The sequence below is a fragment of the Anomaloglossus baeobatrachus genome, chromosome 2, assembly GCF_048569485.1.
Source record: "Anomaloglossus baeobatrachus isolate aAnoBae1 chromosome 2, aAnoBae1.hap1, whole genome shotgun sequence".
Classification (NCBI taxonomy): Eukaryota; Metazoa; Chordata; class Amphibia; order Anura; family Aromobatidae; genus Anomaloglossus; species Anomaloglossus baeobatrachus.
This window is the reverse complement of record NC_134354.1, coordinates 391,145,911-391,651,888: the sequence shown is the minus strand read 5'-3', so window position 1 is coordinate 391,651,888 and position 505,978 is coordinate 391,145,911. Positions and strand designations below refer to the sequence as shown.

Below are 505,978 nucleotides of genomic sequence, written 5' to 3'. Positions count from 1 at the left end.
AATTACAATTTTATCTTCTTGCTTTAATAAATAGGAGTATATTAACGACTAATCTTGGAGAAATTTCTGCATATTAGGGATGCCTGTTGTAGGGAATCTTTGGTGTATCATTGGCACTTGTTATGTATATGTTATTAATCCTACACAGGATCCCTGCTGGATATTATATACTAGGTTACACTGATTAATATACGAATATATATAAGTATAAGTATGTTAAAGAATCAATAAATATAAAAGAATCTAGAAAGAAATATTATATTTGATTCAATGACCCAATGGATATAAAGAAAAAATATCCAGCAGAGATCTACTTCATTATCATGAAATGTATTCCTAATGAGCCTTCTATTGGGCAATCTAAAAGGCCGTGCATATTTTTCTATGTAAAGATCAGATCTGTGTGCCCTATAGAGATGTGGCATTATATACTGAGAATAGTTGCATGATCTATACCTGCTGTGTATGTAAAGCAGGTCTTTTCAGCCTGTAATATATATTGGCGTCGCAGAGATTACATGCAAATATATAGCCGTAAGGGTTCGCTGCGATACGCAGACGCAATAGTAATTCATCTAGGACGGCTGAGTATGACAGAATGCGATGTACTGCGCATGCGCGTTGACGTCAGAGATGACGCATCACGCATGCGCACTAACATTGCCACTGTGATTGCCGATATACTATCGGTTTATGCAAATATATTGCGGGTATATAGATGGTCATATGCAGCATTCAGCCGTGATGCTATACCAGAAGGCCGCGGCTAATCTGTCAGAATTGAGGTGGATGTACGCCTGCATGGCGCGATGCGATGCACTGCGCATGCGCGCTGACGTCATGGTGACGATTCGCGCATGCGCGGTGGGGGCGATATGCCGCGCACGCGCGCGGACATCACTCAAAACTGTTTGGGATATACAGCTGTAGTGATTTAACTACTGCACGCAGGCGCAATAGTAACACTATGACGCGCCAGCCCATCTGACCTAGGGGCACACAGCTGATCTAGGTTATGCCGGCTTTATAAACCTCTATGGCTATGCAGATCCATAGAGTCTCCAGGGACGGAAGTGGCTGTTTATCTGGACAGGATCGCTCTGTGCTACCGCCGATTCCATTAAGGAAAGACTCCATGGATCTGCATACCTAATTGACTTTTTGTTATGGCAAGTAGATACAATGATCAGTGACTATGTTCATGTTTATGTTTATTTTCCACACATGCATGTGTTATTTCTAATGATACAAATATGCAAACCTGATAGACTGTATTCTGCTTTTTATAGCCTCCTGATGAACCACAATAATTCATGTGGGGAAACGCGTTGAGGTGAAGATCAAACTAAAAGGCTTGATGTTAAACTCACTCTGAATATACTGAGACTGGATTCTATATGCTTGCCTACTCTGGACCTACTTAAACCATAATAGCGTTTGCCATGAGTATAATGGGAAAGAGCATATAAGCCCACAAGTTAAGTGTTTGTGAAGCATTATCCATAATCCTGGAGTGAGCAGCCTATATATATTTGAATAATCATTGTATGCTATATGTATGCGATTTTCCTTGTTATCAAGGGCCTATATGTACTTTAAACTATTGTATGCTTTATGTATGCGAACTGTCCTTGATATCAAAGTTCTATGTACTATAATTGATTCACTGTAGGTGTGGATATTTAATTTATATATTCAAAATAAAGAAATATTTGGGAATATATCTGTCTGATACAAAAGGGGTAGTAAACCTGAAAATGTAAGACGTAAAAGTTTGCTTTTGTCTATGTGTATATAATTATTGGGACAGCTAGTAGTGTGCAGAATTATCAAGCAACTAAATGGAAAACCGAAAGTCTCCCAGAAGACCAGACCATGTCCCTGTATGGATGGACACAGCCATTACACAGTACATAGCAGTCACACATACAGTATATAAGATTATCTCAGCACAGGAACATTATTGTAAACACATCCAACTGTATATATTATTCTTATTCCAAGATCTATTGATTTAAAATCGACTTTGAAATTAACTTTGTGGGAAAACCCCTTAAAACGGACATGCAACGCGACTTTCCAAGCCACAGTATGTCAATTTATGCTGCAGGAATGCAAGTGTTCTCCACAGGGAGAACAAAGTGAAAGTCCGCAGTGCCCAAACCCTGCAGTTGACGCTTTGCAATGATAAGTTTTTATAGAACTGATCACAGCAGTAAGTTATTCTGAACACAGATGCACATTACACTGCATGTCTCCTCAAATTGGGAAATTCATCACTGCTGATGTCACTTTTATAGAACTCAAGTAGCAGTAGGTCTACAGCATGGAGACACTGGGATTACTGTTAGGGTACGCTCACACGAGCGTATAAATCGGACCAGTGCAATACGAGAAAATCTCGCATTGCACTCGGCCCCAAGTTAAACAATGCTGCAGTTCAGATCAGTGATTTTTTTCTCAGCCCTAAACGGACTGAGGAAAAAAATCACAGCATGCTACGATTGTCTGCGAGAGCCGTATCATTCGCACCCATGCAAGAAAAACATCAGACTGCACACAGATGTTATCCCAGTGCAGTGCGATATACGCACAGGCTGACAATGGAGGAGATGGGGGAGATTAACCCTTCCCGCTCCTCCACAGCGCCCACCCGCAGCGCAGCTTCGCAGCTGTGACCCGATCGCAAGATCAGGTCACAGTCACATGACACTCGGCTCAGGCTCACAGTAAAACCTCAGCCGGGGGTCATTAGCATCGGATGCCATACGCAAATGTGTCTGCAGCTTTATGGTCAGGACACCGCAAAAGATCTTGCAAAATTCCCATTAAAATGGTATAAGATAATGCATAAGAGTAGTTGGAAACTTAGCTGGCTGCAATCCACTACACAAAGTCAACTAGAAGTAGCGGTGGAATGTTCCTAACAAACCTAGACGCCTCGTCACCGCCGGAGAACAAACTTCAAAGATGAAATGAGGAATCCTGACTTGCCTCAGAGCAGCCCCAAAGGAAAGCCAAAAGCCCCCAACATATAATAACGGTAATGTAAGAAAAAACAACACACGGATGGTAGATATAGAATTAAGCAAAGTGAGGCCCTGCTAGCTAGATATAAAAGTATAAGATAGATTGCTGGTTGCAGCCAGTAAAAACCCTGAAAAAATGCCAACAATCAAAAAATTCCCTTAAAAGACCACACGATCTTCCACCCACTATATCAGGAACTCTTGTGTAAATATATTTAAATAGAAAAAGCAAATATAATGGGAAAGATCTTAACTACAAAAACACAGGAGATACAAAAATACAAAAACTCATGAACAAAACAGGGAGTAATAACTCCCCTTCTTACTAAGAATAAATCGCCTTCCAAAAATAGTGCAGAAAGAGCATTTATTCACTTGCAAGAAACAAAAGGGAATATTCTGAAACATTGATTTAGAAAAGACAAAGATTAGGCAGAAACGCCCTTCAGTGCAAATTCAGCGTTTAACCAAGCAAAGATAAGAGAGCAAAATACTTATCAGACATAGCTGCAGACTCCAAATGACATGGAAACAAAACCGATGCAAAAGGAACGAAAAAAAACACTGTAGAAATCATTCCTAGAGAATCCAAAAAGGAGCAGAAGAAAGCAAAAACAGAACCTACAGGGAAAGGCTGGAGGACAAACTTCAGGACATCTTCACATGGAGCAGAAACAATCATAACCGGCAATGGTTAGACAAAAACTGCCTTCCTATATCCCCCCAGGCTGGACTCCATAGGCTACTTGAAGCAGCAATCATCTCCTACACCGGTCTGAGCTACAGATGCAGAATCAGATTCACTACCAACACTGGCCACCAGAGGGAGTCCAGAAACACTCCCGGGAACAGCACCATCTCTGATGATATTCACAACAGATTACCCTATACAAATCACATAGGAAACACAGAAACTGCTGTATGAATCACATTGGAGACACCAAGACTGCTGTATACATCACATAGGATATGCTGGGGCGGCAGCATATACATGACATAGGAGGCACTGGAAGACTAGTGCATATACATTTAGGAGATGCTGGGGCTGGAGCATATACATCACATAGGAGACACTGGGTGCATCATATACATCACATAGAAGACACTGTGGTGCAGCAAATACATTACAAAGGAGACGCTGGGGCTGGAGCATATACATCACATACACACTGGGGTGCAGCATATACATCACATAGAAGACACTAGAGCTGGAGCATATACATTACAATATGCAATCTGCTATGTAAAGTGTGGAGATTACAATGAAGAAGGGAGAGCAAGTTCCAAACTAATAGTCTGGATTAGAATATACTCATATTATTCAGGTAAAAATCAGGGTATGTTTTATATTATAGGACCTACCCCCATGTTAGTGTGATGATCATTTGTGCTATCTAAGCAACAATGTGTATACATCACCAAGGTTAGAGTAGAGAACTCTGCCCACATCAGCTGTGAGAGGTCAAATGCCTGAATCTTTTACACGTCATGCCGTGAGACTCAGAATATGTCCTGTTCTCATTAGTATTGCAGGTAAGACTCAGTCATTAAAAGGGAATCTGTCAATAGGATAAACCCTCCTTAAGCCCCCGTCACACATAGCCATGTCGTTAGCGAGATCGCTGAAACATCACAGGTTTTGTGACGCAACAGCGACCTCGCTACGTGTGACACATAGCAGCTACCGGCCCCCCGCTGCGATATCGCCGATCGTACCTGAACGTCCTGCTTCATTTTTTGATCGTTTGTGTCCCGCTGGGCAGCATGTATTGCTGCGTTTGACGCCATAACAACGACGAGCGACCTCGTTGGCGACTCAGAACTCAGCGTTCTATCGAGGTCTGAGTCGTCAGAATAGCTGCTGTGTGACAGGGTCCCAACGACCGCCGAGGATCGCTGTATCGTTGTTGCGTCGTTACTTAGATCTGCCTATTTGACCGCTCACTAGCGACCGTGTAGCGACATTCCAGCGAGCCTAATCAGGTCGTATCGTTGTCGGGATCACTGGAACGTCACTACGTGTAATGGGACCCTAAGCCTTCTACATTGGAATGCAGGTTATATATAGTTTAATAAAATAATATATTACCATCTACAATCCGAAGTCTTATTCCAGAGAAATCCAATTTTTATTATATGCAAGTGAGCTGATAAGATCTTCATGATAACCTACCTCTAAAGTTTATTTTAGCTCAACTTTGGTTTCATTCCAAACATTTGTAGCAGCACTTGTCTTCGTAGTGCTGTTAGCCCTGCTGCTGAGCTGAGCCCAAATTTAACTAGCAGTACAGCAGAGTTAAAACTTGTCTCATTACAAATACAAGCACATTTGCGTTTGTCTTCTAACAGAATTGTCAGCTCTTCTGTTTCCCCACAGTGGCTGCCTGTGAGATGTAATGCAGAAGCCCTATGATAAGACTGCAGTTGTAAATATTTTTGTAAAGAGACAAAAGGTCATTGCTGTACTGTGTTAGGACTTTTAGTGCTTGCAGGTGCAACCGGAGAGTGGACCCATTTGGCCACAGTCCTCAGGATACCAGAGGGTCGTGATTATAGCTCACACCAGATTTTTACCAGAGGCTCTGATGGAGAAGGTGGATTTGGCTGCAGGTAGAAACCAGATGCCACTCAGGGAGACTCTGTGCTTGACAGCTGACCCCAGGGGTATGTATCCAAACAGTCTCTGATGAGGCAAGTGCAGCTGGGATAACTGATGCAACAGGCTTGGCTGAGATGGAACGATGCAACAAGAGCGGCTGGTACAGCAGATTTGGCTGATTTGAAAGAATGCAGCAGCAGTGGCTGAGACAGCATGTTTGGCCAATATGGAATGATGCAGCAAGGGCAGCCAAGATAGCCGTTTCAGCAAATATGGAATGGTGCAGCAGCAGCCAGGACTACTAAATAGACAGGTGTAAGTAACACAGCAGCAGCGCATAGGTAAGAGACCTGAACAACTATCAAGACATCTCTAGGATTAGACCATGTTACCCAGGTACATCCCATATGGGGTGGATGACTTAAATACCTGGTGCCATTGGTTGAGCACTTCCAGTTTGGGGGTGGGCTCTACCTTTAAGAAAAGGTGCACGTGTTCTAAGAGTGCATCCAGGAGGCGTGCACAGGCCCCAGGAGTTGGAAGCAGGGTCCAGGGACAGAGCAGCTGCCGCTCAGCCTGAAGTCTGGAAGCCATGGATGTCCCAAAATGCTGGATTTCCTCCTTTGTGATGCTTTTTTCCAGGTCTTTACTGCAGATGACTTCAGTTGGTGCTTGTTTGTGGGTCTTTCTAATTCAGCTTTGACTTAAACATGTGAAAAGCACACTATGGAGTTGAAATTGACTCTGCCATTGTAGAATGTTCCACTTTTTTGCCTGAAAAAACTCCTGGGTTGCTTTTGCACTATATTTGGGTCATTGTTTATCTGTACTGGGAAACGTTGTCCAATCAATCTTGCTGAATCTGAGCAGAAATTATAGCCCTGAAAACTTCCAAATTCATCCAGCTGCTTCTGTCTTCAGTCATATTATCAATAAACACTAGTGACCTAGTGCCATTGGAAGCCATGCATGCTCATGCCAACATACTGTCTAAACCATGTTTTACAGTGTCACGCCAATAATCCGCTCGTGATCTCAGCGCCGGTCTACTTGACTCGCTGCTCCGCCTAAGGTCTGCACACTTAGACCCCTTTTTGCAGCTCTTCCAGCCTGCTGCATTCCATTGCTGTCTCCACCTGTCTATAGGGAGGCACAGCAAGATCCTGCAGCAATTTAACCCCGCTGTGTCCTACAGGCCTTCTCCATACTTTCTTCTTCCCATCATTCTATTACAAGTTGATCCTACTTTCATCTGTCCAAAGAGGGCTTTTTTTACAACTGGACTGCCTTCTTTAGATGCTAATAATCATCTTTATTTTTATATAGCACTAACATATTCTGCAGCGCTGTACATACATCAGGACTGGAAGACTATCCCCCTTGGAGCTCACAATCTAAATTCCCTATCAGCAGGTCTTTGGAGCGTGGGAGGAAACCGGAGTACCCAGAGGAAACTCACACAAACACAAGGAGAACATACAAACTCCTTGAAGATGTTGTCCTTGGTGGGATTTTTGAACCGACTGTTTGGGGTTTTTTTGCAACGTCTAATCAGGTATTTTTCTTTTTAAGGCTAAAGAATGGTTTGCACCTTGTAGTGAATCCTCTGTATTTGCGCTCACAAAGTCTTCTCTTTATAGTAGACAGATATTGAAACACCTACATCCTGGAGAGTGTTCTTCATTTGCGCTAATGTTGTGAAGGGGTTTTTCTGTCCATCACTTGCCTTTTGTGGGCTTACAGGCCATTTGAGTTCCCATTCTCACTAATGCTTTTTTTTTTTTTTGCAGAATGTACCAAATTGTTGATTTGGCCACGCCAAACACTTTTGCTCTCTCTGATTTCCTTTTCTGTTTTAGCCTAATGATGCTTTGATTCTCTTCCATTGAGAAAGCCTTTGATCACATGTTGTGGGTTCAGAACAACAGCTTCCAAATGTAAATGCCACAACTGAAATGTGCTTCACACATTTTACCTGCTTTACCCTTTCACGACAGGTGACATACTGGTACATCATTTGTCATTTCGCTGTAATCACCGCCAGCTGCTGCAGTGAGCCGGCGGTGATCCCTACACATGTCTGCTTATTTAAACAGCAGACATGTGGGGCTCTGCAATCCACTCGCGCCTGCTTGCTACTTAGATTGAGCTAGAAAATAATCAATGGCACTTCCTTTTTGTAAATGACTGTAGAGATTGGGGTGCACTTTAGGTGTATTTATTCAAATGTGCACGAAAAACTTCGATCGAGCTGCCAAAATGTGATAGCATGCTCTGCTCTGTTTCCGGCTCTAGCAATCTGAGCCAGTAGCACAGAATGTCTGGTCAGTGTTCCAATCGCTTGACAGCATGTGGACCAGACCAGCAGCTGAGACAAGAGTCACTGATGACGCTTTGTTTCAGGGAGGGGGCAGAGGCTGTGTCAGTGCACTGGGATTCTCAAACAAAGTACTATCATACAGGAAGTAAGGGGAAAAAAAATCAATAGTAGTTAGTGTAGTCAGGGATGGGTAGGGAATTTTTAATGCAGCTAGGGAAATAAGTAGATAGGGATTTAGACAAACTTCTTCAGCCTTTTGACCACTCCTTTTACATTTTAAGATAACCACAGTAAAGAATATCAACATTCTTTCTATATAATAAAAACAAGGATAAACTTGGATAGGGGGAAAGGAGATGGGGTAACTATGGGTACAAAGGAGGGAGGAAGGAAGGAAGGAAGGGAGGAAATAACGGCTTCAAACAAAAGTACATACAGAATAAAGTCTATAAACAAGTGGTTATGTATGGTCTAAACACTATAATGGCTTTGTAGGTGTAAAGGTTGGGTAATTCAAGGAAATAGGTCAGTTTATTAGAATGCTATGTTTATTGATAGGCGTACCATTTATTCCAATATTCAAGAGAATAAGACAGTCGTATTTTTTCAAAAGTGTATATGAGATTTTACTCATCGATTCATTCTGGAAGGGGGGTGGGGTGGGGGGTCAGAAGCTTTCCAATGTCTTGCAATAGTTTTAGCGACATTGAGAAAAGGATGTATTATAGAATGTTTGCTTATAAGTTGCCATTGGTTATCTAGATTTAGGGTGAAGGCAGGGGTTACATTTATTGTAGTGTTGAGATATTTTTTTTGTTATATGATTTTCTTACTGTTTCCCAGAAATATTTGATTTTAGAGGCGAAAAATATGTGACAAGGAGTACTAAGTTCTTGGTGTCACGGCTGCAATTTGATGCTCCCTCAGTACCGCCCCACTCACCATGCGACTTCTCGTGTCAGGTCTCCTTGCAGAGTTGCCTTTTGCAGCATTCCTTTTCAAGATGACACCTAACAATTGATCAACAGTACCTTGTTGCTTCAGGAAGGATGTTCTCAGACAGAAGTGGCCACTGAGCTTAGAGTGTCATCAGCAGGTTGCAATAGAGATAGAGAGAGACTGGAAGAGTCACATAAGGCATAGAAATTAACATCTTTGGCAACACCCCACACTGATGACCACTTCATTGTGAACAATGCCCTTCAGACGCAGATGATGAATGCCACACCACTCCAGGTACATTTCAGGGAAGTGAGCAGCACCAAAGTGTCACTTTAGACCATTCAAAACAGTTTCCATCAATGTGGTCTGCATGCTTGATGACCTGCATGGGTACCAGGATAAATATCGGGTAACTAAGCAAAGCGCTTTGCTTAGTAACCCGATGTGTACCCTAGCTACGTATACAGGGAGTCAGCGCTGGTAGCCTGTAAGCGGTGTACGCTAATAACCAGGGTAAATATCGGGTAACCAAGCAAAGCGTTTTGCTTAGTTACCCGATATTTACCCTGGTTACCAAACGCAGCATCGTTGCACAAGTCGCTGGTGGCTGGTGAGATCTGCCTGATTGACAGCTCACCAGCAACCATGTAGCGACGCGCCAACGACCTCTGCCAGGTCGGATCGTGGGTGGGATCGTTGGTGCGTCGCAACGTGAGACGGTACCCTTTGAGAATGGTTCTGAGACAAGCCCTGACTACTTGATTGACATCATTAATCCAGTCATTCTGCTTCTGAATGTACAACACAGGCCTAATTTCCTCTTCATGGATGACAATGCTCTAGCTTAACAAGGTCACATCATTAGGGAATGGTTGCTGAAGACTGGGGCATCTCAAATGGAGTGGCCTGCATTATCTCCAGACCTGACTCCCGTAGAAAACATAAGTTATCAGTTGAGTGGTCTTGTACAGAATTGTAACTCTTTACCCTAGAATCTTAATGACCTGAAGGCTGCCCTTCAAGAATAATGGGATGACATGTCTCAGCAGAAAATAACTCCACTTGTGAAAAGCAGGAGACATTGTTGTCAAGCTGCAATTGATGCTCAAGGCCACGTGACAAGTTATTGAGACATTGACATTTCTGTGAGGTATACCCAGCACTATTGTTGGCTTTTGTTTCAATAAATTGAGATGAGGAAATCACCATTGCATGCTCCTACTTAAATGCCATACTTTCATAACAAAATATCACTGTAGTATGAACTTTCTAGGTTCCATGACAGTGGAACATAATCCAATCATTAGCAATTTGGAAAATATTTTACAAGTCGGCCCCATGGGTTCAAAATAGTCACTTAAATTATATGCCATCAAGTGCAGATTGAGCATCCAAGTATGCCAAATGGATTCCACAAACCAAAAGATTTAGTATTTGAAAGTACCTAAGGAATTTTAATCAAATTTCACCATTTCGTATGTTTCTTTTTTTTTTTTTTGGGTGTGTCAATTAGGGCACAACATTAAGCAAGTCCTCCCAAGAAAATTAAATACTGCTTTAATACAAAAGAACTATTGTACCGTATATACTGGCGTATAAGACGACTTTTTACCCCCTTAAAATAATGGCCACAGTGGGGGGTCGTCTTATACGCCGGATATACACCTGGGTGCTGTAGTACGCCGCTCCACTCCGTTCCACGCTTGGATTCTGCCTCCATAGCGACGAAGGAGGAACTTCCTGTCACTGCTGCTGAATGGCAGAGCCCTGGCCAATCAGAGGCAAGCAGCTCTGCCTTGACGTCAGCGCTCTAGCAGGGAAGTTCCTGCCTCGTCGTTATGGAAACGCGATACACAGCCCGGCCCCGTACTGGTATATCATACAGCATATACAGCGGATATATAGCGGATATATAGCAGGGGGCCGCACTGTGTGAGGAGGTGTTTTTTTTCACTGTCCAGTATAACCAATAGGATTAGTGCAGTAACGCCAGATTCCCCTCGCATCCATGCAGGGACATTAATGAAGAGCTTACATGCTGGTGTAAGTGTGCATATTGCTACAGTACCGTAAGTGCTGCTGCCGACCCCGCCCCCTTTCTCGGCCCGGTGACTCCCCCGCCCCTGCACTAATCCTATTGGTTATACTGGACAGTAAAAAAAACACCTCCTCATACAGTGCGGCCCCCTGCTCTTAGCATACTGAAGCATACTGAATACCGTATGTATCACAAGATATCCCAAATTCTATATTTTTAGGGCAGAAGTTGGGGGTTGTCTTATACGCCCAGTCGTCTTATACGCCGGCATATACGGTAGTTCAAGAATTGCATCTTAACTCTGCTGTTCTGTTCGCATTTGCTATACACTTGTACTGTTCCCGGGTCAATATGACCCGACCTATTAATTCTTGATTTTTAGCTACTCTAATTGTTTTATTTGAATACTTTTTTTCATTGAAATACTGTATGTGAACATGGTTGATCATAAACAAATGAAAAATTTAAATTCAAACTTATTTATTTTTTTTCATAAAAAGGTTACACAGGCTTTTTGCAATTATCTTCGATTGTTGACATTCTGCACACAAATAATAAAGAAGCTTTACATTACTATTACTAAAACATGAAATTTTAACTTTTTGAAAACAAATTTTATAAATCAACAAATGAAAAATCATAAAAACTTCAACCTTTTTAGAAAGAAAAAAAGAATAAACTGAACATGTTCATGCGTTTTTACACTGAACACAATAATAAGACACATGTCCTTTACACAGATATTTTGAACATCCAGCACATGTCAGATTAGTCTTATTGTCACAGGAAGATGGACAGAAGCTACATCTCTTTTTTTGCTGGTAGCTGTGCTGGTGGAGGCCGTGGATGTGGAGTCTCTTTCTTGAGCATGCTGGACACTTTTTACAATGGCTGTTGCGCCATCACTTCTGGGGGTCACTTTTCTGCTCTCAATATATGGCCTCACCAGGGATTTTCCCAATTCCTCAAGAAATAATCTTCTTTTATGCAGCTTATTCCGGTTCCAATCGGGGTCGATTTCTCTCCATAAGACAAATGCATTGTATGCTGAAACGTGCAGTATGTTATAAAATAAAATTATTGGCCACTGATTGGTTTTGCGTTTGCATGTATATGTTGATATTGCTTGGTCTAAAGTATCAACTGCTCCCTTTGTGGCATTATAATCCAAAAATAATGTCAGGCTTTCTGACTTCTCTATCACTTACGGCATTGTCATGGTGCATTGTGCTCATTAGAATTACCTGTTTGGTTTTTTTTGGAACATAAGAAACAACAGTTGTATTTCCAGAAAAATAAAAAGTAGAACTGTACACCTCTCTCTTGCTAAGGATACCTTGCGGTAGTTCAAGTTTGATTTTTCTCATAGTACCCAGCATGGTAAGTTGTTTTTTCTTCAACATCTGGCCTAGTTGATAGGATGTAAAAACGTTGTCACATGTGACATTTTGTCCTTTTAGTCCATGAGTCAAATCTAGAACAACACGCATACCCTGTTTTTTTTCAGGTCTTTCATCAGGGGTTTTTCCTGTATACACCATTTTGAGATGAAGTACACATAAAAAAACATAACACTTGCAGTCAGAAATAATCAGAGATCTGTAGAACAGTATAAAATGTCATCGGGTCATATTGACCCGAACAGTACAAGTGTAACAATCAGCATGTAGCAAAAAGTAAACAAAAAAAAACCAAAAAACAAAAAAAAAAAAAGTAGAGCTCCACAAATGAGGAGAAGTCAAGGAACCACTAGCTTCAAATCCTCATTAAAAAAAAATCTGCAGGGTCTCAAAAATAAAAATCATTCCGAGTCATATTGACCCGAACAGTACAGCAGGGTTAAAGAACTTATGGTTACCACATCCTAGCCAAATACGAAGATGTGACAACAGGAAAAAAGTGGTGGGAGCTATTTAATATAAAGAAGAGCCACAATCAAACACTCATTTATGGATGATAGAATTGATCATCTTTTATAATGGCATCAATTCTGAAACTTTAATGGATGCTTAGAATACAATTATATTCACAAGACTACATATGGCATTGGTCAAAGCTCAGATGATCTTAATTAGAGAGGAGCAAACCTGTGGTTCGGTATTCGTACCGAACAGACTTTACAAAAAAGAAAAAAACAAAAAACAAAACACAGAGTTAGGGTTCGGAGATTGGGTGCTTTACGGATGAAAACCACTTGCGAGCATCGTTGTGCTCAGGTACGCTCGTTGCGCAGCCTAGTGCAGGCCACTTGCAATATTTGATAGTCTCACACTGGGGGGTAACAACATCATGATCGGATGTAGAATGCACCAAAGTAGAGGGGGGGGGAGGATAAACAGCGCCCACCTGCCCCCACCCCCAGAGGTGATCGGTTTCATCGGTTTATGGTAGGCTGCAGGTGGGTGCAGACCCGAATTGCCCAATAAGTGAGTTCAATTGGGGTTCAGTTCTAGTCCGGGTCCCAAACCAAACTTTTTCAAAAGTCCGGCTGCACTTGACGAACCGAACTTCCACGGGTCGGCCAATCTCTAGTCTTAATCCAAGGGTATTAGAAAACCACACCATAACCATGAACCTTATGGACTTTTCATCTTGTTCTTGTGTAATAATCAAAACAGTCTTACCCTAATCCAAAGGCATTCATCTGGACTAGCAAAGATGTTCATCCTTCGTTAAAGGAGTCAGACAGGTAAGGAGATACTTTATGCCAGCCATTAACTTCACCTTCTAGGCTTATTGCTTACTTGCCGTTCTATGACTCCATAAGAGTATTGACTTTAATGGTCCTACCAGTGTTTTTTCAATCTACTGGTTTTAAGACTTTAGCCCGAGAATATGGACTAGGTATAATGGCTTCAATGATTTAATTCTAATGTGCCTACCTTTCAATTCCAACTAGAAGGATTCAATGGGGCTTGGAATATTTTTGCCAGACATACTACAATCAGATTTATCCTCCTAGTTAGAGTTGTATGACAGATTGAGATATTGATGGTTTACCTACCTAATACTGACAAGTCAAACTTACGACTCCAAACTAGGAGGGCACACTGGCATTTGGGATTGTGCCACAAGACTTTGTGCAATCATGTTACCACTATAAAACTAGGAAGTTTAATTGGGACTTCAAAGGTTTGACAACTGAATGTTCAGAAGACTGTCTTATGACTCCCCGATTAGGAGGATTAATTGGAATTACAAAGGTTTTATTTGGTTTTGTGCAAAACCATGTCCATCTTACAACTCTAAAAGGATAACTGGGACATAGAGGTTTACCAGCCTAAATGCTGAGCAGTCAGTCAATCTTATGACTCCCCACAAGGAGGATCAATAGGACTTCTAACAGTTTCATTAGGTTTAGTGCAACCGTGTCCATCTTACAACTTCAACTAGAAAGAAACTTGAACCTAGATGATTTACCAATTTAATTGCCGACCAGTCCAAATTATGACTCTAGACTAGGAAAATTAATTGGACTTACAATTGGTTTCATTCAGCTTAGCACAACCATAACCATCTGATAACTCCAAATAGGAGTTTAAAACTTAAAAGCAGGTCAGTTCATTCTATGAATTAAGCCCTATGATAATTTACTGGGCTTATAATGGTTTCAGTTGTATAAAAAGATTAGACTGAAAATCTGTTGGACTCACCAGCTTCCTGCAGAACTGCATTTTATTAAGGCTAGAACTGACTGGCCCCCTCCTTAATATTTCATGAGATCACAGTATACCTGAGGTATCATCTGGAATTCATCCTTCGCCAAGCTAAGCGGCACTGGGTGGGCCGCAAGCAAAAGGGTCATGAAGTTTTAAGGTAGAAGGCAACGTGTCAAAAAAAAAAAAAAAATCATGTTGAGCGGCAGTATTGAAGAAAACAAACCTACAAAGCCGAAAGTCAGCTGGCTAACCAGGCAAAGCCACAAGGCCCCAAAGTTGATGCATACCACCAAACGTCATACCTGGCTGAAAACCATGCCATGAGGCAAAGGCAGCAAGGGGAAAAAAAACAAAAAAAAAAAAAGAAACCTGAGGCAACAGGCCAAACACCAAACATGAGAGAGTAAGCCAAACAGATAAGGCCGCAGGACAAGCAATGGTGCATCCGGCCAGCAGACTGCCCGGAAATTGAGGAACCCGGTTGCTGAATGGCACTACCATTAGTGATGACCGATTCCGTCGAGGCTTAGTTTGCTGGCAGGATACGAGTCTAGCTCCACAGGCTCAAACTTGACCCGAATCCCAAATCAAGTGACTTATTGGCAATTGGAGTCTCTGCCCATATACTGCCAGCAATAAGCAAAATACTTCCTGGGGAGAGTGGGTGGACTTTTTCCAACATTTTTTGTTGCACACTACATTTAAGCACACTGTTGTTACCCACAGTGTGCGCCGTTCAAACACTCCAAGCAGCTCGCACAGGGCTAAGCGCCAAGCATACCTGAGCACAGCATTGCTCGCACGAGTTTTGTTCGCACGTAAAGCATCCGATCCACGAACCTGAACCTTGATTTATAAATTTGATCTTCAAAAACTGAACCTAAGGTTCGCTCATCTCTAACTGCGGTCCTCCGCTTGGCATCACAACTTCAAAAGGTATCTGCATCCTTAGTATACAGATACAGTTAAATTGAAAAGGTGGAATAGACAGCCTGTGTGACAAACTCAGCACAGCAGGCATAATGACTTCAATAGAGTGCGTTTGCTGTTCGACGCCTCAGTTCGCAGTCTGAAAAGACTAGGGCAGCGCACCAGGTGAACAGGGGTGAGGTGAGTAGTAGGATATTTTTTTTTATTGTCAGTCACTTGTTGTGAAAATGTGCCGCCCCCGTGCCAGCAGCCGGTGCTGCTCGGATCCGGGTCTACGGTACGGCTTAAGGGGTTCTCCGGACCCGGGGGTCGCGCGGACACTCCGAATGAAAAGGGGACGTATTTGTACGGGATTGATTGTAGATTGTCTGTGACGCCACCCACGGTGTGTGGTGAAGTGGGACACCATCACTGCTGCTGCTGTGGGACACCCGGTGGAGATGTAATGGCAGCAGGATGTTAATCCCTCCGTGGGTAGGGATGGTTGCCCCGGGGCCAAGTGTCTCTGTGCAGAGTATGGCAATGGCGGGGGCTTGCATGCCCGGATGGACCAGGGGATGTTTGGTTACTCACAATTAAATGAATCACACAAGTCTTTTGGTAAACAAAGGTGCTGGTGGCCGTCCGCCACGGCCGGTTGTACTCTGGTCCCCGACCCGGGCTGATGGTCACAGTCTTCTCCTCTGTAATTGTAGTTGTGTTTTAGACTTCCCGGCTGTCTGTGTGCCTAAGGAGCCGTGCCCTCTGACGCTGACCCGTTGGATCTGAGCCCTGGCGGTTGCCCTATCACTCTCTGTGGGTGGTTGTCTGCTTTTGGGACAGGACCTGTAATCCTGCCCTCAATCGGTTAATAAGCTAGGCCGCTGGTTTCGGTCCTGGCTTCAGGGTCAGAGTACCCCCTCTGTGCACGTTTTCCGGTCGGGTCTCCGGTGTCGGTACCGGTGGGCTCCAACCCTTCTCCGGTCCTCCTCGGATCTGCTGAGCAGTCTTCCAGTCTCCTGCTGACTGAGACCCCAGTCTGCCACCTAGCCAAGGTACCAGGGCTCCGACCCTGGCACCGTTCAACTTGAACCTCCTCCGCTGGAGCTACACCTAGCTCCAGCCCACACTCCTCTCAACTTGAACTCAAAACTAATCTGTTTGTTTTCCCGCCCCGGGCTGTCTAGACACCTAGGTGGGCGTTCCCTAACCGCCTGGTCCCGCCCACTGGTCTGCCTGTCTTAACCTAAGGGGGGGTGACTAGGGTTTCAGGTCGGCTGTGTGTTACCTAAGTGAGGGAAGGTGTTATGCGGGGGCCTATGTGTGCCTACCTGGTTTTGCCAGGGCGTCACAAAAATATGTGGGGACATCACAAAATATGGGGAGCTGTGGGGGATTATAGCATGTCAGGTTGCCGTGAGGTACTTCATAATGTGTGGGTGGGAGGCTGTTGGGTCAATAATACTGTGTGGAGTGCTGTAGAGGCTATAATACTGTGTTTGGGGTCCATCATACTGTAGTGGGAGGGGTGTGAGGACATTCTAATGTGTGGCCAGGGCCAGCTCCAGGTTTTTGTGGGCCCCATCCACCCGTAGACATGTACAAACACAGATACCTCCACATACATGCAAACGCTACAGTTCAAAAGTTTGGGGTCACCCAGACAATTTTGTCTTTTCCATGAAAAATCATACTTTTATTTATCAAATGAGTTGCCTAATGAATAGAAAATATAGTCCAGACATCGACTAGGTTAGAAATCATGATTTTTACTTGAAATAATAATCTTCTCCTTCAAACTCTGCTTTCGTCAAAGAATGCTCCAAAGAATGCTCCTTTGCAGCAATTCCAGCTTTGCAGACTTTTGGTATTCTAGCTGTTAATTTGATGAGGTAATCTGCAGATTTCACCCCATGCTTCCTGAAGCCCCACCAAAAAGTTGGATTGGCTTTATGGGCACTTTTTGCATACCATACGGTCAAGCTACTCCCACAACAGCTCAATAGGGTTGAGATCTGGTGACTGGGCTGGCCACTCCATTACAGATAGAATAGCAGCTGCCTGCTTCTTCCCTAAATAGCTCATGCATAAATTTGGAGGTGCGCTTTGGGTCATTGTCCTGTTGTAGGATGAAACTGTCTCCAATCAAGCGCTGTCCCCAGGGTATGGCATGATGCTGCAAAATGGAGTGATAGCCTTCCTTATTCAAAATCCCTTTTACCTTGTACAAATCTCGCACTTTACCAGCACCAAAGCAACTCCAGACCATCACATTACCTCCACCATGCTTGACAGATGGCATCAGGCACTCTTCCAGCATCTTTTCAGTTGTTCTGCATCTCACAAATATTCTTCTGTGTGATCCAAACACCTCAAACTTCGATTCACCTGTCCATAACAGTTTTTTCCAATTTTCCTCTGTCCAATGTCTGTGGTTTTTGCCCATATTAATCTTTTCCTTTTATTAGCCAGTCTCAGATATGGCTTTTTCTTTGCCACGCTGCCCTGAAGGCCAGCATCTTCAATGTAGACATTGACACTGGCGTTTTGCGGGTACTATTTAATGAAGCTTCCAGTTGAGGACCTGTGAGGCGTCAATTTCTCAAACTAGAGACTCTAATGTACTTGTCTTGTTGCTCAGTTGTGCAGCGGGGCCTCCCACTTCTCTTTCTACTCTGGTTAGAGCCTGTTTGTGCTCTCCTCTGAAGGGAGTAGTACACACCGTTGTAGGAAAATCTTCAGTTACTTGGCAATTTCTCAAATGGAATATCCTTCATTTATAAGAACAAGAATAGACTGGAGTTTCACATGGAAGCTCTCTTTTTCTGGCCATTTTGAGAGTTTAATGGAACCAGCAAATGCAATGCTCCAGATTCTCAACTAGCTCAAAGGAAGGTCAGTTTTATAGCTTCTCTAATCAGCAAAACTGTTTTCAGCTGTGCTAACATACTTGCACAAGGGTTTTCAAGGGATTTCTAAACATCCATTAACATTCTAACACCATTAGCAAACACAATGTACCATTAGAACACTGGAGTGGTGGTTGTTTGAAATGGGCCTCTATATACCTATGTAGATATTGCATTCAAAATCAGACGTTTGCAGCCAGAATAGTCATTTACCACATTAACAATGTATAGACTATATTTGTTTAATTTAATGTTAGCTTCATTGAAAAAGGAAATATCTAAGTGACCCTAAACGTTTGAATTGTAGTGTACGTACACATACAGACATACGTACATATACATATTTAAAGAAAAATTCAGAAAAACACAAATTGACAAATCTATACACAGTCATATACACCAACATGCATAGATATACACATCATACATGCACACACAAACAAATTAGAGCTATTTCTAATATGAGGAAGCCGGCAGCAGCCTCACTCACCTTCCCTGCTTGTCTCTCATTCAGCTCCTCCCAGGCATGTGTGAAAACACAGTAGTTTGACAATAGTGGCTTCACCCAACCACTAACCATGAGTGGGGAAAAAAGATTGTGTGTTATCATTTATATTCTCTGAAAAAAGGCCAAGAAAGCAAAAAAATCTGCCGGGGCATGAAAACTTTTGAGCGCAACTGTACATCACAGGAGAGGCTGGGGACAAACACATTACTGGGGGGCATACAGCAATGGGGGGGGGGGGGGGGGGAAATACAGCTCTAGAGGAGGGAACATACAGCACTGGGGTGGGAGGACAAACAGCTCTGGGGGTATACTGCACTGGGGTGGGGATGACATGCAGCTCTAGGGTGGTATACTGCACTGGGGTTGGAGAACATACAGCTCTGGGAGGTATAAAGCACTGGGGTGGTGGGACATACAGCTCTGGGGGTTATACAGCACTGGGCTGGAGCGGATATGTCGCGGGCGGGGAGGAGGGTGTCAGCACACCGCGCTCACCCCTTCTGCTCGGGTCCGGCAGCTGCTCCTGGTGGCTCGAGCTGTAGGCCGGATCCCGGGGTTTCTCGAGCGACACTCCTCGCCCGTGAGTGAAAGGGGGGTTTTGTGGTTGGGTGTGGGGATTGTTATAGTTCGTGACGCCACCCACGGTTGTGGTGATTTCACCACCGCTGCTCAATGTGGGGATCCCGGGGATGGTGATGTGGAGCAGCCAGTTGTTGTGTTGCCCCTCCGTGGGTAGGGGTTGGTGATCCCGGGGGCCAGTGGGGTGCAGGGGCGCAGGGGGCAGCGCTGTGCCTTGCGGCACTGAGGTACTCACTCAGCCAGTAAACACGACACAGTTCTCGGTAAACAAACGGCTGGTTGGACGGGTCCCTCGGACGGTTCACGGTGCTGCGGTTCCCTGCAGTTAGCGGTGACGGTCTCTTCCCTGCACCTTTGAAATGTCTGTTTGGTAGCGGTGGATTCCCACCGGTTACCCGCTCCCCGACTGCAATCTGTGCCGGAGGAGCTCCACACTTTGCCCGCAGGCGCCGGCCCTGGGAAACTGGTGCCTTGGCGGTGGCGGTGTTTCCCCGTTGTGGTTGGACCTTTGCCGTCAATCAGGACTTGCTTGTTGGGGGATCTACGTCCCCTTCACTAACGGATTTAGCAATTTACAGCGACTCCAAGCCTTGCTGGGATCCGAAAGCCCCTGCTCTGGTGCTGACTGCCCTTTGTATACTGCTCCAGACCCCCGGATACACACAGCCTCCGTGGCCCTTCCAGCAACCTCCAGACAGTCCCACTGCAGATCTTCACCACTGTCTGCTGACCTTGCTGACTCCGTCTGGGCACACAGCCACAGACCAACTTCAGGCTGTCACTTCCACTGCTGTTTCCCTCTAGCTCCCTCCTGAGCCACACTCTGTTGTTTCCTTCTCACACAAGCCCTGCCTGGGCTAATCTCTCTCTTAGCTCCTCACTCCTGCTCCTCCCTGAGCTATCTCCTCAACTCAACTGCCTAGTTTCTTCCTGCCTCCAGAGTTGTGAGCTCCTCGGTGGGCGGAGCCAACCGCCTGGCCCACCCCTTGGTGTGCATCATCAGACTCCTGGAGGAAGGCAACAAGGATTTGTGGGTTAGCTGGTGTACCTACAGGGAATGTGGGGTGCGTGTGTGTTGTTATCTGTGTCCCCTGGCTTGCCCAGGGCGACACATTCCCCCTTAGCAAAACGCAGACCGTCCTCGGGCTGCCCGTCCAACACCGGTTTTATTTTCCTTTTTGTTTTCTGAAAATGTAAAACGGTATAACATTATAAACGGTAAATTATGTACATTTTTAATCATAACTCTTCCCAAGACGGGAGGCACATTTACTTTTAACGTTACAACGGTATACGGTCACGGTTTCCGCTCTCTCCCACCCAAGCAACCTGGCCCTGATGCTGCCCCTAAAACCCAGGCAGCACCCCTTGACCCACAGTCCAGCACAAGTTACCCGAGCGGGATCTGTCCTTCCCCTCCAGAGGGTGGCCACCGGTTCCTTTGGTGGCTGGGCCCTGGCCTGCTCTGCTCAGGGCCCTCCCTCCAATCTGCCTCTCCGGAGACGGTATGGCGGAAACGGTAACGGTACCCAACATATTCACAAGCCACTTAACGTTTGTGGTGCCCTGCTAGTTCACGGGCTTGTCCATAGATAGTCCTCCATGCAAAACTTAAACGGTCCCCACGGGGACAACGGTGCCGGCTCCTGCCGGTTCTAATCACAAAGAAAATCTGGTTACTGTTCGGTAATCATTTTTCTTATCATTCTCAACTGTTAAACACACTGACTTCTGGTCCCAACGGGGACAACTTTTAGGCGGAGGACCGCCGGCTTAGCAGTCCATCCTCAATCGTGGGGCTCTAGTGCCACCCTCACATGGTGCACCGCTCCGGACCCCAATGGTAGCTCGCTGCAGGCGATCTTCTTCCATATTCATGCGGGCATGCACATCCGCTCTACACCCCTCTCGGGCATCGATCTCCCTGCGCAGCTGCTGTTGCCGTCGCTCCCAGCCGGGAGCACTTTCTGTTTGCTCCGGTTCAGCGTGTGCGGGGGACGGGCCCAGCCAGAGTCCCTCCGTGTCGGCTACGACCGGCACCTTCAGTAATGAGGGACCCCGCTGTGACATGGCCTGCTCTGCCTCCTGGCAGCTGCATCCCCGCCGTGCCTCCGGTGCATCTTTCCTGACGGCTTCAGCCTTCGGCTTCTTCCATGGAAGCGGATCAGAGCGGTCACGAGCTTCTGCTGCAGGTCGGTCCACCGGGGCGGATTGGCAGGGTACCGCTACCGGTGGTGGTGGTAGCGGGCCTAGTAGCGGGGCAGCAGCAGCTAACGCGGGTAGCGGGGGAGGCAGCAGGGTGAACGGGGGTAGGCCGGGCCCCTCAGCCGCAGCGGCCGATCCCTCGGGAATACAGGGACGTGGGTCTCTTACCCGTTCCTCCAAATCTTCCTCCACCTCGCATCTCCGCATAGCAGCCACCACTTCCACCATGTCGGCCTCCCGCTCCTCCAGGAGGAGCTGCCTGTGGACCTGCAGACGGCTGCTTAGCTGGACGGTCCGGACTTCCACCCGCGCTGCAATGCCAGGCGCGGGGACCACGGTGTTGCTGGTCGGACTCAGCATCTTTAGCAGCGGCCTCTTCCAGGAACCAGTCAATGGCCGCAGGGTCCTGGCATCCCTGCTTCCATAGCCGCGCTTACATGCGGCCAGCCGCCATTTTGTCCCCCTTAGCTCTTTCCGGCCCCTCCTCTCTCGGGGCGGAGTTTTGGCCTTCGCGCTTCTACTGCTCGAGAAGACGCTCGAGCGGGAACTTTTCGCGCCAAAGATGGCGGCTTCTGAAATTTTTCTGCCGGATGCCTCCGGCGGTAACAAGGCGCACCTCTACCTGACGGCAGAGCGGTAAGATCCTGTTCGTGACGCCAAGTTGTTGCGGGCGGGGAGGAGGGTGTCAGCACACCGCGCTCACCCCTTCTGCTCGGGTCCGGTAGCTGCTCCTGGTGGCTCGAGCTGTAGGCCGGATCCCGGGGTTTCTCGAGCGACACTCCTCGCCCGTGAGTGAAAGGGGGGTTTTGTGGTTGGGTGTGGGGATTGTTATAGTTCGTGACGCCACCCACGGTTGTGGTGATTTCACCACCGCTGCTCAATGTGGGGATCCCGGGGATGGTGATGTGGAGCAGCCAGTTGTTGTGTTGCCCCTCCGTGGGTAGGGGTTGGTGATCCCGGGGGCCAGTGGGGTGCAGGGGCGCAGGGGGCAGCGCTGTGCCTTGCGGCACTGAGGTACTCACTCAGCCAGTAAACACGACACAGTTCTCGGTAAACAAACGGCTGGTTGGACGGGTCCCTCGGACGGTTCACGGTGCTGCAGTTCCCTGCAGTTAGCGGTGACGGTCTCTACCCTGCACCTTTGAAATGTCTGTTTGGTAGCGGTGGATTCCCACCGGTTACCCGCTCCCCGACTGCAATCTGTGCCGGAGGAGCTCCACACTTTGCCCGCAGGCGCCGGCCCTGGGAAACTGGTGCCTTGGCCTCCGTGGCCCTTCCAGCAACCTCCAGACAGTCCCACTGCAGATCTTCACCACTGTCTGCTGACCTTGCTGACTCCGTCTGGGCACACAGCCACAGACCAACTTCAGGCTTTCTGTCACTTCCACTGCTGTTTCCCTCTAGCTCCCTCCTGAGCCACACTCTGTTTCCTTCTCACACAAGCCCTGCCTGGGCTAATCTCTCTCTTAGCTCCTCACTCCTGCTCCTCCCTGAGCTATCTCCTCAACTCAACTGCCTGGTTTCTTCCTGTCTCCAGAGTTGTGAGCTCCTCGGTGGGCGGAGCCAACCGCCTGGCCCACCCCCTGGTGTGCATCATCAGACTCCTGGAGGAAGGCAACAAGGATTTGTGGGTTAGCTGGTGTACCTACAGGGAATGTGGGGTGCGTGTGTGTTGTTATCTGTGTCCCCTGGCTTGCCCAGGGCGACACAGATATACAACTCTAGGGGTTATAATAGTATGCAGCCCCCATATTCCTCCGTACAGTATAAAGTACCCCATAATGCTCCACATAATATAATGCAGCCTCATATTCCTCCATAGGGTTATGAAGCCCCTATAGTCCTACATATAGTATTATGCAGCCCCCATATGCACCCTCATGTAGTATCCTTCCCCCATATCATTTAATGCACCCCCAAAGTCCTCTGGCCGCTGTGATTAAATACATACTCACTTTTCCTTGTTCCCCTGCTGCTCCGGTCTCTTTCAGCGTATCCACTGTTCTGCCGCTCTGCACATTTCAGCACAGCAGGTGCAATAGTGACGCCATCATGCTCCATTGTGCTGAGCTGTCAGAGCTCCACAGACACAGCGGGAGAATGATGAGAGAAGCAGTGCTCTGCTCACTAACTCATCATTGCTTTCAACTGTATTAGCAACTGTGATGCTGATACAATTGAAAGTGCGATCCTCGGTGGGGGCCCGGTGCTAGCGCTGACACTGGGCCCCCTGACTCATGGGCCCCATAGAGGTCGCATGGCCTGCTGCCATTGAAGGTATGCCACTGGTCTCTGCCGACTGCGAGTGCCCCCCCTTCCCCAGCGGTTCAGGGCCCCAGCACTTGCCCAGGTGCCGACGTCGGCTGTGTGTGTGGCGGGAGCTGTTGATCAAGGTACACAAGATGAATAAGAGGGTCAGAATGGTCGACTTTTTTAATAAAAATCTGTAAATGATATGGCTTTGATTAGCTGCTACTGTTAATGGTACGTATTACAATAAGCCCAATTGTAAAATGTATTAGCAAAAGTAGCTAGACTTATTTCTACTTATTAAGTGATAAAATCATTAACCCTTCACAATAGTTATGAATTGTCCTTCCCTAGTGTAAAGTGAAGGCCTACTGAAACAGCTTGTTAAGCAGTCAGGAAACTACCACGCTATATCTTTATTTTTCACAAAAACAAGCATTTCCTCCCACATTACAGAGTAGATGATACGATTGTCTTCTTTTGCTGGAAAAAAAATCAGTACCAGTGCTAAATAAAGTAAATGTTAACATATCAATCTGAAAACTGCTAAAGCCAGGTCTGTATCTGGCCTTACACTTACAGTGCCTTGCAAAAGTATTTGGCCCCCTTGAATTTTTCTACCTTTTCCCACATTTCAGGCTTCAAACATAAAGATAAACATTTTAAATTTTATGGGGAAGAATCAACAAGTGGGACACAATTGCGAAGTTGAATGAGATTTATTGCTTATTTTAAACTTTTGTAAATAAGAATATGCTGATAAGTGGGGCGTGCAATATTATTCGTCCCCTTTACTTTCAGTGCAACAAACTCACTCCAGAAGTTCATTGAGGATCTCTGAATGATCCAATGTTGTCCTAAATGACTGATGATGATAAATTTAAGCCACCTGTGTGTAATCAAGTCTCTATATAAATGCACCTGCTCTGTGATAGTCTCAGTGTTCTGTTTAAAGCACAGAGAGCATCATGAAGACCAAAGAACACAACAGGCAGGTCCGTGATACTGTTGTGGAGAAGTTTAAAGCCGGATTTGGTTACAAAACGATTTCCACAACTTTAAACATCCCAAGAAGCACTGTGCAAGAGATCATATTGAAATGGAAGGAGCATCATACCACTGCAAATCTACCAAGACCCGGCCGTCCCTGAAAAATGTCATCTCAAACAAGAAGACTGATCAGAGATGCAGTCAAGAACCCATGATCAATCTGGATGAACTGCAGAGATCTACAGCTGAGGTAGGAGAGTCTGTCCATAGGACAACAAACAGTCGTACACTGCACAAATCTGGCCTTTATGGAAGAGTGGCAAGAAGAAAGCCATTTCTCAAAAATATCCATAAAAAGTGTCGTTTAATATTTGCCACAAGCCCCCTGGGAGACACACCAAACATGTGGAAGAAGGTGCTCTGCTCAGATGAAACCAAAATCGAACTTTTTGGGCACAATGCCAAATGATAAGTTTGGCGTAAAAGCAACACAGCTCATCACCCTGAACAAACCATCCCCACTGTCAAACATGGTGGTGGCAGCCTCTTGGTTTGGGCCTGCTTTTCTTCAGCAGGGACAGGGAAGATGGTTAAAATTGATGGCAAGATGGATGAAGCCAAATACAGGACCATTCATGAAGAACACCTGTTGGAGTCTGCAAAAGACCTGAGACTGGGACGGAGATTTGTCTTTCAACAAGCCAATGATCCAAAACATAAAAGCAAAATCTACAATGGAATGGTTCACAAATAAACGTATCCAGGTGTTAGAATGGCCAAGTCAAAGTCCAGACCTGAATCTAATCAAGAATCTGTGGAAAGAGCTGAAAACTGCTGTTCACAAATGCTCTCCATCCAACCTCACTCAGCTCGAGCTGCTTGCAAAGGAAGAATGGGCAAGAATTTCAGTCTCTCGATGTGCAAAACTAATAGACACATACCCCAAGTGACTTCCAGCTGTAAGCGCAGCAAAAGGTGGCACTACAAAGTATTAACTTAAAGGGGCCGAATAATATTGCACACCCCACTTTTCAGTTATTTATTTTTTAAAAAAAGTTTAAAATAAGCAATACATTTCGTTCAACTTCACAATTGTGTCCCACTTGTTGTTGATTTTTCACCATAACATTAAAATTTTTTATCTTTATATTTGAAGCCTTAAATGTAGGAAAAGGTTGAAAAATTCAAAGGGGCCGAATACGTTCGCAAGGTACTGTATAGGGAAATAGTAAGACCAACCCCACACGGCATATGTGAGCATGCAGGTCTTTGAAATGTAAACCCATGAAGCCCATAGCTCTTATCTTTTGCTTCATTACCTAATAATTATCATTTCATGGATGTGACAGAACACAAACTACGCTCACCCCAGGTTGTTTTCCAAATTGGTAACAGCCTCTTTAGCTTGATTCATAGCTTACAAATCTGGGTGTTGTCAGGCAAGAAAATTAGTGAGCGATCAATAGAGCCAAAGAGGCTAGTGCTGTGCGAGGAAACAATGTGGGGAGGCAAAGGCTTGACTCGAGAATGCTGCAGATAGTTTGGTGGATTTACATTTCACAGACCTGACCATTTTGGACTGATTCCATTTAATGTGGCACACTACTCACGACAGCAGTGGCAAGGAGCCAGAGTTTTATAATTTAGGATTGTTTTACCATGGCCAGATGTTAACTAAAGGCAAAAGAAGAAAAGTCATCCCCCCAAAAAAAAGGGGTTGCAAAAATAGCATGAATTTCACACCTTTTTTATTGCAACAATAAGAAGAAAAAATGTTTGAAGGGAGCCTGAACAGCACCATTTACCAGACATGTTTTTTTTTTCAATTACAATGGCAACAGCCTTGACCTAGAAGGATACAAATAAAACCTAAATCCCTTTTGTTGCCCAATATCCATTAACAGACTTGGATGGCCTTCGTTCCAGGATGGTTGAGGGGTCATAAAATGCTGATGAATTACTCATTACACAAAGCCATTGAGCATTTCTGACATATTTCATTGCACAAGATCCTCCATATAGTATATCTCCCTGTGACTACGTGACATGATCAGAGACGTAGTGGCAGCAGAACACTGGTCAATTAACAGTGATTATCCGTTTATATTGGAGAAAATTAATGAGACAAACATTCACAAATAAATATGTATTCTTTATTAGTATCTTACAGGTTCTATAATATAAACCAAATTTATATTTATATATTTTCTGCTTTGTATTAATAAAAAAAAAAACTTAAATAAAATAATTAAAACACCTTAAGTGTTGTACAAATACATAGGTACAAGATAGAAAATGTCTGTACAAACTTATCGGCAGAACACTTCACAATCAAGAATAAAAATTCAGAAATGTGGCACCAGTGATCTTAAAAAAAAAATAAAAGCAAAACTTTTGTACAAATGACTTTACAGTCTAAAAATACATATTATGTACGTCTCAAATGGTTATCCAGCATGGACAATAAATGATGCATGGTATATTATCTAGCTGGCAATACCTTCAGATACCTTCAGGCTCTCACAAGCTGGCTGATTGGCACAAGTAACAGGGCATAACTACATTTCTAATGACATGACAATAATACTTAGAATTCTTACCTAACACCGATAGGTAACAATTAGCAATGCAGTACATGAAATTATTACCATTCATATAAAAAAGGTTAGCCCGCGTTCAGACAGCCATAATTTGGGCACATTATAGCATTTACCGTATTTTTCGGACTATAAGACGCACCGGACTATAAGATGCACCCTGGTTTAAGAGGAGGAAAATAGGAAAATAAAACTTTAAGCAAAAAAATGTGGTCATGACACACTGTTATGGGGCGAGGATCTGCTGCTGACACTGTTATGGGGGTAATGTCCCCAAATTCTCTACTAAGGTACCCCATCCTGGTAATGATCCTCCTGCCTTGTATATGATCCTGCTATAAACCCCCATCCTGCTTATATACCAGCATCCTGCTCATATTCCCCCATCCTATTCATATACCCCCATCCTGTTCATATACCCCCATCCTGTTCATATACCCCCATCTTGTTCATATACCCCCATCCTGTTCATATAGCCCCCATCTATCCTGTTCATATAGCCCCCATCCTGTTCATATACCCCCCATCCTGTTCATATACCCCCCATCTGGTTCATATACCCCCCATCTGGTTCATATACCCCCCATCCTGTTCATATACCCCCCATCCGTCCTGCTCATATACTCCCATCCTGCTCATATACCCCCATCCTGTTCATATACCCCCATCCTGTTCATATACCCCCATCCATCCTGTTCATATACTTCCATCCTGTTCATATACCCCCCATCCATCCTGTTCATATACCCCCATCCTGTTCATATACCCCCCATCCCTCCTGCTCATATACTCCCATCCTGCTATATGCCCCCATCGTGCTCATATACCATCCTGGTATATGGCCTGTATCCTATAGCACAGAGAAAAAAAAAAACAATCGTTTATACTCACCTTTTCCTCACTCCCTCCAGCACCGATCATCTTCCTCTCTGCGCCGCTGACCTGCGTGTGTGGAGCCGTTCCCCTGCAGCACGCGATGTCTTCCTGTCTGTGCCGATCAGCTGATCAGCACAGATCAGCTGACCGGCACAGACAGGAAGACATCGCGTGCTGCAGGGGAACGGCTCCACACACGGGGACGGGTGAGTGTACTGATTCACTGCACCTCGCGCTGATAATGATGTGCGGGGGGCAGTGAATACAGCCGCACATGATCACTCCAGGCTGTGCAAGCCCTCTCCACATGAAGTGGATTAAAACTCCCTGTTCTGCCGATCAGTGGTGGGGCACCCACCAATCAATTTATCAACTATCCTCTGGATATATACTCCCTAAAGGCCCCGTCACACACAGAGATAAATCTTTGGCAGATCTGTGGTTGCAGTGAAATCATGGACATATTGTTCCATTTGTACACAGCCATAAACCTGGCACTGATTGTCCACAATTTCACTGCAACCACAGATCTGCCGCAGATTTATCTCTGTGTGTGACAGGGCCTTTACAGACATTCTGTCGCTTATCCATGTTATGTAAATAAAAGCTTATAACTTGACTTTAAATTCATCCATTGATTTTATAAATTACTCTTTTGAAAGCTGAAACTCTCCCAAATTTGGTTTAGGTTATGAAAATAAAGTTGCTGCAAAGCTGAAATATTGATCATTTAATGAACACAGGTCAGATTTTGGCAAGACAAAAGTTTTGGCGCCACAGAAAGTAATGTGAAATTCAAACAAATAATTAACTTCTAATACAAAGATATGTTGCATAACATTGGTGAATGAAGTTGTGATGCTATTAGAGCCATATTTAATATTTTGTGTGACTTCCATGAGCTTGAAGGACGGCATCCATGCGGTTCAACAATGATTCATACAATTTATTGATGAAGTCATCAGGAAAAGCAAAGAATGCAGTTTATATGCCTCCCAGATGATAGTTTTGTCTTCAAAGCTTCCTCTTTCATCCTACCCCAAACATGCTCAATGATGTTCATGTCTGATGACTGGGCTGGCCACCTTGATCTTTTCCAGGAGGAACTTTGTTGTAGAGATGGATGTATGAGATAGAGCACCATCCTGCTGCAGAATTTGACCCCTTTTATGATTGGGAATGTAAGAGGTAGCTAATACTTCTTGATATTTTAGGCTATTGATATTGCCTTTCACCTTTCAAATGTTTAGCACACCTCCATACTGAATGTAACCCCAGACCATGATCTTTCCATCAAACATAACTGTTTTCTGGGTGTATTTTGAATCCATACGAGCTCCAGTAGGTCTCCTGCAGTATTTGCGGCGGCTGTAGTGTAATTCAACTGAAGATACATCAGAGAAATCCACCTTCTGCCACTTTTCCAGCATCCATCTGTTTAACAGGCTGTGGGACTTGGCAAATGCCACACGGTTGTTTCATTGACTTTTGTTTAGTGCTGGCTTCTGGGCACCGATTCGACCATGGAGGCCATTTCGACACAGAATCCTACAAACTGTTCTAGTTGACACAGGGACTTGAGGTGACCAGGCCTGTCGGAGCTCTGCTGCAGTGGAAGAGGTGCTGGCTTTTCATATTCTAACCAACAAACGTTCCTCCTGAGCAGTTGTCTCGCGGGGTCTGCCGGACCTGGGCTTATCAAAAACATCTCCAGTCTCTTCAAATCTTTTTTAATTCTTTGTACTTGACGCTGAGACACAGTAAAGGTGCCAGCCACCTCTGCAGTGGCTCTGTTCTTCAGCCTCTTGTGAATCAAGGCTTTGGCCACAGGGAAGATTTTTGATATGTTGTCAGAGGTCAAGTTGCAGTTCAAGTGAAGGTCTGGGGTGTCTGGGTTTCTTTATACACACCCACTAATTAACCAATCATTTAGTGAGCACAGGTGAGGATGTAAACTAGGATTGGGTGCATTATATTACAAAAAGGCGAAAAAACTTTTGTGTTGCCAAAATCTGATCTTTCTGTGTTCATTAAATGATCAATATTTCAGCTTTGCAGCAACTTTATTTTCATAACCTAAACCAAATTTGGGAGGGTTTCAGCTTGCAAAAGAGTAATTTATAAAACAAATGGAAGAATTTTAAGTCAGGTTATAAGCTTTTATTTACATAACATGGATAAGCGACAGAACTTCTGTCAGGGAGTGTATAATAAATGGGTTATCCGGCAAATATGTTAATAAGTATAATCGGAAAATGCTCCAAATCTTTTAAACTTAACTTTTTGGTAAGCTGTAAATAATACAGTGGAACCTTGGTTAACAAGAACAATCCATTCTGGGAGTGTGCTTGTAAACCAAGTTACTCGTTCAGCAAAGCCAGATTTCCCATAGGAAATCATTGCAATGCAGACAATTCGTTCCACAACTTGTTAAATGTCCCATCCTGGTCCCCTATTGTGCCATTGCACACACGTACAAACACGCACAAACACACACAAAGACACACATATTATGCTCACCTTACCTTCTGTTCCTTCGCCGACCTCCCAGTTCTTGTAGTTCACCGGTACAAGATGTGTATCGGGTAACCATTGCGACAAGGGAGGAACTTCCGCTGCCAGAGCGCTGGCGTCAAAAGGCATGAACCGCTTGCCTCTGATTGGCCAGCGCGGTGCCTTTGAGTAGTGGATGACAGGGGAAGTTCCTCCCTCGTCGCAATGGTTACCCAATACACATCCTGTAGCGCCAAACTACAAGTACCATGAGGCCGGCGATGGAACGGAAGATAAGGTGAGCATAATGTGTTTGTTTGTGCGTGCTTGTGTGGACTGCAAGAGCGGGTTAGAGCGCAGTGGATGTACGGAACCGGAAGTGTGTGCGGTGAGTATTTTACTCGTACAGCAAAGCATGCTCGTAAACAGAGTTAAAAATTTACAGCAAGCTTTGCTTGTTAAGCGGAATATTCGCTAACTGGGTTACTCGTTAAGTGAGGTTCGACTGTATCTAGAATGCATTTTTAGGACTAGGCTGATTGAGGTCCATTAAACAACTTATGTAAAGAACAGGCATAGTTATAATTTTTGCAGCTGCACTTTAAATAGGATGTTCTGTTTAATTGTTGTAACATTCTCATTTTTGGATGGAAACACTACAAACTTGTCAGCTGAAGGAAGAGAATATTATATATCCTGATCTCTACACTGTAGAGTAGCAGTATCAGAAACCGCGTTAAGGGGGCTTTACACGCAGTGATATCGCTAGCGATAATCGCCAGTGAGTGTACCCGCCACCGTCATTTCTGCGTCATGGGCAAATCGCTGCCCGTGGCGCACAATATTGTTAGGAGTCGTCACACGGACTTACCTGTCTAGCGGCGTTGCTGTGGCCGGCGAACCGCCTCCTTTCTAAGGGGGCGGTTCGTGCGACGTCACAGCGGCGTCACTAAGCGGCCGCCCAATAGAAGCAGAGAGGCGGAGATGAGCGGCCGTAACATCCCGCCCACCTCCTTCCTTCCTCATTGCCGGCGGCCGCAGGTAAGCTGTAGTTCGTCGTTCCCGAGGTGTCACACATAGCGATGTGTGCTGCTTCGGGAACGACGAACAACCTGCGTCCTCAACAATCAACGATTTTTTGAAAATGAACGACGTGTAAACGATGGACGATATGGTGAGTATTTTCCATCGTTAACGGCCGCTTGTTGGTGTCACACGCAGCGACGTCGCTAACGATGCCGGATGTGCGTCACGGAATCAGTGACCCCGGCGATATATCGTCGCTGCGTGTAATGGGGCCTTTAGTGTGAGGGAATTCTAAAAAAGGATATATTTTGTTGCCCCCTAAGGTTTCCACCATTGCCAGATTAAACATTCATCTTTACATGATAATGTGTTAAGAGGACATGTCAAAAATTGGAGTTAAATACCTTGTAAAAATCCCAGAGCTCCCCCAATTCTACCACGGTTTTCCATTTTGAACTGAAAACTATATTCACATCTTTCCATCGCCAAGGTATTCACATTAGTTTTAGAGCACAGTATGGGCAATCTCTGCTTGTAGTCCAGCAGACTTTTCTTCAGTATTCTCTGTGTCATTTTACCCCTTCATCCCAGATTGCTACCAAGTAGAGTCTGATAGATCAGCTGCAGAGCTGTGATTGACAATACAGGAGGTGAGAAGGTACAAGCTCAAGAAAAGACTGAAGAAATGCCCAGTTGTATGACAAAACAGAGATTTCACATAATGTGCTCCAGAAGAAACAAAACGTAAATATCTCTGCAATGGAGGGATGCTGAGCAAAACAAAAGAGCGGTGGAAGAATCAGGGGAGCCGAGAGATTTTTAGAAGGTATTTTACTCAAATGTTTGTTTATTAGCTTTGCTATACTTTAACTACAAGCTAATAGCCTGAATAGCAATTCACCAATATACTACTTTGTAGCAGATTATTAATCACTTAGTACATTGTTCATAATCTACAGAAAGTGTAGGGAGGGGGTAGATCAAACTGATCAGAGCAATTATTACCAGTGATTTATGAAATTGTTATGGAAACAGTTCCTTAACAGATTAAAGTAAATTATCTCTAAAAATGTAAAATATTAGGTTCTTGGACCATAACCGGATTTAGTTGTTAAACATGAAAGGCTAGGCTTAGTACCCTAAATATAACGTCATGGTAGCATTACGCATATTGCCAACAAGGTATTATCCATTGCATCATACACTACAGGTTATTTAAGGCACACTGGTGTTTGTTATCCAAGAATACAACTCCCTCAGCAATATAATAAAATAAAAGTCATTTGGATGGGACACCAAAAATACAAAGGATTTTTACAACCAGGATAGAAGAGTGAGCACAGCTTCTAGGAAAAAGATGACCGATCAAACAGGATCCAGACACTAGGGACTTTCTGTAGCAGTGAGGAACTGCTGAATGAATTCCTGACACTTTCTCTTGTCCAGGTTGCTGGGTGTTGAATGATCAGGCAGAGGTCTGAGCATTAGGTTTCCAAATATACTGGCTGTAATAAAAAAAAAAAGCCATTAGTTCTGAAAACCTTGAAAGATGTACAGGACAATCATTATGTCCAACTTGTAGGCATTGTGAGGTCAGTAGGTGGATGAATGGTTTGGTCAGATTAATTTTAGATTGAGTTTATGGATTTAATATCCTCGCGTGAAATGGATTGGTGGTCGTTACAGATGAGCAACTTTGTTCATGCTACCATCGTCTTGTCCTTCAGGAGAGCCCAGTCTTCACTTCTGTGCATGATATTCTTAGCCATAACTAGGCCCTGTAATGGTCATGACATCATGGGGCATACTAAGCGGTAGAGGCTCAAAGAATGCCGGGGACGGAAGTGAAGACTGGCTGCCAAAAAAGACAGAGCAAATGCGTTCGTTAGTAGAGCTGCCTTCATTTGCTATGCGATTACAGGATATGGTACAGAGGTCATTAACTTGAGCAGTTCCATTGACGAAGAATAAAGTGGTGGCAAACTAACATGGCATTTCAGTAGCTGGTGGGGGTCTTCGCGATCGGATGAACAGTGATCAGCAAGGATAAAAGGTGCAGATGTGGAAATAACCCTTTCAATCAATATGTTCCATTTTACTGTGAACCTTTCAAGAACTGTACAACAGCTCTTCTAATGGTATGCCATGCTGCTTGCAGATAGATTAGAAAATCTTATACAATGTATTACAGAACAGCTCATAGTACAATTCCTTACGCCAGTATAGGACGACACCTTTTATTCGGTGGGGGAAACGACTAAGTCCACAAGTTTGATAAATTCCAAGGGATCAAATACAAGGTACAGTTCTTTACTTTGGATTTACTTAGAATTAAAGTGTAATAATGTGTATATAAAAAATAAAACTCACCTAAAATATTGACATCCAGATGGTTCTGTAATGCATTATTTAGAAGCCCCCGTAAAAATGAGATCAAGTAGTTGAAGACATTTTTATGATGCAATGGTAACATAGAAATAATCTGAATGACAAAAAATGCTTTGATTAGTTTTTTTTATTATTACTATAATCAAAATATTTTCAAGCACAGATTAATTTCCTAAGCAATTTACATTTTGAATCTTTAGAAAGCTGCGTACTGTGTAAACTGTGTACCATACATTCTTACTATATAGGACTTGTCTTTTTATTTTTTTTTTTGTTGGACAATTGAAAGCAAAAACTAGATTCGAACTTATTTTGTAAAAACGTGAAATAAAATTATGTTTTATGGGTGTCGAGTTTTTTAAGACAGTTGTTAATGAATCTGCCTTGCTCTTGGCATGACTTTATAACATGACACTAGATCTCTCAAATTTTCGTTGCAGCAAATGACACAGCATATTACTTGACAGATCACTTCTCTATAAAGTGCCACGCTGCAGATTGGGTAAACAATCCTGAAGCCTCATGATTTGAATCCAAAACATCACATATTTAGTTTGGCTTCCATAAACCCAACTTTAACCCCTTTAGCACCCTGCGATTTTCCATTTTTCCCTCCCCTTCTTCGAAGAACCATCACTTTTTTTTTCCCAACAATAAAACTACCGTATTTTTCGGACTATAAGACGCACCTGACCATAAGACGCACCCTGGTTTTAGAGGAGGAAAATAGGAAAATAAAATTTTAACCAAAAAATATGGTCATGACACACTGATATGGGGCGAGGATCTGCTGCTGACACTGTTATGGGGGTAATGTCCCCAAATTCTCTACTAAAGGTACCCCATTCTGATAAGGATCCTCCTGCCTTGTATATGATCCTGCTCATATACCCCCCATCCTGCTAATAATATACCCCCCCATCCATCCTGCTCATGATATACCCCCATCCATCCTGCTCATGATATCCCCCATCCATCCTGCTCATGATATGCCCCCATCCATCCTGCTCATGATATGCCCCCATCCATCCTGCTCATGATATGCCCCCATCCATCCTGCTCATGATATGCCCCCATCCATCCTGCTCATGATATGCCCCCATCCATCCTGCTCATGATATGCCCCCATCCATCCTGCTCATGAAATGCCCCCATCCATCCTGCTCATGAAATGCCCCAATCCATCCTGCTCATGAAATGCCCCAATCCATCCTGCTCATGAAATGCCCCCATCCATCCTGCTCATGATATGCCCCCATCCATCCTGCTCATGATATGCCCCCATCCATCCTGCTCATGATATGCCCCCATCCATCCTGCTCATGATATGCCCCCATCCATCCTGCTCATGAAATGCCCCCATCCATCCTGCTCATGAAATGCCCCCATCCATCCTGCTCATGAAATGCCCCCATCCATCCTGCTCATGAAATGCCCCCATCCATCCTGCTCATGAAATGCCCCCATCCATCCTGCTCATGAAATGCCCCCATCTATCCTGCTCATGAAATGCCCCCATCCATCCTGCTCATGAAATGCCCCCATCCATCCTGCTCATGAAATGCCCCCATCCATCCTGCTCATGAAATGCCCCCATCCATCCTGCTCATGATATGCCCCCATCCATCCTGCTCATGAAATGCCCCCATCCATCCTGCTCATGATATGCCCCCATCCATCCTGCTCATGATATACCCCCATCCTGGTAAATGGCGTGTATCCTGTGGCACAGGAAAAAAAAATAAACGTTTATACTTACCCTTCCTCACTCCCTGAAGCACCGATCTCTGTCTCAGCTGCAGCGCCGCTGTGTGGAGCCGTCACCGGTGTCTGCAGCATCGCATCTTCCTGTCTGTGCCGGCGGTCAGCTGATCGATTCTGGTGGATACTAGCGGCGCGCACAGTGATGACGTCATCGCGGTGCGCGCCGCTAGTGTCCAGATCAGCTGACCGCCGGCACAGACAGGAAGACGCGATGCTGCAGGGGGGCGGCTCCACACACGGTGACGGGTGAGTACACTGATTCACTGCACCCCGCGCTGATAATGATGCACGGGGGGCAGTGAATACAGCCGCACATGATCACTCCAGGCTGTAGTTGCCAGGGGTGATCACGGCCGGCTGCTAATTATGCACGCACCCCCCCCCCCGCCCACCTGTCAGCGCCGGTTTCGCTGAGAGATGATGGGCGGGAGGATGGGCGTGCATATGTAATGAGCGGGCCCACGTGATCACGGCAGGCTGTTACAGCCTGCTCGTGCCGCCGATGACCCGCTGCACCGCGGCACCCTCATTCCCCGCAGCCTTATAGTCAGACCATAAGACGCACCCCCCACTTTCCCCCAACATTTGGGGGGAAAAAAGTGCGTCTTATGGTCCGAAAAATACGGTATATGGGGCTTGTATTTTGCGTGGTCAGTTGTACTTTTGGATAACACCATACTGCCCCATATTATACTAGAAAATGGGAAACTATTTCAAAATGCTGGTAAATTGCAAAAAAAAAAAAAAATGTAATTGCACAATTGTTTTTTGGAGGTTTTTTTTTTTTTTTTTTTTTATTTACCATGTTCACTACATGGTAAAACTGACCTGGTAATATGATTCCCCAGGTCAGTAAGCGTTCGTAGATACCAAACATGTATAGTTTGAGTTTTATCCAAGTGGTGGGAAAAAAAATCTGAAATTTGTAAAAAATAATAAAATAAATAGAGCTTTTGTCGCCATTTTTTTGCGAGATCTGTAGCATTCTCAGTTTCTGGGATCTGGGGCTCAGTGACTGCTTATTTTTTGTGTCTTCAGCTGCCATTTTTAATTACAGTATACCATTTTGGGGTAACGTTTTGAGCACCTGTTCTGCAAGTTAACGCAATATTGCGGCGATTGATTTTTATTCTCGCTATGCCCTTTACAGATCAGATTAATTGATTTTATATTTTGATAGATTGGGCATTTCTGAATGCAGCAATATCAAATGTGTATATTTTTAGGATTTTATTTTCATTGGGACAAAAGGGTGCAATTTGAATTTCAACTTTTTTTTACATTTTTGTTTAGGCCAATAATTTCTATGTAACTGTTCTGGACATTGACACCATTGTTTCTATTAGATTGTGAGCAGATTTAGAATAACTACAAAAATATGACATTATTTCTGCATGTGGGTCTGACTGCTGCTGGTCATCAGATTTTGGCAAATGTGCAAGGATCAACAAGGAATGTATATTAAGGCTATGTGCGCACACTGCGTCTTTTTGACGCTGCGTTTTTGTGCGTTTTTGGCCGCTAAAAACGCACAAAAACGCACCTGCGTCGAAAAAACGCATCAAAAAACGCATGCGTTTTTGCCGCGATTTGGTGCGTTTTTGGCTGCGTTTTGCTGCGTTTTTGATCTCTGCGTTTTGCTGCGTTTTTCAAATGCATTGCATGGGCGGAAAACGCAGAAAAACGCAGGAAAGAACTGACATGTCCATTTTTTTTTTTTAACTCAAAAACGCAGGTAAAAAAAACAGATGTGTGCTGACAGCAAAAATGAAAACTCAGACTTTGCTGGGGAAGCAAAGTCCTGCAGTTTTGAGGCCAAAAACGCACCCGAAAAACGCGCAAAAACGCCGCGAAAAACGCACTGTGCGCACATAGCCTAAAAGCGAAACAGAGTCTATGTCAGTCATTACCTCTTTACTGCCGATATAGTCTCCAGCATGCTCTAAACATCGGTTATAAAAGCTAGAGCAGATTACAGGCTCTGGGAGGCCTTCTAGAAACAGCAGCAATGCCTCAATAATAGAATGGTTGCTTCCAGCTTGCAGAATGTTAAGGAAACCAGACTGCTTCACAAAAAGGACACAAAAGAAACAAGAGCCTATCAGATTTCCATATGGTATAAATCCGCATGATGTATAAAAGAAAGAATGGAGTCATCAAAAACACTATTTGGGTATAGAATGGGGAAAAAAAAAATCCGCGGCAAATCCGCGGCAAAAATAAGGTGCGGATTTGCCGCGAACGTCGCGGATTTTCATGCAGAAAAATCCGCAGGTACATTCTACCGTGGACACATAGCCTTAAGGATCTCCATGACCCTGGGGTTTTGGTCATCGAATGTGGCAATGAGTCTGGTGATATGATTGTCATCTTTACTCTTTTTTGGGGTCAACAGGTCCCTTCTAGAGTTCGATTGTGCAAATTTGTAGGCTGGTTCAAGGACCCGTGAAGGATAGCCCCTTTGCCGAAAACGTCTCCTCGAGTCTTCAGCCTGGGTTTCGAAATCAGAGGGACGAACAGTTTCTCCTTATTCGGAGAAATTGCCCCTTAGGGATTCCTCTCCTCAGGGGTGCTGGATGGTAACTTTCCCACCTGAAATGCACCCCTGGGTATGCTGACATTGAGATTTGGCTTCTCTTCCCACAGGTCTTTTATGTTCTACACTTGGGATGAGCCCGTCCAGCCACTTACTTCGTGAGGGACCTGTGCTACATTTGATTGGGATAACTCTCTCCCCCTTGACTCTATTTTTTCGTTTGTATAAAGAGATTCAACCGTTTCCTCGGATATCTTAAGAGGTGTTACACAGCACATGTTATTCTATACAACAAACAGCCCTAGGAACTATCTTCTAAGTAAGCTATACTTATATATGAGGCTTGGACAGGCATGGGTATTTATTCTGTATTGAACGACATAGTTTTTGTCTTGATTTCAGGTGTCCTTGGCAAAATACCCCTGATGAACCCCTTACTATCCTGTTAGGAAGGGGGGAAACGCGTTGGGACGGCGGGAGGTTCCCACATACCTGGTGGAACCACCGGCTCAATCCTAACCATTTCATTTTGCTGCTGTGACTGGAAAACCTGGTCCAGTCTGGGAACCAATCTATCCGATTCATTTTTGTAATTGTCTTTGTCTTGGATCGGTTCACTTATTGCACCTGGATTCTTGGTGGAGGGTTTAGGCCAGTGAATAACAGGGTCAGTGAGGGTCAGCCACCCGGAGCGGGGGGTACCCTAAAAATTATGATACCCTCCGTTGACAGGAAGGGTAAGTTGAGGATTTAATTTAGTCCCCTCTAAACGCTATTTCGCTATCGATCTATCAGGATTTTCCCTCACACCATCCTGTTTTCATCTGATCTTTCACTAGCACACTGTCCATGTCATTTATGTTATTCAAGACACATGGTGTAGTTTTAATATTTTTTACAATAAATATATATTTTTTATAGAGGTATTGTTTCTAGTGGTTTCTCATATATTATTTACCTCATTACCTTATCATTTGTGGTTGTTCCTGTGGTATTGTTTTTACCCTTTTTTGCCTCTTTTGTTGGAGATTATTTTTTCTTCCTCTTGTTTCACATCTCCTCCTTATTTGACCCCCATGTTATTTTATGTTTATTTTTAAATGTGATTTAATAAGATTGTCTATTTCACTTCAAACAGTAATTTTTGATTACTCCATTTTTTTGGGGTTATATATTTAAAGGAGTACTCCACAATTTATTAAGGGGAAACATTACCTTGCTGGATTTAATGTTTCTGACATATTGTGTTTCTTAACATATTGTGCTTTATGAATGTTTGGTTATTAATACAGCTAACGAATAATAATGGGGCATTCTTCACCTTCATTTCCTTTATAAATGGAAACCTGTTCACACATGTATAACTAAAGACAAATCAATCACTATATGTTGTATTGTATTTGATTATACGGCTTCAACATTTAGAATATTTTACAGGTTGAAGCAGTATAATTGTTTTTCTGTTGTGGGTGTGGACTTCCTGACATTTAAACTCTATGGTATGTTGCGCACTATAATGTGGCCTGTCCTCTAGCACCATCTGATGGTTTCTTTTTTGTACTGCCAACTCTTTATTTCCAGGCTTGCAATTTTAACTGTGTATGTATTGTATTATACATGTATGAAGTGCAAATCTGTTCTGAGCATCAGCCTCCCTCACTATCAGTTTTTAGGTGGCCAGGGACATACTAATCAATAGACGGACCCTCTAAGCTTTCAGGCATTTCAATATTTCGCCTCCACTACAGCTTTGTTTTCTTCTGCATTTGTGAGTTGGATGAGTGTCCATGTCAAATTCACAGGTAAACATTTGGGATGCAGAGCTCATGCCATCAATTACACTTTCAGTGATGCGAGCTGATAAAATGTTATGTTATATGAAGACGCAGTGAAAAGTGACTTGATTTTTTTTTTGACAGGAGAAGAAGGGATGCCACACTGATAATGATGAATATACCAACCAAAAACAGATGAAAATGAGATCTAGCACAATGATTATAAAAAATAAAAAAATAAAAATAAAAAAGTCATTTTTTTTCTTGTATGCTTAAAACTAAAACAAAAAAAGCACAAACACACAAAAAGAATGTGTGAATGAGGCCTGACAGTTCTCAACAGCACAAGAATGATATGATGGGTAAGTTTTACCAGTTAAAGGATACGGATAGATTCTGGAAATCCAGTATCTAAATAGTCTCTTATGCCTTCAAATTCAGATCTTAACCCGGGCTGCTGAAACAAATCTTCCTAAAAAAAAAAAAAAACAAACAAACCACACACCAGTTAGTTTTAATACTATATTATGTATTCCCATGTCATGCTAAACCAGCACCATCAGTAATTTTAAATGTAAAATTGTTCAAAAGGGTCAACACTCACTGATAAATGTAATGTGAATGCAGCATTGAGGGGGACAGGAAAACCATCTCATGCAGAGGTCTCAAACAGGCAGCCAGCGGCCTGCAGACACCTAGACCCCGTGACTATTGCGGCCCAGTACATGGGGCCACCGCCGCCAGCTATTTCCTTCAGGTGACTATATAATGTGCAGCACTGTGCACGTCTCTACACCGCTTTATTAATGGCAGCTGCCGTTACTAAAAATGTGTAGAAAGCAGTACTGTAAATTGTTCCCCAGTAGGAAAAAGCAGATGGTGGCGGCCCCGTATGTGACAGCAATTGTCATGGGCTCTAGGTGCCTGCTGGCTGCAAGCAGGTAAGTAAAACACCAAAGGAACAGAGGAAAGGTGAGAAAAATCTTTTTTTTTTTTGTATGTGAACAACATCATAACAGGACTACAGAATGGCTCATTACTACAGGGGCACAACATGGACCCATTACCACAGGGGCACGATAGGGACCCATTACAACAAGGAGACAACATGGGTACGTTACCACAGGGGCACAATAGGGACCCATGACCACAAGGAGACAACATGGGTACATTACCACAAGGGGACATATGGGCACATTACTACAAGGGGGCAATATGGGTACAGTACCACAGGGGACAATATGAGCAAACTACTACAAGGGGACAGCATGGGCACATTTCCACAGGGGACAATATGGGCACATTACTACAGGATGAGGGACAATTACTAAAAGATGAAAACCAGGATGGAATTATTACTACAAAATGTTGTCCAAAATTACTACATGGAGATAATTTCAAAACAACATTACTTCCAAGAAGGGGATAAAATGTTGAAAAAAATAAATAAAATAATATAATCGAAATAAAGAATGACCCCCCCATTAAAAATACATACATGTATACATACACACACACACACACATACATACATATACACACACACACACACACACAAAACACAAATAAAAAAGTGCACATTCGTTATAAACAAGCAAAAAATGTTCAAAAAAACGTTATCCAAACGATGTATAGAAAGAAATATATGTGATCACTAAAGAGGTCACTAGGTCCAGCAAAGAATGCAGCCCCTCAAATAATTTTTTTTTCTATGTGCGGCCCATACACCCAGCCAAGTGTACTTGTACTGGGATTAATAGCTGAAAACCAAAGGTGCCTTATACATAGGTTTGGTGGAGCTGTATCTATCAGTATAGAATATGTTATTTGTATCTAGTAAAGATTGTAAAGAGTCCTTTGGCATTAGGTTAATTAGTATAATGACCTGTGGATGAAAGGTTACGTTCTAAAACCTATAAAAAGCACAATAATGGCTCAAATGCAGTGAGATGTAGGAAATAATCTGACCTGCAGGGATGCATTCCGGTATAAGTGGTCCACCATCATACACAGCTCTTTGGGCACATCTAAAGGTTTCTCCGCACCAACAAAATCATCCTTCATTTGTAGAGGCATATATGCCTAAGGTGACAAACAAAACATGTAAACTTAATATAGTCCTACAGATATAGAATTATTGCATTTGGACTGTAATAACGGGATGATCATACCAGTTTATGGATTTGGTCAGCAGACATGTCTCTGATGGGCTCTCTCATATAACACAACATCTGGATGGAGGATCCAAAGCTGCTGTACATATAGTCTCCGCTCACAGACAAGAAGAAGTCTTTTCCTCTGTCCAGGTGTAGAATTAGAATGTCCTCTAATTTTTCCTCCCCTGAGTTTAGTCGAGCAGCCGTCTGATTATTGACGAATAACTCCAGCTCTATTTGTGCTTCTGAGCCTAGAAATGTAAAAGACAAAAGGCTTTAGTGTCATTTTCAGATTTGTAAAATATAAGGTATTTCTATGTAAAATGTTAGACTTCAAAGTGGAGAGGGAGAAGGGGTTAAACCCGCGCAATCCGCCAGTAATCCAGAAGGAGATGTTGATAAATTAAACAATCTTTTATTCCATGGGTCTACGCGTTTCAAGGTCTAAGACCTCTTCTTCAGGACCAGTAAATCAACCAGGTTGATTTACTGGTCCTGAAGAAGAGGTCTTAGACCTTGAAACGCGTAGACCCATGGAATAAAAGATTGTTTAATTTATCAACATCTCCTTCTGGATTACTGGCGGATTGCGCGGGTTTAACCCCTTCTCCCTCTCCACTTTGAAGTCTGAAACACGTGGGGCCGCTGCAGCTGCCATTATCTCATGCTATCTGTGGTGGTTGTGACCTCTCACAACCTCAATCGGTGAGTGCATTTACCATTTGCTAACCGTGTGTTTTATCTGGTAAAACCCTATCAGCGCTTCTCTTTTCTAGTTTATCTATGTAAAATGTTAGTACACTTAACAGGCGGTCAGACCTGTTAGCAGGAGAATAGTCAGGGGGAAACCCACCGATTTATTTACTTGCTCTAGTATCTATAAGCAAGCTACCGACCTCTCTGCAGCAGTCTATAGTCTACAAATGGGCTAGAGACTATGCAGCCAGGCAAAAAGATTATAGGGTCATCATAGGAATATTAAGTCCCCAATAGCGCTATGCCTTGCTGGGGGCTGAATGGTTATTAGGCTCTGTTTATTTCTGCACTGTGGCTTTAAATTAGAACAGAAGCCAAGGGGCAAGTTCATATCCAGCCTACAGGGGCCACACGGACTGAAAATTTATGTCCATTAATGATTAGACTGCAAGTACAGCTCACATGCGACCAAAAAGAACAGAGTCAACACCGCCTTGATCAGAAAGATTAACATGTATTATAAAGAAATCCCAATGGAAAACTTAAATGCAAGTGTGAACACAGGATTTAAAGGTGGCCATGTGCATAAAGCTGGTGTCACACATAACGACGACGACAACGACGTCGCTGCTACGTCACCATTTTCTGTGACGTTGCAGCGACGTCCCGTCGCTGTCGCTGTGTGTGACATCCAGCAACGACCTGGCCCCTGCTGTGAGGTCGCCGGTCGTTGCTGAATGTCCAGCTTCATTTTTTGGTCGTCACTCTCCCGCTGTGACACACACATCGCTGTGTGTGACAGCGAGAGAGCGACGAAATGAAGCGATCAGGAGCCGGCACTGGCAGCTGCGGTAAGCTGTAACCAGCGTAAACATCGGGTAACCAAGGGAAGGCCTTTCCCTGGTTACCCGATGTTTACGCTGGTTACCAGCCTCCGCTCTTGCTGCCAGTGCCGGCTCCTGCACTGTGACATGTGGCTGCAGTATGCATCGGGTAATTAACCCGATGTATACTGTAGCAAGGAGAGCAAGGAGCCAGCGCTAAGCAGTGCGCGCGGCTCCTTGCTCTCTGCACTGTGACATGTAGCTGCAGCACACATCGGGTTAATTAACCCGTTGTGTACTGTACCTAGGAGAGCAAGGAGCCAGCGCTAAGCGCGGCTCCCTGCTCTCTGCACATGTAGCACAGCGACGTTATGATCGCTGCTTCTGCTGTGTTTGACAGCTAAGCAGCGATCATAACAGCGACTTACAAGGTCGCTGTTACGTCACCGAAAATGGTGACGTAACAGCAACGTCGTTGTCGCTGTCGCTTAGTGTGACACCAGCTTTAGTCTAATCTAAAGTGAAGTTCCATTTGGCTAGTGAAATTTAACAAGCACTTAATATTCACTGGAACGGTCTACAGAGAAAGCAGACAATGTTAACATTTTGGTTCAGTAGATAGTTCACAAACACTTTTGTAAGAGCAAAAAGATTGTCTGCCCTTCTGCCAGTGTCACTGAAAAGTATGGCTAGTATGAATGACTAATAGTCAATATGGATGAAAAGGAGTATGGCTGTATCAGGGTAACCATCAATTACTGGGCAATTGTTCTTCACCCATTGTTCAACTAGTAACATAGTTTAAGTGTATATGGACCCAATTTCAAGCTGGCAGATCCTTCTATCCTGTGACATCCATAGGGTAGGATTTGGAGGGTCACATACACATTAGATCAAATGTGGGAAACCTTTTAATGCCAGTTGCCATTTGGAATTTTTTACCAACCTTCGAGGGTTGCATAAAATTATCAACTTGAAAATTACCCTGCTATATTTGATCAAACTATTAATTAACTGGAGCTGGTGCGGCTGTGATATTAGGGGATACCGATTATGTAGATTTTCACAACTATTTTTCCAGGCTTGTCTCGGTCAGGAGCCGCTGGGGGTGCAGACAGCCCTAGGGGGAGGAGGGTGCGGCATACAGCACTAGGTGGCAGGCGTCAAAGCATCGGTCCAGGAGGCATGTACAGCAGGGAGGCTAGTAAAACTGCTGGTCTTCTGTGTGACGACATTGCATCTTGTGCTTACCCCGCCCACAAAGTAAGCCCTGAGCACGCTGGCACAGGCTAACGTGAGGACCTCATGGTATGCGCACGCAGCTGTGTGCGCGTCCTCACATCACGCCTTGCAATTTAAAGGACCTGCAGCTGGCAAAATTGCAGATGCCGCCCTATCATTGAGGTCCCCAGGAATGTGCCAGGGGGCCACAAAAAGTCATCACTGGCCACAAATAGCCTGCAGGTCTGACATTGTCCACCCCTGCATTCGATGGTTGGGCAGTTCTGCTGAAATTAATAGTTTGTCATGCTCCATCTAATATACCTTCATATATTTTACGATAAAAAAAACAAACAAAAAAACAAAAAAAAACCTAAAGAATAAATATTAGATATTGAAAAAATTACTTTTCATAAACAAGGTCAAATCAAGGGTTGTCATGTTATTTTATACCAGAATAACACTAATATTGTCTTGGTGCTATACACCACTGTGTCTCAATTTGTGTGATCATGGAGCTTCATACATGGTATCGCAGTTATAACCACTATGACTAGGTAGATCTAATGCTACTTTATTAAAAGGTGCCAAATGAAAAGTATCTAATACAATAACTAGAAATAGATTAACTTGTGTGAACACTGAACCCTGGGAGTGGCAGCACAATTGGAAGTCCATGTACCTGGGGTAAGAAATCCTTTGCTTGGATTTGCTCGGAGCCATTGTTTACTGTATGACAGTTCATCCAGCTTACTTATGAATTCATACTGACATGCCACCTGCCCATCATTGTGAATAGTGAAGGTCTCGACTTGCAGCTGCATGTACTTCACATCCTTGAAGTAAAACTGTGAACACACAACACATCAGAATGTTCAGCTTCCTTTATCAGTAACACTCCTGTAAAAGTGTCATCGTTTTCTGTACCATGCCCATGCAAACTCAAAGAAAGCTTATGAGACAAGTCTACCATCATGTTATAAATTATACGATTTATACGAGTTGATGGGCAGCCATTCATGACTTGAATCAGTATTCTGTACTTAATCATCAAACAAAAAACTTATAGAGGTAGTCTCCAACTTGGACAACCAGGAAAAGCTTATACTTCCCTTCTGCACTGGCACCATTCCAGCAATGTTGTGTCTCCAAGTGCTAATGTGACACTTATGTCTTGTGAGCGCTACAGCCAATCAGTGGTAGCTGATCGGATGCTACTCCTCAATATTTTATGAGAGTAGACGTCTACGCTGACAAAAAATAGTGAAGACTGAAGCAGAGAGGCTTGTGCACGCACACATTGCTGGAAAGGCACCAGGGCGTGAGGAAAGTATAAGCTTTTTCTCATTTTCCTCGGGGAACTCAAGCATTTAATAAGAAGCTGACCAAATAGTGGACAATCCCTTTAATGCTGCATCTGAAAAAGTAAATAGCTTCAGTTCTATTAGTTTTAGTAAAGCAGATGCATATGTACATTTATATCTATCAGTCACACAGTAATTAGACAGCCATCTTAGGTGCGCGGCCATATTAACTTCTTCCAACAGCAGCGAGATTTTGTTTTCTACTCTAGTTTTTCATCCCTGAATTACAAGAGACATACCTTTCTGTTACTGTGTGAGGCTGCAATCAGACAATTAGTATTGTAATTTCCCAACAAAACAGGCGGGTCCATATTAGATCTGCTCCTTGTCCATGCTGTGCACAATTATTAGGTTAGTATTTTGACCACATCTTCATTTCTCTCTATATTTTCTAGCTCCAAGCTGTATAAACCTAATGCTTATTGGATGAAGTATATTATTATCATGTGTATTTGTGCAATGATGTGGGCTAAGGCTATCAACAATTGTTTCAACTTGTATCTTGTTCACTGTTCGCTTCATCTTTCCTTGCCTTGGCCATGTCTCTAAACACTACACATCTTGTACTTCAGGGCCCTCCAGGCAGGTTGCAGTTCTGGAATATGACAGCACTGGGGGATAATGGGTTCCTGGTCACTTCACGTTTGATTCTTCTCAAATCTTTGGGTTAACGTGTCTTTTTTTCTCAACACTTTTTGTGATTGTGTTGACTATTTGCAACAAAACTTGATGTTTCTGTAATTAATCCAATATCTTACCATTTTAAGGCTATGTGCCCACGGGGACAGTGTCCTGGGATATATCCGCAAGACATTCCGCAGGAGCTCCCAGGAAACAGCTCCACAACTTTTGTCTGTTTCCATGCTGTGGAATGTCCTGCGCATATGGTGCAGGCATTCTGCATTGAGGATACAGTAACATGCCTTGGGCACTGCATCCTCAATGCAGAACAAGTGCTGAGTGATCGGGGAGTTCATACTTACCTCCATCATGCAGCACCTCGCTTTCCGGCAGCCGGGTCACTCTCTCAGCGTCTGCAGGAGAAGGTGGGCGGGCCTGAACTAGCTCCGGCTGTCACATGACCGGAGCTCGTGCAGGCTCCGCCCACCTCTTCCTTCCTGTACCTGGATTCACCGCGCTCCTGTACACCGGACGGAGAAAGTGACTCCGGTGAGGCAGGTAAGTATATGGGACCCTGCGGAGAAATCCGCAACAATAATTGACACGCTGCAGATTTTTCCGCACGAAAATCCGCACGATTTCCGCTGCGGAAAAATCCGCAGCGTGGGCACAGCATTTCCCAAATGCCTTAGAAATGGCTGGGGAGTAGCTGTGCTGCAGATTTCTGGAAAATCCGCGGCTTTTCCGCGAGAAATCCGCGGCAAAATCCGCGCATTTTCCGCAGCGTGGGCACATAGCCTAAGAGTGCTGCATCCCTTTGCAAGACTTTGTTTGTGACTCTGCAGAGACAGTTACATTTCTTATTTGGCCCACTGTGACTGAGGAAAATAAGCTGCCCTAATAATTCTGCATTGATAAAAGGTGTTGATATCCCTAGGCCGCACCCTTCCTCATCACACAAACATCACCTGATATACTTCATGCAATAAGCATTCAAGTTTATCCAGCCTGGAGTTGGCAAATCTGCACAAAGGTGACGATATGGTCAAAGTACTCACTTGTCCAATAATTGTGCACAATGTATAATAATCTTATGGGTACAACATCAGTAGCAGGAGTGCTGTTGCTATACCTAGGTAAGCACCTGCTGTAACAGCAGTGGTCAGGTATAATGCCAATACTAGCCATTTAATCCCTTGGATGCTGCAGTCAATAGCAACCAAAGCTTCTTAATGGCCCCTGTGTAATCCTGTTGTTCTGCCCCCATTCCCTTGCTCTCTAGACATTTGGTTTGTTACAGCATTTAGGGACCAGACAATGGCATCGTTGTCTTTGATTTTTTTGCATGGTTTGATAGGCAAATCCAAGACAAATCTACCACAGTTGTAAAAAAATACAAAAAAACCCCATTATCCTTGACAAATATACCTCTCGCTGAGATAAAGTAGCTGAAGGAATGCAGTCATTTTCCATCTTGTCCAAGGAGCGGACAATTTCGTCAAACGTTTTTCTATATAGCTCTTCATTAACCACTTTTACCTGCACAGATAAAAAAGGTCAAACATTATGTTCATCTACTCTTAATCTGTAAATAAAAATACATACGGTAGGTTTATCCATAGTGATGATAGATAGATAGAGAGCGATAGATATATATATATATAGTCATATGAAAAAGTTTGGGCACCCCTATTAATGTTAACCTTTTTTCTTTATAACAATTTGGGGTTTTGCAACAGCTATTTCAGTTTCATATATCTAATAACTGATGGACTGAGTAATATTTCTGGATTGAAATGAGGTTTATTGTACTAACAGAAAATGTGCAGCCTGCATTTAAACAAAATTTGACCGATGCAAAAGTATGGGCACCCTTATCAATTTCTTGATTTGAACACTCCTAACTACTTTTTACTGACTTACTAAAGCACTAAATTGGTTTTGTAACCTCATTGAGCTTTGAACTTCATAGGCAGGTGTATCCAATCATGAGAAAAGGTATTTAAGGTGGCCACTTGCAAGTTGTTCTCCTATTTGAATTTCCTATGAAGAGTGGCATCATGGGCGCCTCAAAACAACTCTCAAATGATCTGAAAACAAAGATTATTCAACATAGTTGTTCCGGGGAAGGATACAAAAAATTGTCTCAGAGATTTAAACTGTCAGTTTCCACTGTGAGGAACATAGTAAGGAAATGGAAGAACACAGGTACAGTTCTTGTTAAGCCCAGAAGTGGCAGGCCAAGAAAAATATCAGAAAGGCAGAGAAGAAGAATGGTAAGAACAGTCAAGGACAATCCACAGACCACCTCCAAAGACCTGCAGTTTCATCTTGCTGCAGATGGTGTCAATGTGCATCGGTCAACAATACAGCGCACGTTGCACAAGGAGAAGCTGTATGGGAGAGGGATGCGAAAAAAGCAGTTTCTGCAAGCACGCCACAAACAGTCACCTGAGGTATGCAAAAGCACATTTGGACAAGCCAGTTACATTTTGGAAGAAGGTCCTGTGGACTGATGAAACAAAGATTGAGTTGTTTGGTCATACAAAAAGGCGTTATGCATGGAGGCAAAAAAACACGGCATTCCAAGAAAAGCACTTGCTACCCACAGTCATATTTGGTGGAGGTTCCATCATGCTTTGGGGCTGTGTGGCCAATGCCGGCACCGGGAATCTAGTTAAAGTTGAGGGTCGCATGGATTCAACTCAGTATCAGCAAATTCTTGACAATAATGTGCAAGAATCAGTGACGAAGTTGAAGTTACGCAGGGGATGGATATTTCAGCAAGACAACGATCCAAAACACCGCTCCAAATCTACTCAGGCATTCATGCAGAGGAACAATTACAATGTTCTGGAATGGCCATCCTTGTCCCCAGACCTGAATATCATTGAAAATCTGTGGGATGATTTGAAGCGTGCTGTCCATGCTCGGCGACCATCAAACTTACTGAACTGGAAATGTTTTGTAAACAGGAATGGTCAAATATACCTTCATCGAGGACCCAGGAACTCATTAAAAGCTACAGGAAGCGACTAGAGGCTGCTATTTTTGCAAAAGCAGGATCTACAAAATATTAAATGTCACTTTTATGTTGAGGTTCCCATACTTTTGCAACGGTCAAATTTTGTTTAAATGCGGATTGCACATTTTCGTTCGTACAATAAACCTCATTTCAATCCAGAAATATTACTCAGTCCATCAGTTATTAGATAAATGAAACTGAAATAGCTGTTGCAAAAACCCATATTGTTATAAAGAAAAAAGGTTAACATTAATAGGGGTGCCCAAACTTTTTCATATGACTGTATATATATGTTTGTGTGTGGATGTATATGAGATGTGCATATATATCTGTCTATATCACACACACACACACACACACGTACTTTATAAACCTTAGCCTTATCTTGACTTTGGACGCAGCAAAGTCTCTAATATTTAATATACTTATTGGCTATGGGGGTTTCCCCCACTTGATACCTTTTTAGTAAATCCACAGAACACAACAGTGTCCAATAGGTGGAATTCACAGCTCTGTTTGTCCGCTTCTGTAACTACAAGGCTTCAATAGAGCGAGGGCACCATGTTCGCCATTCAGTCTCCTACTTACCCCGATTTTAAAGACAGAGCTGACTGGTTTATGGTCACTGGTCTTTAGAGACATGACACTTTTATAATCCAGCTGTGTCACATGTCTGCCTTTCCAGAGAATGCGATCACACCAGGCAGGTGCACGGCATTTTTCACTACCGATAAAATGGGATAACATATTGACATAATTAAAAACACAGTTACAATCACAGGGCAACCATAATAACAGTGTTAGGCGGCCAAAAAATATGAAGATGATCAGCAATAAAATGGTATGTGTCTGACCTCTGGATTGCCAGCCTATCCTCAGACAGTACAGCAAAACCATTACTATGTATATATTGGGTGCCAGGGGGTCATTGTGCATCAAACTATGAATAAGCATCTATCCATTCATCCATCCAATCCATCGTAGTTGGTAAGGATGTGAGGCCATATGCTATTGATATGTCAAGACGTTTGGCTTTAAAACCCCTTTAATGGGAATCTTTCACCACCTTTATGCTGGCCTCAAGATAGTGACTTTCAGCAGGGTGTCTGCTATACGTGCCTGTAGTGTAAGTTTATTAATTTTCCACATCATTAGTTGTATTAGGCTGGGACCACACGAGCACTACTGCAAGTGCATCGCATATGACTCTCGGGCTCCCGCTCTGCTGGAGTGTAAGCCGAGTGTCATGCTACTGTGATGCGATCCTGCGATCACAGCACAGCTGCGGAGGACAGGGCGGGCGCTGCGGAGGAGAGGGAAGGACTAATCTCCCCATCTCCTCCATTTTCAGCGGATGCATATATTACACAGCACTCCGGTGCAGTGTGAAGTTTCTCTCGTACCCATAGACTTGTATGGGTGAGAGAGAAAACTAATGGGATTCCATCCGCAGCATGCTGTGATAGCCTTAATTGGACCGAGAAAACAGAGAAAAAAAAAAAGCTCATGGGAGCAGCCTCATAGAGTAACATTGGTCCGAGTAGAATGCAATTTTTTTATTGCATTCCACTCGCTCCGTTTTACTCGCCGTGTGTTCTTAGAAGTGAGCTGGGAGTCCCAATTACTGTACAGGAGGACACTCATTGTCTGATTATTGAGAGGACTCCTGGCTTACTTGTGCTTCAACCAATAGTGAACATTTTATAACACTACACTACAGGCATATATAGCACACATGGTCCTGAAGTCAGATTGTCTGTCACCATCATAGGGGCACCATGAAATGAATTTCCTCACAAAGTTTTGAAATATCAAGAATATATGGCATCATATTCTGACCAACACGAGGGACGTGAGGTCGCATAAAATGCTTCATTCAGACGTCAGTGTTCTTCTCCAGATTTTTCATGCATCTATTCTGTGTTTTCTAAGAACATGCATGATATCTATGGTGCTGTTCTCATGTTGGTCTGTCATTCTACAAAAGATCACAGAGACAAGTCAGTTTTGATGTAAATCACAGATCAAAAATTATCCATACAGTCTATGGGTCTGTGAAAAATCAAGGACAGCTCATATTGTCATGAGTGAGGTCTACTACTTGAACCACCCCTTCTCAATATCTAGGTTTTCCCCCAGTCAAAAAAAAAAAAAATAAAGACTTATACTCCCCTCCGGTGCCTTTCCAGCTGCAGATCACATGATGTTATTCAACCAGTGGCTGCTTCCTTTTCCCTGCCTTTGGAGTAATCAAATGCATCCAATGGACGTTAGAGAGCAGCAACGCTCACTTCCTCTGGATGGGATTCGTCTGAAGGAAGGGAGAGTGATGCAGCCAATGATTGGCTGAACAATATTATGTGATCCACAGGAGAGCCATTGTGGATGTAGCTGGAACGGCACCGGAGGGGATTAGAAGTCTTATCTTAATGAGGAAAATATAGGGATTGAGAAGGGGTTGTCTGAGTAGCAGGCAACCCCTTTAATATTGCACCAGTTAAAAGACGCTTTGGAATTTACTGTACTTTTTTTTTTCCCCATATGAGAAAATGTTAACTATAATACTGACCAAACAAAAATGAAAATCTGATCCAAAGCCCTACGGAAACTGATTAGTTTTCATATGTGAAAGAATGGTCCCCATCACTTCCATCTGAATGAGGCCATATTCACAGTTTCAATTCATCATGACCCCTGTGACCCAGTTCATACAGAGTAACAGGATTTTCTCTGTACTTTCTCAGGATCAGCTGCTAATTCAAAGTCTGGCCCATACCAGTCATTAAGTGATGGCAATATACCTTTAACCCACTTTGTACCAGATGCTTTTGATTTTGCCTTACTTTGTAGGTAGAAAGAGCATTACCTTTTTCTTTCTGCACCAACAGAGTTATATAAGGACATGCTTTAGTTTTGAATCACATCATTTAGTTCACTGAAAAAAAGTCCAACTGGGGTGAAATGGTGAAAAAATACCCAAATACAGTTTTTTGGGGGCGTTTTTAGTGCCTTCACTGTGCAGTAGATATTATCAGACCAAATAATTCGTCAAGACAGTCAGATTATATAGAATACCAAATTTATATATAGTTTATATAAACTTCACTAATCTTCTATGAATCCAGCCTGTGATATCAAAGACCAGGACAGCAGTGCCGGGGACTTTCCTTAGGCATACAGCTACCATGGCATCAGACTACCCCCTTCTGTAGTCGTGGTGTGGAGTGGGGCTAGGATAGGCACTTGTACCCGTAAAGGAACCATTTCAATTCCGCTATCAATGATTGACAATGGCGTCTACATGGTTAAACAGCTTTGGTTACTGCTGTTAGAGGCAGATGCTGGCTGTATAACATAGCTGGCACACGCCCTGTATGTGGCGGGCTCCACCTTGATGCTGATGAACATACATGACAAGGTGTGAAAGTGGCTAAATGTGTATTTCTGGTAAACGATTCCCTTCAAAGATTTGCAATTCAGCTCATTTTCTCTCCACTTATACTCACTGAAGTAGTCAGTCATAATGAATGTAGCAGTTTATAATGGATGGGACTTTCTTCAAAGGAACCACATCAAACGCTATATCTATTTAAACTATTAAAGGGACCCTAACAGCTTGAAAACCGCGAGCAATTTATGGCCAACACAATATAGATTTAGTACAACGTGTACTGTAGTCATTGTGATGCGTTCTCAATCTGGGCTCACCAGTCAAGGCAGCGGTCCTGCGCAGTGATAGACAGTCATTTCTGTGTGCACAGATATACTGGCAAACTGTCAATTACTAGCTGTATTTGTAAATGGCACCATTCTGGAGTACATTTAACTTATTAACCCTTTCAGGGTGCTTTCTTTTGTGGGTCCGCACGTTTAAGAGGATAAACGTTTTATGGATGGATACATTAGAATGTGCTATCATAGTGCAAAAATAAAGGGTTAAGTATTTTTAAAGGGAACCAGTCATGTAAACAAAAAAAAACAAAAAACACTTATAGGGTTAATCTGAAGGTTACTAGTGTTCTAAAACTGCCTGGGTCGCTGCACAGAAAGCCAAGCTACAGGGAGGAAACACCACGGTTACTTACCGGTAGCCGGTTTTTCCAGAACCCATGACACCACCATGTGAGAGAGGGATCCGCCCAGCGAGGACAGGAAACCATTCTGAAACAAAAGGGCAGTACCTCTCCCCTTCATCAGTTGATTACCGAGAAATGAGAGGACCTCCAACAATCGTTAGAACTTACTCCACCACCCACTAAACACACACAAGCACACCCAGAAGTGTACACCAAGGATGAGAAAGGGATGGATTATATGGGTGCTGTCATGGGTTCTGGAAAAAATGGCTACTGATAAGTAAACCTGGTGTTTTCACCTCACCCATGACAGCACCACGTGAGAGATTCCCAGAGAAACACTTATTTAGGGAGGGACCACCGCTTCAAGCACCCTTCTACCAAACAAAAGATCAGCCGAGGAGGATAGATCCAACAGATCGTGCTGGAAAAAAGTAGACTGTGATGACCAGGTAGCGGCCCTACAAATTTGTTCAATAGATACCTGCGCACGTTCAGCCCAGGAGGTCGACACCGCTCTTGTGGAATGGGCCCTTAATGTTCTCGGGAAAGGGCGTCCCACTAGAGGCGTAGGCTAAAGTAATAGCCTCCCTAATCCACCTAGCAATAGTGCCCTTTGACACCACCAGACCCTTTGTACTACCCTGAAAGGAGATGAATAATGATTGTGTTTTCCTCACTGCCCGTGTCTCCGATATATACTGAAGGAGGGCCCTCCGCACATCCATGATGTGAAATCTACATTCCCCTGCACTAGTGGGGTGGCTGCAGAAGGAGGACAGAACTATCTCTTGTGTCCTATGAAAATGAGACGTGACCTTTGGGAGATATGCTGGGTCTGGCCGTAATATGACTATCATCAAGGACCTGAGTGTAAAGCTGGGGTCACACTAAATGACAGCGACAACGACGTCGCTGTTACGTCACCATTTTCTGTGACGTAGCAGCGACCTTGTAAGTCACTGTTATGATCGCTGCTTAGCTGTCAAACACAGCAGTCGAAGCAGCGATCATAACGACACGCGTCGCTGTGCTGCAAGATGTGCAGAGAGCAGGGAGCCGCGCACACTGAGCGCTGGCTCCCTGCTGTCCTAGCTACAGTACACATCGGGTTAATTAACCCGATGTGTACTGCAGCTACATGTCACAGTGCAGAGAGCAGGGAGCCGCCCACACTGCTTAGCGCTGGCTCCTTGCTCTCCTAGCTACAGTACACATCGGGCTAATTACACGATGTGTACTGCAGCTACATGTGCAGAGAGCAGGAGCCGCGCACACTGCTTAGCGCTGGCTCCTTGCTCTCCTAGCTACAGTACACATCGGGTTAATTACACGATGTGTACTGCAGCTACATGTGCAGAGAGCAGGAGCCGCGCACACTGCTTAGCGCTGGCTCCTTGCTCTCCTAGCTACAGTACACATCGGGTTAATTACACGATGTGTACTGCAGCTACATGTGCAGAGAGCAGGAGTCGGCGCTGGCAGCGTGAGAGCGGCGGAGGCTGGTAACGAAGGTAAATATCGGGTAACCACCTTGGTTACCCGATGTTTACCTTGGTTACAGCTTACCGCAGCTGCCAGATGCCGGCTCCTGCTCCCTGCTCGCTTCATTTCGTCGCTCTCTCGCTGTCACACACAGCGATCTGTGCGTCACAGCGGGAGAGCGACGACCAAAAAATGAAGCTGGACATTCAGCAACGAGCGGCGACCTCACAGCAGGGGCCAGCTCGTTGCTGGATGTCACACACAGCGACGTCGCTGCAACGTCACAGAAAATGGTGACGTAGCAGCGACGTCGTTGTCGTCGCTGTGTGTGACACCACCTTAAGGCTGCACAACTGATAAGGCCTGTAAATCACTGATCCTCCGCGCTTAGGTTAATGCGACTAGCAATATCGTTTTAAGAGTCAGCAACTTCAGGGAGAGCCCCTAAAGCAGAGACCTGAACTTTGAGCGTGTTCACAGCTAGCCCCAGGTCAAACCCCTTTTGTAGGAATTCTAAAATGCACTCAATAGGGACCTCTGTACCCAGGGAACTATTAGAACGTCAGGAATTTTTGACACACTCTCCCGTAGATTCTGGTGGTAACTGGTTTAAGACTCTTTAACAATGTAGAGATTAGGTCAGGGGAAAACCCTTTGCTCCTCAACAGTAACCTTTCAAATTCCAAGCTGTCAAATGGAACCCCTTCGCTTGTGCATGGAATACTGGTCCCTACACTAAAAGGTCCGGAACTTCCGGCAGAATCCAGAGATCCGTGACCGACATTGCCCTCAGGAGAGAAAACCACGGTCTCTTGGGCCCGAAGGGGGCGATAAGAAGGACCCTCACCCGGTCCTCCCTGATTTTTTGCAGAACTGTCGGCAGCATGATAATTGGGGGAAAGGCATAAGCCAGTTTGAAGGTCCATGGAACCTGTAGTGCGTCTACGGCGAAGGGCAGGTCCGATGGGTTTAGTGAACAGAACTGCACTAACCGCTTGTTCAGTTTGGTAGCAAATAGTGACTATGGGGCATACCACAGAAAGACCCATCTGCAGAAAGATCCAAGGGTTCAAGGACCATTCTCCTTGTCGCAGTTGATGGCGACTGAGGTAATCTGCTGTGATATTGAGATGACCTTTGATGTGAAGAGCTGAGAGGGAGAGAAGATGTTGCTCTGCCCCGAGAAACATTCTGTAAGACATCTGCATTAGGGATGGGGATCTTGTGCCCCCTTGGTGGTTTATATACGAGACTGTGGACTGATTGTCTGACATGATACGAACATGATGCCCTCAGAGGTGAGGAAGAAAGGCCTCAGTGCTCACTCCACTGCCCACAGTTCTCGGAGATTCGAGGGTTGTGCCGCTTCCTGTGGTTACCACCATCCCTGAGATATGTGTTCATGAAGGTGAGCTCCCCAGCCTGACTGGCTGGCATCGGTAGTGACCACCCTCCGGTCCCGAGGGAGCCAGGGAACACCTATAGACAAGTTGTCCACCGACGTCCACCAGAGGAGGAAACTATTGCTCCAAGGATAGGGCGACGACCCCTTCCAAATAACTGTTTAATGTATTCTGGGCATACAGAACCTGCCATTGGAGAGCTCTTGAGTGGACCTGACCCCACAGAACTGCCGGGAAGCATGATGTCAGAGTACCCAGCAAGGACATGGCTTTCCTCAGAGACATCCTGGGATGGTGGATCGCCCACAGGGCCAATGCTGAAACCCTCTGAATCTTTTCTGCTGGTAAAAAGCACCGATGACGCTCAGAGTTGAGTGTGAGATCGAGGAACGATTGAGTCATAACTGGGTACAACTGGGACTTGTCGTAATTCACCATCCAACCCAGCTTTTGCACAGTCATTTGAAGAAACTGTAGATGTGCTGTACATTGCTGTGTGGAGTTCCCAATCACCAGGAAGTCGTCCAGGTAAAGAACCAGCAGAACATTCTGAATTCGTAAATGAGCAGACATCTCTGCCACTATTTTCGTAAAAATTCTGGGGGCGACAGAGAGCCTGAAGGGGAGGGCTCGAAACTGACAATGACAGTTTGCTGATGATGGAAAGGGCTACTCGCAGAAACTGTTGAAAACGTGGATGTATAGGGACATGGTAATAGGCATCCTTTAAGTTTATTACCGCCATATAACAGTTGTGAAACAGCAGCTTTATTGCCGACTGAACAGACTCCATCTTGAACGGGAAATACTGTAAAAACTGGTTGAAACGTCTGAGGTTTATTATTGTTCGGAAGCAACCGTCCAGTTTTCCTACGAGAAAAAGAGGGGAATAGAACCCCCTTCCTCTTTCTGCAAGTGGTACCTCGCACAGGACTTTCTTTCCTATCAATAGCAGGACCTCCGATTCCAGAGCTTGTTCTTTCATTGACCTCCGAAGAGGAGTGATGACGAAATGCTGTGGTGGCTGAAGGAGAAATTGTAACTGTAGACCATCTTTGATAATGGATCGAACGTAGGCGTTGGAGGAAATGCTTTCCCACGGCTCCAGAAAATGAGAAAGGCGTCCTCCGACCGGCAGCCTGGCATCACTGGGAAGATTTCTTCGAGGAGGCGGCGGCACCCCCAGAACATGAAGCCTGATTCCCATTTGGGTCTGGGCTCCCACCGCCGATTATACGGGGGTTTGCCCCTGGAGAACCCCTGCCTCCGAAAGGAACTAGACGATCCAGAGTAGAACCTTGGGAAGGACATATTGCTATCGGATGCTTTGTCTAATGCATCGTCTAGCTATTTTCCAAAAAGTAGTTGACCGTCACAGGGTACCGCACACAATTTGTGTTTGGATTGCAGGTCTCCTGGGCAACCCTTCAACCACAATGCCCGTATGGCTTGATTGGATAATCCCGCTGAGCGTGCTCAGAGTCTGATAATATCCGCTGAGGAATCAGCTACAAAAGCATCTGCTCCTTGCAGAAGTGGAAATCTAGGGAGGATCTGTTCTCGGGAGGTGTTATTCCGTAACTGATCCGCAACCTGTTGGAGCCAGACCATTAAGGAACGGGCTGTGCAGGTATTTGCTATAGTCGGCTTCAATATCCCAGTCGATGTTTCCCATAAGCGTTTAAGACAGACATCTGCTTTTTTGTCCAGGGGATTTTTAAATGTTTCCGAGTCTTCCAAGGGGATGCCTCCTCGTCGAGAGGACTTTGCGACTGCAGAATCGATCCGTGGTGCTTTATCCCAGAAGGCTGTTTTGTCCTCATTAAAGTGATATTTTCGCTTTGAGGAGGAGGGGAGAGAACCTGCTTTGTCTGGACTCTTCCACTCCTGAATAAGTGCCTCAATCTTGTTGTTGACCAGAAAGGTACGCTTCTTCCATTCCTCCAATCCTCCAAACATAACATCCTCCAGGGATCTAGAGGATTTCTCCTCTGTCAACACCATAGTTGCCCTGACCGACTTGACCAGTGTCCCTACATCATCAATGGAGAAGCACAGCCTGCCTCCCATATCGCTATCTGAGGATGAGGAGTCTGAGTCTGAAGAAGCACTGGATGAAGATGAGGATGGAGAGTCAGAGTCAACTGGTTTTGACTTCTTTCGTTTCAAGAAAGCCTTCATGGAATCTTGTACCTTCGAGCGGATAACCGAACAGAGGTCTGCTGAGATTCCTGGAGATTCTTCCGCAATTGTGCGACGTATACATGCCTCACACAACATATTTTGCAACTGATCCGAGAGGGGTTCCCTGCATAGGGGCACTCTTTATGCTTCTTTTTGGATGTCAACATTTTTAGGGGCCAATGAGGCAAGACAAAAGCGGGAAGAAACCACAAAGGACCTATGAGTAAGGTGACATTCATGAAGATCATTCACAACCATAGGATATCAAGGGTACCGGTTTGGAAGGCTGCTTCGGAACATCCACAGGTCTGTCAGGAGCTGTAGAGCCGCGAGAGGATCTGCATTCCTGGCTGACACGGTCCGTCTGGCCTAAAGTGACCACCATTTTTACAGCTCTGCTGACGACACACCGGAGTGTGCTGCTGCTCATCAGTATCCATGTCAGAGTGCAGGCACAAGCACCCGACATTGTAAGAAGTGCAAGGTTCAATCCGATCCTCCGCCTTCCGGTCCCAAGAGAGGCTCCTCCCTGTCGTCCCACGCTCCCCTTGGTGCACGGACAGGAGACGCCATTATCCTGTTAGTTAGCCAGCATGCATGTCAGCGCTGCATGGGCGCCGCCATCTTCTTCCGGTGACGTCACGCAGGCCCGTCTCCATATCCCAGTGTGTCTGCCGCGCAGCCATGCACCCGGAAGTCCTAGGCAGCAGGGAGCGCAGGGTGGGGGAGGATGGAGCGGCGGTCCAGGATCCCAGGAACGGCTCCTGCCGCACGCCCCCGCATGGACACAGGACCCCCAAGGGCAGGTGGACGGCGCTTCCAGCTCCGAAGAACGGTGCTACTGGACTCACCCTGCTCTTACAGACACCGGACGGGGCTGGGTAGGTAGGCGACTTGTTTCATCCACACGCCATATTCCAGAATCAGGGTCCCCCTTCAAGGACAGGAAACCAACTGACGAAGGGGAGAGGTACCGCCCTTTTATTTCAGAATGGTTTCCTGTCCTCGCTGGGCGGATCCCTCTCTCATGTGGTGCTGTCATGGGTGAGGGGAAAATGAGCTTTATTCCTTCCAGCAGCCTCGGGTTTCTGTCACAGAGGTGCGGCCAGAGCAGTGTCAGTCAAGTAGTAAGAGATAGCTGTAAGCGCGATGACTGACAGCTTGTACTGATTCACTGCTAAGCCGACTGTCCGTGCCGGGGGTGGTTACAGCCACCGCTCACTGTATACGGAGGGACGTCTGAAGATGCGCCAGCCACTACTCTATAACTGAAATCATTGCCTTGCGTTAGCCGGGCTTTCAGTGCAGTGACCAGGTAGTTTAACACTAGAACTACTGAGGTAGTCATTTTGACTACTTTGCACCATGTATTTCTATATAGGTGTCACGAGTCCAGTAGTTATAGTGTTAAAGACCCTGTGCGCACTTGCCGTTTTTTGCCGCGGATTTCCTGCGGTTTTGCTGCATGTTATGTTCATAACATCTCTGCAGTGATTCACCAGCAAATCCTATGGGAAAAAAAAATGTGCGCACTATGCGGATTTTGACAGCTGTATGTTTTGCTGCGGGATTCCCGCAACAAAAACAATTGCATGTCACTTCTTTTCCGCACGTCGCTGCGGCATTTCACTCCATTGACTGCAATGTAATCGGGAAATCCCGCAGGGAATAATGTAGGGAGCAAATTCTGTGCGGTTCATTGCGTTTTCCTGCGTTATTCCCTGTGGTATTTCGCGGTTTCGGGATATAATGTTCATCACTGCCTGCGGTTTGCAGGGAAGTGATGTCATTATGACAGGAAGAGGAAGCGGAGCAGAGAGTAAACACACGCATATCACACTCACAGACATAAAAGACGCACACATATTGCACTCACACACAGACATATAGAATGCACACACAAATCAAACGGACATATAAAAATAAAAGAAGGGAATTTTGTTACTTACCGTAAATTCCTTTTCTTCTAGCTCCTATTGGGAGACCCAGACGATTGGGTGTATAGCACTGCCTCCGGAGGCCACACAAAGCAATTACACTAAAAAGTGTAAGGCCCCTCCCCTTCTGGCTATACACCCCCAGTGGGATCACTGGCTCACCAGTTTTAGTGCAAAAGCAAGAAGGAGGAAAGCCAATAACTGGTTTAAACAAATTCACTCCGAAGTAACGTCGGAGAACTGAAAAACCATTCAACATGAACAACATGTGTACCCGAAAAACCACCAAAAATCCCGAAGGACAACAGGGCGGGTGCTGGGTCTCCCAATAGGAGCTAGAAGAAAAGGAATTTACGGTAAGTAACAAAATTCCCTTCTTCTTCGGCGCTCCATTGGGAGACCCAGACGATTGGGACGTCCAAAAGCTGTCCCTGGGTGGGTAAAGAAATACCTCATGTTAGAGCTGCAAAGACAGCCCTCCCCTACGGGGAGGCAACTGCCGCCTGCAGGACTCTGCTACCTAGGCTGGCGTCCGCCGAAGCATAGGTATGCACCTGATAATGTTTGGTGAAAGTGTGCAGACTCGACCAGGTAGCTGCCTGGCACACCTGTTGAGCCGTAGCCTGGTGTCGTAATGCCCAGGACGCACCCACGGCTCTGGTAGAATGGGCCTTCAGCCCTGATGGAACCGGAAGCCCAGCAGAACGGTAGGCTTCAAGAATTGGTTCTTTGATCCATCGAGCCAGGGTGGCTTTGTAAGCCTGCGACCCCTTGCGCTGGCCAGCGACAAGGACAAAGAGTGCATCAGAGCGGCGCAGGGGCGCCGTGCGGGAAATGTAGATTCTGAGTGCTCTCACCAGATCTAACAAATGTAAATCCTTTTCATACCGGTGAACCGGATGAGGACAAAAAGAAGGTAAGGAGATATCCTGATTAATATGAAACGAGGATACTGCCTTAGGGAGAAACTCCTGAATGGGGCGCAGCACTACCTTGTCCTGGTGGACCACCAGGAAGGGAGCCTTGGATGACAGCGCCGCTAGCTCAGACACTCTCCGAAGAGACGTGATCGCTACCAGAAAGGCCACTTTCCGTGATAGTCGAGAGAGTGAAACATCCGTCAGAGACTCGAAAGGCGGCTTCTGGAGAGCAACTAGTACCCTGTTCAGATCCCATGGATCTAACGGCCGCTCGTACGGGGGGACGATATGACCAAACCCCCTGCAGGAACGTGCGTACCTGCGGACGTCGTGCTAGACGCTTCTGAAAAAAAACACCAATAGCGCCGAGACTTGCCCTTTAAGGGAGCCGAGCGACAAGCCCTTTTCCAACCCAGATTGCAGGAAGGAAAGAAAAGTAGGCAATGCCAATGGCCAGGGGGACACTCCTTGTACAGAACACCAGTAAAAGAAAATCTTCCACTTCCGTGGTAGATCTTAGCAGACGTGGGCTTCATAGCCTGTCTCATGGTGGCAACGACCCCGTGGGATAATCCTGAGGACACTAGGATCTAGGACGCAATGGCCACACAGTAGGTTCAGGGCCGTAGAATTCAGATGGAAAAACGGCCCTTGGGACAGTAAGTCTGGCCGGTCTGGTAGTGCCCACGGTTGACCGACCGTGAGATGCCTGTCGCCAGAGCTCTTTGATCGTCATGAAAACCGGGACCTTGCTGTTGTGCCAATTCGTGAAACCCGTCCGGGTGCAGAGACCATTCTCCTGCGTCCACGCCCTGGTGACTGAGGAAGTCTGCTTCCCAGTTTTTTACGCCCGGGATGTGAACTGCGGATATGGTGTATGCTCTGTCTTCCACCCCTAGCAGAATCCGGCGGACTTCCTGGGAGGCTCGCCGACTGCGTAGTCCGCCTTGGTGGTTGATGTATGCCACCGCTGTGGATTGTCCGACTGAATTCGGATCTGTTTGCCTTCCAGCCACTGCAGGAAGTCTTGCAGGGCCATATGCACTGCCCAGAGCTCCAGACAATTGATCTGAAGAGTGGACTCCTCTGAAGAGAGTCCTTGATCGTCTGAGAAAGGGGGACGTTCCTGTGTAGGGACATCGACTTCCCCTCCCATTAGCGAAGAATGTTCTATTGAAGTGGACGCAGATGAAACTACGTGAAAGGGACTGCCTCTGGATGAGGTGTCTCCTTGAAGGAGAGACTGCACCCCCGTCTGTAGTGACCGCTGTTTGTCCAGTGGAAGCTTCACCATCGCTGAGAGAGTGTGAAACCCGAAGCTAAGATATGCCAGCGATTGGGTTTAACTTTGAAAAGTTGAGGACCCACCCGAAACTCTGGGAAGTCTCCAGCGCCATGTTCAGGCTGTGTTGGCATGCCTCTTAAAAGAGTGCCTTGACAAGTAGATGGTCTAAGTAAGGGATCACAGGGTGACCCTGAGAGTGCGGGAGTGGTCCCACTGCTGCCATGAACTTGGTGAAAACCCGTGGGGCTGTCGCCAGACCGAAGGGTAGGGCTACGAACCGAAGATGCTCGTCTTCAATAACGAATCGTAGCAAACACCGGTGCTCTGGAGCAATCGGCACGTGGAGATAAGCATCCTGATGTCTATTGATGCTAGGAAATCTCCTTGAGACATTGAGGCAATGACGGAGCGGAGGGATTCCATCCGGAACCGCCTGGTTTTCACGTGCTTGTTGAGCAGTTTAAGGTCCAGAACGGAACGGAAGGAGTCGTCCTATTTTGTCACCCCGACCAGATCGGAGTAAAAAGTGTCTCTTGTTCCTGAGGAGGAACCGGGATTACGACTCCTACTGCCTGCAGAAGAGCCTCGGCTCGGCCGGTGAGGAAGTTTTTGCGACAAACTGTCTCTCACCCACCGGCCATTGACCTGTGGCAGTTAAATGTCGCTAAAGCGGGGGAGTCTGCCACCGACCGCCGACGCGGAGAGAGAGGGCTGAAAGTCATGAGGAAACCGCCTTGGTAGCGGTTCCTCCGGCTGCCTTCTCCGGGCGTGATTGAGCCCGCCAGGAACCTGCGCCCCTCTGAGCCTTTTGAGTCCTGTTGGACGAGGGCAATTGGGACGTGCCCGAGCCTGGGAAGGACCGAAACCTCGACTGTCCCTTCTCCTGATGGGTCTTGTTTGATAGCTGGGGTAAGGAAGACTCCGTACCCTTGGACAGTTGAATGATTTAATCCAACCGCTCACGAAACAGTCTGTCACCAGATAAAGGCAATCTGGTTAAGCACTTTTGTGGAAGCAGCCTCTGCTCCAATCCCTTAACACTAGGAGCGTAACAACACGGAGTTGGCGGACGCCACTGACGTACGGCTCGTAGAGTCCAGGACAGCATAAACAGCTTGAGTCGCAATGCCGACATTGCGAGGTGAAGGACGCTACTGCGGCCAAGATGTACATGTGACCGCGTCCCTCTGTGCAATACTAGCTGAAATAGCTTGGAGTGCCTCTATGGCTGCGAATGCCGGGGCAACCGACCCGCCGATAGGGCTATCTGTCTGTCAATGGCATCTTTAAGTGAAGTCCCATCTTCCACTGCAACTATAGATCTAGCCGCAAGCCTGGAGATTGGGGGATCCACCCTTGGAGCGCCTGAGCACGTCAGGGGGGAAGAGACAACGCGTATCTTCAATACGGTTGGAGAAACGCTTATCGGGATAAGCGTGGTGTTCCTGGACTGCTTCTCTGGAGTCAGAGTGACCAGAAAAGTACTCAATATACGCTTGAGATACCGAAATAGGGATTTCTTCTGCTGTGAAGCTGACCCCTCCACTGGAGGAGTTGAGGGAGAAATACCCAACCTTCCATTGATGGACGCTATAAGATTATTCACTATAGCGTCACCATCCGGTGTATCCGGATTGAGAGCGGTCTCAGGATCAGAGTCCTGAACAGCTACGGCTGCCTCATCATACAGAGAGTACTGTGATGAAGTCGAGGGCCGTTCTTAGGGAGCTCGCTTAGGCCGTCTGGGACTGTCGTCCGTGTCAGAGCCTGCACCCTGGGAGGCATGGGACCCTCCTGGAGCCATGATTTGTTTCGAAATCAGGGTGGCCAGGGGCATTGGATCAACATTGCCCAAGGTCTGTCTGGACTGCAAAGTCTGTAAGATGTTAGTCATAGCCACAGACAATATATCAGCGGAAACTGCAACTCCGTCCCTGTCCCTGGACAGGGATCACAGGTGGTTCTTTTGGCCACCTGTAGCAGAGACCCCGTTGAGTAATTGCACACACTGGGGGTCCTGGAACAGTCGCATGCAGTACAAGCAGCATAGAAAGCCTGTGCCTTGGCACCCATGTTTTTTTTTTTTTTTTTGCTGTTGCTGTCTAGCCATCTAGGAGCATTAGCCAAGAATAGCGACCGTACAGTGCAATGTATAGCATACAAGCATGAAGTACAATAAACACTTCAGCACATGCAGTACAAGGAGCATAGAAAGCCTGTGCCTTGGCACATTTGCTTTTCTGCTGCCGTTGTCTAGTTATTCAGGAGCATTAGCCAGGAAAAGCGACATACAGTGAATGTATAGCATACAAGCATGAAAATAACCACTGCAGCACATGCAATCCACGCAGCATTGAAAGCTTGTGCCTTAGCACCCTTGCTTTTCTGCTGCTGTTGTCTAGTCATCAAGGAGCATTAGCCAAGAATAGCGACATGCAGTGAATGTACAAGCATGAAAATAAACTCTGCAGTACATGCAATCCAAGCAGCATTGAAAGCTTGTGCCTTAGCACCATTGCTGTTTGCTGCCGCTGTCTAGCCATCTAGGCGGGTAGACAGCCAAGAATAGCCCTTACAGTGCAATGTAAAGCATACAAGCAAAAAGGACACATGACACTGCAGCACATGCAAGACAAGCAGCATATAGAGTCTGTGCTTTAGCACCCCTGATCTTTTGCTGCTGTTTCTAGGTCTGCATCCTGAATAGCGACCGTACAAAAGTACAACAGGACACTTCGGCATTAGTGGGTCAGCACTTTAGTTGCCGCTTACCGCCCGCACAAAAGCGGGTGTGTGGCGCCGGAATCCTGTGCTGGTAGCTCAGTGTCTCCGTTTTCCCGCTCTGCGTGCCGGAATGGCTGCCGGCGTCCAGAGGAGAGGGGCGGGCCGAGGGCGTGCCCGAGACAAGAGCGGGAACCCGGCGCCCACTGTGTCTAGTAAAGGGGGCTGGAGAATGCAAATAAGGCTCCAGCCCTCGGCGCTGCTATAGAACAGCGTCTCTCCCTGTCCCTGAGTGACAGGGTGGGGGCGGGAACGAAGCGGCGCTAGGCCGCAAAAGCCGGGGACTAAAGTTAGAAGCGCCGCCGCCGTAAAAGCGCGGTCGGCGCGTCCCCGGCGCACTACAAGTCGCAGCTGCGCCGCCGCTCCAGGGGCGGTCGGCGCGGCGGCTCCCACACGTAAAGTCCCCCAGTAATCTGCAGGGACTATAAGCCCAGCGCACAGCGCTACAGTCCCCGGCGCACTAGCACACCCAGCAAGCCTGGAGTGTGCGTGGCCTGCCATACGGGGACACAGAGTACCTGAAAGTTGCAGGGCCTTGTCCCTGAACGGCACTCCCGCTCCACATCCAGCAGGTTCTATGGGTCTGTGGATGGAGCCCGGCCTCAGGGCTTGGTGGCCGGAAAGATCCCACTTCCTCAGAGCCCCTCAGGGGGATGGGGAAGGAAAACAGCATGTGGGCTCCAGCCTCCGTACCAGCAATAGGTACCTCAACCTTACAAACCGCAAGTGGGGTGAGAAGGGAGCATGCTGGGGGCCCTAGTATGGGCCCTCTTTTCTTCCATCCGATATAGTCAGCAGCTACTGCTGACTGAACAGTGGAGCTTATGCATGGATGTCTGACCTCCTTCGCACAAAGCAGAAAACTGGTGAGCCAGTGATCCCACTGGGGGTGTATAGCCAGAAGGGGAGGGGCCTTACACTTTTTAGTGTAATTGCTTTGTGTGGCCTCCGGAGGCAGTGCTATACACCCAATCGTCTGGGTCTCCCAATGGAGCGCCGAAGAAAAACGTGGTCTCCGCCGTATTTTTATCGTCCAACGGGGTAAACACACAGCGGCAGCCCGGTATTCACAGGCTGGGGAGGACGAGGGCCAGGGTAAATGCCCCCACCCTCCCGCAGCCGAGAATATCAGCTCGCAGCTGCCCCGGGACTGTCGCATTCATTATGCGGCAGTCCCGGAGTGTCCCCGGCTCTTCCCGATTGCCGTGATGCGGTGGCAATTCGGGGTAATAACGAGTTAATGGCAGCGCATCGCCGCCACTAAATCCAGGCTTTAATCATGGCAGTGTCTATGAGACAGCTTTCATGATTAACCTGCAAGTAAAGTGAATAAAGACAAACACCGAAAAATCTTTTATTTTAAATAAAACACAAAAACGCCCCCTCTTTCACCACTAAATTAACCCCCACAAACACACAGCTCCGGCATAATCCACCGAGGGCCCACGTCGCTTGCATCAAGCCGCGACTGACACTGTACTGAATGCAGCCTCGCAACGAGCCTGCAGAGGTAACCACAGGTCATTTCTCACGACCGGTAATGTGAACAACACATTACTGCTCGGGAGAAATGCAGTGTGTCGATTGTTGATTGATCTGTCCTCTATCCTTCCATCCATCTATCTATCCATCTAATCTATCCATCTCAGAAGGAAATGACTTTTTCTTTTTTCTTTTCAAAATGTGCTTTATTGCATTGAATGCATTAAAACACATGTACCAACCCGCGGCAAAACCGCGGTAAAAATACCACGGCAATACCGCGGTAAAACCGCGGCAAACCGCATGCGGTTTTTGGGTGCGGTTTGCCGAGTTTTTTTTTTACCACGGGTGCGGTAATCTTTCAGACCCTGCGGAATTTTCTTAAGAAAATTCCATTTTACAGTGCGCACAGGGCCTTATGGGGTTTTTTTTTTTTTTACCTGATAGGTTGTCCGTGCAGCATGGAGCTATATCTTGCAGGAAGGTTTTTTCTTTTTTAAACCGCGAACAAATTATTTTTCTACACAAGTATTTCAACTGAGCTGCAGAAGAATGTCATTCTCATACATAGCTGTAACTGTTTGGCGATTACACAACCAATGCCATAGAAATATATGAGAGAGATTTAGATCACATCACCATGACCTATTTACAGTGATCTGTGAGAACTACACCCTGCAGCTCACCTAGAATTCACGTACGTCATTTTGCATTACGTTTAATGATTAGTGATGAGCGAATATACTCGGCATTATTCATTACTCGCATGAATATTAAAAATGTATTTGGGACATTTGTTACTCGTTAAGCATTTTACTCCTCGCCTCGTGAGTTTCAAGTCCCCTCCCCACGGTTGGCGTCTGATTTTCAGCCTCTAAACATGCTTGGATTGCCTGCTAATGACAGCAATGCTGTAGCCATCTTTGCTACTGACATTACTGTGATTGGTAGGCGCAGAGGGGGGGGGGGGGGAGACATGGGACCCCCCCATTTTGTGATAGCCAGCGCAGGTAAATAAGACACCTGGGGACTGGTATTCTCAGACTGGGAAGATCCATGGTTATTAAGCCCTCCCCTGCCTAAACGCAGCTACCCACAGCCGCACCGCAATTGGTGCATCCATTAGATGCGCCAATTGTGGCGTTATAACTGGTGCATCCCAAATGAACTGCTATGGTGGCAATCAAGGTAATATATGGGGTTCATGTCAGCTGTGAGTTGTCAAAAATCACAGCTGCCATCAAGCCATGGGTTGGTAATGGAGAGGTGTCTTTGACACCCCCCACCCTTGCCCTATTACCAACCTTATTTGTAAAAAGAAACACACAAAAATCCTTTATCTTAAATAAAAAAAAACAAACACACACACGACTTTTTTCACCAATTAACCCCAAAACTCCCCTGCAGGGCCGACATAATCGACACGACGATCCTGGCTCTGATACACCCAGAGGCTGCAGTGATGGAAACTGCGACCAATCACTATAGCTCCTGGGACACACTGAGGCAGCGGGGGACCTGGCTGGGAGAATCGTTCAGTCAGGTCACCGGAGTTCATAGCCGGGTTCCCACAGTACCAAGTGTGACCACCGGTGAACCCACTGCCGAATTGCGTGACATGGTGGCATTGCAGTCAGGTCACCGGAGTTTAGAATCAGGAGAACCCACTGGCCTCAGTGAACTCAGTTGAACCTACTGCCAGACTGCTGTGTAGGTCATGTCCCTCAATCCGTCAGAACTACAGCGGGTTTATTTGCGTTCACTGAGAGCAGTAGGGGAGCCCCTGAGTGTGAACGCCGGTCACCTGACTGCCGGGTTGCTGTGCTGCCATGTCACACAATCTGACTGGCTGGCAGCTGGTTCAACAGAGTTCACCGAGAGCACCGGGTTCACTATTCACCCATCACCATTAATGATAAATTGCATTATTTATTTATTTTTTTTTTACTTTCCCTGGTTGTATGTATTGTAATAATAAGAAGTTGGTGACTTGCCCAGAATAGCAATAAAGAAAAAAAATAAACATTCAGTTGGAAAGTTACACTATGATAAGCAACTTCTCTATCCATTGTATTTACTTCCTCAACCCAGACTGGATTGGCAGCAGCTAAACAATGGCTGCTAACAGCAAATTCTGAAGTGAAATTCCCGCTGTGCTTTCTAGAGCTTGAGCAATTATTTCTACAATCATTTAAAGTAAAAGAACTACAATGGATACATATTAACAGACTTTAAAAGGGTTATCCACTTTCACCTTCTGTAGTTCAGTGTATACACATAACTATATACTACCAGTCTAAAAGGTACCGTCACACTTTAGCGACGCTTCAGCGATCCTACCAGCGATCCCACCTGGTCAGGATCGCTGGTGCGTCGCTACATAGTCGCTGGTGAGCTGTCAATCAGGCAGATCTCACCAGCGACCAGTGACCAGCACCCAGCCAGCAGCGACGCGTGGAAGCGATGCTGCACTTGGTAACTAAGGTAAATATCGGGTAACCAAGCGCTTGGTTACCCAATATTTACCTTGGTTACCAGCGCACACCGCTTAGCACTGGCTCCCTGCACTCCTAGCCAGAGTACACATCGGGTTAATAAGCAAACCGCTTTGCTTATTTACCAGATGTGTACTTGGGCTACTTGTGCAGGGAGCCGGCACGGACAGCCTGAGAGCGGAGGTAAATATCGGGTAACCAAGCAAAGGGTTTTGCTTGGTTACCCGATTTTTACCTTGGTTACAGCTTACCGCAGGCTGACAGACGCCGGCTCCCTGCACATTCAGATTGTTGCTCTCTCGCTGTCAAACACAGCGATGTGTGCTTCACAGCGGGAAAGCAACGTCCAAAAAATGAGCCAGCACTGTGTGTAACGAGCAGCGATCTCACAGCAGGAGCCAGATCGCTGCTCAGTGTCTCACACAGCGAGATCGCTAATGAGGTCACTGGTGCGTCACAAAAACCGTGACTCAGCAGCGATCTCGCTATGTGAGAAGTACCCCTAAAATTAGTCATATCTTTCTTTGTAAACTGAGACAGCAGGTCTGTCCCCAAAGTAATATACAGTATAATAGAGAAGAAACATGAGACAGAGATTAAAGTGGCAATGAATAAATTAAGATCCCCCAAGGAAAGTAAATTCAATCTTTTTTTTTTTTTCATTTTTAATTCTACTTAGAATGTTGTTTCCATTTAAAAAAAGAGAAAGAAAAAAAGATACTTGTTTAAGAAGATATTTACATCTGAAGCATATAATGCCATATTAACAGAATACGCTATGAACACTTTAAGAAGGCAGCTTGTACTGTATCTCCTATAGAAGTAAATAGAAAAAGCTGCACAAAAATGCAGCAATCATTCATTGCTATTGTGTAACAGTCAACTACTTTGCATTGTCCACTTGTCAGCAGCCTACCTTGTATCCCATTCATCAGATCCAGTGTCATACTTGTAAGTAGGTTGAAACTGTATTCCTCCCTCTGTAAAACCATCAAAAACTGCCTTTTCCTCCATTTGCTGTTTCAGCTTAAGAAAAAAAAAATAAAAATGTTGAGGATGTTTTGGTTGCAGAGCAGGCAGAATTTCATATATTTTGGAAAATGTACAATACATATTTGAAATAGACATTACTTCTAAAATGTGAAAAATCAAGCTCTGGTTCACAATAGAATACAGAAAATTATTATTTTTTTCTTTCACAGCTGATTCCAAACTAAATTACCTTCTATGTATTCATTCAATAGGTGGCGCTAGAGGTTATTTGCATATCTAAAGGGTTGTCTCAGTTTGGCAGGAAACTGCAGTCATGCTATGTGACAGCAGAATTGCACTGAGCACAGCAAGTGATGTTAGGATTTTGCGATGCCAGGAGGTCATGTGACTTCAAGTTTCTTTATGCATACCCCCAGCCACATTCCAACTAGATGTGCACAGCCTCACTTTCATACAAGTGAACTAAGTGAGGCAGTGCATGTCTAGTTGGCATGTGGCCATATGTACAGTTAGGTCCAGAAATATTTGGACAGTGACACAAGTTTTGTTATTTTAGCTGTTTACAAAAACATGTTCAGAAATACAATTATAGATATAATATGGGCTGAAAGTGCACACTCCCAGCTGCAATATGAGAGTTTTCACATCCAAATCGGAGAAAGGGTTTAGGAATCATAGCTCTGTAATGCATAGCCTCCTCTTTTTCAAGGGACCAAAAGTAATTGGACAAGGGACTCTAAGGGCTGCAATTAACTCTGAAGGTGTCTCCCTCGTTAACCTGTAATCAATGAAGTAGTTAAAAGGTCTGGGGTTGATTACAGGTGTGTGGTTTTGCATTTGGAAGCTGTTGCTGTGACCAGACAACATGCGGTCTAAGGAACTCTCAATTGAGGTGAAGCAGAACATCCTGAGGCTGAAAAAAAAGAAAAAATCCATCAGAGAGATAGCAGACATGCTTGGAGTAGCAAAATCAACAGTCGGGTACATTCTGAGAAAAGAGGAATTGACTGGTGAGCTTGGGAACTCAAAAAGGCCTGGGCGTCCACGGATGACAACAGTGGTGGATGATCGCCGCATACTTTCTTTGGTGAAGAAGAACCCGTTCACAACATCAACTGAAGTCCAGAACACTCTCAGTGAAGTAGGTGTATCTGTCTCTAAGTCAACAGTAAAGAGAAGACTCCATGAAAGTAAATACAAAGGGTTCACATCTAGATGCAAACCATTCATCAATTCCAAAAATAGACAGGCCAGAGTTAAATTTGCTGAAAAACACCTCATGAAGCCAGCTCAGTTCTGGAAAAGTATTCTATGGACAGATGAGACCAAGATCAACCTGTACCAGAATGATGGGAAGAAAAAAGTTTGGAGAAGAAAGGGAACAGCACATGAACCAAGGAACACCACATCCTCTGTAAAACATGGTGGAGGCAACGTGATGGCATGGGCATGCATGGCTTTCAATGGCACTGGGTCACTTGTGTTTATTGATGACATAACAGCAGACAAGAGTAGCCGGATGAATTCTGAAGTGTACCGGGATATACTTTCAGCCCAGATTCAGCCAAATGCCGCAAAGTTGATCGGACGGCGCTTCATAGTACAGATGGACAATGACCCCGAGCATACAGCCAAAGCTACCCAGGAGTTCATGAGTGCAAAAAAGTGGAACATTCTGCAATGGCCAAGTCAATCACCAGATCTTAACCCAATTGAGCATGCATTTCACTTGCTCAAATCCAGACTTAAGACGGAAAGACCCACAAACAAGCAAGACCTGAAGGCTGCGGCTGTAAAGGCCTGGCGAAGCATTAAGAAGGAGGAAACCCAGCATTTGGTGATGTCCATGGGTTCCAGACTTAAGGCAGTGATTGCATCCAAAGGATTCGCAACAAAATATTGAAAATAAAAATTTTTTTTTTGGGTTTGGTTTATTTGTTCAATTACTTTTGACCTCCTAAAATGTGGAGTGTTTGTAAAGAAATGTGTACAATTCCTACAATTTCTATCAGATATTTTTATTCAAACCTTCAAATTAAACGTTACAATCTGCACTTGAATTCTGTTGTAGAGGTTTCATTTCAAATCCAATGTGGTGGCATGCAGAGCCCAACTCGCGAAAATTGTGTCACTGTCCAAATATTTCTGGACCTAACTGTATGCATATTGCATACTTACTATTAGGCCTAAGACACACAGTATGAAAATCGGTGCGAGTGAAGTGCGATGAAAAAAAATAAATAAATTTAACAAAGAAGAAAATAAATAAATAAATAAATCGCATTCTACTCGGACCAATATTAGCCTGTGTGTCAGCACCCATAAGCGATTATTTTGAGAGAGACAGACAGAGAGACAGACAGAGAGAGAGACAGAGAGAGAGACAGAGAGAGAGACAGAGAGAGAGAGAGAGACAGACAGACAGACAGACAGAGAGAGAGACAGAGAGAGAGAGAGACAGACAGACAGACAGACAGACAGAGAGAGAGACAGAGAGACAGACAGACAGACAGACAGACAGACAGAGAGACAGAGAGAGAGAGAGACAGAGAGACAGACAGACAGAGACAGACAGAGACAGACAGAGACAGACAGAGACAGACAGAGACAGACAGAGACAGAGAGAGAGACAGAGAGAGAGAGATGCCAGCATGAGCCGAGTGTCATGCGAGGGGATCGCATTAATCCCTGTGTGGCCCCAGCCTTAGATGACTATCTGATCTTGATGCCAGTACAGAAGAATCCTGACATTGGCACACTGTGAGGATTCACAAGTCTGCAATCACAGAGAGACTTTCATGCCAAATCTAGACAACCCCTTTAAATTTCCCAGAGGAGCATTGCAAGGGTTATAAGGCTCCTTATGCCTGCTTGGCACGCTCTACAACAAGAAGAAATATTTCTCTGCATAGTTACAGGTATACTCCTACCTGGTCAAACTTGTGTAGAGTTTCGTAGTCCTTGCATTCAATGAGTTTCTTAACTCTCTCCATGTCAATGTCCTTTAATCTGTAGTTTAGATCTCCTAGCCATAATACAACACTGTAAAACATAAGCATGGTGTAATATTTGCAGTGTAATTCCAATAATGAGAAAGCTCAACTCCAACTATGCAAACGTAAGGCAAAGTTGAAGCTTCTTTCACCCTTGCTGTAAGCTCCAGTGACTTAGCAAACCAGCTCTTCTTGCAGCGGAGGATGCCGAAGCCGCCTGCAGGGTCTCCTGACCACATACTGAACACCAGAGGGGGACAGCTGAATCCTAAAATCACTAGAACTACACTTTAGTGTTGGGGTGACACTGCTGCACAATGTGCTACTTTAAACACTAGATAAGCAGTCCAGTTATAAAAACCATTACAGTTAATGATTAGGAAAGGTCGAATACCTCAAATATTCGGCTACGCCCATATGCGACGAATAGGTCGGCGCTATTCGACTATTTGCGAATATTCGATGCGCAATGTAAGTCTATGAGAAACCCAAATAGTTGCTGAATACCAACTATTCGAGCTTCCCATAGACTTACATTGCGCATCGAATATTCGCATAGCGGCGACCTATTCGTCGAATATTCACGAAGCCGAATATTGCCGAATATTTGTGATATTCAATCATCCCTATTAATGATCACAGCTGTTTTATGATCCTTAACCCCTTAAAACTATTTGATGAATATATCAGTACTGAGCTCAGGTAACTTTGTGCTCCATAATGGATAGGTATGCCATGTCGATAGCAGGGTAGATATTCTGTACCAGTGCGATCAGCTGCAGGCTCCTGCAGTAACTGCTAGGATCGACAGTCTCACCGTTCAAAGCAGCTTAACCCCAGTTATTAGAGACAGTGACACATAAGAAGTTAGACATAGGGAGACAGCACTTTCTACCAGCCCATTCGCACCCTCAAAACCAAATCGTGGTGTGCCAAGGGGTGGCTAAAGCAACCAGGGGCCCGACCAGATCCTCCAGGTCTACCATACACTACAACCTGGCTAAGGCAGGGTCTGACAGGATGAGATCATTAGCAATGCAATCAAGGGATCAAATGTTCATATCCCTTGAGACATTGGTGTAAAGGAAAAAAAATTATATATTATATTATTATATATATATATATATATAATTTTATTTTTTCTTTTTAAAAGCAGTATTCCCATCTCAAAAGATCTTATCCCAGTATGCCCAATATGTAGTAGGTATAATAATAATATTAATAAATACCTCCAATTAGAAATCAAAACAAAAAGAAAGTAGTAATGCTTCAAAAAAATGTTATTTATTGGTGGAAAATACTAAACACACAGGTAAAAAGAGGTAAAAAATAGACCAAACTACATTACTGGGCACAAGTCGAGGGGAAGGTGTAAAAAGGCAAAGACAGGCCTGCTATGCATGATGTAAAAATCAATACAAAAGATGCAATACTGATAAAAATACAATATCATAAATCAAGGACTTAATAAGTATACATTTTTGCTAGCACAACTTATAAAGATAAAAAATTGATATCAGTATGTCTAAATGGATATACGTTAACCAGTATAGCAGTAGACCAAATTTAATTTTGATGTTTCAATAGGTCTATTAAGCAGGGACACACCAAAATAAAAGATGCCAGTAATGTGCCTTACATCTTATACCAATATACTGTAAGTCAATTAGATCGTCTCAATAGGCCATATTGATGCAAATATATGAGGTGATCCTATGCTTGATTAAAACAAATAGCTATATATAGATTAGAGCCATACATGTACGTGCCCATCGCATATCGATGTAGTAAGAAAAAGTGCCAGGAAAAAGGTGCAGGCAGGCCGGGAATGGTGAAGAGAAGCATCTCCCCCCACACAAGACTCTAACGTACGTTTCACAGGGATGTGATTTCTTGCTTCATCAGGTGTAATAATAATATTAATAAATACCTCCAATTAGAAATGTAGTATAGTTCTCCTGATATAGTCATGTCTCTTACCTCAAGAGCAGGGAATTGCAGCTTAGGTATCCATGGTACAACCACAAGCAGATTACGGTCACTATACGAGTGGACGTAACCAGGGATACCAAAGCTGTAATGCCCTGCACATAAGGTAAGACACATGGCTATAGCAGAAGACCTATACTGTACTAAACCTAAGATTTCTAAAAACACTTCAGACATGTTTCAATTTTTGACAAACTAGCTATAACAAATAAACACCAGCAGCAGTAGTAAAGTTGGAAGTGGTACACATACTCATGCTTGTGAATAGTCAGAGGGGGGAGTGTTGGGTCCACCTCTGGAAACTGCATCCTGGAGCAGATGTCTCTGAAGTCCTGGTTCCTCCTCTCATATTCATCAATGTGAGCAGCCAGATGGGAGTTCACAACACAAATGTGAGTGTTATGGAATCTGAAACGTATCGCCACACCTCCTTTGTTACCCTGTAGAGTGCACGTGGAAGATACAAGTAAAAAAAACAAAACATTTCTAGATTCTACAGATTAGACAAAAACTGTGCCACTAATGAATTAAATTTCATAAAAATCGAATTTTGGGTGGTGAAGCAACATTAACATGAGTTTTTGGTGCACTTTTTGATGCTGCATAAAATAAATAAATAAATAAATAAATAAATAAATAGTCTTCCAGTTCCAGGAAAGTGGATGGAATTTATAGAAATCTCAGTGCCGCACATGACTATCAATAAGGTTTTATCACACCCAAATACCAGGAAGTATCAAGAACAAAGCAGCTTTATTTAAAACAAGACATGCAGAGATGAAACATAAAACGCAGCGTTAAAAATGCTATAAAGAATCATGTAAAAAACACAAAATACAATGAAAAAAACCACAAGTAATACATAATAGGTGCATAAATGCTGCAGAAATTATACAAAAATGAAAAACTTATGTTAAAGTCTTACTGTAAATATAAGGCTGGGTTTATTTTCACATTTTTAGAGTGTTTTTTTTCTTGCAGATTTTAATCAATATCCAAGGGAAAACACATCCTAGTAAAGTCTAAGAATCCTGAAGTGCTGTGCTCACGTTCGAGATTTTTTCCTTGCAGATTTTGGTGCAGAAAAAAAAAAAAATGCACCAAACTATTAGCATGTCCCTTTTTTCTGCGTTTTTCCCATGTCAATGCATAAAGAAATGCATTGAAAAATCTGGCAAAAAAAAGTGCTTTTCCACAGTGTTTCTCCTGCCAAGAGATACAATTTTAGGCTATGTGCGCACTAGGCAGTTTTACCCGCGAATTTACCCGCGGATTTGCTGCGGAAATTTCTTGAGAAAGGTTTGAAATCTTTCTGCAGACATTTCCCAGCAAAACCTATGGGAACAAAAAAAATAGCTGTGCGCACGCTGCGGATTTTTCTCAAGAAACTTTCTTGAGAAAAGGAGCTTGTCCATTATTTTCCGCAGGTACCTGCGGTATACCCCCGGAATTTCACTCCATTCACTGTAATGTAATCGCGAAATTCCGGGGGTATACCGCAGGTAGCAAATGATGTGTGGTATACCCCCGGTATAGCCGCGATTTACCTGCGGTAATGCTCATCGCTGGCTGCAGTTTTGCAGGAAGTGATGTCATTATGACAGAAGAGGAAGCGGAGCAGAGTAAACACAGATGCCACACTCCCTGGACGCCGCACAGAAGTACTTCCGTGTGACGTCCGGCGGGTGCCCGTGCAGTCTGTCCCGCTCCGGCCCCACCGCTGCCAGCCCTGCAGTGGCAGCAGCTTGTCACGCTGCAGCGCTGGCAGACACTGACACCCAGCAGTGCGTGCAGCCGCGGGGATGACGGGCGCTGCTGTCAGGAGGTGAGATGAGATCATTACCTTCTGTGACGATCTCCTGCCTCCTGACATCACCGCTGTCCCTGCCGTCTATGCCCGTCTCGCGAGCGGCCCGAGACTGTCACTAGCGGTGACGTCACGGGCTCTCGCGATACTGCTGACAACGCGGCGGGCATAGAAGGCAGTGACAGCGCTGATGTCAGGACTGCAGGAGATGATCACAGCAGGTAATGATCTCATCTAACCTCCTGATAGCAGCACTTGTCATGCCCTGCAGTGACCTGGGCTGACCCATTGATGTTAGCTTAAGTCACTGCATTGCTCTCCCAGCCAATGGGGAACATTCTGTTCTTCATGGACTGGGACATGGACTATGGTATGGATCGCCACGGGACCCCCCCCTTATTGGATTACGCCGAACCAGGATTTGATTGTTCTTGTCAATAAATTGGTTAAAGAGGGAATGTGAGGAGTGTTGTTTTTTTTTTTCAAATAAAACTTTTTTTGTTGTCTATTTTATATTTCTTACTGACTGGTTTGGTGATGTCAGGTATCTGATAGACGCCTGACATCACGAACCCCAGGGCTTGATACCAGGTGACATTACACATCTGGCATCAACCCCATATATTACCCAGATTGCCACCGCACCAGGGCAACGGGATGAGTTGGGGCGAAGCGCCAGGATTGGCACGTCTAATGGATGCGCCACTTCTGGGTCCGGCTGCAGCCTGCTATTTTTAGGCTGTGGAGTGTCCAATAACAGTGGACCTCCCTAGTCTGAGAATATCAGACCCCAGCTGTCCGCTTTACCTTGGCTGGTGATCCAATTTGGGGGGGACCCCACATTTTTTGTTTTAAATTATTTATTTAATGTAAAATAACAGCGTGGGGTGCCCTCTGTTTTGGATTACCAGCCAAGGTGAAGCTGCCAGCTGTGGTTTGCAGGCTGCAGCCATCTGCTTTATCCTAGCTGGCTACAAAAATAGGGGGAACCCCATGTCCTTTTTTCTTAAATTATTTATTTATTTTTTGGCTAAATACAAGGCTAGGCACCTTTTAGTGCCACATGAAAGTCACTAAAGGGTGCCAGCTTAGAATATCCAGGGGGGTGGGACATTATATAGGTCTTTCTCATCTATTTATGTATCTATTCATCTATCCATCTTTCCCTCTATCCATTATTTGTCTATCATCTATTATCTATATTATTTATTTCTGTTCAGCATAAAAAAAGCGCAGGGACCAACCTGCGGAAAAACCGTTGCAAAATCACATGCGTTTTTCCCGCGGATTTGGTGTGGGTTTTTACCGCAGGTGCGGTAATCTTCAACTCCCAGAAGTTTCTCAAGAAATTTTCTTGAGAAAAATCACTTTTCTAGTGCGCACATAGCCTTAGGTGCACAAAATCTGCAACGTGGGAACATACTCTAACTAGGCAGCTGGTTTTGACATCACCTATCAAAGTAATCGGTCTCCTGGGAAAGATGTCAGGACGTCCTAATGTTCTCACCCTCAACAATTCCAGCATTTTTTAATAAAGCACTCATCACATAAAGCAATAAAACATCTATGTAAGAAAACCATTGCTATGACATTTTAGAATATAAGCATTAAAAAAGTTAAAATAAAGTGTTATGTATTAAAGACTGGTTCACGGTTTCAGTTATATGGGCCTTTTCATTTGATGGTTATTTATATGGTCTTTGGGCTGTTCTGCATTATTACCCTGTAAGTCAAACCCCTTGGTACAGAACAAAAAAAAAAAAATTAGCACTAAATAATAAGGCCCCTATCTCTGGGACTGTATCATGCATTCAACAAAAACAAAAATAAAAATACTCAGGGGGCGGAGGGAATAAACTAAATGCAAAAACTGGGCACTGCTAACAGGGTTACTCCTTGTACCCATGACGAGCTCTCCTGGAATCTGACCCTGCAGCCTCCACATTTAAATGGACTTTTTAATAAAAGGTAATTTTCGATTGATATCAGAAATACTGTCTTTCTGCCATTCATTTTGGATTTAGTACTACTTATCTGGAGACTAGCTAGATTTGTTTCTTCCACCATGCAACTCATTGAATATCCTTTCGAATACACAAACCAAGAAAGGTGTAGTTGAGCTGATAAATTGATTCCAATTTATTTCTTCATATAAACTCACCATTCGTCCCATGATTCCTGTGCCCACAGTCTCAGCTTCCACCTCAGAGACATGACTTGCCAGATCCTTCTTCACATACAGCAGTAGCATTATCCCCACAAGTCGGATCAACTTAATCTATATAAACAAAGAGGAATAAAAGGTACATTGCTGGTGAATTATCCATTTGTCACATTCACTTCACACACAGCGAGATCGCTACTGAGATCGCTGCTGAGACACGGTTTTTGTGACGTACCAGTGACCTCATTAGCGATCTCGCTGTGTGTGACACTGAGCAGCGATCTAGCCCCTGCTGTGAGATCGCTGCTTGTTACACACAGCCCTGGTTCGTTTTTTTATTGTTGCTCTCCCGCTGATAAGCACACATCGCTGTGTGTGACAGCGAGAGAGCAACAATCCTGAATGTGCAGGGAGCAGGAGCCAGCGTCTGACAGCCTGCGGTAAGCTGTAACTAAGGTAAACATCGTGTAACCAAGGTGGTTACCCGATATTTACCTTCGTTACCAGCCTCTGCAGCGCTCACGCTGCCAGTGCCGGCTCCTGCTCCCTGCACACGCTAAGCTAAGTGGTGTGCACTGGCAACTAAGGTAAACATCGGGTAACCATACCCGATGTCTACCTTAGTTACCAGTGTCCGCAGCTTCAAGACGCCGGCTCCGTGCACACATCCTGCAAAAATGGATAAAATGTGCCATACCTCAAATAGTGAGATATATATAGTGCTATTTAGCCCGCCTGACCTGGGTTTCTGGCGTCATTTATAGGTCACAGTTCAGACACTATGCATTTCACTCATTATATGATGGGCTCCCAGTGCAAGCCTTATTAGTGTGCATGTCTTATGCTAAGCAGCCGCCCCTCCCCTCTACTGTGGAGGTTGAGTGGCTGTGACATCAGCATCTTGCACCTCGGCTGCAGCCATCTTTATGAGGAAGGCTCACCACATTCTGTGTGTGCACATATCATTTGTCTTGGCTCCTTTTTGGTGTTTTTTTGATATAGTTCTTTGTGGTTTTTCTAACTAATTCAGTGTAGGGACTCGCAAGTGTGAGAATCCTTGACGAACGAATTGCGAGCTTACATATTTTGGGCCAAAATATAAACTAATATCTCACTATTTGAGGTATGGCACATTTTATCCATTTTTGCAGGATGTGTGTGGACCTTTTGAATTCAGGTGGTTAAATGGTGAGCCTGTCATGTGTTATGTACTCATAGTGCTAAATGACCCGCCTGGACCAGGTGTTGTGCGTCATTTATAGGCCATTATTCAGACAATGTGCGTCTCGTGTATCCGTGCGAGATGCACCTATATAGTGCTGTTTAGCCCGCCTGACCTGGGTTTCTGGCGTCATTTATAGGTCACAGTTCAGACACTGTGCACTTCACTCATTATATGATGGGCTCCCAGTGCAAGCCTTATAAGGCTAGGTTCGCACACTGCGTCTTTTTGACGCTGCGTTTTTGTGCGTTTTTGGCCGCTAAAAACGCACAAAAACGCACCTGCGTCAAAAAAACGCATCAAAATACGCATGCGTTTTTTGATCTCTGCGTTTTGCTGCGTTTTTCCAATGCATTGCATGGGGGGAAAACGCAGAAAAACGCAGGAAAGAGCTAACATGTCCATTTTTTTTTTTTACCCAAAAACGCAGGTAAAAAAAACAGATGTGTGCGGACAGCAAAAATGAAAACTCATAGACTTTGCTAGGGAAGCAAAGTCCTGCAGTTTTGAGGCCAAAACGCACCCGAAAAACGCGCAAAAACGCCGCGAAAAACGCACTGTGCGCACATAGCCTTAGTGTGCATGTCTTATGCTAAGCAGCCGCCCCTCCCCTCTAGTGTGGAGGTTGAGTGGCTGTGACATCAGCATCTTGCACCTCGGCTGCAGCCATCTTTATGAGGAAGGCTCACCACATTCTGTGTGTGCACATATCATTTGTCTTGGCTCCTTTTTGGTGTTTTTTTGATATAGTTCTTTGTGGTTTTCCACATATGTAATTACTCCTAAGTGCAGCAACACATAATAACAAATCCAGAGTTGCTCTTCCTCCTATTAAATCTTGTAAAAATGAAAGATTTGGTGGCAAAAAATGTTTAACTTTTTTTCTCATCCCACTTTGCACTAATTCCTGCAAAGGACCTGAGGGGTTAATAAATATCTGAAATTGGGTTTGAAAACTTGGAGAGCTAGTACACTATTGAGAGTGACGTGTGTATGTGTGGGTGTTTCTAATACACTACTCACAAAGTTAGGGATTTTTGGCTTTTGGGTGACATGTAAAAAACAAACTTCGCACTGCAGTGATATTTTATCATGAAAGTAGGGTTTTTAAAGTAGAAGCATGCAATAGTGATTTCCTCATCTCAAAACACTTTACTGAAACAAAAGCTGACAACAGTGGGCATACCCCCACAAAAATGGCAGTGTCTCAACTTGTAATGTGGCTTTCAGCATCAATTACAGCTTGACAACGACGTTTTCTGCTGTTCACAAGTGGAGTTATTAACTGCTGAGGTATGGCATCCTACTCTTCTTGAATGGCTGCTCTCAGGTCATTGAGGTTCTGGGGTACAGCGTTACGAGCCTCTACATGGCGACTCAGCTGATTGCATAGGTTTCTTTTATGAGATTCAGGTCTGGAGAAAGTGCAAGGCCACTCCATTTGAGATACCTCAGTCTCCAGCAGCCATTCCCAAATGATGTGACATTGATGAGCAGGAGCATAATTGTCCGTGAAGATGAAATTTGGCCTGTGTTGTTCATTCAGAAGCACAATGGCTGGATTAATGATGTTATTCAAGTAGTAGGAGCTCATCACTGTACTATTCACAAAGTGTAGGGCAGTACTGTTGTGACTAGACTCACCTGCCCACACTAATACCACAACCAAAGGCTCGTCTGGTGACAGTGGCTGATACATAGCGCTCTCCTTGACATAATTTCTGTTCAGCGTGAATCTACTTTCAACAGTGAACAGCACTGAGACCCACTGGTCCCTTGTTCATTGTAAATGGTGCATTGCAGTGTGGTCAGGTAACCTTGAAGGTCATGTAGCACACAGACCACGCTGATGTAAATGCTTTCAAATGGCCAGATGTGACACTTGAATGCCACACAACTCGTCACATTTAAGGGAGCTGGGAGGCACCCATCTGGTTACGAAGATCATTGTTCAAAATTAAGTGGTCATAAGTTTGTAATTTGGCCAAAAACCATCCACTTGTATGCCTATGACTCTTCCAGTCTCTCTGTATCTCTGTTGAAACCTGCCGACACACTAAGCTCAGTGGCCACTTCCGTCGAGAACATGCTGCTTGAAGTCTTGCAATGGCGAGGTACTGATCATCAATTCTAAGCTGTCGTCTTGGCCTCATAATGTCAAAATGTGAGCAGCGTTATAAGGAAGCCCGTTTAAATACCAATTCCAACCTTGAAATTTACTGATGGCACAAACACCTGTTGTGGATTTTGCCTTTAAGCTCCTTGTTAGAGAACAGCAAGTTGTGCAAACAGTACTGAAACATTGAACAGTTGGACACATTACCTTCAACTAAAAAGGTTCAAGTGCATTTTAGGATCATCCTGAAATTTCACCAGAAAGTCAAATATCCCTAACTTTTGGGAGTAGTGTATATTGGCCTTGCAAAGCAGTTTTGGACGTTTTCTTAAAGGGAACCTGACAAATTATACATCCTGTCTGTGGATTGGACAGCAAGTATGAGGCACTGGCTGTATGATTTCATTTAGGTATGTTTGACTCCAATGGTATGGTGTTTCAGAGAAAACACTTTAATAACTGGCAGGGGACTAAGCCACAAAGCAAATTAGTCGAACATGTGGGTCCCCAGCGGCTTCTCCCACCCTCTGCCCTGGACTGACAGATCTCTTCCCGAGTGCCTGTATAAAGGAGAGACCTGTAAGTCCAGAGTCTCATACATGTTGCCTCTAGATAAGGTAGTTTGTATCAGCTGTCAAGTTACCTTTTAAAATGTGAAAATAAGCTGTTTATTTTCTTTTAAGTCTTATTAGTGTGACGCCCTGGACTATTCAGGTCGTCACAAGGTTCCGCACAATCTTTCTCTCCCCGTGCAGAACTCAAACCCCCATAGTTCAGAAAACCCAACCTGCAGTACTGCCTCCACCAGCATTCACAAATTCAAGATAAAACCTTGCACCACACCCTGTCAGGCACACCAGTGGGCTGCTTAAGCTGGAATAGGGCCGCCCACCTAGGGGTCAGGCAGGGAGGTGGGAGGTGTCAGTTGAGTCGAGTGGTAGCCCTCGAGCTGTGAGGAGCTCAGAGGAAGCTGGGAGTTGGAGCTCCCCGGGGGAAAAGCAGACTAGGTCGCAGACGGTGGTCTGAACCTAGAGGAGTCAGACCCCTGGTCGCAGGGGATTTAGGCTAGGTGCCTGGGACCTGTCTTGGAGGAGGGTCAGCAACCTGGGCCTAATCACCGGTCTGGGACCGAAGGCACGACGGGGTACACGGACCCTAGGTCGGGGAGAAGCTTCAAGCAACCCTGCAATTACCCTGTGGCGGACAGGGCCTCTATGGAGTGTTCCCACGAAGCTAAGAGATCGGAGGCACTAGCGCAACGAGGGGATAGGGCTTTCCAAGCAAGCGGCCCACTGAAATCCCAAGAGTGAGCCCCTGAGAGCAAGCTCTTCTACTTAGCCACAATGGGGAGCGGGGCCCGGAAAGCTGCAACCTGAAGGGCCACAAAGTAAACTCTAAAAATACGGTGCCAGGAGGCAGCCCACAGACCACCAGGCAGTGCTGCAGTGGACGGGACCTGGACGAGCTCCCCCAAGAGGGCAGCAGCACCCAGAGACTTGGTTTACCCTGTTGTCAGCGTCTGCTTTATTGCTGAGTGAATACCTGACTAACCCCTGCAACCAGCGAGACTGCGCTCCCCCGGCACCCCATGCCACCAACCAGCGTTCCGGGGCCTTTCCCTACCCGTGGAGGGTAAAGCCATCTTGCTGCCCCACTCCATCACCCTGGGTACTCCCAACGGCAGCTCTCCCAACTACCGTACGCCACGGGTGGCGTCAAGAACTATTATATATATATATATATATATATATATATATATATATATATATATATATATATATATATATATATATATATATACACACATACATACATACATACATTACATACATACACATTGTAAATACCCCTTCTTTATTCGGGTGTGCCCCTAAAAAATTCATGTTAAGCAAACAAATGGTGACTATTCTGAGTGCATCTGTCTTACGAGCATGAAAATTAAGTTTGAAGATAAATGCCAACCATATTGGCCTATATTTAAACAGTAACAAAGCACAATGGCCCCGATTCATCAAAGTGATTACGCCAGACATCTTGTGCAAATTGCTTTAAATAAAACAAAACAAAAAGAAACCACACTTTTTGCATGTTAAATTTAGAAACTAAGGTTTCGCAAAAGTTTGGCCCCAGTATGCCAAATCGGATAGAGTTGGGGCAGGACAAGGGCGGACCACCACAGCTTTTCTACTTCATGACGCTCTGTGGAATGACAAATTCTAACTCCATCCTTTCAATGCAGTAACATTTGTGGCGGTGCATGTGCCTCTTAATGAATCAGCAGCTTCTAATACCAAAATGCTCCCTCATCAAGATCGGCGTTGTTTACGCTGGCCCTGGTCAATCGGGGTCAAGGTTCATAAAAGAAAACAACTATAATCTCAGTATCACTGGGTTATATAAAAGCATTCTAAAGGAATTACATCATAGTGTCATAACAAATCTGAAAATGAGGCGGTGTCAGGAGAGTGAAAACTAGTAGCTGTAAAAACAATAGCTGATCAGTGTATATACACATACAAGTTATAAATACTCAAAAGCAAACGGTTCTTTTTGGCACTGAATTTATACTATATCTTGTACCTTTGCATATTTGGCTCCAGGGTGTAGCCCCTCGGAGACTGCTTTAAACCATTCTTCTTCTTTGGGTGTATCATTGAAGAAAAATGCTTCCTTGCTTAGGTCAAGCTCTTGAAATCTGGGAGGGAGAGGAAGCTTTGACTTTATATTACAAAAACAAATCCCCGTTAATGAGATTTCACAATGAGAGTCAATGGCAATTCACAGACAGGAAATAACTGGAGATGGGAGAACCCGCAAATGTTTAGGTTCAGTGGGGAAAAAGAAAAAAAAAAAAAAAAAAAAAAAAAGTACGGTTCGGCACTGGACTTGAAACCGAACATCTGCCTGGATGCCGAACCCCATATAAAAGTCTATGGGGACCCGTACATTTTGCTGTAAAATAATGGTAAAAAGAACTAGGAGCTGCAAAAAATGGAGCAGTTATACTTACAGAGTCTCCAGAGCGGCTGTCAGACTGCTTCCGGTCCACTCATTAACTTTCATACATATTCACTGCTTCCACCACCCACCCACTGTGACAGCGGCTGAGATTGGTCACGAGACAACTGCCGGCGTCTGATTAATTGTGTAGTGTAAACATAAGCAATTAAAAAAATAAAAATATATATATTTTTACGTAGGGTCCCCAAATATTGATACCCAGCACAGATAAGGCAGAGGGATACAGGCTGCAGCCCCCATCCGTGTGTGTTGTTTTGGCTGTGTATCAAAATACGACTTTAGCAACTTTTTGCTAAATACATAAATTAAAAACAGCATACGGTTCCCCCCCAATTTTGATGCCCAGCCAAGACAAAGCAGACAGCTGCAGGGCTGGTATTCTCAGGATGGGGAGACTCTGTTATTTGGCCCCATACAGTGGCAATCGAGGTAATATAAAAGGGATTAATGACAGCTGTGATTTGTCAAAAATCCCAGCTGCTACTTAACCCTGGATTAGTAATGGGTAGGGGTCTACGAGACACCCCCTCCCATAATAAATCCTTTGAGTAGAAAAAAAAAAACAAAAAAAAACCACAAAACAAACCACAAAAGGAAAATCCTTTAAACAAAAAAACAAAAACAAAATCCACAACACTCTCTTTCTCCCATTTATTTACCCCTAAAGCACCCAGGTCCAACGTAATCCGCACCACAACGTCCCACAACAATCCAAGCTCTGCTACATACTGAAGTCGCAGTGTGGGCACATTAGAGAAAATGACCGCCCACTGTGGCTTCAGGCAGACACTGACTGAGCCACAGGTGTGATGTCACAGTTTACCTGCTGTCACAGATGGAGGTTCGCATGGTACCCAACCTATGACCGCAGGTAAACTCATTGAGACCTGCATATCCTGGCACAAAAAAAGTGTTGTTTTTTTGCCAAGAAATGCAGATTTGATGCAGAAATCTGGTGCAGATATTTGTGGACCAAATCTGCATCACCTGGCAGAAAACTGCACCTAAACTGCATTTGTTTGCTAGGAGATGTAGTGCCAAATCTGCTTCCGTCCCAGGATTGATCCCAGATATCTGGCCGGATGCCAGTCCCCATATAAGTCTATGGGGACCAGAATCCAGCAATTAAAAATGGAGGTAGAAGGCATAGGGAGATAGGAGCAAGCCGGCTATACTTACCGAATCTCTGTCGCGACTGTAACTGCTTCCTGGCCGCTCATTCACTTCCGGGGCCGCTCATTACTAATCTGTAAGTGAAAGTAAATAAACACAAAAAAACAAAAAAATACTATATTTGAAAAAAAAAAAAAAAAATACAAGAAAAGCACCCTCTTTCACCACTTTATTAACCCCTAAAACACCCCTTCATGTCCAACTTAATCCACATGAGGTTCCGCGATGATTCCAGCACTGCTACATCTGAAATCACAGCGCGTGATCATGGAACATGACAGTCTACTGTCGACTTAAGGCAGAGACTGAGCCGCGATGAACGGTGACATCACTCAAGTAAGTTGCGGGCACAGCTGGAGGTTGCCACGGCCCTCCACCTGTGTCCGCAGGTAACCGGAGCTCAGGGTACTCCATTAAACTCAGTGACCCCACCTCAGGTTACCTGCGGTCAGAGGTTGAGGGCCGTGGAAACCTCCAGCTGTGCTCGCAACTTATTGAGTGAAATGACCGCTGATCGCTGCTCAGTCTCTGCCTGAAGTCCACAGCAGACGGTCATGTTCCATGATCACGTGCTGTGATGTATGATATAGCAGAGCTGTAATCGTCGTGGAACCTCATGTGGATTACGTCGGACCTGAATGGGGTGTTTTGGGGATTAACCCTTTCACGACCGGCCGATTTTTCGCTTTCCGTTTTTTTTTTTCGCCATTCTTTTTCTGAGAGACGTAACTTTTTTATTTTTCAGTCAATATGGTCATGTGAGGGCTCATTTTTTGCGGAACGAGCTGTACTTTTAAATGAAACCATCAGTTTTACCATATTGTGTACTAGAAAATGGCAAAAAAATTCCAAATGCTGAAAAATTGCAAAAAAAGTGCGATAGCACTATGGTTTTTGAGATATTTTATTCACTGTGTTCACTATATGGTAAAACTGATGTGTGGGTGTGATGCCTCAGGTCAGTGCGAGTTCGTAGACACCAAACATGTATAGGTTTACTTTTATATAAGGGGTTTAAAAAAAATCGGAAGTTTGTCCGAAAAAAGTGGCGCACGTTTTACGCCATATTCCGTGACCCGTAGCGTTCTCATTTTTCGGGATCTTAGGCTCAATGACGGCTTATTTTTTGCGTCTCGAGCTGACGTTTTTAACGGTACCATTTTTGCGCAGATGCTATGTTTTGATCGCCTCTTATTGCATTTTGCGCAAAAGTTGTGGCGACAAAAAAACGTCGTTTTGGCGTTTGGAATTTTTTTGCCGCTACGCCGTTTACTGATCAGATTAATTGATTTTATATTTTGATAGATCGGGCGTTTCTGAACGCGGCGATACCAAATGTGTGTATATTTTTTATTTTTTTAACCCTTTAATTTTCAATGGGGCGAATGGGGGGTGATTTGAACTTTTAGGTTTTTTTGTTTTTTTTACATTTTTTAAAACTTATTTTTTTACTTTTTTTTTTATTTTACTAGTCCCCCTAGGGGGCTATTGCGATCAGCATTCCGATCGCTCTGCAGTATCTGCTGATCACAGCTGGAAGGCTGTAAACAGCAGATACGCTGTCTTTCTCTTTTGCTGTGCCCCGGGCACAGCGAAAGTGAAACCAATTCATGTGTAGTACAGGAGTCATCACATGACCCTGTACTACCATGACAACTATCGGGAGTCACGTGATCGCGTCACGTGACTTCCGGTTTCGGCGGTAAGTAAAACTTTACCGCGATTGCGCTTATAATGGCGCTGTCATGTATTGACAGCGCCATATAAGGGGTTAATCGGCACGAGCAGATAACGATTCTGCTCGTGCCTAGCAGGCACACATCTCAGCTGTGAAAATCAGCTGAGATGTGTGCCGATCGCGGCATGCTGCCGCCGGAGGACCGCGGGCAGTAAGATGTCATTTAGGACGTAATTTTACGGCCCGCGGTCGTTAAGGGGTTAATAAAGTGCTGAAAGAGGGTACTTTTTCATCTTTTATTTCAAATAAAGGATTTTTTTGGTTTATTTACATTCACGTGCAGATTAGTAATGGGGAGCTCATAGATGCCACCTATTACTAATCTAGGGCTTAGTGGCAGCTGTAAACTGCAATTAACCCCTTATTACCCAGATTGCCACCGCACCAGGGTAATCGGGAAGAGCCCAGTGAAGTGCTGGGATCGTTGCACCTAATGAATGCGGCAATCTTGGGTGGCTGCAGGCTGAACTCTTTAGGCTGGGTGTTGGGGGGGGGAGGAAATAACCAAAGGTCTCCCCAGCCTGAGAATACAAGCCCCCAGCTGTTGGGCTTTATCTTGCTATCAAAAATTGTGTGTGTGTGGGGGGGGGGACAGCACGCCATTTTTCGGTTTTTTAAATTTAATGAAAAAAAAAAAAAAAAAAGATGCATGCGGTTCCTCTTATTTGATACACAGCCAAGATAAGAGAACAGCTGGGCCTGCAGCCTGTAGACATATGCTTTATCTGTTCTGGGTATCATAATATGGGGGGACCCCATGCTAATTTTTATTATTATTTATTTTTACTGTTTGATAATGACCCGCAGACAGGGTCAGTGATTGGAAGACTCAGACTGGCTGTCACTCAGTGTGGAGGTGCGTATGTCTGCAACCAATCACAGACGCCGGTGGGCTGGGAAAGCAGTGCATATGTATGAAGGCTAATGCGTGGCCCTGGAAATAGAATGAGCAGTAGCGGGAGAAGTTACAGCAACGCCAGAGACTTGGTAAGTATGAAGCACTTGCTTTATTATTGTTTTTTCTTTAGATTACCCGACTGCCTGATCCACATCAATACCAGGAAGTCCCTGAGAATTCCGGACCAAGCACTTCGGTACCTTTGAACCTGCACAGGTCTGGACTTTTACAGTTCAGGTCCACCCACCACTACTTATGACTATCACACTGGCAGTAGGGGATGGTCTGAGTTCACTTTTTGCCCCTTCTTGATGCACAGGTCAGAGAATGTGGTAAAGTACATTTATAAACTGATAATCAATTCTTGGAGAAGCAACCCTGGCAAAAAAAGCTGTTCCTGTGATTACATACAAAAAGTAAAATTGAAAATATACAGAAATAAAATTAAGGTTGTAATTATTAAACAAAAAAAATAAGGGTGACAAATTGTATTGAAATTGCCATGATCTTGTAGCATTTCTATTAAGTCTATCTCATAAGTCATCGCCATAGGAGAGGACATATACCAGGTCTTCCTAATTATACAGTCATACATAATTAGGCCCATTTAGTGTTTGGAGAAGCCTGTGAACCACACTAGGTACCCATATAAACTCTGTTGTGATAGAATAGGTTCTAGAAGAGTCTAGAGGCCCAGTTTTAGCACATGAAATATATTTTATGCAATGTGCTTCACCTCTATGTTTTCCCCACAAATCCAGTATCTTAAAAGTATAGAGAGTTATATAACATACCCAATACAATACACATCAGGTGGCTCAGGATCCACACTGAGCCAAGGTTGCAAGTTCTCTTTTGGGGACTGTCCATTGACATTGTACGTGCCAACAAAAAACCTGCAAATAAACATGAAACATTTTGTTAAAATGTCAAACATATTGCTAAAAATGTCATTAACAAGTAGTAGGCGTAACTGGAATTGACTGTCATTTGGGATGAAATTTATTGTATTCGTTGACACATATTTTCAGTGGACACAGTCAAAATATAATATTTACACTGACAGTACCTAAAGTCTTGAATGGAGGTATAGGTCGGTTCTTTCTTTAAGAGTTCAGACTTTATTAAGTTGTCCCGCAGACCAAATTTGGGGTAGGGTAACATTTCCACTTTGTTAGTAGAGATCACATCTGCTGCTCGGACCATGTTGGTAATGTCAGATCTGGTTTTATGAAGTCTGAAATAAACAAATAAAATAAAGAAAAAATGGGTCCTAATGTATCTAGATTGGTAAACTTCAGACAAATGAAGAAGGAGACATGAAGGCTAGCAGAGGAGGAAGCATAAGTGAGTATACCTATGATACGACAGGGAATCTCAGCTGCTTCTTTGTATGTAGTATCATAATTCCCTGCCTGTTATATCACAGGAGCGAGTGTCCCTCCTGTGTCACCAGTCTTGTTAGTTGATCATAAATCAAATCAGTGATGCATGAGCTCCGTTGGCTGAGTCATTGGATATATATCTTAACGCAGGAACTTTTTTTTTTATTATCCAATTGTAGAACTTAATATTCCAAGATCTATGGATCAAAATGATGAGACAAGCCCTTTAAAAAAAGGACTGTAGTAATAAATAATGTACTCACATGAAATAACACAATTTTTAAATAAAAATAAAATCTCCTTTGGATATCTGGATACATCATTTTTATAGCGGCCCTTGTGTTTTCTTGATTTCCTCTTAGAACATTGACCTAAGGCCTGTTTCACATGTCAGTGAAAAACACAGACTTTTTCACTTGTGTTAACGCCTATGTCCCTCTCTGTGCTATCCGTGATAGTACATGGAGATCAGGTATTCCAAACTCACCTGTCCCCGCCCCTGCTCTCCGTGGTGCTGAATCTCCAGCTCTGCTGTGTCCAGCCGCTGCTACTTCCGGATTGGCAGTGCAGTGCATATCCATGAGAGCAATTAGCCGGCTTGGAAGTAGCAGGCAGCAGCGGCCGAACACAGCATCACTGGAGAAGGGGAGTATAAAAAGCTTTTTATTGCAAAGATATGTGTTTTTCTGATACGGGTTTCACGGAACACACTATAGTGTGGTCCGTAGGACATCAGTGATGCCAGACAAAAACCAGACATGCCTACGTGTGGAAATCATATACACGCGCGTGTGCCACATGGAGATACGGTCAGTGAAAAATCACTGATGACCTATTGACTTTAATGGGTCAGCATATGTCCGTGATTCTGGTACCTATAAAAACTGTCACATACGTCCCAGAATCACGGACGTGTGAAAGAGGCCTAAGGCTGTATTCCCACGATGAGTTTTTGAAGTTGCACATTTTCACTGCCTACGTTCCCGCCACAAGCTTTTGGGGAGTTCTTCTGTCCCAGAATTTCTGCATCTATTATGTAAATTAGGTTACTTATGGTGTTTTTTTTTTTTTTTTTAAAACGCAGCATAAACTAACCAGCAGTGCATGTTTCAAATCCACAGCATTTTCTCTTGTGGATACGCTGAGTTTTCTGTCCAGATTTTCCCCTTAGAATTTCAATATATGTGGAAAATCTGCAGTTGAAAAAAAAAAATGCCTATGCATTTTTGGTGCTAATACGTACAACTATATTAATTAAGTCGTGTCAAAGCCAAATACTAGGAAGTAGCAAAAACAAAGCAGCTTTATTTAAAAACATGACATAGCAACATAAAAAAAAAAAAAAAAACGCACTCAAAACGTAATTAAAAAAGATGCAGGTAACCCAATTTACATAATAGGTGCAGAAAATATGCAACATCAAAAACTCGCAAAAAACTCATTGTGGGAACGCAGCCTAGTGCGCTCAGTACTGGTGAATTAATTGACTGTCCTGCAGAATAGCAGGATTTAGGCTATGTGCGCTTAAATTAAAAAAAAAAAAGCCGATTTCATGCGCTCTGAGTGCAGCCCCTCCCATAGACAGAGCGGGGACTTCATGCAGAGCGCATGAAAAAAGTGACATGGGGGGCGGAGCTGGACATGGCAGGGTAAAGACGTGCTTCTCTGGAGCTCCTCATAATCCTCCATAAAGCCGGCTATTATATACATAAAATGGGCAAATCATCGGCCAAAAAGGGCAAGCTCAACACCCCAGGACGGCCACCTGCACCCCTGAATAATATTGGAGCCTACTTTACCCGCTCCAAGGAATCGGGGGCAACCTCGCAGCCGGAGCAAGAATTGCGGCCTGCAGAATCCGAAATGAGTCCTGCCCCTGTCCGGATGCCTGAGGACACAGCAACCCCGGAGACCCAAAAGAGGGGTGAAGCAGCTGAGACCCCCCATGATGCGAAAGGACCCACCGGGAGATCCACAGCAGCGGTGAGCAAGAAACAAAGCCCTGCGGCGGGGGACTTAGTGAAGCTGCAGACGCCATTCCAAGATGGCGCCCACCTACCTGAACCGCGGCCCCGGAGGCCGGAGCTGGAAGACGGGACACTCGCAGCCGCGACCTCGCCTGCCTCATGCCCTGCTGCATCGCGGATGGGAGCGGTGAGTCCCCGCAGTCCACCCGCGGCTGGTGTCGGCGGGATCAGGGAGATCTCGGCGTGCAGCCGTGGATTGCACGCGAGATCGGGCCTGGAGGATGAGTCACCGCCCCAGCCCCGGGCTCAGGGGGAACAGGCTCCACGCAGAGCAGCTGAGGCCCAGACGGGAGCAGCGGATACCCCTAACAGACTGCCTGATCCCAGGCCCCCGGTGCGGGGCTGGAGGGGGGACTTGCTGCCGAGGGCCCATATTAGTAACGGCAATAACAACATAAGCCACACTTCCTCGCCGGGGGGCACACAACCCCTGGGGGACCCAGTGACTGGAGGGGGACCGCATGAATCCAGGGAGACGGCCACTGAGTTCTGGGGGACGCCCCAGATGGAAATGCCCCCCACCTCGCCCAATAGTTGGTGCACAGGATCCTCCTGGGCTGAGAGCCTGGGGGACACAGACGGGGTTCCGGAAGGGGGTGCACTGATGCCCATGAATAAGGGGCCCATGGTGTCAGGGGTAGCCCCACTTCGTCTTGTCACCGTATCACCATCATGGAGCGGCATAAATAATCCCCAAAGTGCACAGCAAATGATATACGGTCCAGCTGTACAGGACTCTTTCTGTGCATACCCCAATTTATCCTACGCTGCCGCCTCGACAAGGGAGGACCGCCCGGCGTCCTTGGCAGACCTGCGATCACTGCTGCAAGCGATCCCCACCAAGAATGACATCGCAGCACTGGCTAATCAAGTGGTGGCGGAATGTAAGCAAGAATTTATCCAACTGCGATCTGATCTTTCCTCACTCACCCATAGGGTTGATACCCTCACTGAGCAGCAATCACATTCACAAGTCTCTATACAATCTATCCAAGAGACAGTACAAAACCAGTCTAAGCAGCTATTTGCCCTTCAACAACACGTTGATGATCAAGAGAACAGAAATAGAAGGAACAATTTAAGAATTAGAGGCCTACCTGAATCTATAGCTGCTCCCGACATCCCTGGCGTCCTTCGTTCCATTTTTAATAATTTGCTAAAGAAACCGCCTGGTGCCCCCCTAGAGCTCGATAGAGCACATAGGGCTCTGCGTCCCCCAGATCCGGATGATCCCCGCCCAAGAGATGTGGTCTGTAGGGTGCATTTCTTTGTAGCAAAGGAGGCTATTCTACAGGCAGCCAGGAAGAAGCCAAACTTGTCATACAATGGTTCTGCCATCCGCATAATGCCAGATCTCTCAAGGCACACTCTAGCCCAACGCGCTACTTTGAAGCCCCTTCTGGATGTTCTGAAAGAAAAGGGACTTCCGTTCCGGTGGGGGTTTCCATTCTCCTTGGCGGTGCAAAAAGACTCTCAATGGCGGGTCCTGCGCTCCCCAGAGGACCTCCCGGCATTCATCAGGAGCCTGGGCCTACCCACAATTTCTATAGCAGCCTGGCCAACTACCCTGCTTCAGACCTGGACCCCCAGGGAAAGGATCACACCCACCAGACCAACCTCATTCCCGGGGCCCAAGAGGGGCCTGCCTCCGAGAGGAGAACGGGGCCGAGGGGCAGGACGCTTTCGATACCCGACATAGAGAAGCCCTGAGGCCGTGTGTGCCTTCATGACATATTCTACACACAGTTATTTACAGTTATTTACAGCTAAGTGACTCTCATCTGCTGAGTTTAAACCTATCCATTGCCCGTATTACATTAGTCATCAATTCCTTAGCCGGTGCTTGTGGTCATCCTTAATGTTTCTAGTATATCCGGAGTTCTGTTTTGCTTTGCTATGTCTGACATCTTTTTTCCCCAAATAGGTTGGGATCCCCTGTCCTGCCATTCAAAGGCGGACATGTTCCCTAGGAACGTTTGTTCGAATCTAGTTTATCATACAAGGTTTTGTGCTTTGTTGTTCTCTTTGTTTTCTTCTTCGCTATACTCTACCTCTTTCAACTCTCTTCCTCCTTCCTCTCTTGGCGACCGGGCTGATCGTGTTCGATTCCCTCTCTCATTTATCTTTAATGTCACACTCTCTTTTAGATGGCGGACCTGACTATTGCCTCTTTTAATGCCAGGGGCCTTAATGTTCCGGAGAAACGAACACAGATCCTGTACCACTTCCATAAACAGAAGGTGAGCATGGTATGTTTCCAGGAGACCCACTTCAAACAAGGGCATGCCCCCATTTTCAAAAATAAGTATTATCAGACATGGGTATCCTCAGACAACCCGGATTCCCGATCTAAAGGGGTGGCGATAGCCATCCATAAATCCCTTCCACATCAAATCCTAAAATGTACGACTGATAGTCTTGGACGGTATATCATCCTCTCGCTAAAGGTAGGGGATCAAACACTCACAGTCATTAACGCATATGCCCCAAACCAAAAACAAGACAGCTTTGTCACCCGCCTGATAGACGTTGCGGTCCCTCTGATTCAGGGTACAGTGGTTCTGTGTGGCGACCTCAATGTCACCCTCGACCCCACATTGGACAACTCCAGGGGGAAATCTAACATTGCCTACAGCACGATCAAACGTATCAAAAAAGCTCTATTGCGTATTCAACTGTTCGACACCTGGAGACTGAAACACCCGTCCGACAGGGACTATAGTTTCTATTCCCATACTCAAGACTCATACAGTCGCATTGACTATATACTTTTACAACACAACGCTCTCCCCTGGATTCGATACACTGGGATGGACAACATTCTATGGTCGGATCATGCCCCGGTCTATTGTACAGTTGAGATACCCTCCCTCCCGACCCCCAGGGGTTCGTGGCGGCTAAATGAGTCGCTGTTGCTGGATGAGCTTTGTGTTTCTGACGTTCAGACCTCTATCACGGGGTTCGTAGCAGACCACTTAACCGATGACACAGCCCCCACTTATAAGTGGGAAGCATTGAAATGTGTCATACGGGGTATTTTTATTAAGCATGGGTCCCGAATTAAAAAAGAACGGGCCCAAGATATAGTAACAGCCCTTCGTAGGGTCTCTGAACGTGAGCTTATACACAAACGAGCACTATCGGCCACGAACCTGCAGGCCCTTCTACAGGCCAGGATGGAAGTCAAAAAGTTGTTGGACTCCTCGTATAAGCGCCTGATACAGGTAGGGAAAGGGAGGTTTTATGAGTTTGGAGATAAACCGGGCAGATTGCTGGCCAACGCATTGAGAGAGGGAAGAGCCCACACCCTTATACCTTGTATCAAGAACACACGTGACGAGCTACTCTATGCCACCCCCGACATCTCCAACACGTTTCACGACTACTATTCCAAGCTATATAATTTACCTGTTGAACCCTCTGAGTTGAGTGCCGAATGCCCCTCAATGCCCTCACCCTTTACGCGCCTTAGTAGCTCCACAATTGAGGACCTGGAAAGTCCATTTTTATTGAATGAATTGTTGATGGTGATTCGTGACACACCGGGTAATAAGAGTCCTGGACCTGACGGATTCCCCGCTAAATTTTATAAAGCCTTCTCGGAACAGTTAGCTCCCTTAATGCTCCTCTCTTTCAACTCAATCTCGGACTCGGTCCCTTTCCCGCCCCATTCAACCACTGCCCATATTTCTCTGATTCGTAAGGCTGGAAAGGACCCCACAATATGTAGCAGTTTCAGACCGATATCACTCCTTAATGTAGATTTAAAAATCTATGCCAAGCTTTTGGCAAATAGACTGGGCCCTTTGCTTCCTGACCTGATCCATCCAGAACAGGTCGGGTTTGTCCAGGGCAGAGAAGCTAGGGACAATACTATAAAGACCTTGGACTTAATCCAACACGCACACACTAAAAAACTCTCTTTGATGCTGTTATCTTTGGATGCTGAGAAGGCCTTCGACAGAGTCTCATGGCAGTCACTTTCACAGACATTGGAGCATATGGGCCTGGGACCCATTTGCTCCTCTAAGATTATGGCTTTATATCACTCTCCGACTGCATACATTAAGATTAATGGCACTCTGTCGAGGCCCTTCCCCATCCGGAATGGGACCCGGCAGGGATGCCCCCTATCACCTTTATTATACGTGTTGGTAATGGAACACTTACTGTCGGCCATTAGGGCTAACCCAGATATTCAAGGCATTCAGGTTGCAAACCGAGAACATAAATGTGCCGCATTTGCCGATGATCTCCTTATTTATTTATGTAATCCTCTCACCTCCCTTCCGTCCCTGCTAGTGGAGCTAAACCGCTTTAGTAAATGGTCCAATTTCAAAATTAATTTTGACAAGTCGGAGGCGCTGAATATCTCTCTGCCCCACACAATGGTAAACGCCCTAAAACCAAGTTTTCCCTTTAAATGGCCATCCCATGGTAGCATTGAATACCTGGGCATAAAGATTCCCTCCGATCTGACTAGGCTCTTTCAATTAAACTATCAAACCTTTCTGTCAAGACTCGAGGGAGACCTAGCCTCATGGCAAAAAGGCACTCTTTCGTGGTTTGGCAGGATTGGCGCTCTCAGGATGACCGCCCTGCCGCGATTATTGTACCTGGTCCAGACGGTCCCGGTATATATCCCGGCAGCATATTGGGCCAAGATACAACGCATATTTAATCAATTTGTCTGGTCCAAAAAACGCGCTCGCTTGAGATGCAGCGTTTTAACCAGGACCAAGAACGCGGGGGGAACAGGTCTGCCCGATTGTAGGCGATATTATATGGCAGCCGCTCATGCCAGGGTCTTGGACCTTTTGCACTGCTCTAAGTCTAAGCTCTGGGTTTGCCTGGCACAGGATCTGTGCCCTTTATCGACATCGACCTTGCCGTGGACCTGGCCCCTCCTCATCAAACATAAAATTGAGATGTCCTATAGTACCAAACAAACACTACGAACGATACACTCTATATCATCACGCAACCTCATGATCCAGCCTAGGGGACCCCTCATGCCACTAACTGACAACCCAGAGTTTCTACCGGGAGCATCGTCCAACAACTTTCTAGGTTGCACGAAACTAAACCCCCTGAGATTAAACCAGGTAGTTTCGGGGGGGTCCCTCCTTCCACTCCGGGAGATTGTAGAGAACCGCAATTTCAAATTGCGGTTCCACTTTGAATATGCCCAGCTTAAGCACTTCATAACCTCCCAGGACATTGACATAGCCCACCACCTGCCCCAAACGCCTTTTGAAAACCTTTGTAGTGGGCCCTCTGGTGCACGCCATGCAATCTCAAAGGTGTACAAATGTATGACGAACGCGGCGGAGACGTCTTCCCCCCGATTCTGTGCGGCATGGGAAGAGGAGCTCGGCCAGACTTTCCCTGAGAATCAGTGGAAACGTTGTTTCCGTTTGACCCACAGGTCCGTGGTGGCCACCAGGATGCAAGAAACCAGCTATAAAATACTGTCTAGATGGTATAGGGTCCCAGCATCTCTTCATGCATGGTATCCTGACGTCCCTGACACGTGTTGGCGATGTGGAGCGCAGGGGGGCACTATGTCGCATATCTGGTGGTACTGCCCGAGCTTGTCGGCCTTTTGGAAAAAAATACTGGCGGCCATTCATGAGGTCACCGGGGTTGTGGTTCCGAGTCGCCCAGAGGCGGTATTATTGTACATCTTTAATGTATCCGAAAAGGTCTATAAAAATTCTATCCTGGGCCATCTTCTCCAGGCAGCTAAGACAGTGATCCCACGACGATGGAAGGACTCTGCTCCCCCTTCGTTGGAAGAATGGGTCATGGAGGTAAATGTGATTCACCGTATGGAGGTGGTGATGGCTCAGTCACGCGGGCAGTCGGTGGTGACAGCCACCAAATGGCTTCAGTGGGAATCTTTTCTGTCTAGTAAAAAATTCTTGGATCTGTGTGACTCCTGAGGAGCAGGAACCCCCGGCTCCCTCCCTTCTTCAGATGACATACACCATCTTTTCGAATGGTCTTGGTCCAGCGGACAGTGTATCAGCCCCGGTCACCGCGCTCTACTTTCTATTTTTCCTCCTTTCTCTCTGACTTACGCTATCTTTCCTACATACCATGACTGCTACTCTCCTCTGTCTTTCCTCTCTGTGTTACTGGTTTCTATGGTTTCTACGGTTTAAAATGAGGACCTATGTGTCACCACAATGACTTATAATCCATTATGACTCCTATGACAGTTTAACATTGTTCAGATGTTTGATGAATCCTGTCTATCATTACATGGTCCCATGCTCTTTATTGTATGCTTATGAAAACTCAATAAAAATTTAAATTGGAAAAAAGAAAAAAGTGACATGTCACTTCTTAGAACGCGCGCTTCGGGCAGCAGCCGAAGCGCTGCGCTCTAATACGGCATGTGCGCACGGCTCCTGCATAATCTTCATAGATTGTGCTGGGGACGCAGGACGCATGCAGTTACGCTGCGGTGCAGATCGCAGCGTAACTGCATGCAAATACGCAACGTGCGCACATAGCCTTACTCTCACACCCATGTACAAAAGAATCCAGAAGATAGGACTAAGCTAACAACCATGTGTGACCATTTGCCCTGGACATATAAGGTGGATGTTCGGAAAGGATATAAAGCATATTGGGAGCCCACAAAAAGTAACAACAGTAATGAATCAAACTAAAACTAATAAGGTAATTTTACATTTGTTAGTATCTGACTATTTCATTTATTGGATATATTATTGTTACCTGATAACATAATCCAATGTGGCCAACAACAGAGCTGATAGCCCCTGCTACTGATGCACTGCGTTATTTTTAACATTTCATTGTATAATACTGTGGATAACTGGTGTACATATCTAGTATCTCACTTTATTCATGTATTCTGAAACATGCAAGGTGATGGTCAATAGATTTTGTCATTGTAAATTAATGGAAGTGAATTCGGATGTCCACGCATTGCTGTCTGTACACAGACGGTGTCCTGGTTTACCATGTGACATGTGCCCTGACTTAGCAGTGGTTTAATCAGGCTTTACTCCTAGGACTAGTGATCTGCAGTGCAATTCCTCTAAAGTCCGCCAATCTTTGCTTTCCAGGAAACTTAAACAACTGCTAGATCCCACCACTGAATATTGATCTGAAACTTGGAACCTGCCTCTCAATTTCAGTTTTTCCCACATCCTCTACACTGGTTCCCTATACCTAGATCTTACAGTGAGAAAGCTAAAATGAAGTTTATGCCACGAGTTCTCTTAATATAGACCATGAATACTTCAGACCAGCAGGACTTGTGACAGACTGCTACAGTGTAGCTTCAGTAGTCTTTACACCAACAAGTACTTTACATATTGTAAGATAGCAGTAATCGCTACGTAATTTAATATATAAATGTGTATAGAGGAAACCGGATGTCTCGCTGTGCTATCACCAACACACGGATAGGTAAAAATTATTCCATGTCTTTATTATTTGCCAGGTTCAGGTCAACGCGTTTCGGAGGTCACAGTGCCCTTCCTCAGGACACCAAGCAATGACAAAGAATCTGTCATTGCTTGATGTGCTGAAGAAGGTCGCTGTGTTGTCTGAAACGCGTTGATCTGAACCTGGCAAATAAGACATGGAATAATTTTTACCTATTGTTTGCCAGGTTCAGGTCAACACGTTTCAGACGACAGTCTCCTTCCTCAGGACATCAAGCAATGACAGATTCCTTGTCATTGCTTGTTGTCGTGAGGAAGGGCACCGACATCCGAAACGCATTGACCTAAACCTGGCAATTTAATAAAGACATGGAAAAAATTTTACCTGTGTGTTTGTGATAGCGCGGCAAGACACCAGATTTCCTCTAGAAACATTTGTTTGAATTCTTCGGGGGTGCAGCTATTTCACCTCTGTACCTACACGATTATAGGAGTAGTGACTGACACAACCCCTATAGGGGAGTCTACCTAAATTAATTTTCTTGTTCTTTTATCTGGTAACACCCTATTGATCTATTTTTCCACAGCCTCTCTCATAATGTGCAGTGAATATATTAAATTATGTCCAAGGGGTTTATATACATCTATAACATGAACATAATGCACTGTGCCTATATTATAAAAAAAAAGTTTCAACTTTTGAGAATGGAATTATTTGAGATTTCTGAAGGAACCAACACTTTAAGTTCTGCCTTACAGTCTTACACTTAAAGCAGGATTTGTACAAAAAAAACCCCAAATGTAGTTATTTGAATACCATCCCCACCTACTTTTGAAGAGAATTGTGTGAGGTGGCTAGTCAGAGCTGCATTTATGTGGTGCAAAGGATTGGATCAGGGCTGCGACAGGAAAAAGCAGTGATTGGTGCATTTCAATAGATGTACTGTACACTTAAGTATGGCAAAGGGGTACATAATAATAAAAAATAATGTTAATAAAGTCATTGGAACACGTCCTAGCTTTTAGGGTATACGCACACAATTTTACCATTATGCATAAAGTCTATACAACTAGCTAAGTAAAACAAACAGAAATGTAACTGATAAAATATGGACAGACACAGATAATTGTACAGCACCTGCGGAGAAGGTTGAACCAGGGGCGTAACGACCGTGGTCGCAGAGGTCGCCACTGCGACCGGGCCCGCAGTGTTATAGGGGCCCGGCAGCCGCTCTGCAGAGTCGGCTGCCGGGCCCCTATGTGTAGTGCCGCTGTGTAGTGACCGACTGCGCGACCGTTAGGGGGCCGGCCTGTGAGTCAGGGGGCGGTGTCAGCAGGGGGCAGAGGGGCCCCTGATCTGGAGAGGCCACCAGGCATTCCTGACCTGCAGCAGAGCAGAAGTGATCCTGAACGGCAGACGGAATCCATCCCTACCAGGACCTGTGATGATGTCATGCCCATGTGACTGTGTGGGAGGAGACACAGGATGCCGGGCAGAAAGCAGATACTTTTGACACATGACTGGTAATGAGAAAAGAGGGAACATGAGGGGGAAGGGGGGGTGCAGGGTGAGTGGCATATGAGGCCTGCAGACTATGACAGAAGCATGTGAAGGGGTGCAGAGTGTTTGAGAGGGGTAAGTTGGGGTAAAGGCAGGGTGAGATATGTGGGGCAGGGTGTGTGACATATGGGGGTGTAGTGTGTGTACTATGGGGGGGTGCAGGCTATATGGGGAGCAGGGTGTGTGACATATGGGGGTGTAGTCTGTATGGGGAGCAGGGTGTGTGACATATGGGGGCAGGGGCGTAACTACCGTGGTTGCAGGGGGGTCGGAAGGAGAAGAGAGGTACTTGTTTTTTTATTTTGCTGCTGGCTGCATGTTACATGGAGGCCCTGGGGGGGGCTAGTTGCATTACACCTGGGAGGGCTGGCTGCATGACACATAGAGGCCCTGGGGGGGCTGGCTGCATGACACATGGAGGCCCTGGTGGGGCTGGCTGCATGACACATGGAGGTCTATGGGACTGCATAATAAACATGAAGGACACCTTATACATGGACTATAGGGGTGCATTATACATGGAGGAGTATGGGGCTGCATAATACAATATGAAGGACACCTTATACAGTACATGGAATATAGGGGTGCATTATACATGGAGGAGAATGGGGCTGCATAATACAATATGATGATTCATGGGGCTGCATTATAATACATATAGGTCTATGGGGGCTACATTATAATATATAAAGGACTATGGAGTATAGCTTACACATGGTCTGTAGGGGTGCATTATAAAACATGGAGGACTATGTGGTACAGTATAATATATGGAGAACTATGGGAAATGCATTATAATACATGGAGGACTATGGAGGTGCATTATAATACATGGAAGACTATGGAGGTGCATTCTAATATATGAAGGGTTATCTGGGACCCTTTATACTATATGGAAGGCTATGTGGGGGCCATTATAGTATTTGGAGAACTTTATACAAGGGGAGACAAAGATACAAGCATGAGATGGGAAAGTTTTGTGCTGAGGAAAAAAGGCTCTTTCCCTTGGCACCCAGCTTTCCCATGCTCTGATATGTACATGGAGGGGGGCCCCGGTCCAAATTTTGCACCAGGGCCCATCAAACTCTAGTTACGCCACTGGGTTGAACTATTGAGCATGCAGGCTAACAGAGCAACAAGGAATTATTGGATTTCACCTCTAAAGGAAGCAGTTCTTATAAGCGTTGTGCTATAATGCAAAATGCAAGATTTGTTCGGGGGGGAAGGGGGGAGATAAAAGATTTTTAAATTTTCTGAATAATAATGACAAATGTATAATTGGTGGTGGAAGGTTGAACTAGATGGACCTAGGTCTTTTTTCAACCTATGTAACTATATAATGCACAATATTTCTGTATGCACAACATACATATGCTTAAAGTGTAGCCGTTGATTTAATTTAATTTTTATTTCATAAATCAATAGCACACATGAAAATAAGCAACATTGTAATGTATCTTATCAGACAAACCTGCTTCTTTCTCAGCCATAATTGATCAGTCATTAGCAACATTCTCAATTCAGAGGTAAAATCTGTATTGGGTGAAGACTTTCCCATTACCGAGATAGGAGGTGGCAGTTGGTGCTGATGAGATTCTATGTAGATAGAGGGAGGAGCTAGAGGCAGAGGGAAGAGCTAGCACAGAGCGCCACCCCCTCCTCAACCCCTGCCCTGTAGACTGAGCCCTCGCAGGCAAGGTCCTCTCCTCTGTCCGTGCCTCGAAAGGTTCACAGTTATTGTACTTTTCTATGTATGCCCCTTTTCACATGTAAAAGAGCCATGGAATAAATGTCGCAATAATACTAAATAATATAATAATAAATAATAATAATATTAATAGAATTTCCTCAGCACCAACTACCGTATTTTTCGGATTATAAGACGCACCGGACCATACGACGCACCCTGGTTTTAGGAGGAGGAAATTAGGAAAATAAAATTTTAAGCAAAAATGTGATCATTACACACTGTTATGGGGCGAGGATCTGCTGCTGACACTGTTATGGGGGTAATGTCCCCAAATTCTCTACTAATGTACCCCATCCTGGTAATGATCCTCTTGCCTTGAATATGATCCCCATCATTGTATATACAGTCACTGTCAGAAGTTCTGTCGCTTATCCATGTTACGTAAATAAAAGCTTATAACCTGACTTTAATTTATGAAACCAATGGATGAATTTACTCTTTTAAAAGCTAAAACCCTCCCAAATTTGGTTTAGGTAATGAAAATAAAGTTGCTGCAAAGCTGAAATATTGATCATTTAATGAACACAGAAAGGTCAGATTTTTGGCAAGACATTGTCATATAATGCACCCAATCCTAGTTTACATCCTCACCTGTGCTCACTAAATGATTGGTTAATTGGTGGGTGTAAATAAAAAGAAACCCAGCACCCCAGACCTTCAGTTGAACTGCAACTTGACCTCTGACAACATGCCAAAAAAACCACTCTGCGACCAAAGCCTTGATTATCAAGAGGTTGAAGACCAGATCCACTGCAGAAGTGGCTGGCACCTTTAATGTGTCTCAGCGTCAACTACAAAGAATTAAAAAAAGATTTGAAGAGACTGGGGATGTTTTTGACAAGCCCAGGTCCGGCAGACCTCGCAAGACAAATGTTGGTTAGAAAATCCAAAGCCAGCCCCTCTTCCACTGCAGCAGAGCTCCAAAAGGCCTGGTCACCTCAAGTCCCCGTGTCAACTAAAACAGTTTGTAGGATTCGGTTTCGAAATGGCCTCCATGGTCGAATCAGTGCCCAGAAGCCAGCACAAAACAAAACAAAAAACCGTGTGGCATTTGCCAAGTCCCACAGCCTGCTAAACAGATGGATGCTGGAAAAGTGGCAGAAGGTGGATTTCTCTGATGAATCTTCAGTTGAATTACACCACAGCAAATACTGCAGGAGACCTACTGGAGCCTGTATGGATCCAGAAAACAGTTAAGCTTGGTGGTAGGATCATGGTCTGGGGTTACATTCAGTATGGGGGTGTGCAAAACATTTGCAAGGTGGAAGGCAATATCAATAGCCTAAAATATCAAGAAGTATTAGCTACCTCTTACAATCCCAATCATAAAAGGGGTCAAATTCTGCAGCAGGATGGTGCTCCATCTCATACGTCCATCTCTACAACAAAGTTCCTCCTGGCAAAGAAGATCAAGGTGCTCACGAACTGGCCACCCCAGTCACCACACATGAACATCATTGAGCATGTTTGGGGTAGGTTGAAAGAAGAAGCTTGGAAGACAAAACCAAAAGAATCTAGATGAACTCTTGGAGGCATGTAAGACTGCATTCTTTGCTATTCCTGATGACTTCATCAATAAATTGTATGAATCATTGTTGAACCGCATGGATGCAGTCCTTCAAGCTCATGGAAGTCACACAAAATATTAAATATGGCTCTAATAGCACCACAACTTCATTCACCAATGTTATGCAACATTTCTTTGTATTAGAAGTTAATTATTTGCTTGAATTTCACATTACTTTCTGTGGGCGCAAAAACTTGTCTTGCCAAAATCTGACCTTTTTGTGTTCATTAAATGATCAATATTTCAACTTTGCAGCAACTTTATTTTCATAACCTAAACCAAATTTGGGAGGGTTTTAGCTTTTAAAAAAGTAATTTATGAAACCAATGGATGAATTTAAAGTCAGGTTATAAGCTTTTATTTACATAACATGGATAAGCAACAGAACTTCTGTCAGGGACTGTATGTCCCTCATCCTGGTATAACCCCCATCCTGCTATATGGCCTGTATACTATGGCACAGAAAAACATTAAAACGTTTATACTCACCTTGCCTCACTCCCTGCAGCATCGCTCATCTTCCTGTCTGTGTCAGCAGCAGCGCCCCTGACCTGTGTGGAGCAGTTCCCCTGCAGCATCGCGATGTCCTACTGTCTGCAGTCTCGCTGATGTGTGTGGAGATTAGCGGTGCACACAGGGATGACGTCATCGCTGTGCTCACCGTTCGCTCCACAGATCAGCTGGCCGGCAGACAGGAGGACATCGTGATGCTGCAGGGATCAGTGGCCGGTGAGTATACCGCACTTATTCACTGATGTGATGCGCGGGGGGCAGTGAATACAGCCGCATATGATCACTCCAGGCTGTAGTTGCCAGGGCTGATCACGCGGGCCGGCTCTTTACTATGCACGCACCCCCGCCCATCATCCCGCCCACCTGTCAGCGCTGAGAGATGATGCGCGGGAGGATGGGCGTGCATATGAAGTGAGCGGGTCCACGTGGTCACGGTAGGCGCTGCTACTGCCTGCTCGTGCCGCCAATGACCCGCTCCACCGCAGCACCCTCATTCCCCACAGCCCTCCAATCAGACTATTAGACGCACCCCCCACTTTCCCCCAACATTTGGGGGGAAAAAAGTGCGTCTTATAGTCCGAAAAATACTTTACCACCTCCGCTCCCATCTCAGTAATGGGAAAGTATTCACTTACTACATATTAAACCTCAGAATTGAGAATTTTGAGAATGACTGATCAATTCTGCAAAAGAAACAAGCATATTTGTATGATAAAGATATATCACACAGTTGCTTATTTTGTGCTATTGATTTATGAAATAAAAATGATTGTTATGCTTTCAATCTAAACATACCCAATCTGTAAATCTAGAGTGAATACAGAGATATGTGAAGCCCCCATAGTCTTGTAAATTTCTTTACATTGCAGCTATTTTTTTCTAGTGTGTTCATAAGATCACATGCTGCATAGATTTGAAGAATAGTTTTTACAAATAAAGAATAAATTTAAAAATCAAATCCAAGTTTGCTTTACCTGGGTAGAGAGTGGGGAGAGCGTGAAAGCTCATGTCTCTGGGCAGTCCTCAGCCACTGGCCATTCTGTTGGAGGTGTTCAGGACTGTGCTCTGTGATAGAACAGAAAGTCTATGAATGGGTGAAGAACATGATGCCCTGCCGATCAGACTGGTATCCAAACTTTAGTACTTTACAGTCACACCACACACCCAGTACACATATACCACCAGATAATTGCTGTTTCCCACCTAGAATTTCTCATTCCTTTCTAAAAACTTAGGATCCCGTTACACGTAGCGACTTACCAGCGATCCCGACAACGATACGACCTGGTTAGGATCGCTGGTACGTCGCTACACGGTCGCTAGTGAGCTGGCAAACAGGCAGATCTAATTAACGACGCAGCAACGATACGGTGATCCGTATAACGACCTCGGCGGTTGTTGGGACCCTGTCACACAGCAGCTATTCTGACAACTCAGACCTCGATAGAACGCGAAGTTCTGAGTCGCCAACGAGGTCGTTGTTATGGCGTCAAACACAGCGATGCATGCTGCCCAGCGGGACAACAACGATCAAAAAATGAGCCAGGATGTTCAGGTACGATCGGCGATATCGCAGCTGGGGGGGGGGGGGGCGGTCGCTGCTATGTGTCACACGTAGAGAGATCGCTAGTGAGGTCGCTGTTGCGTCACAAAACCTGTGATGTTTCAGCGATCTCGCTAACGTCATCGCTATGTGTGACGGGGGCTTTAATCAAAATAGGATTATGCTCAGTTCGTTACTCAGTGGTCTGCCTAAATTATTTAATAGTGGTGTTTACAATTCTTGCTACAATGAGAAAAATGAAGAACCAAATCAGAATAGAATAGGATGTCCTAAACACAGTAGGCCAATTTCTATACATCCATAAAAAAATAATCTTTATTAATAAAATTAATTAAAATGGCGTCACAAATCACACACTCAAAAAACAAACAAATACAATGTGTGTGTTCTGTGTGATCAATACACATTAGGTTGGAAGGTATTGGAATCTAAGATCTGGGTTTAAAGTATCGTGGTGAAATAAAAATAAATGTCTATGCAGGAGGTTATAGGGGAAATTACTTTCCCTCCACTCAATCCTGCCTGACAAGGGGGCTTTAAGCACTCTAGATATATATTGCCCCCATTCCACAATGACTGTCCCTTAAGGGTGCTTTACACGCTGCGACATCGCTAGCGATCTCGTTAGCGATGTGAGACGCCAGATTGCAGATACGTTTTGCCGAGATCGCACATGTGACCGGCGCAAAAAAAGAAAAAAAAAAAAATGACCTGTGCACGATCTCGCCAAATCTTATCTGCGATCTGGCGTCTCACATCGCTAACGAGATCGCTAGCGATGTTGCAGCGTGTAAAGCACCCTTTACTCTCCCTAACTACCTCAATAGATACCCACCACCACCTCCAAAGTGCAACTGCAGTAAAATTCAGTACACATCACGTTCATACCAACTCGGGGATATGTTACATACTTCTAGCCCTTCCTGACATGAATCTTGTCACACATGTGACCACAGGTTAGTATAGCTTTTATATCCTGTATTAATAGAATAGATTTATACAAAAATTAAGAAGATATCATTGGGGTACATTACAATTCGGTGGTAGTCCTCCTGGGCTACAGGGAGGATCCAGAAACAGGATGTAGGTTTCCCAACATGGGTCCCTTTTAGGGGTAAACCACGGTATTGTAGTTAGAAGAAAAATCTATTTCCAACGTGTTTCCCCCCACCAATTAATGGGGTTTATCAGGGGAATCAGAAGTAGCTTCCAGGGGCTAGATCACTTCCTGGTAGCTCAAGATGCCACCCCATGCAATAAATTCAAATGTCGTCCGGTGCCCGGTCATGAAAAGGCCAAAACCCGGTTCCTGATAATTATCCCCGTGGTCCTATGTGCGCCAGCCAATTTTGTATAACCCTATTCTATTAATTCAGGATATAAAAGCTATACTAACCTGTGGTCACATGTGTGACAAGATTCATATCAGGAAGGGCTATAAGTATCATATCCCCGAGTTGGTATGAACGTGATGTGTACCGAATTGTACTGCAGTTGCACTTTGGAGGTAGTGGTGGGTATCTATTGAGGTAGTTGGGGAGAGTAAGGGACAGTCATCATGGAATGGGGGCACTATATACACTCTAAAGTGCTTAAAGCCCCATTGTCAGGCAGGACTGAGTGGAGGGAAAGTCACTTCTACCAATAAAAAGACAAAATCTAGAACTGAAAGCCTCCCACACTTAGAGCAGGACAATAAAAGGACTTCTATCTCCGACCCACCTGCATCTGTTAGCCACACATTTCTGCTGATCAGATATGTGCGGGTATTATCCCGGGCTCACCACCGGAAAACGCGGTAACAGGAGGGATACGACCAATGATGTAATAGTATGTCATTGGTCATCAAGGGATGCTGCGAGCTGTATCTAGTGTATAAACAGCATTATGCTGTACACACAGTCACACTATATACATATAGTATATACTATGACACTGTAATACAGGATATAGTGTGGACCTGTATATATATTATGGGGCTGTGTATGAGCCAGAAGACAGACACACACAGATCATACCGACCGCTGGTGGGTCCGAAGCTCAAATCTAGTGCGCTCTGCGATGATATCTGGTTTCTATTGTGCATGCCAGCCTATTTAGCGCACGCGCAGTACAAACCTCACATGGAACAGAGGGCAGGCTGGCAGCATCTGACGTCACAGAAGATGTCGGACTCTGCCGACCCCTCTGCTTTGTGTGGCTGGAGTGGGGCCCAGTGAAGCGGTGTGTGGGCGGGGCTTAATATAACAATGCGTAAAAGTACTTATCCCACGGCTTGGGCCCTTTTCTTCACCGGGCCGATCAAACAGTAAATGTAGTAATGCCCTGATGTCGGCCCATCCTTAAGATATGGTCATCAATGTCTGATCAGCTCAGTCTTCTGATTGTAGCCGCATACTACACATCCACCTTCTATTGATTTGAATGGAAGGCATTTGTGCAGAATCTAGCTGCAGCCACTAACGGTTAACGGGGCAGCTCCAGAACTGAGTATTTTCGGTCACAGCTGGCACAGAGAACAGCTGATAGGCGGAAGTATCGGATTCCGGCTGACCAGACATTGATGACCTATCCTAAGAATAGGTCATCAATGTAAAGTGTGAGGTAGCAGCGTTGCTTGGGCAAAAACGTGAGGCAGTGAGGCAGCAGCGTGTTCACACCAACAGTCTATTTATTGTTGCAGCATAAATAGATCCAATTTCCCACTGTCAAAGTCTCTTCCGGATCACAGCCGGTGCATATAGACAAATTCTTTGCATCAAAAAGTCTTGTTACCTTAGGACCCCGTTAACCGCAGGGATCTGTGTAAGGTTCTCCTAGGCTCACACTCTTGGCCTGTGTTCACTCCACACAGAGCCAGCCCAGCTCACACAGCATGTGTTAGCTTCACCAAGCCTGGCTCTCAACTGAGACACACCCTGCTGTGCTCTGCATGATTTAAACGAAAATGCCGGACATGAGGATTGCTACAAAACCTGGACTGGGAGGAGGGATCTGTCTCCCTGTTACCCTTTGTGCTATACTCCCAGTAATAGCTATAGCAAACTCAGAGGGTTTCCAGACACATTCTGGGGGACACATAGCGGTCTTCAAATATTACCCCTGTCACTGCCTCACAAAAGGTAGTGGACAACCTCTTTAAACTCACCATTTAATTTGCTGTTCTGCATAGTAAACTGAACTTGTGTACACAGCTACAATTAATTTAGATGGCATCAAAAGGTTGCAGCCAGCAAACGCAATTTGTTACTTCTGTGGCCAATTTATAAAGACAAGAGCAAAAAAGTTCTCTGTGTAAGTATTTCAGATGTGTGACGCCTACAAAGCATATACTTTAGTGTGCCTGTTGGGGATAAAGACAAACCTTGGGCATCTCCTTTCACGTGAGCACAGCAAGAAAACTTTTCAAGGTACTCTAAGTAGACGACTGCTGCTCTTCGATGGCAGATTTTTATATCTACAGTGCCTTGTGAAAGTATTCGGCCCCCTTGAATTTTTCAACCTTTTCCCACATTCCAGGCTTCAAAGATAAAAAAAAAATTAAATTTTATGGTGAAGAATCAACAAGTGGGACACAATTGTGAAGGTGAACAATATTTATTGCTTATTTTAAACTTTTGTAAGAAAGAATAAACTGAAAATTGGGGCGTGCAATATTATTCGGACCCTTTACTTTCAGTGCAGCAAACTCACTCCAGAGGTTCATTGAGGATCTCTGAATGATCCAATGTTGTCCTAATTGACTGATGATGATAAATATAATCCACCTGTGTGTAATCAAGTCTCCGTATAAATGCACCTACTCTGTGATAGTCTCAGTGTTCTGTTTAAAGCACAGAGAGCATTATGAAGACCAAGGAACACAATAGGCAGGTCCGAGATATTGTTGTGGAGAAGTTAAAAAGCCGGATTTCGTTGCAAAAAGATTTCCAAAACTTTAAAAATCCCAAGAAGCACTGTGCAAGCGATCATATTGAAATGGAAGGAGTATCATGCCACTGCAAATTTACCAAGACCCGGCCGTCTCTCAAAAATGTCATGTCAAACAAGGAGAAGACTGATCAGAAATGCAGCCAAGAGGCCCATGATCACTCTGGATGAACTGCAGAGACCTTCAGCTGAGGTGGGAGAATCTGTCCATAGGACAACAATCAGTCATACACTGCACAAATCTGGCCTTTATGGAAGAGTGGCAAGAAGAAAGCCATTTCTCAAAGATATCCATAAAAAAAAAGTGTTGTTTAAAGTTTGCCACAAGCCACCTGGGAGACACACCAAACATGTGGAAGAAGTTGCTCTGGTCAGATGAAACCAAAAATCGAAATTTTTGGGCACAATGCCAAATGATATGTTTGGTGTAAAAGCAATACAGCTCATCACCCTGAACACATCATCCCCACTGTCAAACATGGTGTTGGCAGCATCATGGTTTGGGCCTGCTTTTGCTTCAGCAGGGACAGGGAAGATGGTTAAAATTGATGGTAAAATGGATGGAGCCAAATACAGGACCATTCTTGGAGAAAACCTGTTGGAGTCTGCAAAAGGCCTGAGACTGGGACGGAGATTTGTCTTTCAACAATACAATGATCCAAAACAAAGCAAAATCTATAATGGAATAGTTCACAAATAAAACGTATCCAGGTGTTAGAATGGCCAAGTCAAAGTCCAGACCTGAATCCTATCGAGAATCTGTGGAAAGAGCTGAAAACTGCTGTTCACAAACGCTCTCCATCCAACCTCACTCAGCTTGAGCTGTTTGCAAAGGAAGAATGGGCAAGAATTTCAGTCTCTCGATGTGCAAAACAGATAGAGACATACCCCAAGCAACTTGCAGCTGTAATCGCAGCAAGAGGTGGCGCTACAAAGTATTAACTTAAAGGGGATGAATAATATTGCACGCTCCAATTTTCAGTTATTTATTTTTTACAAAAAATTAAAATAAGCAATAAATTTCGTTCAACTTCACAATTGTGTCCCACTTAATGATTCTTCACCATAACATTAAAATTTTTATCTTTATGTTTGAAGCCTGAAATGTCGGAAAAGGTTGAAAAATTCAAGGGGGCCGAATACTTGCACAAGGCACTGTATTAAACTTTAAAAGAGCTGTAATTAAGACTTTTCACAAATGTCAATGTTCGAGCAAAATACAATATATAACGTGTTAATATCTTACATATCACCAGCAATGTGTGAAATAAAAGAAAATTCTCAATCCAAATTTTATTTTATTTGCTTACAGGTTGGTACAAGGGAGAAGAGAGCCATGCATTTTGCTCTTATAAGAAATCAGAGTGAACCGAATGACCACTCAATCAATTGGTACTGCATGATGCACCCTTCCAAACAAACTGGTTAAAACGCACCTCCTGACAATCCTTCACCTATTACCTTAGTACCGCACTACCCTGAGTGCCCTGTATCAACTCCTCAAGACATAGATCAATCAATCACCTTCAGGAGAAAGCAGCAAATCAGACACAGGAATACGTTGAAGATCCAGATTTCAATTTTCACATACAACTGAGGAACGGAAGACATACAACCCTAACCAAAGAGACCGTAACAATCTGATCAGACACCTTGGTCTCACCAAGTCCAACGCTGAGTTTCTGACTAAGGTTCAAGCAATGGAAATTACTAAAGTGTACAAGTCACAGATCAGAGGAAGGGTCACAAGCCAAACTTTTTCCAGCTTCTTTATACGTCAAGATGGACTGTGCTTCTGCAACAATGTAGCCAGTCTATTCGAGTCTATAGGAATTACACCCCAAAGGAGTGGTGCCTGTTTATTGATAGTTCCTGCAGACCACAAAGCCATGCTGGCTTACAATGGGAACAGGTATATGTCGTCCTGTGGCTCACTTGGGGCATCTGAAAGAGGAATTCCCCAGTGTCAAGATGGTGCTCGGTACCTTGAAGTACGACTGGAAGGTTATCGGAGATTTCAAAATTGTGTCATTGCTGATAGTCCTCCAAAGCAATCTTTCAAAGTATCCTTGCTTTCTTTGCCTTCGGGGCAGCTGCGACACTCAGGCACACTATAAGGCTGTTTTCACACCTCCGGTTTCTGCAATGCGGCACACTCCAGCACTTTGCAGGAAAATCGCAACCGTTTTTTTTTTGCTGCCGGTTGCGATTTTCCTGCATAGACTTTAATTAGTGCCGCATGGCCTTGCGTTCCGTCCGGTTTTTGCCGCATGCGGCAGATTTAGCCGATGCGGCGGCCGGATGGAACGTTGTCTGGCACGTTTTTTCGTGCGGCAAAAAAAAACGCATCGCGCCGCATTCAAGGAGTTGACAACTTTCAAGTACCTCAAAGATCTTTTCTCTAAGCTGTCTGAGGCAAAGGTCAAAGCTGGTGTCTTCGTCTGACCACAAATCAAGAAGATCATAGAGAGCAGAAAATTTCCCATGAAGCTGAATAGGAAGCAGTAAGCAGCTTGGAACAGTTTCATAGCAGTGGTGCACGACTTCCTAGGCAATCACAAGGAAGACAACTATACAAGGCTGGTAGAGACTGATAAAGAACTATGCTGCAATGGGCTGCAGGAGGTCACTCAAAATCCATATCCTTGATGCCCATTTGGATAAATTCAAAGAGAACATGGAAATTTCGTCAGAGGAGCAAGGCGAGCGCTTTCACCAGGAATAATAATGAACTTTGAACGCCATTACCAAGGACAGTATGATGAGAACATGATGAGAAACTATATTGGGGGGACGGATGCGTGAAAGTGATATACAATACAGTCGTAAATCCAAACAAATAATCATTTTTGAGCCACAAGACGCAGCATTAATCAAGATTCATAATAATCGCACATTTGCAGTGAAATATTGATTGTTTCTAAGATAAAACATAAGAACAAGTCAACATTTTAGGCTTTAACTCAAATGTAAAACTAGTGTAGGACATTGCCACAAAATCAAAGTTCATGACTCATGAGGAATGTTGGAGATTTATTTTTGATCAGGTTTAGGCTATGTGCACACGTTGCGTTTTTTTCAGCGCGGAAAAAAAACGCACCCTCTGGCAGAGGAGAGAATTGTATTCTATTCAAGCAAAGTCTATGGGAATTTGGGTTTCTTGTTCACACTATGTTGTTCAAAATGCTGCCTTTTTAAGGCAGAACTTTGGTCAAAAACTCAGCTTTTCAAAGAAGCAACATGTCAATTGTTTTTGCCATTTGGGTTTTGCACTGCAAAGCTGAGTTTTTGACCAAAGTTCTGCCACAAAAAGGCAGCATTTTGAACAACATAGTGTGAACAAGAAACCCAAATTCCCATAGACTTTGCTTGAATAGAAGAACACATCCATTTTGGCATTAAACAGCGCAGAAGAAAAAGCAGCAAAAAAGCAGGTAAAAAGCAGGTAAAAAGCAACGTGCGCACATACCCTTAGAATGACAGACCACTGCTGAGATTTCAGATGAGGTAGGTCATTCACAGACTGGAGGAAGTAAGAGGGGCAGGGAATCACAGACAGGGAGGAGAAGATCCAGTGTACAGTCCGGCCCCTGTGCTTCGAAATCTAATTAGCAGAAAACGTTAAATGGGGATTACAGAACAACAAAGTGGAATTCTTCACCAAAAGTATCAATATAATCTGTATTACAGCCATGTCTTTACATTGCAAAATTGTGCTGACAGGTTCCCTAATGGGTTTATGAAAGCAATGATTTGACTCAGTAAGGCACAACTCCCACTGTGTGATCATTCCAAGCACATTTTACATAGTAAAAATCCATGTATACAGTAGTCCTAATGTAGTCTTACAAGCGACACCCACACATGACAGTTTACCACTGTGATAATGACTGGTACAGAAGAAGCTAGCCTCGTCTGTATGTTGAAGCAGAACTTGAGGTCAATCATCTCACAAAGTCTGTTATCCCCATACTATCTAGCATTACAGAACAGTGAGCGCTATTACTGACGACAAGCAAGCAGCAGACCTAACATTTCCTGACTCCTCGGCTTCCTCCAAAACCACAATGACATTTGCATACGGCGACTGTTAAATCTGCCTATTCTTGTACATTACACTCTAAAGTACCGCAATGAAGCTAGATGTCTCAGCATGACAATCACAAGAATTACCATTCGGAAAACACCGCTCCACCCGAGATCTGCCCCTAGCACTCCCTCCCACTCGGAAGGGTCTGACAGACTTAATGCCATTTACTTAGCTTTTATTAGATACTTTTCGTCTCGATTTCCTTGAAATGTGATAAAAATAGTATCAAAAACCTACAATTATGATCATTTTTTTCACATTTTTATTGGTTCTGTACATATGAAAGTACCCTTTTGGTGGTTTATTTTTTGCTGTGTTTTTTGGGTGCAGTTTTGGTCTCAAAACTGCATGAACTTCCTTCCCCAGCAAAGTCTATGAGATTTTGGCTGTCCGCACAGTGCAGTTGTTTGGCTGCGTCTTTGTGGTGAACACAAATATGAAGCATGTCATTTTTTTGTGTTTCACTGCGTTTTTCACCCATTGAATGCATTGGACAAAAACGCAGCAAAACGCAGCAAAAAGGTGCAAAAAAGTAAAAACGCATGCATTTTTCCTGTGGGTGCGTTTTTTTGGGGCCAAAAATGCTGCATCTTTGTGGTTAAAAAAAACAACAAAAAACGCAGTGTGCGCACATAGCCTTACAGTTCCAGCAAAGTGGATGTTTTTATAGAAATCTCCTGCCCACTGTACTTCTATTTTTCCTTAGCATAAACTGACCTGCGGTTTCTAATCTGCAGCATGCCAATTTCTCTTGAGGGTACCCCGAATTTTCTGTTCTGCTTTGTTCCCTTAGACTTGCATTAGATGCGGAAAACCCGCAGGTAAAAAAATGCATATGCATTTTTAGTGCATTTCCGAGGTGTAAACACAAAAAAAAAAAAAAAAAAAATTGCATGTCATCTGCAGCTAAGGCTACTTTCACACTACGTTTTCTTAACATGCGTCATGAATGTTTTTTTGCTGCAAAAGTGGATCCTGCTTTTACAGCAAAAAAACGCATGCAAACGCATGTGTTATTTTGCAGGATCCTGTCACTTTAAGTTTATGGGCGGGCATTGGAGTCATGTAATCGAGAGTGAGGGGAACTGAGCGTGAAAGACTGGGAGCCGACATCTGACAGCTGTGGAGGCTCGTAACCAAGGTAAATATCGGGTAACTTGCTTGGATACCCGATATTTACATTGGTTACGAGCGTCTGCAGCTCCTAGGAGCCGGTTCTCTGCACACGTAACCAAGATAAACATCGGGTAATTAAGACCGCGGTTACCCGATGTTTACCTTAGTTATGAGCATCCTCCGCTTTCAGGCGGGGGAGAGTGGACAGAGAGAGAGGGAGGAGAGAGAGGGAGGGGGAGAGAGAGAGAGAGAGAGACTGATCACGGAGGCTGGTTTCTGTGCATGCTCAGTAGAGCAAGCAGGATCCTGTCTATCAGCATGCCACCGTTCACGTGCTGTTTAGTCAGGATCCAGCAATTTGCAGTATTTGGACGCAGTTTAAAAATGTTACAAGTAGCGTTTTTGAAAAAAGTTAAAAAACTGCAATCGCTGGATCCTCACTATAACGCACGCAAACGCAGGTGAACGCATGTAGACGCAAGTCCATTGCAAATGCATTGAAATGAAAACGCATTTGCACTGGATCCGTTTTTGCGTTAAAAAAAAAAACGTTCATGACGGATGTTAAAAAAACCTAGTGTGAAAGCAGCCTAAGAATGTCAAAGTTGTGACAGCCAAATAACAGGACATTTAAGAAACAATATAGCTTTATTTAAAAGCATGACATACCAAACAGCCAATCACTAATAACTTAATAGGTACAGAAATTCTGCAACATCAAAAACTCATCAAATCCTCAATGTAGCCTTATTATCAGCCATGGTGCCAGATGTGAGACTCTTTCAATAGCCATTGATTGACCAGTCAGCAGGCATACTGCCCTCCTTCCCCTCCATTGCTTCTTGTTGTACAGAGCGCACGTTTCCTTCATTCATTCAAGGGAGCAAAAAGATGGGATGGAAGAACTCACCTGTAAAGGCCATGTCTCAATAAGCAACATCGCTGCTGAGTCATGGTTTTTGTGACGCAACAGCGATCTTGCTAGCGATGTCTTTGTGTGTGACATCCAACAACGACCTGGCCCCTGCTGTGAGGTTGCTGGTCATTGCTGAATGTCCTGGATCATTTTTTGGTTGTTGCTCTCCCGCTGTGAAGCACACATCGTTGTCTTTGACAGCGAGAGAGCAACGATCTGAATGTGCAGGGAGCAGGGAGCCGGCTTCTGCAGACGCTGGTAACCAAGGTACGCATCGGGTAACCAAGCAAAGCGCTTTGCTTGGTTACCCAATATTTACCTTGGTTACCAGCGTCTGCAGCTTCTAGAAGCCGCCTCCCTGCACACGTAGCCAAGGTACACATCGGGTAACTATAAGCAAAGCGCTTTGCTTAGTAACCCGATGTGTACCATGGTTACCAAGCACAGCGTCGTTACACGGGTCACTGATCTCTGATCGCTGTGGAGCTCTGCCCGATTGACAGCTCACCAGCGACCATGTAGTGACGCTCCAGCGGTCCCTGCCAGGTCAGATCGCTGGTGTGACGGTACCTTAAGGCCTCGGATTCACTTGCGTATAGCTTCCAATGCATAAGCAACGGAAGAGATATGCTAATGACCCTCTGCTGTGAGCGTGAGCCGAGAGTGTCTCTGCGTACATCACACTGCGGTCAGATAACATCCAAGTGCAGTGCAATGTTTCACACACCCATAGACTTGTATGGATGTGTGTGAGCAGAGACTCGTTGCCAAACACAGCATGCTGCGATTCTTTTTGTCATGCTGATATGGCAGGAGAAATCAATCACAGCTGGACACTGCCCCGTAGTTTTGCACTAGATAGAGCAATCCAATGTTTTATCGTGTTGCACTCATCCTTGCAAAATACAAGTGGAACCAAAACCCTGCTATAGCTGTATTAACTGTTACATTCACTTCATCCTGTAGTGATCAAGCACAAATCGGTCCTGGTCACACTCACAATGCAGCCTTTATTTCCGAGCTAACATTTTGGCCTCAAGTACACAAGTTTTTGTTCATCACAAATACAACCCAAGTTTGAATGAAGTTTTATTTCTTCAATAGAATTACAACATTGAATCCAAACAGTTACCACAGATATGGTCACCAAGTGGAGACAATTCTGTGTTTTTCACACACAGATACTGTGGTATTGCAGGACCCCTGTATTATGAAGGCCACTGCTTTTCAATCTGAGCTCTATGGTGGTGATTGTAGGTTTCTGCTAATGGTAGCCAGACACTAGGCTTATTCAGATAGCAACGATTTTTGTTCGTAAAAACAGTCAGTCTTTTTGAATTGGACATTCATTCAGTGTGAAGTTTATGCAATGAGCATTTAAATCAGAGGGGTTTTTTTCTATGAAAAAAAAAACCTTTTCCTATATACTACATTGTATAGTGATGCCATCCATGTGCTGTCCAAGATTTTCATGTAACCATAGACTAGTGCTTGTATTTTTGATCTGTGACAGACATACTGTACATATACAGTGTGTCCACCCATATCCTGTCCACTGCCATTAACTTGAGAACGGCGGCAGCTATAGGCATAGAAGCGGTGTCTAGGTATAGTAAAGCAGCCATGCGCTACGCAATGAAACCTATAGCGCCACGTGATAAAAATGCTAACTCCGTTGTTTTCCATCTAGAAAACGGAACGAGAGAGAGGAAAAAAAAAAGTGAATTACAAAGTTGTAGGGCATCATCAATTCAACACGAATTGACACCTTGCATACAGAAACGCTATGATTAGAACGTGTAAAACTGACAAGGCTGCGGACGTGAAGCGATACCTCATGGAGACCTTCCTACAAGTCATTGGGTATGGTGGCTGTGTGGAGTGGCCTCCACGCTCACCTGACCTGACCCCATTGGACTTCTTTCTATGAGGTCACATCAAACAGCAGGTGTATGCGACCCCTCCACCAACATTGCAGGACCTACGATGACGTATCACAGAAGCTTGTGCAAATGTGTCACCTACCATATTGCACAACGTGCAGCAAGATACAGTATGCTGTCCAGAGTCCAGATGTGCATTGCAGCTGGCGGTGCCCACTTTGATCATCAAAGTTAAATGAGCGCCATATGCGTGACCAGCATTCAATGTTTTGGTTTTTTGGGGGGTGGGGGAGGGGGGGGGGTCATGGGTTTCAAATCATAGCATTTCTTTATGCATGGTGTCATTTCTTATTGAATTGATGATGCCCTACAATTGTTTAATTCACATTTTTTCTCCATCTCGTTCAGTTTTCGAGATAAAAATGCTAACGCCGTTGTTTTCCACCAGGTGGCGCTATAGGTGGTTTCATTGCGTAGCGCAGAGGTGGGGAACCTTTTTTCTGCCGGGGGCCATTTGGAAATTTCTACCAACCTTCGGGGACCGCACAAAATTATCAATGTTTAAATGACCCTGCTATATTTGGTGAAACAATTAACTGGGGGCACGCACACCACAAGAGGGGCTGGGTGTACAGACATCACGGGGGGGGGGGGGGATGGGCTGCACACAGGATTGGGGGGGGGGGGGAAATGGGCTGCACACGATTGGGGGGGGGATGGGATGGGCTGCACACAGGATCGGGGGGGCTGCACACAGGACACTGTGCTGAGAGTTTCATGCAACTCTGGGGGAGAGGGTTTACAGAACTGGGGTAGGGGAGGCACAAAGCACTGGGCAGGGCACATAGCAGCAGAGGGCCGGCGCTGGATTCACAGCAGCATCGCACTCAAAAGCACCAGAGTGCAGGCGCCGGACACAGCATCGGCAGGAGAAGGCGGGCACTCCGCTCCGGAGGGCAGGGGGCGGACACAGCATCGGAAGGAGAAGGCGGGCACACAGCATCAGAAGGAGAAGGCGGGCACACAACATCAGAAGGAGAAGGCGGGCACAGAGCTCTGGAGGGCAGGGGGTGGGCACAGAGCTCCAGAAGGAGAAGGCGGGCACAGAGCTCCGGAGGGCAGGGGGCGGGCACAGAGCATCAGAAGGAGAAGGTGGGCAGAGAGCTCCAGAGGGCAGGGGGCGGGCACACAACGCTGGAAGCTGTGAGGTTGCTGTGGGACCCGCCCACAAAGTAAGCACTGGCCGACGCGAGAACACATTGGGGTGCACAAGCAGCAATGAGTGGATTTAAAGGGCCAGCAAAACTGCGGTGACAGCACGAGCACTGCCTCCCCCTGGAATCTGCCCGGGAGCCGCATAAAAGGTCATGGCGGGCCGCATGTGGCCCGGGGGCCGGATTTTCCCCACCCCTGGCATAGCGCATGGCTACTTTACTATACCTAGACACCACTTTTATACCTACAGTGCTGGCCAAAAGTATTGCCACCCCTGCAATTCTGTCAGATAATACTCAGTTTCTTCTTGAAAATGATTGCAATCACAAATTCTTTGGTATTATTATCTTCATTTAATGTCTTCAATGAAAAAAAACAATAAAAAAAAATTGTTATTAAGCCAAATTGGATATAATTCCACACCAAACATAAAAAATAGGGTGGACAAAAGTATTGACACTGTTTGAAAAATCATGTGATGCTTCTCTAATTTGTGTAATTAACAGCACCTGTAACTTACCTGTGGCACCTAACAGGTGTTGGCAATAACTAAATCACACTTGCAGCCAGTTGACATGGATTAAAGTTGACTCAACCTCTGTCCTGTGTCCTTGTGTGTACCACATTGAGCATGGAGAAAAAAAAGAAGACCAAAGAACTGTTTAAGGACTTGAGAATCCAAATTGTGAGGAAGCATGAGCAATCTCAAGGCTACAAGTCCATCTCCAAAGACCTGAAAGTTCCTGTGTCTACGGTGCGCAGTGTCATCAAGAAGTTTAAAGCCCATGGCACTGTGCCTAACCTCCCTAGATGTGGAAGGAAAAGAAAAATTAACGAGAGATTTCAACGCAAGATTGTGCAAATGGTGGATCAAGAACCTTGACTAACATCCAAACAAGTTCAAGCTGCCCTGCAGTCCGAGGGTACAACAGTGTCAACCCGTACGATCCATCGGCGTCTGAATGAAAAGGGACTGTATGGTAGGATACCCAGGAAGACCCCACTTCTTACCCTGAGACATAAAAAAGCCAGGCTGGAGTTTGCCAAAACTTACCTGAGAAAGCCTAAAATGTTTTGGAAGAATGTTCTCTGGTCAGATGAGACAAAAGTAGAGCTTTTTGGGAAAAGCCATCAACATAGAGTTTACAGGAAAAGAAAGAGGCATTCATAGAAAAGAACACGGTCCCTACAGTCAAACATGGCGGAGGTTCCCTGATGTTTTGGGGTTGCTTTGCTGCCTCTGGCACTGGACTGCTTGACCGTGTGCATGGCATTATGAAGTCTGAAGACTACCAACAAATTTTGCAGCATAATGTAGGGCCCAGTGTGAGAAAGCTGGGTCTCCCTCAGAGGTCATGGGTCTTCCAGCAGGACAATGACCCAAAACACACTTCAAAAAGCACTAGAAAATGGTTTGAGAGAAAGCACTGGAGACTACTAAAGGGGCCAGCAATGAGTCCGGACCTGAATCCCATAGAACACCTGTGGAGAGATCTCAAAATGTCAGTTTGAAGAAGGCACCCTTCAAATCTCAGGGACCTGGAGCAGTTTGCCAAAGAAGAAAGGTCTAAAATTCCAGCAGAGCATTGTAAGAAACTCACTGATGGTTACCGGAAGCGGTTGTTCGCAGTTATTTTGACTAAAGGTTGTGCAACCAAGTATTAGGCTAAGGGTGCCAGTAATTTTGTCTGGCCCATTTTCGGCGTTTTGTGTGAAATGATCAATGATTTGATTTTTGTTTCATTCTCTTTTGTGTTTTTTCATTGCAAGCAAAATAAATGAAGATAATAATACCAAAGAATTTGTGATTGCAATCATTTTCAAGAAGAAACTGAGTATTCTCTGACAGAATTGCAGGGGTGCCAATACTTTTGGCCAGCACTGTACAGCTGCCGCCGTTCTCAAGTTAATGGCGGTGGACAGGATATGGGTGGACACACTGTATATATTACACACACACACACACACACACGTCATGTGATTTTTTTTTTTTCCCTCTGTGGACACATGAGCCTTACAAAAAAAAAAAAAAAAATACAGACATGTGAAAAGTTCCTTAGACTATAATTGGGTGCATGCAATTCATCATGAAAAAATTGATAATATATTTTCTCAAAAAGAGGAGAGTACAACGTCCAAATCACATCAAAATTAATTTTATTATACAACAAAAATTGAAAAATATTCGCACACCAATAAAAGAGATATATGCAGAGTATCAATGTGATGACAGGACTAGCAGCATACAAAAAAAATGGCATAAATTTCTTATTACCATCCAGATAAAGTGACATGTGCCTGAAAAAATCAATAAAAAAAACTACTCTGGATACCAATACCTACTCCAGATAAAGTGTACATAGTGCCCAAATTGCACATATCCCACTAGTGAGGTAGATAGGTAAACAGGATCCAAAGCTGTTGTAAAGTAAGCAATCAGCCAGTCACTCCTGGAGGTTTAAAGACATTACATGCCGCCTCCCGGTAAAGGAACCATTTGTGCTTACAATATGGTAATCAAAGCGGAGGCACACTCTCAATGGTACATTAGTACTTAATTCCCGTGTTTCCTCTTGTCCGGCACGCCCCCTGTTGAAGCCGGGTGCGAAACGCGCGTCGGGTCGTTTGGGACAGCAGCACATGTTATATCCTCCATTAAGGTAATTTACTAATATATACTTTACTTTCATTGCGGTGCGCGGTGTAACGTGTATGTCATTATACTTACAGCTTATATATTGTACCTAACACGTGCACCATTGAGAGTGTGCCTCCGCTTTGATTACCATATTGTAAGCACAAATGGTTCCTTTACCGGGAGGCGGCATGTAATGTCTTTAAACCTCCAGGAGTGACTGGCTGATTGCTTACTTTACAACAGCTTTGGATCCTGTTTACCTATCTACCTCACTAGTGGGATATGTGCAATTTGGGCACTATGTACACTATCTGGAGTAGGTATTGGTATCCAGAGTAGTTTATTGATTTTTCAGGCACATGTCACTTTATCTGGATGGTAATAAGAAATTTATGCCATTTTTTTGTATGCTGCTAGTCCTGTCATCACATTGATACTCTGCATATATCTCTTTTATTGGTGTGGGAATATTTTGTCAATTTCTGTTGTATAATAAAATTAATTTTGATGTGATTTGGACGTTGTACTCTCCTCTTTTTGAGAAAATATATTATCAATTTTTTCATGATGAATTGCTTGTGTTTATGGGAGTGTCCTGATATTGATTGACCGTCTCTAAGTTCATATAATTGGGTGCATGTTTATTCTAGAACACATATGTCAAACCTAATGTCTGGATGAGGTCTTGAGCTGCCTGGCCACTTATAGCTAGCCTAATGTTTGCCCTCGGTTATGTTATTGGCGTCTGACAGCTTCCTGTGATGCCAACCGATGCTAATCTGACCCTAGTAGCAGAGCTTCAGTCTGGGGCGTGATACACACTAGTACAGATCTACATAGAGCTCACATTACAGTACTTAGAGGTACAATCTCCTTACAGTTAGCCACCATCACTCCTTCTGGTTGGAATAAACACACGAGCCAGGCGGTAGAAAGGGATCCAGTACATAATAGCATAAGCCTGCATGAAGTGGCACGTGCACCAGTCCACCATGCACCACTTACGCGATGAAATATTTCAATTCACAGATATACGGAAAATATATCCGAGTGGTGGAAGACAAGCAATGTACACCATGAATATGGAAAGATAACTACAGCCACTATGGAAATTACAATAGTGTAAGCATAGGAAAACAAAAAAGACGTCTGTATGAACACAAACAATACCATAGGAAAAAAAAGGAATGAGCCAAACAAAACACGTGGATAACTCACACATAGTGGATTGGTTTTACACAAGGAGGTCTGGAAGTACAAAATCAGGGATGCTATTCACAGTACCCATAGCTGGCTTTTCTCAGACGTCGCCTGGGCATGTACCATCTGCCCCCCCACTGAACTTCCCTCCCGTCCATGGTCTTGTGATCAGAGGAGAATGGGCGACACACACCAATCTAACCATTGAAGGACCCACACCAATAAAATTGCTGAATCGATTCAGCAGCTAGATGATCATTTTTTGTTAGTATAGTGCTTAAAAAGGTTGTCTACTAAGGCTAGTTTCACACTTGCGTTGAACGGCATCCGCTGCATGGCGTTGTGTGATGGATGCGTTGCATATAATGGATTGTACAAAGCAACGGAAAGCTTTTTTTTTTTTTTCTCCTTCTTTACAGTTTTACCAGCAGCAGACTATTGTGAACGATCAGCTGATCACCCGGCTGCCGGGCGCTCAGCTGATCGCTTTCAAAAGCCGGCTGCCGGGCGCTCAGCTGATCGCTTTCAAAAGCCGGCTGCCGGGCGCTCAGCTGATCGCTTTCAAAAGCCGGCTGCCGGGCGCTCAGCTGATCGCTTTCAAAAGCCGGCTGCCGGGCGCTCAGCTGATCGCTTTCAAAAGCCGGCTGCCGGGCGCTCAGCTGATCGCTTTCAAAAGCCGGCTGCCGGGCGCTCAGCTGATCGCTTTCAAAAGCCGGCTGCCGGGCGCTCAGCTGATCGCTTTCAAAAGCCGGCTGCCGGGCGCTCAGCTGATCGCTTTCAAAAGCCGGCTGCCGGGCGCTCAGCTGATCGCTTTCAAAAGCCGGCTGCCGGGCGCTCAGCTGATCGCTTTCAAAAGCCGGCTGCCGGGCGCTCAGCTGATCGCTCTCAAAAGCCGGCTGCCGGGCGCTCAGCTGATCGCTCTCAAAAGCCGGCTGCCGGGCGCTCAGCTGATCGCTCTCAAAAGCCGGCTGCCAGGCGCTCAGCTGAACGTTTGGCCACCGAGAGACAAAATAAAGTTTGAGTGATATAAAAAAAAAAAAAAAAAAAAAATGATGAGCATGCGCAGTGAAAAATAATGGATTCCGCCGCTCAAAAAACGTTACATGCTGCGTTCCTTCCGCCCGGCAGAAGCAATGCATCGTTGGCCAGCGGAAGCAACGCAGGTACTTTTGGCACAATCCGTCATCCATACAAATCTATGGGAAACAGTGGAATCCGCTATTTTTATGTGGCTGGTGGCTCATTTCCACTAGTCTGTCAGAATGAAAACCACAGCAGATTAGTGGATCTTAGCTCTGATTCATAAAGGTGGGTCTAACATGACGTATGGAGGTTTCCTGACAAACTGGTTTTAAAGAGACTGTCCAGTCAGGAGCTCAAAATACATATACAAGTTATCCCTAGAATTGTCTATAGGTACGAAGTTCACATGTCTAGTAGCAATTATCCATTAGAACGGATCCAGCAGTAATAAGTTGGGGAAAAAAAAAAACCCTGCATATACAACGGTTTAAAAAAAAAAAAAAAAAAAAAAAAATCATTTTTGCAGGATCTGTTTTTGCTTTTTTTTTTTTTTTTACACATCGGAGTCTATGGAAATTACATTTGTTAACTGAATGCTACAAAGCCATGGAAGATAAATAATCCATTAGTGGATCCATTCTCTGTGGTCTCCAATGTTAAATAAATAATCAACAAAACAAAAAAAAAAAAAAAAAAAATCAGCAAAAATCAATTTTTTCAAAACAGACTAAAGCGGGCTTTACACGCTGCGATATCGTTAATGAATTAATCATCGGGGTCACGGTGCTTGTGACGCACATCTGGAGTCATTAACGATATCGCAGCGTGTGACACTTATGAGCGACCTTAAACGATCGAAAAAGAGGTCAAAATAGTTTGCCGCGGAGAGGTCGTCCTGAAACAAAAAAATCGTTATCTGCATATTAGCGATGTCGTTCCTCGTTCCTTCGGCAGCATACATCGCTGTGTGTGACACCGCAGGAGCGAGGAACATCTCCTTACCTGCCTCCACCGGCAATGTGGAAGGAAGGAGGTGGGCGGGATGTTACGTCCCGCTCATCTCCGCCCCTCCTCTTCTATTGGACACTTGCCGTGTGACGTCGCTGTGACGCCGCACGAACCGCCCCCTTAGAAAGGAGGCGGTTCGCCGGCCAGAGCGACGTCGCAGGGCAGGTAAGTCTGTGTGACGGGGTTGAGCGACGTTGTGTGGCACGGGCAGCGATTTGCCAGTGTCGCACAACCGACGGGGACGGGTACGATCGTTTGCTAGCGAGATCGCAGCGTGTAAAGCCCGCTAAAAAGTTATGTTTGCACAACTTTTTGCTAATGAATGGCTGCTGAATCCGTTCTAACAGATGATTACTGGCCACGTGAACTGAGCCTTACCCGATATTTCTTTGGGCGCCTTTTGATCAGTAACTGCATATACAACCCCTGGCAAAAATTATGGACTCACCTGGCTCTGGGGATGTTCAGTTGTTTACTTTATTTAAAAAAAAAGCAGAGCACAGACATGCAACAAAACTAAAGTCATTTCAAATGGCAACTTTCTGGCTTTAAGAAACACTAGAAAAAAAAAAAAAAAAAAAAATAAATAAATAAATATATATATATATATATATATATTCATGAAAACAATGTGCTAGCCAGTGCTGGTTACTTTTCAAGACCAATCGGGGGAAACAAAATTATGGAATCACTCAGTTCTGAGGAAAAATTATGTAATCATGAAAAACAAACAATAGAACACTCCAGCACATCACTAGTATTTTGTTGCATGACTTCTGGCTTTTATAACAGCTTACAGTCGCTGAGGCATGGACTTAATGAGTGACAAACAGTACTCATCATCAATCTGGCTCCAACATTCTCTGATTTCTGTTGCCAGATCAGATTTGCAGGTTGGAGCTTTGCCATGGACCATTTTATTCAACGTCCACCAAAGATTTTCAATTGGATTGAGAGCCAGACTATTTGCAGGTCATGTCATTGATCTTATGTGTCTTCTTTCAATTAATGTTTTCACAGTTTTTGCTCTATGGCGGGATGTATTATCATCTTGTTAAATTATTTCAGCATCCCCACACATGCTTTCAATTGATGGGATAAAAAAAAAAAGTGTCCAAAATTTCAATGGTAACTTGGGCATTTATTGAAGATGTTATTACAGGCATCTCCCCAGTGCCTTTACCTGACATGTAGCCCCATATCATCAATGACTGTGGAAAGTTACATGTTCTCTTCAGGCAGTCATCTTTATATTGTTTAGCTTTTCTGTACGTAAATCCAATTTCCCTTAGGCAGTTTCTTACAGTTCGGTCACAGACATTGACTCCAGTTTCCTCCCATTCGTTCCTCATTTGTTTTGTTGTGCATTTCCTGTTTTGGAGACATATTGCTTTAAGTTTCCTATCTTGACGCTTTGATGTCATCCTTGGTCTACCAGTATGTTTGCCTTTAACAACCTTCCCATGTTTGTATTTGGTCCAGATTTTAGACACAGCTCACTGTGAACAACCAACATCTTTTGCAACATTTCGTGATGATTTACCCTCTTTTAAAGAGTTTGATAATCCTCTCCTTTGTTTCAATTGACATCTCTCGTGTTGGAGCCATGATTCATGTCTGTCCACTTGGTGCAACAGCTCTCCAAGGTGGGATCACTCCTTTTTAGGGTGGAAACACATCTATGCGAGTAAAATCGGTCCGACTGGGCTGAAAAAAACTCGGCTGATTTTAGTTCACGTTAGGTGCGAGTGCAACGCAAGTGCGATGCTATTTCTGAGATTTTACTAGCGTGTGTAATGCGTGTGTAATGCGTGTGTAATGCGTATTTTTTACTATGTCATCTGCCATTCAGTGCTGCTACATGGCCGCTGACAGCAGACACAGACAGCCATGTAGCAGAGCTGAACGGCAGATGACAGCAGACACAGACAGAGCCGCACTGTCAGAATGAACTCGGGTGAACTTAACCCGATTTCATTGTCATTCTGCGGCTCTGTCTGTGCCGCGTCCTGATTAGCGGTCACCAGTGAAGGACTCACCGGTGACCACTAATCCCCCGAGTGACTGAAGTTAGCAGCCCTCTCTCATACTCACCGATCCCCGGCGCCGCGCTGCACGGCTTTCTCACTGCTCCGGCGGCTTTTACTATTTTGAAAAAGCCGGCCGCTCATTAAACAATCTCGTATTTCCTGCTTTCCCCGCCCACAGGCGCCTATGATTGGTTGCAGTGAGACACGCCCCCACGCTGAGTGACAGGTGTCTCACTGCACCCAATCACAGCAGCCGGTGGGCGGGTCTATACTGTGCAGTGAAATAAATAAATAATTTAAAAAAATGGCGTGCGGTCCCCCCCAATTTTAATACCAGCCAGATAAAGCCATACGGCTGAAGGCTGGTATTCTCAGGATGGGGAGCTCCACGTTATGGGGAGCCCCCCAGCCTAACAATATCAGCCAGCAGCCGCCCAGAATTGCCGCATACATTAGATGCGACAGTTCTGGGACTGTACTCGGCTCTTCCCGATTTGCCCTGGTGCTTTGGCAAATCGGGGTAATAAGGAGTTATTGGCAGCCCATAGCTGCCAATAAGTCCTAGATTAATCATGTCAGGCGTCTATGAGACACCCTCCATGATTAATCTGTAAGTTACAGTAAATAAACACACATACCCGAAAAAATCCTTTATTAGAAATAAAAAACACAAACACATTCCCTCATTACCAATTTAATAAGCCCCAAAAAGCCCTCCATGTCCGGCGTCATCCACGGACCTCCAGCGTCGCTTCCAGCATGAAGGTGACAGGAGCTGCAGAAGACACCGCCGCTCCGGTCACCTCCAAGCAGCAACTGAGGTGAGTAGCGCGATCTGCTGAGGTGTCACTGAGGTTACCCGCTGTCACCGCTGGATCCAAATTGGTAATGAGGGAATGTGTTTGTGTTTTTTATTTCTAATAAAGGATTTTTTCGGGTGTGTGTGTTTATTTACTGTAACTTACAGATTAATCATGGAGGGTGTCTCATAGACGCCTGACATGATTAATCTAGGACTTATTGGCAGCTATGGGCTGCCAATAACTCCTTATTACCCCGATTTGCCAAAGCACCAGGGCAAATCGGGAAGAGCCGGGTACAGTCCCAGAACTGTCGCATATAATGTATGCGGCAATTCTGGGCGGCTGTTGGCTGATATTGTTAGGCTGGGGGGCTCCCCATAACGTGGAGCTCCCCATCCTGAGAATACCAGCCTTCAGCCGTATGGCTTTATCTGGCTGGTATTAAAATTGGCGGGGACCGCACGCCATTTTTTTTAATTATTTATTTATTTATTTCACTGCACAGTATAGACCCGCCCACCGGCTGCTGTGATTGGGTGCAGTGAGACACCTGTCACTCAGCGTGGGGGCGTGTCTCACTGCAACCAATCATAGGCGCCTGTAGGCGGGGAAAGCAGGGAATACGAGATCGTTTAATGAGCGGCCGGCTTTTTCAAAATAGTAAAAGCCGCCGGAGCAGTGAGAAAGCCGTGCAGCGCCGCGCCGGAGATCGGGGAACGGTGAGTATGAGAGAGGGGGGGAAACTGACCGACAGACTGTGAGAGAGGGACAGAGATAGTGACGGACCGACAGAGAGAGAATAGAGACCGAGAGGGAGAGACCGACTGACAGGGAATAGTGATTGACAGACATTGGGAGACATCGCTCGTTTCCAGTGTTTTAGGAAACATGCGAGAAATGTATTTAGAAAATCGGATGTCACTAGGATGGTGTGAATGCCGTCCCGTGACATCCGATTTTTTACACGCTCCCATAGACTTGCATTGGAGAAACTCGCAGTAGAAACTCGCAAAAAAGCAGCATGCTGCGATTTTTTTCTCGGTCCGATTTGGACTGAGAAAAAAAAAAAAAAATCGCAGAGGAGAGCTGAATCATTCACTAACAGGTGTCCGATTCCAATGCGAGATTTTCTCGCATTGCTCTACTGCGAGAAACTCGCAAGTGAGAAGCAGCCCTTAGATGCAGACTAACGAGCAGATCTGATACAAGTGTTCGTTTTGGGAATTAAAATTTACAGGGTGATTCCATAATTTTTCCCATTGTTTGGTCTTGAAAAGTAACAATTACTGGCTAGCCCATTAGGTTTTCATATTTTTTTTAGGGTTTATTAAAGCCAGAAAGTTGACATTTGAAATGACTTTAGTTTTGTACCATGTCTGTAATCTGCTTTTTTTTTTTAAACAGAAGTAAACAACTGAATGAACATCCTCAGAGCCAGGTGAGTCCATAATTTTTGCCAGGGGTTGTAGGTAATATATCTTCCAGGGCTGTAGAAGGCTTTTGGGAGGAAATTGTTGACTATGGTGTCAAAACATTGTATATACACGATAGTGATAAAAAAAAAAAAAAAATAATGGTGTTGTCAATTTTCTACATAAAATTATATTACTAATTATTGTACATGAGCCATTTATGAAGACGTTGGTGCAGGAGTTGGAATATTTGCAACCAGAAGAGATTTTGTGAGGTCAGAGTGATGATGGATGAGTAGGGGCTGGCTCACAATCTCCGTCATCTTAACGTTGTTCAATGGGATTGTGGTCAGTATGTGGCCAGTCAAGTCCTTCCACAAACTCCCCAAACTATTCCTTTATGTACCTTACTCTGGGGTACAGTCATATTAGAACAGAAACCAAATGTAGGTTTCTTGAAGCTTTAAGATTTCTCTTCTGTGGAAATAAGAGGCCTAGAGTGACTCCAGAAAAACAATGCACTAACCCTCCTGGACCACAGCTGCTGGGCCATGGAGATCCACATCATGAAACCCCTGGTGCCGTCTGCCATATTATGGGTTTCATTTTAAACCAGTTCAGTGATTTGATGGAACTCATTGACATGTGGCCCAAACGCAATATGAACAAAGCCTCGGGGTTTGTTAACATCTGCATATAAATGCGCCCAGTGCAATCCGAGAAAAAAAAAAATAAATAAATAAATAGGATTGCACTCACACCAATGTTAATCAATAAGGCAGTGCTGATCTGCGCTTTTTGTTCCTTAGCTGTTCCCAAATGAAGAAAAAAAGTTACAGCATGCTGCGTATGAGCGCATATATTGGACAAGACTTCCCAAGTCAAAGGGTGGGAGACAACAAAAAAAAAAAAAAATTATGAACGGAACTTGGACCATGATGTCCGTTTTTTACTGATACATTACTATTCTGTAGCATAGAACACTGTAAATGGTCCTGTAAATGAATAATACCTGCCGAGAAAAAAACAAAAACAAAAAAAAAAAAAAAAAAGGACTAGCACGACATATGGGATACAAGATGGATTTCACTCATTCCACTTTTCTGTATGAAAATTGAACAGTTTTATTACACGCAGATGTGAGCGAGCCCTTAGACATGTGTCCCAATACTTTTTTCCATATAGTCTAAATTAAAGGGAAGGTGTCGCTTTTTTTATTTTTGTATTAAAAATAGTGATTATGAAATCAAATATTTTTAATACAAAATGAAAATCGCAGCTCATTTCGTTTTTATTTAATTGTAATTTTACTGGAGGCTGCCATGCTGGATTTGCTGTGTGTAACGACAGTTACTCACTCCTTTATGGCAGCCCCTGTGCATAGAGAACAGGGGTCGGGATCCAACCCCATCATTTACATTATAGTGTGCATCTGCTGTGACCTGCACGCGTCCCCTGGGCTGTCCAGATCACAGCAGGAGATCACAGCCTATGCTGTTTGCTCCACTATACCCCTGTCAACCGCCGGGATATGCGAGTACGGGCCGCCTACCCTCCCCTCCCTTCCCCCCGTTACTGTCTCCGATGACACCCCCTCGCTCCGCTCTCCCCAGCCCCCGCTACGGCTACCGCCGCCCCTCCCCTCGGTTACAGTCTCCGATGACACCCCCTCCCTCCGCTCTCCCCAGCCACCACTCTGCCCACTGTGTGTGTGTGTGTGTGTGTGTGTGTGTGTGTGTGTGTGTGTGTGTGTGTCACTGCATGTGAGTACTGCCGCTGATACTGTCTGCACGGCTGTGTATCTAATCCTCTCCTGTGTGATACTGTCTGCACGGCTGTATATCTAATCCTCTCCTGTGTGATACTGTCTGCACAGCTGTGTATCTAATCCTCTCCTGTGTGATACTGTCTGCTGAGCCATGTATCTAATCCTGTCCTGTATGATACTCCTGCTGTCTTTGGTGACACTTTAGACATTTCTGGTCACCAACAAAATGGCTCTGCACGTTGTCCCTACATGTCATTCTCTGTTATCCTTTGTAAACACTCAGATTAAGAGGGAGGAGGCGTGCCATCACACACAGGAGAGCAGACTCCGCCCACTTTACTACAGCTGTAATCTGAGTTTTTTCTACAGTTGGATTTCTGTAGGATTTCAGAAACAGTGGAAAATATCAAACTTCATTTTTTTTTATATTTTGCTCAATTAAAAAAAAATAAAAAAAAAATAATGATATTTAAACAAAACATTAAAATATTATTACTTTACAATTTTTCAGTTATTGATTTTTTTTTTTCTGACGATACATTCCCTTTAAGAATAACAGCAAATGCATACATCGTTTTTTATGTTCCTTCCACATATGATATGTTTAATGTAAATGATGCCCTGTAAGAATGGTCTTTTGGGAGCTGCCGGGTGATCGCTCAGATGCTCAGGAGTAAAGGCCGCTTTACACACTACGATTTATCTGACGATATGTCGTCGGGGTCACGGATTCCGTGACGCACTTCTGTCATCGTTAGCGACGTCGTTGTGTGTGACACCTATGTGCGACTCCGAACGATCGCAAATAGGGTAAAAATGATTATCGTTGACACGTCGTTCAGTTTCAAAATATTGTTCGTCGTTTGGAACGCAGCAGACATATTGCTACGTTTGACACCCTGCCAACAACGAACAACATCCACACGACCGCCTTGGTCAAACAATATATCGCTGAACGATGTAGCGCCGTTGATGAGATGTGTACGTGTGACTGCTACAAAACGACCTCGGCAAATCGTAACAACGATCTGGGCGTGTTACATCGCTAACGATGTTGTTGTGTGTAAAGCAGCCTTTATACTCATTTGACACGAGGCGTCACCATTCTTGTAGGTTTGCAGTAAGCTGCACAGAATGGTGAAAAGAACAAATCCCAGAGATGACCGGCAGCAGGATTCACTTTCCATGGGAAATTACTTCAATATTCTTTCAGGTGTTATATTGTATCACGATACAGAAATTTGTAAGGAACAGAAATTTGTAAGGAACAGAAATTCACTTTGCCTCATCGAGTCAACAATGGGGAGGTCCATCCTGGTGTTTTGCAGCTTGAAAGACACTCTGTACTTTACAGCACAAGTCAATGGTAAAGCACAAAGACACCCAAATTATTTTTTGGAGCGTTTTTACTTTAAAAACAAAAAACATTTCTTCATTATTCAAGGATGCACAAGGCGCTTCAGGAAAGAAAAAAACCTCCAGAGTTTCCTGAAGCAACTTCTGCATGACAAATTTATTGGGTCTGCCTGAGTGTAAAAGATGTACAGTGGTAGAGTGCACATAGCTAAGGGTATCAACACAGTCTTTTCTTTTTGCAGTTTTCAGAGCGGCACCTCCAAGATGTTGTTTTTTTGTTATTATATAGGAGGATTGAGAGTTTCCATTCAGTTTATGCTCGAAAACCTAAAAAAACTAAAATCCTGTGTGTACATAACTTAAAGGGAACCTGTCATTAGTTTTTTGCCCTATAAGCTGCAGCCACCACCAGTGGGCTCTTATATACAGCATTCTAACATGCTGTATATAACAGCCCTGGCCGCTATGTAGAACATAAAAATCACTTTATAATACCTAAACGGTCGCTGCGGTGGATGTGGCTCAAATGGGCGTATTCGACCTCCGATGCCGGCACCTCCTCTTTCGGCCAACTTCGTCCTCCATCTTCTGAGGCCGCAGAGCATGACTTGTCCGACGTCATACACACTCGCCGGCATTCAGGTCCTGAGCAGGGCAGATTAAAATATTGTAGTGCGCATGCGCAGGACCGGCACGTGTGTATGATGTAGACGAGTCATGCACACAGGCTTCAGAAGGAGAAGAAAGATGGCCGAAAGAGGAGGCGCCGGTACTGGAGGACGAAAACACTGATTTGAGCCACATCCACCACAGCGACCGGTTTAGGCGAGTAGTATAAAGTGTTTTTTATGTTCTATACAGCGGCCTGGGCTCTTATATACAACATGTTAGAATGCTGCATTTAAGAGCCCACTTTTGCTGGCCGCAGCTTATAGGGCAAAAAAATGGTGACCAGTTCCCTTTAAAGGGAATCGGTCACCAGATTTTTGTCACCTAATCTGAGAGCAGCATAACGTAGGGGCAGATCCTGATTGCAGCGATAAGTCACTTACTCAGCTGCTTAGTGTAGTTTTGATATAATTCTTGTTTAATCAGCAGTAGATTATCATTACAGGACTACTTGGTGTGCTGCCAGTTAGTCCAGCATATTCATGAGCTCTGTATAAGGCTGGAATCACACTTGCGAGTGTAAAATCGGTCCGTTTCTCATGCCAGAAAGTCGGACAATTTCTTCTCACATTTCATCAGTGTGCTGTCAGTGTGCAATCAGTTTTTACCCTCAGCAGCTGCTATTCATGTACTGTTATGTACAGGAGCATTTACAGTGTTCTCTGCTACATGATAGAAATCTATTGAAAAAACGGATGTCACTAGGATGGTGTGCCGTCCGTGTGACATCCGTTTTTTGACATGCATTGAAGAGACTCGCGCAAGAAACTCACCAAAACGCAGCATGCTGCGATTTTTTTCTCAGTCCGATTTGGACTGAGAAAAAAAATAGCAGATGGGAGCTGCCTCATTGATTAACATTGGTCCGAGTGCAATGCGAGATTTTCTCGCATTGGACTTGTGCGAGTTAATCGCAAGTGTGACTCTGGCCTAAGGCTGGGGCCACATGGCGAGAAAATCGGTGCGAGTGGCGTGCGATAAAACATCGCATTACACTCGGACCAATTTTAGCCTGTGTGTCAGCGCACATGAGCAATTATTTTCTTAGCCCTAATCGGATTGAGAAAACAATCGCAGCATGCTGCAACTGTAATGCGAGACTCTTTCTCTCGCACCCATTCAAGTAAATGGGGCGAGAGAAAAATCACACTGCACTCGCATTACACCGGTGTACCATGAGTGCAGGGCGAGAATGGCAATAGCCAGCAATGGAGGAGAGAGGGAGATAAATCACTCCCTCCCCTCTTCCATGACGGCCCGCCCCCTCCGCAGCACCAGCCCGCCCCCTGCAGCTGAGGTCCGCTCGCACAGTCGGACCGCAGTCTCAGGGATACTAGCATGACACTCGGCTCCTGCTGTGCTGCCAGCATCCTGCTGTGCATGACGAGTGTCATGCGAGCATCACACCAGTGCCCCGTGTGGCCCCAGCCTAACTGCTACATCAGCAGCAGAGAAAACATTTATCAAAATGACAGCAAACAGCTCAGTGAGCGACACATCGTTGGAATCAGGGTTTCTCTCTACATCATACAGATCTCAGATGGGGGAGCAAAAACCTCATGAAAGATTCCCCTTAAAAAAAAAAAAAAAAAAAAAAAAAAAAAAAAAAAAAAGGTAAAATCCAGAGAAGAGGATGAGGTGTGAACAAGTCTCATTCAACAGATGTAGAGATTTTCTTCATGGAAATGTACCTGTGCATGTCAATTGCTAATGAAGAGAAAATATTTTTGCAATTTTATCCAACGGGGACGTGAAAATCTGATACGAAAACCTGGTGTTATTATAGATTTTACAGCGCGTTACATTTATATCCATAGTAAAAAAAAAAAAAACGACACATTGCTGGATGCTAAAAGTACCATATAGGGATGGGGACAAAGGAAATCTGGAAATGAGCAGTGGACGCACAGCGATTTTCTGCCCAGATCTGCATGTTTTGGGCATTTTCCTCCAGAGTCCAGGTAAAATTATCCAAAGTGCAATCCGATGTGACGGGCTTTCACCATCTGGGGTTACATATGACATCCCCCTAAAAAATAGGATTCAAGTGAACCTTGAAGGACCGAAGCTGCTGCTACATGTGAAAAGTGCAATAACCGCTTTGTACATCTTTTCAGACTACGTTTCAGCTAACATCTGAGAAGATGGAGACTTTCAGAAAGGCCAGAGTTCAATCAACGACACTGGTGTCATAGCAGCTCCATCGGGGGTTTGTCAGAATCCCACCTTTAGGTGAGGGGGAGAATCAAGACCTAGAAGAACCTTGTAGATGGCCCATCCCAGTAAAGGAATAAATAAAGGATTTCTGTGCGGTCTTTCCCACCTCTGGCCTGGCTCTACATACACCGTACATGAGGCATCATGACACGTCTAGGATCATTTTTGTTACCATATCTCTGTGGAGCTGCACCTGGTCCTGAATACACTATACTCCCAGCTTGTACAGCGTCTCCTTTCTCACCAGGTCATAATAAAGGTTATTTTTTTCGGTGCGCCATTTACGCCTTACAGTGCCCTCTAGCGAGAAGATAATGTCATTACCAGTCTCAGGAGTGAATGAAGTGGCTTCCTCAGGGGTGGGGACGTCACAAGGAAATACAGGACCTCCGGGAAGGACTCCACTTATACAGTATTATTGCAGCACTACCAGGCATGTGCCAGCCATACAATCCACAACTCTTATTTATAGCATGCGCCATGTATTGCTGCTGTCTACATTCTTAGTAATGTAGGTCAGTCTGTATAGTGATGCACAGAAGAGTCACTACATAGCAAAGTAACCCTGACAGGAAACAATGCTGGAGAAAACCAGCTACAAATGCGGCGCCTGGAGCACCAGACACCACTACAGCGCCTGTACCTGCACCGCCGAGCTCCGTCCCCCGGGCAGCAGACATCGCCACTGCGCTTCCTGCCTTTCTGTCAGCGAACCCTGCCTGTCACCCATGGCTACCACCGGCCAATCAGCGCCAACACCCACCCTGACTCCGCCCAGCCAATCACACCTGCTGCTCTGGACAGAGGCTTGACACGCTTGTGTGTGGTGAAGTTAGGAAGGATGACCACGTGACTGCGCTCAGCATGGCCTCCTCAGCTATACTAGGCTGCCCTGCCTATGTAATGTTCCGTATGTCCTGCAGACTACACAGCCTCCTATAGGCAGGCATAGTGCAGTGCGGGGTGCACACGGGGGTTGAGGTCTGCTGTAGGGGGTTAAGGCACTGCTGTGTACGCGCACCGGCGGAGGGACTGTACAGTGTACGGGCACGAAACGGGGGCGGGCAACTGATGTTTACAGTGAGGGGGACTCGGGGAGACCCTGTTGTGTGCGGGCACAGGAGCAGTGCACTAGTGCAGTGCTGTGTGCGGGCACGGGGGACAGTACAGTGTATGGGCATGGCGGGGCACTGCTGTGTGCGGGCACAGTATACGGAGGGAGGGCACTACTGTGCGCATGGGGGCAGTGCAGTGTTGTGTGCCGGCACGGGGGACAGTACAGCGTATGGGTACGGCGGGGCACTGCTGTCTGGGGGCACAGGTGCAGAGTACGGAGGGGGGGGGCACTACTGTGCGCATGGGGGCAGTGCAGTGTTGTGTGCCGGCACGGGGGACAGCACAGTGTATGGGCATGAGGAGGGCACTGCTGTGTGCAGGCACGGTGAACAGTACAATATACGAGGACGAGGGGGGCACTGCTGTATGCGGTGCAGGCACGGAGGACAGTACGATCGAGGGGGGGGGGTGTCACAGCTGTGTGCAGGCACAGAATAATACAGAATAATGGGCACCGAATAGCCCTCCATACAGAATAATCTGCACCATATATCCCTCCATACAGAATAATGGGCGCCACACAGCCCTCCATACTGAATAATTTGCACCATATATCCCTCCATACAGAACAATGGGCCCACATAGTCCTCCATACAGAATAATGTCCCCCACATAGGCCTCCATACAGAATAATGGGCCCCACATAGGCCTCCATACAGAATAATGGGCCCCACATAGGCCTCCATACAGAATAATGGGCCCCACATAGCGCTCCATACAGAATAATGTCCCCCACATAGGCCTCCATACAGAATAATGTCCCCCACATAGGCCTCCATACAGAATAATGAGCCCCACATAGGCCTCCATACAGAATAATGGGCCCCACATAGGACTCCATACAGAATAATGGGCCCCACATAGGCCTCCATACAGAATAATGGGCCCCACATAGGCCTCCATACAGAATAATGGGCCCCACATAGGCCTCCATACACAATAATGGGCCCCACATAGCGCTCCATACAGAATAATGTCCCCCACATAGGCCTCCATACAGAATAATGGGCCCCACATAGCGCTCCATACAGAATAATGTCCCCCAGATAGGCCTCCATACAGAATAATGGGCCCCACATAGGCCTCCATACAGAATAATGGGCCCCACATAGCGCTCCATACAGAATAATGTCCCCCACATAGGCCTCCATACAGAATAATGTGCCCCACATAGCCCTCCATACAGAATAATGGGCCCCACATAGCGCTCCATACAAAATAATGGGCCCACATAGCGCTCCATACAGAATAATGTCCCCCACATAGGCCTCCATACAGAATAATGGGCCCCACATAGGCCTCCATACAGAATAATGGGCCCCACATAGCGCTCCATACAGAATAATGGGCCCCACATAGCGCTCCATACAGAATAATGGGCCCCACATAGGCCTCCATACAGAATAATGGGCCCCACATAGCGCTCCATACAGAATAATGGGCCCCACATAGCGCTCCATACAGAATAATGGGACCCACATAGGCCTCCATACAGAATAATGGGCCCCACATAGGCCTCCATACAAAATAATGGGCCCCACATAGGCCTCCATACAGAATAATGGGCCCCACATAGCGCTCCATACAGAATAATGTCCCCCACATAGGCCTCCATACAGAATAATGGGCCCCACATAGGCCTCCATACAGAATAATGGGCCCCACATAGGCCTCCATACACAATAATGGGCCCCACATAGCGCTCCATACAGAATAATGTCCCCCACATAGGCCTCCATACAGAATAATGGGCCCCACATAGCGCTCCATACATAATAATGTCCCCCACATAGGCCTCCATACAGAATAATAGGCCCCACATAGGCCTCCATACAGAATAATGGGCCCCACATAGCGCTACATACAGAATAATGTCCCCCACATAGGCCTCCATACAGAATAATGTGCCCCACATAGCCCTCCATACAGAATAATGGGCCCCACATAGCGCTCCATACAGAATAATGGGCCCACATAGCGCTCCATACAGAATAATGTCCCCCACATAGGCCTCCATACAGAATAATGGGCCCCACATAGGCCTCCATACAGAATAATGGGCCCCACATAGCGCTCCATACAGAATAATGGGCCCCACATAGGCCTCCATACAGAATAATGGGCCCCACATAGCGCTCCATACAGAATAATGGGCCCCACATAGCGCTCCATACAGAATAATGGGCCCCACATAGGCCTCCATACAGAATAATGGGCCCCACATAGCCCTCCATACAGAATAATGGGCCCCACATAGGCCTCCATACAGAATAATGGGCCCCACATAGCGCTCCATACAGAATAATGTCCCCCACATAGCGCTCCATACAGAATAATGGGCCCCACATAGCGCTCCATACAGAATAATGTCCCCCACATAGGCCTCCATACAGAATAATGGGCCCCACATAGGCCTCCATACAGAATAATGGGCCCCACATAGCGCTCCATACAGAATAATGTCCCCCACATAGGCCTCCATACAGAATAATGTGCCCCACATAGCCCTCCATACAGAATAATGGGCCCCACATAGCGCTCCATACAGAATAATGGGCCCACATAGCGCTCCATACAGAATAATATCCCCCACATAGGCCTCCATACAGAATAATGGGCCCCACATAGGCCTCCATACAGAATAATGGGCCCCACATAGGCCTCCATACAGAATAATGGGCCCCACATAGCGCTCCATACAGAATAATGGGCCCCACATAGGCCTCCATACAGAATAATGGGCCCCACATAGGCCTCCATACAGAATAATGGGCCCCACATAGCGCTCCATACAGAATAATGTCCCCCACATAGGCCTCCATACAGAATAATGTGCCCCACATAGCCCTCCATACAGAATAATGGGCCCCACATAGCGCTCCATACAGAATAATGGGCCCACATAGCGCTCCATACAGAATAATGTCCCCCACATAGGCCTCCATACAGAATAATGGACACCACATAGTCCTCCATACAGAATAATGGGCCCACATAGCCCTCCATACAGAATAATGGGCCCCACATAGCCCTCCATACAGAATAATGTGCTCCACATAGTCCTCCATACAGAATAATGTCCCCCACATAGGCCTCCATACAGAATAATGGGCCCCACATAGGCCTCCATACAGAATAATGGGCCCCACATAGCGCTCCATACAGAATATTGGGCCCCACATAGGCCTCCATACAGAATAATGGGCCCCACATAGGCCTCCATACAGAATAATGGGCCCCACACAGCGCTCCATACAGAATAATGTCCCCCACATAGGCCTCCATACAGAATAATGTGCCCCACATAGCGCTCCATACAGAATAATGTCCCCCACATAGGCCTCCATACAGAATAATGGACACCACATAGTCCTCCATACAGAATAATGGGCCCACATAGCCCTCCATACAGAATAATGGGCCCCACATAGCCCTCCATACAGAATAATGTGCTCCACATAGGCCTCCATACAGAATAATGGCCCCCACATAGCCCTCCATACAGAATAATGTCCCCCACATAGCCCTCCATACAGAATAATGTGCTCCACATAGCGCTCCATACAGAATAATGTCCCCCACATAGCCCTCCATACAGAATAATGTGCTCCACACAGCTGTGTGCAGGCACAGAATAATACAGAATAATGGGCACCGAATAGCCCTCCATACAGAACAATGGGCCCACATAGTCCTCCATACAGAATAATGTCCCCCACATAGGCCTCCATACAGAATAATGGGCCCCACATAGGCCTCCATACAGAATAATGGGCCCCACATAGCGCTCCATACAGAATAATGGGCCCCACATAGGCCTCCATACAGAATAATGGGCCCCACATAGGCCTCCATACAGAATAATGGGCCCCACATAGCGCTCCATACAGAATAATGTCCCCCACATAGGCCTCCATACAGAATAATGGGCCCCACATAGGCCTCCATACAGAATAATGGGACCCACATAGCGCTCCATACAGAATAATGTCCCCCACATAGGCCTCCATACAGAATAATGGGCCCCACATAGCGCTCCATACAGAATAATGGGCCCCACATAGGCCTCCATACAGAATAATGGGCCCCACATAGGCCTCCATACAGAATAATGGGCCCCACATAGGCCTCCATACAGAATAATGGGCCCCACATAGCGCTCCATACAGAATAATGGGCCCCACATAGGCCTCCATACAGAATAATGGGCCCCACATAGGCCTCCATACAGAATAATGGGCCCCACATAGCGCTCCATACAGAATAATGTCCCCCACATAGGCCTCCATACAGAATAATGTGCCCCACATAGCCCTCCATACAGAATAATGGGCCCCACATAGCGCTCCATACAGAATAATGGGCCCACATAGCGCTCCATACAGAATAATGTCCCCCACATAGGCCTCCATACAGAATAATGGACACCACATAGTCCTCCATACAGAATAATGGGCCCACATAGCCCTCCATACAGAATAATGGGCCCCACATAGCCCTCCATACAGAATAATGTGCTCCACATAGTCCTCCATACAGAATAATGTCCCCCACATAGGCCTCCATACAGAATAATGGGCCCCACATAGGCCTCCATACAGAATAATGGGCCCCACATAGCGCTCCATACAGAATATTGGGCCCCACATAGGCCTCCATACAGAATAATGGGCCCCACATAGGCCTCCATACAGAATAATGGGCCCCACACAGCGCTCCATACAGAATAATGTCCCCCACATAGGCCTCCATACAGAATAATGTGCCCCACATAGCGCTCCATACAGAATAATGTCCCCCACATAGGCCTCCATACAGAATAATGGACACCACATAGTCCTCCATACAGAATAATGGGCCCACATAGCCCTCCATACAGAATAATGGGCCCCACATAGCCCTCCATACAGAATAATGTGCTCCACATAGGCCTCCATACAGAATAATGGCCCCCACATAGCCCTCCATACAGAATAATGTCCCCCACATAGCCCTCCATACAGAATAATGTGCTCCACATAGCGCTCCATACAGAATAATGTCCCCCACATAGCCCTCCATACAGAATAATGTGCTCCACACAGCTGTGTGCAGGCACAGAATAATACAGAATAATGGGCACCGAATAGCCCTCCATACAGAACAATGGGCCCACATAGTCCTCCATACAGAATAATGTCCCCCACATAGGCCTCCATACAGAATAATGGGCCCCACATAGGCCTCCATACAGAATAATGGGCCCCACATAGCGCTCCATACAGAATAATGGGCCCCACATAGGCCTCCATACAGAATAATGGGCCCCACATAGGCCTCCATACAGAATAATGGGCCCCACATAGCGCTCCATACAGAATAATGTCCCCCACATAGGCCTCCATACAGAATAATGGGCCCCACATAGGCCTCCATACAGAATAATGGGCCCCACATAGCGCTCCATACAGAATAATGTCCCCCACATAGGCCTCCATACAGAATAATGGGCCCCACATAGCGCTCCATACAGAATAATGGGCCCCACATAGGCCTCCATACAGAATAATGGGCCCCACATAGGCCTCCATACAGAATAATGGGCCCCACATAGGCCTCCATACAGAATAATGGGCCCCACATAGCGCTCCATACAGAATAATGTCCCCCATATAGGCCTCCATACAGAATAATGGGCCCCACGTAGCGCTCCATACAGAATAATGTCCCCCACATAGGCCTCCATACAGAATAATGGGCCCCACATAGGCCTCCATACAGAATAATGGGCCCCACATAGCGCTCCATACAGAATAATGTCCCCCACATAGGCCTCCATACAGAATAATGTGCCCCACATAGCCCTCCATACAGAATAATGGGCCCCACATAGCGCTCCATACAGAATAATGGGCCCACATAGCGCTCCATACAGAATAATGTCCCCCACATAGGCCTCCATACAGAATAATGGGCCCCACATAGGCCTCCATACAGAATAATGGGCCCCACATAGCGCTCCATACAGAATAATGGGCCCCACATAGGCCTCCATACAGAATAATGGGCCCCACATAGGCCTCCATACAGAATAATGGGCCCCACATAGCGCTCCATACAGAATAATGTCCCCCACATAGGCCTCCATACAGAATAATGTGCCCCACATAGCCCTCCATACAGAATAATGGGCCCCACATAGCGCTCCATACAGAATAATGGGCCCACATAGCGCTCCATACAGAATAATGTCCCCCACATAGGCCTCCATACAGAATAATGGACACCACATAGTCCTCCATACAGAATAATGGGCCCACATAGCCCTCCATACAGAATAATGGGCCCCACATAGCCCTCCATACAGAATAATGTGCTCCACATAGTCCTCCATACAGAAAAATGTCCCCCACATAGGCCTCCATACAGAATAATGGGCCCCACATAGGCCTCCATACAGAATAATGGGCCCCACATAGCGCTCCATACAGAATAATGGGCCCCACATAGGCCTCCATACAGAATAATGGGCCCCACATAGGCCTCCATACAGAATAATGGGCCCCACATAGCGCTCCATACAGAATAATGTCCCCCACATAGGCCTCCATACAGAATAATGTGCCCCACATAGCGCTCCATACAGAATAATGGGCCCACATAGCGCTCCATACAGAATAATGTCCCCCACATAGGCCTCCATACAGAATAATGGACACCACATAGTCCTCCATACAGAATAATGGGCCCCACATAGCCCTCCATACAGAATAATGTGCTCCACATAGGCCTCCATACAGAATAATGGCCCCCACATAGCCCTCCATACAGAATAATGTCCCCCACATAGCCCTCCATACAGAATAATGTGCTCCACATAGCGCTCCATACAGAATAATGTCCCCCACATAGCCCTCCATACAGAATAATGTGCTCCACACAGCTGTGTGCAGGCACAGAATAATACAGAATAATGGGCACCGAATAGCCCTCCATACAGAATAATTTGCACCATATATCCCTCCATACAGAACAATGGGCCCACATAGTCCTCCATACAGAATAATGTCCCCCACATAGGCCTCCATACAGAATAATGGGCCCCACATAGGCCTCCATACAGAATAATGGGCCCCACATAGCGCTCCATACAGAATAATGGGCCCCACATAGGCCTCCATACAGAATAATGGGCCCCACATAGGCCTCCATACAGAATAATGGGCCCCACATAGCGCTCCATACAGAATAATGTCCCCCACATAGGCCTCCATACAGAATAATGGGCCCCACATAGCGCTCCATACAGAATAATGTCCCCCACATAGGCCTCCATACAGAATAATGGGCCCCACATAGGCCTCCATACAGAATAATGGGCCCCACATAGCGCTCCATACAGAATAATGTCCCCCACATAGGCCTCCATACAGAATAATGTCCCCCACATAGCCCTCCATACAGAATAATGGGCCCCACATAGCGCTCCATACAGAATAATGGGCCCACATAGCGCTCCATACAGAATAATGTCCCCCACATAGGCCTCCATACGGAATAATGGGCCCCACATAGGCCTCCATACAGAATAATGGGCCCCACATAGGCCTCCATACAGAATAATGGGCCCCACATAGGCCTCCATAAAGAATAATGGGCCCCACATAGGCCTCCATACAGAATAATGGGCCCCACATAGCGCTCCATACAGAATAATGTCCCCCACATAGGCCTCCATACAGAATAATGGGCCCCACATAGCGCTCCATACAGAATAATGTCCCCCACATAGGCCTCCATACAGAATAATGGGCCCCACATAGGCCTCCATACAGAATAATGGGCCCCACATAGCGCTCCATACAGAATAATGTCCCCCACATAGGCCTCCATACAGAATAATGTGCCCCACATAGCCCTCCATACAGAATAATGGGCCCCACATAGCGCTCCATACAGAATAATGGGCCCACATAGCGCTCCATACAGAATAATGTCCCCCACATAGGCCTCCATACAGAATAATGGGCCCCACATAGGCCTCCATACAGAATAATGGGCCCCACATAGCGCTCCATACAGAATAATGGGCCCCACATAGGCCTCCATACAGAATAATGGGCCCCACATAGCGCTCCATACAGAATAATGGGCCCCACATAGCGCTCCATACAGAATAATGGGCCCCACATAGGCCTCCATACAGAATAATGGGCCCCACATAGGCCTCCATACAGAATAATGGGCCCCACATAGGCCTCCATACAGAATAAAGGGCCACACATAGCGCTCCATACAGAATAATGTCCCCCACATAGGCCTCCATATAGAATAATGGGCCCCACATAGCGCTCCATACAGAATAATGTCCCCCACATAGGCCTCCATACAGAATAATGGGCCCCACATAGTGCTCCATACAGAATAATGTCCCCCACATAGGCCTCCATACAGAATAATGTGCCCCACATAGCCCTCCATACAGAATAATGGGCCCCACATAGCGCTCCATACAGAATAATGGGCCCACATAGCGCTCCATACAGAATAATGTCCCCCACATAGGCCTCCATACAGAATAATGGGCCCCACATAGGCCTCCATACAGAATAATGGGCCCCACATAGTCCTCCATACAGAATAATGTCCCCCACATAGGCCTCCATACAGAATAATGGGCCCCACATAGGCCTCCATACAGAATAATGGGCCCCACATAGCGCTCTATACAGAATAATGGGCCCCACATAGGCCTCCATACAGAATAATGGGCCCCACATAGGCCTCCATACAGAATAATGGGCCCCACATAGGCCTCCATACAGAATAATGTCCCCCACATAGGCCTCCATACAGAATAATGGGCCCCACATAGCGCTCCATACAGAATAATGGGCCCCACATAGCGCTCCATACAGAATAATGGGCCCCACATAGGCCTCCATACAGAATATTGGGCCCACATAGGCCTCCATACAGAATAATGGGCCCCACATAGCGCTCCATACAGAATAATGGGCCCCACATAGCGCTCCATACAGAATAATGGGCCCCACATAGGCCTCCATACAGAATATTGGGCCCACATAGGCCTCTATACAGAATAATGGGCCCCACATAGGACTCCATACAGAATAATGGGCCCCACATAGCGCTCCATACAGAATAATGTCCCCCACATAGGCATCCATACAGATTAATGGGCCCCACATAGCGCTCCATACAGAATAATGTCCCCCACATAGGCCTCCATACAGAATAATGGGCCCCACATAGGCCTCCATACAGAATAATGGGCCCCACATAGCGCTCCATACAGAATAATGTCCCCCACATAGGCCTCCATACAGAATAATGTGCCCCACATAGCCCTCCATACAGAATAATGGGCCCCACATAGCGCTCCATACAGAATAATGGGCCCACATAGCGCTCCATACAGAATAATGTCCCCCACATAGGCCTCCATACAGAATAATGGGCCCCACATAGGCCTCCATACAGAATAATGGGCCCCACATAGGCCTCCATACAGAATAATGGGCCCCACATAGGCCTCCATAAAGTATAATGGGCCCCACATAGGCCTCCATACAGAATAATGGGCCCCACATAGCGCTCCATACAGAATAATGTCCCCCACATAGGCCTCCATACAGAATAATGGGCCCCACATAGCGCTCCATACAGAATAATGTCCCCCACATAGGCCTCCATACAGAATAATGGGCCCCACATAGGCCTCCATACAGAATAATGTGCCCCACATAGCCCTCCATACAGAATAATGTCCCCCACATAGGCCTCCATACAGAATAATGTGCCCCACATAGCCCTCCATACAGAATAATGGGCCCCACATAGCGCTCCATACAGAATAATGGGCCCACATAGCGCTCCATACAGAATAATGTCCCCCACATAGGCCTCCATACAGAATAATGGGCCCCACATAGGCCTCCATACAGAATAATGGGCCCCACATAGCGCTCCATACAGAATAATGGGCCCCACATAGGCCTCCATACAGAATAATGGGCCCCACATAGCGCTCCATACAGAATAATGGGCCCCACATAGCGCTCCATACAGAATAATGGGCCCAACATAGGCCTCCATACAGAATAATGGGCCCCACATAGGCCTCCATACAGAATAATGGGCCCCACATAGGCCTCCATACAGAATAATGGGCCCCACATAGCGCTCCATACAGAATAATGTCCCCCACATAGGCCTCCATACAGAATAATGTGCCCCACATAGCCCTCCATACAGAATAATGGGCCCCACATAGCGCTCCATACAGAATAATGGGCCCACATAGCGCTCCATACAGAATAATGTCCCCCACATAGGCCTCCATACAGAATAATGGGCCCCACATAGGCCTCCATACAGAATAATGGGCCCACATAGCGCTCCATACAGAATAATGTCCCCCACATAGGCCTCCATACAGAATGATGGACACCACATAGTCCTCCATACAGAATAATGGGCCCACATAGCCCTCCATACAGAATAATGGGCCCCACATAGCCCTCCATACAGAATAATGTGCTCCACATAGTCCTCCATACAGAATAATGTCCCCCACATAGGCCTCCATACAGAATAATGGGCCCCACATAGGCCTCCATACAGAATAATGGGCCCCACATAGCGCTCCATACAGAATAATGGGCCCCACATAGGCCTCCATACAGAATAATGGGCCCCACATAGGCCTCCATACAGAATAATGGGCCCCACATAGCGCTCCATACAGAATAATGTCCCCCACATAGGCCTCCATACAGAATAATGTGCCCCACATAGCGCTCCATACAGAATAATGGGCCCACATAGCGCTCCATACAGAATAATGTCCCCCACATAGGCCTCCATACAGAATAATGGACATCACATAGTCCTCCATACAGAATAATGGGCCCACATAGCCCTCCATACAGAATAATGGGCCCCACATAGCCCTCCATACAGAATAATGTGCTCCACATAGGCCTCCATACAGAATAATGGCCCCCACATAGCCCTCCATACAGAATAATGTCCCCCACATAGCCCTCCATACAGAATAATGTGCTCCACATAGCGCTCCATACAGAATAATGTCCCCCACATAGCGCTCCATACAGAATAATGGGCCCCACATAGCCCTCCATACAGAATAATGTCCCCCACATAGGCCTCCATACAGAATAATGGGCCCCACATAGCGCTCCATACAGAATAATGGGCCCCACATAGCCCTCCATACAGAATAATGTCCCCCACATAGGCCTCCATACAGAATAATGGGCCCCACATAGGCCTCCATACAGAATAATGGGCCCCACATAGCGCTCCATACAGAATAATGGGCCCCACATAGGCCTCCATACAGAATAATGGGCCCCACATAGGCCTCCATACAGAATAATGGGCCCCACATAGCGCTCCATACAGAATAATGTCCCCCACATAGACCTCCATACAGAATAATGTGCCCCACATAGCCCTCCATACAGAATAATGGGCCCCACATAGCGTTCCATACAGAATAATGGGCCCACATAGCGCTCCATACAGAATAATGTCCCCCACATAGGCCTCCATACAGAATAATGGGCCCCACATAGGCCTCCATACAGAATAATGGGCCCCACATAGGCCTCCATACAGAATAATGGGCCCCACATAGCGCTCCATACAGAATAATGGGCCCCACATAGGCCTCCATACAGAATAATGGGCCCCACATAGCCCTCCATACAGAATAATGTCCCCCACATAGGCCTCCATACAGAATAATGTGCCCCACATAGCCCTCCATACAAAATAATGGGCCCCACATAGCGCTCCATACAGAATAATGGGCCCACATAGCGCTCCATACAGAATAATGTCTCCCACATAGGCCTCCATACAGAATAATGGGCCCCACATAGGCCTCCATACAGAATAATGGGCCCCACATAGCGCTCCATACAGAATAATGGGCCCCACATAGGCCTCCATACAGAATAATGGGCCCCACATAGGCCTCCATACAGAATAATGGGCCCCACATAGCGCTCCATACAGAATAATGTCCCCCACATAGGCCTCCATACAGAATAATGTGCCCCACATAGCGCTCCATACAGAATAATGGCCCCACATAGCGCTCCATACAGAATAATGGGCCCCACATAGGCCTCCATACAGAATAATGGGCCCCACATAGGCCTCCATACAGAATAATTGGCCCCACATAGCGCTCCATACAGAATAATGTCCCCCACATAGGCCTCCATACAGAATAATGTGCCCCACATAGGCCTCCATACAGAATAATGGGCCCCACATAGGCCTCCATACAGAATAATGGGCCCCACATAGCGCTCTATACAGAATAATGGGCCCCACATAGGCCTCCATACAGAATAATGGGCCCCACATAGGCCTCCATACAGAATAATGGGCCCCACATAGGCCTCCATACAGAATAATGTCCCCCACATAGGCCTCCATACAGAATAATGGGCCCCACATAGCGCTCCATACAGAATAATGGGCCCCACATAGCGCTCCATACAGAATAATGGGCCCCACATAGGCCTCCATACAGAATATTGGGCCCACATAGGCCTCTATACAGAATAATGGGCCCCACATAGGACTCCATACAGAATAATGTGCCCCACATAGCGCTCCATACAGAATAATGTCCCCCACATAGGCATCCATACAGATTAATGGGCCCCACATAGCGCTCCATACAGAATAATGTCCCCCACATAGGCCTCCATACAGAATAATGGGCCCCACATAGGCCTCCATACAGAATAATGGGCCCCACATAGCGCTCCATACAGAATAATGTCCCCCACATAGGCCTCCATACAGAATAATGTGCCCCACATAGCCCTCCATACAGAATAATGGGCCCCACATAGCGCTCCATACAGAATAATGGGCCCACATAGCGCTCCATACAGAATAATGTCCCCCACATAGGCCTCCATACAGAATAATGGGCCCCACATAGGCCTCCATACAGAATAATGGGCCCCACATAGGCCTCCATACAGAATAATGGGCCCCACATAGGCCTCCATAAAGTATAATGGGCCCCACATAGGCCTCCATACAGAATAATGGGCCCCACATAGCGCTCCATACAGAATAATGTCCCCCACATAGGCCTCCATACAGAATAATGGGCCCCACATAGCGCTCCATACAGAATAATGTCCCCCACATAGGCCTCCATACAGAATAATGGGCCCCACATAGGCCTCCATACAGAATAATGTGCCCCACATAGCCCTCCATACAGAATAATGTCCCCCACATAGGCCTCCATACAGAATAATGTGCCCCACATAGCCCTCCATACAGAATAATGGGCCCCACATAGCGCTCCATACAGAATAATGGGCCCACATAGCGCTCCATACAGAATAATGTCCCCCACATAGGCCTCCATACAGAATAATGGGCCCCACATAGGCCTCCATACAGAATAATGGGCCCCACATAGCGCTCCATACAGAATAATGGGCCCCACATAGGCCTCCATACAGAATAATGGGCCCCACATAGCGCTCCATACAGAATAATGGGCCCCACATAGCGCTCCATACAGAATAATGGGCCCAACATAGGCCTCCATACAGAATAATGGGCCCCACATAGGCCTCCATACAGAATAATGGGCCCCACATAGGCCTCCATACAGAATAATGGGCCCCACATAGCGCTCCATACAGAATAATGTCCCCCACATAGGCCTCCATACAGAATAATGTGCCCCACATAGCCCTCCATACAGAATAATGGGCCCCACATAGCGCTCCATACAGAATAATGGGCCCACATAGCGCTCCATACAGAATAATGTCCCCCACATAGGCCTCCATACAGAATAATGGGCCCCACATAGGCCTCCATACAGAATAATGGGCCCACATAGCGCTCCATACAGAATAATGTCCCCCACATAGGCCTCCATACAGAATGATGGACACCACATAGTCCTCCATACAGAATAATGGGCCCACATAGCCCTCCATACAGAATAATGGGCCCCACATAGCCCTCCATACAGAATAATGTGCTCCACATAGTCCTCCATACAGAATAATGTCCCCCACATAGGCCTCCATACAGAATAATGGGCCCCACATAGGCCTCCATACAGAATAATGGGCCCCACATAGCGCTCCATACAGAATAATGGGCCCCACATAGGCCTCCATACAGAATAATGGGCCCCACATAGGCCTCCATACAGAATAATGGGCCCCACATAGCGCTCCATACAGAATAATGTCCCCCACATAGGCCTCCATACAGAATAATGTGCCCCACATAGCGCTCCATACAGAATAATGGGCCCACATAGCGCTCCATACAGAATAATGTCCCCCACATAGGCCTCCATACAGAATAATGGACATCACATAGTCCTCCATACAGAATAATGGGCCCACATAGCCCTCCATACAGAATAATGGGCCCCACATAGCCCTCCATACAGAATAATGTGCTCCACATAGGCCTCCATACAGAATAATGGCCCCCACATAGCCCTCCATACAGAATAATGTCCCCCACATAGCCCTCCATACAGAATAATGTGCTCCACATAGCGCTCCATACAGAATAATGTCCCCCACATAGCGCTCCATACAGAATAATGGGCCCCACATAGCCCTCCATACAGAATAATGTCCCCCACATAGGCCTCCATACAGAATAATGGGCCCCACATAGCGCTCCATACAGAATAATGGGCCCCACATAGCCCTCCATACAGAATAATGTCCCCCACATAGGCCTCCATACAGAATAATGGGCCCCACATAGGCCTCCATACAGAATAATGGGCCCCACATAGCGCTCCATACAGAATAATGGGCCCCACATAGGCCTCCATACAGAATAATGGGCCCCACATAGGCCTCCATACAGAATAATGGGCCCCACATAGCGCTCCATACAGAATAATGTCCCCCACATAGACCTCCATACAGAATAATGTGCCCCACATAGCCCTCCATACAGAATAATGGGCCCCACATAGCGTTCCATACAGAATAATGGGCCCACATAGCGCTCCATACAGAATAATGTCCCCCACATAGGCCTCCATACAGAATAATGGGCCCCACATAGGCCTCCATACAGAATAATGGGCCCCACATAGGCCTCCATACAGAATAATGGGCCCCACATAGCGCTCCATACAGAATAATGGGCCCCACATAGGCCTCCATACAGAATAATGGGCCCCACATAGCCCTCCATACAGAATAATGTCCCCCACATAGGCCTCCATACAGAATAATGTGCCCCACATAGCCCTCCATACAAAATAATGGGCCCCACATAGCGCTCCATACAGAATAATGGGCCCACATAGCGCTCCATACAGAATAATGTCTCCCACATAGGCCTCCATACAGAATAATGGGCCCCACATAGGCCTCCATACAGAATAATGGGCCCCACATAGCGCTCCATACAGAATAATGGGCCCCACATAGGCCTCCATACAGAATAATGGGCCCCACATAGGCCTCCATACAGAATAATGGGCCCCACATAGCGCTCCATACAGAATAATGTCCCCCACATAGGCCTCCATACAGAATAATGTGCCCCACATAGCGCTCCATACAGAATAATGGCCCCACATAGCGCTCCATACAGAATAATGGGCCCCACATAGGCCTCCATACAGAATAATGGGCCCCACATAGGCCTCCATACAGAATAATTGGCCCCACATAGCGCTCCATACAGAATAATGTCCCCCACATAGGCCTCCATACAGAATAATGTGCCCCACATAGCCCTCCATACAGAATAATGGGCCCCCATAGCGCTCCATACAGAATAATGGGCCCACATAGCGCTCCATACAGAATAATGTCCCCCACATAGGCCTCCATACAGAATAATGGACACCACATAGTCCTCCATACAGAATAATGGGCCCACATAGCCCTCCATACAGAATAATGGGCCCACATAGCCCTCCATACAGAATAATGGGCCCCACATAGCCCTCCATACAGAATAATGTGCTCCACATAGCCCTCCATACAGAATAATGTGCTCCACACAGCTGTGTGCAGGCACAGAATAATACAGAATAATGGGCACCGAATAGCCCTCCATACAGAATAATTTGCACCATATATCCCTCCATACAGAATAATGTGCCCCACATAGCCCTCCATACAGAATAATGGGCCCCACATAGCGCTCCATACAGAATAATGGGCCCCACATAGCGCTCCATACAGAATAATGGGCCCCACATAGCCCTCCATTCAGAATAATGTCCCCCACATAGGCCTCCATACAGAATAATGGGCCCCACATAGCGCTCCATACAGAATAATGGGCCCACATAGCGCTTCATACAGAATAATGTCCCCCACATAGGCCTCCATACAGAATAATGGGCCCCACATAGGCCTCCATACAGAATAATGGGCCCCCCTTAGCGCTCCATACAGAATAATGGGCCCCACATAGGCCTCCATACAGAATAATTGGCCCCACATAGCGCTCCATACAGAATAATGTCCCCCACATAGGCCTCCATACAGAATAATGTGCCCCACATAGCCCTCCATACAGAATAATGGGCCCCCATAGCGCTCCATACAGAATAATGAGCCCACATAGTGCTCCATACAGAATAATGTCCCCCACATAGGCCTCCATACAGAATAATGGACACCACATAGTCCTCCATACAGAATAATGGGCCCACATAGCCCTCCATACAGAATAATGGGCCCACATAGCCCTCCATACAGAATAATGGGCCCCACATAGCCCTCCATACAGAATAATGTGCTCCACATAGCCCTCCATACAGAATAATGTGCTCCACACAGCTGTGTGCAGGCACAGAATAATACAGAATAATGGGCACCGAATAGCCCTCCATACAGAATAATTTGCACCATATATCCCTCCATACAGAATAATGTGCCCCACATAGCCCTCCATACAGAATAATGGGCCCCACATAGCGCTCCATACAGAATAATGGGCCCCACATAGCGCTCCATACAGAATAATGGGCCCCACATAGCCCTCCATACAGAATAATGTCCCCCACATAGGCCTCCATACAGAATAATGGGCCCCACATAGCGCTCCATACAGAATAATGGGCCCCACATAGCCCTCCATACAGAATAATGTCCCCCACATAGGCCTCCATACAGAATAATGGGCCCCACATAGGCCTCCATACAGAATAATGGGCCCCACATAGCGCTCCATACAGAATAATGGGCCCCACATAGGCCTCCATACAGAATAATGGGCCCCACATAGGCCTCCATACAGAATAATGGGACCAACATAGCGCTCCATACAGAATAATGTCCCCCACATAGGCCTCCATACAGAATAATGTGCCCCACATAGCCCTCCATACAGAATAATGGGCCCCACATAGCCCTCCATACAGAATAATGGGCTCACATAGCGCTCCATACAGAATAAAGGGCTCACATAGCGCTCCATACAGAATAATGTCCCCCACATAGGCCTCCATACAGAATAATGGACACCACATAGTCCTCCATACAGAATAATGGGCCACATAGCCCTCCATACAGAATAATGGGCCCCACATAGCCCTCCATACAGAATAATGTGCTCCACATAGTCCTCCATACAGAATAATGTCCCCCACATAGGCCTCCATACAGAATAATGGGCCCCACATAGGCCTCCATACAGAATAATGGGCCCCACATAGCGCTCCATACAGAATAATGGGCCCCACATAGGCCTCCATACAGAATAATGGGCCCCACATAGGCCTCCATACAGAATAATGGGCCCCACATAGCGCTCCATACAGAATAATGTCCCCCACATAGGCCTCCATACAGAATAATGTGCCCCACATAGCGCTCCATACAGAATAATGGGCCCACATAGCGCTCCATACAGAATAATGTCCCCCACATAGGCCTCCATACAGAATAATGGACACCACATAGTCCTCCATACAAAATGATGGGCCCACATAGCCCTCCATACAGAATAATGGGCCCCACATAGCCCTCCATACAGAATAATGTGCTCCACATAGGCCTCCATACAGAATAATGGCCCCCACATAGCCCTCCATACAGAATAATGTCCCCCACATAGCCCTCCATACAGAATAATGTGCTCCACATAGCGCTCCATACAGAATAATGTCCCCCACATAGCCCTCCATACAGAATAATGTGCTCCACATAGCCCTCCATACAGAATAATGTGCTCCACACAGCTGTGTGCAGGCACAGAATAATACAGAATAATGGGCACCGAATAGCCCTCCATACAGAATAATTTGCACCATATATCCCTCCATACAGAACAATGGGCCCACATAGCCCTCCATACAGAATAATGGGCCCCACATAGCGCTCCATACAGAATAATGGGCCCCACATAGCCCTCCATACAGAATAATGTCCCCCACATAGGCCTCCATACAGAATAATGGGCCCCACATAGCCCTCCATACAGAATAATGTCCCCCACATAGCCCTCCATACAGAATAATGTGCCCCACATAGCCCTCCATACAGAATAATGGGCCCCACATAGGCCTCCATACAGAATAATGTGCCCCACATAGGCCTCCATACAGAATAATGGGCCCCACATAGCGCTCCATACAGAATAATGTCCCCCACATAGGCCTCCATACAGAATAATGGGCCCCACATAGGCCTCCATACAGAATAATGGGCCCCACATAGCGCTCCATACAGAATAATGGGCCCCACATAGGCCTCCATACAGAATAATGGGCCCCACATAGGCCTCCATACAGAATAATGGGCCCCACATAGCGCTCCATACAGAATAATGTCCCCCACATAGGCCTCCATACAGAATAATGTGCCCCACATAGCGCTCCATACAGAATAATGGGCCCACATAGCGCTCCATACAGAATAATGTCCCCCACATAGGCCTCCATACAGAATAATGGACATCACATAGTCCTCCATACAGAATAATGGGCCCACATAGCCCTCCATACAGAATAATGGGCCCCACATAGCCCTCCATACAGAATAATGTGCTCCACATAGGCCTCCATACAGAATAATGGCCCCCACATAGCCCTCCATACAGAATAATGTCCCCCACATAGCCCTCCATACAGAATAATGTGCTCCACATAGCGCTCCATACAGAATAATGTCCCCCACATAGCCCTCCATACAGAATAATGTGCTCCACACAGCTGTGTGCAGGCACAGAATAATACAGAATAATGGGCACCGAATAGCCCTCCATACAGAATAATTTGCACCATATATCCCTCCATACAGAACAATGGGCCCACATAGCCCTCCATACAGAATAATGGGCCCCACATAGCGCTCCATACAGAATAATGGGCCCCACATAGCGCTCCATACAGAATAATGGGCCCCACATAGCCCTCCATACAGAATAATGTCCCCCACATAGGCCTCCATACAGAATAATGGGCCCCACATAGGCCTCTATACAGAATAATGGGCCCCACATAGCCCTCCATACAGAATAATGGGCCCCACATAGCCCTCCATACAGAATAATGTCCCCCACATAGGCCTCCATACAGAATAATGGGCCCCACATAGCGCTCCATACAGAATAATGGGCCCCACATAGCCCTCCATACAGAATAATGTCCCCCACATAGGCCTCCATACAGAATAATGGGCCCCACATAGGCCTCCATACAGAATAATGGGCCCCACATAGCGCTCCATACAGAATAATGGGCCCCACATAGGCCTCCATACAGAATAATGGGCCCCACATAGGCCTCCATACAGAATAATGGGCCCCACATAGCGCTCCATACAGAATAATGTCCCCCACATAGACCTCCATACAGAATAATGTGCCCCACATAGCCCTCCATACAGAATAATGGGCCCCACATAGCGCTCCATACAGAATAATGGGCCCACATAGCGCTCCATACAGAATAATGTCCCCCACATAGGCCTCCATACAGAATAATGGGCCCCACATAGGCCTCCATACAGAATAATGGGCCCCACATAGCGCTCCATACAGAATAATGGGCCCCACATAGGCCTCCATACAGAATAATGGGCCCCACATAGGCCTCCATACAGAATAATGGGCCCCACATAGCCCTCCATACAGAATAATGTCCCCCACATAGGCCTCCATACAGAATAATGTGCCCCACATAGCCCTCCATACAAAATAATGGGCCCCACATAGCGCTCCATACAGAATAATGGGCCCACATAGCGCTCCATACAGAATAATGTCTCCCACATAGGCCTCCATACAGAATAATGGGCCCCACATAGGCCTCCATACAGAATAATGGGCCCCACATAGCGCTCCATACAGAATAATGGGCCCCACATAGGCCTCCATACAGAATAATGGGCCCCACATAGGCCTCCATACAGAATAATGGGCCCCACATAGCGCTCCATACAGAATAATGTCCCCCACATAGGCCTCCATACAGAATAATGTGCCCCACATAGCGCTCCATACAGAATAATGGGCCCACATAGCGCTCCATACAGAATAATGTCCCCCACATAGGCCTCCATACAGAATAATGGGCCCCACATAGGCCTCCATACAGAATAATGGGCCCCACATAGCGCTCCATACAGAATAATGGGCCCCACATAGGCCTCCATACAGAATAATGGGCCCCACATAGGCCTCCATACAGAATAATTGGCCCCACATAGCGCTCCATACAGAATAATGTCCCCCACATAGGCCTCCATACAGAATAATGTGCCCCACATAGCCCTCCATACAGAATAATAGGCCCCCATAGCGCTCCATACAGAATAATGGGCCCACATAGCGCTCCATACAGAATAATGTCCCCCACATAGGCCTCCATACAGAATAATGGACACCACATAGTCCTCCATACAGAATAATGGGCCCACATAGCCCTCCATACAGAATAATGGGCCCACATAGCCCTCCATACAGAATAATTGGCCCCACATAGCCCTCCATACAGAATAATGTCCCCCACATAGGCCTCCATACAGAATAATGGACACCACATAGTCCTCCATACAGAATAATGGGCCCACATAGCCCTCCATACAGAATAATGGGCCCACATAGCCCTCCATACAGAATAATTGGCCCCACATAGCCCTCCATACAGAATAATGTGCTCCACATAGCCCTCCATACAGAATAATGTGCTCCACACAGCTGTGTGCAGGCACAGAATAATACAGAATAATGGGCACCGAATAGCCCTCCATACAGAATAATTTGCACCATATATCCCTCCATACAGAATAATGTGCCCCACATAGCCCTCCATACAGAATAATGGGCCCCACATAGCGCTCCATACAGAATAATGGGCCCCACATAGCGCTCCATACAGAATAATGGGCCCCACATAGCCCTCCATTCAGAATAATGTCCCCCACATAGGCCTCCATACAGAATAATGGGCCCCACATAGCGCTCCATACAGAATAATGGGCCCACATAGCGCTCCATACAGAATAATGTCCCCCACATAGGCCTCCATACAAAATAATGGGCCCCACATAGGCCTCCATACAGAATAATGGGCCCCACATAGCGCTCCATACAGAATAATGGGCCCCACATAGGCCTCCATACAGAATAATGGGCCCCACATAGGCCTCCATACAGAATAATTGGCCCCACATAGCGCTCCATACAGAATAATGTCCCCCACATAGGCCTCCATACAGAATAATGTGCCCCACATAGCCCTCCATACAGAATAATGGGCCCCCATAGCGCTCCATACAGAATAATGGGCCCACATAGCGCTCCATACAGAATAATGTCCCCCACATAGGCCTCCATACAGAATAATGGACACCACATAGTCCTCCATACAGAATAATGGGCCCACATAGCCCTCCATACAGAATAATGGGCCCACATAGCCCTCCATACAGAATAATGGGCCCCACATAGCCCTCCATACAGAATAATGTGCTCCACATAGCCCTCCATACAGAATAATGTGCTCCACACAGCTGTGTGCAGGCACAGAATAATACAGAATAATGGGCACCGAATAGCCCTCCATACAGAATAATGGGCCCCACATAGCGCTCCTTACAGAATAATGGGCCCCACATAGCCCTCCATACAGAATAATGTCCCCCACATAGGCCTCCATACAGAATAATGGGCCCCACATAGGCCTCCATACAGAATAATGGGCCCCACATAGCGCTCCATACAGAATAATGGGCCCCACATAGGCCTCCATACAGAATAATGGGCCCCACATAGGCCTCCATACAGAATAATGGGACCCACATAGCGCTCCATACAGAATAATGTCCCCCACATAGGCCTCCATACAGAATAATGTGCCCCACATAGCCCTCCATACAGAATAATGGGCCCCACATAGCCCTCCATACAGAATAATGGGCTCACATAGCGCTCCATACAGAATAAAGGGCTCACATAGCGCTCCATACAGAATAATGTCCCCCACATAGGCCTCCATACAGAATAATGGACACCACATAGTCCTCCATACAGAATAATGGGCCACATAGCCCTCCATACAGAATAATGGGCCCCACATAGCCCTCCATACAGAATAATGTGCTCCACATAGTCCTCCATACAGAATAATGTCCCCCACATAGGCCTCCATACAGAATAATGGGCCCCACATAGGCCTCCATACAGAATAATGGGCCCCACATAGCGCTCCATACAGAATAATGGGCCCCACATAGGCCTCCATACAGAATAATGGGCCCCACATAGGCCTCCATACAGAATAATGGGCCCCACATAGCGCTCCATACAGAATAATGTCCCCCACATAGGCCTCCATACAGAATAATGTGCCCCACATAGCGCTCCATACAAAATAATGGGCCCACATAGCCCTCCATACAGAATAATGGGCCCCACATAGCCCTCCATACAGAATAATGTGCTCCACATAGGCCTCCATACAGAATAATGGCCCCCACATAGCCCTCCATACAGAATAATGTCCCCCACATAGCCCTCCATACAGAATAATGTGCTCCACATAGCGCTCCATACAGAATAATGTCCCCCACATAGCCCTCCATACAGAATAATGTGCTCCACATAGCCCTCCATACAGAATAATGTGCTCCACACAGCTGTGTGCAGGCACAGAATAATACAGAATAATGGGCACCGAATAGCCCTCCATACAGAATAATTTGCACCATATATCCCTCCATACAGAACAATGGGCCCACATAGCCCTCCATACAGAATAATGGGCCCCACATAGCGCTCCATACAGAATAATGGGCCCCACATAGCCCTCCATACAGAATAATGTCCCCCACATAGGCCTCCATACAGAATAATGGGCCCCACATAGCCCTCCATACAGAATAATGTCCCCCACATAGGCCTCCATACAGAATAATGGGCCCCACATAGGCCTCTATACAGAATAATGGGCCCCACATAGGCCTCCATACAGAATAATGGGCCCCACATAGGCCTCCATACAGAATAATGGGCCCCACATAGGCCTCCATACAGAATAATGGGCCCCACATAGGCCTCCATACAGAATAATGGGCCCCACATAGGCCTCCATACAGAATAATGGGCCCCACATAGCGCTCCATACAGAATAATGTCCCCCACATAGGCCTCCATACAGAATAATGTGCCCCACATAGCCCTCCATACAGAATAATGGGCCCCACATAGCGCTCCATACAGAATAATGGGCCCACATAGCGCTCCATACAGAATAATGTCCCCCACATAGGCCTCCATACAGAATAATGGGCCCCACATAGGCCTCCATACAGAATAATGGGCCCCACATAGGCCTCCATACAGAATAATGGGCCCCACATAGCCCTACATACAGAATAATGTCCCCCACATAGGCCTCCATACAGAATAATGTGCCCCACATAGCCCTCCATACAAAATAATGGGCCCCACATAGCGCTCCATACAGAATAATGGGCCCACATAGCGCTCCATACAGAATAATGTCCCCCACATAGGCCTCCATACAGAATAATGGACACCACATAGTCCTCCATACAGAATAATGGGCCCACATAACCCTCCATACAGAATAATGGGCCCCACATAGCCCTCCATACAGAATAATGTGCTCCACATAGTCCTCCATACAGAATAATGTCCCCCACATAGGCCTCCATACAGAATAATGGGCCCCACATAGGCCTCCATACAGAATAATGGGCCCCACATAGCGCTCCATACAGAATAATGGGCCCCACATAGGCCTCCATACAGAATAATGGGCCCCACATAGGCCTCCATACAGAATAATGGGCCCCACATAGCGCTCCATACAGAATAATGTCCCCCACATAGGCCTCCATACAGAATAATGTGCCCCACATAGCGCTCCATACAGAATAATGGGCCCACATAGCGCTCCATACAGAATAATGTCCCCCACATAGGCCTCCATACAGAATAATGGGCCCCACATAGGCCTCCATACAGAATAATGGGCCCCACATAGCGCTCCATACAGAATAATGGGCCCCACATAGGCCTCCATACAGAATAATGGGCCCCACATAGGCCTCCATACAGAATAATGGGCCCCACATAGCGCTCCATACAGAATAATGTCCCCCACATAGGCCTCCATACAGAATAATGTGCCCCACATAGCGCTCCATACAGAATAATGGGCCCACATAGCGCTCCATACAGAATAATGTCCCCCACATAGGCCTCCATACTGAATAATGGGCCCCACATAGGCCTCCATACAGAATAATGGGCCCCACATAGCGCTCCATACAGAATAATGGGCCCCACATAGGCCTCCATACAGAATAATGGGCCCCACATAGGCCTCCATACAGAATAATGGGCCCCACATAGCGCTCCATACAGAATAATGTCCCCCACATAGGCCTCCATACAGAATAATGTGCCCCACATAGCCCTCCATACAGAATAATGGGCCCCACATAGCGCTCCATACAGAATAATGGGCCCACATAGCGCTCCATACAGAATAATGTCCCCCAGATAGGCCTCCATACAGAATAATGGACACCACATAGTCCTCCATACAGAATAATGGGCCCACATAGCCCTCCATACAGAATAATGGGCCCACATAGCCCTCCATACAGAATAATGGCCCCCACATAGCCCTCCATACAGAATAATGTCCCCCACATAGCCCTCCATACAGAATAATGTGCTCCACATAGCGCTCCATACAGAATAATGTCCCCCACATAGGCCTCCATACAGAATAATTTGCACCATATATCCCTCCATACAGAACAATGGGCCCACATAGCCCTCCATACAGAATAATGGGCCCCACATAGCGCTCCATACAGAATAATGGGCCCCACATAGCCCTCCATACAGAATAATGTCCCCCACATAGGCCTCCATACAGAATAATGAGCCCCACATAGCGCTCCATACAGAATAATGGGCCCCACATAGCCCTCCATACAGAATAATGTCCCCCACATAGGCCTCCATACAGAATAATGGGCCCCACATAGGCCTCCATACAGAATAATGGGCCCCACATAGCGCTCCATACAGAATAATGTCCCCCACATAGGCCTCCATATAGAATAATGGGCCCCACATAGCGCTCCATACAGAATAATGTCCCCCACATAGGCCTCCATACAGAATAATGGGCCCCACATAGGCCTCCATACAGAATAATGGGCCCCACATAGCGCTCCATACAGAATAATGGGCCCCACATAGCCCTCCATACAGAATAATGGGCCCCACATAGCGCTCCATACAGAATAATGTCCCCCACATAGGCCTCCATACAGAATAATGTGCCCCACATAGCGCTCCATACAGAATAATGGGCCCACATAGCGCTCCATACAGAATAATGTCCCCCACATAGGCCTCCATACAGAATAATGGACACCACATAGTCCTCCATACAAAATAATGGGCCCACATAGCCCTCCATACAGAATAATGGGCCCCACATAGCCCTCCATACAGAATAATGTGCTCCACATAGGCCTCCATACAGAATAATGGCCCCCACATAGCCCTCCATACAGAATAATGTCCCCCACATAGCCCTCCATACAGAATAATGTGCTCCACATAGCGCTCCATACAGAATAATGGGCCCCACATAGCGCTCCATACAGAATAATGGGCCCACATAGCGCTCCATACAGAATAATGTCCCCCAGATAGGCCTCCATACAGAATAATGGACACCACATAGTCCTCCATACAGAATAATGGGCCCACATAGCCCTCCATACAGAATAATGGGCCCACATAGCCCTCCATACAGAATAATGGCCCCCACATAGCCCTCCATACAGAATAATGTCCCCCACATAGCCCTCCATACAGAATAATGTGCTCCACATAGCGCTCCATACAGAATAATGTCCCCCACATAGGCCTCCATACAGAATAATTTGCACCATATATCCCTCCATACAGAACAATGGGCCCACATAGCCCTCCATACAGAATAATGGGCCCCACATAGCGCTCCATACAGAATAATGGGCCCCACATAGCCCTCCATACAGAATAATGTCCCCCACATAGGCCTCCATACAGAATAATGGGCCCCACATAGCGCTCCATACAGAATAATGGGCCCCACATAGTCCTCCATACAGAATAATGTCCCCCACATAGGCCTCCATACAGAATAATGGGCCCCACATAGGCCTCTATACAGAATAATGGGCCCCACATAGCGCTCCATACAGAATAATGTCCCCCACATAGGCCTCCATATAGAATAATGGGCTCCACATAGCGCTCCATACAGAATAATGTCCCCCACATAGGCCTCCATACAGAATAATGGGCCCCACATAGGCCTCCATACAGAATAATGGGCCCCACATAGCGCTCCATACAGAATAATGGGCCCCACATAGCCCTCCATACAGAATAATGGGCCCCACATAGCGCTCCATACAGAATAATGTCCCCCACATAGGCCTCCATACAGAATAATGTGCCCCACATAGCCCTCCATACAGAATAATGGGCCCACATAGCGCTCCATACAGAATAATGTCCCCCACATAGGCCTCCATACAGAATAATGGGCCCCACATAGGCCTCCATACAGAATAATGGGCCCCACATAGCGCTCCATACAGAATAATGTCCCCCACATAGGCCTCCATACAGAATAATGTGCCCCACATAGCCCTCCATACAGAATAATGGGCCCCACATAGCGCTCCATACAGAATAATGGGCCCACATAGCGCTCCATACAGAATAATGTCCCCCACATAGGCCTCCATACAGAATAATGGACCTCACATAGTCCTCCATACAGAATAATGGGCCCACATAGCCCTCCATACAGAATAATGGGCCCCACATAGCCCTCCATACAGAATAATGGGCCCCACATAGGCCTCCATACAGAATAATGGGCCCCACATAGCGCTCCATACAGAATAATGGGCCCCACATAGCGCTCCATACAGAATAATGGGCCCACATAGCCCTCCATACAGAATAATGGGCCCCACATAGCCCTCCATACAGAATAATGGCCCCCACATAGGCCTCCATACAGAATAATGGGCCCCACATAGCGCTCCATACAGAATAATGGGCCCCACATAGCGCTCCATACAGAATAATGGGCCCCACATAGTCCTCCATATGGAATAATGGGCACCACATAGTCCTCCATATGGAATAATGGGCACCACATAGTCCTCCATACAGAATAATGTGCCCCACATAGCCCTCCATACAGAATAATGGGCCCCACATAGCCCTCCATACAGAATAATGTGCTCCACATAGCCCTCCACACCCAATTAAGGACCCTACATAGCCCTCCATACAGAATAATGGCCCCCACATAGGCCTCCATACAGAATAATGGGCCCCACATAGGCCTCCATACAGAATAATGTCCCCCACATAGCGCTCCATACAGAATAATGTCCCCCACATAGGCCTCCATACAGAATAATGTGCCCCACATAGGCCTCCATACAGAATAATGGGCCCACATAGCCCTCCATACAGAATAATGGGCCCACATAGCCCTCCATACAGAATAATGGGCCCACATAGCCCTCCATACAGAATAATGGGCCCCACATAGCCCTCCATACAGAATAATGGGCCCCACATAGCCCTCCATACAGAATAATGGGCCCCACATAGCCCTCCATACAGAATAATGGGCCCCACATAGCCCTCCATACAGAATAATGGGCCCCACATAGCCCTCCATACAGAATAATGGGCCCACATAGCCCTCCATACAGAATAATGGGCCCACATAGCCCTCCATACAGAATAATGGGCCCCACATAGCCCTCCATACAGAATAATGGGCCCCACATAGGCCTCCATACAGAATAATGGGCCCCACATAGCGCTCCATACAGAATAATGGGCCCCACATAGCGCTCCATACAGAATAATGGGCCCACATAGCCCTCCATACAGAATAATGGGCCCCACATAGCCCTCCATACAGAATAATGGGCCCCACATAGTCCTCCATACAGAATAATGGCCCCCACATAGGCCTCCATACAGAATAATGGGCCCCACATAGCGCTCCATACAGAATAATGGGCCCCACATAGGCCTCCATACAGAATAATGGGCCCCACATAGGCCTCCATACAGAATAATGGGCCCCACATAGCGCTCCATACAGAATAATGTGCCCCACATAGGCCTCCATACAGAATAATGGGCCCCACATAGGCCTCCATACAGAATAATGGGCCCCACATAGCGCTCCATACAGAATAATGTGCCCCACATAGCGCTCCATACAGAATAATGGGCCCACATAGCCCTCCATACAGAATAATGGGCCCACATAGCGCTCCATACAGAATAATATGCTCCACATAGCCCTCCACACCCAATTAAGGACCCTACATAGTCCTCTATACAGAATAATGGGTGTCTGGCATCACGGGCCAAATAAAATCAGCCCGAGGGCCATTTGGACATATGTGGTGTAGGTAATGCAGTGTGCTTGATCTAGCAGGACTTCGTAGCTAATTGAGGTGACGTCACCATTTACATCCAAAGTTCCTTGTCTGTACCTTGTGGGATAGTAGCTGCTGGCAGGGGCCCTATCTCAGAAGTGAGGGTGCAGTTAAAGGGAACCTGTCACCACGTTGACCTTTTTAATGACCAAGGACGTACTTGTACGTCCTTGGTCACCTCCCTCCGGTTATCACGGGCTCCGGCCGCGAATCCATGGTAATCCCTGCTTATATCTCCTGATCTGATCCACTCGCGCTTGATAACACCATAGATCGCGCCATAAAGCACTGACAGAGCGATTTAAGGTGCCGCGGCGGGGATAGTAGCGTTCCCGTTTTGTTTTTTTTGTCTCCGCAACATTTCAGTAAAATGCAATAACAGACAATCAAAACATTGCATCTAGTTTGGGCGTATAAACGCGATAAAGATGGATGTGTTACCGAGGTTCCTGTTCCTGTTTCAGACAATACCCATACAGCTACCGCTAAGTTGCTTCTCCAAGATCCGGACAGCCTTGTCTGGGTTTGTCTGGGGGAACAGGAGACCCCGAACAGGAATTAAAACTCTGACCAGACACAAAAGTGACGGGGGGCGGGGCTCCCAAATTTTCAGTTATATTACAAGGCAGCTATCCTAACGAGATTACTGGACTAGCATTTTTATAGGAATTCGAAACAATGGGTGGCGATCGAACAGGATATGCTGGGAACTCCCTTACATTTACTCCCATGGTTAGAGAAAGAAAGTAGGATCCAGATACCAAAGGGAATAGAGTTCACGTGGACAGCGATGGGGATGTGGGATGGAGAGATAAAAAAAGGGATCTCTCTCTCAGCAGCAGGGCCCACTTACCCCCGTATTCGGTAAGAAGCTCCCCCGGGAGTCCACTCCCATAGATTCGGGGGATTTACCCGGGCGGATGATACTCGTTTTTGTCACGTGCTCTAGGGACACACCCTACCAACTTAGGCTATGTGTCCACGTTGCTTTTTACCTGCTTTTTACCTGCTTTTTTGCTGCTTTTTCAACTGCAGCGTTTAATGCCAAAATAGATGTGTTCTGCTTTTCAAGCAAAGTCTATGGGAATTTGGGTTTCTTGTGCCCACTATGCAGTTCAAACTGCAGCCTTTTTCTGCCAGAAATTTGGTCAAAAACTCTGCTTTGCAGTTCAAAACGCAAATGGCAAAAACAATTGACATGTCAATTGTTTTTGCCATTTGGGTTTTGCACTGCAAAGCTGAGTTTTTGTCCAAAGTTCTGCCACAAAAAGGCTGCAGTTTGAACTGCATAGTGGGCACAAGAAACCCAAATTCCCATAGACTTTGCTTGAAAAGCAGAACACATCCATTTTGGCATTAAACGCTGCAGTTGAAAAAGCAGCAAAAAAGCAGGTAAAAAGCAACGTGGACACATAGCCTTATACTTCCATGCAGGCCACGGAAAGATTTCCTGGATGGAATATATGCAGTTGAAATCTTTCCTCTCGTACCAGGACAGGGAGAGAAGGATGAGGACACCCCCCACTCCTTTTGAGAAAGTATTTTTACAGGGGTCATCACCTGGACATGGCATCTCGCTCATTTATAAAATGCTGAACCAGAGAAATAGGGTGGATAAACCTCACTTTGTCTGTAGGTGGGGAGAGGAACTGGGAGAGGATATTCCAGAGGACGATTGGAGAAGAGCGTACCTGTGGACCCACAAGCTTTCCTTGGCGTGCGCCCCTCAAGAGAAAAGTTATAAAATTCTCACAAGGTGGTACCATTTCCCGACTAAATTACATGCTATATTTCCCTCTGTGTCTGATGTGTGCTGGAGGTGTGGCACAGACACAGGTACAATGCTACACATATGGTGGAGCTGTACTAAGCTGCAACCCTATTGGGACTCAGTGTTCTACCTGTACAAAACGATGAGCGGAGGTGAAATAGAAAAGTCCCCCCAGGTTGCCCTTCTTTCTATGCTCCCAGGAGCTATTAAAACACAAAAAAGGGACATGTTGCGATTTTGCCTGGTGGCTGCCCGTATGATTATCCCACGATTTTGGAAACAGACTAGATGCCCTACGGTGCTGGATTGGTTGGAGGAGATGACAAACCTCCAGAGAATGGAGGAGCTGACAGCAGAACTAAATAGGAACACAGAAAAATTTACTATAGTTTGGGGACCATGGATTATGTTCATGGAGTCCCCAGAGTTTGTGGCGAGTTTGGTGAGCTTTTTGAACTGAGAAACGGTGAGGAGTCTCATTCCTTCCCCCCCCTTTTTTTTTCTTTTCTTTTCTTGCTTTCCCCCCTCTCACCCCTTCTCTGTAATTTCCTCTTCTTTATGCTTGTATCTTTCCTCTTCTTTCTTTTCTGAACATTAATCTGCATTTTTCTAGTTTCATTTTTTATATGAAAAGATTTTTCAATAATTCATAAGACAATAGACATACAATGAGAATGAGTATATTAGTATACTGAAAGTCAAAAGGAGTGGGAATTCTGACCTATAATTTATCAATGGTTATATAGTAATAGCACAAAGATAATTTGAAGAATTCCAAGAAATTTAGTAATGTAACAATTTCTGGATGTTATCCCGGCATTGAGAAAATGATGTTTATGTATTGTAATTGCACAAATGATATGTTTGTATGTTGACAACAGTTTCATCAATAAAACAGATTTTAAATAAAACATCGCATCTACACAAAAATTGTATCGTTAAAAACGTCAGCTCAAGAAGCAAAAAAATAATAAGCCCCACATCCCGAAAAAATGAAAACACTATGGGATCTCGGAAGATAGAGACAAAAGTGCTATTCTTTAATCTAATCTTTAATTTTTTTTTCACCATTTAGATAAAAGTAAAAGTATAAATGTTTGGTATCTGCGAACTCATACCGATGTGAGGCATCATATTGACCATCAGTTTTGCCAAATATGGTACAATTTCACTATTTCTCCACATTTGGAATTTTTTTTCCCGTTTTCCAGTACACTACATGGTAAAATGAATGCCGTCATTCAAAAGTACAACTCGTCCCGCACAAAAATAAGCCCTGATAAGGCAATATTAACGGAAAAATAAAAAAGTTATGGCTCTCAGAAGAAGGGGACGAAAAAAATGAAAAATGGAAAATCGCCCACGGGTGAAGGGGTTAAACTGTTAATATGGGCATACAGGTTATAGGCTGCTGACAATAGTCCTACCTGTCTGCCTCATATCACATGCCTTGTGGAAGAATCATCTTTTATCACATTATATAAACGAGCTGTTCCAGGCTATGGGGCAGATGCTACCTGGAAAATAACTCCGCCTCCACAGATTATTTTAAATAAAAGGGGCGTTACTGGTGTGACACAAGTAACTGACACAGAACAGGAGAAAGGAAATTTGTGTTTTTGCAAACACAATTTTTGCAGCTCACTGAGATCTGCTTCATTGCAATAATGTTGCAACACTGTCGTCCTGTGAGATAGAAGCTGTATCTGAGAGGCACCTACAGACGTGTCAGTTATAATTACACACAGCTCTGCAGTTAGAGCAGAGAGCGGCCATCACACTGATAACAACCCTTCTATACAAAATAATCTCTGGAGGTGGAGTTGTCTTCCAGGCAGCATCTGTCCCATAGCCTGGAAGAGCTCATTTACATAAAGTGGTAAAAGATGATTTAACTACAACAAGGCATGTGATATGAAGCAGACAGGTGGCTTTTTTCAGTATTCTGTAATATATGCCCATATTGAAGGGAACCTGTCAGGTGCAGTATGCACCCAGAACCACGAGCAGTTTTGGGTGTATATTACTAATCCCTGCCTAACCGTCCCTGTATACTAGCATAGATAAAGAGATCTTTAGAAAAAGTATTTCTAAAGATTCTTTATAATATGCTAATGAGGCCAGCGACTAGTCGTGAGGACGTTACTACCTTTGACTAGCTGCCCTCTTAGCATGTTAGTACACCCACAGGGGCATGCTAACATGCTATTTAATGTAGCGTCTTCACCTTCACCGGTAATGCGCGTACCTTTGTACGCAGTGAACGCTGAGCTGAATGCCCCACACTTCCGGTTATGTGCAGTATGAAGCCAGATGTACGCGTCCACCATGAACACAGGTACACACATCACTGCTGGAGTCGCTGCATTGAATAGCATGTTAGAACACCCCTGTGGGCATACTAATATGCTAAGAGGGCTGCTAGTCAGGGGAAGTAATGCCCTCACGACTAGTCCCCGCGTTCATTAACATATAAAGAATCTTTAGAAATACTTTTTCTAAAGATCTCTTTCTCTATGCTGGTGTATACAGGGACGGTTAGGCAGGGATTAGCAATATGCACCTAGAACTGCTCGTGGTCCTGGTGCATAGTGCACCTGACAGGTTCCCTTTACAGTTTAAAAAAGTCAAAGTGGTGACAGATTCCCTTTAAAGTTTAATCAAATTTGCAGCAATGCACTGCACTTTGATTGACATGTGCAATGGGGCTGGAACTTTGTGGGCTGGGTCCAGGATGTTTATTCATCGTCCAACGTCCTCCTGGCTTGCCCAATTTTCTTTATTTGAATAGCGCAGCCATTGCTGTTGTCGGTGGCGCGTTACCACAGGACTTATGTCTTCATTAAAATGGTGCCAGAGTCTGCGCGTACTGTGATCCCCGGCACCATTTTATTGAACACACTGCAGTGAATACTATAAGAGGCATCAGCGTGTGGGGCGATGTAAAAAAAAATAAATAAATCTGCGCTGCTTTTAGTACTTCAACGCCTATTAAGGTAATTGTGGAACATTTATTTTGGTAACTGCTTGGTAGGTTATTATACCTTGTCACCTTGCGCAATAGTCCCGTTTTCTTTCTTATATTAGATATTAACCTGCGGCAGTCAAGGACGTCTCTTTGCAGCAGGGGACTTGTAAGGTATTTTCAGCTATTGCCAGTGGTATTCGTTTGTCTTTTTTCTTTTCTCGACTCCTCTTCAATCCCTACAGCTGACGTCCTCCTGGCTTGATTGATGTAGAGAGCACGTTTTACATCACCCACAGATTGCCGTGAGTCCTGTACCTGGGCAGATGCTCCATGGTCTGCCCTACTAAGAGCAGGGGAAAGTCCTGTGCTGCACATGCACTCATACTTACTTTACTTCCGGGTTAATAAGCATCGGCGCAATATAAGATTTTGCTCTGCCCTTAGGGCAGAGCTTAGAGCATCTGCAGAGGTACAAAATTTGGGGTGACCTGTGGATGATGTAAAACGTACCATCCACATCATTTAAGCCAGGATGACGTTAGCTGAAAGGATTGAGGAGGTGCCTAGAAAAGAAAAGACGTCAATCGAACTATATGATGCCGTATGCCAGAAAAATAAAGTTTATTTTTTGGCATATGCTAGGCTAGTTGGGGCTTAGATTCATGTTGATGGACTGCGGTAATAGAACAGTTAAGAGTTGTAGCTTCAGTTAAAATTGGGAAAACTGGGGGCGGAGCCGGACATGGCCGAGTGAGGAAGCAGCTTCTCTGAGCTCCTCTCTGCAGAACTCCATAGCACTGGCCCAAGACTCCAAAATGGGCAAATTAACGGGCAAAAAGGCCACAGCACGAACCCCAAAGAAGGCCCCCATGGCTCAAGGCAAAATCGGGGCATATCTGTCTAATCCACGGGGCTCCAGCGCTCTATCGCAGCCCGAGCTGGAAAGGCAGCAAGAATCGCGGCCTGCTGACCCGATAACTGACCTCAAGACGTCGGTGGAGAGGCGGGGGTCGACAGTGGAGTCGCGGGGACCCGGGGGAACCGCGGTGACCACCGATAGCAGTGACGGTCACGGGCCGGGGGATGTGCGGAGGAGCGGCCGACAACATGAATCACAGGCCCCACTCCAAAATGGCCGCCGCACGCTTCCAGACCAGGCCCTGCAGCGTCAGCAAGATGACCCCTCAGCGGCAGCATCACCGCCCGCTACTCCTTCATCGCAGCCCGCGATGGGAATGGAACTTCCCGGTGGCCGGCAGAACATCGACTTACCTCCGGTCGCTTCCAGATGCCTAATGCCTCTTCAGCCTGCAGCACACACGCAGACAGGCTCTGGAGCGGCGTTCGGGAAACATCCATTACAGCAGCGCTCCCAGAGTGAGGGGGCCCCGCGGTCACCAGTCTCCCGCGTTGTCAACAGCACCACCGATGGAGGTAGGAAACAAAACCCGGGCACCCCGGCCCCACCGCATACCAAAATCTCCAGCCCGCAGGCGATAACTGGACTGGGGGAGGGGGGAAGGGGCACAGTCATGGCTGGTGACAGCAGCCCCCCATCATTTGCAAAAGGCACAATTATTTACCTGACGGCCCCCCCTATAACACCGCCATATACGGGCACTAATGTGGAGCAGAGGGGATCCTACAGCATCCAAGGGCCCCAGGACCAGACTGGGGGAAACCTCCAAGGGCCCCCTCCTTATACTCCCCCTGCGAGGTGGTCCACGGGCTCCTCAAGGGAAAATAGCCCGACGGGCCCAGGAGGTAGCATGGTGGCAACCACTAAAGGTCAGTGGAACGATGGGCCCAGGGCACCAGGGACCCCTCCACAACAGATTACCACAGTAGCACACTTGGGAGGAAATATAAGCACCTCTAGAAGTTCACAAATACTATATGACCCAGCTTTGCAGGACTCTATCGGCTCTTTTTCCACAACATCTTTCTCCACTAATGTGATAAATGAAGAGCGTCCAGCATCCTTAGCAGACCTACGGTCCCTTTTCCAAGCAATGCCCACTAAAAATGATATAGCTGCTTTGGCCAACCAGGTAGTGGCAGAATGTAAGCAAGAATTTGCCCAGCTACGGATGGACCTTTCTTCACTCACCCAAAGGGTGGATGTCCTTACAGACCAACAAACAACATCTCAAGCTGACATCCAATCTGTCCAAGCCACACTGCAGGTTCAGTCCAAGCAGCTATTCTCTCTCCAACAGCACGTGGACGACTTAGAGAATAGAAATCGAAGAAATAACCTGCGTATCAGGGGTCTGCCGGAGTCAATTGCCCCTCCTGACATACCTTCAGTCCTTATTTCAATCTTTAATAATCTACTAAAAAGACCACCCGGGGCCCCCCTGGAACTTGACAGGGCCCACAGGGCATTACGCCCCCCGGACCCAGGGGACCCCCGCCCGAGAGACATTGTATGCAGGGTGCACTATTTTGCAGCAAAGGAAGCTATCCTTCAAGCAGCTCGAAAGAAACAGTCCCTAACGTACAATGGATCTACAATACGCATCATGCCGGATCTTTCGAGACACACCTTAGCTCAGAGGGCGGTTCTCAAACCCTTGTTGGATGTCATTAGAGAAAGGGGTCTCCCGTTTCGTTGGGGTTTTCCCTTTTCTCTGTCGGTACAAAAAAATTCAAGATGGTGGGTAATGCGGTCACCAGAAGACCTCCCATCCTTTACCTCAAACCTGGGTCTACCCCCAATCTCCATCTCTCAATGGCCCACCACCTTGCTCCAACCGTGGGTCCCAAGGGAACGCCCAGCCCCTCCCCACGCAAATCCATCCCCCGTTCATGCAAGGGGACTCCCCCCGAGAGAGACTCGGGACCGGAGATTGGGCCGTCCGAGATAAAGGTCAAGATATCGGGGACTACCCAATGTATCGTAAACTTTAACTAGCTAAGTACATAGACTTTACTTTCTAACCTGCCGAGTGCCCAAGGCCCTTATTACTCAAACTTTTGATTATATGCGCCAGTGTTTATGGTAATCTCTAATGTTAACAGTATACTACGGAGCTATCAACGGTTATGTCTGATCTTTTTCTCCCCCAAGTAGGTCGGGACCCTCTGTCTTGCCCGGGTGAGGCGGACAAGCTCCCCCGGAACGTTTGTTCTCAGCTAGTGTATTGTGCGGGAGCTATACCCCTGCTGTTTTCTCTGCTTCAACTCCTATTCTTTTTACTCTTCATCTGCCTTTCACAGTTCACACTTCCTTCTCCCTCCCCAAATGGTGGCCGAGACGGGCTAGTCCGTCCCTATATCTCATGTACCTATAACACTTCAATCTTTTACAGATGGCCAACCTGACAATCGCCTCCTTCAATGCTAAGGGTCTTAACGTGCCGGAGAAGAGAGCACAGGTCCTCTACCACTTCCACAAGCACAAGGTGAAAATAGTATGTTTTCAAGAAACGCATTTCAAACAGGGACACGCCCCTATCTTAAAGAACAAGTACTACCAAACCTGGTTATTTTCAGATAACCCAGAATCCCGCTCAAAGGGAGTGGCGATTGCCATTCACAAGTCTCTTCCACATCAAATTATAAACTGCACATCAGACGGTACGGGACGGTATATTATCCTCTCACTAATAGCTGGAGACCAAACATTCACAATCATAAATGCTTACGCCCCAAACCAGAGACAAGATGACTTTCTGGCTAGCCTTGCCGACACTGCGATGCCCCTAATTAGAGGTACAGCAATTCTCTGTATTGACCTTAATGCTACTCTGGACCCTACATTAGATAACTCCAAGGGGAAGTCCAGCATTTCATACACCACCATCAAACGTATCAAAAGGGTTCTATTAAGTATCCAGTTGTTTGACACTTGGAGAATAACACATCCGTCAGATAGAGACTATAGTTTCTACTCGCACTCACAAGACTCCTACAGTCGTATAGACTACATCTTCATACAGCACAATGCTCTCTCTTGGGTCCGACAGACTGGAATAGGCAGCATATTGTGGTCAGACCACGCCCCAGTATACTGTGAGGTAGAGGTTCCTTCCCTCCCAGCCCCTGCGGGAACATGGCGGCTTAATGAATCTTTGCTCATGGATGAGCTCTGTGTTTCTGATGTGCTGACCACGATCACTCATTTTTCAGAGGATCATTTGGCAGACGACACAGCCCCCACGTTTAAGTGGGAGGCACTGAAGTGCGTCTTGAGGGGCACTTTCATCAAACATGGAGCCCGTATTAAAAAAGAAAAAGCCCAGAATCTAACAGAGGCCCTCCGCAGGGTCTCGGGGTTAGAGCTTGCTCATAAGCGAGCTTTATCAGCCACCACCTTACAGGCCCTCTTGCAGGCCAGATTACAGGTCAAGAAATTGTTGGATGCGTCATACCAGCGCCTGTTGCAAGTGGGAAGGGGGAAATTTTATGAATTCGGGGATAAGCCGGGCAGACTATTGGCAAATGCACTGAAGGAAGGGAAAGCCCACACTCTAATTCCCTGCATTAAAAATACAAGAGACGAGATGCTCTATGCTACTCCTGATATCTCTTCTGCCTTCCATGCGTACTATTCCAAATTATACAATCTGACCCCTCGGTTTCCTGAGATAGACCACGAGCCCCCTACAATGCCCTCTCCCTTTCAACCTCTTAATCAGTCCACAATTGAGGACCTCGAGAAGCCATTTCTTCTTGAGGACATTCTGTCAGTAATCCGTGACACACCCGGTAACAAAAGTCCCGGCCCGGATGGATTCCCAGCCAAATTTTATAAGACGTTTGCAGAACAGTTAGCACCCCTAATGCTCCTTTCTTTTAACGCTATATCAGATGAGACCCCATTCCCTCCCCACTCCACGACAGCTCATGTGGCTTTGCTCCGAAAACCTGGTAAAGACCCTACCGCATGTAGCAGCTTCAGACCAATATCGTTGCTCAATGTGGATTTGAAGATCTATGCTAAGCTTCTTGCAAACAGACTCAATCCCCTTTTGCCAGATCTGGTGCACTTGGACCAAGCAGGATTCGTTCCTGGTAGGGAAGCAAGGGACAACACCCTAAAAACCCTAGACCTGGTCCAACATGCTCACACCCAAAAAATCCCCGTGATGATGTTATCGTTAGACGCCGAAAAGGCATTCGATAGAATTTCCTGGCATTCTATTTCTCAGACTTTGTCCCATGTTGGTTTTGGTCCAACCTTCTCATCTAAAATTTTGGCCTTATACTGTTCCCCGACCGCGCGTCTAAAGATTAATGGCACCCTGTCGAGTCCCTTTGATATCCATAACGGGACTCGACAGGGATGCCCCCTATCCCCATTGCTCTATATCTTAGTCATGGAGCATCTGTTGTCGGCCATCCGGCTTAACCCCGACATACGGGGGATTAAAGTTGCCACTCAAGAATATAAATGCGCCGCCTTCGCGGATGACCTACTTATTTATGTGCAAAACCCACTCACTTCCCTTCCATCCTTAATGCGTGAACTCAATCGTTTTAGCAAATGGTCCAATTTTAAAATCAACCTTGACAAATCTGAAGCCCTAAACATATCACTTTCCCAAGCAACAGTAGATGCTATAAAACCAAACTTCCCCTTCAAATGGCCACCACACGGCAGTATCGGCTACCTAGGTATCACTATCCCATCTGATGTAACCAGACTTTTCCAGCTTAATTTTCAAAACTTTCTCTCCAAACTCGAGAGGGACCTGACTGTATGGCATAGAGGCACCCTCTCATGGTTCGGTAGGATCAGTGCCCTCAGGATGACAGCCCTGCCCAGACTGCTCTACTTACTCCAGACGGTCCCGGTATATGTCCCGGCGTCGTATTGGGTAAAGTTACAGCGCCTGTTTAATCAATTTGTGTGGTCCAAGGGACGGTCCCGACTCGGGAGGAATGTCCTAACTAGGACCAAGGGGGCGGGAGGGGTGGGGCTGCCTGACTGTCGGCGTTATTATCTGGCTGCTGCCCATGCAAGGGTCTTAGACCTCTTACATAACTCTGGATCGAAGCTCTGGGTCCGCCTGGCACACGACCTGTGCCCCTTATCTATTCTATCCATGCCATGGAACTGGCCACTTCTTACCAAACATAAGATAGGAATGTCCTACACCACTAAACAAACATTACAATCAGTACACTCAATGCCACGGATTAAGCGCCTGCTCCAGACTCAGGGACCCCTCATGCCACTGACGGATAACCCTGATTTTTTACCAGGGGCATCGTCTAATAACTTTTTGGGAAGCTCAAAACAGAACCCCCTGAGACTGGGACAGGTGGCACCAGAAGGGGTTCTTCTCCCACTTCCGGACATTGTGGGGCAGAGAGACTTCAAAATGCGGTTCTACTTTGAATATGCCCAACTTAAACACTTCATAACCACGCAGGGGCTAGACCTAACTTGTCCCTCATCCCCAACCCCTTTTGAACTTATCTGTACAGGGATACCCGACACTAGACATGCAATATCAAGGATTTATGGGATCTTGACAGCAGCAGCAGAAACACCACTTCCTCGCTTCTGTACTGCTTGGGAGGCAGAGCTCGGCCAGACATTCTCCAGGGATCAATGGGAACGATGCTTCCGCCTGACCCACAAGTCAGCGGTTGCAACGAGAATGCAAGAGACTTGCTACAAAATTCTCTCCAGGTGGTACAAGGTCCCGTCATCCCTTCATAAGTGGTGCCCCGAAATCCCTGACACATGCTGGCGGTGCGGAGCACAGGGAGGTACCATGGCCCATATCTGGTGGTACTGTCCGAGCTTGGCGGCCTTCTGGAGCAAGGTGCTGGTGGGCATCCAGGAGGTCACAGGGATCTTAGTCCCCAGTCGCCCCGAGGCAGCCCTATTGTTTATGTTTAAAATACCAGAAAAGGTGTATAAAAAGTCTCTTACCGGACATCTACTCCAGGCCGCCAAGACAGTAATCCCACGACATTGGAAAGACCCTACCCCCCCGTCCATAGAGGAATGGGCGACAGAAGTAAATGTAATACACCGCATGGAGATGGTAATGGCTCAATCGCGAGGCCAGCTAGTGGAAGCCTCCTCTAAATGGTATCAGTGGGAATCTTTTCTCTCTGACCCAAGGTTTCTTGCCCTCGTTGACCCTCAGTAAATAAGACTCTCAGCTAGCCACACCTTCCATAGTCATTTGCATTCTTTTCAGGTTCACGCCCAACAGACGGGACGCCAGCCTCGGCCAACATACTCCTATCCACATCTTTCCCCCTACGGTTCTCCCCCTCTTGTCTCCCCCACCCACTTCTGATCTACTCTTTTCCTTGTTCATCCTTCTTTACCTTTACTTTGGTTTCTTGTTCTCTATTAGTAAGTCATGTTGTTTGATTATTTCCTCAACGACAGTTGTAAAGATTACTGAGCCTGTGGCCTTTAGCCGCCGTGATGGCTCCTTGTTTATCAAAATTGTATTCAATGGTTTGCAATGTTGTTGTACTCTTTCCTTTGAAAACCAATAAAACTTTAAATTGGAAAAAAAAAAAAAATTGGGAAAACTTGGTGACCTGTTCTCTTTAAATAAGGAAACATCTTTCTGAAATGCATAGGCCGGCAATACGGGATCTAAAAATGTATGTATGTAAAATAAATTGCTGGAATTTCATTTTTTTCATATATATTGTAGGTTTGGTCCATCTGAATCTACGCACTGCAAATTCTGGTCCACGAAAAGTAAGTGATGAGCCGACTACTATTTTTTACATTTTTCAAAATGGCGCATGTGGTTAATGAAATTTTTACAAATTGAAAAATGCTATTTATATTTGTCTTTTAACATTTTTTGTGAACGTTTAGTGCCGAAATTCACATTTTGCTAAAATGTAGAAAAATTTGCGCAAAAAATCCAGACATGCACAAAATCGCTACAAAATGGAATAGATTTGTGCAAAATTTGGCAACTTTTTAAAATATATTATTGGCTATTGTGCAAAGAAGGATGGTCAAAAATGTCAGTCCCTAGATGTGCAAAGTTGTCAGAGACAAAGTATTAACTTGGTGGGGTGGGGGAGTGCGGGGTAAACACAAATTCACGTCATCATTCTTAGATTTATATATTTAGAAGACCATTTATCATTTCCATTTTGCTTCAGAAATACTTGATATGTAGTCTTGGTATATCACATAAAATTGCAATAAACTACATTTAAGTTTCTGGGTGCAATGTGAAAAAAGTGGAAAAGTATGGGGTATGAATACTTTTTCATGGCACTTTATGTGTACAGTATATTGTGTGTATATGATGAGTGTGAGTTTTATATATACAATATATTGTGTATGTATACAATATATACAGTATATAGTTTGTATGTATTCTATATATATTCTGTGTATACAATATATTGTGTGTGTTCTAACAGCTGTGTTTGTGAATAAATATACTGTATGTGTGTTGCTGTAGCAAAGTTGTGTGTATTTTTGCCTTGATGTAGCAGAGTTGTATTTTGATGTAGTACAGCTATGTGTGTGTTGATGTAGCTCAGCTGTGTGCGTTGTTGTAGCACAGCTGTGTGTGTTGATGTAGAACAGATGTGTGTATTTGTGTGTGTTGATGTAGTACAGGTGTGTGTTGATGTAGCACAGCTGTGTGTTGATGTAGAACAGCTGTGTGTATTTGTTTGTGTGTTGATGTAGTACAGGTGTGTGTGTGTGTGTTGATGTAGCACAGCTGTGTGTGTTGATGTAGAACAGTTGTATTTGTGTGTGTTGATGTAGTACAGGTGTGTGTGTGTTGATGTAGCACAACTGTGTGTATTTGTGTGTGTTGATGTAGTACAGGTGTGTGTGTGTGTGTGTGTTGATGTAGCACAGCTGTGTGTTTTTGTGTGTTGATGTAGCACAGGTGTGTGTGTGTGTCCACTGTGGGGGATTATCCTTTGTAGGGGAAGTCTGTGAGGGCGATCTTACTCTTTGGGGTGACTGGGGCCATTATACTGTGTGGGAGACATATTGTGTATGTCAGGGGAATGTGCTTTGTGAAGTATTTGTCCATTTTTCTTGTTTGTTTTTTTTGTTTTGTTTTTTTAAATTGGGAGGAACGCATACACAAGAATTATAAGTTACATGTTTGAATCATTACATACCTGTGTCACCTTTCTGTATGGAGATATTGTTTTGTTCAGGATCCTCTGTGAGTGTCAGAGTGTTCAAGAAGAAGCTGTTAAGATTTGGAAGACTTCTTTGCCAATACTTGCGCAGCCACACGAACTGTGGGGAAGCGAGTCCAGGAAGTCTTCCTAGTGAAGATAACAATTGTGCCATTCATTATTGCTGACCTGCCAGTTCTATTATAAACCATATGTACTATTTTCCTAATCTACTGATAGTATGCTTTCTATATATACTATAGCAGAAATTGCTAAAAAATTTGCATCCTTTGTATGTCATTTTTAAACCATGACTCAATGATGAAAATATTTTGCTTTGAAGATATATTTATAGGACACATTTTTTTAGGGCTTTTTTCCTTTTAAAGGAAACGTGAAGTGTTTTTTTTTTTTTCTCTTGCCACAAAAATGCAGAAAACATATTTTAAGAAAAGTGTTAGCATATGTTCACACTGCATGGATACAATACGGGTTTTCCAGGCAGAAAATCCCAAGTGGATTATAGTAGCAGAATTGTATATGGGATTTGATGAAATCCCAATAGGAACAAAATATCTCTGCAGATCTGCAATTGTAATTTTCATGTAAATCAACATGGTGTGGTCAACTAGTCAAAAAAGGTGACTATATCCCAATATCAATGTACCCATAATGGGTTTTATTGAAGTAGGGAGTATTTTTTTTTATGCTTTTGTTATATGCATGTCTTTCCACAATTTGTATAAACCACACAAAAGAGGATGAGATGTCTTTTGCCAGGAATCCATCTACCAGTTACTATAGATACAGTACTAGAACATAGACTTAGGGTACCGTCACACTAAATGACGTACCAGCGATTCCGACCACAATATGACCTGGTCAGGATTGCTGGTACGTTGCTACAGGGTCGCTAGTGAGCTGTCAAACAGTCAGATCTTCCCAACTACGCAGCAACAATACAGCGGTCGCTGGGACCTTGTCACATAGCATGATTCAAATCTTGATTAGTAACATAGGCGTGCATCTACATTGCCTTTTCCGCGCCCCCTCTGCTCCGATTGGTGGTCGTAACTGCGTTGTGACTGGGCGGCCTTGCCTTTAGAGAAGGCAACATAACAGCGCTTCCATTCTTCTCCATCCTTGTCCATCCTACAGTCCTGACGCAGAATGGACTGTATTACGATCTGCTGCTACACGCGGTCCGGGACAAGTGAATTCAGCCCTCTGAAATGTACTGCGATCTACAAGCCAGAACAGAGGATGGAAGCGGCAAAACCGAACGCAGTAGCAATAACCAATCAGAACAGAGAGGGCGCTGAAAACAGCAAAGATGCATGTCTACGTGAGTTGCGAACGAGGTCGTTGGGTAAGGTGTCAAACACACCGATGCGTGCTGCCCTGCGGGAGCCCGGCGACAAAAAAATGAACCAGAACAGTGTGTAACGATCAGCGATTTCACAGCGGGGGCCAGGTCGCTGCTTAGTGTCACACACAGCGAGATCGCTGATGAGGTCACTGGTACGTCACAAAACCTGTGACTCAGCAGCGATCTCGCTAATGTGAAAAGTACCCCTTACTTGTTTATTGCAATATTCTAACCCAGCTTCTAGACTATTTGTTGTTTGCTAGTTAAACGTGTTGTCCAAATTTCCAAGTCACTGTGATGGTTTTCCTATACAAGCACCCCAGTGGATCTGTGCCACCCCCGTGCCAGCAGCCGGGGCTGCTTGAATCCGGGCCGGCTGGGGTAGAGGCTCGAGGGTCTCCGGACCCGGGGTCTCGCCGAATAAATGGGGGGACTTAGAAGTACGGGCTAGGCCGTAGTAAGTTCGTGACGCCACCCACGGTGTGTGGTGAAGTGGGACATCACCGCTGCTGTTGCAGGGCACCCGGGGAAGATGTTGTGCAGCCAGTTGTTAACCCCTCCATGAGTAGGGATGATGGCCCCGGGACCCGATGATTCCGTTTCTCTGCAAACAAGGAGCAGTGCTCAGAAAGTGTAGATGTGTATCCTGAAAATAGTGAAGCTACAGAGGCCAACCAGGAAGGAACTTTGGAGGAATAAATCAGGGCACGCTTAACCAGCATCTTCTATCCATGAGGTGATGTAACAGTTTCCAGCAAGCACACTGCTATATAACACTGTTCCAGACAGTAGTAGATGGAGGGCTTTAATAATCTTCACACAGAGCTTCCATAATAACATACATGACAGTCTGTTCACAGAACATCTCTACTTCCACAGAGTCTCTCATTAAACAGTGCATGTACACAGAGCAGAACACAGTAGCTTATCACGCAGTGAGGTGAGGGGGAGTGGTGAATCCTGTACTCGGTCATTCTTTTGCTGAAGAGTGGAGTTTGCTCTTGAACTATCCTGTCTATTTTCCACTCCTGCACACTATATGTTTCCCAAGGGAGTTAGAGAAAACACAAACGTAATTGATTTCAAATCCTTTTTTTTTATTCGATGTGCAAAAAAATGAAGAAAGTGCTGTACAAAGCAGAGAGTCCGCCAGGTAACGACGTTTCGGCCAAAGGCCTTCTTCAGGTCAGACAGACTAGAATCAACAGGAAACAACGATAAGTGGAGATGTAGGGTACATATATGTGCTATTGACCGTAAAAGTGTGCACAGTCACAGACAGAGTAGGTGGTGGCAAATGGGAACAACTCGTATGAGGATGCGTTGGATACAATATTTGGCTTAGTGAAGGGGGGTATCCAAACATGAGATCAAACATAGGTCTCTATTCGCTGTAACTGGAGGCCGTGCGCAAGAGGGTGGGTGAACCCAGGACTGTGGTAGCTCAATAGACATGTATAGTCCTAATGCGGTCTAACCCTGTATGAGGTGTATAGGTCGTAGTTCATAGAGAAACTGTGGCTGAGGTGGTTTTTCAGAACCATGAGATAAAGGAGACGCTGTGTGGTCCAGGGATAAAATAGACAATCAGAGACTGCAGGGAACTAGTCCAGGAGAGCACTCATGTGAAGTGACTATGGGAGTCCAGATAGCTGACAGGCGGAGACCTCAGAGAATTAGCCTAGGGAAAAAGTCCATGAGGTATGGCTATAGAAGTCCACATGCAGCGTTAGCAGACCGCGCGTCCTGTGTCACCACACAGGATGCGCGGTCTGCTAACGCTGCACCAGAGGCACATGCCTGGTATCTTCCTGGACTTCTATAGCCATACCTCATGGACCTTTTCCCTAGGCTAATCCTCTGAAGTCTCCGCCTGTCAGCTATCTGGACTCCCATAGTCACTTCACATGAGTGCTCTCCTGGACTAGTTCCCCGCAGTCTCTAATTGTCTACTTTATCCCTGGACCATACAGCGTCCCCTTTATCTCATGGTTCTGAAAACCACCTCAGCCACAGTTTCTCTATGAACTACGACCTATACACCTCATACAGGGTTAGACTGCATTAGGACTTTACATGTCTATTGAGCTACCACAGTACTGGGTTCACCCACCCTCTTGCGCACGGCCTCCAGTTACAGTGAATAAAGACCTATGTTTGATCTCATGTTTGGATACCCCCCTTCACTAAGCCAAATATTGTATCCACCGCATCCTCATACGAGTTGTTCCCATTTGCTACCATCTACTCTGTCTGTGACTGTGCACACTTTTACGGTCGATAGCGCATATATGTACCCTATGTCTCCACTTATCGTTGTTTCCTGTTGATTCTAGTCTGTCCGACCTGAAGAAGGCCTTTAGCCGAAACGTCATTACCTGGCGGACTCTCTACTTTGCACAGCACTTTCTTCACTTTTTTTGCACATCGAATAAAAGAAAAGGATTTGAAATCAATTACGTTTGTGTTTTCTCTAACTCCCTTGGGAAACATATAGTGTGCAGGAGTTATCTATCTCCATTGACTCTTTTTTCTCCTGAGCACCTATGCAAGGTGATGCGAGGTCTTTTCTCTTATTATTTTCCACTCCTGACAGTCTCTTAGCTGGACTGGTTGGCCCTGTAGCTAGACTATTCTCAGGATACATACAATACACTTTCTGAGACCTGCTCCTTCTTAGCAGAGAGACAAACAGACACTTATTTCCTTTTGCAGAGGCAAAGATACACTCACTGCTTCCCAGCATGCCCTGGGTTACTGCTGGATACTTCCTGTCTAATTTTGCAGCCATAAAGAGGTTGTCCACTACTTTGACATTGATAACCTATCCTTAGGATAGGTCATCAATGTCGGATCGGCCGGGGTCCGTAACCCCACACACCCGCCGATCAGCTGTTTTTGGTCCCAGCGGCGGCAGCAGGCAGCCGGGTATGCTCAGCTCCTGCGCTGCTCCGTCTTCTGATAGTGGCAGCGGACGGCTACTGCATATCCGCCTCCCATTGATTAGAATAAGAGGCAGATATGCAGTACCTGGCCGCGGCCACTATCAGAAGATTGAGCAGCATCGGAGCTGAGGATACCCGGCTGCCTGCCGCTGCCATCACTGATTGGCAGGGGTGCAGGGTATCGGACCCCGGCCGATCAGACATTGATGACTTATCCTAAGGGGCACTTTGCACACTACGACATACCAGGGATATTTCCTGGAAACTTGCCTGTAGTAGAGCTTTTGATGGTAACCTACCTGATGGGAACGGTATTGAACATAGGGGACGTGTTGAGTTGCAGAATAATGTGAAACGCTTATTACATAAGCGTACGAAAATTTGGTGGAATAAGGCGTTCCTCGAGGGATACATCTCTAAACAAATGGTCCCTCGGGGACTTAGAATACAGGTGTTCCCCTCATTTCCTGTGGAGGATACGACCTTCATCAGTAAGTGGGAAGAGGTCTGTTCCACCAGCTCTCTTAAACTCATGGAGTTACTAGTTGGTCTGAATTCAAAAACCTTAGATGAAGTAGAGAGGGAGTTGGACCTTGCATACTCCGATTTGAAGGCGGCCTCTTCGGCCGAGGAGATTGCGACCTTTGATTCAGCGATGATGACTAGCTCTAAGGAATGGGAAAAATCCATCAGAGAGACCCATTCAAAAAAGATCACACGTGACATGACGGATTATCAACAATTAAAAGTCTACAGGTGGCGGAAACCAATTCCACGATTTGCGCGTAGCAGATCTGTGTCGGTGTCCTCGGTCTCGTCCGCGGGTGGTGCATCTGATCGGTCTCTTTCTCCTGTGACCACACGGTTTGGGAGTAGAAGAAAAGGGGAGCAACAACAACAGCAACTACAAAAAACAACTGGCAATCAGAATAAGAAACCCCCTGGGGTGGGGAAACCAGCCAGTACCCCTAAGGTAATCAATCTATCCCAACATATCTTTTCAACTCTAGACAATGAGATTCTTGCTAGGGGCCTTACTTTTTCACCAAGTTCACGTTTTGATCCATTCACAGCCGTGAAGGACCTACATATCTTTGGTTGAGCACTGATGTTGAAGAAATGGTTCCATGATGATGATCTTAAAAAGGCTTTTCCTACAGAGACTGAACAATCTGCTCTACGGGTTTGGGAGGAATTGTCTGAGGAACACAATTCCAGTGCTCTAGGTAAGATTCCTTCACGGCTGCAGATCAAATCTAAAAAATTCCCCCCCTTGTCGGCCTGTCCCAATGTAGATCTGTTTGTGCGGCTCGTCTCTGATGAATTTTCTAAATTCCCTAAAAATATTCGTAATGACAATCTTACGAGGGAAGAGAGGAGCTGCATTGACAGGATCAGGAAGTTGGAGGACATTGTGATAAAACCGGCCGACAAGGGCGGGAATATTGTGGTGTGGCCATGCACACTCTATGAACGGGAGGCATATAGACAGCTCAGGGTTGGCGAGTGCTATCAACGCCTCACCTTTAACCCCCTGAGCAAGTTTACTAAAGAACTACATTGTCTACTGTCTGATGCTGTGGAGTGTGGCACTATAGAGAGGAGACTGTCGGATGCATTACGTGTGGGTGAGCCAACGATACCAACACTGTATCTGCTACCTAAGGTACACAAAGATGTGAACGTGCCACCGGGTAGACCTATTGTGTCGGGTGTGGGCAATTTTCTTGAACGTGTCTGTATTTACATCGATGGTTTGTTGAAACCTTTAGTTGAGTCCCTTCCCTCATTTACAAGGGATACAAGCAATTTTTTGCAAAAAATTGATTCCATACAAGTGGGAGAGGGCTCCCTGTTGGTCTCTTGCGATGTCGAATCGCTCTACACGAGCATTCGACATCGCGACGGACTACGGGCAGTGTCATACTTTCTCTCTATGACCAACATGTCCGAGACCGAGAGGGACTTTGTCATGAACTTATTGAGTTTTGCCTTGACTCATATTTTTTTCTTTTTTGGGGGGTCCCTCTACCTACAGCTCCAGGGCACAGCAATGGGGGCGGCCTTTGCGCCCTCATATGCTAATTTGTTTCTGGGGCTGTGGGAGAGGGACCTTCTCCTGTCAGATTGGCTGTCGTCGGTGGACCGCATCCCCCTTTGGACGCGGTACATCGACGACATCTTTTTTATCTGGCAGGGGACGATCCCAGAACTTAATTTATTTATGCAAAATCTGAATAACGACGAAATTAACATACGGCTAACTCATAAGTTCAGTGACACGTCCCTTGAATTCCTGGATGTCTTGGTCATAAGAGACTCATCAGGGTTCCTACAAACTGATTTATATCGAAAAGACACCTCTGTAAACTCAGTTTTACATGCCACCTCGGCCCACCCCGCACATGTTGTACGAGCAGTCCCCGTGGGACAATTTCTTCGCCTACGGCGGATCTGCTCGTCAGATTCTTCTTTTGAGTCCAAGGCTTTGGATCTCAAACAGAGATTCCGTGATCGTGGGTATAGCAATAGGTCTATCAAAAAGGCATACAACAGAGCGAGAAACTCCCCACGTGTAGATTTATTATTTGGTAACCACGGCACTAAAAATACGAACATTGTGAGAATGGTTACCAAGTACCATTCACATTGGGAACGGATCTTGGAAGTCATGTCCCGATATTGGTCTATACTCACTGTCGATCCCATTCTTCGGAGTTATTTGTCTGACAGACCATCAGTTGCGGCCCGTAAGGCCAAAAATCTGAAGGACATATTGACGTCTAGTCATTACAATAAAAAAGATAAAAATGTTCTTCCATCTGCATTTTCCTCTGTTATATCCAGGGTAAGATTTGGCTGCTCACCGTGTGGGGCATGCGTTGCATGCCCTAACATTGAAACAGCGACAGAGTTCACTTCCTCTGATGGGAAAATTTTTCCCATTAGGAAGAAGATAAACTGCCTCTCCAAGGCTGTGGTGTATTATGCTGTTTGTCCATGTCCTCTCGTCTATGTCGGCCTGACGACGCGGGCCTTGAAGGTCCGTGTGAGAGAACATGTTCGTGATATTCAGGCCGCCATGGACGAGACTGACATTGAGAGCCTTAAGACAATACCCAGGCATTTTAGGAAATATCACCATTGTGACCATACTGCTTTGAGGGTACGGGGCATTGATCAAATAATACCTGGGATTCGAGGCGGGAATGTTACCCGCCTTCTCACACAGCGTCAGACGGAATGGATATGGACCTTGAAGACTCTACAGCCTTTTGGGCTGAATGAGTGTTTAAGTTTTGTATCCTTCCTATAGTTTTCCCAGTCACTGCTCCATCCTTCTTTGTGGTGTACAAATATGTAACCCGTGATTCTGCAGCTCTGTATATGATCTCCTTGTTCTTTATCTGTTTGGTCCTTTTTAACTTGTATATATATGTTTTAATTTGCAGTTACATCCATATTTCCATATCTTTCCTGATCCCTCACTACGTCTATATAAGTACTCTGGAGAAATTGGCAATCCACCGGATAACAGCAAAGATGAATAGGATCATACCACCTGACTTTTGCTACGATTTGTTATGCAAATATGTGTCATCCTGATATATGCTGCATGTGGGTAGCAATGTTGGATGGGTGCCTCTTTATTGGGATATTTTTTGTGACCACTTCTCTCCTGGTGCCAGTGCGCGCGTGCATTTGCCTCGGTTGCGCTGTGCCGCTATGTGCGTGTCCTTTTGGGCTCCTTTCGTGGTGATCTGATCACCATGGTCAGGGCTGGACGCGCTCGTGGCGGCGCGGTGCTCCCGCGGCATCCGCCCGTGCGCCATGAATGGCTAACCGGGACAGAATGATGATCACAATATATTCTATATATGTATGCAATGATGTGTTAGGGTTTAGTGCCACTGTTAGTACTGTTTATACTGATTTTGATAATTATATTACAGTTGGATATGTTCGCATAATGATACTCATTGTTGTATACTTTATGGATGCTTTTGATCGCACCTATGACTCTGCCAATTGAATGCTACCCCCCTTGTGTACCTGCATTAGACGTGGCTGTGGAGAGGGGTGGGTCTTTGCTGGGCTCTGTATTGGTTGCCATGGTGCTTAGTTTGAAGATTCCTATAGGTTGATTCAATGTCATATACACGCTTCCCCATGTGGCGCGGTGGACACACCTCCTAATCGATGACGCGGTGCCTATATTTGGACACTTCCGGTTTCGCGTCATCTAGTGGGGTGGGGTCTAACCTGTCACAGGGCCGTTCTTTAACATGGATAGGATGGCCCGGACACACCTTTAATGTGACGTGGCTGACATACGCCCCCTAGCTGATGTTGTTACATTGCCCACTGCGGCGCCGCGTCAGATGGGGGAGTGATGCTGTGACTTGTATTTTGGGGCCGTCTGCCAATGTTGACTGAGCGGTGTGTATACGCCCCTTGTGTTACATGATGGGCGCGCCCCCTGGCTGATGACGCGATGCCCATATTTGTACGCTTCCGGTTTCGCGTCATTCATGGGGCGGAGCTTGACTCGGTTCTTTGAACCATTCACTAATGGCAGACGCCGTTATAACATGTCTTGGTGGGATAATATATTATTGGACGCTTTGATTGGCCGGGACTGATATGGTTTAGGATTGGATGAGTCTTATTTATAAGGACGCTCTTTTTATTCTGAGACCACCCCCGGAAGAAGGATTACGAAACCTATAGGTCGGTGTGCCTTACTCTCATACCATACCTCAGGTACGATATTGATTTGTATTTTGATACCATGTGCCACTAGTTACAACTGCAATTGTGTCTTTTGCTGGTATTATATTAGAGTGCTGGCACATGATATCTTTAGCAGTCAGTGGCCTTTACATCCCTCTTGATTGATCACATGGCTGCTTTTGTGCTTTTTTGCATGTACGACTCTGTTTTTTGAGCGGTAATTATACTGCTGCAATCGATAGCCTTCGTGTTTTGGCTCAGAGGTCCCATAGGCTGACTATACGCCCCACACAATTATATTTGCATAACGTGGTGGGTACTTTATAGTTGGTCAGCATAGTGGGGGTTGATGCCCTGCAACATTAGTCACACATACATTTGTTGTGAGAACAATTTTAGCACAGGGCTCGTGCAGCAGTATGTTTGCATCCATGTTGATCAGTCGCTTTTTGACCAGCTACTTTTGTCTTTTTTTGCTTTCTGACTGCCTTTAAACATGTAATGCGTGCCAGGTTGGTATGTGGGTACCATTGGTGGCTATCATCACCTGTCTCTACAAATTTTAACCAAAATAACTTTTTGTCTTTTGTAGTTTGTATTTAATAAAATTTGTATCTATTTCAACTATAAAGTCTCTGTACAGATTTTTTTCCTTTGTTGTTTCATTCATATTCTGTATATGGCTTTCTCCATATGCTAACTATGGCACGAGACCTCTCGTGTATATTGGTATTGTTTGTTTACACTACGACATCGCAAGCCGATGCTGCGATGCCGTGCGTGATAGTCCCTGCCCCCGTCGCAGCTGCGATATCATGGTGATAGCTGCCGTAGCGAACATTATCGCTATGGCAGCTTCACATGCACTCACCTGCCCTGTGACGTCGCTCTGGCCGGCGAACCGCCTCCTTATTAAGGGGGCGGGTCGTGCGGCGTCATAGCGACGTCACACAGCAGGCGGCCAATAGAAGCGGAGGGGCGGAGATGAGCGGGACGTTAACATCCCGCCCACCTCCTTCCTTACGCATAGCCGGCGTGAGCCACAAGACGCAGGTCGGAGATGTTCCTCGCTCCTGCGGCTTCTCACACAGCGATGTGTGCTGCCGCAGGAACGAGGAACAACATTGTAACATCGGTATTTCCCAATTCATGGAAATGACCGACGCTACACCAGTGATACGATTACGACACTTTTGCGCTCGTTAATCGTATCAAAAATGCTTTACACACTACGATATCGCCTGCAACGCCGGATGTGCGTCACTTTCAATTTGACCCCACCGACATCGCACCTGCGATGTCGTAGTGTGCAAAGTGCCCCTAAGGGTAGGCTATCATTGTCAAAGTAGTGGACAACCACTTTAACTCCACAGTTGCTAGATGATTTTAGTCTGTACAGTTCCTACTTGTCACATGATACTGTATGTTTAGGTTAAGGTGACCGCATATGTGGATGTTGCTGACTATAATAGTCGACATCTGTTTCAAGCGGCCACGGCTGTTAACCATTTAGATGTCACTGTCTTCTTTTTTTGACAGTTTTTGATAGCGCCATTTAATTTATGTCACAAGCCCGCACTGAGACCCAATTGCTGGCTGATGATGGTTTACTATGACAGCTGGGGTACTGCTGAAGGCCACTGTTGCCGACATCTTGGTCCTCCTCTGAAGCCCGACTGTGTGCTGAATTTCAAAATAAACTACAATTTACACTATGTGCTGCAATGTAGAAATTAAGAACGTGAAAATAATGTTTTATCGCTTGTGAATGCCCAGAGCACTCACCTGTTCTTATCAGTGCCATGTACTGTACATGGTAAGGAGCAGTATGGCATTCCTTTTCTATTCTCCACTGCCACAAATAGTGGCTAGGAGAGTAAAACAGATTTATATCTCTACCTCTACAGCATTTATCACGTCTTCAGTGGCTAAGTAATAATGCTGTAGGCTAGAATAGCCCATGAAAAAAATATTGTATGGGCAGGCGCCTTCTGGTATTATGCTAGTGCTAATCTATACTCTGCTGCTTTTCTCCAAGCTCTGAGCCATCGGTTGTCTCCAGACCTCTGCCCCCTTCTTAAATCTTGCAGTCTCAGTACAGAGAACAAGAAACTGCAGCTGCATTCTTCACCTCCCTGCTTTCTATTTACTGTTACTCTAAGACCAAGATCTTTTCTAAGCATTTTCAAAGCTTGCAGACAGGGAAAAGGGAACTACATTCTGCTGAAACATTTGGTACATGCCATTTTACTGATTTGTACATAAAGTGAGTACATGTTTTGACCACTGGATACTATTGCAATGGCATTTAGCCGTTATCGGCCAGCAAAGCAGCCACGAAGCACGCTATGTGGAACAGCGCATCAAATGTTCTTTAACATCCTACTCGTTCATTTAATTTTGCAAAACATGAAGTATGGTTTCCCTCAGATAGTATAGCACAAGACAGGTTTAGCTATGCCACACGAGCGGGCACAGGTCCCTTACATATATTCTAGTCCCTTGCCATCAAATATGTCATCCAAATATCTGTAATAGCGTTCCACACTTACCCTGTAGCGGTTTAACACTCTCTGAGGATTTCCAGCTTGTATCCATATCAAGAAGTGCAATGTCGGCATTTAAAATGACAACAGTGCAAAGTAAAGTTTGTTCTGGTTTTACAAAAAAACTAAAAAGATGAAATTGGCCTGAATTTTTAAAACCCACCGCGAAAAAGCTAAGAGCGTGTGCTTGACAATCCCCAGCATGTACATGGACTGCTTCTACCCTCCTGTCTCCGCTAAGATAAATAAAAGGAAACAGTGCTGCAGATAGTCAGAAAACTATTAACCTCTCAGCTACCCAGCGACTCCTCAAGGACGCGCTGCACTGTACATGAACATAGATGCCATACCAGCGCACCAACACTGCTCCAACTTAAGACACCGAAATTGAAAATTGCCTAAAAAAAGTCCTTACTACAGCACTTACTGTTTTCGCTAAGCAAAATGGTTCTTTTATGGATTTTGTTGCAGATTTTCTATGGGTTTCACCCGATTTGATGCAAAAGGGTGAAATTCATAAAGAAGCCTACACAAATAATTAACATACTAAATCTGAAATGCGTGTCACTTTCTGTTTGAAAATTATTCGCATTATGTAGACGAGGTTTTTAAAATCACGATCACTCTGCTGCTACTGTGCTCTACTAAGCATTCCTAATCCCCAAATCCGGGAGAAAAATTAGCAACAAATCGACATTGTGTGAACGAGCCCTAAATGGGTTTGCTGTGTGTTCTAAAAATATCATAATCATAATTTAGTTTAGGCAGATAGCTTTATAAAATAAAAAACGCATACCCATAAACAATAGTGATTTCCCTATGGTAAAATGTAACCTTATATAATAGTCAAGTTGTTTGCCTAAACAACTTACATATTAGTAATGTAAGCAAACACTACCATATCACTTCCCAGACATCTATACATCAAGAAAACTATCAGGTTTGAAAATTTGATTCATGTTTACCTTCACAACAATAATCCTGCCACCCCGTGGTAAATTTACCAATTTAATACATTCATGCAGAACAATTCTAAGTCTATGTGCCCACGGGAGTTTGTACCTGCGGATATATCCGCAGGTACATCCGCAGGTTTCCCGCAGCTGCTCGCCGGAATCCGCAGCTATTTTTAGCTGCGGTAGTACAGCGAAATAGCTGCGGTAAACCTGCGGGCACTCATGCGACTTACCTGCAGAAGTCCCAGCCTCTCTCTCCATAGTGGAGGGCCAGGATTTCTGCAGGTAATTCCGCAGAAATAATTGACATGCAGTTACGTGCGTCTGCGGGACATCCGCAGCATGTTCCGCAGCCGCACGTATCCGGAGCATGGACAGAGTACTCCCCATGTCCCATAGGATAACATGGGGAGTGTCTGTACATGCTGAAACCTGCAGATTTAACTGGAAAATCCAGAAAATCCGTGGATTTTCCACAGATAAATCCGCAGGTTTAATTTCCTGTGGGCACATAGCCTAACAAGGACTATACTTAAATATTTTAGTGAAAACAAAAAGAATGTACAGAGTGCACTTATGCTTCCCAAAGGCAATTCTTTTATGCAACCAGCAGCCCCTTTAGGTCCATCGTCATCTGAAGTTTGAAGCTAGCTTGGGATCTGTACTTTTTATATGTCTGACCTGGGATTTCACTTGATTTAAGGGTCTGGTTTGGTTTGCAAATTAATTTTGGGGTCTGGTCTGGGTTTCTCTAACTGGACCTACACCAGCTACATTTTCTTCAGTTCTGGTTCTGTCCATTTAGTTGCATATTCGGCTAGTTAGATTACTCTTGCATCAGGCTGGCTCCTGTAACCAGCAGCTACTCTGTAGTCATAACCCAGGATGCCCTGCAATACGTCCAGATCCCTGTATACGTGTTAGAGGTTGAAGGCTGCTATTCTTCGGGTATTTTCTAGATAGAGAGGCTATCGCTAATTCCTCTGAGATAGCTGATTTGAGCTGGTTTGAGTTTATTTGGCAACCTGTTTGGAGGTCTGAATTAAATTAGAATTATGAACTTATTTCAAGGTTTGGTTTAGTGCCTGTATATATTTGAGGCTGTGAATGGCTGCTGATGCGAGGGGCATCTTATGTAACTGTAAAAACAAGAAACTTTGCATGTGTACATCTCATTATCTAAGTTACTGTCTATTCTGCAGCCTCAAAATGGCTGGTTACATAGGTAAGGAGCACACCACTTGCACACCCCTTGCAGGCTTTGTGCTGTAGACCCTGCTGCTTTGAAGCTGGGTAGGTCACAGGGACGCAGCATGGGATATTACTCAGTTCGGACCAGTGATATGACCATGTCACTAGCCCAAACTGTCAACCTTCAGTAGTGCATCGGCAGCCAGGAAGTCGGGATGCAGGGGAGCAGTGCACCCCTGAAGAAAGAAGATGAAGCAAACCCTTTAAATCCATATAATATATAAAAAGTATATGTGGCGCCCTAGGACCTGGTCGCCACAACGGCATTGTCCTCCTGAGGGTTAATGCTGAGCCTGGAGGTAATGGGGAAATCTAATGGCCAGTAAGTTAACATCCACCGCAGTTTCTCCCTCAGGCCAGTAGGGGGAGCTCTGAACCTGAAGTTTCAGGGAGCTTCCTTAAGCCTGACCTGGGGGAGGAGTTAGTTAGTCTGTAGGGAGCAGCAGAAGTGAACAGACACAGAGTGAGCTGTCCTGTGAATCTGGGGCCTAGAGCTGGAGCAGTTTGGCCCAGAGAAGCAGGAGTAGCTGAGAGGCAGCAGAGAGACTCGGACATCGGAGTCTGTGGTTGCCAGGGTATAAAATCCGTCCCTGGTAGCCGAATCCGAAGGGCAGGGGAGCTGCAAGCCCCTGGCCCAGACACAACCAAGGTACAGCTGCAGCATCAGGGCCCGGTGTGGACCCCAGCGGAGAAGCACCAGGGAGCGGGCCTGCACAGCCACCTACAGAGGGAAGGGACGTGCTATTGGTCCCAGCAGCGAAGAGGGCCATTGCTGGATTCAGAGAAGCAGGGTCCTATCATCACCAAGAAAGGTACAGGAGTAGGCCTCATACTCAGCTGGCCAGAAAGATCACCCCAAGTACTTCCAGGCCGACCGGATCCCCATCACCACCTGTAACGGTCTCCCAGGACTGGACTGTTCCCAGAGTAAAAGAGGAAAAGGTAAAGAGACTGTTGTTTGTGCCTGGTTCTTTCCTCGCCTGTCGGCCCTGCACCGTGTTAGTCACACAGCACCATAGACTTTCACAAGCACCAACTGTGCCCCGGGCATTGCTCCACCTGTGGGGAGCAGTACCACCATTGCTGCCATAACATCATCCCGGAGGCCTCACACAGCAGCGGCGGCTTAATAGCCGCATACCACAGGTGGCGTCACGAACACAACCATTAACAAGCAAGCCACATATTTTACTGACACCCGCCAGGGCCACGGAGCCGGGCCCAGCCACCACTGACTACCACCGGACTAGTCCGGCCCGGCACCGGGTGTCCCATAGCCCTGGGGTGGGCGAGTCAATTTTGGCGTCACGAACAGGATTTCGTGCCCGGTCCCACCGGGTACTGTGCGCCTGCCGGAATTGTGCTTAAAAGACTGTGTACTGGCTGCAGACCACCGCCGCCATTAGCCTCGCCGAGCGCAGGAAGAAGGGGGGCGTGCCTGACAAAGAGCGCGAAGGGAGCGCGCCATCAGAGCAGAGCGCTGTTAACCCCACGCGACCCGGAAGAAAATTTGAAAAGTGAACGGAGCCTGGTAAGGTTCACTAAGGGGGAGGAAGATGTCCGACTCAGAGGGAGGGCAGGTGGCTGCCATAGCCCGAGACGCCGCAGCACCAGCAGAAGCAATCCCAGTCGCCGTCGCCCCGGCCCCCACTGTAGCGCCGGTAATGCCGATCACCATGCCATACATACCGGGAGCAGAATGGCTGCCGCAATACTCCGGGGAGTCCCATACCTTGAGTGACTTCAGAGAAAGCCTGCACAGCTTATTCCGGGTGTATCCGCTGACTGAGAGCCAGAAGGTGGGCATATTAATGGGACAGCTAGCCGGCGCAGCCCAGCGTGAAGCGAAGTCATGGCCTGATACAGATAAAGGGACAGCAGCCCAGATACTGGCCAAGCTAAAGAGTACGTTTGACACTCGCACCGCAGCAGAGATAAAGATGAGATTCTTTGGGTGCAAGCAGCGGGCCACAGACAGCATACGGGACTATGCCTTAAACCTGCAAGAGGCCCTGAAAGCAGTTAAACAGGTGGACCCAGAGAGTGTACGTGAAGAAGACAAACTCCTAACTGAGCAGTTCATAGAGGGGCTCCTGTCAGATGCCCACAGGACCCAGCTGCGTATCCTGGTCCTGCAGAACCCTGCTCTGGACTTTGCCAAGTTTAAGGACCAGGCCATCAGGGTACTGAGAGAATCTACACCGAATGACCCAGTACCCCTCCGGCCTCTTGCTATCACGTACCCTGGGGTGGTGCCTGCAACACGAGCCACTGCAGGGGCCGAGGCGCAGTCCCTGGATAAGGATCCCGCTGCAGAGCTCAGACAGCAGGTCCAGGAGCTGACCAAGACTGTAGCTGCCCTTGCCAAGACTGTGCAGTCTCTACAAATGACCCCCTCGCCTGCGAAAATCGAGTTGGCCTCCAGCCCAGAGGACGTCCCATGGATGCGACAGAGAAGGATTCCGCCGACCCGAGGCAGAGACACAGACCGGTACGATTCAACAGGACAACCGATCTGCCGCAACTGCAACCAGGCGGGCCACATTGCACGACGCTGTCCTTTAAATGGGCCGAGCCTGGGGCCAGGAGCCGACCCCCAGGTGTAAGGAAGCCCGGCTCAACCCCCAGCCGCAGCAAGTATGTGGGAGGACGACCGGTCCTTCCTATTGTGCTGGATGGAATCCCTTTGAATGCCCTCCTGGATACGGGGTCCCAGGTAACAACCATCCCCCACAAACTGTACAAAAGATATTGGGCTGATTCAGACATTGACCATGGCCCAGATGATGATTTAACAATTGTGGCCAGTAATGGTCAGCCCTTGCCTCAAATTGGGTACAAAGAAGTAACCATTAAAGTGGGGCGGGTGGAATTGCCATGTCAGGGGATGATAATTGTAGATATTGATCGCAAAGAATCTGACCCACTGCTAACTCTTGGTACAAATGTGATAGAAAATTGTATTGCCGAAGTGATAATTTTGTTACAACAGGCGTCTGAAACTGCCAGCTCCGGGCAGCAGCGTGCCCTACAGAGGGAGATCAGAGCCCTGATGAGGAGGCAGCAGGTAGAGCTGGCCGGAGGAGAAATTGGCAGTGTGAGGGTAAGTGACCCCCTCCCCATTGTAATACCCCCAAGAAGTGAAATGTTGATATGGTGTCGGGCAGCAATAGGCCTCAAGGGTCAGGATTACCATGCCTTGGTAGAACCAATGTATTCAGACAGTAGGCCTGGAGTCCTGATAGCCAGAGGGGTAGCGGACGTCCGCAAGGGGAGAGTGCCCGTCCGTGTCCTGAATTGTGGGGAGGAGGAGGCCAAATTGCCCCGGTACGCCACCGTAGCAAAACTGTACACTGTCAGTAACAATACCATTAAAGCAGTGGAACCCTTGATCCCGTCCGACCAGGCGGAAGACAATGGCTCCAAGGGGCAGCCGGAAGACTGGTGCCAAAAATTACATGTGGGCACCGACTCCACCCCCTCACACCAAAAGCATGGGGTTTACCGGGTGGTACAGGAGTACGAGCGGGTCTTCAGCAAACACCCCCTAGATTTTGGGCAGGTGAAAGGGGTTCAACATCAAATCCCCACGGGTGATCATCATCCCATTAAAGAAAGATACCGCCCTGTACCCCCCGCACAGTATCAGTGTGCCAAGGAAATGTTACGGGAAATGAAGGAGGCTGGGGTTATCAGAGATAGTTGTAGCCCCTGGGCAGCTCCACTAGTGCTCGTAAAGAAAAAAGATGGTACAATGAGAATGTGTGTAGATTACAGGCAAATTAACCGCATTACACATAAAGATGCCTATCCACTACCCAGAATAGAGGAGTCACTAACAGCCTTAAAGTCAGCTAACTATTTCTCCACCTTGGATCTCACCAGTGGGTATTGGCAGGTTCCCGTGGCAGAGGCGGACAAGGAGAAGACTGCATTCACGACACCAATGGGTCTCTGTGAGTTCAATTGTATGCCATTCGGGCTCTGCAACGCCCCAGGGACATTCCAAAGGTTGATGGAGTGCTGCTTGGGCCACCACAACTTCGAAACCGTGCTGCTGTACCTGGATGACGTAATAGTCTACTCCAAGACTTATGAGGACCACCTGAAGCACTTAGCAGAAGTGTTTGAGTCCTTGTCGAAATATGGCCTGAAGATCAAGCCGTCCAAATGTCACCTCTTGAAGCCAAAGGTACAGTACCTGGGTCATGTGGTCAGCGCAGAAGGCGTGGCACCTGATCCGGAGAAAGTCACGGTAATTAAGGACTGGCCAAGACCCACCACGGTGAAGGAGGTGCGGCAGTTCCTTGGACTGGTGGGCTACTACCGAAGGTTCATTGATGGGTTCACCAAGATAGCAGCGCCCCTTCAAGATCTCCTGGTGGGCCAGCCGAAGCAGGCTAAGAAGCAGAGCCCTCCATTTGAATGGGGCAGCCAATTGGAAACATCCTTTGTCCGGCTGAAAGGGGCTCTCACGGGAGAAGAAATTCTGGCCTACCCTGACTACAGCCAACCGTTTATACTGTACACAGACGCCAGCAACGTGGGACTGGGAGCAGTTCTGTCCCAGGTACAGGGAGGCAGAGAGAGGGTAATAGCGTACGCCAGTAGGAAGCTTCGGCCCACGGAAAGGAATCCAGAAAACTACAGTTCCTTCAAGCTGGAGTTCCTCGCTATTGTGTGGGCAGTGACTGAACGCTTCAAGCACTATCTGGCATCGGCCAAGTTTACCATCTTCACGGACAACAATCCGTTGACACACCTGGCAACAGCCAAGTTAGGTGCGATGGAACAGCGATGGATGGCCCGGCTGTCTAACTTTGACTTTACCATCAAGTATCGGGCTGGCAAGAAGAATAACAATGCTGATGCGCTGTCCAGAATGCCTCACTTACCCGAGTCTGGAGAAGACCTGGATGAACTCGAAGAGATAGAGTTACCGGCTTTCCATCACCAGGGTGTTTCACAGTGTGAGCATGCTGTGGGAGTGAAGCGCTTAAACCAGCACGAGGTCTCGGTCAATCCATTACTCCACCATAATTGGGAAGAAACACAGAATGGTGACCCGGCCGTGCGATTGGTCAAAGAGAAGCTAGCGCAAGCTGAGACCCATCTTGGCCCAGACGCTCCAGAGGAAGCCCAGCAGCTGTGGAAGGAGAGGGGACGACTGTTCACCTACCAGGGCAAGCTCTGCAAGAGATATGTCAACTATCGAACAAATGAACTTGTCTGGCAGATAGTGGTTCCGCAGAGGGATGCTCCAATGGTCCTAGCAGCGTATCATGATAACGCCGGGCACTTCGGGTGGAAGAAGTTGGAGGCCTTACTCCGTGATCGGTTCTACTGGGTGCACATGAGAAAGATGATCGAGAAATGGTGCCGAGACTGTGGCCCGTGTAACTTGAGGCGGAAGGATGATGCCAGCCAAAGGTCTCCCCTACAGCCAATTGTCACGAAGCAGCCCCTGGAGTTGGTGGCCCTGGACCACGTGAAGCTAACACCAAGCCGGTCAGGCTATGTGTACGCCCTCACCATTGTGGACCATTACTCTCGTTTCCTGGTAGTAGTGCCTGTGAAGGACCAGACAGCCAGGACGGCAGCTAGAGCGTTCCAGGCATCCTTTTGTCGACCGCACGGCTATCCGGAAAGGGTACTGACGGATCAGGGTCCTGCATTCGAGGCTGAAGTGTTCCAAGAGTTCTGTAACATGTACGGTTGTAAGAAAATTCGAACCACACCGTACCACCCCCAGACCAATGGACTGTGCGAGAAAATGAACCATGTGGTTATTGATATGCTGAAGACCCTACCGCTGGAAGAGAGGAACCAATGGCCAGAAAAGTTGCCAGATCTGGTAGACTTGTACAACCACATCCCAGTGAATTCGACCAACTGCAGCCCCGCTTACCTGATGCGAGCCAGACCAGGCAAGTTGCCTGTAGACTTTGAGATGGGGACTGTGTCGCCTGAGGCGGTTCAAGAAATAGAGGATTGGGATGCAGAACGGCAGCAGCGGTACCGTAAGGTCCAGGAGTGCGTGGAAAGGAGCCTGTCTCAAGCAAGAACGAGGCAAGAACAGCATTACAATCAAACAGCCCCAGCAACTCCCTTAGCACCTGGAGAACAAGTCCTCAAGAAGAAGCGGAAGACGCATAAGTTGGATGATCAGTGGGAAAACGAGCCCTACACCATTATCCCCTCCAACTTTGACAATAGTAAGGTATGCCTCATAAGCAAAGATGAAGGCAAGACCTGTCAAGCAATTTCCCGAGACCGCCTGAAAGCGTGCCCTGAACGGTGCCGAATCCAAAGAGAAATGGAAGGAGTACAAGGAAGTCCCCAAAGTCAAGAGAAAGAAGGGGAGATGATTCAAACCATCCTTGGGAAGTTCCCCAAAACTTGGACCCGAATCAACAATGCCATAGTGGTACCAGTTTTGGCGTTTCCGCAGTTGGTCGAGCCAGAAACAGAAAAGGTTCCGGATCCACCTAAAGAATCGTCCGCTCCAGCACGAGATGACACGCCAGCAGTGGAACAGGAGGATCAACCCCCTGTCAGTGGTGAACCTGTCATACCCTTGGCGACTCCTGGACCACAAAGGCAACCATCACGCTTACCTATTGGGGTTAGGCCCACCTGTAGTGCTGAGATAGAAGACGCACCACGTAGTCAGGGGCAAACACCAGAGCTACGTAGGTCCCAGCGCAGCACTCGGGGACAACCCCCTCTAAGGTATAGGGAGTCTACTGTATAAAGTAAAGAGTACTTATTAGAGTGTAAATAGTTATGCAAAATGTCTGTCATGTTGTGCACAAAATGTTTTCTTTTTCTTTGATTGCGAAAATGGACAATTGGGCCACTGGACTATGGGTGGCCAACACCTAAATTGTTCATAGTTAGCACCAGTGTGCTCAAACACCCCTGAAGAAAAACCCGTCCGGCGTGCATAGAGTGGGGTCATCAATGCTCTGACGCACGCCCAGAGCCTACGTTGGGGGTTTGATCGCGGCGGGTCCCCCATGGAGCAGTGTAATGGACACCCGGCAGGGAGCCACACTGGACTCTTATAGAAATGTTTAAGATTGTAACGTTAAAGAGAATGTGCCTCCCATATTGGGATGAAATGTATGACATGTTATGTTTTGTTTCTACAGTCCGGGAGTACTGAATTTAACTAAGGGGGAGTGTGGCGCCCTAGGACCTGGTCGCCACAACGGCATTGTCCTCCTGAGGGTTAATGCTGAGCCTGGAGGTAATGGGGAAATCTACTGGCCAGTAAGTTAACATCCACCGCAGTTTCTCCCTCAGGCCAGTAGGGGGAGCTCTGAACCTGAAGTTTCAGGGAGCTTCCTTAAGCCTGACCTGGGGGAGGAGTTAGTTAGTCTGTAGGGAGCAGCAGAAGTGAACAGACACAGAGTGAGCTGTCCTGTGAATCTGGGGCCTAGAGCTGGAGCAGTTTGGCCCAGAGAAGCAGGAGTAGCTGAGAGGCAGCAGAGAGACTCGGACATCGGAGTCTGTGGTTGCCAGGGTATAAAATCCGTCCCTGGTAGCCGAATCCGAAGGGCAGGGGAGCTGCAAGCCCCTGGCCCAGACACAACCAAGGTACAGCTGCAGCATCAGGGCCCGGTGTGGACCCCAGCGGAGAAGCACCAGGGAGCGGGCCTGCGCAGCCACCTACAGAGGGAAGGGACGTGCTATTGGTCCCAGCAGCGAAGAGGGCCATTGCTGGATTCAGAGAAGCAGGGTCCTATCATCACCAAGAAAGGTACAGGAGTAGGCCTCATACTCAGCTGGCCAGAAAGATCACCCCAAGTACTTCCAGGCCGACCGGATCCCCATCACCACCTGTAACGGTCTCCCAGGACTGGACTGTTCCCAGAGTAAAAGAGGAAAAGGTAAAGAGACTGTTGTTTGTGCCTGGTTCTTTCCTCGCCTGTCGGCCCTGCACCGTGTTAGTCACACAGCACCATAGACTTTCACAAGCACCAACTGTGCCCCGGGCATTGCTCCACCTGTGGGGAGCAGTACCACCATTGCTGCCATAACATCATCCCGGAGGCCTCACACAGCAGCGGCGGCTTAATAGCCGCATACCACAGGTGGCGTCACGAACACAACCATTAACAAGCAAGCCACATATTTTACTGACACCCGCCAGGGCCACGGAGCCGGGCCCAGCCACCACTGACTACCACCGGACTAGTCCGGCCCGGCACCGGGTGTCCCATAGCCCTGGGGTGGGCGAGTCATATACATTTCCTTTCCTTTCAACCACATGCTTATTAGCAACTGCATGTTATAATTCCCTTTGTCAACAGGATTTATCTCTACGCAGTCTCATACAGTGAGGAATGTATGAACGCAGCCCTTTGACAACAAAGAATATAGCACCTACTTGCCCATTTACTCATACAAGCAGAACCAGGACTGTTTAGCCATAATAAACGTGCTGGTACTGAAGAGTGTTATCGAATACAGATATAATAAAGCAGTTTTGGGAAACAACTCAGGGCTATAGTGACCGAAATTGATTCTGAAATGTCTTGAGGGACATTACAGTTGAAGATAGTGAAGTGACCTCCAAATTCTCCACATCTCAATCCAATCAAGCTTCTGTGGGAAATGCAAGAAAGATCAATAGAAGCCACATCTCACAACTTAGGAGGATTTTACTCAACTTGCCCAAGAGTATGGACGTTCAGTAGGCAACCACATACCAAACAGCACACTTTAGGGAAACGTTGGGTTATGTTACAATCCGGAAGATGTAAGAAAAAAATGTGTTGGGTGTAATTTTTTTTTTTTTTCGGGCAATGATGGTGCCTTGAATGGTGAGTCTAATGTGTGACAATGTGAATATTTCATTACAAGTATATTTTTTATTTTTTAAACACAACATTATATCATGAGTTGTTCAGTCTCTTTTAGAAGTTATTAAGCAACTATCCCTGACACATGAAAGAAGTGAAAACCTAATCTGGCTATAAACATTTTCTAAGTGTCCGGTTTAGTCTACACAATGACATTGTACATTTACTGGTGTGCAATGAAAGGGTTATCCTTTTGCATTCCACACGCTACAGCAACTAAATGTGCCACATGAGATTTAGAAGATCCTCACTGGCGCTTGGGAATAAAGCAAGGGCCACCCATCTTAACTAATAAGGAAACTTCTGACCTTTTGACTTTCTACTCTAAAAATAGAAGCAGATGTTATGATAACATGGGCATGTGCAATCTTTTTTATACAAGACTAGATTTTAACCCACTAAAGATATTTGAAGTAATTTCTACTAACATTGAGAGAGATTTACTGAATGAGATTCACCAGTCTCTCCATTAGGATTCGTTCAGACCAGCATATATTCGGTCCACGTGCTGTCCGTGTGCATCATGAACTGTACACGGGGCCATTATAGCCAGCAGGGCCCGGACAACATATTGGTGCCTGAGGTAGATGAGGCCGATGGTGCTCCTCACCAGCAAAGAGTAAAGCCTGCTTTACACGTTACAATCAATCGTGCGATTGCATTTGCGATCGCACCCGCCCCCATCGTTTGTGCGACACGGGAAATTTGTTGCCCGTGTCGCACAATGCTGTAACCCCCGTCACACGCACTTACCTTCCAAACGACCTCACTGTGGGCGGCGAACATCCACTTCCTGAAGGGGGAGGGACGTTCGGCATCACAGCGACATCACACAGCGGCCGGCCAATAGAAGCGGAGGGGCGGAGATGAGCGGGACGTAAACATCCCACCCACCTCCTTCCTTCCGCATTGCCGGCGGCTGCAGGTAAGCTGCAGTTCATCGTTCTTGGGGTGTCACACGGAGCGATGTGTGCTGCCTCGGAAATAATGAACAACCAGACGCTCGTTTTTTTTTATTTTTGAAAATGAGCGACGTGTCAACGATGAACGAGAAGGTGAGTATTTCTGCTCGTTCACCGTCGCACATAGCTGTCACACGCTACGATATCACTAACGATGCCGAATGTGCGTCACTTACGACATGACCCCGCCGACATATCGTTAGATATATCATAGCGTGTAAAGCCCGCTTATGGGTATGTCCGCACACTGCGTTCTTGATTTGACAAAAAAAAATGCACCACTGTTTGACAAAAAAAACCACATCTAAAACGCATGCGTTTTGGATTCGTTTTTGACAGTGCGTTCCCATGGTGATTCAGCTCTGCTACATCCCTGTCCTGTCACAGCAGCACCATAGAGCATGACTGGCCGCTGACAGCAGACAAAGACAGAGCCACATGATGAGAATAAACTCGGGTGAACCTTTGACATCAGTGCTGCAACAGAGGCAGTAGAGCGGGGCCTACAGCTGTGACTTCAGAGGTTCACCGGAGTTCATTGTCATTGCACAGCTCTGTCTCTGTGTGCTCTCATAAACTTAGGTGAACCTCTGACGTCAGTGCCGCGACACAGGCAGTAGTGCGGGGCGGGCTCGCAGTTGTGACGTCAGAGCTTCACCCGAGTTCATTGTCATCGCGCGGCTCTGCCTCTGTGTGCTGTCTTAAACTCGGGTGAACCTCTGACATCAGCGGCTAACCTGAGTGATGTCAATGCTGATAGCGCGACTCACTTCAGTTGCTGCGTGGAGCTCACAGCGAGCAGTCATGCTCAATGGTCATTCGCTGTAAATGTCAGATGTAGTAGTGCTGGAAGCGTCGTAGGACCTTGTGTCACGCTGGGTGTGGGGTGAGACACCCAGCAAGTGGACTCCAGGGAATAAGGCTGTAACACAAAGAGGGGGCTTGGAAACCAAGGGCTCCTGTGCTGACCTTGACACTGGGGAGCCCTGCGCTTACCCTCAAACCACAGGTACAGTCATATGAAAAAGTTTGGGCACCCCTATTAATGTTAACCTTTTTTCTTTATAACAATTTGGGTTTTTGCAACAGCTATTTCAGTTTCATATATCCAATAACTGATGGACTCAGTAATATTTCTGGATTGAAATGAGGTTTATAGTACTAACAGAAAATGTGCAATCCGCATTTAAACAAAATTTGACCGGTGCAAAAGTATGGGCACCTCAACATAAAAGTGAAGATCCTCCTTTTGCAAAAATAACAGCCTCTAGTCGCTTCCTGTAGCTTTTAATGAGTTCCTGGATCCTGGATGAAGGTATATTTGACCATTGCTGTTTACAAAACAATTCCAGTTCAGTTAAGTTTGATGGTCGCCGAGCATGGACAGCACGCTTCAAATCATCCCACAGATTTTCAATGATATTCAGGTCTGGGGACTGGGATGGCCATTCCAGAACATTGTAATTGTTCCTCTGCATGAATCCCTGAGTAGATTTGGAGCGGTATTTTGGATCATTGTCTTCCTGAAATATCCATCCCTTGCGTAACTTCAACTTCGTCACTGATTCTTGCACATTATTGTCAAGAATCTGCTGATACTGAGTTGAATCCATGCAACCCTCAACTTAAACAAGATTCCCAGTGCTGACATTGGTCACACAGCCCCAAAGCATTATGGAACCTCCACCAAATTTTACTGTGGGTAGCAAGTGCTTTTCTTGGAATGCCGTGTTTTTTTTTACCTATAATGGTTAGGAGATGTGACCTGCCAACGTGCCCCTGTCTCCTAGCCAGACCCTAGGACTAAATCCCATCACCCACGGGGTGAAAAACAAACACAAAAATAACCAGCAAAAGGGGAAAAAGGAAAAAGCAACAACTTATCTTTGAGAGGGAATCTTCAGAAAATAAAGCTACAGTAGTCTGAAGCAACATGCACACCAGAGCAAGCAACTTCTCCAATTGAAGAGTATAACCCGCACTGGAGGAGTGAGAGGCCCAACCTTATAAAGGCCCTTAATTACCAGCTGGTGGAAAGGCTCCTCCAACCTGGCAAGGAACAGAAAAAAACATAAATCCAGCCTTTAAAGGGTCAGCGTCCATTAATGTCTGGACGATCGCCGGGGCCTTCTGCACTTGGTCCCAGTAGCAGTACCTGAAGGTCCAGACACATTTGTGACAACTCGTGGGGATTACATCGGACCTGGAGGGGTGTTTGGGGGTTAATAAAGTGGTGAAAGAGGATGTTTTTTTGTCTTTTATGTCAAATAAAGGATTTTTGGGTGTTCGCATTTATTTGCTTTCACTTACAGATTAGTGATGGAGGGTGTCTCATAGACACCATGACTAATTTAGGACTTAGTGGCAGCTATGGGCTGCCATTAACTCCTTATTACCCTGATTGCCATTGCACCAGGGCAATCGGGATGAGCCGGGTAAAGTCCCGGGACCGTCGCATCTAATAGATGCGACAATTCCGGGTGGCTGCTGGCTGATATTTTTAGGCTGGGGGGCTCCCAATAACATGGGTCTCCGAAGCCCCCAGCTGTGAGGCTTTATCTCGGCTGGGTATCAAAATTAACGGGGACTGCATGCGGTTTTTTAAAATTGTTTATTGTACTGTACAATATAGACCCGCCCACTGGTAGCTATGATTTGTTGCAATCAGACAGTTGTCACTCAGCGTGGGGGAACATCTGACTGCAAGCAATCATAGGTGCCGGTGGGCGGGGGAAGCAGTGAATATGAGATGAGCCTAACATTTTAGTTGTGTTTTGACACACTTCATTAATTTCAATAGGTGGAAAATGTTCACAAAAAGAAGTGGCATGCTGCTTTTTTTAGGAAACAATTTTGACAAATATTTGTCAAAGAAAACGCTGCCTAAAAAAAGCAACGTGCGGATGGAATTTCTGATTTATCATAGACTTTGCTGGGGAAGCAAAACGCATGCATTTTGTCAATAACACAGTGCAGTTTAAAATGCAACCAAAACACAAGAAAAAATGCAACGTGCACACATGGCCTAAGGTAAAAGGATCCATAATAACCTTAGATTGTGAGCCCCAGTGGGGACAGTATTGCTGATGTATGTAAAGCGCTGTGGAATTAATAGCGCTATATAAATGAATAAATTATTATTATTATTATTATTATTATTATTAATAATGCATTGCAACTGCCCCCCCTTCCATATGTTTAAAGCCTCTGTCACACGTTCGTGCCTCCGGTACATGTTTGGTAGTTTTTTCACGTACCGGAGGCACGTACACACGTGGACATATGATTTCATAATGGTTTGGACACACGTAAGTATTTTGGAATGGAACGTGTGTCCGTTCCGTACTTACATGTGTCCGTGTGTTCCTCACGCCGACATGTCCACGTTTTCTCCGGGAGCACGGGTGTCATACGTCCCGCACCCGTACCACACGGATGTAGTGTGGATGCAGTCCCGTGTGACACGCGCCGGAGAAACACGTGTCATTATGTTAAAATAAAAAAAAACATACTCACCTCCTTCAGCCCTGTAGAATCTTCCACTCCAAACAGTTGTTGCCGCCTGCTGATCATTATGAGCGTGTTATGGAGGTGGGTGTGCTGTCACAGGCTCTAATCTCTGACCCTCCGCTCGGCCGGAAGCAGCATCAGCTGGGAGTGGGCGGGGCTGGAGCCGAAGATCAGAACCCTGGACAGCAGCATCTACCACGTGAGTATGCAAATTACCGGTTCTCCGTGTGTTATCGCAGATAGCACACGGAGAACACACGTGGCCTGCACGTACGGGAGACACGTACTTACCACATGCAACACGGAGGGAAAATACGTGTCTCACGGCACGTGCGTGATTTCCACGTGAGTGTGACACAGGCCTAAGGTCATAAGTTCTGATGAACATTTCCACTAGAATTATCTTTTTCACCCGAAAATGCCAGCAAAAGTAAAAGGTGTTGTACCTTTATGGGCGAGTCGTAATATGGTGTGCAATTTCATAGTTGGATATAGAAACAACAAATTTTTGGGACCATTTATACAATACCAGGGACAAATTGTGATATTCATCCCTGACATTCTATTGTCAAGGAAACTTACATAGCTTGGCTATAATGGGGTCCGTTTGGTTTAAACTAAGGTGTCCATTTTGACGGATACCTTATTGGAAACCAAACAAGTCCCACTATAGTTAAAGTGATATATCTGATGATGTTTGGCTATGTTCACACACAGCATTTTTACTGTATTTTTTTAAAGGGAACGTGTCACCAGAATTGGGGCCTATAAGCTGTGGCCACCACCAGTGAGCTCATATATACATCATTCTAACATGCTGTATATAAGAGCCCAGGCTGCTGTGTAGGACATAAAAATACTTTATAAAACTCACCTAGGAGGTTGCTCCGGTGCAGACTGGTCAGATGGATGTCTCCGTTCTCCGGGACCAGAGCCTCCTCTTTTGGCCATCTTTGTCCTCCTCCTTCTGTAGCCGGGGTGCATGACGCGTCTAATGTCATCCACACTCGCCGACACTGAGGTCCTGCGCAGGCACACTTTGATCTACCCTACTCAGGGCAAATCAAAGTATTATAGTGCGCCAGCGCAGGACCTCAATACCGGCCTGTGTGCATGACGTAGGACGCGTCATGTACACTGGCTTCAGAAGAAGGAGGCCCAAGATGGCTAAAAGAGGGGCCCCAGTCCCGGATAACAGCGCCACCCAATTGACCAGTCTGCAGCGGAGTGACCCCCTAGGTGAGTATTATAACGTGTTTTTTATACTCTACACAGCAGCGGCCTGAGCTCTTATATACAGCATGTTAGAATGCTGTATACAAGAGCTCATTGGTGGTGGCCGCAGCTTATAATCGCCAACTCTGGTGCCAGGTTCCCTTTAGGCTATGTGCGCACGTCTGCGTTCTGGTTGTCAAATAGTCCGCAGCGTTTTGTTAATGCATGTGCGTTTCAAACCTCAGCTGAAAAGCTGCGTTTTGAATGCATTGTGAATGCAGAATGGATGCTGGCTCTGCCATAGATACAGTGGGAGATAACAGAGAGAGGTAGAAACCGGGTTCTTCAAAGCCGCGCCAATTTTTTCCACAGCTTCTTCTATAGATACAGTGGGAAAAGCATCCAAAACGCACAAAAGAAGTGACATGTTGCTTTTTAGAACACAGTGTTTCGGCAAAAAATTTCACATGCAAATCGCTGCGTTCTAAAACACAACGTGCGGATGGAATTTGCACAATCTTCATAGATTGTGCTGGGGACGCAGGACGCACGCATTTACGCTGCAGTGCAATACGCAGCATAAAGGCATGCAAAACGCACACATGCACACACAGCCTTAAAGCCTGCTCTCTTGGCAGTAAAAACTCTGTTCAAAATGCCCCTTATGCATTGGTTTTCCCTATTATTTTGTCTTTTTTTTTTCAACTTTTTTGGGTGCAAATTACATGTGTACTTTGTACACGTTTAATAAAGTTTAGGTGTATTCACAAAAGAGCAGCTGCGTTTTTTGTAGCATTATTTTTAAACTCTCTCATTGCTTTCTGACTGGAAAAAAAAACACAGAAAGAATTGACATGCTGCAGATTTCAAAAAAGCTGAAATTCTCAAATTCAGGTAGGAAAAAAAAAACCCAAATGTGGCCGGTACAGGCTGGTACTTGTATAATAGTCAGGAGAGTCTGCAGGTCATCGTGACAAATTAATTATTCTATATTGGTTTCTGGAAAGGGGGTCTTACTGCCCTATCAATGGTATCTAAAATCTCATAGCTTTTACTGGTGTTATAAAAAGCAACTTTAAAATTAAAACTATTTCTCTAATTAGGATGTGAATACCCTCAAGTTCAAGCTGAGAGTCTGCACTTAAGTCCATATTGATTATATAACTGTATGTTGGATATGTTTTGGTAAACACAGCTAAAATGACAAAACTTGTGTCACTGTCGAAATATTTATGGACCTAACTATAAGGCTGTGTGCGCACATTGCGTTTTTTCATGCGTTTCCGCAGCGTTTTGCACTGCAGCGTAAACGCATGCGTCCTGCATCCCCAGCACAATCTATGAAGATTGTGCAAATTCCATCCGCACGTTGCGTTTTAGAATGCAGCGTTTTGGCTGCTGACATTTTTTGCCAAAACGATGCATTCTAAAAAGCAACATGTCACTTCTTTTGTGCGTTTTGGATGCATTTTCCACCCATTGAAATCAATGTTGATCTCTCTCTCTCTCTCTCTGTCTGTCGGTCTCTCTCTCTGTCAGTTGGTCAGTCGGTCTCTCCCTCTCTCTTTCATACTCACCAGCACGGCGGTGCACAGCTGTCACACTGCTCCGGCGGCTTCTCCTGCTTTTGAAAATGCTGGCCCCTCATTATTTCATCTCGTATTCACTGCTTCCCCCGCCCACCGGCATTTATGATTGGTTGCATTCAGACGAGCTCCCAGCCCTGCAACTGTGACAGCAACTCTCCCGAGTGATTGAAGTGAGCCTCCACGCTGAGTGACAGCTGTCTCACTGCAACCAATCACAGCCGCCGGTAGGCAGGTCTTTATTGTGCAGTAAAATAAATAAATAAATAATAATAAAAAAAAAACAACGTGCGGTCCCCCCCAATTTTGATACCAGCCAAGGTAAAGCCACTTGGCTGAAGGCTGGTATTCTCAGGATGGGGACCCCTATGTTATAGGGAGCTCCCAAGCCTAAAAATACCAGCCAGCAGCCGCCCGTGATTGCCACATCCATTAGATGTGACAGTACCGGGAGTCTACCCGGCTCATCCCGAATTGCCCTGGTGTGGTGGCAATCGGGGTAATAAAGAGTTAATGGCAGCCCAAAGCTGCCACTAAGTCCTAGATTAATCATGGCAGGTGTTGATATACCCCCATGATTAACGTGTAAGTTACAGAAAATAAACACATACACGCAAAAAATCCTTTATTTGGAATAAAAGACGAAAAAAAATCACCCTCTTTCACCACTTTTATTAAAATCCTGAAACACCCCTCCAGGTCCGATGTAATCCACACGAGGTCCCACGATGCATTCAGCTCTGCTACATCGGAAGCTGACAGGAGCGGCCGTAGAACACGGCTGCTCTCTGTCAGCTCCACGCAGCAACTAAAGTGAGTCGCGCTGTCAGCGATGACGTCAGTCAGGTTACCCGTGGCCATCACTGGATCCTCCAACTGTCTCAGGTGGAGGACTACAGCTGTGGCCGCGGGTAACCTGAGTGACGGCACCGCTGATCGCGCTTGCTCACTTCAGTTACTCAGGTCACCCGCGGGCGACCATAGCTGGAGCCCTGCAACTGTGACAGCAACTCTCCCGAGTGATTGAAGTGAGCCTCCACGCTGAGTGACAGCTGTCTCACTGCAACCAATCACAGCAGCCGGTGGGCGGGTCTTTATCGTGCAGTAAAATAAATAAATAAATAATTAAAAAATAAACGACGTGCGGTCCCCCCCAATTTTGATAACAACCAAGGTAAAGCCACATGGCTGAAGACTGGTATTCTCAGGATGGGGAGCTGATCACGCGGCTCACTTCAGTCACTCAGGTCACTCACGGGCAGCCATAACTGGAGCCCTCCAACTGTGACAGCAAATCGCCGAGTGACTGAAGTGAGCCCCACGATCAGCGGTGCCCTCACTCAGGTGATTTGCGGTGATCAGGCGGAGGACTCCAGCTGGCCGCCGGGTCACCTGAGTGATGGCACCGCTGATCGCGCGGCTTACTTCAGTCACTCAGGGGATTTGCGGTCACCGGTGAGTCCAATCACCAGTGACCACAAATCAGGCCGCGGCACACAGACAAAGCTGTGCGATGACAATGAAGTCGGGTGAAGTTCATCCGAGTTCATTCTGATCGCGCGGCTCTGTCTAGCAGCCAGCTAGACAGACATTGTGTTCCCACTCGGCTCTATGGGGATGTAGCAGAGCCGAGTGGGAACGCACTGTCAAAAATGCATCCATTCTGCATTCAAAATGCATCCAAAACGCAGCGTTTTGGATGTGTTTTGAAACGCACATGCAGTGACAAAGCGCTGCAGAATATTTGTCACAGCAAAACACAACGTCTACATACCCTAACATCTGTTTTATAAATCAATAATTAAAACATAGGAAACTAATTGTCTGTTTATTATGTTAACCCTTTCACGACCTAGGACGTAACGGTACATCCTAAATCATTAAGGGGTGATCACCACTGCCTGCTGGGGTGAGCCATCGGCAATCCCCACACATGTCTGCTGATTTGTACAGCAGACATGCGGCTATCAGGCGCAGGTAGATCCGTGATCCACCCGCACATGTTAACCCCTTAAATTACTCTGTCAAAATCTGATTGCACGATGTAAAGTGTCGCAGCAGGGAACACGCCTTTCCCCGCCGCCATTGGAGGCCCCGTGACGCAATCACGGAGAGCCGATGGTTGTCATGGTAGCGATGGGTCATGTGATGACTCCTGTCGCTATCATGATGTAGTTACTGTTAAAGCCAGCAGCACAGCAGCTGTAACAAGAGTGCAGAATTTCAGCTGATTAGAGCTGTGCAGCTCTGATCAGCAGAAATGAACGAGTGATCAGACTGCTGATCCTTAGAATCCCCTAGGGGGACTAGTAAAATAAAAAAAAAGTTTTAAAAACAATATAAAAAAACGAAAAAAGTTCAAATCACCCCACACCCCATTAAAAGGTTAAAAGTAAAATACACTTATTTGGTATCGCCGCGTTCAAAAATGCCCGATTTATCAAAATATAAAATCAATTAATCTGAAATGGCATAGCAGCAAAACAATTCCAAACGTCAAAATTACGTTTTTTGGTCGTCACAAATTTTGCACAAAATGCAATAACAGGCGATAAAAACATAGCATCTGCGCAAAAATGGTACCATTAAAAATGTCAGCTCAAGACGCAAAAATAAACAATCACTGAGCCCCATACCCCAAAAAATGAGAACGCTATGGGTCACGTAAAATAGTGCAAAAAGTGTGCCACTTTTTTTGGACAAATTTCTGATTTTTTTTCAACCTCTTATGCGGGCGTCACACGAGACGAGCTATCGCGCGATGCATCGTCGGGGCCACGGTTTTCGTGACGCATATCCGGCATCGCTTGCGACGTCGTTTCGTGTGACACCTCCGAGCGATGCAGAATCGCTCACAAATCGTGAGTCGTGTACTCGTCGCTTATTTTAAAAAATTGTTTATTTTTAATGGCGCTGGTTGTTCATCGTACCCGGGGCAGCACACATCGCTCCGTGTGACACCCCGGGAACAATGAACAAAGCCTACCTGCGTCCCGCGGCTCCCGCCGGCAATGCTGAAGGAAGGAGGTGGGCGGGATGTTTACGTCCCGCTCATCTCCGCCCCTCCGCTTCTATTGGCCGGTGGCTGTGTGACGTCGCTGTGATGCCGAACGTCCCTCCCCCTTCAGGAAGTGGATGTTCGCCACCCACAGCGAGGTCGCTCAGCAGGTAAGTACGTGTGACGGGGGTTTAACGACTTTGTGCGCCACGGGCAACTAATTGCCCGTGACGCACAAACGACGGGGGAGGGTACGATCGCTCGGATAGATCGTACCGTGTGAATCTTGCAGTAGCTAAAAGTAAACCTATACATGTTTGGTGTCTACGAACTCGTATCAACCTGAGGCATCACACGACACATCAGTTTTAGCATATAGTGAACACGGTGAATAAAACACTCCAAAAACAATTATGCAATTGCACTTTTTTTTTTTGCTAATTTTTCCACACTAACAATTTTTATTGCCGTTTTCCAGTACACTGTATGGTAAAACTCATGGTTTCATTTAAAAGTACCACTCGTCTTGCAAAAAACAAGCCCTCATATGGGAAGATTGATGGAAAAATAAATAGATACGGCTCTCAGAAGAAGGGGAGCAAAAAGAAAAACAATACGGAAAATCGCCCGGGGGTGAAGGGGTTAATAATTGTAATGGATCGATAAAATACAGATGCCATATAGATATTAACCAATATGTGCTTTGTTTTTTCCACACCCATTGACTTATACTGGTTGAATCTGATCCGAAATATGGATGAAAGCAGCTTTAAAGCATGACATTCCAAAAAGAGACAGAAACTGGAGCAATAAAAATTACGGTACTTAATATGTGAAAAATTGCTTTAGAAATCTGGCATATAAAACTCACGAAAAGATTAATAAGGCTGTGCAAACCGATGGGCAAATGGGCCAGATAACAATCTTGTTACACGGCATTAAATAACCAGACAACATAATGCTGCTAAAGTAATAGATTTACAATAATGTATATTTATTTCTATTTATTCAATGGATGTCCATTAAGGTTGCAAAAATCCTGAAAACTTTGCGTTCTTACCCTGAAGTGACTGATTGACTTTATGCAGAAATTCCTGTGTGTGGGAACCAAATGGAAGCAGAATCTCGAGCTCGGTGTCTGGAGTTTTTATCCTCACCGTGATGTCAGAGCCTGAGGGATAAATGGAAAGATAGCAGATGCACTAACTTTTATTTCCATATATTACCGCTATATCTGTGTTCTACTTAACATAAGAAAAAACGGACACATTTTACATGAATGTTTAATGCATCTAGGTAAAACCCAGGCTGTTCTTGTCTCTCCATTAATCAAGTGGTGGAATAGAAAAACTCATGTTGCAGATTTTTTATAAAATCAGCATCAAAATAAAAAATTCCTGCTCCCAAAGTTTGAATTCACTTTTACTGTATACATCCGTAAGGCAGTAGAAATTCCAATCAAAAATTATTCCTACGACTTGCTAAAGTCCATACCACCGTGACGGGCGGCTTTGTAGTTGCTAAATTCCTCAGACTCTATTCCTTTGGCTTAGCCCTCAGCCAAGTCCCAGGCTCAGCTTATTCTGTAAGCGTTTTCTCAGGTCATAAACTCTGCTGGCATTCTGATACCAATGCAGGTCCTGACGTCTAATGGTTGGCCCAAGCGGTTGTACACCAGAGACATGAGAAACAGAATATTGTCCAGGCTCTTTAAAATCAGTTCTGGACAGCTGAAAGCCATGCTGTCTATTCCTCCTGCCCAGTTTGTATACCCAGCTTCTACAATTATGACAATTTCATCAAAGACGAATTGTGAATTTCTGAACCGCTGTACTGACTAGTTTGAGGTTCAGGTATTATAGTTCTGCACAGAAAAGTGTCATGTGTCATCTCTCTCGGCTCTTGGATGGGCTACTCCATTTTGTGAACAGAACAATTACTTGATATCGAAAAGAAAATTTGCAGTGGTGTCTGTACATGTTGCAGATTTTAAAACATTTTTAGGACTTTCTGATTTCCTCCATGGAGCTATATGCAGTTATTGGTAATTAGTTGCTAACTATCTGCCTGTGCCGCCCTGCGACGATCTCTCCTGTTGATAGAGCAGTTTCTTCTCTTCTGCTCTGCTCTATTTACGTGGTGTCACTGCTGACGTCATGTTGATTGACAGCCAGCTCAGCCTAACTCAGGGACGCCCCATTGACAGAGCAGAGTGGATGAGAATTAACTTCTGTGTCAATGAGATATTGTTGCGGGCGGGGGCCGCTGCCGCTTGTCTCTCGGGGAACCTGCTCGGATCCGGGTTCGCTGCTATGGATCGAGTGGTAACCGGACCTCAGCTCGCACGGCCGTCCGTCCTCACAACCGTCGGAAAGGGAGATATTTACAAGAGAGGTGTTGTGTCTGTGATGCCACCGGGGTTGCGGTGAGGGATGGTGACACTGCCACTGCCTGGTGATGAGGGCGCCCAGGGCTGATGGAGCGGGGCAGCTAGATGGAATCCCCTCCACGGGTAGGGGAGGTGTAGTCCCGGGGCCCGCGGTCTGAACACGGGAGTGATGGTTGCTAGAGGTGGCGCGCCGGATTGGACCGGGGGGCAATGGTGTACTCACAGTTCAGTAACTTCACACAAGTCCAGTAGTAAACCAAGTTGCCAGTGGCCGGCTGCCTTAGGAGGGTGCATTTGGGTCCCGCACCCAGATTGATGAACAGGTTTCCCTTCCTCCTGCACTTTGTGTTTTCTTTCCTTTTTGGACGACTTCGCTTGGAACGGAGAAGTCCACTCCCGGTTCTATGTGTGTTGGGAGCTGTGGCCCGTGAAAGCTGACCCTTGGGATTTTAGTGGGTCCTGGCGGACACCCTATCCCCCGCGTTGGGCTTCCATTTGCTCTGTCTGGGCAGTAAATGAGAAAACGTCTTTAACCTTGTCCCCGGCTGGTCAATTATCGAGGGGGCTTGCAACCGTCCTCGTCCTAGGGTCCAGGCACCCCGACTGTGCATGGCCTCCGGACCGGATTCTCGCTGTCGGCACCGGCGAGCTACAACCCTGCCCCTGTCTCCGTCGCCTGTGGCCCTTTTCACCATCTGCCACCTAGCCTGGTAGTCCAAGGGCTCCTACCCCTGACTACACTTCAAAGCCTGAACTTGATCTGAACTCCTCACTTGAGCTGTCAACACTGTTCTGTACTTTAAGACCAACTGACGTATTCCCGCCTCTGACACCTCAGGACGCCTAGGTGAAAGTTCACAACCGCCTGATCCTGCCCACTGGTGTGCCCCTATTATCATGAGGGGGTGGCTAGGGTTTAATGGCTGTGTGGTATGTCTGAGTGTGGGTTTCTGGTGGTAGCAAGGAGGATTAACTCTTTTGTGACTACCTGGTTTTGCCAGGGTGTCACACTCCCCCTTGGTTGAATACAGCCCGTCCGCGGACTGTCCAGCCACTGACGTTTATTTTTGCAGCAATTGAAAGTAGAAAAGGCAAAATACATAACATCATAAAACATAAAAAGATTTCTTCCCTTACAGGGAGGCACATTTCTTAAACGTTGCAGTAAACAAGAACATGCATCTACTTTTCCCATTTTCACCCTCCACCCAAAACACCTGAACCCACCCTCGGTGCCACCGCTAATCCCAAGTGCACACCGTTCCGGGTTCCTGGGGGCGTTCGCAATGTCCGGGTAAAGTTCCTCACCCGCCAGTCCACCCCAAGAGTTCCATAGTCCGGGAACCCTTGGCCTGGAGGATAGCCACCAGTTTTGTTAGTGACTGGGCCTCGGCCGACTCCACCGCAGGCCCTTCCTCCAACCAACCTCTACAGAGGTGTTGCAGTCCTGGTTGTGAGGCAACAAGAAAGTAGATGGGGGTTATTTACAAGACCCAAGAGAGTTTTTGGTGCGGCTTTGCCAGTCCTAAGCCAGGGTCCATTTTTAACTTCAAAACAGGGGGGGGTAAACATTAGCAAACTTGTAGAAGAATACCCGGAATCCGCTACCTACTCCTTATCTGCAAAAAGGTGACGGTGGGAGGCGAGGCAGGGTGTTTCATTCAGCACCACCCATTTCTTGATGTCTAGGGCAAACCACCCCCGCTCTCCACAATGCCGGGTGTAGCTCACCATATCCCCGGGTTACAGATCTCGGTCAGGATGGCCGGTGGGTAGGTGAGGGGCTACATCCCTCCAGGACACAGGAGGTGATTTCTGAATCCAGTCCCGGTTCGTAGATGAAACCCCATCCCTTCTGGGGGTCAAAATAACAGACCTGTCCTCTGTAGGTCGGGCCCCGGACCTGGAAAGTAGCCTGCCGAAGGTGGTCCTTCTCTTTGTAGGTGTGGGCCAGCACTTTAGCCTTGCGCTTCTCTCTAGCGGCAATCTCTTGGCGCAGCTGCCGTTGCTGCCGCTCCCAATACAAGGCACGGGTTCCATGCTCCACCTCCTGCTTGGGAGCCAGGCCCACACGGATGCCCTTGGCGCCGGCGACGACCGGCTTCTCACATTGCCGTGGGCCCCATCGCTCAGTGGCCTGCTCCGCCTCTCTGCAGGTGTATTCCCGCTGTTCCACAGTCGGGACGAGGTATTTGGGAGCGGCTGGGGCAGGCTTCCGGTCGAGTTCCACCTTCGTTGCGGCCAGTCGGACTGCCGGAACCATCGTCATCTCCGTCGCGGCCAGGCGTACTGCCGGAGCCGTCGTCATTTCTCTTGCAGTCGGGCCGACTGCCGGAGCTATCATCTTCTCTGTTGTGGCCGGGCGGACTTCCAGAGCCGGGGGTGTGGGTCACTGCTTACCCGCTCCTCCGAGGCCATCTCTATCTCGCGCGCCCGGACAGCTGCGGCCAGGCCCTTCATCTCGGTCGTCCACCTTTTCAGGATGAAGTGAGCCTGGGCCTGGATTCTTCGGCACATCTTCTCCGTCTGCTCCTCAATGCAGTCGGCGGTCCTGGGAATGGGACCCTCCACACGCTGGTTGCCGGACCACTGAGATATCCTGTCGCTCTTGTGTCCAGGAACGGGATTTGGCAAAGTCCTGGTGTCCCTGCCCTTTATTTTCTCGGATCATATGCCGCTCCTCCTTCCTTTTCCCCCCTGGTTTTTCAGCAGCAGTCTCGCGGGACCCACTGTCCTTTGCGTTTCCTGTCTTGGGAGTCACCGGCTTCCGCCCGCGTTCCCAGGGGGCTTGGTTTTGCGCCTTTTTCGGGGAAGAAGAAGATGGTGCTGTTGTTTTGCCGCCAAAGATGGCGGGCAAGATGGCGGCAGTTCAAAATTTTCTTACAGTTCACGGAATTTAAAGCAAGGCGCACGTCATCTACAGATGGGGTAGGAATCCTGTTCGTGACGCCAGGTTCGCGTTGTTGCGGGCAGGGGCCGCTGCCGCTTCTCTCTCGTCCTCACAACCGTCGGAAAGGGAGATATTTACAAGGGAGGTGTGTCTGTGACGTCACCCGTGGGATGCGGTGAGGGATGGTGACACTGCCGCTGCCTGGTGATGGGGGCGCCCGGGGCTGATGGAGCGGGGCAGCTAGATAGAATCCCCTCCACGGGTAGGGGAGGTGTAGTTTCGGGGCCCGAGGTCTGAACACGGGAGTGATGGTTGCTGGAGGTGGCGCGCCGGATTGGACCGGGGGACAATGGTGTACTCACAGTTCAGTAACTTCACACAAGTCCAGTAGTAAACCAAGTTGCCAGTGGCCAGCTGCCTTAGGAGGGTGTGCACGGCCTCCAGACCGAATTCCCGCTGTCGGCAACGGCGGGCTACAACCCTGCCCTGGTCCACTTAAGGTCTCCCGCAACCGTATCTCCGTCGCCTGTAGCCCTGTTCACAATCTGCCACCTAGCCTGGTAGTCCAAGGGCTCCTACCCCTGACTACACTTCAAAGCCTGAACTTGATCTGAACTCCTCACTTGAGATGTCAACATTGTTCTGTACTTTAAGACCAACTGACGTGTTCCCGCCTCTGACACCTCAGGAACCCTAGGTGGGCATTCACAACCGCCTGATCCCGCCCACTGGTGTGCCCCTATTATCATGAGGGGGTGGCTAGGGTTTAATGGCTGTGTGGTATGTCTGAGTTTGGGTTTCTGGTGGTAGCAAGTAGGATTTACATCTTTTGTGACTACCTGGTTTTGCCAGGGTGTCACAATATCACGGTAAGAAGGAGAATTGCAAGTAGGAGCGGTCCGTGACTGATCTGAACCGAGGAAGATGGTCGCAGGGCAGCATGGGCAGGTAGTTAGCAACCAACTGCTAATTAAGTGCTTAGACCCATAGGGAAAATAAGTCCCAGATAACCTCTTTAATGGGCTGTAGAACAGCTAATATGGACTTCTTGTAGGGATTTTTTTTACAATAAATTACTTTTTAATTTTATAAATCAATAGGACACATGAAAATATGTAACTTAAGATATATCACTATTAGCTAAATCTGCTTATTCTCCTGGACTCATCATTCACATGGGTAAAATCTGCATGCAGTGAAGACAGACATTCCCACTACTGAACTAGATGGCAGTTGGTGTGTTTAAAATTCTGTTGAGAGAAGGGATTGCATGGGAGGAGTTAAAGGGTTATTCCCATCTCCAAGATCCTATCGAAATATGTAGTCGATGTAATAATAATAATATTAGCAAGTATCTCCAATTAGAAGTGTAGTATAGTTCTCCTGATACAGCCATGTCTCTTACCTCATGTGCAGGGCATTGCACCTTAGGTATCCACGGTTACATCCACTCATATAGTGACTGCTAGTTGCTTGTGGTCACTTAAGCTGCAATTCTCTGTACATGAGGTAAGAGACATGACTATATCAGGAGAACTATACTACATTTCTAATTGGAGGTATTTGCTAATATTGCTATTATTTCACCTACTACATATTTGGATAAAATCTTGGAGATGGGAATACCCGTTTAAAGGCAGACAGAAATATTCTAATGAAAGTTTTCCCACTTCCGTTATGTTCACCACTTGGCCACATGGGGTGATTGGTGCATTATTTTATGCTCCATTACCACCTTTCAGTTTAGTTGGTATTTGTGTCCTTGGTGGGTGTCCGTTTCATGTCTCAATATTATTAATGTTCTATGCTTAATGCAAATGCTTTGTGTCTAATATACAGATACACTGTTATAGCTCTATATTTTTAGGAGAGTCTGTGCTATATGCCTTTATGCCTGCGTCCCAGTCTGGTGAGCAGAGTGATGTGAATGCTCAATGCGATACCCCCATTCAGTATGACTATGCTATATATGCTGCTGTTTGAAGGGTACCCTGGGCAGACCCATTTGAGGCACGCCCACACATCATTCGTCTGTGAGACCACACGTCATCCTTGACAGTGCGTCTCACATTGAAGTGCAGGCTGAGGCTTATGGGTTGTGTACATGAGCACTAACTACCCCAGGGACATACGATACTTCCGTTTATGCGTCCTGAGGTGGAACACCTACTGAAGGAAATCAGCTGTGCGCCTGTACACCATCTACTATTGGGAGCTCACATTCACTTAGATTTGCGTTCCACGTTGATCCACACACCGTGGGACTCATCTTGGCAGCCAACATAGCTGATACCAGGAAGCAACATTTTGTCTGTTGGCTGAGGCCCAGCCCCTTTTGGTGACATAGGTATGATATCAGCACATGTCCTGTTAGTCACAAACTAAATCGATTCTATAATAGAATTAGCATAAGTAACAGGGCGAGGGGACAACTATGAATACCAATGAAAACCTAAAAACAATGAAAACCTAAACATCCGAGCTGACCACTAAAGGTATGTATAGACTCAGCCTGATAGTGCCAGTATAGCACTGGCTTTAGGTTATATACGAAAATCCTAGTGATTGTTTCGCTTCAAGTCTGCCATCCCCGTGAGTGTCTCTACACAAAGAGTATAACCTTTAGGTATTTTGATTACAGAAACTCAGAACCAAGAGGTGTTTCCATGAGAATACAGAGGGTGTCATTTGTGACTCCTTAGGCCTCTTTCACACATCAGTTTTTTGCCATCAGGGACAATCCGGCGAATTGCGGCTAAAACGGATGCGGTGTATGATGCCACCGGATCCGTTTTTTTTCATAGACTTGTATTAGCGCCGGATTGTGCCGCATGGCCTTGCATTTTATCCGGCGTGCGCTGGATCCGGCGAAATTTGTTTGTCCAGCTGCCGGAAATGACGCACAATGGAACGTTTATTGGCAACAGAAATCACAGACGCCGGTGGGGGGGCTATATCTTGCAGTAAAATAAATAATAGGTTTAAAAAACAGTGTGCGGTCCCCCCCAATTTTGATACCAGCCAAGGTAAAGCCACTCGTCTGAGGGCTGGTATTCTCAGGATGGGGAGCTCCACATTATGGGGAGCCCCCCAGCCTAAAAATATCAGCCAGCAGCCGCCCTGGAAAGCCGCATCCATTAGATAAGACAGTCCCGGGACTCTACCCAGCTAATCCCAATTCCCCTGGTGCAGTGGCAATAGGGGTAATAAGGAGTTAATGTCAGCCCATAGCTGCCACTAGGTCCTAGCTTAGTGATGCCAGGTGTCTATGGGACACCCCCCATCACTAACTGTAGTGAAAGTAAATAACACAAACACCGAAAAAACCTTTAATTGAAATAAAAGAAAAAAACACCCTCTTTCACCACTTTATTAGTCCATAAATACCCCTCCAGGTCCGACGTAATCCACACGAGGTCCCATGACGCTTTCTGCTCTGCTACATCGGACGCTGACAAAAGCAGCCGTAGAACACCGCCGCTCGCTGTGAGCTCCACGGAGTAACTGAAGTGAGTCGCGCTATCAGCGGTGACGTCACTCAGGTTACCCGCGGCCACAGCTGGATTCTTGGTACAAACTGCTACAACTGAGCCGTTTTTTTTAACAGATTCGTCCCATCAGTTGTACCACAATCTGCAACGGATCCGTTGCATCAGTCACAAACCGGATTGTGCCTGATGGCATAAAACTGATATGTGAAAGTAGTCTTAGCCTGGTGAGTCTGAGCTTCAAAGCCTGAACAGATGGTACCTTGTGGGCAGGCTTGATATTTTTAATTCACTATAGGAAAGATTTTGATTGGAAGAAACAGGGCATTTAATATGCAAAGTGCTCACTCCTAAATTAGGCCACAATCCAGTCACTGACCTAAGATTGGAATATTAAAATCCAGGTCATCCTGGAAACATGAGCCCAGGGTCAAACATAGAAAAAGCTGGGTGGCACAAAAGAAAGCTGGTAGTCGGCCTATGCTGGTATAATCCATATTTAATTTCTTCTTCCCTCAATAAAACGGAAAATAACTTTTGATTGCTGTTTAGGTGTTTCTGTTGTGTCTCCTTTTTTATTTTATAACTATTCTGGATATTTGTGTGTAGATTTTATTATTATCTAGTATATGTTGTTATTGTTAGCACTGTATTTTTGTAGTAAAATTTAAAATTGTAATAAATTTGATCTTTGTATGTTTTAAAGCATCTATAGCCTTAAGCCTGCTTTACACGTTGCAATTTGTTGTTCAATGACGTTTGCGATGTGACACGCCCAGATCGCATATGTGATCTAATGAGATCACACGTAGGTCGTTCATTTGCTGTCACACGTGCGTTAGTAGTCTATGTTAAATTCATCAATTTTGTGTGCGATCCTTTAGATCATGTGTTCTGTGTCGTATACATTGGGCACCCTTTTTTTTTTTTTATTTATTAACTTGCCAAGCGTGTGTAATGTGTAGGGATGCGTTTTTACTATGTCATCTGCCATTCAGCTCTGCTACATGGCCGCTAACAGCAGACACAGACAGCCATGTAGCAGAGCTGAATGGCAGATGACAGCAGACACTGAAAGAGCCGCACGATCAGAATGAACTCGGGTTAACTTTACCCGACTTCATTGTCATGCTGCGGCTCTGTCTGTGTCGCGTCCTGATTAGCGGTCACCTGTGAAGGACTCACCGGTGACCGATAATCCCCTGAGTGACTGAAGTGAGCAGCCCTCTCTTATATACTCACCGATGCCCGATCCCCGGCGCGGCGCTGCACGGCAACTGAGGTGAGGAGCGCGATCAGCTGAGCTGTCACTGAGTTTACCTGCTGTCACTGGATACAACGGTGGCCGCGGGTAACCTCAGTGACAGCTCAGCTGATCGCGCGGCTGTCTTCAGTTGCTGCGTGGAGCTGACAGGAGCGGCGGTGTCTTCTGCAGCTCCGGTCACCTCCATGCAGCAGAGTTGGAAGCGACGCTGGAGCATCATAGATTACGCCGGACATGGAGGGCTTTTACGAGCTTATTAAAGTGGTGAACGAGGGTATATGTTTGTGTTTTTTATTTCTAATAAAGGATTTTTTCGGGTGTGTGTGTTTATTTACTGTCACTTACAGATTAATCATGGAAGGTATCTCGGGGAGACGCCTGACATGATTAATCTAGGAGTTATTGGCAGCTAAGGGCTGCCAATAACTCCTTATTACCCTGATTTGCCAAAGCACCAGGGCAAATCGGGAAGGGCCGAGTACAGTCCCAGAACTGTCGCATCTAATGTATGCGGCAATTCTGGGCGGCTGCTGGCTGATATTGTTAGGCTGGGGGGCTCCCCATAACGTGGAGCTCCCCATCCTGAGAATACCAACCTTCAGCCGTATGGCTTTATCTGGCTGGTTTTAAAATTGGGGGGACCGCACGCCGTTTTTTTTTAATTATTTAATTATTTATTTCACTGCACAGTATAGACACGCCCACCGGCTGCTGTGATTGGGTGCAGTGAGACACCTGTCACTCAGCGTGGGGGCGTGTCTCACTGCAACCAATCATAGGCGCCGGTGGGCGGGGAAAGCAGGGAATACTAGATTGTTTAATGAGCGGCCAGCTTTTTCAAAATAGTAAAAGCCGCCGGAGCAGTGTGAATGCCGTGCAGCGCCGCGCCGGGGATCGGGGATCGGTGAGTATGAGAGAGGGGGTAAGAGGGATAGACTGACATGGACAGAGAGAGAGGGACAGAGATAGTGACCGAATGACAGAGATTAGTGAATGACAGACATTGTGAGGCACTTCAGAACGCAGCTTTTCAGCTGCGCTCTGAAGCGGACCTTTTTTAAGCTGCGGTGCAGAGCGCACACCTGCGCACATAGCCTCAGACATCAAAATCGTATGAGGGATGTCACACATTTCAATTGACTAGGTTCGTGCAACAAAACGTTCAATTCTAGACAAAGATACGATGTGTTTGCGATCAACGGTTTTGCGTTCAATCCTGATCACACGTAGGTGTCACACGCAGATACCTCACAAACGATGCCGGATGTGCGTCACTTACAACTTGACCCCAACGACGGATTGTGAGATATATTGAAGCGTGTAAAGCGGGCTTTACAGAGAGTGTGTGACCCTTTTGATTGTCAGTCAGTTGTATATTTTGAGGACTCAACACTCATAGTGTTTGATGAGTGTTGGCAGTGTGTTGTGAAGTCAGTGTGGGATTTATGCTACCTTTATAGCCTATGACAGTGCATAACCTTGACAAATGTTTATTTTTCCACACACTTACCATAATTAGTTTTAAGCAATCGCTGTATTCTATTTTTAAAAATACAATAATACAAAAAATGTAAAAACTTACCAATGACGTGGAATCTTTCATGTGGTGTCACTACAAATTAATCCAAAAATTCACAGGTTAGAAATGTGTTATCAGTAATGGCTCTTCTATGCTACCATTCCTATCTCAAGTCTGCCCCCCAATGGCAGCAGTGGTCGGCTACAGCAAAATATTTGAAATTCTAAGGTAGTTTTTTCCCCCACAAATTGCAGATATGACTGTGCCCATGTTCAGCTAAGTGCACTTGTCCACATGGAGGACAGGTACATCAGTTAGACCAGTCACGTTTCTACTGCAAAAACAACAAGAGCCATGCATACTGCATGTGCAGACCATTGTGCACACTAAAGGGTGCTTTTCCCCCTGCGACATCGCTAGCGATGTCGTGCGTGTTAGCACCCACCCACGTCGCTGTTTCGTCATGGGGGTGATCGCTGCCGTAGGGAACAATATCGCTACGGCAGCGTCACACACACATACCTGCTTAACAACGTCGCTGGAGACACCGAGCAATGTCTCGTTTAAGGGGAAGGTTCGTTCGGCGTCACAGCGGCGTCACTAAGCGGCCGCCCAATAACAGAGGAGGGGTGGAGATGAGTGGCCAGAACATGCCGCCCACCTCCTTCCTTCCTCATTGCCGGTGGACGCAGGTAATGAGATGTTCGTCGTTCCTGCGGTGTAACACATAGCGATGTGTGATGCCGCAGGAATGACGAACACCCAGCGGCATGCACTACCAACAATATTATGATAAGAAGCGACGTGTCAACGATCAACGATTTGTGACGTTTTTGCGATCGTTGATCGTCGATCCTTTTAGTCACACACAACGATATCGCTAACGGTGCCGGATGTGCGTAACGAACACCGTGACCCCGACGATATATCGCTAGTGATATCGTTGTGTGTAAAAGTACCCTTAAGGGTAGTCTCACAAGAGCATATAAAAAAATCGTCAACCTTTCATCCAGAAAACTCAAATGATGTTTTTCTCACTGGTCATTAATGCAAAATTCATTTTTTACAGCAGCATCTATCAGTAATTTACAAAATAATTTACATTACAGTTTCCTTTGTTACACAACTGCAGTCTAACCGTAAAAATGTAATGCTATAAATTATGGCAGCCGATATTATTGCACATCCATAGACAAATGGATGAGTCTCATTAGATTTACAAAATAAACTAGTGCATGCTGCAATTTTATTTTTCACGAGCACAGTCGGTCAGTTAAAAAAAAATGCTCATCGCCATTGCTCCTTTAAATAACATTGGTCCTAGTGCTATCCATTTTTCCCACGGACAGCACTGAGACCAAAAATACAGTTGCATGAATGAGCCCTAACAGAAATTACAGTCATCTGGACTAGTCATAACTAAATAGTTCATGCAGTTTCTCTCCTTGTTGTTAATCACATTACACAGTATAAATGTTACTTTTTGTCTTGAAATACTTCTTTGGGAGTATGTTCTCATTGAAAAAATCCTTAAAGGGACTCAGTCAGCACATAATTACTGTTCAATCCAAGTACAGGTGCTCGGTGCATCATAATGGGGCTAATAATCATTTAAATAAATCTTCCCACCTGCTTGTTTTCCATCTCCATATCCTCCCCTTTTCTTTGATTGACAGCTATGCCTTCATGGAGCTAGAGAAGGGTGGAAATAAACAAGTAGATGGCAAGGTGCACTTAAATGTTTGGCTGCCCCATGATGCACCAAGCGCCTTTACTTGAGTTCAACAGTCTTTCTGACAAAGTCCCTTTAATGTAGTGTGTTTGGTCTTAACCCCTTCATAATATATGACATACAATTTGCTGACTTCCTGACTGTAATGCGGACTCGCAAGCTGAGCCCACGTCATTCATGGCAGATGATGGCTGTGTTATTCAGCCATCATCTTCCTCTAATAGATGCGGATGGACCAGATCTCCACTTGAGGGTAATGTATTAAATGCTGCTTTCAATCTGTGACAGTGGCACTTACAGAGCACCGGCAGGGGGGAGTGGTGTTCTAACTACTCATCGGTGCTCTTCTGATGAGTTTGTGGGATGCCGATGGCTTGCAGTGACAGCCAAGGGCCTCTTGAAGACCCCTGTACCTGTCATGATGGTACTCTTGTGAAAACTAGTTTATGTCTTGTGTTCATAAGAGACCATGATTTTTGTTCTATACTGCAATACTGTAGTATTGTTGTATATAACACAAGAGATTGGATGATTGCAAGTTCAAATCTTCTAAGAAGACTAACAAATACAGTAAAAAGTTATAAAAATCATAAAAATATGAAAAAAATATATACAAGTTCAAATCACTTCCCTTTTCCACATTAAAAATTAAGAAATAAAAAAAAATATAAAACAAACATTTTTGATCTTGCTGCATTCCTTAATGTTCAATCTATTAAAGTATCAAATTATGAACCCGATCAGTAAACGGTGTAATGAGAAAAAGGATTAAGACCCAAGAATTGTCTTTTTTTTGTCTGACGCAACAACACAAAAATATATATTAGGAGGCGATCAAAACATTTTATCCACCACAAAATGACATCAATATAAAAGTGAGATGGGAATATATTTGGTTTTTATTAAGCTGCCAAATAATTCTGCACAGTAATAGTTACCTGCAGAAACAGATATCCTCCTAAGAAAGCCAAATCTAAAAAAACCCACTCCAACTTCCAAAAATATTAAGGTTTGATATTTATGAGTCTTTTGGGTATCAATAATAAAAAAATCCTCTAAAATACAACTTGCCTAATAATTCTGCACACAGTGTGTGTATATATATATATATATATATATATATATATATATATATATATATATATATGTATATATATATATATTATTTTTTTTTAGTCCATGGCCTTGAAGATATACAGTATGTGCCCATGCAGCCAATCACTGCTTAGTGGTGATGTTGAGGTGGTTGTGAACTACAGCCTATAATTTGTACGTTTCTAAGGCTGTGGACTATAAAAAGAAATTTAGTAGAAAAACTCCAAAAGAAACAAAATATGGAGGACTCAATCAAGGACCATTCCAGTTTGACAGATCTTGAGCCTAGTTTACCTTCCTCAATGGTAATTCCTTTTGTCAGTGGGACAATTACATCCAATGATACATCCTCCGCACTGATAGCCATTCTTCTGTGCTTGTATAAAAACAATCTGTAAACACAAATCAATATCTACTAATGTCAACTAATTTACTACTAATGAACTATTTATAGTCTACTATGTATTGCTGAGCACCTCAAATAGACGTATATGTCTGAAAATGATGTACAACAGAGCACTTGGTGACATTAGCATAGGCGATGGCCCGGTCAGTGCATATGCCGAATCCTGTTTTGCAGGGAGTTTGGATATTAGCCCTGATGAAGCCACTGAACGGAGGTGAAAACGCAGCCCTTAGGCTTTGGCACCTTACAGTTATGAACATTATTCATTCCTATTCCTTTCCTACTATTCACCACTATGAGTATAACATTTCCAGAGTGAACTATTGTTTCTAATAATCAAAAGCAATTGCTATGTCTCCCAACACTTCTCAATTCTATACCCATGATTTCTAACATTGGCAAATTTTAACAGTAACAATATCAAGTAGGTAGAAAATTCTCACTAATAAATGTTGGGGAGAGATATATGTAATAAACCTGTATGAAAAGATAATCTTGCACCTTATCTTTCATCCATTAAGTATACCAATCCTTCAAGCATGTATGGTTTTAAAATATTTGTCTGCCATTACATAATAAATCACCAAAAAAGATTAGCCGAACAAAAGGTCATAAAAACAGTTTTTATTAATGTCTATTAAAATATTGAACATAACATATATGTTTAAAAGGCACACTGTGACTGAAAGACACCCCCTGAAGAAGACGGCAACGAAACGTGCGCGCGCCGGGGTGTGGGCGTCCTTTTTCTTACCAGGAGGCAGCATTATATCATCAGTTTGGTAAATATTTCACTATTATGTGTACCCTGATTTGTACTTTGACAGTTGATGGGTTTTCCTCCATTCATTACTGCCTCCTGCATTAAATGTAATCTTTTGCGGTGGTCTGGGTGAACTGCACTGGCTACTACGGAGATAGGTATTTGTGCTCCTGTGGCTTGCCTTAGCTTCAATTTAGTGCTCTTTGCCTCTATTCTTATGCATATGTGTATGTGTGAATATGACTTATATGTGCATATTTGTATTTACATTATATACACTATATGATTGCATTATCTCCTGTTAGTTCACCTACACCACTGTATGATACTATATGATATTATGTGACATTATGTAATTTTGTGATGCCCCCTTTTTTTCAGTCACAGTGTGCCTTTTAAACATATATGTTATGTTCAATATTTTAATAGACATTAATAAAAACTGTTTTTATGACCTTTTGTTCGGCTAATCTTTTTTGGTGATTTATTTTGAATCCGAATGGTCCTATTGGTCCAATATACCCTCACATATATTATGATCTCTATACAAGACTTATTGAAATATTAATTATTTTGTGATGTGATATGGGTATCTTTCTCTAACTATTGGTGTCCATTGCATAATAAAGTAGAACATTGTGGTACACTTTTCAAAACCTCTATCACCTTCCTTTAACTACTAAAAATTATACAGGCAGTTTCGTTGAGTTAAAATCTTATAATGGTGTTTTGTCATTTGTGATAAACGTGAAATGCTTGATAAATGCTACATTTTGTTATTGTGTTTTTTTTATACTTACGCTGCTGCTTCGATGTTCTCTACCATTCCAATGAGTCTGCTTTCGTTACTGTGAGGGTTCATTAAGACTCCTTGCACCGCATGATAGAATAGTTAAAGGATTGCAATGAGGATAATTCATGTTGTTATTTGATGTTAATGGAATTTTGCAGGTTTTGAGTATTGATAACCTCTCCCTAACTCAGGCTATTAACATCCAATCAATGGAAATTTTACTTTTTTGTCACCCCACACCCCACAAGCTCTGTGAAGGGGCCACAGATTTCTGTAATTGCAACGGCTGTCTAAAAGGTCCTATTGGCTCATACACTGACGAGTAAAAGGTAACAATATTTTGAACTTTTTTCTTTTATGCTCCATACCTCACCATTTACTACAGCTTCAAACGTGAGATTACCATCATTTCATAAATAATCATCTTGGCTATGTCATACATAAATTTGACATGCAACTTTTTAGCATATGATTCTTTATTCAGATTTGTGTCATGTCACTGCATTGTTACTGTTTTGCTCCTGGTGTTTGGAAAAAAAAGGTTTTTTTCCTGTGTACTACAAATTACTACCTGTTGTCATATTTCCTAATAGCTCAGTGTTTTATTAGGTTGATTCCCAAGCAAAAGATCACCGCTTCGAATCGAGGAGCAGCCATAAAGAAGAGTTATAAAGAAAAGAGAAACCGGATCATTCAGCTTATTGATAGCGGTCTCTTGGCTAAGAAAATTGTCAAACTGCATCATGAGAGTGTCATAACTGTTGAAATAATACAAAATGGAGTCTGCCCATCCCTTCAAAATCCAAGACGTGGATGGACGGACAAGCCAAAATATTGGCATCAACGAGTTGGCTCATCACAAGGTCTATTAGTTCTGGTGCGACAAACACGGCAGTGGAGGTGGCTCATATTCTTATTAATAGTGAGATCATAGATGTCCATGCATGCACCGTGCGACACATGTTAAACTAGTCTGGAATGGTGGCCCGAAAAAAGGTGAAGAAGCCTCAACTTCAATATAGTCATAAAACGCGTCAGCGCGAGTTTGCAAAGAAGTACGAAAAGTGGACAGTAGAAGATTGGAAACGAGTGATTTGGAGTGATGCAATGAAAGTCAATAGACTAGGCTCTGATGAGTGTGAAAGGGTCTGGAAGAAACAAAGGAAACAGAGCTTAATGTATTGAGAAATTGAAGGAACTGTCTAGTTTAGTGGAGGAAGCCTGATGATATGGGGTTGTTTCACTGCCAAAGGGTTTGGATACTTGACCAGGATCGAGGGTGGTCACAATGTTGAAGTACATGTGAGTAATCTAGAAGAGTTACTTCGTATACTCGAGTACTATGGGTATGAAAAGGACAACATAGTTTTCCAGCATAGCAAGGACACAAAGAATAAGTCGAGATTGGCGAATAAGTGGTTCAATGACAATGAAGTAGAGGTGTTGGATTGGCCTTGACAATCCCAAGACATCAACCCGATTGAACACTTAGGTAGACTTAGCTATAGACATACCAAATTGACTTGACCATCAACATTGGAAACGTGTAGAAGAGACCTGGAATCAGAACTCGGTCGAGACATGCTTGAATCTGAGCATCCCGAGAAGGATTCAGGTGGCATTGAAAGCCAAAGATGTATTTTCAAAATACTAACAAAATAATAATACAAACTTGGATTTTTATGAGCAAAATAGTAGCAATGCAGCGACATGACAACAATCTGCAAAACTAATCATATGCTAAATAGTTGAAAGTCACATTTATGTATGAAATAGCCAAGATGATTGTCTATAAAATGAATGTAGTCTCACTCTCAAAGCTGTAGTGGATGGTTAGATATGGTGCCTGAAAGCCAAAAGTTTAACAGTGTACGTATATGAAGGCCATGGAAAGACTTGTGACAGTTAGTGGCCATGTTGGAAATCTTGCATTGATGCCCACTAGCGTCATGTTTTGCCACTGGCAAATGCTGGAACATCTTCTGCTCTGACTACGGTACTTGCATGCTATTTACAAAGTAGCTGAGGGCAGCTTTCTCTGCATTGCAATATTTTTTTTTTCATTCACTTGAATAGAATATCTATGCAATTGTGATTGATTTAGAAAATTAAAAAAAAGGAAAAAAAGGAAATAGCCATAGTACGGTAGATTTCAAGATAGAGGATAGACTAAAGGATGGAGGGAAATATCAAATAATGTTATTTCCTATTCCTTAGGATCAATAAGTGAATGAAAGTAAAGCTAAGGGTCTCGTATTTTGAATCCCTGTGGTTCCAGAAAGCGTTTTGATATGAGTCGTCAGGCTCCAATTCAAGCTCTACATTGATGGGGAAAGCACTGCAAGACAGGCTATCAAAGGAAACGCCAAATTGACCAATACACATTACGATGGAGCACGTTATGATTTGTGTGTCTATATGGTGGCATACATTATGAGCCTTTAGCAGGCTGCCAGCAATGTATATGACTTTATAACACAGATCAGTAATATGGCTGTGAACATGAAATACCAAACTAGCTTCAATATTGTAGGTAAAGTATTATAAAGGATACTACAGTGCAGTATTCTCCATGTTCCAGTGTGTCCTGGATTGCTATAGACTGGTCCATAATTTCATCTGTAAATGGAAAATTCACAGATTACGGAATTCACTTCTGATCCTTGCATACACCTAAAAAAAGAAAAAAAAACAGTAGACCTCTGTGACTTTTTTAATTTTAATGGTTTTGTGTAAATGGAGTTCTACACTATAAGGTCCCCAAGCCTTTTTAGTGGTGTATAAAACCTATTTTAACAGAAACTATTAGTTAGTAGCTGGGTTCAGAACCCTCATCTAATTACCTGAGCAGAAAGCGACTACAGAAGATTATTTCTCACTCTAAAAACCTAAAATATGTACATATTACAATAGCCATCCTTTGACTTCGGTAGGAAATCTTAACTATATGTTTCCCCACAATTTAGAGATGGTCCCAGTGCGGTCAGTGGTGTGATCAGAATATTGTCAAGGGACCATTGTGTTGAAAATAGAATGCAGAAAGAACACAATCCTGGAGATAGACAGTATCAGGGTAGATTTAGTAAGTAGTCCGTAGAGCGACACATTTATTTATTTATTATTTATAACCATGTATGAATGTGTGGTATTCTGTAGATGAATGTTGCACACTACACCAAAACAACGTTTTATTGAAGTCCCGTCGCTAATATAGGTCCCCAATATTAGATTTGTGGTTATCTAACATCTGAAGCTATACCGATCAATGTTTGCTCCCGTGGTAGCTGGAAGTACACAGTGCATGCAATCGGTACACCACAGCGCTATCCACTGAGTAGTGGCCATTCTTGGGTACTGCAGTTCAGTTCCCACTCACTTTGATCTGCCATAAATATCAAAGTCGTGTACAAACCCTTCAATATTTTGCTCTGGTTTTGTTAAAACGTCTCACATTTTGATCATTTCATTGTTTTTCCAAATGTCATGATAAATATGGATAATCTCGTTTCTATTTTCCAACCAAATCTCATTAATTTATAATGGCTGGCAAGTTTATGCTTCTTTTTTTTTACAGCAGTGGCAATCTGATGGGAAAGAATAAATGTGAGTGTAAAAAGATGAATGCATTAAAGTGTATGGCCAACTATCAAATGTCACATTTGTTGTATATTTCAGAGTTCGTTATATATATTAGAAAAAAATATAAATTATACTTGCACATTGTATGCTGTTAATGGTTAAGGGCGGGGGGAATTTTTTTGTACAGTTTGGTGCTGCCTGTTTTTTAAAGGCTTTTTTTTCTTCAATGGGTCTCTTCATTACATGAGGCTCTATGGATCGGTTTATTACATCCGTTGGGAGCTTTCCATAAGATAAATGGGGAAATAAGAGAAAAAGTGTAAAATAACCTTTTTATGCAACTTAAGGAGCTAGTTGTATGGTTCTCAGCCTGATGTAATTAATAACACTACAACAGATTATAACAGCATCTGATTTGACAAAAGCTGCGGAGCCACGTGTACAAAGCCTCAGTCTCAGAGGTCTCAAGTCAGCAATTACTGTGTGTTTATTAGAGTAGTCCATTTCTGTCTACAGAAATTGAATAGGAAGGTACTTAATGCTGCTTTACACGCTGCGACATCGCTAAAGTGATGTCGTTGGGGTCACGGAATTCGTGACGCACATCCAGCAGCTTTAGCGATGTCGTTGCGTGTGACACCTACGTGCGATCGAAAATCGTCGCAAACACGTGCAAAATCGCTAATCGTTGACATGCTCCCCTATTCCCAATTATCGTTGCTGCTGCAGGTACGATGTTATGCTTCGTTCCAGCGGCAGCACACATCGCTATGTGTGACACCGCAGGAACGAGGAACCTAACCTAACCTGCTGGCGCCTGCAATGAGGAAGGAAGGAGGTGTACGGGATATTCATCCCGCTCATCTCCGCCCCTCCGCTTTGATTGGGTGGCCGCTTAGAGACGTTGCTGTGACGCCGAACTAACCGCCCCCTTAGAAAGGAGGCGGTTCGCCGGTCACAGCAACGTCGCTAGGCAGGTAAGTACGTGTGACGGGTCCGCGCGATTTTGTGCACCACGGACAGCGATTTGCCCATGATGCACAAACGATGGGGGCGGGTACGCACGCTAGCGAGTATGTAAAGCGGCTTTTAGTTAAATAGAAGCTGTGTGGAAAGGTGCTGATTAGTGATGAGCAAGCACTACCATGCTCAGTACTTGGTACTCATAACGAGCAGTTGGATGCTTGGATGGGTGAAACTTGAGCACCCAAGTATAATGGAAATCAATGGGGAATTTCAGCATTTTTCCAGAAGATCTTCTGGAAAAATGCTACAGTTCCCCATTGACTGCCATTATATTCGGTACACGAATCAACCCATCTGAGAATCCAACTGCTCGGTACGAGCAGGGCCGCCATCAGGACATGACAACCATGACTGGTGTATTGGGCCCGGTGAAGAGGGGGACCAAGCCGGGGTAATTACTTAGCTTTATTAAGCCCTGGGCTCGGGCCAGGCCTCCCTCTTCACTGGCCCCAGTCCCAGCTGAAGCAGAGGGGCCTGGCCGTGTTGCTTCAGCCACTACACATGGCTAATTTGCATACGAATGGGGCATCATATGCAAATTAGCCGTTTGCTGATTCTGAAGGCAAGGTCAGTGGAGCAGTGCAGGGTGCCGGCACGTCATCCAGCTGCCCATCGTGCAGCAGCATGATGAGGTCATCACTCTGTGACCTCACCACACTCCTGCAGGCAACACAGAGCTGCGGAGGAGGCGAGGACACAGCAGTCAGCGGGAAAAGGTAAGCGCTCCATGAGCTGAAGACAGGAGCGGGAGATCGCCTGGGGTGGTGGAGGGCCTCCCGACCCCAGTACCTTCCTTGCATCCGCTGGATGTGTGTCGGAGGGTGCACATCCTGCTGAAATGCATTTCGGCTCAGAGAGGACGCCCCGAGATGTGGGAGATGGGAAGGGTGAGTAAAATGTTTTTGTTTTTTTTTTCTTTTTGCGGCGCACAAATATATCTGCAGGAGCCCAGGAAGGGGACATATAAACCAGGAAGGGGACAGAAACTAGGCTGGAGACCTGTATACCAGAATGTGCCCGGGATGGTGTTATATATACCAGGAGTGGCCCAGAATGGGACATATATACCAGGATGGGGACAAATAAACCAGGATGGGGACATATATACCAGGAGGGGCGCAAGATGAGACATATATACTAGGATGTGGAAAATAAAACCAGGATGAGGACATATATATACCAGGAGGAGCCCAGGAATGGAACATATAAACAATGGAACAAATAAACCAGGATGGGGACATGTATACTCGGATGGGCCCAGGAGGGTGACATACATACCAGGAAGGGTCCAAGATGGTTATATGTATACCAGGATGAGGAAATGTATACCAGGAAGGGGACATAAACCAGGATAGAGACATGTATACCAAAATGTGCCAAGGATGGGGATATATATTCCAGAAGGGGCCCAGGATGGGACATATATACCAGAATGGGGACAAATAAACCAAGATGGGGACATATATACCAGGAGGGGCCCAAGATAGGGACATATATACCAGGAACAGCCAAGGAAGGGGACATATACCAGGAGGAGGACATATATGCTAGGAAGGGGACAAATAAACCAGGATGGGGCCATGTATGCTAGGATGGGACCAGGTGGGGGACATATCTACCAGGGAGGGCCCAGGATGGGGACATGTATACCAGGATGGAGACATATATACCATGAAAGGTACATATATACCAGGAGGAGGACATATATACCAGGAGGATATTATACAGAGGGGCAGTGTGTGGGGGGATAATATACAGAGGGGTCATATGTGGGGTAGCGATATGCAGAGGGGTAGTGTGTGTGGGAGGATAATGTAAAAAAGGGCAGCTTGTGTGGGGGGATAGTATACAGAGGGTCAGCTTATATGAGGGATATACCGAGGAGCAGTGTGTGTGGGGGATATTATACAGAGAGGCAGTGTGTGTGGGAGAGATATTATACAGAGGGGCAGAGTGTGTGGGGGGATATTATACATAGGAGCAGTGTCATAGAAATATTATGGAGAGAGGCAGTGTAGAAGGTGTATTATGGAGAGGGTGGTGTACTGGGTGTAATATGGAGAGAGCCGGTATAGAAGGTGTTTTATGAAGCGGGGTGCTATAGAGGATGTATTATGGAAAGAGGCAGTGTAGAAGATGTGTTATATAAAGGGGTGGTGTGTGTGTTTTTCCAAGAGTGGTCACGGGACTGTGGAGGGTTTGAGGGGTGGAGCTGGAGCTGGGATGGAACCTGGGCGGAGTCTCAAGGGGTACTGAAAATTTTGCCAGTATGGGGCCCTAAAATTCCTAGTGGTAGCCCTGGTTACGTTATAAGGAGTAAGCACCCGACCATGGTAGTGCTCGCTCATCACTAACGCTGATATTTAATACATCTCCTGTATCAGTTCCTTCTTCCTTCATGATGGGAAAATTCCTAAATATGATGATATGGAGAACATTGCAATGTCAGCTTCAAACTGTACATCTGGTCAGAATCGCAGTTCGGTACGTTAAAATAGCACCACATCCTGATTTTGCTGACATAGCTACCTCCATATAGTATAGGAACACATTCAAATGATTGCAAAGAATCACAGGAATAAGTTTGACTTACTAGAAAGCACAAGAGGCGTTTACAGTGTCACTGCCTCAGTCTTATCAAGCACATGCAAATGGGGCATAATACCATATACAGCAAATACAATTATCTGCAAAAGGAAAATTACCGATCAGGTCTGCAAAGCTGTAAAATGGAAGCCACTGGATGATGTTTTCCTCTTCAGACAGAGGAGGATGGGTGACTACAAGAATACAGAACAGTTACTCCCTCACTGGCCTACAATCTGCTGGGGCTACGTCAGCATTTCCTTTCCCCTCCTGTCACCAGTTATTTCTCTGTAACTGGTTTTAATTTCCTACTTTACCACTAGATGGAAATAAAGCGCAGCAAGTTTTACTTTGCAGAACATGAACAGATACAAAGTGAACAGAAATACATTCTGAAACACAGACTTGGTTTCCCTTTTTCTTCATGGCCATGAATGTCATGTTAAAAACCCACACAGCGGATAGCAGTGGGTTTTCCATGGTCGCACAGGCATCCGGTATATATCTTTTATATATATCGGTTCATTAAGGGTTAATTTGATGATTTCATAATATGGAGTAATCTACCTGGTAACACGGACAGCTGGAATAAACTGGTTTTGTCCAACTGTTGCGCGCTTGGGTTTTTTCTAGGTTCTGATTGGCTGAATGTAAAAAGTGCGGGAATTTGAATTATATTTAAGGCAGTGTCCGTGGGTCAGCTGTGCAGTTCCAGCTGACTGAAGCAAGAAGCATGGAAGAAATGCTGCAGGAGCTGGTGCGGAGAGCGGGGGAAGAAGGCGGAGAAGACTGGCTGCGGGCGTGCCTCTCTACTGCGGCACCGTTACCCGAGCCTGAAGTGAATGAAACAGCGGCGATGGATGAAGTGAGCGAAGAAGAGGAGGTCGCGCCGCGTATGGATTCGGCTACTAGCAAGAACCTGCGGAAGAAAAGAAGCCGTCGGGATGTTTACTCACCTCCGCCGCTGCCAGTGAGGAAGACGACAAGCAGGAAGACGTCTGGGAGGCGGCGAGATCAGGACAACGCATCGCGTGAACAGTGTCGTCATGGAAAGGAGACGGTCGGCGTGTCAACAGGAAGTGCGACGTCATCAAGCAGCGCGGACCGGAAGAAGATGGCGGCGACCAGCGAACGCGGCCGCTGCAGAGACCGGAGTGTCGTGCCGCTGCCCATGCAAAAGAGCCTTTCTGGGGCAGCGGCGGCGCTCAGGGTCTGGGCAGGCAGTGCGCCTGCAACAGCGGTGAGCGATAGCCGGTCGGACACAGGGCGGCAGCAGATCGTGGAGGAAGAACCGGTGATCCTGGACGCGGCCCCCAGTGTGAATAGGGGTGAAGAGGTCCGTGGCTTGCCGACAGATGGAAAGGGTAAGAACACCCATACAATGTCTAATGTGTCAAATACGAGTTTTGATGCTATTGAGTTTAGGGAATTAGTGAATGAAGCTGTATGTCATGTATTGCAGAATAGGGTTTGTACTAAAAAAGCATCGGAGGTGTCTGCCTTACGTAAGGACAGACCCTCGGGTGTAGCGGACACTTGTTTTAAGGAGACACTTACTTGTGAAATCTCTCCTTTAGGTTTCCATTTGAGTGTCTCCTTGAAAGAAAAAATATGGAACAGGGAGTTCATTGATTTGTTCTCCCTGTTGCCTTGTACTAGAGAACAGCAGCATAAATCAGATAAAAGAGATGAGAAACAGGATTTGGAGGGTAGGAAGGTGTACAAATCTTTTAATAATTGGGTGCAAGCGTTTGCCATTTATGCTGCTGTTCTAGGTGAAAAACGTCCGGAGCTGTGCAGCGGACTTTTCCAGCACTTAGATATAATATTGGAGGCATACCGTAACTTTGGCGGTTTGGCCTGGTTAAATTATGATGAATCTTTTCGTCAAAAAATAGCGATTCATCATAGTTTAACATGGGGTGTAAAGGATGTTGGGCTTTGGCTCAATCTAATGCTTCCACAAAGGAATGTTGGATTGAGACAAACATCTAATCAGACAATTAGGAAGGGAGTGTGTTTTGCCTTTAACGAATCCGCTTGTCGCTGGTTAAACAATTGTCGTTTTCGGCACGAGTGTTCGTTTTGCGGCGGAGCACACTCCATGTCAAAATGTTTTAAGAAGCAATCCCAATCTACACAGCAGGTGCATAACACTAAAGAACACATTTCTAAAAGCAGTGACGCCAGTGAAGTGGGAAAACATGCTGCCATGGTTAGAAATGTTTCCAGACAGGGAGAAGCGTAATGTTGTTTTGAATGGTTTTAGGTCAGGTTTTCCGGTGCCAAGGTTTAATGGGGTTGGTTGTTTAATGTTTGAAAATTTGCGTTCAGTTAATGAGAATAGGGACATAGTGAGGGATAAAATTGCAAAGGAGGTTGAAGCCGGTAGAGTAGCAGGGCCCTTTGAAGGGCCACCATTTGTCAATTTTAGAGTGTCTCCATTGGGCTTGGTGCCAAAGAAGGAATTGGGTACGTTTCGGCTTATCCATCATCTTTCTTACCCAAGTGGTTTTTCTTTAAATGACGAGGTAGATTCATCGGTGGCCTCAGTGAAATATGCGTCATTTGATATGGCGGTTGATTTAGTGAGGAGGTTTGGTAAGGATGCTCTGTTGGCAAAATCAGATATTAAATCTGCATTTAGGTTGTTACCTGTGGATCCTGATGGTTTTAGTTCTTTAGGTTTTTCTTTTGATGGTTATTTTTATTTTGATCGTTGTCTCCCTATGGGTTTCTCCCTGTCGTGTTATTATTTTGAGGCTTTTTCGTCTTTCCTGCAATGGGTGGTTGAGTTTGAGTTACCTATAGAGGGAATTGTTCATTATCTTGATGATTTTTTATTTGTGGGTAAGGCTGGTTCGACGTGTTGTCAAGAGCTGCTTTTTAAATTTATGGCAATGAGTGGTATCTTTGGTATCCCGTTAGCAGAGGAAAAAACAGTCTTTCCTTGTACTAGTTTAGAATTTTTGGGTATTTTGATTGATTCTACAAAAATGGAATGCAGTTTACCAATAGAGAAGATTGTGAAATTAAAAGAGCGGGTGTTGGAGCTGCTTGGAAAGGAAAAAGTGACATTGAAAACGTTGCAGTCTCTGCTAGGATTGTTGAATTTTAGTTTGAGAATCATTCCAATGGGAAGAGTTTTTTCCAGGAGCTTGTATGATGCAACAAAAGGGGTTAAATCTAATAGGTGTCATATTAGAGTGACGAAGCATATGAAAGATGATTTAGTTGTTTGGTTGGAATTTTTGGATAATTTCAATGGGATTAATTGTTGGCAGGATGAATTTCAGTCGTCAGATGCGTTATCTTTATTTTCTGACGCAGCCGGAGGTGTTGGTTATGGAGTATTGTTGGGTAATCATTGGTCAGCGGAGTTGTGGCATGAGTCTTGGGTTCGACAAGGTGTTACCAAGAATATTTTAGTATTGGAATTATTTCCAGTTTTAGTGGCTCTTGTGCTTTGGGGTAGTGTTCTAGCAAACAAGAGGATATTGTTGTTTTCAGATAATCAGGGTGTTGTATTTAGTGTTAATACATTGGGGTCCAAGTGTCGGTGGACTGTCAGGATTTTAAGACAGATAGTGTTATGCTGTCTTAAATTCAATATTTGGATGAAAGCGAAGTATATTGAGGGTAAGTCTAATGTCATGGCTGACTCTCTTTCTCGCCAGCAGTGGGAGGAGTTTCATCGGGTGTGCCCAGAGGCAGATCAAGACAATACAGCCTGCCCACCGCATCTTTGGCAGGTTTTATGGGACTGATTCCCATGGTTATTCAAAATTCAGTGGCGCATAGTACATGGAAGGGGTATGCATCGGCATGGGTTAAATGGACAAAATTTTGTGCTCTGAACAATATTAATCCGTATGTGACTAATTCTGTGTCAGCATTGCAATTTGTTAATGAACTGCTTGAGGCTGGTGTCACTTATGCTTCATTGGCGAAATTGATAGCGGGTATTTCCTTTTTGTCTGAAGCTTAGTGGCAGTAAGCCTTTGAGTGGTTTGTTCTCAATTGTGCAAGTGATGAAAGGGCTGAAAAGATTGAATTTTCAGCCGGATACAAGAAGACCTATATCCATTGATTTATTATATCGGTTATGGGAGGTCTTGAACTTTGTATGTAAGAATGAGTTTGAGACTTGTTTGTTTCAGACAGCATTCATTTTAATGTTTTTTGCTGCATTACGAGTGGGTGAATTACTTAGTGCTAGCAAAAGTCGTCCTTCAGGGCTGAGAGTTGAGGACGTGGCTTTTGTTAACACTCAGTTGTTAATTAATATTAGATGATCTAAAACGGATCAGATGGGGAGAGGGTCATTAATAAAGTTGAATCCTTTGCTTTACACATCTATTTGCCCGATTGCTAATCTTAAAAAGTGGCTTCAGGTACGGCCTGTTGGTAAGGGGCCTTTGTTAGTACATATTGGAGGTGACCCTGCTACAATATTTCAATTCAATAGCGTATTGAAGAAATGTTTATGGAAGCTGAACATGGGTAAGTGTAACATTTCATCACACTCATTCAGAATAGGTGCAGCTACAATGGCTGCAGGGTTTGGTCTCAGTGAGGATAGTATTAAAGCTATAGGGCGGTGGCAGTCTAATAGATTTAAGTTATATGTCAGGCCTAATTTACTAACTTAATTGATCCTCATTTTTTTAGGCCCAATAATTGTCTGGATATTGGGACATTCTTACGTTCATTGGGCACAGAAGAGAGCGAGTCAGCGGCAATATACAGAGAATTTGTCGTTTGATTTGGACTTTATTCAGGTTATGTGGTTTGGTTATAGAGGCATGGTTTGGTCACAGTTAATGGGTAAAATAAGGAAGTTGTTATTGTATTATCCTTCCCCTGATGTGATCATTATTCATCTTGGTGGGAATGATATAGGTAAAGTAAATACTGTAAATTTGTTATGGGAAATGCATAGAGACCTTGTAGCCCTAAAAAATTATTTTCCCAATACATGTCTAGTTTTTTCAGAAATAATCCCGCATTTAGCTTGGAAATTGGGTGGAGTGCAATTTATGGATAAAATTCGAAAGAGGGTTAATAGAGATTTAGAGAAGTTTTTCAAATTGTTAGGTGGCTTTACATATAGACACCTAGATCTTGAAGGTTTTACGCCGGGATTATTTAGACATGATTGGGTTCATTTGTCGGATATAGGAATGGACATTTTTAATCTGGGCCTCCAATCAATGGTAGAAAAATGGCTGTGTGGTTTTGTGGGGGGGGCCACGCCTGTGTAGTCGTGTCCTGGTGGGAAAAATCACCCAGTTTTTGCTGGGTGGATTTGGTGTTTTTATTAAATAGATATATGGTTGATAAAAATGTTATTAATTCAGTTAAAAGGTGGAATTTTGAATATTTAATTTTCTATGTTTCTGGTTGTTTTAATTCTTACGAAACTCTTAATAAAACATCACGGCCATTTTTCACCATTATTGACTTTGCTGTTTTTATTTACTATTGTAGTGTTATTAATTTAAGAATTATTTATATTAAGGTATGCCTTGTGCTACCATGTTAAAAACCCACACAGCGGATAGCAGTGGGTTTTCCATGGTCGCACAGGCATCCGGTATATAGCTTTTATATATATATATCGGTTCATTAAGGGTTAATTTGATGATTTCATAATATGGAGTAATCTACCTGGTAACACGGACAGCTGGAATAAACTGGTTTTGTCCAGCTGTTGCGCGCTTGGGTTTTTTCTAGGTTCTGATTGGCTGAATGTAAAAAGTGCGGGAATTTGAATTATATTTAAGGCAGTGTCCGTGGGTCAGCTGTGCAGTTCCAGCTGACTGAAGCAAGAAGCACCCGCCCTCCCTCCCAGGATGTTTGTTATTTTATGTCGTGATGTTTTGTTAGAGGGAAAAATCACCCAGTTTTTGCTGGGTGGATTTGGTGTTTTTATTAAATAGATATATGGTTGATAAAAATGTTATTAATTCAGTTAAAAGGTGGAATTTTGAATATTTAATTTTCTATGTTTCTGGTTGTTTTAATTCTTACGAAACTCTTAATAAAACATCACGGCCATTTTTCACCATTATTGACTTTGCTGTTTTTATTTACTATTGTAGTGTTATTAATTTAAGAATTATTTATATTAAGGTATGCCTTGTGCTACCATGGAAAGCTTATAAAGCCATACTTTGATAGCCGTGATACAATGTTTTATCCCAGAAAAATCCACATTTTTATTCATATGTAAACAAACTGTTAAGATCTATTGGCCAGACTTAGATCTCCCTGAGAATCTGCCTCCTGTGCTTATTTTAAATGGAACCTGTCAGCAGAAATTTCGCATTAAACCTAAAAGATTCCCCTTCTGCTGCTCCTGGGCTTCATTCTAGCAAGGTTCCTGTTTCTATTGTGCCCCCTTTGAGACCTAAATAAATACTTTATAAAGTCTTATCTTTTTGTATGCAAATCTTTTTTTAAGTACACGGGGGCGGGCTGTCTTGTGTCCGTTAGTTGCCCTCCTGCCGCTTTACGCCGTCCCCCATCGCTCATTTCCATACCTGAGGACGCCGCCCAGTGCTCCCGAGGTCTCGCGCATGCCCAGTGCCACTCTCGCGGGAGTGAGCACTGTGCACAGTGTGACCGCTGGTGACATGATTGCGCAGGCATGAGATTATGGGCGGCGCTGTGATTGTCATCAGCAAGTACCCACCCATAATCTCGTGCCCGCGCTTTTCACTCTGCCTCCACCGTTATGCTGCTCCGCTCCTCCCATCTATTTCCTGCTCCAGGGAAAGATGGGTAAGAGATGACATGGGTTCATATGGCTAACACTTGCGCATAACGGTGGAGGCAGAGTTAAAAGCGTGGTCACGAGATTATGGGCGGGTACTTGCTGATGACAATCACAGCACCGCCCATTATCTCACGCCTGTGCAATCACGTCACCAGCGGTCACACTGTGCATAGTGCTCACTCCCGCGAGAGTAGCACTGGGCATGCGCGAGACCTCGGGAGCACTGGGCAGCGTCCTCAGGTATGGAAATGAGCGATGGTGGACGGCGTAAAGCGGCAGGAGGGCAACTAACGGACACAAGACAGCCCGCTCCCGTGTACATAAAAAAATATTTGACATACAAAAAGGTAAGACTTTATAAAGTATTTATTTAGGTCTCAAAGGGGGCACAATAGAAACAGGAACCTTGCTAGAATGCAGCCCAGGAGCTGCAGAAGGGGAATCTTTTAGGTTTAATGCGAAATTTCTGCTGACAGGTTCCCTTTAAATGAAAAGGGACATTACCAGTGTGAGACATATAATGACTACAGTCTACTTTCCTCATCTTTTTGGCCTATATATCATAACCGCTCATTTACATATTAAGAAAACTTAGATTTCTCAGGAGCCATTCATCCAGGGGCGGTGTCGAGTATCGGGGCTTTGGACCGCCGGAGGGCCCACTTGCAGTCGGCAGGGACAGTGATGTATTCTGCGATCCCCGGCTGATTTCCGGGGACTGCACTTTTCGGGCCGGCACTAGCACGCAGTGTTCACTGGTGAACACTACTTGCAGGGGCATTAGTTAATCTGTGGGTGGAGCTAACACACGGTGTGCTGCGCTCCGTCCCACAGATGAAGAGAGAGGAGCTGCAGCGCTGCCTGCATCCTGCTGGCACCGAGCTGAATTTCCCCTCTAGCTCAGTGCTGTATGCCCCCCAAAGCTGTATGTCCCCTCAACCCCAGTGGTGTATACCCCCCAGAGCTGTATATCCTTCAACCCCAGTGATGTATACTCCCCTCAGAGCTGAAAATCCCCTCCAACCCAGTGCTGTATACCTGCCCAGAGCTGTTTGCCCCCATTCCCAGCGCTCTGTACCCCCCAGTTCTGTATGTCCCTTAACCTCAAATCTGTATACCTTTCAGAGCTGTATGTCCTACCACACCAGTGCTGTATACACCCCCAGAGCTGTGTGTCCCCCACCCCAGTGCTGTATACCCCCATTGCGGAATGTACCCCCCAGAGCTGTATGTTCCCTCCAGAGCTGTATGTTCCCCCACCCCAGAGCTGAATGCCCCCCTCCAGAGCTGTATGCTGTATTCATATGAAAGCCCCAATGGATTCATTCACTAATGAGGCAGCAGAGTTACTCTGGACACCGGCAAGGGAACCAGTATAAAGGGATTATCTTGGCACAGCCCTGGAGTCCGACAGCCGCTTGCCAGAGGGAAGACTCACGCTGAACATCACGAGAGGAGTGTTATGGTCAGGAGACCACATAAGATCTTGCAAAAATCCCATAAAAAAGGTAGAAAATAATGCACAAGAGTAGTTGTAAACTTAGCTGGCTCCACTGACTACACAAACACAACTAGAAGTAGCGGTGGAGTGTTCCTAACAAACCAAGATGCCTCGTCACCGCCGGAGAACTAACTAACCTCAAAGATGAAATGAGGAATCCTGACTTGCCTCAGAGCAGCCTCAAAGGAAAGTCAAAAGCCCCCAACATATAACGACGGTGATGTCAGAAAAACACACACAGATGGTAGATATAGAATTAAGCAAAGTGAGGCCCTGCTAGCTAGATACAGAAGTATAGGATAGAGTGCTGGTTCAGCTAGTAAAAACCCTGAAAAACAACAACAACTGATAATCAAAAGTTCCTTTAAAAGATAACACGATCTTTCCTCCCACTATATCAGGAACTCTTGGGCAAATACATTTAAATAGAAAATACATATATAATAGAAAAGATCTTTACTATAAAAAACACATGAGATACAAAAATACAAACTCCAAATCAGACTGGGAGCAAAACTCCCTTTCTTGCTGGGAATAAATCGTCCTCCAAAAATAGTGCAGGAAGAGCGCTTATTCACATGCAAGAAACAAAAGGGAATATTCTCAAACACAGATTTAGAAAAAGACTTACGTAGATTAAGCAGAAACGCCCTTCAGTGCAAATTCAGCCTTTAACCAAGCCCAAACTAAGAGAAAAAAACCCTCACAAGGAAAAGCCACTGAGATTGTACAGTTCCCATAAACTGCAAACAAAAAGACAGAAATATGCATAAGAACTAATTAAATTTCAGGAAGAAAAAACAAAAATACTTATCAGGCATAGCTGCAGACTCTGGATGACATGAAAACAAAACCGATGCAAGGAACGAAAAACCGCCGTAGAAAACATTCCTGGAGAATCCAAAAAGGAGCAGAAAAAAGCAAAAACAGAACCTACAGGGAAAAAAAGCCTAAAGGCTGGAGGACACACTTCAGGGCATCTTCACATGGAGCAGAAATAATTACCACCTGCAAAGGTTATACAGAGACTGCCTTCCTATATTCCCCGGGGCTGGACTCCATAGGCTTCCTGAAACAGCAATCATCTCCCACACCTCTCTGAGAAACAGATGCAGAATCAGACTCACTACCAGCACTAGCCACCAGAGGGAGCCCAGAAACACTCCCGGGAGCAGCACCATCTCTGATGATATTCACAACAGAGGAGCTACTGGCGAGGGAACGCCTATACAGGGATTATCGCAGTCACAGCTCCGGAGGGTCAGACAGTTCTTAGGAATCCCGGCTAGACAGTAGAATAATGGCTCAATAGAAGAGTAGAATCCAGAATGCTCTGTACCTTCCAAGAAAAGTGGATCCTGTAGATGAAGGAATCCGAAATGGTCTGCACCTTTTCTGGCAAAGCGGATACGGCCGTTGTAGGTATCAGGAGTGTTCCAAAAGGACCTAGAAGGTTCAGTTGGCAGTAAAGGAATATAGAGCATAAGATGAGACAAGATATAATGGACCAGCTGATGAAGGTTCAGTGGAGAGAAAGAAGTAAGTATTTTTGCACAGCAGACCGTAGCACAGTCAGACCCGGCCGCATCACCGGGCCCGTAGTCTGATATGGAGCACCCAGACTCTGCATCCCCGGTGGCTGCTGGGGCCGCAGAAGTGCATTTACAACCAGTATTAGAGATCAAAGTTAAGCCTGATATCAGCTCCCATGACTGGGAAAGGCATTGGCGACTGCTGATGCGATTGCGTGCAAAAGTGCTTGCTAGGGAGTGGCGCAGGAGAGGAATCGCCGCTCAGGAGCTTGCGAGTGAAAGTGCTGTTTGGGTCCGGGACTGTGGCCCGATGCAGCGTTGTACCCTGGAGGGGACGCTGGCGCAGGTAGACCACGATTGTCTGCTGCAGTAATGATAGCAGTACCAGGCTATCTAATGTGTTAATACTGTGTTTTCTTTTATTGTTTTTCTTAGTTTGCTATTTTCCTGAAAAATGATAAGTAAAGTTTTGAAAATGCTGCTAATGTTGAATGAAGATGTGATTATCCGGGAAAGTCACCTGATTTACTGCCAAATATCTAAAGTTAAAATATGGACCATGGCTGCGGGGCTGGCAGCGGCCAGCACGAAATTGTGCTCTTTGTATATAGTTGCGCCCAGTGCACCCACCAGAGTCGTCTTTTCAGCCTCCAGGACTTCAACCCTGTCACAGAACCAAGTAGGACAAAGGCTTAAGGTTGTTTTGGTGGCGGGTTGAAGGGAGAGGGACATTCGGAATGGACTATCGAAGGAAGGTGCTGCAGTGGAGTAGGCTGAGCCACCGACTACCGCTACAACCGGTAGCGTTCCCAGGGTTCTACTAATAAAAAAATGAACTCTAAAGGCCATGTCTCACACAGAGATAAATCTTTGGCAGATCTGTGGTTGCAGTGAAATCATGGACATATTGTTCCATTCGTACACAGCCACAAACCTGGCACTGATTGTCCACAATTTCACTGCAACCACAGATCTTTCGCAGATTTATCTCTGTGTGTGAAAGGGCCTTAAGAGTTTTAAATGTAACGTTTAAGTAATGTGCCTCCCCTGTGAGGGAAGAGAAATTGTTCATTAAACTTGTTATCTTTCTCTTTTCAGTTAAAATAAATCTCTGGATGTCCTGTAGCTCGGGGATGAGCTACATTTAACCAAGGGGGAATGTGACGCCCCTGGACTAGTCAGGTCGTCACAGGGTACTGCACAATCTTTCTCTCCCCGTGCAGGGCTCAATTCCCCTGGTTCTGGGTCCCCATCTTGCAGTACTGCCTCCACCAGCATCCACAAATCCTAGTTACACTTCGCACCACACCCTGTCAGGCACACCAGTGGGCTGCTAAGCTGGAATAAGGCCGCCCACCTAGGGATCAGGCAGGGAGGTGGGAGGTGAAAAGTCAGAACAGTAGTAGCCCTCGAGCTGTGTAGAGCTCGGAGGAAGCTGGGAGTTGGAGCTCCCAGGGGGAAAGCAGATTAGTTCGCAGACGGTGGTCTGGACCAGGAGTCAGAGACCCGGTCGCGGGAGATTGGGACTGGGTGCTTGGCTAGTCTTGGAGGATAGCCAGCAGCCGCAGTTCAATAGCCGGGCTAGGACCGAAGGAACGTCGGGGTACATAGACCCTAGGTCGAGGAGAAGCTTCAAGCAACCAAGCAATTAACCTGCGGAGAACAGGGCCTATATGGACTGTTCCCACAAAGCTCAGAGATCGAGGGCACTAGCTCAACGAGGGGGATAGGGCTTTCCAAGCAAAGCAGCCCACTGAAATCCCAAGAGTGAGCAGGGAGCGGGGCCCGGAAAGCTCCAAGCTGATGGGCCAACTGAACACTCTAAAATACGGTGCCAGGAGGCAGACCACGGACCACCAGGCAGTACAGCAGGGGAAGGGACCAAGACCGAGACGAGCTCCCCAAGAGGGCAGCGGCACCCAGAGACTTGGTTTACCGCGTTGTCAGCGTCTGCTTTCTTGCTGAGTAAGTACCTGATTAACCCCTGTGACCAGCGAGCCTGTGCTCCCCCTGCACTGTCCCCAACCATTCAGAGTCCCGGGGCCTTTCCCTACCCGTGGAGGGTAACGTTATCTAGCTGCCCCACTCCATAATCCCGGATACTCCCAATGGCAGCGGCGGTACGCTCTATTACCGCACACCACGGGTGGCGTCACAAACAATATATCTCCCCTGTAAATACCCCCCTTCTTCATTCGGGTGTGACCCTTTAGCCCCCAGGTCCAGAGACACTCGAGCCACGAGTAGCGACGTGGGTTCGACCGCTGCTGTGGCGTTACACTGGTACCTCCATTTACGAGAATACACCTCAAAATAGGACATACCATTACGTCTAATGTCCAGAAGGGGTTAAAGACGACCCTTGTTAAAAAGTGGTCCATTTATTCTCTACTAGAAGGTGGCCCGATTCTAATGTATCGGGTAGTCTAGAATGTGTATGTAGGTTAACAGATTGAATAATAAGGTAATGAATGGACTGGATGGGTTAGGTTTAATTTAGTATTCTTATAATTGTTTATTGGTTTTAAAATGACAAACAACAGAAGGAACAGTTTTAATAGCTGAGTCTAATGTTTAATGATGTCCATGGCTTGTAATAAAAGAAGGCCATGAACAGTGTAAAGTTAAGTAAAAATATGCTGATGCTGTGATGTGGTCCAATGCTGGTATGTGCCCCCATCGTGGTGCAGCCACTATCCTGACATGTGCCCCCATCCTGCGGGGTAATGTGTGCAGGGGGCGGAGTGCGGAGTGGGTGGAGCCGAGCGGGGCCATGGCGCTAAGGACGTCAGTGCTGGGGACTGCATGGCTGGGGACAGGTGACTATATGTGTGTGTGTGTGTATGTGTGTGTGTGGGTGTGCGCCCGTTTGCGCATGTGTTCAGTGTATACATGCGGAGGGTGGAGTGCGGGGGGGTGGAGCCGAGTTACGCTGGTAACCATGGTACACAATTCGGGTAACTATGCAAAGCGTTTTGCTTAGTTACCCAATGTGTACCATGGTTACCAGCGTACGCCGGCTCCCAGCACGATCCCAGCAACGCAAGGGTATGTCTCGGCTGCGTTGCTGGTGTGGGCTCCCGGGGGTGCAGCATTCACCGGGGAGTCGGGGCTCCGTGTGGGTGCGGGGAAAGGTGTCGGGCGTCGTCCTGTCGCGCCGTAGCTCGTGCTGTTCACTTAGCTGAGCCGTTGGTCGCAGGCTCTTTAGCGCACGCACTGTGGCGACGGTTGTCACAGTAATGACGTCATTTTGGAGCAAGACAGACAGACAGAGAGAATAAGGCAATTATATATATAGATGGGACTGCCAGAGCTAGGAAAGAGCTATAATCGTTGGGGGTCACAGCACTTAGACTTCCATTGATTGGACAAAAGGTATGCTGGCAGAAATTTGTCATCTGAAGACACTCAGGCAAATACAGTGTTGAAGGTAATTAATAGTGATGCGCGATCCCCCTGATGGTCGGAATCGGGGAGACTCACCCGATCGTTTTGTAAAGATTGGGATCGAGATAACACGATCTTGCATCCGATCACCGATCTCGGGCTTTATAGTTATGGGATGGAGCGGGGGGTGTAAAATAAAGAATATAGTTAATAATAAACATTGTCATTATACATACAGGCCTCGCAACGCGGCCTGCAGACTTTGTCTCCTGCCGCTTCTGCTTCCGAGTCCGATCATCGCTGTGCCCTCGCGGTAACTACCGCTGACTAAAGGACCTTCCATAATGTCATAGCCATGTGACCAGTCACGTGTATTACCTCATTGCCTATAGACTGTAAACATGGCTATGTCATGCAAGGTCCTGTACTGTCAGCGGATAGGGATGGGCGAGCATGCTCGCCGGTACTCTGTGCTCACCCGAGGATCTCAGTACTCGATGTAATCGGTGAGCGCCGAGTACCGGCGAGATGCTCGAGAACATGCTCGGCTCCCCCCTCCCTGCATATTGGCAGTCTTTACAGAGTCAGCCCACATGCAGGGATTGGCTGCCACACACTGTAATGCAACAGCCGGTGAATAGCGGCATCAGGAATCCGGTGATTTTAGATCACCGTTGCTATAGTTACCTGCTCGTCAGGTTACTATGGCAACAGTGGCAGTAGTGACGTCACTGCTTACCAACCAGCAGTCTATGCTCACTCATTGAGTGATTAGACAGCACAGGGAGCAGAAGCGTTCTTCCTCTCCCCGTGCTGTCTGATATAGCAAAGCTAGATCGGTTAAAGAAAACAGAAGACCTGGCTCATGGAGGGTTGAGAGGGAGTAATAAAGATGGAGTCCCTAAGTGTGTCTGTGTATTTATTTCTAATAAAGTATTTTTTCTGTGTGGTATCTTTTTTTTAACCCTTTATTGGAGATTCTTAAAGGCCGGGTCAAACTTGGCCTGACATTAAGAATCTTGGGCTTTATACCAGCTGGTAAAACAAAGCTGGTATTAACCCCTTATTACCCAGCATGCCACCCGGCACCAGGGCCGCTGGAGAGATGGACACAGCGCCAAAAGACGGCGCTTCTATAAAAGTGCCATTTTCTGGGGTGGCTGTGGACTACAATTCTCTGCGGGGGGGCCAGAAAGCTTGGGCCACCCTGCGTTGAGGATTCCAATCCCCAGCTGCCTAGTTGTACCTGGCTGGACACAAAAATTGGGCAAAGCCCACATATCGTTTTTTTTTTATTTGTTATTTCATGAAATTCATGAAATAATTAAAAAAAAAGGGCTTTTGGTTCGCAACCGGGTACAAATAGGCAACTGGGAGTTGGGGGTAGCTGCCTGCTGTACCTTGATATAATACAAAAATAGGGCTTCCCTGGATTTTCCATTGCCAGTGAAGGTAACACCAAGCAGTGGGGGTTAGCACCCAGTAGCTGCTTGGAGTACCCTTGGCCAGCAACAGAAAATGCAGCGGCGGGAGCCCACACATTTTTTTTTAATTATTTTTTTAAATAACTAGAAAAAAAAATGGGCTTCTCTGTATTTTGATTGCTACCCAAGGTAAAGCCAGGCAGATGGTGGTGGTAGCCTCTAGCCATCTGCTTTATGTGCGCTGAGAATCAAAAATATTGCGGAGCGCTACGTCATTTTTTTATAATTATTTATTTATATTTTATACAACTATATATTGTGTACACTATATATATATATATATATATATATATATATATATAAATGCAGTATATATATATTCATATATATATGTATATACATTATATATATATATATATATATATATATATATATATATGTATATATATATATATACATATATATATATATATATATATATATGTATATATATATATATATATATACAGCTCTGGCAAAAATTAAGAGACTACTGCAAAATTATCAGTTGTTCTGATTTTTCTCTTTATAGGTATATTTTTGAGTACAATGTAAATTGTTCTTTTATTCTATAAACTACTTACAACACCGCGATACTTTTGATTCTCAGCGCAGATAAAGCAGATATCTACCCCCACCCCCATCTGCCTGGCTTTACCTTGGCTGGCAATCAAAAGATAGGGAAGCCCATTCATTTTTTTTGATTATTTAAAAAAATAATGAAAAAAAAAAATGAGTGGGCTCCCACCATATTTTGATCGCCAGTCAGGTAAAGCCAGGCAGCTGGGAGCTGTGATTCTCCACAGCCCGCAGCTGCCCCTGGAAATGGCGCATTGTTTCTTAGCACCATTTCCAGGCCTCCTGGGTCCTGTAGTGCGCCGCGCCGCGCCACTCCAGGCATCGGCATTCACAGCAATGAAGCAGGAACTTCCTGGTTCCTGTCACCGCTTCTCAAAGGCAGCGCGCTGGCCAATCAGAGGCAAGCAGCTCTGCCTTTGACGTCAGCACTCTGGCAGGAAGTTCCGCCCTCGTCGTTATGGTTACCCGATACACGGCCCGCACCGGAGAACAGCAAGTCCCAGGAGACCGGCGATGGAACGGAAGGTAAGGTGAGCATATAATATGTGCGTGTGCATGTGTGCTTGTGTGTGTTTGTGTGAGTTTGAGTGTGTTTGTACATGTTTGTGTGTGTTTGTGCATGTGTGGAATGATAGAATAGGGGACCAGGATGGGACATTTAACACATTGTGGAACGAATTGTCTGCATTGCAATGATTTCCTATGGGAAATCTTGCTCTGCTGAACGAGTAACTTGATTAACAAGCACAGTCCCAGAACGGATTGTTCTCTTTAAGCAAGGTTCCACTGTATGTCTTTCTTCTTAAAGCACTTGAGATCGTACTCAAGCATAATTTTTTTTATGCTTAAGGAAGTCCTCTACCTACAGGTCCAGACCATAGTTATGGGGGCATATGCTAATTTGTTCCTGGGACTGTGAGAAAGGGAGATATTTCAAAACCACCCTATTACCCTCAGTGAAAAACTATTTTTTTTAGGGGTGAGTTGCATTGATGATGTACTGATGATTTGGCAGGGTATGTTAAATGAAACCTTCCTTGAGTTTAAAAATCAATGATCTAAAAATTTAACTTACCCACAGCAGAAGTCAGATTGACTTTCTTGATGTTTCCATTCAGGTGGACTATATCCAAACTGACCTTTTTTTCAAGATGACCTCGGCTAACACCTTACTTTATGCTACCTCCCAATTTCCAAAACACCTTATTATGAACATCCCAGTTGGTGAGTTTTTACAAGCTAGAATAATTTGTTCTAATGATAGGATCTTTGAAAAACAAGCAAATGATTTGCACAAATGATTTCAGGATAGAAGCTACCGGACCTACACAATGACATATTGTAGCAAACGTACAGATTAGCTAAAGAGCGAGAAACCAAAAGAAACAACTTCATCACAGGTACATTGTATTTTGCATTTTAGTTTAGGTAGCAAAAAAGTGATGCAAGCATTAAAGACACATTGGACTGTTTTATTGCTCAATAGGACATTATCTTTATGTAGAGCAATAATTTTTTTTTAGATCTGTGTTGGAGATGGAAGGAATGCTGGTTGTGAGTAGACAAGCAGTGAACTGCTGGAAAGTACTAGGAAGCAAGAGCCAAGAGAAACGTTAGTGGCGACAGAAGCGAATATCGAAGCAAGTGGGCGCAATCTATATGCAAGTAGTTGTAGAGAAGAAGTAAGGCTAGTGTTAGCCGGAAAAGTGAAAGGGGACCCTGGAAGGGAAGGGATCTTCCTAGCTGGTAATACGGAAAGAAGGTATTAGGTCAAGTAGTGGCCTTCTGCAAGCAGTGACTGTCAGTGGTAGAGAAATCCATGGAACCCATAGGGTGGAGGGGTGACATCACTTGAGGGAAGGGAAGGAGTGATGCGGTTAATAGGGACAGGAGGTGGTTTGAACAATGCAGAGATGGGATTGGTGGGTAGGAGGAGTGTTAGGAGGGAGAGGGGTGCTCAAGTACAGAGTGGGAATACTAGGCTGGGTTGTTTTATTTGTCACAGCAGCGGGAAGGGGGGGGGGGGTAGGTGGTCTGGTCCAGAGGTGGTTTGAGGGGAATGGTAACTGGACCAAGAGACACCGACTTGGAATGGGGGCTCCGGGTTCCGGGATGGTGCAGGCACGGGGTTCTGCAAAGTTTGGGGGTATTAATCCATGGGTCATTAATTCCTCACCTCTGGGTCGGTGTGTGGTGGCCAGGGATATTGGGGTGAGAAGTAGTTCCTGGACCGGGCCTACCCAGGGTTATATTTACTGTATTGTTTACAGTGTTACCTAATATTATTTGTTGGGGTCGCCTGTTGGACGGCGCCCCCTTGTGTTTAGAATGTAAATAACAGGTAATAAAGGCTGCTGTGGCCAATTTGAACCAAGTCACATTCAGTCCTTGTATTATTTACAAATGGTATAATGGTGGGCAACACAGACATCACGACTGCAGAATTCTTCCTCATTGGTCATGGGCTGGTGACCAGAGAAACACATTGACCCTTGGTCCTGGTGCCGTAGTGAGAAAACTAATCTAAATGCCTGTGCGAGGTGGCCATATTGTAACACATTGACACATATTACCCCATACGAACCAGTAAGAGGCCCTTCTTATGCTCCCCTGCAACTCTGCTCTGCAGTACACTCTGCTTCTCCCCGGCTTAGAGTGCAGGGGAGACGTAGCCTGGATTCACAGCTCAGGAGAGGATGCAGGTCGCAGCCAAAGAGGAGCTGATTCCTGCAGGAGAGGGACTAGCTCAGCTGTTAGCAGAAAGATGGAGGCCGCACAGGTCAACATCCACAACAGGAGAGGAAGAGCAGGACAAACATCAGAGGGGCATCAGCAACTAATAAATAAACAGAGAGGAGAGTATACTTTTTAGATCTATTTGTCACTTTGTTTTTACACACTGTACCTATGTTGCTTGTACTGTATATAATTGTGCATGTGTCAGTATATATAGTATATGTGTGTATGTGTACATACAGTAAATGTATGTGTATATACAGTATGTGTGTGCATGTGTATATACAGTATGTGTGTATATATACAGTACAATGTGTGTATATACAGTATATGTGTATGTGTATATACAATATATGTGTGTGGCGCCCTGGACAAGCCAGGAGCCACAGAGCACAACATCAACACACCCCACACTCCCAGCAGGCACACCGATGTCAGACATAACACTACCCACGGAGGGGAGAAATAACAACCAAGCTGCTCCCTGTCACCGCTCCCGGGATCCCTGTCTAGAGCAGCGGTGGTGTCACCAATATCACCACAACCGTGGGTGGCGTCACGGACAATAACCAAAACCCCCACAATCAAAATCCCCTTTTCACTCACGGGTGAGGAGCGCCGCTCGAGTCCCCGGGATCCGGCCCACCGCTCGAGCCACCACCGAGCAGCGGCACCAGCAGCAGCCGGACCCGAGCAGTGGGAGAGCGCAGCGTCCCCTCCTCCGCCCGCGACATGTGTATGTGCATATACACTGTGTGTGTATATATACAGTATGTGTGTATGTGTATATACAGAATGCATGTGTATATACAGTATGTGTGTATTTGTATGTACAGTATATGTGTGTATATACAGTACTGTATGTGTGTGTATATATAGTATGTGTGTATGTGAATGTATATATGATGTGTGTATTTGCATGTGTGTATATAGTATATACATCTCTGTGCATAAATAGTATACATGTACAGCACAGACCAAAAATTTGGACACACCTTCTCATTCAAAGAGTTTTCTTTATTTTCAGGACTCTGAAAATTGTTGATTCACATTGAAGGCATCAAAACTATGAATTAAAACATGTGGAATGAAATACTTAACAAAGTGTGAAACAACTGAAAATATGTCTTATTTTCTAGGTTCTTCAAAGTCGCCACTTTTTGCTTTCATTACTACTTTGCACACTCTTGGCATTCTCTTGATGAGCTTCAAGAGGTAGTCACCGGAAATGGTTTTCCAACAGTCTTGAAGGAGTTCCCAGAGATGCTTAGCACTTGTTGGCCCTTTTGCTTTCACTCTGCGGTCCAGCTCACCCCACACCATCTCGATTGGGTTCAGGTCTGGTGACTGTGGAGGCCAGGTCATCTGGCGTAGCACCCCATCACTCTCCTTCTTAGTCAAATAGCCCTTACACAGCCTGGAGGTGTGTTTGGGGTCATTGTCCTGTTGAAAAATAAATGATGGTCCAACTAAACGCAAACCGGATGGAATAGCACGCCGCTGCAAAATGCTGTGGTAGGTTTGCTGGTTCTGTATGCCTTCAATTTTGAATAAATCCCCAACAACACCTCCTCCTCCATGCTTCACGGTGGGAACCAGGCATGTAGAGTCCATCCATTCACTTTTTCTACAAAGACACGGTAGTTGGATCCAAAGATCTCAAATTTGGACTCATCAGACCAAAGCACAGATTTCCACTGGTTTAATGTCCATTCCTTGTGTTCTTTAGCCCAAACAAGTCTCTTCTGCTTGTTGCCTGTCCTTAGCAGTGGTTTCCTAGCAGCTATTTTACCTCGAAGGCCTGCTGCACAAAGTCTCCTCTTAACAGTTGTTCTAGAGATGAGAAGGTGTGTCCAAACTTTGGTCTGTACTGTATGTACACACACACACACACACACACATATATATATATATATATATATATATATATGTATATATATATATACTGTATATATCTAATATATAAAGCTGAATGTGTGTATGTGTGTGTGTGTATGTATGTGTGTGTGTATGTCTGGGATTGGCATCTGCACCGTCGCAGCTACAGCCACAAAATTTTGCACACTTACACTTCTGGACCCCGAGAGCATCATAGGCTATGTTTTGAGGAGAAATTTTAACCCCGTGCTTTACAGTTATTCACCAAAAAAACCTGCCTCCATTAAAGCGAATGGAGCTGGGAGCCACAGTGCAGCCAGAACTTCAGAAGAATGCGCAGCCACGCCCTTAAATGGAATGTTGGCGTGTCACAATGCAGCCAGGGAAAGAGACAGACACAGACAGGGAAAGAGGCAGACACAGACAAGCTAAAAAACAGACATAGACAGGGTAAGAGACAGACACAAAGAGACACACGCAGACAAAGAGACAGACTGACAGGGAAAGAGACAGACAGGGAAAGAGAGAGACAGGTTAAGAGACAGACACAGACAGGTAAAGAGACAGACAAAAAGACAGACACAGGGAAAGAGACAGACAGGGAAAGAGAGGGAAAGAGACAGGCAGTGAAAGAGACAGACAGGGCAACAGAGGGAAAGAGACAGACAGGGAAAGTGACAGAGATAGATAGACAGACAGGGAAAGAAATAGACAGACAGACAGGGAAATAGACAGAGACAGTCAGAGACAGACAGGGAAAGAGACAGACAGACAAAGAGAGAGAGAGACAGAGAGATATATACAGAGGGGGAGACAGACAGAGAATGGGAGAGAAACAGAGAGTCAGTTACTATCCCAGGCAGCGTCGGGTGCTAGGTTGTAAGGCAAAATTTTAACCCTGCGCGTTCCAATTTACCAATCAATTTTACCCCTATCTACATAATGGGGAAAAAGTGAAACAAAAAGTGTTGGGGGCAAATTGACAGCTGCCAGATGTGAACAAGGGGGACTTAAAGAATGAGAGCGATGGCGCCAAAGAGTATATACCGTACAGTTGTTAATGTGGGGCCCCGATATGGGATACTCACCACACTCGGGGATATGAACACACACACAAAATGCGGCACACACTACCACGTACTTGAACACATATACCACCCTCAGCACACATTTCACCACACATACACCAACCTCGCCACATAATCGCCCTAAAATGCACACAAGTCTGGTATTATCCTTAAAAAATAAAAATCTGATTAATAAGCAGCCAAACTACAAGAACAACAAATGTACCATATAGGAAATACGGCAGCTGTCAGTCACATGACCTGTCTATTTTGTGTATGTGTGAGCTAATATATACAGTCAAGGGGGAGGGTTTTCTGTTGCCTGGAGATTTGTCAGGCTGCCAATAGCAACCAATCACAGCTTAGCTTCTACAGTCAGGGCCAGAAATATTTGGACAGTGACACAAGTTTTGTTATTTTAGCTGTTTACAAAAACATGTTCAGAAATACAATTATATATATAATATGGGCTGAAAGTGCACACTCCCAGCTGCAATATGAGAGTTTTCACATCCAAATCGGAGAAAGGGTTTAGGAATCATAGCTCTGTAATGCATAGCCTTCTCTTTTTCAAGGGACCAAAAGTAATTGGACAAGGGACTCTAAGGGCTGCAATTAACTCTGAAGGCGTCTCCCTCGTTAACCTGTAATCAATGAAGTAGTTAAAAGGTCTGGGGTTGATTACAGGTGTGTGGTTTTGCATTTGGAAGCTGTTGCTGTGACCAGACATCATGCGGTCTAAGGAACTCTCAATTGAGGTGAAGCAGAACATCCTGAGGCTGAAAAAAAAGAAAAAATCCATCAGAGAGATAGCAGACATGCTTGGAGTAGCAAAATCAACAGTCGGGTACATTCTGAGAAAAAAGGAATTGACTGGTGAGCTTGGGAACTCAAAAAGGCCTGGGCGTCCACGGATGACAACAGTGGTGGATGATCGCCGCATACTTTCTTTGGTGAAGAAGAACCCGTTCACAACATCAACTGAAGTCCAGAACACTCTCAGTGAAGTAGGTGTATCTGTCTCTAAGTCAACAGTAAAGAGAAGACTCCATGAAAGTAAGTACAAATGGTTTGGATGCAAACCATTCATCAATTCCAAAAATAGACAGGCCAGAGTTAAATTTGCTGAAAAACACCTCATGAAGCCAGCTCAGTTCTGGAAAAGTATTCTATGGACAGATGAGACAAAGATCAACCTGTACCAGAATGATGGGAAGAAAAAAGTTTGGAGAAGAAAGGGAACGGCACAAGATCCAAGGCACACCACATCCTCTGTAAAACATGGTGGAGGCAACGTGATGGCATGGGCATGCATGGCTTTCAATGGCACTGGGTCACTTGTGTTTATTGATGACATAACAGCAGACAAGAGTAGCCGGATTAATTCTGAAGTGTACCGGGATATACTTTCAGCCCAGATTCAGCCAAATGCCGCAAAGTTGATCGGACGGCGCTTCATAGTACAGATGGACAATGACCCCAAGCATACAGCCAAAGCTACCCAGGAGTTCATGAGTGCAAAAAAGTGGAACATTCTGCAATGGCCAAGTCAATCACCAGATCTTAACCCAATTGAGCATGCATTTCACTTGCTCAAATCCAGACTTAAGACGGAAAGACCCACAAACAAGCAAGACCTGAAGGCTGCGGCTGTAAAGGCCTGGCAAAGCATTAAGAAGGAGGAAACCCAGCGTTTGGTGATGTCCATGGGTTCCAGACTTAAGGCAGTGATTGCCTCCAAAGGATTCGCAACAAAATATTGAAAATAAAAATATTTTGTTTGGGTTTGGTTTATTTGTCCAATTACTTTTGACCTCCTAAAATGTGGAGTGTTTGTAAAGAAATGTGTACAATTCCTACAGTTTCTATCAGATATTTTTGTTCAAACCTTCAAATTAAACGTTACAATCTGCACTTGAATTCTGTTGTAGAGGTTTCATTTCAAATCCAATGTGGTGGCATGCAGAGCCCAACTCGCGAAAATTGTGTCACTGTCCAAATATTTCTGGACCTAACTGTATTTTGCTACAGTTAATTAATCTGAGCTCTGATTGGTTAATATAGGCAACAATTTAATAATTACATTTCTATCTATTTGTTTTGTGTTTTTTGTGTGCAGAATTCGTTTTTGTTAATACATTCTATTTTGTTAACACCATTTATTATCTTGGGCGAAGCCGGGTAGTACAGTTAGTATTTACTGTATATATGTATATGTATATATATATATATATATATATATATAGATATATAGATATATATATAGTATAAGTATAGTGTAAGTTCCTGTATATATCTGTATGTGCCTCTGTGTATATACAGTATATGTTCTTGTGTGTATATGTGCCTGTTTGTGTATATATATTTAAGTGCACTGGCACACAGGACAGACACCCCAGAGGGCCCAGCTGCATCCTGCGAAAAATTGTGCAATAAAAATGATCCTGTGTGCTAGTGCACTTAGATAGTGCTGGGCAGCCCGCCTGATCTAACAGAAAGGCATCATCAATAGGCTGTGAGTCGGACCCTGTACATTGCACATATCTGTATGACTGGTGCCCTATGTAAAACCTCATTAGTTTTCATATTTAATACCAGCAGCCACCCCCTCCATGAGTTGGTAGGTTGAGAGTAGATGTCTCATCGGTATTCTGCACCTGTGTTACCCATATCTTTATCATGGGGGGGCCGGCTGCATCCTGCGAGTGCATTTGTCAGTTTGACCTGAGTTGGCTAGTGGCTTTTTTCTGGTGAGTTTTTCTGGTCTATGTTTGTAGTTGTAATGTCATGACTAAAACACATGACGCTGAAGCCAATCACTGAGCTCAGCAGTCTCACCAAGGTAGATGGTCAGGCTGCTGAGCCCTGTGATTAGTAAAGTGGTCACGTGTGACATTATCACTGCAGCCTGTAAATATAGCTGGACCAGTAGCAGAGAGACTAGGCCAGGAGAAAATGTGTAACTCTGATTTTATTATTTTTTTCTCAGCGCAAGATGATGATGAGCACAATAAAACAAAATGGTAAATGGAAGAACCCAAAAAGCTGGGGGGTGGGAGTGGTTTGTGGAGAGGGGCCCTATGGTTAATTCTTGCACATGGTGCCATTTGCTCTTGGTGTCCGCCCATGCTTATGCCTCCAGCTGAGTTAACCATTCCATTCCTCCTTTATCCAAAATGGGAACCCAGCACTAAGTATGAACCATACCTCCTCTGCCTCTCTTATGATGTTGAGGCATGGTCCAGTCCTACTACTACTGCTTTATATATCACTGTGGCAGCCATCTTGAATGCGGGATCATCAAAACACTGAGGTATTGAGGAGACAGCTGTAAGCGATGTGGTAGATTAGAGGGCATCAGGTGTCATATAGTCATAAAAATGTAAGTGCTGTAGTACTGCTTTTTAACACATTGATTTATACGGTTAGATACATGAGGCCTTTAATACTGACTTTCAATATAATGTTTATTACAAACTCTGAGAACATACAGTGCTCACTTATAATTTATTATTTCAACCGGGGGCATTACAGACAATGAAATTGTAAAATAAATTAAATAGTAATGTTAGACATGTTTTTAGTTTTTTCCTTTAGTTTTAATGTGCCACCCAATTGCGTCCCGTCTCACTATCTCACTGTTTTTGTCCTTCAGTGATCTTACTAATACATTTCAAACTCATAAAGTACATATTAAAGTTGTAAATTCAACAATAGTTTGTAATTTTTTTACAGGGAGAACCGTATGTCACCACAAATTAACTGTTCAAACTAAGCACAGGCACTCAGTGCTTAGTGTGAACTTAACATTGCCAAGCAGTTCAGTGCACCGTCTCACTTACTTGTTTTTCATCTATTTCTACTATTCCTACCCTCCTTTGGCTCTTAGGTTGCATGCCCACAATCAGGATTTACAGCGTTTTGGACGTAGCGTGGTTTTGCTGCCTCCAAAACGCTGCGTTGTATTGTACAAGTACAGAGGATGGGATTTCTAGAAATCCCGTGCCCACCATGCTTGTTTTTCCCACAGCGAAAACTGACTTGCGTTACTGCTTCCCAAGCCGCAACATGTCAATTGTTTAGTACGGAGTCGCTAGTGTTCTCCATAGTATCCCTAGCGAGAGACCGCAACTGCCTGAGCCCAGATCGTGAGCAACTGCAATCGCGGCGCCGCAGATCAGAATCCGCGGCGTCCAAGACACAACAGCATGTCCTAACCAAGTGCACATACCCTTATAATACCAGAACAGTCAATCAAGGAACAGGAAGAGGGGTAAATGTAAAACAAGAAGGTGAGTTATTATTATTATTATTATTTATTATTATAGCGCCATTTATTCCATGGCGCTTTACAAGTGAAAGAGGGTATACGTACAACAATCATTAACAGTACAAGACAGACTGGTATAGGAGGAGAGAGGACCCTGCCCGCGAGGGCTCACAGTCTACAGGGAATGGGTGATGGTACAATAGGTGAGGACAGAGCTGGTTGCGCAGTGGTCTACTGGGCTGAAGGCTATTGTAGGTTGTAGGCTTGTTGGAAGAGGTGGGTCTTGAGGTTCCTCTTGAAGCTTTGAGTTTTTCTGGTCTATGTTTGTAGTTGTAATGTCATGACTAAAACACATGACGCTGAAGCCAATCACTGAGCTCAGCAGTCTCACCAAGGTAGATGGTCAGGCTGCTGAGCCCTGTGATTAGTAAAGTGGTCACGTGTGACATTATCACTGCAGCCTGTAAATATAGCTGGACCAGTAGCAGAGAGACTAGGCCAGGAGAAAATGTGTAACTCTGATTTTATTATTTTTTTCTCAGCGCAAGATGATGATGAGCACAATAAAACAAAATGGTAAATGGAAGAACCCAAAAAGCTGGGGGGTGGGAGTGGTTTGTGGAGAGGGGCCCTATGGTTAATTCTTGCACATGGTGCCATTTGCTCTTGGTGTCCGCCCATGCTTATGCCTCCAGCTGAGTTAACCATTCCATTCCTCCTTTATCCAAAATGGGAACCCAGCACTAAGTATGAACCATACCTCCTCTGCCTCTCTTATGATGTTGAGGCATGGTCCAGTCCTACTACTACTGCTTTATATATCACTGTGGCAGCCATCTTGAATGCGGGATCATCAAAACACTGAGGTATTGAGGAGACAGCTGTAAGCGATGTGGTAGATTAGAGGGCATCAGGTGTCATATAGTCATAAAAATGTAAGTGCTGTAGTACTGCTTTTTAACACATTGATTTATACGGTTAGATACATGAGGCCTTTAATACTGACTTTCAATATAATGTTTATTACAAACTCTGAGAACATACAGTGCTCACTTATAATTTATTATTTCAACCGGGGGCATTACAGACAATGAAATTGTAAAATAAATTAAATAGTAATGTTAGACATGTTTTTAGTTTTTTCCTTTAGTTTTAATGTGCCACCCAATTGCGTCCCGTCTCACTATCTCACTGTTTTTGTCCTTCAGTGATCTTACTAATACATTTCAAACTCATAAAGTACATATTAAAGTTGTAAATTCAACAATAGTTTGTAATTTTTTTACAGGGAGAACCGTATGTCACCACAAATTAACTGTTCAAACTAAGCACAGGCACTCAGTGCTTAGTGTGAACTTAACATTGCCAAGCAGTTCAGTGCACCGTCTCACTTACTTGTTTTTCATCTATTTCTACTATTCCTACCCTCCTTTGGCTCTTAGGTTGCATGCCCACAATCAGGATTTACAGCGTTTTGGACGTAGCGTGGTTTTGCTGCCTCCAAAACGCTGCGTTGTATTGTACAAGTACAGAGGATGGGATTTCTAGAAATCCCGTGCCCACCATGCTTGTTTTTCCCACAGCGAAAACTGACTTGCGTTACTGCTTCCCAAGCCGCAACATGTCAATTGTTTAGTACGGAGTCGCTAGTGTTCTCCATAGTATCCCTAGCGAGAGACCGCAACTGCCTGAGCCCAGATCGTGAGCAACTGCAATCGCGGCGCCGCAGATCAGAATCCGCGGCGTCCAAGACACAACAGCATGTCCTAACCAAGTTGGTACTTTGATCTGTTTGACCATGCTACAGGTACACCAAGCGCCTGTGCTTGGTTTGAACAGTCATTTTCTGCTAACAGACTTCTCTTAATGATTCATTGTTTTGGTAGGAAACAAACTTTTTTTAATGCTAAGCTCCTGATAAAGTAAATACTATATTTCTGAATTTAGCCATCGGATCTAAGAGGATTATTATATGAATTACTGTTAAGTCGAGACTATTATACATATAAAAATATTTGCAAGTATACAATGTTCTTCTGTATTAGCTTGTTATATTGTTAAAATATACATTGTCATAATTCTAATCATAAATCTTTATACTACTGACATGTAAGATTTTTTGTATACATAATAAAAATTACATTTACTGGTATATAATAATAAATTGTAACTAAATGCATGCCATAAATATATGATCTATATGACACAAATGGTTTATTGCAGTTTGTCCAATGTAAAGATTAAATATTACATCAGTTATTCTCCTGAATATTACCATTTATATTTCATCTACATTAATTTTTTATGTAGTTGTGTGTAATTTTAGTAAATCATAAGACAAATTGTTCCATAGAAAAATATAAAAAATAAACCATTATGGATAACATTGTGTGTAGGGGCAGGTGAGCATAAAACAGTCAATACAACAAAATGGTAATTTGGTAGTGATGATCGAGCAGTACCATGCCCGGGTACGCATAAGGAGCAGTAGGTACTTGGATGGACACGACTCGAGTACCCGAGTATAATGCACACCTTCAGAGAATAAAGGCCCTGTCACACACAGAGATAAATCTGCGGCAGATCTGTGGTTGCAGTGAAATTGTGGACAATCAGTGCCAGGTTTGTGGCTGTGTACAAATGGAACAATATGTCCATGATTTCACTGCAACCACAGATCTGCCAAAGATTTATCTCTGTGTGTGATGGGGCCTTAACATTACTATGACTCTGAACAACTTGAAATACAGAAATATGCATAAGGTCATAGGCTTGAGGTGGCTTTTCTTCTTTTACAATTTTTTGGGGGACCAGACGACACACTTTTTATCAAAAAATTTGTGTGCTAGACATTGTGTAACAGTCTAACGTTAAAAAGGTTGTCTGGGGAAAACAAGTTACCATCTAGCCACAGGATAGGTCATAATTTCTTGATTGGTGGGAGTCCAACCACTCACACCACACCACACCAATCGGCAGAATGGAGAACATATATCCCCATTAGAATGGCACATTTGTTCACGTGTGACCTGCGCTCCATTTATTCCCTATGGGGCTGCCGAGTTCTGCACCTGGATTTTTCCAACAGTCTTATAAAGAATGATTGTAGAAGCAGCCATGCGTCCGATGCACTACATCATTTCGTAACAGGTGTAAAAAGAGGTGTTTACAAGTGTAAAACAAGGTGTTTACAGGTGTAAAAATTCCCTAAGAAATCGGTACTGTGGATAGGTGATTGCTTGTTTTCACTAGACTACCTCATTAATGGTGAGATAGGTATCCTTGAATAAAGGAACACTGGTATTGCATTACTGTTATAGGAATATTTGAAAAAAAAAAAGAGATATCTAGCTTATGTATTGCCCAATGCATATGAGCTCGGTAACCACGACAAGGTGATCTCTTTTCTATCTATATACAGTGTGTGTGTATATATACCCTAATTTGAAATGTTAGCATTTTAGCGTGCAGGTGTATGTATTTTTCTAGTTATAATGTATTTTCAGCTAGCACCTGTTCACACCTGTTGGATGTGTGGGTCAGTCTTTTTTATATATTTATAGGGATTCTTAGGAGGTTTACTCTTTAAGTTATGTGTTGTTGCTGTTCATCCTGGTCAAGGGTCAGCAGTAGGGAAATCCCATCATTTACACTAGATGCTGGCTGCTATGTTGGCTATGTAGAATTGTGTACTTAATCCAATACACCATTATGATTAGCAGACATTTTATTAACTGTGTTGTGATTAACCACATTCCACATAAGACTAAATCATTAACAGGAATATGTCATTTGAAAACAACCTACTATCTAAATCAGGTATTTATGTTTAAATGTATCTTATAAAAACCGAATTGCATTTTTTCCTTTACTTTTCATATCATGATCTGTATTTTAAAAAAAACAACAAATAAACAAAAACACCCACAAATGTATAAATCTTAACAATTTTCACACTGGTCACTGGGACTATCCTAGACTCCTACTTCCTGTTCTTTCAGGAAATTCACATGTACATTAGCAACAACAAACTGAATCTGACCCTGTCTTTTATTACTAAAGCATCTAATGAGAAAGTGCAAAGGCCATTGTAAAGGTAGGAGAAATCACCTGATGTGAATAGTGGATCCTGTGTGATCAGCTGTGTGTTGAGGTGCTACCTGTCTATGATGATAATGAGACTTCTGAAAAGTGTTCTCTAAATAACAGGATTTATGTATCTAAAAGCCTCATTGGCTAAGATGAAAATGGCAAGATTTTTATTTTATTTTTTTTAAATACAGATTGTGTTTGAAAAAAAAAATGACCAAAATGTAAATAATAGGTAATTTTCTGATGATACATTTACTTTAAGAGATAAAGGAAGGTTAATTAAAAAATAATATATATCACACTCATAAGGGTTTGTGAAGTAAACGTTTTCAATCTGGTATAAAATCCCTGTTGGCATTATAGTTTATATTCTATTCTCAGTTGCTTTTAATGGTCAGGTGTGTTTTATCGATCACAAAATACAGTACTTGTTTTTATTATTTCGGGAGAAAAGTAAAATTGTTATACAGTGAAGGAAGCCAAGCAAGTTGCCATGTAGGACTGAATGTAAAGATAATTTTCTCTTCCCTTCTCCCAATTTTTATATATGTATAAATATGTTTCAGTAGAACACCAAATCCAGCGATATCTAGATTTCACATTGTGTGAGGACAGATCGTATAGACTTATCTGTAGGTTTAGGATAAAACAAATGAAGCACAGATTCTTTAGAAAGTTCAAACGTAGTGCACGTTAAAGGGGACGCCCACCTCGGGGGCAATTATTTTCTTAAATGCATGTATATAGGGCTAAAAATTATGTTTGTAATTATGTTTCATTGAAAACTTTGCACCGTTTGGCTTACACAGTCTTTTTATTAGACTGCATGTTAAACTTTGATGTGGCTGTGGTTATAAATCAGCTGAGGGAAGCTCCGAACAAGACAGAGAAAAAAGTTACAAATCCCTGTCGGACCTTCATAGCAGGCTGACTGATGGATTCTTACTTAAAAAGAGCCCGGCAGTATCTTTTACCCCCCTAACCATTGATCTGATTGTGTAGCCCTTTAGAAGATAAGCCATTGGATCCATTAATGATCTTAAAGTGCTGCTCCAGCGGGAAGAAATCATGTTTTGAAGCTTTGTATGCATGTGCCTGAAGTGCACTGGGGTGTGTCTGTGCACTTACAGCTCTGCTGTGCCTTAACTAAGCGCGCTGCTCTGGTTCACGGTCACTGACCTGCCAATCAGCCAGGGGAGGGTGCTCGGAAATACAGCGGAGTTGTAAGTGCATCACCACGCCCCGATGCACTTCCACAGACCCTTAAATGGTATGTGGGGGATTTAATTTCTGACAGATGCCCTTTTAATTCATTCTTCACCCAGCAATAGACAGATCAACACAAACACTATAGAAGGCAAATGTGGCCAAATTTGTAATGATTGCAAAAAGGATTTTTAGCCGCAATTACATGCATTTAAATAATAAAAAAAAAACTATTTCCTAAGCTGGACGCCCCCTGCAATTAAGAAAATTCAGATTCATGCATGTGAAGATGACATGAAGCGGGAGATAAGCATAACAGAGAAGGCACAAGTGAAGATCTTCAGGAGTGATCCTTTCCGTAGGAGAGAGGCAGTGTTAAAGTGCACCTGGCCGTCTAGTTTCATACAGCATGCAGTAGTTGTCGCATTGCAGCATTCCTGGAAACAGTCAGCAGTAGTGATGGTACTGCACGATTTAGTGCTGGTGAAACATGTATTGCTGCAACCGGCCTCATAAGAAACGCCACTGGTTTTCACAATTTTTTGCAACTGTAGGAAAAAAAGAAATGGTTCACAGTTTATTGCATGTACAGTATGTATTATGAATTTATGCTGTAGCAGTAAATTTTAGAAGAGCCTGCCACCGAGTTTTTGCTACCCCATCTGACAGCAGCGTGATGTAGGCTAAGAAGATCCTCATTCCCAAATATGTGTCACTTACTGAGCTGCTTGCTGCAGTTTTAATAAAATCACTGTTTTAGCTGCTATAAATCTAGTGGCGGTTTTGTGTCGTCTGAGCTCTGTGTCGTCTGAGCTCTGTGTCCACTCTGCATAGGCAGAAAGATGCCAATCAGTGGTGATGTTTATGCAGAGAAGTAGCGCAAGAACAATATATGCGTCTTTTGCAGTCCAATTGATTATCATAATGCAGAAGTCCATCTGCTACCTCTAGAGCCCCTGTGAAGCTACACAAGTTGCCCCAATGGTATGTGTGCCCCTGGTCAAGGTGTTAATTTATTGTGACTAGTCCTACAACAGATACTGTAATCCTGCCCTCTTAGGGTATGTGCACACGATCAGGACCCGCCGTGTTCTGGATGCCTCAGTTCCTGACCTGCGGAGCCACAAGTCTCCTCCACAGGAGACCACAGCTGCTCATGCCCACGATCCGGGTTCGGGGCACTGTGGTCTTTCATTGTGTTCTCCCTGCGGAACATGCTTGCGACTCTGCAGCAAAGAATTGACATGCTGCATGTCAGGAAAGCTGCACTGCAAGTCAGTTAATGCTGTGGGCTGTACATGCACAGTGGGCATGGGATTTCTAAAAATCCCATCCACTGTGCTTGTACTGCACATCACCACATTTTGGACACAGCTGAAACATGCTGCTTCCAGAACTCAATGAACACTAATCATGGGCACGCAGCCTAATGTGTGATTGATATATTCTTCACTTGTTATCTGAGCAGGACTCGGCAACACCAAGCCACATTGGGAATATACAGTGAAGCCGAGTGTTCTCTTCCAGACTTCACTGGGGCACTGAACATGTCTATGGACAAACGCACTGATATTCTGTCTAAATTGCAACTTACATAATTACACTACACTGTGTGTAGAATTATTAGGCAAATGAGTATTATGATCACATGATACTTTTTATCCATGTTGTCCTACTCTAAGCTGTATAGGCTTGACAGCCAACTACCAATTAAGTAAATCAGGTGATGTACATCTATGTAATGAGGAGAGGTGTGGTGTAATGCCATCAACACCCTATATAAGGGGTGCTTAATTATTAAGCAACTTCCTTTCCTTTGGAAAAATGGGTCAGAAGAAAGATTTGACGGGCTCTGAAAAGTCCAAAATTGTGAGATGTCTTGCAGAGGGATGCAGCAGTCTTGAAATTGCCAAACCTTTGAAGCGTGATCACCGAACAATCAAGGGTTTCATGACAAATAGCCAACAGGGTCGCAAGAAGCGTGTTGGGCAAAAAAGGCGCAAAACAACTGCCCATGAAATGAGGAAAATCAAGCGTGACGCTGCCAAGATGCCATTTGCCACCAGTTTGGCCATATTTCAGAGCTGCAACGTTACTGGAGTATCAAAAAGCACAAGGTGTGCCATACTCAGGGACATGGCCAAGGTAAGGAAGGCTGAAAAACGACCACCTTTAAACAAGAAACATAAGATAAAACGTCAAGACTGGGCCAAGAAATATCTTAAGACTGATTTTTCAAAGGTTTTATGGACTGATGAAATGAGAGTGACTCTTGATGGGCCAGATGGATGAGCCAGAGGCTGCATCAGTAAAGGGCAGAGAGCTCCACTCGGACTCAGACGCCAGCAAGGTGGAGGTGGGGTACTGGTATGGGCTGGTATCATCAAAGATGAACTTGTGGGACCTTTTCGGGTTGAGGATGGAGTGAAGCTCAACTCCCAGACCTACTTCCAGTTTCTGGAAGACAACTTCTTCAAGCAGTGGTACAGGAAGAAGTCCGTATCGTTCAAGAAAAACATGTTTTTCATGCAGGAGAGTGCTCCATCACATGCATCCAACTACTCCACAGCGTGGCTGGCCAGTAAAGGTCTAAAAGATGAAAAAATAATGACATGGCCCCCTTGTTCACCTGATCTAAACCCCATAGAGAACCTGTGGTCCCTCATAAAATGTGAAATCTACAGGGAGGGAAAACAGTGCACCTCTCGGAACAGTGTCTGGGAGGTTATGGTGGCCGCTGCAGGCAATGTTGATCGTAAACAGATCAAGCAACTGACAGAATCTATGGATGGTAGGCTGTTGAGTGTCATCATAAAGAAAGGTGGCTATATTAGTCACAAATTTTTTGGGGTTTTGTTTTTGCATGTCAGAAATGTTTATTTCTAAATTTTGTGCAGTTATATTGGTTTACCTAGTGAAAATAAACAAGTGAGATGGGAATATATTTGGTTTTTATTAAGTTGCCTAATAATTCTGCACAGTAATAGTTACCTGCACAAACAGATATCCTCCTAAGATAGCCAAATCTATAAAAAAGCTCACTCCAACTTCCAAAAATATTAACCTTTGATATTTATGAGTCTTTTGGGTTGATTGAGAACATAGTTATTGACCAATAATAAAAAACATCCTCTAAAATACAACTTGCCTAATAATTCTGCACACAGTGTATATAATTACTACCTATTAGATTATATTTACAGGCCAACTAAATAACTTTTTTGTGGTCTTGACTAACCGTTTCATTACCCATTATTTTGTCATTATCACAGTGCTAGCCCTTTAATCCTGAAACCTACACTTCTGCAATAGTTTCGACACATGAAAGAGCTTCTCCCCTTTTCTCTTTGTTGGCAACAAAAAAACAATATAGAGGTTAAACTTTCCCCGTTCCTGCCCCCCAACTCTGACAATGATAAAAAATGTACAATGTTCATTGTTATTTTATATTACTAAATCCAAATAGACCATACTTGCAGGCCAACTAAAAGCCATGGAAATCTCTTTTATTGTCTCTCTGTACAAAAACAAATAGATCTCTCTTTAATATATGACTAAATAGATTTAGAAATTAAGCTGCATAGAGTGTATCACCTGTTTAGAATAAAAACTGGCTATTTAGGTTGAATGTTCAGTCCAAAGTATCTTACATTTATAACATACATAGAATATAAAATATGTCATCTATTAGTTACCTCACAATTATTTATTCCAACTTGACATTGTTTTGTTTGTGCTGTGGTCTGTGTTTTATAGCAGTCCGTCCCATCGCACTTAAATGATCGACATTTCTTATTCTAAAGGACAACACAAGACCTCATGTTATTACAAAAAGAACATACATATCGCACATCCACAGTCATGGCTGAAAGCGTTCGCACCTTTGAAATTGTCCCAGAAAATGAAGTATTTCTCCCAGATAATTATTACAACTACATGTTTGGTTATACACATTTATTTCCTTTGTGTGTATTGGAACAACAAAAAAATATAGAGAAAAAAGACAATTTGGACATAATTTCACATGAAACCCCAAAAATGGGCTGGACAAAATTGTTTGCACCCTCAACTTAATATTTGGTTGCACACCCTTTGGAATAAATAATTGCAAACAATGGCTTCCTATAACCATCAAGCTTCTTACACCTCTCATCTGGAATTTTAGATCACTGTTCTTTTGTAAACTGCTTCAGGTCTCTTATATTAGACGGGCGCCTTCTCTCAACAACAATTTTAAGATCTCTCCACAAGTGTTCAATGGAATTTAGATCCAGACTCATTACTGGCCATTTCAGAACTCTCCAACTCTTTGTTTCCATACATTTCTGGGGGCTTCTTAAAGTATGTTTGGAATCATTGTCTTGCTGGAAGACCTAGGTTGCAAACCCAGCTTTCTGACACTCGGCAGTACATTGCGAACCCAAAATCCTTTGGTATTCTTCAGATTTCATGATGCCTTGCACACAGCCATGGCACAGAGTGCCAGAGGCTTCAAAACATATTTGAATCCCCACCATGTTTGACTGTAAGTCTTGTATTCTTTTCTTTGTAGGCATCATTCTGTTTTCAGTAAACATTAGAATGATGCGCTTTACCAAAATACTCGATCTTGGTCTCATCTGTCCACAAGATGCTTTCCCAGAAGTATTTTGGCTTACTCGCATACATTTTGGCAAACTGTAGTCTAGCTTCTTTATATCTCTGTGTCAGCACTGGGGTCCTCGTGAATCGCCTACCTTAGCATTTCATTTAATTCAAATGTTGATGGATAGTTCTCACAGACACTGTTGCACCCTGAGCCTGCAGGACAACTTCAATTTCTTTGGAACCTGATTGGGGCTACTTATCCACCATTTGCACTATCTTGCATTGCAACCGTTAAAAAAATATTTTCTCTGCCATCCACATCCAGGGAGATTAGCTGCAGTGCCACGGGTTGTAAACTTTTTGATTATGTAGCATACCATGTACAAAGGAACGTTAAGATATCTGTAGATTCACTTGTAACCTTGAGATTGTTGATATTTTTCTAAAATGTTCTCAAATCCTCAGATAGTTCTCTTCTCCTTTTTCTGTTCTCCATGCTTAGTGTAGAACACAAACACACAATGCAAAAATTGAGGCAACTTCTCCCCTTTTTATCTGGCTTCTGGTGTGGTTTTCATATTACCCACACCTGTTACTTGCCTCAAGTGAGTTTAAATGAGCATGACATGCTTGAAACAAAAGTTGTTCATCCCCAATTTTGGAAAAGTGACAATAATTTGTCCAGTCTATTTTTGGGGTTTTGTGGGAAGTTATATCTAATTTGCTGGTTTTTTTCATGTTGTTCCAATATACAGTTAGGTCCAGAAATATTTGGACAGTGACACAATTTTCGCGAGTTGGGCTCTGCATGCCACCACATTGGATTTGAAACAAAACCTCTGCAACAGAATTCAAGTGCAGATTGTAACGTTTAATTTGAAGGTTTGAACAAAAATATCTGATAGAAATTGTAGGAATTGTACACATTTCTTTACAAACACTCCACATTTTAGGAGGTCAAAAGTATTTGGACAAATAAACCAAACCCAAACAAAATATTTTTATTTTCAATATTTTGTTGCGAATCCTTTGGAGGCAATCACTGCCTTAAGTCTGGAACCTATGGACATCACCAAACGCTGGGTTTCCTCCTTCTTAATGCTTTGCCAGGCCTTTACAGCCGCAGCCTTCAGGTCTTGCTTGTTTGTGGGTCTTTCCGTCTTAAGTCTGGATTTGAGCAAGTGAAATGCATGCTCAATTGGGTTAAGATCTGGTGATTGACTTGGCCATTGCAGAATGTTCCACTTTTTTTCACTCATGAACTCCTGGGTAGCTTTGGCTGTATGCTTGGGGTCATTGTCCATCTGTACTATGAAGCGCCGTCCGATCAACTTTGCGGCATTTGGCTGAATCTGGGCGGAAAGTATATCCCGGTACACTTCAGAATTCATCCGGCTACTCTTGCCTGCTGTTATGTCATCAATAAACACAAGTGACCCAGTGCCATTGAAAGCCATGCATGCCCATGCCATCACGTTGCCTCCACCATGTTTTACAGAGGAGGTGGTGTGCCTTGGATCATGTGCTGTTCCCTTTCTTCTCCAAACTTTTTTCTTCCCATCATTCTGGTACAGGTTGATCTTTGTCTCATCTGTCCATAGAATACTTTTCCAGAACTGAGCTGGCTTCATGAGGTGTTTTTCAGCAAATTTAACTCTGGCCTGTCTATTTTTGGAATTGATGAATGGTTTGCATCTATATGTGAACCCTTTGTATTTACTTTCATGGAGTCTTCTCTTTACTGTTGACTTAGAGACAGATACACCTACTTCACTGAGAGTGTTCTGGACTTCAGTTGATGTTGTGAACGGGTTCTTCTTCACCAAAGAAAGTATGCGGCGATCATCCACCACTGTTGTCATCCGTGGACGCCCAGGCCTTTTTGAGTTCCCAAGCTCACCAGTCAATTCCTTTTTTCTCAGAATGTACCCGACTGTTGATGTTGCTACTTCAAGCATGTCTGCTATCTCTCTGATGGATTTTTTCTTTTTTTTCAGCCTCAGGATGTTCTGCTTCACCTCAATTGAGAGTTCCTTAGACCGCATGTTGTCTGGTCACAGCAACAGCTTCCAAATGCAAAACCACACACCTGTAATCAACCCCAGACCTTTTAACTACTTCATTGATTACAGGTTAACAAGGAAGACACCTTCAGAGGTAATTGCAGCCCTTAGAGTCCCTTGTCCAATTACTTTTGGTCCCTTTAAAAAGAGCAGGCTATGCATTACAGAGCTATGATTCCTAAACCCTTTCTCTGATTTGGATGTGAAAACTCTCATATTGCAGCTGGGAGTGTGCACTTTCACCCCATATTATATATATAATTGTATTTCTGAACATGTTTTTGTAAACAGCTAAAATAACAAAACTTGTGTCACTGTCCAAATATTTCTGGACCTAACTGTACACAAAGAAAATAAATGTGTATGACAAAACATGTAATTTCAATAATTTTCTGGGAGAAATGCTTTATTTTCTGGAAAAAGTTCAAGGATGTCAATGGTTTTGTAAATATGCAAAAGTTGGGAGCTGAGAAGAAAACACATGGTAGGTTAGGTTCTGTAACTGATATAGAAACAAGGCCAAAGCTACTATTAGCAGTGTTTGCCTTCTGAATTACAGCTGTGGAATAAGAGGCACACCACACGCTCCATATTTTGTCAAACCTGTCTAGACAGACCCAGCCTATATATGATAAAAGGTCATGAAAGATTTCTATTATTAATACCTTCACATAGACAGTGAGGTCTACTGACCATCCACCATTTTGGCCAAGATAATGTTTCATTAATGATCGAGTTGGCCAAAAAAAACCCCAGAAACTCCCCACAAGGGAAGCCATTTTGTGAACTGTACCCCTTAAGGAACTTATTTGTGATGTAGAGAGCATTTTAAACCATCAGTTGATTAGTATAAATTTATAACGTTGACCTGTGAAAATGAAAAATTATGTTTTTCCCATAAATATTTTCCTTTGCCTTAAATTTCTAATTTTCACAGGTGAAACAGGAAAATAGACCCCCATTATTTCTTGTGCAATTTCTCCAGAGTGAGAAGAAACCTAATATGGGATCGGGATATATAGTTTGGGTATAGAGCAGGGCTCAGTAGGGTGGCAGTGCTGTTCGATTTTTGCAGTGCAAATTTGGTTGGAATAAGTTGCAGATGTCATGTCACATTTGAAGAACCCCTGAAGTAACAAATCAGCAGATACGACCCACAATTGCCCCCCTTTTAGAAACTACACAAATGAAGGAATTTTATAATATTGAGCCGTGAAAATGAAATATTGTGGGTTTTTTCAACAAAATATTTTCTTTACAAAAAATATTTAATTTTTACAGAGCTAACAAGAGAAAATGGAAGGCACAATATTTTCTTCCATTTCCCCTGAGTATGCTGATACCCCATATGTGGTCAGAAACTACTGTCTGGCCATACAAAAGGGTTCAGAACGGAAGGAGCGCCAGTTGACTTTAGGAAACTACTTTCAGGCACAGTGCAAAGCTTCTGAAGGAACAGAGTGCCATAATAGAGTGCAGATCTTACTGGAATGGTTTGCAGGTGCCATATCACATTGGCATAGCCCATGAAGTGCTAGAACAGCAGAACCCCCATAAGTGACCCCATTTTGTAAACTACACCCCTCAATAAATTTATCTAGTGATGCAATGAGCATATTGACAACACATGTTTTCACAAAATGTTATACTATTGGGCTGTGAAGAAAGAATAATTTTGTTTTAGCCCCAGAGGAAAATAGGTAAAAGTAGCCCCATATTTGTTCTATTGAGTGTGGCAATACTCCAGATGTGTCTATACAGTACTGCTTTAGCCACATGACATGGAAAGGAAGAACTGCTATTTCACTTTTTGGGCAGATTTTCACAGAAATGTTTGCAGACTCTATTTGTAGAGCCCCTGAGTGCCAAGAAAGCAGAAACCCCCCTAAAGTGCACATTTTGAAAATTACAGGTTTAGTGATGACTCTGGCTCAATAGGTATTTTTTACACTGTTCACTATGTTGTAAAAATGATAAGGCAGCTTTATTCTTTGGGTTAGTATGATTATTTTGCTACTTTTACAGAAAATTATTTTATAGAAAAAAATGTTTTTGCTTTTCTGTATTTCTGAAAGCTATGACTTTTTTTGTTATTTTTTCTGCTAATGGAGCTGAATGGGGGCTTTTTTTGCACGGGATAAGATGATGTTTTCAGGGATACCTTCGCGTTCGGCTATGTTTTTATGATAAAAAAACAAACCCCATAACATAGTTTTTGCCACTTTTTTTTCACTGTAGGGGTTAAATAGTGTGACACCTTAATGGATCAAGTTGTTAAAAACGTAGTGATACCAAATATGTACCTTTTTGGTTTAGTCTTGTTTTTACATATACAGTTAGGTCCAGAAATATTTGGACAGTGACACAATTTTCGCGAGTTGGGCTCTGCATGCCACCACATTGGATTTGAAATGAAATCTCGACAACAGAATTCAAGTGCAGATTGTAACGTTTAATTTGAAGGTTTGAACAAAAATAACTGATAGAAATTGTAGGAATTGTACACATTTCTTTACAAACACTCCACATTTTAGGAGGTCAAAAGTAATTGGACAAATAAACCAAACCCAAACAAAATATTTTTATTTTCAATATCTTTGTTGCGAATCCTTTGGAGGCAATCACTGCCTTAACCCCTTCAGCCCCCAGCCTGTTTTCACCTTAAAGACCCGGCCATTTTTTGCAATTTTGACCAGTGTCACTTTGACAGGTTATAACTCTGGAACACTTCAACGGATCCTGGCGATTCTGAGATTGTTTTTTCATGACATATTGTACTTCATGTCAGTGGTAAATTTAGGCCGATATGTTTTGCGTTTATTTGTGAAAATTTCGGAAATTTAGCGAAAATGTTGAAAATTTTGCAATTTTCAAAATTTGAAATTTTATGCCCATAAATCTGAGAGATATGTCACACAAAAAAGTTACTAAATAACATTTCCCACATGTCTACTTTACACCAGCGCAATTTTTGAAAAAAAAAAAATTTCCGTTAGGAAGTTAGAAGGGTTCAAAGTTCATCACCAATTTCTCATTTTTCCAACAAAATTTACAAAAAAAAATTGTTTAGGTACCACATCACATTTGGAGTGATTTGAGAAACCTAGGCGACAGAAAATACCCAAAAGTGACCCAATTCTAAAATCTGCACCCCTCACTCTGCTCAAAACCACATCCAAGAAGTTTATTAACCCTTTAGGAGCTTCACAGCAACCAAAGCAATGTAGACGAAAAAATGAAAATTTTACTTTTTTAACACAAAAATGTTACTTTAGCCATAAAAATTAGTATTTTCACAAGGGTATCAGGAAAAATGCATCATAAAATGTATCGTGCATTTTCTCCTGAGTACGCAGATACCCCATATGTGGTGGAAATCAAATGTTTGGGCACACGGCAGGACTCGGAAGGCAAGGAGCGCCATTTGAATTTTTGAGTGCAAAATTAGCTGCACTCATTAGCGGACGCCATATCGGGTTTGAAGACCCCCTGAGGTGCCTAAACAATGGAGCTCCCCCACAAATGACCCCATTTTGGAAACTAGAGCCCTCAAATATTTTTTCTAGATGTTTGATGTGCACTTTGAACCCCTGGGGGCTTCACAGAAGTTTAGAACGTTGAGCCGTGAAAAGAAAAAAAAAAATTTTTACCACAAAACTGTTGCTTCAACCAGGTAGCTTTTTTTATCACAAGGGTATCAGGAAAAAATGCACCATAAAATGTATTGTGCATTTTCTCCTGAGTACGCAGATACCCCATATGTGGTGGAAATCAATTGTTTGGGCGTACGGCGGGGCTCAGAAGAGAAGGAGCGCCATTTCACAGTAAAATTGATTGGAATTATTAGCAGACGCCATGTTTCATTTGGAGACCCCCCTGAGGTGCCTAAACAATGGAGCTCCCCCACATGTGATCCCATTTTGGAAACTAGACCCCCCCCATACAAAAAAAATTAGTTTGGCGAAATAAAAAATACAGACATCAGTAAAAAAAAAAAAAAAAGAGCGCCTGCCACTAAGACCAGTGCCAAACATGAGAGCAATGCACGAGTCTCGCATCGCATCATCCACTGCAGTCTGGAAGCGAGCAACTGCGCTGGATAATGCGATGCGAGAGGGCGGGGCGGCAGATGAGAAAGGGCGCAGCGGATGGAAGATGGGAAAGGGCGCAGCGGATGGAGGAGCGGCAGAGGATGGGAAAGGGCGCAGCGGATGGATGATGGGAAATGGCGCAGCGGATGGAGGAGCGGCAGAGGATGGGGGGGGTGAGATGGGGATACCTACCTTACAGGATGGATCTAGGCAGCAGGATCACAGCAGACAGAAGAGGCAGCAGATGAAGGAGGCAACAGATCGAGGAGGGTGAGAGGGGGCAGTAGATGGAAAATGGGAGAGAGCAGGCAGCAGATCGGGGAGGGGGGCAGAGTCTGATGCGTGAGAGAGATGGCACATGTAGGGGAAGGGAGGGGGGCTTGCAGCACATGTAGGGGGAGGGACGGGGGCTTGCAGCACATGTAGGGGGAGGGAGGGGGGCTTGCAACACATGTAGGGGAAGGGAGGGGGGCTTGCAGCACATGTAGGGGAAGGGAGGGGGGCTTGCAGCACATGTAGGGGAAGGGAGGGGGGCTTGCAGCACATGTAGGGGAAGGGAGGGGGGCTTGCAGCACATGTAGGGGGAGGTTGGGGGGCTTGCAGCACATGTAGGGGGAGGGAGGGGGGCTTGCAGCACATGTAGGGGGAGGATGGCTGGCTTGCAGCACATGTAGGGGGAGGGTGGCTTGCAGCACATGTGCTGCAAGCCAGCCACCCTCCCCCCACATGTGCTGCAAGCCAGCCACCCTCCCCCCACATGTGCTGCAAGCCAGCCACCCTCCCCCCACATGTGCTGCAAGCCAGCCACCCTCCCCCCACATGTGCTGCAAGCCAGCCACCCTCCCCCCACGTGGGGGGAGGGTGGCTTGCAGCACATGGAGGGATAGGTGGTGTGGCGATGGAGAAGGGGCAGCCGATGACGGAGGCGGCGGCCGCCGCCGATCGGGGGCAGCAGCGGCTGAAAAAGGTGGGTGCGACGGCGGCGGGGACAGTGGCGAGCATGGCGGCGGGGACGGCGGTGGATCGGGAGCGGCGGCGGGGACGGCGGTGGATCGGGAGCGGCGGCGGGGACAGCGGTGGAGCGGGAGCATGGCGGCGGGGACGGCGGTGGATCGGGAGCGGCGGCGGGGACAGCGGTGGAGCGGGAGCATGGCGGCGGAGACAGCGGTGCAGCGGGAGCATGGCGGCGGGGACGGCGGTGGATCGGGAGCGGCGGCGGGGACAGCGGTGCAGCGGGAGCATGGCGGCGGAGACAGCGGTGGATCGGGAGCGGCGGCGGGGACAGCGGTGCAGCGGGAGCATGGTGGCGGAGACAGCGGTGCAGCGGGAGCATGGCGGCGGGGACGGCGGTGGATCGGGAGCGGCGGCGGGGACAGCGGTGCAGCGGGAGCATGGCGGCGGAGACAGCGGTGCAGCGGGAGCATGGCGGCGGGGACGGCGGTGCAGCGGGAGCATGGCGGCGGGGACGGCGGTGGATCGGGAGCGGCGGCGGGGACGGCGGTGGATCGGGAGCGGCGGCGGGGACAGCGGTGGAGCGGGAGCATGGCGGCGGGGACGGCGGTGGATCGGGAGCGGCGGCGGGGACAGCGGTGGAGCGGGAGCATGGCGGCGGAGACAGCGGTGCAGCGGGAGCATAGCGGCGGGGACGGCGGTGGATCGGGAGCGGCGGCGGGGACAGCGGTGCAGCGGGAGCATGGCGGCGGAGACAGCGGTGCAGCGGGAGCATGGCGGCGGGGACGGCGGTTGATCGGGAGCGGCGGCGGGGACAGCGGTGCAGCGGGAGCATGGCGGCGGAGACAGCGGGAGCATGGCGGCGGGGACGGTGGTGGATCGGGAGCGGCGGCGGGGACAGCGGTGGAGCGGGAGCATGGCGGCGGAAACAGTGGTGCAGCGGGAGCATGGCGGCGGGGACGGCGGTGGATCGGGTGCGGCGGCGGGGACGGCGGTGCAGCGGGAGCATGGCGGCGGGGACAGCGGTGCATCGGGAGCATGGCGGCGGGGACAGCGGTGAAGCGGCAGCAGCGGCGGGGCAATCGGAGACAGCGGCGGTGAAGCGGGAGCAGCGGCGGGGCGATCGGAGACAGCGGCGGTGAAGCGGGAGCAGCGGCGGGGACAGCGGTGAAGCGGGAGCAGCGGCGGGGCGATCGGGGACAGGGGCGAGCGGCGGGGCGATCGGGGACAGGGGCGGGCGGCGGGGACAACAACTTACCGCTCTCCTCGGCTTCTAGGGACAATCACAGGCCGCAGATCCACATTGATTGGAGAGAGCGGTCACAAGACCGGTCTCTCCAATCAGAGCTGGGGGCGGGTGAAGCATCGATCACCCATCTCCAGCCAATGGCCAGTGCTACAGCAGCACTGATCAGGGCTGGATTTCAATGTTCCAGCCATTTTCAATGGCTGGAACATTACAGTGGCTGTAATTGGCTGAGCGGCGTTCGTCAGCCAATCACAGCCTCTGTAGGTTCGGGGAGGAGGCACCACCCCTCCTGACGTCAGGCAGAGGTCCCCTCCTTCCCGAATCCACCGTTTAAGTAAATAAATTTCACTCCCCGGGGCTCCGGGACCGCGATTTCGCCAGGACGTACTGAGTACGTCATGGGTCGTTTAGCACCATGTCACCATGACGTACTCAGTACGTCCAAGGTCGTTAAGGGGTTAAGTCTGGAACCCATGGACATCACCAAACGCTGGGTTTCCTCCTTCTTAATGCTTTGCCAGGCCTTTACAGCCGCAGCCTTCAGGTCTTGCTTGTTTGTGGGTCTTTCCGTCTTAAGTCTGGATTTGAGCAAGTGAAATGCATGCTCAATTGGGTTAAGATCTGGTGATTGACTTGGCCATTGCAGAAGGTTCCACTTTTTTGCACTCATGAACTCCTGTTTAGCTTTGGCTGTATGCTTGGGGTCATTGTCCATCTGTACTATGAAGCGCCATCCGATCAACTTTGCGGCATTTGGCTGAATCTGGGCTGAAAGTATATCCCGGTACACTTCAAAATTCATCCGGCTACTTTTGTCTGCTGTTATGTCATCAATAAACACAAGTGACCCAGTGCCATTGAAAGCCATGCATGCCCATGCCATCACGTTGCCTCCACCATATTTTACAGAGGATGTGGTGTGCCTTGGATCATGTGCCGTTCCCTTTCTTCTCCAAACTTTTTTCTTCCCATCATTCTGGTACAGGTTGATCTTTGTCTCATCTGTCCATAGAATACTTTTCCAGAACTGAGCTGGCTTCATGAGGTGTTTTTCAGCAAATTTAACTCTGGCCTGTCTATTTTTGGAATTGATGAATGGTTTGCATCTAGATGTGAACCCTTTGTATTTATTTTCATGGAGTCTTTTCTTTACTGTTGACTTAGAGACAGATACACCTACTTCACTGAGAGTGTTCTGGACTTCAGTTGATGTTGTGAATGGGTTCTTCTTCACCAAAGAAAGTATGCGGCAATCATCCACCACTGTTGTCATCCGTGGACGCCCAGGCCTTTTTGAGTTCCCAAGCTCACCAGTCAATTCCTTTTTTCTCAGAATGTACCTGACTGTTGATTTTGCTACTCCAAGCATGTCTGCTATCTCTCTGATGGATTTTTTCTTTTTTTTCAGCCTCAGGATGTTCTGCTTCACCTCAATTGAGAGTTCCTTAGACCGCATGTTGTCTGGTCACAGCAACAGCTTCCAAATGCAAAACCACACACATGTAATCAACCCCAGACCTTTTAACTACTTCATTGATTACAGGTTAACGAGGGAGACGCCTTCAGAGTTAATTGCAGCCCTTAGAGTCCCTTGTCCAATTACTTTTGGTCCCTTGAAAAAGAGGAGGCTATGCATTACAGAGCTATGATTCCTAAACCCTTTCTCCGATTTGGATGTGAAAACTCTCATATTGCAGCTGGGAGTGTGCACTTTCACCCCATATTATATATATAATTGTATTTCTGAACATGTTTTTGTAAACAGCTAAAATAACAAAACTTGTGTCACTGTCCAAATATTTCTGGACCTAACTGTATTTGCTTACTTATTAGCGTAATATTTTTTTTACAATCTTTTAGGTTTTTTTTATTTGATTTTTTACTTTAATCCCTTTATAGGTGATTTAACTTTTGTCTCCTCACTGCCTTAATTCAATACATTTTGCATGCATTGCAATGTATTATAGCTGTCATTTTGACAATGAAAAAATGCTTTTTAGTTGCTTGCTTATATTGTAATATACAGACAAGAGATAAAACCAGGCACTCCAATTCAAGATGAAAATGATTATATGTTTATTAACATGAGTAAAAGAGTCTGGGTGCAAAAGGCCAACATTTTGGCCACATGATGACCTTGTTCACAGCCAGAAGAGGCTACAGGCTGATGCAAGCTGATAAATTATTATATATTGACCTACAGCTGCCATGACAACCATCAGATCCCCACAATTGCATTGTTGGGGTGCCAATGGTGTGAGAGCAGCAGTCCCCTCCTTCTCTTAGCCCTCTAAATACCACAATCGCTATTTATTGCAGCGATTAGAGGGTTAAACAGCCAGGGTTAATCCTACTTATGGCCCTGGCTGTTACAGCAGGACCTCAGCTATCAGCTAAGCTGAGCTCCCAGTGGCGATTTTGCATGTACTGGTTCTGTGCCCGCATAATCACCATAGTGTACTGGTACTTCCATTTGTACTAATTACCTGCGAAGTATTAGATACTGGTTCATCATGTGGAAAAGGGGTTAAAGGGTTGTTCTAATTTTCTTTACTCAGGAGTGCACCATTTCGATGCTGTCACAGGTATGTCACAGGTGACGGACAGTCCTGTGTGTGGTGTCCGGCTATAGAAGGTCACAGTGTTTGGCTACACAAACTGCTCCCTTACCTTCTATAATTCCTGTTTGGTTTTCATCCTTTTCCTTTTAGGACCCTGGGGCGTTGTTCAGCCTGTCAGTTGTTTACCTTGTTTATATAATCCTTCACTTCCTATTTCTTGGTGCTGGTGATATTTGATACATCTTTATCAAGTCTTCAGTGCAAGCAGGCACCTTCCATGCTTCAGAGAATCTTTGTGGTTGTTGCAGCTTCTCTCCCTGAGACAACTAGAGATGAGTTGTTTGTGGTTTTCCCTTGTTTAATATCCCTGTGTGTCCTTTACCACCTATTGAGGTTGACGAATAGCTCATCCCATCCACTCTCTAGCTAGGGCCCAGATCAGTGTCAGCCTAGCATCAGGTATCCAGCTTGGCGTATAGGTGCGGAACCTATTTAGGGTGATGACAGAACCCAGGGTGCAGCAGTAGGCTTGGTCCTGGGGTCACCATCTCCCCCTTCCCTAGACACAGGGTTTCCCTTCCCTTTCACCGTTCGCTTGGTACTTCACCGTACCTAGCGTGACAACTGCCTCTTGGACTGCCAAGGTTCACTTGTGAAGATTGACTGTTCAGACCAGCACCATGGTCACATGGTCTTTGTCTCCAATGCTGTTAGCCCAGACAATTTTGCTTGTTCAGCATCAGAAGAGCACAGGGAGAATGATGCTGGCCAGATCTAGCCATCTTCAGAGCTCTGCTTGCAAGCTGTATAGTAGAGTTTGTAAATGCACTCTGCTTGAATAGAAAGCCAGCCACCGCTGATAGACTGCAGAGGTCGCCAGTAACCACCGTTCTTACTTCTATAAGCTCTTTCTAGTTTTATGTCATTAAGAAGTTGAGACAACCCTTTTAAAACTTTTGCTAGCAAGATGATATACAGTGCAGACCAAACGTTTTGACAGACCTTCTCATTCAAAGAGTTTTCTTTATTTTCATGACTCTGAAAATTGTTGATTGATAGTGAAGGCATCAAAACTATGAATTACCACATGTGGAATGAAATACTTAACAAAAAAGTGTGAAACAACTGAAAATATGTCCTATATTCTAGGTTCTTAAAAGTAGCCACCTTTTGCTTTGATTACTGCTTTGCACACTCTTGGCATTCTCTTGATGAGCTTCAAGAGGTAGTCACCGAAAATGGTCTTCCAACAGTCTTGAAGGAGTTCCCAGAGATGCTTAGCAGTTTGCACTTATTGGCCCTTTTGCCTTCACTTTGCGGTCCAGCTCACCCCAAACCATCTCAATTGGGTTCAAGTCTGGTGACTGTGGAGGCCAGGTCATCTGGCGTAGCATCCCATCACTCTATTTCTTAGTCAAATAGCCCTTACACAACCTGGAAGTGTGTTTGGGGTCATTGTCCTGTTGAAAAATAAATCGTGGTCCAACTAAACGCAAATCGGATGGAATAGCATGCCTTTGCAAGATGCTGTGGTAGCCATGCTGGTTCTGTATGCCTTCAATTTTGAATAAATCCCCAACAATGTCACCAGCAAAGCACCCCCACACCATCACACCTCCTCCTCCATGCTTCACGGTGGGAACCAGGCAAGTAGAGTCCATCCGTTCACCTTTTCTGCGTCGCACAAAGACACGGTGGTTGGATCCAAAGATCTCAAATTTGGACTCATCAGACCAAAGCACAGATTTCCACTGGTCTAATGTCCATTCCTTGTGTTCTTTAGCCCAAACAAGTCTCTTCTGCTTGTTGCTTGTCCTTAGCAGTGGTTTTCTAGCAGCTACTTTACCATGAAGGCCTGCTGCACAAAGTCTCCTCTTAACAGTTGTTATAGAGATGCTGCTAGAACTCTGTGTGGCATTGACCGGGTCTCTAATCTGAGCTGCTGTTAACCTGCGATTTCTGAGGCTGGTGACTCAGATAAACTTATCCTCCGCACCAGAGGTGAGTGACTCTGGGTCTTCCTTTCCTGGAGCGGTCCTCATGTGAGCCAGGTTCTTTGTAGCGTTTGATGGTTTTTGCCACTGCACTTGGGGACACTTTCAAAGTTTTACCAATTTTTTGGACTGACTGACCTTCATTTCTTAAAGTAATGATGGCCACTTGTTTTTCTTTACTTAGCTGCTTTTTTCTTGCTGTAATACAAATTCTAACAGTCTATTCAGTAGAACTATCAGCTGTGTATCCACCAGACTTCTGCACAACACAACTGATGGTCCCAACCCCATTTATAAGGCAAGAAATCCCACTTATTAAACCTGACAGGGCACACCTGTGAAGTGAAAACCATTTCCGGTAACTACCTCTTGAAGCTCATCAAGAGAATGCCAAGAGTGTGCAAAGCAGTAATCAAAGCAAAAGGTGGCTACTTTGAAGAACCTAGAATATAATACTTATTTTCAGTTGTTTCACACTTTTTTGTTAAGTATTTCATTCCACATGTGTTTATTCATAGTTTTGATGCTTTCAATGTGAATCTACAATTTTCAGATTCATGAAAATAAAGAAAACTCTTTGAATGAGAAGGTGTGTCTAAACGTTTGGTCGGTACTGTATATTTTGTGATGTCCCAAGGAAGAAGAATATTTTCTTAATATTAGTAACTCTTAATACTTACACTATATATAAGTGTTGTTGTTTTTGTAGTGCTCGCTGTGGTAGAAGTCGCTGTACTCATCACTTGTGTACTTGGGGCTGTGCTGTTATCTAGGGAGCAATAAGATTAATAATAGGTAATATCACAAAATTAATCATTTACAATACGTTCATCTCTATTTTAGTGTCCTCTTTCCCCTAAAGGTACCAGTTGTTTTATCAAAACACGATTATTGGATTTCAATGAGTGGCTGCCCTGAAATGTAAGGGGCAGTATCGGCAAAACCTACCTCGCACTGAACCTAACAGTACATATAGCTCTCAGTATATGAATTGAAGTCACTAGGATGGCCGTATGCTATTTACAATAATGTAGGTCTTTCCATTGCATGTCTCTATAGACTATTATTGCCTATAACCAATAAGCATTTTTGCAGTGCTTTTCCTCTATTGTTTATGCTGTATATTTATCAATAAATTGATAATTAGGTGTTACCAGTCCTCTTGTCAACAAAGTGTGTGACTATACAGTCTTCCAACTCTGATTGGACAATGTCGGGGTGTTAACTGTAAAGAGCCCAAGTTAATGACACAGTTCTAGGAGTAATAACTAAGGAACAGCACAACACAGAGATATAGAAAAGATGCTCAAGAATTTATTTTTCAAGACGGATGACCAGTAGTTACTAAAATAGACATTGACAAGTCTTCTTTAAAGTGAAATTGAATAAGTTGTCATATGTTTGTAAATTAATAATAACAATTTGTCTGGATATTATATTACTTGTATTCTGCATTGTTCACCAGTTTTCCCATTTCAGTCTGTCCTGTATCTGTAATTTGCAGTTGTCTCTGAGCTAGTGGCTCTAGGCTAGCTGCTATGATAGCTCTCATACACAATATTTGAAAACAGAGGGATTTCTGCATGTTGTTAGTTAAGGACAAACTCAGAAGCAGCAGCATAGAAGATATCATAAAGCAATACTGAGCACTGTAGCTGTGAATCCAGCTCTGGTATAAGCTAACTTAATAAGTTTAGTACAATCCTCTTGTTTCTCACTCTGCTCCACTCTCCTGCCTCAATAGGGTTTAATACTAATAGGCTTTGTAACCTGACACTTCACTGTGTTGGTAGTCCATCTTGTTTTGACCAAGATGCATTTGAGTATTTTTTCAGAGGGCGGTGGTCAGTTCAGTAAGTTGGCAGCAGAAGACAAAATGGCTCATAAGTGGAGTAAAAAAGTATATTTCTCTGATAAGTTACAGTCACGAGATGACGCCGCAGGACCGGAGTGATATCGAAAAAAGGTAAAGACACCAGACCAAAGACAGGGTACTTGGTTATAAAGCATCCATCGGAGTAGAAAGTCCACGGCACATCCAGTAAGTTTCCCAAAAGTGCTTTATTTTATTTCCATTTGTGCATTAAAAGAGCGGGCAAAGAACCGGGTGCAGGTCTCTATAGGACGACGGCCGTTTTGTACCTCTTGGTACTTCAACGATTCCACCAAAATAAAGTACTTATGGGAAACTTACTGGATGTGCCGTGGACTTTCTACTCCTATGGATGCTTGTAAACGTCATCTGCCTTCTTTCCACGTGTACCGGAGACCCACATAACGGAAGGAATCGACCAGCACACGCCTCCCTGGCACCGCAAGGAGCTCAGCAAGGTAGTGCAGAACCGCATTCTTGTTTGTTGGACTTGGTTATAAAGCACCACGCCAGCATTGAGAAAATAAATTCTGGCGTGGTGCTTAAACACTAGAACTACTGAGGTAGTCATTTTGACTACTTTGCACCATGTATTTCTATATAGGTGTCACAAGTCCAGTAGTTCTATTGTTAAGCCTAGGTCTGCTGTTTTACTTAGATGTGGTTATACATTTATTATATATTTTTCTAGAGTTGCCTTCATACCGTTGTTAGTTGTGCATGCTGATGAATTGCAGCAGCGTATGGTGCATCCCACTTGTACTGAATTATTACACATGTGGTGGATACAATGTGGATCACACATAGACTCGTAAAAGGAACTGTTGTGTTGTACCATCTGGAATAAGAAGGAAAAATTGTTCTTATCATTTGTAATAAAGTAACTACTACTGTATCAATGGATGTCAGACAGAGAAGATATATAATTGCCCCTTCAGTAGTTTTCCAAATACAATTTTACAGATCTTCTTAAAACATAAAAATGTGTGACGATTGTAATAATACTTTTAGTAATAATGATAATGAGAATTATTAGTAATGCATACATTAGTGATTTAAATTCAACAGCTAGCTCGGACAGCATGAAAACAACTGTGCGGCACAAAGGTAACTAATATAATGAAAATTATTAAAATATTACTTTTTTGCTATGGTGGTGAGGCTTCAGTCGCCACAGATTATTGCACTCAACATTGGGTGTAATGCTAAACCCGGTTCCTGAGGAGGTCAGTCCCGATTTCACCACATTACACACTCAAATACACACCAGATTGCCCTATTCCCACTGGGGACTGGGCTAGGGTCGGGTAATGGGTGATAAAGGGGTCACCGACAGAGAGGCATTTACAGGATGCCCTCAACAGGGGCCCCAGTCCCGCTAGCTTAGGACCTGGGAGGGGGGAGGTGCAGCTAGTAAGGGGAGTCAAGAGCCAACACAACAGTTAGGGAGTTCTCCAGCAGGAGAGCAGCGGAGCAGACGTGCCTTACAGGTGCTCCGGTGGGAAGAAAGTTCACACGGAAGAAAGTGGAAAGAAGAGGAGAAAGTTCACTCGGTTGCCATGGGGAGAGTGAACCTGCTCCCCTTGGAACCGCCACCACACAGTGCGGCAGGACCCTAGGGATGATCATACTTCACGTTGGTTTTCCAGAATCTGCCTGGATGGGGAAAGTTTCAAGCTTCCCTGTCCACATAGCACCCGACAGCACAGTGCCATATAGGATCTGGAGCCTCGTTTCAAGCCGGACCCCACATCGGAACCGTGGCACCTGCAGATAGGGACAAGAGTACATCTCATGAAACCCAGGGTCCCCCTGTAGCTTCAAGCCAGGGGATCCACAGACAGGCGTTAGAAGGAGAAACCCACCGAACACCAAACCGGACTGATATCTAAAGGGATTCGGGTTCGACGGAGCCCATCATAGCAAGTGACCAGTATTACCTGGGTGAGCGGCATTGTACAAAAGTGAGTAAACAATCTGGAGCCGCAGCTATAGACTCTGACTTATTATTATACGTACTGCCGCTCCGAGCCACCAGTACTACTCCCCTCATCATCCTCCCCGGGGCCCACTCTACCTGTGGAGAGCAATACCATCCCTGGCTGCTACTACTATCTGCCCTGGAGGACAACAACAGCAGCAGCGGCCCATTCCCTGGCCGCATACCACAGGTGGCGTCACGACAAACACCTCACAACTACTACCCCCAACATCCTTCCCCAGCCATCTTCTGTACGCCTCGGGGCAACAGAGCCGGGCTGACCATGACAGTCGACGGCCTGGCGATGAGTAGGTTAAATGCACCTGCCCCGTGTGGCGCTACATTGGCATTATGTAGTCAGCACTCAGATATATACTTTTCTCTGTTGTATATCAATTTATCATGAAAAAATCAATAATATATTTTCTCAAAATAAAGAGAGTACAACGTCCAAATCACATCAAAATTAATTTTATTACATAACAAAAAAATAAATAAACAATTATTCCTACACCGATAAAAGAGATATATGCAGAGAATCAATATGATGACGGGACTAGCAGCATACAAAAACATGGCATACGTTTTTTATAACCATCCAGATAAAGTGACATGTGCCTGAAAGATCAATAAAAACTACTCCGGATACCAATGCCCACTCCAAATAAAGTGTACATAGTGCCCAAATTGCACATATCCCACTAATGAGGTAGATAGGAAAGCAGAATCCAAAGCTGTTATAAAGTGAGCAATCAGCTAGTCACTCCCAGAGGTTTACCAGACATAACATGCCACCTCCCGGCAAAAACCATTATATTACGATGTAATGATCAAAGCGGAGGCACACTCTATCGTGTACGTATCAGATACAATATATGAGCTGTAAGTATAGTAGCATACTCGTTACACCGCACACCGCAATGAAAATAAAGTATATGTTAGGGAATTACCTTAAGGAGGATATAACATGTGCTGCAGTCCTGAACAACCCGACGCGCGTTTCTCACCCGGCTTCAACAGGGGGCGTGCCGGACAAGAGGAAACACAGGGATTAAGTACTCATATTCCACCAATCAAGGTGGAACCATGATCTTCCCGGAACTGAATGAAGGGCGCATTTTATGGGACCAACCTGCGTTGCTGCACAACTTCCGGTGCTTGACACGCAGGTTGCATTCCATGGCCGCCTAACAGGAAGTCCTTTTTGCTGAGGGCGGTAAAAGGCTGACGCGAGCGCTGCGGATCTCCTTGATTGGTGGAATATGAGTACTTAATCCCCGTGTTTCCTCTTGTCCGGCACGCCCCCTGTTGAAGCCGGGTGCGAAACGCGCGTCGGGTCGTTCAGGACTGCAGCACATGTTATATCCTCCTTAAGGTAATTCCCTAACATATACTTTATTTTCATTGCGGTGTGCGGTGTAACGAGTATGCTACTATACTTACAGCTCATATATTGTATCTGATACGTACACGATAGAGTGTGCCTCCGCTTTGATCATTACATCGTAATATAATGGCTTTTGCCGGGAGGTGGCATGTTATGTCTGGTAAACCTCCGTGAGTGACTAGCTGATTGCTCACTTTATAACAGCTTTGGATCCTGCTTTCCTATCTACCTCATTAGTGGGATATGAGCAATTTGGGCACTATGTACACTTTATTTGGAGTGGGCATTGGTATCCGGAGTAGTTTTTATTGATCTTTCAGGCACATGTCACTTTATCTGGATGGTTATAAAAAACGTATGCCATTTTTTTGTATGCTGCTAGTCCCGTCATCATATTGATTCTCTGCATATATCTCTTTTATCGGTGTAGGAATAATTGTTTATTTATTTTTTTGTTATGTAATAACATTAATTTTGATGTGATTTGGACGTTGTACTCTCTTTATTTTGAGAAAATATATTATTGATTTTTTCATGATAAATTGCTTGTGTTCATGGGAGTGTCCTAATATTGATTGACCGTTTCTAAGTTTATTTACTCTGTTCTATATCAGCCTAGAAAAGTGTCTGTTTAAGATTAAAAGTGCATGACTGTTCTTTCTGGTAGCAACACACTAGTGCTATTCACTTGTATAACCTGGCTGCAGAAGGACACGCTGTCTGTGGACAGACGTTTTGCTATTTTAACAAGGGAACAGACATATATTTCAAATAACCCATTCAACATACTTTTAGAGAATTTGCAACATCATTCTGCCCCTTTCTGTAAAATGTAACTAAAAACACTCAAAAATAATTGGATAAGAATTTGTGATGGGTAGAGTCACAGATAACCGGGACTGGTGGACCTAACCAGAATAAAAAAAATCCGGTTCTGGAATTGATCCCGGTTATCTGGCCGGATACTTGTTCCTATATAAGTTTATGGGGACCAGAATGCGGCTATTAAAAATGGCGGTAGAAGGTATAGGGGGATAGGAGCAAGTAGGCTGTACTTACCGAGGTTTCAGGGTGGCTGTAACTGCTCCCATGGCAACTCATTCATTTCCGGGGCAGCTCATTTACCTTAATGCATATGCACTGATTTCCCAGCCCAGTAGCATCTGTGATTGGCTGCAGTCAGATGCGCCCCCACCCTGAGTGTCATTGTGTCAGCTGATTGCTTTCAATCACAGATGCTATATACATCTGTCAAGGTATAAAGATAAATAAATAAAATATTTGGCATAGGGTCCCACCATATTATGACACCCAGCACACAGGTTGCAGCCCCCAGCCATGCACTTATCTTGGCAGTGTATCAAAATAAGTGGAACCATTGGAACCATATGCGTTTTTTTTTGTTTAATTATTTAAATAATTTTTAAAAATCTGCGTGTGGTACCCCCAATTTTGATACCGAGCCATGATAAAGCCTGACAGCTAGGGGCTGGTATTCTGAGGCTGGGGAGAGCCATGCTTATTGTGCCCCAACCAGCCTAAAAATAGGATTAAGTTATCAAGACTCCATGATACCATAATAGTCATAACTGCGGTCAGAGTCAGTCACCAATAGGTCACATGCCGCAAGCACGAATTCCATGTAAACATATGAAAAACAGGAGAAAAAGGAATAAATTGTGCAAATATTTTATTTTGAAAAAGAGGAACAAAAGGGGGTTCGAGTAGATATACATAAAACATTGAGTGATTAAAAACATACAAAAGTGGGAGCTGGGTGTGGGCATATAAAACACATATTATACGTAGCTGTAATTAAAGAAGATGGGTACACGAAAAACAGGTATAAATAAGAAGAGTATTATAAAGACTGCAGGCAGAATACTATATTAAAGTGTCAGTGCACATCCAAGATATCTCAAAGAGAGAATAAGCAGTAGAATGCCTGTGTGTTAAGTGATGATTTCTAAAGTGTCAAATGCATAAATAGCCTGATGCACAAGGCATAATAACCACACCATTAAGTATAGGTACCCACCAGTAAAGTGCAATTTTGTAGATGTCAGTAACAAAGGCCCAGACAGCCAGGTCCCAGGAAGGAGAGTGCCCCCCAACCCACCGACACGTGTTTCGCTGTCAGGGAGCCAATGCACCCCATTAGCTTCATCAGGGAGGGAGAGAATGGCATAAGCGCTTCACTAGAACAAATACATTTAAATAGCCCGCCCTGCACTATTTCTGCCCACGTCATCCACTTGATTGACGCATGCGCAAATGTCCGCCCCACCATTGCGGGCGGGTGAGCCGTTAGACGGACACGGCGCACGCGTGGGAGTGGAGACGCGTCATTCCGCCGGTGTCCAGCGATGATGCAGAGGCCAACAGCGCATGCATTCAGAGGGATGACGTGCGCGACAGGCACAGATGGTGATAGCAGGTAAACATAGACCGGAACTGTCATGAGAAAAGTAGGCTATAATAGTACAAAGTGTTGCCAAAGGGAAAGGAGAACATGCCATATTATATATACACATATATGGCAAGAACAGGAGTATACATAAATTCCCTGTCACTTCAAGGGCAGGGGAGATATTCATTTCGTTCTTTATCCATAACATAAGGGGGCAAAGTCATCCAATGGAGCAATCTTCAATATGTCGGTCTCTCAAGACAGAATAGATGGCAAATAATCGAGGTATATATTAAATAAGAAAAAGATATAGCACTTTTAGTGAAGGGCATATAACATGTGCTTGTGCCAGGGAGAACAAAAGAATAAAGAAATTTTAAAACCATAAAACAAATATGCATATCATAATAAAAGAGGGGTTGATAAAGATGGGCAGCATACTACAGAAATGTTACGAAACGAATAGTTTCGATCAGTCCCTTGGTGACCAAGGTGTCAAGGATGCTGATCCACCCGGCCTCACATTAAGCCAACTTTTTTTTAGGTCACCACCTCTGGATCCGCCACTTACCACGTCGATACCCCTTATCTCCAACTTAGAGGAGTCGCAGGAGTGAAACGCCTTGAAATGTCGAGGAATGTTTTTTAAGAAGGTATTATCATTGGCAGATCTAGCTGCCTCAATGTCACGTACTTGCTCCCTGACCCTAATGCGGAACCCACGGGAAGTAAGCCCTACATTAATCAGGAAGCACGGACATGTAGCGTAGTATATCACATTTGTGGTACCACAGGTGATGTATCTCCCTATGTCAAAGCGTCTCACTCCACCTGAAGACGAAAAAGTCATAGTATGAACTACGTTCCTACAGGCCATACAGTGTCCACATTTGTAACAGCCTGTTGAATGGGGGTCAGTGCTGATAGGATAATGGACAGGAGGCACATAGTGACTGTTCACCAAGATATCTTTAAGATTCCGGGAACGTTGTGCCGTCATGAGTGGGGGTCAGGACGTCCGATGGAATGGGATCCGATAGAATGGGATCAGATAGAAGAATAGGCCAGTGCCTGTTCAAAATGTCCTTCATGGCACCCCACTCATGATTGTACGTCCCGATAAATCTAACTTCAGGCTCCAGATGTTCCTTTTTAGACGTATACGAGAGAAGCTGGGATCTGGGTGTCTTTTTGGCTTTGACATAGCACCTCTTAATAGCTCTATTGCTATAACCACGATCATGGAAGCGGCATTTGAGATCCAAGGATTGGGCTTCAAATGTTTGGTCTGACGAGCAGATCCGTCTTATACTTAGGAATTATCCAGTCGGTATGGCTCGGATAGTAGAGGGGGTATGGGCAGATGAAGCATGCAGCAGTGCGTTGACAGAAGTGTCCTTACGGAAAACGTCTGTTTGAATAAGACGATCCGGGCCTACTTCAATCTTGATGTCTAGGAAGTCAACTGCTGCTATGCTTATAAGTAAGTTTGATATTAAGATCATTACAATTAAGTTGCTCCATAAAAAGTTTGAGTTGCCCCACAGTGCCCTGCCAAAAAATTAAAACATCGTCAATGTATCTTAGCCAGCATTGCAGATGGGCGCTGGCACCGGTGCCTCCATCACCGAAAACCAACCTCTCCCAGAAACCCAGGAAGAGGTTGGCATACAAAGGCGCACAGGCCGCGCCCATCGCAGTGCCCCACCTCTGAAGATAAAATTGATCCTTGAAAAGAAAAAAATTGTGAGTAAGGTCAAAGTGGAGCAACTCGATAATTAGATCCCCCATCCTGACACACCGACTGTCCAACCCAAGGAAAAAGCGGACCGCTGCCAAACCATCCTCATGTTCAATGCTGGTGTATAGACTTTCAATATCTGCTGTGACTATGAGGACATCCTCTTCCACAAAGATGCTGTCAATCCTATTCAGGACGTCCGTAGTGTCCTTGACAAAAGAGGGGAGTGTCTCAACAATAGGTTTTAAATAGTGATTGATGAACTTACAAATTGGTTCACTCAACCCCTCTATATCCGACACAATCGGACGCCCCGGAGGGTTGTCAGCATCTTTGTGGATTTTGGGTAAAAAGTATAAAGTTGGTATTTTAGAGGATGTATTAAGGAGCCCCTCCATCATCTTTTTGGTGATAATGCCTTTTTCGAACGCCGCCTCCAGTATACGTGCCAGTTCTTTGGTAAAGCAAGATAAAGGACTATGTGAGAGCTTTATATAAGTGTCCCTGTCCCTCAGCTGTCGTAAGGCCTCCCTCTCATATTTATCGACAGCCCAGATCACCACGTTTCCTCTCTTGTCCGCTGCCTTATGACGACATCTTTATATGATCTCAATTCTTCCAGGGCCCGTCGTTGTCTATGTGTAAGATTATCAAATTTCCTTCTTGTGGAGATTTTCTTGAAGTCATTCATGATGAGCCTGGTAAAAATGTCTATTGCTGGGCACAGGGACAAGGGAGGGAACCTGGTTGATCTGGGTAGAAGTGCCTTGGGAAACGGACCTGAAGTGGTTGTCTCCTGTTCTTGTAGGAGATCCTCTAGAGCCTGAAGAGCCATGCTTATTTGGCCCCAACCAGCCTAAAAATAGCCTGCAGCCCCCCAAGATTGCTGCATTCATTTGATGCCTCAGTCCCGAAACTTTACCTGGCTCTTCCCGATTGCCATGATGCAGTGGGAATTGAGGTAAGAAGGGGTTAATCACAGCTCTCAGCTGCTACTAGCTGCTACTAATCCCTACGTTAGTAATTGGGAGAGTCTATTAGACCCCCCCATTACTAATCTGTAACTGAAAGTAAATAATCACAAACACCGAAAAAATCCTTTAGTTGAAATAAAATACAGAAAAACACCCTCTTTCACCCCAGAAAATACCACTGTAGTAATCCACACGAGGTCCCAAAACGATACCAGCTCTGCTACATCTGAAACTCACAGCGAGCACCATAGAACATTACTGACCGCTGTGAGATTCAGGCAGAGACTGAGTGAGCTGTGCGATCAGCGGTGACATCACTTGTGATTTGTGGTCACAGCTGGAGGTTCCCATAGCCCTATTTTATGCTAACACAATTTATTATATTATATTTTATCCCTAAATTATTTTGGTCAGGTTAGACAGGTAGCAATAGGAGCAGCCATAATTCTAGCTCACTTGTACAGTTATTCTGGATACATAGCACATTTTTGTCTCTGTATATACTGTACACTGTTTGCTTAAAATACCTCCTTAGTGGGTGCTCACACTGCAGCAATAAATTCTTTGTGACCCCTTTGGGAGCGTCCGATGTGGGGTTATCTTCTGTGGATCGATCACACTTGTACTTCTTTGAATTCAGACCATGGAGTCTGTTTGCCCAGCGTTCTATTCATTAGTTTTTGTCTGTTTACAATGTCTTGTTCTGTCTGAGAGTCTTATCTATTTCACATAGTGACACCATGGTTCCTATGGGTGGTGTCATACACAGCGACGACGACGACAACGACGTCGCTGCTACGTCACCATTTTCTGTGACGTTGCAGCGACGTCCCATCGCTGTCGCTGTGTGTGACATCCAGCAACGACCTGGCCCCTGCTGTGAGGTCGCCGGTCACTGCTGAATGTCCAGCTTCATTTTTTGGTCGTCGCTCTCCCGCTGTGACGCACACATCGCTGTGTGTGACAGCGAGAGAGCGACGAAATTAAGTGAGCAGGGAGCAGGAGCCAGCATCTGGCAGCTGTGGTAAGCTGTAACCAGGGTAAACATCGGGTAACCAAGGGAAGATCTTTCCCTGGTTACCCGATATTTACCTTCATTACCAGCGTCCGCCGCTCACGGTGCCAGTGCCGGCTCCCTGCTCTCTGCACATGTAGCTGCAGTATACATCGGGTAATTAACCCGATGTGTACTGTAGCTAAGAGTGCAGGGAGCCAGCTCTAAGCAGTGTGCGCGGCTCCCTGCTCTCTGCACATGTAACTGCAGTACACATCGGGTAATTAACCCGATGTGTACTGTAGCTAGGAGTGCAGGGAGCCAGCGCTAAGCAGTGTGAGCGGCTCCCTGCTCTCTGCACATGTAGTACAGCGATGCGTGTTGTTATGATCGCTGCTGCGTCTGCTGTGTTTGACAGCTAAGCAGCGATCATAACAGCGACTTACAAGGTCGCTGTTGCGTCACAGAAAATGGTGACGTTGTCGTTGTCGCTGTCGCTATGTGTGAACCCAGCTTTAGGTCCAGTCACACATAACGAGAATGTTAACGAGATCGTTACTACGTCACAGTTTCCGGAACGTTGTTAAATCATTGGTGAGATCGTTGGAGAGATGTCACACAGTCATTTTTCCAACAACTTTAGTAACAATGCAGCGACCTGTATAACGATCTCGTTGGTCGTTGGGACCCTGTCACACAGCAGCTATGTAACGATTCTGACCTCGAATAGGGGCGTAGTGTTTGACGCTGTAAGGCACGTAGGCGTGTATATGCGTCGCCTTTTCCACACCCCACCGCTCCAATTGGTGGCCAATACTGCGTTCTGATTAAGCGGCCGGCCTAGAAGGCAACTTTGTATCGCTTCATCCTTTGGCCCTTTTTGAGCCTTGCTTTGAGGATAGAACCTGCGACTCCACCCGGATTCATTAGTACTTTGTTCCCGGTTGCTTGCTTGCTTTTTGGATCGAAGCTGCATCTGCACCCGGATTCATCCCTCCTTCGTTCCCGAGTGTTTGCTTACTGTTCTCAGCGCCAACCAATCGGTGCAGAGGGGGCGCGGAAAAGGTGATGCAACTACACGCCTACGTGTCACACTTTAAGTTCTCATCTAGGTCGTTAACGAGATCGTTGGTAGGTGTCAAACATACAGATCCATCCTGCCCAGCAGGACTCCAACGAGCCAAAAATGGCCCAGGACATTCAGCAACAACCAATGATCTCACAGCAGGGGGTGGATCGTTGGTACGTGTCAAACATAACGAAATCGCTGGTGAAGTTGTTGTTTCATCACAGAAACTGTGACGTAGCAACGATGTCGTTAGCGATCTCGTTATGTGTGAAGTGGCCTCTAGTTTCTCTCTTCACTGTTTAACTAAACAATTTTGTGTCTGGCATTCTCCTAGCTGAGCGCTTCACTCCCCTCTTTAGTTAAATGCACTAGCTTTAACTATCTCTTGTCACTCTTTATAATTCTCACTTTAAAATAAAATAAATAGGGATATATAATAATCCACCCTATTTATAAAACTTTTGTGTTTAAACACTGAGACAGCCCAGTATATTAGTCACTTCACTTTCAGTCATTTCTAAATAGGTATTCACAGGTTCTACTACACCACATATACTTTTTATTAATCTTATACTGTACACTAAATTTTTTTTTTATTAAATTTCTTTTCTACAAATGGTGATGTTACATTTAAAAAAAAAAATCTATTTACATAAGAGTTGATTATTTATCACACTTTCTATCTTTAACTCATATGTCATACATTCAGAACTAGATCTCCAAGTTTCATACCGAACTATGAAACTAAAATTCAAAATGTATTAATACTGTGCTAGAATACTTTATTATAGAAACTATATATTTCTTACGATTATATTTTTATTTATTTTGTATATCTCTATTTTTTCATCTTTATTCTCCTCCCCACCTCCTGGTGATTAGTCAGGTGACCAGGCTGATACCTGTGCGCCATTTTTTGAATTCCAAATTAAATTTGTTTCTTTATATATAGCTTATCACTACATGGACTTGTTGTGGATTTGTGATTTGTCGTGAAGAAGGTGGCACAGCCCCTGAAACGCATAGAATAAAATCACCTTCAATAATCTATGTCTGATCCATGACCCTGGCAGCGCGGTGTTAACCCTTTCACTCTTCATCCACACTATAGCCATATGGGGACTGCTGCGGCCAAGGATTTCCAAGCTCTTATTGTGGTTGTGACTGATCACAAGCCATCATGGTGAGCATTCCCTGTTTGGTATCCCTCTATCCTACAAGGATAAGGCCCTATATTGTGTCTTTTCAGTAATTTCTTCTTCTTCTTCCAAATACGGCGATTGCAGTTGATATCAAAAAGTTGTATTTTGGTTTCATCTGACCACATGACCTTCTCCAATACCTCCTCTGAATAATCAGGATGGTCATTGGTGAACTTCAAATAGGCCTGGATATGTGTTGGCTTGAGCAGGTGGACCTTGTGTGCCCTGCAGGATTTTGATCCATGATGGCTTAGTGTTCTACTAATGGTAATCTGTGGTCCCAACTCTCTTCAGGTCATTGACCAAGTCCTCACATATAGTTCTGGGCTGATTCCTGATCTTTCTCAGAATCATCCTTACCCCATGAAGCAAGATCTTGCATAAAGCCCTAGACCAAGTAAGGTTGGCAGTAATCTTGTGTTTCTTCCATTTTGTAATTATTGCACCAGCAGTTGTTGTCTTCTCACGAAGCTGCTTGCATATTGTCCTGTGGTCCATCCCAGTATTGTGCAGTTCTACAATTTTATCCCTTGTGTCCTTAAACAGCATTTTAGTCTTGACCATGGTGGAGAGCTTGAAGTGTGAATGATTGAGTGTGTGGACAGGTGTCTTTTATACAGGTAATGAGTTCAAACAGGTGCAGTTAATACATACAGGTAACAAGTACAAAGTAGGCGAGCTTCTTTAACCCCATAACGACGGCCGTACGACTTAAAGCGGCGGCAAAACAGGGTACTTATTCTGTTCCGCCGCTTTAAAGTGGCGGCCCGAAAAAACCCTGTAGCGCCCCCCAGCGACCGAAAATCTCGGGGGTTTCAGCTACCGGGGGTAGCTGAGACCCCCCAGATTATGAATCGGGGTGTTTTTTATGCACCCCGTTAATGCGATCTCCGGTATACACCGTATACCGGCGACAACATAAAAAAAAAATAAATGGCTGGTAAAATTGATTTATTTCTCATCTGACGTGATCAAACATGTCAGATGAGAAATAAATGTGAGCCCTTAGTGCCCCCAAAGCCCCCGGTACCGGAGAAATCATCCATCCAAACCCCCCCCCCCTCCGGAAAATCCAAGATGGCGCCGACGCGCGCTGAAAACTCCCGCCGCCGCCGCCTCTGCATTCATTTCCCTCCCATCTGAAATGATCAAACATTTCAGATCGGAGGGAAATGTCCCCCTCCTGACCTCTCCTCCGGTACACCGGAGCTCTTTGGTCCCTGGAGCTCCCTCCGGTTCTTCAGAGCCCCCCTCCGGAGCGTGCAAGATGGCGCCGACGCGCGCTGAAAACTGCTGCCGCCGGCTCTTCATTCATTTCCCTCCGATCTGAAATGATCAAACATTTCAGATCGGAGGGAAATGTCCTCCCCCTGACCCCTCCTCCGGTCCACCGGAGCCTTCTGGTCACCGGAGCCCCCTCCGGGTCTCCAGAGCCACCCCCCCTCCCCCCTCCGGAGCGTGGAAGATGGCGGCGCGCGGCCGCATTCATTCTGCTCTTTCTGCCGCATGTGACACGTGACATGCGACAGAAAGGTGTCCCCAGGTCCCACTAGGTCACCCCCCCCAGCCCCCGGTCATACGTTACCTGTCTGGTGATCCGTCCCGCGATCACGCCGCCTCCTTCTTGAATGCTGGCGGCGCATGCGCAGACAGCGGCTGTCAGCTGGATTCCTCCCCCGGTCCACAGTGGAGCAGCCTGTGCATCCGCGACGTCAGTCTTGCAGGGACGCTGACGTCGCTGATGCACAGGCTGCTCCACTGTGGACCGGGGGAGAGTGAGTGCAGTAATCTGCAGCCACACTCCTCACATGGAGAGACTGCTGTTCCAGAAAATGGGGGGTACGTTCTGTGAGCGTGCCCCTCATATTCTGGAATGAGGTTACTGCAGGTCACTCTGCCCTAAGTTGGACCGGGGCAGTGTGAGTGCAGTATTCTCAGATTACTGCACCCACACTGCTCATGGAGAGCTTGCTCTTCCAGAAAATGGGGGATACGTTCCCTGAACGTGCCCCCCATATTCTAGAAGATCCAGAGTCGGCGTGGGACCTCCAAAATGGATTACAGCGACCGGAATTTCTTTATTTTCAATAAATTGGGGAAAGAGGAATGTTTTGGGGAGTGTTTTTTCAAATAAATTTTTTTTTTGTCTTTATTTTTTTCTATTACTTACTGGGTTAGTGATGTCGGGTATCTGTTCAGATGCCGTGACTTCACTAACCCCAGGGCTTGATGCCAGGTGACATTACAGCTGGTATCAACCCCATATATTACCCCGTCTGCCACCGCACCAGGGCGCGGGATGAGCTGGGGCGAAGCGCCAGGATTGGCGCATCTAATGGATGCGCCACTTCTGGGGCGGCTGCGGCCTGCTATTTTTAGGCTGGGAAGAGTCCAATAACCATGGCTCTTCCCACTCTGAGAATACCAGACCCCAGCTGTCCGCTTCACCTTGGCTGGTGATCTAATTTGGGGGGGACCCCACGTTTTTTTTTTTTTTAAAAAAAAACGCCTGGGGAGCCCTCCAAATTGATCACCAGACAAGGTGAAGCTGTCAGCTGTGGTTTGCAGGCTACAGCTGTCTGCTTTACCCTAGCTGGCTATCAAAAATAGGGGGGACCCCACGTCGTTTATTTTAATTATTATTTTTTTGTGGGGCTAAATACAAGGCTAGGCACCCTTTAGTGCCACATGAAAGGCACTAAAGGGCGCCAGCTTAGAATATGCAGGGGGTGGGACGTTATATATGTTTGACATCTATCCATTCATCCATTGTAGCATTTTAGGCTGTGCGCCCACAATCGGGATTTGCAGCGTTTTGGGTGCAGAGTGTTTTCCCTGTGTCCATAACGCTGCATTGTGCAGTAGAAGCACAGTGGAAGGATTTTTAGAAATCCCATGCCCAATGTGCTTGCCCAATGTGCTTCTTTTCTCCGCCACATAAACTGACCTGTGGCGCAGCTTCCCGAGCCTCAGCATGTCAATTTATGCTGCGGAGATGAGTGTTCTCTGCAGGTAGCATAGAGCTCCACAGCGGCCTGAACCCAAATCGTGGGCATGGGCAGCTGCATTCTCCCGTGGACAACACTCACATCTCTGCAGGAGGCTGACACTCTGTACTAGACGCCGTGTCGCTGGATCATGGCCACATAGCCTAAAAGTGAGACATTGGTTGCTACAGCAACATTTTTGTGAAGTACCTGTGGATTCAAAATGCTTACTATACTCCTGAATAAAATCCAGTTTCCAAAATGGAGTCACTTGTGGGGGGTTTCTAATGTATAGGTACCCAAGGGGCCCTGCAAATGTGACATGGTGCCCGCAATTTATTTCAACTTTTCCAGAATTCAAATGGTGCTCCTTCCATTCCAAGCCCTCCCATTTATCCAAACAGAGGTTTTTGGCCACATATGGGGTATCCCTGTGCTCATAAGACATTGGATAACAACCTGTTGGGTCCATGGTTTGTTGTTGTCTTTTGAAAAAGTGAGAAATTTGATGCTGAAGCAACATTTTTGTGAAAAAAATGAAAATTTTCAATATGGCAACCTAAGCTTATCAAATTCTGTGAAGTATTCGTGGATTCATACTGCTCACTATACACCTAGATAAAAGCCTTGAGGTGTCTTGTTTCCAGAATGGAGTCACTTGTGGGGGACCTCCACTGTTTAGGCACCTCAGGGGCTCTCCAAATGCAACCTGGCGTCCGCTATTGATTCCAGCCAATTTTGCAGTCAAATGGCACTCCTTCCCTTCCGAGCCCTGCCATGCGCCCAAACAGTTGATTTCCACCACATATAAGGTATCACCAAACTCAGGAGAAATTGCACAATAAATGTTATGCTGAATTTTTTCCTTTTACTCTTGTAAAAAAAAAAGCTACCTGGTTGAAATAACAATTTTGTGGTAAAATTTTATTTTTTTTTTTTCATGGCTCAACGTTATAAAATTCTGTGAAGCACCTGGGGGTTCAGGGTACTCACCAAACATCTAGATAAATTCCTTGAGGGGCCTAGTTTCCAAAATGGGGTCACTTGTCCGGGGTTTCTGCTGTTTAGGTACCTTAGGGGTCCTCCAAATGTGACATGGTGCCCGCAATCTTTTTCAGCCAAATTTCCTTTCCAAAATTCAAATATTGCTCCTTTCGTTCCAAGCCCTCCCATTTGTCCAAACAAAGGTTTCAGACCACATGTGAGGTATCACCGCGCTCATAAAAAAGTGGTTAACAAACCTTGAGGTCAAATTTTTGGAATTACCTCTTGAAAAAGTGAGAAAATTGATGCTAAAGCAACATTTTTGAGAAAATTATTAAAATTTTCAATATGACAACGTAACGTTAACAAAATCTGTGAAGTACCTGTGGATCTAAAATGCTCACTATACCCCTAGATAGAAGCCTTGAGGGGTCTAGTTTCCAAAATGGTGTCACTTGTGAGGGGTTTCTTCTGTTTAGGTACCTTAGCGGACCTGTAAATGCAACATGGTGCCCGCAATCTATTTCAGCCAAATTTGCTTTCCAAAATTCAAATATTGCTCCTTCTGTTCCGAGCCCTCCCATTTGTCCAAACAGAGGTTTCTGTCCACATGTGGGGTATCGGCGCACTCATAAGAAAGTGGGGAACAAGTTTTGGGGTCCATTTTGTTGTGTTATTTTTTCTAAAAGTGAATAAATTTGGGTTAGAGCAACATTTTTAGGTAAAATTTAATTTTTGCTTTTTTTCATTCCACATTGCTTTTGTTCATGTGAAGCACCTGAAGGGTTAATAAACTTCTTGAATGTGGTTTTGAGTACTTTGGGGGGTGCAGTTTTTAGAATGGTGTCACTTTTGGGTATTTTCTGTCATCTAGGCCTATTGAAGTCACTTCAAATGTGATGTGGTCCCTAAAAAAATGGTTTTGTAAATTTTGATGTAAAAATGAGAAATCGCTGATAAACTTTGAACCCCTCTAACTTCCTAACAAAAAAAAATTTTGTTTCCAAAATTGTGCTGATGTAAAGTAGACAAGTGGGAAATGTTATTTATTAACTATTTTGTGTCACAGGAATCTCTGGTTTAACGGTATAAAAATTCAAAAGTTGAAAATTGCTAAATTTTCAAAATTTTTGCCAATATTCAATTTTTTTCATAAATAAACGCAAAAAATATTGTCCTAAATTTGGTATTAACATGAAGTCCAATATGTGACGAAAAAACAATCTCAGAATCACCGGGATCCGTTGAAGCGTTCCAGAGTTATAACCTCATGAAGTGACACTGGTCAGAATTGCAAAATTTGGTCTGGTCATTAAGGTGAAAATTAGCTCCGTCACTAAAGGGTTAAAAAAAAAAAGCAAAAACAAAACAGATCTGAGAGAGCCACAATTCTTGCTGGTTGGTAGGTGATCAAATACTTTATGCAATAAAAGTCAAATTAATTATTTAAAAACTAGAAGGTGGCCCGATTCTAACGTATCGAGTAGTCTAGAATGTGTATGTTGGTTAGCAGATTATATAATAATGTAATGAATGGACTGGATGGGTTAGGTTTAATTTAGTATTCTTATAATTGTTTATTGGTTTTAAAATGACAAACAACAAAAGGAACAGTTTTAATAGATGAGTGTAATGTTTAATGATGTCCATGGCTTGTAATGAAAGAAGGCCATGAACATTGTAAAATTAAGTAAACATATGCTGATGCTGTGATGTGGCCCAATGCTGGTATGTGCCCTCATCGTGGTGCAGCCACCATCCTGACATGTGCCCCCATCCTGCAGGGTAAGGGCGCTTTCACACTTGCGTTCAGCGCAATCCGCCGCTATGAAGAATAGCGCAGTCCGTTAACGCACTGCGTTATTCTCCATAGACTTGTATTGACGACGCACTGTAACGCAAGTGTCTGCGTTGCATCCGCTGGACAACACTAAGTCGTTATTTTGACGCAGCGTCGGGCGGAGGGGAGGGAACGCTACATGTAGTGTTTTTTGGGTCGTTAAAATAACGCACCTTGACAGATTGTGTTGGAATCTGCCAAGGTGTCTAATGATTGTCTATGATGGCGGATTCCACCGCTATCCGCTAAGCAGCGGAATCCGCTGACAAATTCCGTCACGTTCTACTGAGCATGCTCAGCATGTCCAGCAGAATGATCTAAATAATTTAAAATCACTCCTGGTCTCTCTCCCCCTCTCCCCCCCTCTCTCATACTCCCTGATCACCGGCGCAGCGCTGCACGGCTGTCACAAAGCTGCGGCAGCTTTTCCTCTTTTGAAAATGCCGGCCGCTCATTATTCAATCTCGTATTCCCTGTTTCCCCCTCCCACCGGCGCCTATGATTGGTTGCAGTCAGACCCGCCCCCACGCTGAGTTATGGGGAGCCTCCCAGCCTAAAAATATCAGCTAGCAGCCGCCCGGAATTGCCGCATCCGTTGGATGTGACAGTCCCGGGACTCTACCTGGATCATCCTGAATTGCCCTTGTGCAGTGGCAATCGAGGTAATAAGGAGTTAATAGCAGCAGCCCATAGCTAGTCCTAGGTTAATCATAGCAGGCGTCTCCCCGAGATACCTTCCATGATTAACCTGTAAGTTAAAGAAAATAAACACATACACCTGAAAAATCCTTTATTTGGAATAAAAGAAAAAAAAACCCTCTTTCACCACTTTATTAAACCCCCAAATACCCCTCCAGGTCCGCCGTAATCCACAGAGGTGCCACGACGCTTTGAGCTCTGCTACATGAAGCTGACAGGAGCGGCAGTAGAACACGACCTCTCTCTATCAGCTCCGAGCGGGCCCATGGCATTGAGGACGTCAGTGCCGGGGACTGCATGGCTGGGGACAGGTGACTATCCGTGTGTGTGTTCAGTGTATACATGCGGAGGGCAGAGTGCGGGGGGGGCGGAGCCGAGCAGGGTAATGTGTGCGGGGGGCGGAGTGTCGGGGGGGTGGAGCCGAGCGGGGCCATGGCGCTGAGGACGTCAGTGCTGGGGACTGCATGGCTGGGGACAGGTGACTATTCGTGTGTGTCTGTGTGTGTGTTCAGTGTATACATGCAGAGGGCGGAATGCGGTGGGGTGGAGCCGAGTGGGGTAATGTGTGTGGGAGGTGGAGCTGAGTGGGGTAATGTGTGCGGGGGTGGAAGTGAGCGGTGAGTATGGGTCAGCTGGGTTGCCGGTGTGGGCTCCAGGGGGTGCAGCACTCATCGGGGAGTCGGGGCTCTGTGTGGGTGCGGGGAAAAGTGTCGGGCGTCGTTCTGTCGGCCCGTAGTTCAGGCTCTTCAGTTAGGCTCCTTGCACACGTAGCCAGGGTAAATATCGGGTAACTAAGCAAAGCGCTTTGCTTGGTTACCCGATATTTACCTTGGTTATTAGCATACACCGCTTAGTGCTGGCTCCCTGCACACGTAGCCAGGGTAAATATCGGCTAACTAAGCAAAGTGCTTTGCTTAGTAACCCAATGTATATCCTGGTTACGTGTGCAGGGAGCCTTAGCTGAGACGTTGGTCGCAGGCTCTTTAGTGCTCGCGCTGTGGCGACGGTTGTCACTGTAATGACGTCATTTTGGAGCAAGACAGACAGACAGAATAAGGCAATTATATATATAGATTATACAATATGATTTTCTGGATTTCTTTTTTATACTGTCTGTCACAGTTGACGTGTATCTAAGATAAAAAATTACAGACGGGGGGCGGAGCCGGACATGGCCGAGTGAGGAAGCAGCTTCTCTGAGCTCCTCTCTGCAGAACTCCATAGCACTGGCCCAAGACTCCAAAATGGGCAAATTAACGGGCAAAAAGGCCACAGCACGAACCCCAAAGAAGGCCCCCATGGCTCAAGGCAAAATCGGGGCATATCTGTCTAATCCACGGGGCTCCAGCGCTCTATCGCAGCCCGAGCTGGAAAGGCAGCAAGAATCGCGGCCTGCTGACCCGATAACTGACCTCAGGACGTCGGTGGAGAGGCGGGGGTCGACAGTGGAGTCGCGGGGTCCCGGGGGAGCCGCGGTGACCACCGACGGCAGTGGCGGTCACGGGCGGGGGGATGTGCGGAGGAGCGGCCGACAACATGAATCAGAGGCCCCACTCCAAAATGGCCGCCGCACGCTTCCAGACCAGGCCCTGCAGCGTCAGCAAGATGACCCCTCAGCGGCAGCATCACCGCCCGCTACCCCTTCATCGCAGCCCGCGATGGGAATGGAACTTCCCGGTGGCCGGCAGAACATCGGCTTACCTCCGGTCGCTTCCAGATGCCTAATGCCTCTTCAGCCTGCAGCACACACGCAGACAGGCTCTGGAGCGGCGTTCGGGAAACATCCATTACAGCAGCGCTCCCAGAGTGAGGGGGCCCCGCGGTCACCAGTCTCCCGCGTTGTCAACAGCACCACCGATGGAGGTAGGAAACAAAGCCCGGGCACCCCGGCCCCACCGCATACCAAAATCTCCAGCCCGCAGGCGTTAACTGGACCGGGGGAGGGGGGAAGGGGCACAGTCATGGCTGGCGACGGCAGCCCCCCATCATTTGCAAAAGGCACAATTATTTACCTGACGGCCCCCCCTATAACATCGCCATATACGGGCACTCATGTGGAGCAGAGGGGATCCTACAGCATCCAAGGACCCCAAGACCAGACTGGGGGGAACCTCCAAGGGCCCCCTCATTATACACCCCCTGCGAGGTGGTCCACGGGCTCCTCAAGGGAAAATAGCCCGACGGGCCCAGGAGGTAGCATGGTGGCAACCACTAAAGATCAGTGGAATGATGGGCCCAGGGCACCAGGGACCCCTCCACAACAGATTACCACAGTAGCACACTTGGGAGGACATATAAGCACCTCTAGAAGTTCACAAATACTATATGACCCAGCTTTGCAGGACTCTATCGGCTCTTTTTCCACAACATCTTTCTCCACTAATGTGATAAATGAAGAGCGTCCAGCATCCTTAGCAGACCTACGGTCCCTTTTCCAAGCAATGCCCACTAAAAATGATATAGCTGCTCTGGCCAACCAGGTAGTGGCAGAATGTAAGCAAGAATTTGCCCAGCTACGGATGGACCTTTCTTCACTCACCCAAAGGGTGGATGTCCTTACAGACCAACAAACAACATCTCAAGCTGACATCCAATCTGTCCAATCCACACTGCAGGTTCAGTCCAAGCAGCTATTCTCTCTCCAACAGCACGTGGACGACTTAGAGAATAGAAATCGAAGAAATAACCTGCGTATCAGGGGTCTGCCGGAGTCAATTGCCCCTCCTGACATACCTTCAGTCCTTATCTCAATCTTTAATAATTTACTAAAAAGACCACCCGGGGCCCCCCTGGAACTTGACAGGGCCCACAGGGCATTACGCCCCCCGGACCCAGGGGACCCCCGCCCGAGAGACATTGTATGCAGGGTGCACTATTTTGCAGCAAAGGAAGCTATCCTTCAAGCAGCTCGAAAGAAACAGTCCCTAACGTACAATGGATCTACAATACGCATCATGCCGGATCTTTCGAGACACACCCTAGCTCAGAGGGCGGTTCTCAAACCCTTGTTGGATGTCATTAGAGAAAGGGGTCTCCCGTTTCGTTGGGGTTTTCCCTTTTCTCTGTCGGTACAAAAAAATTCAAGATGGTGGGTAATGCGGTCACCAGAAGACCTCCCATCCTTTACCTCAAACCTGGGTCTACCCCCAATCTCCATCTCTCAATGGCCCACCACCTTGCTCCAACCGTGGGTCCCAAGGGAACGCCCAGCCCCTCCCCAAGCAAATCCAGCCCCCGTTCATGCAAGGGGACTCCCCCCGAGAGAGATTCGGGGCCGGAGATTGGGCCGTCCGAGATAAAGGTCAAGATATCGGGGACTACCCAATGTATCGTAAACTTTAACTAGCTAAGTACATAGACTTTACTTTCTAACCTGCCGAGTGCCCAAGGCCCTTATTACTCAAACTTTTGATTATATGCGCCAGTGTTTATGGTAATCTCTAATGTTAACAGTATACTACGGAGCTATCAACGGTTATGTCTGATCTTTTTCTCCCCCAAGTAGGTCGGGACCCTCTGTCTTGCCCGGGTGCGGCGGACAAGCTCCCCCGGAACGTTTGTTCTCAGCTAGTGTATTGTGCGGGAGCTATACCCCTGCTGTTTTCTCTGCTTCAACTCCTATTCTTTTTACTCTTCATCTGCCTTCCACAGTTCACACATCCTTCTCCCTCCCCAAATGGTGGCCGAGACGGGCTAGTCCGTCCTTATATCTCATGTACCTATAACACTTCAATCTTTTACAGATGGCCAACCTGACAATCGCCTCCTTCAATGCTAAGGGTCTTAACGTGCCGGAGAAGAGAGCACAGGTCCTCTACCACTTCCACAAGCACAAGGTGAAAATAGTATGTTTTCAAGAAACGCATTTCAAACAGGGACACGCCCCTATCTTAAAGAACAAGTACTACCAAACCTGGTTATTTTCAGATAACCCAGAATCCCGCTCAAAGGGAGTGGCGATTGCCATTCACAAGTCTCTTCCACATCAAATTATAAACTGCACATCAGACGGTACGGGACGGTATATTATCCTCTCACTAATAGCTGGAGACCAAACATTCACAATCATAAATGCTTACGCCCCAAACCAGAGACAAGATGACTTTCTGGCTAGCCTTGCCGACACTGCGATGCCCCTAATTAGAGGTACAGCAATTCTCTGTATTGACCTCAATGCTACTCTGGACCCTACATTAGATAACTCTAAGGGGAAGTCCAGCATTTCATACACCACCATCAAACGTATCAAAAGGGTTCTATTAAGTATCCAGCTGTTTGACACTTGGAGAATAACAAATCCGTCAGATAGAGACTATAGTTTCTACTCGCACTCACAAGATTCCTACAGTCGTATAGACTACATCTTCATACAGCACAATGCTCTCCCTTGGGTCCGACAGACTGGAATAGGCAGCATATTGTGGTCAGACCACGCCCCAGTATACTGTGAGGTAGAGGTTCCTTCCCTCCCAGCCCCTGCGGGAACCTGGCGGCTTAATGAATCTTTGCTCATGGATGAGCTCTGCGTTTCTGATGTGCTGACCACGATCACTCAGTTTTCAGAGGATCATTTGGCAGACGACACAGCCCCCACGTTTAAGTGGGAGGCACTGAAGTGCGTCTTGAGGGGCACTTTCATCAAACATGGAGCCCGTATTAAAAAAGAAAAAGCCCAGAATCTATTAGAGGCCCTCCGCAAGGTCTCGGGGTTAGAGCTTGCTCATAAGCGGGCCCTATCAGCCACCACCTTACAGGCCCTCTTGCAGGCCAGATTACAGGTCAAGAAATTGTTGGATGCGTCATACCAGCGCCTGTTGCAAGTGGGAAGGGGGAAATTTTATGAATTCGGGGATAAGCCGGGCAGACTATTGGCAAATGCACTGAAGGAAGGGAAAGCCCACACTCTAATTCCCTGCATTAAAAATACAAGAGACGAGATGCTCTATGCTACTCCTGATATCTCTTCTGCCTTCCATGCGTACTATTCCAAATTATACAATCTGACCCCTCGGGTTCCTGAGATAGACCACGAGCCCCCTACAATGCCCTCTCCCTTTCAACCTCTTAATAAGTCCACAATTGAGGACCTCGAGAAGCCATTTCTTCTTGAGGACATTCTGTCAGTAATCCGTGACACACCCGGTAACAAAAGTCCCGGCCCGGATGGATTCCCAGCCAAATTTTATAAGACGTTTGCAGAACAGTTAGCTCCCCTAATGCTCCTTTCTTTTAATGCGATATCAGATGAGACCCCATTCCCTCCCCACTCCACGACAGCTCATGTGGCTTTGCTCCGAAAACCTGGTAAAGACCCTACCGCATGTAGCAGCTTCAGACCAATATCGTTGCTCAATGTGGATTTGAAGATCTACGCTAAGCTTCTTGCAAACAGACTCAATCCCCTTTTGCCAGATCTGGTGCACTTGGACCAGGTAGGATTCGTTCCTGGTAGGGAAGCAAGGGACAACACCCTAAAAACCCTAGACCTGGTCCAACATGCTCACACCCAAAAAATCCCCATGATGATGTTATCGTTAGACGCCGAAAAGGCATTCGATAGAATTTCCTGGCATTCTATCTCTCAGACTTTGTCCCATGTTGGTTTTGGTCCAACCTTCTCATCTAAAATTTTGGCCTTATACTGTTCCCCGACCGCGCATCTAAAGATTAATGGCACCCTGTCGAGTCCCTTTGATATCCATAATGGGACTCGACAGGGATGCCCCCTATCCCCATTGCTTTATATCTTAGTTATGGAGCATCTGTTGTCGGCCATCCGGCTTAACCCCGACATAAGGGGGATTAAAGTTGCCACTCAAGAATATAAATGCGCCGCCTTCGCGGATGACCTACTTATTTATGTGCAAAACCCACTCACTTCCCTTCCATCCTTAATGCGTGAACTCAATCGTTTTAGCAAATGGTCCAATTTTAAAATCAACCTTGACAAATCTGAAGCCCTAAACATATCACTTTCCCAAGCAACAGTAGATGCTATAACACCAAACTTCCCCTTCAAATGGCCACCACACGGCAGTATCGGCTACCTAGGTATCACTATCCCATCTGATGTAACCAGACTTTTCCAGCTTAATTTTCAAAACTTTCTCTCCAAACTCGAGAGGGACCTGACTGTATGGCATAGAGGCACCCTCTCATGGTTCGGTAGGATCAGTGCCCTCAGGATGACAGCCCTGCCCAGACTGCTCTACTTACTCCAGACGGTCCCGGTATATGTCCCGGCGTCGTACTGGGTAAAGTTACAGCGCCTGTTTAATCAATTTGTGTGGTCCAAGGGACGGTCCCGACTCGGGAGGAATGTCCTAACTAGGACCAAGGGGGCGGGAGGGGTGGGGCTGCCTGACTGTCGGCGTTATTATCTGGCTGCTGCCCATGCAAGGGTCTTAGACCTCTTACATAACTCTGGATCGAAGCTCTGGGTCCGCCTGGCACACGACCTGTGCCCCTTATCTATTCTATCCATGCCATGGAACTGGCCACTTCTTACCAAACATAAGATAGGAATGTCCTACACCACTAAACAAACATTACAATCAGTACACTCAATGCCACGGATTAAGCGCCTGCTCCAGACTCAGGGACCCCTCATGCCACTGACGGATAACCCTGACTTTTTACCAGGGGCATCGTCTAATAACTTCTTGGGAAGCTCAAAACAGAACCCCCTGAGACTGGGACAGGTGGCACCGAAGGGGTTCTTCTCCCACTTCCGGACATTGTGGGGCAGAGAGACTTCAAAATGCGGTTCTACTTTGAATATGCCCAACTTAAACATTTCATAACCACGCAGGGGCTAGACCTAACTTGTCCCTTATCCCCAACCCCTTTTGAACTTCTCTGTACAGGGACTCCCGACACTAGACATGCAATATCAAGGATTTATGGGATCTTGACAGCAGCAGCAGAAACACCACTTCCTCGCTTCTGTGCTGCTTGGGAGGCAGAGCTCGGCCAGACATTCTCCAGGGGTCAATGGGAACGATGCTTCCGCCTGACCCACAAGTCAGCGGTTGCAACGAGAATGCAAGAGACTTGCTACAAAATTCTCTCCAGGTGGTACAAGGTCCCGTCATCCCTTCATAAGTGGTGCCCCGAAATCCCTGACACGTGCTGGCGGTGCGGAGCACAGGGAGGTACAATGGCCCATATCTGGTGGTATTGTCCGAGCTGGCGGCCTTCTGGAGCAAGGTGCTGGTGGGCATCCAGGAGGTCACAGGGATCTTAGTCCCCAGTCGCCCCGAGGCAGCCCTATTGTTTATGTTTAAAATACCGGAAAAGGTGTATAAAAAATCTCTTACCGGACATTTGCTCCAGGCCGCCAAGACAGTAATCCCACGACATTGCAAAGACCCTACTCCCCCGTCCATAGAGGAATGGGTGACAGAAGTAAATGTAATACACCGCATGGAGATGGTAATGGCTCAATCGCGAGGCCAGCTAGTGGAAGCCTCCTCTAAATGGTATCAGTGGGAATCTTTTCTCTCTGACCCAAGGTTTCTTGCCCTCGTTGACCCTCAGTAAACAAGACCCTCAGCTAGCCACACCTTCCATAGTCATTTTCATTCTTTTCAGGTTCACGCCCAACAGACGGGACGCCAGTCTCGGCCAACATATTCCTATCCACATCTTTCCCCTTACGGTTCTCCCCCTCTTGTCTCCCCCACCCACTTCTGATCTACTCTCTTCCTTGTTCTTCCTTCTTTACCTTTACTTTGGTTTCTTGTTTTCTATTAGTAAGTCATGTTGTTTGATTATTTCCTCAACGACAGTTGTGAAGATTACTGAGCCTGTGGCCTTTAGCCACCGTGATGGCTCCTTGTTTATCAAATTTGTATTCAATGGTTTGCAATGTTGTTGTACTCTTTCCTCTGAAAACCAATAAAACTTTAAATTGGAAAAAAAAAATTACAGACTTCTCCATTTTTTGTAGGTAGAAAAACTTGCCAAATTGGCAGCGTGTCAAATGCTTATTTTTCCCATCCTGGTATACATGTTCCCCATCTAGGTGTGTATATGTGTATATGTGTATAAGTATTTCTCCCAGAAAATTATGGATATTACACAATTTGTTTTACATATGTTTATTTCCTTTGTGTGTATTGGAACAACAAAAAAACAGAAAAAAATAAAATTGTACATAATTTCACTCAAAACCCCCAAAATGGGTGGACAAAATTTTTGCCATCTTTCCAAAATTGGGGATAAACAACTTTGTTTCAAGCATGTGATGCTCAATTAAACTCACCAGGGGCAAGTAACGGGCGTGGGCAATATGAAAATCATACCTTAACCAAATAAAAAGAGGAAAAGTTGCCTCAATCTTTGCATTGTGTGTCTGTGTGTGCCACACTAAGGCGGGCTTTGCACACTACGACATCGCAGGTGCGATGTCGGTGGGGGTCAAATCGAAAGTGACGCACTTCCGGCATCGCAGGCGATATCGTTTTGTGCAAATTCTTTTTGATACGATTAAATAGAGCGAAAGCGCCGTTATCGTATCATCGGTGTAGGGTCCGACATTTCCATAATGCCGATGCAGCGACAGGTACGATGTAGTTCCTCGTTCCTGCGGCAGCACACATCGCTGTGTATGAAGCCGCAGGAGCGAGGAACATCTCCTACCTGCGTCCCGGCTGCTATGCGGAAAGAAGGAGGTGGGCGGGATGTTTACATCCTGCTCATCTCCGCCCCTCCGCTGCTATTGGCTGCCTGACGTGTGACATCGCTATGACGCCGCACGACCCTCCCCCTCAGAAAGGAGTCGGGTCGCCGGCCAGAGCGACGTCGCAGGCCAGGTGAGTGCATGTGAAGATGGCGTAGCGATAATGTTCGCTACACCAGCAATCACAAGATATTGCTGCTGCGATGGGGGCGGGGATCGCAGCATTGGCTTGTGATGTCGCAGCGTGCAAAGTACCCCTAAGTATGGACAACAGAACGAGGAGAAGAGGACTTTCTGAGGATTTGAAAATCAAAATTGTTAAAAAAATACAAACAATCTCAAGATAAAAACACCATCTCCAGAGATCTTGATGTTCCTTAAGCCTGCTTTACACGTTGCAATTTCGCATACGATATCGTATCCGATTTGCAACGCCCCCATCGTATGTGCGACACGTTCAATTTGTTGAATGTGCCGCACAAACGATTAACCTCCCGTCACACGTACTTGGAGTGGGAGGGACGTTCGGCGTCACAGCGACGTCACGCGGCAGCCGGCCAATAGAAGCGGAGGGGCAGAGATGAGCAGGACATAAACATCCCGCCCACCTCCTTCCTTCCGCATTGTCAGCCGGGAGCTGCAGGATGTAGGTAACATCTGTTCATCGTTCCCGGGGTGTCACACACTGCGATGTGTGCTACCTCGGGAACATTGAACAACCTGCCATTCAATTTTAGAGAAAGGGACAATGTGTATGCGATGAACGGATTTTCGTTCAATCGCAATCGCACGTACCTGTCACACCCTGCAATGTACCTTACGATGCCGGATGTGCGTCACTTATGACGTGACCCCGCCGACACATTGTAAGATACATTGCAGCGTGTAAAGCAGGCTTTAGTCCACAGTGCATAACATAATCAGGAAGTCTAAAATCCATGACACTATAGCTAATCTACCTCATCAAAAATTGATGACAGGTTGCAAAGCAGGATAATCCGAATGGTAGATAAGCAGCCCTAATCAAGTTCCAAAGAAATTCAAGCCTGTCCTGCAGGGTCAGGGTGCATCAGTGTCAATGCGAACTATCTGTCCGCATTTGAATGAAAAGAAATGCTATGGCAGGACACCCAGTAGGATTCCACTTCTGACAAATAGACATATAAAATCTAGATTGCAGTTTAACAATATGTACGTGAGTAAATGAAAATTCCTTGGTTATATATAGTCTTGTGGACAGATGAGAGCAAGATTGAGCTTTTTCGTACAGCACATTCTCGCGCCCAGTGATATGGGGTACTCAGTCCTGGGCGGTATATGTCTTGGGAATGTTACTGTGGTGTCCGTTGATTGGTTCCGTGCCCTGGGCCCTTTTTTGTAAGGGGGTGTATTTAAAAGGGAATTAAGGTTAGTGTTCATATGTGACGCCACTTGCGGTGTTGCGGCTATATATGTGGAGCTGCCACTGCAGAATGTCACTACTGGGGCTGTTGTTAATTGCAGCCTGGATGCCGGGCCCCAGAGGATGGGTGATGTGACGGGCGTCGGAAGAAGGTAGTCTACACAGAGGTATAGTGCAACTGGTTTTTACTCACTGCTGGTTGATGGTAACAGGTTACCCGAGGCGGCTGGTTTCACCTCCAGGTCCCCTTCGTACTCTGGAACTTTCTTCCCCTGCACCTGTCTCTGGTAAATGGTCTCCGTGGCGTAGAGGCACTGGGGGGTCCCTGTCCGCTGGTTTGTCCACTTCTGTCTGCCTGACGGTAGCGTGAACCCTGTGGGGTTGGAGTCTCTGGTCCTGTCCCCGGTTCTCCCTTTGCTACTGAATCTTCGGATTCTTAGGGTCAGCGAGGTACTTGATGGTCCCATCACTGTGCAGGTGTTAACAGGTCGGTTTTGAGCTCTTTCCTGTCCTAGGGTCCATTGGTGCATAGTTCTGGGAGTTCTCCACCATACTCCACTGGTAACTTCTCTCCTGGGTACCAGTCAGGACGTCGCTTCGCTTACACCTTTACTCCTCTCCTGCTACTGTCTGACTACTCTCCACAGTCTTCCCCTCCCACCTGGTCAACTAGTGGACTGGTCTGGCTCCACCTCTAGGCGGACCCTAGCTAAGTACCATTGTATGGGGGATTGTTGAGGAAAAACTAGGATTACCTGGGTTTTTTGTGTTACCGGCACTGGTCTCCCGGAGCCCTAGGGGTATGCCCTGCATCCTTGTGGGGATGCAGAACCTTGTACCACCATGATGGCTTCAGAGACGCTACACACATCATTCTATTTTTCCAAACGACAGAATTGAAGAGATGGCACTCATGGGTAAAATACAGCTCTTTTATTTTCTTTCCATCACATACAGTAGATAAGACCAGCGGGAGGGTAAGTGCGTAACACACACATGGACAATGGCCATTTCGCGAATCTACTGTATGGTGCTTCAACAAGTCTGCTCAGAGACGGCGAAACAGCCGTCGCCCATCTGTGTGTCCCACACCTACCCTTTCTATAGTAACAAATGTTACATCACATGAAAGCCTTATATGTCTAATATAGGTTTTCAAAATTTTGTGTTTGTTGCTTATGGTAACAGTGTTCTACGCACGCGGGAAAATAAAATGGCTAAGACTAAGAGTCTAATGTGATATTCACAGCAACTGAGAGCAGAGGAGTGATAAAATTCTTGTTTCTGCATGGAAAGTCCGCAAAGGATATTCATGGTGATATGTCGCAGAAATTGGGGGATCTACGCCCTTCATGTTCCAAGTTAAGAACTGGGATGCCAAATTTAAAACGGGCCACTTCAGCACCAATGATGAGGAACGTCCTACACGACCAAGAGTCGTTTTTGTTCCGGAGATGGCTGATGATGTGCACAACCTCATACTGGAGAATCAACGAATTTCCTCAAAAGCAATAGCAGACATCATGGGGATGTGAGAAGCATGCGAGTGAAAACTTCCTGGTCCATTTGTCAGCATTTCTGGACTGAGAGGAACTTCCTGGATCAACTGGTCACTATGGATGAGACCTGGATTTATTTGTATGACCCTCAAAACAAGGAGCATTCAGAAGAGTGGAGGCACAGTGGTTCTCCTCATCCAGAGAAGGTCAGGGTGCAAAAATCAGCCACTAAGGGGATGACATTTGTGTTCTGGGATAAGGAGGGCGTGCTGCTAGTGGACTACCTTCAAAAGGGTTCCACCATCAATGCAAGGTATTACATTGAACTTTTGGACTAATTGGACTAAGGCAGCTCTGAATGCCAAAAGGCAAGCTGTCTCAAGGAATCTTGTTCCTACAAGACAACGCCTCCATTCACACTGCACAAGCGACCACGGCAAAACTGGCAGAGCTGGGCTTCCAGCTGATTGATCACCCACCTTATTCACCAGATCTAGCTCCCTCCGACTATTATCTGTTTCCAATCCTGAAGAAACACCTAAAGGGTACCAAATTTCACACCATTTCTGATGCCATGGCTGCTACGGATGCCTGGTTTGAAGCACAACAAAAATCCTTCTTTTTGCTAGGCTTATAGAAATTGGAATACCGATGTAAGAAGTGTGTTGACATCAGTGGAGAGTATGTGGAATAAATGTAAAGTTTCATGATCCTAGCTCGTTTCTTTCTGGGTAAAGCCAAAGACTTATCAACAGCCCCTCGGGTGCACAGCTAGTCAAATCGGTATTGAAAGAACAGGGGCAGCATCGTGAATGAAAAGGGGATAATGAGAACAAGACAAACGCTCATACACATAAGATGTGCACACCAGTATTAAACAGTAAATTACCAAATACCTTTTTTGTTTAGAAAACACATACTATTAAAAACAATTAAAATATGAAAGTGTGACACCCTGGCAAAACCAGGTTTTCACAGGAGACTGCATCCATCTTCAAGATGCAGGATCCTCTCCTCCTTGCCCTACCAACACAACCCCACACACAGGTACAACACTAGCCACAAAGCCTAGTACCCACCAGGACAATAGGGACATACCAGTGGACGGGACCAGGCAGATAGTGACGCCCACCTACGGGTCCTGAGGTGTTAGGGGAGGGAACACAGCAGATGATTCTGAGCAGTGGAAGTGAGAGGAGTGAAGTGGTAGTTGGGGGTTGTAGCTCCCGGTCTACCGGACTACCTGAGCTGACTAGGTGCAGACAGCAGAGCAGGGCCACAGGCGAAGGAGATCCGGTCGCGGGAGACCTTAATTGGACCGTGGCAGGGTTGTAGCCCGCCGGTGCCGACATCGGATATCCGGTCCGGAGGCCGTGTACAGTCGGGGTGCCTGTACCCTAGGGCAAGGACAGCTTCAATTCCCTTGTCAATTAGCCAGCAGGGGGCAAGATTCCACGTCTTGTCCCACCAGTGAGCCCAGATAGAGCAAAGATGGAAGTCCAACGCAAGGGATAGGGCGTCTGCAAGTGCCTGCAAAAATCCCAAGGGTCAGATCTCGCAGGCAACAGCTCCCACAGCAAAGACATCGGGAGTGGACTTTTCCCGTTTCATGCAGACTAGTCAAAACACAACACAAAAACACAGAAGTGTAGGAGAAAGGGCCCCTGTCCTGTCAACCGGTGTGCAGGACCCGAGCACACCCCTCCGGAGGCTACCGGTATCCAGCACTTGGTTTACTACTTGGACTTTGAGTGGTTTATTCAACAACAGTGAGTACACCGGTGTCATCCAGTCCAGCCTGCAGATGGCGCCCCAGCACTGCACACCACCTACACCTGGGCCCTGGGAAACACCTCCCCTACCCATGGAGAGGATACCATCCTGCTGCCCCGCTGCATCAGCCCCGGGTGCCCCATACCAAGGCAGCGGCGGTGTCACCATCAATCACCGCAACCAACGGGTGGCATCACTGACAAACTCTCCCCTGAAAATAACCCCTTTATTACGTTGTGGGCGACGGGCTGCTGCAAGAGCCCCGGATACGGCTGCCACTCGAGCCACAGCCACGATCCCGGATCCGAGCGTCTTGAGTAGCTCCCCACTGGCCGTGGCCTGCGCCCCCGCATGTGACAAATCAAGGTCATACAGGCAGACCCACAGCAATTAGGAATGCATATATGTGCCACCCCCGTGGAAGCAGCCGATCTGCTCGGATCCGGGTTCGCTGTGGCTCGAGGGTCTCCGGACCCGGGGGTCGTGCGGCCACTCGAATGAAAGGAAGGATGTTTACAGGGGAGTTGATGTATAGTTCGTGATGCCACTCATGGTGCGCGGTAATTTGGGGAGTACCGCCGCTGCCGTTTGGATTACCCGGGGTGATGAAGTGGGGCAGCAAGGTGTTGTAACTCTCCACAGGTAGGGGGATGCCCTGGGACTCGGTGAGGGGAGCTGTGGGGTGCAGGGATTACTCTCGTACTCACTCAGTTCATAAGCAGACACTGACAACCGGGTAAACTAAGTCTCTGGGTATCGCTGACGCTGAGGGGAGCTCGTCCGGGTCCCGTCCCCAATGGTGCTGCCTGGTGATCCGTGACCTGCCTCCTGGCACTTAGTTTAACTTCAACTTGATGGCCCGGTAGCATGGAACTAGCCGGACCCCACTCCCTACTATGGCTAAGTATGGGAGCTTGCTCTCAGGGCTCACGCTTGGGATTTTCTGGACCGTTTTGGATTGGAAAGTCCTATCCCCCTCATTGCGCTAATGCCCCGATTCTGGAGCGGGTGGGAACAGATCATAAAGGCTCCATTCTCCTCAGGTGAATTGTCGGGTTGCCTGAAGCTACTCCCCGACCTAGGGTCCGTGTACCCCGTCGTGCCTTCAGTCCCGGACCGGTGATAGTGCTAGACTGCCGGCTGTCCTTCTCAACAGGTCCGAGCACCTCGCCACAATCCCCTGCGACCGGGGGTCCGACTCCTCTAGGCCCAGACCACTGTCTGCAACCTAGACAGTTCCTTCAGGAGTCACCACTCCCGACTTTCTCTGAGCTCCTCACAGCTCGAGGGCTACTTACTAACTAACTAACTATTCACTACACTCCTCACCTCACCTCCCTGACCCCCAGGTGGGTGACTTTATTCCACTCAAGCCGTCCACTAGGATTTGATTTGCTGTTGGAGGCAACACCACTTAAGTAGGGACCCAGAACCAAGAGGGAGGCAGAATATTGCATGGGAGGGCAGCTTGTGCAGTACCCTGTGACGACCTGATAATCCAGGGGCGTCACACTCCCCCTTGGTTAAACGTAGCTCGTCCCAGAGCTACAGGACATCCAGAGATTTATTTGCATAACTGTAAGAAAAAGGGAAACATTTTATTTACAAGATTTTCATCCCACATTAGGGAGGCACATTTATTAAACGTTACTAAACAGTTAGAGTTCATCATTTCAACTATGGAACGCTACCGATTATGTCAGTAGCGGAGGCTCAACCTACTCTGTTGCAGCCTCTTCCTGCGACAGTTCAGTCCCAACGTCCTGGATCCAATCAATCCGCCACCCAAACAACCTGACCCGCTGCATTCCTATCCGTGGGTCCATGACTAGGTTAAGGTCCCGAGTGTTGTAAAGACGACTCTGGTAGGCACAGGAGGTGCAACTATGTACAATAACACAAGTCTGTGTTGGCCACAACCAGTCCCGTGACCATGGTCTATATTTACTACTAAAATATATATAGATATAACCGAAGTCCATGCACCTTGTGCAAACATTATATCAACTTTTCTCAATCTGGTAAAATTCTCTGTTGATTAAAACACAGTATGATTACTCAGAATTTTTTTCTTTTATAAACATTACTATTTACTATGATACAAGAAAAAAAACAAACTATGGAAAACAATAAAGGAAAACACAGGTCCTCATTCTAACTTTGCTAACTTTAAATGGCCGGGTTCCACTCACTTGGTGCCTATAATCGCCGGCGGCGGCTGGCAGGACCTGCTCAATAACCATGGCAAGCCGCTTCACATCCAGGGCATACCGACCCCGCTCTCCCCAATGCAGAGTATAGGATACCACCTCTCCTGGTTCTAGATTGTGGCCCGAGTGCTCTCTCGGAAGATGCTTCTCTATATCTCTCTGGGAGACAAACCCCTCTGTTGTGAATGTTAGTTATGTTTTGGCTGCTGGGAGGCTCCCTGTGGTGGCCAGGAATGGTTTGGACTTGGACCAGGTGTGTTGTGCAGTGGGTGTTTCCTTTGCTAACTCTCTGTTTATTTAAATCCTGGTCTGATTGCAGGCTGTTGCCGGATGTCAGTTGTTCTTTGTATCTCCAGCCTGCTTAATCTAGCTCTACCACGTTGGTGTCCCCCTTTTTCTGCAATTTTGGGTATCACCCTAGGTTCCTCTCAGGGCAGCTTGAGGCGTCTGACTGTGCGGGGGTGGATTCGGTGGTCAACAGAATGCAGCAGATTTGGGGGCAGGTAGTGGATAAATTGTTTCAGTCCCAAGAAACTGCCCAAAAGTTTGCCAACCGGCGTCGGACTGTTGGTCCCCGGTTTAAAGTAGGGGACATGGTGTGGTTGTCCTCTAAACATATTCCTATGAGAGTTCCGTCTCCTAAATTTAAGCCCAGATTTATTGGACCTTATAAGATTTCGGAGATTATTAACCCTGTATCTTTCCGTTTGACTCTGCCTGCGTCATTTAAGATTCACAATGTCTTCCATAAGTCCTTGTTGAAGAAACATGTGGAGCCAGCAGTTCCTGCAGCAGCGCCTCCTCACCCTGTTTTGGCACAAGGGGATCTGGAGTATGAGGTTGAAAAAATTCTGGATTCCCGTCGCAGTAGGCATCAGCTTCAGTACCTTGTGAAATGGAAGGGTTATGGGCAGGAGGATAACTCTTGGGTTGTGGCTTCTGACATTCATGCGGACAGGTTGGTTTGCGCCTTCCATCATGCTCATCCCGAGCGACCCGGTGGCGTGGGTGAGGGTTCGGTAACCCCTCCTCAAGGGGGGGGGGGTACTGTTGTGAATGTTAGTTATGTTTTGGCTGCTGGGAGGTGTGTTGTGCAGTGGGTGTTTCCTTTGCTAACTCTCTGCTTATTTAAATCCTGAACAACAAATGCATGGCTAATTTAAATAATCACTGAGGGAAACAGAACCGGGGTTCCCACAGGGGGGGGTGCCAACTTCAAAGAACATTATAAACAAGGAGAAAAGAAGAGGAATGGCACAAGAACGTAATGCAAAAAGTATTAAATTTTATTCACACCAATATACAAAGATATAAGATATCAGCTTATCATAAAAATTGGTTGTACAGTGTCAAATAAGACAAAAAATAGAGAGAAAGGGGGGATGAAGTCACCTAGGGATAATGGATGCAATTATATGTAGAACACAAAAGGCATAAAATTGTATAGTCCTACCCTGGAGGGGGAGGGCCCAAGGAGGATATTGAGAATGGTGTTTAAGAATGGTGTATCACCTAAATATGTAGGCCCAAGAAAAGGGCCCCTAAACCCCAAGATGGTAAATAATCAGGGTTTCCCTCCACAACTAAATGTAGTCAGGAATTGGTAAGAAGAAACAGGTAGACAGTAGTCATTAAAAGAGGTGCAAGAAAACAGTATAGAACGGAGTAGTCGTAGGGCAAAGAGAGGAGGCTAAGATGGTAAATATAATGAGCAAATATAGTCGTGGAGCCGAGAGGTGCCAATTAGCACAATAGTGGCTAGTAAAGGAAACAGGTCCCTATGCCCAGACTAGTCGTGGAGCCAAAGAGAGGTGGAGAGAAAGGCAAGGATGCCGAAATGTAATCCCAGAGCAGAGGATAACAGTATAAAAAGGAAGACAAGTGTGAGCAGTTGATTAAAGACAAAATGCAGCCCGACCCCTGTACGGGGAGATATAAATGGGCAGAAGAGAAAAAGTACCCAAGGTAGTCCCTGGTATAGAGAAGACTAGTCGTGGGGCAATGAGAGGAGACTAAAATGGTAAGTATAATGAACAATGTAGTCGTGAAGCCGAGAGGTGCCAATTAGCACAGTAGCGCCCAAAAAAGGGGAGTCAAGTCCCTATGCCCAGACTAGTCGTGGAGACGGAGAGGGGTTAAGAGGTAATGGATGAAAGACCAGTTACTACCTGGAGGAGTGGAGGAAGGTGGCGGCAGGAGGACGATCCCAACAGCTGTTTCGCCTGAACGCTTTTACGAGGGAAGTGAGAAGTGAAGTGAGGCTGACCGCTATATAAAGGGACAGCACATATGTTTTCAATCAGATGGGGACGGTGTCCAAGAATGCGCATGCGCCGGAAGTCGAGGCCAGCGGGCGGAGCGGGCCGAGACCGCCGGGGGTAGTGCGAATGCGCGGGAGAACGGACGTCTCCATGACTCCCGCGCATGCGCACAAGGCGGACACGGCCAAGCAACGCCACGCCAGCAGTCGGCAAACCGGCAGATGCGCGAGGACACCGGATGTAAATGAGACAGTGAGGAGAATATAGAACAATTGTGAGGGCACATAGAATACATAAGTCAATAAGGCACATTGGGGGGTGAGTTTTATAACAACTGGATAGCACAGATACATTGGGACATGAGACACAGACAAATGTGCAAAATAATGAATACAAGTTTCCAATATATTTCGATCCAGGCATTCTGCACTATCCAAGTTGTCCACCAATAGGAGGAAGATGAAGAAGAAATAAGGAGGATACGAATCCACAGCGACCTAAAACCTATATGCCCTAATATCTTACGGACCTCCTCCTTTGTTTGTTCCAAGGGGAAGAGGACCTTCTCCATTGACCAACGTATCACGTGTGCGTCTACGCACGTGGTATATTATGCGACCTGTCCGTGCTCCCTGATTTACATCGGTCTCACTTCACGCGAGTTGCGCGTACGAGTCAGGGAGCACGTCAGGGACATAACCGCCGCTGTGTCCGTGGAGGATGTTTCTCTTCTTAAAACCCTTCCCCGTCATTTCCGTAAATTTCACGGCTGTGATGCGAGGTCCTTAAGTGTACGTGGCATAGATATAATTCACGCGGGTGTCCGGGGAGGCAATCTGCGCAAGACTCTCGCGCAGCGGGAGTCCAGGTGGATTGTCTCCCTCGACACTTTGGTCCCCCATGGTCTCAACGAGACAGTCAGCTACTCCCCATTTTTGTAGAGGTCACGCCATTTTCACCTCCACACTTCTGTGTGGTGCATTTGGACCTCTTCTTGACGGTCCCCTCCGTCCCTTTACCGGTACATGTTGTGACATGGACCGCTTTTTTGTGCATCGGTCCACGCCGCTGGACTTCTAGGGGGCACAATTCCATATGAACACAATTTGTTTTTATATTGTTTTTAATCTCTATTTGGTTTGTTTTTATTCATTTTTTCTTTCTTTCTACTATTTTTGTGTTTGGGTTTTTTTCATATAGGTTTTAGGTCGCTGTGGATTCGTATCCTCCTTATTTCTTCTTCATCTTCCTCCTATTGGTGGACAACTTGGATAGTGCAGAATGCCTGGATCGAAATATATTGGAAACTTGTATTCATTATTTTGCACATTTGTCTGTGTCTCATGTCCCAATGTATCTGTGCTATCCAGTTGTTATAAAACTCACCCCCCAATGTGCCTTATTGACTTATGTATTCTATGTGCCCTCACAATTGTTCTATATTCTCCTCACTGTCTCATTTACATCCGGTGTCCTCGCGCATCTGCCGGTTTGCCGACTGCTGGCGTGGCGTTGCTTGGCCGTGTCCGCCTTGTGCGCATGCGCGGGAGTCATGGAGACGTCCGTTCTCCCGCGCATGCGCACTACCCCCGGCGGTCTCGGCCCGCTCCGCCCGCTGGCCTCGACTTCCGGCGCATGCGCATTCTTGGACACCGTCCCCATCTGATTGAAAACATATGTGCTGTCCCTTTATATAGCGGTCAGCCTCACTTCACTTCTCACTTCCCTCGTAAAAGCGTTCAGGCGAAACAGCTGTTGGGATCGTCCTCCTGCCGCCACCTTCCTCCACTCCTCCAGGTAGTAACTGGTCTTTCATCCATTACCTCTTAACCCCTCTCCGTCTCCACGACTAGTCTGGGCATAGGGACTTGACTCCCCTTTTTTGGGCGCTACTGTGCTAATTGGCACCTCTCGGCTTCACGACTACATTGTTCATTATACTTACCATTTTAGTCTCCTCTCATTGCCCCACGACTAGTCTTCTCTATACCAGGGACTACCTTGGGTACTTTTTCTCTTCTGCCCATTTATATCTCCCCGTACAGGGGTCGGGCTGCATTTTGTCTTTAATCAACTGCTCACACTTGTCTTCCTTTTTATACTGTTATCCTCTGCTCTGGGATTACATTTCGGCATCCTTGCCTTTCTCTCCACCTCTCTTTGGCTCCACGACTAGTCTGGGCATAGGGACCTGTTTCCTTTACTAGCCACTATTGTGCTAATTGGCACCTCTCGGCTCCACGACTATATTTGCTCATTATATTTACCATCTTAGCCTCCTCTCTTTGCCCTACGACTACTCCGTTCTATACTGTTTTCTTGCACCTCTTTTAATGACTACTGTCTACCTGTTTCTTCTTACCAATTCCTGACTACATTTAGTTGTGGAGGGAAACCCTGATTATTTACCATCTTGGGGTTTAGGGGCCCTTTTCTTGGACCTACATATTTAGGTGATACACCATTCTTAAACACCATTCTCAATATCCTCCTTGGGCCCTCCCCCTCCAGGGTTCTTTTATTAGCGGCGGGTAGGACTATACAATTTTATGCCTTTTGTGTTCTACATATAATTGCATCCATTATCCCTAGGTGACTTCATCCCCCCTTTCTCTCTATTTTTTGTCTTATTTGACACTGTACAACCAATTTTTATGATAAGCTGATATCTTATATCTTTGTATATTGGTGTGAATAAAATGTAATACTTTTTGCATTACGTTCTTGTGCCATTCCTCTTCTTTTCTCCTTGTTTATAAAATTATTTAAATCCTGGTCTGATTGCAGGCTGTTGCCGGATGTCAGTTGTTCTTTGTATCTCCAGCCTGCTTAATCCTGCTCTACACCACATCTTCCCCAGATAAGTGCTTGCTCTTTATTTATTGTCTGGTTCTTTTGTTTATCTGGGTTTGTCATTTGCTGTGGTTGGTTTCAGTTTATTTGCTTGCAGGGATTTTCCCCCTTAGTGGATTGTTGAGGAACTCCCTGCAGTTCTGTGTGGAGTATAGCTCCTTTGGGTCCATGTGTTTGTGGCTTGTTGACTTTGTTATGATTCTTGTTTTCTGTTCATTGGTATGACAAGGGCACCTGGTATAGGACGGAGTTCAGATCTTGCAATCTGAGGGCCTTTTTGTACTATCAGGAAGTTGGTATTTTGCAGGGTTTTTCTCTGGCCACCATCAGTCCCTTTCCTGTCCTTTCCTATTTTAGTCAGTGGGGGCCTCACCTTTTGCTAATCCTGTCATCTACCTGTGTATTGTGTTTTTCCTATATCACCGCAGTCTTTGAATGTGGGGGCTAGCTATTCTTGTCTTTTTTCTGAGGCAGAGAGTTATTCATCTTTCCTACCTTTAGGATAGTTAGTTCTCCGGCTAGGTTCGCGGTGCACAGGATGTTAGTTCACCCCTCGGCTACTTCTAGTTGTGATGGTTAGTAAGGGGATGGCGGCCAGATTAGTTGCCAATGCTCTTGTCACCTTTTGCCAATGATTTGTGGTGGTCTTCCATGGTTCCGGATCATAACACCCCTCCTCCTGAAGGCCCGCTTCCATTATAAACCCCCATCCCCTCTTGGGGTCAAAACGCCTCACATGGCCCTTGCGCCGTGGCCCTCTGACGCGGAAGGTGGCCTTCCTCAGATGCTCTTTCTCCCTCTGAGCACGGGCAACAATCTCCCGTCGTCGATCTTGTATTGTCATCTCCGGATAGAGCTTTCACTGGTGTCGTTCCCAGTAGGGGGCGTCAGCGTCCGGCCTCGCCTTCCTTGCTGGCATGGGTGTTAGCTGTATTTCTGCAGCCCCAACAGCCGCTGGGATGCCGCACGGTGGCGGAACCGGTAGCTTCTCAGGTTCCACCTTCGCAACTTCATGGAGAAGAACCGACTGGTCCGCAGCTGGGGGTGCAGAGTCTGGGTGCTCCGTCTCTATGTACGGGCCCGGTGATGCGGCCAGGTCTGGTCGGGCCGGTGTCTGGGTAACCGCTGTCGTGACCTGATCGGGTGATGGGGCCGGGAGCTCCGCAGCTGGTTCTTCATAAATTGGGGCTGAAGGTTCCGCTGCCGGGGTTGGAATGGGCAGCTCGACGTCCGCCGAGAACGGGGGTGGTGGTGGTAAGGTGGTTGCCGTAAGCGGGGGCGGACCGAATCCCACAGCCGCATCGGCCGGGTTAGTGGAATCAACTGGGACTGGGTATCCTCTTACCCGCTCCTCACGTGGAATTTCAATCTCACGGGCTCGCACCGCCATTGCCAGGCTCCTCATTTCTTTCCTCCAGTGGTCTAGAATGAAGAGGAATTGCATCCGCATCCTCCTGCAGAGTTGCTCCGTTTCTTGTTTGATCCAGGTCGCAGTCCCGGGAGCAGCACGCTCCGGTGACCAGTCTTGCGCAGTCACCATCTTTCCTCTGCGGGGTCCAAGAACGTTATGGCAGAATCCTGGTGTCCCTGCTTCTCTTCCACCGCTACATGCCGTCAAGCCCCCTCGGTTTTCGCCCACCACTCACTTCTCTGCTGTGGCCCTCTGGGAACTTCCGGTTCCGGGCTGACTCTCCGGACGAAGGGCGGGGCTTCGGCTTTGTGTGCTTTTGGTCGAGAAGACGGCATTTTGGCGCCAAAAGATGGGGGGTGATGGCGGAAATGGCGGAAAACGGGATTCTTGACTCGTGGTTTTGATTTTCAAGGCGCACGTCACCCAGGTAAGTGGTTCCTACTTGTATTCTGTTCGTGACTCCAAGTTTTTGAGGTGTGCCGCCGCCGTGGAAGCAGCCAAGCTGCTCGGATCTGGGTTCGCTGTGGCTCGAGGGTCTCCGGACCCGGGGGTCATGCAGCCACTCGAATGAAAGGGGGGGTGTTTACAGGGGAGTTGATGTATAGTTTGTGACGCCACCCATGGTGCGCGGTAATTTGGGGAGTGCCGCCACTGCCATTGGGAGTACCCGGGGTGATAAAGTGGAGCAGCAAGGTATTGTAACCCTCCACGGGTAGGGGGATGCCTCGGGACTCGGTGAGGGGAGCCGTGGTGTGCAGGGGTTACTCTCGTACTCACTCAGTTCATAAGCAGACACTGACAACCGGGTAAACCAAGTCTCTGGGTACCGCTGCCGCTGATGGGAGCTTGTCCGGATCCCGTCTTCAATGGTGCTGCCTGGTGATCCGTGACCTGCCTCCTGGCACTTAGTTTGACTTCAACTTGATGGCCCGGTAGCATGGAACTAGCCGGGCCCCACTCCCTACTATGACTAAGTGTGGGAGCTTGCTCTCAGGGCTCACGCTTGGGATTTTCTGGATCATTTTGGATTGGAAAGTCCTATCCCCCTCATTGCGCTAATGCCCCGATTCTGGAGTGGGTGGGAACATATCATAAAGGCTCCGTTCTCCTCAGGTGAATTGTCGAGTTGCCTGAAGCTACTCCCCGACCTAGGGTCCATGTACCTCGTCGTGCCTTCAGTCCCGGACCGGTGATAGTGCTAGGCTGCCGTCTGTCCTCCTCGACAGGTCCAAGCACCTCGCCACAATCCCCTGCGACCGGGGGTCCGACTCCTCTAGGCCCAGACCACCGTCTGCAACCTAGACAGTTCCTTCAGGAGTCACCACTCCTGACTTCCTCTGAGCTCCTCACAACTCAAGGGCTACTTACTAACTAACTAACTACTCACTACTCCTCACCTCCCCTCCATAACCCCCAGGTGGGCGACTCTATTCCACTCAAGCCGTCCACTGGTGTGTCTGGTGGGTGTGGGGCAGGGTGTATCTAGGAGAGGGAGGCGGAATACTGCACGGGAGGACAGCTTGTGCAGTACGCTGTGACGACCTGATAGTGCAGGGGCATCACATATAACCAATTCAATACAGTAAAGGGTGCTTTACACACAACAACATCGCTGTGTGTGACGACGTTGTTGCGTGTAAAACGCAGGAACGACCTTTAATGATCAAAATTACTTACCTAATCGTTGATCGTTGACATGTCGTTCTAATCCCAAATATCGTTGCTGTTGCAGGACGCAGGTTGTTCGTCGGTCCTGCGGCAGCACACATCGCTATGTGTGACACCGCAGGAACGAGGAACAACATCGCATCTGCGGCCGCCGGCAATGAGGAAGGAAGGAGGTGGGCGGGATGTTCCGGACGCTCATCTTCGCCCCTCAGCTTCTATTGGGCGGCCGCTTAGTGAGGCCGCTGTGATGCCAAACGAACCTCCCCCTTAGAAAGGAGGCGGTTCGCCGGCTATAGCGACGTCGCTAGGCAGGTAAGTACATGTGACGAGTGTTAGCGATGTTGTGCGCCACGAGCAGCGATTTGCCCATGATGCACAACCGACGGGGGTGGGTGCTTTCACCAGCGACATTGCTAGCGATGTCGCTGTGTGTAAAGTGGCCTTTAATCAAGCCACTACCAAACAGTCATGGACACAGTGATAGGTAAAAAAAACAATTGAAATTGATCACTCTGTGGGTAATGACTCTATATAACATATGTGTTTCACTTTTTGTATTGAATTACTGAAATAAATTAACTTTTGGATAATATTCTAATTTATTGAGATGCCCTTGTATGAACAGTAGCACGCTGAAAGGCTAAAATATGTAAACATGAAATATAGGAATTCTGGCACTGCATTACTGCTATTGGACAAAAAAAATTAGATACTTGCAGTGTGCAAGTAACTTGTAACTTTGTTGAATTTTCAGTATTCACCTGATGGATGTGTTGATCAGTCTGTTTATATTAGTATTCCATTCCTTTCTGACTGTGCACTCCATCCTTCAGCCAGAGCATTTTAATTTAGCTGGATTCTACCTGCCCATTACTTGTAGTTTTTTTAAACCGCAAGAAGGCATATTAGGATAAAGTCCCGACAAGTGGAGGTACGCCTTGTCTTTGGCTGTCGGGCTTACACGAATTCGCCAATTTGTAAACCAAGTATCTCATTTTTTCCAATCGCAGTAATGCAGCTCCAAAATTCCTATATTTCATGTTCACATATTTTAGCTTTTCAGCGTGCTAGTGTATCATGGTGTGTCATGGTGATATTCAGACTGGAGCAAGATATGGGCATAATAGGAGATGGTTGGAGCATTCTATGAGAACACCATGCATGCTGTGAGGGACTTGTAATATGATCACTAGGGAATACCCAGGGGGACATGGTATATGTGGAAAATGTCTTACTGACAATGCTCCGGATATGGCCGGGGGACATGATGACATGTCAAGTTGTGAAAGACTGTGGACGCCCAAGGTGGCCATAGTAAATGTAGAGAAAGGCAGCGTTCTTGTGATGATGCTAACGAAAAGGCTGGCGGCGTTAATTTGTAACAATGATGTGCATGAGGGGGCATGGTTAGAGAGGTAAGGAGGATGTAGAGTAATTGGGAGAGCGTCACTATGACACAAATGAGGGAGCATGGTCGCTGCGTCCGAAAGCGTCCTAGTGGAAAAGGTGAGGGTATTGATGGGGGCATGGGATCGCATTGCTATGACGTAAAATGCAGGTTTGATGTGAAGCACTATAAGAAAGGGCAATAGTATTGAGGAAGAGCTCTATGGTAATAGAATAGGGCAGTGTGTTAGCCATCTCCTCCAGTCTCTCTTTGGCATACCACTATATACAGTGCCTTGCGAAAGTATTCGGTCCCCTTGAATTTTTCAACCTTTTCCGACATTTCAGACTTCAAACATAAATAAAAAATGTTAATGTTATAGTGAAGTATCAACAACAAGTGGGACACAATTGTGAAGTTGAACGAAATATATTGCTTATTTTAATTTTTTTGGAAGAAATAAATAACTGAAAAGTGGTGTGCAATATTATTCGTCCCCTTTAAGTTAATACTTTGTAGCGCCACCTTTTGCTGCGATTACAGCAGGCAAGTTGCTTGGGGTATGTGTCTATCAGTTTTGCACATCGAGAGACTGGAATTCTTGCCCATTCGTCCTTTGCAAACAGCTCGAGCTAAGTGAGGTTGGATGGAGAGCGTTTGTGAACAGCAGTTTTCAGCTCTTTCCACAGATTCTCGATTGGATTCAGGTCTGAACTTTGAGTTGGCCATTCTAACACCTGGATACCTTTATTTGTGAATCATTGCATTGTAGATTTTGCTTTATGTTTTGGATCATTGTCTTGTTGAAAGACAAATCTCCGTCCCAGTCTCATGTCTTTTGCAGACTCCAACAGGTTTTCTTCAAGAATGGTCCTGTATTTGGCTCCATCCATCTTCCCATCAATTTTAACCATCTTTCCTGTCTCTGCTGAAGCCAAGCAGGTCCAAACAGGATGCTGTTACCACCATGTTTGACAGTGGGGATGGTGTGTTCAGGGTGATGAGCTGTGTTGCTTTTACACCAAACATATCATTTGGCATTGTGCCCAAAAATTTCGATTTTGGTTTCATCTGACCAGAGCACCTTCTTCCACATGTTTGGTGTGTCTCCCAGGTGGCTTGTGGCAAGCTTTAAACAACACTTTTTATGGATATCTTTGAGAAATGGCTTTCTTCTTGCCCCTCTTCCAGGCCAGATTTGTGCAGTGTACGACTGATTGTTGTCCTATGGACAGACTCTCCCACCTAAGCTGTGGATCTCTGCAGTTCATCCAGAGTGATCATGGGCCTCTTGGCTGCATTTCTGATCAGTCTTCTCCTTGTTTAACATGAAATTTTTGAGGGACGGCCGGGTCTTGGTAGATGTGCCGTGGTATGATACTCCTTCCATTTCAATATGATCGCTTGCACAGTGCTTCTTGGGATGTTTAAAGTTTTGGAAATCTTTTTGCAACCAAATCCGACTTTTTAACTTCTCTACAACAGTATCACGGACCTGCCTGTTGTGTTCCTTGGTCTTCATAATTCTCTCTGTGCTTTAAACAGAACACTGAGACTATCACAGAGCAGGTGCATTTATACAGAGACTTAATTACACACAGGTGGCTTATGTTTATCATCATCATGGGTGGCACGGTGGCTCAGTGTTTAGCACTGCAGTCTTGCAGCGCTGGGGTCCTGGGTTCTAGTCCCACTAAGGACAACATCTGCAAGGAGTTTGTATGTTCTCCCCGTGTTTGCGTGGGTTTCCTCTGGGTACTCTGGTTTCCTACCACACTCCAAAAACATACTGATAGGGACTTTAGATTGTGAGCTTCAATGGGGACAGTGTTGCCAATGTATGTAAAGCGCTATGGAATTAATAGCGCTATATAAATGAATAAATATTATTATTATTATCATCAGTTATTTAGGACAACATTGGATCATTCAGAGATCCTCAATGAACTTCTGGAGTGAGTTTGCTGCACTGAAAGTAAAGGGGACAAATAATATTGCATGCCCCAATTTTAAGTTACAGTCATATGAAAAAGTTTGGGCACCCCTATTAATGTTAACCTTTTTTCCTTATAACAATTTGGGTTTTTGCAACAGCTATTTCAGTTTCATATATCTAATAAATGATGGACTCAGTAATATTTCTGGATTGAAATGAGGTTTATTGCACTAACAGAAAATGTGCAATCTGCATTTAAACAAAATTTGACAGGTGCATAAGTATGGGCACCCTTATCAATTTCTTGATTTGAACACTCCTAACTACTTTTTACTGACTTACTAAAGCACTAAATTGGTTTTGTAACCTCATTGAGCTTTGAACTTCATAGGCAGGTGTATTCAATCATGAGAAAAGGTATTTAAGGTGGCCACTTGCAAGTTGTTCTCCTATTTGAATCTCCTATGAAGAGTGACATCATGGGCTCCTCAAAACAACTCTCAAATGATCTGAAAACAAAGATTATTCAACATAGTTGTTCAGGGGAAGGATACAAAAAGTTGTCTCAGAGATTTAAACTGTCATTTTCCACTGTGAGGAACATAGTAAGGAAATGGAAGAACACAGGTACAGTTCTTGTTAAGCCCAGAAGTGGCATGCCAAGAAAAATATCAGACAGGCAGAGAAGAAGAATGGTGAGAACAGTCAAGGACAATCCACAGACCACCTCCAAAGACCTGCAACATCATCTTGCTGCAGATGGTGTCACTGTGCATCGGTCAACAATACAGCGCACTTTGCACAAGGAGAAGCTGTATGGGAGAGTGATGCGAAAGAAGCCGTTTCTGCAAGCACGCCAAAAACAGAGTCGCCTTAGGTATGCAAAAGCGCATTTGGACAAGCCAGTTACATTTTGGAAGAAGATCCTCTGGACTGATGAAACAAAGATTGAGTGGTTTGGTCATACAAAAAGGCGTTATGCATGGAGGCCAAAAAAAGTAAAATTTGGTGGAGGTTCCATCATGGTTTGGGGCTGTGTGGCCAATGCTGGCACCGGGAATCTTGTTAAAGTTGAGGGTCGCATGGATTCAACTCAGTATTAGCAGATTTTTGACAATAATGTGCAAGAATCAGTGACGAAGTTGAAGTTACGCAGGGGATGGATATTTCAGCAAGACAATGATCCAAAACACTGCTCCAAATCTACTCAGGCATTCATGCAGAGGAACAATTACAATGTTCTGGAATAGCCATCCCAGTCCCCAGACCTGAATATCATTGAACATCTGTGGGATGATTTGAAGCGTGCTGTCCATGCTCGGCGACCATCAAACTTAACTGAACTGGAATTGTTTTGTAAACAGGAATGGTCAAATATACCTTCATCCAGGATCCAGGAACTCATTAAAAGCTATAGGAAGCGACTAGAGGCTGTGATTTTTGCAAAAGGAGGATCTACAAAATATTAATGTCACTTTTATGTTGAGGTGTACATACTTTTGCACCTGTCAAATTTTGTTTACATGCAGATTGCATATTTTCTGTTAGTACAATAAACCTCATTTCAATTCAGAAATATTACTGAGTCCATCATTTATTAGATATATGAAACTGAAATAGCTGTTGCAAAAACCCAAATTGTTATAAAGAAAAAAGGTTAACATTATTAGGGGTGCCCAAACTTTTTCATATGACTGTATTCACAATTGTGTCCCACTTGTTGATTCTTCACCATAAAATTATTTTTTTTTCTCTTTATATTTGAAGCCTGAAATGTGGGAAAAGGTTGAAAAATTCAAGGGGGCCGAATACTTTCGCAAGGCACTGTATATTTATTAGATACAGTATACATATGTTTGTATATAGATGTACCCTCATGAATATCACCCTCTTTACATTTATTATGGTGTCTCCCAGCTAAAATGTGCATGCACGTATGATGTATTATTTATAACATGATGTCTATTATAGATATGTACTCATCTATTTTATTTTTGTTATTTTGCAGTAACTGTTTGAAAACGACTCATAGAATCATGGAATGGTAGAGCTGGAAGGGATCTCAAGGTCCATCGGGTCCAACTCCCTGCGAGTGCAGGTTTTACTAAATCATCCCAGCTAAATGTTTAGCATTTGAGTTGAAACGTTGCACGTTATCATGATTGAGGAGCGCCTTACTATATTTACTTACATGTTTTTGGCACTTCAATCAAGGTCTTTCAATTTGCATCCAACAATTGTGCAATGTATTTCTACTCTTGGGACACATCTCTGATTTTATGTACTGCTGTTTTTTCCGTGACCCTTGCGTTATATGTATTTTGGCCAACACTGATTACTGGTAGTTCACCCTTCTCGGCCCACTCTACAAATAGAACTTTCTATCTCTCCTTCCTTAGAGAAGGGCTAGAGAGAATGGTGCAATACCACAAGACTCTAGTTGAACAATTAGTCCAAAAATACCCATCTGACAATACTGGCGGCAGAAGTCATAGTTCCTTTGGCAACCAAGGAGGAAAGATGAGGAAAACGCACACTATGTTCAACAAAGACAGGGAAATGCTATCAAAGGTCTGGGACAGTTTCATTAGACTCTTCCATTACCCAGGCCCTGTTGCAGGGGGTACTCTAACAAAGAGGGAAAAGTTTTGGAAGATGGTGACGGAATACCTGGTTAACCATACCAGCATTCTCTAAGACTTCTCAAGCTCACTGTATGACAGCAGCGGAACATAAAGGCAATTAAAATGTTATTTTTTTCTGCGGAATTCCCATGTACCTTTTCCCACCAAACAAGAATGTGTGAATTATGATTTCTTGATTTTCATGTCCTCCTCCTTCACCATATCAACAGGGTGATTATGCCACCTTCGCTCAAAAATTTTCAAGGGTGTGCATGATGCGCTCCTTCATAATTTCTACAGGCTTACCTCCAAAAATTCTCTTACATATATATATGTATACCCCCAGGGGTAAATATTTTTGAGCCCTTGCAGTTAGTGCATAGGGTTTACCAGTCTAGGAGTCTCACTCCTTAATAATCTGAAAAAAAAAAAATGGTTTCTTGACCTTACTCTACATGTCTTCAAGAGTGTATTGGAGTGCCTCCTTCAATTTTTAGCAGTCCTCCCACATTGTGCATAAGTTTTACCAGTGTATTCGTCCCACTCCTTAATAATGAGAAAACATTTTTTGAGGCCTTCCTCTTCATGTCTTCCAGGGTATATATGAGTCATTCATAATTTTTGTTAGCCTTTGCATATGATGGAAAGGCTGTACTAGCAATGCAAAACTAGAAAAATGCTATATATAAACATAGCCTAAGGGGTAGAGGAGGCTTTTTTCCTCTCTTTTATTTTGCCTTATATACTAGTCATTAGAGGGGCGGACATATCATTGGTGCAACCTGTGCGGACGCACAGGGGCCCAAGAAGTGAGAGGGTCTACCTTCAAGCCAAGTGGAATTGTGCGTTTTCATGAGCTATTGGACTTAAAAGGCCCTATATATGGTTCTAGCACAGAGACCCTCTTTTGTCTGTATCCACTAGTGAGTCAAAATGTAGGAAAGAATGTTTCTTAATATTTTTTTCCTGTAACATCCATTTTATCTTCAGTTTTGAATGTTTTATTGTCAGTCTGTAAAAGTGGAATAATACCCTGACAACATTGTTTCCAGCAGCGACCTGGGAGTCAGAGATGCCTCAAGGTGTTTTCCTCATGCTGTTCTCATTCCATTTTAGCGCTGTTTCTATCTATTACAGAGCTTTTAGGACCTCCCCAGCCCTCCTGGGATCTGCTGGAAAAATGCTCGAGAACCCCATTAACTTCCATTATTTTCATTCCTTGATTCGCGCCCGTCCGAGTGCCTAACCTACTTGATTCGACTACCAAGCACTTGGGCATCACTTCAGGAAGATTTTTTTGTGTGCTCCAGATACCTTAATAAAACATGTTCATCATAGCATCCTTTAGATGCAGATTTCTGTGTCATTAACAAATGGATTTTTGAGTTTTAATCTAATTTTTCTCCTACATTTTTGGAAAGTTAGATCACTTACCGAACAGTAAGTTGGGCATGATGAATTTGCATTCATTCCAGGTAGCGATCCATTTCTGTAACATTGTTCTCCATTGCATTGATAAAGATGACAGGGTACCTATGATAACATCAATAGATAAGATTTATTAGCAAGCTACACTTAGGTCCATTTATATTTGGAGAGAGAAAACATTTTTCAAATTTTTGTCCTGTACATTACCACAATGGATGTTGAACAAAAAAAATTGTAATTGAAGTTCGGACTTTCAGCTTTAATTCAGGGGGTTGAACAAAATGATTGCATAAAAATGTGAGAAACTAAAGCATTTTTTAATCTCAATCCCTTCATTTCAGAGGCTCAAATGTTATTGGATGATTTAAATATTTGGAAATAAAATGTGAATTTCTAAAACTTGGTTGAAAACCCTTTATTGGTAATGACGGCCTGAAGTTACAAACTCATGGACATCACCAGACGCTGTGTTTCCTCCTTGTTAATGCTCTTTACTGCAGCGGTTTTCAGTTGCTGTTTGTTTGTGGTCTTTCTGTCTGAAGTTTAGTCTTTAACAAGTGAAATGCGTCTCTATTGGGTTGAGATCGGGTGATGACTTGGCCATTCAAGAATATTCCACTTCTTTTCTTTAATAAACTGGATGACTTTGGCTTTATCTTTTGGGTCATTATTCATCTGTATTATGAAACTCCAACCAATCAGTTTGGCTGCATTTGGCTGGATTTGAACACACAGTATGTCTCTGAAAACCCCAGAATTCATCCGGTAGCTTCTGTCCTATGCCACATCATTAATAAACACTAGGGACCCAGTGTCACTGGCAGCCATGAATGCCCAAGTCATCACACTGTCTCAGCCGTGTTCTACCAGTTATGTGCTTTGCTTTGGGTCATGAGCTGTACCATGCCTTTACCATACTTTTTTCTTTCCATCATTCTGGTAGAAGTTGATCTTGGTTTCATTTGTCCAAAGAATGTTCTTTCAGATCTGTGCTGGTTTTCAAGATTTTTTTCTAGCAAAGTCCAATCTAACCTTTTTCCTTCTTGAGGTTTATGAGTGGCTTGCACCGTGCAGTGAGCCCTCTGTATTTTATTTCATGCAGTCTTCTCTTTATGGTAGATTTGGATATTGATATGCTGACATCCTGGAGATTATTGTTTGCTTGGTTGGATGTTGTGAAGGGGTTTCTCTTCACCATGGTAATTATTCTGTGATCATTCACCACTGTTGTCTTCCGTGGGCTTCCAGGTCTTTTTGCAATGTTGAGGTCACCAGTACTTTCTATCTTTCTCAGGATGTACCAAACTGTAGATTTAGCCACTCCTAATATTGTAGCAATTTCTCTGATTTCTTTTTCTGTTTTCGAAGATAAAGGATGGCTTGGTTCACCTGCATGGAGAGCTCCTCTAACCGCATGTTTACTTCTCAGCAAAAACGTAAAAAAACAAGCACCACATCTCAAATCAACTTCAGGCCTCTTATGTGCTTAATTGAGAATGAAATAAGAAAGGAATTGCCCACACCTGCCCATGAAACAACCTGTGAGTCAATTATCTAATTACTTTTGGGCCCTTTAAAACCAGGGTGGCACATATAAAGAAGCTGAAACTCCTAAACCCTTCATAATATTTTAATGTGGATACCCTCAAATAAAAGCTAAAAGTCAGTCCATTATATAACTATAACATGTTTCAGTAAACAAGTAAAAAAAAAAAATTGTCAGTGTCCAAATATACAGTATATGGACCTAACTGTATATAAAAGCAGAACAAATGGGACATTTCTCTATACCTCTGCAGTAAAATGAAATATTTCTAGAAATGGGTAGTTTGCTGCAGCATAAATTAGAACAGTCGATTTACACAACAGGCCAGTGGCTTCTTTCTATGAAGATTTAGTAAAATCTAAATGTATAAAAATGATAGTACAAACATTTTTTTTTATGGCAAACTCTGTATCCTTCATAATTGGCTACATGAATGATATGCTCATTTGTGGTTATCTCATATACTATAGTAGCCAACCAATATCATGGCATATGTAATACAAGAAATACAAGCCATACTTTCCATCCTTCCTAAATTGAATCATTGGACCCTACGAGAATTGGCAGGTTTTTTTTACAAACTATCATGTTAGCAGCTGTTACTGTTAGCAACTGGTCATTCCTTCCAAATGACTAACCACCTTATGTAAATATCTAAGCATAGTAAGAATATAATATTAATTATTATACATTTTTCAGTTATAATGTACACCAGGACTGGGTAAAGTGCGGACTGCGGGCCACATCCTGTTCTCTGGTTGTTGCAGTACGGCCCACGTACTTACACAGCTAAAAAGATGAAAACAGTGACCCATGGGAAGCACCATGCTTTCGCCTGTCCGCCTCCACCTGTTTCCCGATGTCACAGGATGCAGACAGAAGAGAATTCATTGGTGGAGGGCGAAGCTGCTCATACTATATTTAGGAGGCTATGTGGCGGCTCACACTGTATATAGGGAGGCTATGTTGGGTCTCACATTTTATATAGGAGGCTAAATGAGCTCTTATATTGTATTTAGAAAGGCTATGTGGGAGCTCATACTGTATATAATGGCTCATACTATTTATAGGGAGGTTATGTGAGGACTCAAACTGTATATAGGGACTACGTGGAGGCTCACACTATCTAGTGGGTATGTAGGGGCTGACACTTTATGTAGGGAGGCTATATGGAGGCTCCCTGTACATAGAGAGGCTATGAGGGGGCTCATATTGTATACAGAGAAGCTATGTGGGAGATCACATTATATAGAAAAGCTATATGGGGCTCATACTGTATATAGGGGGAGGAGGAAAGATCCAGCATCCAAGTCCACGTAATATAAAACTTTGATTTTATTAATAATTCATTCATGTTAAAAAAAACATGCATCAGGATAGCATGCAACAGATGTGTTTTGGATGTCTAGCGTCCTTAAGCAGGCTTCACACGCTACGATTTCGCTACAGCGATCTCGTTGGGGTCACGGATTTTGTGAAGCACATCCGGCCGCTGTAGCGATGTCGTAGCGTGTGACTCCTAGGAGCAATTTTGGAATGTTGCAAAAACGTCCAAAATCGCTCCTCATTGACATGGGGGTCCGCTGCCAGTTATCGCTGCTGTCGCTGGGGCGAAGTTGATCCTCGTCCCTGCGGCAGCACACATCGCTACGTGTGAGGCCGCAGGAACGAGGATCATCTCCTTACCTGCCTCCGGCCACAATGCGGAAGGAAGGAGGTGGGCGGGATGTTACGTCCCGCTCATCTCCGCCCCTCCGCTTACATTGGGCGGCCGCTTAGTGACGTCACTGTGATGCCAAACGGACCGCCCCCTTAGAAAGGAGGCGGTTCGCCTGTCACAGCGACGTCGAAGGACAGGTAAGTATGTGTGATGGGGGTGTGCGATTTTGTGCGCGACAGGCAGCGATATGCCCGTCGCCCACAAACGATGGGGGCGGGTGTCATGCTAGCGATATTGGGCCGGATATCGCAGCATGTAAAGCCACCCTTAGTCATAGGGGGCTAAATGAAGGCTCATAATGTATTTAGGGGACTGTGCGCGGGTTCATACAGTATGTAATGGGATGTTAGCATAATTAATTTTGCTTAATATTAAGTGATTATTTATATATATTAATTAGAATTGTAAATAATATGTTAATATCAATAGTGAGCAGAATTAATTTCATCCTATTCGTTCGGTTCTCCACAACAGTCATGATGTCTCATGTGGCCCCTAAGGAACATTAATTACCAACCCCTGATGTACACTATAGGGTCTTTAATTTTAAGTATTCTAATAGATGGATTAAATAGTAGGCCCAATTTTTGAGGTTAAATTAAAAAGGGAACAGTTTGGTCTTTAAATCTTTGGACAGTGACTGAATTTCCGTGCTTTAGGAGCTGCAATGCCACTATTTTGGATTTAACATGAAACAACTGAAATGCTATTGAAGTGTAGACTTTTAGGTCTAATTTAAGGGGTTACACATAAATATCCTATGAAACGTTTAGGAAGTGCAACCATTTTTCTACAAAGTCTTCTCATTTCAGGGGCTCAATAGTAATTAGACAAATGTCTGAAGACTAGAAGCCACGGACATTACCAAACGCATGATTTTTCTCTTTGTGATGCTTTGTCAGGCCTTTACTGCTTGTTGCTTGTTTGTTGGTCTTTCTGTCTTACATTTTGTATTAAGCATGTGAAATGCAGTTCGATGGGATTGAGACCTTGTGATTGTCATTGCAAAATATTCCACTTATTTGTCTTATAAAACTCATATGTTGCTTTTGTATTATGTTTTAGGTCATGGTCCATCTGTACTGTGAAGCATCATCGATCAATCAACCTTGGTGCATTTGGATGAATCTGAGCAGAAAGTATAGCCCTGTACATTTCAGAATTCATCCGGCAGCTTCTGTCTTCAGTCACATCATCAATAAACACTACTGACCCAGTGCCACTGGAAGCCATGCATGCTCATGCCATCACACAGCCTCCACCATGTATTACAGAGGATGTGGTGTTCCAAGCCTTCTCCATATTTTCTTCTTCACGTCATTCTAGTACAGGTTGATCTTACCTTCTTCTGTCCAAATAATGAGTTGCACCTTGTGGTTTTCTTCACGATGGAAAGGATTCTGTGATCATCCGCCACTGTTGTCTTTTTCTTTGGATATCCAGCCCGAGTTCCCAAGCTCATCAGTGTACTTTTTTTTTTTTTTTTTTTTTGCAGAATGTACCAAACTGTTGATTTGGCTACTCCTAACATTTCTGCCATCTCTCCAATAGATTTCTCTCTTTTTTTTCAGCCTAATAATGGTCTTCTTTTCATCTATTGTGTACTCCTTTGACCTTCCTTGTGAATTTATAGCATCAGCTCGTAAATGCAAATGCCACACTTGCAATGAGCTCCAGACCTTTGACCTGTTCAATTGATGATGGATTAATGAGGGAATAGCCAATGCAGCCCGTTAAAGTACTTTTGAGATAATTGTTTATCTATATGCAGTTTAAGCCTTTATTAATTATAGTGCCTTGTAAAAGTATTCGGCCCCCTTGAATTTTTCAACCTTTTCCTACATTTTAGGCTTCAAACAAAAAGATAAAAAATTTCAATTTTATGGTGAAGAATCAACAAGTGGGACACAATTGTGAAGGTGAATGATATTTATTGCTCATTTTAAATTTTTGTAACAAATAAAAAAACTGAAAATTGGAGCATGTAATATTATTCGGCCCCTTTGAATTTTTTAACCTTTTCCCACATTTCAGGCTTCAAACATAAAGATAAAAAAAATGTAATTTCATGGTGAAGAATCAACAACAAGTGGGACACAATTGTGGAGGTGAACGATATTTATTGCTTATTTTAAATTTTTGTAAAATGTAACAATTTAAAATTGGGGTGCGAAATATTATTCGGACCCTTTACTTTCAGTGCAGCAAACTCACTCCAGAAGTTCATTGAGGATCTCTGAATGATCCAATGTTGTCCTAAATGACTGATGGTGATAAATATAAGCCACCTGTGTGTAATCAAGTCTCCGTATAAATGCACCTACTCTGTGATAGTCTTAGTGTTCTGTTTAAAGCACAGAGAGCATTATGAAGACCAAGGAACACAACAGGCAGGTCTGTGATACTGTTGCAGAGAAGTTAAAAAGCTGGATTTGGTTGCAAAAAGATTTCCAAAACTTTAAACAGTCCAAGAAGCACTGTGCATGCGATCAAATTGAAATGGAAGGAGTATCATACCACTGCAAATCTACCAAGACCCGGCCGTCCCTCAAAAATTTCATGTCAAACAAGGAGAAGACTGATCAGAAATGCAGCCAAGAGCAAGAGGCCCATGATCACTCTGGATGAACTGCAGAGATCTACAGCTTAGATGGGAGAGTCTGCCCATAGGACAACAATCAGTCGTACAATGCACAAATCTGGCCTTTATGGAAGAGTGGCAAAAAGAAAGACATTTCTCAAAGATATCCATAAAAAGTGTTGTTTAAAATTTGCCACAAGCCACCTGGGAGACACACCAAACATGTGGAAGAAGGTGCTCTGGTCAGATGAAACCAAAATCGAAATTTTTGGGCACAATGCCAAACGATATGTTTGGTGTAAAAGCAACACAGCTCATCACCCTGAACACACGATCCCCACTGTCAAACGTGGTGGTGGCAGCATCATGGTTTGGGCCTGCTTTGCTTCAGCAGGTACAGCGAATGGTTAAAATTGATGGGAAGATGGATAGAGCCAAATACAGGACCATTCTTGAAGAAAACCTGTTGGAGTCTGCAAAAGACCTGAGATTGGGACGGAGATTTGTAATTCAAGAAGACAATGATCCAAAACATAAAGCAAAATCTACAATAGAATGGTTCACAAATAAAGGTATCTAGATGTTAGAATGGCCAAGTCAAAGTGGAGACCTGAATCCAATCGAGAATCTGTGGAAAGAGCTGAAAACTGCTGTTCACAAACGCTCTCCATCCAGCCTCACTCAGCTCCAGCTATTTGCAAAGGAAGAATGGGCAAGAATTTCAGTCTCTCGATGTGCAAAACTGATAGACACATACCCCAAGCGACTTGCAGCTGTAATCGCAGCAAAAGGTGGCACTACAAAGTATTAACTTAAAGGGGACGAATAATATTGCACGACCCACTTTTCAGTTATTTATTTTTTTACAAAAGTTTAAAATAAGCAATAAATATCGTTCTACTTCACAATTGTGTCCCACTTGTTGTTGATTCTTCACAATAACATTAAAATTTTTATCGTTATGTTTGAAGCCTGAAATGTCGGACAAGGTTGAAAAATTCAAGGGGGCCGAATAATTTCGCAAAGCACTGTATATAACTGTATCTTGAATATTTTTTGCTTTGGTAAACAGCTAAAATGCCAAAACTAGTGTCATTTTCCAAATATATCTGGACCTACAATGGGGAAAATAATTATTTGACACACTCCTGATTATTTGCCTGCACCTACAAAGAATGCAGAGGCCTGTAATTTTTATTGCACGTACACTTCAACTATGACAGACAAAACCCCTCCAAAATTCCAACAAATCACATTGTATGATTTTTAACCCCTTAACGACCGCGGGCAGTAAAACTATGTCCTAGCGGTCATAACGTTACTGCCCGCGGTCTGCCGGCAGCAGCATGCCGCGATCGGCGCACATCTCAGCTGATTTTCACAGCTGAGATGTGTGCCTGCTAGGCACGAGCAGAATCGTTATCTGCTCGTGCCATTTAACCACTGTAATGGTGTTGTCAATATGTGACAGCGCCATTATAAACACGATCGCAGTAAAGTTTTACTTACCGCCCGATACCGGAAGTCACGTGACATGATCATGTGGCTTCCGGTGGTTGTCATGGTAGCACAGGGTCATGTGATGACTCCTGTGCTAGACATGAACCACTTTCACTTTCGCTTTGTACAGAGGCCAGGGAAGCAGGAAGTGCACATATCTGCTGTTTACAGCTGTGTAGCTGTGATCAGCAGATAGTGCAGAGCGATCGGATTGCTGATAGCCCCTTAGGGGGACTAATAAAATAAAAAAAAAAGTTAAAAATAAAGTTTTAAAAAATTAAAAAAAAACCTAAAAGTTCAAATCACCCCCCTTTCACCCCATTGAAAATTAAAGGGTTAAAAAAATAAAAATTATACACACATTTGGTATCGCCGCGTTCAGAAATGCCCAATCTATCAAAATATAAAATCAATAATCTGATCAGTAAATGGCGTAGCAGCAAAAAAATTTCAAACGCCAAAATGATGTTTTTTTGTCGCCACAACTTTTGCGCAAAATGCAATAACAGGCGATCAAAACGTAGCATCTGAGCAAAATGGTACCGTTAAAAACATCAGCTTGAGTCTCAAAAAATAAGCCATCACTGAGCCATAGATCCTGAAAAATGAGAACACTATGGGTCACGGAATATGGCGTAAAACGTGCGCCACTTTTTTCAGACAAACGTCTGAATTTTTTTAACCCCTTATATAAAAGTAAACCTATACATGTTTGGTGTCTACGAACTCGCACTGACCTGAGGCATCACACCCACACATCAGTTTTACCATACAGTGAACACAGTAAATAAAATATCTCAAAAACAATAGCAATGTCTTTTTTTGCAATTCTTCTGCATTTGGAATTTTTTTTGCCGTTTTCCAGTACACTATATGGTAAAACCTATTGTTTCATTTAAAAGTACAGCTCGTTCCGCAAAAAATGAGCCCTCACATGACCATATTGACTAAAAAATAATAAAGACATCTCTCAAAAAAAGAATGGCGAAAAAAAAAACGGAAAGGGGTTAAATAATTAATTAGCATTTTATTGCAAGACATAAGTATTTGATACAGTAGAATTACTCAAATTAATATTGGGTACAGAAACTTTTGTTTGCAATTACAGAGGTCAGACGTTTCCTGTAGTTCTTGACCAAGTTTGCACACACTGCTGAAGGGATTTTGTCCCATTCCTCCATACAGACCTTCTCCAGATCTTGAAGGTTTCGGTGCTGCCGTTGGGCAATATTGAGTTTCAGCTCCCTCTAAAAATTTTCTTTTGGATTCAGGTCTGGAGACTGGCTAGGCCACTCCAGGATCTTGAAATGCTTTTTACAGAGCCACTTCTTAGTTGCCCTGGCTGTGTGTTTCGGATCATTGTCATGCTAGAAGATCCAGCCACAATCCATCTTCAATGCTCTTCCTGAGGGAAGTAGGTTGTTGGCCAAATCTAGCGGTACATAACCCATCCATCCTCCCTTCAATACGATGCAGTCGTCCTGTCCTGTCCCCTTTGCAGAAAAGCACCCACAATGTATGATATTTCCACCATCGTGCATCACAGTTGGGATGGTGTCCTTGGGGTTGTACTTATTCTTCTTCCTCCTCCAAACACGGCAAATGGAGTTGATCCCAAAAAGTTCTATTTTGGTCTCATCTGACCACATGCCTCCTCTGGATCATCCAGATGGACATTAGTAAATTTCAAATTGGCCCGGACATGTGTTAGCATGAGCAGGGGGACCTTGTGTGCCCTGCAAGATTTTAATCCATGACGGTGTAGTGTGTTACTAATGGTAATTTTTCAGACTGTGGTCCCAGCTTGCTCTCCTCAGGTCATTGACTAGGTCCTTCCATGTAGTTCTGGGCTTATATCTGACCTTTCTCTGAATTATCCTTACTCCACGAGGTATAATCTTGCATGGAGCCCCAGACAGTCATCTTGTGTTTCTTCCATTTTCTAATAATTGCGCCTGTAGCCCATCCCAGCCTTGTGCAAGTCTACTATTTTGTCCCTGGTGTCCTTAGACCACTCTTTAGCCATGGTAGAGTGGTTGGAGTGTGATTGATTGAGTGGACACTTATTTAATACAATAAGATGCTAATTACTTATTTAAAAACCATACAATGTGATTTTCTTGATTTTTTTTTTTGCGGGGTGGGGGTTGATTCTGTTTGTCACAGTTTAAGTGTACCTACGATAAAAATTACAGACCTTGCCATTCTTTGTAGGTGGGATACTTGCAAAATCAGCAGTGTATAAAATACTTATTTTCTTCACTGTATCTCTATATCCAAAGCTCTAACAGGTGTACTTACTGTTGGCATGTCATCCATGGCTTCCTGATAGGAGAGATAAAGAAACATTACTGTTATAGGTAGTTCTGAAAAAAATCATCTAAAAATATAATGACCTATTACAATTAGTATTACATCTAACACCTCTGTGTGAGCAGTCATGAAGATTGTTTCATCGAGACACTGGTTTGGATCCCAGCTCCTACAAACAGAATCACAAGTTTCAAATGCTGTAAAAGATACGTATATGTAATAGTATCCTGTGAGGTGTTGCAGAGAAAATATAGTATTTCATGTTGCCACTTAAGACAATGGGTGATCATGTAATAAATGTTAAGTTCTGATAAGTTAAGCAGGTCCCTAACAGGGTATATAAATAGGTGTTGTCCTGAGCAAGTATGTGATTTGCATACTTCTGTGTTGTGAATGTCGTCTGTGTGGGTGCTGTTTTGAAGCTCCCTCTGGTGGCCAGGAATGGTAGTGAAGCTGAATTTGAGCCTGTGACTCAGACAGGTGTCGACGTTAATTGGGAATTAGGGAAGTCCTATTGCAGACAAGTCTGGTCTATATAGGAAAGCACTTTTTGCATTGAATTGTATATTCCTCAATCTCTGTTCCTGGCTTGCAGTTCTGGCCGTCCCTGTTTCCCTGAGCAAGACTTCTGCAGATACGTTCTCAATTTTTTCATTGCTTACTGGTTTACACCTTAGGGTGGTTGTTTTCCTTGTTTTGCTTTGTATCTGTTTCCTTGGTGAAGTTTGGTTTCTCTTGTGTTGTGAGCATGGGGGTTTCCCCTTTGCTAGTTCTCCTGCAGGAAAGGGATTTTTTCCCTGTCTAACTTGCTTATTTGTTCTTCTGTATTTTTGTGTTTTGTTTGGTATTTTGTTCTATTTTGTTATCACATACCCACCCATGAGCCAAAGACAAAATGTAAGATGTATTCCAGTAAATACATAACTGGATATAACCACAAATGATACATATATGTGCACGCAGCTAATGATGTAAAATCAATATAAAGTGCAATAGATACTGTATATATTTATATGGCACCAGAATACACTGAGGTAAATAGTAAGAATGGATCTAATATCGCAGCTTATAAATAACAATTGATGTAGTTATAAGATGCACTATATGTAAAGTGCATAGATATAGCAAATAAGTGCAACCAATAAATAGAGAAAAAAAGATCACAGTATATTAGATCACTGGTTTGTGTGCGAAAAACAAGTTATGACTGAGGTAGAATAGTAAAAGTGCATAAACAGACCAGCAAAGATATGAAACTCTAATAACTACGAGTATATTACACATCCATCTCAGGCCTCTTTCAGACGTCCTTGTCTCCGGTACGTGTTTGGTCCTTTTCCTCACGTACTGGAGACACGGGCACACGTAGACCCATTAAAATCAATGGGTCTGCGCTCACGTGTGTGTTCTGCCATGGACCGTGTGTACATGTGGAGCATATGTGTGTCCGTGTGCTCCAGCATCATGCTCTCCGGCATCACGGGTGTCACATGGAACGTAAACGAACCACATGGAGGTGTTCCGTGTAACACGCGCCGGAGAATAAACACGTGTTTGAGAAAATAAAAAAAAACTTTACTCACCTTCTCCTGCCCTGCTGTCTCTGCCGCTGCTGTCACTTGCTTCCCACCGCCGCTCATTATGCTCATTGAATATTCACTTCACTGCGTCCGGAAGCAGCAGCAGCGGGGAGTCGGCAAGACCGGAGACCGAAAATCAGCACCACGGACACCAACGCCAGGGACAGGTGAGCATAAAGTTCTCGTCCTCCGTGTGTTATCACGGATAACACACGGAGAACACACGTGTGCCATAAACACGAGTCACGGAGGGCAAAACGCATCTCTGACACGTCCGTGAAAAACGTGTGTGGTTTTTCACGAACGTGTGAAAGAGGCCTCAAAGTGTATAAATACAGTATAAGTCAGGGTGCAATGTTGTGAATGTTAGTTATGTCTTGGCTGCTGGGAGGCTCCCTCTGGTGGCCAGGAAGGGTTTGGACAGAGACCAGGTGTGTTGTGCAGTGGGTGTTTCCTTTCCTAACTCTCTGCTTATTTAAGTCCTGGTCTGATTGCAGGCTGTTGCCGGATGTCAGTTGTTCTTTGTATCTCCAGCCTGCTTAATCCTGCTCTACATTACATCCACTCCAGATAAGTTCTTGCTCTTTATTTATTGCTTGGTTCTTTTGCTTATCTGGGTTTGTCATTTGTTGTGGTTGGTTTCAGTTTATTTCCTTCCAGGGATTTTCCCCCTCAGTGGATTGTTGAGGAACTCCCTGCAGTTTTGTGTGGAGTATAGCTCCTTTGGGTCCATGTGTTTATGGCTTGTTGAATTTGTTATATTCTTGTTTTCTGTTCATTGGTATGACAAGGGCACCTGGTATAGGACGGAGTTCAGATCGAGCGATCTGAGGGCCTTTTTGTACCATCAGGAAGTTGGCATTTGGCAGGGTTTTTCTCTGGCTACCATCAGTCCCTTTCCTGTCTTTTCCCATTTTAGTCAGCGGGGGCCTCACCTTTTGCTAATCCTGTCATCTACCTGTGTATTGTGTTTTTCCTATATCACCGCAGTCTTTGAATGTGGGGGGCTTGCTATTCTTGTCTATTTTCTGAGGCAGAGAGTTATTCATCTTTCCTACCTTTAGGATAGTTAGTTCTCCGGCTGGGTTCGCGGTGCACAGGATGTTAGTTCACCCCTCGGCTACTTCTAGTTGTGTTGTTAGTAAGGGGATGGCGGCCAGATTAGTTGCCAATGCTCTTGTCACCTTTTTGCCAATGATTTGTGGTGATCTTCCATGGTTCCGGATCATAACAGTGCACTACATAAAGTGTACACAAGATGGCATCTGAGCACTATCTGCATTGTTTTTTTGATTATGTGCTAATTTTTAAATAAGATCTAGACTCAATCTTTCTTAATCAGGATAATGTGCCCTAATGAGAGTAATATCGCCAATTCTAATAGCCCCTATAAATCATAAAGTTATTTTTAATAAATAAAATAAGTACTTAAGGGGGGAGTCAAAGTCTGTAGTGTTAAATTAAACAACAATCCCATAGAAAGCCCACATATATATAGATATTGATATAATTAAAGTCCCAAATAATAAAATATATCTAAATGGGGAAAGTTTTAAAATTTAAGGTAATAATATTCACAGATATTTTATTAAGGGGGGACTTTGGAGGTCGTCTGAGCTATAGCTTTTTTGTTCAAACGTAATAAGAATATCTGTGTATATAAATAATCAAAATGTAGATGTAGTTGCATAATTATCTGTCTGTCTATGCAGCCATCGCGTAGACCCTTAATATAATTTAAAGTTGTAAGTCATGAAGGGGTTACCACGAATGAGAACAGATGTACAACCGATGAAAGTCTCTTAATGATGAGTAAAAGTCTTATCAGTAGCTTCACACAGAAAGAATGTACAAGAAACAAATAATGTGCTGTGAGAAATTAAGGAGTAAAAAACTCCCTGTTTAGCTTCAAGGTTCTTCATGCATATTGTATAATTGGATCTATCTAATACACGGGTCAGTTGATGACGCTGGCTCAAGGAGAACATGTCTGTGTATTCATTGTCTGATACATCGATATATTGGCACTGATATACAGCTAATACTGTCGGACTTAGACTACATCAAAGAAGCCCTCAGAATCCTATCGGACCCCTTATATTATGAAGTTGTCAATAAAGAGAAATATGATCAAGCTGTTGTATCTTATAAGGTTCTAATTCAAGGTGCAGTTGATGCTAATATGCTGAGTCCAGCTGAAAAAAGGTTCCTCCAGGTGAATAATTCGCCATTATCCTTTTTTTACCATCTCCCGAAAGTTCATAAAAATCTGCTTAATCCACCTGGGAGGCCTATTATTTCTGGCATCAACTCCCTTACAGCGAACCTAGCCCACTATGTGGATTTATTAATGCAGCCACATGTCAGGAACCTCAAAAGTCATCTTAGGGACTCAGCTCATCTGATAGAATTTCTAAATGGAATCACATGGAACAAGTCCTATACCTTTGTTACAATTGATATAGCATCCTTATACTCAAATATTCGCCAACATTTGGGCTTGTTAGCTTTTCTTTTTTTCTGGAGGATGACAGCAGGTTTCCTCCCCTCCAAAAAAACTTTCTTTTTGAAAGTATGCACTTTATTCTTCATAATAATTTTTTTGCTTTCTTGGGAAAATTGTATCATCAGCGTATCGGTACAGCTATGGGCTCTAAAGCCGCATGCTCCTATGCTAATTTGTTTATGGGATTATTTGAAATACTATTTATTGATAACGGCTCACATGAGAGTGGCATTATCCTGTATTAAAGGTTTATTGATGACTTTATAATCTGGGATAGTGACCACTCAGACATCAGAACTTTGTTAGATGAACTGAATTATAATGACTGGGGTTTGGACTTCACAGCAACTATATGCGATAAAGAGATCAATTTCTTGGACCTAACAATTTTTCATGATAATGATAAAATCCTCACCAAGACTTTCTTTAAGAAAGTAGATGCTAATGCCTATATACACTTTGGAAGTGAGCATTATGCTAAATGGCTACATAACATCCCCCTTAATCAATAGAAGAGGATTAGGAGAAATTGTTCGCGTGACACTGATTTTAGAGATCAAGTAGATGTTCTGAGGGGACGGTTTTCAGAGAAAAGATACCCTGAATCTTTAGTTCGAAAAGCCTACCAGGAGACCGCTAAACTCAAACAGTCAGATCTCATCAAAGGGAGAAAAGTTCCCTTGGATCTGACAAAGGTAGTTAAGGGTAAAATGGCAAATGACATCAAGGACGAATTTGCATTTAATTTTATTACCACCTTCAGTAGGGATAATTTAACCATAAGGGATACCCTATCTAAACATTGGTTCATCCTGCAAAAAGATCCCATTCTCAGCTCCATCTTACCTTCAGCTCCTGGTGTCACCTTCAGACGAGCACCTACTATTAAAACCATTGTTGCCCCCAGTAGACTCAGAACAGTAACACCTAGCCAAAATAGGAATACTCCAACCATGGGGGGAGCTTTCAGATGTGGGTCAAAAAAATGCTTGTGTTGCAAAAACATTTACCACGGGAGGACCACCTTTAGCGCTCCTGGCTTCTCTGAGAATTTCCCAATAAGGGATCATTTGACATGTCAGTCCGATTATGTGGTTTATTTGGTGGCCTGCATATGTGGGAAGCAGTACGTGGGTCAGACCAGTCAGGAGCTTCATAATAGAGTAAACTCCCATCGCCACAACATCAGAACTGGCTTCCTAAAACATGGGCTGTCTAAACATTGCACGATTGCACACAATAAAAATCCAGATTTTAAAATCAGCCCATTGAGCAGGTTCCCCCTAATGCCAACAATAGGGCAGAAATGCTCAGTAGAAAGGAAACCTATTGGATCCATAGACTGAATACTCTTAAACCTTTTGGCCTCAATGAGATTACTGATTTATTTTACTAATTTATGAGAATGTGCTTTTATGATATTTTAGAACCTTAATAATTGCTTCTTATGTTTTATCTTGTTCCATATATTATCTTATACTTTTTATATTTTTAAATATTTTTTATATATAAATTTAATTCTTATATATAAATATAAATTTTTATATATAAATATATTTAATATATTTTCTTCCACTCATGTTATAAATGTCGCTATAATTGCCAGTTCAGATATTCTATAAATCTTCCCCCTTTTTTTTGCATACTTAAGACATACTGGAAACATATGTTTGTCTTCAACCCCTGTGCATACCATACATGTGTTCTGGCATTTTATGTATTTCGATCTATTTGGATCAAGGTGGATTCTATATTTATATTTATATTCTTGCCTATATCACTACGTGTTTCAAATAATATATTGTTTTTAAACTCCCTTTCCCTCTCTCCCTGCTTTCCAGTGCAAAGATTAGCTTTTTGTTTTTTTCGGCACACCAGTTATGGGAGAGATTTGTTTGGATGCTATGTGAGATTAAAATGAACTACCCTTTGTCCTTCCTAGCACTGTCGGGCATGATCCCGCTTCACACTCCCCTGAGTAACTCATTCGTGATATGTTGTATCCCCTTCTCCACGGCATGATTACATGTATTTTTGTGTTAAAATCATTTACTGACACTGATTGCACGCACGCGCACTACAGTTAGTTCCCACGCTTCTGAACCTTTTTGACCTCGCTATGTGAGGAGCTTGCTACTTTCCATGTGAAGCGCGCCTGCGCTTTGCAATTTTTCCCACGACTTGAACTCATTTCACCCCTTTTCATTAAGAGAATTTGCCTCTATCCTTACGCATGCGCACAACATTATCCCTCTGTTTTTCCCTCTGTTTTATCATAACAGATTCATCCTAATAGTCTTTATAGTGCTCAACCCCAACCATCTTTTTAATTCAAGTGCACTTTTTCACATATATAATTAATTAAAATTGGGTAACCATCGAAGTCTGACACTAAATATAAATAATAATAATAAAAATAATATTATTTGTCCTACTTGAAAAAATAATATATGCCCTGTTTCTATATGCTGTGATTTGCCTAGTGCATGTCATTTGCACTAGGTTATTAATGGTTTTTTGTAGCTAATCATGAGGCACCACTAAATCCCCCTGATAGTGTAATGGTTGTGAGATGGCCGGTCAACTTCACAGCCTCTCTACTCCGGGTTCGTGTCAAATATCACTATCAGTTGTATATCTATATCCCCCTTTTTTCTCCTTTTTTCTTCCTTTTTTTCCTTCTTGTCCCCTTTTTTTTCTCTTTCTTACACTAAATCGATTTTTTATGAATTTCTAATTGCTTGATCCTTTATTATGAATGTTCTTTTTGGACTAAATGTATCAATATGTACCATATTTGATTGTTGGAAGAAAAATTTCCAGCGCGGTCCAAATTCTCATATAAAAAGTCATCTTTATTAATTAATCCATAAAAAATAGGAGCATGATTAAGACTCACGTCGAAACGCGTAGCTTTGTGGGGTCCTACTAATATCTATGTATCTTGCTGACCGCCTGTAAACCCCTATTTTTTATGGATTAATTAATAAAGATGACTTTTTATATGAGAATTTGGACCGCGCTGGAAATTTTTCTTCCTTGATTCCTATATGGCAGCCCAGCCCTCCGTGCGCAGCCCTGGATATACAGCGGATCACAGCAACTCGGTGAGCTGATTTTTCTCTTTTTTGTCTGGATATTTGATTGTTGGAAGGGCCCTATGACGCGGCTTTACTCCACGTGGCTATGAGTCACTGCTCTATAGCACATGGTGAACTGACGTCATAGCCAGGGATCCCCTTCCTCCTTTCTCTTTTTTTCTTTTTTTCTGTACATCCCTTTTTAAAGGCTCCTCCTTGGTTTCTGTAAAGTTCTTTTCCCTGAAGAAGGAGGCAGTTGTGGTCTCCGAACGCGTAGGAATGAAATGAAATAAAAGAATTGTGTGTTCAACACTGATGTCCGTGGTCTTCAAGCGCGGCGCTAAACCTGTTTTCCTCCAGTTCCAAAGTTGATGTTCCACTTGTACAACAGGGCTGCTGCTGGACCGCTTAGGCACTCGCTTATGCCACTAAAGGAGTTGTGACTGGCACAACCCGATCAGGTGAGTGCACCACTTCTTTATACTTTTTATCCAGTAAATCGGGTAAGACCCTATTGCGCCTTTTCTCTCCCAATTTAGTTTATACAGCTAATACGGCACAGTCTCTGATTTTCCCGTATGAAGACTCCATTAGCAGTCTTTACCTAAATTCCTCCCTTGACACTCTTAGTGTATGTAAACTTTTGACTTTGAAGAAAGTAATAAAAATGCCTTAAAACATTGCCTCTCATTATTCTGGCATTTGGCAAATATAAATAATTTTGGTTCCTAATTGACCTAAAACAAGAAAGGTTTCTTGTGATTTCATGTCAGATAGTGAGAAAAACATGCATGTGTCTTTTTAGAGAGTGTATGTAAATTTATGGTTTCAACTGTAGTTAATAAATAATATTTGTCACATGTCTACTTCATATCAGTACCATTTTTGAACCATTTTTTTTTGTTAGAAGGGTAGAAGTTCAGCAATTTCTCATTTTTACAACAAAATTTACTCAACCATTATTTTTAGGGACCACATCATTGAAGTGACTTTGAGTGGCTTAGGTGGCAGAAAATACCCCAAAATGTCCCCATTCTGAAAACTTCACCCCCCCAAGCTGCTCAAAACTACATTCAAGAAGTTTATTAACCCTTTGGGTGCTTCATAGCAACTAAAGCATTGTGGAAGGAAAAAATGAAAATTTTATTTTTTCCCACAAAAATGTTAGTTTAGCCCCAAATTTTGCATTTTTACAAGAGTAACAGGAAAAAATGCACCATACAATTTGTTGTGCAATTTCTCCTGAATTCACATTTGCCCAATAGGTGGTGGAAAACTACTGTTTGGGCACACGGCAGGGCTCAGGAGGGTAGGCGCACCATTCAACTTTTAGAATGTAAAATTGACTAGAATCGATAGTGAACGCCATACTGTGTTTGTAGAGCCCCTGATGTGACTTAACAGTGGAAGCCCCTCACCCCATTTTGGAAACTAGACCCCTCAAGAAATGTATCTAGACTTGTGGTGAACACCTTGAACCCCAGGTGCTTCACAGAAGTTTTCACCATTGAGCTGTGAAAATAAAAAAAAATCAAATTTTTCCCACAAAAATCTTGTTCTAGCTCCAAATGTAGCAATTTCACAAGGATAACAGGAGAATCTGCACCATACAATTTATTGTGCAATTTCTCCTGAGTATGTAAATTTCTCCGGTGCGTAAGAAAAAAATTGCCAAACACGTACCGGAGGCACGTACGTGTGAAAGAGGCCTAAAGAAGTGTTCCCGGAGCCCATGTTAGTGTTATGACATTCGAGCCCCACGACCAATCAGCGCCCGGTGTTTGACTCCCCGCCTTCGGAAAATTGAGCAGGATGTGAGCGCTGTGATGACTTCCTGCTGAAACATCTGAAGGTGGGGACAAGGAAGCCAGGGCTAGCTGGTCACGAGGTTTGCGTGTTATAATAATGTCATGTGGGCCCTGGGAACGCAGCTTTAGACATCGCTGAAACTGGGGGCCACATTGGAAGTGAGTATAAGCTTACTTATTTTTATGGGAGTGAACATGGGGAATGAGAAGGGGTTAGCTAAGTAGTGGATAACCCTTCAATAATAGCAGTTCTGCATTATTGTTTAGTTTCAGACGTAGATTGCTCCAGGACCTTTGGTAACATCACGGTCATGTGACAGTGTCACCGATTTTACCAAAGGCCCTGTACCCTGTGGCAACCTAGAAACACTGAAGAAAAGGAGACAGACAGGTAATTCCTGTATACTGTGTAAGTCATGCATTTTGTGTGCGTGTCATGCATTAAGTGTGTGTCATATGTTGTGTGTATACGTAACATGCATCGTGTGTGTATCTTGTCTGTAACATGCATTATGTGTGTCACATACTGTGTGTACTCTATGTAGCATCCACATTTATAAATCCCGGCAGCAAAGATGAGAGTTCTTATGTATAAACAGGTCGGCAATCGCCAAATGCTGCTTATTCATCAGGTGATTGGACTATTTAAGTCGGAACGAGAATCATTGTTCTCATTAGCACATCGCCCGATGCAAGCTGCAGAAGTCCTGCTGATAATATGATACTATATAGGGACATATTAATCAACTAGTGATCAACCTGTGACCATCATTCTTCATCAGTCTGTATAAAGATGACGGCAAACAAGCACTGAACTAAATATTTTCGATTGCTGTCATTTAATGGCTTAAACTCATATAAATCATATAAATGCAATCTAAATGTTTGTGTGATGGCGCACTTGGGACCCTACTTTAAACTTTAACCAGAACCCCACTTTATCTAAAACCGGCCCTAAATATAGGAATATTGTTCTTATATTGGAAGAAACAAGTGGCATAGACTTTGCCTTCCAGAAGCAGATATATAGCTATTGATGGGAGCCCGAAGAAGCAGTTTAGGTATGAAACTGTGAAGTGCATAAATCCCACTGCTGGTGATATGGGGTTCTTTACTGAGATGTAGTTACGTGCTAGCCAAGGGCTTAGAAGTGGCAGGGTACCATATCTGCAGCGGTATAGTGAAAGAGCATGGCAATTGCCTGATAAGTGACTGTGCAAAAGATGCTAAGAAAGTTGGCTGTGAGCAAAGGAGATGGCTGGAAGAACCTGAAGTATAGCTATAAATTAGAAGATCATCAAAAATTTAATGTATTTCAATAATTCAATGCAAAAAAGGAAACACATACAGTGCCTACAAGTAGTATTCAACCCCCTGCAGATTTAGCAGGTTTACACATTCGGAATTAACTTGGCATTGTGACATTTGGACTGTAGATCAGCCTGGAAGTGTGAAATGCACTGCAGCAAAAAAGAATGTTATTTCTTTTTTTATTTTTTTTTTAAATTGTGAAACGTTTATTCAGAGGGTCATTTATTATTCAACCCCTCAAACCACAAGAATTCTGTTTGGTTCCCCTAAAGTATTAAGAAGTATTTCAGGCACAAAGAACAATGAGCTTCACATGTTTGGATTAATTATCTCTTTTTTCCAGCCTTTTTGACCAATTAAGACCCTCCCCAAACTTGTGAAGAGCACTCATACTTGGTCAACATGGGAAAGACAAAGGAGCATTCCAAGGCCATCAGAGACAAGATCGTGGAGGGTCACAAGGCTGGCAAGGGGTACAAAACCCTTTCCAAGGAGTTGGGCCTACCTGTCTCCACTGTTGGGAGCATCATCCGGAAGTGGAAGGCTTATGGAACTACTGTTAGCCTTCCACGGCCTGGACAGCCTTTGAAAGTTTCCACCCGTGCCGAGGTCAGGCTTGTCCGAAGAGTCAAGGCTAACCCAAGGACAACAAGGAAGGAGCTCCGGGAAGATCTCATGGCAGTGGGGACATTGGTTTCAGTCAATACCATAAGTAATGTACTCCACCGCAATGGTCACCGTTCCAGACGAGCCCGTAAGGTACCTTTACTTTCAAAGCATCATGTCAAGGCTCGTCTACAGTTTGCTCATGATCACTTGGAGGACTCTGAGACAGACTGGTTCAAGGTTCTCTGGTCTGATGAGACCAAGATTGAGATCTTTGGTGCCAACCACACACGTGACGTTTGGAGACTGGATGGCACTGCATACGACCCCAAGAATACCATCCCTACAGTCAAGCATGGTGGTGGCAGCATCATGCTGTGGGGCTGTTTCTCAGCCAAGGGGCCTGGCCATCTGGTCTGCATCCATGGGAAGATGGATAGCACGGCCTACCTGGAGATTTTGGCCAAGAACCTCCGCTCCTCCATCAAGGATCTTAAGATGTGTCGTCATTTCATCTTCCAACAAGACAACGACCCAAAGCACACAGCCAAGAAAACCAAGGCCTGGTTCAAGAGGGAAAAAATCAAGGTGTTGCAGTGGCCTAGTCAGTCTCCTGACCTTAACCCAATTGAAAACTTGTGGAGGGAGCTCAAGATTAAAGTCCACATGAGACACCCAAAGAACGTAGATAACTTGGAGAAGATCTGCATGGAGGAGTGGGCCAAGATAACTCCAGAGACTTGTGCCGGCCTGATCAGGTCATATAAAAGACGATTATTAGCTGTAATTGCAAACAAGGGTTATTCCACAAAATATTAAACCTAGGGGTTGAATAATAATTGACCCACACTTTTATGTTGAAAATTTATTAAAATTTAACTGAGCAACATAACTTGTTGGTTTGTAAGATTTATGCATCTATTAATAAATCCTGCTCTTGTTTGAAGTTTGCAGGCTCTAACTTATTTGCATCTTATCAAACCTGCTAAATCTGCAGGGGGTTGAATACTACTTGTAGGCACTGTATATTATATAGAGTCATTGCAAACAGAGTGATCTATTTCAAGTGTTTATTTCTGATAATAATGATTATGGCTTACTGCCAATCTCAGAAAATTACAACAATTACCACAAAACACCTGCAAAGGCTTCCTAAGTGTTGAAAATGGTTCCTTAGTCTGGTTCAGTAGGCTACATAATCATGGGGAAGGTTGCTGACTTGACAAATGTCCAGAAGGCAGTCATTGACACACTTCACAAGGAGGGTATGCCACAAAAGGTCATTGCTAAAGAAGCTGTATCCTAGCATATTAATGGAAAGTTGAGAGGAAGGAAACAGTGAGGTAGAAAAAGGTGCACAAGCAACAGGGATAACCGCAGTCTTTATAGGATTGTTAAGAAAAGCCCATTCAAAACTTTGGTGGAGATTCACAAGGAGTCAACTGCTGCTGGAGTGAGTTCTTCAACAGCCACCACACACAGACCTATCCAGGACATGGGCTAGAACTGTCGCATTCCTTGTGTCATGCCACTCAAGACCAATAGACAACACCAGAAGCGTCTTACATGGGGCCATGGAGAAAAAGAACTGGACTGTTGCTCAGTGGTCCAAGGTGTTGTTTTCTGATGAAAGAAAATTTTGCATTTAATTTGGAAGTCAAGGTCCCAGAGTCTGGAGGAAGAATGGAGAGGCCACAATCCAAGCTGCTGAGGTCTAGTGTGAAGTTTCCACAATCAGTGATGGTTTAGGGAGCCATGTCATCTGCTGGTGTAAGGCCACTGTGTTTTATCAAGACCAAAGTCAGTGCAGTCACCTACAAGGAAATTTCATGCTTTCCTCTGCTGACAAGCTTTTTGGAGATGGAAATGTCATTTTCCAGAAGGAATTCGCACCTATCCACACTGCCAAAAGTACCAATACCTGGTTTAATAACCACAGTATCAGTGTGCTTGATTGGCCAGCAAACTCGCCTGACTTAAACCCCATAGAAAATCTATGGGGTATTGTCAAGACGAAGATGAGAGACACCAGAACCAACAATGCAGACGAGCTGAAGGCTGCTATCAAAGCAACCTGGGCTTCCATAACACCTCAGCAGTGCCACAGCCTGATCGCCTCCATGCCATGCCACATTGATGTTGTAATTCATGCAAAAGGAGCCCTGAACAAGCATTGAGGCATTTACTTTACAGACTTTTAGGCGCCAACATTTCTGAGTTTAAAATAATTTTTTCAGTTGGTCTTATATAATATTGTAATTTTCAGAGATAATGACTTTTGGATTTTCATTTGCTATAAGCCATAATCATCAAGAGTAACAGAAATAAACACTTGAAATAGATCGCTCTGTGTGTAATGACTCTATATAATATATGTGCTTCCCTTTTTGTATTGAATTACTGAAATAAATTAACTTTTTGATGATATTCTAATTTATTGAGATGCACCTGTATATGTGTATATAGTTATCAAAGACTGTCAATTTAAATTGCCATTATATTTTAGATGACTGCATGTAAGAAGTGAGCACTCTTAATGTTCATGCAGACAGTTCAGGCCAAGTGCTATTTGTGGATAAAATGGACCAATGTTATTCAATGGGGCAGTGCAAATCATAGATCCTTTTTCCACTTCACCGAATCTGGGTGTGAGAAATAAATCGTACGCTGTACGGAGCGACAGTATAGCATCCGCTTTTTATGGATAACACTACATTTCTGTAACATAGGAAACTGTAACTGATTAATAACTGCAATTGTAAAAAAAAAAACAAACAAAAAACCCCCCAAAAAACGGATTGCACACAAATGGCAAGTGAGAAAAAAAATCATCCCACATTTCAGGATGAAACTGACCGTTTTTTTATACGGTTGCGTGCACCTTCATTGAGTGTTTTCTGCAAAAGGGTAGAAAAGAGCTAGCACTCCAAATCTGGAGCTGTGATCAGCAAGAAAGAATAGGGGACATCTTTTTTTTTTTTTTTTTACATAAATACATATATTTTTGGCTGAGCATATTTTTTGGGTTGGCTTTCTTTAAAAATGTTGGACTGTTTAGCTTCTATTGCTTGAGCATATCATTGTAGAGAGATCTCTGACAACAATTTCTAACTCTTTTCCTCCTTCTGAACTTCTCTATTCTAGATTCTGACATTGAAGTTCAACTTTGTTTACTGCACACATTAATGGACAAGATATACTCACTGGATCCTGTGTTGCCGCACTATGAGCCATACCGTCTGGCATATTAGTATTAGACATGGATGCAATACCTAAAAAACAATGAAGATGTGAAATACATCGGAAGTGTTCTATTACCATAATTACTCATTAGTATTACTACTATTTGATACTAAGTGATCTTGCAAGATACTCTATTCTAGCTGAATTGGTGGCTGTGGATTGCTTTTTATTTTTAACCAACATGGATATTTCCTTTACCTCCCCTACAGCATGTAGTTATACCTGTTGGGTCTGTTGTAGAAATAGCAGTTTCTGCCGTCATATCCTGAGCTACAGATACTAACATCCCCATCCACAGGAAAAGGAATACTGAAAAAAAGATGAAAACTTATGTTAGGTGATATATGCTTTCATATATATATATATATATATATATATATATATATATATATATATATATATATAACAAGATCCAGATTTTAAGAACATAAATAACTGAATAATTTGTCTTCCTGTTTTTAAGCATTCTGCCAGCACTGTATGTGCAAGAACTTACTTTCCTTTATGTCCTGATATACAATGCCACAGCAGCCAATGCACAATGGGTTACCTGATCTGGATTGAGAGCTCACCTTTTATTATGCCCGTATGCAGTTTGTCAGGAGAGTGTGGAGCAGACACACAAAGACCCACCCAGGGGCGTAACGACCGCAGTCGCCATCGCGACCGTCCCCGTAGGCTTAGGGGCCTGGCATGCAGATCAGCAGCCGGCTCCTCTCTCATAGAGAAGAGACCACACGGCCGGTATATGAGTCAGGGGGGCCCGGTGTTAGGAGTGTTGCTTTAGTCACCTCTTGTTTCAGCTCTGAATGGAGCTGAAACATTCAAGAGGTGAATAAAGCAACAAAATGGATTGAGCTCTGCCGCAGGGCTGGCGTCAGCACCCGGAAAACCCGGTCAAATGCCGGGGCTTGGGCTGCCTGGGGGGCCCACTCATGTTTGCAGGAGTGACGTACCGCTACTCAGGGGGGCCTGGTGTCCGCACTGTCACCAACCTCCCCCCCGCCAAGGATCGCACTTTCAATTGAATCGGCATCGCAGTTTCTGATACAATTGAATGCAACGATGAGATGGAGCAGCGCGCTCCCTCTCTCATCATTCTACCTGTTGTGACTGTCGGCGTTCTGACAGGACTGCAGCAGAGTGAGGTGACGTCAACACTGTGCGCCTGCAGTGAGGTCAGAGCGAGAGACAGCAGTGTACGCAGGACAGGAGCAGCTGGGGAATGAGGAGAAGTGAGAATGTACAATCATTGTGGCCAGACGACCATGGGGCTGTATACTACATGAAGGTGCCTAATACTGTCTGGCTCTGCACTGTGCTGTATAGGGCTGTATACTACATGAAGGTGCCTAATGCTATCTGGGTCTGCACTGTGCTATATGGGGCTGTATACTACATGAGGGTGCCTAATACTATCTGGGTCTGTACTGTGCTATATGGGGCTGTATACTACATGAAGGTGCCAAATACTATCTGGGTCTGTACTGTGCTGTGCGGGGCTGTATACTACATAAAGGTACCTAATGCTATCTGGGTCTGCACTGTGTTATATACAGTTAGGTCCAGAAATATTTGGACAGTGACACAATTTTCGCGAGTTGGGCTCTGCATGCCACCACATTGGATTTGAAATGAAACCTCTACAACAGAATTCAAGTGCAGATTGTAACGTTTAATTTGAAGGTTTGAACAAAAATATCTGATAGAAATTGTAGGAATTGTACACATTTCTTTACAAACACTCCACATTTTAGGAGGTCAAAAGTAATTGGACAAATAAACCAAACCCAAACAAAATATTTTTATTTTCAATATTTTGTTGCGAATCCTTTGGAGGCAATCACTGCCTTAAGTCTAGAACCCATGGACATCACCAAACGCTGGGTTTCCTCCTTAATGCTTTGCCAGGCCTTTACAGCCGCAGCCTTCAGGTCTTGCTTGTTTGTGGGTCTTTCCGTCTTAAGTCTGGATTTGAGCAAGTGAAATGCATGCTCAATTGGGTTAAGATCTGGTGATTGACTTGGCCATTGCAGAATGTTCCACTTTTTTGCACTCATGAACTCCTGAGTAGCTTTGGCTGTATGCTTGGGGTCATTGTCCATCTGTACTATGAAGCGCCGTCCGATCAACTTTGCGGCATTTGGCTGAATCTGGGCTGAAAGTATATCCCGGTACACTTCAGAATTCATCCGGCTACTCTTGTCTGCTGTTATGTCATCAATAAACACAAGTGACCCAGTGCCATTGAAAGCCATGCATGCCCATGCCATCACGTTGCCTCCACCATGTTTTACAGAGGATGTGGTGTGCCTTGGATCATGTGCCGTTCCCTTTCTTCTCCAAACTTTTTTCTTCCCATCATTCTGGTACAGGTTGATCTTTGTCTCATCTGTCCATAGAATACTTTTCGAGAACTGAGCTGGCTTCATGAGGTGTTTTTCAGCAAATTTAACTCTGGCCTGTCTATATTTGGAATTGATGAATGGTTTGCATCTAGATGTGAACCCTTTGTATTTACTTTCATGGAGTCTTCTCTTTACTGTTGACTTAGAGACAGATACACCTACTTCACTGAGAGTGTTCTGGACTTCAGTTGATGTTGTGAACGGGTTCTTCTTCACCAAAGAAAGTATGCAGCGATCATCCACCACTGTTGTCATCCGTGGACGCTCAGGCCTTTTTGAGTTCCCAAGCTCACCAGTCAATTCCTTTTTTCTCAGAATGTACCCGACTGTTGATTTTGCTACTCCAAGCATGTCTGCTATCTCTCTGATGGATTTTTTCTTTTTTTTCAGCCTCAGGATGTTCTGCTTCACCTCAATTGAGAGTTCCTTAGACCGCATGTTGTCTGGTCACAGCAACAGCTTCCAAATGCAAAACCACACACCTGTCATCAACCCCAGACCTTTTAACTACTTCATTGATTACAGGTTAACGAGGGAGACGCCTTCAGAGTTAATTGCAGCCCTTAGAGTCCCTTGTCCAATTACTTTTGGTCCCTTGAAAAAGAGGAGGCTATGCATTACAGAGCTATGATTCCTAAACCCTTTCTCCGAATTGGATGTGAAAACTCTCATATTGCAGCTGGGAGTGTGCACTTTCAGCCCATATTACATATATAATTGTATTTCTGAACATGTTTTTGTAAACAGCGAAAATAACAAAACTTGTGTCACTGTCCAAATATTTCTGGACCTAACTGTAGGGGCTGTGCACTACATGAGTGTGCCTAATGCTATCTGGGTCTGTACTGTGCTATATGGGGCTGTATACTACATGAAGTTGGCTAATGCTATCTGGGTCTGCACTGTGCTATATAGGGCTGTATACTACGTGAAAGTGCCTAATGCTATCTGGGTCTGCACTGTGCTATATGGGGCTGTATACTACATGAGGGTGCTTAATGCTATCTGGGTCTGCACTGTGCTATATAGGGTTGTATACTACATGAAGGTGCCTAATGCTATCTGGGTCTGCACTGTGCTATATGGGGCTGTATACTACATAAAGGTACCTAATGCTATCTGAGTCTGCACTGTGTTATATAGGGGCTGTGCACTACATGAGGGTGCCTAATGCTATCTGGGTCTGTACTGTGCTATATGGGGCTGTATAACACATGAAGGTGCCTAATGCTATCTGGGTCTGCACTGTACTATATAGGGGCTGTGCACTACATGAGGGTGCCTAATGCTATCTGGGTCTGTACTGTGCTATACGGGGCTGTATACTACATGAAGGTGGCTAATGCTATCTGGGTCTGCACTGTGCTATATAGGGCTGTATACTACGTGAAGGTGCCTAATGATATCTGGGTCTGCACTGTGCTATATGGGGCTGTATACTACATGAGGGTGCTTAATGCTATCTGGGTCTGCACTGTGCTATATAGGGTTGTATACTATATGAAGGTGCCTAATGCTATCTGGGTCTGCACTGTGCTATATAGGGCTGTATACTACATGAAGGTGCCTAATGCTATCTGGGTCTGCACTGTGCTATATGGGGCTGTATAACACATAAAGGTGCCTAATGCTATCTGGGTCTGCACTGTACTATATAGGGGCTGTGCACTACATGAGGGTGCCTAATGCTATCTGGGTCTGTACTGTGCTATATGGGGCTCTATACTACATGAAGGTGCCTAATGCTATCTGGGTCTGCACTGTGCTATATAGGGGCTGTATACTACATGAGGGTACCTAATGCTATATGGGTCTGCATTGTGCTATATGGGGACTGCTTAATGTTATATGGGGGTTGCATAGTGCCATATGGGGTCTGCATAATGCCATATGGGGCTTGCATAATGCCATATGGGGGCTACATAGTGCAATATGGGGGCTGCATAATGCTACATGGGTTTGCATAATATTATATGGAGGACTATGGGGGCTTTACACACTATATGGAGAAATATGGGGGATGCATACTACTATACCCAGGAGTTGTATGTCCCCTCCACCCCGGTGCTGTATACTCCCTCAGAGCTGTATGTTCCCCCACCCCAGTGCTGTATACCCCCAGAGCTGTATGTCTCCCCACCCCAGAGCTGTATACCCCCAGAGCTGCATGTAACCCCCCACCTCAGAGCTGTTTTTCCCCCCACCCTGGAGCCACTGCCCCGCTCTAGAGCTGTATGCCCCACATTGCTGTATACCCCTTTCCTCAGTAATATGTGTGCCCCCCAGTAATGTGTATGTCCCCAGCCTCTCTCGTGATGTATATACAGCAGTGTTAGTGTTCTCTATGTGTGGCCATGTCTGTTAGTGACGGCCATCAATCAGCGTAGCACAGACACATGCACAGGAGGAGCTGGATGGAGACAAGTGGGGAGGTGAATGAGTCTGTTTCCGGCTTCCCAATATTAGAAATATCTCTAATGTGTCTGTGTGTGCATGTATGATGTGTATCTATGTATGTCAGTGTATATGACTGTGTCTAGATTTATGTCTATTTATGTGTTTTTGTGAATTCAGACTGCAGCCTGTCTTGACATGTTAATAGAATGGGCTACTGTTTGAATGATATGTTGAAAGCCATTTTATAACTTTCTTAGGCCTGTTTCAGACGTCAGTGATTCTGGTACGTATGTGCTTTATTTTATACGTACCAGAATCACTGACATACGCAGACCCATTATAATCAATTAGTCTGCTCAGACACCAGTGATTTTTCACTGACTGTGTCTCTGTGCGGTGTACACGCGTGTCCTTGATTGCCGCACGGAGACATGTCCATTTTTTTCTGGCATCACTGATGTCCCAAGGACCACACTATGGTGTGGTCCGTGAAACACATACCAGAAAAAAAAGTACACCTAATATATAAAGCTGAGTGTATGTGTGTGTGTGTGTGTGTGTGTATATGTATGTATGTATGTGTGTATGTGTGTATGTTTGTATGTCCGCTAAAGGAATCCACACCGTCGCATTTACAATCACAATATTTTGCACAGACACCCCATGTGACTCAGGGAACATCATAGACTATGTTTTGACAGGAAAATTTAACCCCGCGCTTTACAGTTACTCTCCAAAAATCCTGTCTAAATTAAACTCAGTGGAGATAGGAGCTACAGCTTATTAATAGATGCTGTGAGTGGTTGCTATAGGAACAAAATAAATTGTTAGTATAAGAAGCTTATGTGTGAGGCAATAAGATGTAGGTGGAGAGACGGATAGAGAGAGACAGAAAGAGGCAGAAAGACATAAGCACAGACATAGATTGACAGACAGGAAAAGAGACAGAGAGAGAGAGACAGTCAAAGAGACAGAGAGACAGAGACAGAGAGACAGAGACAGATAGGGAAAGAGATAGACAAAGGGGGAAAAGAGACAGGGGGAAAAGAGACAGAGGGGGGAAAAGTGACAAAAGTGACAGAGGGGAAAAGAGACAGATGGGGAAAAGAGACAGATGGGGAAAAGAGACAGAGGGGGAAAAGAGACAGAGGGGGATAGAGACAGACTGGGAAAGAGACAGAGACAGAGGGGGAAAAGAGACAGAGGGGGAAAAGAGACAGGTGGGAAAGAGACAGAGGGGGAAAGAGACAGAGGAGGAATGAGACAGAGGGGAAAAGAGACATAGGGTAAAAGAGGCAGAGGGTAAAAGAGGCAGAGGGTAAAAGAGGCAGAGGGTAAAAGAGGCAGAGGGGAAAAGAGACAGGGGGAAAGAGACAAAGGGGGAAATAGAAAGAGAGGGGGAAAGAGAGAGGGGGAAAGAAACAGAGGGAGAAAGAGACAGAGGGGGAAAGAGACATAGGGTGGGAAAGAGACAGAGGGGAAAAGAGACAGAGGTGGAAAAGAGACAGAGGGGGAAAAGAGACAGAGGGGGAATAAGACAAAGGGGGAAAGAGACAGAGGGAGAAAGAGACAGAGGGAGAAAGAGACAGAGGGGGAAAGAGACAGACCTGGAACGAGACAGACAGACACAGAGATAGAGAGACAGACAGAGAGACTGATACAGAGACAGAGAGATAGACACAGACAGACAGACAGACATGGATAGAGACTGACACATAGACAGACAGGCAAAGAGACAGACACACAGACAAAGCCACACACACAGACAAAGACAGATACACAGACAGAAAGAGATAGACAGACAGATACAGACAGACAGACTGGGAGAGAGACAAAGAGACAGTTACTATCCCCGGCAACGTCCGGATACTACAGCTAGTTGAAAATAAAAAACATTTTCAACTCACCTTCCTCAACGACGCTTTGTGCAGCCTCTGTTTTCTGCAGCTTCCTGCCCGGCTCATTATGGCATGCATATTCATGAATGCAGCCAAAGCCGACCCATAAGTAGCTGCAGAGGTGAGAGACAGCGGCGGCCGGATGCTACAGAGCTGGAGATTTCAGCACCACAGAGAGCAGGTACGGGGACAGGTGAGTATATGTCCATATGCAATCGCTGAGTACGGATCACATATCACAGATTGCACATGGACAACCCACGTGTGCCATGAATCACGCGTGGCACATGGAGGGACATATGCCTGTTTTACACGTTAGTGAAAAACGTCTGTGTTTTTCACTGATGTGTGAAACAGCCCTTAGAGAACTCTTTTAACCAGAAAGTGTCCTACATTGCCTGCTGTAAACTTTCCTCAACCCCCTACCTCTTCTCCTGAAGTGGGGCGGTAGGGTGGCTTTCACAGTGGATAATCTCTTAAGCAAACTATAAGAGGCATGCAAATTTAATTGACACATAGAAATTGAATTGAGTTGGTCATATATACTGTAGAGAACAGCTTATGAAATTCAAATAAAACTCAGAATTCTTCAATTTTATCCTTTGGTCGCTAGAGGACTGAAACTCTACTTTTCAATCATAGTAAAAAAAATGATGAAACCAGAGTTTATGTAACATCTCTCACAGGAATTATTTACAGCATGTATATATCCCAGGAGATATATCTGTTATGTACCTTTACTTAATGTTCATACACAGCCCCTTCCACTGAGGATATTACTGAAACTGCCAGAGGTCACTTTTTCCTAAATAATTTTCATTGTTTACAGAAAACATAATTTTTTAACTAAAGTTCTGTTTCATTTAAGAGAAATTACTGAACAAGAGATATGCGGTCCTCCAGAGAAATAAAAATATGTGAATGACTTTTTAAATTAATAAATGTTAAAAACTCATTTGAAGACACAGACTAAAAAAATGGACAAAGCTCAAAATCAAATATCATCAAAATCAAAGCTACAAAAAGTTTTTAGCTGCCAATGTGATACAAGTAGAAATTTAAAGGGATGAAGTTCTCACATTAAAACATTTAATGCTATAGTTGTCATAGAAAAGTGTCTTCACTTGGAACTTTTTATGAGACCTCCTTCACATGTCTGTGTAAAAAAAAACGCTCGTGTTGCATGGTCCATTTTGTATATCAGTGTGTGTGTGTGTGACGTCCGTGTGATTAATACCAGATACACATGATACTGAAATGAATGATTTTTTAAAAAAAGATGGTTTGAGTAAAAAGCATTAAAGAAAAAGAAGTTCTTCCGTAATTCACATGGAGGTCCCACGACGTTCCCCTACTCAGTAGCCCAACCTATGAAGAGCGTTCAGTGAATAAGCTCCATAGGCTGGACCAGCAGCCTCTGCCGGCTCTCACGCTGTGCTGTCACTGCTGACGTTACCACTTGTCACAGCCTCCAGCAGTTCTCACGTTATTGTTTGTCCCCACTGCCATGAACTGCGGTGACCTCATGAGTAGTGGTTCTTACACAGCAGAATGTGACAGCCTAAAGTGGGACCTTCATGTTGGATTCCTGTGGACCTTTTTTTTAATAACCGGGTGTCCTGTCTTCAGTTCTTTAACTCTCTCTTTTTATGGAACGTTTTGTTGAACTTCTATGTGGATTACAGTGGAAGTTCAAGGCTATTTTTCACATTTTTTTAACAAATTGGTGAATGAGGGCTCCATTTGGGGGAGATTTTAAAATATTTTTTTTGTGTTTCTTTATCTATTTACATCTACTGGGTTAGTAATGGAGGTGTCTCATAGTCGCCCCCCATTACTAACACAAGGGCTTGATACCAGCTGTTAAATCACAGCTGGCATCAATCCCATGAACCATTACCCCAATTGCCACCGCACCAGGGCAATTGAGAAGAGTCAGATATAGTGCCAGATTTGGCGCATCTAATGGATGCGCCACTCCTGAGGCAGCTGTGGTCTGCTAGTTTTAGGCTGGTAATAATACAAGCCCCTAGTTGTCTGCTGTACCTTAACTGGTTATGAAAACTGAGAGGGACCGCATGGCTTTTTTTTTTTTAAAAAAAAAAATTATTTCAATTATTTTAAAAAAACAACATGGGATCGCCTCTAATTTTGATAATTAGCCAAGGTAACACTGGCAGCTGGGGGTTGCAGCCCGCAGTTGCTGCTTTACCTGTGCTGGTTATGAGAAATAGTGGGAATGTAATTTTATTCTTAAATTATTTATTAATTCTGCTAATTTGTTGTACAAGATATCTATATTTTATTATTATTTATTATTATAGCGCCATTTATTCCATGGCGCTTTACAAGTGAAAGAGGGTATACGTACAACAATCATTAACAATACAAAACAGACTGATATAGGAGGAGAGAGGACTCTGCCCACGAGGGCTCACAGTCTACAGGGAAAGGGAAAGGGTACAATATGTGAGGACAGAGCCGGTTGCGCAGTAGTGTACTGGACTGAGGGTTATTGTAGGTTGTAGGCTTGTTGGAAGAGATGGGTCTTCAGGTTCCTCTTGTGAAGCTTTCCACAGTAGGGGAAAGTCTGATATGCTGAGGTAGAGCGTTCCAGAGTATGTGGGAGGCACGGGAGAAATCTTGTATGCGATTGTGGGAAGAGGAGATAAGAGAGGAGATAAGAGAGGAGTAGAGAAGGAGATCATGTGAGGATCTGAGGTTGCGTGCAGGTAGGTACCGGGAGACTAGGTCACAGATGTAAGGAGTAGACAGGTTGTGGGTGGCTTTGTAGGTCATCGTTAATGTTTTGAACTGGAGTCTTTGGGCGATGGGAAGCCAGTGAAGGGATTGGAAGAGTGGCGAGGCTGAAGAATAGCAAGGGGAGAGGTGTATTAAGCGGGCCGCAGAGTTTAGGATAGATTGGAGGGGTGCAAGAGTGTTGGAAGGAAGGCCACAGAGCAGGAGGTTGCAGTAGTCGAGGCGGGAGATGATGAGGGCATGCACTAATGTTTTTGATGATTCTTAGCTAAGGAAAGCATGGATCCGGGAGATATTTTTGAGTTGTAGTCTGCATGAGGTGAAGAGGGCTTTGATGTGTGACTTGAAGGATAGAGCAGAGTGGAGGGTTACTCCAAGGCAACAAGCTTGTGAGACTGGGGAGAGTGAGCAGCCATCAACTTTGATGAATAGGCTTGTTGGAGGAGTTGAGTGAGGAGGAAGAAAGACAATGAATCCTGTTTTGTCCATGTTAAGCTTTAGGAATCGCACAGAGAAGAAGCATGGAATAGCATTTTGGTTAGTAGGGAGGTAATGTCAGGTCCAGAGAGGTAGATCTGTGTATCATCGGCATATCTAGTATTTATCTATCTTTACACATCTTTTACTCATTAAAAACCATTCATTTCATTATCTTCCGTTTTTTTTTCCGATACTGGTCACACGTCCATCCATATGATATTCATATTCGACCCATGCCGCCGGAAAAAAAACGTACTTTTCTTTGTGTGAATCACATGGACACGCATGAGTTTCACAAGGACACATGGTCCGTGTGGAAACATGGAGGTGTGAAGATCCCATTGAGTTTTATTAGTATGCATGTGAACGTGTCTCTTGGTACGTGTAAAAATGGACACCACACGTAACAGAAACACGGAGGTGTGAAGGAGGCCTGAGGCTACGTGTATACAAAAATCATCTGATTTCCATCCAGAATTTTTTTTATCATCCATATGCAATTTGCATAGCATTCATTTTTATATATCAGCACTGTCTATACGTGTGCAAGACATAAACAGTTTCCTATGTTAAAAGGAATATTCTTAAATGATCAAAGAAGCACTCCCATGAAGATTTTTTTTTATAAATTTGTGTGTATGTGTTAGGGTATGGTTCCACTTGAGTATGACTCATGCGAATCTCGTATCGGCATCACCCTGCACAGCCGCACACTCTCCTGACAGGAGCCGGTCGGCTGTATTTCTATACAGCTGCACGCTCATGTCTGGAGAGTGTCAGAGCGTGCCAGGTGATACCAATGTGAGACTCGCACAAGTCATATGCAAGTCGAACTCCGGTCTTAATATACAATACTACTGCTGCCTTCTCTGGGATCCAGCACCATACTGCTCCTCTTCTGAGTGACATCAGTGATCTTCAGACTCTCTGGGTCACACTGCTCTCTGTGTGACCCAGAAGTGGCTTTTACAATGTAAACCCATGAAATGTCAGTGTGCCGCCCCAGCAGCAGTCAAACTGCTCGGATCCGGGGTTGCTGTGGCTCGAGGGTTTCCGGACCCGGGGGCTTGCAGCTACTTCAAATGTAAGGGGATATTTACAGGAGATGAATGTTCGTGATGCCACCTGCGGGTTGCGGTAAAGGGGAGTACCACCGCTGCCGATGGGAGTACCGGGGCAGATGGTGTGGGGCAGCCAGATGTCAGTCCCTCCGCAGGTAGGGAAGGCCCCCGGATAGTGGGGATTTGGTGAACGGGTAGCTTGCTTGACCTTGGGAAGCAGGGTGCAGGGGTTAGATTACTCACTGCGGTAGTCGTGGTGTTGGATCAGGTGGATTAAGCAGACACTCAACAGATGGTAAACCAGTCTCTAGGCACCGCAGTCTCTACAGGAGAAGCCCGTCCAGGTCGCGCTCCCACCAGTGTCACTTGGTAAGTCCGGAGCCTTGCCTCTGTGCACAAATTGTTTGATAGTTGTGGCCTTTTGGCTTGAAGCTTTCGGGGTGCCGCTACCCGTGGGTATGGCAGCTGTGCTCTTCGTGGCTGACACTTGGGATTTCAGTGGGTTGTGAATTTTTGGAGAACCCTATCCCCGCGTTGTGCTGATGCCTCCAATCTCGGAGCTCTTGGAGAAAGTTCATAAAGAGACTATCCTCTATAGGTTAATTATTGGGTTGCTTGAAGCTACTCCCCGATCTAGGGTCCTGTACCCCGCCGTGCTCGGTGCCGGTAAGGTGGCTGGGCTTTCTGGTGCCAACAGTCCTCCTAGACTGCATCTGTTATACTCCTGTCCAGTGTTCCTAATACCGGTCCCCGACTCCTGTGGTCCCGGATTGCCGTTTGCTACCCAACCTGTCGCCTCCCTGGGAACTCCAACTCCCCTGCTCCTCACTCTCTGAGGGCTAACCCGGTTCTCCTTGTCTCTGCTCCCACTAGTCTTCCTGACCCCTAGGTGGGCGGCCGTGCTCCAACTTGACCAACCCACTGTCCAGCCCTGGTGTGAGGTGTGGTTGGGATTTGTAGTGTGGATGTCAGTGACACTCTTCATGGGAACCCGGACCACGGGGGGTAGGCCCTGTACCCCGGAGTACAGGATGCAGTTCCCTGCAGCACCCTGATATAGTCAGGGGCGCTACATCAGAACAAGGCTTCATAGGCTTACATTATAAAAGAGGTTTCTGGTAGAGATGAGCAAACCTTAGGTTCTGTGTTCAATATTTGTACAAAAGACAGACTTTACAAAAACAACAGAGTTCAAGTTTGGGTGCTTTACGTATGCAAACCAGTCGCTGGAGCATTGCTGTGCTCGGGTACGCTCAGTCCTCAGCCCTGTGCGAGCCAGTAGCAGTGTTTGAACGGCTCACACTGGGGGTAGCAACAGCATTATCGGATGTAGTGTGCACCGAACATAAAAAAAAGGAAAAAACCCATTCACCCTCCCCCGGAAGTGTTCTGCTTATGGTTGGCTGCACGTGGGCGGACACCCGAAATGCCCAATTAGTGACTTCCAATGGATATCAGGTCAAGACCGGGTCCCAAACCAAACTTTATCTAAAGTCCGGCTGAACCTGCGGAACTAAACTTCCACGGGTCTCATCTCTAGTTTCCAGCTCACACATAGAGCTTAAAGTGAGCCGGATAGGAACTGTGTTAACATTACTGAGAAAAGGATATTACACCCATTACATATATAAGCACAGATTTTTTTAAAAAAATATCTTCATAAGATATACATTTTTATAAATTGCTTTAGTTTGTTAGACAGCATGAAATTAAACAAGTTTGTATTTTACTTGCTTTTTCTGTTTTTATCTGCTGTTATTCTCCTGAAATGACAGCTTTTATCTTTCTCAATGTGCAGCTGGTTTCCATGGGTCCTAGTGCCTGCCCAGATTCTGGTTACATTCCAGCCGAAAACGTATCCCTCCTTTTGCTAAAGTCCGAATATGCGCTTCTTTATTTGAAAATGTATACATTTCAAAATGTATACACAAGCCATTTATTAATATTCCCAAAAACTCCCTCCAACATTAGTAAAGGAGATTCAGTGACACTGTAAAATATTACTCAGTCAATGGACTAAAAATATATACAGTTAGGTCCAGAAATATTTGGACAGTGACACAAGTTTTGTTATTTTAGCTGTTTACAAAAACATGTTCAGAAATACAATTATATATATAATATGGGCTGAAAGTGCACACTCCCAGCTGCAATATGAGAGTTTTCACATCTAAATCGGAGAAAGGGTTTAGGAATCATAGCTCTGTAATGCATAGCCTCCTCTTTTTCAAGGGACCAAAAGTAATTGGACAAGGGACTCTAAGGGCTGCAATTAACTCTGAAGGCGTCTCCCTCGTTAACCTGTAATCAATGAAGTAATTAAAAGGTCTGGGGTTGATTACAGGTGTGTGGTTTTGCATTTGGAAGCTGTTGCTGTGACCAGACAACATGCGGTCTAAGGAACTCTCAATTGAGGTGAAGCAGAACATCCTGAGGCTGAAAAAAAAGAAAAAATCCATCAAAGAGATAGCAGACATGCTTGGAGTAGCAAAATCAACAGTCGGGTACATTCTGAGAAAAAAGGAATTGACTGGTGAGCTTGGGAACTCAAAAAGGCCTGGGCGTCCACGGATGACAACAGTGGTGGATGATCGCTGCATACTTTCTTTGGTGAAGAAGAACCCGTTCACAACATCAACGGAAGTCCAGAACACTCTCAGTGAAGTAGGTGTATCTGTCTCTAAGTCAACAGTAAAGAGAAGACTCCAAGAAAGTAAATACAAAGGGTTCACATCTAGATGCAAACCATTCATCAATTCCAAAAATAGACAGGCCAGAGTTAAATTTGCTGAAAAACACCTCATGAAGCCAGCTCAGTTCTGGAAAAGTATTCTATGGACAGATGAGAGAAATACAGCAGGGACTAAAACATAACTTTTACTGATGACTAGATAAAATCAATAATAATAACAATAGTAAAGTGCTAGTGCATATAGTGTGCAAAGAACAAAATGCCACATAGCAGCGCATAGGCTTGATCTCACCCAAGCTTCATCCATGAGCTGGACTGCACATCGGTCCCAGAATGAGAGGTCACAGGCCGGAAGGATAAGGTGGAAGGGTATGTTACAAACCCTGTCGTGCCCATGAATAAACTTCCGCCCTGACAAGGGCAGCACCCAAATGGAATGTCTGCCCCACAACCAAAAAAGCAAACAAATAGTTCCTCCCGACGCGTTTCCCTCTCAGTAGTGAGAGTTCCTCAGGGGAGAAGGAGGAAAAAAAAAAAAAAAAAAAATTGGGAAAGATCGACCTGCAGTGGCAGGGATCAGCACAGGCCAAAAAGGTGATAGACCTATATGTGCTGGGCAAATGGTGGCGCTCAGTCTCTGATAGAACTGATGCCTTTATACACCCTTAATCAGTATAAAACCCCACATCTGTGCAAAACGCCCTACTTACAGTGAACATGATGAAGACGATTAATCCCTACCATGCCGGCGTCTGAGGTCACTGCCAAGGCGACAGATACCGCCCCCTTGCGTTCCAGGTTGGAGCGCATCGCGCCAGCATTGTGCGCAGTTGGAGGCTGCAGAACACCATGTGTGTTGTGTATTTCCGCGTTCCACACTGGGACGCAGAGGAGCCAATAGGAATCCTGCACGGGAGCCCTCCCACAAACAGGTATAATTCTGGGAGATCCCGGACCGGAAGTCAGCGTAACTGACTGCTAAGTCTACCAATTAGAGATGAGACTTTGAAAAAAAGGGTCATTTCCGGTTGCACTGACAGGAGCGTCCTTAGTGATATGTAAATAGATCACAGCAAATCCGGGACATAACGACCGAAACCGAAAGGCTCCTTACTGTACATGGCACCTAGCAGCAAGCATAATTAACCCCATAGGGGGCGGTTATACACAAATAATAAATAAAGTACAGATTGCAGTGGTCGCCCCTGGTAGCTTGCTGCTAGGTGCCATGTACAGTAAGGAGCCTTTCGGTTTCGGTCGTTATGTCCCGGATTTGCTGTGATCTATTTACATATCACTAAGGACGCTCCTGTCAGTGCAACCGGAAATGACCCTTTTTTTCAAAGTCTCATCTCTAATTGGTAGACTTAGCAGTCAGTTACGCTGACTTCCGGTCCGGGATCTCCCAGAATTATACCTGTTTGTGGGAGGGCTCCCGTGCAGGATTCCTATTGGCTCCTCTGCGTCCCAGTGTGGAACGCGGAAATACACAACACACATGGTGTTCTGCAGCCTCCAACTGCGCACAATGCTGGCGCGATGCGCTCCAACCTGGAACGCAAGGGGGCGGTATCTGTCGCCTTGGCAGTGACCTCAGACGCCGGCATGGTAGGGATTAATCGTCTTCATCATGTTCACTGTAAGTAGGGCGTTTTGCACAGATGTGGGGTTTTATACTGATTAAGGGTGTATAAAGGCATCAGTTCTATCAGAGACTGAGCGCCACCATTTGCCCAGCACATATAGGTCTATCACCTTTTTGGCCTGTGCTGATCCCTGCCACTGCAGGTCGATCTTTCCCAATTTTTTTTTTTTTTTTTTTTTTTTTTCCTCCTTCTCCCCTGAGGAACTCTCACTACTGAGAGGGAAACGCGTCGGGAGGAACTATTTGTTTGCTTTTTTGGTTGTGGGGCAGACATTCCATTTGGGTGCTGCCCTTGTCAGGGTGGAAGTTTATTCACGGGCACGACAGGGTTTGTAACATACCCTTCCACCTTATCCTTCCGGCCTGTGACCTCTCATTCTGGGACCGATGTGCAGTCCAGCTCATGGATGAAGCTTGGGTGAGATCAAGCCTATGCGCTGCTATGTGGCATTTTGTTCTTTGCACACTATATGCACTAGCACTTTACTATTGTTATTATTATTGATTTTATCTAGTCATCAGTAAAAGTTATGTTTTAGTCCCTGCTGTATTTCTATTAATTTTTGGACTATTGGGCATTACATCTTCTGCTTAGCAGACCTGCTGTTATATTTATGGACAGATGAGACAAAGATCAACCTGTACCAGAATGATGGGAAGAAAAAAGTTTGGAGAAGAAAGGGAACGGCACATGATCCAAGGCACACCACATCCTCTGTAAAACATGGTGGAGGCAACGTGATGGCATGGGCATGCATGGCTTTCAATTGCACTGGGTCACTTGTGTTTATTGATGACATAACAGCAGACAAGAGTAGCCTGATGAATTCTGAAGTGTACCGGGATATACTTTCAGCCCAGATTCAGCCAAATGCCGCAAAGTTGATCGGACGGCGCTTCATAGTACAGATGGACAATGACCCCAAGCATACAGCCAAAGCTACCCAGGAGTTCATGAGTGCAAAAAAGTGGAACATTCTGCAATGGCCAAGTCAATCACCAGATCTTAACCCAATTGAGCATGCATTTCACTTGCTCAAATCCAGACTTAAGACGGAAAGACTCACAAACAAGCAAGACCTGAAGGCTGCGGCTGTAAAGGCCTGGCAAAGCATTAAGAAGGAGTAAACCCAGCGTTTGGTGATGTCCATGGGTTCCAGACTTAAGGCAGTGATTGCCTCCAAAGGATTCGCAACAAAATATTGAAAATAAAAATATTTTCTTTGGGTTTGGTTCATTTGTCCAATTACTTTTGACCTCCTAAAATGTGGAGTGTTTGTAAAGAAATGTGTACAATTCCTACAATTTCTATCAGATATTTTTGTTCAAACCTTCAAATTAAACGTTACAATCTGCACTTGAATTCTGTTGTAGAGGTTTCCTTTCAAATCCAATGTGGTGGCATGCAGAGCCCAACTCGCGAAAATTGTGTCACTGTCCAAATATTTCTGGACCTAACTGTATTATTGAAATAAGTATGGCTACTGTGAGCTATAGTTAAGAAAGATCCAGCAGAAGCATCAACATTAGTGCTGAGTTAACACTGAATATAAAGTAGCTGCCAAGTGCAAAGGCCATGCAAAGTGCATAGATAAATATAATTATTTTTTGTTCAGTCAGTAGCAGCAGTTCAACATGTGTCTTATATCCTGAGACATTTACCCTATTGGCTTGAAAATAATACAACTGTTTGTACCCTGAACTGCCAACGTTAAGTTCAGAACACTAACTTACCCGCGATCTTACAGATAGGTATTTAACACTCATTATTAAGATCCATATTCATACCTATATAGTGCTGTATAACAGTCTGTATATCGGTCCTCCGCCACCGACGCACGTTTTGTTACTTTCGTCAGGGTGCATCAAGTTAGTGTCCTAAACTTAGCTTTGGCAGTTCAGGGCACAAACAGCTGTATTTTTTTATTTTTTTCTGCACTGGCATAGTAATTTTTTGATTCATATAATCAGCTGACCCACATATACTGTATATGCACTCCGTTTAACTTTTTCATTAACATGTACTGTACTTTTGCAGTATTCTTTTGACACTACATTAGCTCTTTATGTTAATAGTGCAATATCTCGCCTTGCACTTTATATTTAATAAGTACTATATATACTATTTTTTGTAATATATTGTCATATATATTTTTTTTCAGTTTGTCTGCATCCTTGCTTTTTAATGTTGCTTTTAAAAAAAAAAATATATTTAATAAAAAGTAATTATTTTAGTATATGTGTAATTATATAAATATAGAAATGCGGCACTCCTGAATGACTGCTGCTTGGATAGGGTTCCCACCCGTAATTAATATATTCAAAAAATCCAGCACTCAAAAATTGTGATGAAAATAAAGTCTCTTATTTTATTGTATTTTGTGTTAATTCAATTAAATTTTCGGTCCACTGACCTTCATCAGATAACACTACAACAAAAAAGTACAAGAAATCAAAATATGCATAATATGACATAATACAACAAAGTACAGAAAAAAAGCATACAGAAAAGGCAGAATTATGCAAATAATGTCAATGGTTAATCCACCAAAAGCTATGAAGACATTCAATGTGTCTGAAATGTAATCCAAATGGGAAGACAGCATAAAATTTTTTTTTTATATCTGGTGAGTCACTTCACTGTCAATTATATTACAGAAGAACCTATGGATAGAAAGGAAAAAGAAAATGATGCAGAATTAAATCCAAGAATTAATGAAAAAAGGAGGGGAAAATGAACATTGTGCCTTTCAATTTTGCTGAAAGACTGTCTGTCAAAAAGAACTGTGTTATTTTTAAAAAAAACACAACATATCTTTAGATAAACCAAAACACACCAAGGTTAGGATGCACTATAGAAAAAACACTATGGAGGAAATTGGCACTCACCAAAATAAGGCTCCAATGAAACATACAAAGATTCCTAGATGAGAAGGTAAAACTGCCCGTCCGGGTCTGTGATCAGCATGCTCTGAAAGCCTGACAGCGGGGTTTAAATAGACCGCTTAATCAGAATCTAAATTGAAACGGAACGTCACTTCCTGTAAACAAAAACGGAAGTGACGAGCCTGGTTGGCAAATGTGGAACGCTGGATGGCGAGATAGCGCAGGCGCAAAAGAACCAATGCATGAACCCTAACGGAACGTCACTTCCGGTAAGCAATACGGAAGTGGCGAACCCGATTGATGGAATGCAGGGCAAATAGAATTGCAAAACTCGCGCTTGCGCAGTGTATCCAGACATTAGATCCTAACGGAGCATTACCCCCAATCTGTTGTGTGTGAATGACGTATTGAAAGGCAAATGAACGCAATCAATTGGCTGTCAGGCATATAAGCAAAAGCCTGATTGGTTGAAAGAAATTGACCTAAGTCATTAACGGAGCCCTCGCATACGAGGTATATATGATCCAAGTAACATGTTAATAATGATAGACACTCTGGGTTCATCTAATGCAGGGGTCTCAAACACGCGGCCCGCGGGCCACATGCGGCCCCTCAGGGTAGTTCGTACGGCCCCCAGGCCCGTGCCCCTGTTCACTATCGCGGCAGGTGCAGGGGCCGCAGCCACTGTCTGCACTTTATGTCAGATAAATGTGTTGCCGGTGCTGGGCTCTTGCGCCGCCAATACAATCATCTCACATAAATCACTGACAGTGACACTGCAGCTGCCACGATAGTGAACGGGGGCACGGGCCTGGGGGCCGCACGAAGCAGAGATGAGGCAGCTGAGGAAACGCGGGACAGGTGAGAAGAATGGTTTGTGTTTGTGTGGTTTTGTGTGTGTGTGTGTGTGTGTGTTGGACGTTAACCCCTTAGCGACCTATGACGTACTGGGTACGTTATGGCTCCCTGGTACTTAAGGACCCATGACGTACCCAGTACGTCATGGCAAAATCGCAGCCCCGGTGGCACTGGCTACGACCGCTGCAAATACCTTAGATTTGGGGAGGAGGGGACCTCAGGAGGGGTGGTGTCTCCTCCCCGGACCTATGGAGGCTGTGATTGGCTGACGAACGCCGCTTAGCCAATCACAGCCACTAATGTTTCAACCATTGAAAATCACTGAAACATTGAAATCCAGCCAAGATCAGTGCAGCTGTAGCCCTGATCATTGGCTGGAGCTGGGTGACCTGTGTTTCACCCTCACCCAGCTCTGATTGGAGAGACCGGCCTTGTGACCGATCTCTCCAATCACTGTGGATCTGGGGCCGCAGACCACTCCCCTAAGCTTCACTCTGGCGTCTGTGGAAGGTGAGGGGAGCTGCTGACCCATTACTACAGGATGGGGACAAAGTGCGCACATTACTATGAGATGGGGATAAGGCTGGGGACATTACTATAGGATTGGGACATTACAAGGATGGGCACAATACTATTGGATGGAGACATTATTACTATATTATGGGGACATTACTATAGGATAGGGACTAGGATGGGCACATGACTATAGAATGGGGAAAAGGCTGGGGACATTACTATAGGATGGGGACAAGGTGGGCACATGACTCTAGGATGGGCACAGTACTATAGGATGGGGACATTACTACAGGATGGGGACAAGGTGGGCACATTACTGTAGGATAGGGCCATTACTACAAGGGGACAAGGATGGGAAACCTTACTATAGAATAGGGATAATGTTGGGGACATTACTACAGGGTGGGGACAAGGTTGGCACATTACTAAAGAATGGGCACATTACTATAGAATGGGGACATTACTATAGGATGGGGACATTGCTACAAGGGGACAAGGATGGGGAACATTACTATAAGATGGGGGACAAGGATGGGGAACATTACTATAAGATGGGGGACAAGGATGGACACATTACTATAGATTGGGGACATTACTATAGGATGGGGACAAGGATGAACACATTAGTACAGGATGGACACATTACGGAAAGATGGGGACAAAGCTGGGGACATTACTATAACATGGGGACAAGGATGAACACATTACTACAAAATGGGGACAAGGATGGGGAACATTACTTTAGGATGGGGACAAGGATGAGCACATTACTGTGGGATGGGGACTAGGATGGGGTACAATACTACAAGGGGACAAGGATGGGCACATTACTGTGGGATGGGGCACAATACTACAAGGGGACAAGGATGGGCACGTTACAACAATATGGGGAACATTACTAAAAGATGTTGGTCAAAATTTCTATATAATGCTAATTGTAAGACTATTAGTTACAAGAAAGGAATAAAATATATATATATATATATATATATATATATATATATATATATAAAAAAATTAAATGTTTATATTTAAACAAAGAATGTGCACGTTTGCTATAATGAACAAGTGAAAATGTTCAAAATCAGTGATCCCAAGGTGTGTAAAAAACAATAAAATATATTATATATGGTAGCAATAAAAATGTCACTTTGTCCTGCAAAGAATGCGGCCCCCCAAATTATTTTTTTTCCTCTGTGCAGCCCATACACCCAGCTGAGTTTGAGACCCCTGATCTAATGGAACACGAATATATGGAATATAAGAAATGTATACAGTGTGCATCCAGAATACTTGATCATTCTATATTATATAGATTCGAGAGAGATTCTGATTAAGCGGTCTATTTAAACTCCGCTGTCAGGCTTTCAGAGCATGCTGATCACAGACCCGGACGGGCGGTTTTACCTTCTCATCTAGGAATCTTTGTAAGTTTCATTGGAGCCTTATTTTGGTGAGTGCCAATTTCCTCCATAGTGTTTTTTCTATAGTGCATCCTAACCTTGGTGTGTTTTGGTTTATGTAAAGATATGTTGTGTTTTTTTTAAAAAACACGCAGTTTTTTTTTTACAGTCTTTCAGCAAAATTGAAAGGCACAATGTTCATTTTCCCCTCCTTTTTTCATTAATTCTTGGATTTAATTCTGCATCATTTTCTTTTTGCTTTCTATCCATAGGTTCTTCTGTAATATAATTGACAGTGAAGTGACTCACCAGATATAAAAAATTTTTTTTATGATGTCTTCCCATTTGGATTACATTTCAGACACATTGAATGTCTTCATAGCTTTTGGTGGATTAACCATTGACATTATTTGCATAATTCTGCCTTTTCTGTATGCTTTTTTTCTGTACTTTGTTGTATTATGTCATATTATGCATATTTTGATTTCTTGTACTTTTTTGTTGTAGTGTTATCTGATGAAGGTCAGTGGACCGAAAATTTAATTGAATTAACACAAAATACAATAAAATAAGAGACTTTATTTTCATCACAATTTTTGAGTGACAACTCAGCTTCAGAATCTGAATTTCCCTATACAAGATGACCTAAACCTGCTTTTTTAGGTCAAAGGAACTGCAGAAGTCAAAAAGGAAACCAAGGTGGGGTGGACAATGTCGCCGACTCAACCAGATCCACGATTGTAACCAGATCTCAGGTACGACGGACTCAATTGTAGTTAATATCTCCTCTAAGAATCTATCTCATGACCAGATTAACCTTCTACAGAAAGGCTTATCCTTTTGTCCATCTTATAAGTTTAATGGCTTTCAGTTACAAATGGACTTGTTAAGATTTTATCGGAATCTACGTATTAAGGCACACTTTTCTTCAACTCCGGCAACAGGTTTGAGACCATTGACCCAACCTATCACCACTACTCCTATCAATATTAATGAATTAGGTCTTAAAGTGAAGAGCATGTTCATGCCTCCTAAGAATAACCCACCAGTAGAGACATTTATTGGTTTGCTAGAAAAGGATATTCCTTCATTTTGTAAAGACTTGTCTATTAAACCATTGCACTGCCTTTCCAACCTTTCTGATAATGATAGAATAGCTTTGACATCCCTTATGGAGGATAAGGAGATTATTATCAAACAGGCGGAAAAGGGCGGTGCCCTGGTAGTCATGGATAGGTCTATGTACCTACAGGAGATATGAAGACAGTTGGGAGACAGTGAAGTTTACGGTGTATGACAACATAATCCCACCAATAGTATGCGAGAGAGGATTAGATCGGTTTCCAGACATTATCTACAGAAAGGGGTTATTGATCAGAAAACTTTTTCTGATCACTTTTGAATTCTTACAAAAACAGAATCCTATAATCCCTGTTTTTTATGTACTTCCCAAAATACATAAAACCCTCGAAAATCCCCCTGGTAGACCGATAGTGGCTGGCACGGATTCTATCCTGTCTCCTCTAGTAATCCTACTTGAGAGGATTATTACTCCTTTAACTAAACATGTTCCTTCTTTTCTTCTTGACACAAGTCATTTTTTGGAGGTGATTAGGAATTTGGGCACTATTCCATCTGGTGCATTCCTTGTGATTTGGGATTTAACAAGTCTGTACACGTCAATAGTACATCATAAGGGCCTGATAGCGGTACATGACTTATTGTCACAGCATAATTTTTCTACCGATGTGCGTAATTGTTGCTTGGACTTGTTACAGATCGTGTTCACTGAAACCTTTTTCTTGTTCCAGGACGCCTTTTACATGCAAAAACAGGGTACTGCAATGGGGTCCAACAAGGCGCCCCCATATGCAAACACGTATATGTCTCAATTTGAAGATCAATTTATTTATAAACATAAGGGATATCAAGAACATTGTATTTGTTGGAAGAGATTTATTGACGACGTGTTTTGCATATGGGGTGGCCCGTTGGACTCCATCATGGAATTTCATCAATATATTAACTACGGACAGCAGGAGAAAAGCAGGTTAAAGTACCGCGCCAAACCACAGGAGTACAGATGAAATGAATAGATCTCTTTTCTTTATTTTCACAGGTCTACGCGTTTCAAGGACATATCCGTCCTCTTCCTCAGGACAAATGCAGAGAATACTATAGCGAAACAGAGGCTACAGGCTCTCATATATGTGTAAGAAAAAAGCCACGTATGCATTAATTGCGTCATCAGCCTCCCCGTGACTCATAGGCACGTGGAGGAGTGAATAAAGTTCAGAACAGAAAAAAAGAGAAAAAAGAAGAAAAAAAGAAAAAGAGAAAAAAAGAGAAAAAAAAGGGGGAGATGAAAGCAATTAAAAAGAAAGAGAATAAAGAAAAAAGTGTGGAAAAATGAAATAAATAAATGAATAAAATATAGTGATTGGGACTCAAATGTCATTAAAAAACTGTGTGGGAACCTACGGATCCACAAAATAATATGTGCATGTCTTAATAAAAATATGTGTGATGAATTTAATAAATGAACAAAAATGTGCTATGATGGTTATCACTATCTTTTGAAATAGCATATAGAAAATGTGAAAAAAACTAAATGAAGGGTCAACGTAAAAACATGACATAGGATCGCTGTGCCAGAGCAGTGTGAGCAGCTCTGCGGTAGAAAGATTTACAAGTGAAAAAACAACGGGGCGGGAGCGGTGAACACCCGTTATAGGAGCAAATAGAAGTTGGCAGCGTGGGAAAAAATGATGTGCGCCTGCGCGAAAGGTGAAGTGAGGTGAGAGCGTGCAGGGAAAGGAAATAGTGAGCGCCTGCGCGAAAGGGTGACCAGAGGTTAATACCGTGGGAAAAAAGGACATTGCGCTTGCGCGAAAAGGAACAAAAAAGGGGGGGTAGAAGCCGTGTAGATAATAATCCGCGGTCAGCGGCTAGGGGCTAGGAAAGTGATTAAAAGCAAAAATGAGAGTGGGTGAAAGGAAAAAAATATTTTTAAATCACAAACGGAATAAGTGAAACCGAAAAGGAAAAAGACCAGTGAAATTGAATGGATGAGACTAGGACTTTGGGTCAGAAGGGGGAGAATGCGTTCACTAAATTAGCGGGATCCCTTTATAAAAATATATATATAGAGGTACTTGGAGGGGAATCAAAAAGACCTGGAAATACATGAGATTAATAAGGCATATATATATATATATATATACGTATATGAATAGAAAGGGGTTATAATTACTATAAAAATATTTTAATATTAGGATAAAAAGGGGAAGGGAAGAAATTAGATTTAAAAAGAAAAAAATCATGAAAAGATATATAAAGAAATTTGTAAATAAGCACATTTGAGTATGGAATGGTCAACAAAAAATAAAAAATAGGCGAAATAGTATAAAAAAATAGTGAGAAAGATTCCCAACAACGGGTAATATTATAAGTTCGTGAAAATATAGTGAAAAATATATGTATTCAAAATTGCATATATATATAAAAAGAATAAATATATAAAAATATATATATAAAAGAATGTGAACAGGTAAAACCACATGTGGACGTGGGGGATTGTGCAAAAGGGATATCTGTATGTATGTCCATGTAAGAGTGAACAGGATAGAATAGAGTGATATGCATGTGCATAACTGAAAGGTATACATTAGTTGAGCCGAAAATTACATAACAATGGCAAATATAAAATACAAATGCATATGAAAATAAGTAAAAATATTATTATTATTATTAGTATTAATAATAAAATGGCAATGAAAAAATCGCGAAAAAAGGATAAAAATATTGTAGAAAACACATTAAAAGCAAAAAAAATTTTTTTTTTTTTTTTTTTTTTTATAAAAGTCTAATGTGTAACAATAAAATTAGAACGACAAGTCAGTTATCAGATTCAAGCCCATAGGCTTCAGAGTATCCAGTTTATGTATCCAGAATGATTCTGGATACATAAACTGGATACTCTGAAGCCTATGGGCTTGAATCTGATAACTGACTTGTCGTTCTAATTTTATTGTTACACATCAGACTTTTATAAAAAAAAAAAAAAATAAAAAAAATTTTTACATATACATATATTTTTCACTATATTTTCACGAACTTATAATATTACCCGTTGTTGGGAATCTTTCTCACTATTTTTTTATACTATTTCGCCTATTTTTTATTTTTTGTTGACCATTCCATACTCAAATGTGCTTATTTACAAATTTCTTTATATATCTTTTCATGATTTTTTTCTTTTTAAATCTAATTTCTTCCCTTCCCCTTTTTATCCTAATATTAAAATATTTTTATAGTAATTATAACCCCTTTCTATTCATATACGTATATATATATATATATATATGCCTTATTAATCTCATGTATTTCCAGGTCTTTTTGATTCCCCTCCAAGTACCTCTATATATATATTTTTATAAAGGGATCCCGCTAATTTAGTGAACGCATTCTCCCCCTTCTGACCCAAAGTCCTATTCTCATCCATTCAATTTCACTGGTCTTTTTCCTTTTCGGTTTCACTTATTCCGTTTGTGATTTAAAAATATTTTTTTCCTTTCACTCACTCTCATTTTTGCTTTTAATCACTTTCCTAGCCCCTAGCCGCTGACCGCGGATTATTATCTACACGGCTTCTACCCCCCCTTTTTTGTTCCTTTTCGCGCAAGCGCAATGTCCTTTTTTCCCACGGTATTAACCTCTGGTCACCCTTTCGCGCAGGCGCTCACTATTTCCTTTCCCTGCACGCTCTCACCTCACTTCACCTTTCGCGCAGGCGCACATCATTTTTTCCCACGCTGCCAACTTCTATTTGCTCCTATAACGGGTGTTCACCGCTCCCGCCCCGTTGTTTTTTCACTTGTAAATCTTTCTACCGCAGAGCTGCTCACACTGCTCTGGCACAGCGATCCTATGTCATGTTTTTACGTTGACCCTTCATTTAGTTTTTTTCACATTTTCTATATGCTATTTCAAAAGATAGTGATAACCATCATAGCACATTTTTGTTCATTTATTAAATTCATCACACATATTTTTATTAAGACATGCACATATTATTTTGTGGATCCGTAGGTTCCCACACAGTTTTTTAATGACATTTGAGTCCCAATCACTATATTTTATTCATTTATTTATTTCATTTTTCCACACTTTTTTCTTTATTCTCTTTCTTTTTCTTTGCTTTCATCTCCCCCTTTTTTTTCTCTTTTTTTCTCTTTTTCTTTTTTTCTTCTTTTTTCTCTTTTTTTCTGTTCTGAACTTTATTCACTCCTCCACGTGCCTATGAGTCACGGGGAGGCTGATGACGCAATTAATGCATACGTGGCTTTTTTCTTACACATATATGAGAGCCTGTAGCCTCTGTTTCGCTATAGTATTCTCTGCATTTGTCCTGAGGAAGAGGACGGATATGTCCTTGAAACGCGTAGACCTGTGAAAATAAAGAAAAGAGATCTATTCATTTCATCTGTACTCCTGTGGTTTGGCGCGGTACTTTAACCTGCTTTTCTCCTGCTGTCCGTAATTACTCCGTTTCGCGGGACTGCTGCCTTCCACGTTACTTTTATGCTGACAAAGGGGTTGTAACTGTCACAACCTTATCAGGTGAGTGTCCCTTCTCACATTCACCTCACACTGTTATACCGGGTAAGACCCTATTTGCGCCTTTTCTTCCCACAGCCTCCTTGCTATCAATATATTAACAGCATCTGGCCTGAATTATAATTTGTAATTAATTATTATTCACAACAGATCAACTTTTTGGATGTCACTATTACCAAGTTGGTCGATGGTTCTTTACAAACCGATTTGTTTATTAAGTCTACGGACAGAAACAATTTACTTTTGTATAACAGTTGTCATCCAAAAGCCACAAGGAATTCCATCCCTAGGTCACAGTTTCTCAGAGTGCAGAGGATTGTCAATCAGCAGGAGATAAAAAATGTTAGATTACAAGAGATGGAAGCCAAATTTCTATCAAGGGGTTATCCGAAGGAGGTTCTGAATAGCGCCGGTGCTAGTACAGTCTCGTCTGTTGATAAAATTAAAGCTAAACGTCTAGCATTTGTTCATACTTACCACCCTTTCTCTTACAAGATTCATAAGTTTATTAGAAATCATTGGAATATCTTACGGAAAGGATATCCTGAAGTAGATGAGTTTAAATAATCTTTTCTTCCCTGTTTTCGACATCCTTCTAATTTAGGCAATAAGTTGGTTAGGGCCGATATGGGCACAAATTTGGCAGGACCCATCCAAACTCATCTACTTACTCAGAGATGGGGTACCTTTCCATGCCTCAGTTGCCCGCAATGTAGCAATGTGCTAAAAGGTGATAAGGTTTTACATCCTTACAGTGGTCGAGGCTATTTCATCAGAGGCTATTTTACTTGTGAGTCTTCCTTTGTGGCGTATGTCATAAAATGCCCATGTGGCTTACTATATGTGGGTGAGACGACCCAAACGATAAAGGAACGTATTTCACAACACAAATCTACTATAAGGTGTGAAAGGTTGACATTACCTATTCCCTTTCATTTCCATTAGCAGGGTCATAGTGTTGGTCAATTACGTTTTCAGGTCTTAGAACAGGTTTTACCACATAGGAGAGGGGGAGATAGAACTAAAACCCTAAAACAAAGGGAAGCGTATTGGATTTTTACGCTACAAACGCTAGAACCAAAGGGTCTTAATCGTGATTTCGATACTTCTAGTTTTCTTTAAGTTTATCTTGACTTACCACTTTATCATTTTTTCACAGAGAAATTGATTATTGATCAGAAGATGGTCGGCCCGTCTAAGTATTTCTTATTACTTTTGAACTATCCCTTTTTTTATTAATTCTATTTTTCTCATGTACACCGGTCCTTGTATCTTTCTTTTAAGTACTAATCCTTTTATATGTAAGGTTTGGTCTGTTGATATCTCTCGAATCTATATAATATGGCATGATCAAGTATTCTGGATGCACACTGTATACATTTCTTATATTCCATATATTCGTGTTCTATTAGATGAACCCAGAGTGTCTATCATTATTAACATGTTACTTGGATCATGTATACCTCGTATGCGAGGGCTCCGTTAATGACTTAGGTCAATTTCTTTCAACCAATCAGGCTTTTGCTTATATGCCTGACAGCCAATTGATTGCGTTCATTTGCCTTTCAATACGTCATTCACACACAACGGATTGGGGGTACTGCTCCGTTAGGATCTAATTTCTGGATACACTGCGCAAGCGCGAGTTTTGCAATTCTATTTGCCCTACATTCCGTCAATCGGGTTCGCCATTTCCGTATTGCTTACCGGAAGTGACGTTCCATTAGGGTTCATGCATTGGTTCTTTTGCGCCTGCGCTATCTCGCCATCCAGCGTTCCACATTTGCCAACCAGGCTCGTCACTTCCGTTTTTATTTACCGGAAGTGACGTTCCGTTTCAATTTAGATTCTGATTAAGCGGTCTATTTAAACCCCGCTGTCAGGCTTTCAGAGCATGCTGATCACAGACCCGGACGGGCGGTTTTACCTTCTCATCTAGGAATCTTTGTATGTTTCATTGGAGCCTTATTTTGGTGAGTGCCAATTTCCTCCATAGTGTTTTTTCTATAGTGCATCCTAACCTTGGTGTGTTTTGGTTTATGTAAAGATATGTTGTGTTTTTTTAAAAAACACGCAGTTTTTTTTGACAGTCTTTCAGCAAAATTGAAAGGCACAATGTTCATTTTCCCCTCCTTTTTTCATTAATTCTTGGATTTAATTCTGCATCATTTTCTTTTTGCTTTCTATCCATAGGTTCTTCTGTAATATAATTGACAGTGAAGTGACTCACCAGATATAAAAAAAAATGTTTATGATGTCTTCCCATTTGGATTACATTTCAGACACATTGAATGTTTTCATAGCTTTTGGTGGATTACCCATTGACATTATTTGCATAATTCTGCCTTTTCTGTATGCTTTTTTCTGTACTTTGTTGTATTATGTCATATTATGCATATTTTGATTTCTTGTACTTTTTTGTTGTAGTGTTATCTGATGAAGGTCAGTGGACCGAAAATTTAATTGAATTAACACAAAATACAATGAAATAAGAGACTTTATTTTCATCACAATTTTTGAGTGCTGGATTTTTTGAATATATGTGTAATTATAGTTTGTATTTTCCCTAAAAATGTAATGGAGTATTTAAATACAGAGTATTTGAATTAACAATTATAATTGCTGTGAGTTGGGACGTACAGGACTATTATTATTTGGTAAAATAATCCTGGGGTTGCCTTGGCTTGGCTCTTCTTAATTATTTCTCTTCATCCTCCTCAGTGTACATTCTACTTTGTCATTAGTATTGTGTTTCTTGCAGTGTACCATCTTTTTCCATGCCTACCATGTCTCTGGAGGTCAAAATTCTGCTGCTGCTGCTGCTGCTGTTCTTTTGGTTTCATGGGTAGAAGTTTTGCAACCTATACCAGCAGGTAAATCAGATGGTATAGCAGTGCCCTTCATCCCTATAGACACTATTGGGGAATGAGATATTCTGTCTATGAATATTTCACCATGCGTCTTGCCATTAATGACTATAGATTGTAGGTCTACCATTTGTGTCATCCTATGATGGCTTTGTTAGCTTCTACTTTGTATTGTATGTCTTCACTGGTTGAGCTGGTGGTGTCAGGTAATGTCACATTAAGTTGGCTATAGCAGGCAGTAGTGCAGTCCTAGGCGCACTACATTTTACTGTTGGGTGGAGGAAGCTGTGTTGGATGTCGATATTGTTCCTGTTTAAATTCTAAGAAGTTTTTAAGAATATTGCCTCCATATTCCAAGATCTGTAAATAAATTATCAGCTATTTGAAGACTTGGTGTCTGTCAGTGTCTTATCAAGGAGCCTCCTTGCTCTCTGACCACTAAAGATTGCTTGGCACAGCATCCTATAAACGTCATATATGATCTTGCTGTCACAAAGTTTGTACATACATGTGAGGGAGTACTGATCTGCTACATTCAATAATAGTTGGTGTAGCACCCCGGAAGCCATCAGGGAGCTACAAGGTACTGCATCCCCACCAGGATGCAGGGCTTACCCCCTAGGGACCCAGAAGACCAGTGCAGGTAACAACCAAACACCCAGATAATCACTGTTTTTACACAATTATCCCCCATAGAATGGTGCCAGGCTAGGGACGGACTAATGGATGGCCACCTAGAGGTGGAGCCAATCCAGTCCACTAGACGACCAGGTGGGAGGGGCAGACAGGGGACAGACAGTGTGAGAGACAGTAGTGTGTCGGTGACAGTGAAAGAGAAAGGAAGGACTGTCAAGAGTGTAACGGTGACCTGAGGGCCCAGGCCTTATCACTCTGTGAGACTAGAAGCGGTCACATCACCTTCTCCGGAGGAGAAGGACCAGGTGGCACTGACATCCCCGGCCAGATCAGACCCGGCCGCGTCACCTTCTCTGCTGGAGAAGGATCAAACTGCACCACCATCTGACCCAGTGACGACAGCCCAGGCTACAGCGTCATCAGGAGCCGCGGAGGAGGCCGTCACCATCGCTGACGAATACTCCCAGGTACTGTGCCCAGTCGCTGTCGGGGATCCGGTAGCGAGCTACCCTGAACCAGGTAGCGGGAGAGCAGCGGTTGTCACCTGGAAGCGGGCCCTTGTTGAGGAGGACACCTGCGGGGTGTGCCAGGCTATCATCACCAAGCTGGCCAGGGAGCAGGAGCAATGGAAAGCCTGATGGGTGCAGACGGAGGCCAGGGACCTCTAGGAGAAGCAGAACCTGCGGTTTGCCTGCTACCGAGCCCGGGGCCTGCTGTAGCAGGGAGTGGTGGAGCGCTTCAGCATCAAAAGGGGATGGGGTTTCATTGCGGAGCCTGGCCTGAAGGAGGGAGTTTTCATCTCCCGCTGGGATGTGAAACCCCATCTCCCTAGAAAACACCCTTACCGGGATCTGCATGTCGGCGACAAAGTTGCTTACACCCGGCACTATGGAGAGCGGGTCTATTACGCCCTAGATGTGCAGGTCCTTGCAGAGAAGCCAGCCCCCGCTCCCACTTCAGCATCAGTCCCCCAGCTGCCACCAGGAGGCAGTGCAGGTGCACGGGACCAGTGCACCCAGACTGTGAGTGCTGATCCCAGGAGGCCAAGTGAACCAGATTGGCCATTTCCAACACCCTGATAGGTATGACCTGTTGTGCTACTAGCTATTTGTTTGACTGTTCCAGTTAATGATGTTTGCTGAAAATGTTGACTTTTGCATTAACCAGTTTTTCGTATTTAATATAAAAATGGACCCAGGCTGCAGGACTGGAAGCAGTAAAAAACTTTACCTGTAAAAAGTTGCACCACTTGTGCAGCACCAGAGTACAACCAGTGGACCCTGTTGAGGGTTTTGAGATCAGGACCTTTGGGTGGTGGGTGAAGGCAGAGGGGTACTCCAGTTAAGAAACGTTAAAGTCTGATCCTCCCCTGCGTGGGAAGATTGTTTATATTCAAATGTTATGAATATGATACAAAATAAAAGTGTAACCTGTATCACTTTGCAGCCCGAGGACATGCTGAAATTAACCAAGGGGGAATGTAGGGCCCCTGAAGCCATCAGGGAGCTACAAGGTACTGCATCCCCACCAGGATGCAGGGCCTTCCCCCTAGGGACCCAGAAGACCAGTGCCGGTAACAATCAAACACCCAGATAATCCCTGTTTTTCCCCAATTATCCCCCATAGAATGGTACCAGGCTAGGGTCGGACCAATGGCTGGCCGCCTAGAGGTAGAGCCAATCCAGTCCACTAGACGACCAAGTGGGAGGGGCAGACAGTGGACAGACAGTGTGAGAGACAGTAGTGTGTCGATGACAGTGAAAGAGAAAGGAAGGACTGTCAAGAGTAGAACGGTGACCTGAGGGCCCAGGCGGTTAGTTGCCGATTGAGTACGGTGGAGTAGTCCCGGAACTGCGCACCAACGCAATACAGAATCTTAGGTCAGGAAAACGCTCCAGAAAGACCTGATAAAATTTGCACAGTGAGAAGACCATCAAGGACCTCACTGACCTTGAAGTTTGGGACACAATAGCAATGGGAGAACTGGGGACAGGACCAGAGACTCCAACCCCACAGGTTTCATGCTACCATTATAAGGACTGCTGTAGAAGACAACCAGGAGGGGACCCCCAGCCGCTCCAAGCCACGGGGACCCACCAACCAAAGATAGGTGCAGGGGAAAAAAGCCACCAGGTCACTAAACCAGCACTGGAAATAAGGGGACCTGCAGCTAAGACCACCCAGCCTTGGGTGACCAGTTACCAGCTTACTGTGAGTAAAGGAACCAGTTACAATGCAACCCCTTGTGTGGCCTACATTCTTTCAACACCCGTTTACTTCACCTATCCTCTGGGGCCTAGCCCTGCTTGCGGAGGGATTAACATCTAGGCTGCCACTAATACCAGATCCAGTAGTGGAAACTGTGTAGCGGCGGCTCCATCCACATAGCTGCAAACCGCAAGTGGCGTCATGTGTGAACTTTATTCAACAATCCCCTGTAAATATTCCCCTTTTCACAAAGCACCCAGGGCACATTACCGAGCAATGGCCACCAAAGTGACATTCCCCAGTTATACACTGCCGGGGACCGAGTACCCCATAACCCTGGGTGACACATTGGCACATAGGAAGGGTATTATAAGTGAAGGAGTATATTTGTCTAACATTAGCTTTGAAACTTTCCAATTTGGTTGACAGGATGGTGTGGACCTGGCTCTGTTTTTGGAGTATGGCGGGTTAAGCGGGAGATACATTGTCTCCACAAAACACTATACTGGAAGTATAGGGAAGTACACTTGGGACTACAGAACAGGAGAAGGACTTGGGTATTCTGGTTACAAGTAAGCTGAGCAGGAGAACTCAATTTCAAGCAGCAGCTGCAGAAGCAAATAAGATTTTAGGTTGTATAAAAAGAGAGAATAGTTCTTGGGATCCCTGTACTTCTAAAAAAAACAATTGTATAGCCATAGTGATTACTGACATAGCCTGCTAAATAGATGAAGAAGGTATGAGGATCTAATATTAGTGGAGGTGCAGTAAATATTAGTGGAGGTGCAGTAAGTCTGAATCTGCACGAAACGGACTAACATCGTGTACTAAGAAGTATCTGGAGGCGATCAGAGCAGCAAAGTCTTTGTTCTTTTCCGCTCTGATTTTGTCTGCGGAACATCGCCCGGCCGCCCTGTTTAAGGTGACCCGCACCCTCTTTAACATCAAGAGAGCTGTGGAACCCTTGCAGGGTAGTGACGAGGACTTTAACATCTTTTTCGCAGACAAAGTTGCAAATATTCGGGCGGACCTGGATTCCGATTGGAATACAGTGTTGACTGATAACGTTTCAGTCGAGGTGACTGGGGCACGTCTTGAGCGGGTTATCTGGGATAGGTTTGATCTAGTGTCACCTGATGAAGTGGACAGGGCCATTGAAGCTGTGAGCTCTGCCACATGTTTATTGGATCCGTGCCCCTCCTGGCTGGTTGTGGCCAGTAGGGAGGTAACACGGAGCTGGAGCAGGAAATTGTGAATGCTTCTTTGAAAGAGGAGTCCTTTCCATCTCCTTCCAAGGAGGCAATTGTGCGCCCCTTCCTCAATAGGCTTTCCCTGGATCCAGCTGTTTTAAACAACTACCGCTCGGTCTCCAACCTTCCCTTTGTTGGGAAGGTTGTAGAGAAGGTGGTGACACTCCAACTCCAGTGGTCCTTGTATGAGACTGATTATCTAGGCCCCTTACAGTCTGGTTTCAGGCCCGGCTACTCTACTGAAACTGCACACAGTTGCCCATGCCCTTATTACTTCGAGGATCGATTACTGCAACGCTCTCTACATGGGGCTACCCTTGAAAAGTATTCGGAAACTGCAAGTAGTCCAGAATGCAGCCGCAAGAGCCATCGTGGGACTTCCTAGACGTTCCAACATTTTACCAACACTCCGCGAGCTGCACTGGCTACCGATTAGTTTCCAAGTGCAATTCAAGGTGTTGGTGATTACCTATAAAACCCTACATGCCATAAGACCAGCATACCTCCAAGACCGTCTCTTGCCTCATGTGTCCCAGCAACCAGTCCGGGCCCATAGGGAAGGCCTCCTCTGAGTCCTGTCGATAAGCCACTGTCGACTGGTGACTCCCAGGGTTAGAGCCTTCTCCATAGCTGCCCCAACCCTTTGGAACAATCTCCCCCTAGAGCTCTGTATTGCCCCTACCCTACTGGCATTCTGTAAAGACCTTAAGACTTACCTATGTCGGCAGGCCTGGGAACGTTAGTGTTGACTACAGCTAATAATTTATAAAAATTGGTATAAATAGGGTATGTTTGTTGGGTTTTTAATGTTTTTTAAGGTTAATTGATTTTATATATAATGTTTCTATTTGTTTAAAACTTTGTATTTTGCATTTATATGTTGTGAGCCGCTCTGAGTCTTTGAAGAGGGGCAGCATACAAGTTTGAGAAATAAATAAATAAATAAATTAACCCACATTCATAACAAAAATGTTGATACTTCCAATTAGAACTTTAATATTTAACCTTAAAATAAATGCAGTGTGCTCTCATGCCTTACCTTGCAACAAACAGACCTGGTTTCTTTTCTGTTCCATTCTATCAGAAAGAGAAACTGTCGTTAAAAAAAGCAAAATAACTAAATATAGTAGAGATATTTAGAAGGCAATATATATACTGAAAAGACAAAGAAGAATTAGTAAAATCTACTATAAAATGTAAATGTAAATTATGTGTGTAACCAATAATGCTTTTATTATTGATGATAGTAAACATAGGAGCCCTGGAATCATATTCTAGTTTCTTCTGTACTGGTATATTATCTCATATACAATATAACACACTAAGAATATAGTTTTACAATAATATCCTCCTCAACATTCAAATTGCAACACCAGGAAAATAGATATGTTTACTTTATAAAAATGTATATCAATATACCGCGCTAGTAAAAAACTAAAAAGATTAACTAAAAAGTTATTTTTTGTAATAATTCAGGGAGGAATATTACTATATTTAAGGACTGTATAAGAAGAATACTACCTGTATCCATGTGGAGCCACAGATCATTCCCTACGCGCGTTTCAACGCTGTGCCTTCTTCCAGGGAAGTGGCAAACACTCCACCTCATGATCCTATATAGTACTGTAGACCAATCAGTGCGAACGGTGCAGGGACATCCATGCACCGATTGGCTCATGCAACCGCCGGCAATCCCAACTAGTGAAAGTAATCCCACAAAGCGTAATGAACAGCTGACGTGAGTTCCGGACTCAAACCACCTCCTCCATAGGAGCCCAGCCGTCACGTTAGCCACCCACAGAGACGGGTCATGAGATAATGTAGGGAGACACCATGTATAGACTGTGATTTTTCGTACTTATTATTATCAATTTCCTGTATCTATTCATGTTGCGCCACTTTGTGTTTATTTGCGATTATTTCGTAACAAAATATATAAAAAGGTTTAAATTAATTTTCAATAAATTATATTTTAATATTATTTATGGTCTCCAGTGCACTTTTTCTGTATATAGGTGATAACACCAGGAAAATAAAGTTTGGGAATTATGGAAATCACAGTCTGCGGCCTCGGTAGTACGTTTCTGCCACGCAGGCTGCTTAGAGTAGCACGCGATCTGGCATCTTGTGAAAAATAGCTCCTGGGACATTTGTAGAAATGGCCATACTACCAAATTAATGTAATGAGCTGTTAGTGTACTTGGAGTAAGGTCAGCTGTTGTACGTTATGCCACCCCTTACCATAATCCCATGGCGTTCCCCACATGGTCTGAAGACCAATCTTCGGCTATCATTGCTTCCTTGACAAAAGTGTAACTAATTGCCGACTTTATTCTAGTTTTTCTTAATTGGAATAAAGTCTTCTGTAGTTTTTATGGACGAGTGAATGCTGTAAATTCCATCATCTCTTCTACCCTTCTACATTGAAAATTGATCTTTCTACATATACTTGCTGTGCATGAGGAATAATGTTTTTGGGGTTAGTGCCAGTGTTAACTGTTTGTACTTAAATTAGTAAAGTGCAATTTTCTATAAAGTTTGTGGTCTGAATTATTTAGAAATGTGCTCTGTGAGCTCAGTCAATATAGGGGCTGTTTCAGTCAGGAGTTTACACAGAAAGGATGTTATATCAGAAAGAAGAGAATCCCCTCCAATAGGAGTAACTTTTCTATACACAGTGCAAAAATCAAAAGTATAATTAAATAATAATACATGTACAACATACAGTGGGTGTAATAAAAATGATGTTGTAGCTACTGTGTATGTACATGCCCCATGAATACAGTACCAACATTGCTATTGGCATAAAAGGGAATTTTAAGCATCACAAATAGTTCTGCCCTGGAAAGCCACAACCCTAATGCTCCCAAGCACGGTGGTAACAAACACTCTTGTTCATGATCTCCCCCACTTTAAACTTGAGATATACCCGGAATTCGCCTGGATTGTTTATTGCTACAAAAATCTGTATTAGAAGCATCACGTCTGCCCCCTTTGTAATGTCTGATAAGACCTCTGCTGATGTAGTAGTTTAGGCAGTAAACAATCTAACATATAAAACTGAGTATGAGTGTGTGTGTGTGTGTGTGTGTGTGTGTGTGTGTGTGTGTGTGTGTGTGTGTCCAATAAAGGAATCCACACTGTCGCATTCACAATCACAAAATTTTGCACAGACGCCCGATGTGACTCAGGGAACGTCATAGACTATGTTTTGATGGGAAAATTTAACCCCGTGCTTTACAGTTACTTTCCAAAAAACCTGCTTCCATTAAAGTCAATGGAACTGCGAGCGAAAGGTTATTAATAGGAGTTGTGATTGGTTGCTATAGGAACGAAAGAGATTCATAGTATAACAAGCTTATGTGTGAGGTATTAAGATGTCGGTGGGGAGACGGATAGAGAGAGACAGAAAGAGACAGACAGACATATGCACAGACAGAGTAAGAGGCAGACAGGGAAAGAGACAGAGAGAGAGAGACAGACAGAAAGAGAGAGACAGACAATCAAAGACAGAGACAGAGGCAGACAGACACAAACAGGCACAGAAAGGGAAAGAGACAGACAGAGACAGACAGGGAAAGAGACAGAGATAGACAGTCAATGAGACTGAGATAGACAGATACAGACAGGGAAAGAGACAGAGAAAGAGACAGACAGAAAGACAAAAACAGGGAAAGAGACAGACAGACAAGGAACTAGACAGGGAAAGAGACAGATGGGGAAAGAGACAGACCTGGAACAAGACAGACCTGGAATGAGACAGACCTGGAGCGACACAGACCTGGAACGAGAGAAACGGGGAATGAGACAAATGGGGAAAGAGACAGACGGGGAAAGAGACAGACAGGGAAAGAGACAGACGGGGAAAGAGACAGACGGGGAAAGAGACAGACAGGGAAAGAGAGAAACGGGGAAAGAGACAGACGGGGAAAGAGACAGACGGGGAAACAGACTGACAGACATAGATAGAGAGACAGACACAGAGATAGAGAGAGACAGACAGACACAGAGATAGAGACAGACAGACAGACACAGAGATAGAGAGAGATAGAGACAGACACAGAAATAGAGAGAGACAGAAAGACAGACAGAGATACAGACAGACACAGAGATAGAGAGAGAGACAGACAGACAGAGATAGAGAGAGAGAGAGACAGAAAGACAGACATAGATAGAAAGAGACAGAGAGACTGATACAGAGACGGAGACAGACATAGATAGACACAGACAGACAGAGAGACAGACAGACACACAGACATGGATAGAAGCAGATTCACACATGGATAGAGACAAACACACAAACAGACAGGGAAAGAGACAGACAGAGAGACAGACACACAGAGGCAGACAGAGAAACAGACACACAGATACAGACACACAGATAGGAACACAGAGCCAGACAAGAAGAGACAGACAGACAGGAAGAGACAGACAGACAGATAGAAAGAGACAGACAGACAGAAAGAGACAGACAGAAAGAGACATAGACAGACACAGACAGACAGAGACTGGGAGAGAGACAGAGAGACAGTTACTATCCCGGGCAACGCCCGGGTACTACAACTAGTGAACAGATAAACCAGGGTACTGGGACTACTCGGAGTAGTGCGCATGCCAAGGAACCATCCTATTCACATGCATACTAGAGCTACGGTTTCAGTGGTGGATGGTTTGGCAGCTGTGGTGTGGTGCTGATGCAAGAGTGTCTTAATGCAGTATGTCTAAGTTGCCCTGAATTTCTGTAGCTTCCCTTTGCACAGACTTTGTTGGAGTCTTTGGAGGTGGTGGACTGCTGGGGTGGTAGAGGAAACCCGATGGACCGGTTGTAATGCCTGATAGGAGCCACAGACTCAGACTGGCTGTAAGGGGAATCTAGAGAAAAGCTACTCACAAAGCAGGACCCCAAGAACTCTGCAACCCTTTAACCCCTTTAGAGGGATTTGGAATTACACAAAGCCTCAGAGATCGCTACCTGTGGTAGACTGTAGTCCGTGGTCGTCAGGCAGGGTCAAAATCCAGGAGATGCAAAACAGGAACAGAATCGGCAGGCAAGGGCGTAGTGAGGAGACAAAGCAGGGGTCAAATCTGGAACTGGCAGCAAGGTACAAAAACGACAGGCAGGAGGGTAGTCAAAAAACAAGCAAAGGTCAGCGTACAGGAATCACAATACAAACAGCACATGAACCAGGAGTACAGAACTATCTCTGGCAGTGGTCATGTGACAGGAGGGGGAATAAGAAGGGTGTGGTGTCTTCCCATAGGCTGCAGGTGAATGTTGGCCACTTCAGCCGGGAGACACACGCCACCTACAGTCAGCCAGTAGTACTGCAGGTTCCAGGGAAACCCAGCCTAGTGGTTGAGCGGAGCCTGTGCTCCGCAGAACCTCGGGCACCGACTCCTCTCCCATCACCAGCACTATCCATGGTGGGAACATGGCGTCGTCTGGCAATCGGAGTAGAAGTCGCAGGAGCGGACTCCGGTGGGGACGTGACACCGGTATGGCAGTGCAGCAGCATAGGCTAGCTTCAGGGAAACCGTAATAATCATGGGCTATACTATTTAATTCAGTAGCAAAGGAGAGGGGTATCCAGGCTAGGATCTAGCTATGCACAATCTCAACCAGGTCAGTCATAAAAAAGCAAACATCTGCTACAGGTTCCACACAACTGATTTTCTTATATAGCAATATCCAGGCACTATTTAGTGCTTCACCATTATATTTCATCCTGTTATGAGTTTTGTCATGGACACTCCTCTCAGGGAGATCTTTTACAGTAGACACAAGAGGTCTCTCTTTCCACTGGCCCTGGACAAATTAGGAAACGATGCATCGGAGGCAACAAATACACTGGAACCAGAGTCAGTGTACAAAACTTGTTTGTCTTGCTGACATAGGCGGAGGTTTTAATTGATTAACTAAGAAAGAGGAAATATCACATTATTACCAAAAGAAGACAACACTGCATGTCATGTCACACATGTATACTCATATATACAGCGAGTGAAAGAAGTATTGAACATGTCACCAATTTTCTAAGTAAATATATTTCTAAAGATACTATTGATATAAACTTATCACCAGATAACCACCCACCCAAACCACGCAAGCTAAGAAATCAAACTATAGCTGTCCATAAATTTAGTGATGTGTAATATTGAGAGAAGACACAGGGAAAAGGTATTAGGCCCTGTGTGCACTTACCGTTTTTTCCCGCGGATTTCCTGCGGTTTTGTTGCATGTTTCGCTGCAGAAAATGTTCATAACATCTCTGCAGTGATTCACCAGCAAAACCTATGGGAAAAAAATATGCTGTGCACACTATGCGGAATTTGACAGCTGCATGTTTTGCTGCGGGATTCAGGCAGCAAAAACAATTGCATGTCACTTCTTTTCCGCACGTCGCTGCGGGATTTCACTCCATTGGCTGCAATGTAATCGTGAAATCCCGCAGGGAAGTGATGTAATTACAGGAAGAGGAAGCGGAGCAGAGAGTAAACACACACACATCACACTCACACACAGACATAGAACACACACACATCACTCACACATCACAGACACAGACATAGATTACACACATCACACTCACACACAGACATATAGAATACACATACAAATCAAATGGAAATATAGAAAAAAAAGCACGTGGGCTCCGCCGTATTTTTACCTTCCAGCCGAGGTAAGCACACAGTGGCGGCCCGGTATTCTCAGGCTGGGGAGGACAGGGGGCCAGGGTTAATGTGCCCCCTCCTCCTGCAGCCGAGAATATCAGCCGCAGCTGTCCCTGGACTGTCGCATCCATTATGCGGCAATCCCGGAGTGTGCCCAGCTCTTCCAGATGCCGTGATGCGGTGGCTATCCAGGTAATAACGAGTTAATGGCAGCGCATCTCCGCCATTAACTCAAGGCTTTATCATGGCAGCGTCTATGAGACAGCTGACATGATCAACCCATAAGTAAAGTGAATAAACACACACACACACACACCGAAAAATCCTTTCTTTTAAATAAAACACAAAAAAAGCTCCTGGTTCACCCATTTATTAACACCCCCCCCCCCCCAAAACACAGCTCCGGCGTAATCCACGTCTTGCGCTGCTTGCATCCAGAAGCGAGTGACACAGGCACAGGCTGAATGCAGCCTCGCCACGAGACAGCAGAGGTAACCACAGGGCATTTCCCACGGCCAGTAATGTGAACTCACATTACCGCTCGGGAGAAATGCAGTGTGTGCTCACAGGGACTCTATCTATCCCTCTATCTATTCTTCTATCTAGTCTTCTGTCTATTTATCTATCTGCTATCTATCTCAGAAGGAAATGACTTTTTTTTTTTTCAATGTGCTTTATTGCATTGAATGCATTAAAGCACATGTCGCGGGCGGCGGGGCTCTTCCTCGCGGACGGGCACCTCCCGCTGGATCTTCCACAGTAGCGGTGCGGGTCGTCTGCGGACATCACTTGCAGGCTGGTCCTCCAGGGCGGACGGCCGGAACTCCGCTACCGGTGGTGGGGGTAGCGGGCCTAGTGGCGGGGCAGCAGCAACCGAAGCGGGTAGCGGGGGAGGCAGCAGGGTGAGCGGGCGTAGACCGGGCCCCTCAGCCGCAGCGACCGGTCCCTCGGGGACACAGGGGCGTGGGTCAAATACCCGTTCCTCCAACTCCGTCTCCACCTCGCGTCTTCGCACGGCCGCTGCCACTTCTGCCATGTCGGCCATCCATTCCTCCACAAGGGACTTCACTTGGGCCTGCAGGCGGCTGCACATCCGCGTGGTCCGGACCTCCACCCATGCCGCTGTTCCTGGCGGTGCCGGACGGACGGGACATCATGCGCAGCAGTGTTCCAGGAACCAAATGTTTGCAGAGTCCTGGCGTCCCCGCCTCGGCTACATCAGGCAGACACACACCCGCCCCCCCTTGGTTCTCTTCAACACTTCCGCTTGTTGGGGGCGGGGCTTCGCGTTCGAGCCTTCCCTGCTCGGGGAAGACGCTCGAGCGGGAGATTTTCGCGCTAAAGATGGCGGCGCTTCAAATTTTTCAGCCGGACGCCGCCGGCGGGGACCACAAGGTGCACTTCTACTGGTAAGTAGATCGGTTAAATCCTGTTCATGACGCCAAGTTGTCGCGGGCGGCGGGGCATTGCACTCGCTAACGCTCGGGTTCGGCGCTGCTGCGACTGCTGCTCGGTGGCTCAAGCGGTGGGCCGGATCCGGGGACTCGAGCGGCGCTCTTCGCCCATGAGTGAAAAGGGGGTTGGTTTGTTTTTGGGAATAGTCCGTGACGCCACCCACGGGTTGTGGTGAAGATGGGCACCACCGCTGCTGGTGACGGGGATCCCGGGAGCGATGGTAGGGAGCAGCTGGGATGTTGTTTTCCCCCTCCGTGGGTAGGGGTTGGTGGTCCCGGGGCCCGGTGGTGTGACGGGGAGGCAGGGTAGGTGAAGTGCAGGGTTGCAGGGACAGCGCGGCGCGGTGCCGGATGGCACGGGTGTACTCACTCAGCAAGAGATGCACAAAGTCCTCGGTAAACCAAACGGCTGGATGGACGGGTCCCGCAGCCGGCTGCAGTGTCTCTCCCAGGACAGGTGATGGCGGCTGTCTTTCCCTGCACCTTTGTGTACTGTCTTGACTACGATGGGTCCCCAACGGTAGTCCGCTCCCCGGTGTATGGATGCCGGAGGAGCCCGTTTGCCCGCAGACGCTGGCCCTTGGGTCTCTAGCCTTAGGCGGTAGCTGTATACCCTCACGGTGCGGACGGTTGCCTTATAACGGGTCTTTGGTTGTTAGGAAACCCCTGCGGTTCCTGTCACACTCGGATTTGACTGTTGACGGCGACTCCAAGCCTAGTCGGGGTCCGATGGCCCTGCCTGTGTGTGCTGGCTTCACTTCGCTCCCCGGTCGGTAGCGGCGGGCCACCGCCCGACCCCGGTCCTACGGTTCCGCGTTGATCCACCACTCCTGCCGATGGTCACCACCATCTGCCAACCTTGTTGTCAGTGCCTGGGCCACAAACCCAGACACTCTCCACTTCACTCCTCTCACTTCAACCTCCTGGACTCAACTGCTCCTTTTCCCGCCTCCAGGCCTCTGAACTCCTCGGTGGGTAGGGCCAACCGCTTGGCTCCGCCCCACCTGGTGTGGACATCAGACCCTGGAGGGAGGCAACAAGGGTTTTGTGTTTGGCTAATGTTACTGTCTAGTGGGGGTGGGGGTGTGTGTGTTACCTGTGACGACCTGGCTAGTCCAGGGCGCCACACACACATACCAACCCGCACGCGGCAAAACCGCGGCAATACCGCGAACAATACCGCAGTTAAACCGCGGCAAACCACATACAATTTTCGGGTGCGGTTTGCCGCGGTTTTTTACCGCGGGTGCGGTAATCTTTCAGACCCTGCGGAATTTTCTTAAGAAAATTACGTTTTCCAGTGCGCACAGGGCCTTAAACACAAGCAGAAAGAGAGGTGAAAACAGACATAGAAAGTCATGACACCAGCTGAAATCTACCAGTAATTAGAAAGCAATGCTGCCACTTATTGAAAAATAATATCAGCTGGTTCAACTGTTGGCCTATAAAAAGATGCATCATTACCAAGGTGCCAAACAAGAAACAACTCATGATGGGTAAAACCAGTTATCTTTGCAATCTTATTGTTGCAAAACATACTCATGGCATTGGTTACACAATTTCTAAACTACTGAAGGTTCCAGGGAACACTGTTGGGGGCTATAATTCAAAAGCGGAAAGAACATAATTTCATCATAAACTGTCTACGACAGGCTGCTCCCTGTAAGATTTCAAACAGAGGAGTTAAACAATTATCAGAAGAGTCCAAGAACCACCTGTGGAGACCTACAGAAAGACATTAAATCATCAGGTACAATTGTTTCAAAGAAAACAATAAGTAATCCACCCAACCTTCATGGCCTGTATGCATGCTCACCACGCAAGACTCCATTGTTTAACAAAAAGCATGTTCAAGCACATTTTAAAATTTGCTCCTCAACATTTAGAGAAGCCTTGGAAATACTGGAAGAATATAGTCTCGTCAGATGAGACCAAAATTGAACTCTTTGGATGCCATAATACACACCATGTTTGGAGGCCTTCAACACCATACCAACAGTGAAGTTTGAAGGTGGGACCATCATGGTGGGGGGCTTTTTTCAGAATATGGCACTGGCAAACTTTATGTAATTGAAGGAAGAATAAATGGACAAATATACTGAGGCATTCTTGATAAAAATCTGCTGGCATCTCCGAGAATGATGAACATAAAACGAGGGTGTACATTTCAGCAAGACAATGACCCCATATATATAGCAAAAGGAAGCTCTCGGTTCCACAAAACAATAATAAAGCTGCTAGAATGGCCCAGCCAATCACCTGACCTGAATCCAATAGAAAATTTATGGAAGGAACAAAAGTTCAGAGTTCATAGAAGAGGCCCACATTACTTTCAAAATATAAAGAGTGTTTGTGTGAAAGAATGGCCCAAAATCCCACCTGAATAATTCATGTTACTAGTTTCTCCACTCAGGAAGCGTCTTGAAGCTTCATCACTAAAAAAGGCTTTTGTGCGAAGTATTAATTCAATTTCAGAAAGTGTGTTCAATACATTTTCACTGTCATTTCTCATTATTACATGAAACTTAATTTGTTGGACATTTTTGATTTCTATGCTTGTGTGGATTGAATGGGTTGTTACTGATATCTGGTGAAAAAATTCATGTCACTAGCACCTTTAGAAATATATTTACTTAAAAAATTGGTGATATATTGAATACTTATTTCATCGTGGTGGTAGTGTTACAGTGTGGACAGGTGTGTCTAGTCAATAGATAACTGCCCTACACTTTGTGTATGGTATGGTGACAAGTTCCAACTACATGAATAACATCATTAATCCAGTCATTGTGCGTCTGCAAGAACACAGGCCTCATTTCATCTTCATGGACAACTATGCTCCAGCTCATCGAAGTTACATCATTAGGGAACGGCTACTGGAGATTGGAGTACCTCAAATGGAGTGGCCTGCACTTTCTCCAGACCTGAATCCAATAGAAAGCCTATGGATCAGCTGACTCGCCATCTAGAGGCTCACAACTCTACACGACAGAACCTCAATGATCTGAAGGCCGCTCTTCAAGAAGAGTGGGTTGCTATGCCTCAGTATACAATAAGTCCACTTATGTGAACAGCACAAGACCTCATTGTCAAGCTGTAATTAATGCTCATGGCTACATGAGAATTTATTGAGATATTGACAATTTTTGATGGGGTAAATCCACCACTGTTGTTGGCTTCTGTTTCAATAAATTGTTTGAGATGAGGAAATCACTATTGCATGCTTCTACTTAAATGCAATACTTTCATGATAAAATATCTCTGTAGCATGAACTTTTTATGATCTACATACATTTTTCAACTGAAAGACAAATATTCCTGTTTGTGAGTGGTGTATATATGTGTATCTCGCTCTCTCTCCATATATATCACAAAAGTTAATAAACCCCTCACATTTATCAAAATTTTGCTTTACCTTTTCATGAAGTTAGGACATTTTTATACAATGTAAAGTAGTTAGTGTACAGCTTGTTTAACAACCTTTACCCTCAGTTTTTTAGCAGGGCAGTGGTCATCTTGGAGGTGTGTTTGGGGTCATTATCATGTTGGAATACTAACCTGCTGCCCAATTTCTGAAGGGAAGGGATAATGCTCTTTTTCAGTATGTCACAGTAGATGTTGGCATTCATGGTTCCCTCAATGAACCGTAGCACCCCACAGCCAGCAGCACTCCTGAAGCTCCAAAACATGACACTCCCACCACCATGCCTAATTGTAGGCAAGACACACTTGTGTCTGTACTTCACACCTGGTTGTGGCCACTCACGCTTGATAACAAGTACACTAAATAAGGTTCAAGCAATCCATGTCCTTAGTCTTCTTGTCTTTGGCAAACTGTTTTCAGAATTTCTTATGTTTCAACTTTAGAAGAGGCTTCCTTCTGGGACAACAGTCAGGTAGACCAATGTGATGCAGTGTGCGGCGTATAATCTGAGCACAAACAAGCTGACTTTCCACCCCTGTAACCTCTGCAGCAATGTTGGCAGCATTCATATGTCTATTTTGAAAAGATGATATCTGGATATGATGATGAGCACATGCACTCAACTTCTTCGGGTTGCCCCTGGAGAAGCCTGTTCTGAGTGGAACTTGTCTTGTTAAACCGCTGTATTGTCTGGGCCACCATGCTGCAGTTCAGTTTCAGGGTGTTGGCATTCTTTTTATAGCCTTGACTATCTTTCTGTAGAGCAACCATTTTTTTCAGATCATCAGAGAATTCTTTGCCATAAGGTGCCATGCTGAACTTCGAGTGACCAGTATGAGAGAGTGTGAGAGCGATAATGTGTCTAGATCTGTATTAGCGAGCACTTCTCCTTTGCCGAGATAATCCATCCACCTCACAGGTGAGGCATATCAAGATGTTGATTAGACAGCATGATTATTGCACAGGTATGCCTTAGGCTGGCAACAATAAGACACTCTAAAATGTGCAGTTTTATCACACAGCATGATGCCACGAATCTCACAAGTTTTAATAGAATGTGTAATTGTCATGCTGGTATTGCAGGCATATGTTGTGGACAATGAAGACAAGTGCACTTTATTGATGCCATTTTGAATGCACAGAGATACTGTTATGAGGTCCTGAGGTTGTCCCATTCATTCACAGCCATGGCCTAGTGTTGTAGCAGGATAATACATGGCTTCATGTTTCACGGATCTGTGCTCAATTCCTGGAAACTGAAAACATCACAGGTTATGCATGGCCAGCATACTCACCGGACAGGTCACCCATTAAGATTGTTTGGGATGATCTGGATTGGCGTATGCTACAGTGTGTTCCAATTTCTGAAAATATCCAGCAACTTTGCACAGCTATTGAAGAAAAGTGGACCACCATTCCACAGGCCAGAATCAACAAACTGTGGTGGTCACATGAGAAACTGACTGGTTTTCTGACCACCCTGCACACCACCCAATATGATGAAACTGCACATTTTAGAGTGGTCTTTTATTGTGGCCAGCCTAAGTCACACCTGTGCAATAATCATGCTGTCTTATCAGCATCTTGATATGTCACACCTGTGAGGTGAATGGTTTTCCTCTACAAGGTAGAAGTGCTCACTAACACAGATTTAGACAAATTTGTGAACAATATTTGAGGAAAAAAAGCATTTTCTGTAGATAGAAAAAGTCTTAAAGGGAAGATGTGATCCCCAAAAATGTTTTTCAACAACTGAAAAAATGTAAAGTATTTAATGTTTTAATATTCAGTGTAAATATTATTATTTGTTTTCAATGGCGTAAAATCTTAAAAATAATTTAAAAAGTTTGACATGTTCCACTATTAAACACTAGGGGGAGCAGCTGCTGAAATTTGGCCTGAAACCTAGTGTAGAACTAGCTCACATTACAACTGCAGTAAAAGTGGGTGGAATCTGCTCTCATGTGTCTGATGTCACCACCCCCCTTCTGGGTGTTTGCAAAAGGATAAGGGAGGATGAAGTTTAGGATCACAGTGCAGAGCCATTTTGTTGGTGACTGCAAATCGATACAGAAGTATGTAAAGTGTCATCGAGGAGGGCTGGCGTAGTGCTCCATAGTATAATGTGTCCCATATAGTGCTTCATAACTGTGCACCATAAATGTACCTATATAGTAGAGCCCCATATGTATCTCAGAGCACAGAGAGGTGTTACAGGAGTGTTGACAGAGCTGCCGGGACACCAGTCTGACAGGAGGAGCTACTAAGACACCAGAGTGACAGGAGCTGGCGGGACAACAGAGTGACAGGAGGAAATTCCCGAGACACCAATTTGAAAGGAGGAGCTGCCGGGAGCAGAGGTGAGTACATGTGGCGGGAAGTGGTGATCGCAGCCTAACGTCATTAGTACAATACCAGGCTAAGGCTGCAGATCATCGCTCACCGCCACATGTACTCACCTTGGACCTTCGCTCCCGCCAGCTCCTCCTGTCACCCTGATGTCTTTGCAGCTCCTCCTGTCTGCGCTCAGAGAACAGAGCGATGACAGGAGGTGCTGTTGGGATACCAGGGTGACAGAAGAGCAGCCGGGAGCGGAGGTCCAAGGTGAGTACATGTGGCGGGAAGCAGTGATCATAGCCTGACATCCATAGTACAGTACCAGGCTTAGGCTGCAGATCACCTCTCGCCGCCGATGTGCTTAGGGAGAAACTGGAGCACACAGTATACGCTTTGGACTCCACAGAGATGGCGCTGATCTCCTTCCTCTGCTTTGATAGGACAGCCTAGGGGGCTTGTCCAGGTCACAGCAGGGAGCAACTACAGTACAGGAGATAGGGTCAGACGTCGTTACACACTGCAAACGCAAGATGGCAGCCTCCAGTGTTTGATTAATAATAGAATTAAATAAAAACTAAATTAGGAATTTAATTTTGTATCAAAAATAATTGATTACATAATCAATAATTATTTATAAAAAATTACAATCATGGCACCTTCCCTTTAAATCTTAGGCGGGCTTTACACACTGCGACATCGCTAGCAATTGCTAGCGATGTCCAGCGCGATAGCACCCACCCCCGTCGCACATGCGATATGTGGTGATAGCTGCCGTAGCGAACATTATTGCTACGGCAGCTTCACACGCACATACCTGCTCGGCGACGTCGCTGTGACTGCTGAACTATCCCTCCTTCAAGGGGGAGGTGCGTTTGACGTCACAGCGACGTCACCACGACGTCACTAATCGGCCGGCCAATAATAGAGGAGGGGTGGAGATGAGCGGGACATAACATCCGGCCCACCTTCTCCCTTCCGCATTGCCATCGGGACGCAGGTAAGGAGATGTTTGTCGCTCCTGCGGGTGTACACACAGCTATGTGTGGAGCTGCAGGAACGACAAACAACATCGTACCTGCGGTCGACCCGACATTATGAAAATGAATGACGCTACACAGATCACCGATTTACAGCGCTTTTGCGATCGTTTATCGGCGCACCTAGGATTTCCACGTTGCGATGTCGTTACTGGCGCCGGATGTGCATCCCTAATGACGTGACTCCAACGATATTTCGGAAGCGATGTCGCAACGTGTAAAGCCCCCCTTAGAGTTCAACGCATGAAAAGTGAGAGCAAAAACAAAGTGTCACGTTTATAATTTTATTCAGTGTATGTCCCCACCCTGGTATATACAGCTCTGGCAAAAATTAAGAGACCACTGCAAAATTGTCAGTTTTTCTGATTTTCTCTTTATAGGTATATTTTTGAGAAAAATGAAGATTTTTTTTTATTCTGTAAACTACTGACAACATGTCTCTGAATTTCCTTTGCGAAGGATGTATGAATCAAGCCGCATACAAAGTTATTCTGGAAAAACAGTTGCTCCCTTCTGCTCAGGCAATATTCCCCAACTCTGAGGACTGTTTTTTCCAGCAGGACAATGCACCAGGTAAATCAATGTGTGGATGAACGACCACCACATCAAAACCCTGTCATGGCCAGCTAAATCCCCAGACCTGAACCCCATTGAAAACCTCTGGAATGTAATCAAGATGGATAGTCAAAAGCCATCAAACAAAGAACTGCTTACATTTTTGCACCATGAGTGGCATAAGGTCACCCAAAAGCAGTGTGAAAGACTGGTGGAAAGCATGCCAAGACGCATGAAAGCTGTGATTAAAAATCATGGTTATTCCACAAAATATTGATTTTTGAACTCATCCTGAGTTAAAACATTATTAGTATTGTTGTTTCTAAATTATTATAAACTTGTTTTCTTTGCATTATTTGAGGTCTGAAAGCAATGCATTTTTTGTTATTTTGACCATTTCTCATTTTCAGAAAATAAATCCAAAATTTATTGCTTGGAAATTTGGACACATTGTCAGTAATTTATAGAATAAAAGAACAAATTTACATTTTATTCAAAAATATACCTATAAAGAGAAAAATCAGAAAAACTGACAATTTTGCAGTGGTCTCTTCATTTTTGCCAGAGCTGAGACCCAGGCTCACCCAGAGCTATTGCCAGTCCACATTACACAAATATAGCCTGGGTCTCAGCTTCCCATACACGGTAAGTTTTTTAACTGCAAAAGAGGACACACATTAGCTAGGGACCCCAACGTAAGAGAATACCGTGACGAGGTCTTGGGGCTCTGCTGCATTGATCAATTCAATAGCTAATAGCGTTCTTATTCTTAATGTTCATGGCAATTATGCAGATTCCATGTTCATACTTTCATTGCTACATATAGCTATTGTATTGTTCATATCAGTATTTATACAGCAGTTTCTGCTTTACATTTATTTTCCTTGCACTGTCACTGGTGTGCTGCTCTTCTCTTTATATGGCCACCAATGAGTCTGGATCTAAATCCCATTGAACACCAGTGGAGAGATTTTAAAATTGCTGTTGCGAGAAGGCGCCTTCAAATATAAGAGACCAGGAGCAGTTTGTAAAAGACGAGTGCTCCAAAATTCCAGTTAAGAGGTGTAAGAAGCTTGCTGATGGTTATAAGAAGGGATTGCAGTCATTTATTCCAAAGAGTGGCCAACCACATATTAAACAGAGGATGCCAACAATTTTATCCAGGCTATTTTTTGCAGTTTTCTGTGAAATTATGTTCAATTTGCTTTTTTGGTCTCAGTTTTTTTCTGTTGTTTCAATACACCCAAAGTTAATCCTTGTTCTGTCTCTAATGCATAAAAAAATAACAAAAAAACATTCTACTCACCCTCCCCAACTCTCACGCCACACAGCATCCCCCTCTATAACCAGCACAGTTGCCAGCAGATGATATCGGCTTGTCTTCTATGGTAACGCATGTTATCACTGTCATGTGCCCTCAGTCATTGGCAATCCAACATCAGCTGCCGGCAACGTGTATTGTAGTGCAGGGAGCTGACGGGTCTCTGCTCCACAATACATTTCGGCTGGATGCACATCCAACTGAAGTAAGAGCTGGGGTTGGTGTGTCGCCTCCACCCCTGGCCTGGTCGCTGTCGTGACCTCTGCAACCACAAACGTTACCCCTTGCTAGTGGCAATACATAAGAGCAAATTTTTACTCAAAACAATCTTTTTTGGTAATGAAACTGGACACTTTTAAGTGTGCCAATAAGCAGTGACGTAACTACATTCTTCTGGGACCCCTAAAATAGCCAAATAACAAATATCACCATATTGTTATTAAACGAGTCCACTATACCAAACCTATTATGCCAATAATAAACCACATAAAGGGGGTAAATACAGCAGTATCATGACCATATATCATCACCAAATAGAATCTACATACTACCATCATCCTGTTACTGAACAAAATCCACTATACCAAGACCAATAGAACAATAATTCCACACCTTGTTTGGACCACATATTACTATATATTAAATAATAGCATAATATTGTTAATTATCAAAAACTACAGTAATAACTAATACAATATGACCACCAGTGACAGTTAAATAGTTATATACTGGCGCTCTGAAGATTGTACAACACATGATAAATCACATACATATATATAAGTGATCACTTCTACAGCTCCCTCCATATATATATATATGTGTATATATAAATATATATATATATATATATATATTGTGAGGTAGCGTGGTCGGCTGCGCAGCAGAAGACACGGGATCCAGGCATTAAGGTTCACAGCACACGGTTTTAATGTCCAAACAAAAGTCCATAACAAAATACATGTGCCTCTCCAGCAGAGAGCTCAGGGAGTTCTGTTCACTCCCTCACACCCGGCACACCTGCCCTTGTTCCTGATTCTATTTAACCCTTCCTTCAGCCTGTAGGGAAACAGCATTAACCCTAGAGTGGATCTACTTTCTATCATGGAGTGAGCACAACCGGGGCGAGACATACCGGCCGTCATAGATAACCCCGGTCACAGTCTCACATACCCCCCCCTCAGTTCAAGCGTGCGGGGTCGAACTCCAGCCATCAAACACGGGCCGCGGGACAAGGCATCGGCGTTGCCCTGCAACCTACCGGCCCGGTGTTCAACCGTAAACCGGAAGTTCTGCAGAGAAAGGAACCACCGGGTAACCCGGGCATTCCGTTCCTTGGCGGACCTCATCCAGACCAGTGGAGAGTGATCCGTCACCAAGCGAAACTGCCGTCCCAGCAGGTAATAGCGTAGGGACTCCAAGGCCCACTTGATCGCCAGGCACTCCTTCTCCACTACGCTAAAATTCCGCTCGGGAGGGGTGAGCTTCCTACTCAAGAAGGTGACGGGGTGTTCCTCCCCCTGAACCACCTGAGACAGCACTGCCCCCAGGCCGACCTCTGAGGCGTCAGTCTGTACTATGAACTCCTTCCGGAAATCAGGGTGTACAAGAACGGGCTGTCCGCACAGGACCCCCTCCAGGGCCCGGAAGGAGTCCTCGGCCTGCGGAGTCCAGCGCACCATGACGGACTTCTTGCCTTTGAGAAGGTCCGTCAAGGGGGCTGATAGTCCCGCAAAATCCTTTACAAACCTCCTGTAGTACCCCACGATACCCAGGAAGGCCCTAACCTGCTTCGTGGTCAGGGGTCTAGGCCACTTCTGGATCGCCTCAACCTTGTTAATTTGGGGCTTAATCACTCCTTGGCCTATCACGTAGCCCAAGTAGCGGGCTTCCGTGAGTCCCAACGCACATTTCTTGGGATTGGCCGTCAATAAGGCTGTTCGAAGCGCGTCCACCACCGCTTGTACCTGTTCCAAGTGGGTCTGCCAATCGGAGCTGTAAATAATGATATCATCAAGGTACGCTGATGCATACGCCTGGTGGGGTTCCAGCACTAAGTCCATCAACCTCTGGAACGTGGCCGGAGCGCCATGCAACCCAAAAGGCAAGACTACATAGTGGAAGAGACCCTCCGGCGTAACAAAAGCGGTTTTCTCCTTGGCGGACTCCGTCAGTGGCACCTGCCAGTACCCCTTGGTCAGGTCGAGCGTGGTAAAATATCGCGCCTGTCCCAGCCTATCAATCAGCTCATCCACCCGGGGCATGGGGTAGAGATCGAACTTGGATATTTCGTTCAATCTCCTAAAGTCATTGCAGAACCTTAAGGAGCCATCGGGTTTTGGTATTAGGACAATGGGACTAGCCCATTCACTCCGGGATTTTTCGATGACCCCTAGGCGTAGCATTGTCTTCACTTCCTCTGATATGGCTTGTCTTCGAGCCTCCGGCACGCGGTATGACTTCAGGCGTACCTTCAGGTGGGGCTCGGTGACAATATCATGTCGTATCAGACTGGTCCTACCGGGCAGCTCGGAGAAGACATCGGGGTTCTGCTGAACCAACCGTCTGGCCTCTCGCCTCTGTTGCTTGGTGAGGGCTTCTCCAATCCTTACTTCTGGTTCATCCTCTCCGGAGGTCGCTGGAGCCGGATGTGAACGACCCGAAGAGGAGGGAGGTGGGGAAAAAACAGCCATCAGGCTTTCCCGTTCCTGCCAAGGTTTTAATAGGTTGACATGGTATATTTGTTCAGGTTTCCGCCTACCGGGCTGCAATACTTTATAGTTAACCACCCCTACTCTTTCCTTTATCTCGTAGGGGCCTTGCCACTGAGCCAGGAATTTACTCTCCGCCGTGGGGATTAATACCAACACCCGATCCCCGGGTTTAAAGGTCCGCATGGTGGCTTGTCTATTGTAGCGGCCGCTTTGCGCGGCCTGAGCCTCCTGTAAATGCTCCTTCACAATTGACATGACCGCGCTTATGCGGTTCTGCATACCCAAAATGTGTTCAATCACACTTTTATGGGGGATGGGCTCTTGCTCCCATGTTTCCTTTGCCAGGTCCAACAATCCCCGGGGATGTCGCCCGTATAACAATTCAAAAGGCGAAAACCCCGTGGATGCCTGTGGCACCTCTCGTATGGCAAACATCAAATAGGGAAGCATCATATCCCAGTCTTTCCCGTCTTTGGAGATCACCCTTTTGAGCATGGTTTTCAGGGTTTTATTGAAACGCTCGACTAAACCGTCCGTTTGAGGATGATACACAGACGTACGCAACTGCTTGATCTGGAGTAGCCGGCATAGCTCTTTGGTCACTTTAGATATGAATGGGGTCCCCTGATCCGTAAGGATCTCCTTGGGCAACCCCACCCAGCAGAACACCGCAAACAACTCCCGAGCTATAAGCTTTGCTGCAGTATGTCTGAGAGGTATCGCCTCGGGATACCGGGTGGCATAGTCAACGATCACTAGGATGTGTTGGTGCCCTCGAGCGGACTTTACGAGGGGCCCCACCAGATCCATCCCTATCCGTTCAAAAGGGACTTCTATAATGGGTAAAGGTACCAACGGACTGCGAAAATGGGTTAGGGGTGCGGTAAGCTGACACTCCGGGCAGGTTTCGCAGAACCGTTTTACCTCCCCAAAGACCCCGGGCCAATAGAACCTTTGCAATATTCGCTCCTGCGTTTTCTTGACCCCTAGGTGGCCACTCATCAGGTGTTTATGAGCCAAGTCGAGGACCCGCCGGCGATGCGGCTGGGGCACCACCAACTGTTCTACCCCCACGCCCCGTATTTCATCTACCCGGTAGAGTAAATCCTGCTTAAGAGCGAAATGGGGGTACCTTACCTGGGCACCGGGCAGCTGTGCCACCCCGTCAACTACTGTCACCCGACTCCGGGCGTGTATTAACGTAGGGTCCTGGAGTTGGGCTGTCCCAAACGTATCCGGGGACGCCTCCAACTCCGGGATGGGCTCGACCATCTCAGCCTCTCCTGCCAATACCTCTAGGGGTGACCTATCGGGTTCACACTCTGTCCCTATCATGGTGACCCCTACGGCAGGCGTCCCGGATTCAGGATTGTAGGGCTCAGGTCCCGGACTGACCAATAACTGAGGGGACTTAGGGGGTCCCTTCCATAAAGTCCAAAAATAGGGCAGATCCCTTCCTAGGATAACGTCATAAGGAAGAGTGTTAAGAAGTCCCACCTCATGTTGCACCTGACCGCAAGGTGCTGTGATGGTGACAATCCCCGTGGGATAGTCGCGGCGGTCCCCATGTATGCAAACCACCCCCACGGTACGTCCTGTGGCCTTTACTTTAGCCCTCAAGGTGGATCGCACAAGGGTCACTAAGCTTCCGGAATCCAACAATCCTGTAACCGGACATCCATTCACCTGTATTTGGCACAAGTGGGGCTCCGTCTCTGGGGAGACCAGGTCAGCGGTACACACCACCTGAGCATACATTGAACCCCGCCGGGTAACCCCACAATCCATGGGCTCCGTGGTGAGTGGACACTGGGCTTCCATATGTCCCACCCGCTGGCACCGCCAACATCTAATGGCGACGGAAACCCCCTTGACGGGTTGTCGTTTAGGGTACAGAACCTTCCGGACCTCAGGAACGGCGGCCGCGGCCTCAGACGGGACGGTAGGGGACTCCTGCACCGTTGTCAGCGGTGGGTCCTTGGCCCTAGGCTTGGAGGGGCCGGACCGACGGGCGGTACGCAAAGTCTCAGTGTCCCGTATCAAGTCCTGCGTAGCCACATGCCGCTCCACCAAGGACACTAATTGGTCCAGGGTACTCGGGTCGCCCTGTCCTACCCACCGTTGAACGGTGACGGGTAAAGTGCGCACAAAACGATCCACTACTACCCTTTCCACCATTTGCGCCGGGCTCAGAGTGTCAGGCTGCAACCACTTTTTTACAAGATGCAACAAGTCATAGGCCTGGGAGCGTACGGGTTTGGCTTCCTCATAGAACCACTGATTTACCCGCTGAGCCCGTACATAGGTATTCACCCCCAACCGAGCCAGTATTTCGGCTTTCAGGGTCACATAGTCAATGGCGTCCTCGGTACAGAGGTCCAGGTACGCTTTTTGGGGTTCCCCCGTCAGATAGGGCGACAATACCTCAGCCCACTGGGGGGTCGGCAGCTTTTCCCACTCGGCCACCCGCTCAAACACCGCCAGGAACGCTTCCACATCATCACCTGGGGTCATCTTTTGCAACGCTTGTCTCACCGCTTTCCGGATGCTGCCGTCGTCACCCGGTCCCGGGGTTGTTGCTGCCGGTCCGGCATGGATCGACTTGGCCAGGAGAACCATCTGTTCTTGGTGCCTTTTTTCCTGCGCTTGCAAGGCTTGCTGCTGACGTTCCAACGCCCGGAGCAGGTGTGCATTGGTCTGTTGCTGCTGTGCATTAGCCTGTTGTTGCTGTGCATTAGCCTCTTGTAGCTGTGCATTAGTCTGTTGCTGCTGCCTTAGTATGTCCTCCATGGCGTCGCCGGGTTTGGGCTGTAGTATAGCCGCTCGAATCCAGGACATGTGCTACCGGGTCACCAGGTATGGATGCTACACCTCACCGGCTGTCATGCCCGCATTCTCCACCATATGTGAGGTAGCGTGGTCGGCTGCGCAGCAGAAGACACGGGATCCAGGCATTAAGGTTCACAGCACACGGTTTTAATGTCCAAACAAAAGTCCATAACAAAATACATGTGCCTCTCCAGGAGAGAGCTCAGGGAGTTCTGTTCACTCCCTCACACCCGGCACACCTGCCCTTGTTCCTGATTCTATTTAACCCTTCCTTCAGCCTGTAGGGAAACAGGATTAACCCTAGAGTGGATCTACTTTCTATCATGGAGTGAGCACAACCGGGGCGAGACATACCGGCCGTCATAGATAACCCCGGTCACAGTCTCACAATATATATATATATATATATATATATATATATATATATATATATATATATATATATACACACATATACATGTTACACTAGTAATGTCTCTCATTGTGACCCCCCTCACAGTAGAAATGTCCCCCTCTGTGGCCCACATCCAATATTAATGGATATGTTCTTTTCTTGCCCCTGAGTATTAGTAAAACTCCTCTTTGTGCCCCCATACAGTAGTAATATTTCTCTTTGTGCTAAAATAAAACAGTAATGCACCCTCTCCAATGACAAGAATGCAGTAGTAACATATACCATTTCTTCCACTATACAGTAATAAGATCCACCTTTTATGCCTTGATACAGTTGCAATGGCCCAAATTGTGGCTTCATAAGTTAATAATGTATATCTCACAACGGAGAATGTTGCTAATGTCCCCTATTGAGGAGCAATATTGTCCCCACCCTGTGTGGCTGCATCTGTGGTTGGTTGGAATCACACTTGCTGTCTGCGTACCTATAGTGTAAAAATAAATAAATTGGTGTAGGGTCCCCCCATATTGTGTTACCCAGTGCAAATAAAGCATACGGCTACAAGCTACAGCTCCCAGCCGTTTGCTGACCTTGGCTGTGTATCAAAATAAGAGGGATCCCAGACGGCTTTTTTTCTTTAATTATTTAAATAACTGATTGAACTCAGTTCACCTAAGGTGAGGTTACAGAGTTCAATGAGGTCACGTGAGGTCAGTTTACCTGTGGTCACAGGTGGGGTACCATGGGAACCTCCCGCTGTGACCGCAGATAAATTGAGTGACATCACCGCTTACAGTTACGGCTCAGTCAGTCTCTGCCTAAAGCCACAGAGTGTGGTCATGTTCTGTGCCCACGCGCTGTCACTTCAGTATGTAGCAGAGCCAGGATCATTGTGGGACTTTGCGTGAGGAACTTTGGTGTTTGGGGTTAATAAATTGGAGGAAGAGAAGGTTTTTTGTATTTTATTTCAAATATAGGATTTTTTCAGTGTTTGTGTTTATTTCATTTCACTTACAGTATTAATAAAAGTGGGGGGAGTCCCATAGATGCCTTCCATTACTATTCTAGGGCTAAGTGGTAGCTGTGAGCAGTCATTAACCCCTTATATTACCGATGAGCTGGTAAAGTGACAGGATTGACACATCTAATGGATGAGACATTTCTGGGTGACTGCAGACTAGCAGGCTGCTATTTTTAGGCTTGGGGGCCCAATAAGCATTGGCCTCCCCAGACTGAGCATACCAGTCCCAGCTGTCGGCTTTATCATGGCTGGGTATCAAAATTGGGGGAGCACACGCTGTTTTTTAAAAAAATTATTTACTTAAACAAAAAAAAATAAAGCCGCATAATGTCCTTCTTACTTTGATACACAGCCAAGATAAGCTCACGGCTGGGGGCTTCAACCTGTAGTTGTATGCTTTATCTGCGCTAGGTATCAAAATATAGGGGGACCCTATGCCAATTTATTTATTTATTTATTTATTTTTACATTATTGGTACGCAGACAATGTGTGTGATTCCAATCAATCACAGATACTGTCACACAGGTTGGCGGTCTGACTGTAAACAATCACAAATGCCGGGACTGCCAGTAAACGGGTGAAGCAGTGAATATGTACAGTATGAGGGTCAATGAGGAGACCCATAAATAGTGTTACGCCCGGGAGACTCGGTAAGTATAACAGTCCTTCTCTAATCCCACTAGCCCTTTCTACCACCATTTTACAGCACAATGTTCAGGTCCCCATAGACTTATATGGGGATCGGCATCCAGGCAGGGGTTTGGGTTAAAGTCTGGTCCTGAACTGAATATTTTTTTTTTTAAATCTGGATGGACTCGCCAAGCCCGAATATCTGCTGGTTCACCCATGTCTCATCTCAACATGAATGAAGGAATGAAGACAGCAGGCTAAGATTTAATGCAATCTTATGAACCAAAAGTAACCACTAACATGTTTTTCCATGTCAAAGGTGTTGATAGCTTTTAACCAGATTGAAAGCAGCAGCTCAATTTTTTTTATTTTTTCTGTACATGGATTCTATTTGCATTACCACTGAACAAATCAGACACCTACACTGTTTGCTACCTCTACAGAAATTGTTCTCATAGTTAACCCCTTACTGACATATGCCATACATATTCAGCGCAAGTCGGTATTGAGTGTATGGAGTGGACTCACAGGGTGAGACCTGCCAGGACCTGCCTCTAACAGCTGCCTCATACAGCTACGACTGTTAACCTGTTAAATGCTGATGTCAAACTTTAACAGCGGCATTAATGTGGCGCCACTAAGGCTTGGTACTGCAGAGGTACTGCATCTCAGCCAGAGGTGTAATATCCCATTCCGGGTAAGGAGGGTGGTCACAAACCGGTATACACAAAACACAAACACTCCCATTAGCGATACTCCATCTGGACCATGGTTGGGGTAAGTTGTACCTTTAAGGACAGCACAGTCCCCTGAGCCAGGCTGGCTGGTGGAGTCTAGTTATTTGGATCACACTCTAGAAAGTGAGGCCAGTCGGAAGGAGCAGTGGAGGAGTCAAGACCTGTGGTCTGGAGCTGCTGCAGCTCGACCCAGGCGCATGACAGAAAGGGTGCTGGAGCCCACAGGAGTGACCATACTCTCATGGCCTCGTTCCACATACAACATACCAGAGTGGAGGGACTTGGCCGCAGTAGGGGATCGGCCCCTCAACTAGTGGACAACTTCAAGAGTCAGCTAGCTAACTGGAGGCGGAGGTTACTTCAAGTGCGAAAGCCAAATCCACACACAGCCAGTGAAAAGGTAACCACATAGGGCGAAAGGGATAGAGCTTCACGCCGCCCGAGAGGGCCCGCGGACACAGGCTCGGGGCTCTGTGTGTGCAGGCGTGGGGCAGGTGAGAGAGGTCAGCTCAGAAAGACGACCAGGAAATGAACACAGAAGGGTGTACTGGGTTATGCCTCCAAACTATCCGGGATCAGCAGGAGCTCATCACAGCAGGACCCGGCATTCCAAAGGCAGCATTTGTCTGGACATGCTAACCTTGAACTCTGAACTGTGAATAAAGATCTCAACTGCATCCCTGTGTTGTCTAGTTATTCCTTGCGCCTCTGGCCCTGCACCTTGCCATTACAGACTACTACTGCGACACCTTGGCCGGGCCAGGTAGTCACAAATAGGCCCTTACACTACACCGTTCCATCACAGGTGAAATCAGTCAACCTCAAAACCCTAGTCACCCCCCTCAGGGCTAGATGGACACACCAGGGGGCGGAACCAGGCGGTTGGAAGACGCCCACCAAGGAGTATGGACAGCCCGGGGCGGGAAAGTAAGCAGCGCTGTTTAGAGTTCAAGTTGGAGAGGAGTGTGGGGTGGAGCTGTGTGCAGCTCCAGCAGAGGCGAATACCCCAAATTGAGCAGCACCAGGGTAGGAGCCCTGGTGCCATTGGCTAGGAGGAAGACAGTGGTCTCCATCTGCAGGAGTCGGGAAGACGGCTCAGTGGAACCGAGGTGGACCGGGACAGGGTAGGGGTACTCGGACCCTGAAGCCGGGAGCAGAAGCGACTGGAACCGGTTAATTTACCGATTGAGGCCAGGACTAGAGGTCCTGTCCCACCCAAAGTCCCTATTAGAAGACAACAGCCCACAGAGGGGGATAGAAGGCCACCGCCAGGGCTCAGAGATCCCACGGGCCAGCGTCTGCAGGCAAGGGCTCCTTAGGCCACATCCAGCCGGGAGCGGACTCCTGAAGTTGCAAGTACAGGCAGTCCACCATTACACAAAGGTGCAGGAGAAAGACAGAGACCACCAGCCGGGTGGGGAGAACCAGAACACAGCCGGCTGCGGGCACCAACCACCATCACCTTGGTTTACTAGAGACTCGTGTGTTTCCTTCAATAGTGAGTACACCAGCACCCTGTGGTCGCCAATCTCCCTACACCAAAACACCAACAGGTCCCGGCCACCATCCCCGCCCACAGAGGGGTTAACAATTTGCTGCATAACATCTCCCCCGGGTGCCCCGTCACTGCAGCAGTGGTGTCCAACCTCACCACATACCGTGGGTGGCGTCACGAACCTAATACGGCTCAGCCCGTACACATACGTCCTACATCCATCACCACTACAACCCCCCTTTTTGATCGGAGTGACCGCGAGACCCCCGGGTCCGGAGACCCTCGAGCCACCCACAGAAGCTTTGGAATCGAGCAGCTCGGCTGCTGCAAGCGGGGCGGCACACTGCTCCCAACAGCCCTGGGGCCCAGCTCTACCTGTGGAGAGCTATTCCAACTCTGCTGCATCACCATAGACCTCAGGGGGAAAGCTGAACAGCAGCGGCGGCATCTATCTTGCCGTATACCACAGGTGGCATCACGACATCTCCACTGTAAATATTCTCCCACCACTATCTTTATTTAGTGACACGGCCGGGGTCACGGAGTCGGGCCTTGCCACCTCAGCATCCCACACGACCAGAACCGCGGCCCGGTAATGAGTAACCCCAGGGTGCGGGCGTGTCATTAACAGTGCACCGGCATGTGGGCGCTTCATTCTATTTGCCCATTGGCACTCCCTTGACATGATTGCGGGGCGCCGATGGATTGCTATGACATCCAAGAGTCTGTTGAAGATCTCCATACTTGTCATCACAGAACTCCTTTGAAACCTAACTTGTGGCTGGGTTTCTAAGGAGACTAATTTTTACTGTATACAGCAATATTCTACTCTAGTGTTGCAGTATATAGTATAATCAATTGTATGCTCACAGGATCTAGTACCGTAAAGGGACTAATACAGTAAAAAGAAAAGAAAAATCTAACATTCTGAAAAAAATAAAATATACAAAATTACATCTCTTTTCCCCAAGTAATAATAGAAATAAAAAATATACATATGTGGTACTACTGTGCTGATAAAAATTTGATCTATAAAAATATTAATATAATTAACCTGATAGGTATATAGAAAAAATTAAAACCATTAAAATTTGTTTTTTTGTTTGTCGTTATTTTGCAAAAAATGCTGTAAAAAGTTATCAAAATGTTGTATCTATCCCAAACTGATATCAATAAAAATGTTGTCTGGCCTTGCAAAAAGAAAAAAAAATAAATAAGGCCTCACACAGTTCTATCAATTGAAAAATGAAAATGTTACGGGTCTTGGAAAATTGCGACACAATGAAAATATTTATTAATAATAAAAACCCTGGACATGTTTCCAGGAGGATCGTTGTTGCGTCGCTACATGGTGGCTGGTGAGCTGTCAATCAGGCAGATCTCACCAGCGACCAGCCACCAGCGACTCGTGTAACGATGCTGCGCTTGGTAACCAGGGTAAATATCGGGTAACTAAGCAAAGCGCTTTCCTTGGTTATCCGATACTTACCCTGGTTACCAGCGTACACCACTTACAGGCTGCCAGCGCCGGCTCCCTGTATACAAAGCTAGGGTACACATCGGGTTACTAAGCAAAGCGCTTTGCTTAGTTACCCGATATTTACCCTGGTTATGTGTGCAGGGAGCCAGCGCTGGCAGCCTGTAAGTGGTACAGGTACGCTGGTAACCAGGGTAAATATCGGGTAACCAAGCAAAGCGCTTTGCTTAGTTACCCAATATTTACCCTGGTTACCAGCGTAGGCTGCTTAGACAGAGTTGGTGCTCTTTGGTCACCCGCAGTCAAACACGCCGATGCGTGTTACACAGAGGGAGACCAACGACCAAAAAATGAAACAAAACAGTGTGTAAGATCAGTGATTTCACAGCAGGGGCCAGGTCGCTGCTTAGTGTCACACACAGCGAGATCGCTGATGAGGTCACTGGTACGTCACAAAACCTGTGACTCATCAGCGATCTCGCTAGCGATCTCGCTATGTGAGAAGTGTCCCTTAGGTCACTATAATCCAGAATCAATCCTTATCTTTGTAATCCTTTGCATTCCAAAGTAATCCTCTATTCAATTTTTTGTTAATGAGGTTGAGTGCAGGGAGTTTTGTTCTGCACTAACAGCTTAACATGCTTTTCCCAAAATTCCCCTTTATACTTTGCTCCCTGATTGACAGGTGACTCTGATCTGAGTGACTGTCCTCCCCCACCGGAAATCTTGCACAGGCACCCTCACTCTTCGCATAGGTTGTCTTACTGTAGGAGTGGCCACCACCAGGAGTGAAGGCCTCTCCGTGAGATATCTGGCGGGGGAGGCAGGTCACTCAGATCAAAGTGACCTGTCAATCAGGGAGCAAAGGGTTGTGGAGGTTGGGAAAAATTGGGAAGAGAATGGAGAGCTATAAGTGTCATGCCCCCAGTGTATAAATCAAATAAAGAATTACTTTGGAATGAAAGAATTATGACAAAAATAAAGGTATGGATTGATTCATGATTAAGGAAACCGAAGAAGAACCTAGTGGACCTATCTAGGCTTGCAAAAGATCAATATTCCTGCAGAGCGTTCATCCATCAAGTAGCCATGGCTTGAGATCAGCTCAAGGCCATTATAAAAAAAACCCATGGATGTGTTTTGTATGTGGTAGTAAAACCTGAAGATACATTAAGTCAAATGAAAGAATAACCCTAGTTTTGATGTGTGGGTTGATGGCGACTTAAAGCCAAGTGGATCAGCTATAAATTTCTATGACGACACATACGTAGTAAAGATAAATTATAGAAATAGAGTTTAAAAAGTTTGTGTTCACCTACACGGCAGCTATTTCTAGTCTTTTCTTTGCTGCTGGTGGATATTAGTTATATGAGTTATTCTGAATTCCGGTCCATATCCTCAGGATGCTCTACAGGATATTTGGTGTATTCATACCGTAGGAACATTTTAAAGTACACAAAAAAATGAAAATATATAGACACAATATGTTCCTTTCCTCTAGACTTAAAAGAGCAGGAAGGTTACTCAAAGTGATCAAGACGCCTGGTTACAAGTACAATGTAGCATGTACATTTCATATTGTTAAATATATTAAGAGGTATTCCCAACTTATTGTAGAATATGAATAGCACTATGATTAGTAGGGGGTCTGACCCTTGGCATCTCGACTCATCGCAAAAATGAGGAGACGGAATTCCTTCCTGGTACACTTTTTTCAGAGAATATCCTAGCCCCCCACAGTGCAGGTAAAAGCAAATAGGGGTCTCTTCAGTGAGACCTCACTGATTTCTATGAACTGTGGCCAATTCCGAGTAGGATTCATACAACACTACTCTCTAGATATGGCCTACCAGACAGTTTTAAATACAGTTACAAACTAGATCTACAAATCATAATTTACTGATCAGGCTTTTGTGAAAATCCGATTAGAATATACCCAGTCGCCCCTTTGTCCAGACTTTTATTAAACACTAGAAGGTGGCCCGATTCTACGCATCGGGTATTCTAGAATTTACGTATTGTGTAGTTCATGTATGATTTTTGTTATATATATATATATATATATATATATATAGATGTTGTTGTGTGTAGTTACCAAGTGTTTGTGTAGGGCGCTGTACATGTTCTGGATGTTGTCTGGGTGTGATGGGGGGTGAGAGCGGTGTTGTTTGTGTGTTGCGTTGTTTGTGGAGCGCTGTGTGTCTGTAGCGTTGTGTGTGTGTTGCGCAGTTTGTGCGTGTGTGGTGTGTTTTGGGGGGAGGTATGTTTTGTGCAATGTGCGTGTTGTGCGGTATGTGCGTATATTTGTGTGTGCAGCGTTGTCTGTGTGTGTGGGTGTCTGTGTAGGGCAGTTGTTTGTGGTTCCCAGTGTGTGTGTGTGGTGTGGTGTGTTGTACAGTGCGCGCGCGCGCGCGTATGTGTGTGTGTTGGGGGGAGGTGTGCACTTCCCATCGTGCTCCATCCCCCATGCAGCGCACTCCCCATCGTGCTCCATCCCGTATGCTGCGCACCCCCCATCGTGCTCCATCTCCCATCCTGCGCACTCCCAAACGTGCTCCATCCGCCATGCTGCGCACTCCCAAACGTGCTCCATCCGCCATGCAGCGCACTCCCCATCGTGCTCCATCCCCCATGCTGTGCACTCCCAAACGTGCTCCATCCGCCATGCTGCGCACTCCCCATCGTGCTCCATCTCCCATGCTGAGCACTCCCAAACGTGCTCCATCCGCCATGCTGCGCACTCCCAAACGTGCTCCATCCCCCATGCTGCGCACTCCCAAACGTGCTCCATCCGCCATGCTGCGCACTCCCAAACGTGCTCCATCCCCTATGCTGCGCACCCCCCATCGTGCTCCATCTCCCATCCTGCGCACTCCCAAACGTGCTCCATTCGACATGCTGCGCACTCCCAAACGTGCTCCATCCGCCATGCTGCGCACTCCCAAACGTGCTCCATCCGCCATGCTGCGCACTCCCCATTGTGCTCCATCCCCCATGCTGCGCACTCCCAAACGTGCTCCATCCGCCATGCTGCGCACTCCCCATCGTGCTCCATCTCCAATGCTGCGCACTCCCAAACGTGCTCCATCCGCCATGCTGCGCACTCCCAAACGTGGTCCATCCGCCATGCTGCGCACTCCCAAACGTGCTCCATCCGCCATACTCCGCACTCCCCATCGTGCTGCATCCTCCATGCTGCGCACTCCCAAACGTGCTCCATCCGCCATACTCCGCACTCCCCATCGTGCTGCATCCCCCATGCTGCGCACTCCCAAACGTGCTCCATCCGCCATGCTGCGCATTTCCAAACGTGCTCCATCCGCCATGCTGCGCACTCCCAAACGTGCTCCATCCGCCATGCTGCGCACTCCCAAACGTGCTCCATCCGCCATGCTGCGCACTCCCAAACGTGCTCCATCCGCCATGCTGCGCACTCCCAAACGTGCTCCATCCGCCATGCTGCGCACTCCCAAACGTGCTCCATCCGCCATGCCGCGCACTCCCAAACGTGCTCCATCCGCCATGCTGCGCACTCCCAAACGTGCTCCATCCGCCATGCTGCGCCAGCATCAGCCTCTCCGTCTCCAGCATCAGCCTCCCCATCCCAGCCTTCCCCAGGTTCAGCCTCTCTCCTCTCAGCCTCCTCCAGCACGCCGTGCTCCTCTGCCGACACTCACAGATCCGATCGCATACACTCACACACACCCACACACACCCACCCGATCGCATACACTCACACACACCCGATCGCATACACTCACACACACCCGATCGCATACACTCACACACACCCGATCGCATACACTCACACACACCCGATCGCATACACTCACACACACCCACACACCCCCACCCGATCGCATACACTCACACCCACCCGATCGCATACACTCACACACACCCGATCGCATACACTCACACACACCCGATCGCATACACTCACACACAAAGACACACACACTGACGATATTGCACATACGCGCTGATACTCACAACATCCGGGGATATCACATGCTTCTGGCCATGTGATCCCCCGGCAGGTCCTGGAAGCTCACAACAGCACAGTATCGCCGCCGAGAAGCAAGCGATATCCCAGGATGTTGTGAGTATTTGGATGCGATGTGATGTGTGAGGTGTGTGTGAGTGTGATCTGATTTGTGTGTGTATGTGTGTGTGTGTGTGCTGTTATGTGTGTGTATGTTCCGCAGCTGCAGGACCTTGATGTGTGGATGCGATGTGATGTGTGTGAGGTGTGTGTGAGAGTGAGTGTGAGCCGGTGTACACTGGTAACTATGATACACATCGGGTAACTAAGGGACCTTAGTTACCCGATGTGTATAATGGTTACCAGCTTTCACGGCCTCCGTCAAGATCCCAGCATCGCAAGGTTATGTCTGGCGCTGCCGGGATCCTGACGGAGCCGGTGTAGAAGCAAGCGATATCCCAGCATGTTGTGATGTGTGAGGTGTGTGTGAGAGTAAGTGTGAGAGTGAGTGTGATCTGATGTGTGTGTGTACTCACCTGGGAATCGGAGCTCCGTGTCAGTTGGGCCAGAGCGAGCGTGCATTGCGTGAGGGGGGCGGGGCCTGCAGAGAGCCGGGGCGAGAGGCCAATCCGTGTGGGGGGGCGGGGCCATGGCGAGCCCAGCGGCCAATCAGCTTTGTGTCACCGTAAGGACACAATTTCGGAGCATGACAGACAGACAGACAGACAGACAGAATAAGGCAATTATATATATAGATGCATTAACTAAAAAAGTGAATGAGATTAGTTTGATTAGAAAAAAGGGTGTGAGCATTCCAGAAATAGTATATCTGGTACCTCTTGTCTAGGGCAAAAAAAAACAGTTTGAAAGAAAAAAAAACAACCCATACATTTTCTTGTGTTGTTTGCCTATTTGTGATGTTCATCTAAAGGCCCCGTCACACTAAGCAACATCGCTAGCAACATCGCTGCTAACGAACAACTTTTGTGACGTTGCTAGCGATGTTGCTGTGTGTGACATCCAGCAACAACCTGGCCCCTGCTGTGAGGTCGTTGGTTGTTGCTGAATGTCCTGGGCCATTTTTTAGTTGTTGCTCTCCCGCTGTGAAGCACACATCGCTGTGTGTGACAGCGAGACAGCAACAACTAAATGTGCAGGCAGCAGGAGCCGGCTTCTGCGGAGGCTGGTAACCACAGTAAACATCGGGTAACCAAGAAGCCCTGTCCCTGGTTACCCGATATTTACCTTTGTTACCAGCCGCTCTCACTGTCAGTGCCGGCTCCTGCTCTGTGCACATGTAGCTGCAGGACACATCGGGTTAATTAACCCGATGTGTGCTGTAGCTAGGAGAGCAGGGAGCCAGCGCTAAGCATTGTGCGCTGCTCCCTGCTCTGTGCACATTTAGCTGCAGCACACATCGGGTAATTAACCCGATGTGTGCTGTAACTAGGAGAGCAGGGAGCCAGCGCTCAGTGTGCGCTGCTCCCTGCTCTCTGCACGTGTAGCTCCGTGCGCTGGTAACCAAGGTAAATATCGGGTTGGTTACCCGATATTTACCTTAGTTACCAAGCGCAGCATCTTCCACGCGGCGCTGGACGCTGGGGGCTGGTCACTGGTTGCTGATGAGCTCACCAGCAACTCGTGTAGCCACGCTCCAGCGATCCCTGCCAGGTCAGGTTGCTGGTGGGATCGCTGGAGCGTCGCAGTGTGACATCTCACCAGCAACCTCCTAGCAACTTACCAGCGATCCCTATCGTTGTTGGGATCGCTGGTAAGTTGCTTAGTGTGACTGGACCTTAATACAAAGTACCCTAAAATTAAGTGTTTCGCCTTCAATCTCAATGTAGGGGAGGTAAGACCCCATACACATTAAGTGAAAGTCAGCTGATTCTACTATCAGTGAGATCTGCCAACAGTCTAATGTGTCCAAGGATGATATCCGGGGAAGCCAAATGATTTTGGGAGGAGGGAAGAAAAATCCGACATTTTGCATTTCAGCAGACGCTTTTGGTCTCTGAGAGATAATCTACCATCAGAGGAGGAATAGATCGGCCAATAGGTATGTAATATGTAGAGTTGAGCGCGGTTCGTGGTTCTCCAGTTCGCGGCTCGAGTGATTTTGGGGGCTGTTCTAGATCGAACTAGAACTCGAGCTTTTTGCTAAAGCTCGATAGTTCTAGATGCGTTCGAGAACGGATCTAGCAGCAAAAAGACCAGCTAATTACTAGCTGGCTTTCCGCTGTAATAGTGTAAGTCACTCTGTGACTCACACTATTATGACATTTCAGTGTATAGTGTGCGGGAACAGCGCATTCAGATCACAGCTGTATGGATAATGGCGATCGCCTTTTTTTTTTTTTTTTCCTTGTCTTCCTTCCCTAAGCGCGCGCGTGTAGTGGGGCGAGCCAGCATGTCAGCCAATCCCAGACACACACACAGATAAGTGGACTTTTAGCCAGAGAAGCAACGGCATGTATGATAGGATGTCCATGTCACATGTCCCTGCATTATAAAACCGGACATTTTCCTCCAGCACGCCATTATCTGTCTTCTGCGTCCTTGGTGTCAGTCATCACTGGCGCAGCTCCTATCGCCGATTCTGCTGTGTACGCTCCATACACAGCGCTGTACAGAATAGGGATAGAAGTTTCTATCAGTCCTTTTAAGGGCTAATACCGGCAGGGTCAGAGCCATAGGTGACAGGTCCGTGAAAACAGAGTTTAACAGCTACACAAGATGACAGCGTCTGTGTAGCTAAGGTCAGGGATTTCCTCGCTGCATTTCCCCATTAGGAGGGATAGAAAGGCAGGATTCCTTTCCTCTACCCAGAGACCCACAACCCTGCCACTGTACCCTCCTGCCCTTTCCACGCTCAAACTGATTGTTACTAAGCCATTACTAAGCCATTATACTAGCAAACACTGAGTGAACTTAGTGGCATCCTAAACGTGGATGTTGGACTTCTGTATTGTCCCACTAGTGCAAAGATATTTGCAGCACGTCTGCCTGCATTGCACATTCAAACTCATTGTTACTAAGCCATTATACTAGCAAACACTGAGTGAACTTAGTGGCATCCTAAACGTGTCTGTTGGACTTCTGTATTGTCCCACTAGTGCAAAGATATTTGCAGCACGTCTGCCTGCATTGCACACTCAAACTCATTGTTACTAAGCCATTATACTAGCAAACACTGAGTGAACTTAGTGGTATCCTAAACGTGGCTGTTGGACTTCTGTATTGTCCCACTAGTGCAAAGATATTTGCAGCACGTCTGTGTCAGGTTTCCAGGTTTTCCAGTTCTCTTTTGAATGAGCTTACCCTCGGTTAACATGGAGTTTACTGTTCTGTTGCCCTACTTCCTGTCCAGCTGCTTAAAAGGCCGCCTCTAAGCCTAGTCCAGTGCCTGAGTATACTGCTTGCTGTGTGCTCCTGCTTTGCTGCTGCTAATCCGGATTGCCTTTGGATCCTCCTAAAGACTACCGACCGACTCTGGACCTTACCCGGTTTCTCAAAGCTGTGCCCGGATTCCGTCTGCCATCTTCGATCAGCACTCTGCCCGGTTCTCTCTGGTTCGTAACCACTCTGGACAATCATCCCGTACGGACACTCCTGGACTTTTACCGCTTGCCCCTTGTGTCCCGGCTGCTGCGCATTTAGGCCTTCCGGGGTGATTGCCGGACAGTCCCTGTATAGGGGTTCGCTCTGGTGGTCTCCCTGGGGGAGTCCGGTGCGTGGTCCCGGGAATTCCCTTCGCTCCGTTTCGGGAAGGTATTTGGTGTATTTGTACCGCTGTGTTTTCCGTTGTGTATCTACCGTGGTTACATATTATAAAATATCTTGTACCAAGAACTCGTCTCTGATTGTCATTGCCCTACGCTATCGAAATCCTCAGAACATATATAAGTATTACCTTATACTCAGGCCGCATAAGAGGATTTCGCTGGGGCAATGACTGAGACACGAGTAGACCAGCTCTTCTCCATGATTAACTCCCTGCAGCAGGAGATGGAAGCGGTGCAGAATAAACTTAGAGATGTGGAGGCACAGCTGGGCCATGATCACCAGGTACTGGGGCCGGCTATACAGGATTTGCAAGTCAGAGTGGAGGCTCAGGAAGCCGTCCCCACTACGTCCGTATCAGCTGCCGGTATGCCTAGGTTACCCCCATTCCGTTTCAATGGTGATCGTAGTCAGTTCCGTGGATTTGTTAACCAATGTATACTGTTTTTCGATGTGCATTCTGATTATTACCGTTCTGATTGGTCAAAGGTGTTATGTATCATCATGTTATTAACCTCACGAGCACTGGCTTGGGCTAATCCCATGATAGAGAATCGGGACATCCGTTTGAATCACCTGGATGACTTTCTGAACGCAATGGCGCAAATGTTTGATGATCCGAATCGCCGTGCTACCGCTGAAGCGGCTCTCCTTTCCTTACGTCAGGGAAAGCGTTCTGTCGTTGAATACGCCACTGAGTTCAAGAGGTTAGTGGTAGACACCGATTGGGGAAACAATGCATTATTGTCTGTTTTCAGAAAAGGTTTGTCCGGTACCATCAAGGACGAGTTAGCCCGTTCCGAATCTCCAGGGGATTTTGAACTGTTTCTCCAGCACTGTGTGCGCATTGATACCCGTTTGACGGAACGTAGACAGGAAAAATGGGCAGCTGTAAACCGTGTAAACAATATTGCGTTTCCTTCCAGAGAACCCGCTCTCAGGACGCCACGGGAGGCCGAGGACGTACCTATGCAAGTGGACTCTCTGCAAAAACGAGAGACCAACGAACGTCGTGAACACCGGCTCCGTGAGCGTTTGTGCTTCTATTGCGGTCAATCGGACCATTTCTTGATCGACTGCCCGAAACGTCCAAATCGCCCAAATAAGGTATTGGCAGCCATGGCAGAGTGTGACAACACGGACGCAGAGTCCGATATCTCTGAGGCAAGTGGACACTTGGATGCGGTATTTCCCTTGACGGTAATGTCCACCTCACCGAAGGACTCAGAGGGGAAATACACCCATTGCTCACTCCCCATTCAGATCCGTTGGGAGGGACAGCTAATTCCTACCTCTGCAATGATAGACTCTGGGGCAGGGGGAAATTTCATGGACTCTTCCTTTGCCAGGAAACACGGTATCCGGACTCAGCAAAGATCCTCACCGGTTACCATGGAGACGGTAGACGTATCCCCGTTAATCTCTGGACCAGTGGATCGGGAAACAGTACCGCTCGAATGCGTGATGAAGCCAGGTCAGCAGGGGACCCTTGTTTTCATGATAATTTCTTCTCCTCACTTTCCGATTATTCTAGGTATTCCGTGGCTACGGTCTACAAATCCCGTCATCGATTGGGAGACTAAAGAAATATCCTTCCCACCGCAGAGTGGTCCGACCATTTGTCCAACTGTTCCGTTTCCAGTAACATCAAATACGGAGGGCACTGTACAGGTACCTGTTTTACCCCCGGTTTACCGTGACTTCGCTGATATATGCGACAAAAGAAAAGCTGATCGGCTTCCCCCGCATAGACCGTATGATTGCCCCATAGACTTACTCCCAGGGGCGGAGATTCCGTTTGGTCATGTCTACCCGTTGGCGGCACCTGAGCTAGAAGCACTAAAAGAGTATATTGATGAAAGCCTAGCCAAGGGATTTATTCGTCCGTCTACCTCACCCGCAGGGGCACCCATCTTTTTCGTGAAAAAGAAGGAGGGGACTCTGAGACCCTGTATTGACTACCGGGAACTGAATAAGATAACCATCCGGAACCGGTATCCGTTACCGTTGATTCCTGAGCTATTGGAGAGGGTCCAACAGGCAAAAATATTCACCAAATTAGACCTCCGTGGGGCATATAATCTGCTTCGTATACGTCCCGGAGACGAGTGGAAGACCGCGTTCCGATGTCGGTACGGACATTTTGAGTACCTAGTGATGCCTTTTGGACTTTGTAACGCTCCCGCGGCATTTCAACATCTGGTTAACGATATTTTTAGGGATATCATGGACCAATTCATGGTGATCTATCTGGACGATATCCTAATCTTTTCTGATTCTCTACAGGAACACCAGGAGCACGTTAAGACCGTACTTACCCGTCTGAGGGAGAACCACCTGTACATTAAACTGGAGAAATGCGAGTTCCACTGCTCACAAATACAATTCTTAGGTTATGTCATCTCTCCTCAGGGACTGAACATGGAATCTAGCAAGATACAAGCCATTCTAGACTGGCCGGAACCGGGAAACATCAAAGAGGTACAACGCTTTGTCGGTTTTGCTAACTTTTACCGACGCTTTATCCGTAACTTTTCAGAGATTGTTCGTCCCATCACTCTGTTAACCAAGAAAGGACAGAAGTTTGTGTGGTCCGCCCAGGCCCAGGAAGCATTCCATCGTCTCAAGGTATGTTTTACCTCAGCGCCAATATTAGTACATCCGAATCCCGCACTTCCCTTTATCGTGGAGGTCGACGCTTCCGACTATGCATTAGGGGCCATTCTTTCTCAAAGGACCGGGGACAAGAGTCTCTTGCATCCGTGTGCCTTCTTTTCCCGCCGGTTGTCCCCTGCAGAAAGGAACTATGACATTGCGGACAAGGAATTACTGGCGATTATTTCCGCTTTCAAGGAATGGAGCCACCACTTACAGGGAGCCGCGCAGCAAGTGATAGTACTCACAGATCATCGTAATTTGGAATTTCTTAAGTCTGCCAGGTGCCTGTCTCCACGGCAAGCCCGTTGGAGCCTATTTCTTAACCAATTCAATTTTATCGTTACATACCGTCCAGGTTCACGTAATGGGAAAGCCGATGCCTTGTCCCGAATCCACGCCGTGGACTCCGTGCCTGGAACCCCGTCTCAGACCGTGTTATCGGATGCCAATTTCGTTGGAGTAATCCAGGACCAGGACTTGTGGAAGGACATCAAGCTGGCCTATGATGGTGACGTATTTCTTGCTGCCCCCCCGAAGGATGTAACGCTTGTTCTTCGGAATGGTGTGTGGTTGAGAGAGCGACGCATTTATATCCCGGAGGCCGTAAGACTTCGGGTTCTCAAATTGGTCCATGACTCCGTGTTGGCTGGTCATAGGGGGGTACTGAAGACGCAGGAATTTCTGAGCCGTTTTTTCTGGTGGCCTACCTGTTTAAAGGATGTGAAGGACTATGTCCACTCATGTGTGGTTTGTGCCCGGTGCAAGGTCCCTCGTGTGGCTCCTACGGGACTCCTCCAACCGTTACCCGTGCCATCTCGCCCTTGGGGGTCTATCTCCATGGATTTTATTGTGGAGTTGCCAGTCTCAGGCGGGCACAATACCATTTTAGTGGTGGTGGATCGATTGACTAAAGCTGCTCACTTCATTCCGTGTACCGGTCTTCCCTCAGCCGCAGAGACAGTGGATTTGGTTATCCAGAACGTATTCCGATTGCATGGGGTACCAGACGAGATCATCTCTGACCGGGGCGTGCAGTTCACGTCTAGATTCTGGAAGGGGTTTTGTACGGCACTCCAGATTGATGTCTGTTTGTCTTCTGCATACCATCCTCAGACAAATGGGCAGACCGAACGGACGAATCAAACCCTGGAACAATACCTTCGATGTTATGTCAGCCATCTCCAAGACGATTGGTTGAAGATGCTTCCGTTGGCGGAGTTCTCATATAACAACACTCAGAGCAGCTCCACTAAGGTAACGCCCTTTTTCGCTAACCTGGGTTACCATCCGACTGTTTTGCCTAGGTCACCGGTTGCGGTTTCGGTGCCAGTGGTGGAGGACAGATTGACGGAACTACGACAAAATCTGAAGGTTCTAAAGGACACTGTGGCTACGGCCCAGGAGCGTTACAAGAGGTCGGCAGACACTCACCGGAAACCGGCACCCATGTACAAGGTAGGGGACTCTGTATGGTTATCCACCAAAAACCTGAGATTGGGTGTTCCTTCACAGAAGCTGGGACAAAAATTCATCGGTCCGTTTAAGATCACCGGGATCGTGAGCCCTGTGGCCTGTCGGCTACGGTTACCGCACCATCTAAAGGTACACCCGGTCTTTCATGTGTCTCTCCTCAAACCCGTTTCCCCTAATACGTTTCATGGTCGTGTTGTGCCTCCTCCTCCGCCTGTGATGGTCGACGGCGAGGAGCAGTTCGTGGTTGAGGACATTATTGACTCCCGGCTCCATCGTCGTCGGCTTCAGTATCTGGTACGTTGGCAGGGGTACGCCCCCGAGGACGATTCCTGGGAACCGGTGGGTAACATTCGGGCACCCCGGAAGATTGCTCAGTTTCATCAGCGTTTCCCGGACAAGCCAGGCCCTGATCCGTCCTGAGGCCGTCTCTGGGGGGGGGAGTAATGTCAGGTTTCCAGGTTTTCCAGTTCTCTTTTGAATGAGCTTGCCCTCGGTTAACATGGAGCTTACTGTTCTGTTGCCCTACTTCCTGTCCAGCTGCTTAAAAGGCCGCCTCTAAGCCTAGTCCAGTGCCTGAGTATACTGCTTGCTGTGTGCTCCTGCTTTGCTGCTGCTAATCCGGATTGCCTTTGGATCCTCCTAAAGACTACCGACCGACCGACTCTGGACCTTACCCGGTTTCTCAAAGCTGTGCCCGGATTCCGTCTGCCATCTTCGATCAGCACTCTGCCCGGTTCTCTCTGGTTCGAAACCACTCTGGACAATCATCCCGTACGGACACTCCTGGACTTTTACCGCTTGCCCCTTGTGTCCCGGCTGCTGCGCATTTAGGCCTTCCGGGGTGATTGCCGGACAGTCCCTGTATAGGGGTTCGCTCTGGTGGTCTCCCTGGGGGAGTCCGGTGCGTGGTCCCGGGAATTCCCTTCGCTCCGTTTCGGGAAGGTATTTGGTGTATTTGTACCGCTGTGTTTTCCGTTGTGTATCTACCGTGGTTACATATTATAAAATATCTTGTACCAAGAACTCGTCTCTGATTGTCATTGCCCTACGCTATCGAAATCCTCAGAACATATATAAGTATTACATTCTGCTGCATTGCACACTCAAACTCATTGTTACTAAGCCATTATACTAGCAAACACTGAGTGAACTTAGTGGCATCCTAAACGTGGCTGTTGGACTTCTGTATTGTCCCACTAGTGCAAAGATATTTGCAGCACCTCTGCATTGAACATCCAAGCTCATTGTTACAAAGCTATTATACTAGCAATTTATGCTGCTAGTTTAAGGGCCGTAGTTGCATTGTCAGGGATAGTTATTGTTGTTTATTCTGCTGTTAATAAAGATAGACCACCGCTGCAATCTACACCACCTCTCAATTTTTACTACCACATTTTAAGTGCACAATCTTGTCGCAATCAAAATGAGTGGCAAAATGACAGATGCTGGTGGAAATTGGAAGAGGCGTGTTGGAAAAGGAAAAAAAGGGTTTGTCCGTGGGGAAGGTGGCAAAGCTCCATTAACATCTGCTGAAGATAGACCATCTTCCAGCAAAAGTAAGATGTCTACTACTTACGTGGACAATCCGATGTGCTCCCTTTTTTACGGACACGAACAACAGGAACAAAGGTAGATGATGGCCAAAAAAGGAAAATGCTTGAATGGATCTCAAGTGGTCCAACAAGTGCCCTCTCAGCCACGTCAACTATCGCATCCAAAAAACACCAGTCCTCTGAGTTGTCATCCCAATCAAACTTGCTTTCTCCCAGCTCTGAAGTCTCCATCCGCCTTGCACAGTATGGTGGAACTGAGATGGCTGAGTCTGCAGAGCTGTTCAGTCACACTATAGCCTGGGAATCAGAGGTCTGCTCCCAAGCTACAGTGAGTACAGACCAGGAAATGGTCTGCAGTGATGCCCAGAACCTTTGTGACTCTGATTCAGGCTGTGAGGACCAAGTTTCTGAGCATAATGTTGACCCTTTGTCACAAACTGTAACACCTGTGGTTATAGACAATGAGGAACATACTGATGACGATGAGACGCAGATACCAGATTGTGATGACAACTTAAATATTCGGTCAGGGCAAGAAGAGGCTCGGTCTGAGGGGGAGGGGAGTGCAAACATAACAATTGATGATGAAGTTCTAGATCCCACCTACTGTCAACCCACAGTCAGGCACTCGAGGAGGTCAACAGAGGCGGTGGAGGAGGATGCAACCGACGACAAAGTTACCTTGCGCCTTCCTGGACAGAGTCGGAGCACTGGTAGCACGTCACAACTGCATCATCAGCCACCACTCTGCCTCTGAGCACTAGTCGGGGGGGCTCAGCAGGTCGCATGCCCTCTAAGCCTTGCCTAGCCTGGTCCTTTTTTGACATAGAAAAAGATCGCCCAAATTATGTGATCTGTAAAATTTGTCGTGATTCTGTTAGTAGAGGTCAAAATCTCAGCAGTTTGACAACTTCTTCCATGAATCGTCACATGAATAAATATCATATGTCCCAGTGGGAAGCTCACCGTGCTGCAATGCGGCCTAGCGGAGCGAACCATCCACGGCCTGCCCCTTCCAGTGCATCCGCGCGCTCTTCATCTTCTAGGACTGTGGGGACAGCTGTCACACCTGGTTTTCCACGCACAACTTCCACCACTGTAACCGCAACAGGCAGTTTGCTTGGTAGGTCGTCAGTTGGTTTGGAAGGGGAAACAAGTGCGTGTGTACAGCTCTCTCAGAAATCGATAGCACCAACGTTGGATGAAGGCAACATCATGTCTCCGCCTGCACTTTCCTCACAAACCTGCATTTTTCCAGGAACACCCTACTCAACACCGTCTACACACAGCAGCCAGATCTCTGTCCCTCAGATGTGGACAAATAAAAGGCCATTTCCTGTGACCCATGACAAAGCTAAGAGGTTGACTTTATCCCTCTGTAAGCTCTTGGCTACCGAAATGCTGCCTTTCCGCCTGGTGGACACACAGGATTTTAGAGACCTTATGTTTGTCGCTGTGCCCCAGTACCAGATGCCCAGTCGCCACTACTTCTCTAAGAAAGGTGTGCCCGCGCTACACCAGCATGTCGCACACAACATCACCGCTTCCTTGAGAAACTCTGTGTGTCAACGGGTGCATTTCACCACCGATACTTGGACCAGTAAGCATGGACAGGGACGTTACATGTCGCTGACTGGGCACTGGGTAACTATGGTGATAGATGGTGAAGGGTCTGCTGCACAAGTCTTGCCGTCCCCACGACTTGTGTGTCAATCCTCTGTCTGTCCAAGTTCCGCCACTGCTTCTGCCTCCTACACCTCATCTGTGTCCTCCACCTCCGCCACAAGCCTGCCTGGTCAGGCCACCAGCGTTCTTACTGCGCAGAAGGAATCACGCACCCCTCATTACTATGCTGGCAGCAGAGCACAATGGCATCAGGCGGTCTTTAGCTTGACATGTCTTGGAAATAGGAGTCACACAGCGGCTGAGTTGTGGGCAGCTCTGGAGACTGAGTTTAATAGATGGTTGTCTCCACTCAACCTGCAGCCTGGTGAGGCCGTGTGCGACAATGCTGCAAACCTGGGTGCGGCCCTTCGCCTGGGCAAGGTGACACACGTGCCTTGTATGGCTCACGTGTTGAACCTTGTTGTCCAGCAATTTTTAACACACTATCCCGGCCTAGATGGCCTTCTGACCAGGGTACGAAAACTGTCTGCTCACTTCCGCCGTTCAACCGCCGCAGCTGAGCGACTTGCATCGCTCCAGAAGTCTTTCGGCCTGCCGGTTCATCGCCTGAAATGCGATGTGCCGACACGCTGGAATTCGACTCTCCACATGTTACAGCGACTGTGGCAGCACCGCCGAGCCCTGGTGCAATACGTCATGACGTATAGCCTGGGCCAACGAGATGCAGAGGTGGGGAAGATCACCCTGATGGAGTGGTCTCAGATCAAGAACCTATGCACCCTTCTGCACAGTTTCGACATGGCGACGAATATGTTTAGCGCTGACAATGCCATTATCAGCATGACAATTCCAGTCATTTACATGCTGGAGCACACGCTAAACACTATTCGGAGTCAGGGGGTGGGACAACAGGAAGGGGAGGAACTACAGGAGGATTCATATGCGCAAGACACAACAACATCACCAAGGTCCAGACGTTCATCATCACCAACGCGGCAGGCATGGGACCATGGGGGACAGGGATCAACAAGGGCGCATGGTAGCAGGCGAAATGTTGAGGAAGGTGCAGGAGAACATGAAGAAATGGAGGACGAACTGTCCATAGACATGGAAGACTCAGCGGATGAGGGAGACCTTGGTCAAATTTCAGTTGAAAGAGGTTGGGGGCAGATGTCAGAGGAAGAAAGAACGGTTAGCACCTCTATGCCACAAACACAGCGTGGACTTGGTCCGCATGGCTGCGCAAGACACATGAGTGCTTTCTTGCTGCACTACCTCCAACATGACCCTCGTATTGTCAAAATTAGAAGTGATGATGACTACTGGCTTGCCACACTATTAGATCCCCGGTACAAGTCCAAATTTTGTGACATAATTCCAGCCATAGAAAGGGACGCACGTATGCAGGAGTATCAGCAGAAGCTGTTACTCGATCTTAGCTCGGCTTTTCCACCAAACAACCGTGCAGGTGCAGGGAGTGAATCTCCCAGTTGTAACTTGACAAACATGGAACGGTCTCGTCATCTTCAACAGTCTACCCGTACCAGTAGCACCGTATCTGGTGCTGGTAACAGCAATTTTATGGAATCTTTTCATAATTTTTTTAGACCCTCCTTTGCAAGGCCAACAGAGACAACAAGTCTGACACATAGTCAACGGCTGGAGAGGATGATACAGGAGTATCTCCAAATGAACATCGATGCCATGACTTTGCAAATGGAGCCTTGCTCATTTTGGGCTTCAAATCTTGAAAAATGGCCAGAGCTCGCAACTTACGCCTTGGAGATTTTGTCGTGTCCAGCTGCCAGCGTTGTCTCTGAACGTGTCTTCAGTGCTGCTGGGTGTGTGCTGACAGATAAGCGCACGCGTCTGTCCAGTGACAATGTGGACAGACTAACGTTCATCAAAATGAACAAGTCATGGATCCACAAGGAATTTACTACCCCTGTGTCATCCTGGGGAGAGTAAATGCTTGTGGATTTGGAATGTGCTTGATGCAAATCAAAACATCCTGTTTGCAACTAGGGCACAAGTGCTGCCACTGATGGGGTGTCTGTGTGGCCCAATTTTTGGAAAAAAGGGAGACTCCGCTTGGAGTAACCCTTGCTTGCTGTGTTTTTTAAAAGGAGCCAAGATGAACAAGTCATGGTTCAGCAAAGACTTTGCTACCTACCCCGGTGTCATCCTGGGGACGGTTAAGAATGTCGTATTTTTGAATGTGCTTGATGCAAATCTAGCTGTGAAGTGTACAACTAGGGCACAAGTGCTGCCACTGAAGGGGTGGGTGTGTGTGGGGCCCAATTTTTGGAAAAAAGGGAGACTCCGCTTGGAGTCACCTTGCGGTGTTTTACATGATTTTAGAAGGGCGTGCCATGCCTATATCTGTGTCTCGTCCTCTTTTTCCTCGTTACGCTCTTTTGTTTTCGCATGAGTATATGTCCTTGTCACTTTCCCATGTGTTTGTGTTGTGTTGTGAGTTGTTTGTCACCTTTTGGACACCTTTGAGGGTGTTTTCTAGGTGTTTTTATGTGTTTGTGAATGCCTGCCATTGTTTCCTATGCAGTTCGAGTTCGGTTCGTCGAACGTTCGACGAACCGAACTCGAACGGGACCTCCGTTCGGCGAACCGAACTCGAGCCGAACCACGACCGGTTCGCTCATCTTTAGTAATATGCATGAGGTTCTTAATCCAACTTTTAATAAAAAAGCTGTAAAGCAACAAAAGAAAAACTCAATTTTTAACATAGTTATTTTCCAGCAGATACAGCACTGTTGCCCTAGAAATCCACCCCATCTTTCTAGATTATCGGCGAGCACGTAACTACTGCAACTGTTAAGTCAGAACTTCAATGCAATCACTCACTGCGCAACAAAAAAAATTACTTTTTGTCTGCTACTGCGCAAAGACCTTTTGTCCTATACTAAATTGAGTGTGCATATTCCATATCCAAAGTCAGAATTGTTGTAACACATTAGGAAAATTTTGTTATGTTTAACCCCTTCATCCCCGGGCGATTTTCCGTTTTTTGTTTTTTGCTCCCTTTCTTCCGAGAGCCATAACTTTTTTATTTTTCTGTCGGTATTGCCATATAAGGGCTTATTTCTTTGTGGTACTTTTGAATGAAACAATAAGTTTTACCATATAGTGTACTGGGAAATGGCAAACAAATTCCAAGCTCAATTGCACAATTGTTTTAGAAGTATTTTATTAACCATGTTCACTATACGGTAAAACTAATGTGTCAGTGTCATGCCTCATGTTGGTATGAGTTCATAGACACCAAACATGTGTAGGTTTATTGTCATCTAAGGGGTAAACAAAAATTCAGCCGTTTGTCCAAAAAAAGTGGCGCGCTCTTTGCACCATTTTCCGAAAACCGTAGCACTTTCATTTTTTGGGATCTGGGGCTCAGTAACGGCTTATTTTTGCATCTCAAGCTGTTTTTAATGGTACCATTTTAGTGCAAATGCTACGTTTTGATCACCTGTTATTGCATTTTGCGCAAAATTTGTAGTGACTGAAAAAACGTAATTTTGGCATTTGGAATTTTTTCACTGCTACACCGTTTACCGATCAGGTTAATTGAGTTTATATTTTGATTGATCGGGCATTTCTGAACGCAGCTATGCCAAATGAGTGTATATTTTTTTATTTTTTTAACCCTTTAATTTTCAATGTGGCGGATGGGGGGGTGATTTGAACTTTTAGGTTTTTTTATTTGTTTTTATTTTTTTAAACTTTTTTTTATTTTACTATTACCCCTAAGGGACTATAAGGGTCAGCAGTCTAATTGCTTGTTTCTTTCTGGAGATCACAGCTGCACACTTGAGATCTGCAGAAAGGCTGCTTAAGGCGGGCTTTACACGCTGCGACATCACTAGCATCGGCTAGCGATGTCGCGTGTGATAGCACCCGCCCCCGTCGGTGGCACGATATGTGGTGATCGCTGCTGTAGCGAACATTATCGCTACAGCAGCGTCACACGCACATACCTGTGCAGCAACTTCGCTATGACCGGCGAACCTCCTCATTTCTAAGGGGGCGGTTCGTTCAGCGCCACAGCGACGTCACAGCAGCGTCACGGAACCGCCACCCAATAGAAAAGGAGGGGTGGAGATGAGCGGGCAAAAGATCCCGCCCACCTCCTTCCTTCCTTCTTTTCCTGTGGACGCACGTAAGGAGATGTTTGTCATTCCAGCGGCGTCACACATAGCGATGTGTGCTGCCGCAGGAACAACAAACAATATCGTTACTGCAGCAGCAACGATAATTGGGAATAGGGGGGCATGTCACCGATGAGCGATGTTGAACGTTTTTGCGACTATTCAAAATCGCTCATAGGCGGCACACGCAATGACATCGCTAAAGCGGCCGGAGGTGCGTCACAAATTCCGTGACCCCAATGAGATCGCTTTAGCGATATCGTAGCGTGTAAAGCCACATTTACTCTCATGGCAGTGACTCATGATAGCTATAGGAGTTATCACATGACCCTGTGCTACCATGGCAACCATCGGCTTGACGTGATCATGTCACATGACTTCCGATAGCACCGGCTAAGTGAATGCTTACCACGGCTGGGATGAGCATCGCGCTGTGACATTTTGACAGCGAGGTGTAAGGGGTTCACAGGCACAAGAGGAACGCGGATCCAATTGTGCTTGATAGCCACACATGTCAACTGTTCAAATCAGCTGACATATGTGTGACTCACCTCTGACTGCCCGCAGCAGCCAGCAGTGAGTAGATCGACATAAGGCAAGACATACCCAGTACATCCAATGTCAGTAAGAGGTTCAGTTTGTACAAATGTATGCAGAAATTTGAAAGCATTAATCACATTCGTACAGAACGAGTTACAATAGCCTGATCTACATCAAAGTTTTCGTAGTAGTTTATGAAAATGTCATGGACTAACAAAATTACAAGATGTTCCGTAATCCTGTCTTAAAATCTTACTTGAGCAAGGCCCAGTACTGTCAGAAGTGCTTCAGGCATCTGCTTTTGCGTTTCTGAGCGGTCATATTATTCCGTTGCAAAAACCAGCAGTAGTACCCCGTTAGACCAGTGTAACACACCGTGCAACAAATATGAGGTGACCAGCTTTTATCTTGATCTCCAATTTGATATTCAAAGTAATACTTGTAAGCAAGATGCACTCGCTTTTTAAGATTCTTGCGCTGATCATGAGTAGTGTATTTTCCACATACTGTATGTAGCAGAAATTGTTTGGATTGTTAACACATTTGCATCTATCCATCTTAAGATTATAAACTGCTATAACTATAACAGATCTGATCTCTTTTACAAACTCTGTCCAGCTTGCCTTATATACTTAAGGGGGCTTTACACGCTACGATATCGTTAATGTTTTGTCGTCGGGGTCAAGTTGTTAGTGACGCACATCCGGCGTCATTAACGATATCGCAGCGTGTGACACTGACCAGCGACCTTAAGCGACCTCAAAAATGGTGAAAATCGTTCATCATGGAGAGGTCGTCCCAAACTCAAAAATCAGTAAGGGTTGTTTATCCAGGTGGTTCATCGCTCATGCGGCAGCACACATCGCTATGTGTGACACCGCAGGAGCGAGGAACGTCTCCTTACCTGCCGCCGGTCACAATGCAGAAGGAAGGAGGTGGGCGGGATGTTACGTCCTGCTCATCTCCGCCCCTCCGCTTTGATTGGCCGGCCGCTTAGTGACGTTGCGGTGACCTCGCTGTGATGCCGAACATCCCTCCCCCTTGAAGGAGGGATTGTTCGGCAGTCACAGCGACGCCGCCGACCAGGTAAGTGCGTGTGACGCTGCCGTAGCGATAATGTTCGCTATGGCAGCGATCACAAACAATCGCATGCGCAACAGGGGCGGGTACTTACACGCTCGCTATCGCTACAAATTACTAGCGATATCGCTACCGTGTAAAGCCCCCTTTACTGCTGACATCAGCTGATAGACTTGTTTGAGCGAGTCCGAACAAGTCCAGGCATGTCCACAGGAATATTTACAATATAATTTAATGCATTAATATTATAATGAGTTTGCATGCATAACTTAAATTCTCGAAATGCAAATTCAGAGTTCATATTTGGAATCAGCGCATTTTTTTCTCTCTCAGTAGCAAAATCATTATTGCATAGTGGGAACCTTAATACCAGCATTTGGGTGAAGTGCCACCAATAATTATTTTTTTTTGCTCCTTGGAATCGCTGGCTTTCAGTCATGTAGACATGCCCAAAACTATTACAGTCACCAAGAATGGCAGGCGTAAGCACGTCCTGGCACTGACGCATTGCTCAGCTGGCTGTCAGTCAGCGCCAGGTTGTTCTTATAGCCACCACTCTCACTACTGTAAGTGGTGACTGTAATTGCTCTGGTCACACCTACATGACTGAAAGCCAGTGGTTCTTGGGAAGAATAATGTTCATTTCGCATCGCATGTCGCATCGAAAATGACAGATTCTCTTTAAATTCTCATTGTATAGTAGTGTTTACCCAAAAAGTCAGGGTCTTATGTTATGTTTGACTCTGAAAGATGTGCTAGAACTTATTTTCGAGGATTGTTATTCGAGGATTATTGTCTTATGTAGCACCCTACGGGACAGATTGTTAACCTACTCATTGCCAGGTCATTTCAGGTCGGGTCGTGGTCACAGGGTGGCCTTGTCCGGTTCTGTTGTCCCGAGGAGTACAGTAAATGGTGGGGGAAGCGGGGTATTGGGAAAAGTTTGTCGTGACGACACCTGTGGTATGCGGCCAAGGAGTAGCCGCCGCTGCCGGGTTCCTCGCCGGGGCAGATGTTATGGCAGCCGGATGGTGTCGCTCCCCACAGGCGGAGCAGGCCCCTGGTGGATGATGAGGGTTTTAAAGTCTGTTGGCGCCTAAGCGGTTGGATGGCGGTGCCGGTAAGGATGAGCCAACACAGTCTCTTCGGGTTCAGAGTGTAGTTTACTCACAACTTCAGCTGCCAGCCCGGTCACACTGGTCACTGCCGTGATGGGCTCTGGTCCATCCCCGATCCGGTAAGGGGCCACCACCGGTGTTTTGAGAGACTTATTTCTAGGGTGTCCCCCTCCGCAGTTAGGTACCCTGGCTGAGCTCCCGCTCCAAGCTCTGGGCCTAGTAAAGTCCAAGTTTTCCAGAGATGTCTTGCCAGAACTATGGTCCTGACGGGTCTGTTTTTGATGTGTGTTGCGCCTATTTCTACCCCAAGTGAAACCCGCCCCCCAGGTGGCTGGCTTCAGTGACAGGGAAGTCCCAGGATCGTATGGCTAACTCCTGCCTACCCTGAGCCAACCCACCCTGTGTGAAGGCTCCTAAGCTGTATGTAGTGTGTGAATGTGGAACACCGGTGATTAAACCCCCCCCTTACCTGAGATGAATACCGCACCTTAATTGACCAGAGCCTCAAGGGCGCCACACTTATATTGTATTGGCGTCAGTGATTGGCTCGCGTGTTAATGAAAAATGAATATTTACCCCTTTCTCTGCTCATAATCCCACCTCCCTCTGTGCCAGCTTCAGTGATTGGACTGTGTGTTAATTGCAAAGTAATATTTACCCTCTTCCCCTGTCCATAATCCCACCACTCTGCAAGCATTGCGCTGTGATACTTGGGCAGTCTGAGTGAATCCCTGACACCGCGCACAGGGTTGGGTAGGGGAAGGCGGTGAATATTTATTGTTTTCATTAACACAAGTTCCAATTACTGACGCTGGCAAAAGGGTGTCTATCTAGTAAGAATACATAGAAGAGGCTTAATTGTTAACTTGTACCTTACCATTTAAATCTAGATTATAAAGTTTCATTCAACAATCAACTATTGAAATATTTTTTGTCAGTTTTGCTCTTCAGGAGTTTGGGCTAGCTGGGTTACACCTTTATGGGATCTATAATGATAGCCGTACCAATGGGCTTTTTCATAGACAGAAATCAATAGCAAATCTAACACAACTGTAGTTTTTTTTGGTGGAAATATGCTTTAATGAGAATATAACATGTAAATAGATCTATATCATCATTTCCAACTGCTGAAACACAAACACATCTATGTAATCACTGTAGGCACATTTCCCGGTGGATGCCATCCCGTGTTTTTCCAGTAGCAGGCTATGATCCTAGTAACATTGTCATGGTGACAGCAGGTAGGCAAAGCACACAGTAATAATGGCACCTGAGGGACACCAATAGAGGCTCAGTTGGAACAAGGCACGCTTACCTTGTTGGGAAATGACACATCACGGTGACACAGGGCGATATTGTCCCTTCAGGTCTGCTTTGTTTGCTTTTTTCATATATACATTGCAGCCAAACCAGTTAACCTCGCTTCAGTACTATACACATATTTCCACAATTTCCTGGCATTATCATTAAAAATAAAAGTATAAAACCTTTCTAAAGCAGAACATGTGCTATATGGCAGTAGATACAGGTTATCAGTGATGTGATGGGAACCTGTCACCACACAACTTTAGATTAGTTTTATATTGCAGGACGTTCAATTTCTGCCACCAAAAGTTAAATAATCCATGCCAACCATAGGAGGTTTAATGTACAGCTGGCCTCCTCCAACGCTGGCCTTTATTCTCTTAGATGCCAAGGGAGTGGGCCTGTTCACATGAATTAGACAGCTTCAATATCCAGTACAGCCACTAGTAGGTATACAGCGTACTGGAAGACGGAGAAATGTAAACAAAGAGGTCATACCGATCGGGCAAGTGCCACAGCTTCTTCAACAGCGTATTTGGTGAGATGCCAGGAGATGTGATACTGATAGTCTATCCTAAGAATAGCCACCAATAGTGTGAGAACTCCCTGGTAGGCCAACACTGGATTATTTTTAATAGGCCCATGCATTTGTTATAGGGTTATAAACAAAGAGTGCAATTAAGAAAAAGAGGACGTAGCATCATCTTAAACAGGTGCTCAGGAGAAAGCAAAGAACAGTAAGGAAGGAATAACTCCGGCACACTGTACAATTTCCCAAAAAGGATTAATGCGGGCGTCACACGGTACGATCTATCGTGCGATCGCACAAGCGATCGTACCCGCCCCCATCATTTTTGCGTCACAGGCAAATCACTGCCCGTGTTGCACAAAGTCGTTAAACCCCCATCACACGTACTTACCTGATGAGTGACCTCGCTGTGGGCGGCGAACATCCTCTTCCTGAAGGGGGAGGGATGTTCGGCGTCACAGTGACGTCACACAGCCATCGGCCAATAGAAGCAGGGGGGCGGAGATGAGCAGGACGTAAACATCCCGCCCACCTCCTTCCTTCCGCATAGCCGGCGGGTGCCGCGGGACGCAGGTAAGCTGTGTTCATCATTCCCGGGGTGTCACACGGAGCGATGTGTGCTGCCCCGGGTACGATGAACAACCGGCGCCATGAAAAATAAACAATTTTTTAAAAATAAGCGACATGTACACGACTCACGTTTTGTGACCGATTCTGCGTCGCTCGGAGGTGTCACACAAGACGACATCGTAAACGATGCCGGATGTGCGTCACGAAAACCGTGACCCCGACGATGCATCGCACGATAGATCGTCTCGTGTGACACCCGCATTACAGACACAAGTTCAGTCAATCTTGATCTTTTTCTTTTATTTATGTGGAAAAAAGGGGTGCTGTACAATTACAGAGAGTCCGCCTGGACACAACGTTTCGGCCTATTGGCCTTCATCCGGTCAGACAGTCTGACTGGAATGTTTACAAATATAACAGGGTAAACAAAAAGAACATAGATCAGTATGAGAACACAGGTAGATATGCATATAATACAAACAGCAGTAGTATACGATATTGGTGTACAATAAAAGAGAAGGATAAAATATAGACCCACAGGTCAAAACATAAGATCTTTCAATAATGCAGAGAGGTGAGTATGGATACCCAGAGGAAACGCCGTATGTTTTGTCATGAACAAAGGGAGTACCGAAATAGGGAGAGGGTTAGTGCGGGAAAATCTATGTGATATAAAGGGGCAAGAACTCACCCAATTTGAGCAGGATTCCCAGTATTGGTGAAAAAATGGTAGCACGTATGTTCTCTACCTAAACCGTGGGAGAAAGTTGTTTGGGTTATCACTCAACTACAATAGGAAAGTATTCCAAGATTGGATTAATGTAATAAAATAGAGGTAAAACATACCTATCAATGGTAGACAATGTGGACTTGTAGGTTCAAAACCAGAAAATGACTACATTTTGATGGCTCTGCTAAGAGGAGTGTAAGTATGTTATATAGTTAATAGGAAATAAAATATCCCACAAATACAAGGTCAGTAGAGAGATACCTACATGTGGGGAGCAGATTAGAGTCTTGCCTGTGTATTGTGTATATCTATCTATACTTATACTATATTACCAATGCACCACAATTGTTTGTATCTCAAACAGATTCTTTTCTCCTATGTGACGTAAGTCCTGATACTGCCATTTGTTCTTCACACATACCTGTGCATTTTGACGCATACGCCTCAAGGTAACAAAAGATTATATATTATGTCCCTTAAACTTTTTAATACATTTTGGCTACTATATAACATCATATAACACTATACATTATGTCTTCTTTCCCCTTGAGGACCGCCGACCTCTTATGTCAGCCTTTCACCAGACTGACACTCCTGCAAGTTACACAGTACCGCGTAATGAGTACACAATACAAAGGCAAGACTCTAATCTGCTCCCCACATGTAGGTATCTCTCTACTGACCTTGTATTTGTGGGATATTTAATTTCCTATTAACTATATAACATACTTACACTCCTCTTACCAGAGCCATCAAAATTTTGTCATTTTCTGGTTTTGAACCTACAAGTCCACATTGTCTACCATTTAATAGGTATGTTTTACCTCTATTTTATTACATTAATCCAATCTTGGAATACTTTCCTATTGTAGTTGAGTGATAACCCAAACAACTTTCTTCCACGGTTTAGGTAGAGAACATACGTGCTACCATTTTTTCACCAATATTGGGAATCCTGCTCATATTGGGTGAGCCTCTTGCTCCTTTATATCACATAGATTTTCCCGCACTAACCCTCTCCCTATTGCGGTACTCCCTTTGTTCACGACAAAACATACGCCATTTCCTCTGGGTATCCATACTCACCTCTCTGCATTATTGAAAGATCTTGTGTTTTGACCTGTGGGTCTATATTGTATCCTCCTCTTTTATTGTACACCAATATCGTATACAGGGCCGGCTCCAGGTTTCTGTGGGCCCCGGGCGGAAGAGTCCCAGTGGGCCCCATCCACACACAGACACCGATACGAACACGTACATATACATATTTAAAGACAAACTCACAAAAATACATATAAACAGACAAATCTATACAGTCACATACACTTACAGACAGACAGACACACACAACTCTGCTGCATACAGACAAACACACACAACTCTGCTGCATACAAATGTTGTAGCTGTTCTGTTTTGTCACAAGTCAGCTTATGGGATCACCAGTGAGGTTCTCTTGAGTTAGGCCTCTTCAGACCTAATCAAGATCGAGCGCTCGGAGAGAAAAGACCAGCATCCATGTGGGCATGATCAATTTCTTCTGTTTATTTCATCAAAGTACAGTTTATTTATACCATTTACAGATCAATGTGATATTGCAAAAGAAAAAGAAAAAAACTTCGAGCTGAACTTTACTAATTGTTCATATGACCTTTAAGTTTTAGCAAAACAAAAATGTAGAGTCATGCATATGAGATAAGAAGAACATTTAGAAACCATAATAATCCTTGAGTCTGTCTCTTATTCCGTAGGCTCCATAATGACTATGAACTACCATCAGATATACTTACTAATAACAATAAATCTTTAATGAAGAAATAGAGAAACTATTAACCCTTCTATATCAATTTCCCCCTTTTGTAAATGGTATAACCTTCACTACACGGTCAGTAGGCGTCCAAACAGGAGCTGCTGGCTCATGGGCCTAGTACCCATGAGGGGTCTTCCTACCACTTCACCCATCCACCCTCAGTGTGGACACCTACTCCCGGTCAGCAGAGGCCATTTGGGGTCCGTAGTAAACTACAGAGGGTTCAATGCTGGGACTCTTAGAACATACATTATTCAATAGTTTAGGTAATGCATATATCAATGTTTTTACAGCTATATAAAGCAGTAGACAGAACAACAATATTTGCATACAGGTTTGTATAATGCCAGAAACCCAACCTGCTATGCCTTTAAACCAATTGGCTGGATTCATAAAAGAAAATGTATTTCCCCACCAGGAGTCCTTGTTGGCATCGTGCTCTTTTAACCATTTATCCCTAAGTTCACTTGTTTTCTGTATATCTGCTCTAACCTGGAGGTTGCCTGCAGGGTCAATGTAATGGCAACAGGCAGGACCAATTATTTGACACATTCCGCCGTCTTTTGCTGTCACAAAGTCTAGCACTATAGTATGCTGGTTAGTGACTACAATTAATTGTTTTTGTATAGCATTGGTAGCATTTAGAATCTCAAGAACCCGAAAAATTTGATCATCCAGGTAGTCAGTGGACTCTACTAGCTTGTCCCACATTTGCATTAAGAAAGGGTGTATGAAAATAGCACTAAATACCTTATTTGCTTTTCCCAATTCTACTACATGAGGCCTACCATTTGGCCGGGGTTTATTATCTGCTGCTCGTTTATACAAGGTATGAATTGGGACAGCTGCTACATCTACTTCACTATGAGGAACTATGAAAGTGGCTGGTGTAAGTCTGGCAAGTGTGCAGACCCCTCTCATGTCAGGGCTCACCCACTTGTGAGCACGATTCCCACAAACCAAAAACACTCCCTCTGGGAAAATACAAAAGTGAGTTTGACTTTGTACACAATAAAGCAGATTCAGAAGCCCCTTCATGACTTTATGAGCACACCACGTATTGTTCATTTGTTTTCCGGTCATACCCGAGATACAGCTACCCCGCTCCCTCCTAAAAGTCCGTCTAATAAATGATGATGTACAGCCCTCAATACCCTTCTGATATACTGTCTCATTGTCCTTGGTTGAGTCATGTGTATGTATATAGAAACAGTTATTGTCTTCTCCACAATTTCCAACACCATTGTATTGAAGACTGAACCATAATCCATCATGGGGAATGGGGCCCGAATGAGGAATCTTAGTCTTTATTTTGGCAATTATGCCCATGTCTGAATCGTATTCCATCCACCACGAGTATCCATCGGGTCGAGTGATATTTAGCTGGAACCAGGGTTTAGTGACCCATCCAACTATAGTCAATGTAGCAGATACATCACGAGGTACATCTTCTCCCAAAAATCTAGATTGAGTCCAGGTTTCATTGTGTATACAGTCTGGTACCAATACCTCCTGTGGTTCCAGAGGTAAGGCTAAATAAGGCATAGTCTTTGAAGAAATAGGACTGTGTGTGCAGATCCAACAGTCTTTTGGCTTTTCTCCCTCCATGTCCTCAGTAAGAGAAATATGGTGGCGAATGAGTTTATTATCCCAGTCCGTATTAAAAAGTTCGCTCAGTGTCTTTGTTTGTTGCAGCAACCCTGCTACACCTAGCAGGATAATTAGCAAGACTGTCATTCTGCCGGTGGAGTGACCTTTTTACAGTGACTGGCGTGGATCCAGGTGGGTTTTCCCTCAAGTTTCACTGAGGTGGATGTGGTCAGCTGGACTTGGAATGGGCCATCAAAGCGTGGATCTAGGCTCCTTCTCACGTGTCTGCGCACGACCACCCAATCACCTGGATTCAGCTGATGCACATCTGCACTTGCATTGGGATCTGGAATGGATGAAAAGACATGTTTATGCACCACATTAAGTCTTTCCTGTAAGGCCTGGACGTAGGCTGTCATAGTGCCGTGTTGCATCTGTAACACTTGTGGAAAGTAGAGACCTGTTTTTGGGGCACTACCAAAAAGGACTTCAAAAGGAGACAAGCCTGTCTTCCTATTTGGAGTGTGTCTGACTGAAAAGAGTGCCAGGGATAAGCACTCTACCCAATTCTTTCCTGTCTCTGCCATGGCCTTTTGAATTTTTAGTTTAAGTGTCCCGTTTAATCTCTCTACTTTTCCACTGCTCTGTGGATGATAAGGGGTATGGAATGCCTGCTCTATTCCCAGGGCCTGCATAATGTCCCTCATTATTTCTCCAGTGAAGTGTGTACCCCTGTCACTTTCTATGGCTTCTGGGATGCCATACCGACAGACTAGTTCCTTCATCAGTTTTTCTGCAGTTGTTTTAGCATTTGCACATTTTACTGGATAGGCCTCAACCCATCCTGAGAAGAGATCTACACATACCAGGACGTATTCATACACTCCTACCTTGGGTAGTTGTATGTAGTCTATCTGCAGTCGTTGAAACGGATAGAGCGGTTTGGGTGTTGCTTTCTTAGGGACTTTTACTGTTTTACCTGGGTTGTGTTGTGCGCAGATAATGCAGGATTGTACGTGTTTGGAGGCTACGTAACTGAAGCCAGGAGCGATCCAGAAGGCATTCACCTGGTTACACATGTGACTTTTTGAGGCGTGAGTGGGGCCATGTGTTGCTTGTGCCATCATAGGGAACAGGGACCTTGGTAAACACAACCTGTCCTTACTTTCCCATACTCCATTCGAATTCAGCCCAGCTCCCATTTTCCCCCAGTGTTCCTTCTCTGTTTGGGCAGCCTGATGCTGGAGGGATTTCAGGACATCCAGACTCACTGTGGCTGGGACTTGCTGGCTCCCTGCCACTATCCTCTGATCCCTAGGCCTCTTTGCTGCTGCTTTCGCAGCCGCATCCGCCCTTCTATTGCCCGCTACCTCCAGTGAGTCACCTTTTGTGTGTGCTTTCACCTTAATGATGCCAACCTGGACTGGTAACATTAGTGCCTCCATTAACTGTTTTACCAATTCTGCATTTTTAATAGGCTTACCAGCTGACGTAAGAAAAGCTCTACTTCTCCAGATAGGGCCAAAATCATGACAGATCCCAAATCCATACTTTGAGTCTGAATAAACATTAATTTTCCTACCTGACCCCGCTCTACACGCCTCAATGAGCGCTGTTAGCTCCGCCTCCTGCGCGGACATGTGCGGCGGGAGTGGTTCAGCTCGGATTACCTCATGCGAGGATACTACTGCATATCCAGTGTAGAATCTCCCATCCAGGTGGTATCTGGAGCCATCTACAAAAAACTCAAAATCTGCATTAGTAATAGGTGTATCATAGACATGTGGAAAACCTGCTGTCTCCTGACTCATCAGCTCTATGCAGTCATGCTCGTGCGTCATGTCAAAGTATTCATCCTCACTTGCTACCATTGTCACCAATTCCCCCTTTTCTGAATCTACTGGCAAAAGGGTGGCTGGATTCAGAACATTACACCTCTTGAGGGTGACATACTCAGGAATCAGAAGGGCACATTCAAGTCTGAGCTGTCTGGCCATAGACAGGTGTTTTGGTTGGACTTGCACAAGTATAGCATGAATGTCATGCGGGGAGTAAATTGTTAAGGGAAATGTCAATGTGATCTCGCAAGCTTTCCCTAGCAGTACTGCAGCAGCCGCTACAGCACGGACACACGTGGGTGACCCTCTGACAACTGGGTCCAATCGCGCTGAGTAGTAAGCTATTGGTCTTTGTTTGTCACCATGTTGCTGTGTGAGGACGGCTGTCGCATGCCCTCCCTGTTCTGTGCAAAACAAGAAAAATGGTTGATCGTAATTTGGAATACCCAGGGCCGGGGCAGATACAATGAGTAGTTTAAGGGAATGAAAGGAGTCAATAGCTTCCTGAGTGAGGTCAAAGGGGTCAGATGCCAGACAATCATAGAGGGGTTGCATCATTTGCGAGGCAGACCTTATCCAAGGCCTGCAGTATGACACTAAGCCCAAAAAGGTGCGCAGTTGCCGGTGGGACCTGGGTAAGGAGAGATTTTGGACTGCTTGTTTTCTCTCCTCAGTCAGGTGTCTCGTACCTTCAGAGATACAGTGACCCAAAAATGTTACCTTTTGCTTACAGTACTGTAATTTTTCACGTGAAACTTTGCAACCATTCTCTGCCAGAAAACACAACAAAGAAATTGTGGCTTCCTTGCAGGACGTCTGGTCTGGACAGCAGAGCAAAAGGTCATCCACGTACTGCAATAGCGTAACCTGTGGATGAGGCGGTTGCCACTGCTCCAGAATTCCTGCCATAGCTGTAGAATAAATGGTAGGTGAATTCATTCCTCCTTGCGGGAGGACTGTCCACATGTACTGTTTCCCCTCATGTGTGAAGGCAAAAAGATACTGACAGTCAGGGTGTAGAGGCACTGAGAAAAAGGCATTTGCCAAATCAATTACTGTAAAACATTTGGAGGTCCCTGGGATTTGTGACAGTAAGGTATGTGGGTTTGGAACAATTGGTGTTACACTCTCAGTGACAGCATTGACAGCTCTCAAATCATGCACCATTCTGTACGTGTCAGGGGAACCTTTGGGCCCTTTTTTCTTGATTGGATACAAGGGAGTGTTACACGGGGAGGACCTTTGTACTAGAGCCCCTGCTTCCACATATTCTCTTATATCTCTGGTCAGGGCCATTGATTTGGCTGGACTTAAGGGATACTGTTTTAAACAAGGAGGAGTGGAGCCTTCTTTTAATTTTATCATGACTGGGGGAATAGGAAGCCGACCAACATCAGTTTTTCCCTTTGCCCATACAATGTCTGGAACTTGTTGCATTGCTATGTCTTCACTAGTTCTGGTATCGGACACTCTCGCAGATTTGGACATGTACACCATTGCTGCAATCTTGCACAAGTGTTTGTCAGAGAGGGGACTTGTGACTGTAATACCTTCTGGGGTGTATTGTATGGTAGCCTGGATAGCACTTAACACATCAGCCCCCAGCAAATTCATAGGAGTGTTTTCACTAACAATAAGCTTTGTGAGAATTTCCTGGCTATCTTGTAATCTCAGCTTCATCTGTTTTGTCAAGGGAGTTTCAGACACCAATCCCTCCACCCCAACACACTCCACAGTCTCGTCAGTGATCATATCTGGCTTTATCAGGTCTTTATGTACCACAGTGCCGGCTGCCCCAGTGTCAATTAAAAATTCTGCCTCTTTCCCCCCTGGCATGGTTATGGTCGTAAGTAAGGTGGGACCAGGTCCTGAGGGAACGAAAACAGGGTACACATTTGTCACTGGGTTGCCAGTTTCCTAGGTCAGAGGCAAGGGAGGAGGGAAATCAGTCTGCTCACTCTCCTTTTTGGAGTTTTTGCACTGTCTGGCATAATGTCCATTCTGTCCACAATTCCAGCACTGTACGGTCGCTCGGTCACCTGGTGCCCCCCCCCCTCTGTTTCCACTGTCTTCCTTGTGCTCTAGCATACATAACTGGTCGCTTGCATTTTGTCAGTTCAACCCCCTTAGCTACTTGCAGAAGGTCTGTTGGGTCCATGTTTCTCCACTCAGGTCTGGCTGTCTGTACTGCTTCTCGTAAAAACTTATTCATACCGTCAATGAATGCATTCACCAATATTTTGATATCAAGGTCGTTTCTTGCACTGTACCCCATGTCTGTCCACTTCAGCTGTAACCTCCCAAAGTACGTCTCTATACTCTCCCCTTTTTGCTGTGTCACGTCAGTCATCAGTACAGACTGCTCTGTTTGTTTCTTTGTAGCCCATCCTTTCAATGCCTCACAGTACGTCATTCCAGACCTCTCAGACTCAACGTCCATGACCCATGATTGCTCCTTCATCATATCAGTTTGCGTCTTAATTATGTGTCCCAGCACGTCACCTGCTTTTGCAGTCACCAAACTCTCGAGGTCTGCCCAAGTGCATTTATAAGTCACCTGTATTGTCTGTATTTGCCTGTAAAATGGGAAAGGTTGGTTTTCAGGGTCAGGTAACTGTTTCAACATAGCTAGCTGGTCAGAGGGGCTCCAGGGGTAATATTCCTGTGTCTGTCTGATTCTTGTGACCTTCCTCGGTCGGGATGTATCTGATTTTTTTGTACTGGTCCCAGCGCGTTCTTTCCTTTCCTCACCGTCAGCTTCCTCCGCAAAACTCAATTCCTTCACTACCTCTGTCTCAGTGTCAGCGTCCTCTGTCATCACATGTGATCTGGTTCGAACAGGATTTAGTGCAATCCGCTTAGGGCGAGTAACATTACATGTAGCACAAGTACCTCTCCAGTCTGGGTTTTTCTGACTACAATGTTTACAAGTCCATTCATCTGGTCTGGGTTTCTGCTTATGAGAAGGGGGGGCGGTAGCAGTCACAATTCCTGCTTTTGGTGCATTAAAACATTCATAATACACCTTATCTCCCGCTGTGGTCTCTTTATATCCACAATGCTGCACCTCTTCAGCCACACGACACCATTTATTTACTTGTTGCTCTACCCTCTTGTCTTTTATCCAACCTCTCTTTTCTTCCCTGAATCTGTGCCATTTCTCAACATCCAAACATCCGTACTCTGGCATGTCTGCCTTTTTGAGTATCGGTCTGACATTTTTCACTGCTTCTTTGCCTTCTCTTTCTTGCACTATCTGTTTGGCTGTTTTGGATCCTGCTGGAGCCCCACGCTGCACACTGAACAAGTTGCCCATGGCTTCAACTTATTCCCACACAGCCCACCTTTCTGCAAATGCCCTCTCAGTGTCCCTGAACCTTGTTAACAGGCCACACGTCTCCTGGCAAGTCAGAATGGGCTCTCAAGTGGTAGCAAGAAGGCTCAATCAGCATTCACTCTCACCTGCTACACCTGTAGGGCGTATTGGGAAGGGTTAAAAAACACCTCTCACCCAATAGACCAGATGACTAAAGCAGGAAGGACCAGGTGTGATAGTCCTCTCACCTGCTAGACCACCTCCATGTAAGTGGGAAGGCCACACGGCTCTCTAACCCACCTGACCTGATGTGTGCAGTTTGGCTACTCCATGCTGGTCCTTTACAAAGTATTTCAGCAACAAACGTAAGAGTTAAACCAAAACAATTAACAGAGCTGACTTCTCACAGAGGGCAGAAAATCGCGCAGCTGTTCACTTGACCCCCTCCCAAAAGAATGTCAGCCAGCGCACAGTTTGTTTAGCAAGAGTCTTATCTCGTTCAGATTCAGCTTCCAAAACACAATCCTAATACCCACTGGTATAATACACAATCCCTGCAGAAAATTGAGACCACTTATATACCTTCACAGCACTAATATTCTACTTTACTATAAAACCTTCATCCCCATTTTGAGGGGAAGAAACACACAATATCTCACTATAAGGACAGATCCCAGGACCACTTGTCTTACTCATTCATTGATTCCAGAAGCATAGGTAACAATACACCTTCCAAGGATCAGTTAACCTCACATGCAAATAAAATTATCTAAACCGCTCTTGATACTGATGGGAAAAAATACATATGTCAGGTATCCACTCAAATACTCTATATGGCTATGCCCTGTGACATTTCACAACCGGAACATCTTTTCACAGTCCACAGTATGACATATAACCATTAGACTTATACATACATATTATTTCACCAAGTCTCTTATCACAATTACTTGTCACTTTGTTATTCAGAGGCTTCTCATCAATATACAACAACCTATTGCCTCCCTACTTTATCTAGGCATTAATATGAAACCACTTATGAACACATATCCCTAGACCAGAGTATTGCCACAAAAACACAAAACACAGCAACACAGCAAATGCAATTATACAGAGACTGTCCCAAATTCCGTGCTATGCACTCTATGCAATCAGTTAATGGACGGACAACAGATTATCTTATTACTCTATATTTCAACTCTCATTCAGACATGCATGAAAAAAACAATACTCACTGGTGATGCCAGAGTTCTTGAACCGTGTGTACAGCCTTACCCAGAATATTCGGGAAATCAGAGAGAGTGAAATGAAGTGTAAGAATAAAGCTTCTCACCTTGCTGCAGCTGAAATTTCACTGTCTCAAGAGTCCCCAAAACTTCTTCCGAATAGGCCGGTTGGCCACGGCTCCACGTTGGGCACCAAACTGTTGTAGCTGTTCTGTTTTGTCACAAGTCAGCTTATGGGATCACCAGTGAGGTTCTCTTGAGTTAGGCCTCTTCAGACCTAATCAAGATCGAGCGCTCGGAGAGAAAAGACCAGCATCCATGTGGGCATGATCAATTTCTTCTGTTTATTTCATCAAAGTACAGTTTATTTATACCATTTACAGATCAATGTGATATTGCAAAAGAAAAAGAAAAAAACTTCGAGCTGAACTTTACTAATTGTTCATATGACCTTTAAGTTTTAGCAAAACAAAAATGTAGAGTCATGCATATGAGATAAGAAGAACATTTAGAAACCATAATAATCCTTGAGTCTGTCTCTTATTCCGTAGGCTCCATAATGACTATGAACTACCATCAGATATACTTACTAATAACAATAAATCTTTAATGAAGAAATAGAGAAACTATTAACCCTTCTATATCACAAACACACACAACTCTGCTACATACAGACAAACACACACAACTCTGCTGCATACAGACAAACACACACAACTCTGCTGCATACAGACAAACACACACAACTCTGCTACATACAGACAAACACACACAACTCTGCTGCATACAGACAAACACACACAACTCTGCTGCATACAGACAAACACACACAACTCTGCTGCATACAGACAAACACACAAAACTCTGCTGCATACAGACAAACACACACAACTCTGCTACATACAGACAAACAAACACACACAACTCTGCTGCTCTGCGGGGCCCGCACCCGCGGCTCTGCGGGGCCCGCACCCACACACCCGTGGCTCTGTGGGGCCCGCACTCGCGACTCTGCGGGGCCCGCACTCTCGGCCCTGCGGAGCCAGCACACGCAGCCTGCGGGGCTCGCACACGCGGCCCTGCGGGGCCAGCTCACGCAGCACCGGGAAGGGGTGGGGTGGGATTGGCAGGGCATACATCCAGGGGGTAGAAGCAGCTCACCGGGCCCATAATCGGGAGGCGGGGAGGGCACTTACCCGCTTAGGTCACGGTGGAGAGGGGGCCCACACAGCGCCAGACAGAAGCTTGCCTCCTTCATCTGTGGGACTGAGCAGGCGGTAGCTCCGCCCACAGATGAAGTTCAAACCAGGATGTCTGCGCACCTTAAAGGGACGGCGCTGCAGATTGCTGCCGAGGACTGCGGTTCCCGGAACTCGGCCCGGGGCAGCAGAACTGTAAAGGCGAGTGGGCCCCGGCCAAGGGACAGCAGGACTGACGAGGCCGAGTGGGCCCCCCCGGCTCGCCAGGGCCCCGGCATTTGCCCGGGTTTGCCGGGTGCTGACGCCGGCCCTGATCGTATACTACTGCTGTTTGTATTATATGCATATCTACCTGTGTTCTCATACTGATCTATGTTCTTTTTGTTTATCCTGTTATATTTGTAAACATTCCAGTCAGACTGTCTGACCGGATGAAGGCCAATAGGCCGAAACGTTGTGTCCAGGCGGAGTCTCTGTAATTGTACAGCACCCCTTTTTTGCACATCAATAAAAGAAAAAGATCAAGATTGAACGAACTTGTGTCTGTAAATCCTTTTTGGGAAATTATACAGTGTGCCGGAGTTTTTCCATCCATAAAGAGAGAGTCCACCACACTTTGAAAAATGTTGTGCTATGTATGCTGCAAGGTGTCAGTATTGGAGTGAAATGGAGCTGAACTACAGGATAAGAATGGCCACTGTACAGTGTTCAGAGTTGTGACTTTATGGCATGGCTCAATACACTATACAGTACATTTGGCTGCTATGGAAGCTGTAAACAACTAAGCATTAGAATGCAAAGAGTTACCCCCCCCCCTTCCCCACCTAAGGATAGGTCGACAATACGAGTCCTGCATAATGTGTGGGTTTACAGTACTGGGATCAGTGCTAGCTCTCTTTCCAGTAAGTGCAACAGGATCACAACGAGCTCTTGCTGGGATATAATGGTCCACTAGGTGACGGTAAACTACTTTCTGTGTGGATGTACAGTAAAGTCCATTGTGTATCATGGGAACTTAGAATGGCCCAATCAATACCATTCTAAATTGTTACATGATCTATTCTGAGCAACAAAATGCCTTGTCCCAACTCTAAACTATCACATTTGACAAGGATCCTATAGAACATATGGTAGTAACAGGGATGAAGCTCCAAATGGCTGTGTGACGCCCCATGGACTAGTCAGGTCATCACAGGGTACTGCACGTTCTTTATCTCTCAGTGCAGGACTCAACCCCCCATGGCTCTGGGTTCCCAACTTGCAGCACTGCCTCCATCAGTATCTAAAAATCCTAATCACACCTCGCACCACACCCTGTCAGGCACACCAGTGGGCTGCTAAGCTGGAATAGGGCCGCCCACCTAGGGGTCAGGCAGGGAGGTGGGAGGTGACAAGTGAAGTTGAGTGGTAGCCCTCGAGCAGTGACGAGCTAGGAGGAAACTGGGAGTTGGAGCTCCCAGGGGAGAAGAAGATTGGGTTGCAGACGGTGGTCTGGACCCGGAGGAGTCGGAGACCCGGTCGCAGGATATTGGGACTGGGTGCCTCACTTAGTCTAGGAGGATGGTCAGCAGCTGCAATACAATAGCCGGTCTGGGGCCGAAAGCACGTTAGGGTACTGGATGCTAGGTCGGGGAGAGGATTCAAGCAACCCGGCAATTAACCTGCGGAGGATAGGACCTTAATGGACTGTCCCCACGAAGCTCAGAGATCGGGGGCACTAGCGCAAAGAGGGGGATAGGGCTTTACAAACAAAGTAGCCCACTGAAATCCCAAGCGTGAGCTCCTGAGAGCAAGCTCCTCTACTACCCATAGTAGGGAGCGGGGCCCGGACAGCTTCAAGCTTCTGGGCCACTTAGACACTACTAAAATTCTGTACACAGAGGCAGGCTCTTGACCATCAGGCAGTACTGCAGGGGATGGAACCCGGACGAGCTCCCCCAAGAGGACAGCGGCACCCAGAGACTTGGTTTACTAAGTTGTCAGCGTCTGCTTTCCTTCTGAGTGAGTACCTGATCACCCCCTGCTCCCAGTGAGCCTACACTCCCCTGCAATATCCCCATCATCCAGAGTCATGGGGCTTTCCCTACCCATGGAGGGTAACGTCATATAGCTGCCCCCGTTCCATCACCCTGGGTACTCATTCAGAACGGCAGCGGCGGTACTCCCTATCACTGCACACCACGGGTGGCATCACAACACAACTGTCTAAAACCCCTGTAAATAGCCCCCATCATGTTTTAAAGGGACCTTGAGCCCCCGGGTCTGGAAACCCTCGAGCCACGAGTAGCGACACCCAGATCCGAGCGGTTCGACTGCTGCTGGGGCGATACATCTGAAGATATTGCAAAATTATAATCTGAAAACTTTATCCAAACTTTTCATGCATGGTAAAGATGGATGGATCTGTTTCAGACCTACAATGTATAGATGATGAAAGAGCCTAAGGTTGGGGCTACCTGACGACTTTGTCGTCGCCACAGGTCAATCTACCAAAGATAACTCTGTGCCCTTACTGCATTGCAGAGTAATGCTGGTGATTGGGTTGCCTTTTGACCGCTAGGGTACCGAGACTGCAACAAGCAAGTTGCAAAATGTTGGACACAGACTATTTAGTGATTTGCTTATCATGGCCACAGTGCCTTAAGCTGGGGTCACACTAAGCGACAGCGACAACGACGTCGCTGTTACGTCACCATTTTCGGTGACGTAACAGCGACCTTGTAAGTCGCTGTTATGATCGCTGCTTAGCTGTCAAACACAGCAGAAGCAGCGATCATAACGTCGCTGTTCTACATGTGCAGAGAGCAGGGAGCCGCGCTTAGCGCTGGCTCCTTGCTCTCCTAGGTACAGTACACATCGGGTTAATTAACCCGATGTGTGCTGCAGCTACCTGTCACAGTGCAGAGAGCAGGGAGCCACGCTTAGCGCTGGCTCCTTGCTCTCCTTGCTACAGTATACATCGGGTTAATTACCCGATGCGTACTTCAGCCACATGTGCACAGAGCAGGAGCCGGCGCTGGCAGCAAGGGCGGAGGCTGGTAACGAAGGTAAATATCGGGTAACCAGGGAAAGGTCTTCCCTTGGTTACCCGATGTTTACGCTGGTTACAGCTTTCCGCAGCTGCCAGTGCCGGCTTCTGCTCGCTTCATTTCGTCGCTCTCTCGCTGTCACACACAGCGATGTGTGTGTCACAGCGGGAGAGTGACGACCAAAAAATGAAGCTGGACATTCAGCAACGACCGGCGACCTCACAGCAGGGGCCAGGTCGTTGCTGGATGTCACACACAGCGACAGCGACGGGACGTCGCTGCAACGTCACAGAAAATGGTGACGTAGCAGCGACGTCGTTGTCGTTGTCGCTGTGTGTGACACCAGCCAGCTTTAGGGGTCACAATACAACCCAATCCCCTGTGCAATGTAGCATCAGCACAAAGAGACCTTTGGAACCTTGACCCATGTCCTGGCCAAAATCAATAATTAGCTCCATCCTAAAGGTGGCCACAAACATTAGAGGTAAGTAGGTGGAACCTGTTAATTATAGGTTTATCTGGACTCTTTACCAAAGACAGACATCTGGGGCACGAAAAAGATCATGTAAGTTGGATTTTAACATTACCATTTCTTTATTGGCACAATAGGTAAGAGCTGATTGGCAGGAGATTTTTTCCCCCTAACCAGTGGAAACATATGCATACTTGAATAAGCAGTGTATGCATGTCTATGGTAAAGTCGCAAGGAATAGCCTTTGGCCAAACTGTTGTCAAGTACGTTAAGTGGCTCTTAGTCTATGATTAAGAAGATGTGACTTTCTAAAGCTAGTGATTAACTAATTGCTAACAAGTGTATATACACAATCTCCGAGCTTCTGACTACAGTACACATTAGTAAAGGTTCTCAAATGGATATGCCATACACAGCGCCTTCAGGCATTTTATACCTCTGTGAGAAGAATAAATTGTAGTCTGGTGGAGAATAACAGGATGTTGTGTCTGGATCGAAGTGCATGTCTTAGGCTAAGTTCACACATCCTGTGTTTTGCATCAGTCACAATCCGTCGCCTTGGGGAATTACGGTAAGGCTAAGTTCACACATCCTGTGTTTTCAATCCGTGAGGTCCGTCAGCAACGGATCAGTCATTTTCAAGATGTCAACTGATGCAACTGATGTGTTTTTCACAGGATTCCTTTCACAGGAATCCTGTGAAAAAACGGATCAGTTGCGTCCGTTACATCCGCTGTGCGTCCGTTTTTTGACGGATCAGTCATGATCCGTCTGTGTTTGGGACAGCCCAGTGGGCGTGCCAAGCATGCTGGGCATGCTCAGTAGAGCATGACGGAATCCTGCGCTGGATTCCGTTGTAAGACGGATTACGACGGAATCCAGCACCATAGACATGCATTACAAGCTTGACGGATGGCGACGGATTCCTGCGCGGCGCGTTAATTTTGACGGCCCGAAAAACGTTACATTCTGCGTTGCTCCCCGCTCGGCGGTCAGTCAAAAACGACGGACCGCGACGCAGCGGATGCAACGCAGGGTCATCAGTCGCAATCCGTCACTAATAGAAGTCTATGGGGAAATACAGGATTCCTGCAAAATATTTTGCAGGATTCCGTAATTCCTCAAGGCTACGGATTGTGACTGATGCAAAACACAGGATGTGTGAACTTAGCCTAACCTGCAAAATATTTTGCAGGAATCCTGCAGGAAAAATCAGGAATCCTGAACAAAGGTCATTTTAAAGTTGATTTTAATCAACAGATCTTGAAATAATAATTATTTTCAATATTGGATGTGTTTAAATAAAATGTTCCTGTGCTGAGATAATCTTATATATGTGTCCTTGCTATGTTCTGTGTCATTGGTCTGACCGTACAGGGACATGGTCTAATCATACCACATCTCCTGGATGGAGGAGGAGGTAAAAAGTTTACAAACATTTCAGCACGGGATCGCAAATTATTCTCTCTATGAGGTAAAACATTTTTTAAAATAGGCAGGGAAATGTTTTACCTCACAAAAAGAATCAACTATGATCTCTGTATACTCTTTTTAGTATCGGATTACGGTCCCACATCATGAACGTAGGTCTTTGTTAGCTCATTAGGGCGCAATCGTCTTCAGAAATCCTGAAACAAATCAGTTACATTTTAATACAACATTATGGTTGTAAATAAGCATTTCTGTGTACCATACAGAGCTTTTGCACAGTGGTCCTTTCCTGTCATTTAGGTAAGTGATATTAATAATTAATTAGATTTATTTGTGGTTGGTCCATTGGGAACGCTGTTTTATTTCCCTACAAAATATATTATTCTTTCAAATACCATGGTTCCTTTTTCTTTTTCACTGTGTAAATGTTATATGACTTCTATGTTTCACTGTTGCTTTGTGCCAGATTTTCCTTTATGACGTTCAGGTAACTAGACCCATAGGGATTGCTATGTCCCTTGTTAAGTACAGAGGGACTGAGCACAGGTGACACGAGTGATGAACTAGCATCAAGAATTAACTTCTTCTGCAACTGACCTGTTATGTAACGTTACTTGTCAGACATGGAAGTAAAGAAAATGGGTGAATATGCTTTTCTTTTAATTTCCACAAAAGATTAAAATGACGTAATAAATAATATGGTAGAAAATGTGAATCCAGAAAAAAAAATCCTTAAACAATTGTTTATTGAACGTCCAGTAAAATCCAATCTGACATCTAAGAAGCGCTGACGCATTTCAGACATCTTTACTTATTGCTTAAAAACTTGTGAACTTGTATGCCTTATATGTATGTATCCTTGGGATTCTTCTGGGAGTTCATTCTCCAGCAAGATAAGTTTACCCAACTGGGATTCAAATAATTACAGGTCCATGAACTAATTTGTTGGTCGAATGCACTGGGTAGCAGACCTAAGAGGATACCCTCCCTCCCCCCTATTTTTTCATATATTGTTAGAGGGGAGCAAGTGCATAAATATTCCGATTGGAGATTTTTTCTATGACCAGCAATCATACTTAACATTTACTAGTGTTCTGACTATGCACCTAGTATGATTGAACCACTTTGACTTCAGCACTAATTATACCCCTTTGGGCTTTGGGTCAATTTTTGGCACACAGTTAGGTTTTAGGGTGTACTAGGGATAGCCGACGTCGAGCGGGGGCACCCAAAACTGTATGGCGTATTAACCTCCGCAGCTAGGAAGGAGATAGACTAGGGATTCATGACCTGGCCCCTATTTATACATCATAGCGATATCCCTTTAACGAGTAAAATCATCTTGGGCTATACCTCACCCTCCTAGATTAATACTCCCTTTAAGTACATCTAGCTTTGCACGACCGGGTGTGTGCTCACTGACCGATATAGCTGCATATGAAAAATATGGCTTGATTTAATTATTTTAATATTTATAAATAAAAATTGATTTTAGAGAAATTAGTCTTTCGGTCTATTAGCAGTATTTTTCTCTAATTATTCATAAAATTGGTGTTCACTTATAACCTATGCTCTGTGTGGTAATAAATAATAAATTATTTACACCCCAAATTAATAAGGATGTGTCATTATTATTAAAGTAAGAAACAACAGGCTTTTAACAGGTTGAGACAATTTTAGTAAAGTAAACCAAGACCTCTTGCAACTTTGATGTCAACAAAGAAGGGAATTTTGTTACTTACCGTAAATTCCTTTTCTTCTAGCTCTTATTGTGAGACCCAGACGATTGGGTGTATAGCTACTGCCTCCGGAGGCCACACAAAGCATTACACTAAAAAGTGTAAGGCCCCTCCCCTTCTGGCTATACACCCCCAGTGGGATCACTGGCTCACCAGTTTTAGTGCAAAAGCAAGAAGGAGGAAAGCCAATAACTTGGTTAAACAAATTCACTCCGAGTAACATCGGAGAACTGAAAAACCGTTCAACATGAACAACATGTGTACCCGAAAAAAACCCAAAAATCCCGAAGGACAACAGGGCGGGTGCTGGGTCTCCCAATAAGAGCTAGAAGAAAAGGAATTTACGGTAAGTAACAAAATTCCCTTCTTCTTCGGCGCTCTATTGGGAGACCCAGACGATTGGGACGTCCAAAAGCTGTCCCTGGGTGGGTAAAGAAATACCTCATGTTAGAGCTGCAAGACAGCCCTCCCCTACGGGGAGGCAACTGCCGCCTGCAGGACTCTTCTACCTAGGCTGGCGTCCGCCGAAGCATAGGTATGCACCTGATAATGTTTGGTGAAAGTGTGCAGACTCGACCAGGTAGCTGCCTGGCACACCTGTTGAGCCGTAGCCTGGTGTCGTAATGCCCAGGATGCACCCACGGCTCTGGTAGAATGGGCCTTCAGCCCTGATGGAACCGGAAGCCCAGCAGAACGGTAGGCTTCAAGAATTGGTTCTTTGATCCATCGAGCCAGGGTGGCCTTAGAAGCCTGCGACCCTTTGCGCTTACCAGCGACAAGGACAAAGAGTGCATCCGAACGGCGCAAGGGCGCCGTGCGGGAAATGTAGATTCTGAGTGCTCTCACCAGATCTAACAAATGTAAATCCTTCTCATACCGATGAACTGCATGAGGATAAAACGAAGGCAAAGAGATATCCTGATTAAGATGAAAAGAGGATACCACCTTCGGGAGAAACTCCTGAATGGGGCGCAGCACTACCTTGTCCTGGTGGAAGACCAGGAAAGGAGCCTTGGATGACAGCGCTGCTAGCTCAGACACTCTCCGAAGAGATGTGATCGCTACCAGAAAAACCACTTTCTGTGATAGTCTAGAAAGTGAGACCTCCCTCAGAGGCTCGAAGGGCGGCTTCTGGAGGGCAACTAGTACCCTGTTCAGATCCCATGGATCTAACGGCCGCTTGTACGGGGGTACAATATGACAAACCCCCTGCAGGAACGTGCGCACCTTAGGAAGTTGTGCTAGACGCTTTTGAAAAAAAGACGGATAGCGCCGAGACTTGCCCTTTAAGGGAGCCGAGCGACAAACCTTTTTCTAACCCAGATTGCAGGAAAGAAAAAAAGGTAGGCAATGCAAAAGGCCAGGGAGACACTCCCTGAGCAGAGCACCAGGATAAGAATATCCTCCACGTTCTGTGGTAGATCTTAGCGGACGTGGGCTTCCTAGCCTGTCTCATGGTGGCAACGACCCCTTGGGATAATCCTGAAGACCCTAGGATCCAGGACTCAATGGCCACACAGTCAGGTTCAGGGCCGCAGAATTCCGATGGAAAAACGGCCCTTGGGACAGTAAGTCTGGTCGGTCTGGTAGTGCCGACGGTTGGCCGACCGTGAGATGCCACAGATCCGGATACCACGCCCTCCTTGGCCACTCTGGGGCGACGAGTATGACGCGGCTGCAGTCGGATCTGATCTTGCGTAGCACTCTGGGCAAGAGTGCCAGAGGTGGAAACACATAAGGGAGCCGGAACTGCGACCAATCTTGCACTAAGGCGTCTGCCGCCAGAGTTCTGTGATCGCGAGACCGTGCTATGAAGGTTGGGACCTTGTTGTTGTGCCTGGACGCCATTAGGTCGACGTCCGGCCTTCCCCAGCGGCTACCGATTTCCTGAAACACGTCCGGGCGAAGGGACCATTCCCCTGCGTCCATGCCCTAGCGGCTGAGGAAGTCTGCTTCCCAGTTTTCTACGCCGGGGATGTGAACTGCGGATACGGTGGAGGCCGTGGCTTCCACCCACGTCAGAATCCGCCGGACTTCCTGGAAGGCTTGCCGACTGCGTGTCCCTCCTTGGTGATGTATGCCACCGCTGTGGAGTTGTCCGACTGAATTCGGATCTGCTTTCCTTCCAGCCACTGCTGGAAGGCTAGTAGGGCAAGATACACTGCTCTGATTTCCAGAACATGGATCTGAAGGGTGGACTCCTGCTGAGTCCACGTACTCTGAGCCCTGTGGTGGAGAAAAAACTGCTCCCCACCCTGACAGACTCGCGCCTGTCGTGACTACCGCCCAAGACGGTGGTAGGAAGGATCTTCCCTGTGATAATGAGGTGGGAAGAAGCCACCATTGCAGAGAGTCCTTCTGTGAAAAGGAGACTTTCCTGTTCAGGGATGTTGACTTCCCGTCCCATTGGCGGAGAATGTCCCAATAAGAGGACGCAGATGAAACTGCGCAAACGGAACCGCCTCCATTGCCGCCACCATCTTCCCGAGGAAGTGCATGAGGCGTCTTAAGGAGTGCGACTGACCTTGACGGAGAGTCTGCACCCCAGTCTGTAGTGACCGCTGCTTGTCCAGCGGAAGCTTCACTATCGCTGAGAGAGTATGAAACTCCATACCAAGAGACGTTAGTGATTGGGTCGGTGACAGGTTTGACTTTGAGAAGTCGATGATCCACCCGAACGTCTGGAGAGTCTCCAGCGCAACAGTCAGGCTGAATTGGCATGCCTCTTGAGAGGGTGCCTTGACAAGTAGATCGTCCAAGTAAGGGATCACAGAGTGTCCCTGTGAGTGCAAGACTGCTACCACTGCCGCCATGACCTTGGTGAACACCCGTGGGGTTGTCGCCAGACCGAATGGCAGAGCTACGAACTGAAGATGGTCGTCTCCCATCACGAAACGTAGAAAACATTGGTGCTCTGTAGCAATCGGCACGTGGAGATAAGCATCTTTGATGTCTATTGATGCTAGGAAATATCCTTGAGACATTGAGGCAATGACGGAGCGGAGGGTTTCATCCGGAACCGCCTGGCCTCCACGTGCTTGTTGAGCAGTTTTAGGTCCAGAACGGAACGGAAAGAGCCATCCTTTTTTGGCACCACAACCAGATTGGAGGAAAACCGTGTCTTGTTCCTGAAGAGGAACAGGGATTACCACTCCTTCTGCCTGCAGAAGAGCATCGGCTCGGTGGGGAGGTGGGGACGTTCTGAAGAATCGAGTCGGAGGACGAGAACAGAACTCTGTCCTGTGCACGTGGGCACAATGTCCCTCACCCACCGGTCTGTGACCTGTGGCAGCTAAATGTCGCCAAAGGCGAGCGAGTCTGCCATCAACCGCGGATGCGGAGAGATGAGAGAGCTGAGAGTCATGAGGAGACCGCCTTGGTAGCGGTTCCGCCGGCTGCCTTCCTTGGGCGTGATTGAGCCCCCGGAAACTGAGCCCCTCTGAGGATTTTCAGCTCCTTTGGACGAGGACAATTGGGACCTGCCCGAGCTTGGGAAGGACCGAAACCTCGACTGTCCTTCCAGGACAGCATTAATAGGGTAAGTCGCAATGCAGACATTGCGAGGATACGGACGCCCCTGCGGCACAAATGTACATATGCTCAAGACCAGCTGTGCAAGGACAGCTGAAAAGCTTAGGGTGCCCATACGGCTGTAAATGCCGGAGCAACCGACACGCCGATAGCCTCATAGACAGATTTCAACCACAGTCTATCTGTCTGGCATCTTTAAGTGAAGTCCCTCCACTGCAACTATAGCTCTAGCCGCAAGCCTGGAGATTGGAGAATCCACCTTTGGACCCTGGGTCCCGCGCTTGACCACGTCAGGGGGACAAGGATAACGTGTATCCTTAATACGTTTGGAGAAAACGCTTATCTGGTAAGCGTGGTGTTCCTGGACTGCTTCTCTGAAGTCAGCGTGGCCAGAAAAAAACTCAAAATACGTTTGAGCTACTGAAATGGGACTTCTCCTGCTGTAGGAGCTGAGGGAGAAAGATCCAACATTCCATTGATGGACGCTATAGGATCATTCCTTATGGCGTCACCATCCGGTGTATCCGGATTGAGAGCGTTGTCAGGATCAAAGTCCTGATGAGCTACGTCTGCCTCATCATACAGAGAGCCTCCTGGGACCCCCCCCGGGGAACCGATTTTATTCCCAATGAGGGTGGCCAGGGAATGATTTGCCCATGGCCTGTCCGGACTGCAAGTCTCTAACCCAATGCAACTCCATCCCTGTCCTTGGACAGGGTTGACAGGTGGTTCCTTTGGCCACGTCAAGTAGAGACCCCGGCTGACCAAGTGCTCCAGGGGAGCATTGCACACAATGGGGTTCAGTGCCGTGGAACAGTGTCACATGCAGTAAAAACAGCATCGAAAGCCTGTGTTGCTTATATGCTGCTGCCGACTAGCCATCTAGGACATAGAGCCAAGAATGGCGACCGTACAATGCAATGTATAGCATACAAGCATAAAGTACAATGAACACTGCAGCACATGCAATACAAGCAGCATAGAAAGCCTGTGCCTTGGCACCCCTGCTTTTCTGCTGCTGTAGACTAGCCATCTAGGGGAATATAGCCCAGAATATCGACCATACAGTGCAATGTATAGCATACAAGCATAAGTACAAATGAACACTGCAACCCCTGCAATACAAGCAGCATAGAAAAAACCTGTGCCTCAGCACCCCTGCTTTTCTGCTGCTGTAGTCTAGTCATTCTAGGCGAAAATAGCCCAGACTAGCGACCGTACAGTGCAGTGTATAGCATACAAGCATAAATACACATGAACACTTCAGTACATGCAATACAAGCAGCATAGAAAGCCTGTGCCTTAGCACCCCTGCTTTCCTGCTGCTGATGTGTCGCCATCTAAGAGGGCATATAGCCAAAAATAGCGACCTATGCAGTGTAAGCATAAAAATACAAATGGACAACTGCGGTATTTAGTGGGGTCAGCACTTCAGGTGCCGCTTACCGCCCGCCTATAAGCGGGTGTGTGGTCGCCCTAGTCCTGTGCCTGGTCGCCCAGAGTCCGATCTCTCAGCTCGGACTGCAGGAATGGCTGCCGGCGTCCTTCTCCAGCTCGTGTGAGTAGGGGCGGGCCGTGGGCGTGCCCCCAAGTCAGAGCGGGAAACCGGCGTCCCACAGTGTCCAGTGAGAGGGCTGGAGCATGTAAATAAGGCTCCAGCCCTCGGCGCTGCTGATTGTACAGCGTCTCTCCCCTACCCTGATTGACAGGGTGGGGGCGGGAACGAAGCGGCGCTAGGCCGCAAAAGCCGGGGACTGGATTTATAAGCGCCGCCGCCGTAAAAGCGCGGTCGGCGCTAAGTCCCCGGCGCACTACAAGTCTCAGCCGCGCCGCCGCTCCCGGAGTGTCCGGCGCGGTAGTTCCCCATACATAAAGTCACTCAGCTAGGCTGCAGTGACTGTAACCCTTTACTGTCCCCGGCGCACTAGCACACCCAGCAAGTCTGGAGTGTGCTGTGCCTGTGTGTACGGGGACACAGAGTACCTGAAAGTTGCAGGGCCTTGTCCCTGAACGGCACTCCCGCTCCACATCCAGCAGGTTCTATGGGTCTGTGGATGGAGCCCGGCCTCAGGGCTTTGGGGCCGGTAAGATCCCACTTCCTCAGAGCCCCTCAGGGGGATGGGGAAGGAAAGCAGCATGTGGGCTCCAGCCTCCGTACCAGCAATAGGTACCTCAACCTTACAAACCACAAGCGGGGTGAGAAGGGAGCATGCTGGGGGCCCTAGTATGGGCCCTCTTTTCTTCCATCCGATATAGTCAGCAGCTACTGCTGACTAAACAGTGGAGCTATGCGTGGATGTCTGACCTCCTTCGCACAAAGCAGAAAACTGGTGAGCCAGTGATCCCACTGGGGGTGTATAGCCAGAAGGGGAGGGGCCTTACACTTTTTAGTGTAAACTAGCACAACTACAAATAAAGTTTTCTAATTAAGCTAGTAATACCAGAACATTTTTTTTTACATGATCAAAGGGAGATATCCCATTTCCCGGACCCGTACTGGCACTTTCTGGCTGGCTTGTGATATATGCACAGACTCCCAACAGAAGAAGCACACATCCAACTATTGTCCATGCTATTATTTTAGCACATATTACATATTGCAAACATGACTAAGTAACCACTATTTTCATAGTTCCAATGAAGGAAAAGTAGTTACTAGAGTCTTGTAAGAATAGTGGAACAAACTATGATCCTGAAATATTTAGTCCAGATGGTTTGCTAGGGTAGTAGGTGGCATAAACTATGCAAGCTTATCCTTCACAGTCTTAGGAGGCCCAACAATAACTGGCATCACAAAGGTGGGTCATTCCACAGGACATCAGTGGGCCTACAGCAAAAGTCTGTCAATACTTCTCAGCTGTGCCAGTCTGCACTAGCCACTCTGATTAGTGGGTAGATATGAGCGATCCTGCCAAAGATCGGATTGGCTCAGGATCGCCGAACCCGCCTGAGATTGCCGATTGGATCTTCGATCCTAGCCGATCCAATCGCCGATCCTAGCTCAACCCATTAAATTCAATGAGAGGCAAAAGTGATGTGTTGTAAAATAATGTAGTGGGGCTGTAAAAGAAAGAAATTAAAAAAAAGTTTAAGCAGTACGTACTTACGGAGTCTCCCTCGCCTACAGCGCTACTTCCGTGTCCGCTAATTATCACTCACCCATGTTTACTGCTTTCCCTTTCCACCGGCGTCTCTGATTGGTTGCCGTTGGACCATGCCACCACCCTCTGGGACAGCGTCTGTGATTGGTTGGAATCACAAACGCTGTCTGTGTCCTTATACTGGTCATAAATAAAAATGTCGTAGTATCCCCCACTGTATAGATACCAGCACATATAAAGCCATGGCTACAGGCTGCAATCCCCCAGCCATGTGCTTTTAGTTGCCGTGTATCAAAATAAGAACTACATGCTGCTTTTTTTTTTTTTCTAAATATATATATATATATATATATATATATATATATATATATAGTATATATTTAAATAAATAATTTTATAATCTGGGTGTGGTTTCCCCAAATTTTGACATCCTAGCCATGATAAAGCCTGACAGCAGGGGGCTGGTATTCTCAATCTGGGGAGACCCATGCTTATTGCCCCCCAAGCCTAAAAATAGCAGCCTGCAGCCACCCAGGATTGCTGCATCCCAGCACTTTACTCGTCTCTTCCCAATTGCCCTGGTGTGGTGGCAATTGGGGGTAATAAATGGGCTTGCATGACAAGCCCGCATGTTTCCCTACACATGTTCACTGATTTGATCAGCCGACATGTACCTCTAACAGGCGCGGGTGGATTGGAGATCCATTGCACCTGTTATTAGTTAAATCATGTTGTCAATCTCTGACAGTGAGATTTAGTGCACCCTGGCGGGGAGCGCACCATTCCCTGCTCCTATTGACGTAATTGCGGGGCGCCGATGGGTTGTTATGACGGTTCAGCTGATGACCCTTGTCTCTGTCATGACGTAGTTCCTGTGACCACTGATGCATGACGATTGCAGCTTCAAGTTGTCTAAGGGGATTAGTAGAAACAATAAACTTTTAAAAAAAAGTTTTTAAATATGGAAATATTAAAAAAAAACAAAGACAACTAAAGTTCACCCCCTTTTGCCCCATTGAAAATAAAACAACTCCCTCATAACACATAGTATCGCCACTTTCAGAAATGCGTGATCTAGCAAAATATTAAATAAATTAATCTGGTCGGTAAAGGGCGTAATACAAAAAAAAATATTCAAAATGCCAGAATTATACTTTTTCAGTCACCTCAACATTGCGATAAAATGCAATAAGTGGCGATGAAAAGATCACATCTACCCATAAATGGTATAATTAAAAGTGTCAGCTCAGTACGCAAAGAATAAGCTCTCACTGAGCCCCAGATACCAGAAAATGAGAACTATACAAGTTTCAGAAAATGGCGCCAAAAGCACAAATCTTTTGTTTTGCCAAATTTCAATTTTTTTTCCCACCACTTAAATAAAAAAAAATCTTATACATTTGGTATCTACGAACTCGTACTGACCTGGGGAATCATATTGCTGGGTCAGGTTTACCATATAGTGAATATGGTAAATAAAAAAAAACTAAAAAAAAAAAACATTGTAGAATCACACTTATTTTTGCAATTTCACCTCATTTGGAATTTTCCAGTACCATATGGGCCAAGTCATTAAAGTACAACTCGTCCTGCAGAAAACAAGCCTTCTTATGGCTATATTGACAGAAAAATAAAAAGTTATGGCTCTTAGAAGAAGGGGAGGAAAAAATGAAAACAATAAATGGATAACTGCCAGATGGTGAAGGGGTTAAAGAGTAACCATCATTTTAACTATATTTCATCAATCAATAGTACACAAGAAAATAAGCAACTTTGTAATATGTTATCAGATAAATTACTTCTTTCTCCCCCTGGATTGACCTTTCACTCTCATTTCATAGGTAAAATCTGTATTCCGTGAAGACAGAAATTCCCATTACTGAGATTAAAGATGGCAGTTGGTGTTTTTAACATTCTATAGAGAGAGGAGGGATGTGGAAGAGGAGGTGGTAGAGACAGGCACAGACATTCTGCTGCAAGTTCTCCTGCAGTGACAGTTACAGTTCTATATAGAATGTTATAAGCAACAATTGTAGCTGCTCTGTATAGCACAGGCGGTCAGACAATCACAGCTTCAAGTCCAATAAGGGGACAAGTACATCCAGTAACAAAAGAAAAATATAGAAACCGCACCCCCTAAAAGTTGAAATCACCCTCCTTAAAAATAAAAATAATAAAAAAAAGAAAAATACACATATTTAGTATTGCAGAGTTCAGAAATGCCTGATCTGTCAAAATATAAAATCAATTAATCTGATCGGTACACGGCGTAGCAAGAAAAAAATCAGAATGCTAGAATTAATTTTCTTTGACCTTGTTAACCCCTTCACCCCCGGCCACTAAAACACCCTAAAGACCCGGCCATTTTTTGCAATTCTGACCAGTGTCACTTTGACAGGTTATAACTCTGGAACGCTTCAACGGATCCTGGCGATTCTGAGACTGTTTTTTCGTGACATATTGTACTTCATGTCAGTGGTAAATTTAGGCCGATATTTTTTGCGTTTATTTGTGAAAATTTTGGAAATTTTGCGAAAATTTTGAAAATTTCGCAATTTTCAAACTTTGAAAATTTATGCCCATAAATCTGAGAAATATGTCACACAAAATAGTTACTAAATAACATTTCCCACTTGTCTACTTTACATCAGCGCAATTTTCAAAACAAATTTTTTTTCGTTAGGAAGTTAGAATGGGTCAAAGGTCATCAGCAATTTCTCATTTTTCCAACAAAATTTACAAAATAATTTTTTTTAGGGACCACATCACATTTGAAGTGACTTTGAGAGACCTAGGTGACAGAAAATACCCAAAAGTGACCCCATTCTAAAAACTGCACCCCTCACACTGCTCAAAACCACATCCAAGAAGTTTATTAACCCTTCAGGTGCTTCACAGGAACCAAAGCAATGTGGAAGGAAAAAATGAAAATTTTACTTTTTAACACAAAAATGTTACTTTAGCCATAAAATTTTCATTTTTACAAGGGAGAAAAGAGAAAGTGCACAATACAATTTATTGTGCATGTTCTCCTGAGTACGCTGATACCCCATATGTGGTAAAAATCAATTGTTTGGGCGCACGGCAGAGCTCGGAAGGGAAGGAGCGCCATTTGAATTTTTGAATGCAAAATTAGCTGCACTCATTAGCGGACGCCATGTCGGGTTTGAAGACCACCTGAGGTGCTAAACAATGGAGCTCCCCCACAAGTGACCCCATTTTGGAAACTAGAGCCCTCAAATAATTTTTCTAGATGTTTGGTGAGCACTTTGAACACCTGGGGGCTTCACAGAAGTTTATAGCGTTGAGCCGTGAAAAGAAAAAATTGTTTTTTTACCACAAAACGGTTGCTTCAACTAGGTAGCTTTTTTTTCACAAGGCTATCAGGAAAAAATGCACCATAAAACGTATTGTGCAATTTTTCCTGAGTACGTAGATACCTCACATGTGGTGGAAAGTAATTGTTTGGGCAAATGGCGGGGCTCAGAAGAGAAGGAGCGCCATTTGACTTTTCAAACGCACAGACGCAGTGCACTGATCGGCCGCTGCAGGATGCACGGTCGGATGCGATACAAAAAGCGTCGGGGATACGTAAAAAAAAAAGTCACGCCAAAAATTGAGCAGGGATGCCGATCCGTTATGTGCATCCCTGATTAGCGCTCGGCGGGACGCACGGACGGATGGGATACAAAAAGCGTTGCGGATACGGAAAAAAGTCCCGCCAAAAATTGAGCAGGGATGCAGATACGTTATCTGCATCCCTGATCAGCGCTTGGCGGGACGCACGGACAGATGCGATATAAAAAGCGTCGGGGATACGGAAAAAAAAGTCCCGCCAAAAATTGAGCAGGGATGCAGATACGTTATCTGCATCCCTGATCAGCGCTTGGCGGGACGCACGGACGGATGTCATACAAAAAGCGTCGGGGATACGAAGAAAAAAAAAAAAGTCACGCCAAAAATTGAGCAGGGACCAGATACGTTATCTGCATCCCTGATCAGCGCTCAGCGGGACGCACGGACAGATGAGGTGTAAAAATGGACAGGGGATACAGAAAAAAAAAAAATTTCTGCAATTTTTGCAATTTCACTTCACTTGAATTTTTTTTCCGTCATCCTTTCCAGCCTGATAATATCAGCTCACAGCTTTCTGCTTTACCTTTGCTGGTTATGAAAAAATAGGAGGGACCCCACTTCATTTTTTTTAAATTATTTATTAGGTTAAACAAGCAAAAAAAGCTGTAGAATAAACTCAACATGAAAGACACTAAAGTCGGGAAGCTTCTAATATGGAGGGGGGCTGGGAAATTATATATCTGCACTAATATATATATATATATATATATATATATATACAGTTAGGTCCAGAAATATTTGGACAGTGACACAAGTTTTGTTATTTTAGCTGTTTACAAAAACATGTTCAGAAATACAATTATATATATAATATGGGCTGAAAGTGCACACTCCCAGCTGCAATATGAGAGTTTTCACATCCAAATCGGAGAAAGGGTTTAGGAATCATAGCTCTGTAATGCATAGCCTCCTCTTTTTCAAGGGACCAAAAGTAATTGGACAAGGGACTCTAAGGGCTGCAATTAACTCTGAAGGCGTCTCCCTCGTTAACCTGTAATCAATGAAGTAGTTAAAAGGTCTGGGGTTGATTACAGGTGTGTGGTTTTGCATTTGGAAGCTGTTGCTGTGACCAGACAACATGCGGTCTAAAGAACTCTCAATTGAGGTGAAGCAGAACATCCTGAGGCTGAAAAAAAAGAAAAAAACCATCAGAGAGATAGCAGACATGCTTGGAGTAGCAAAATCAACAGTCGGGCACATTCTGAGAAAAAAGGAATTGACTGGTGAGCTTGGGAACTCAAAAAGGCCTGGGCGTCCACAAATGACAACAGTGGTGGATGATCGCCGCATACTTTCTTTGGGGAAGAAGAACCCGTTCACAACATCAACTGAAGTCCAGAACACTCTCAGTGAAGTAGGTGTATCTGTCTCTAAGTCAACAGTAAAGAGAAGACTCCATGAAAGTAAATACAAAGGGTTCACATCTAGATGCAAACCATTCATCAATTCCAAAAATAGACAGGCCAGAGTTAAATTTGCTGAAAACACCTCATGAAGCCAGCTCAGTTCTGGAAAAGTATTCTATGGACAGATGAGACAAAGATCAACCTGTACCAGAATGATGGGAAGAAAAAAGTTTGGAGAAGAAAGGGAACGGCACATGATCCAAGGCACACCACATCCTCTGTAAAACATGGTGGAGGCAACGTGATGGCATGGGCATGCATGGCTTTCAATGGCACTGGGTCACTTGTGTTTATTGATGACATAACAGCAGACAAGAGTAGCCGGATGAATTCTGAAGTGTACCGAGATATACTTTCAGCCCAGATTCAGCCAAATGCCGCAAAGTTGATCGGACGGCGCTTCATAGTACAGATGGACAATGACCCCAAGCATACAGCCAAAGCTACTCAGGAGTTCATGAGTGCAAAAAAGTGGAACATTCTGCAATGGCCAAGTCAATCACCAGATCTTAACCCAATTGAGCATGCATTTCACTTGCTCAAATCCAGACTTAAGACGGAAAGACTCACAAACAAGCAAGACCTGAAGGCTGCGGCTGTAAAGGCCTGGTAAAGCATTAAGAAGGAGGAAACCCAGCGTTTGGTGATGTCCATGGGTTCCAGACTTAAGGCAGTGATTGCCTCCAAAGGATTCGCAACAAAATATTGAAAATAAAAATATTTTGTGTGGGTTTGGTTTATTTGTCCAATTACTTTTGACCTCCTAAAATGTGGAGTGTTTGTAAAGAAATGTGTACAATTCCTACAATTTCTATCAGATATTTTTGTTCAAACCTTCAAATTAAACGTTACAATCTGCACTTGAATTCTGTTGTAGAGGTTTCATTTCAAATCCAATGTGGTGGCATGCAGAGCCCAACTCGCGAAAATTGTGTCACTGTCCAAATATTTCTGGACCTAACTGTATATATATATTTGTATTTAAAATCATTATATCTACAGTATGTATAATCTATGTCTCTATAATCTATCCATCTATTTTCTATATATCTAGAATCTGTTCATATATTATCTTTATCTATCCATCTTTTATGTATCTATTATCTTTCTATCATCCATATGTAAGTAAAAGATGATGTTAAAAATGGATTGCATACGCATGTCATTTGGATGAAAAGAATCACACACTTGCATAGCACATGGTATACAGATTGACATACAGTTGACACTCGTCAACTTCTCTGGCCAAGAATTGGAACAATTTTATACACACAGATGGAAGTGAACCCTTAAAGCGGGTCGGTCACTAAATTTCAAGTACAAAAAGTCTAGATTATTCCATCGCTCTATTACCCCTGATGATAGTATGCTTAAAAAACCACATGAAAACGCGCAGCTGTACTATCAGGATTATATAGACATTCTGACATGAACGTGAATACACTTGTCTCATCAGGTGAAAGAGACACTGTATATTTAATAGTGGATGTAGGTTGTATAGTAAAATCTGGTGACAAATGCGCTTTTAATCCAACAACACCCTAAAGTCAGTAAAGGGTTAATCTGTATGAACAATACCAGCAACTTTATCTCTATATGACAATTACAAACAAATAAAAATATGGGAATGCAATAGTTTCTGACATTTCATCACAACTTTCAAAATATTCTGATCAAAAACATTACTTTATGTCCAAAATAACACAAAATTGTCTATAAAATGCATAATAAACACTATTCATATAGGAGCAGCGCAAGGAAATGAGGAACACCTTTCAATATACAGTATAACTGGATAACAACACATCCACATGACTACAGCTGTCATTTCTTAATAATTCACAACTTTTACCTAGCACGTAGAAAAAAAAAAGTAAAAATATAATCAGCAAGAAATATTTACAACAAATCATTATAGTATCGTAGTGTCCAATAATAATATATGTTCCCCTATTGTCTCCTGTGTTGATTTGTGTACAGAATTACACTCACCTAAGCTGATGTGTCTGAAGCAGCTGCACCACCTCTGGAGCCACACAATGCAGTAATAATAGCTAATCTGATCTATCCTCTCCTTTCAAAGACTTCCTCAATGCCCCACCCTTCAGAGACTCCCTGTGTCAGGGGGCCCTTTTCCTACATTTGTAGTCTTTATAACAATGCAGGTAACTGTATTCTGGACTTCAATTCTTGTATTCAATTGCATACAGTACACACTAGAAATGAACAGAACTTTTCAAATTGTTGAAATTTCACAAAAAAATTGTTTAAAAGAAGTGAGAGTCCTCAGTGGTTTGCAATATAAGTCAACTTTTTATTTTTCAAACAGAAAAAAAAGGGGTAAAAAAAAAAGAATACAGATGTCCAGACCAACGTTTCGGCCTTTTTGGCCTTTATCAAGGTACTTATCTACAAGTGATGCAAACCATCAAATCAAAGAATATAGTATACACATAAAACATATGATAAATCACATCGTGATAGACAAATATGTGTATCTGTTTGATTCACAGTGGAGTCATGTAACAATCATAGAAAATGAGAATATTAGGACCATTACTTAGTAAACAAGAACAAAATTGTAACAAGAGGTCTCAGAGGCAGAGTTCAGACACATCACATTGGTCCAATATGGTTAAACAAATGAAAAAATAAAATAAATGAAGGAAGGAAGGAGACCACAGGTTTGCTATACCTGGAGAGTCTGTGTGCACAGTGTCTTATAAAATCAGAGAAATTGCAGTCAGGTGGATTCCATAGTTAGAAGCTATTTTTTTTTCCATTGAAGACAAATTAAATGAAGTTAATAATACCAAAGAATTTGTGGTTGCAATCATTTTCAAGAAGAAACTGAATATTATCTGACAGAATTGCAGGGGTGCCAATACTTTTGGCCAGCACTGTATGAAACTAATAAAATAACATTGTGTAGGTGAGTCTGTTCACAAGGAGGGTCCAGTCATACCTGCATTACCAGGAACTGACAAATGTTTCCTGTATCTATGTTGTAGCGAATACCGCTATACACAAGGACATATGTTGGACACCAGTCCTATATCTGGACCTATAAAGCGGTATATTAAGAGTTAAGGGGACATGCCATAATGCAAGAGTTGTTCATATGCATATTAAAGCCAGGGCCCACCTGTTTTTTATACTTCAGCGAAATATAGGGAAAGCCCCCTATGAGGTATTGTGTGCCCTTAACTCTTAATATACCACTTTATAGGTCCAGATATAAGATTGGTGTCCAACACATGTCCTTGTGTATAATGGTGTTCGCTAGAACATAGATACAGGAAACATTTGTCAGTTCCTGGTAACGCAGGTATGACTGGACCCTCCTTGTGAACAGACTCACCTACACAATGTTATTTTATTAGTTTCATATGTCACCTTGGGGTATTTATTATGCAATTTTCATGTATCTCCCACCAGGAGACTGTTAATATTACATGTGTCCTGACTATACTTTTGCATCATATCCCCCTATCTAGAGCCCTCTACATCTTCCACAAGCTTCTAACTATGGAATCCACCTGAGTGCCATTTCTCTGATTTTATAAGACACTGTGCACACAGACTCTCCAGGTATAGCAAACCTGTGGTCTCCATCCTTCATTTATTTTATTTTTACATTTGTTTAACCATATTGGACCAATATGATCTGTCTGAAATCTGCCTCTGAGACCTCTTGTTACAATTTTGTCCTTGTTTACTAAGTAATGGTCCTAATATTCTCATTTTCTATGATTGTTACATGACTCCACTGTCAATCAAGCAGATACACATTTTTGTCTATCACGATTTGATTTATCATGTTTTTTTTTTGTTTTTTTTTTTTAAATTCTTTAACATTTTAGAATACAATATAGATGGGTAAGGAACCATCATGACACTTTCTTACAAATTATGACAATGTAAAAACTTTAAGTATGTTAACAACTTATAACACTGTCAGGTGGTTTCATGAATAAAGAAAAGGGGATGTAAGAACAAGAAGGTGGAAGGGGATGGGGGGGAATTATGAGGAAGAATATAGGAGTATAATACGTGAGAGAGTAAGTTAAGAAAGGGGGAGCAACAGGAGCAAAGACAAAGAAGAAAAAATAAAACCTGCGAAGTTTTCTGGGTTTTTTTTTATCGAAATGAGACTTCTCATTGCATGCTGATCAGACGCAACTTTTCAACTAACTTCTTAGTACGATGCATTTAGCCAAACCTCCCAGTCATTTAGATCTTTTCCATGTTTGATTTTTGACAGTCTGATTTTTTTCAAGTGTACCTGTCTGGACTGTCTCTCTGATCCATTCTTTAAATGAAGGTGGCTCTTCACTCTTCCAATGTCTTGTTATGACTATTTTAGCAGCATTAACTATTTGTGGTAACAGAGAATTTTTCCTAAGGAGTGACTTTGAGGGATCTAAGTTGAGGAGAATGAATTCGGAGGATAAGGGTATTTCCATATTGGTCACCTTTTTTATATGGTCTCTAATTTTTTCCCAGTAATTTTGGATTTTTGAGCATTTCACCAGGATATGTGACAGGGTACCTAGTTCAGATCCACATCTCCAGCAGAGTGGGGAAATTGAGCTGTTTATTTTATTTAATATAATTGGAGTTTTATACCATCTTGAGACTATTTTGTAGTTTAATTCTTGATACCTCACCGAAGTAGTGAGGGAGTGAATGTTCCCTAGAATTATTTGGATTTCTTATTGGAGGAATTTTGTATTTAATTCTGTTTCCCATTTGTTCAAAAAGTCTGGAACATCAACATCTTGGGATAAGTTTTTATGTATTTTGGATATTATTTTTTCATTCTTTGTTGTGTTTAGAAAGAGATTGAGTAATGGTGGGTCCGTAGTTGAGGAAGAGATATCTGGAAGGTGTAGATTTATCGTATCTTGTAGGATCTGAATATCTACTTTCTCCAGCTTTAGTGTGGAAATAAGTGCATTAAATTTACCTTTATTCAGTGAGTCCTTTTTGTCTATTAATGACTGTATTGGCATGGTTTTATATTGATCCAGGTGGCTCAGTTTTTTTTTTGAGTGATCTGTAGCTATTGGGGATTAGGTGAAGAATAGGAGTGGCTTTGCAGATCCTTGGTATCAGATTCATTTTTCGAAATCTGGAAGGTCAAGACCTCCTCTATGTCTCAGATTTACTAGAATTTTGTGTTTAATCCTATGACTTTTCCCTGCCCATACAAACTTTGATATTATAGCATTCATTTTTTTTAAAAATTGTTGAGGGATATCTATTGGGAGGGTTTGTAATAGGTAAAGAGCTTTGGGTAGAATTATCATTTTTATCAGATTAATTCTACCAAACCAGGAAATCAGGGCGTCTTTCCATGACTTCAGGGAAGATTCTACTGACTTTAGTAAAGGCATAAAGTTGAGTTTGTAAAGGTGATTGGAAGAATTACTGAGCTTTGTACCTAAATAAGTGATGGAGGAACATTCTTTAAAGGGAGAGAGTGTAGACAGCTTTTCTTTGTTTTCAGGTGATATTAGGATATGCATTATATTAGACTTAGAGAAATTTATTTTAAAGTTAGAAATTGTGTTAGAGACACAGTTCTGATAGCAATTCTTGTATAGTGTCATTTGGGTTTACCAAAAAGAATAGACTATCATCTGCATAAGCAGCACATTTATGTTCAAGTGTGCCAGTCTTCAGTCCTTTGATTTTGGGGGATTGTCTAATTTTTTGTAAAAGGGTTTCCAGTGTAAGGATGAATAGAAGGGGGGGCAATGGGCAGCCCTGCCTCGTACCGTTCTGTATATCAAAGCTGGGGAACAGTATATTATTCACTTTGACTCTGGCTCTGGGCGTGGTATATAAGGCCAGGATTTTTTGTAAAAAATTTTTGGGGAAGCCAAATTTAATGAGTGTTTGTTCTATGAAGTACCAATCAACGCGATCAAATGCTTTTTCCGCATCTGTGGAAAGGACCGACAATTGTATTTCCTGGTGTTTAGCCAGGGGAATCGCGTTGATTGCCCTCATCACATTATCCTTGGCTTCTCTACCCTTAATAAAGCCAACTTGTTCCGGATTTATCAAATTTGGGAGAAGTTTCTGCATTCGATTCGCTAGTATTTTGGCATAGAGCTTCACATCATTATTAATAAGCGAAATTGGTCTGAAGCTGCCGCAGGAGGTGGGGTCTTTTCCTTCTTTAGGTATGAGACTTGTGTGCCTCTAGAGATTCCTTCTTGAATTTGTTAGATTTATCAATATGGTTAAAGTAATCTAACAGGTGTGGAATCAGTTCAGTTTTGAAGTGCCTATAATATTCTATTGAAAAGCCATCAGGGCCTGGGCTCTTACCATTTGGTGTTTGATGTATAGCTTCTTCTATTTCTTCCTTTGTTATGGGGAGATCTAACGATTCCTTTTGCATAGCTGAAATTTGGGGAAGGGTTAGGTTCTTGAGAAATTCTTCCGTTTTTTCAATTTTTTCTGAGTCAGATTTGCAGTTTGCTTTTAGATTATATAGGTTTGAGTAGAATTCTGAAAAAGTTTTGGCGATATCTTCTGTTTTGTAGAATATCTGATCCTTATTATTTTTTATTTTCAGAATATGTGTGGAGTTAATTTGTTTCTTAATAGAGTTTGCCAGATATCTACCACATTTGTTTGCATAGGAGTATGCTTTAAAATGGGAGAATGATAGAAACTTCAAATTTTTGATCAAGGAGGGCCCTAAATTCAAGTCTTAGATTATAAAGATTTCTCTCTAGAATATGAGATTGTGTTATCTTATGTTTGTCTTCCATATTTTTAATTTGGGCTATTTTTAGTGAGATCTCCTTTTCTCTTTCTTTCTTTGTTCTTGAACCAAGTTCAATGAGAATGCCTCTGAGAACAGCTTTGTGCGCTTCCCAAATGTTGGAGTCGCATTTGCCAGAAATACAGTTTTCTGTAAAGAAATTCTTAATAGAACTGGCTAAATAATCTTGTGAGTCTTTCATTTTGAGTAGATTATTATTTAGCTTCCAATTTAAGGGGCTTCTGATTTGTTGTTGTATGTTCAGGTTGAGAAAAAGTGGGGCATGGTCTGAGAATATTATTGAGTCATAAGAGATGCTATGTACAAAGCTCAGATGTTTGTGGGGGAGAAATAAATAGTCAATCCTTGAGTGATTTATCATATGTTTTATATGTATACTATATTCTTTGATTTGATGTTTTGTATCACTTGTAGAAAAGTACCCTGATAAAGGCCCAAAAAGGCCGAAACGTTGGTCTCTGGACATCTTTTTTTTACCCCCTTTTTTCTGCTTGAAAAATAAAAAGTGGGCTTATATTGCAAATATTATTCTTTGGACTCTTATTATTTCACCTATGGTGTGCCGAAAATAATCTACTTTTATTTGACTTCTTTTTTTCGAGCACACAATTTTTCGAGTGAGCAGACATTACTCTCTAAATTAGTCCTCAGTGGTTGATACCTTTTAATGGCTAGCTGAAAAGATGGTAATAATAGCAAGCTTTCCAGACCACTCATATCTCTTCATTAGGCTCAGTATAACACAAAATCTGAAGATTCACATATTAATACACAACAGGACATAGAATAGAGCAGTAAAAAAGACAAGTGACATGAAGCAGAACAATCAATATGGCAAGGGGACAATCAGTTGTGGCAGTAAGGCTATGTGCCCACGTTGCGTTTATTCCTGCGTTAACGCTGCGTTTTGAACTGCAGCGTTTCAGTGCCAAATTTCATGCATTCTGCTTCCCCAGCAAAGTCCATGAGAAGTCCGAAAATTGAATGCGTATACTGCGTTTTTAAATGCAGGGTTTTGGATGCCAAAAATCGCTGCGGAAAAAAAAGCAGCATGTCACTTCTTTTGTGCGTTGTAGCTGCGTTCTCCACCCATTGAAATCAATGATGTGGGTCAAAACGCAAACCAAAATGCACTTGGACTGCATTTTTGTTGCGTTCCGCATGCTTTTTTGACAAGCAAAATGCAGGTCTTTTAAGTCTCTGTGTCGATGTCGGTCAATCTCCCTCTGTATATCTCCCTCTGTCTGTCGGTCAGTCTCTTTCTCTGTCAGTTGGTCGCTCTGTCTGTCTCTCTCTCTCTGTCCCTCTCTCTGTCCGTCGGTCGGTCTCTCCCCCTCTCTCATACTCACCGATCACTGGCACGGCGCTGCACGGCTGTAACAAAGCTCCGGCGGCTTTTCCCTGCTTCCCCCGCCCACCGGCGCCTATGATTGGTTGCAGTCAGACACGCCCCTGCGCTGAGTGACAGCTGTCTCACTGCAACCAATCACAACCGCCGGTGGGCGGGTCTATATCGTGCAGTAAAATAAATAAATGGGGCGTGGCCTGGATGGCAATGTGAGGAGACGTGTTTGTGGAGCTCTCCTGCAAACACCCATGATAAATACCTGATCACCGCTGTTATCACTGCCTCAGCCGGCTGTCAGGAAGATAAGGTGGTGAGGACTTGTCTGGGGTGAGTCTGGTGGATGCAGAGCGGTGCCATGGTCCGTCGCAGGCAAAAAGATAATGGAGGCGGGAAAGTCCCCAGCTCTCAAGATGGTGCCATGATAAGGGAGGATGCTGAGAAAGCTAATGCAGCCTGTCAACAAAGAATGCAGGTCGTAGCAAGGCTGGAGAAGTTTGCCTGGACTCCAGAGAAATCACTTCAGCATATAGATAACAGAGGTGGGAAAGGAGAGGAGGGGGAAGATAATGCCAGCTCTGATGAGATGGGGGATGGTGAAGAGCAGCAAGATAATACAGGAGAGATGGAGAAAGCACATAGTGCAGAGGAGGCTACAGAAAACCCACTTTAAAGGACGTTTTTTCAGTGGTGTCTTTTTGTAAAGAATCTCTGACTACCCTGACAAAGCAAATTAAGGGATTACAGGCAGAGGTTGCTGGCATTAAGAAAGACCTCAAAAAAGCAGACCTGAGAACAGGAGCTGTGGAGGAGAGAGTGGGGATAACAGAGGATCATATTACAAAACTACAAAAGTCTGAAAAAACATTTGCACAGCAGATAGCTGAAATCATGGCAAAAAACGATGATTTAGAGAATCAATCTAGAAGGAATAACATCAGGATTGTTGGCATCCCTGAGAAAGCGGAAGGAAGAAACCCCACTGAATATGTAGAAGACTGGCTTAGGGAAAAAATTGGGGCTAATGTCTTATCCAAGCTCTATGCCATAGAACGTGCACACAGAGTCCCGATGCAGCCACAACCAGCAGGCAAGGGCCCTCGCACTATGCTAGCCAAGTTCCTCAACTACAGGGACACTATACTGCGAAAGGCAAGAGACATAGAGGATCTTATGATTGACGGCCAGAGAATTTCCATATACCCGGACTACTCCATTTCTGTCCAAAAGCTACGTATGACTTTTACTGGAGTAAAGAGGCGCCTGCGAGAGATTGGGGTGCAATACTCAATGATGTTCCCAGCAAAGCTAAGAGTGACGGCGTTGGAGCGGGTGCACTTTTTTACAACTCCGGAGGAAGCCATGCAGTGGTTGGACGTAAACAAAAAGGAATGAGCTGACTGAATCTGCAGTGTGTTGGAGAAGGCCGGCTGAGGCTCTACGACATCGTTAGGAGCTTACAGGGAACCCTTCTTGTTTTTTCTTTTTTTTTTTCCTCCTTCCCTTTGGGATTGAGGTAGTATGCAGGGGGAATGCGAAGGGTTTGATGTGAGCTTCGCAGGACATGGGGACTGCCTAATTAGGCGCGGTGGTGGTGTTTACAATTTGAAATTCCAGTTTAATTACTGTTCGCCATTTTACTGTTATATTGGTTGAGTGGAATGTGATTATACATAGAAAGGGTGGGAGTGGAGAATTGTTGGAAAAGGGACGAGTTTCAAAATGTGTCTAAGAGAGGAAGGCGAGGGAGGTGGGGGGGAATTTAGTAGGGACTATGGACCAGGTTTGGAAAACCCGATGCTTCACGGGAGTACTCAAAAACAGGAAGTGGTGGGGAGCAGGAGGGGAGGGGAGCAGGGGGGAGGGGGGAAAGGGGTAGGGTAGAGTCAGCATGGGGAGATACTACAAGGTTTGATGGTTTTACTGGGTGGGATAATGGGGGATAGAATTAAGGTGTTGAGTTGGAATATTAGAGGGTTATCAGATAGGTCAAGGAGAGCGGCAATAATTAAATATGTTCAAGACCAGAACACGTCAGTAATATGTCTACTAGAAACGCATCTAACAAAGGAGACAACACATGTTTTAAATAGGAGATGGGTGCAGAAGGCCTATCATTCCACCTTTTCCAACTATGCAAGGGGTGTATCACTGTTGATCCATAACTCTGTGCAATATGAAGAGATAGAAGTGTATGTGGATAAAGAGGGACAGTGTGTGGCCGTCAAGTGTAAAATATTTGGCAGACTCATGTGTATAGCTGCAATATATATACCACCTCCATATATGTGCACCACACTAAGGGAGATAAGGGAGTTCTCTGAGAAGGGGGGAGTAATCCCTTTTTTACTGGTGGGGGACTTCAATAATGTGTTAGATCTGTACTGGGATAGGAGTAGTAGACCTCCAGGTATCCAGGATAGTTGGATGACTTCGTTTGGCACTCTTATTGGGGAACTTGGAATGGTGGATGCCTGGCGAGTGAGGAATGGGAGGGTATCCTGCTTCTCTTGTTACTCGGCTTCACATAACACTCTGTCCCGCATTGACATGGCTCTAGCTAGTGATCTGATGGATGCAATGATAGGCGAAGTGCAATATCTGACAAGAGTGATTTCAGATCATAGCCCGATTCTAGTGTCCATACGACGGGGGATCCTGACAGGGGGAAGGAGGGGAGAGTGGAAGCTTCATCCAGCATGGATCCGTCATATTAATATGGGGAATATAGAACGGGATCTCGGGGAATTCTTTATCCACAACGAGGGTAGCACTGGTCCCCTGGTGGTATGGGATGCGATGAAGGCATACCTCAGGGGGCTCCTGTTCAGGGATATCTGTAAACATAAAACACAGACGAGGCAGGATGAGAAAGATAGCCTGGAGGCCTTAGATAAGGCAGAGCTGGAAGCAATTCGGAGTAATACTACGGACGCGAAGCAAAATCTTAGGCAGGCGCATGAACAGGTTAATAAGATGCTTTTGCAGAAGGCGGTAAGGAAGCAGGCATTCCAAAAATTGCATTTTTATGAGGAGGGAGAAAAAGTTGGTCACCTATTATCGGTAATAGCTGCAGCTCAAAGGAGTAGCTCATTTGTGCATGGTATGGACACGGTGGAGGGGACACAGGTCACTGAGGTTGAGGAGATCCTTCGGGTCTTTAAAGATTTCTATCACACGCTATATTCTTCTAGCGGAGAGATGAGGGTGGAAGAGGTGGACTCATTTCTTGAGCGAGGTGAGCTTCCGGTGTTGTCTGTGGCGGATAGAGATAAACTGGAGTCACCTATTACTATTGATGAACTGGAGGGCGCTCTGCATGGCATGAGCAATGACAAGGCACCGGGAGCAGACGGGCTACCAGTTGAAATTTATAAACAGTTAGAAGAAATCCTATTACCCAAACTATTGAAAGTCTTTGAGGTGGCAGAGGGGGAAGGTGTATTGCCTGAATCTATGAGAGAAGCAATAATAGTAGTAATTCCTAAGTAGGATAAAAATCCGAGGCTTCCAGACTCATATAGACCAATCTCGTTATTAACAGCGGACGTGAAGCTTCTGGCTAAGGTGTTGTCAAACCGGCTGACTGGAGTTATATCCAACCTAATACATATGGACCGATCAGGGTTCATGGCCAATAGGTCAACAGCTGCTAATATCAGGAGATTATATCTTAATCTACAGTTGCCACCTGACAACCCTGGCCGGAGGGTGATCGCTTTGCTAGATGCCCAGAAAGCATTCGATAGTGTTGAGTGGGGGTATCTGTGGAAAGTGTTGCAACATATGGGTTTTGGCCCACGGTTTGTAAAGTGGGTGCAGCTGTTGCATAGTAGGCCTACTGCTAAAGTTAGAGTTAACGGTATGACCTCCTCAGCGTTTGAGTTGCACCGGGGAACGAGACAGGGCTGCCCATTATCGCCGCTCCTATTTGCTATTGCAACAGAGCCTCTGGCGGCGGCCATTAGGAAATCGAAGGGGATCCATGGATTTAGGTATGGAAACTTAGAGGAGAAAATAGCTCTTTATGCTGACGATTTATTACTTTTCTTGGGGGATCCGTCAGCCTCATTGGATCATGCCATGCAGATAATAGAGAAATTTGGAGAAGTTTCGGGACTGACCATTAATTGGTCTAAATCGAGCCTCTTTAAAGTGGATGGGGAAGTAGCCTGGACAAATGATGATACTGGGGCTAACAAATTGAAGAGTGTGGACGAATTTAAATATCTAGGTATTCAGATATCTCTGCCAGTAGAAAAATACATACAGGTGAACTTATGGCCGCTTCTTAAAAAATTGAGAGCCAAAGTGGATGCCTGGAACAAGCTACATTTGTCAGTTGTTGGAAGGGTTAATTTACTAAAGATGGTAGTAATGCTTAAACTCCTATACATACTGCACAATGCCCCTGTTTGTATTTCAAAGAAAAGATTTAAAGGGATAAACTCGCTGTTTAGGAACCTGGTGTGGGGTAAAAAGCAGCCTAGGGTGCGATTAGAGACTTTACAAAGGCCAAAAGATGAGGGGGGTCTAGCAATCCCAAATCCGGAATTGTATTATATGGCGGCGCAATGTCAACACCTCAGGGGCTGGTCTGATCGAGAGAAAGATGGGGGCATTAAAGAAGTGCTGGAATACATAGTGGGTAGAAGTCCATTGGTAATGGGACTAGAGGATGGTGCAGTGGGGATCTTGGGTGGAACGTCTCCTACAATGACACTTATAAACAAGACCTGGGATAGGCTGAAAAGGGTGAGAGGGGTGACCCGGTTAACTAAGTTTACGCCTATCTGGGATAACAGTAATCTCCCGGAGATTCAGAAAATGGGGAATATTGAGGAGTGGAGACGCAAGGGTGTAATATACATGCATCAAATATTGGACGGAGGAATTCTGAAATCGTTCCCGCAGTTACAGAGCGAGTTTCAGTTTCCGGCGTCCGGCTGGCTTCACTACAGTCAATTAAAACATGCGATTGCAGCCCAAGCGGCTAAAAAAAAGTGTGGACATACAGACTGACTTGGTACTAGAGTATGTGTGTAAGGGGGGAGGAAGCACTAAAGGGATCATTTCTGGCACATATAAAGATATACTACATACCTTTCTTTTAGACTACCCAATTAAAACTAAATCTAAATGGGAGGAGGAAGTTGGGCCGATAACGGAGGAGGTGTGGGAGAGTATCTTAGAGTATGTCCCTAAACTTTCCATGAGCGAACCAGCCAGACTATCTCACCTATACGTGATTCACCGGGTATATAGGTCTCCTTTACTGATGTTTAAAATGGGGTTGAAAAGGAATTCGGGGTGTCCAAGGTGTCAGGGATCTGACGCAGGTATTTTTCATATGATGTGGTCTTGTCCGAGACTGGTCTCCTTTTGGACTAAGGTTATCCACAAGATAGGAAGAACATATGGGTGTGTACTTCCCAGGGAACCATTGCTATGCATATTGGGATATTAGATACATGTAGTCCAACAATATCAATTAGGACACAGAGCAACCATCCCTCAATTGGGACGCTGCATTGTGTACCAGAGCTACTCAAATATAAGATCAAAAAACAGGAGAAAAACGAGTAGAAATGCTTCAAAAAATATGCATTTGTTTATTATTATATTTTTTGTTTAAAAAACATCACAAATATGAGAAAATACATATATAGAATCTAGCAAAAGAGAATAAGGCCAAGAGGGGAGATATTAAAAGAGGCACAAACAACACCTGCAAGAGTCCAAATGTTTGCTGCAGGTAGTAACAAGATTATTTCAAAAACACATAGTGTCACATAAAGAATTTCAATCAGGAATATTTGGCTGGGATACCGGCTGCACAGTACATCCGTGCGGCATTAGAGAATTACCGCAATTGTGTACAGAATTTTTCTAATGCAACATTTACCTATTGAAGTAATACCATAAAAAGGTTGCATAAGCCAGATCAAACATGGACACAAACCACACACTGCAATAGCACTGTTTTGAGCAATTACATGAAGCACAAGTGTGTAAATATACAGAAGTCTAAGCAGTTGTATGGAGGGTCCGTGTCAATTGCTATATGTCAGCCACAGCGTTTATCTTCATGAAGCAGGTGACATATGTGTATTAACACATTATAGTGGTTGTAAACAGGGTCCTGTCACACACAGTGTCCAGTACTGCCCAACATCAATCAATATATTACACATCAGATCAATGTCATATTAGTCACGTCACGTTTAACACTAATATGACGTTGATCTGATGTGTAATATATTGATTGATGTTGGGCAGTACTGGACACTGTGTGTGACAGGACCCTGTTTACAACCACTATACTGTGTTAATACACATATGTCACCTGCTTCATGAAGATAAACGCTGTGGCTGACATATAGCGATTGACACGGACCCTCCATACAACTGCTTAGACTTCTGTATATTTACACACTTGTGCTTCATTTAATTGCTCAAAACAGTGCTATTGCAGTGTGTGGTTTGTGTCCATGTTTGATCTGGCTTATGCAACCTTTTTATGGTATTACTTCAATAGGTAAATGTTGCATTAGAAAAATTCTGTACACAATTTCGGTAATTCTCTAATGCCGCACGGATGTACTGTGCAGCCGGTATCCCAGCCAAATATTCCTGATTGAAATTCTTTATGTGACACTATGTGTTTTTGAAATAATCTTGTTACTACCTGCAGCAAACATTTGGACTCTTGCAGGGGTTGTTTGTGCCTCTTTTAATATCTCCCCTCTTGGCCTTATTCTCTTTTGCTAGATTCTATATATCTATATATGTATTTTCTCATATTTGTGATGTTTTTTAAACAAAAAATATAATAATAAACAAATGCATATTTTTTGAAGCATATTGGGATATGTTGTGGAGCTTGGGGTGGAAAATACTATGAAAATTGCCATTGCTAGGCTGCTGTATACGGCAAGAAAGCTAATCGCCAGGTCCTGGATTAAAAAAGACCCCCCCGACCAGGAGAGAGTAAATTAAAAGGGTGAAATGTATTCTTCAGCTGGAACAGGGAGTGTATGAAAGAAGGGGGAATGTTAAAATGTTTGAGAAGCTATGGTCTCCTTGGCTGCAATGCGAATAGGACGAGTGATGGATCAGTAAACTGGTCTGGGATCGGGATAGCTGTCGGAGACCTCTGATGTGTGTGTTTTGTTTTATTTGTGCTACTAGTTGTTCCTCCTGCACAACGGGATGGTTGCTATACTACAGTTGGAGGGTATTCTAAGTGTGTACTCAATGGGATGTAGTATCGGGGAAAAGGGAGAAGTGTTGCTGCCGGGGTGGGGGAGGGGGCGGGAGGGGGAGTTAAACGGGTAATAGATGTGATAAACTTAATTTGGATGCCGATTTGTTATTCTGTTATATGTATTCTGTTTTAATAAAAAAGTATCTGATTTAAAAAAAAAAAAAAAAAAAAATAATAATTAAAAAAAAAGACTTGCAGTTCCCCCCCAATTTTGATACCTGCCAGGGTAAAGCCACACAACTGAAGGCTGGTATTCTCAGGATGGGGAGCTCCACATTATGGGGAGCCCCCCAGCCTAACAATATCAGCCAGCAGTCATCCGGAATTGGCGCACTCATTAGATGCGACAGCCCTGGGACTCTATCCAGCTCATCCCGAATTACCCTGGTGTGGTGGCAATTGGGGTAATAAGGAGTTAATGGCAGGAGCCCATAGCTGCCACTAATAGCAATATATAAAAGGCACTCCTGAATTCAGTAAAATGATGATTTTTTATTATTTCATACGCAGTATAGTCAAGTCAAGACATTGCGGCCCAAATATGGCCTTCATCTGTAACTAGCACCTGAGATGAAGGCAGTATTTGGAATACTAGCAGATATGTGACTGGGATCTGCAGCCTGTTATTTCTGCCATGGGCAGTTGTAGTAATGCTATTAAGAGTCTCTGTGGTTTGCAGTCTGTCATTAGCAGTATCCACTGCTGTGTGGAGGGCCTGATTTCAGGAGTGCCTTGTATATATTACTACTGTATATGGTCTGGAAACCTACCTGAGCACCCTGGTAACTAGAAATTCGGTAGAAGTGCCTTATCCTTTTGAACCATAGCTGCCACTAAGTCCTAGGTTAATCATGGCAGGCATGTCCCCGAGATACCTTCCATGATTAACCTAAGTTAAAGAAAATAAACACATACACCCGAAAAAATCCTTTATTTGGAATAAAAGACAAAAAAAACACCCTCTTTCTCCACTTTATTAATCCCCAAATACCCCTCTAGGTCCAACGTATTCCACACGAGGTCCTGTGACGCATCCAGCTCTGCTATATGAAGCTGACATGAGCGGCCACAGACCACGACCGCTCTCTGTCAGCTCCATGCAGCAACTGAAGTGAGCCGCACGATCAGCGATGACATCACTTAGGTTACTCTCGGCCACCGCTGGATCCTCCAACAGTGACAGCAAGGCGCCCGAGTGACTGAAGTGATCAGTGGTGCCGTCACTCAGGTTACCCGCGTCTACCGCTCTCAAGTGGAGGACTCCAGCTGTGGCTGCGGGTAACCTGAATGACGGCACCGCTGATCGCGCTGCTCACTTCAGTCACTCAGGGGATTAGCGGTCACCGATGAGTCCTTCACGGGTGACCGCTAATCAGGACGCGACACACAGACAGAGCCAGGGCATGACAATGAAGTCGGGTGAAGTTCATCCGAGTTCATTCTCATTGCGCGACTCTGTGTCTGCTGTGAGCGAGCATGTAACAGTGCTGAATTGCCGGGGGAACGCATTGTCAAACATGCATCCAAAACGCATTCAAAACACATGGAAAATGCATCCAAAATGCATTTTTTTTTTACAAACACCGTGTTTACATTTGTCCAGTCTGCCAGAGGGTGCGTTCTTTTCCGCACTGCACAGAACATAATGTGCGCACATACCCTAAATATTGGAGCAGTTCATAGATAAGGTGTATGAAAGTTTTATTGACCTCTGATTGAGGTCTGGTCCAGAGTTGTGATGCCCCCAGATGCTCTGAGGAGCACATTTCGTAATTGATGTAAAAAGACATAAATCCATGTGATACATTCATTGCTGCTCTGAATGTGTCAAAGGACATCATAAGTTTGTATTCCCAAAGTCTCCTGTCTCTCTGGGATTCCAACTTGAAATTTCACAAAATTCTAAGTATTGCACAAATAAAAAGCATCTGATTGAATGAAAAATGTGTATAACATATAAATATAAATTAACAAATAATTTATATAATTAAATATATAACTATATCTATATATATAATTGCCTTATTCTGTCTGTCTTGCTCCAAAATTACGCCATTACAGTGACAACCATCGCCACATCGCGCGCGCTAAAGAGCCTGCGACCAACGGCTCAGCTAACTGAACAGCCCGAACTACGGGCCGACGACTTTTCCCAGCACCCACACGGAGCCCCGATTCCCCGGTGAGTGCTGCACCCCCGGGAGCCCACACCGGCAACCCAGGCGACATATACCCGCCACTCGCCTCCGCCCCCCCGCACACATTACCCCACTCGGTTCCACACCCCTGCACTCCGCCCTCCGCATGTATACACTGAACACACACACAAACACACGAGTAGTCACCTGTCCCCAGTCATGCAGTCTCCAGCCCTGATTTCCTCAGCGCCATGGCCCCTCTCGGCTACACCCCCACCCCCAAACTCCACCCCCGCACACATTATACCGCTTGGCTTCACTCCCCTGCACTCCGCCCTCCGCATGTATACACTGAACACACACACACACACCCCTGGATAGTAACCTGTCCCCAGCCATGCAGTCCTCGGCACTGTCGTCCTCAGCGCCATGGCCCCGCTCGGCACTCCGCCCCACGCACACATTACCCCCCTCGGCTCCACCCCCCGCACACACACACAAGTAGTCACCTGTCCCCAGTCATGCCCCCCGCACACATTATACCGCTCGGCTCCACTCCCCTGCACTCCGCCCTCCCGTATTTGCTTTAAAAATGTAATAAAACATTCAGTTATAATAAAAAAAAAAAAGTTAAATTGTACTTTACTGCTCCTCAACTGAAATCTCTTATCAAATACTCATTTTGGGAACTCACTCTAAGGGCTTCTTCACATGTAGCATGTTTTTTAGGCAGCATATTTGGTATACAAAAATAAAAATAGATTTGTACAATACCAGCATGCACAATGAGATTTCTGAAATCTCATCTCCACGCTGTTTTTTCTGTGTACTTTGAGACTTGCTGTTTTTGCCAAGGCGCAGCATGTCAATTCTTTCAGTGTTTTGCTTTGCTTTCAACCAATGCAAATAAATGCGGAAAAATTACAAGTAAAGTTGCTGCAAAAAACACACAGAAAAACGTGCATATTTTATGTGTTTTCCAAGCCACAACTGTTTTTTGATGAAGAAAAAAAATGCTGCAAAAAAACTAATATGTGAAGATACCCAAAATGCACATTGACAACAGTTCAAAAACGCTAGTCAATTAGACGGGAAATCCACATTGCTATACATACAGCTAGTTTTTGTCTGATGACTTTTGAAAAAGGAAGCGATATATCACTTCTTTGATGCAGATTCCTCCTGGAATCCACAAGTCTAGTCTGAAAAATGCTAAGTGGGGAAAAAATGCTTCAAAAATATCTTCAAAACAATTAGATTCAAAAATTTTGTGAAAAAAACGCATTGTCTTTCTCTTGAAAATCATGTTGGATTTGCCTGCCTCAAAACACCCTGCGTGCACAGAACCAGCTGGTTTCACATTGCGTTTTTACCTACATTCAGTGGTCGCGCAAAATGGGTTTCGGGTGCATGCACCGATGGGGCCATTGACTATAATAGAGCAGACGGAGTCAGCGTGTGCTCTGTCTTGCACCATTTTCAGTTGTATACTTCTAGGTGTCCGCCTGCAGAAAGAATATACGCCAGAAAATGGTGCAACATTGCACACCCTGACTCAGTCTGCACCATTATTGTCAATGGCCCTATAGGCGCATGCATCCGAAACCAGTTTGGCAGGGGTGTCCGGACGGAAGCTCCGATGGACTATTGAAGTAAAAATGCAATGTGAAGGGGGTATGTTCACATGTAATGTCTATGCTGTCCGAATTTCTAGCTGGAAAATTAGTGCATCACAGTATCAGGAACATGGGCAAGATATTTAGCAATTCAGATCCACATGCTTAAAAAAAAAAAAAATAAAATAACAGATTTTGACTTGCAGTGTGAATGTTAACTCTGCAGCTTAGTGATGCTACAAATGATCACAGCAGATTGTACTCTTTGGTGTCCACAGCGTAAATTCCACATTGGAAGACTTGTATGTCATCTGTTTAGGAACCAAGATTGTCAGAGGTGCTGTGGACTGGCATTACACAGCGTGTACACCTGAGTCTCTGACACTTCTAGGTAGAAAAAAACATTGATTACATTAGTGCAGAGATATACACCACGTGGACAAAAGCATTTGGACATTTACAAGTGCATCTCAATAAATTAGAATATCATCAAAAAGTTAATTTATTTCAATAATTCAATACAAAAAGGAAACACATATACAGTGTTATATAGAACCAATACAGAGTGATCTACAGTACAGACCAAAAGTTTGGACACATCTTCTCATTCAAAGAGTTTTATATATTTTCATGACTCCGAAAATTGTAGATTCACATTGAAGGCATCAAAACTATGAATGAAAACATTTGGAATGAAATACTTAAAAAAGTGTGAAACAACTGAAAAGAAGGATTTTTGTGTACTCACCGTAAAATCTCTTTCTCTGAGTCTTCATTGGGGGACACAGGACCATGGCTGTATGCTGCTGTGACTAGGAGGCTGACACTAAGTGAACATAAAAAGAGTTAGCTCCTCCCTGGCAGTGTACACCCCGAGCCGGAGGCGGAACTATGCCAGTTTAGTGCAAAAGCAGTAGTAGGAGAGACCTGAACAACCATAACTAAACAATGTAATACACGAGAAAAATGTGTGGTGAAAAAAACGTATATATATAATAGCCGGATGGAAACAAAGGTGACCTGCAAACAACATCGGGAAACATCCGGTAAATGAAGACCTCACAATCCAAACAGGGTGGGTGCTGTGTCCCCCAATGAAGACTCAGAGAAAGAGATTTTACGGTGAGTACACGAAAATCCTTCTTTCTCTATCGCTTTCATTGGGGGACACAGGACCATGGGATGTCCAAAAGCAGTCCCTGGGTGGGTACAAAAGCCGTCCTACAGATCCAAAACTAATGCACAAATTCTGTAGGAACTCTCTGTACAAATGTTTATTACCTTTTTAGAGGTGTGCGACGGCCGTCTGCAACACCTTTCTCCCAAGGCAGGCATCTGCTGATGCCTGGGTGTGGACCTTGTAAAACATGTTGAAGGTATGAAGACTGGACCACGTTGCGGCTTTGCAGACTTGCTCGGCTGAAGCCTGGTGCCTGATTGCCCAAGACGCCCCAACTGCACGGGTTGAATGGGCTCTTACTCCCCTCGGAGGGGACTTGTCCCTGATTCGGTAGGACTCCGCAATGGCTGACCTGATCCATCTGGCAATGGTAGCCTTGGACGCCGGCATGCCCTTCTTGGAACCAGAAGGCAGGACGAACAGGTTATCTGATTTGCGGAAAGGCGCAGTTCTCGAGACGTAAGTCCTGAGCGCTCGTACTAAGTCCAGAGTGTGTAGTGACCTTTCCAAGGAGCGAGTGGGTGCCGGACAAAACGATGGAAGCACGATATCCTCATTCAGGTGAAAAGGAGACACCACCTTCGGCAGGAACTCCGGAGACGGACGCAGGACAACCTTGTCCTGGTGAAAAACAAGAAAAGGTGAACGACACGAAAGAGCTGCCAGTTCAGACGTTCTCCTGATTGAAGTGACCGCCACCAAAAAGATCACTTTCCAGGATAAGTGTGAGAATGAAGATTCTTTGAGCGGTTCAAATGGAGCCAGTTGGAGGGATCCTAAAACCAGATTAAGATCCCATGGTTCTAGCGGAGCCCGATAGGGCAGATTCAGATGAGCGACACCTTGGATGAACGTCTTGACCTGTGGACGTGATGCTAGATTTCTTTGGAAAAGAACAGACAAAGCCGACACCTGCCCTTGATGGTTGCCAGCGAGAGACCCGCTTGCAACCCTGCCTGAAGGAACGCTAGAAGCGTCGGTATTGACAGAACTAGCAGGGAGAGATTTCCGTTGACCTCGCACCACTGAAAAAAGGCCCTCCAGGTGCGGTAGTAGATCTTTGAAGATGAAGGCTTTCGAGCCCTAATCATAGTCTGAATCACTCCTGGAGCAAATCCTGACTGGGCTAACAGCCAGGATTCAAGAGCCATGCCGTCAAATTGAGAACCCCTGAATTTTGATGGAAGAGCGGACCTTGAGCCAGCAGGTCCGGCCGATCCGGAATTTGCCATGGGGTGTCTGCGACGAGCTGTGCGAGTTCTGCAAACCATGCTCGCCTGGGCCATTCTGGGGCGATGAGAATCACCGGAATGCCTTCTGCCTTGATTTTCTTGAGGACTCATGGAATCAGTGGCAGCGGCGGGAAGATGAACGGTAGTCTGAACTGATTCCACGGAAGAATGAGGGCGTCGACTCCTAGCGCCTGCTTGTCGTGGGAGCGGGATATGAACTGTGGGACTTGATTGTTGAACCGCGAGGCCATCAGGTCCACATTCGGAGTCCCCCACCTGTGGCAGATCTGCTCGAAAACCTCTCTGTTGAGAGACCATTCGCCCGACGCCAGACCCTGTCTGCTGAGGTAGTCGGCCGCCCAGTTTTCCACGCCGGGGATATGTACCGCGGAGATCCTGGCGTGGTGAGACTCTGTCCACTGTATGATCCTCTTCACCTCTCTCATCGCCATGACGCTCCTCGTGCCGCCCTGATGATTGATGTATGCCACCGCCGTGGCGTTGTCCGATTGTATCCTGATTGGAGACCCCTGGAGAAGGTGCTGAAAGGCTTGCAGGGCTCGTAGGACCGCTCTGATCTCCAACACATTGATCGGGAGCCGGCTTTCCTGGTAGGACCACTGACCGTGAGCCGTGTGTTGATGGAAGACCGCTCCCCAGCCCAGAAGGCTGGCATCGGTGGTGACTGTCTTCCAGTGCACCGGTACGAACGACGTTCCTTTGACGAGATTCTGGCTGTTGGTCCACCAGCGCAGCGAGTGGCGGACGTCCGGGGACAAAAGCATCTTGCGATCCAAGGTGAATAAAGACTTGTCCCAATTGTGCAGCAGAGAAAGCTGAAGGGGGCGAAGGTGGAAGCGGGCAAAAGGAAGCACCTCTATTGCCACCACCATTCGACCGAGGGCCCTCATACCGAAGCGTATGGACACCGCTCTGGAGAGGTGAAGGGTCTGGACGTCCTTCAGGAGGGAGACAATCTTTTCCTGTGTAAGGAACACGCGTCCTTGGATGGTATCGAACTCCATGCCTAGGAAGGTAATCCAGCGCGCCGGGGTCAACGAGGACTTCTTCCGATTGATGAGCCAACCGAGACGGGATAGAGTGTCGATGGTGACCTGGACACTTAGACGATAGTCGTTGAAAGAGGACCCCTTGATCAGTAAGTCGTCCAGGTATGGAATTACCAAAACACCTCTGGAGTGCAGGATCGACATGGCAGCAGCCATGACTTTCGTGAACACTCGAGGCGCAGACCAAATGGTAGGGCAGTGAACTAATAATGATCGTGTGCCACGGCAAAACGCAGGAATTTTTGGTGCTGGTGTGCAATTGGGATATGCAGATATGCGTCCTGTATGTCCAGAGAGGCGAGGAATTCGCCGACCTCCATGGAGGCAATCACCGACCGGAGGAACTCCATGCGAAATCTTCGGGTTCTGACGTACCTGTTGAGGATCTTGAGGTCGAGAACAGGGTGCACAGTGCCATCCTTCTTGGAGGAATTGACGTAAATTCTATCTTGTAACCCGAGACTAGGATTTCTCTGACCCAAGCGTCTGTGATCAAGGGGAGCCAGACGTGTTGGAAGAGAGAAAGGCGCCCCCCCACCTGGTCTGCGCTGACGCGCAAAGACCACGAGTCATTTGGAGGAGTATCGCTGAGATCTAGATGTTGGTTTGGCAGGCTGGCGTGGTCTGGAACGCCAGGAGGGATTTGTTTTGAAAGACGGGTTCCTCCTGCTTCTCTGCGGGAATCTGTTCCTCCTAGGCTGTGTCGGGGAACTGAAGCTGCAAAAAGGGCAAAAACCTGAGGTCGGCTGGTGGCGCGGGATACGCCTTGGTCTCAGTTGGGGAAGGGAGGTGCTCTTTCCTCCCGTAGCCTCGGCGATAATCTGGTCGAGCCTGTCCCCAAACAGTCGGCCTCCTGCAAACGGGAGGGCGGTAAGGGATTTCTTTGAAGCCATGTCTGCATTCCAGGCTCTGAGCCAGACCGCTCGGCGGATAGCCACCGTGTTGCTGGCCGCTTGTGCTGCGCAATTGGCTGTAGACAGAGATGCGGTAATGATGTACTCACCCGCCAGGGCAATCTGTGCCGCCATGTTGACGAGCTTGGGATCGCCAAACTGCGAGCGAAGGCCTCTGCGGAGGGTGTTGGCCCAGGTCACCATGGCCTTAGCTACCCAGACGGCGGCGAAGGCCAGTGACAGGGCCGCGCCTGCCGCCTCAAAAGCCGAACGGGCGAATCTCTCGATGTTCCGGTCCGTGGCATCACGTAGCGATGTTCCCTGCGGCAGAGATAGAACTGTATGCGAGGCTAGGCGGGAGACCGGAGGGTCGACCACCGGTGAGCCCGCCCATTCCTTCCTGAGATCCTCGGGGAAGGGATAGTGTAAATCAATCGACTTACCGTTGTTGAACGTCCTGTCCGGTTGCTCTGTGCTTGTGCAAGATCTCAGCGAACTCCGGATGATCGCAGAAATACCTGTGAACACGTTTAAGTCGTTTGAAAGATACCTGTGAGCTCTGGGCGGTTGCAGAGTCCGGCTGTAGCTTCAGCGTCATATTCACCGCGTCGACCAGGCTGTCCACCATACGCCTGACATCGGCTGCCTGATCCGACTCCAGCAGGGAGGCTGCATCCGACTCTTCCCCTGAATCATCAGACGGTCTCGGAGACGAGTGGCACTCGGGCCTTGGAGGGGAGAGGGACCTCTGGGAGGAATTGGAAGACGAGACCGTGCGGGTTCGCTTCCGCGCTCCAGTAGCCAGGTCGGGGTCAGCACGACTGTCGTCCTGCGGCGGCTGGACCTGTGTGGCATGGCTGAGCGTAGGGAGCGACTGCAAAGCTTGCGCGATGGGCAGGGACGCTCTTGACAGAGAATATACCGACTGGGAGAGAGAAGTCAGGCACTCCGGGGGAGGGAGCACATTGGGGCCCGGGGCGTCCTGTACTGCTGCAGTAGCGGCATGGACGGGGGGCTGGCGGCGTCTGGGGCAATCTGCGTGGGCTGCGGATCGGGAGCGCAAGCTGCGCAGAGGGAGGTAGCCTGGCCTTGGGAGAATTTTTCGTTGCAGGACGAGCACGCAAAATGCAATATAAAGGGGGCCTGTTTGGATCGGGACGACTTAGAGTTAGGCATGCCTGCTCAGGGGACTCCGCGCAAACGGGGGGCCGAGTGCTCTGGCCCGAAGCCGGGGTCTAAGTTTGTGAGCGGCGGCCACCGGGAGAGCAGCGCTGCGCGCGGAGCAGCTCTTACCTGCGTCCACGCGCGTCGCTCGGATCCATATGTCCCCTCCATGATGCTGCGGCCCCCGGTAAGTGTTGAGGGATGATGAGGGGCCGTGATGGAGACTGTGGAGTGCTCCTGCGCTGCAGTGCCAGATGCTAAGCCTGGGCCCATGGTATCAGGTGAACGCTGGGGGAGGCCTGGTGACAGAGGACCCCTTGATGTGAGCGCTCCTGCGCTGTCACAGTCTGACATCCTCAGGGATTCCTCTTCACCTCCACCAGAAACACCCCCTGGGACGGTACCCATGGGGGTCGACGGGGAGTGTGTGCCCTTAAAACAATTAATAATATCGCCAATGTATGTAAAGCGCTGTGGAATTAATAGCGCTATATAAATGAATAAAATTATTATTATTATTATTATTATTATATCAGTCCCCAATCAGCCCCTGGGGTGGTACCATGGGGCAGGAGGGGGATAGGGCCTGGCGTCTCGAGCCCTCAGGCAACCCTGGGGCGGGAGTTCTCTCTGAAGCAGGGTCTTTAACCCTGCAGAAGACACAAAAAAATGTAGAATGATGAGAATGCTGAGCGGCGCCGTATAGCCCGAAAAAACCCCGGAAAAAACGCAATAGCCTAGGCTGAGGTTGGCCCACAGAGATATGGGCCCACTTCAGCTTCCTACGACACTAAGCAAAAAACTAGCATAGTTCCGCCTCGGGGTGTACACTGCCAGGGAGGAGCTAACTCTTTTTATGTTCACTTAGTGTCAGCCTCCTAGTCACAGCAGCATACACCCATGGTCCTGTGTCCCCCAATGAAAGCAATAGAGAAATATGTCTTATATTCTAAGTTCTTCAAAGTAGCCACCTTTTGCTTTGTTTACTGCTTTGCACACTCTTGGCATTCTCTTGATGAGCTTCAAGAGGTAGTCACCGGAAATGGTTTTCCAACAGTCTTGAAGAAGTTCCCAGAGATGCTTAGCACTTGTTGGCCCTTTTGCCTTCACTCTGCGGTCCAGCTCACCCCAAACCATCTCGATTGGGTTCAGGTCTGATGACTGTGGAGGCCAGGTCATCTGGCGTAGCACCCCATCACTCTCCTTCCTAGTCAAATAGCCCTTAAACAGCCTGGCGGTCATTGGAGTCATTGTCCTGTTGAAAAATAAATGATGGTCCAACTAAACGCAAACTGGATGGAATAGCATGCTGCTGCAAGATGCAGTGGTAACCATGCTAGTTCAGTATGCCTTCAATTTTGAATAAATCCCCAACAGTGTCACCAGCAAAGCACCTCCACACCATCACACCTCCTCCTCCATGCTTCACGGTGGGAACCAGGCATGTAGAGTCCATCCCTTCACCTTTTCTACAAAGGTTTTGCAGTGTGTCTGGGTATTTTTTTTCTACTCCTCCAGAAGAGCAGTTGAGGTCAGACACTGGTTTTAGATAAGAGGACCTGGCTCTCACTCGCCTTTCTAATTAATCCCAAAAATGTATCATGGGGATAAGGTAATGCTCTTCCACTCCAAACTAGCCCAACCATGTCTTTATGAACCTTGCTTTGCGCACTGGGACAGTGATGCTAGAACTAAAAATGGCCTTCCCAAAAAGTTTCCCTACACACATTTGTTAAGCATACAATTGTCAAAAGTGTCTTATTTTCTTGAAGTATTAACATTTTTCTTTATTTCATCTAAGGGGACTAAACCTAAAATGCCAAAAAATTCCCCCATAGCATTTTTCTTCCTGTACTAAACTTTACAATTAGTATAATGTAGTGGAAAAGGTAGTGTTCTCCTGGCATGCACCAAATCCAGACTGCAAGATAGAGAAATGTGATTCCTGACCCCACAGAACACATTTCCACTGCTCCGGAGTCCAGTAGTGGTATGCTTAACACGAATCCTTACAACGCTTGACATTGTGCTTGGTGATGTAAGAATGGCATGCTGCTGCACCCTAGATGTGGAATTTTTAACAGACATGGCATCCATGTGGATTTTTTCCACTACATCTGAAACGTTTTTTTGTAAAATAGCATTCACCTGCAATAAGTACCATAAGAGCGGTAATAAATATGAACCAAAAATGTTTAACAACTTCACAGCAAGTGAACATATCAATGATTAGGGTGCTTCTAGTCTCGTCCATATCTTACAGTGCAGCTTCACTAATTCAAAATGTCTTCTACATACAAATATACAGTACAGTACAGTACACAGTGAGTTATTGTCATGTCCGCAAGGTAAAATGATTATCAACAACTACAAGTCACTAAACCACCAGTGGGAAACTGATAATTATAAGTTCATTGTCACATTAAAATGATCCAATTGAACCTATGTAAGAAGGACCCTGGAGATCTGCTTTAACAATCCATTATGCTACAATTATAAAGGTTGGCTAGAACATGTATTTTCATTTTCTGTGTGACAACCATTTTTATGACCATCGCTTTATAGAATAAAGCGCAATCAACTGAACGCAACCAAACAGAATATTACGGACAGTATTGTATTTCTAACCCACACTACTATATTGTTCTTGCTCAGGTGCAATGTCAGTTATTGTATTTGCATTGTGCATTTTCACTTATGACAGCATTGTACACACCACTTTGCCAGCAATCTATATCAATAAAACTCATTTTTTATGAGGGCATGTAAAAGCATTCATTTTTATTGACAGATCATAAATGGCACATGTTTATGTATATACTACTAGAATCCTATATAAAAAGTCCAAGAATAAAAAGAAACCACTATGGATAAATAAGACAGTACAAAGCATAATAAGACTTAAACAAAGGGCATTCAAAATCTTGACGACTGAGAATACAGAAATAGAATTTAAAGATTAATATCTCAATAGGAAATGTAAAAGAGAATTCAAGTTAGCAAAATTAGCTACCGAAACAAATCACCAATTACATTAAAAAAACTCAATTTTTTTTTATAAATAGATCAAAGCCAAAAACAAAAAGGATGGTATCGCCCCGTAGAACATAACAGGATAGTTAGAGGACAAAGAAAAGGCTGAGATGCTGAAATATTAAACAGGTACTTTTCATCAGTATTCACCAAGGAACTGATCATTCAACAAGGCAAAAATCAAAAGTTCATCTCTTGAGATAACTGATTTAACACAAGAAGTATGCTTGCGTCTGAGTAAATTAATCATTGACAAAACCCCAGGGCTAGATTGCATTCATTCACACGAGGAAATTGAGCTAAGTAATTAACAAACCACTGTATCTTATCTTTTTAGACGCTCCTGCAAAAGGGGTGGTGACTCAGGATTGGAGGATGGCTGACATGTTTCCGATATTTAAGAAAGGTAAGGGGGTGGATCCAGGCAACTAACATTCGGTAAGTCTGACATCACTGGTGTACAAAGTTTTGGAGGGCATTTTAAGAGATGACATGGAAAAATAAATTACAGAGAATAGTATAATAACTGACAAGCAGCATGTATTTAGGAAATATAGGTCATGTCTCACCAACATGTTGGGTTTCTATGAGGAGGTATGTGCAAAAATATATGCAGATGGCTAAGGAATTGGCTAAGAAAAAAAAAAGTCGTAAATGGTACATTCTCTAATTGGGCTATAGTCAGCAGTGGGGTGCCACAGGGATCTGTGCTATGACCAATTCTTTTTAATCTTTTTATTAATAACCTTGTGGATGAGATTGAAAGTAAAGTGTCAGTCTTTGCTGATGACATCAAACTATGGAGTGACAACGTCAAACATTTAAGCCTTTATTATTGCGCATTTTAAAAACATGAGATCAACATAAGGTGCTGCATATAATTATATTGTATATATGGTTGCGAGCAGGTTAATCAAAAGGGTCTCAAACCAACATTAATCACATATGGGATACCACTATATTCACAAGCAATTCGTGACCCTCCTCAAAGGATTACATTTATCAACATCCAACCATTATTAATCAAGTATAAACATAGGTGATAATAGTAA

General features: G+C 45.2%; 2 protein-coding genes across 6 annotated transcripts; both read right to left on the bottom strand.

Annotated features, from left to right (window-relative positions):
- Positions 1-30,979: 30,979 nt before the first annotated feature.
- On the bottom strand, positions 30,980-238,213 carry INPP5B (inositol polyphosphate-5-phosphatase B). 5 transcript variants are annotated; one of them, XM_075336058.1, is made up of 24 exons: positions 238,132-238,213; positions 233,376-233,494; positions 230,829-230,908; positions 229,154-229,251; positions 226,096-226,125; positions 215,543-215,653; positions 181,538-181,690; positions 107,663-107,753; positions 91,531-91,698; positions 91,256-91,357; positions 86,212-86,326; positions 80,291-80,407; positions 76,575-76,762; positions 74,271-74,382; positions 71,264-71,373; positions 50,888-51,023; positions 48,703-48,813; positions 45,972-46,137; positions 42,564-42,799; positions 42,361-42,474; positions 40,780-40,864; positions 37,992-38,119; positions 34,300-34,411; positions 30,980-33,434 (listed from the first exon to the last, which is right to left on the bottom strand). In XM_075336058.1, the coding sequence occupies exons 2-24, from the start codon at positions 233,430-233,432 to the stop codon at positions 33,313-33,315; spliced, it is 2,742 nt and encodes a 913-aa protein (XP_075192173.1). In that variant the 5' UTR covers positions 233,433-233,494; positions 238,132-238,213; the 3' UTR covers positions 30,980-33,312. The 5 variants fall into 5 exon arrangements, with proteins under 5 accessions (XP_075192173.1, XP_075192174.1, XP_075192176.1 ...); XM_075336059.1 differs by having other exon boundaries at positions 233,376-233,440; positions 238,132-238,179; XM_075336061.1 differs by lacking the exon at positions 238,132-238,213 and having other exon boundaries at positions 230,829-230,898; positions 233,376-233,434.
- Positions 238,214-262,385: 24,172 nt separating this feature from the next.
- Positions 262,386-479,209, bottom strand: LOC142291494 (uncharacterized). Its single transcript, XM_075336057.1, has 10 exons — positions 479,176-479,209; positions 395,694-395,731; positions 361,293-361,379; positions 361,032-361,099; positions 346,925-346,948; positions 337,283-337,381; positions 288,579-288,711; positions 286,681-286,769; positions 272,200-272,301; positions 262,386-269,052 (listed from the first exon to the last, which is right to left on the bottom strand). The coding sequence occupies exons 2-10, from the start codon at positions 395,728-395,730 to the stop codon at positions 268,780-268,782; spliced, it is 912 nt and encodes a 303-aa protein (XP_075192172.1). The 5' UTR covers position 395,731; positions 479,176-479,209; the 3' UTR covers positions 262,386-268,779.
- Positions 479,210-505,978: the final 26,769 nt, after the last annotated feature.

Coding starts and splice junctions, on each gene's coding strand:
- INPP5B (XM_075336058.1), bottom strand. CDS start 233,432: ATGGACCAGTCTATAGCAATCCAGGACACACTGGAACATGGAGAATAC. Junction 181,691..215,542: donor AGTCAATCAGTCACTTCAGG/GTAAGAACGCAA, acceptor TATCTTCACTAG/GAAGACTTCCTGGACTCGCT. Junction 38,120..40,779: donor TGGATTTCCAGAATCTATCC/GTATCCTTTAAC, acceptor ACATTCTGCAAG/CTGGAAGCAACCATTCTATT.
- LOC142291494 (XM_075336057.1), bottom strand. CDS start 395,730: ATGGAACAGAAAAGAAACCAGGTCTGTTTGTTGCAAG. Junction 361,380..395,693: donor CCAGGTCTGTTTGTTGCAAG/GTAAGGCATGAG, acceptor TCTTTTTTTCAG/TATTCCTTTTCCTGTGGATG. Junction 288,712..337,282: donor CATGCCCAACTTACTGTTCG/GTAAGTGATCTA, acceptor TTCTTATTCCAG/ATGGTACAACACAACAGTTC.